Raw genomic sequence first — 576716 nt, 5'->3', positions numbered from 1 at the left:
TAAAAGTCCATCTTTGAACTCCAATGATGAGCTAATAAAAATCAAGGTTCATGAACATCACTGGAGCCATCAGTATCATAACATAAGTCAGACTAGCATTTACCTGACTGGGAATTATGATCTTGCAAAAAAAGAAACTCAGGAAAATCTCTGGATTGTTATTTATAAAATAAACAAGTCAAGAGGGCTGGTGCTGCCTCACTTGTCTTCTTCCTGAATCCTCATGAATCTGTAATGTCATAGAACAAAAAACAAACCAACCTGGATTTGTGGTGGGAAAGGAGGGGTCTGAACCTGTGTGAATTCAGATGACTGACCTCAGATCTCAGACACTCATCTTCTGAAAACACAGTGTTAATAAACACCTCACAAGAACTGTTAAAGTATCAGTGAGGTGCTTGTGAAATCACATACAGAGTATAAATATGCATGTAAATATATGTATTTACTAGTCAGAAGATTTCCGGAAGAAAACCTTCATACTTGGTTCACTATGGCTCTGCATGACTAGTTACATCAAAGTGATCACCACTGTTTTTTGTTTTCAACAAGTGATCATTCATCAAAAGTGTCCCTTATTGACCTTCTGTACTTGCAGAGGCAGTGTAAGATAATGATTCAAGGCATAGGCTCTGGAGTCAGACAGGGCATCCTCATTGTACATCTGAGGTTATGATCACAAATCATAGTGGGAATTAAATTGAATTAACTAATACATGTACAGCACAAAGAAAAGTGCCTAACACAATCAACACACTGTAAGTGTTAGCTCTTACTATCTTGACTGACAAAATTTTAGTCCAGGGTCCTATCATTTCTCATTGTTGTGGACTATTTTAAATAGCCCCCTATCTGGATCCGTTACCCCTGACTCAAAGCTTGTGAAATTAACAAAATCTTGAATCTTGTATGTTTCCTGAGATGGTCTTCATATGCATCACAATAACTATTTAGGTGGTAGTTATGCAATCCTCTTGTTCAGACTTACATTCTACTTACATAAATGCACACTTTGAACATATAGCTGTTCCTTCTAGAAATGATAACCACTGCTTTCCTCTTTTTTACCTGAGTTCTTTAGACTTTAATGAGAATCTGACACTTAGCTGAACTAATAATGTTTTAAGTTGACTTCCTAATACTAATGTCAAATAGCATTACTACAAATGTAGTAAAGAAGGAAAGTCAAATTAATACACCTAACAGAGCAAAATCTAGATTTCCATTTTATTTTAATCTGACTTTGGCATTTAGGCTAATGTTTTCCATTTCATTTGCTCTCTCTAACTTGTATCAAGGTTAAAGTAAATTTCTATTACGCTTAGTTCCACGAGTAGAACTTTGAAGACATTGCTATGTAGCTGTTCATTCTCTGTAGTTGAATAACTGTGGAAATGGTGAATATTAAATAGAATCTCAGAAATACACAGTGAGCAAAGACCTCAGAAACCACCTAAGTCAACTCCCTCATCTTTCATGGGAGGGAATCAAGTCCTAGAATCATGACCTCAAAAAGCTATTTAGAGCTGTATCCACTTTAAGGACACAGGTCCCGATTATTCGCCAATGCCACTTCACCTTTCGACCTCATTTTCCACTTTTAATTGTAGAAGATATCTGTCAGGAACTCTAGCTCGGCCATTCATCCGCAACAGACTGGTCACTGGATACAATGCCCCACTGAGGCCTTGGGAGAACACAGAAAAGGAGTTCCTTTCAATATATTTGTCACTTTATTCATATTTTGTGAGCCTGCTATCTATTCATTCATCATGTGGCTATATATCAAATGTTTAAAAATCTGCACAAGACACAGGCACACATAATTACATGTTTTCCTTTGACATTGAGAAATATACTAGATTCATAGAATATTAAAATTAGAAATGACATTACAGACGATCCACTCAAATTCACTCTTTATTTTAGTGGGCTCCTCTATAAAATGAAGGTGATGTGGTTTCTTACAGATCTTGAGGAGGAGCTAAAATGATGAGTGGGAACACAGCAAGTGCTGGTGAGACACAACACCAAAAAACATGAAAAACAAAAAAACACAAAACACACACACACACCACACACACCACACACACACACACACACACACACACACACACACACACACCACAGAGGTGATACTCAACTGGCTAAAAGATACTCTCAATTCCCTGGCAGAACTCCACATGAAAGATTTCTTTAAATGCAAAGACACAGAAAGAAATCTTACTCCCCATGCCTTCTGGTAGACACGAGACAGAGTTCACATTTTCAATCTAATTGCAGTATTGCCAGTATAAAAAGAAAAAATAACCTTAATAATATAAGGTTATAATATATATAATGATAATATTTAATTATAATTAAACGGTATGATAAGATTTCTCTGGCAACATCTTAAACTAAAAATGAAAGGTGGGGGGAATCCTATTCCTCTTACCTCTTTTCTTGCAATGCACTATTTCATCCCCAAGAAACTACCATAATGTTCACGCATTTATTATTAGTTCAATTTTTATTTAGAAACATCAGTCCTGAATGCATTGCAGCCACTTGATTCAAAAAGATATACATTTGTCAGAAATTAATCTCAGTAGAGATTCTGAGTTTAAATAAAGCTTTTGTAAAGTGTCACTCAAGGAAAAAAGAAACAAAGTAGGTTCTAAAATGATTCTTATTTAAAGACTGTCCAGAAGGTACAGGCACGCACTTTTCCAGAGAAAAACATGCCAAATATCACTGCATTCTTCCTCACTATCTTCTCAATTTGGTTTACATCCAAAATGTTCCGGAGAGTAACAGTGACTCCTCAAACAGCATAAATCCACGCACAAGGTTTCTCTGGGGTTTTCTAATGGAATTGCACTTGGTTCCCAGATGTCTGAACCTGGGTTTTGAAGCATTTACTAAAATAGACTCTGGGATCAGATATGCTCTTCCTCCCAGGGTGTAGCCAGCCCTGCCTGGAATGCTGAGACCAAGAGCTTTGGCTCCCATTGCAAATTTCTTTATACCATGACATTGGATTGCAACCTGGCTATTCCAGTGGCCTTAGAACGTCTGCTGGGAGGGAGTATCCGGCAGCAATGCAGTGAAAATGTATCATTCTCTTCCTTATAGTTAAAAAAAATCACTAATACATTATAAAGTACGGAGAAAAACTACTATATCAAGGAAAGGAAAACTGATCCTTCCATTGAGTTTTCTTGCATTTATGTATGTCCCAGGGTTTGTCTTCTCATATCATGTTTTCCATATTGTATCTTATACTTAGGAACACAATGTTGGTTTGAAGACAAGACACCAAGGACCTGAGAAGAAATCCAGAGAGGATGGGTGGGGTTGGACACCAAGCTCCACGTGTGCACATGTCGTGTGTCTTATAGCAGAAACCACCAGCCCGACCAGTGCTTTGCTCTTAATTATTGACACAACATATTAAGAGAGTGGCCTCCACAAGTTGTATCAACTCTCATCTGGAACACACAGATTTGAGCTATAAGACCAGAGGCGGTTTTCTAACTTTCCCTGGCACTGACGATGCCTACCATTAAAATTGAGATTCAAAATTATGGCTAGTCTTCAAGAAATTCAGTTACTTTTGGAAATACTGCTCTCTAATTTTAGCCCAAAACACCTGTTTGGAAGAGAGATATGAAACTGGAAATTATTTTCCCTCAAGTGGTGTATAAAGTTTTATGATTGAAATAATATTCTTCTATCTCAGGGTCAAAATGCCAGTGCTCCCCCCCATCCACTAAAATGTATATGTGATACAAAATGGAATGGATAGGCTGAACACAAACCATAACAAACTATTTCAACACCACGAGAGGATTATTTTCTCTGAAAGCTGCGGAGTCTCCATACAGAAGGAATCTCAACACAGGAAAGAGAAGTCAAGATCAGTAATGAAAACATCCCACCTCCTCCCTTCCATGACCTGTGTCCCTTACCAGAAACACCCACATTCGATGCTGGGCCGAAAGCTTAGTGATCACCTGCCTTTGGCACATCTGCTGGGGTTTGAAGGGGCCAAAACATCTCCAAGGCCATTTTTCCCATGTGTGCAAATACACTGCAGTGGTACACGTCTCAGACGCAAGAGCAAAGGACAGAACTTAAAACAGCAGGGCTTCTCCGAGGAATCGGGAGCGCCTCACACTGGAAATGAGGACAGCACTGCCAGAAAACACATGCCTAAGGACGTGCATCAAGCCACCTGCTACGTGCAGCCCTGAGGGTTTTCAAGCAAGAGTAGAGACTGTCATTGAGACCAAGGACCACTCACAATCTTATTAGGGTGAAGAAAAAAAGTCAGTCCTGGAATGACTTCAAATCACGTAAGAGACAATACACAGGGTGGGGATGGGGGCAATCAATAGATCAGATACCCAAAAAATATTTGACTTAAAACAGAAGAGGACTGACCCTAAAATATGAAGTCAAAAGCCAAAACGCCACCTACAAATAACACAAAATCCTATGGTTTCTGATGTGTCTGCAATAATAATAAACAGAAACAAGAAAGAGGTCTTACAGAAGTCCTTTGATTGATGGGGGGAAAGTTCTAATTCACTGTGTGTGTGTGTGTGTGTGTGTGTGTGTGTGTGTAAGAGCCGGTCTTGCTTTAAGACAAGATAAGTGTACTGTTACATAGGCAAGCACTCAGACAACTTACTCACACATTATTCATCTACAAATAACACTTAAGGACACTTTTCAGCCCATCAAAAACAAAACGAGATCAAAATGTTAAAGTTGTTTGTAAAATGACTGCCAGCATTACTGAAATCAGGAAAGCATAAGAAGTCTGAGAAGATTTTTTTTAATGTTATTTAAATACTTAGCTTTTCTTTCCTGGAAAGGTAAGTACGAACAGTTGGCTGTCTCTGTCCCCTCCCTGTAGTGGTCACAGAACTCCCTGGCACAGTGGTGCCCCATTGGACTGGGCAAGGTGTGTGCCAAAGCCCTGAGAAGGAGACACCCTTGGTCTCCAGGACATGGAACCACAGATTAGTTGTCAATGATAGTTAAGGGTTTTTGAAATATTCTCTACGAGGGGCACCTGGGTGGCTCAGTCGGTTAAGCATCTGACTTCGGCTTAGGTCATGATCTCATGGTTGATGAGTTCCAGCCCCAAGTCAGGCTCTGTGCTGACAGCTCAGAGCCTGGAGCCTGCTTCCGATCCTGTGTCTTCTTCTTTCTCTGCCACTCCCCCGTCTGTGCCCCATCTCTCCCTGTCTCTCAAAAAGAAATAAAAATGTTATTTTTTTAATATTCTCTAGGAAACAAATAAGTCACCTAGATTATTCAAAATCATGTAAAATTTAAATAAACTGAAATTGTATATTTTACACACATATCACACATAATATATGCATGAATAAATACACATACACACAGAATTTTATATTTAATGAAGAGTGAATATTATTTTTGACTGTACATGAAACACCAACAAATAGAATGATGTACAGGGCAGAAAAGAACGTCTCTAATTCTAAAGAATCATCATACAGAATATGTTCTCTCACTGTTGAAATCAGTAACAAAGCACATGCCTAGGAAGTAAATTACACACTACCTTCTAACCCTTGGATTAAAGAAGTCATTAAAATAAATCTCACAGAACACATAAACCAGAATACATTAAAAGTGCACACAAACTGTGGTACTGAAACACCGTTTACAAGGAAATCTATAGCTTTAAATACATTTACCAGAAAAACTGAATGAAAAAAAACCAAACAAGCGTGTGAAGCATGAACACAAAAACTCAAATAGGAACTACACAATTAACCCCCCAAAAGAAGCAATGACATAATAGAGATGAGGGAAGGAAGCAGTGAAATAGAGGACATCATTAGGATCAAAAGTGGTAACAGGGGCACTCAGGTGGCTCAGTCAGTTAAGTGTCCCACTCTTGATTTCAGCTCTGGTCATGATGTCACAGTTTGTGACACTGAGCCTTGTGTGGGGCTCTGCGCTGTCAGTGCAGAACCTGCTTGGGATTCTCCCTCTCTCTCCCTCTCTCTCTGCCCCTCCCACACACGTGAGCACTCTCTAAATAAATAAATAAACTTTAAAAAATTAAAGAAGTGATGACATAAGGGGCGCCTGGGTGGCTCAGCCGGTTGTGAGTCTGATTGGGCTCTGTGCTGACAGCTTGGAGCCTGGAGCCTGCTTCAGATTCTGTGTCCCTCTCTCTCTCTCTCTGTCCCTCTCCCACTCATGCTCTGTCTCCATCTTAAAAGTAAAACATTAAAAAAATTTTAAAAAAAAGAAGTGATAATCAATAAGGGATAAAAGATTTGTAATAATGGATTTAAAAGAGAAGAAAACACCTGGAAAGACTATTCAAGAACAAAAAACAGGATTACAGAAATAAATAAAATATAAAATTGTAAGAGTTACAGAAAAATAAGGGTGTCTGGGTGGCTCAGTTGGTTAAGCATCCGATTCTTGATTTTGGCTCAGGTCATGATCTCACAGTTCTGCACTGACAGCCAGCATGGAGCTTGCTTGGGATTCTCTCTCTCCCTCTCTTTCTGCTCCTCCCTCTTGTTCTCTCTCTCTCCCTCAAAATAAATAAACTTAAAAAAATTAAAAAAAAAAGTTACAGAAAAGTAAACATGCCCCAAAATGATAAATATATGGCAATGTATTTTGATACATATTCATAAGCAATTATCCATAAATCAATTAAAATGCTAAAGACCTTCATCTACACACACAAACACAATGTCTTACGTGTTACTGCATTAAATTTATAAAGAAAATTAACCTTTGTAAAATGTGTTTTCCAAAAATTTAACAATTATTTGTATACTTTGTCCTATTTCTATATACCATAGGTAGGAGGCTATTGATTTTAAAATAAGAATGATGAAGAATCAAAGTCCTATTTCACATCTGAGCTTTAACTTAATTGCTCATATTGTAGTTGGAATATTTCATCTGACAGTGGATGATGAAACAGATGGTTAAACATACTCAAGAAACACAAGAGTACCATTATATCAGGAAATCTGTCAATGAAATTCATGATGTTAATAAAGTAATAAGTTACATCATTATCTCAATGAACAGAGTAAACTTCTAATGCAATTCAACATTTTTATGATTAAACCATCAAAAATAGGAAGCTTCCTTAACCTGATAGGTTTTTAACAACTCATGTAAACTTTTTATCGTAACTCATGTCTTTTGAAAACAAGATCAAAGGGTATTCACTATCACTGTTATTATGTTATTTTATTTTCAGAGAGAGAGAACACAAGCAGGGGACAGGTGGAGGGAGAGAGAGGGGGAGAGAGAGAATCTCAAGCAGGTTCCTCACTCAGCACAAAGCCCGATGGGGAACTTGAACCCATGACCCTGGGATCATGACCTGAGCCAAAATCAAGAGTCCGACATTCAACTGATTATTCCACCCAGTGTCCATCACCGTTATTTTTTTTTAAACATAGAATTTGAAGGTCCTGGACAACACAATGCAATATCATGAAGACAAATGAGAAGTACAAAAGGAAAAAGAACATTTCTATTTGCATATGAAATCATTATCTATAGTGAAAATTTAACAGGATCAAGAACCTATATAAATCAAAAAAAGAAAAGAAAATCTTGGGGATACCAGACCACCTTACAAAAATGAATCCTGTTATTTATACCAGGAAATATGCTGCAAGGTAAAACAATACTCATAAAAGGTTAAACTATACCTATAAATTGAAAGTAAAAGTAGAAGATTTTAATGTCGAAAACTAAAATTCTATTCAAAGAAAAAGGGATACTGCACAGGAGAGCATACAGTCTTCATGGATAGAGAAAGTTAAGGAAAGTTGTTAATTTCAAACCTCTTCACACTGATGTATTATAATGTATGTATTATAATAGTACATTAATGTACTATTAATAGTAATGCATTTCAATGTATTCTGGATTAAAATTTCCACAGCAGTTTTTGAGAATTTAAGTATATTTTTCCAAATGTATACCAAGATTTAAAAACTAGAGCCATTTTGATAAAGACCAATGAGAATACGCTTGTCATACCCAATAGCAAGTTATACTACAAGGCATAATAATAAGAAATTGCAATACTAACCCAAAGACAGGTAAATGGAATGGAATATTCCATTTCAATATCATACCCATGTGCACATGAAAACTATGCATACAATTTGCACATATATACATATAAACATATGTGTGTATATATGTATATATACAATATAAAATATGTATATATATAATATACAATATAAAATTTCAGTTAATGGTATTGAAATAAAAACTCTAAGTGGCAAATAAAACTGCATACCTATCTTACATTATATGCAATAGAAGACCCTCATAAATTAAATTCCTTATATAAAAGCTAAAATACAAATATAATAGCAAAAATGTCAAAGAACATCTTTGTCTCCTTTAACTGATGAAGAACCTCTTAAATACGACCCTGAATACATAATTTATGATGCCAAACATTGACTACATACAATTAAAATCATCAATACAACAAAAGGCTTAGAGTTTTTCAAAAATTTAGGAGACAAGGCTGGCCATATCAGAAAAGCATATAAATTAAAAATATCAAAAAATTTATGTATTATCTGAAAATGATATGAAAAGAGTAGGAAAATGATCAGGGAATGGGCTTTTCATATTCAGGAAAATTATAATGACTAATTTCATACAGCGATGTTCACTGTATTACCCAGATAATTGAAAATTAAAACAATATTTTTGCTGTACAGATTGTAAAAATTTACAAAGTTAAGTAACACCAGATGTTGGCAACTACAGAAAAACAAGCTTCATGTATTCTGAATAAGAATGAAGCCTACTACAGCCTCTCTGGACAGCGCTCCAGTGGATCTTAAGGAACATACATACACCCAGGGGTTCACACTGCCTCAGGAACACATCCACAGACATAATACTCGAGTCAGCCCACCGTGCACATCCACAAGGTTCACAAGTGTTCACAGTGGCTCAGGAACCCGTCCACAGACACAATACTCTAGTAAGCTCCCTGCGCCCATCCACAAGGACAGCTGATTATGAATATCCATCACACTATTCTTGTGTGTGGCAATAGGGAGATGCAAATATTACATGTTCATCTCAAGGAAATCTCATCAATAAGATGAAAGAGTTCATTATGTGCCAAGAACTGTTCAATTCCATACAGATAGTAAATTCTTTATCAGTACAATGGAATATTTTTCAGTTATTAGAAACAGTGAGCTGGAAGCTTAAAGATTTACCCAAAAAGATATTCAGTAAACAGTGTGCAGTCTGAAAAATGCATGGGTGTACACGTGTGTGTATGTGAATATTGACGCTATTCATATCAAGTCTGAAGATGTGCATATACAACACCACAGAACAAATCTACGTATAATTCTAAGGTACATACAGAATTAAGCAAATGCACAAGGTCCACTGTAGTGAGTTTCAGGGGGATATGGGAAGGGAGTGGTGATTACAGATGAAAAGAAAAAAAAAAGATGGAAACAAAAAAGGAGGGAGTGCTTCTGAAATAGGATGTGAGGTACTCAGTGCATCGTCTCCCCAGTGAAATTGTCACAGCTTGTGAAAATAAGAAAAAAACAAACACATGAAGACTCTGGTTATCTCTTCAAGGGCTCACAGCAAACAAGCAAAGGAAATAACATTTATTCAAGAAAATCTACTGAACTTCACTAAGAGTCTGCAGCATGTAAGCCATAACCCAGTCGCTCCCACTGGTCCCCAGGGCAGTGTGGCCTCAGCTCGGGCTCAGGTAGAAAAGGGAAGACTCCCACTCAGCTAGGTTCCCAGCCTAGTGCCCAGGGAATGGGCACCAGCACGTCTCACCTGGCCCGCAGCTGCAAGCAAGCACGAAGGAGGCCCGGGGCTCTTACTCTGCACCCAACGGTCCACTTGGAGAACAGAGATTCTACCCCAAGCATGGCAGTTTGAAAACACTGGGACCCAATTGCCCTGCCCCAGCTCACAATCAGGGTATGAATTCCATGGTGAATAACGAGACATGAGAGGACAAAGGACTACCATCCCAATCAGCATCCAATGAATAGAACAGGGGCATCGCTCCCAGAGAAGTGAGCTGCTGTCCCTGTTGCCGTCCTTGGAGCACTGGTCACAGGGCAGGTCTGCTCAGGAGGGAAAGAAGTCCACAGGGGCACGTGGGGTAAGGAAAAGAATGATGTTGTGTAAGGGTACGAAGTTGCAATGGGGAGTAAATAAGACAGATTAAATGCATAGTATAATGAATATAGACAACGATAGTTTTGCAATGTGAGAGAGGTGTTAAATATCACTACAATGGCAATCACGTTACAATATATCAATGTATTGAATTAACATGGTGCATATCTTAGATTCAGACAAGGTTATGTGTCAAATATATTCAATTAAATAAAGGTCATAAGAGCAATAAGAAAGTCTGTAAGAGCTCTACAGACCCCACCAACTGGACTGACTTTATGAGGAACAGAGTTTAGGGACGTTCAGTCCTAAGGGAAGTGTCAAATTGATAGAGATCTTGGTGGTGAGTAATTCAATAGAAGTTGCTGTCCTCCTAATAGCAACATGTGAGAGTTGATCATTAGAGGTTTAACAGGGAAGACCAGAGAAGAGATGGCTAAGAAGGGCTCTCTTAGGGGGGCACCTGGGGACTCAGTCAGTTAAGCATCTGACTTCGGCTCAGATCATGATCTCACAGCTCGTGAGTTGGAGCCCCATGTTGGCAGCTCAGAGCCTGGAGCTTGCTTCGGATTCTGTGTCTCCCCCTACCTCTGCCCCTCCCCTACTCTCTCTCACTCTCAAAAATAAATATACATTAAAAAATTAAAAAAAAAAAAAAAACAATAGAGCCATCAATGAAAACCAGCTAAAAGCACAACAACCCCTCCCTGGGTGGTGGGCACATACCCAGACTGCATCCTCTGAAGAGCAACATAAGAGTAAACAATGAAATCCAGCCCTGGTCAAGTGTCCAGAGTTGCTATGATATATTAACAGAAATGTCCAGCTTTTACTGTCTCTTTCCTGGTCTCACCATTCACCTTCTGGCTGGTCTGCTGTTATACTCAGCAGTTGGCTTCTAATACATGTTAGTTGGTTGAACACTAACAGTCGGTTTAAAATGCAAAAGTCAAAGAATGCAATATGCCCTATCAACAAAATAAAGGACAAAACAAGAACAAAACAAGATCTCAATAGACAAAGAAAAACAACATTTGAAAAAGTTCAACACATCTTTACCAAAAACAGAGAAAACTAACAAAAACACGTAATAGACTAGAAATACGAGGTAATTTCCTCAACTTTAAAATTGGCATCTACAGGGGCACCTGGGTGGCTCAGTTGGTTAAGCGTCTGATTTCAGCTCAGGTCATGATCTCGCAGTTTGTGGGTTCGAGCCCCACATCAGGCTCTGTGCTGACAGCTCAGCATCAGGCTCTGTGCTGACAGCTCAGAGCCTGCAGCCTGCTTCAGATTCTATGTCTCCCTCTCTCTCTGTCCCTCCCCTGCTCAAACTCTCTCTCTGTCTCTCTCTCTCTCAAAAATAATTATACATTAAAAACTTCTTAAATTAAATTCATTAAAAAATGTTTTTTGGCTACAAATAATACCATGAACAAAGTGAAAAGACAAGGTACAATGGATAAAATATTTTCAAATCCTGTATCTAATAAGGGACTTCTATCTGGTATTCATAAAGAACACTTACGACTCAATAACAGAATGCTAAATAGCTCAAGTCATGGGTAAGAAACTAAGTACACATTTCTGTGAGGAGGTATATAAATGACCAATATGCACACAAACACCTGCTCTCGGGAAATAACAAATCAAAACCATAATGAGAAATCACCACACACACAGTAAAAGGCTATAATAAAAAATGCAGATATTGGGAAAGAAGAATCTGTTTAAGTAGTGGCGATGGGGTTTCCTATCCTGCAGATAAGGAGCACGGAAGTCTCCACCCCATGCTAACAAGTGTAAAGCTGAACAGGCTGATCCAGGAGGGAGGGGAGGACAAAGGACAAAGTCCCACCACCAGATGGGAGAAACAGACAGGCAAAAGCAAGGAATCAAGGCCTCCTGGAACAGAGACTCAGCAGGAACTAGTGTCAGGGCAGGAAAACCAGAAATGTAATCCAGCGCAAAAACGTTGACAGTTAAAAGCTCCAAGGAGACCCAGTCATAGGGGGTGTCCCAACATATAATGAGATTTATCGCCAGGAACGTGACCAGGCTCCCACAAGAAATATTAGAGAAAAATCTCATTGAGCTGCCAGCAGGGGGAGGGGAAAGGAAACAGAAATATGTCACTGCCCAGCTGTTTCTCTTAACAAGGCCCACCCTCAGAAGAAACAAATTAACCACAACCCAACCTCCCTCTGTATGACCAGAACCAAAATGACCTGGGGAAGGGAAATCTCTGAATCCACCCACTCTAACAGCCTGTCCCACATAAGAAGAGAACAAAACAAAACAAAACAAAACAGTGAGAAGTACTTGTGAAGTTTCTAGTTCAGAGGTGCAGGGTCAGTAAGACAGACATCTAATCACAGGACTATAGGACATGTCTACTACCCATACACCTCACCATTACTTACTACAGGCTTATTAACATGCTTGGCCTTCAACAAGGTAAGAAATGTAAATGATACGCTAAGAAAGAAGAAAATGGGATCATAGAAAAGCGTCAATTAAAACCATAAAAGAGGGGCTCCTGGGTGGCTCAGTCAGTGAAGCGCCCGACTTCAGTTCAGGTCATGATCTCATGGTTCGATGAGTTTGAGCCCCACACCGGCCTCTGTGCTGACAGCTCAGAGCCTGGAGCCTGCTTCAGATTCTGTGACTCCCTCTCCCTCTGCCCCTCCCTGCTCACACTCTGTCTATCCCTGTCTCTCAAAAATAAGTAAACATTTAAAAAAAAATGAATTTACATCAACAATCTAAGTTTCAACATTAGGAACTAGAAAAAGACTTGTATATTAAATCAAAAGTAAACAGAATAAAAGAAATAATTAAATTACAACAGAAATCCAATGACACTGAAAACATAATTTTTTTTAATGTTTATTTTTGAGACAGAGAGAGACAGAGCATGAACAGGGGAGGGTCAGAGAGAGAGGGAGACACAGAATCCGAAGCAGGCTCCAGGCTCCGAGCTATCAGCACGGAGCCCGACGCGGGGCTTGAACTCACAGACCGTGAAATCATGACCCGAGCCGAAGTCGGACGCTTAACCGACTGAGCCACCCAGGCGCCCCGACACTGAAAACATAAAATCAATAGAAAGCCAAAGAAAATAAAACCTGGCTATTTGAAAAGATGAATAAGGTTGATAATTTTCTAGCCAGGCTAACTATTTAGAAGGCAAAGAGGCTACAAATTACTAATAACAAAAATAAAACAGAGGATGTTACTAGATCCGCTAGAAATTAAAAGGATATTGAAGGGATACTATGAACAACTCAGTTCCCACAATTTGATAACAATTCCTTGAAATTCAATTTTTCATATAGGAAAACACAGATGATCTCAATAGGCCTGTATCTATTAAATAATTTAAATAAATAATAATCTCCCAAAACAGAAAGCACCAAGCCTAGATGGGTTCACTGGTGAGTTCTACCAATCATTTAAAGAAATGAAAATGCAAGTTTTCTACAATCTTTTTCAGAGGACAGATAGCAGGGAAATAATTCCTAACTCATTCTCTAAGGCAAGCATTAGTTTAAAACTGCAACCAGACAAAGACATTACAAGAAAACATAACTACAGACAAATATCTCTCATAAACATTGATGTAAAATTCCTCAACAAAACATTAGCAACTTAATTCCAAACAAGGGTAAAAAGAACTATACAACATGACTAAGCGGGATTTACTTCTGGTATGTAACACTGATCCAACATTCAAAAATTAATTATGAAATCTATCATAAAACAGTCTAAAAAGGGAAAAATCAGATGATCATACCAACTGTTACAGAAAAAAACACTTGACAAACTCCAAAACCGATTCATGATAAGAACTCTCAGTAAAATAGGAATACAAGTGACTTTCTTAACTTGTAAAAAAGTATCTACTAGGAACCCACAGCTAACATCATACTTTACCATGAGAAACTTAGAGAGTAAAGATTTCCCAACAAGGTCAGGGGCCAAGCAAGGAGGTCACCTCCCACCATTCCTTCTCAACTTTATGCTGGAAGAATTAGTTAATGCAATAAATCAAGAAAGAATGGTATAAACTTTGGAAAGGAAAACCTAACACTGTCTTTGTTCATAAATGTCATGATCATATAGATAGAAAATCAGAAAGAATCAACCAAAAAAAATCCTCCTGGATATCACGTGGAACTAACATGTGATATAAAGAATTGGCAAAATGCAGAGTCGATATGCAAAATCATTTAGTTTTGTATATACCAACAATAAACAGGTAGAATTTGAAATGAAATACACAATATCATTCAGATAAGACCTCAAAAATAAAATACTTAGGTAAAACTCTAACAAAATATGTATAAGATCTATGTAAGGAACACTACAAAACAGTGGTGAACGAAATCAAAGAATGAAATAAGTGAAGAGATACTATATGTTCATTGATAACAAAACAATATTGTCAAGATGTCAGTTCTTCCCAACATAGTTGGTAGATTCGGTGAAATCCCAGTCAAAATCCCAGCAAATTATTTTGTGAATATCCACAAACTGATTCTGAAGTTTATAAAGAGGATTAAAAAAAAAAACAGAGCACAGAACAACATATTGAAAGAGGAGGGGGGAGGAGCCAAGATGTCAGAACAGCATGGAAGTTTTTTGTGTGTCTCGTGTCCATGAAATACAGCCAGACCACTAAACCATCCTACACACCTAGAAAACGGATTGGAGGATTAACACAGCAGTCTGCACAACCTGAACCACAGAATTCAGTAGGTACGTGGCATAGAGAGGTGAACTTGGGGAGAGAGAAGCCGGTGGCAGGCAGGGAGCCACCTTTGCAGGTGGAGAGAGGACGGAGACTGGGGCGGGGGAGAATACAGAAAAGCACCCCTCCCCAAAAGCAGCTGGAGAGAAAGTGTAAAATTGGAAACAGCCGCAGGGATTAAACTAAAATGGGAGAAAGGAGAGGGTTTAAATTCCATTAAGACTGCAAACAAAGGGAGCATGAAGGCTGCCACTCCACAGCTCCATACCTGGCAGTGCTCTGGTGGGAAGGGAGAATCCCCAGGAACAGAGTGGGGTCCGTGAGGTTCTGGGGCCACACGGGGAAAAGCAGTTCCACTGCTGGAAGGGCATTTGGGAGAGACTGTTGAAGCCACCTGGTCCCAGCAGATCCCGGAAGGCGGCCACATTCGCTGGTGCTGGGGCAAGGTCGTTAAGGGTGAAGCCAGGTGCTGGATGTGTGTTGTGATTTTCCATAGTCCCTGAAAAGCTGCTGCTACACTGTCTGCAATTTGGGGGGGGTGGGGGGGGGGCTGGCACCTGGCCACAGTCTTGGGGCACCGGCAGCAGCACGGTCCAGCGGGCATTCCTGGGTGCAGCTGATATTCGGCCGTTGCTCATTCGGCCATTGCTCAGTGAGACCCTCCTGCAGGGGGGGGCGTAATGGGGCAAAGCCGCAGTCCTTCGGAAGTAAGGGGTCAGGAAAACAGCCGTATCTGAGACAAAACTCGGGACAGAGGTACTGCCTGGGGCCTGGTCATGGAGAGTGAAAAGGCAGGGAGTGGATGAGAGCTGAAGACGGAGGACCAGTGCACGATTGCTGATAGGGGAGAACACACTGCGTTGCTGGGTGGCGCCATTTTTACCACTCCCGTGCATGCGCATACACCTACAAACCCTGCAACACTCCACCCCAGTAGGCTAGCAGCGCCATCTAGTGGAGAACAGAGCCGTTACACTGAGCCCCGCCCAACTGGGCCAGCCCCGCCCAACTGGGCCGACCTCGCTCTTCAAGAACACAAGTCACACCGCCAGCTTAATTTATGGACTATAAAGCACTACATAGTCTGACTTCTAGGGGAAAATGAAGTAATTTCAGTCCTACTTCAATCTGTTAGGTCCATCTATTCAATTTTCTTCCTGTTTTTTTTCTTTTCTTTTTTTTACTCTTTTACACTATTCTTTTTCTTGAATACAGAAAGAGAAAAAAAATCATTTTACTTTTAATTTTTATTAAAAATGTTTCTTTAATTTTTTTCCCTACTATATTCTTAACTTTTGTGCAAATATTTTTTCAAACTCTACTTTTTCCCATCATCTCATTTTAGTCTACTTCAGTGTATTCATTTTTTCAAATTCTCAAACAATTTCCTTCCCCCCCCACTTTTTTTCCTCTAATCTGTCAAATCGCTTTCAACACCCAGACCAAAACATACCTAGGATCTAGCATCATTTATTAGATTGTGTGTGTGTGTGTGTGTGTTTAAGTTTTTAACTTAATATGTTTTTTCATTTTTTTTATTTTAAGTTTTCTACCTCATTAATTCCTTTTATCCCTTCAAAATGACAAAACTAAGGAATTCATGCCAAAAGAAAGAACATGAAGAAACCACAGCCAGGGATTTAACCAACAAAGATACAAGCAAAATGTCTGAACCAGAATTTAGAATCACGAAAATAAGAATACTAGCTGGAGTCGAAAATAGATTAGAATCCCTTTCTGCAGAGATAAAAGAAGTAAAAAATAGAATGAAATTAAAAATGCTATATCTGAGCCATAATCACGGATGGATGCAGCGGCAGCAAGGATGGATGAGGCAGAACAGAGAATCAGTGATATAGAGGACAAACTTATAGAGAATAATGAAGCAGGAAAAAAGAGGGAGATTAAGGCAAAAGAGCATGATTTAAGAATTAGAGAAATCAGTGACTCATTATAAAGGAACAACATCAGAATCATACGGGTCCCAGAAGAGGAAGAGAGAGAAATTGGGGTAGAAGGGTTATGTGAGCAGATCATAGCAGAAAACTTGCTAACCTGGGGAAAGACACAGACATCAAAATCCAGGAAGCACAGAGGACACCCTCTAGATTCAACAAAAAATGACCATCACCAAGGCATATCATAGTCAAATTCACAAAATACTCAGGCAAGGAGAGAATCATGAAAGCAGCAAGGGAAAAAAAGTCCCTAACATACAAGGGAAGACAGATCAGGTTTGCATCAGACCATCCACAGAAACCCGGCAGGCCCAAAGGAGTGGTGGGATATATTCAATGTGCTGAATCAGGAAAATATGCAGCCAAGAATTCTTTATTCAGCAAGGCTGTCATTCAAAATAGAAGAAGAGATAAAAAGTTTCCCAGACAAACAAAAATTAAAGGAGTTTGTGACCACTAAACCAGCCCTGCAATAAATTATAAAGGGGACTCTCCTGAGGGGAGAAAAGATGAAAATATATATGTATGTATATATACATATACACATATATATGTGTATGTATATGTATATACATATATATGTATATATGTATATATATGTATATACATATACATACACATATATATGTGTATATATATGTATATAAAATATATTTTTCATCTTTTACATATATTTTTAATATTTTTTATATTTATATTTATATTTATATTTTATATTTATTTATGTTTATTTATAATTTTAATTACACACACACACACCAAAAGCAACAAATATTAGAAAGGACCAGCGAACACCACCAGAAACTCCAAGTCTACAAGCATCATAATGGCAATAAATTCTTATCATTCAGTACTCACTCTAAACGTCAATGGACTCAATGCTCCAATCAAAAGACACAGAGTAACAAAAGACATTTGGTTCACAGTGTATATATATTGTTTATCAGTGTTTTATATATATGTCCTGCCTACCCATATAAATTGAAAATTTAGATTAGGAAATATGTCTTAGTATCTCCAATGCCTATCCCAATAACTCAACAATTATCATATAGTTGTCAATTTAGTAAATATTTGATTATGGAAATAAAAAATAAATTAGCCCTGCCTTAGGTACGGTTCCCTAGGAAATAGATTTTGAACAGAGATTTGCATACAGAAGATCAACTGAGGAGTGACTGCTCTGGAACACCCAGAACAGGGTGATGCTATTGCAACGAAGGCTTCAGCCCATCCTACAGGAGCTCTGGAGCCATGATGGCTCTTCGTTGCTGTCCCACGTTGAAATCTGAGACTTTATGTACCCACATCAACCACTAAATGGAGGCTGTCCCTAGGGAGGGGCATAACCTTGGAAGAGACGACTCCCCTCAGCAAGAAGTAATTACTAGAGGGACTGACTAGCTGTGAATCATCATTACACAACACTCATAACACCTGGGGAAAGGAAAGTTTTGGGCCAGCAGAGGGGATCTGGCTGTGCACCTCTGTATCACTGGAGTACCAGTGTTTTGGTTGTGAGAACTAATCATACATGTGAAGAGACATATTTGCTGTTATTTGTACTTGGCTTCATATTTGATGTATTGACGTTACATCTCCATTAAATAAATTCTGAAAGCCAATTTGTCTCAAGAATTTAAACAGTAACTACTACATATTTTACTCAATACCTTCCTTTATTTTTAAAACAAAATTTTTAATTAATGTTTTTTATTTATTTTTGAGAGAGAGAGAGAGAGAGACACAGAGTATGAGCAGGGGAAGGGCAAAGAGAGAGGGAGACACAGAATCGGAAGCAGGCTCCGGGCTCCAAGCTGACAGCACAGAGCCCAATGAGGGGCTCGAACTCAAGAACCGTGAGATCATGACCTGAGCTGAAGTTGGAACTTAACCGACTGAGCCACCCAGGAGCCCCCTCAAAACTTTCCTTTAAAAAATTTAAAATATTATTATGGCTGAGTCTCCAAATATTTTCCTTTAAACAGCAGACAAACCTGCACAGGTACAAAGATTATAAACTCAGCTTTGCACAGTGCACCTAACTTGATCTAAAGCATCAACACCATAGATATAAATTATTTATTATTATTCTTATAACTTCCAAAGTTATTGCTTTATTTATGTTGATAGTTTCCTAGGATTTCTGAATAATTTTCATTCCTTTACGGGAATCCAGGTTGCAGAATTTGGTTGGGATTAATAAAACCTGGTGGTTTACATATAAATGATTCAATAGCCACTGGTTATTAGATTGAGGCCATTACTAATGTGAAGATTTACTTGATACAACATGAATTTTTAAAATTCCTGTCATGTGATTTTAATTTTTGAGACTTGGTATCTTCCCCAAAATGATGTGTTCGTTTAGTTTTGCATAGCTGATAGTCCCTAACCCCTAGCTCTTTTATTAAGATATATCAACACAAAATACATTTTGTATATTTTGTGCCTGAATTTACTATTAGTATTTTATTATAATTACCAGAGACATTTAGAGGTTTCATCTTACAGGACATAAGAAACTGAGTCTGTATAACTTGTCATTTTGGAATATCATAATAAACTTTCTTTATAATAACAACAAAAAAAAGACATAGGGTAACAGAATGGATAAGAAAACAAGATCCATCTATATGCTGTTTACAAGAGACCCACTTTAGGCCTAAAGACACCTTCAGATTGAAAATAAGGGGATGGAGAACCATCTATCATGCAAATGGTCAACAAAAGAAAGCCGGAGTAGCCATACTTGTATCAGACAATCTGGACTTTAAAATAAAGGCTGTAACAAGAGATGAAGAAGAGCATTATATCATAATTAAGGGGTCCATCCACTAAGAAGACCTAACAATTGTAAACATTTATGCGCCAAATGGAGAGCACCCAAATATATAAATCAATTAATCACAAACAAAGAAACTCATCAATAGTAATACCATAATAGTAGGAGACTTCAACACCCCACTCACAGCGATGGACAGATCATCTAATCCAAAAATCAATAAGAAAACAATGGCCTTGAATGACACACTGGACCAGATGGACTTAACAGATATATTCAGAACATTTCATCCTAAAGCAGCAGAATATACATTCTTCTCCACTGCACATGGAACATTCTCCAGAACAGACCATATACTGGGACACAAATCAGCCCTAAGTAAGTACAAAAAGATCAAGATCATACCGTGCATATTTTCAGACCACAACTCTATGAAACTCAAAATCAACCACAAGAAAAAATTTGGAAAGGTAACAAACACTTGGAGACTGAAGAACATCCTACTAAAGAATGAATGGGCTAACCAAAAAGTTAAAGAGGAAATTAAAAAGTATATGGAAGTCAATGACAATGATAACACCACAACCCAAAGCCTCTGGGACTTATTAGCAAAGGCGGTCATAAGAACTAAGTATATAGCAATCCAGGCCTTCCTAAAGAAGGAAGAAAGATCTCAGATACACAACCTAACCTTATGCCTTAAAGAGCTGGAAAAAGAATAGCAAATAAAACCTGAAACCAGCAGAAGACAGGAAATAATAAAGATTAGAGCAGAAATTAATGCTATCAAAACCAAAAAACAAAAACAAAAAAACAAAAAACAGTAGAACAGATCAATGAAACCAGAAGCTGGTTCTTTGAAAGAATCAACAAAATTGATAAACCACTAGCCAGTTTGATCAAAAAGAAAAAGGAAAGGACCCAAATAAATAAAATCAAGAATGAAAGAGGAGAGATCACAACCAACACAGGAGAAATAAAATCAATAATAAGAGAATATTATGAGCAATTATATGCCAATAAAAAGGGCAATCTGGAAGAAATGGACAAATTCCTAGAAACACATACACTACAAAACTGAAACAGGAAGAAATAGAAAATTTGAACAGACCCATAACCAGTAAGGAAATCGAATTAGTAATCAAAAATCTGCCCCAAAACAAGAGTCCAGGGCCAGATGGTTTTCCAGGGGAATTCTACCAAACATTTAAGGAAGAGTTAACACCTATTCTCTTAAAGCTGTTCCAAAAAATAGAAATGGAAGGAAAACTTCTAAACTCTTTCTATGAAGCCAACATTACCTTGATTCCAAAACCAGACAGAGACCCCACTAAAAAGGAGAACTACAGACCAATTTCCCTGATGAACATTGATGCAAAACTCCTCAACAAGATATTAGCCAACCAGATCCAACAATACAGTAGAAAAATTATTCACCACGACCAAGTGGGATTTATACCTGGGATGCAGGGCTGGTTCAATATCCGCAAAACAATTAACGTGATTCATCACATCAATAAATGAAAGGTCAAGAACCACATGATCCTCTCAAACGATGCAGAGAAAGCATTTGACAAAATACAGCATCCTTTCTTGATAAAAACCCTCAAGAAAGTAGGGATAGAAGGAGCATACCTTGAGATAATAAAAGCCATATATGAACGACCCAACACTAATATCATCCTCAATGGGGGAAAAACTGACAGCTTTCACCCTAAGGTCAGGAACAAGACAGGGATGTCTACTCTCGCCACTATTATTCAACATAGTATTGGAAGTCTTAGCCTCTGCAATCAGACAACACAAAGAAATAAAAAGCACCCAAATTGGCCGGGAGGAGGTCAAACTTTCACTCTTCAAAGATGACATGATACTCTATATGGAAAATCCAAAAGATTCCACCAAAAAACTGCTAGAATTGATGCAGAAATTCAGCAAACTTGCAGGATATAAAATCAATGCACAGAAATTGGTTGCATTCCTATACACCAACAATGAATCAACAGAAAGAGAAATCAAGGAATTGATCCCATTTACAATTGCACCAAAAACCATAAAATACCTAGGAATAAGTCTAACCAAAGAGGTGAAACATCTATATACTGAAAACTATAGAAAGCTTATGAAAGAAACTGAAGAAGACACACAAAAAATGGAAAAAGATTCCATGTTCCTGGATAGGAAGAACAAATATTGTTAAAATGTCAATACTACCCAAAGCAATCTACATATTCAATGCAATCCCTATCAAAGGAACACCAGCATTCTTCACATAACTAGAACAAATAATCCTAAAATTTGTATGGAACCAGAAAAGAACCTGAATAGCTAAAGCGATCTTGAAAAAGAAAACCAAAGCAGGAGGCGTTACAATCCCAGACTTCAAGCTATACTACAAAGCTGTCATCATCAAGACAGTATGGTACTGGCACAAGAACAGACACTCAGATCAATGCAACAGAATAGAGAACCCAGAAATGGACACACAAACGTATGGCCAACTCATCTGTGACAAAGCAGGAAAGAATATCCAATGGAATAAAGACAGTCTCTTCAGCAAATGGTGCTGGGAAAACTGGACAGCGACATGCAGAAGAATGAACCTGGACCACTTTCTTCCACCATACACAAAAATAAATTCAAAATGGATGAAAGACCTCAATGTAAGACAGGAAGCCATCAAAATCCTCAAGGAGAAAGCAGCAAAAACCTCTTTGACCTTGCCTGCAGCAAATTCTTACTCAACACATCTCCGGAGGTAAGGGAAACAAAAGCAAAAATGAACTACTGGGACCTCATCAAAATAAAAAGCTTCTGCACAGCCAAGGAAACAATCAGCAAAACTAAAAGGCAACCTACAGAATGGGAGAAGATATTTTCAGATGACATAACAGAAAAAGGGTTAGTATCCAAAATCTATAAAGAACTTATCAAACTCAACACCCAAAAAACAAATAATCCAGTGAAGAAATGGGCAAAAGACATGAATAGACAGTTCTCCAAGGAAGACATCCAGATGGCCAACCGACACATGAAAAAATGCTCAACATCACTCATCATCAGGGAAATACAAATCAAAACCACAATGAGATTCCACCTGAAACCTGTCAGAATATCTAACATTAACAACTCAGGCAACAACAGATGTTGGCAAGGATGCGGAAAAAGAGGATCTCTTTTGCATTGTTGGTGGCAATGCAAGCTGGTGCAGCCACTCTGGAAAACAGTATGGAGGTTCCTCAAAAAACTAAAAATAGAACTACCCTACAACCCAGCAATTGTACTACTAGGCATTTATCCGCGGGATATAGGTATGCTGTTTTGAAGGGACACATGCACCCTGTGTTTAGAGTAGCACTATCAACAACAGCCAAAGTATGGAAAGAGCCCAAATGTCCATCGATGGATGAATGGATAAAGAAGATGTGGTATACATATGGTATATACATATATGTATATGTATGTACATGTATGCCATGTGGTATACATACAATGGAGTATGACTCGGCAATCAAAAAGAATGAAATCTTGCCATTTGCAACCATGTGGGTAGAACTGGAGGGTATTATGCTAAGTGAAATGAGTCCGTCAGAGAAAGACAAAAATCATATGACTTCACTCATGTGAGGACTTGAAGAGAAAAAACAGATGAACGTAAGGGAAGGGAAACAAAAATAATATAAAAACAGAGAGGAGGACAAAACAGAAGAGACTCATAAATATGGAGAACAAGCTGAGGGTTATGGGAAGGGTTGTGGGAGAGGGGAGGGGCTAAGTAGTTAAGGGGCACTAAGGAATCTACTCCTGAAATCATTGTTGCACTATACTCTAACTAATTTGGATGTAAATTTAAAAAAAATAAAAAATAAAACAAGTTTAAAAAAAAAAAAAAAGAAAGAGGAAAACAAAGTTGGGAAGAGCCCAAATGTCCATGGACTGATAAATGGATAAAGGAGATATGGCATATATACAATGGGATATTACTCAGCAATCAAAAAGAATAAAATCTTGCCATTTGCAATGACGTGAATAAAGATAGAGAGTATTATACTAAGAGAAATAAGTCAGAGAAAGACAAATACCATGACTTCACTCATGTGTGGAATTTAAGATCCAAAACCCACGAACATAGGGGAAGGGAAAAAAGAGCGAGGGGAGCAAACCATAAGAGACCGTTAACTATTGAAAATAAATGGAGGCTTACGGGAAGGGAGGTGGATGGGGAATGGGTTAAATAGGTGATGTGCATTAAGGAGGGCATTTGTTATGATGAGCACTGGGTGTTGTATGTAAGTGATGAATCACTAAATTCTCCTCCTGAAACCAATATCATACTATATGTTAACCAACTAGAATCTAAGTAAAATCTTGAACCAACAACAACAAAAACTCTCCCTGGTGTTTAAACGTGGATGCCATTTAAGGAGTGCACTTGTTGTGACGAGCACCAGCTGATGCATGGAACGGAAGAATCTCTATATTGTACACCTGAAACTAACATTACTGTATGTTACCTGTAATGGAATTGAAAATAAAAGTAAATAATATAGGTGCCCAATCCTCCAACACTTGTTCACTCATGTATTGTCTGTGGCTGCTTTCCCATACAACAGCAGAGGTGAGTAGTTGAAACAGATATCATATAGCCTCAAAGCCACAAGCATCTCCTGTGGAGCCCTTTACACAAGCAAGATATTTTACGTCTGCATTCACCTAGTGAAGTATACTTATGCTAAATAATCACTCAGTGACAATTTCGGCCCAAAATAACATTCAGAAAATCCTAAGCACCTCGCCTGCATTAAACTCCAGCCATTAATGTGTATGAATCTTGTCTTTTTGAAAACAGACTTCTTGACATTTTGACATCTTTTTTTTTTTTTTTTTTTTTTTTAAATTTTTTTTTTCAACGTTTTTTATTTATTTTTGGGACAGAGAGAGACAGAGCATGAACGGGGGAGGGGCAGAGAGAGAGGGAGACACAGAATCGGAAACAGGCTCCAGGCTCCGAGCCATCAGCCCAGAGCCTGACGCGGGGCTCGAACTCACAGACCGCGAGATCGTGACCTGGCTGAAGTCGGACGCTTAACCGACTGCGCCACCCAGGCGCCCCGTTGACATTTTGACATCTTAAGGGACCTAGCTGGCTGAGAACTGACTGCCGTCCAAGGGCTAATTCCTAGAGATTATAAGCATATTGCCAGAGACCAGGAACACAGCTTTCACATGCAACCCAACCATTCCTGAGTGCATACCCCCAAGCTAGTTATTTCCTCTGCCCTAATCAACCCAGGGTAAGCAGCAGATGACAGAGGTCCCCTGTAGCCCAAAGCCTGCTGACATTATTCAAACCGGCAGCCCCAACTATTCCTTCTTTCCTGCCTTGCCTTTCCCATGGAAGACACAATAAAGACTCCGGGCACACTTCCCTTCTCCTGCCTCCTGACCAACACTCGTGCTTCCCACGTGGCCCCGTACAGTACTGCCGGCCCCCTCCCTTCAAGAAATGGAAGTGATAAATTCTTCTTCAATGGCCTTAGCTGCTCTCTGTCAACCCTCAGTCACGACTTTTAATTAAAATCTCAGGTGTACATTTTAATAACTAATTGTCCAGAGCACCATGAATTTCTTCTTTGTAACCCTCGCCACATTTTAGTTTTACATCCTTGTGTGACAATTTGTGTAATAGCTGTGCACCTGACTGGAATATGAGTGTCAGAGTTTATTTTTACCCCTCTCTTTATTCTAAGCATCTAGTAGAGGAACATTCCATTCGTGTGGAATATGGAGACCACTTTCTTAACTGAATGCATAAACAAATTGACCTTAATAATAATAATAGGGATGTTTCAGGACATAACTTTTGAAATCTAGCAAATAGTTCACTCAGAAGTAAGCAATTGTCCTTAGCTCTTTCTTAATTAAATAAAAATAATCAACTAAGTTAAATAAAAATAATCTACTAAAGAGTCCAAGTAAGATTAAAAAAAGGGAACCAAGCCAAAGCAAGCTGAAGAAGTAAAATAATATATTTAAAATAATTTAGAAAATAAAAATAATATAATGCAGGAATTATCACAATAATTTATTCCTATTAAGACTGAAATCTGTAAAATGGTCAAAACTTTAGCATAATACCTCTATATTCTAAATTCTAAGAAACGTATTTTCTCACTAAAGATTTCTTTTCAGGGGCACCTGGGTGGCTCAGTTGGTTAAGCGACTGACTCTTGACTTCAGCTCAGGTATGATCTCATGGTTTGTGAGTTCAAGCCCACGTCAGGCTCTGTGCTAACAGTGTGGAGCCTGCTTGGAATTCTCTCTCTCTCTCTCTCTCTCTCTCTCTCTCTGCCCCTCCCCCACTTGCTCTCAATCTCTTTCTCAAAATAATTAAAAATGAACTTAAAAATAACAAAACTATGTTTTAAAAGAAAACTTTTTCTTTCAAAAATCTGGGTTGTCATGCAATTGATATGCTTATTTAATTGATGATGTTTTATTTCCTCTCTTATTTACTATTTAAATGGTGGTGTTCTTAAAATTGACAGTGTCTTTAAATGAAAATGCTATCATATTAAGAAAAAAAAGAATATACAAAATTAAACAGGAGAAAAACGGAAACAGAGTTTGGGTTAGATTAATTTCACGAAAGAGGTTTATTCAGGCTCCATCTGGAATTATGATTTGATGAAAGAAAACTGTTACATGGAAAACAGGAGAAAAAAAGAGAGACATAGGTGCTCCCGGATGGGCTGCCCTTGGTCAAAAGCCACTTTAGACAATCCTCGAGGGCTTACATGCTCAGCTAGGCTACTGCATCAGGGCACTGAGCTGTTCTTTGCATGCGTTCTCTCTGCATCTACTAATGAGAGTTTAAATCTGAGCAATTTGTTTTAATTTTTTTTATTTTACATTAATTTATTTTTGAGAGAGTGAGAGGCAGCGCAAGCAGAGGAGGGGCAGAGAGAGAAGGAGACACAGAATCCAAAGCAGGCTCCAGGCTCTGAGCCGTCAGCACGGAGCCCGACATGGGGCTTGAACCCACGCACTGTGAGATCATGACCCAAGCCGAAGTCAGACGCTCAACTGACTGAGTCACTCAGGAACCCTTAAATTTGGGCATTTTAAAAATAAATAAATTTTGCATAATGTAACAACATTAAAAACAGCAACACAGTCTTAAAAGAGGAAAATGGGGTTTCAATTTTAAGTACATTGAAGACAAACTGCTTTGTTCAATGTCTCTTTCAGAATTCCTTTTAATAGTCATGCTCATCGGTAAGAGAAATATCCCGAATGTTTATCCTAGTGGTGCTATTATATTTCTAATATATATTCTAGCCTATTTATCAATTTCAAGAGAGAAAATACTACTGGATCAATGAGTGTGTGATTTAGAGGGATAAGAAAGTAAAACTTTCATCAAGACCTTCTGCAAATATTTATCAATGATATAAACGAATTATTTCACATGATTATCTAAAACCAATCTTTATTTGCAAAATGGCTCTAGGAGCTCAATTTGAATGGCAGCATTGAGGGTCCATGAAACTGTTTGACAAACAATGGTTTAAAGCAGGTAGGTCTGGCCATGTACTCATCTACTGGCTCAATTCAATGAAAGTATTTCCCATGCTTAGAGATATGGGAACGGCTGCAAACATCACTGCTTCACCCGGGGTCTTGGGCATGAATTTTAACATAACCCAGCCAAGCTGGAGGGAATGAATAGCTGTGTTTTAACTCAGTGCCATCATCTTTCATTAGAGAAGTCATGACTCAAGAGCATAAAATACGCAGACTTGAAGAATGAAAGACAAAAAAGAAAATATTTACTAACCTTTGGGCTCAAATGTAGTGTGTGTCTATATATATATATATATATATATATATATATATATATATATAGAGAGAGAGAGAGAGAGAGAGAGAGAGAGAGAGAGAGGCGCGCCACGTGGGTGTCCACACATCTATGCACATGCAAACATCCTAGATGAAGTGGTAAAGGGAATGATGAAATTCAAGCAAAAAGAGAGACAGGGAGTTCTCTGAGTTCTCCTCTCCCTGCTGTAGAAGTATTAAAAGGATTAAAGATTGTGACCTTTGCCTGGGGAGAAGGAACACAGGCACATTCCATGGAAGAGAGTTCCTATCACTCCAGTCAGTGTTCTGAACCAGGCAGGTGCAGAGGGAGTCTGGCCGAGCTCATTATGAATAATTCATATCTCATCTATCTTTTGAAGAGGTGTTAAATTGCCCTTTTGGCATGTCTGTGGTTTCTGAGGAATGTGTTCACACCTCATTATCACTCAGTGATGGACTCCTGAGAGAGTATGTAATTGTCTTCAAACCAAGGTCTTTGTCAGTCCAGTAATGCATGATTTCAGGACAATAGGAGTTCCCTTGTGACCACAAACGTTAAAAAAAAAAAAAAAAAAAAAAAAAAAAAAAAAAAAAACTCCAGAGAAAAAGAGGACAATGATAGTTTTCTTTTACCTTAACTTTTAGAGCAATTCTACTTTTCTCTAATATTTGCTTCGATTAGAATTTACTCATTCCACCTTCCAGTTTCCTGAAAACAGAACCCTTTGAAATGCCGATACACAGAAAAAATACGGTTTGTTTCTATAACGTGGCCAAAAAGTGCTACAAGACCTACTTTCCAAATTCACACCCCTTCCCACAACCATCCACTTATGAAACAATCATTAAGAGTCATTTACTACTTTAGGCAATTTCACATATTACTTATTTTACCTTAATAAAATCCTAAAAACCTAAAGAGGCAGAAATTGTCTCTCCTTTTGCTGCCTGGACGCCGATTTCCTTAAATAACGTAGCCAGTAAGTGCTGGACTGAGGCCTTCCTTCAAAAGCGCTGGTTGCTTTAAACCATTATGGGAAACTACCCACAAGGATCTTCAAGTTCCTACATCACTGTGCTTCCTTTCAGTTCAAATGCCATAGTCTCTTGAACAGTTACCACCGTGATATTTTCCAGACCATTAAAAAGCCTTGTCTATTTGCAATGCTAAGGAGATAAGCCAAGGGGAACAGTCCCGGAAGCATGTTCAGTGGGACACATGATGTTCTAAAGATAGATCTACCAGATGGGTCCACATCCTGTGTTACCGGCCTCACTTATACCTGTGTGAACGTGGGAGGGGAGAGCAGAGAGGGTAAAGTCAGACCAATGAGCGAGACACTGCAGCACTCCAAAATAGAAGGGATGATAAACTGGTTAAATTGTAATGAGGTAGAAAAGGAGGAAAGGGCATGGCATTGGGAATTATTCTGAAATTCCAAGTCAACTCTTTAATGATATATGAGACATGAGGATTGGTAAAAGAACGTATCACATCTAGACACTGTAACTCAGTGGATGGTACTGTTACTTACTGGGAAAAAAAACCCTAGGGGACAACCCGATCTAGTAGGGAAGAATGGAAGTGTGTTTTGGGATATGATGATTTTGAGAGAGGTATATGGCTTTGGAACTCAGGAAGATTAGAGCAGATGATAATAAATCGGAGTCATCTGAATATAGGTGGGAATTAGGCTAGTAACAGCAAATGGATCTCATCTCATGTGAAGTCATGGGAAACCAGGGACAGCATGAGAGCCCCAGCAACCTATGCAAAAGCCAACAACACGTGGAAAAGTGTGATCAATCCATTTTAGCGATGATTTGTTTACTGGGCGGGGCATGGGGGGGGAGTGGGAGGGAGACTGAATGTCTCCTAGATACAAAGCTTTCTGTCCCAGTGCTAGGTACATGAAGGTATAGAACCACATCCCTTCCCTGAGAGAGTTGCATGATCTAGTAGAGAAAGCCATTCATCTACTTCAGTCATACTTTACTCCATTCATGATGCAAAACATTGGTGACCAATATACATACCAGAAATCATTACAGGAATTGAAGTATAAGTTGTTACGTCAAAGAAAAGGACACAGGGGTACGTGTCAGTTAAGTGTTCTGCTCTGGGTTTCAGCTCAGGTCGGGATCTCACAGTTTGTGAGTTTGAGCCCCATGTCAGGCTCTGTGCTGACAATGTGGAACCTGCTTGGGATTCTCTCTCTCTCTCTCTCTCTCTCTCTCTCTCCCTTTCTCTCTGCCCCTCCCCAGCTCATTCTCTCTCTCTCTCTCTCTCTCTCTCTCAACAAACAAACAAACAAACAAACAAAAGGAATAAAAGCTGTCTGGAAATAAAAGCCTAGTGGTGCTGCAGGTACGTAAAACTAACAATCATCACAACACATCGAGATTATACACTGGGCGCTGCTGAGAATCACTGCAGTGAAAGATGAGCCACGGCTGTGGTAACACAGTGCCTCATAGTGAAAACTGTTCAAATCCCATCTGCAGGCACACAGAAGGGTGAGGGGAACTGCACACCAAGGGACAAGAATGAGCAGACATATGTAGACATGAAGGAGTGCTGTAATTAGAATTCAAGGGGCTCCCGGTCACTGGAGTCACAGCGGCACTGGCAGAGAAGAGGAGACAGTGAGTGTTGGGGTTGGATAAGATAGAGGGTTCCACGGTAGATACTGAGAGATGGCTCATGGATATCACACTCAAATATGCCTGAAGTCCTCTCAATTCTAACATAAGAGCCTTCTAGGGCACCTGGGGGGCTCGGTCCATTGAGCATCCAACTCTGGCTTACATCACGATCTCGCAGTTTGTGGGTTCGAGACCCGCATCAGGCTCTGTGCTGACAGCTCAGAGCCTAGAGCCTGCTTCGGATTCTGTTTCCTTCTCTCTCTCTGCCCATCCCCTGCTAGTGCTCTGTCTCTGTCAAAAATAAATAAAGAAACATTTAAAAGTAAAAATAAAATAAAATAAAATAACAATAAAAATCTGTCTCTACACTCCCCTACTGAAATAGCTATAACCCTAACCCAATGAGCCTTGTTCCCTCAGAATGTCCATGACTGTGTTCTCCCATTCAGGGACCACACTACTCACCCGGATTTAATGGGACCCCACCTACAACTCCCACCAATTCTAATAAACCTGAATTGTAACAACTCCCATGTTGCCAAGGGAAATAGCTACTTTTCGGCCCTCCTCCATCATTGACTTCTTATCAATATTACCCTCTTTGTCAAAATTCCTCCTAGGCATCTCTGATAGTACTCATGTTTTTTTTTTCTTTTCCTCTTCTCTATCCATTCTTTTACAGACTCAATTATGAACTCTTCTTTCTTTCACCCTCACTCAAAACACCACCTCGACTATCTCTGTGTTCATCTCAGTTGGTACAGCCTGAATATCCTTTTTCACTTTTATAACTTCAATAACCATCTGCTTGCAGATAGCACCCAACTGTATTTCCCCAACCCAAATTTCATTACCAAAGCTCACACAGAGATACACCAGCCCGTCCTCCCGTGGATACGACATAGATCATCCACAGACATGTGAACTCTTGAACAAAACTCATCAAGCCAAACTAGATCAGTTTCCCTGGATGCAGGGCTTGCTTTTTACTTTTTTTTTTTTTAATAGGGCAAACAGGAATAACAACATGTGAGTGTGTCTGCGTACTTTGGGGTGTGTGTCACATGAACTAAAATAGTCAAGTCTATGCCTTTTACGGTTGCCCAGTGACTGGTTTGGATTTATGGCCATTATGCTTCGGTCTAGATCAATAAGCAAGTAAAAGGATGAACTGGCTAGAAGTCTTTTCCTGGGAGAGGTGAAGTGCATGGGTTTTTTCAGACAACTGTACTTATTCTACAGCCAGGATCAGTTCCAAGATGTAGCTACATTTGCGATTCAATATATGAATCATGGTATGGACACAGAGACAGTAGAAATTTCCTGGAATCTGAAAACTTAAATAGCATACTATATTTGAGTTCACATTTTAATCCCTTTACAAATAGAAAATTATTAGTTCAAACGTTGGCTTTCTGGGAAAAACACTAGTTAAATAGGTAACTATTTCTTCAAGTGTAGAGCCAAACAGGCATTTTGAGAAGTGCCTTGCCTATCAGTAACCAAAAATTAATAGGAAAGGGAAATTAATGCTGCGATAGCCCAGTCTTAAGACCTGAACTTGAACCTTCATTATATGTTTACTTAAATGATAAACCTAAGTCATGAAAGGCAAAATCTGTGGAGATGTTAACACCTAAGGAAAAAACAGGAAAGAAAGCATGTCAAGTCAATACACAGCTTTGAATAATAAACATAGGAATATGGTTTAAAATAGACCTTGCTTATTTAAAGATTAATATGTTCAGCTTTGCAATTTTCTTAATTAAAAATAGGGATGATACTTGTCACCTGAATTGTGTAAAATAATATAAAAACCTCTTTAAATAAATGTGTAGGGAAATTAAAATAATTATAATTGATAAAGTGTGCGTGTGTATGTGTATGTATTTATACACATAATCCTGATAAGGTATGATGCAAAAGGAATATTCCTACATAGATCATTTGACATTCAATTTCAATAGTCTTATAAAAATTCATGCCTTTTACTTAGCAGTTCTGCTTAGCAGACTCTATCTTTAGACAAATTTTTGTAAAGAAAGATATTCACTGTAGTCAAATGTATACAATTGAAACATTTAAAACAACTTAAATGCTCACTTACAATAGATTACTTATAATGCATGTCATGATGTACTATGTAGTCTTAAAATCTGTAACTTTAAATGTTAGTATATTATATTCACAAATTATGGATAAAAATGTGTAATAAAGCATATGACAGCAACACCCAATATCTTTCTAGACACAAATGTGCCTGGGTGTGATTTTGCTAGGCTATTAACTTTCGATGTAATTGGAGAATTCTTGCAACATTCCCCTTAAAGAACTCCCTTCTTTTTTTTATCTTTTTTTTTCCCATTGTGCCAAATACAGTGTAAAGAACTTCACATGGGCTATTCCACTTTCTTCCTGTGATTCTCAGCAGACTTAATGCCAGGTAGTATTTACATGATCCTGGACCACAGGCCTCCTTATAGACAAGGGAAAAATGAAATTAGCTCCGGCTAATATTTGGGCTGAAAGTAACAACCAGAGCTGAACAAACTAATCTTACCTGCGTGCACAGGCACACACACAGGTACACATCTTAAACATTTCTCCTTGGCTTATGTAGCAGCTTGAATACCCCAGGCGCATACTCTGATATGGAGACCAGTGTGGAGCGTTAGTAGAGGCCTCTCATGAAGAGGAAGGGAAGGCAAAGAGACAGATTTAAGCAAGACGAGAGCTGAAGGGAGGGGCAGTCTCCAAGCGGGCTTCCATCAACCCTATGGGGGGAGATTTCTGAAGCGGGGATGACCCTTCAGATGTGTCTCAGGTTGGGACAAGGGGGATGAGTCCATACAACCCCATCTCAATTGGTCACTGGATGGAGGCCCCCCAGGGACAGACTGAACTTGTGGAAGGAGAGACTTTCTCCACCCAAGGCGATACTTACAGGGGGCCGACCACCAGCAACACAGTCAATGTACTCTATTGTCCATTCCACATAAATGTGTACAGTTTTGCATGCTTTTTTCTGACCTAGGTGATTAGAAAGAAATTTCTGGCCACATGCCTTGCCCAGGAGTTGGCATTAGTCTGCTCAAGGAAAACTGCACGTCTGGTTCAGTAGCTGCTGTCCGAACTTCTAGATGACTGTGTTTCTGGTAATCTACTCTCGTCCTTTGGGAGTCAGTCTTTTCAAGTAGAGATAGGATGGAAATCACAACCCCAAATCCTTTAGGTCGTTCAGGGTGCACTAATTTCTTCCATTAACTCCAGAAAGTGGTGTTTTTGATGTGCTATCTCAGCTAGGATTTCAGAGGCTTTCACTTGAACCTCCGCACAAGCCAAGCGTCCACTGAATTCCAATTTAGGACAGAGTGGGTTAATGTCCAATGAAGCATCTGCAACCCATGGGATCTGAGCCACAGTCCATCTATTACCTGGGGTTCATACGCCCTTTCCCTATCTTGGTATTCATGACAACTCAGACACGGAGTCCAACAGGACTCCGGATATGTGGAAAGTTCTTTCATCCAATAAACTGGGTCTGAATACAACGGGGAAGGTCATTTCCAACTTTTGGCCAATTATCTAGAGGCATTGCTCCTTTTAAAAAATGAAATCATATTTTGGATTCTTTAGAGATTTTGAGAAAACTTGAATTATTTTGGAGGAGATTATATCACACATAAATATTTTAATAAGTTACCTATTCATTATTACACATGCTAATTGAAAGCCATTACCTCTTATAATTCTTCCTCTTGGGGACGTCTTTAGAAACTCATCAAGCCTCAATGGATCCATCAGAGGGGAGGTGGGTTGAGGGATGAATTAAATGGGTGATGGCCATTAAGGAGGACATTTGTTGGGATGAGCATGTATGTACTATATGTTACATGTAAGTGATGTCATATGCAAGTGATGAATCACTGGGTTCTATTCCTGAAGCCAAGACTACACTGTATATTAACTAACTTGAATTTAAATTAAAAAAAAAAGAAACTCATCAAGCAATACTGACTTTTTATGGAACAACTGTTCTCTATACCCCATCTACCACTGGATATGGAGTCCTCACTGCCAACCAGGCAGTGGGTGATCACTGGGTGAGCTGGCTCCAAATCCCATCCAAGTAACTGTTTCCTGCACCACTTTTAGTGCCAACCCTAGCAGGCTAAGGTCCTTGGGAAGTCACCTCTGAATCAAAGATCAGCATGATTATGAGAAAGATCAGGGTTAGGGTTGCTTTTAGGATCAACATCCACGAGAACAGGACTGGACAGTGGGAGAAGTTGAGCTGGTGTGTAAAGTCAGGACAGGCTTCAGCAGACCTACTGGGGGAGAACCGAGGCTGAGATGATCCTTCAAAGCTGTCTTGCCTTAGAGTGAGAGGTCAGGCTTTAATAGACCAACACTGATGAGTTCTTGCAGACCAGCCTGAAAAGTGATATGATGTTGTTCAAGACATTTCCTCTAAGCTAGAACGTTTTCCTGGGGGACTAACAACAGAGGACTTGCTGCCAGTAGCACAACCATCATCCAGAGATTTGCTTGACTGTCCTTTAAAACTGAAGACGTCACATATCTTATCTTAATTTGGAAACATGACTCTATGTATTACATGTATAAATCATACTTAGTAAATTCCATTCTATTCTCAAATATTCTTCACTCACAAATCCCTCTTCTAACTCAGTAAATATATTTTTTTCCACTTTCAAAATATTCATTGTTTTTAGTCCTGTGGTAGTTTCCAAAGATGACAACAATGACTCCTCCCTCCTTGGACCAATATGCCAATCCTCAGATTAAAAATTGGAATATGAGGAGCCTCGGTGGTTCAGTTGGTTAAGCGTCCGACTTCAACTCATGTCATAATCTCACGGTTCGTGAGTTTGAGCCCCACGTCAGGCTCTTTGCTGTCAGCACAGAGCCCACTTTGGATCCTCTGTCCCTCACCCTCTGTCCTCCCACTCTCTCAAAAACAAATAAACATTAAAAAATAAAACAGTTGCAGTATGTTTCCTCTTCTGTTGTATCTGGGCCAACCTTGCAACTTGGGTTGACTAACAGAATGCAATGGAAGTGATACTCTGGGACTTGCGAGCCCAGGCTTTAGGAATCTGTCAGAATTTACCTTGTTCTGGGAAGCCAGTGGACATGTAAAGAAGTGAACTATATATATTGAGGTAGCCCGTACCAGACCCTGGGGAAGGGAAAGGTCACAGTGGACAACACTGAAAACTAACTAGTATCATGATGTCCTACTGAAACCTTTATGTGGAGCTGCACAAATGTGCTAATAAATGTACAAAGAGAATTCAAATACTCTAATGCAAATTAATTTATTAAACAATATAGTGGTTGTGATTTAGATTGGACTGTTATGTGTAATTTACCCACCTAGATGTAAACTTACACTCATGTCATTGCCTTCTACAATAAATATTATGATACATTCAAGTAGCAAGTGCATTCATGAATAGGGAGCTTGTCAAAATATTTATGTGATGTAAGCTCCTCCAAAATAATTCAAGTTTTCTCAAAATATTTCAAGAAGCCAAAACATGATTTCATTTCTTTTTTTAAAATTTTTTAATGTTTATTTTTGAGAGAAAGAGACAATGAGGAATAGTTAGAGAGAGAGGGAGACACAGAATCCCAAGCAGGCTCCAGACTCTGAGCTGTCAGCACAGAGCCTGACATGAGGCTCGAACCCACAAACTGTGAGATCTTGACCTGAGCTGAAGTCAGGTGCTTAACCAACTGAGCCACCTAGGCACCCCTGGTTTCATTTCTTAAAAGGCAGTAATGCCTCTAGATAATTGGCCCAAAACTCAGAAGTTATACAGAATAATCTTTCTTCCCATGTTAGGATTATAAAGTACTAAGGTTGGTTTATGCTATGCTTTTCATTCTGCAGAAGTCAAGAAACTCAGATTTACAGTCCCTCCACGACCTTTGATAGACTGAAAGTAATTATAACATATTAAAATTTAGTCCTATATAGAAACAGGATGCACCATTTTTACTTATAAAAAGGACTTGAAATTACTGGGGGATTCATATAACTTAGACTCATAAAACTTTAGTGTTGAAAAAGATAGTAATGTTAACATAATCTGACTTCTATGTTGGTACATGGTTAATTCTAAATTGAAATTGTGGGGCTCCTGGCCAGCTCAGTCAGTTAAGCTTCCAACTCTTGAGTTCAACTCAGGTCATGATCTCACAGTTGTGAGATCGAGCCCTGTGTTGGGCTTTGTGCTGACAGTGCAAAGCCTGCTTGGGATTCCTCTCTCTCTCTCTCTCTCTTTCTCTCTCTCTCTCTCTCTCTCTCTTCTTCCCTGCTCCCCCCAAATAAATGCATGAACATTAAAAAAACTAATAAATAGGTAAATAAATTGAAATTGTTTCCAATTTAATTATAAATACCTAGGCTGAGACAATCAAGTCCAGTTTACAAGACATAATATTATCCTTAAATTTCTGAGTTCAATGATATCATCATTCTGGGTTCCAAAACCATCCATGAGTGAAAAAGAGTATATTCTTAAAATAATCTGAATTTAACCTTGTCAAAAGTATCTGCAGGTTTTTTGGAACTAATATTACAGTGTCAGTTAGCTAACCAGAATTTAAATAAAAAATCTAAAAAAAAAAAATGTCTGCAAGTTTAGAGGTAGAAAAACTTACCGTGGAACAAATTTCAGATGAAAGAGGTGAGCAAAGCGGCTGCTTCACCTGTGAGTGTTTACAAAGAAGTAATTGGTCCCACTGTGACACCACTTCTGCTAAACAATGGTTTGAAGTCATAAAGCTTTTGCCAAAGTATAATAAATAATGCGCAGGTAGGCATGAGTTACATGCGATTGGGTAAGCTGGGAGACCTGGTATATCTCGCCCCAGGTAGTCCTGTGGCTAGGAGAAAAGGCATGTTGTGCTGATCCCAGAAGACATTAAGATAATGTAGATCATGGCACATAACACAAAGTTTTGATGTAGGTCTTTCCCTGAAAACAAGACTTAACCAGAAAACCAGAAAGAAAACATCACACAGCTATATTCAAAGAATCTTGATAGTATCTACATACACGTCGTTCATTTGGCCAGTCAAAAAATATGCATTAAGCTATTTCTCTTTGCAGGATAAGGCGCTGGGTGCCTGCAACGCGGCAGTAACGAGACAGAGATGGTCCTCCCTTGGTTAAACGTCTACTTCAATCAGGAAGTCACAGCATAGCATAACAAAATCATCATGAATAACAAAATCGTCATAAATAATTACATTTGGTGGCTTCCTTCTGTCACTGAAGTAAAAATCTGACACACGATGTTGCCCTTAATAACCGCGTATGTATTTGATAAGGTCACCTGAGCGATCACATGATGGCTCGATGTGAAGGGACCAAGTCTGTGTGCAGTGACATTGGGAAGGCGACGGGGATCAGGTGGACTGAGGCAGTGCACGTCTCTGGAGGCGCGGACAGAGTTCCACATGTTGAGCAGAGCGGCCAGGTTTGTGACACTGTCCAGGGTGCTACTCAACAGAATGACTGCGGAGTCTGGGCGCTCTGCTCTCCACACCAGCAGCATCCCTTACCCGTCCGTCACTGCGCCTGTCGTTAGCCTCATGGGTGATTCTGAGTTTTGCCAGTTAAGTCACGTACTGAGAGTTTGCTGATCACAGCGTTCATGGCGGTGCTGTGTAGAAGAAACATGGCAGGAGCTACACGTGAAACTTTACATTTACTGGATGTTGTTGTTGTTTCCTTATCCTGCTTGATCTGGCAGAGCTTGAACCTGTCTCTCCTCAAGTTGGAAAAATCTTGCATAGTACCTCTTCCCAGACTGCTTTCTTATGCACTCTCTCCTCTGCTTTTGTGGTTCCAATCATACACATTTGAAAATTATGTGACATATGTTTCGTCTTCATATTTTAAAGTTTCTTTAAAAGAAGTCAAATGAAAAACTATTACTTTCAAGGAGAGCTTACATTTCATCGGAAACTATGAAAACCAGAAGATAAGGGATGGGAAATTGAGTGTAGGGGGGCATCCTGGAGTGCTATACACTATGAAAACCTCCTTCGAAAATGAAGGCGGAAGAGAAATGATTTCAGAAAAAAAAAAAAGGAATTTATCACAAGCAGCAAGAACCTAGGTGAAATAATAAAGGGCATACAAAATTTAAAAATATATATAAATGTGGGGCACCTGGGTGACTCAGTCTCTTGAGCCTACAACTTCAGCTCAGGTCATGATCTCACAGTTTTTGAGTTCGAGCCCTGTGTGGGGCTCTGTGCTGACAGCTCAGAGCCTGGAGCCTGTTTCGGATTCTGTGTCTCCCTCTCTCTCTGCCCTTCCCTCACTCACGCTCTGTCTCTGTCTCTCTCTCAAAAAGAAATAAACATTAAAAAATTAAAAAAAAATAAATGCTCCTTATCAGAAGTGTGGGTATTTTGTAAGAGCAATGATGAGTGTTAAAAACATCAAGTCAGTGAATAAACAGAAGTAAATAATGAAAATATACAATAATAATAGAAATATCTGGGGTGCTTAAATAGATGTTAAATTAAAACCTGAAAACATGAGGATGCCTGGGTGGCTCAGTTGGTTAAGCATCCGACTTCGGCTCAGGTCATGATCTCATGGTTTGTGGGTTTGAGCCCCACATTGGCTGACAGCTCAGAGCCTGGAGCCTGCTTCGGATTCTGTGTCTCCCTCTCTCTGCCCCTCCCTTGCTTGCTCTCTCTGTTTCTCTCTCTCTCTCTCTGAAAAATAAATAAAACTTCTGAAAACCCGTAAAAATATTAGCTCAAGTAGCATATGAAAACAGGTTATGATGGGGTAAATACACTTGAAAGATTCTTAGATCCTAGCATTTTTTGGAAAGTAAAAAGAGCAGTAAGTTTGTAATAAATCTAAGTGCTGACTCTAGCATTATCACTAAAGAAATAAAAGAACGGGCTACTATCAACCTAACATAGGATGGAAGTTACACTGCTAAACAGGAATGAAACACAAAGAGACAAATACAGGTGACAAACAGAACACATACGGGACAACGTGAGGCTGAACACATACATGTTTTAAAACTGCAATCAATGTAAATAATCCCAACATTCAAGCTAAATACGAAGTTAGGCAAATTAGATTCTAAAAGAATGGTGGTTACTATAATATATTAAACGTTAGGACACAAAGATCTTGAAAGTGCAATGATGAAGCAAGACACCCCATTCAAACGGAAAGGAGACTTCAGGCGAAAGTTTTACCAGACACACAAAAAATATTTTATGCTGATCAAGGAAACCATTCGATAAGATAAAATACAGTTCCAACTTAGTATGCATTAATAACATAAAATGAAAATATTTAAAGTCAAAACTGAAGGATTTAAGGGAGAAATAAACAATTTAGCATTGTGGTGTTACAGGTCACTGTCCTTCAATCAAGAATGAAAAGAATAAGTAGATACAAGTGTTACTAGAGAGAAGACTTGAATGTGATTAACAGACTTGACCTAATTGCTTACATATATTGTTACAGCCCAAAAATACAGATACACTTTTTTTAAGCACAATGAACGTGTGCCAGAATGTTCTATATGCTCAGTCATAAAACAACTCTCAATAACTCCAGAAGTTCAAAAAATTTTACAATCTATATTTTTACAGTGTGCCTGAGCTAGAATCTAGTAACGAAAAGACAACTAAGGAAACTCCAGTGTTCCAAAATCAAGTAATATATTTGGAAATAATTCAGGGAGTAAATCATGCGATGGAAATCTGAAGCATTTAAATGAGTAACGGTAAAAATTTTAATGAAACTATGTCAAACCACGTGTGGTGCAGAAATGGATTAGACAGAATTCCATCTAAATTGCCTGAATGGAAATTTAAATCCTTTAAAAGCATGTATTAGATCACCGATTTTTCTGCTTTCCTTTTCTAAGTATTCACTTGAAAATCTTGGAAAAAGAATAGCGAATTATATCTGAGGAAAATAGGAGAAATAAAATATTAAAGATATGAATAGATATTAAGGAGATAAAATTATATGCAATAAAGAGTATCAACAATGACAAAGATACAGTCTTTTGACAAAACACAAATTTCTAGAAAGACCTATAAAGATTGCAAAAAAAATAAATAACAAAACAAAACCAGAAAGTGATACATCATTTCATAGAATACAGAGTTGTATACACATTAGTATATATTATATATACACAGATTATATACAAAGTAATATATAATACAAAAAGGAGAAAGATAATAGATAATTAGAATTGAGATTTAAATTAAAAATTTTTTTAACAATTACTTATTTTTGAGAGACAGAGAGAGACAGAGCATGAGCGGGAGAGGGGCAGAGAGAGAGACACAGAATCCAAAGCAGGCTCCAGGCTCCGAGCTGTCAGCACAGAGCCCGATGTGGAGCTTGAACTCACGAACTGTGAGATCGCGACCTGAGCTGAAGTCGGATGCTTAACTGACTGAGCCACCCAGGCGCCCCTAAGATTTAAATTTAAATGTATTCTTACTAACATTTGAAAATTTGGATACAAATGAAACTTTGTCCAGGAAAAATAAATAAAACTTTGAAAGCCATGTACCAGAAGAAAATAAAAATCTTAATGGCCTATAAGAACAAAATGATTTAAATTTATAAAGTAACACTTTTCCACGATGTAAATTCTAAGCCCAAATATCTTCATCAGTGTATTATTCAAACTTAGGCAAATGCTTCTAGTACATCAAATCAGTGAAGTATTTTATCTTAAACGGAATTCTAACTCTTGCTAATATTCACTAAAAAGGCCTACAACAATGCTCAAGTAAGTCATGTACTTGAAATAAAATTTCACAACAAAATAAAGTGTGATTTCCTTGAGAAACTAATTGCAGGTGTTGGGCTCAATGTACGAGGTTTATAAAGAAGAGCTTGTTATGGGTGAGAGCAAAGTACGCACCCTTTTGGAACTAGCCCCAGAAGGTTCTCTACACTGACACATGAGTTATTTTCAGCAACGAAATAATAATTTTGGTAAAGAGTTATAATAAATTGAACGGAAAAGTAATCAATGAGTACACAGCAAATACTGAAGGAGAGAGGAGGAGAGATGGAAAGAGGGACAGAGTTAATTTCCTGGTGTTTCTCCTCATCAGGACACTAGATCTACCATATAGAGGCACCACCCTCAAGGCCTTGGTTATCTTCACTTCCTTAGGGGGCCCACCTTCAAACACAGCCACTCTGGGGGGGTAACGGTTTCACCATATGAACTTGGGGAAACACAAACATTCAATCCATAACACATGTTAAAGTGGGAAGATCTGAAGGCCCCCATCCCGCCGATCATAACCCAGTGATTAATTAACTTAGCATCACCAATCATGGAAGAATGTGACATTATATGCCCCTCACAGAAACAAACAAACAAACAAACAAAAATATGCAGTGTACTTATTTGGAATGTTTTCCTCAAACCTATTCAGGTAGTAAAATCTGCAGGTGGGACAGTCTATAAAATGAATAGCCTGAACTTTAAAAAAAAATATATCAATGTCATCAAAAGGTAGAAGAAGGCTGAAAGAATTGAAAAGATTTATACACTGGAGAGACATAAACCTAATGGTGTCCACTGGGAACGTTTCTGGAAATTGGACGAATATGTCTTTGATCTTAAAGAGGGATGGGGCTGCATGTCAAATCTCCATTATAACGCACAGAATTTGCTTGGGTCATGGATTATACAATTTTATTTAAAAACACCTTTGGAGCACCATTGGAAATTTAAATATGGGCTGTATTATAAAAATATTGTTGAATTAATGTTAACTTAGATGTAATGCTGGTAGGCTGATTATCGATGTCCTAATTTTTAGGAGATTCAGAATGAAGTAATTTGAAATGTCCAATGTGGCAAAATGTTAGAAAAACAATAATTTCATATTTGAAGTTCTGTCAAGCATATTGATTCTCAGGGGTCATGAGTATAACTGATTCTGAACCTTTTCTACATTAGTGGGTACAGGGCCTCTCCTGACATTTTCTGTTTCATGGTTCTTTATGCCCCAGTGTGAACGATTGGGTTTTGTAATTGAAAGCATGTCTTTATAAACAACAACTTGATGGTAATCAATATGTAATATAGGTAACATATGAATGTAAACATCAAATAATGATATGGCCTTTGCTTTGGAAATACACTGTCTAAGAGAATAGCCATTAAAATCAAACACTAAGGTCATAGCAAAAAAAAAAAAAAAAAATTCTTTCAACAAAAGTCTCTTGATGACCAAACATATGACAGTCATAGTTTTAAGTGTGGAAGATACATTATCAAACAAAAGAAACAAAGATCCCTGTATTACATAGTTATAAAAGATGCATTTCCCTCTCATTATTGCCCAATAAAATATCGGAAATCACTCCCCCCCCAAAAAAAAACCCTGCTGGTACAGTTCCTAAAAAATAATTAATCTGGTTAATTTACTTTTCAAACAATGTCATAAATAAATGTTTCAGCAAGTATATTTCTCTCCTACATAATGAATTTTCCCTGATTTTCATGTGGGAAGACCATTTGAATGGTTTAAATAGTACACTCTCCCTCAAGACAAGCAACTCTGTAAGGAGACAATATTATTATGCCTTGGGAATCATAAACTCCACCTTTTAAAAAACGGTCTCCTGGTGTTCTTGGAAAAATTACTATGCTGATAGATTGGTGCTTTAGAAAAAAAAAATGGAGAAGGATCCAACACACTTCAGGATGGTAACACAAGGTGAATGGCACCAAAGTTGCATTTTGAAGTGACTCCTGTGTTTTTATCAATTTTGTAAATAGGGAAATCACTGGACCAAACACAATGTTGTAAGGTTCTGTTCATGTATAAAAAGATAAAACATTTCTCACACCCTCACATGAAACATGTTGTTTTCAATGTTCTTTCAAGAGTTCTCCTGGGCTGAGCCTGACCACTGTGGAATGTGAGACCAGAGCATTCGGTATTTATGTCTGGCTCAGCTTGAGAGCAATTGTGATTTCATTTTCAACACACTGCTTTAATCTGTTCCAGACTGCCAATGCATACAATTACGCAGATTATGGGGCTCACATAAATGGTTTTTCTCACTCGCCTGCGATAGTCTTTCTTAAACTAGCTTTATGTAGGATCGTGGCTTATGAAAAAAAAATGCACTACAACAGGGTAACCATGTCAGTGGGTGCCTGCAAGAGCTTTTCTTTTTCTTTCTTTCTTTTTTTTCTTTCTATTGGACTCCTCCTCTTTAATTGGTCCCAATTTGCTGAAACTTCACACAGGGTGCACGAATTAACTTTAGACTTATAAAACTGTATCCTGATTTGAGGCTCTGAAAATATAATCATCACACATTTAATATCTCAAATGTGAATACACAATACTACCAAATGGTCTCTAGATAACTATTAACAAAACTTGAAAATATCAGTGTAAGCCATTTTAATATATTGGTAATGCAGGATTTAGCGGTATAAAATTGGGGGGGGGGGTCTTAAATCAAACAAGGTCTCAGAGATATTTTGAAATATTTATGTGCTTAGGTATCATTAATATTAAATATAAGATTAACTATAATTGAACCACCTGCACATATGGGAAGAATGCTTTGAAATATGCTTTGACATATTATATATAGTCTCAAACTATACCCCGACTAAAGATAATAAATGTATCCTTCACTTCAAAAGTTTCCTCGTGAAAGCATGAAATTCCTGCTCTTACACATCTCTAGATAACTACTCATCTTCCGATTCCTATGGGTTATTTCGCATTTCCCAGAATTTTATACGGAAAAAATCACACAGAGAATATGGCCCCTTTCATTCAGAATAATCATTTTGGCACCCACTCATACTGTTGCAAGAATCAAGGGCTCATTTCACTGATGACTCATATTTTATACATATATATCACAATTTCTCTCTCCGTTCACTTGTTGATGGACACTTGGACTTAACTTCAGTTGGGGTCATTACAAATAGAGCTGCTATGAACATTCGTGCATGTACATCTTTGTGTGGAAACGTTTGTTTGTTCAAATTTGTTTGTTTTCCCTTAGATAAATAACTAGGAATGGATCCAAATGTGTTGGACACATTTACCCTAAGAAATTTCTGTCAGACTGTTTCCCAAATGTGTACCGTTTCTAGAGTCCTATCAGGTATGGGTGTGTGTTCCAGTTTTTCCACAACCTTGACAACATTCTTTTTAATTTTAGCTGTTTTAACAGGCAAGCAGTGACAAATCAGTGTAATATACCCAGAATTTTTCTAATGTCTAATGACAGTGAGAATCTTGCATGTGCTTATCTGTTATCCATATGTGTTCTTTGGCAGAAGATCAAATCTTTCACTTTTAAAAATCGTTTTATTTTTTTCATTGAGTCTTGAAAGTTCTTCATATATTCCAGATATATCCTTTATCATACGTGTACTTTGAAAATATTTTCCCAATTTGTGGCTTGACTTTAATTTTTTAATGTTTATTTATTTTGAGAAACAGAGAGAAAGAATGAGCCAGGGAGGGGCAGACAAAGGGAAAAAGAGAATCTGAAGCAAGCTGTGGGCTATCAGCACAGAGCCCAACACAGGGCTCGATCCCACAAACCGTGAGATCATGACTTGAGCTGAAATCAAGAGTCAGTCTTTTAACTGACTGAGCCCCCCAGGTAGCCCTTGAATTATTTACTTATTGATATGTTTGCTTGTTTGCATTTAATACTGAAGCAATTTCTTTGTTGTTCTTGTTGTTTAATGTTTTATTTATTTTTGAGAAAGAGACAAAGCGTGAGTAGGGGAGGAGCAGAGAGAGAGGGAGACACAGAATGTGAAGCAGGCTCCAGGCTCCGAGCTGTCAGCACAGAGCCCGACGTGGGGCTCGAACTCAAACTGTGAGATCATGACCTGAACTGAGTTGGACGCGTAACCGACTGAGCCACCCAGGCGCCCCAAGTTGTTTTTGTTTTTTGAGGAGATAACACGTAATGTTACATTAGTTTCAGGTAGGCAGAATAGTGATTCCACATCTCTATACATTGCAGCTTAAATTTTAACAGTGTTTTTTGAAGAACAAATAGGCTTAATTTTCATGAAGTCCAAATTACCAGTGTGTATTATATGGATTGTGTTTTGGGTGTCATATTTAAAAACTTTGCCTGATATAAGTTCACAAAGAGTTTACACATGCTATTTTTAAAGTTTTATATGTTAAGGTTTTACATTTTGGTTTATGATCCATTTTGGATTTTTTTTTTTAATATGATGGGAAGCACTCGTCAAAATTCACTGTTTTGCATATGGGTATCCAATTGTTTCTGCATTATTTGCTGAAAACATTATCTTGTCTCTGATTTATCTTTGTACATTTATGAAAACTCAATTGTCTATTCATGTACAGATCTATATCTGGACTCCTTAATCAGTTCCAACTATCAATTTGTGTAGTAGCCTTATGCTAATATCGCTTTTTTATTAGCTTAAAATTTTTTATTTAGCTTATAATAAGTCTTAAGATCAGGTAACGGTAGTTTTTCAACGTTGTTCGTTTTCAAGGTTTTCTTAGTTATTCTAAGACACTTAACTTGGCAGCTGGGATTTTAATCGTATTGATTCTGTGGATCGGTTTGAGAAGAGCTGGCATCTTAAAAGTATTGTGTCTTCTGACTGGCAGTGTTATATCTAATCCCTTCCCCTGGTTGAGGTAGTTTCCTTACACACATGAGCTGACTGATACACAGTGAGAGACTCAAGGGGACCTTCTGCTAGTATCTGGAGTTATTTCCCCGGGTATCTGTCCCCACTGAGTTATTCTGTCCTGCAAATATAGTTACCTTATCCCTCAGCTCTCTCCCCTCAATACAGAGACTCTGCCAAACCCCCTTTAGTGCCCTCCACCTTCATTGCATTCTGAAAGTCTTTCAAAGAAGAAAATCGCCTTATTTTCTTTCTGGGAGGTTGGTGGTCATTGTCCGTGGTTTGATATCCAGTGCCTAAAAACCATCAGGTCACATCCTGTGTTCATATGAAATATTTCCTTTGTTAATCTGGACACCGTTGCTCCCTCTTGGCTCTAAACATTGCTTTTGCTTGAAATAAAGCATTGTATTTGAAGTAAGAAGTCTTCAGACATACTAAATTGCTTATCTCCTACGCTTCTAGGATAAGTGATTTTAAATGTTCTGTGCAACAATTTATTTATCTGTGAAATAAGACAGTAATAATTGCCCTGCTCAATTTCAGACTTTTGTAATATCAAATTAGTGGTTTTATGAGACAAGACAATGGATGATAACAGCCCATGTACCTAAGGATGGGGACAAAGCAGAAAATGTTAAAGACTTGTACTGCATCGCTCACAAGGGGGGGTTAGCTAGCTACAAGCTTCAGGTACTGTCCACACTCATGCTCTCCTTCAGTGATCAACGCACTCTTACCTAAATTTAAAAATGTTGCCTAGTATAATGAGGTCAACGCTATTTCACAGCTGTCTGCCATTTTAATCAGATGTATTTGGGGGATGGAATGATTCCTTTGGAAATTAAGAAAATAAATAGTTTGGAAAATGCTCTCTGGTTTAGGAGAAAACACACACACACACACACACACACACACACACACACACACACACAATCAAAAGCCCTTTGCTTCTTGGCAAAATGGAAGTCCAGAGCCAGGAGAAAAGGTGAAGTCAAAAGAAAAACTAGCAGCTAAACATAGTAAAGACTGGGTATTTCAAATAATCCCATGGCAGCTAATTCTCTCCAAAATTCCACCAAGTAAAGATGATCATCCTCCCTTTTGTAGAGTGGAAAACTGGGGGTTTTATTAAATAGTTTGCCTCATGTCACAAATAATAATAATGGGGAGAAGATTCTCTCCCACTGTGCTACTCACTTACAAAATAGAGACAAAAAGCGTGGAAAGAAAAACATCAAAGAGCTTTAAAATTCACCTGGCTTTCAAGAAATCCTTGTTTATTTTCATTCTACTTGAATCAAAACCAATCCATAGGTCAGAAAATAAGGGATTTCTTATTTTCTCTAAAACATATCACAGCAGAAATTTGTCTGTATATTCACTTAGCAGAATCTCACATGAAATAGGCATATAATAAATGTGGAAGGAAAGGGACATTTTATGTTGATGAGGCTTACGATCATGACAGACTTGTCCGACTTGTTAAAGTCCCTATCAGGCAAATAATTACCTACAGCTTAAATCTCTTCTGAGATTATTTTTCCTGAATTATAGCCGAATAGCTACCAGGGCATTGAGTGCTGTATTTTGACTTAATGTGGAATTTTATTATTTTCTTCCCCTGATATAAAGCATATAAATTTTGGTTGTAAAATGCCACCACGTTAAACAAAATATTCACTACAAATCATTACGTGAACATAACTTAACCATGGCCTCTGAATTTGGCCACAAATGCACTCAAATACTGTTCTGCCCCTTTTATGTGTTTTCGCTCAGGAGTTTTTAATTTAAATTCTCTGGACCATAGTTTTCTCATTTGTAAATCTGTCTTTTAGTAATGTTTTGATGATCCTAGGACATGGTGTATATTTATTCGAAATTGGTCCCCTTTCTTCCTTTTGTGAAAAAAAGTCTAAAAGACAGAAAATCTGCAAATAGCATAAGAACTTTGCAAAAGCAGGACCACTGAATGGCAACTTCTTTTTGGCAGTTATGCCTTCCTGGATCTGAGGACTATGACATGATTATTTCTCATTATAAAACCTAAACAGAAACATGAGCAGATACGGTAATAAAGATAGTATGTATGAAGAAGTCAACCAAATTATGTTAATTGCTAAGTACTTCTTACAAAATCAACCTTTTGTAGTTTTGATATATATGAACTATCTTTTGGGGGGACAATTATTATCACTATCTATGATGGAGGTTTTATATATTACCACTACTTTGCAAACATAGGAAACATATATGAAATAAGGTATTTACCATATAAAACTGGAGAGAAATAGTTACATGAAATTTTCCACTTGCAATCCCCTAACTCAATAAATATGCTATCTAAAAAATCATAATTTGTGCACAGAAAATGGCAGTTTTTCTTCCATATCTTTAAAACTAAAGCAGATATAATTACTTAACAATACCTATGGCATTTCAAAAATATATATATTTGTAGCTATTTTCAGATAACAGAACTATTGAAAAACTTTAAACCTGAGATTATTGACTGCCGTCTTTCTGAAAATGTGCCTTGTGTCTCATAAGTCTCTTATTTACTAATAGAATTTCTCATTAAAAATTAACTGAAAAACATATTTTTAAACTATTAATACATGAGTAGAATTCACGGAAATAATTTCATCTTAACTTGCAATGACAGTTCACTGCTTCGAAGTTAATGGCTATGTTTTTTATTGAGACAAAGGAAGCTAAGTGTTAAAAAATGAATGGAAAATTACTACAAAAATCACACACTCAATTTTAAGGCATCCATTAAGGTAAGGAAAATAAGTCAGAAGAAATCGTTTAAGGAAATAGCCCTTCATAGCCACACAAAGACCTTCACTCAATGTTCATCAAAGTGCTGTTCAAAATCACCCCACAGTGGAGACGCCTCAAATGTACATCAACTACTGGATGAATAAACAAATTTGGAACACCCATATAATGGAATACTACTCAGAAATGAAATGGAACACAAAACTGATATACACAACATCATGGTGGAACCGTAAAGACATTCTGCAGTGTCAATGAAACCAGACACAAAAGAGCATGTATTATCTGACTCATTTACATGAAATGTTCTAAAGATGCCAATTTCTTGAAAAAACATCAGTCATTATCCGGGACTGAGACTGGGAACTTGAAACAGGCACAAGGGAGTTTATGGGGCTGATGAAAATAATCTAAAAATGGATTAGAAACCCAGTTGCACAGCTCAGTGAATGTACTAACAATAATTGAATGGTATACATACAATGAGTAAATTGAATGTTATGTAAACTATTCCTCGATAAAATTATTTTTTAAAACAGAAAACAATTCAAAGTGGCAATATTTCTATGATTGGTTCCAAAAACCAATTTTTGCAAAAGTTACTGCTTTTTTGCAAACAAACAAACAAACAAACAAACAAAAAACATGGGTTTGTTTGAGTGGTTTTTTTTTAAACAAAACCTGTTTTCTTAAGTATACTCAAAACAAATGTTAAGGGCTTATAAATACAAACTCATCTTTTTTAATATACTTTATCATTAATGAATTCATTTGTGATCTAGAAATGTTATATAGTGGATGTGAGGACACACTAATTTTGGAGAATATAATTTCTATTCCATAAAATGTATTTTTTTACTTCAATAAAATATTTTTGAAACTAGTATCCAAAATAGTGAGTATTAAATAAAAAGAGAATGCCTAATAATGTGAGAACATTTCTTATACTAGATGTATGAGAATCTGATAAGATATTGAATTGCAACAAGCAGGAAGAATGTTAAAGTAATCAATGCCAGTGACTAATATGGGAAACAAATATCCATATTTTAGAGTAATACCTCTGAATTGCCTTTTTTTCTTTATAACAATCAGATTTTATTGAGTGATTCTGGATCCTAACGACTATGCAACAGGACAGTTATATCTCACAGACCTGCTATTAAGGAGATAAATGTTAATTTTTAAAATAACCTTCACTCAGCTTTTCCTAATATCAACATGTCATGTACCCATAATGCTCTCATTCCTACTAAGAAATTAACATAATAATATACAACTGCCTACAGATTGTAGTCGGATTTCACCAGCCTTTCCATTAATGCACCTTTTCTTGGTTCCAGTATCCAGCCCAGGATACCATGTTGAATTTAGTTCTCGTATCTCCCTGGCATTCCACAATCTGAGACAATGCCTGACTTCCCTTGTTTTTCATGACCTTGAAATTTCTAAACAGCTATTTAAAATGAGACAATCCTTCACCATAAGTGTTCACAAGACCCTATGTGAGAAGTAACAGGTGGAAAATTTTCAAGAGTCAGATGTACTAGATATAAATACTTCTGACATCAGTGATTATGATTTCTGGCTCCTCCATTCATAATAGGAATTATATCTGATTGGAAGAGTAAAGATCAGATTTCCATAAAGAAATAGAGGGCAGCAGAGTAGGGGTGATTGGGTGGTTCAATTTGTTGAGCATCTGACTCTTGATTTTAGCTCAGGGTCATGGGATTGAGCCTTGTGTCAGACTCTGCACTGATCATAGAGCCTGCTTGAGATTCTCATTCTCTCTCTCTCTCTCTCTCTCTCTCTGCCCCTCTTCCCTGTTCTCTCTATTTCTCTAAAATAAAAACAAAAGTAACAAAACTTTAAAAATAAAAAATGAAGGCAACAGCACATTTTACTGGATCATAGCATAGCCACTTTAAGTAGAATTTGGATATACAGATAGGGAGTAATTTAAAGTACAGCTATGACTTGTCAGTAATTCCAGCTTCTGTAGACATTTGGCCACTTTATTAATGTCTGTATATAAAAACAAAGTGCCAGTGAAGATTCACAGTCAATATCAAGTGCTGATGCAATGTGATTTCTAAATCATCTTTCCTGTAACAAAGACCATGGTTCATAATTTCAATATCTTGTCCCATTTTTAGGCTTTCCATCTTAGAATGACTGTAGCCCCACCCAACTCTAATGTTGGAAACCTCCACGGTTCTCAATGAAGCTCTACCTACTGTATGCCTGACACCCTCGCACACCGGCTGGGGATTTCACAGTATGCAAATGCTTTGTTGAGCCCTCAGCTCCAAGGCAGGTGATTGAGGCATTATGATCTTGTTCAGTCCCTGAAGAATCTTTAAAAAAAGGTATTTTCTTCATGCTTTGATAGCTGAGGAAAGCAAGTCTCAGAGAGCAAAGTGGCCACCCATGTCATGTGGCCCATGTCGTGTGGCACGTGCTAGAATAAAGAGACCCAACATGGAATGTTAGCTGCAGACCCAATCCTCTGAATGGCATCAGGGAATCCACCTGGTCTGGTACCACTGCCACAAGGCACACACCAACTTTCCACTACTATTATCCTTTGTCCCATCCATAAATTGCATTTTTCATCAGGCTCAACTCTGGGGTATGCTCTGTATTTGCTCCATTTGTATGTAGGATGGAATCGTACGGTAACACTGGAAAGAAATGTAATTAGCATAGATGTCTTCTTGTTTATGAAACTTTTCTCCATTAGAGACCACCCCCCATAGTGCCTCTCAGCCCTCTTAGCCCAGAGAGACACAACAAATAGGCGACCTCAAACGACCTGGTGCCAGTTCCACCTCGCAGAACCTGCCTGCTCTCCCACCTTGAGGTTGTACTTTCCCCTTAAAAACTGCTTTGTGCTTGCTACTTTCCTGTGGCTGTCTTCATTCAAGCATGAATCCCCATATAAATTTTCTGGTGGCGAAATCCAAGGACAGGGACCTCCGTTCAAACAACATATATTCACTCTCCCAAAGGTAATATAAGCATGACTAGAATAAAAAATTCAGATAATAACAAGTGTTGCCAAAGATGTGAAAGCATTAGAACTCTCATACAATGCTGGTAGAAATGTATAATGTTGCTGTCACCGAGGAACACAATCTGGCAGTTGCTCAAATATCTAAACATAGAGTTACCATATGACCCAGCAACCACACTCCTGTGTCTGTACCCAAGATAAATAAAAATAAATACACACACACACACACACACACACACACACACACACAAGTTTTATGGGAGTGTACATAACACTATTATTCATAATAACAAAAAGGTAGAAGTAAGCCCTCAACTGATGAGCAGATAAACGAAAGTTGTATATCCTACAATGGACCCACTCTTGGTTTCGGCTCAGGTCATGATCTCACGGTTCCTGAGTTCAAGTGCCCGTGCCTAGGGCTCGGTGCTGACAGCATGGAGCGTGCTTGGGATACTCTCTCTCTGGCCCTCTCTGCCCCCTCCCCACTTGTGCTCACCCACATGCTCTCTCTTTCTCTCTAAAAAAGAAATACACTTAAAAAAAAAAAAAAAAAAAAGGCCTGCCTGGGAATAATGTTGGACCATAAAGAGGAACAAAACATTGATACATGATACAAACAGTTAACCTCGAAAACATGATGCTGAGTAAAAAAAGCAAGTCACAAAAGATCATTTAGCATATGATTCCATTTGTATGACTTGCCCCAAATAAACAAATCTAGGAAACAAAAATGATTACTTTAGGCTGGGAAAATGGGTGTTGGGTGATAAAGAGTGTAGGGTTTCTTTTTGTTTTTGTTTTTGTTTTTTTTTAAATTTTTTTTAATATTTATTTATTTTTGAGAGAGAGACAGAGTGTGAGCAGGGGAGGGGCAGAGAGGGAGACAGAATCCGAAGCAGGCTCCAGGCTCTGAGCTGCCGGCACAGAGCCCGACGTGGGGCTCAAACTCACGAACTGTGAGATCATGACCTCCGCTGAAGTCAGACACTCAACCGACTGAGCCACCCAGAAGCCCCAAGAGTGTAGGTTTTTTTTTTTTTTTTTTTTTTTTTTATTTTTTAATATATGAAATTTACTGTCAAATTGGTTTCCATACAACACCCAGTGCTCATCCCAAAAGGTGCCCTCCTCAATACCCATCACCCACCCTGCCCTCCCTCCCACCCCCCATCAACCCTCAGTTTGTTCTCAGTTTTTAACAGTCTCTAATGCTTTGGCTCTCTCCCACTCTAACCTCTTTTTTTTTTTTTTTTTTTTCCCTTCCCCTCCCCCATGGGTTTCTGTTATGTTTCTCAGGATCCACATAAGAGTGAAACCATATGGTATCTGTCTTTCTCTGTATGGCTTATTTCACTTAGCATCACACTCTCCAGTTCCATCCATGTTGCTACAAAAGGCCATATTTCATTTTTTCTCATTGCCACGTAGTATTCCATTGTGTATATAAACCACAATTTCTTTATCCATTCATCAGTTGATGGACATTTAGGCTCTTTCCATAATTTGGCTATTGTTGAGAGTGCCGCTATAAACATTGGGGTACAGGTGCCCCTATGCATCAGTACTCCTGTATCCCTTGGATAAATTCCTAGCAGTGCTATTGCTGGGTCATAGGGTAGGTCTATTTTTAATTTTCTGAGGAACCTCCACACTGCTTTCCAGAGCAGCTGCACCAATTTGCATTCCCACCAACAGTGCAAGAGGGTTCCTGTTTCTCCACATCCTCTCCAGCATCTATAGTCTCCTGATTTCTTCATTTTGGCCACTCTGACTGGCGTGAGGTGGTATCTGAGTGTGGTTTTGATTTGTATTTCCCTGATAAGGAGCGACGTTGAACATCTTTTCATGTGCCTGTTGGCCATCCGGATGTCTTCTTTAGAGAAGTGTCTATTCATGTTTTCTGCCCATTTCTTCACTGGGTTATTTGTTTTTCTGGTGTGGAGTTTGATGAGCTCTTTATAGATTTTGGATACTAGCCCTTTGTCCGATGTGTCATTTGCAAATATCTTTTCCCATTCCGTTGGTTGCCTTTTAGTTTTGTTGGTTGTTTCCTTTGCTGTGCAGAAGCTTTTTATCTTCATAAGGTCCCAGTAATTCACTTTTGCTTTTAATTCCCTTGCCTTTGGGGATGTGCCGAGTAAGAGGTTGCTACGGCTGAGGTCAGAGAGGTCTTTTCCTGCTTTCTCCTCTAAGGTTTTGATGGTTTCCTGTCTCACATTCAGGTCCTTTATCCATTTTGAGTTTATTTTTGTGAATGGTGTGAGAAAGTGGTCTAGTTTCAACCTTCTGCATGTTGCTGTCCAGTTCTCCCAGCACCATTTGTTAAAGAGACTGTCTTTTTTCCATTGGATGTTCTTTCCTGCTTTGTCAAAGATGAGTTGGCCATACATTTGTGGGTCTAGTTCTGGGGTTTCTATTCTATTCCATTGGTCTATGTGTCTGTTTTTATGCCGATACCATGCTGTCTTGATGATGACAGCTTTGTAGTAGAGGCTAAAGTCTGGGATTGTGATGCCTCCTGCTTTGGTCTTCTTCTTCAGAATTACTTTGGCTATTCGGGGCCTTTTGTGGTTCCATATGAATTTTAGGATTGCTTGTTCTAGTTTCGAGAAGAATGCTGGTGCAATTTTGATTGGGATTGCATTGAATGTGTAGATAGCTTTGGGTAGTATTGACATTTTGACAATATTTATTCTTCCAATCCATGAGCAGGGAATGTCTTTCCATTTCTTTATATCTTCTTCAATTACCTGCATAAGCTTTCTATAGTTTTCAGCATACAGATCTTTTACATCTTTGGTTAGATTTATTCCTAGGTATTTTATGCTTCTTGGTGCAATTGTGAATGGGATCAGTTTCTTCATTTGTCTTTCTGTTGCTTCATTGTTAGTGTATAAGAATGCAACTGATTTCTGCACGTTGATTTTGTATCCTGCAACTTTGCTGAATTCATGTATCAGTTCTAGCAGACTTTTGGTGGAGTCTATCGGATTTTCCATGTATAATATCATGTCATCTGCAAAAAGCGAAAGCTTGACTTCATCTTTGCCAATTTTGATGCCTTTGATTTCCTTTTGTTGTCTGATTGCTGATGCTAGAACTTCCAGCACTATATTAAACAGCAGCGGTGACAGTGGGCATCCCTGTCGTGTTCCTGATCTCAGGGAAAAAGCTCTCAGTTTTTCCCCATTGAGGATGATGTTAGCTGTGGGCTTTTCATAAATGGCCTTTATGATCTTTAAGTATGTTCCTTCTATCCCGACTTTCTCAAGGGTTTTTATTAAGAAAGGGTGCTGGATTTTGTCAAAGGCCTTTTCTGCATCGATTGACAGGATCATATGGTTCTTCTCTTTTTTTTTTGTTAATGTGATGTATCACGTTGATCGATTTGCGAATGTTGAACCAGCCCTGCATCCCAGGAATGAATCCCACTTGATCATGGTGAATAATTCTTTTTATATGCTGTTGAATTCGATTTGCTAGTATCTTATTAAGAATTTTTGCATCCATATTCATCAGGGATATTGGCCTGTAGTTCTCTTTTTTTACTGGGTCTCTGTCTGGTTTAGGAATCAAAGTAATACTGGCTTCATAGAATGAGTCTGGAAGTTTTCCTTCCCTTTCTATTTCTTGGAATAGCTTGAGAAGGATAGGTATTATCTCTGCTTTAAATGTCTGGTAGAACTCCCCTGGGAAGCCATCTGGTCCTGGACTCTTATTTGTTGGGAGATTTTTGATAACCGATTCAATTTCTTCGCTGGTTATGGGTCTGTTCAAGCTTTCTATTTCCTCCTGATTGAGTTTTGGAAGAGTGTGGGTGTTTAGAAATTTGTCCATTTCTTCCAGGTTGTCCAATTTGCTGGCATATAATTTTTCATAGTGTTCCCTGATAATTGTTTGTATCTCTGAGGGATTGGTTGTAATCATTCCATTTTCATTCATGATTTTATCTATTTGGGTCATCTCCCTTTTCTTTTTGAGAAGCCTGGCTAGAGGTTTGTCAATTTTGTTTATTTTTTCAAAAAACCAACTCTTGGTTTCGTTGATCTGCTCTACAGTTTTTTTAGATTCTATATTGTTTATTTCTGCTCTGATCTTTATTATTTCTCTTCTTCTGCTGGGTTTAGGCTGCCTTTGCTGTTCTGCTTCTCTTTCCTTTAGGTGTGCTGTTAGATTTTGTATTTGGGATTTTTCTTGTTTCTTGAGATAGGCCTGGATTGCAATGTATTTTCCTCTCAGGACTGCCTTCGCTGCATCCCAGAGCGTTTGGATTGTTGTATTTTCATTTTCGTTTGTTTCCATATATGTTTTAATTTCTTCTCTAATTGCCTGGTTGACCCACTCATTCGTTAGTAGGGTGTTCTTTAACCTCCATGCTTTTGGAGGTTTTCCAGACTTTTTCCTGTGGTTGATTTCAAGCTTCATAGCATTGTGGTCTGAAAGTATGCATGGTATAATTTCAATTCTTGTAAACTTATGAAGGGCTGTTTTGTGACCCAGTATATGATCTATCTTGGAGAATGTTCCATGTGCACTCGAGAAGAAAGTATATTCTGTTGCTTTGGGATGCAGAGTTCTAAATATATCTGTCAAGTCCATCTGATCCAATGTATCATTCAGGGCCCTTGTTTCTTTATTGACTGTGTGTCTAGATGATCTATCCATTTCTGTAAGTGGGGTGTTAAAGTCCCCTGCAATGACCACATTCTTATCAATAAGGTTGCTTATGTTTATGAGTAATTGTTTTATATATCTGGGGGCTCGGGTATTTGGCGCATAGACATTTATAATAGTTAGCTCTTCCTGGTGGATAGACCCTGTGATTATTATATAATGCCCTTCTTCATCTCTTGTTACAGCCTTTAATTTAAAGTCTAGTTTGTCTGATATAAGTATGGCTACTCCAGCTTTCTTTTGGCTTCCAGGAGCATGATAAATAGTTCTCCATCCCCTCACTCTCAATCTAAAGGTGTCCTCAGATCTAAAATGAGTCTCTTGTAGACAGCAAATAGATGGGTCTTGTTTTTTTATCCATTCTGATACCCTATGTCTTTTGGTTGGCGCATTTAATCCATTTACATTCAGTGTTATTATAGAAAGATATGGGTTTAGAGTCATTGTGATGTCTGTATGTTTTATGCTTGTAGTGATGTCTCTGGTACTTTGTCTCACAGGATCCCCCTTAGGATCTCTTGTAGGGCTGGTTTCGTGGTGACAAATTCCTTCAGTTTTTGTTTGTTTGGGAAGACCTTTATCTCTCCTTCTATTCTAAATGACAGACTTGCTGGATAAAGGATTCTCGGCTGCATATTTTTTCTGTTTAGCACACTGTAGATATCGTGCCAAGCCTTTCTGGCCTGCCAAGTTTCAAAGGAGAGATCAGTCACGAGTCTTATAGGTCTCCCTTTATATGTGAGGGCACGTTTATCCCTTGCTGCTTTCAGAATTTTCTCTTTATCCTTGTATTTTGCCAGTTTCACTATGATATGTCGTGCAGAAGATCGATTCAAGTTACGTCTGAAGGGAGTTCTCTGTGCCTCTTGGATTTCAATGCCTTTTTCCTTCCCCAGTTCAGGGAAGTTCTCAGCTATAATTTGTTCAAGTACCCCTTCAGCACCCTTCCCTCTCTCTTCCTCCTCTGGGATACCAATTATGCGTATATTATTTTTTTTTAGTGTATCACTTAGTTCTCTAATTTTCCCCTCATACTCCTGGATTTTTTTCTCTCTCTTTCTTTCAGCTTCCTCTTTCTCCATAACTTTATCTTCTAGTTCACCTATTCTCTCCTCTGCCTCTTCAAGCCGAGCCATCGTGGATTCCATTTTGTTTTGCAATTCGTTTAAAGCGTTTTTCAACTCCTCGTGACTGTTCCTTAGTCCCTCGATCTTTGTGGCAAGAGATTCTCTGCTGTCCTGTATACTGTTTTCAAGCCCAGCGATTAATTTTATGACTATTATTCTAAATTCACTTTCTGTTATATTATTTAAATCCTTTTTGATCAGTTCATTAGCTGTTGTTATTTCCTGGAGATTCTTCTGAGGGGAATTCTTCCGTTTGGTCATTTTGGAGAGTCCCTGGCGTGGTGAGGACCTGCAGTGCACTTCCCCTGTGCTGTGGTGTATAACTGGAGTTAGTGGGCGGGGCCGCAGTCCGACCCGATGTCTGCCCCCAGCCCACTGCTGGGGCCAAGGTCAGACTGGTGTGTGCCTTCTCTTCCCCTCTCCTAGGGGCGGGATTCACTGTGGGGTGGCGTGTCCCGCCTGGGCTACTTGCACACTGCCAGGCTTGTGTTGCTGGGGATCTGGCGTATTAGCTGGGGTGGGTAGGCAAGGTGCACGGGGGCTGGAGGGGCAGGCTTAGCTCGCTTCTCCTTAGGTGATCCACTTCAGGAGGAGCCCTGTGGCAGCGGGAGGGAGTCAGATCCGCTGCCGGAGGTTTGGCTCCGCAGAAGCACAGAGTTGGGTGTTTGCGCTGAGCGAGCAAGTTCCCTGGCAGGAACTGGTTCCCTTTGGGATTTTGGCTGGGGGATGGGCGGGGGAGATGGCGCTGGCGCCTTTGTTCCCCGCCAAGCTGAGCTCTGCCGTCCAGGGGCTCAGCAGCTCTCCCTCCCTTTGTCCTCCAGCCTTCCCGCTTTCCGAGCAGAGCTGTTAACTTATGACCTCCCAGACGCTAAGTTGCGCTTGCTGTGGGAACACAGTCTGTCCGGCCCCTCCGCTTTTGCCAGCCAGACTCGGGGGCTCTGCTTGGCCAGCGAGCCGCCCCTCCGCCCCGGCTCCCTCCCGCCAGTCCGTGGAGCGCGCACCGCCTCGCCGCCCTTCCTACCCTCTTCCGTGGGCCTCTAGTCTGCGCTTGACTCCGGAGACTCCCTTCTGCTAATCCTCTGGCGGTTTTCTGGGTTCTTTAGGCAGGTGTAGGTGGAATCTAATCTAATCTAATCTAATCTAATCACGCGCTGTGAGCCCCGCGTCCTCCTACGCCGCCATCTTCCGGAACCCTCTAGGGTTTCTTTTGAAGGTAATAACATGCTCTAAAATCGTGCTGATAGTTGCGTATCATCTGTGACTAGACAAACACACTTTAAGTGAACATTCTAAATGGCTGAATTTTATGGCATGTGAGTTCTATCTCAATAAAGTTGTTGTTAAAAATGTATTTCAGCAAGTTTTTACAGCTTAGTGTGCAATTTCAATACATCCCAAAATGTAAAAGAAAGATCTCACTAATATATCTTAATAGATATTTTTCTTAACTTCTTAAAAATTATTTCACTTGATCTAGCTAATGAAATTAACAATTAAAAAAAGTAACAATAATAGTTAATACTTTTGAACTCTAAGATGGCAGGCATTTTTCTAAGATTTACAAACACATTAACACTTTTAATCACTGGATAATCACTGGATAAAGTAGATTCTATTAACTACCTCTACTTAAAACAGCACATCAAAGCAAAAGATGTTAAGAAACATGTTTCACAGCTTTAACTGGTATAGTCTCAGGACTATGAAAAAGATATAATTTGTCTTTTATTCAGAAGTTTGGTTTCAGTAAGTTTTTTTCAACATCACGAATTATTTAATGTCACAGTGTGTTTCTACGTTTGCCAGAATTTACGTATGATCTGAATGGACAGGATTTATAGAAGCCACATTACATGAATATCTATTACTGACTGTAATTAGCTATGTCAATAATATGATACAGGGTTGCCTTTAAAGAGATTAATATAAAAGCAAATGAACAAATGAAACATTAAAAACGGATAAAGATTTCTACAGTCTAAGGAAAAACTGAATGGCAACCCAGGGTTTTATGTCAGAATAAATTATCTGTTAAATATAAGGCAGAATAAGGACACATTCAGTGCTACAACATTTATCACTCATATATCCCCTTTGAGAAAATTATTGGAGGAGGGGCCTCTCCAAAATGTACCAGAAAGCCAGAAAAGTGTAAGTCATAGAATCTAGGACCTAAGAGATGCACAGCAGGACAGCAGCAGAAGGAATTTACAAGATACAGTGAGAAGAAATTTAAGGATGGCAAAAATTCAGCAGACCTAGAGACAAACTGGTCCAAATTGAAATTGTAATGGAATTATTTAAGAAACAGGAAAGTGGTTTACTTAAAACCATATTAAACTAAGAGAAAACAAAAGCATTTGAAATAGATCAAGGAAGGTTACTTTTTAAGTAGATTTGTTAGGAATTAGTGATAGCTATAGAGAAAACACATATATGCATATACATGCACACACACACACACGCACATGGTGAATGACAAAATTATGTACTACACAACAACAAAATTTGTCAGATTCAATGAATTTAACTATATTACATGATTCAGTTGTGAATATTTACATAGCCACCAGAGTAAAATATTGAACTTTTGTTAGCAAAATTAATGGAAAATATTAAAAGGATGGAACTAGAGAAAATGCATGTAGCTGTTTTTACAGAAAATGCTGATGTGAGGTGTTAAAAAATAAAATCCATATTTCCCACTGTGGTAAGTCAATTGATAATACATTTTTAGTTATATAATAAAAATTCAATAAATCACAATGTAATCATATTCTAGAAACAAAGATGTGTGTGTGTATAGATAGATAAGGTATGATGAATGTGTGTGTATATATGGATGTACATGTATATGGGTATGACGATATGGAAGTATGTATACATGTGAAATGAATGTGGTAATACGGATGTGTGTGTATATATATATGGATATGGTGATAGGGATGCGTGTGTATATGGACAAGGTAATATAGATGTGTACACATATATATGAATATGGCAATATGGATATGTGTGTATACACATATAGTAATATGGATGTATGTACATACATATAAATATGATAATATGGATGTGTATGTATTTATTGATATGGTAGTATGAATGTGTATATATATGGATGTGGTAATATGGACATGCATACATATATATAATATGGCAATATGGATGTGTGTGTGTACCTACAGATATAGCAATATGGATGTGTGTATATATATACGGATATGATAATATGGATGTGTCTATGTATATATCTATATCAGGTATCACAGTTAAAAGGGATTGCCTTTGAAATTGCATGTGTGAAGGAAAACTAGGAGAAAATAGCTTTTTTTCACTCTATCACTTTTATAAGTATTTGCCTGTTACATAATACACATTCGAAGAAAAGTAAACATTTTTTTTAAATTAACAAATGAATTTGGAAGCATTCTCAAAGAAATATGTATCTTCTCTCAGAACTGGATAGTTTTTATGTTTTTATTTATACACTTTTGGGTTTTCTTTTCTATTTTTTTGTTTTGCTTTTAAAAAATAAAATCTTACAGATAAATGTGAGGACCTATCCTTTCACTTTAGATGGTTATTATCAGGAGGATAATGTATGCCCTTCATAGCCACAACTTTATATAAGGTCTATCAATGTATGACAGATTTTTTTATAATTTTTAAATATTTACATAAATGTTAAACCGTTTCAAAAGTGAATCAAAGGTCTTCTAAAAGAATTAACAGATAGTATAATGGATTTTGAAAGAATATCTGAAATATTTAGCACTGAGGTTACACTATGATTTCTTGACATTATACTATGCAATACAGTGCACGCATTTTACTCACAGTGGTCCACAATTTCTCATTTTATACCTATTAGTTGTTATTTTATGCAATGAAAGTATCTTGCTGACTTATTTCTTACTCAGAACAGATTAGCAGCCAGGAGAGCTATGATAACGGCAAGAAGTAACAAGCCACAAGACAGGTAAATTACCCACCAAAGGCACAAGAAACCTGTTGTCTAGAACCATTTAATACACGGGCAACAGCCCTAAGTGTTGCAGGATACTGCAATATGTTACTGCCATATGTTATTTGATGTCTGTAAAGATAACAAAATGGAAGTTCCATACACTCAAGGAACACAGAAAACTGGGTAACAATGTTTAAAACGAAGGATTTATATTTTTTTAAATTGATATTTCCAGTGTAAACCTTCAGGGTAATTTTTCTAAGGATGTCAGAAAAGCAAAATATCTATACTTGGGAGTTTCAATTGAAGAGAAAGTCTGAATTGAAAAGATGTCGTGTGTATGCATAAAATTGAAGGTGTAAAATAGAACAGTTAGAAAGATCTTGTAAAAGTTGGAAGTATGAATCTTTGAACACTCTTCAAGTAATATAAGGCAGGTCACGCCTGTGAAGTAATTAAATCCATAATAGTGGTTCCATGGAAAACAAGAAGCAATCAGTTTTGTGAAACAAATATTTGTTACAAAGCATTACTGCAAACAAAACACAATTCACATGTGGAAATAAACAGAGTTATCTGAAAATTAGACTGAAATTTCTTGTTTACATTATTTCAGTGTTGACTTTCATTCTGTTTCCACATGAATTACATCCAGTGATTCCCCCAACAGGCCAGATGGAGATCTTAGTTGTTGTGGTCCCTAACCCTTATCTGTCCTTGAATGGGAAGGGGGCGGGGGGGGGGGGGGGGGAGTCTGAGAGAAGATGTGAAGTCCTGAATTTAAAACAGATTTCTTTCATATAAATTCAGGTAGATCAAAAATTACCAAATCTTCTCTGTAGATTCTAGGGTATTTTCTTTAAGCTTCTTATGGTTGAAGCAAAATATTCTCTTGACTTTAAAAAAAAAAGTATGCTTTATTGGAAAACCTGTATTTAAGATGCAAGGTCTTGTATTTGGAGCAATGAGAAAGGGAAGGAACCATGTTCCAGGCCTAGGGTCGATCTACAATAACCTTTAGTTCTAAATCCTTCTTGATGAATAATTTGAATAAATAATGTAAATCCATCTTAAAACAAAAATGTCTGCCTATGTATATATTTTACTCTGCCATCACATCTTTTTTTTTTCTCTTTTAATGTTCATTTATTAGGGAGAGATGGGAGGAGAGAGAGTGAGAGAGAGAGAGGAAGGAGCAGAGAGAGAGAGAGAGAGAGAGAGAGAGAGAGGGAGAGAGAGAATCCCAACCAGCCTCTACACACTTAGCACAGAGCCCTGTGCAGGGATCAATCCCACGAACCATGAGATGATGACTTGAGCAGAAATCAAGTTGGACACTTAATGGACTGAGCCACCCAGGCACCCCACCTGCCATGACATCTGAACTAAAGCTCACCAAGGGAAAACTTGACGGAATTCGCTTGAAAATTTCTAATTTCATTTTGCAACAGAGCCTCTTTTGCTCGTCAAATGACTGAGACAAGGAAGGAAGAAGAAGAGGAAGAAAGAAGAAGAAACAGGGAGAAAGAAATTAAAACAAACATAAGGAAGACGAAAAAAAATGCATTACCTCGCGTGTATACCACCAATGACCTGTGGAGGAACAAAACCACCATACCTAGAAAGTTACAAGATTCGAGTAAGAAAACATACTGGGGAAAATATTATCCCTTTTTCATACATAAGGAAATACATTGTTAAATAGAGACGGATTCTGACAGAAGCATTTAGTCCATTTACATTCAAAGTAGTTATTGACAGATACGTATGTATGGCCATTTTATTATTCGTTCTATCATTGTTTCTGAGATGTTCTCTGATCCTTTCTTCTCTTTATCATTTTTGGTCTCCCCTTTGCACTCAAACAGTGCCCTTTAACATGTCTTGCAGGGCTGGTTTAGTGGTCACCAACTCCTTTAGTTTTTGTTTGGGGAAACTCTTTATCTCTCCTTCTGTTCTGAACGATAGCCTTGCTGGATTAGGTATTCTTGGCTGCAGATTTTTCCCTTTCAGCACTTTGAATATATCATGTCAATGCCTATCAAAAGACATAGGGTGTCAGAATGGATTTAAAAAACAAGATGCATCTATATGCTGCCTACAAGAGACTCATTTTAGACCTAAAGACACCTGCAGATTGAAAATGAGGGAATGGAGAACCATTTATCACACAAATGGATGTCAAAAGAAAGTCAAAGTAGCTATACTTCTACTGGACAAACCAGACTTTTTTGTTCTTGTATTATTTTTCTCCTGCTTTGGTATCAGAGTAGTACTGGTCTCATGGAATGATTTTGAATGAGTTCTCTCTATTCCTTTATCTTTAAGATGTTGGTAAAGACTGTCATTAATTTTATTTTAAATGTTTGGTAGAATTCACCAATGAGACCATTAGTCTTGGGCTTGTCCATGCCAGGAGATTTTATTTCTAATTGAAATTTTATTATTGTCATCGGTCTAAGAAGATTTCCTACTTCTTGGATTCAAGATTCGTGATTCAATCTTGGCAACATGCATTTTCAGAAATTTTCTGTTTTTGCTAACTTATCTGATTTGGTAGTATATAACTGTTTATAGTAATCTGTTAGCACACTCTGTATTTCTGTGGTATTGTCTTTGTATTGTTTTCCTTCCCATTTCTCATTTTGGTTTCTGAGTCTTTGCTCTTTGTTTGGTTAGCTAATGTAGATAAATCACGGCCAAATTTGTTTGTTTGTTTTGAAAAAACTAGTCATTACTTTCGATGTTATTATTTCTTCTGGTCTCTATTTTATTCATTTCTGGTTTTTCTTTGTTATTTCCGTCCCCTACTAAATTTCAGCCAAGTTTCTTCTTTTTCTAGTTCCTTGTAACATAATGTTAAGTTTTTTATTTGAACATTTTTTTTTAATATAAGCATGTACAGCATAAATTTCACTGTAACATCTGCTTTTGCTGCAACCCATAGATTTTTGAATATTATTTATTTTCCTTTGTTTTGATACATATATTTTGATTTGCCATTTGGTTTCTGATTTGGCCCATTGCTTGTACAGCAGTGTTGCTGACAATTTACATATTAAAAATTTAACATTTAAAAACAAGATTGATCCCCAAACAAAAAAAATGACTAACGTGTAAAATGTCACTGTGTCCTCAGAGAGCAACGACACAGATTTTTTTTTCTTTTTTGCTTACCTGTATTTTCTAATTTTTTTATACTATCACTTCTTGATTTAACACAAAAGGGAGAAGATGTATTTGAAATAACAGAAAAGTCAGACACTTCAATAATCATAACCAAATATTCATTTTCTAAAGATTTTTCATGTATTTAATATGACAAAATATTTTGTATAAATATTTTTTAAAAAGAAAAAAATGCTTATATTTAGGCATCCTCAACTGTAGCTCAAAGTTTACCAATTAATGTGAAAAAAGGTTTCAAAGGTATTTCTTTTTTTTCTTTTACATTTTTTTTATATTTATCTTTGTGAGAGAGAGAGACAGAGCATGAGCAGGGGAGGGGCAGAGAGGGAGACACAGAATCCAAAGCAGACTCCAGGCTCTGAGCGGTCAGCCCAGAGCCTGATGTGGGGCTTGAACCCATGAACCATGAAATCATGACCTGAGCTAAAGTCGGATGCTTAACCGAATGAGCCACCTGGGTGCCTCTCAAAGGTATTTCTAAGGATATACACAGTACATAAAAATGGGTATGCCCACCCTTTATCATCATCCGATGAAAATATCCTATTTCTGTTTAAGATCATGTATATTGCTGAGCACAAGTATAGCCCTGAGTAAAATGCAATTTCCCTAATACACAATAACATGTGGATGATATCCTCCTAGGATTCCACAGTCAAAACTTTCACTGGCTTTGAATTATCCAAGTAAAAATCATCTTAAATTGCTTTTAACAAAGAATATATTGAAGTCAAAGACCGATTTCCTTATTTGAACTGGCTAATTTTTCGGAAACTTATAAACAACTAAAAAAAAGTGTAATGGGGTGCCTGGGTGGCTCAGTTGGTTAAGCATCTGAATCTTCCTTTAATTTTTTAATGTTTATTTATTTTTGAGAGAGAGAGAGAGAGAGAGAGAGAGACAAAGCATGAGTGGGAGAGGGGCAGAGAGAGAGAGAGACACAGAATCTGAAGCAGGCTCCAGGCTCTGAGCTGTCAGCACAGAGCCCAACGTGGGGCTCGAACCCATGAACTGTGAGATCATGACCTGAGCCAAAGTCAGACGCTCAACCGACTGAGCCACCCAGGTGCCCCAAACGTCTGACTCTTTATCTTGGTCAGGTCATGATCTCACTGTTCTTGAGATCAAGCCCCATTCAAGCTCTGTGCTGACAGCACAGGGCCTGCTTGGGATTCTCTCGCTCCTTCTCTCTCTGTCCCTCCCCTGCTAGTGCATGCATGCACATGCACACTCTCTCAAAATAAATAAAGTTAAAAAAAAATAAAGTGTCATAATGGAAATCAAAATTCAATATCATATACACTAGTATAACTTCTATCCCATAAACACCATGCATTTGAAAATGGAGATTTGTGATATTCAAACAATTGTTCCTTCCTCAAATGTACAAGGGGGGAAACCGATATTAGCTATAGAAGTCATAAACTTAGAACATAAAAAGTAAAACCAGTATATTACTTTTTAATAATATTCAGAAAATAGCATGTAAATCATGGCTATAGCTTCACAACTAAAGGTATCCATCATTCTCCATATTCCATACTCCATACTGATGCTTTTCTACTAATCTAATATCAAATCCATTAGAAGGTTGAAATAAATCTAATGTATTAATGCTATTAAAGGAATCAATCATAAAAAATATGGGTTTTGCTTGTTTCTCCTAAAATATATAGTGCATATATTGATCTTAATCACTTAGGGTTTTATGGATTCAATTAGATCAGATACTTCAGTTGATTCACAGATTAAGTAAGTTACCTGTAACAACTGAACAATTGTTCTTACTCGCCAGCAACAAATGGATAGAGTTTTGTTATTTTTATGGAGTAACTTAAAGTTTACCATCCTCTGTTATTTATAAGTATCTTAAAATGGCTATTGTACACCATTAAGTCTATGGCATATAAAAAGTTTCAAAAACAAAATACATTTTTCAAAATGACCAAAAAAAAGCTTTTCACATCAAATAAATAAATTTTTAAAAAAGGAGCCTGTTACCTAAGCAGAGATGGTCTCAGGACTTTACGATGTAGCTGAGACTCTTGAGTCTCTAAGAGGAGCCTGTCATACAGTGTTCCCCTAACACACTCTACTACAGTACCTTTCTGCCAGTAGGATATTGCTAAACTCTCATGTTCCGTTAAAGTCAAGCATTTAAGGGTATGTGGGTGGCTCAGTCAGTTAAGAGGCTGACTTAGGCTCAGGTCATAAACTCGCAGTCAGTGAGTTCAAGCCCCGCGTCGGGCTCTGCGCTGACAGCTCAGAGCCTGGAGCCTGTTTCGGATTCTGTGTCTCCCTCTCTTTCTGCTTCTCCCTGCTCTCACTCTGTCTCTCTTTCTCTAAAAAAAATATACATTAAAAACATTTTTAAAGTCAAGCGTTTAATGAAACGACTATTTCTTATCCACCTCTTAACCCTCATAATTCAAGCCCTTAGTATCTTGTAAGAACATGCTAATTCCGATGAATAACCAAAGTGACCACCTGTCCACAGTGGCTCAGGAAGTGAAGTAACTACGTGTGGCATATTTTGATTCTTCATATTAAATAAGGACTTCAGGTGACTGATCACATTGAAAAACTTCAATTTGAGGACATAATCCTCTCCTCCCAAAGAAAAATTAACATTCACTTTCATGATCTTCTGGGATGCAGAGACCAGGAAGTTAAATCAGAAACTGGAGTTGAGAGGTGTGTATTCCACGGTTCTACGTGAGTGGACAGACTTACAGAGCACCTAAGACATGAATTAAATTCATATCCTCTCTTAAATTCATATTCAGAAGGTACTTAGGTATGGTTTTCTATTATAGTAAATGTACTAATTTTATCCCGTATCACATGACAGTAGAGTTTACAGAGTATGAGAGAATTATCTATGATAATCTATTTACCCAGTAAATTCTTATTAAATATGTATTGGGTGAGGCTTATTATTGTTTGTTTGATGAGCTTGCTGTTTTCCCCAACAGGTGCCAACAAAGACTGCCAAAAAAGAATTCAGGTATGTTTGAACTATCCTATTAAAGTCCATTAATTTGTTAATATATTATTCATTCATTGTATTCTTTCCTAATAGCTATTATTTATCACTTATTATCCTAGGTGCTGGGGTGACAGAGATGAATGAACTGAAGTTTGTGCCACAGCGAAGCTCACAGATGTCAAATTAGGATGGAAAAATAGAGGCCAAGATCTCAAAGAGTGTTTTCATCATGATGAAACTCTGGAAAGGTTATGGAGAGATAGTAAAGGATTCTGACTAGAGGAATTTGGAATGGAAGAAATGACATATTTGAAGGTGACAAAGACCTGTTCAAACCATGGGAATGAAAATAAAGATGAAATGGATTTAGAAGAATATTTGGGAAGAAGAAAGTACTTGATAAGATTAAGATTGTGTATCTCTAATGAGAAATAATTGAAGATATTCGGGTTCCTTGTGACTCCTGTCTGGAGACAGTAGGTAGGTAATGGTGGCATGAATGAAGTAAGGATCTCAAGACACCACGATGTATTGAATTATACATTTTAGAAGCTGTTTATAATGGGAGGCAATCAGTCCTGTGTATTTGGAATTTACAAAAGAATTCCAGACAGGAGACATTTAGGTGTGTAAGAGGCTAAAGCCATACGCACGCATGCACACACACAGTGAGATACAAGACGGACCACAAGTACAGAAACTGTGGAACGTTGCTAATTAAAGTTTGGAACAGTGAAAATATGGACATTTCAAAAATTCAATATGGAATTCATTCTAGGCAGTAGTCAAAATTTCATGTAAGATGTAATGCTAATGATAGTTAACATAATCGTTTTTTTATCAAAGATAATATACAAAGAACTTCACAGGGAATCTTGGTCTTATTCTAAACATTCATTTTCAACCATACATATCTGTATAGAAACTCCACGTTAGGAAATATTAACAGGTGCAACAGTTTGGGATAATGCAAGGAAATGAATTTTCAACATGTTTACGAGTACTATGTTAATTTGCAAGAGAATATTTTCATTAAATACATTTGACATTCCAGGTATCATTCCAGGCACTAAAGACACAGCAGCAAACGAAACAAAGTTCTCATTGCCCTGGAGCTCATTCTAGTGGGGGATACAAATACCCCAAAACTTCTGTAAGAGAATATTGACCTAAATAACATATTTTACAGCATATACTACTCATATATAATACACAGTGCACTACAAGTTCTACTGCAATAAAATAAAGCAAAATAATAAAAAACAAAGCAAGGTAAGGTAATTTGGAGGCATGTGACTTTAAATGTAACAATCACTGATGCCTTAATGACAAGGTACGTAAGCAGGGAAGTGAATAAAATGATGAAGTGAGCCTTCAGGAAGGAGCATCTATGAAGAAGGCAATAACCAAAGGCAGGAGTATGCATGGAGCATCTGTAAAATAGGCAGCTTCTGCTACCACACTGAAACAACTGAGGATGACAAGAAAGACTATGAAATGACTACAATAATTTATGGCATTTCAGAATGCACTACCTGGACTATCCAAATTTTGGAACTTATAAACACTTCCAGTATATACAGAACTGTAACTTTTCTTCCTACAACAATAAAGCCACCCAATAATACACTTTCCTAAAATGTGAATTTTCTAAAATGATCATCTAAAATCTGTTTCCGTTGAAGGATCCGTGCTTGGAATGATTCTACCACACTGACTAGCACGTAGGATGCCCCCGTCCAAATTACAACGTCCAGTTCTGGTGAAATCCCTGCACGTCTAGCATTAAAATCTGCTCTTCGTACTATACACATCAGTTCGTCATGCCAGCAGCAACTCTTTTCACCACCTACTCAAGAAGCAACGTGCGATAATGTAGGTAAGATACCAGGTGGGTGGAACTGACTTGATGCATGCAATTATGTTTAGTCATGTTTAGTCAATTTCATTTGTCATGTAAGCGTCCAAAATAAGTCACCCCGAGATGTGCCATTTGGCATAGGGGCTATTTCATGCTGAAAAGAATCAAAGCCCAAAAGACTCAGATATAAACTTTGGCCTTGGCCCTGACTGACTAAAAGGAATTTAGATAGAGGACCTGCTCCAGGAAGAGAGCTACCACCATAGATAACTACGGAATAATATGAACTAGAGGGGGCAGACAGGGAGGAACGTAGCAAAACCTGATCAAAGTCCTCTCTATGTCCCCTTATTTCTGCATGGCCCAGCAAGCACTTGTTCACCAAATGCTTACTCTTTTTCATCTTCCTGTGAATTGCTTTCCATTCCTTTGAAGTCCCAGACCGCTACCTCCTTGTCCTCAATTCAGGATGACGAAAAAATACCTTTGGAATCTCTCATGTTTATGTAAATTCCCCATGTGTACATAATTTTATTTTCTCCTGTTAATCTGTCTCATGTCTATTTAATTCTTAGACTAGCCAGAAGAACCTTAAAGAGTCACAGAAAATTTTCCTCTCCAACAGTAAAGATGGAAAAAAAGGTTATCTCCAATGGATGGGACAGTTTTTGTGAGGTCTTATCACTTGTGCAAATGTCTATTTCTAGTTGACTCTTTTTGTTCTCTCTTGGTTTATGCCATTCTCATCAGTCTGTAGAAGAAGTAGAGGACCAGGCAAGTAGAACTGACACCATTTTGAAGGAGGCAAGAATGGACAAAATAAATTATCCAAGAGTGAGACTGTTTTTAGGAAAATGTGATGGGGGGAAGAAGAGATACGGGGTCAAGCCCATTTTTAAGATGCCACACCCACTCTTCACTCCTTCCCCCAAGCACATTCATATAGCTGTTTATTAACCCATTCTTATCTGTAACTGGTTTGGTAGGCAGTAGATCAGGGTGATTAGCCTCACAAACTTCTGATCATCCAGTCTAAACCATTGTTCTACTCTAACTCTATAGTCATGTGTAAGATGCTTGACCCTTCAAAGCTGTGTTTTCATCATGTACAAAAGGAGATAAAAATCATTAATGTCCACAAAACTGTTATACAAGTGCAATAGGCATGTGCTGCACTTAGGAGGGTACTCGACACAGAGTTAGTGGTAACAGTGCATGTGTCGGAACTCTAGATTGCACACAACTATATCCTGTTTCCTTACATTGTGATTTTATTCTGAGATCAAGGTTATTTCTTGAAGAGAAAACTTAATCTTGGGGCACCTGGGTGGCTCAGTCAGCTGAGCATCTGACTTCGGCTTAGGTCATGATCTCGCAGTCCATGAGTTCGAGTCCCCCATCGGGCTCTGTGCTGACAGCTCTGAGCCTGAAGCCTGCTTCCGATTCTGTATCTCCCTCTCTCTCTGCCCCTCCCCTACTCATGTTCTGTCTCCCTCTCTCTCTCTCTCCCTCTCTCTCTCTCTCTCTCTCTCTCTCTCTCTGTCAAAAATAAAAATACACATTATAATTTTTTTTAAAGAAAAAACTTAATCTTAAGACTTGATCCATGGAAGCAATTTCAGAATCCCAGGTTCTATACCAAAGACCTCTTACATGAGACCCTTACTTTGTAAATCCCAAGAAAAGGCTGACTGGCTTAGTGGAAATAACACAATCATCAAATGAGCAAGAAGATGAGGTATTTTAAGGGATATACCCAACCGGAAGCACTAAGTTATATTTGAGAGAGAATCATTTCTTCAGTGGGGGGGAAAGAATGCCAACAAAATAATAGTTTATTTATTAGACGGACTAGTAGAAATAGTGGAATTACATGTATTAATTAAACAGATATATAGATTTACTAAATATTAGGTATTTGGATAGTGATAGTGATTCTATTTAAGAAAATCCTTCTAAATATCTTACGTAAAGCTGATTTAGAACCTACATTGGTTGTTGTGTAGATGTTTCAATCAACTTAGCTATAATCTGCGTATTATAAAATATATCACTTTTTACTGTACATTTCAATAAGTTCGACAAATTTATATTGCCCGGTATCCAACGTCAGAATCAAGATATAGACTGATTCTCTAAGCAATATTCCATAAGCCTAAAAATTCCGTCCTAGGCAACCACCAATCTCCTTTCAGTCAATATTGATGATATTTGTCTTTGGTAAAGTTCCATATAAATGAAACCACACATTATGTACTCTTTTGTACCTGGTTTCTTTCACTTCACATAATTTTGATATCCATCCATGACACAGCATCAATCAGTAACTAATTCCCATTCACTCCATGACTGAATAGCATTCCATTGTCTCTGTCTGGCACAAATTGTCTATCCATTTATTTGCCTGCTGATGGACATTTGAATTGTTTCCAATTTGGGGTTATCATAAAGAAAGCTACTGTAAACACTGATAATCAAGCCTTGAGATATTACCTGTATTAATCCAGGTTCTCTGAGAAGTAAACACCAAGATGAGATGCAAAGACATACAATAGATTAATTGGAGAAAATACACACGAAGGAAAATCTATAGGGCACCAGGAGCAGATAGAAAGCAATGGGACCATGATATAGGCCAAATCTCTGAGCAAGAGAACAAGAAGGAATCAAAGAAGGTCTTGGCTGTTACTCAGGCCTAAGATCATTTTGACAAAGCAGACAGGAAATCTTTGACCCAAATCACCCACGAAAGGCTTTCTCTCTTTCCCAAAAGTCTTACAGTCCATAGGAATGAGCCTGCTTTTATATCTCTGTCACACTCAGACACTAGCTGGGAACAACTCAGAGGAAACATGGTGTCCACGTATGCACAGAGCTGAATTTCTGAGCACAGCAGCTGGGGCCATTGGTCAATCATTACCCTTCACTGTAGAAGATTTGAGAGGCAATTTTCAGGGCTATCAAAATCCTGAGAAGTAGAACTACTGGATCACATAGTAAACGTACGTTTCTTTTTATACGAAATTGCCAAACGTCTAGACTTAATACCCACATGGTTTTAGACATTCACCAGCAATCTATTCGATTTGTAGTTGCTCACATATTCACAATACTTCACTGTAGTTGTAATTAACATTAAATAAACCATATACATTAAAAATGTACAACAGTATGAGTTTTGACACATGTATACACTTGGGAAAATATCGCCATAATTAAAATAACATTTCCATCATCCCCCAAATTTCCTTGTGTCGTTTGTAATCCATCTCTGCTTTCACCCTGACCCTCAGGCAGCCATAGATGTATTACCATCACCACTACTTTGCATTTTTTAGACTTTTATATGAACGGAATCACACAGCATGTACACTTATCTTTCTAGCTTCTTTCACTCAGAATAATGACTTTCCTTCCTTGGAGGGTGTTTGATTATGGATCCTATTCCTTTCTGACGAATTGCCTGCCACGTCGTTATGGAATGCACTTTGCAGAACCAGAATAGATTCCTAGTTCTGAAGTCTCACTCCATCCAATATTAATCAAGACGCCCTAACTTTCCCATGATCAGGATTCGCATGGTACATCTCTTCTCCAGCCTGTAATGATTCATCTAACTGCATTTTAAATACAAACAAGGTGCTCTTGGCAAGTGTACGGTTGAGTTTTCCTTTTTAAAACTATCTTATCATGAGACAGTTTATATTTTCTAAATTTAGTGCTATTATTGATATGGTGGGGTTTAAGTCCACCATGTTGATATTTGTTTCAATTTGTGCTTGATGAACTGTGTTTTCCTCTTTTTCCCACCTTCTTTGGATTTAATAATTTTTATGACTCCATTTTCTTTGTACTATTATTTTACTAACTATGCTTCTTTTTTAGTGGTTCTTCTGTATGTTACAATACCCCACATTAACCAATGACAGCTCACTTTTCAATGACATTATACCTCTGTATTATAGCATAAGATGTATCTACTGTATCCATATATTTTCCACACTCAGTTTTGTGTCACTGTTGGCATATTTTTACTTTCGTGTAGGCAAGAGCCATATAGGAATCATTATTATGTTTTTATTGTAAATAGATTTTTTCTAATTTTTAAATGTTTCTCTTTTTTAAGTTTATTTATTTTGGGGAGAGAGAGAGAGAGAGAGAACAGGAGAGGAGCAGAGAGAGAGAGAGGGAAAGAGAGAATCCCAAGAAGGCTCCATGCTGACAGTGCAGAGCCCAGTGAGGGGCTCAAACCCAATGTGAGATCATGACCTGAGCTGAAACCAAGAGTTGGATGCTTAACCGACTAAGCCACCCAGGTGCCCCTATAGTTATTTTTAAAAGAAATTTAAAATTTAAATATTAAATTTTTAAATTAAATTAAACTAATTAAATTGAATCAATATTTTACCATATCTAGACTGTTTCCTCTTTGGTTTAGCTTCAAGTTTCCATAGGGTAGAATCTTCATTTTTCCTGAAGAACTTTCTTAACAATTCTTAAAGTGCTAGTTCACTGATGACAAAGAATCATAACTTTTCTATGTCTGAAATGTATTTCACACAATTTTTAAAGGATATTTTAACTAGGCATAAGAATTAAGGATGATCGTGTGTGTGTGTGTGTGTGTGTGTGTGTGTGTGTGTGTGTGTGTGTCCCAGTTGCAGATGCCATTTCACTATAGTGGATTTATATAATTATGACAAAGGCCTATCATAATTCTTATATTTATGCTCTTATACTGATGTGTGTGTCTTCCAAGGCTGGATTTAAGAATTTTTCTTTACTCTGTTTTCAGATATAAGATTATGGTGCTTGTGCGTGTGAATGTGTGTATTGCATATTGTATGTGTGTTTACCCTAGTTGGGTTTCATTGAGATTGTTGGATATCTCTGTGGCTTATTGTTTAAATCGAGTTTGGAAAATTTGGTAATGATTTCTTACAATTATTTTCTGATTCCCCACTCTGTGACTCCACTGACACATTTATTACAACACTTGGTATTTCCCACAGTTGCCTGAAATTCTTTCTTCTTTCTTACTTTTCTTTTTTGTTATCTCTTTTCTAGAGGTTCTTCATTTTAAACAGTTTCTATCTTGTGGCACTTAGGGGTCTCAGTCCATTAAGCATCCGACTCTTGATTTTGTCTCAGGTCATGATCTCATGGTTCCTGAGATTGAGCCCCACATCCTGCTCTGTACTGACAGAGAGAAGCCTGCTTGGGATTCTCTCTCTCTCCGCTCATATACTCTCTCTCTCCCTCTCAAAATGAATAAGTAAACATTAAAAAAAGCAAATTTCTTTCTTAATATCTTCAAGAATACTGATTTTTATTTATTCTGGGATGTCAAATCTGTTAATATCATTCAGGATATGTTTCTGAATAAAGTTCAGTTTTCCGCTCTTAAATTTTCATTTGATTCTTTCTCAGATCTCCTCTTTCACTTCATTTTATGCTTGTATTTTCCTTTACATCCTTAAGCATATGGAGCATAATTATATGCATTTTCAATTATTTGTCTACTACATCTTCTCTTTCACTTCTGGATCAATTGTTAAGGACTGATTTTTTTTTTTCTCCAGGTTATGTATTTCTCTTTTCTTCTACTTCATGTGCCCATTAAGAAATACTGGACAGTATTGTATGTTGGGTTTTGCAATAATTTTCAAGAGTACTATACATAGTTCCAGCAGGCATCTGAGTTACTTGAAAGCAAGTTTGAAAGTTTGATCCTATCGAATCTTGTTTTAACTTCTTTTTAGAGAAGCTACAGTAGCCTTTACTAATAGCTTATTTAACCCCAGTCTTACAACACATCCTCGCTGAGGGCTTTCCTGAATGTTTCTTGTGTCAAAGAAGCATCTCCAGTCAGGCTTATTAGGATTTAAGTCATCCCTGGCCCTGTGTGAGATCGGGGAATTGCTTTCTCGTAGCCCCTTTGTAAATTTTCTTTCCCCAAAATTCCTTTGCCTCGCCACTTGGGATCTCACGCTAAGATTTTAATATTCATGGTTAGCCAAACACTCAAGTTGCAGATCTCGGGAATTTTTTCTAAATGGCTTCCTTTCCTAGGTATTCTAGTCTGCGAATTGTCCCTTTGGACTCTCATGAAGTTTATCTTGTTTTCTTCAACTCAGGGAAATTTCTGTTTGTCTATTTGGATTCCCTGTCCCTGTACCAGATTCCAGAACCTGACTATAGGTAGAAGACGTACGTAAGGGCTACACTCACCTTATTGTTTTTCCTTTCTCTTAGGGATCACAGCCCTGCTCCACCTGTTGTCCAGTATCTGAAAATAGTTGTGTCCTGATGTTGTCTAGCTGTGTACGTTGAGAGATTAATTCTAGGCCCACTTCTACCGTCAACGCAAGGCAGAGGCTTTGTGATACAGTTTTCAGTTAAATAAAAATTCTCTTGAGCACTACATTTTAAATTTTATTTGATGGTCTACGTGACTAAAACATACTGACTTTACAAATTCTTAGATCTTGGGCACCTGGGTGGCTCAGTCAGTTGAGCGGCAGACTTCAGCTCAGGTCATGATCTCACGATTCTTGGGTTCTAGCCCCGCATCGGGCTCTGTGCTGACAGCTCTGAGCCTGGAGCCTGCTTCAGATTCTGTGTCCCCTTTCTCTCTGCCCCTCCTCCGCTTTTGCTCTGTTTCTCTCTCTCTCAAAAAAATATAATAATTTTTTTTTAAATTTCTTAGATCCTAACATCTAATGGTGAGTTATAGTTAAATCATTGAACTCAAAAGCTGTTATACAAGTCTAACTTAATTTGGTCTAGTAAAAGTACATAGAAATAATATGAGGATATTTTAAGAGAGAAATTTTAAAGTCATTGTAAAGACAAATCATTCTGTGTGATAATTTTTTCATGTTTTAAAAACCTACAGTCTGCCTAAAAGAACATGGAAAGTGTAATTATATTTTATAGGAAACATTACACCTAGAATAAAAGAAGTACAAAAAAAGTCACCCCTAATTTTCTTCCCATCAGGCCAAAGTACCTAACATTTTATTCCTTACATTTAACACCCTTTAATGTAAAATAAAGGTCGTCACTTTACAGGCCTAAAGATTTAATCAAAACAAATACTTGGGCAGAATAATAAATGTTCAACAAGAAGACTTATTGAAACTAAATGAAATGTTACATATAACAAACCACAATTACAGAAAATCCAATTAGATGGTGCTTACATGTATACTTACCCAGAACTGTGATTCTTAACCAGGAAGCAGGATGTTAAAGACAAATGATTCAGTGACATTCATTAAAGCATGCTAGGGAAGATTTTATTCGGTGACACGGGGCAGGGGTGGGGGGAATTATCCTGACAGGCATAAAGACCACTGTGGTGGAATTTTGCATTGGAGGAGAGAGACTGGGCTCAACTCAAAAATACACATGGGCAGGTGGGGATTTATATATAGCCAAGGAGAAGCATGGAGGCTGCTAGATATAAAACTATTAGCAGGAAATATCAGGAGTAAGAGCGATATTCTGGTACACTGACCTAAGAGGGAACTTGTGGAAGGCAGCCAGGGTAATCACACATCATCTGCAGGATAGCACAGGATGAGGAACCTGATTGCAAATCAAGGGGCATCACATATGGAGGATGGTTCAACTGACCTAGCCAGATTCTTGCTAAAATTGGCCATTGCAGAGATGAACACAGAAATCCAAAAGCCAGGTCTATTTGAAAAAGAGCTCTGGAGTCCAAGCAGAGTTTGGTCAATGAGAGCATATTTATGAGATAGTGATCTCTCTGCTTCCCCCCTCCCCCTGGTCCCCCTCTCCCCTCCCCCACCTTCACACACACCAGAGGAGAAGTGACAACATATGGAGGCATTTCCAAATGTCACAAGGGGGGAAGTGCTATTGTACATCAAGTGGCAAATGTGTGAACGAATAGGTAAAGAATGTGCAAATTGAATCCTTCTTTGCTGGTTCATATATTTGAGCTGCATTTGTCATTACAAATCCTTCAATTAGAAGAACAGAATTCAGTTCAATAATGATACCCTCCCTCCTCAGGTCCCTGTGGTTCCCACCCTCCTAAAATATCACAGTACTTATATCAGGACCAGACACCCAGAAAAAAGCACATTACCAAAATATAATTTTAATTGATTTTAAGGGTAAAGAACATATTTTCCAAAAAAGGTAATAACGTCTCAAAGTTGGAGAACATCACGAGTCTACAATTAAACAGTCTGATTATGGATGTTATGGGAGCTCAGATCTCAGCAGTATGAAATTTTCCCAGCCAACACTGAGATTTAGTCATGGGAACATTTCTGTAATGTGGAGGTTGAAAATTATTAGAAAAAGGTAGAAATGCTGCAAAATTCTGCTGTGTCTGAAAAGTTTCAAAAAAATATTCCTATTACTAAATGAGTTCATCTTTCCATATTTTCTAGTCCATCATTGAATGTTTTCCGATGATCACATATTTCTGAGTAAACAATAAGAGAATGCATGCAAAAAATACATTTATCAATATTCTTTTTTAGTACTTATTTTTTTGATACACAAATTGCTCATATTTTTACCTTTTATTTTATTTAAAAAAATTTCTTTTATGTTTATTTATTTTTGAGAGAAAGAGAGAGACAGACACATGTGAGCAGGGCAGGGGCAGAGAGAGAGGGAGACCCAGAATCCAAAGCAGGCTCCAGGCTCTGAGCTGTCAGCACAGAGACCGATGTGGGGCTCGAACTCACAGACCGCGAGATCATGACCTGAGCCAAAGGTGGGCACCCAAACAAATGAGCCACCCAGGTGCCCCTTACCTTTCAGAATAGAATACAAATGTATTTTAAGAGAACATCCTGTTCTAAATTAATAAAATCTGAAACCAGTACCTGTGTCCTCTCCTGGTATTTCCAAGTTTGTGTTTTAATTCTAAAATGAGACTCTTTATAAATTTTGTATTTTCTTAACTGACTAATTACTTCAAAAGAAAATGTAAAGGGTAATTTTATTTGACTTCAAGTTTCCAGGGAAAAATCAATCATTCTCCATTTAATATTTATTTACTTAGTAATTATTAATCAGAAATTTAATGTTGTCTGGACTCACAGTCAACTGGGTTTGAGTTAATTGAATATTTTTAAAGTAACAGAAGTCCCATCTTTGCAACTTCAGATAGAGCCCCAAAGGCAGTACTTGTTTAACCAGTTAACCAAAATTAACACCTGAAGTGATGCACAGACTCAGTAGGTTTGCAAGCAAAATTAGTTCAGGGGTTAATTATGGTCATTTACAATACAATGGCTTGAGTTTAATACCGCTTTTTTAAGGCTATTATTCAAATTAATAGACTCCAGTACCCAAGCATAAAAAATTAGTGACATAATTATAAGTAAAAACACTTCACAGTGTGAATACAAATATTTTCAAGGAAGAAGAAAAATCTGGAGATACATACTTTGGTCTCTTGAATCTTAAGGTGCATTTTATTGCTTCAGAAGGTGGCCAGATGGATTCTGTATACAAATCAAAGTGTTTTCTGTATGCTCTGAAAGTTTCTAATTTCAAATTTCTCTTGACATACAGTCTAAGCTTGCAAAAGCTGAAATGTAATTAAGAAATAAAATACAGCAGGCCATGTGGTCAGTGCTGATGAACGGTGTGTCTTTGCTACATGGACCAAGTGGCAAAGTCCAGGACATGGGCTCCACCATGCTCGTTAATCAACATACTCATGCTGTCTGGAGTGCCTGACTATAATAATAAATGGCACATAACACATTCCGAGTTTCATGCTGAAGATTAATTTTATCGAAATCGACCACTAGGCCAAAAATAGACAGGCCATCTAAAAATAATTCCAAATTATAACAGGGTTGCTACTGACCTTCCTTGATCAAAAGCTGTGGCAAATTCTACATCTCGAAGAGACAGCTGTTTGGGTGAGAGTTGTTGAATGATAACGTAAGGTGAGATGCAAAATATATTCTTTACCATCTTTACTACAGAGATACCTAGAGTTTCTACACTCTACTAATTAAAATTTTGGGTACTAGAGATACTCTGGAATCCTGGGTAGTGGGGTTGGGACCCTGGGGAGTGGGGTTGGGGGAGATATCAATATTAGGATAGGGCAAATAAAGTTACTGACTGTCTTCATGTTCAATAATTAAGTTCATTTCAAGATTAGTTTTCAGAACATAGTCTTATGAGTATAAGACACAGGGCAGTACATGTAGATGAGGAAAAAGAAAAACAAGACCGTGTAAATTTGGAGACACAACAGATCTCACTGACTTGGCCAGGCTGGATAAGGAGTATTGGAGCACAGAGTCAGGGTGAGGGGCTCCAGGTTGGGCTGCACAAGAAAGAGAAAAATAGTAGGAGAAGGAGGAGATAGAGGCGCCTGGGTGGCCCAGTCAGTTAAGCCTCTCTTGATCCCAGCTCAGATCATGATCCCACAGTTCATGAGATCGAGCCCCATGTTGGGCTCTGCGCTGACAGTGCAGAGCCTGCTTGCGATTCTCTCTCTCAAGCTCTCTCTGCCCCTCCCCTGCTCATGCTCTCTCTCTCTCTCAAAATAAATAAATAAACTTATAAAAAAAAAAAAAAAGAAACAAAGAAAGGAGACATGACCTCTCAGGCTTTTGTAAAAGGTCAATCTAAAAGGAAACAACAGCAGTGCTTGTGCAGCATATGAAATCCATTTTTAACGTGCAGGAGTATGATCTGCCACTTACATGGTAATCACGAAAACAGATGAAACTTACAGAAAAATCAGTCTTTCAGGATCTATGCAAGTATGCAAGTTGGTTTCTCCAGCCTCATCCCCTACAATAATCCTCAAGCTTAATCTCTTATGCCATGGCCATGCAAACAAATCGACAGTTCCAAACAGACATTTATCATGCTTCTGGGAGCTTGTGACGAACACGGAGTTGGAGGCAGGGCATTCTTATCTAGAAACATCATGAGCAAATTCCTCTCCAGGTCAATGCTGCTTCTTTTATGAGGCTTTCACAGACTCCCCAGGAAGCAATTATCTTGCTGTTTTTGCTATTTCAACATTTGTAGGGTATTTAGTCCACTATTTAGGTCTTCCTTATTTGTTTCCCAGTTCAATGAGTTCCAAATGCACTCTGTAGTCAGCAGGTGCTAAACATATGTTTGTTGAAGTGAACTGAATGATCCCTGGAGGCACATTGAGAGAGGGAGCTGAACATGGGTGGAGCCCAGTTTTCATCTGCTTCATAGCTACCCGTTCTTTCAATGGACTGGCATCCTTCACTCTATATCTAGTATAGATATAGAGTGTATCTATATCTATACTAGATCAACTGTATAGATCAACTTAACTTTCTCTGTTTTTGCCAAGAAAGGCAGATATGTGTGAGCAGATATGTGACTTTAGAAGTTCAATGAGCAGGTGCCAATGTGTATTCTAAGCAGGTATGATTATTCACAACTGCCACTGAACTCAGCAGTAATGGGCTAGCTATCATTATTGGCTACCATTTATAGCTGTTAAGATTGTATTAGTTTTTGTCAATGGCAAGAAGGGCTAACGTTTACTATGCAGTGCACTTAGCTCAGTACATTAATGGTTGCTTGGTTTGTAGGCAAATGGGAGACTGCAAAGTCTTTGCAGTTAAAAATTGAAATGTTGCTGTATGATGCAGCTTTCAACAGTGGAAAGCATTTTGCATTTTTTTCTATCCTTATCATGCATACTTATGTGCACACGAATACAGACATTAACAGTGCTAATTGATAAAAGAGTTAGCTTGAAAATATTCAGACTAAAAGCACTAAGGTGAAAATGGAAATACATAAATTGAATGCAAATTGAAACTAGAAATACACGGGGTAAAAGGCACAGCACAGGGAATACGGTCAATGGTACTGTATGGTAACAGATAAGCGTAATGTAGAGATCTGTCAAATCACTAGCTTGTCCACCTGAAACCAATAGAACACTGTGAGTCACTAAACTTCAGGAAAAAAGGAGGGAAAAAAAGAAAATGGAAATATATAGACTGAGACTTCTTACACTCTTAGTCTTTATAAAGTTAAATAAATATTACCCTTTAATAACTTAGATGGTAATTAGGATATGAAGATAATGTATGGATTTAGTTTTGAAATTTCTATTTTTAAAACATTTCATTGTGATGTATTTCATAGTCAGTAGAATGTTCAGTTATCAAGTGTACATCTCAATGATTATATATATATATATATATATATATATATATATATATATATATATATATCATGTGGCCATTATATAAATCAAGATATAGGCCATTTCTATCACACCTAAATACTCTCTGATCTCTCTTTCCAGTCAGTAACATCAGTTCAGATGTAACACTATTTGACCTCTATCCATACAGATTAATTTTACTTGTATTTGCATTTCCTTCATGGAACAAACAAGTGAATTTTTCCACTTTCCTCCTGTTACCGATGTCTAGTTTCATACCATGTGATCACAAAAGATACGTGTTAGAATTTCGGTCTTACATTTATTAAGGCTTGCTTTCTGGCCCAACATATGATCTCTCCTGGAGAATGTTCCACATGCACTCGAGAAGAATGTGCGTTCTGGCACTGTTGTTTGGAAAATATGTATATGACTGTTAAGTTCATTTGGTCTGAGGTGTTATTCAGGTGTGCGGTTTCCTTATTGACTTTATGTCTGGATGATCTATCCAGTGTGGAGAGTGGGGTACTGAGGTTGCCTGTTATTATGGCATTACTATTTCTCCCTCCAGTTCTATCAATATTTGTTTAAAATATCCATGCCCCAAATGCTGAGGGCATCTATGTTTACAAGTGCTCTATCATCTTGTGAACTGACCCCTTCATCCCTGTATAGTGACATTCTTTGTCTCTGATGACTGATTTTGACTGAAAGCCTGTTTTATCTGATATAAGTATGGGTCCTTCTCTCTGTGGGTTAGCATTTTTATGGAATATCTTTTTCCATCTCTTTACTTTCAGCCTCTGTGTGTCCTTAAAGCTTAAGCGAGTCTTTTAGGTAGCACGTTGTCAAATCGTTTGTTTTTTAAATCTACTCAGCCACTCTGCATCTTTTGATAGGAGATATCAGTCCATTTATGTTTAAAGTAATTATAGATATGCAAAATTTACTGTTGCCATTTTGTTGTTGATATATGTGTGTATTTTATATATATATATATAATATATATGGAATATGAAATATGTAAGGAATGAATATGTATGAAATATGTAAGGAATGAAATATGTGTGTATATATATGTATGTATATGTATATGTATGTATATATATGTATGTATATGTATATATATATATATGTATATGTGTGTACATATATATATATACACACATATTTCATTCCTTTCTTCCTCTCTTGCTGTCTTTGTGATTTGTTTTTCCTAGCATCATTTCATTTGTTTCTCTTTTGTGTAGCCTGTATGCGTTGTTTTTTTTTTTTTTTTTGTGGTTACCATGAGGCTTTCTTTAAACATAGATACATTAACATATGTTTCGTTAAACATAGATATATTACAGTCCATTTTAATCTGATGACCGATTACAAAAATTCTCTCACATACAAAACTTCTGCACTTTTGATACTCCTGCACTACCACTTTTTGCTATTGAGGTCATGCCTTTTTTTTTATTGTGTGTATCATATCTTTTTTTTTTTACATTGTGCATCCATTAACAAATTATTATAGCTATTTTTAATATTATAATTTCATAACTTGTATACTAGCTATCAAAGTAATTTTCACACCACCATTACAGCATTAGGGTATTCTGAGTTGGATACACATTTACCTTTAGCATCGAATTTAGTACTTTTATATATTTTCATGTTGTGACACAGCGTCCTTTCATTTCAGCCTGAAGTACTCCCTTTAGTATTTCTTATAAGACAGGTAAGTGGTGATGAACAAACACCCTTACCTTTTGTTCCTCGGGAATGTCTTTATCTCCCTTTCATTTCTGAAAGACAGTTCACCAAGTCCGGCATTTACCTCTTTCAGTAATTTAAATACCCCATTCTTCCTAGCCTTTACGGTTTTTGTAAGGAAAACTTCTCTTTGTCTCGTAGGTATTTCCTTTTATGTAATGAGCTGTTTTTCTCTTGATGCTTTCAAAACGCTTTGACTCTTAACTATATATCTATATCTATATCTATATCTATATCTGTATCTGTATTTGTATCTCTATATATGTATGAGAGAGAGAGAGAGACGGGGGGGGGGGTGGGGGGGAAGGAGAACAAACGAGGGAAAAGCACAGAGAGAGGGGGAGTGAGAGAATCCCAAGCAGGTTCCAAGTTCAGTGTGAAGTCTGAAGCAGGGCTGATCTCACCAGCATGAGATCACAACCTGAGCCGAAATCAAGAGTCAGACACTTAACCTACTGAGTCAACCAGGCGCCCCTGACTGTTAATGTTTTGATGTTACTTCATAATATTACTCCACGTCTTATAGAGATCTTCTTTGGATTATCTTGTTTGGGATCTTCTGAACTTCCCGTAACTGGATATCCATGTCTTCCCAATATTTGGAAAGTTTTCAACAAATATTTCTTGAAATAAGCTTTCTGCCCCTTTGTCTCTCTCTTTGCATGCCAGAACTTCCCTGGTACAAATGTTTATTCGCTTGGCGTCCAATAACTCACACAGGCTTTCTCCACTCTTACATTTTTTTTTCCTTTTTGTTCCTCTCACTGGTTAATTTCAAATAGTCTGTATTAGATTTTTGCAGATTCATCTTTCCGTATGATCAAATATTTTGTTGATGTTCCCTATTGACTTTTTCAGTTCTTCTATGACATTCTTCAGTTCCAGAATGTGTTTGGATCTTTTTTTTTAATGATTTATATTTCTTTATTAGAGTTCTCATGTTGTTCATCTACTGGTTTCCTGATCTCCTTTGGTTGTCTCTGCTCTCTTGCCTTTCATTAAGTTTCTTTAAGATGGTTATTTCAAGGTCTGTCACAGGCAGATTGAAACTCTTCATTCCTTTGAAGTCAGTTACTGTGGCATTATTAGTTTCCTTTGGGGGTGTCATGCTTGCCTTAATTCCATCATCCATGTATTCCTGTTTGGTGTCTTTGAATTTAAAGGAGCAGAGGATAGTTCCTGGCCTTTTAGACTGGGCATGGTCTATGAAGATGTTCTCTTGTTAGTTCCCCAGGCTGAAAGAACCACCTCTGGGATTCTGAGCTGGGGCTTAGGGGGATATGGATCGTTTGGTCCCTGGGTGGATATGGAACTCCCTCCAGGACCTTGTTTTGGGAGCCATATTTGATAAGCAGAGCCTATCCATAATTTTCTCATTTTCATCAGACTTTCAACATATTACTAAAATAAAGAATTATTTTCGTTTCACCTACATATGTTTTCCCCTAAATACCTATCTTTGCTATAATGTTATCTCTGGTTAGCAAAGCAATTCCCTTTAGTGAACATGAAGAAAAACTGCAGAGTATCATCCTAGGTTTCACTTGAGAGGCACAGAAGTACTTTGTTAATTTTCTTGAAAGGTGACTCCCTACTGTGACATTAACTCATTTTGGAACTGATGGCATTATAGTATTTGTATCTAGAAACACTCACGAAGATGATCTAATTTTATTTTTAACTTTTCAATATCACATAGCTTTTTTATTTTTTTCCATTGACTCTTTGCTTTTAAAATAATATGTATACCAAAATAGCATAAAGATAATAATAAATTTAAAACTGATATTCATCTAATACCTGCAGCTATTAATCAGATATGATATTGGCATATGTAACATGGTTAACATGTTACATGACTGTATTTGCCATAATACAAAAAAAATCAGAATCTATATATTTACTATAATTTGAACCAATGATTTGAAAACAGACATGAAATATCAGTTTGGCTTTTTGAAAGACTGAAATTAAATTCCATTACCAAATTCATTTAATTGGAGAACCAAGACTTTACATACACTAATCTAACCTAAATCCCTTACACTGAAAGTGAGAGAACAGAATCTCAAGGAAATTACAATGATGTTGAGCTCCTAAAGATACTTAAAAATAAAGTAATTAAAATTATTGAATCAATATAATTACTAATACAAGAACAAAGTGCTCCAAATATTTTTATTTGATGGATACTTCTCAGTGGCATATCTTCATATAATAAATACATACTTCTCTTTATTTGGTATCATTATGGATGATGGTAAAAATCAGTACAGTGCTTGGAAGTAATCTGAGTTCCAACGGAAACAGATACGAATGGGAGGTTCAAAGAAATAACTGTGAAATGAGTAAATATAACATTTTCAAAAGTTATGCTATAAATGGGTTTAGAGAACTACAACAGAAGTCAGGAGTAATTGTAAGGTTAAAATTCTGGTTAACATCGGTAAGGAAGAAGTAAAACTGTCACTATTTGCAGGTGACATGATACCGTATATAGAAAACCCTAAAGACGCCACCAAAAAACTACTAGAACTGATAAATGAATTCAGTAAAGTTGCAGGATTCAAAATCAATGTACGAAAATCTGTTGCATTTCTATACACCAATAAAGAACCAGCAAAAAGTGAGATTAAGAAAGTAGTCTCACTTACAACTGCACTAAAAACAATAAAACACCTAGGAGTAAACTTAAGCAAAGAGATGAAAAACCTATACTCTGAAAACTACAAAACACTGATGAAAGAAACTGAAGATGACACAAAGAAATAAAGAGACATTCCAAGCTCATTGATTGGAAGAACAAATATTGGTAAAATGTCTATACTATCAAAAGCAATCCACACATCTAATGCAATCCCTATCAAAATACCAATAGCATTCTTCACAGAAATAGAACAAACTATCCTAAAATTTGTATGGAACCACAAAAGACCCCAAATAGCCAATGAAATCTTGAAAGAGAAAAACAAAATTAGAGGTATCACAATTCCAGGTTTCAAATTATATTACAAAGCTGTAGTAATTAAAACAATATGGTAGGGGCACCTGGGTGGCTCAGTCGGGAGCTCTGGAGCGGCTCAGTCAGTTGAGTGTCTGACTTCAACTCTGGTCACGATCTAACGGTGTATGAGTTCAAGCCCCACATCAGGCTGAGCAGTGACAGCATGGAGCCTGCTTCAGATTTTCTGTCTTCCTCTCTTTCTGCCTCTATCTCATGCTTGCACTCTGTCTCTCAAAAATGAATAAGCATTAAAAAATTTTTTTTTAATTTTTTTTAATGTTTATTTATTTTTGAGACAGAGAGAGACAGAGCATGAATGGGGGAGGGTCAGAGAGAGAGGGAGACACAGAATCTGAAACAGGCTCCAGGCTCTGAGCTGTCAGCACAGAGCCCGACACGGGGCTCAAACTCATAGACTGTGAGATCATGACCTGGGCCGAAGTCGGACGCTTAACCGACCGAGCCACCCAGGTGCCCCAAGCATTAAAAAAATTTTAAAAAATACTTTAATGATTCAAAAATAGACACATATCTCAACAGAATAGAAAACCCATATATAAATCCACAATACGGCCAATTATTCTTTGACAAAGGAGGAACAAATATGCAATGGGAAAAAGTCTACAACGAACGATGTTGGGAAAACTGGACAGCCACATGCAAAAGAATGAAACTGGACCACTTTCTTTCACTATACACAAAAATAAACTCAAAATGTATTCAAGACCTAAATGTGAGACCTGAAACCATAAATATCCTAGAAGAGAGCACAGGCAGTAATCTCTTTGATATTGGCCAAGGCAAATCTCAAGAGATCTCAGTCAACTTGTGACTGGGAACTCGACTGGAGGAGGACCTCCCTGGACTGGCCTCGTTAGTGCAAGGGAAATAGGCAAGGATAAAAGCCTGTCTCCTGAGGCAAGGAAAATAAAAGCAATAATAAACTACTGGTACTACAGCAAAGTAAAGAGTTGCTGCACAGCAAAGGCAACAATGAACAAAACTAAAAGGCAACCTATGTAATAGGAGAAGACATTTGCAAATGACATATCTGATAATAGGTGAGTATCCAAAATATATAAAGAACTGATACAATTCAATACCCTGAAAACAAATAACCCAATTACAAACGGGCAGAAGACATGAAAAGACATTTTTCTAAAGAAGACATACAGATGGCAAACAGACACATGAAAATATGTTCAGCATCACTCATCATCAGGGAAACACAAATCAAAACTACAATGAGATAGCATCTTATACCTGTCAGAATGGATAAAATGAAAAACAAAGAAACAGCAAGTGTTGGCAAGGATGTGGACAAAGGGGAACCCTCTTGCACTGTTGGTGGGAATGCACACTGGTGCAGCCAGGCTGGAGAACGTTATGGAGGTTCCTCAAAAAGTTAAAATCAGAACTACCCTATGATCCAGTAATTGTACTACTGTTTACCCCCAAAATACAAAAACTCTAAACCAAACAGATATATGCACCCCAATGTTTCTAGCAACATTATTTATAATAGTCAAACTGCGGAAGCAGCCCAGGTGTCAATCGACAGGTGAATGGATAAACAAGATGTGGTATTTACATACTATGGAAGATTACTCAGCCATAAGAAAGAAGGAAGTCTTGCATTTGCAACAACATGGATGGATCTCGAGAGTATAAAGCTAAGTGAAATAAGTCAGAGAAAGCCAAATACCATATGATCTCACTCATATATGGAATTTATGAAACCAAACAAATGAGCAAAGGGAAGAGAGAGGGAGAGAAACAAAACAAGAAACAGACTCTTAACTATATAGAACAAACTGATAGTTACCAGAGGAGAGGAGGGGGAGAGGGGAAATAGGGGACAGGGATTAAAGAGTATACTTCTCATGATGAAAAGAAAACAACAGTAGGTAAAAAGAAAAACATTCTGGTTACTGTTGTTGACTTGAATGGTACCCAACTGACATTATACAGATGCTGGTAGAAAAAGAGTCAGTAAAAATGAGAACTCAAAAATATAGGACAGGAATAGTTACTGACGCAAGGTATCTGTACACAGAGAACCTACAAGAGTATGCGAGGAAAATCTCTTTACACCTTTGTAGCAACACACGGGCACAACTTCACAAGTGTGTGCCTTCAGCTCTCCTAGGTCCACAAGTAATTTATCCACAAATCTATATCACCTGTTCTGTGGTTGCTGACACTTCCCTTCCACATTCTTTGCTCTTGGAACTCAACGATGAAATATCGGTATACATTTTTAATCATGAAATATTTGGTATAGAGGAAATAAGATATGCTAGAGCTAGAACGTAGTAATAAGAATTGCTAAAATGAGTGGTATTTACCTGTGAAGGAACACCGCGGGCCTTCAAGAAACAAGTGTATCCTGGGTAATGGCATACAATTGTAGGTGACTACTGTCTTGGAGCAAATCCCTCCCTCACTACTGGGTATGCTGGCCTCCCTTCCAAACTACCCTCAACATCACTTCCAACCTCTGAAGACTGTACTTCTTTGACAGTCGTGACTTCATCCACACAATTTCACCCTGTGCATTGTTTTAGTCTACCTTGCTTTTCTTTCCTTCTTTCTTTCCTTCTTTCTTTCCTTCTTTCTTTCTTTCTTTCTTTCTTTCTTTCTTTCTTTCTTTTTCTTTCTTTCTTTCTTTCTCTTTCTTTTCTTCCTTTCTTCCTTCCTTTCTTTCTTTCTCTTTCTTTCTTTCTCTTTCTTTCTTTCTTTTCTTCCTTTCTTCCTTCCTTCCTTTCTTTCTTTCTCTTTCTTTCTTTCTTTCTTTCTTTTCTTCCTTCCTTCCTTTCTCTTTCTTTCTTTCTTTCTTTCCTTTTCTTTACTTTCTGTTTTTTTTTAACAACATATCACTGACAGTTTTTCAGATAACCAAATTCTAGTTCCTGGAAAAGATCAAAATAAGGTTCATAGCCCTCAAATCAAAGTGGTTTACAACAAAACAAACAAAGCTGATGCTTATGGAATTTATTTGCCCAAGAAAATATTTTTTTAATGTTTATTCATGTTTGAGAGATGGAGAGAGACAGAGCATGAGTGGGGGAGGGGCAGAGAGAGAGAGGGAGACACAGAATTTGAAGCAGGCTCTAGGCTCTTGGCTGTCAGCACAGAAGCCGACATGGGGCTCGAATCCGCGGACTGTGAATTCATGACCTGAGCTGAAGTCGCACACTTAACCCACTGAGCCACCCAGGCGCCGCAAGAGAATATTTTTAATGGGGATGCAGACGGAGGCAATGAACAGGTATTCAGGTAGGTTTATAATACAGTGGCTAAAAGTGAGGTCTAAGGAATCACACAATCCTGGACTCCAATTTCTTACCACTTACTAACTTTCTGATGTTGAACAAATTACCTTTTCTCTTGGCCTCAGTTTCTTCGTCTGATATTTGGAATAATAGCAGGGTCTAATTTACAGAGTTTTGAAATTAAAATAATTATGTAATAAAGACCTCAGAAGGTGAAAACTGATTAATGATGAGGTATGAGAATGATTACAATGAGAGTAATGATTATACAGGCAAATTAAAAATTAAACCAGCAAAAAGTTTTTGCTATGCGTCTGAATTATAAATACAGTTGCAAAAGTCACTCCAAAGTGAAGAAAAATTTCTCCACTGGTTACTTTCAAAAAATTGTTCTGAAGACTTTTTCTTAAGATAAGTAACTAGACATTCAGGTGATTTCAGTAGAATGCAAAATACAAAAGATAACACAAGGTCAAACTACTTAGAATAAGAATAATTAAAGAATCAGCCAACTGCATTATAAATGGGAAATTCTAAGATTTAAAAGATATTTTTACACATTTTACTATATATCACCTTTGGTATTAAGAAGGCCAAAAAATCGTACTTATTAAAATTTGGGTGGCTCCGTTGGTTGGTTGTCAGATTTCGGCTGAGGTCATGATCTCACAGTTTGTGGGTTCGAGCCCACATCCAGCTCTGTGCTGACAGCTCAGAGCCTGGAGCCTGCTTCGGAATCTATGTCTCCTTCTCTCCTGCCCCTCCCCCATTCACGCTCTCTCTCTTCTCTCTCTCTCTTTCAAAAATAAACGCTAAGAAATTTTTAGATTTGTAAATAAAATTCACTAATACTTTAAGAATTTGTTTGACAGGTGTCTATACAATGGGAGTGTACTACACTTAACATTTAGGTTTATATTTTGATAGACATTTTAAATAGCAAGCCATTAAATGATATTTCTATAATGTTCTAGCATTTTTAAAAAGGAAAGGACAGAGGAAGTAGAATAAATTTTATGCTAGTAATAGTCACAGCAATATTAGCAATCAGGAGATTTATAGAACCAAGTGATTTTCATTTTTATCGTGTACTTAGCTCGAAGGAAAGATATGGCTAAGTCTCCTTCACCTGGCTGAATGCCAGTACATGCAGCGTAAGCTAGAAATCACTTTGTTCTAAAGCAGGCAGATCCCCTTTACGTCATGCAACACCAAAAGAAAAATAATACCAACAACTAGGGAGAAAAAAAAAAAAGAACACAAATTATATCATCTTTATCCTATCACATTGAATCCCACATAGGAGGCTATAACACCAACTACAATGATATTTTTTTTTTTCAAAACTAAAACCCATGTGTTTAATATTCTTAAGGTGATACTGAAACAAAACATGACCTAAGGAAGAAAATGCTTGAGAGCTCCAAATCTAAAAGAACCTAGGAATACAATCCCCAAATTAATTCTTTTTTGTTTTTAGGAGCACTCAGTGATTCTCCTCATCTTACATACAACACCCAGTGCTCATTACAAGTGCTCCCCTTCCTCAATGCCCAACTAGCCCATCCCCCGTCCACCTCCCTCCATCAACCCACAGTTTGTTCTGTCCTTAAGAGTCTCTTGTGGTTTGTTTCCCTTTCTTGTCTTTGCTCCCCCTTCCCGTATGTTCATCTGTTTCGTTTCTTAAATTCTACACATGAGTGAAATCACATGGGATTTGTCATTCTCCTAGTTCGCTTACCATAATACATTCCAGCCCCACCCACGTCATTGCAAATGGCAAGATTTCTTCCTTTTAATGGCTGAGTAATATTCCATTGTATGTTTGTACCACACCTTCTTTATCTGTTCATCAGTCAATGGACATTTGGGCTCTCCATAGTTTGGCTACTGTTGGTAATGCTGCTATAAACTCTGGGGTGCATGTACCCGTTAGAATCTATAATTTTGTATTCTTTGGGTAAATACCTAGTAGTGCAATTATCACAAGGGAAATACAAATCAAAACCATGATGAGATATCACCTCACACCTGTCAAAATGGCTAATATTAACAACACAAGAACCAAGAGGTGTTGGTGAGGATACAGAGAAAAGGGAACCTTCTTGCACTGTTGGTGGGAACGCAAACTGGTGCAGCCACTATGGAGAACAGTATGGAGGCGCCTCAAAAAAACTAAAAATAGAACTACCCTCAAATTAATTCTTAATGACAAAAAGTTTCAAGCATTTCTTTTATAAGTGGGAAATATATACATACACACAGCAATTTATTCTACAGATGAACCTTCACAAATACAAAAGGGACAAATGAACAAGTTCAGTTTTTGCAGGATCTCTGTTACCAAAAAATAAAGATTGAAAATGATACAAGCTATGATATATTTACAGCTGAAACAAAGAAATACAATTCATGCAATGAAGATTTTATAAAAGGTTTGTTAATATTTCATTTAGTTCCTATTTTATATATATATATATATATATTAATTCTATTATTGTATTTCTTTTTCATACATATACATACATATGCAAAAGAGAGAGAAGTTCATTTTAAACATTAGCTCATGTGATTGTGGGGTCTGAAATGTGTAGGACAAGCTGGAAGTCTGGAAATGCAGTTAAGAGTTGATGTTATGTTCCTGCCTACAAACAAAAGGCCCGCCTACACTATGGAGGGTCATCTCCTTTACTTAGAGTCAACTGCCTGTAAACATTAACCACATCTAAAAAACCAATTCCCAGTAATATCTAGAGGAGCATTTGACCAAACACCTAGGAACAACAGCCTAGCTAAATTTGCCATACAAATGTAATCATCGCAGAAGAAAGAATACAAACTTCACACATCGCTATACAGAAACTCCAAGATATCTCACAAGTAATTAGATTAATAAGATAATTTAGCAAGGTCATTGAATTATTTAACAAATTGATTTCATTTCTACCCCCAAGACATGGAAACCATTAATTCAGCAAGAGATTTAAACCCACCTCTCTCAGTTCTCAATAGATAAGGCTGACATAAAATCAGTAAAATTATAGAAATGGAAATGAAATATTAACAAGCCTAATAGAAAACCTGCATTGTATCTGTATCATATAAATTGCATTTCTCTGTATGAATTATAAATACAGCGTAACTCAATCTCTTATTTGTTGAACCAACAATGTTGCAAACATGAAACTTGCTCCTTTGACACTTGGCTGTAGGCTATCCGTGGGATAAATCCCTACAGGGAAGAGCAGTGTGCCGAGAGGTAAATGCATTCTCTATCTGCGTTAATACTGATGGGCTTGTTCACACACGGGATGCACAGTCGTTCAGTCTCTTCAAAGAGGTACAGAGTGCTTACCTCCCCACACTCGCGTTAGCAGTGTGTGTTATTGAATTTTCGACTTTTATTAATCTTATCACTGATAACTAGAGACTCATGGAGGCTCTACTGAGAATTTCTGGCATAATGAATATGAGGGCATTTTCACATATTTAAGGAACATTTCTGGGAAATCTTTGTTCACGTCGATTGCCTACTTCTAGGATATTTTGCTCCTTTGCTTTTTTATACCTAAAAGGTATCCATGTACATCAAGGACATGCGAACTTTTTGTGTACAAAAATTATATGCTGCATATAATTTCCCATTTTGTCATACGTTTTTTGTCTTTGTATATGGTGTTTCTGTCAATCCCAGCTTTTTCGTCTCTTTTGTATATTGTAGACTATATTGACTTATTTAGACATCATCTAGGATTTGATTTATACTTGAACTTTGCTATCTTGACATTGTAAAAAAAAAAAAAATAAATAGCCCATATTAACTCACAACCTGTTTTCAGTTTTGCATTTAAATCTTTGATGTAAAAGATTTTACATCAGTGTAAACATTGATCCAACCTTATTTTGGGGGTTGGGGGAGACAACTCTTCCTTACAGAAGAATTCGAAGTGATAATGTTGAGACAACCCCTCCGTGAGGTAGGCCTCAATTATTTCCCTTCAAACGTGAGCTGGTCTTAGTGGCTTGCTTCCAAATTTACTGAGTACAGAAAGGAGAAAAAAAAAGTAAACTTTACAGTTTACTGAAATCTGGTAAATACTACCTATTCTACCTGGTACGATGTGATGAGAAGGGAACTTCTTGTGTCTGGGGTATTCCTCCCGTAGCTGCAGTCTAATCATGGATAAAACAGCATACATACCTGAAGAGAGGAATTTTACAGACCTGACCTGCATTCCTCAACACCCTTAGGAAGGACAGACCGATTGGTAAGGAAAGACCCAGAAGGCATGGTGACTAAATGCAGCATGGGCCCCTGCTGCAAACCGAGGCAGAACAGGACAGCAGTGGGACACTGAGGAAATCCAAATCCACCCTGGAGTTCAATGTTGACCTACTGGGTTTAACAAATGCACCGTGGCAACGTAGGACGGTCAGATTAGACAGACTAACGGGGTGAGTGGCATGCAGAAACTCACACTCTCTTGGCCACATTTTTGTGAATCAGAACTCTATTTTTTTTTCCTTAAGTCTATTATTGCCCTCCTCTCTCCGTTGGTCGAGAAATTTCCTACACCACATTCTGAACTAATGTATTTATTTGAATCGAGTTCAACAGGTTTGGATCTACTCGGTTACTTTGCTCAGTCTGCATCTGCACAGAATTGAACCAAATCACCAATTCATGAGAGTCTGCGGTAGATTTTAATATCTTAAGAATTAGGACTCTGGTTCTGCACTTCCTTTTCCTTGGATGCTTGCTGGTTTACCATATGGCTGTTAGAATCCAATCCACTTGCCTAGTTCCAGAAAACAAAACTAGTGATTTTTTTTAATAGTCCCAGTTTATATTTATAAACATAAATAGGGATAATTTATAACATTAAAATATTGAGAATATCTATTCAATATATATATTTTGAATGTGTGCAGGCCTAATTTTAGGTCCCAATTATGTTTAAAAAGTTTTTTATATTGGTTTTTCATACTTTACACTGTTTATTTCTATGTATTTTCATTTTCTCTCTGTTATATATTTTTCTCACATTATCTACTACAACCCATTATTATTATTATATATTTTTCTCACATTATCTACTACAACCCATTATTATTTCTAAAAATCTATTCTCTATCTTTTTGTGTTCTCTTATTGTTTATAGTAGATTGATGAATTATTTTTTGTTTTGTTTTATAGAATATAAACATATAATTAAAAAGTTCTGATATTTTTAACTTTTCCCTTCTGAATATCTATTTTTATCCTTCTTGGTTAATATGTTTGTTAATATTTCCATTAGAGCTTAAAATATAATGGGGACACTCCTGTCTATTTTCTGGCTTTAGTAATGATAAATCCACATTTTGCCTTTAAGTATGCTAAATCTTTGCTGCGATGTATGTGTTTAAGATATTTTTATCGTTACCTGTTTCTTTGAATGTGGGTTTTTTTAGTGTTTCTTTTTTAATGGTTATTTATTTTGAGACAGAAAGAGAGGGAGAGACCAAACAGGGGAGGGGCAGAGAGACTGGGAGACAGAGAATCCCAAGCAGGCTCAGTGCTGTCAGTGCAGAGCCCGATGGAGGGCTCAATCCCACCAACCGTGGGATCAGGACCTGAGCTGAAATCAAGAGTCAGATGCTTAACTGACTGAGCCCCCAGTCATTTATTTATCTTTTTTATTTAAAAAAATTTTTTTTAACATTTATTTATTTTTGAGACAGAGAGAGAGACAGAGCATGAACGGGGAGGGTCAGAGAGAGGGAGACACAGAATCTGAAACAGGCTCCAGGCTCCGAGCTGTCAGCACAGAGCCTGACGAGGGGCTCGAACCCATGGACCGTGAGATGATGACCTGAGCCAAAGGCGGACGCTTAACCAACTGAGCCACCCAGGCGCCCCTATTTTTTTAAATCAAGAATAATATAACGTGAAAATTTTCAAATGCCTTTTTAGCCCCTGTGGAGGTGGTAATCCCTAATGTTTCTCCGTGGATCTGTGACTATGATTGCACCAAATATCTCTAGTACAGCACAGAAAAAATCCCCTCGGCCTCTCCACACATTCTCAGCCCTGCCACCATGTACAGGCAGGCTTCGCTGAGGTTTACAAGAATGGAAGCTGACATTGGCTGGAGGGGGCCTGGGTAGTAAGCCTCTCATGTGTTCCCACTGAGGCGCCCATAGGAACAGATTTTTACTTAATGCTGTTCAGCCTAGAAATGCAGGGACTTTAGTCCAGAGGGCTACCCCTTGATTAATGGAGCATGATAACTGATGATAAATACTTCCCCCTTTCTTGCCTTAAACAGGCAAGGCACAGGAGACATATTTCATGAAATTCCTGAGAAGGTCTTCAGGGTCAAGAAACCAGTAGCTACAGGCAATGACCACATAAATAGCAGGTGCCCCCCCCCCCACGCACCCCATCCATTTTCCATCTTTCTGTTCCCATTCCTGCTGCCTGGGGTCACATACCCATACTAAATGATTCATTTTTCAGGAAACCAGAATAAGATAATGATAAATCGTACATGTGCATTTTCTAATTCCGATACATTAGCATGTATCAATAAACTTAAAAAAGTAATAGACGTTCGAGATACAAGTTCTTGTAAATCTTAAGTGGATATAATAAATGGGCAACAGGATATAAATCTATAAAGAGAGCTCTGAAATGGAGACAAATATTTGAGAAATTTTAGCATGAAAATGAATAAGCGGAAAAAGTATAGAATCTTGATGCAAAAGCCCCCGTGACGGGTGTAAAGATATTTAAAGGATGATCAAGGCGTTGGAGTGTTCACAACCTCCCTGCTGCAGAGTCGGAACCCCACACCACGCCTACTCCTCGTGATTCAGTCTGGGTTGAGTCTGTCTGGTCATGTGGCCGTGACCCAGCTATAAGAGAGTCTGGATGAGCAAGTTTCTGTAACAGGACACAGGTTCTGCTTCTCCACAGATTCCTAAGTTGAAGAATTTCCAAGCACAGAAAAGAGATTCCTATGCTTTGGCACCTGCTGAAATAATCCTATGCTTCACTCTGTTCAGGATCAATGTGATGTTAACAGGGTTATGCTAACCTTGTAAAATACGTCGGAAAATGTTATACTCCCCAGAAGAGTTATAGCTCGTAGGGATTTTCTGGTCTATGTAGCTTTGGTGCAATTCACTTCTCAGTGCCCTAGGTCTGCCATCATGTGGGGGACAGCTCTTTGAACACCTTTCCAAGTCCTATTATAAATATTGCTCTTTGAGGTTCCTACTTCTTGAGTCTGTTCTGGTTTCTGATACCATATAATAAAACCATATATTTAAAAAAGAATATAAGTAAATAGTAGAAAAGTCCTACTCCTAAAGCCAATATCACACCATATGTTAACTAATTAGAATGTAAATAAAAAATTGGAGGAAAGAAATAAAATGTACAGATAAAAAAATAAAAAAGTCACGAGGAAGGAAATAATAGCTTTCTAGGCAGCAGGTAAATTTAAAAATTTAAGCATGGAACATATTTCCATTAATTTAACTATTAAAGGTTTTGGGTGTTTTTTTTTTTAAATCTTAAGGAAAGCAATTTCATGAGGGATACAAAAAAATTGGTTAGGGAGACAACAGATGGTAACACAGTGGCTATATTTAGTCCTGGTGACCTTTGGAAATGCTCTGAACCAAGCTGGTAGTCACAGGACCAAGGGAACTTTTACTCTTTGACCACAGGCTGGGAAATGGGGGCAGGAGATAGTAAAAAGGTTGAAGAGAGTAATGGTGAAATAAAGTCACAGAGACAACAGGAGACCCTAAGATCAGGTGCATAAGCCGAGGTGTATCTCTTTTCTCTTTATAGTCAAACTGTGCTATTCAGACCTCAAGGGACACCCTTCCATCTTAAGTAGGATTACATCAGTGACCTTATCAGTGTTGGGAACCCGCTGTGGTCTGAATGGTTGTGTCCCCCCAAATTCAAAGGTTGAAACTGTAACCTCCATTGTGATGGTATTAGGAGGTGGTGACTTTGGAAAGTGCTCAGGTTATGCAGGTGGAGTCCTCAGGAATGGGATCAGAGCCCATAGAAAAGAGAGCCCAGAGAGCCCCTAGCCCCTTCCACCGGGTGGGGACACAGGCGATCGTGCCAGTGCCTTCAGCTTGGACTTCCAAACTCCAGAAGCGTGAGGAAGAAATTTCTGGTTTTCATAAGCCACCCAGTCTGCGGTTTGTTACAGCATCCCAAACGGACCGAGATAACACAGCACATCCCATTTTCTCTCTCAGCCTTTTTCCCCCAGCTATAGATTTTGAGTCCTCTGAGGTTCTTTTTGATCTGCTTTGCATTTTCTCAGAAGGCAGTAATAGACTATGGAAAGCCCAGTTTCACCATCATGTTGTTCAAATATAGGAAAGTGTATTATTTCTTTATTATATATTTATAGTGTTATACAGTATATATATGCTGTATATGGATATATATAGCACTTTTACAAAACATTCCAAAACTCCTACCCTGTGCACCTGAACTAAAATAATTTCTCTCTGTGGAATACCCAGATTACTGAGAGCCTAATTCTGGTCCTGCCTGCCTCACATTTATAAATACATCCGATTCATCTCTATACCAGTTGTCAAGTCCCGCTTCCTACAAATATGTCCTCAAGAATGAATGAGTGCATCAAGAGAAGGCAGTACAGGGGTAATCCTGTAAGTGGAACTTACTGTTAGCTCGATATGAAATGGACCATATCTGAGGAAATTGATGACTAATTAAAAACCAGTTACTGTCCTTTGGGGAGCCTGGATGGCTCAGTCAGTTGAACATCCAACTCTTGATTTCACCTCAGGTCATGATCTCATGGTTCATGAGTTCGAGCCCCAATGAGGCTCTGCATCAGCAGTGCAGAGCTTGCTTGGGATTCTCTCTCTCCCTCTCTCTCTGCCCCACCCTACTTGCAGGCTCATGGGTTCTCTCTCTGTCCCCAAAAAAAGAAAATAAACTTAAAAAAAACTGGTGAACCCGGTTCAGATCCTCTGCCCCCCCCCCCCGACTGCCGGTCTCCTGCTCAACCTCACTCTCTCTCAAAAATAAAAAAATACATTAAAAGAAAACTGATTACTGTCCTTCAAAAACGTCTTTCCATAGAATACCTGGGGAGCTCCAACAATACAAAACATTTCCTAAATATATATTAAATCTTTAGATTGAAAAAAAAACGATTAAAATATATGTAGTTACATATTATACACTCAATAAATTACACATATTTGAAATCAAACTACAAATGTTCCCTGGCCCCCATGCAGTTAATCCATAATTCAGATTGATCTACAGATAAAATATAATCCCAGTCATAACATCAGCAGGCTTTTTGCAGAAATTAGCATGATGATTCTTAAATTTACACAGAAATTCAAGAGTCTAGTATAGCCAAAGAAGAAAAAAAAAATCAATCTAACGATACAGCTAAAAAATCAAGGCAATGTGGCAATCACACTTCTGGGTATATATCCAAAGGCACTAAAAACAAGATCTCAAGGAGATATCCACTCCCATGTTGACAGCAGCATTATTCACGATAGCCAAGATATGGAAGATATCCATCAATGGAAAAATGGATAAAGAAAATGTGGTGTGTGTGTGTGTATGGAAGTATTATTCAGCCTTACAAAAGAAGGAAATCCTGTCATTTGCAACAACATGAATGGAGCCGGAGAACGGTGTGCTAAGTGAAATAAGCCAGACACAAAACGACAAATACAACATAATACCGTTCACACGAGGAATCTAAAAAGTCAAACTCCTAGAAACAGAGAGTGGAATGGTGGCTTCCAGGGGCTAGAAGGAAGGGGAAACAGAGGTATTAGTCAAGGGATATGAAGTTTCAGTTATACAAGATGAGTAAGTCCTAGAGATCCGTTATACAGCAGAGTGCCACAGTTGACAATACTGTATTACATATTTAAAAATTTGCTGATAGGGTAGATCTTATGTTAAATATCAAAGAATAATAACAAAGACAGTGAGAGCAAACTTTGGAGATGATGGATGTATTTATGGTCTAGGTGGTGATGGGTTTCACAGGTATATATGTATTTCCCAGTTCATAAAATTGTATATATTAAATACCCATGGCTTTTCATATGCTGATCATGCCTCAATAAAATGAATTTAAAAAGAAAATATGGCACTAGCACGAAGATTTAAATATGGGTCAATGGAAAACAAGAAAGTCCAGAAATAGACCCACACTTAGATGTTCATTTGCTTTTTACCAAAAGCACCAAAACAATTCAATAGGGGAAGGAAGTCTTTTTGACAAATAGTGATGGATAAATTTTAAATATCGATGAGAAGAATGAATCTTACCAATGGATAAACAAATTGTGGTCTATCCTTACCATAGAATATTTACAGCCATAAGGATGAATGAGCACTGACACAGGCTACAGTGTAGGGAAAACTGACAAACTAACGCTAAGTGTAAGAAGGCATGCATTACAGGTCACATATTACATGGCTCAATTTATATGAAATTTCCAGAACAAGCAAACCCTCAGACACAGATTGGTGATTGTCGGGAGCTAGGGCAAGAATAGGAGAAGCAGCTGAATAATGGACAGGAGTGTCCTATTGGGGTGGTAAAAAATGGTTCGACACTAAACAGTTGACGGTTGTAACTTACACTTACACAAAAAACAGTACAATAGATCGTAGGCCTCATTATAAAGCTAAACCTGTAAAAGCATCAGAAGAAAACTTAGGAGAATATCTGCATGATTAGAAGATGAGCAGACTCTCTTCAGAGAGGTTACAGAAATCAGAAACAGGAAGAGAAAAAAAAGTAATTAGACTTTAACAAAATTAAAAATTTGCTCCCTAAAAGTCACCATAAAAATGATCGTGCAAGAGAGAGAGAGAGAGAGAGAAAAAGAGGCAAACCAAGAAACAGACTTAACTGTAGAGACCTGATGATTACCAGAGGGGAGATAGGTGGCGGGGGGGGGGGGGGGGTAGAGAAAACAAGAGACGGGGATTCAGGAGGGCACTTGAGGTGATGAGCGCCAGGTGATGTAGGGAAGTGTTGAATCCCTATACTGTACACCTGAAACTAATATTTCACTGTATGTTAGCTGAATTTGAATAAAATCATAAAAATTAACTAATTAATTAATAAACAAACCTATGTGTAGAAGTACATTAAGAAACGAACGTCCAAGCCTCAGACTGGAAGAAAAGATTCATTCAAAAATCATGTATCTAACAAAAGGTAGGTAGGCAAGATATATAAAGAGTTCAAAATGTAATGTTCAAAAAAGACAACCCCATTAAAAAATTAGAAAGGGGTTATTTAAATGAGCAATATATACATAAAATGTGTTCAATTATCATTCAGCTTAAACACGGAAATTAAAACCATTGGAAAATCACTACAGAGTATCATTACTAAACACCAGATTTTGTTGATGATATCAACAACTGCAGCTCTTATATTCTACTAGGGGGCCTGTAAAATGGTACAACCACTTCAGAAAAAGATCTGGCAGTTTCTTCTCAACACAGACATGCTCTGTCAGACAGCAATTCACATCCTAGGGACTTAACCTAAGAGAAATGAAAACCTGTTGGGACAAAGACTTAACAGTTTTCATGGTAATTTTTATCCACAACGGAAAAACAAAAACAAAAACAAAAACCTAGGAGCAACCCTGATGTCCCTCCGTCTGAAAATCTATGACCACACTGAGATGTTCATACAACGAAAAGTACCCACAACAATGGCAAAACTGCCATGCGTTAATGGATCATTGTGGATGAACGTCAAAAATCTCACGCATAAGTGCAAAGCCCCTCCCACGATCGTATCATTTCATTTACCTGATGTTCTTGAATTGCAAACTAGTGTGTGGGAGAAAAATAAATCAGAGGAGCAGTTGCCCTTGGAGAGGGAGAATGGATATTTACCTGACAGAGTCACAAGGAACCTTTCTAAAGTGATGGTGGTCTTCTATATCTTAGTAGGCATTTACATTATGCAGGGACATGTGCTTGCTAGTGCTTGGGCAGTGCACATTGGAATAAGAGCATTTGCTTGTATAAATATGGTCCATAAGAGATATGGAACATGTTAATGATATGCATGCTGGAAAATTTAAATTGGCCCGCACAGATATTTGTTATTTAGGTAGAAAGGATTAAAAAGTTCCAGACTGATGGGTAGCTGGAAGGATAGACAGCCATACAAACAGACACCTCATAAAACGAGTCTAGTACGCTGTTACTGGTAGAGACGAGGCGGCGGCTGACTTTGTCCAAGCGTTTACGGAAGAAATAATAGCGATTTTACGACCGTGCTTCCAGATATCATAAAGGAGGAATGATTATCTGAGGATAGTATAAAGTTGACACCAGAAATTCACAAGGATTGAAAATATATATGCACCAATCTCTCCCGCGAATGTAGATGCAAAAATCGTAACCACAATATCAGCACATCAAATACAGCAATATAAAGGAAGATAATATATCACATACCCAAATCCAAATATCCAAATCCAAAAGAAACAAAGGCTGATTACACAGATAATTATAAAAAGTAATACATAGCTTTGGTGAAGGTGTAGAGAAATAGAAACCTTGATACATAAGTATTGGGATTTTAATTGACACAAGTTTTTGGAGAGTGATTTGGGAATATTTACCAAAAGCGGCTTAAAATGTGCATATATGTTAAGCTTATATGTCTAGTGCTTATAATTTATCATGAGAAAAACTATATAATTTTTACAAATAAAACAGAACTTCTTAAAGTGCCTTTATATACTGAATGTCGGTGAAATATCAAGCAGTACGAAGACATTTTATAAGTTTTAACTCACAATAATGGAGATAGTTATACAGTCTCCCAGTGATTTTTAGGAGTAAGTTTATCTCCTGGCACTAACCAAAAGAAAGCTATGAACTCGAGGAATTCATTTATCTATATATTTCATAGAAATATATGTGTGCATATCTACACATATTTAAAAAATCAAACTTTTCAAACATGCTAGTTTTGAAAAGTCCTTCTAGAAATCGTAATAACTCCAAAGAGTAGCCTGGGGAAATATAATTAAAAACAAGATCCCCTTCCACCTCAGAAATATTGGCCACAGACACAGAAAAGAAGGAAAAGAACTGTATTATTAATAAAGTATTAAACTGGAATGTGATGCATCACAGAATTTGCTAAGAGACTAGAGAAACGGAAAGAAATCTCACCTTTCGACAGAGTCAATCAGAGACAGACCATTCCGTGCATATTCTCAAGCTGAACACTAACTAGTCCTCAAATAGGAAAAGTCAACAACACCATGGCCAAATCCACCAGGCAACTGGGGTGACCACCTGTCACCAAAGGAAAAATAAACTTCTCCTACCTTTATGACAAGAGGCAGTTCTGCAACTTGAAACAAGGTGCCCCCTGAACTTGGCTTCCTACCCTTCCCTGCAAGCTGGGATGGGGGCTCCAGCTCTCTTGGTTGTATTTCAGGGGACAGCCCCCCATTTTCTTGATAAAGACATTCAGGGACAGTGTAACTGGCAAGAAGTCTTTGTGACGATTTACGTCTCAAAGGAAAAGAGAAAGAATTTACAGTTACAAGTTTTCTAAAGAACACGCTCTAAGAAAAGGGAGGGAGCATTCTCTTCTTGCACCAAAGAAATTATTTTCTTTATTTTTTTGATTTATGTTTATTCTTACTGGTTATGAGCATGCTGTAGGCATTTTTTTTCTCTCAGTAGATATTAAGGAAGGCCTGAAAAATATAGACTGATATTAGGAATCTTCCCAAATGATTTCTTCTCGGCAAGTTATTTTTTCACTTCAATGCTAGCTTGCCTTACATTATCTCAATCAAATGAAAATGAAAAAGAAAAAAAAGAAACCAGAGATTTAATAGATCTTTAACATCTGTGGTCCCCTGAAGGTTCAAAAACAGTTTCTTTCATGTGTTTCTAATTTTAAAAATTCTATTTAATACTTCTTAAATTTAGCCACCTGTACTTCTCAGAAAAGCAAGGATCTACTTTAGAAATATTAGTTATCTAGCATTGAGCATCAAATGTGAAGTTGAAGAACCTTTAATTCACTCCATTATAGGAAAAAGTTAGCTTGAAAGTGAATGACAGACACCATCTAAGAAATATAAGTAAAGGTGGTCTCTCTGAAACAAAAGATCACAAATTAGGCATTTACCTAGAAAATTCTTCTACTGTAGACCATAGTTGAATACAACTCATTACACATGTAGGACCAAAAACTTAACCTTTATAAAAGTCTCAAATTCTGCTTTAATTTAGTTATGCTACCATTAGCATAATGGTAGCATAAATTCCTAGGTCTGTTCTACTGTCAAGAAATTAAATATATTTATCATAATATTCTCCATAACACATATCACTTGTGATGACCACTACTATTTATTAAGTATTTTCTACTCACAAACTTATGTAGACATTTCATGCCATTTCTGTTTCACTGTCAATGTGCACAGTGGGTACTATTATCCTGATTTGATAGATGAGCCAAGAGAAAAACACACAGCATAGTGCCCAGTCACACAACTGCCATCACAAATGTGGGAAATACACACACACACACACACACACACACACACGGCCATTCATCACAGCACTGTTTGCAATAGCAGAAGACAAGAATTCAGAATGTCTACCAAAGGAGGACAACCATACCAAAAGATTTTATGCTTGCACAGAAAGAAATGAGGATAGTTTGCACAAGAAAATGGAATGACTTCCAAGAATGACTCATTGCAAACAGCAAGACCCAAAAGGGTATTATAGTATGTTGCCCTTTTTTAAGTAGGGTAATTTTATATACACATTTATAATATATATAATTATATTCTATTACAGAATTATAAATATGCTACATATTTATCTTACCTAAATACATTTAGATGTATTATATACACTAATCAAATATTAAATGAATTGTACTTATTGATCCCACTAAATAATTGATCCTACTAAAATAATTAACAATAATTCATTTGTGCATTTGTATATATGAATATGTAAAATTTCTATAAAAATATATTTATGTATATGAATTTGTTAATACATGCTTGAGATGTCTCTCAAAGAATGTACCCAAAAGTGGTTAATGTTAATAACCTGTAGGAAAAGAATTTGGTGAATGGCAGTTGACAGCAGAATGAAGATTTTTCACTAGTTATGCAAGTATATCTTTGAAATATTGAGCCCGTGAATGTATCACTAATTTAAAAAGTAAGCAATCGTTATAGAAGGTGTGACTAGTAGGGAAGCCTGGTGAGCAATATATGGGGACTCTTTGTCCTATTTTTGCAACATTTTTGTCAGTTCGCAATGGTTTTAACATTTAAAACATTCGAAAAGGGCGAAAAAATAAAGTAACAAAATTTAAAAATAAATTACGCATGCAGTACATATGACGATAAAGAGTAAATTTGTAAGTTGTTCGCTCAGGAGTCTGTGCTCTTTCCGTGGCTTCTTGTACATTCAGTATTTCAGAAATAAGTCCGCAGGCATTATGAATAATCACATCATCTACATTAGCACGTTCTTTCAGGTTCCAATCATTTCATCTCCATCAATCTAAGGACTGAGGACTAAATATTATCATGGTTTGATGTTCCAGAAGTACCTGGAAGGTCTGTTGTTTTTCAGGCCTATTACTGAAGGTACAAAGACAATCAGTCCATCTTTCATAGTAAATGTACAATTAGCACAAATTCATCAGGGAAAAAACATGCTCTGTTTGGTAGAATAATTCCTTTCTCTGAAAAAAAAACAAGTCTCTCTCTGAATCCAATCTATTGGCATCGATGCCCTTATCCAGAGGCAATTTCAAATTGTATTAGAATTTGTATTTATTTGTACCTAAACAACGTAGTGAAAGCACCACCAAGTTTTCCTCAGCAGGGAACATTCTGCTTCGCATGGAGTCAATCTGGGTGACGGCGAAACAGGCCACGGACAAAAACTGTCCATCAGAGACACCGGGCAGTTGACGTTGATGTACGGAAATTCATGATAATGCATAGTCAGTGGAAACAATCAGCCCATGATCCTGCATCAGAATCAGATGTCTTGGATAAGCTCGCTGCAGCCCACGGTCCAGGGATGCTGCCGGATGGACTCTACAGGTGTTACTGATTCATTATAAATATGCGATGGAAATGATCCTAGAAAAATAGTGTTTTTATCTACATCAGATTGAACTAACATGTAGTGATGACAATTTCTGCTTAACTTCCCATTGTTAAAATTCTTACTATTTTGAAAGATAGACCTTTAAACACCACATTCTCATGGTTTAGTCTATATGTGAATGTGTACATGTGTTCTAGAAAGAATCTCTGATCATCTGTGATGCTTTTTATAAGCCGAATAATGTATAAAAGGAAACAGTATGGTGATATAAAAGAAAACACCCAAAGTAAAAGATGTGAGAGTATTTTTTTTTTTTTTGACTGCCATTCACTAGTTACTTGTCCTTTGGAAAGCTAAAATCTTATGATATTTTGAAGCTACTAAGCTAATTATTTTAGGATTTATTTTTTTTTAATTTTTTAAAGTTTATTTATTTGAGAGAGGGGGCAGAGAGGAGAAGGGAGAGCGGGGAGAAAGAGAGAGAGGGAGAGAGAGACAGAGAATCCCAAGCAGACCCTACGCTGTCAGCACAGAGCCCAGTGTGAGACTCAAACTCACAAATTATGAGACTGACCTGAGCCGAAATCGAGTTGGACACTCAACCAACTGAGCCACCCAGGTGCCCTAGGATTTAATTTCCGATCAGCAACTACTGTGGCTTCCCACCAAGTCTGTGAGTAGCAAGCTTTGTCTCACTCGTACCTTACACAAAAATCCCGAACTTAGCCTTCATACCCTCTGAAGAGAAATCTAAAGCCAGAATTTGTTAAAAGGGAAATGACTGCCTGGATTCCAAAAGTTTTTCTTTGCATATCTTGTGAAAGCCTCAGAGAGCTGAGGGCAGTTTTGAAATGAACGATGGCACGAGAAAGGACCAAGGAAGGTGACCCACGAGTGAGAGGGGCGGAGCCCTGCAGCCCTCTCGGCCAGAGAGGCAGAGGCAGAGAAGGGAAGGCCAGGCCACAGAAACACCACCTGGAAAGGCAGGCACGGTGGGGGAGGATCCCAGGATATTCAGGTTCCAATGAAATGTCTCCAGCACATACCACGCGGAACGTGAGAGCACGAAGCGTCACCACCGCAAATGACTTCAGACTCCAGAGCCCTCCCCCACCACTCTCAGGAGCATCCGTGAGTCTACCTGTATCCCGTCTCCCCCCCTTTACCTGCACTCAGAGGTCAAGTTCTTCAGCCAGACCAGAAGAGGCAGACCACGTTGAAAGAGTGAGCGTTCGTCACAAAGAAAGGGAGTAATCCTGACACAGAGAGTTTTGAACAACCACGCAAACATATATTAAGAGTAAGGTAGCATCAGTTTTAAAATATCAAGAGTCCCGTTTAATTTTTGCACATTGGAACTATAACAGCAAACCCTACACCTCATATCACAGAACTGCATGGAGCCTCAGTTTCCTGCCAAATCCGAATATTAAATATTTTCTCTGCTGTCCTTAGGAAAAAGGGTTGAAATGAGGGAAATGCTATCTTTTAAACACAGTCCTTTGCAAACTGATGTGCCTTCTACTGAAGTGAGCGCCTAGGATGACCGCAAATCCAGGTAAAGAATATACATTTCAATCTTCTGAATCCAAGATTATAAAAGTAACTCAATTAAAAAGATGCATTGTAGCTTATCTCTAGCTCAGATTAAAAAAAAAAAACAATTTAGTACAACTAAGCTTTAGAAAGATTTCTTTTTTTCATTAGGAAAAATGCAATAATAAAACACGCCGCTTCCTTTCTCTTTTTCATGTGGCTGCATACTACTGCCTCTACAATAAAAATTTATGGAAAATGAAAATAAAAGCAGAACACAGACTGTTTTACTACCCAAAACTCATTTCTAGCTAGAAATCCCCAATGCATTCCTGATTCTAAACTCCTAACTCATCAAACATCAAGTCTTCTTAATATCAAGGAGTTTGCAACTTGATAAGCAAAAGAAAATAAACTGAGGAGCATTTCGAAACCCTCAAATGCAACTTGTCCAGAAACTTGGATTTAATTCCTTTAGCGTAGGGCCCTAACACTGGTATTCTGACATTTCTTTCTTTTTTTTTTTTTAATGTTTTTATTTATTTTTGAGACACAGAGAGACAGAGCATGAGCAGGGGAGGGGCAGAGAGAGAGGGAGACACAGAATCCAAAGCAGGCTCCAGGCTCTGAGCTGTCAGCACAGAGCCCGACGCGGGGCTCGAACTCGCCGTGAGATCATGACCTGAGCTGAAGTCAGACGCTTAACCGACTGAGCCACCGAGGCGCCCCGGTATTCTGACATTTCTAATGTTCACTAGTGATGAGACCCACCAAATTCAACGACACTAGATGTCTTCTGTCTCATTTGTCTTCATGGTGATTTGCTTTCTTGCTGAACAAGTCTCCCCAGGACACTGAAGGCTTCGGTCCTTTCTAATTTCCTTCTAACTCCAACCTGGGGTCCATCTGATGTCCTCTGGTCACTGAAAACAGTGCGGACTTGACACCACACAATGTTCTCCCTCCACCTCAAACTTCTTGTTTTAATTCAATTCATTCCGATCTGGTATTTACGGCCAAAACTTTTCCAAACTCTGCCCTTTGGTAGTATTTCCGTCCCTCTCAAATACTTGCTTGATTCGATTTCAGGTAACAGAATATCCGTATCTCCTAGGGAAAAAAAATCCTGTAACAAACATCTAAATATGACAGACACAACGTAAAAATAAACATTTTTTAATTTATTGTTTTAATACAATTTATTGTCAAGTTAGCGAGCATCCATTGTAGACAGTGTGCTCTTGGTTTCGGGAGCAGATTCTCAGGACTCATCGCTCACATACAACACCCAGTGCTGGTCCCAACATGCAGACGGAGCGTGTGGTCAAAGGAAGAACCAAGCAAACAGGCAGGAGAGTGGTGGCCGTGGCTGGTCTTGAGTCTGGGCAGAGAGAAACAGGTGCCCTTTCAGGACTATAACACATGCAACCTTCATACAGGGTTGGTGAGTGTTTAATTCCAATAAGATGGTCTGAAAAATACTGAGCACACAGTTGAGGCTAAAACTGCCTGCATTTCTTTCTTTCTTTCTTTCTTTCTTTCTTTCTTTCTTTCTTTCTTCCTTCCTTCCTTCCTTCCTTCCTTGTTTATTTATCTTTGAGGCAATGAGAGACAGAGCGAGAGAGAGCGGAGAAGGGGCAGAGAGAGAGGGAGACACCGAATTGGAAGCAGGCTCCAGGCTCTGAGCTGTCAGCACAGAGCCCAATGCAGGGTTCGAACCCACGAACTACGAGATCATGACCGGAGCCTAAGTCGGACGCTTAACCAACTGAGCCACCCAGGTGCCCCCCCAAAACTGCCTTTTCTTAGCGGTTTCCCCACTCAGCAAAAGGGAGCTCCTCAGAGAAAAACTACATCATTTCAAGTCTCCGAGTATAAAGAAGTCATAAGTAATCGAACAATAATCTCACAAATATGCCAGAAAAGCCATTATGGTGTAATGTATAATGATTATACACCTATTGAATTAATATAAAATATGAAAAAGTAGCATTTTATTTGAAATTATTCATTATGCTACCATATTATTGACTTTTCTTTACACAAATACTGTTATTGAAACAACATAAGATCCTGGCAATTGGTAATAGTAAAAGGACTAACTTTATGTGAGAAATTATAGCAAAATTTTATAATATTTCTTTCTGTCCTAGAAATTTGTGTTCAGTCTTTAAATTCCTCATGGGTGTTTAAAATGTATAAACTATAGCACTGTATATTCTTAACACACATAAATGTCTTTTTAAAGTAAAATAGATACCAAAGGACTAATTGAGATTGAATAACAATGTAACAATGACATATTTTTTCCTGCCCGTGATCTGGGAGAAAGTTAACCCTACTTCCTTTTGCAGGAACTTAGGGCATCCTCCTTTTATGTGGTGTAAAACTGAAAGCAGTCAACATAAAATTCAGGTGGGCTTGCAGCTCTGTTCTGAACAGGCCACGTTAGCTGACTCCCGGAGCTGGTCCAATGTCATGACATCAAAAAAACATTTGAGCCGCAAATACTTGTGAACTTACTTACTAGCAACGCTCTGTTTTTGACTTGTAGGAATAAGTATCCAGCTCTCCAGAAATATCCATGTACTTTGTACCTACAAACTTGCATGGGTCGGACAGCTGTTTGTCAGTCAGAGCTTTTGCAGCTATAAATCCATGCAGATGTTCACATCTGAAACGTCAACCACTGGTAAACACTCCAAAGCACGTTGGATGTCATCAGAAGTTAAATCCCTCTTTCTCAGACAAAATGGTTTTGAAGCATAGATGCCATCGTACTTCATGAAATTGAAGTTGGCTTCCAAGTATGTTGCATTTTTAATTTTTTTAATGTTTATTTATTTTTGAGACAGAGAGAGAGAGAGAGAGCGAGCTGGGGAGGGGCAGAGAGAGAGGGAGACACAGAATCTGAAGCAGGCTCCAGGCTCTGAGCTGTCAGCACAGAGCCCGACGTTGAACCCACGAACTGTGATATCATGACCTGAGCCCGAAGTCCGACGCTTAACTGACTGAGACATCCAGGTGTCCTGAATATTTGGCACTTTCAGTGAAAAAAATTGGAATGCTGTGTTTAATGTGACTACCCTATTCTACTATTTTTTCTGGGTTCTGAAACAACCCCCACTTTTTGTTTTTTAATTCTATGTTTTTGTTGCAACCTATATGTTAGCTCAAATTGAACAACTTGGGCACAATTGTATACCCTTTTCTAGATGCTTTATGGTCTCTTCAGAGATCATTTCACAGTTTTGGAGAAACAGCATGTAACTTTTTTATTTTCTAGGTCTTTCTCCATTATCATCCTCAAAGTGCTATCAAATTAAAGAAGGATGATTTTCTTTCCATGCACAATAAATATATGCTTTTATGGCAGTTCCATCTTGCAAGATCTTCTCTGTGGCCAGCAACACCAACAACAAGCTTCTTGCATGCCCAAGGTTACCTCCTTCCATTTCAATCAAGTAAAAAAGTCTCAATAAGCATATTTTGTTTTATTTTTTTTTAATTTTTTTAACCTTTATTTTTGAGACAGAGAGAGACAGAGCATGAATGGGGGAGGGGCAGAGAGAGAGGGAGACACAGAATCGGAAGCAGGCTCCAGGCTCTGAGCCATCAGCCCAGAGCCCAACGCGGGGCTCGAACTCACGGACCGTGAGATCATGACCTGAGCTGAAGTCGGACGCTTAACCGACTGAGCCACCCAGGCGCCCCTCAATAAGCATATTTTAAAGAAAACCGTAAAGTGACCAAAATCTTTTATTATGAATAGATTTGCTATCATGGGTAAGCAAAACACCCACCTTTTAAGCCAAATGTATTCAGAATAGTCACAGGTAATACTATTTCATTTTCATAGCTAAGAATTTTACAGGCTAAAGGGAATTTGCCAAATATTACCATTGCACTATTTTCTGAATATGCACATAGGTGTGCAAAGCTTAGTTTGCACACAGCAAGATAGCAACAATCTGCTGTTTCATTAAATCTTCCCTGAAATCAAAAGACACCTTAAAACTACATGTTTCAAATCAAAGTACCTACAGGACCCTTGTCACTGGTGTCATGTGACTCGTCACTTGCTCTACTGCTGAACGTGTGATCGTAGTAAGAGAGAACCCAATCTTCTTTAAATGAATGGTTGGAAGCCAACTGGAAGCCAACACACCTGTTATCGAAATGCCACCCTATGCTTACCCACAGGACACTGTAGTTGTGACCTCTCAGTCTGGAAATAAAACCTTCATAGATGCAGCAACAGAATCACACAATGGCGTGTGTTTGTTAGCGAGGAGTGCCCAAGCCAACGCAAAGGCTACAACTTCCAAGTAAGCCGCTGTGTCTTTCTGGACGAGCAAACCTGATTGATTTAAAAGTACTTGCCTGGCTGTCGTGTGTCTGTGACAACGAGTCTCCATCTGTGCATTTGTATCCCTCCTCCTCTGGGCCCTAGATTCTTCCCTGCACCCTGTGCGGGGTGCTTGGTTTTGGTTATTCACCACCCTAATCGGCTGCCTATGACCTTCCATCCACCATTAAAATAACACAGTGGTTTAGCATTCTTTTTTCGTGATGTCCGAGCCCGTGCAGGTGTTGGTATTGTTTGAACTTTCACAAAGCCTGGAAACAATATTTGCAATGTTGACATGAGATTAGGATTAACTGAATGCGAAGTGCGGCAGCTGACCTACAGATACAAGCATCTCGGTATAGCACAGTTCCAATATATTTGCTCCAATGTGGAGTCCCAAAGGGGACATCCAAGGAAAAGGAATACAGAAGCTTAACTGGCAACAGGTTATAGGGTCTTGCAAAACATATCCCCCCAAACAGTTTCTTAATATCTAAATCTCACAAGTAGATTGAACCTGCCCTTTTTCTCCTGGTCTCCCTTGATAAAAAGCATGTCCTTCTGGTCCCTGCTATTTATGAAATGTGTGTTAACATCTAGGAGGCTCAGTCGTGTCCCTGTGCACTGACTGATGACTGACGCTGGTTCCCACGCAGCCCTCTGCTGCTGGGATTAGCCCCTGCTCTTATCCCCAGGCCATGACCCTTGTGCTTCCTCTTATACCCCACAACCTGGGGGATCCTTCACTTTCTTGCCCCTAATTCGAAAAGAGGAGACTTGTGTGTTCTTGGAATGGTCACGGTTGGGATGAAACTCTGACATCCCACAGCAGGTGGTGGAGACGGGTCTCCAAACTGAAACTGCACGACATTTTCAAAATTCTCCCACACACACGCCATCATCTCCAAACAACGTATACGCCAGCTGAAGCTCCTAAGTCTTAAAAGCATCCTTCTCCTTCCTCTGTGCCTTCCCAGCACCTTTCCCAAACATGCACACTCAAATTCTTCTTCATTGTAAAATGCCAGTGTGCTAGATCCTAGATTTTGGTATCACAGGTTAGAGACACCTCACTTAGCCTACAGGAGAGGAAATCAAAACAAAACATGTGTATCCATCATGTTTCAGCCCTGACACATTTTGCTTACAATTCAATCATCACATTACAACGACCATGCTAGCTGCATGGTGATAGAACCTTCCCTGCGATAGAACTTTAAAGACTCACAAGCAAAAACTTCCAGTAACAATCAATAGACCAGAGACTTATAAACCTGGCAGAAGAAACTCAGGTGTGGCTTGTAACAACTGTAATAAATTGTTAGGTTTTTAATCTATAGGTAACGCTTAGGGTTTTCACCTTTGAACATTTTGTTGCTTGTGTTTGTTGTAGGTATAATAGAACCTAATTTCTTAGCCAATGTAACTATAATGCAAAATATGTCAGGCTAGCAGAAGTACAGGGTTCAATTGGAACAAACAATCTAAATAGCAAATTGATATTTGTGTACAGAAATATTTCCACTCTGGTGCTGATATGTTTGTATATATTGCTGACCAATGCAAATACACGACGCCATAAAAGTGTTTAAAGTTCTTTGAATTTCTCAAGGACAAAATATGCTATCTTCTTTTTCTTACATTTAAATTTACTGTGAGTCTAAGTTTCAAATGGTATCAGTGTTTCCAAACCAAGCTGTAAAATGAGGACAACAGAGAGTGGTATTGATGGCCACATTTTTCTTGACCTGGGTTTTGTGGTGAAATGAAATACCAGCTCATTTGGCCACATGAGTAGACTTATCTCTGTATAAAAGTGACATATACATGTGATAAAGCCAAGTGTGGTTACAGTTAGATCTACATAATAAATCAAGATGTTGATATAATGACTATATCTTTCTCAAGGGTTTACTTTGGGTTCAAAAAAAAAAAAAAAAAAAAAAAGAACCTGTAAAAACATAAGCCAAGATTAAAAAGCGCTTTGATTCTGAAATCAAGAATACAGAGATCTATCTTACAATTTAAAAATGTGCAACGTAAAAGATGATTATGTTCTTAAAAGTGAAATCTGCACGCCAGGGCACAGATGAAGTTTGGTCTACACATTCCTCCTTCCCTGTGCCTCTCGTCTCCTGCCTGTGCCCAGCCCTTGGCACCTTGCTCCTTGTCATGATGAAGGCCTTCCACCTTCATTAGCATTGGTGTACTGCCTTTGCCCACCTCTCAGGTTGACTGGCACCCAGCTCTTTCCTGCTGTAGGGGTCCTTCGCAAAAAAAATAAATACATAAAGCCTCCTCCAGGTTGGATGCATTTTCATAGCTGCTTGGATAATTTTAATGTGTTTTTTGATGCATGGGACATTTATGTTGTCAGAACAACAGTTTTACATGATTTATACAACAGCTCTTGTGGCTTTTAAAAATGATTCTAAGAGCCAACAGAGTTTTAGTATGAGTGATAGGTAAATGGGCCCTGTATGAGAAACTGAGTATCAGGGAAAAGTATTTTCACTTGTGAATGTACTTATTTTAGCTCTGGCAAGGCCTAATCTTCCAGGTTTTAAAAAGAATAGTAGAACTGGACAGAGGATTATAGCTTACAGAGAAATGATATATGGTGAACATAAAAGTAACTACTGGAATATAATAATACATTACTTCCGCAACTAACTTGTGATTTTCAAAGTCCTGTTACCTGCATTACTTAATCTGACCCTCACAGTCACCTTGAGGTTCAGGCAGGAAGATACTTTCATCCCCATATCACAGATAAAGAGACTGAGGCTCGGGTAGGGCAGATGTTTGAGTAGTATCATTACAATCTGTCCTTGAAATCTTTAGGATTGCTTAGGCATGCAAGAAATGAAATACCCCAGATTCTATAGTTGGAAGGAGCTGGGGTTTATTCCATCCAGCAAGATGACCCTTGTAGAAAAATCACTCAACTCTCTACAATTATCTCTATTTAATAGAGAGATATATGGAGACAGCAGACAGGGAAGTATCAACTACAAGGCCAGGGGCAAAGCCATGAAAGTGACTGATGCTCTTATTTCTGGTAGAGAAAAGTTTGATCCCGGTAGAAATATGATCAAGGAGAAGTTCATAAACTATCAAATTGGGCAGCAATCGGGTGTTTGCTATGGTCTAAATGTTTGTGTCCTGCCAAAATTGTATGTTGAAAACTTAACCCCCAAGATGATAGTATATGGAGGCGGGGGGATTTGAGAAGGGGACAGGCCATGAGGCCAGAGTCCTCATGAAGGAGAGGTGTGCCCTAATCAAAGAAGTCTGAAAGATAATCTATTGCGGTTTTCTCATATTAATACCATTTCTGAAGACCCTGAAATGGTAGCTTCGTTACATACAAATGCCAACTCGAAGAGTAAGCCTGTCTCTGGGTCTCAGTTCTGCCCCTGTGTGTTATTAGGCTACCTGTGTTGTGCTCTGTTTCATTTCAGTTGATTCACAAATCCAGGCGTAGATATCTTAAGTGAATTCCCCTTCTTTACTTCTTTATGCGTGCCTTGGCTTTTGTTGCCATATCTGTTTTTATAAACTTTAGAGTGAGTTTTTCCAAGTTCCAAAATTTCATAACAGGTTTTTGGAAGCTGCGAATAAGGTTCATTATGATAGTCTTTGGTACAAGAATGCCTTGTTTTATTGTACTTTGTCGTACTTTGCAACGTGTTTTTTTTTCTGTTTGTTTTGTTTTTTACAAACTGAAGGTGTGTGGCAATCCTGCGTTGAACAAATCTATCAGTACTATTTTTCTGATGGTATTTACTCACTTGTCGTGTCTCTGTATCACATTTTGGTAATTCTCACAGTATTTCAACTTTTTTTCATGTTCATTTCTGAGAGAGAGACAGAGCATGAGCAGGGAAGGGGCAGAGAGAGAGGGAGACAAAGGATCTCATGCAGGCTCCAGGCTCTGAGCTGTCAGCACAGAGCTCGTATCCATGAACTGCGAGATCATGACCTGAGCCAAGGTCGATGCTTAACCAACAGAGCCAGCTAGGCACCCTTCAAATTTTTTATTTATAATTATTATTATATTTGTTTTGCTGATACATGATCAGTGATCTTTAATGTTACTCCCATAATTATTTTGGGGAGTCATGAACAGCACCCATACAAGATGGCAAACAATCAGTAAATGTGTGTTTTCTCTCTGTTCTACAGACTAGCCATTCCCGTGTGCCTCTCCCTCTCCTTGCGTCTCCTTGTTCCCTGAGACACACAACAGTGTTGAAATCAAGCCAATTCATACCATTATAATGACATCTAAATGGTCAAGTGAAAGGGAGAGTCTCTCTCTTTAAATCAAAAGCTAGAAATTAGTAAGCTGAGTCAGGAAGGCACGTTTAAAACTGAGACAAGCTGAAAGCTAGTCAGCCAAAGCTGCAACAGTCAGCCAAGCTGTGAAGGCAAAGGAGAAGTTTCTGAAAGACACTAAAAAGGCCATGCCAGTAAACACATGAATGACAAGAAACAGCATTCTTGCCAATGCGGAGAAAGTCTGAGTGGTCTGGATAGAAGATCAAACCAGCCACAGCATTCCCTTAAGCCAAATCCTAATGCAGAACAAGGCCTGAACTCTCAATGCTATGAAGGCTGAGACGGGTGAGGAAGCTTCAGAAGAAAAGGGTGAAGGCAGCAGAGGTTAGGTTGTGAGGATTAAGGAAAGAAGCCATCTCCATAGCTTAAGTGCAAGGTGAAGAAATAAGTGTTGATGGAGATCAGCAAGTTCTCCGGAAGATCTAGTGGAGACAACTCACGGAGGGGACTACACTGAACAACAGATTTTCAATGGACGTGAAACAGTCTTCAATTGGAAGAAGATGCCATCTAGGACTTCCATAGCTAGAGAGGAGAAGTCAACGCCTGGCTTCAAAGGACAGACTGACTCTCTTGTTAGGGGCTAATGCAGCTGGTGACTTTACATGCAAGCCAATGTCCATGTACCATTTTGAAAATCCCAGGGCCCTTGAGAATTTTGCTACATCTACTCCGCCTGTGCTCTAGGACGAGAACAACACAGACTGATGACAGCATATCTGTTTACAACATGGTTTGCTGACTATTTTAAGCCCACTATTGAGACCTACTGCTCAGAGAAAAAGATCCCTTTCAAAATATGGCTGTTCTTTGACAATGCACCTGGTCACCCAAGAACTCTGATGGAGACTACAATGATTCAGGTTGTTTTCATGCCTGCTAATACAATATCCATTCTGCAGCCCAAGGATCAAGGAACCATTTCAAATTTTAAGTCTTTTTATTTACGAAACACATTTCATAAGGCTATAACTGTCATATATCATGATTTAGAACATTACATAATCTCAGCTGATAAAGCAGTGACAGGATTTGAGAGGACTGACTCCAATTTTGAAAGAAGTTCTACCATGGATAACATGCTATCAAAACAGCAGCTCACGCTACAGAGAAATCATTCATGAAAGATGTGGCAAAATTCACATTGTCCTGTTTTAAGAAATTGCCACGGCCACCCACCTTCACCAACCACCACCCTGATCGCTCATCAGCCATCAACACTGAGGCAGGACCCTCCACCAGCAAAAACATAATGGGGCACCTGGATGGTTCGGTCAGTTAAGCATCCACCTTCGGCTCAGGTCATGATCTTGTGGTTGGTGAGTTCAAGCCCCACCTTGGGATCTGTGCTGACAGCTCAGGGCCTGGAGCCTGCTTCAGATTCTGTGTCTCCCTCTGCCCTCCCCTGCTGTGCTTTCTCTCTCACAAAAATAAAAAAATAAACATTAAAAAAAACATTATGACTTGCTGAAAGCTCACATGGTAGCATATTTTAGCAATACAGTATTTTTTAATTAAGGCATGTATATTTGTTTTAGACATAATGCTTTATTGTGATATTGGCTTTACCATAGTGGTCTGGATCCAAATGCACAATATATCCAAAGTATGCCCGCATATCACACAAGTATTTGATCATCCTCTTCTTGAGTTTATATTACTTTTTCCCCATTAGGACTTACATAATTTTCTTAGTATTAATCCTAGGACTGTTATAATTTTTATCAGTACTCTAAGTAGAAGTACTGAGTTCCATTCTTTTTTAAAATTAATTTGATAATTGGGACACCTGGGTGGTTCAGTCAGTTAAGTGACTGGCTCTTGACTTCGGCTCAGGTCATGATCTCATGGTTTATGACTTTGAGCCCCAAGTCAGGCTCTGCACTGAAAGCACAGAGGCTACTTGGGATTCTCTCTCCGTCTTTCTCTCTGTCTCTCCCTCTCTCTCTCCCTCTGTCTCTCCCTCTCTCCCTGCTCCTTTCTCACTCATGTGCTCTGTCTCTGTCTCTCTCTCTCTCAAAATAAATAAATAAACTTTATAAAATATTAATTTGGTCATTTACAGTATATAAAAAAGTTACCAAATTTATCTTCCTTGATTTTTATGTCAGTAACAAATGTTTTTCTAAGCTGTATTTTAAGAGGTTTTTTTTTTTGGGGGGGGGTTAAAATGTAGACAGTCCAATTAAGAATAAAAAGTTCCCTTTTAATCTGTCATTTCAAACACTACACAGGTGTGTGTGTGTGTGTGTGTGTGTGTGTGTGTGTGTGTGTGTGTGTGTGTGTGTATTGTAGCTCTGGGTGGGCTCTCTCATACAATGTTGAATGAGGGAAGTGATATGTGCATCTTTATTTTTGTCTTTAAAAAAACTATTTCAAACAATTTACTATTGTTTCCTGTATTTTTGGTAGATAAACAAATTAGGAGAGCTGCCATTTTTATCTATCTATCTATATAAATTTCTGATGCACTTTTTCTGTATCTAATAATTTCAATGTTTTTATTTAAATCCCAGTTAGTTAACATGCAGTGTCATAGTTTCAGGTGTACAATATAGTGATTCAAACTTCCATACATCACCTGTGCTCATCATAGCAAGTGCGTCCAGAATCCCCATCACCTGTTTCCTCCACCACCCCCCTCCCATCTCCTCTCTGGTAACGATCAGCTTGTTCTCTATAGTTAAGAGTGTTTCTTGGCTTGCCTCTCTCTCTTTTCTTCCCTTGGCTCATTGTTTCTGTCCTGATTTTTATTTAAATTCTAGTTAACATACAGTTAACATACTAGCTTCACCTATACAATAAAGCGGTTGGACACGTCCATACAACACGTGGTGCTCATCCTGCTCACAACCAGTATAGTCCTTAATCCCCACCACCTCCTTAACCCAGCCCCCCTAGCCCCACCTCTCCTCTGGATCTAATTTTTAAAAATAATATATTTTTTACCTTCAAAACATTAATTTGGGGGTTATATTTTCAATTTTTTTAAATCTTTATTTTTGAGAGTGTGCAAGTGGAGAAGGGTGGGGGGCAGGGGGTGAGGGCAGAGGATCTGTGCTCACAGTGGCAGGCCTGATGCTGGGCTCAAACTCACAAACTGCAAGATCACGACCTGAGCCAAAGTCGGAATCTCAATCTACTGAGCCACCCAGGTGCCCCCATATTTTTAATTTTAGTTTACTTCTAAAAACATACTTTTCATGGCAATTATATGCTATTTCTATAAAGCATGCTAAGTTTGGATCACCTGAACATTTCTAATACATAAAGATTATTTTTTGAATGTTCGGTGAAACGTATATATGAAACCATATGAATCCAAATACTTTTGTTATAGCTGAGAGTGAAGGAATAAAAAAATCATTTATTACCATTTTATATATTAGATGTTAGTTAAATCAAATTCTACTTTAGTCTATTATGATTTTATACAAATTTATCCATTTGTCTCTTAAAAATTATGCTGAAAAAGATGTTGAAATCTGTTCCTGTTTGTTTCTATCTCTACTCTTAGAACACATGTACCTTTTGCATTCATATATATTTTTCCCTTTTCTTTTTATTATTCTTTGAACAAATGGACTTGTGGTATTATTGGTCTTTGGTATTATTTTTTTATTTCTTATCTGATCAATTTATTTTAATTGTCTGCTATTTCCTCCCTTGAAACTGCTTTGGGTCAGTGGTTAACTTCTTAATTCTTTGGTCATTAATATTCATCTTTTTTTTCTCCCTCTTGATTTTAATCTTTTAATATGTTTTTATATAATACTTCATTGAATCCTACTTGGTTTGATACATAGAGTCTTTACATTTAATTCTAAAAAATGAAACTATTTTCATTAATACCTTTTAAATCCATAATTGGAAGTCACTTTATTCAAATTTTAAAACTTAATGTGGTTTATGATATTCTAAATCATTTGTTTCTAATTATAGTGCTTTGTGACAGAACACAAGTTTGTTGTACTTATTCTTTCAAATTTAATGAGACCTGCTTTGTGACCTAGTATATTTTACATACAAGTATACATAAAAATAATCATATCTTATTAAATTTATAATTCAAGATTCCAATACATTCTTTTTGATACACATAATTTACTTCTGAGAGAATTTCATGTGAATTTCTCTGTAATGTTGTATATCTCTCAAATCTTATATATTTTCATATGTTTTGTGAAGTCATCTTCATTGAGGTATCATTCACGTACCATAAAGGACATCTATTTATGTGCGCAAGTCACTGAGCTTTTGATAGATGAATATATGCGTGAAACCACCACTATAACCAAAAAAAAAAAAAAAATCACAGTATCTCCAACATCCCGCCCAAAACTGTTCCAACAACATTAAAGTTCATCCTGTCCTCTGTGCCTCCAGCAACACATGACTTGCTTACTGTCACCATATGTTAGCTCCCATTTTCTAGAATTTTATGTAAACTGAATCATACAGTACAGACTCTTTTGTTGCATTTAATTTAGCACGATTCTGAGATTCATCTGTATTTTTGCCCATATCCGTAGCTCTGTTTTATGAATATGCCATATTTTGTTAATTCATTCGCCATCTGATAGACCTTTGGGCTTTTTTTTTTTTTTTTGAAGTTTTGGCTATTGTGAGTGAAGGTATTATAAATATTCGAGTACACATTGACTTTGTAACTTTATCATCCCATGGGGGTGTGGCACTATTCCATCGGGGTTTCATTACTCTCAGTAGAAGGACAGCAGTGAACATATTATATGTATTTAACTATAATTTAGATCTCTCCTTTTGCGGGTTAGTTGTTGTATCATACATTTACCCTTGGTCTCCCCCACTGGTTCCTCCAAGGAGACCCTTCTCGTCCCAGGCTCTGCTGTGACTGCAGACACCCTGGAGAAAAGTACAAGAAAGGCAAAGCCCATCTCAGGTGGGCTGATCGCTCCAAGTGTCAAGTGTCCCTCCCGCTTCCCAGCAAAACAAAAAACAAACAAACAAAAAGTCTGTGTTCTCACTCACTCTCCAGGGCCTTCAAATGGTTATTTTCTTGGCTAGGTCATTTTTGTGGCTGTTCAGAGATTTGATGGAAAATGAGTTGCCTGGCTTGGGCCTTGCCGCCCCATCCCACAAGAGAAACTCAGGCTACTCTGAAGGGTGCTTTCTTCCTCTCTGCAGGTGGGCGCCTTTAGTCCATTACACATTTTTCCACGACAATCACTATCATCACGGGTCTGTGAAAACTTCCTCTGAGATGAATGAATGGGTTCAGGAATAGGTCAATTCCCATTCTCTGTCTCCATTCCTCATTCCTGTCTTTCCCCCTCCGGCAAACACCTTCATGCCGCATTTGTATGCAATGCAAATCAAATACTGAACTTATAAAACATTCATTACTGTTTGGAGTTCATGCATTTTTAATTCACGTAATAGCATGATATTATACTTCTGTTCCTTTTTCAAGAAAGAATTCTTCTTTATGTTTTTAGCATCGGGTTGTTCGCGGTGTGCACACACATAATCTGTTTATTCTAAGTAGCGTAGAGCATGCCATACTTCCTATCGTTTTCAATTTATCTGTTCCATCAGAGATGGACAAAATGACCCACACCCCACTACAGGAACATGTTGATAAAGGTCCTGGTAAATCTTGCCTTCTGAAACACATTTGAACTTCCTTGCTGAGCTACACTCAGGAGTCAAACTGGCATTTCCCAGCATATACACATCCTTAACTTGACTAAACCATGTTAGACTGCCCTCTACAGTATGTGTGGCATAGGGCTTCAAGTGAATACAGAATTGGAATATACCCTTCTTAATCAGTATTAATGGTTTTCACCTTATATTTGCCTCTGGTTGATGTTAATATTTTCTATCATCTGCATTTCCCTGTATTGAATTTTCATTTTCTTTCCAATCCTTCTATATTATTATAATCAATGGTGTCACTTGTAAATAATGACTAGCTAGATTGTAAATCCAAACTGAGAATGTCTGTTATTAGGCAAATTTAATTCATGTATATTCATTGTCGGAGAGGCCACTTTAAGGCAGCAGGCTTCAGCAATGCAAAGGCAAAAGGGCCCAGAGTGACCACGGAACTGATGGCACAGACCTAACTAACCACTGGGCTCCTTACAACCAGGCACAGTCACCAAAAAAGGGGAAAGCCCACACGTTCCCATCTTCCCATCCTTCCTCACTGAACTCTGTAACTATAGCCCCTCACCACCACCTCCTGGCAGACAGTCTCTCCTCTGCTGTCCTGCCCATGTCCCAGACAACCAAAGGTCTGTGGCTACGGTGGCTCCCTCTTGTGGTCTGAAGGCCTGAGAGTGAACAGGTCAGCTCTTAAAGTCTGCACATGTGAGGTTGAAGGACCTCTCCTCTCCTCTCCCCGTCCCCATCTGCAGCTCTCCCGGGGCTAATCCACACACCATACCCACTCGGGTGGGACCCCTTCCTGAAACCAGCTGACACCCAGCACCTAACTTCTTTGCACCTGTCCCTTACTCCCCAGCTGCCACTTTGATTTACAGGCAAAACACATTCCTACGTGCCTGAGTGGTGAGACCCACCCCCCACCACCTTCCTCCCACCCAGTTTGGCCACCGGGTGTGTGACTTTCTCTGTTGCAGAGGATGCTACTGCTGTTTGCTGTGACCCTCTCCTTGGTGGGACGGCCCAGGAGAGCCCTTCCCCCTGCATAAGGTCAGGTCCTTTCCAGGTCAGGGGGACGCTCCGACTGAAATCATGACCACGATTCCTCTTGGTGGGACACCACTTTGGGAATCAGCAGTCAGCCTTTCCCACTATGGGACAAACCCCCTCTACTCCTTCACACTTGTTGTTGGGCTGTAAAAACAGGAACAAATTTAACCCCTATGGCCTGAGGAAAAAACATCCCATCTTTTTATGTAACATTTCTTGCCCCCAGTACAAACTACCAGATCAAGAGGCATGGTTTTCCACGGAATCCTTTCTTATAATACTATTTTCCAGGTTGACCGCTTTTGCTGGAACTCCTCCAAATGGTCAGAGGTCCCATATATGCAAGCCTTCATGGCACTGTCCTAGAAATCCCCATCTCCGCAAAAACTGTAGACTCTGTCTTACTCAGTGTCATGGCCCATCTAACACTGCAGGCATTCTAGACAACCTCTCTTTTATTCCACCCCATTATCTTTCCTCTCCCCTCAACTTAAATCACCCACTTTAGATTTCCCCACAGGTACCCCAGGTAAAAACTGAACCAACTGACTTTTAGCAGACACAGACACACTTCATTTTAAAGCTAATTTCAGTTGGTTGGTTTAACTAAAACAGATCTGTCTTTAGAGCTATCAGCATTAAATATAAAACTTTTAATGGGGCACCTGGGGGGCTCAGTCAGTTAAGTGTCCAACTTCAGCTCAAGTCACGGTCTCTGGTTCATGGGTTGGAACCCCGCGTCAGGTGCTGTGCTGACAGCTCAGAGCCTGGAGCCTGCTTCGGGTTCTGTCTCTCCTCTGTCTCTCCCCTCCCCCACTCACACTCTATGTCTGTCTCTCTCAAAAATAAACATAAAAAACAATTTTTAAATGTAAAACTTGTATTTCTACCAAGGTTTACGAATGCTCAAATAAGCTCATGTTATTTCTATTGCAATTTGTCAGCAAAAGATGGCTTAAAATGATGGTTAATTTGGTCTGTCTCATGAAGTTCTCAGGGGTAATTGCTAAGACAGCTATCAAAATCTTTGGTAACCCGAAAGTTTAAAGTTTTGCTATATTACGTGATAACCTGGGTTAATTCATTGCCTATCTAAATCTTCCAAATAAGATAAAATACTGGAACATTAATTACTAAACATAAGGTTTATCTGCTTTTGACTTCTTATTGCAGAGAAACTAAAGACACTTGGGTCTGTTGGAAAACACACTTTGTGCCATACTAAAAGATCATACTATGAAAAATTGCATGTTCCTAAAAATTATGAAACACATTCCGGAATTTGCCATCTAAAGATTCCTGTAACACACAGTTGAAACTGGGTAATGCTTAGTTTTCACTGGAGACTAAGGATTCGAAAAAACTTCTGTTAAATGTAATTAAGACTAATGGAGATATATATATATATATATATATATATATATATATATATATATCTATATATATCAACTCTATGAACTCCATGTAAGAAAATAGATGTGTAAAGGAAAGGAAAATATATTTTTTATTGAAGTAAAGGAAATTCTGTCCTAAAATGAGACCAGCTATTTAGAGAGAAAAGCCTTGCAACAAGATCTGAATTCAAAAGAAAGTTGTAGAAGGTTTGTGAAGGGAAAGCTTTAGAAAAATATTTGATGTGTGGTCAGGATGGACTAAGACTGAAATGAATGAGTTTTAAAAGTACACTTGTATGAGATTAAAATCCTTCTTTACTCTCTGTTAAAAATACAAAGTTTTCTTGGATTGTTGGTCTGACCTTGGTAAAAAAAAAAAAAAAAAAAAAAGAGTAAACAAGGGTTTTTTTTCTTTTCTTTATCTACCCAGACAACCAAAGTTTCCATGTTTTATCTTTATTAAGGTCTTTGATTAATTATAAAGCTAAAACTTTGATTAATTATAAAGCTAAAACTTCTCAAAATTTATAATGATCTGTAATTATTCTATTTAGGCATGTACTTTAAAACCTTCTGAAGGTTTTAACAAACTTCCCTACTATCTGAATTGCAAATGAAGTTTATTTATTTATTTATTTATTTAAATTCATTTTTTTTTACTAATGAGGCTTGCTTATTTGGTATGTTATTTGGGAAGGACTGTCAAATTAATAATGATAAGCTTTAGGGGCGCCTGGATGGCTCAGTCGGTTAAGCGGCCGACTTCGGCTCAGGTCACGATCTCGCCGTCTGTGAGTTCGAGCCCCGCGTCGGGCTCTGTGCTGACAGCTCAGAGCCTGGAGCCTCTTTCGGATTCTGTGTCTCCCTCTCTCTCTGCTCCTCCCCTGTTCATGCTCTGTCTCTCTCTGTCTCAAAAATAAATAAACGTTAAAAAAATTAAAAAAAAAAAAAAAAAAAAAAAAATAATGATAAGCTTTAGGTTGTTTTTGTATGGGTTAATGCTATAACTGTTTCAGAAATTGCATAAAATCCCTAAAGTTTTAATATGTTTTGTTATAAGGTCATCACTTGGTATTCTAATTATTAAAATGCTAAGTGTTACAGAAATAACCAGATTTGTCAGCTACATGATAATGGACATTGTTAAATCCATTTCTGAGTTTGTCATTTACAGTTATTGTCCTGATTCCCTTGCAAAATGAGTTTTTTCTTCAAGGAGATTCATAAAAAGAATTTTTTTTTAAATAAATACCAGTATTTGATATCTTTAAGATCATAAAACTGAACTGGGTAAGAATTTCCAGGACCAATGGGAAAGCTGCATTCAAACAGAACAAAAATTAGTAACATGGGACTGAATGAATTCAAGAAAATGATTACAGTTTTTATAACTCTTATTTGAAACACTGCTGGTTCACTAATGTTTACTTTTCCAGATTGTGAGTGTTCTCTTAAAATAGCTATGACTTACAGAAATGAGATGAAGTATTCTTTTGTGAACACACTGAAACATTTAATTTTTCTCCCTACCTGAACCCTCCAGAATTCAGAAACTCTTAATGAGTAGTCTTTCCAGGAAAATTACAGGTATTTAGAAAATTTTAATGAGAATCTATTCTCCTTATAACAGGACATCACTGGAAATGTTGGTTATATTACCAAGGCGTGGACTGGAATGTCATATTTGAGAGACATTCATAGACTCAGACATGACCCGACAGCTCTAAGGAATTAAGGTTGACTGTATAAAGCCAATAGAGCCCCAGGTTGAGTAAAGAATGTCACTTCCTGGTAGGTGCAGGAACCTTAGGATATTTTGGGAACCTCAAGAAGAGTAAATCACCCAAATCTCCAGGTATTACAGGCATGTCTGATGGCAAGTAAGTGGCTTGGCTTCTGGCCTGAAGAGGCGATTAAAAGTTCACGCTAGAGATTCCTTATAAAAAGTTCCAGAAAAGCAGATTTTAAAGAATTTAATGTTCAATCACTATTCTTGCTGAGCTTATGTAAATAATTTGGCCAAGTCTGTTAAAATTGGACTTGTTTTTGAAATGAATTAGTCTTGATTTGGCTATCTTTGGAAACGAGGGTGATTTTAGAAATAAAAATTATGTTTCAATAACACATCTCTGCGGATGTTAAATTCCAGTTCTGATCATCTTTAAATGTTTGCCGTTTGCCTAAGCAAGACAACTTGCAGTAACCTTCAGAGAAATCGCCACAATAGCTCATGTATACACCATCTTCACGCTTGGTGCTCTGTGGGGATTATAACAGGACCTCATGGGCATCTGATTATTTGAACAGCTGGAAAAGGGGATGGCCTCCCGAACAATTGTATAATTCAACTATCACCCTGACCATTTCTGTGTCGCTGGGATGACAAAATCACTCCTTAAAAGCCGGAGCATACCCCATTCCACAGGGTTAACCATGGACTTGTGAAGATAATGTATGGCCCCACTTTCCTTATGACTGGACTGGATAATGACTTGGGGATGCCCAAATCCCCAGGCAAATTCCCCACCCTTGCCAAGGATTCCTTGCAATTAGGATATTGTTGAGGCTAGACCTCAGACCAATAGGGCTTCTTGATGATTTTATCCCTTAGCCATATTTGTCTGAAGACCTGACTCTATTGATAGAAAATTGCAAACAGAGGCTTTAGCCAGAAGACAGCAGCTACCTTGAACCAAGCCCAACATGTAGTCACCCACAAATTTAAAAGGCAGCCCTCTAAAAGTAAATGTCCCTTGATACCATGACTGCAGATCAAGCAGGAACCTGTGCTTTTATTAAAACAGAGCATTGTGTATATAGTCCAGATTACCACAAAAATATGACAGGGTTACTAAACAACATGAATACCCAGATTGGAGCTTTATAGGATCCCTCCCTCTCCTTTACTGATTTGTTAAATTCCTAGACTGGAGGAGAATTTTGGTCGACTATAAAAAGTCTCTTTACTGGGCTTCTTTTCCTCCTAATAATATTAATCTTACCTTGTCTTTTCTGATGCCTCTCCACCTGTGCTGAGACTCCTTCACTGCCGTAACTTCATGATGACAGATGATCCTTTCTACTCAGCGAGATTCAGACATATCGTCTACCTTGGATTTGGCTGCCTCTGCCTTTCATGATTCCTACACATAAGTTCTCATCTGACCAATGGTGACCCATAGTTAGGGACATCTCTTCACCTCTCAATCAGCAGGAAGAAGCTACTGAAAAGGAGACCTCCACCCAAATATCAAAGATTTGTTGTTGGTGATCTATCAGGGTTGGATGTAGAGGCCACTTTTAGGCAGCAGGCTTGAGCAATGGAAACTCAAGGCAAAAGGGCCCAGAGCGACCACAAGCTGAATGCAAAGAGGCTCATTAAGTGACCCACCAGGAATGGCCATAGACACTAACTAACCAACGGGCTACTGACAGCCAGGCACAGCTACCAAAAACGGAAAATTCCATATGTACCCATCCTTCCTCACTCCACCCTGTAACTAAAGACCCTCACCATCACCTCCTGGAAGAGTGTCTCCTCTGCTGTCCCGCCTGCTGCTTTCTGCAGTGTATTCAGTAAACTTCCATCTCCCTTGCTCTGCCTGGGGTGAATCCTTTCACTGCCTGCGCCACCGGCCCCCCACACAACCGGGCCGCCCTACAGTTGTTATTGTTGGTCCTTACTTAACATTTGAAACTTAATTGGTCAAATGTGCTTTATTTGTATGTCATTTGTAGGTCATATCTTTCAATTTATTTTTTTGTGAATCTCTTCATCGGAATGTTTTAATGCTCTTTGGGCCATGGAACCTCCTTTCGTGCTGAAATCTATGAATCTCTTCTCAGAACAATGTTTTGAAATGCACAAAAATATACATGTGTCATATATGCTATTTGTTAGTTGTTTTTTTTTTAAATACAGTTTTAATGTTTATTTATTTTTGAGAAAAAGAGAGATGGAGTGAGAGAGAGCAGGGACGGGCCAGAGAGAGAGGGAGACACAGAATCTGAAGCAGGCTCCGGGCTCCCAGCTGTCACCACAGAGCCCAACAGAGGCCTCGAACTCACAAATCATGAGATTGTGACCTGAGCCAAAGTCAGACACTTAATCGACTGAGCTACCCAGGCACCCCGCTATTTGTTGGTTTTTTACCACTTCCTCAATTGTGTTGGATTTCTGCACATTTTTGGTGATTACTGACGGTCTGCTCATCTTCTTCTTGAGAATCTGGTTTTGCCTGCCACGAGTATACTTTCTGTTTTTATGCAGCAAGGGTGTAATGTGCTTCTGACAGCCATGTTCAACCGCCTGTCTCCTGGGTACAGGGACCCCCTATCTCTAATGGCACCTCACCTGTGGCGCTGTGCCATTTTCCCTTCCAATGACCACACTCGCTGCCTTATCCTATTCCTTTCGCTCAAAACCACTCAGCCATAAAAAGACAATAAAGAAAGGAATCTTACCAGCTGTTTTGATTGCAATTACCCGATTAAATTCTTCCCCACTCTGTAAGAATTAGAGGCTCTCAAGATGCATAAAACAAAAATATTGTCAGATTCTTAAAATAGCTGTTCTTGGTTCAGCCACTGAAACTGACTGTTTTCTTCATCTTCATTCATTTACTTAATCTGTAGTTTTAGTTTTGTACTCACGCTATGAAAAAAAAACATCACTGAGGATCCAATTTGAGAAATATAAACCATAAATTTTAAAACGCTCTGTTAGTAAAAAGTGAAGCTATTGGAGAGAATTTATTTAAAAAAATAATTTACCTCTCGGTTCTTGGACTGTAAGATCACGAGAGTCAAGTGCCTCTCTGGTCTGAATCTCACACAGGTCCTTAAGGCATTCCTAGCAAAGATGAACAATGGTTGAGTTTATTAATTTCTAAGAGACCTACAAACTAATACTGAGAAGAGTTTCTCAACATAAACACTTTCAAACGGCCCTATATGTCAGTCTAGGGTACATGTTCAGTTGTACAAAAATTTCTAGCCATATCAGCACATCTTAGTTGGATAGCCTTCAAAAATTGGGTTAACTAACATACTTAATTCTCAAGCTAGTAAATGAAGAATGTGAATTTCCATTAAATGGTTTGAATAAATTCACAACAGAGCTATCAATCGACAACTGAGCTGCGTTTCCAGGTCTAGCTCTGTATTAGGCAAAAAGAAATACCACCTCAGGCTGAAAAACTGCTAGCTGTAAAGACAGAAGGTATAAACCTCCATTCCTCTTAGGCAACGCATTTCGAGTTCAGCATCCCTGACTGGACTGCAACATGCCATGAGCATGTGACAAGTCTGTCCCGGTGTGTGCCACCACCAACTCTGGGCAGTTCTCAGGGATTACTTATGTGGTTCATCCCGGCCGTGGAGACTCTGACTGCGCTAAATGCTTTCCCTGGCTCCACGCCACTTGCAAACAACTAACAATTAAGAGTTCTTGGATTTGCGCTTTTCCAAAGGTTACAGAAGTACCATGTTTGGAATTATTTCTCCTTTCCCTAAAAACAACAACAAAACTGGACAATTTCTCTTAATCTGACAGACTTAGGTCGGAACCTCACTCTTGGAAATTTAGCTTTATTATTATTTTTTTTTATTCCACACCAATGTTCCCAATGGCGTTCTTTACTGATAGTAACTGCAAGCCACAGCAGAATATTCCACTCACACACAAAATACCACCATCATGCCCCCGTTGCACATTACACACACACACACACACACACACACACACACACACACAACACACACACTACAGTTCCAGGGAGACTCAGGAGACTGCCATTATGGTGTCATCCAGGGCTGAGGTCTTATCTGATGGTTCGCAGGGAAACACCTGCTTCTAGGCTCAAGTAGGTAGTTGCTAGAGAGGTTCATTTCCTCTGGGGTATTGGGCTGAGGGCCACAGCTTGTAGATGTTTGTTTGGCCGGGGACCACCCTGAATTCAGTGTCATGGTACCCATCTGCACATAATGACTAGCTTCATGAAAGTCGGCAAAGCAGGGAGCTGGCTAGCAAGATGGAAGTTACAGGCTCATGCAATACAATCAGAGAACTGACAACCCATCCCTCTGTCATATTCCCCTGGTTACAAACAAGCACAGGTCCAGTCCATGATCAAGGACAAGCCACTATACAGGGGCATCAATAGAAAAGAAGGAACCCTGGGAGTATTGTGCAGTCTGTCTGCCACACAAGGAAAAGCTGAGTAACAAAAACTGAGATCTAAGAATCAAGGATTAAGACAATATACTAGGATACAATTACTATATATTTCAGAGTAAATGTAGAGTTTTGAAGGAATAAAAGGTTGATAAAAAAAAACACTTTAAAAAGTAACTTTTAGGGCACCTGGGTGGCTCAGTCAGCTAAGCATCTGACTCTTGATTTCTGCTCAGGTCATGATCTCGGGGTTCCTGAGATCCAGCCCTGTGCTGGGCTCTACACTGACAACGTGGAGTCTGCTTGGGATTCTCTCTCTCTCCCCCTCTCTCTCTACCCCTCCTCCACTTGTGCTGTCTCTCTCTCTCAAAATAAATAAACTTCAAAAAAATAAAGCGTAACTTTTAAAACATACATTTTCATTGTCTGTTACATACTATTCCTACACTTAAATTTCTCTAAATGTTATTCACCATAACGTGAACTAACACATATCAACGAACACACTGCAATGATCACCAAAGATTATGAGTTTATCCAGTTACCTCTAAAACAATTCCTAATCGTTGAGAAAACAATATTGATTACTATAATTTTGTCACCGAGTTATTATTATCTGACGATTATTTGAAGTTGTTGATCCATGGATTACACTCAATAAAGGGCTAAATGGTTAAACACACAGTGGGACTTTTTCACTACATATCTTGCAATTTAATTTAAAGGAAACAAAAATGACACTGACAAAAAGTCTGTAGTTAGGAAAGAACGTGTGGTCATTTTTAAATGTCCAGTTCCTGGGGTGTCTGGGTGGCTCATTCAGTTGAGCGTCTGACTCTGGATTTTGAGCAGGTCATGATCTCACAGTTTGGGGATTCAAGCCCTGCACTGGGCTCTTTGCTGACAGCGCGGAGCCTGCTTGGAATTATGTCTCCCCCTCTCTTTGCCTGTCTCGCTTGCCCTCAAAAATAAACAAATCAACATTAAAAAAAAGACTTCCAATTCCTCTCTTCCAGAGAAGAGGCATGTTTTAGCACAAAACCAAAAACCACAGGACAAATAGTCACTCATGACATTAAAAAAGCCAAAATTGACTGATCTTGTGTGTGTGTGTGTGTGTGTGTTCTTATAGCATTTTGTGAAATTGCTTAATTATTTTTTACCTTTCTTTGCTCACCTGAAAAATCTATATTCTCAATAGTTATGAAATTGTTTTCAAGGATCTCCATTTTTATTTCAGTAAGTAAAGTACTGACTTCATTGAATAGATTTCCTTTTCTCTGTATGACATATATTTTGGCAACTCTCACTTACATATCTGTCTCTAGAAACGTGTAAACCTCTGTACGCCCTCCACGTTTTGTCGTATCCTCACGCCATCTACTGTATGCAATAAAGACAAAATATGTTTCACATTTCTTTTGTAAGCTGTTCTGTACATACTTTACATCTTAGCTTCCATTCCCTTACTTTTTAGTATAGGTAAAAGTAACATAAATAAAAACCACAAGGCGAAGGAAGAGAGTCTATGTGTGTTGCATTGATGCCTGTGCGTCAGTCAAGAAGTCAACTCTTGGCGATATACGGTAGTATTCACTCTAAGGACAGCTCCAAGGCAATGTTTACAAAAACCCACCGCTGAGGACCTTTGTGTACCAGAAATTAATATCTGTTTGCTTACTTGCTTTTATCTTTAAAGAAATAAATGCCTTACTGTTCTATCCATTCTAACTGGTCCAGGCTACTTCCTCGTGACCCAGGCAGCGATGAGGAACAGTGAGCCTTGGAAACCCCCGTGCCTCACGTCCCACATCCTGAACACGTTTCTAGTTTCATATGGTTTCTGTGATTTCTAATTTTTTCAATCCTACGGTAGAGACTTGGGTCCACTTATAGAAGGTTGCCCTTGTCCTATCACTGTGGTGTTGACATCTTTAGCTCCAATTGGCTCAAGCTGCTTAGATTCCACTGTCCTTCCAATGCTGGTGATAACCACCCCCCCCCCAATCTATTTCAGTTCCATTTGCATGAGCTGACCCCTGATCATGTGAAAATATATTGATCCAAGGAGGGAGGCTTCTATGCCCTCTGTTACAAAATAACAAACAGAGTGCTGGGGAGCAGGGGAGTAAGTTGTTGTGACAGCAAAATGAATGGTTTAGAATTATCTTTTTTCCTCTAGAAACAGTTATTAAATTATTCAAAAATTCTAAAAAGTGGTTAAATTCGTATCAGTCTTATTACTAGCAAAAATGTCTGTAATATTCTGAAATATGCTTTTAATCACAAAAGGTTATTTTATGGAAGCCTGGGTGGCTCAGTTGTTTAAGTATTCGACTTCGGCTCAGGTCATGATCTCATGGTTTGTTCAAGCCCCACGTTGGGCTCTGTACTGACAGCTCAGAGCCTGAAGCCTGCTTCGGATTCTGGGTCTCCCTCTCTCTCTCTGCTCCTCCCCCTCTAGGGCTCTCTTAGTGTCTCAAAAATAAGGAACATTAAAGGAACATTTAAAGGAACATTAAAAACATTTTTTAAAGTATATTTTAATTCACTAATGTGCTACTAAATATTCTACATTAATAAACAGTAAATTAATCAATAGAAATGACTTTTCTCCTACGTATAATGCATCTACGTAAGTTGACTGTGTCCAGAGCTTGTGGAAAAGCAATAAAGGCTCTGTGATTTAGGCTCTGCGTTAAGTCTGCACAGTATCAATGGTTCACATAGTCTAAAAGCATTTACTGAGGCATCACAGGGCACTGTCACCTTCCAAGGAAAGTAATCCAGATGTTCTGTTACCTCTTCTCTTCCAGAAGCTGCTTCTCACTCTAGATAGACAGATAGCATCACAGTAAAAATTTAAGTGCTACAACGTGGAAAATTGGGTATTTTTTTCAGCAGTGTTACATGTTGCCATTTCAGCTACATCATCATCTTCCTGCCCTTTTGAAAGATCTCTTTTTCGGTTATTTTGTTAAACTGAGTTTTCACCTACATGTTTTTCTGAAATATTTGCCTTTGTCATCAACTTCCCCACTTCGATTTTTTTTCTCTTAGTATAACCTGACATAAAGAGTGGTAACAAATGAGATTGCTGCATTGAAAAAAAAAAAAAACTTGTGGTTTCGACATAAAGAGAGATTTTACAATTCCAAAACATGTTCTGTTTAAGCCCTGCCTTTCTGAGTGCTTATATTTTCTCCAGCCATTTCCATATTATCCTGGGACAAAAATAATACTCTGGTTCTGTAGATAGATAATTCATCCAGAGCTGCTAACAGATTCATGGTAAGTACCTTGCATGGCAACGTGTATTAAAAATATGATAATTTTTTTTCATTTTAGGAATATAGTTAGAGACATATTTCTTCCTGAAAAATATATTTTGCCTCTATAAATAGAAATGGAATGCTACTAGCACATTAGAGCTAAAAAGATATAATCAACAAACACAATAACTTGATACTTCAAATCATGGCACATTTAAGTCAGTACCAATGTTTATAGGATAATAAAATTACAGCTCACATTTCTAAGAAATAATAAACAAATGTAACCTCATGAGAACGACTTGAATAAAAATGGCTAAATCGTATCAGCCATATACCAAGTAAGAGGAAAGTTATGACGTTCTAAAATATCTATATCTTCATTTTCAACTGAAAAGTTCTGAAAATAACAAAGAAAATAATAGTCAAGATGAAGGAGGAGAGGAACTAAATCATGATTAAGAAGCAAACAGAAACTTTAAACTGCAGGCAACATTAATCTTCATCAAACAAATACTCATTCAAGAATGAAGGAAGTCCTCCCAGGACGAAATAGAATAATACATACATACAAGGTGTAGAGAAAAGAACCCCTGTCCAAATTATCTTTGCATATGCCATATAGACCAAAACTTATGGAAAGGAACAAAAGCAGTTGTAAGAAGGCAGTTTATAGCCATAAATGCCTACAGTTAAAAAAAAAAAAACTCAAACATCCTAACTTACACCTTCAGGAATCAGAAAAATAACAAATTAATCCCAAAATTCAATGAAGGAAGGAAGTAATAAATACTAGAGAATAAATAAATGCAATAGAAACTAGAAAGACAATACAAAAAAAATCAGTGAAACATAGAGTTGCCTTTTTGAAAAGGTAAAAATGACAAACCTTTAAACTAATAAGAAAAAAATGAGACAGAAATAAACAAAATTATAAATGAAAGAGAAGATACTACAGCTGACACCACAGAAATACAAAGGCTCATAAGCAGTTACTATGAATAATTTCTATGCCAACAAAGTGGATAACCTAACAGAAATGGATCAATTCCTAGAAATATACAACCTACCAAGACTGAATCATGAAGAAATAAAAAAATCTGAACAAATCAGTAACAACTGAGTGGACTGAAACACTAATCTAAAAGCTTTCAACAACAACAAAAAAATACCAGGACCAAATGATTTCACTGGTGAATTTTACCAAATACTTGAATAAAAATTAATACCAATATTTCTTAAATTCCTCCAAAATAGTGGAAAGGAGGGAACACTCCCAAACTCATTTTATAAGGCCAGGATTACCCCAATAACAAAGACAGACAGACAAATACAAGAAAATATCCCTGATCAATACAAATGCAAAAATTCTCAACAAAATATTAGAAAACCAAATTCAACAGCATATTGAAAGGATCATTCATGATCCTCTGGGCTTTATTCCTGAGATGCAAAGATAGTTCAACATATGCAAAACAATAAATTTAATATACCACATTAGAGAATAAAGGATAAAAATCATATGCTCCTCTCAATAGGTGCATAAAAAACACTTGACAAAATTCAACATATTTTCATGACTAAAAAATAAATAAGTGGGTATACGAAAAGCACACCTCAACATAACAGAGCCTGTATATGACAAACCTGTAGCTAACATCATATTCAGTGATGAAAGGTTGAAAGCTTTTCCTCTAGGAACAGGAACACGACAGAATTGTGCAATCTCACCACTCCTATTCAATACAGTACTAGAGGTCCTAGCTAGAGCAATCAGGCAAGAAAAAGAAATAAAAGGCATCCAAACTGGAAAGGAAGAAGTAACATTATCTCTGTTTCAGATGGCATGATCTTATATACATAGAAACCCAAAGATTCCACAAAACCAGTTAGAAGTAATAAACAAATTCAGTCAAGTTTCAGGATACAAATCAAAGTTTAAAAAAAAAGCTACATTTTTACACACCAAGAAGAAATTACCTGAAAGAGAAATAATAAAAATAACTCCATGTACAATAGCATCAAAAAAAATTTAGGAAAAAAAATTAATCAGGAAGGTTAAAGATTTGTGTAAATTATGACACTCATGAAAGAAACTGAAGAGGGACAGAGGTAAGTGGAAGGATATTCTTCTGTGTTCATGGATCTTAAGATTTAACAATGAGAAAATGTTTATAGTACGCAAAGACATCTGTAAATGCAATCAAACTGCTATCCAAATTCCAACAGAATTTATCACCGAAATAGAAGAAAACAATTCTAAAATTCATATGGAACTACAAAAGAAAAAAAAAATAGTCAAAGCAATTAGAAGAGAGCAAAACAAAGCTGGAGGCATCACACGTCCTGATTTCAAACTATATCACAAAGCCACAGTAATGAATACAGTATGGTGGTAACATAACAATGAATACATAGACCAGGAGAACAGAACTGAGATCCCAGAAATAAACTCACATATGTACGGTTAACTAGTACTTGACAAAGCAGCCAAGAATACTCAACAGTGAAAGAACAGTCACTTCAACAAATAGCATTGGGAAAACTGGATATTCACATATGAAAGAATGAAATTGGATGTCCACACCACTCACAAAATTTAACTCAAACGGATTAAAGACCTATAAACTCTAAGACCTGAAGCCATAGAAATCCTGTAAGAAAACATAGGAAAAAAGCTTCTACAGTGGTCTTGGTAATGATTTTTTGGTATGACAACAAAAACACAAAGAAAAGCAAAAATAAACTATATCAAAGTAAAAAGCTTCTGCAAAAAACCAAAAATCAACAAAATGAAAAGACAATATATGGGATGGGAAAAAATAATTGCAAATCGTGTCTCTTATAAGTGGTTAAGATCCAAAATACATAAAGAACTCATATAACTCGATAGCAAAAAAACAAGTAAAGAAACAAAATAAACAAATGAAAATACAATCCTATTAAAAATAAACAGACATTTTTCCAAAGAAAATATAAAAAAGGCCAATAGGCATATGGAAAGGGTGCTTATCACCATCAGTCATCAGGGAAATGCAAAGCAAAACTATGATGTATCACCTCACACGTACGAGAATGGTTATCATGACAAAGACAAGAGATGACAATCATTGATGAGGACACAGAAGAAACCCTTGTGCACTGTTGGTCAGAAAGTAAATTGTTACACAAAGTGCCTGGGTGGCTCAGTTGGTTGAACACCCAACTCTTGATTTTGGCTCAGATCATCATCCCAGGGTCATTAGATTGAGCCCCCCATCGAGCTCCTCTCTGAGCATAGAGCCTACTTAAAATTCTCTCTCCCTCTCTCTCTCTCTCTCTCTCTCTCTCAGCCTCTGCTCCTCTCCCCCCCTTGCATGTACTCTCTCTCTCACAATAAAATATAAAAAGTAAATTGTTACATACAATATGGAAAATAGTTCCTCAAAATAAATAAATAAAAGCAGAACTGACATGTGATCCAGCAATCCCACTTCTGGGTATATATCTGAAGAAATAAAATCAGATTTTCAAAAACGTATCTGAACCTCCATGTTCACTGCAGAATTATTCCCAACAGCCAAGACATGGAAACAATGTAAGTGTCCATTACTGGATGAATGGATAATGAAAATAGGATATGTATTGATATATGATATGGAATATATGTGTGTGTATGTGTGTGTGTGTGCGTGTGTGTGTGTGTGTATGAGACTATTATTCAGCCATTAAAAAGAAGGAAATCCTGGGGCACCTGGGTGGCTCAGTCAGTTAAGCCTAGGACTCTTGATTTCGGCTCAGATCATGATCTCAGAGTTTGTGAGAACGAGCCCCACATCGGGCTCTCTGCTGACAATGTGGAGCCTGCTTGGGATTCTCTCCTGCCTCTCTCTCTGCCCCTCCCCTGCTTGAGCTTGAGGGCATTATACTAAGTAAATCAGGCAGAAAAAGATACATAGTGTAGGGTCCCACTTACGTGCAGAATCTCAAAAACAAACAAACAAACAAACAAACAGAAACCCTCAGAGAAACAGATAACAGATTGGTGGTTGCAAGGGCCTGAGGTTGATGACAGTTGAGGTGTACAAACTTCTATTTGTAAGATGAATAAGTTGTGGACATCTAACACATAGATGACTACAGTTAATAATACTGTGTTGTATACTTTCCAACTTGCTAAGAGAATAGATATTAAATATTCTCACTGTACAAAAAAAAGTAAATATGAGAAATAATGGATGTGTTAACTAATCTTACTGTGGTGATCATTTCACAATATATACAGATAGCAAATCATCGCATTTTGCACCTTAAATTTATACTGTCTTATATATCAAATACATCTCAGTAAAGCTGGAAAAAACTAAAGATGAGCAGTCATAAAAAATATATAGTGTATAGAACTAAACGTTAAAACTATTAAATAAGCTCACAGAGGGAAGATATCAAAAGGCAAAAGGAATTAAGACTGGGCAAGGCGAATATATAAGAAACTTACAAATTCAGAAGTACAAGACCAATAAGAGGCATTTAGTAAATTATTAAGAGAAAATTAAACATAGCATTTACAGCAAAAGGTATAAAACTTGTATAGGTGTAAAAGCATTTTTGCTAAAAAGAAAATCAATTAAAAGTTACTTCTAAAGGGGAACCTAGGTGGCTCAGACAGTTAAGCGTCCGACTTTGGCTCAGGTCATGATCTCATGATTTGTGAGTTCGAGCCCCGCATCAGGCTCTGTGCTGACAGCTCAGAGCCTGGAGCCTGCTGTAGATTCTGTGTCTTCCTCTGTCTCTCTCTCTCTGCCTCTTCCTTGCTCGTGCTCTGTCTCTCTTTCTCTCAAAAATAAATAAACATAAAAAAATAATTTAAAAAAAAGTTACTTCTAAAATGTATCAGCTCAAACTCTGAGATAGAATTCTCCACTTTAGGAAGCCTACAGTAGCCTGACGCCCACCTACCTGAGAGGAAAAGAACAAAAGTTGTTTGTTCTGGGAGCTCTTTTCCATGGATCTCCACTGGATCCAAGAAAGGTTGGGGACAGGCCTGAAGACAGGAGAGTCTCTTGGACAACAGGGGGTATAGGAGGTAATTAGGAGCTACAACTGTGAGGAAACAGGAGTGTGCACCTCTGTGGACCCTTCTTTCCTAGAGGCAAAATATCTGAGATTCTGGGAGAGACAGAATCTAGTCCCTTCAGCATTCCAAGAAAAATCTCATCGCTAACTAGGTAACTGAAGGTTTAACAGCAGTTCCTGTGATTTACCACACCAGTAAGTGGGGAAAAAAACCCATCTGATCATTTTAATCAATTCAGAAAGAGCATTAGACAAAACTCAGTGCTCATCCTTGACTAAAAACTGGTACCAAACTCAAAATTTGCTCAACCTGAAAAGAGCTCTACAAATAAATTATCAAGTAATTGGGGGAAAAGCCTATTTTTATTTGTAGGTGACGTGACTGCCTACATAGAAAATCAAAACCAGCCTATAAAAGAGCACTGCACCTAATATGGAACAGAGGCACTGAATCCAGGGCACGGGAAACAAGACCTATATATACAAATTCAACTGCATTTCTCAGTAATAACAACGAACAGTTGGAAATGGAAATTTAAATGAGTACCATTATCATTTGCATCGAACAGATGAAATACTTAGGGATAAATGTAACCAAACATGCACAAGATTTGAATGCTAAAAATGATGTAACCTTAAAGAAGTAAATCAAAAACCTAAAGAAACAGACAAATATGACAAATTCGGAATCAGAAAACAAAAAATGTACAGATATCTCTTCTATTCAATTTAATATATAGGTCCAATGCAATACTGCTCAAAATCCTTAACGTTTTTTAACAGACATCAGCAAGCTGATTCTAAAATTCATATGGAAAATACAAGGACACAGGTTAGCCAACATAATTTTGAAAAAGAAAAACAAAGTTACAGGACTTAGACAACCTGATTTTAAAGTTGCCACAGCACTACAATATTCAGGATAATGTGGTGTTGGCAAAAGGATATATACATACATATATATGTATACACACACATACACACACACACACACACACACACACACACACACACACCAATCAATGGAAAAGAGCACAGCCCCACAAATATATGTTCAAATGCTTTCCTATGAAGTTGCCATTCAATAAAGAAAGGGTCGTCTTCAACATAAATGGTAGTGGCACACCTGGACAGTCATATTTAAAAAAAAGAACTCTGTTTCATAACTCACATCATGTGCCTAAACTGACTTGAAATAGATCATAGATCTAAATATAAATCTATAGAACGTGTAACAGAAATCATAGGAGCGTGATTGTGTGACCTTCAGTTAGGCAAACTTTTCTTAGGTAGGACAGACTATGAAAGAAAAATACAAGAAAAATCAGTACACAGTTGACTTTCTCAAAACGTAAACCTTTAGCTTTTCAAAGGATGCTATTCAAAGAAATATAAAGATCAGCAACGCTGAGGCAGGAAATGTTTGTAAAACACACAGCTGATAAAGGACTTGTATGATGATTATATAAAGTTCTTCCACAACTCGGTTAATAAGAAAAGCAAACAATCCATCTAAAAATAGGCAGAACATTTACACAGAGACTTCAACCAAGACGAGACATGGATTCGAACAAGCACATGGAAATGCAGGGCCACGCACCCGAAGAGCAAAGTGATCTACTGCGACTCATCAATTAAAACAGGAAAAATCCTAACAAGACAGAGTTAGAAAGATGCGGAACAATGAAAACACTGTACATCGCTGGGGGGAGTAAAATTGATGGGAAAAAAAAAACACTTTAAGAAGTAATTTTGTAGTTTCTTAAAAGTTAAAAATAGTTACCGTATGAGCCAGCAACAGCACTCTCAGGTACATACCTAAGAGGAAAGAATAAACATGTCCACGACAAAGATGGGGTACCATCATGTGCCTGAACACAGGTGGTCCATTCAAAAACTCAGGGCTACAAGGCATCGGTCATGGACATATCACAACATACATGAACCCCAAGGCCATTAGGCCAAGTGAACAAGCCAGACTCATGAGAACCCCGACTCCCCAATTTCATGCATATGGCGTTCTGAACTACAAATTATATGGACAGACACTCAGATCCAGGGCACCCAGGCGCTGTGGTGGCAGAAGGCGATTTATTTCCAAAAAGCAGGAGAGTAATTTTTGCTGTGACTGAAACATTCTAAATCTTAATCGTCGTGCTGGTTATAAGACGGTCTAAAATTGTCAAAATTCATAGAAGTGTGCGCCTAAAGATGGAAATTTTTATCAAATTCAAATTTGGCCTCCATAAAAACTGACCTAAAACACTCTCCGATAAATCACCCTTTGAAGTGCTTTCTGAATCACAGAGGAAGAATTATTCAGCCGGCTCTACCTGCACTAAGTTTCATCAGATGTATCGTACCTTTATTTGCACCCTTTGAATATTTCAGGTACTTAAACAATAATTTCAGTTAATCATTAACTAGAAAACACCATGTCAGAACCAGGCTAGTGGTCAAAGGTAAACTGAGGCACGCTGCAATTTACAAGAGGTCATATGAGCAAACGTTGATTCCAAGGGCCAACCAAAAGTGGTAACGAAAGGCTTTTGAGAAGACAGAAACAAAGCAAGTTATTTGAGGGTGGTGGGAGCAGTTGCCTTATTTGGCTTATGAACTGGATCCTGCTTTGGTGTTTCTCAAGGGAAGAAAGAGTATAAATTCAATCATTCTTTTATTGCTTATTTGTCCACCCAATCATTTCATATTTATTTATTATGTAGGAATATGTCAGTGTAATCTTTACACTGACGCGGTAGCTGCGGAACTTTACATAAGAGACTCTTGAATTTGTCCAGGAAGTCTAGAAAAACTGAGTGATCCATTTGCATAAAAGACAGCACTTGCCCTGAAAGAACTTAAGTCCAGTGAAGGTGGAGGGGACGGGGACAGACAAGGAACCAGATGACTTTCAGGGGGCATGAAAATCCTATGAAGGGAAAGCAATTACGGGATTCCGATGGTTCCATGGAAAGTTAACAGGCGCGATAGGGTCCGGAGAAAGAGGCCCAGAATTAGTCCCAAAGGAAAGAAGCCATCAGGCAGGTGCAGTCACCAGGCAGACAAAGTCAGCTCACACCTCTGGTGTAGACCGGGGTCACGGGAGAGATGAGAAGTGAACCAGGCTGGTTGAGGCCGGACATGGGAGGGAAGGGGAGGTCGGGTCGTCACGGGGAGTCCCACCTGAGGAGCCCTGCCACAGCCCCGGAAGGATTACGGAAGGACTCTGCAAGGGAAGGGCAGGGCCCAACTTGGCTTTAGGACCATCGGTGGCCGGTCCCACGGGGGCGGCCGTGAGGGCTCGGGGACCCTGCCTCAGCGCCTGCTGGAACCTGCAAGGATGCGCCAGATGGGCTGGGTGCAGGGGGGGGGGGGGGGGGGTGAAGCACGAGTCAAAGGTGTTCAGGAGGGTCAGGACGGTGATGGGGATCCCGGCACAGCACCCACTGCGCTGAGAGCGCTGCACACACTCTGCTGGGAGCACAATAAACTCGGCTCCAGTGAGGACACCGACCAACAGACGGGTTGAGTTACATGGCGCGTTCCCCACCCCCTCGGCGGGGCCAGGGCCACTCCCCGCCACCCCGCACAGGCAAGGCTGTCCCCCTGCACCTGCACGCCTGTGGGGCGGTGGACGCTGACCCCCGTGGCCCGCCTACCCGACGCGGCGCCCTGCCCTCTGCCCCCGCAGCCCCGACGACACCTGCCCAGGGTCCCCGAGGTGAGTCAACCCTACAAAGGACCCCCCCCACCCCGCCGCCGCGTCCTCGAGAGCTGCAGGGCTGCAGGGGTGCGGGCGGCGAGGGCCTACCTGGAGTGCTGGCGGCGCCACGTCCCGGCCGCGCGTCCTCCGTCCTGCGTCCTCCCGGGCCTCGCCCCTCGTCTGGGAGCAGCTGGGCGCTGACCTCGGGCTGACCCCGGGCTGACCCCGGGCTGACCTGGGGCCAGGAGGCGGGGCTGGCCCAGGGCCCAGGCTGTGGCTCCGCCGCCCACGCTCTGCCCCTCAGATGGCCCCAGCTTCTGGGGGGGAGGGGGGGCCTCGAGGACGGAGAGAAGCCCCCCCTCCGGCCTGCTGAGGGGGTCCCGGGCTCACCGGCCCCGCGCAGGCTGGTCCTGGGGACCCCCGGATTCCCCCCTCCCCCCGCAGGTGCCCGGCGTCTCGGAGCGGCCTTGCTGCGGCGCCACCGCGCGGCTGTCCCCGGGGCCGCACCTGCCGCACCGGGAGGGTCAACAGGCCTGCCCAGCGCAGTGTGACTGTAGCAACTGAAAGACAGCGCTTGGCTTGGCTCTGTTTTGTTTTGGAGTTGGTGCACACAAGTAGGTTTTCAGCGCACATTCGCCTAACTCTGATGCTCACGCTTTTGCTTCCTATAATTCATTGCTTTCCAGATGGCTGTCAGCTAGGTGACTCTGATAACTGGACTCAGAGGTAACACTGGGCAAAAGAGAGTCGGAAAGAGCAGCACAGCAGGTCTAGCTGGGTGGGTCCAGTCCAGTTTCCCAACGACATCGCCGAAGGTCTTATTACACCCAAATCATCTGTTAAAATGTATTTAGAATTAGCGTAGGGAACTACTTTTGCTGACCAAAAGACAAAACGTAACATGAATATGGTTTCAAAAGAGTTGTCTTCCTAACAGAAATATACACAATCACTGACGAGCAAAGGTATCTTTGACACGTTACCAATTTAGTAAGCAGCTTGAATGCCATGCATATCAGGAACCTATTTAAAATTGTACCTATCTGGCTATATAGGACCATATGCATAGGACAATGTCTCGTACGTGTGCCACGAACACTACCCACAAGGGATAAAAAGTCAGTGCAAGCTTCCATTGGTCCAGAGTTGAAAGACAGGAAAGACATCTTCATTCCAGGGATTGAAACCTGCTATTCAGGAGGACACACCAAGCTTTCAGATGTGTTTTGCTTCCGTTTTGTTTTCCCGTGTTTGGCTGGCACGCTATGTTCCTTGACTGAGTCTGTTCGTGTTGTTTCATGGAGTCGGAATAGCTCTAAGGGAAGATAATCAGCCACAAGCCCCGCCCCTCACTATTTTCAGCCGATGTCCCCTCATACTTCCATGTTACTGACGCAGCACCCAAACGCATTGGGGTTGATTTCCAACCCATACCGCCCAGCATGACCTTGTCTCAGAGCCACAGTGCTTACTAGAATATAAAAGTTTCAGGGCGCCTCGGTGGCTGTCTGTTAAGTGTCTGACTCTTGGTTTCAGCTCGGGTCTTGATCTCAGGTTTGTGAGTTTCAAGCCCTGACAGTGCGGAGCCTGCTTGGATTCTCTCTGTCTCCCTCTCTCTCTGCCCCTCTCCTTATCATGCTTTCTCTCTCTCTCTCTGTCTGTCTCTCAAGTAAATAAACCTTAAAGAAAGTTTCAAAAAAGTATGAAAATACGTATGTCCCCATGGCTCCTATTAACTTGATTTAGAAATATGCCATGCATGTTCTATAATGTGTGCTAATATGAGATATAAATATGTCATGAAAATAACATACATACATACTGCAAATAACGTGGTTCTTTTCAAATTTCCCAAGGCTGTTGTTTCTTTTCCTTTTTGCAGAATTTCCATCCTTATTTTGTTGACGTGTTCACCCCTTCCCAGGGTTTCTTAGGAAAAGCTGACACAGGAAAATAATCATAAAATTTTACCAAAGTTCTGTAGTGATTATTTGTGGTTGGTAACGAGTATCACGAGACCCCTCTACAGCAAGGTGAAGTAACTTCATAGATGTGAAAATTGCATGCAAAACCACAGGTGTGGGCCCGAGACTACCCACCTTTAGGACGTTCGAGTACGTCTATTCCGAGGTTGCTTTCCCAGCCTAGCATCTGGGCACTCGACTGGGAATTTGAATTCCTTCAACTGATGTGGAAATGTCCCTAAATGATAAAACGGTTCCCTGTGGCTTAAACCTAATTTTATAGTGTGGTTTATGCTGAGTGCCTACTTTCGGTCCAGGACACTGGAGTGTTGGTATAGGCTGGCAAGGGATGCCGGTGGGACCAGTCTCCAACAGAGGGACTGTGCGCCCCCAGCAGGGAGCACTCCGAGTGTGCTGTGGCCATGTATTGCTGCAGGAATTAAGCAAGTCTTGTGTGGCCTCAAGGGGAGGGCTTGTGGAAGCCTGTGCCTTGTCCTCTGGGCATGGCTGCCCATGCCTTTTCCCTCTGCTGATGCCGCTCCCTTGTGCTGTAATAACTCTTAGCTGTAAGTAAGACTCAGTGCTGAGCTCTGTGCGTGCTTTCCACAGACCACCAAACCCAAATGTGACATGGGGACCAAACACACACACACACCTTCACCATGCTTGAAGAAAGGGAATACTGAGATCATATGACTGTGATCACAGAGAAAAGAAACAAAATACAATGCCAGCATCCTACAGCCTCCTTCCAAAGCCCTCCCCACCACTGAACACCGTGGGGAGGAAAGTGGGGGGGGGGGGGTCGAGGCAACTAAAGTACGAGGAAGACAAGCAGAATGAACAGGGACAATATGAAGGAGCCTGGGGGGGGGGTGCCCAGAATGATCAAATATAGCCTAAAGTTGAAAATACTACACATTATGTATATGTATACAAAAATGGGCAGATCAGATCACAAAGTACCCCCCAAATTAAAAGTCCCGATATCAAAGTAGTACATAAGTCTCCAGTCAGTAGTACATAAGGGTTAGTTAGGGTCAGTGTAAGAGAAAAATGATAACTTTTTAATGCTAAAAGCTGAAATCTACAATGAAGACAGACCGTGTGTGAATATTTATGGTTCAAGGAACTCCATAACCATCCTTTTGAAGCAAACACTACAGACGACAGAAGGAGACGTAGGAACACACAGACAGGACACTGGGAGATACCATCCTCAGTCCAGGGCAGGGCACTGGACATAAAATAAGTAAATACATGAAGGATCTCAAACACAATAGCAGTGGGGTAGTTCTTACCAACATACACTGAATTCTACATTCGGATCACAACAAACACATTATTTTCAGGTGTTCACAGCACAATCATGAAAGGCGACGATATGACACAAAGAACATATAAGTCATTCCGATTAAAGCAAAAACTTTTCAAACAAGACGCCCTGGTCACAATGCAACCAATTCAAATTCTGTCATTCAAAATGACAGAAAGGTCCTTCTACCTGGAAATTTAAAGACTCAACCAACTTCTGGGTGAAAGGAAGAATAAGCTAAAATTAAAGAATTTTTAAAAAGTACATCCATGATGCATCACTTATCAGAATTTCGGGGATGCATCTAAAGAAATGATCAGAAGAAAATTTACTGCCCTAACTACTCTATCCATAAAACCGAAAGACTAAACATAGAATTAAATTCCCAATTCAAATGATAGAAAAAAGAATGACAAACCAAAGAAACATAAGATGTCACCTAAAACAAAGATACAATTAATAAGGAAGGTGATAGAAAAATAGGTCTAATTAATAAGTTTAAATGTGCTTTTTAAAAAACGACAAAATATAGAAACCACTAGCTAATTTAATTAACGGGGGAAAAAAGAAAGTTCACAAGTGTATGAAATGAGAAATGACAACGTGGAAATAACTATTTACATTGAAGAAATTTTGATAGCAATGAGATGATTTTGATGATTTCCATGTAAATTAATTTGATGTACTATTAGATATAATGGATAGCTTCCTAAGAAGTTATGGTGTTGCAGATTTTAAACAGACGGGTTTCCATGGAAGAAATCGAGAAAATTGAGAAGGAAGGTTCCTACAGAAAAAGGCACCAGGCTTAAAGAGTTTCAAAGAGGACTTCAACTCAACTTAAACCACAGGTATTCCCAGTAGCTTCCACATGATTCTGCAGCATTAAAAGGGAAGGAAATTTTTGTAGTTTTTTTTTTTTCAACGTTTTTTATTTATTTTTGGGACAGAGAGAGACAGAGCATGAACGGGGGAGGGGCAGAGAGAGAGGGAGACACAGAATCAGAAACAGGCTCCAGGCTCCGAGCCATCAGCCCAGAGCCTGACGCGGGGCTCGAACTCACGGACCGCGAGATCGTGACCTGGCTGAAGTCAGACGCTTAACCGACTGCGCCACCCAGGCTCCCCTGTAGTTTTTTTTTTTTTAATGAGGCAAGTATAAAACTGATTATCGACCACAGATAAAGACAGAAGAAATAAAGCTACAGACTAATACACTCATGAATATCAATGCAAAAATTCAGAGCAAAATATTCGAGAACAGAAACTCTTACCACTTTGATAAAATAACATTCCATGACCAACCTGCATTCCAGGAATTCAGGCTTAATTCCATACTACAGATCTAGGACCATCCTATACAATATTAACAAATCTAGGGAAAAAATAATACATGATCACTTCCACATATGTGCAGAGACCCTTTGCCAAGACCCAACACTTAGTTATGATAAAAACACCATGAAAATAGGCATGGTTACTTTAACATGATATGTGTATCATTATATATGTGTATATAGATGTACACAGCATATAAGGGTATGTGTGTATAAATGTGTATGTATAAGATATATTTATATCTTAAACACAAAGCTAGAGTCTTATTTTACTTTGGGGAGAAAAATCGCACAATCAGCATTACAACCATGGATTAGGAAAACGATAAGGATGGTCGCTATCTCCACCAGGATTTAGCATCCTGCTTAGGCTATCAGCTAGTAAAACTGGACAAAAGAAGTCAATTAGAGGTATAAGAATAGGTAAAGGAAGGGGTGCCTGGGTGGCTCAGTCGGTTAAGTGTCCAACTTGATTTTGGCTCAGGTTATGATCTCATGGTCATGAGATCTAGCCCCAAGTTGGGCTCTGCACTGGGCGTAGAACCTGATTAAGAATCTCTTTGTCTCTCTCTCTCTCTCTCCCCCTCTCCCTCTCCCTTTGTCCTTCTCCTGCTCACATGCTCACTCTCTCTCTCAAAAGAAAAAATGAAAAGAATACGTAAAGGAAAAGTAATGCTATCACAATTGTAGCTTATAGAACGGTAAACCTGCACACCCCTAGAATGTTCATGGTGACATTAACAAAACATTACAATAGTTCAGTCGAGTAGCAGACTATAATAGTAACATACAAAAACCCTCCCCATAGAAATAATAAACGTTTAAAAAATGTTTATGTTTATTTTTGACAGAGAGAGACAGAGGTGAGTGGGAGAGGGGCAGAGAGAGGGGGAGACACAGAATCCGAAGCAGGCTCCAGGCTCTGAGCTGCCAGCACAGAGCCCAACACAGGGCTCGAACCCACAAACTGTGAGATCATGACCTGAGCCGAAGGTGGGCGCCCAACCGAATGAGCCACCCAGGTGCCCCAAATTTAAAACATTAAAACATGATGGTAGAGAAAAGTACATTTAAAGTAGCAACAAAACAAATTTTTAGAAAAAAAAAAGTAAAGAGAAATGTGCAAAACCTATGTTCAAATACCTGTAGAATGAAAATCTGAAAACAATTCCTGGAAGGCATGAGTAGATATGAACAAATGGAAAGTATTCCCTCTTCAAAGAAAGGACAATTCAACCATATAAAGTTGTCAATCTCCTGGGGCGCCTGGGTGGCTCAGTCAGTTAAGTGACGGACTGCAGCTCAGGTCATAATTTCGCGGTTCATGAGTTTGAGTTGTGCATTGGGCTCTGTGCTGACAGCTCAGAGCCTGGAGCCTGCTTCAGATTCTGTGACTCCCTCCCTCTCTCTGCTTCTCCCCTGCTTGTGTGCTCTCTCTCTCTCTCTCTCTCTCTCTAAGAATAAACATTAAAAAAATTTGTAAAGTTGTCAATCTCCCTAAATTAATTTCAATGCAATTTCAATAAAAATATCTGTAAGCCATTTAATGGAGTTAATTTGATCCAAAGTTCAGATAGAATAACAAACATGAAGGAAAAACCAGCTAAACACTGAAAAAGAATAACTATGGGGGTTGCCTGGGTGGCTGGGTCTGTTAAGCACTGACTCTTGGTTCTGTCTTAGATAATGATCTCACAGTTCCTGAGTTTGAGCCCCACTTAGGGTTCTGCGCTCAGCATGGAGCCTTCTTGGGATTCTCAATCTCTCCCTCTCTGTCTCTCTGCCTCTTCCCATCTCTCTCTCTCTTTTGAAATAAATAAACTTAAAAAAAAACACAAGAGTAACTATGGGGAAGAACTATCCCTGCCAGATATTCAAACATAAAATTTCCGTTTCTAAAACATTACGGTATTGGTGCCTGAATACACATACAGACAAGTGGAGTTGAAGAGAAAGTCAGGAATTAGACCTTAATGTGCATGGAACCTTATAATATAATCAAAGGGTATCTCAAATCACAGGGGTAAAATTGGACTCTTTTATACATGGTGTTGGGAAAAATGGATAGTTGGCTGCAAAAGTACAAAATTAGATATATATCTCAAATCATTCATAAGCATAAACTCCAGTTTATATTTAGGGAACTAAATGTAAAAATTAAAGCAGTACAAGCACCTGAAAATAACACGGATAAATCCCCGTGTAACATTAGTGTGGGGAATGGTTTTCTAACAATACCTGGAAACCTACAGCCAAAAAAGACAAGACTGATAAATGCAGCCACACACACACAAAAATTCATTTTAAAAATGCAGGAAAAAAACACCATAAGCAAAATCAAAAGGCATGATGTTCTGGAAGAAAATATTCTCAACATACACTATTGGCAAAGAGTGAATATATACAAAGAACTCTTAAACACTGTGGGATAAAACAACTAAACACCCAACAGTAAAATGTGAAAATATGATAAACAGACAATTCATAACGACAAAGAAAAATACCCTTCAAGCATATGAACAAATGTTCAAACTCACTCATTTTTAGAGAAATGCAGAATAAAATAACACATACTTCTCACTTACCAGACTGAGGTACAAATTTTTTTTAATTATATGACAACACATTTGGCTCCTGATACCATCAGGAAGTAGAAACACATATTATCAATCAGAATGCCAGTTGTTTCAATCCATCTAGAGGGAAATTTTCCAATACGTAAAGAAAACTAGACAACCAAAGATCTACATATACGCTTAACTTTTGAAACAGAAATCCTACTTTGAAGAATATACCTAGAAGATACCACCAACAATACAAAAATACAAATGCACAAGCTTCTTCATGCAGCACTGTTTGTAATTCCACATTTCTGAGAAACAATCTGAATTCCCCTACGTGGAGAGCATTTGAAAAACCAATAGCCTGTGATGTCTACACAATGCATTGCTTTCCTCACCTGTTTTATAAAAAAAGATCTTTATAAATAAATGTGATTTTACTAGAATGTGATGTTAAGGAAAACAAGCAAAGCACAAAAGAGTATTTATAGCACGCCAGCTTTTATGTAAAAAGGGACATACAGTAAATACATGAGCGTATTCTCATTCATGCAAAAGAAATACAGGGAGGTATGGAATTGTTGAATCACAATCTTGTACACCTGAAGCTAATATAACATTCTATGTTAACGAACTGGAATTAAAATAAAAACATCGAAAAAAAGAAATGCAGGGAGAATAAAAGAGAAAGCACAGCAACTGGTTTCCTACAGGAAATGGGTGGGAAGGGGATGGAAAGAAGGAGGCGTGGAGTAGCACGGAGAAGGAAGAGGCAATACCTCTCTGAATCTAAATTTTGTACAGCCCTGACACTTACAACCGTAGGAATGTTCCACATGTCCTTCCCATACCCAAAATTAAGCCATTAAAAACAACCAGCATGTGAAGTGATCCAAAAAATGCCACACGAACACTAACAAAGCAACCGAACTCTCTTACAAATGGAAAGTGTCACTACAATGGAGTAGATAGAGGACGTTGGGAAGCCATTTCTTGACCCCATACCATAAAGCTAAGACAAAAGCAGTTGTGTCTTAATGCTGTAATTTAGTTAATAGTTATTTCTCACAGGGTGCGGGTCAACCATTTTGAAACTTTGTAGGTGTATTCAAATTCAACAAATAAGTATATTGTAGATAATGATGACCAGGTTGTTACTGCTGAAGAGTGAATTGACAGTTCAGACAATGACCCGGGGACATTGAGCAGGAACCTTTAGTCAGTGTGTCCTCATGGGACACGGATATGACCACAGACATGTGCTCATTCCGGACAGATGATTCAGCAATACGGGAGCGCCTGGGTGGCTCAGTCGGTTAATTGTCTGACTCTTGATTTCAGCTCAGGTCTTGATCACTTGGTTTCTGGGTTTGAACCCCACATTGAGCTCTGTGCTGACAGCGTAGAGCCTGCTTGGAATTCTCTCTCTCTCTGTCTCTCTCTGCCCCTTCTCTGCTCACACTCTCTCTCTAAAAATTAATAAATAAAAACTTTATAAAGAACTACAAATATGTGCCAATGAATGGCTTAGTATACACATGTATTTCATAATTCTCTCTGCTGAGAAAGCTCAGGACAATGACTTACTTGATTTCTCTTATCTTAAAAAAATAAATAAAAAGTCATGTCAGATACTACATGACTACTAAATTTGCCTACTCCCTTTTTATATAGAGGTCCTTAATAAAGCTGTCCGCACTCTCTCACCTCCTATTTTCTATGGCAGCCATGCCCATCTGGCCTTCAGGGCAACCACTCAAACAGAAAAAGAGCCCCTGGGGAGCTTATTAACAGGTGTGTCCTAAAGTCCACGGTCAGTCTCACACGCATATTATTGTTTTATGACCAATCAACGTCATCTGCCAAATTCCAGAGCTGTGGTTGCTTATACAACAGTGTTTTCAACATCTGCGCCTGAATATTTAATGCATTTACCCCAAACAACAGACTCTAAGCCCAACTGTCCGCCATTTTGCTCAAAACCTGCTCTCCTTACAGCCTTCTCAACACAAGGCAGTTCCATGTCTAGGGTTGCTTCATTCCAAAACAGCACAGATCCATTCTTGCTTGATGGACTTTGCCCGGTGAACACGCTTGTGTTAACCCTAACCCAGGCAAAGAGTTGGTGTTACTAGCTCTCATGAACCCTTGGTATTTTCAGTAAATGTAAGCCACTTGGGTGGGTTTTATCTTGTCTTACTCTAATACATACAGAAGTCAGCACTTTTAAAAATTTATTGGCCATGTGGAAATCATCTTTTGCTTACACTTCTATTAGGTGATCTGTTGTTTGTAAGAGTTTTGGAAGTTCTTTTTTTCTGTTTCTGTGTCTTTTGCCAGGTATTAGTATCACTAATATCATGTCCCACTCTCTGGATTGATTTTTCACTCACTTTAATAGTCTTTCTACGTTAAGAAGTATCGGTTTAGTATAATTTATTGGTATTTTCCCTTATGGTTCATCTTTTTTTTTTTCATCTTGTTTAAGTAATTGGTGTCAAATCACATTTCATAAAACTTGTTGAAGTAATTGGAATAGATTTTTATGTATCATCTCCTGTGTCAAGAGTTTTAAAAATGAATATCCAATTGGTCTAGTATCATTCGTTGTAAAACACTGCAGGGGCATGATTGTCATAAATCAGATGACAGAACACTTGCAGAGTCTGTAACTGTGCGTTTCACTCCGTCTCATCCATTTATCTACCTCGGTGCCAGGACTGCCGTCTTAAAGATCCTACCTGTGTTAATAAGTCTCGATATTTGATACCCAAAATCCTTCAACTTGGCTCTTCTTATTCAAGATTATCTTGGTCATTCTTGACCCTTTCAATTCCAATATGAATTTCAGGATCAGTATGCCAGTGTCAATACGTACACACATAAATACATGCAAACATACAAACAAACTCGCTTCTGGGATCTTCACTGCAACTGCACGGAATGTTTGGACAAGTATGTGCAGAACTCAGTCTGTACATATGAAGTCTTCTGATCCAAGAAGCAACGAGTATCCCTCCACTTATTTAGGTTTTCTTTGACTTACTTCCATCCGTCCTGTAGGCTTCTGTTTGTAGGATATGTGCCTCTTTGTCAGATGTATTCGTATTCATCTGATGCTTTATGAAGCCTTGCAAATAGTATTCTTTTAACATTTCACTTTCTAATTATTTGCTATTAGTGTAGAGAAATAAAATTCCTTTTTATCTGGCCTTAAATGGGCTTTTGTGTTAACGTGGTGCTTTCCATTCATATAGACTGCATATTCCTTTGGACTTTCTAAAAATCATATTCTTAGTCCTTACGTTCAGACCTTATGTTCGGTAGGCCTTCCATTCCATTCCAAGCTCTATTTCTCTGTGACCTTCTGGACAATTCTGTGTCAAAGTGGTGAGAGCAGACATCCCATTTCGTTATGGATCACAGAAGAAACAATTTCATAATTTGCCAATAAGCGTGATGTATACTACAGTGTTTTTCTTATTATTGTTTTGACCATCCTCATAAGATTGAGGCAATTCTCTTTTTTCCTTATACTTTGATCATGTTTTTATAATTGATATAAATAAAAGCTTTGACTTTTATTGTATGTTTCTTCTGCATCCACTATTATAAGCTTATGATTTTCGTTCCTTTATATACTTAATGAGGAACATGACATCAATCATCAAGTGTTAAAAACAAACAAACAAACAAACAAACAAACAAACTAAACTAAAAGGGAATGCTTCCAGGAGTAAATTCACTTGATTTTGATCTGAGACCATCTTTATATATTGCTAAGTTAATTTTGCTAGTTTTTTTTTTCTTTTGCTCTGTTTTCATAAGGGCAATGAGGTTGTAACTTTCCAGTTTTTCTTTCTTGCCACATCCTTGTTATATTTATGTCGTTCTCTAAAAGGTGTTGCAAACTTCTCTCTTCTTTCCCTTTAATTTCTGTGAGAGATAATGGAAATACTCCTGTCATTCCTTTGTAAATGGTATGAAAAATTCATTGGGAAGGTTGTGTGATTCTGGATGTTTCTTTTTATAGGAAAAGCCTTTAGTTATAGTTTCAGTGTCTGACTATAGAATTGTTCAGATTTTTCTGTCTATTCTTGTCAATAATTGTACTTTTTCTATAAATTTGTCCACTGTCTCTTAAAGTTTTAAATTATTTGGCATGATAAGGTCTTATTTTTTAATGTCTGCAAAAATTAGTTTCCATCTTGTAATCTACTTTTAATTTTTGCTTTATCTTTTTATCTATCTGTTCATTGTGTTTTACTTTTTATCAGCCTTGCAAGTGTCTATCAATTTGTATTAAGGTTTTCAAAGGATCAAATTTCTACCTCACTGGTTTTTATATTGTACGCTATATTCTTATTTTGTTTTGCTCTTTCCTTTATTTTTTCTTTCTTCCTACTTTCTCTGAGTTCAATTTGCTATTCTTTTTGAAAATTCTTAAAATGGGTACTTAGTATTTTCAGATTTTGTTGTAATTTTTACTTAAGAGGTATAAATTTTCTCAGTGTACTTCTTGGTGTCTCCACAAAGATTTCATGTATCTTCGTTATTATTCCTTTAACATATTTCTAATACTCATTGTGGTTCTTCTTTTTCTGTAAAATTATATTTTATATATTTTCAAGTTACATTATTATGTACCTAAAGACTTAGGGCTTATATCTTCCAGGTGAGTTAGCACCTTAATCACTTCGAAATATCACCCACCCCATTTTTTCAAGTAATTCTCCTTTCCATAGTATATTTTGTCTGATAGTGGGATGGGAGGGCAGAATATTTCTTATAGTTTTTGCCTTTGATTTTCTTTTACATCTTTTCATTTTCCAACTTTTATTCTCAATATATTTAAAGTATGTCTGTTGTAAACAGTATTTTGACCATATTTGTCCTTTAAATCAAATATATATTCCATATTCCATTTCCATCACTCGATATAATAAGGTTTATATGCTATTTTAATATTTCTTTTTCTGTTTCAGCTAATTTTTGTGCTTTAGCTGTCTTTCTTACTAATCAAGCATTTTTATTATAATTCACTTGTCGCTATAACTGATTTTGTGGTTTTAAGTGGTATCACTAGGGATTACATATCCCTACTTTGAGTCAACTTTGAGTCATTAAATAAAATCTAACATAAATCAGTGCTTTTACTTCACCTCCTGACATGGACACTATAATATAATTTACATGTCTAGCACCTTCTATGGTACAGTTATCACAAAACGCTAAAGCAGGGAGGGGTGGGTTTAGATCAAAAGCAACAATTCTGTGGGGCTGGCAGTCAACGAAAGGAAGACACAAATTCAGAAGCATTTGTTTTTAAAAAGCTAATGAGAGTTTGGGGTAAGAATGGGGGAAGTCCAAGACATCTTGCCTGGACCCAATCACTTCTGATGCCCAGTTCTATCAATGATAGGTGTAAATCTGCCAACCACAAGATTTGTTACAAAATGTGATAAATGATATTTGGGTCGGGGAGGCACCAAGACTGGGTTATGCGGTCAGGCCCTCCGGAGAGCCAATGCAGCCCAGAATAGGGAAAACCAAGGGAGAGGAGATCTTGAATGTGTCCCCAACCATAACACAGACTAACTAGGAATTATGATAAACTTGAAGTGTTTAAATACAATCTTGGCCAAATACCTGGCTGAGCTCTATAGACACTTGGATAACCCTTGTGTGTGTTTAAAAACAAACACAAGAAGGGTGCCTCCGTGTCTCGGTCAGTTAAACGGCCGACTTCGGCTCAGGTCATGATCTCGCGATCCGTGAGTTTGAGCCCTGCGTCGGGCTCTGTGCTGACAGCTCGGAGCCTGGAGCCTGTTTCAAATTCTGTGTCTCCCTCTCTCTGACCCTCCCCATTCATGCTCTCTCTCTCTCTCTCTGTCTCAAAAATAAATAAATGTTAAAAAAAATTAAAAGCAAACACAAGAATGTAAGTGTAAACATCTTCTGCATAGCCATGGAAACAATCAACAAAAAGAAACCAGAAAAGTAAACCATGGAGTGGGAGAAAATATTTACAGACCACATATCTAATAAGGGGTTAATACCCAAAATATACAAGGAACTCATACAAGTCACTATCAAAACTACAATAACTTGGTTTAAAAATGGGCAAAGGGCATGAATAGACATTTCCCCAAAGAAGAAATGCAAAGGCTAACCAGTATAAAAACAGGTATTCAGCATCACTAATCATCAAAGAAACACAAAATAAAACAACGATGTATCAACTCACAGCTATTACAATGGCTGTTATCAAAAAAGAACAAAGATAACAAGGATTGGCAAGAATGTAGAGAAAGCAAGCCCTTGTGTACTGCTGTCAGTAATGTAAATTAGTACAGTTATTATAGAAAACAAGATGGATGTTTCTCAAAAAATGGAAAATGGGGCAACTACAGTATGGTCCAGCCATCCCACTTCGAGGTACATGTCTAGAGAAATTGAAACCAGGATCTCAAAGAGACAGTTGCATCCCCCTGCTCATTGCAGCGTTATTCACAATAGCCAAGCCTTGGAAACAACCTAAATATCCTTCAATGAATGAATGGATAAAGAAAATATGAGATATACATACATAGGTACACAAACACACACGATGGAATGTTATTGTGTTTTATAACAAGAAGGATGTGCTGCCATATATGACAACATGGATAGAGCTGGAAGACCTTACGCTGAGTGAAAGAAGCCACACACAGCTGTATGATCTCACTTACGTGTGGAATCTGAAACAGTGACATTTGTAAAGGCAGAGTAAGATGGTGGTTGCCAGAAGCTAGGGGGAGGGGAGTGTTGGTCAAAGGGTACAGATCTTCAATTACGCAGGATGAATAAACTCTGAAGACAATAGTTAGAAATACTGTATTGTATACGTGAAATTTGCCAGGAGGATGAACTAAATCTTCTCACCATATAAACACACACACGCACCCAATGGTAACCATGTAGAGGTAGGTGATGGACATGGTAATGAGTTTGATATCACTATCGTGCATCATTTCACAGTGTATGTGTATATCAAAACTTCAGCTTGTACACACTGAATATATACAACATGTATACATTGATGATGTACCAACGATAAGTATGTTTAAAAAATCATTGTAATCCCTAGTGCCTCCACTAAAGCTAAGAATAAGACCACACAGCTAAAAAAAGCAACAGAGAAGATAATGTACCATACCATAAAGCATCTGTGTAACACATAACTATAAATAGAAGAACAAATAACCTAAGACATAAATAAGACATTTAAGATCACTGCAAAATTGAGGCATGATTCCAACCAGATCAATAGTTACACTAAGTATGAGTAGGCTAAATATTTCAATTCAAATGCAGAGGCTGTGTGCCTGGATAAAAATATCAAAACCTATGATGTGCTGTCTACAAGAGACAACACTTGTATCCCAAGATGCAGGTTGAAAGTGAAGGAAGGAAAGGTAAGTGCTTTGTGAGCAGTGTACCTGTGGGAGTTGCATCTTTGCTTGTCCATTTTTATTGTATTTGAATTCATGTAGCTTCTTGAGCAATCTTCTGTACCGTGTTACCCTTCTTCATTTTATTCTGTCGTTCTAAAAGCAGATGCTCTTTGGAAACCTGGATCTACAAATGCTCATCAAATCATATCACTCAGTTGTGCTCAAAATTTGCTCACAGCTTCCTATCTCACAGTGTAAAAGACAACATTTGACAACAGTCTGAGCTGAACACAACAGCAGGATCTATAAAGCTCTCATGTTACCTTTCTGTTTGCGTGTCGTACCAATATCAGACCAGCTCTTTCTAGCAAGCACCTGTCATGGCTTCCTTGCCATTCTGCAAACTCTTGTCTTACTTTGCATTGGGTGTATATCCTGCCTAAAATGTTCTCCACCCACATCCATATCCACATTGCATGCTCCCTATCCTCCTTCTCAAGTTCACTTAAATATAATTCCTCAGTGAAGCCTTCCTGACCACCTTACTCCAAATTATATCTGCTTGTCATTGTACTATCTTCTTCACTGTTCTGTATTTTCATAAGTTCTTATCATGTAGCTTAATAGATATTGTGCCATTTTGTACCACACCTAACACTCCAACCTGAATGAAATGTCCAGAAAAGCAAGGGTTTGATTCTCTTCAGGCCATTTCAAGATCATTGCGCTAAAACAGTGCTGAGGGGGCACCTGGGTGGCTCAGTCGGTTGAGCTACTGACTTCGGCTCAGGTCATGATCTCACAGCTGGTGAGTCCGAGCCCCATGTCGGGCTCTGTGCTGACAGCTTGGAGCCTGGAGCCTGCCTCGGATTCTGTGTCTCCCTCTCTCTCCACCCCTAACCCACTCGCATTCTGTCTCTGTCTCTCTCAAAAATAAATAAACATTAAAAAAAAAAAAAAGGAAAAAACTGAAAACAGTGCTGCGTACATTGTAAATTTTTTTAGTTTATTTTGAGAGAGAGAGAGAGAGAGAGAGGGAGAGAGAGATAAAGAGAGGCAGAGAGAAGGAGAGAGGGAACCCCAAGCAGACTCTGTTTTGTCAGGGCAGAGCCCATGTGGGGCTCGATCACATGAACCACGAGATCATGAGTGAACTCAAATCAAGAGTCAGACGCTCAACTGACTGAGCCACCCATGTGCCCTGTAAATTTTCAACCAAAGCAGTGAATGAATGGATTCTGAACCATTCATCAGACAACTTTTTAAACTAGTAGATGCTTTTATCAAACATTAAACACACAGGATATGCTGCATTTTAGCAGAACTTTCCTATGTTCTTATTGAGTCTACTAAACATGTTAATGGAGGGCCTACTGAATCCTACTTTGATGATGGGCTAATATGTAGCACGACTCACACTTTGAATAAAATAATGTGAATAGCAAGAAAACCTGGATGGCTGCGTTTGAAATTTTTTCCACTTATCATATATACAAATATATATAATAAATATATATAATATATATTAATATACATAACATAAATATATATTATATATTAATATAAATATATAATATATAAGTATATACATAAGTCATATATATTATATCATATATAAAATGTATGTTATATATAATACACATATATAAATTACACACACACATGTATAGTAGTTTTAGGTTCACAGCAAAATTAAGTGGAAAGTACAGAGGGTTCCCATATACCCCTTCTCTTCCACACATGTACAACCTCCCCCACTATCAATAGCCCCCACCATTTGGTCTATTTGTTACCATCCATGAACTCACCTTGACATGTCCTTATCACCCCAAGTCCATAGTTTACATTAGAGGTCACTCTTGGCATTGTGCATTCTATAGGTTTGCACAAATGGTAATGATATGTACCGGTCATTATAAAGAATAGTCTCACTGCCTTAAAATTTCGCTGCACTCCTCCTATTCATCCCTCCCCTGAACTTTCGAGCACTGATCTTGTCACTGTCTTCACAGTTGTGCCTTTTCCAGAAGGTCATAGGGTTAGAATCATACAGTACATACGTATGATTGGCTTCATTCACTTAGCCACGTCCATTCAGAACTCTTGCCACTCTTTTCATGGTTTGAGAGCGCATTTTTTAAAAAATTTTTGGATGTTTATTTATTTTTGAGAGAGAGAGAGAGAGAGACTATAGAGTGATTGGGAGAGGGGCAGAGAGATAGGAAGACACAGAATCCAAAGCAGGCTCCAGGCTCTGAGCTGTCAGCATAGAGCCCGACATAGGGCTCAAACTCACGAACTGTGAAATCGTGACCTGAGCCTACGTCAGACGCTTAACCGACTGAGCCACCCAGGTGACTCAAGAGTGCATTCCTATTTAGCTCTGAATACTATCCCATTGTCTGGATGAACCACTTTCATTTTATGTTTAAACATCCGTTACTCATCAGCACTGGTTACTTGTTTCAGGCTTACAAAATATTTTTTCATGGCGTCAAGAAGTACCAGGACGTTTCCAATACTTAGATGGCCTCACTTTCAGAGTTCTATCTCACAACACCAAGTTCGATATCTAAGGCAGCTGTAATAATACCCTGTAGTGAATCAACCGTTTTCTAAATACGACATCGCCTGTCCCAAGGCCCCGCATGGAACATACTACCGGCCACTGCACTGGACACAATTTGGTCACCATGATGGTGCTGAATCCATTGGTTCTTTGTTTGTTTTCTGTTGGTTGCAGGGTATTGGGATATTCTGTTAGGCAGACCAGAGTATTAACAGCTGGAGATGCTACATTTCCTTCCTCAGCCATAACTTGTGTCTCACTTTCTAAGCTGTTACTCTGAGGTGTCTCTCTCTGCACTGGTAAGTTCTTACAGATGAAACTAGCTTCTCTCTATCAACGTAAACCCATTTTATCATTTTGTGAAAATCAAGCTAGATAATTATCACATATGCATTTAAGCTGGAAATCAACACATGCAGGAAAATACCATTTATAATATCTTCTAAATTTATCTTTCCTTTCCCTTTTTCTCTTTCCTCGTCTGAAAGCAGCAGATATATTTTAAACTGCATTTGACTCAGAAACTTGCACATCTGGAATTCTTGTGACTATCTGTTGAAATCTGAATTATTGACAAATGAGATGTCCCTATTCCTTCACTGTCTCATTTATGGCAAATTTACCAGGGTGATTCTACGCCAGTTAGGCTCAATAAAAGAAATGTAAAGATAATGAAGGATCAGCTGACATCTGAATCCTCCTGTTTGCCAGGTAACCTTAAAACTCAGCAAGACAGGTGAAACCATTTTGTTGTCGCTGAAAACTCGTTATTCCTTTTAAATGGACTTATAACACAAACTGTTTTCCTACTAGAATGTACAAAAGACTACGTGGGTATAGATTTAGCAAAGTAATTTATCATTACTATTATTATTCATGCTTGTTTATCAAGCCTGCTAAGTGCTGGAGCCACTTTTCTTCATTGAAATGGAAGTTATTTGTAGAAGACAAAGTAGCTTTAAGACCAAGAAAACATTCTTTAAAGCCTTTCGCAATGATGTTGCTTGTAATACTTTACTTCTCCTGATAGCACTTTGCTGTGGTGTCGAAGTTAAATTAGCTTTGTAGTAACTCTGGGACTTGAATTAGACCGTTTTTTCATCTCAGCTGTTAAAGACTCTGAGTTTGGACTCAGATCATCCCTTTCCTGTTCTATTTTTGGTTCTGATTTCCACTTAAAGTCTGAGCCCTGGGAGAAATGTGTGGTATGGGGATGGGCATTTAATTTTTCCATGGAATGGGACAGGCAAGGCTGACCAATTTCACAGGGCCACCTGAAGGACGATGAATCCTTCCAAAGGCAGTTCAAGTGTAAACTAAGCGCAAAGGGTTCTCTGTGCTTTGCCAAGGTAATCCGGCTCATGGAGAAAACATAAAAGAAAGTCTCGTGACACCAATCAAAGTTCCTCATCACTCACAATTAGCGAGTCAGTGGGAATCCTGAACTCATTCTTCAAGTAACAAATGTTGAATGCCAGCTAGTTTTACCTACAAAATTTAGCAATGTTAACAGATGGGTTACTTCAACTTTGATGCCAAACGTCCTACTTGTAACTTGTATTAATTCTATATCCAGAAGGATAAAAGGGGGTGAAAGACAAGAATATTCTTTACGAAAACTGATGGCAAAATGTGTGGGGTTTTTTTCTTATTTTTGTTTTGTTTTAAATCACGCATCAACCAATTAGGAAAACATGTAAGCATCTCTAAAACTCATACTTAAGATGGTTCAAGATTTTCTTCGAAGTAGCAGTTAATCATCTATTCTGGCAAACGGATGGTTTTTTTTTTTTTTTTTTTTTTGATGAATGTTGGGTAAAATCCAATGTTTTTTATCCCACATAGTTTTGTTGAAATGTATTATTTTCATGGTTATGCTAGTTAAAAATGTCTTATGGATTTTTTTTAAAACTACCCACATCCTGTAATTTCAGAGCTGGGGTAACATTAGAGATCATATATTCTTACCTCTTAATTTTAATGTTAAAGAAACCAAGAGTCAGAAAATGTGATGTGCCAAGATCACACAGTTAATTTATTCCAGGGGTGAGTCTGACCCTTTGAATCTATTCAGGATATCATCAGTACCTCAAATGGGAAGCTAGGATGCTTTGCCTCTTTAAAAGCTAAAAGTAAGTTGTTATAGAGAGCAGAATAAATTCATCTAATACAAGTAAAAATAGTAGGAAATTCTTCATATTAGCCATTCGAGGAGAGAAATTCAGGGTCTATTTAGGCTTATTTTATTTTGCTTTGGTGCAAGAGAAATGATGATGTGTAGCCCTTCAAGATTTAAATAGAATCTGTAGGCGTACCTAATAAAACATTTAAATGTGTATAGTGCTATATATTTTCCTGGTTCTAACGATGCTATTATTTGTCTGAGCTCAAGGCCTGCTGTGAGGTGGCCAAGGCAGGTACTGGAACCCTCTGGCACACAGGTGAGGAAAGCCACTTAGTTTTCCACATTCACACAGCATCTTTCCAACTGAGGAGATCACACTAGGATACACATGAGGTAAGAGACTGAACTTCCCGTAGTGGAAATGATAACGTACAGGGTGCCGTCCAGCCTGCAAATGAGACAGGGTATGAGACAGAGATCAAGTACATCATCGGTCCTTATGTACACATAAAAGGAAAGAAGCCAACATCACATGTTTGAGAGCTAATGGGACGTATTTGTGTGCAGTTTCCCTCCTTGGAGCAGGTGTATCCACGAAATGAGTGAATACACACCTACACACACTGACACACACCAACACATGCACATATACTCTTGTGTGTATAAGCAATAGCACGGGTCATGCTTTCGGGGAAGCTTTAATTCATTGTCCCCAAAGCTCACCCAAAGTCTGCTTTGTGAATGTCAAATGGAACCACCAAGGAGAATTCTGTCCTGGCCCCTCCCTCATCCCCTTTGCTACACCCACAACGGGTGTCACATTTCTTACCACAGACAAGCAGATCCCAAAGCGCAGTGATCTAATGTGCAAAACAACCACACCCGTTGACCCTGCTTTTCCTGGTCACCTCCCTAACTAGCATGTCCCTCCCACACCTGTCTTCTGTCTGTAGCTGGAGGTGACGTCTAAGGTGGTGGCTTGGGCCATCTCTGGGAACTACTCAGTTTTTCTGGGCACCTCTTTTATGAACTGTTTGTTTTCCTCTGGTTAAACTGTCTTTTATCAGGGAGTTTCAGCCAAGAATCTAAAAGTATAGAGGGAAAGTTATTTCCTCCCCCACCCCCACAGTGAATTACCCAATCTGCCGCACTTGGCTTCTAGAGGACTTTCTGCCTTTCCCTGAACACACTCACACAGACAGGTACACACATTCACATTCACACACACAAACACGCAATACTGTTTTAAATAGCATTCTTAAGGTTTTGAGGTTGACTATACAATAAGATATATCCTTTCCTGGGAGAGTTCAGTAACTTCTTACTTTTCATAAAAACTGGCAATTGTCAGTAAGGTTCCTTGACACAGTTCGGTAACTTCTTACTTTTCATAAAAACTGGCGATTGTCAGTAAAGTTCCTTAATACAGAAACCCTCTTAGGGTGTGCTCTGGTCATATGAATTCTCTACTTTTTCAAGAAAGCTTGCTAATGAGACATTTTAAGCAAATTCCAATTCACCATGTTTAACAAACACCCGTTCCACTCCTGTGACATTGGTTAGTGGCCCGTTTCTCAAACTCCTAATGCAGACTTAATTATTTACTGAGGGTAGCTGAGTTTGGAGCTATCTGCAGAAATCGTGGCATTGTTTTAGGATCTCCCCTGGACTTGCAGACACATACACGAGAAACAAAATATCTTTATCTAATTCATGAGACAATTCCCCATTGATATAGGGCCCTATGGTGTTAAGGTGCTACTCCAATAAGCCCACCCCCTCTGTTTTCCATTTAGTGTTATGAAAATGGCTTATTATCTGATGGCATGGGAATTTCCCCTAAGCGCCTAATAACTCATGGAGCAGTTAATCTCATTTGTGGCAGTTGTTTATACGGGAATACTTGGCAAAGGTTTTCATATCAAGTAATATCACAGCACTAAGATTTACGTATACATGCATCCCCTAACCTACATAACGCTGAGCCTACTGCCCGCTGTATTCCCCACACTGACACGGATATCCACCGTGTCAACCCCATTGCCTTCTCTGACCCCTCACGTGGCTGACAGAAGCCATCGGAGAGCCAGGTCAGGTGGGTTTCACACAGCCAGAGGCAACGTGGTACAGTTTTCCTAGTGCAGATATAACTGCTCCAACCTCAAAGAGATCTTCAAACCTTTTCCATCAGCTCTATATCACAAACAGTCAAGTTTAACCATGCAAATACTCACGTCCAACTGATTTCCAAAATCTGGGCATCAAAAGTGCCCCTGCTGTACATACTGAGAGGTATTCTTTTCACTCATCTAGTGGAAATCTTGAGTGGTTAGTGTCTCTTCCCGCCCCACAACTCCTGTATCTAAAAAGAATTAAGTACACATTTTAATCTGATTTTCACACTTTGATGGTGAGTGTACCTATCAGTCAAAATATGGAAATATTAGGAACCATCTCCTGAATGGTGGTTGGAGCATTAACTAAATAAGGACTAGTCCTTTCCTTTCTCCTCCCTTATTTCTGTCCTTCCTCCCTCCTTCCTCCTAAATGATAGCTCCTGATATAGAACAAATACTGGGGAAAAAACTTACCAAACAGCAAAGTCGAAAAGATCCCTGCACTTCATGGGGCGGGGAATGGGGATCTTGGGGGTGGGTTGTCAGAAGGTGAGGAACCTATAGGTGCTGATGGAGGGATAAGTAATAGTAAATAACCATCTATAGCCCAGCAGCAACCTTAAAGAAATGAATGATAAAACTGTCAGGTGTCACTAAAAAGATATGAGCCATCAGGCCATGAAAAGATATGGAAAGGCCCTAAATGCATAATACTAAGTGTAAGAGGCTAATCTGAAAAGGCTACAGACTGTGGGATCCCAACTACATGCCAATCTGGAAAAGACAAAACTATGGAGATAGGAAAAAGATGGGTGGCTGTCAGGGGTTGAGGTTGGGGGAAGGATGAATACGTGGCACACAGAAGATGTTTAGGGCAGTGAAAATATGACGCTGATACTATAATGATGGGTGTATGTCATTCTACATTCCAACCCATAAAGGGTACCACACCAAGAGTGAACTGTAATGTATACTGTGGACTCTGGATAATTGTGATGTTCATTGTAGCTTCATCAATTCCCACAAATGTCCCACTCGGGTGGGGGATGCCGATAATGGAAGAGGTTATGTGTATGTGGGGGAGGGCAGTGGTCTATGGGTAATCTCTGTGCCCTCCCCTCAATTTTGCTATGAACTTAAACCAATTAAAAAAAAAAAGGTAATGTCTGATATGAAGTCAGCTCCAGGATTATTCTTGTTGAGTTCCAATCTCCAGCTCAGCCTTTGCTTCTTAAAGTGTCAAAGTCTTGACCATCCTAGCAAAGGCCCCTCAGGACATGTGCCTCCCTTGGATTCTGCCTGTAATGTCCCTTTGCCAGATGGAGAGGGGGCTCTGTATGCCTGTGGTGCCCCAGCATTCATCCTTAGCAGCGAAGTTGAGGAAGGTGGTAAGACATGAGAAGTCAGATGATCTGTAGCGACGGGAGCTCCTCCTTCAGGCTGAGTCTGATAGGACAGCATCTGAGAAGACTTCTCAGATGCCTCCCACCAGTAGGAGCACTGGGGTTCTCTGGTTTTGACAAAGGGCAGGCTGAGACAGCCATCAACAGAACACCGAGGATGGCCCACAGGTTACTCTAGCGGACAATCTGCAAATCTCACCACCTGAGTGAATAGACAGTGGGATACTCTGTCAGAACCTCCCGTCTTGGGTTCAGTGGCTGGACTTTAATTCAGAAATGCCTTTTGTACAGTGAGACTGTAACAGTCAACAAATAGGAAATACACGGACTCACCATCGAGTCTCTAAACAATGTGCTTTCTTCTCACCGATTCTACTCTGCATGACAAACATTACTTTCCTGCCAGAACTACCTCACATGGGAAGATGGGTATTCTTTTCATTTTTTTTTTTAATTTAAATGAAAGATATAAAGTCCAGAGAAGGTAAAGTGATTTGCCTGTGGTCTCACTGGAAGTCACCTAAAGGTGCTTAATTGGTAGTCTAAGTTTAATGTTTAGGAGTGAAAATCTCAAGATTTCCTACTTTCTTTCAAATTGCAAATTATGTTTTCTCAGGTCCTTGCCCAGTTTTGAGAGGAAGCCACACAAAGGGTCAGTGAACAGCATTCCCCTTCCCACCACGCTCTCTGGAACTCCCAAGGAGAGTTAATGCCCATTTGCCTCTCAATCTTATAATCCAGACAATGCTGAGGGCAGGGCTCAAACATAGTAGTTCGACCTCACTATTTCACATAGTGTCTGCTGTTCCTATTTCTCTTCAACTTTGTTGAACACACTTTAGCAGTAGAGAAACTCCCTCCAAACTTTACTGTAGAAAGGTCTACTCTTTCACTTATGAGCTGAATTAGAGTATCCACAGAAAAACCCACAGGGAAAAAAGGCCACTTTGCTTTTACCTTCCCAACAGCTCCAAACCATCTACCTCCTTGCCGTCTCGCCACAAGCCATAGAAAAATTCACCAGTCTAATGGTCTCTGTACCTGAGTCCTCATCCAAATGTTAGGTCATGTTTATGTATCTGCCCCCCCGTTTCATGAGAGTTCTGGAATATTATTACCATTTCACAGATCTACAACAACTAAACAAAGCAGTGGCAGAACCTCATAAGGCTGCTAGACTACACTTTCTCCCTCTCTCTCTTTAGTTCCACCTATAAAAGATTTAATCACACAAACCCATGACTTCTAGAACTAAGGGACCTGAGGGCAACATTTGTCTCTCTTTTAAACTTCAGAACTGTAATACTTCTCTGACATATTTTAAACATTTCATCATAAAACATTTCCTCTGTAATATTTCAGGTAAAATAGCAACACATGATGTAATTTGTACAAGGAGTATTTATGCTTTTATAGATTAAATATTCGAAATTATTTATTTTTTTACCAATTCATAGTTTTCATAAGGAAAGGAGCCAGCTCTCATATGCACTTATAATATGGAAATTAGCTCTCTTCACCTTGCTCTCGTTTTTCCACATCGCCTCCTCTACTTATGGGTCAACCAGATATCTCTATTTTGCATTCTTCATACTTTTTGGCGTCACATTTGAGGGCATGGAGATACCAAGGATAGAACAGGGGAGAAGTGCAAAAACTCTCAGGAGCCGTGGCTCCTCTGACAGAATGCTCTCCTGACATCCTACCTTTTTGACCCCACTCTTTCCCACATTTGTTCTCTCTTCTTCCTTCCTCTACGCTGTGGATGTGAACATTGTCCAATGCCCCCCCCCTTTTTTCTTCTCTCCTATCTACAGTGTCGCATCACATTATCCCAGCCATTGCTCTGGCTTCAACCAACAATGTGCATGTTAATCCAGAAGACTTCTCTTCCAATATCCAATCCCAGAGTGCCAACAGCTCCCCCCAGTTAGATGGCATCCAAAGTTTAAAGCTACACCCATTGCTACCTACCCAATAAAGTATGTGTCTGACTTCATTATTTCTTGACATGCTACTATCATTCATCTAAATATTAATTTTCTTTGTGTTCTTCTGGATTTCCTCCCCATAAATAACCCATAGTTAAGTCTTGTTCTAGAGTGGTTCTAACACGTATAGAAGGGTATCAATATGTTGTTTATTTTAATAGTAACAAAGTTGTTTGGGATCTATTCCTTCTCATTGTTGTATTAAGAGAAGAGAGTCCTTGGGACACCTGGGTGGCTCAGTCGGCAAAGCATCCAATTTTGGCTCAGGTCATGATCTCGTGGTTCATGAGTTTGAGCCCTGCATCAGGGTCTGTGCTGACAGCTCGGAGCCTGGAGCCTGCTTTGGATTTCGTGTCTCCCTCTCTCTCTGCCCCTCCCCCAATCGTGCTCTGTGTCTCTCTCTCAAAATTAAACATTAGAAAATTAAAAAAAATAAAATAAAATAAAGAATATGGTCCAATTTGTCTACCTCACTGCCTATAAAGACTGAGAGATTACTCTTTTCCTGCTTTTACGACAATATGAATTGAAAAAAGAAAATATGAATCAGTTCTTACTTACTTACAGTATTCTATGTTTAATAGGACATAAAGAGGATGGCTGCATATTCTAGATTGCCAGGGCAATCCCATCTATGCTCTGTATACAATATAATCATTAATAGTTTCCTCTGTCATTTTTTTAAAAAGTCCTAGTTGGGTATTAAATTTCATGTTTACCCTCATCATAAAGATCTTTTGAAAAAGATAAAAAGAAGAAGGTTTTATTGGGCAAGCTTGACGGCAGGGTGGAGAAAAAAACCTGAGGCAGTTTCTTAGGTGGGTTCTATGTAGTGGGAGGGCCACATTCGCCTCGATGCTGCCTCTCAGTCTGATTTGCACTCAATCTGATTTGTCTGAGAAGCTTTGTATTTAGTACTTCCTTAAACTGAAATGTTCTTTCTCCCTATGTATGCATGCATTTCGTTTCAGTCACGGCTTAAAAATTAGCTTGTCAGAGAGCCTATCTGAGGCCATCCTATATTAAGTAGGCCCCCATTCTCATCAATCTCTATTTATGCTGCTTAATGTTCTTAATAAAATCTATTCCTACTAGACATATTATGTGTTTCTATTTCTATTGTCCATACACCTCCTGTATCTCTGCATTAGAACCGGAACTTAATGAGAGAAGGGAATTGGTCGGTTGGGTCTGGTTTCCTTCCTGCTGTAACCCCAGTGCCTGTAACCCCTGCCTGGCACTTTATGGCTGCTCAACAGATATTCATTGAACGAAGAAGCTCATTCATCTTGCATAAGGGATGTCAGGTTAATCTCCCAAATGCATACATCCTGCATCAACCCTCTGCTGCTCCAAGAACTTTATCAGTTCTTGATTCGTGCCGAATGAAGACTACAGCATCTTTACCTGATGCTTAGGATACTGTGGGGAAATGGGAGGGGAAAAGAATTACTAGTATTTGTAAATGCCACATGAGGTTAGATAGAAAAAGTATACAAAGCAATTTACCTGTGAAGAAGAACAAGTTAAAGGCGACTCTATAACTTAGAAATAAAGTTAGTACAGGAACCTGGGTCCAAACCCAGAAAAACACCGTGTAGTAATAAAGACAACAACCGCAACAAAAAAACAGTTGAAACCTATCTGGTCTCCTATCAGGAGAAGGCTTTGGAAACCAAGGCCACCCAAAAGATGCTCAATTTGCGGCATGTTATGGCCACTGTTGACAAAAAAAAAAAAAAAAAAAAAAAAAAAAAAAGGAAATTATTTCAGTAGAAAACTGGGAATCACATCATCCTACAAACGGCAGCAACACTGGGTTTCTTTCTCTTTCCTAGAGAAGAATTAGGGATAAAAAAGAACCATTTTCAAGGAATGTTTGATGAGTCACCATATACTAAAAGAAGAGATATCGTTTGTGCCACAGAAAAGAACGTAAAAAGCACCAAATGTTTTAAACCATGCAGAGGTGTTTTCTAACAATGTAAGAAAAATCTCTGTAAATACTGGCGTTGCAAAAATGAGATGGAGACTTTTTACGTGTCTACACATTTCAAAACGTCGTGAACAGGAACACCAGGATGGAATGCAGAAATATGGCAAAACACAAACTGTGAGCTGTAGTACAAAAGTATAACATAATCTCAAGTAAAGAGATGGGCAAAGGGTGCTGAGCTGAGTTGCTTCAGAAATGAGTAGAGCCCATAAGAAAAAAGGCAGAAGGAATTGTACGTAAGCGCCGTACTCTAGCTGATAAAGTTGTTTCCTGTGTGGTACAGGTTAACAATCCTGATATTACCATACATATCTGCTGGAACTGAATAATTAAGCACAAAATCTTGTTTAGCTTAAAATATATTCTCAGGTTTATATATATATACATATATATATACATATATATATGTGTATATATATGTATATATATACACTCACATATATATATATATTTATATATATATATACATATATATATAAATATATATATATATATACTGCTCCCCAGTTCCCGGAGGAAGATAGGATTGTCTCATTTGACTAATTCCACAGCTGACAGGAACTGAAACCCACTACTCAGAGATAAGCAGGAATTCATTGGGTACATTCGAGAGAAGGCTGTCTGGTGAAGGGACTTTACTGGCAAGAATTCGTGGGGAGGACTACCTGGGAGTTCAGCCATCAAAGCCCTCCTAGTTTCACATGTCAAAAGCTGCACATAACATTAAGTTTGGTCTTACAGCACAGGGAAGATATTGTGTGTGTCATGTCTCTGCATTATCTTCACAAGTCTTACATAAATTCGAAACAATTCTAAAGCTGTTCAAAAATTAAGCTTTCATTAGAAAACTAATGAACTCTAATGACCAAGGAAAGTCCCAATATTAGAGAAGTTCAGACAGGGAGAATGTCTGGTATGGATCTACGCTTGAATGAGAACTCGGGAATGTCACGAAGTGTTTCAGTACCACACGAATAATCTTGTAATATGACCTACCTACAGGGTTGCAGAATTCCCTTATTGTTTAAGAGCCCAGGCTCTGGGTCAGAATGAATACATTTCAATACTGCTAGGTCAGGTATAAGCTGGGGGCTCTTGTCCGTTCCTTTACCTTCCCTCGGCCTCCGCTGCCCCATCCAGCTCAATGGATATCATAGCTCAACATAATCAACGTATGTAAGAGCAGTATCCATGTGAATGGTTTTAAAAATATTAAGAGGGTGCTCAGATCATTGTCTCTCTCCCCATTTATCTACATATCTTGCTTCCATTCATGCTGTCTCCCTATTTAAAAATACACATATCTTTATAATAACTTTGAACTATCTCAATCTAGGGTGCCTCGGTGTGTTAGTTGAGCACCCCTTCTTGATTTTGGCTCAGGTCATGATCCCAGGGTCATAGGATCAAGATCCACATAGGGCTCCATGCTGAGCATGGAGCCTGCTTAAGATTCTCCCTCTCTCTCCCTCTGCCCCTTCTCCCACTCCCACTCTCTCTATATATACACATATAGGTATATATGTATATACGTACATGCATGTACATACACACGCACACATATATATCTCATATGTATAGCTCAAGCTAACTCAACATAATTTTAAGCATATCAGCATTTATGTCCTTCATTTGCCTGTGCTTAATTCAAGTTTCGCTCCCATCAGTGTTTTAAAATAATTACCCTATACTCTCCCATCCCTATATGTACGTTTACTAGCATCATCCTCTTAATCTCATCTGCAGTCGTGATGTCTCAAAACCCACTTCAGATGCCACCTCACTAAAAAATAATAAGTAATTTCTTGTTATTTCCAGCGACAACACATCAGTCCCTCGCCCAAGTTGGTTCAGCGTTCTGTTTTCACAACTCTTAATGCACCCACACATGATGTGTTGCACTAGAGTTATATGTATATTTTTATTTCAACTATTGGCTGACAGACAATAAGGCAGAATCTCTGTGTTTTTTCACCCGATTTTCTTTCACATCACTTGGCAAACTTTGGGCTGTGCCTTCATAATAGGCATTCAGTAAATATGAATGAGTTAATGAAGGCAGTTATACTTCAAAGTACTTTGATTTCATATGGTCAATATCTTTGCAAATACCATTTGGATATTTGTGAATTCTTGAGCTGATAGATACTTAAAATGCAATTACTGTCAATTTGGCTCTAAGCCTCATTGCTACAAGATCAAGACTCACAAGCAACATATGCCTACCAATGATTAGCTGTCAAACTCAAGCAAAAATTACAGCAGAGAGCGAGCAAGACAAACCATTTGGAAAATGTAATTTTGGCTTTGTAGCTTTTTCTGTTTACTATGTCTTGTTGGGCCATTGTCAACTGGTGCCAACTACGAGACAGTTCTTGCAGGAATCTACCAAGCAGAAAATCTATATATTTTAATATGTTTCTCCTAGCCCGGGGGTGTCAGTCACTTAGCTACAACAACATTGATTCACAAACCCATGGTAGTTATTTCTCTAGCTGTGTCTCAGTGCTCGATTGTGTCGCATTCCCTTTGGAAACTGGGTCAAGCTGGAAGATCAACATCACGGGCAGTTTTCAGATGCTTTGAAATGTACTAAGGATGCATGATGTTATTAATTTCTGAAGCAGGAGCCCCTCACACTTCTGAAAATAAAATCGTTAGAAACATTCTCACCATCAACTGAACTCATGAAGAGTGGAGTATGTTTCCTGCATAGATATGTTAGGTTTATGGTTATAGAAACATTTTCGGTCACAAAAGTGCACTAGAATCCCATCATAGGTTATGCAGATGAACTGTTCAATATACAAATTTTTTACTGTCAGTAACAGATGACCTGGACTGTCTTCAGGATATGACACTGACAAAAAAAAATAGAAAAAATGTTACTGATACAAAAAAGTGATCTCAACAAAACCCACAGCCTCTAACGTATACCAAATGGATGAAAGTATCTCAAATGCCCCCCTTTGGAATACTCTAGAAAAATCTCTGAAAAATGCCAACCAAAATTTAGCTGATATACTTGAGACAACATTTCAAACAAAATAAAATTACATATATATAATATATACAAGTAAAATTTTATATATATAAAAGTCATATAGATTTGCTCAAAACCACAATAAATTATATCATTTAAGTATCCTTCTGGTAAAATTATGTTTGTTCTAAAGCAATTAATGTAATTCAGTATATTTATAACAAAGAGAAAAAATGTGTGTGGTATGACTCTAGTGTCCTCATTTTTGTGCTTTTATGTCCATATTAATGATATTCATTTTTAAAATTTTTTAGTGTTTATTTATGTTTGAGAGAGAAAAAAAGAGAGGGGGGAGGGGCAGAGAGAGAGGGAGACACAGAATCCGAAGCAGGTGCCAGGCTCTGAGCTGTCAGCACAGAGTCCCACACAGGGCTCCAGCCCACGAACCGGGAGATCATGACCTGAGCCGAAGTCGGAGACTTGACTGGCTGAGCTACCCAGGTGCCCCAGTGATATTCATTTTTCAATATATATTACATTTCCATTTTGGTATGTTCTCTACGCATCGTCCAACTCTCATTCATATGCAAAGGCAGAGCTCGCTTAGAGCTACAGACTTTTCACATGTTAGGAATTTGAAGGATCATCCCATCCAGTCTGCTCATTGAGTGATGTGGAGATAAACCCTCAGAACTAGAGTGACCCACTCAGGATCTAACTGCACTAGTGAGTAAGGGAGCTGACCCCTCACCAAGAAGATGGCAGAAGGAGGAAGAGTGTCTCAGCAACAAAAATCAGGATGCCAATACTCTCACTAAAGACTAAAGCCCACACACTTTCCAATAGAATTTTAAACGTCTGGGTCCTTTTGTTTCTGAGCCTGAAGAAGCCTGGAAGACGCAAGTTAGAATTTTGGAGCACCAGAGCTGTAGAAGGCAGGGAGGGCGGAGAGCAGTAACAAATGAGGTATGTGCACAGGAGACCACATAGTACAAAACATAGACAAAGACGTTGATGTACAAAACACGGACAAAGATGATGAGCCCATTACTCTGGCCTCATACAATGGCAACGCAAATCATCCCAGTCACCTTCACAGCTCCGGGCACGTGCGGCTCAGTACAATGAGGACGGACTTTGGTGTCAGAGGTGGAGAAAAAGAGACACCGTGTTTGCGCTTAGAGAGAATGTAAGGTGTGGACGACAGGCATCAGCGGGGTCCCATCCATAATAGGTGATATACGGTACATGTCCTGATAGATTGTCTTCCGTTATCCAGAAAATGCGTTTAGATGGATTGTTCTTCATTCCCTGACAATGCCAGTCAAATAATGCAATCATCTATCACACGCACGCTTTTTGGAGGTTAAGGAACCGAGTACAAGAAGATGAGCAACAAGACAAAAGCAAAGCCTGATATTGCCACACCATTGAATGAGGAAGCGCTGTGTGTATATGTATGCGTACACGTGTGTGCATGTGGTTGAGACAGAGGAGGCAGAAGGCATTTGAATTTTAATCGATGTATTTCACCCATTAGATGCCGGTACTAGTTTAGTCTGATAGGGAAAGAAGACTAACTCAAGGTTGCAAACAAGACAAGAATGGTTCAGCTGGACAGACACATGCAATATATACCCCACGACTGTATTAATTCACCTGCACCTACTTTCCTTATTTACCTTTGATTTTCCTCTAGAACCTCACTGGATCCTGCCTTTCCAAAAAGTAATCCCTGCATCTCTTTATAGCTTACATCAAGTCCACGTGTTGATACGGAATATCAATGACAGAACACATATCTCTGTTCCCCATATCCCTCAACAACAACAACAAAAAGTCAGAAAACCATATTGCAAGGGAAGGGAGGAGGAGGAAAGAAAGGGAAATGAACAAATTCAGATAGGTTTTGAGATGAGTTGGAAAGCTTCAACAAAGAACAGTGCAGAATGTGGGATGGGGGTGAGGAGGGCTGAGGTGGGGGGGGGAGGGGAAAACAGGGAGGAGCCAAAGATAATCAGGATGTTTTGGGGACTAACAGAAGCTCATTCTAAAAAGCAAGATTCAGCCAATTTACCTCAGAAACACAAACATTTCCACCTGTTTCTAAAACAGTCTTTGTATTTTATCTTATTTATTTTTATGCTTACAATGATATCCCATAAAAGTTAAGGTAATTTCTTTTAAAATTTATAAAGAGAAAAATTATACCTGTTAAAAACTTTCAAAAACTTGGCATAGTGTAAGACATAGCTAATCAACAATACTAGAGCATACGGAAATACCTGAGCCATAAAGATAAATCATTAGGAAGACCAGAGTTCCACATGTAAATGGTATCATTGTTAATTTCATAAGCCAGTGTTTTAACTGTGTTAAACTTTACTTTTAGTGGGTAATTTAATTGTGCAAAGATTTTGTTTGTCCTTTCCTTGTTTAAAAAAATTAAATTAAAAAAGCTCAAAACTATTTAATAGTAGAGATATTCATTTATCTCTACTGACTCCATGGTGGTTGTAATAATATCCGCCTTCCCCAAAATTCATCGATGGATTTGGGTGTGTCCCCAGTCTGTCTGGGGCCAGAGGAAATATATTTTTTTAATGTAACTAGATTATATGTGTTCTGTACTTTGCCAGTAGCGTCTCAGAACAAAGTCCAGAAATGGTGCCCTTGAAATTCCGAGTCTGACAGTTTGCAGACTCTAGAGACAGGCAGAGTCTTGAGGGTAACTAGTATGAATTTGCTCGACAACCTTCAGCTTCAAGTTTTTTTTTTTTTTTTTTTTTTTTTTACTTCCTTTAACACGGTTGTCTCTGTCTTAAGCTCCAGTTTTTCAAGACAGATGGGATATTCAGTCTCAGTCATCATGTGGGTCTTTCCACCATGCTTCAGTTAGATCTTAAGGGGGGCACAGAGTGTGGGTGGTCCCAGGAGAAAGAGGGGGTGTTCCTTGGTGTTGTTTGGCTTTGGCCCCTTGGGATAAGGTCAGGTGCACAAGCTTCCCTTTCCACCAGGCTGCCTTCCAATGTGCTGGGGGATGCCTCTCACAGCATGTCCCCCACTGGCAGGGGTACTCACAGCTGACCCCACAATGTTATCAGATTGTGGTGTGGGATGACCCATCTTTGAGGACTTACCACCCCCAGAACCAGGCCCCCTACATGAGGGGCAACTGGAACCCTGTTGAGGGTCCCAGGATCTTAACGCTCCTGCACTTAGAGTTAAATGCTCTGTGGTCAAAGTCCCAAAATTCTTAGTATTGTTATCTTTCGTGTTTTGTGCTTCGTAAGTGAAAGCTGATAGGAAAGTGAGCATGGGCAGGGGGTACTGTTCCCACAGAGCCTGCTTTCTGCAAGGACTCCTCACCCTCTTCTGGGTGTCGGTTCCCTGACACGGGGGCACCATACTGTACCTGTGTAACATGCCCTCCTCCCTGACCAATGACAGCTGCCACCGTCCCCCAGCCTGGGCTGGGACAGGGCATGGAGCCAGGAGGGAGGGTGATGTGCCCACAGCCCCTCTGGATGAGGTGCGTGGAGGTGGCTGTCCCAGCCCCCGTGGTGGAGGGACCATCTGGGACACCCAGATCCAATGTGCACCCTGTCCCAGCACAAAACAGGGCACTCTCTTGGTGGCCACCAGTCTGCTGTAGGCTGGGACAACCGTCCTGAAGGATGGGTTCACTTACCTTCACGTACCCTTCTCTTCCCAGTCTCAGCTTCATTCTCACCCTCCCTCCGTTATTCTCCCTATGCTCTCATTTCACAAACATCATGATTTTTCTCTGCTTACACATTTAATATATTTAATACACCATACATCTCCACGTAGTTGCCTAATTAATGAATTTAATGGAGAAAATCCAGCATGGAGTGCCTACTATGTGTCAGCGGGAGCAGGCAGTGGGGCACAGTGGTTCCTAAATGTGGCCCCTACATGCAAGGGTTCACAGCCCCCAGGGAGACAGCTAAGCAGTCAGTAGATCACAGCAACCTGACGCGCACTTTAACAAGGCCCATGAGTGTGTTTTCTTTTATTGTTTAGAGAGAAAGAGTACATGAGTCGGGGAGAGGGGCAGAGAAAGAGAGACAGGGAGAGAGAATCTTAAGCAGGCTCCTTGCTCAGCACAGAGGCCAATGTGGGGCTCGATCCCACGACCCCGGAATCATGACCTGAGCCAAAATCAAGAGTCGGCCACTCAACCAACAGAGTCACCCAGGCGTTCCTATTCCACGAATTTTTTTTATCTCCAGAACCCACTCAGTATAGAGTATGCAGAAGACTGTCCAGTCATGGAGAACCACGCGTAACGTGTAGAAACATGAAAACATGGGTCTCTTCAGAAGCAATTTTCCTTCAGCCTCAAACCATGTCATCTCTTCCGATAGTATTTAATAATTGTGCCTATTTATTCCTCAGTCCTTATGTACTTCAGACTTCCCTCCCGTTGTCTACTGTTCATTGGTGTTCTTGTGTAAGATATGTATGTACTTATTGTGATTACCTGACTTTCATTGTCTCTGTCATTTACAGATAGCAGATAAAATTTTGGCAAGACGTGTTAAATAAAGTTTCAATGGCAGTGATGGCAAAGGCCCCCTTTTGGAAATTTCTATTGTGTCTCTGTCCATAGTCCTTTCCCTGCTCCTGAGGTCAGGGCTATTTTCACTGTCATCACCACTGATTACTTCTGCCTGTTCTCAGACTTCCCGTGAATGGAATCAATCAGTGTTCATTTGTCTTTGCATGTTTATTCTTTTGCTCATTCTATTTTCAATTCTATTTATTTATTTGTTCAATTCTATTTAGCTGTTTCACAGAGCTATAGTTTGTTCTTTTTTATTGACTTGTAGTGTTTAATTTACAAACACACCACAACTTACTCCTCTATTCTCCTGACAGAGGACTCTTCTGTGGTATTTCTATGTGGGGGTGTTATAAAGAAAAACTGTTACCAGCATTCTTAAACTTGTCTTTTGGGGACAATAAACTCATTTCTCTTAGGTATATAGGAGGATGAAATCTTGCCACAAGCAAGATCACGGGCTCTCAAAATGTTGGTCTCAGGAAACCTTTACATTCTTGTAAATTACCAAGTCCCCTCAAAATATCTTGTTTATGTGGCTTACACTTACCAATATTTAATGTATCAAAACTTAAATAGATTCCAATTTCTTTTTGTATGTGTGTATACACTCAGAGATGGGGTTGTGGAATCATATTATACTTACTAATTTTCTGAGGGACCTCCACAGTGTTTTCCATAGTGGTTCGACCACTTTGCGCCACACAAGGGTTGCAATATCTCCACATTCTCACCAACACTTAGTATTTTCTGTTGTTTTTTGTTGTTGTCATTTTTTGATTTTTTGTTTTGTTTTGTTTTGATAGTAGCCATCCTAATAGAAGTGAGGTGATATCGTGGTTTTGATTTACATTTCCCTGTTGATGAGTGAGGCTGAGAACCTTTTCATATACTCGTTGGCCATTCGTATATCTTCTTTGGAGAAACATTTATTCAAGACATTTGCCTGTGTTTTAATCAGGCTATTTGTATTTTGGGCATTGAGTTGTATGTGCTCCTGATATATTTTGGATATTAACCTCTTAACAGAGATTATAAATATGCTCCCCCATTCCGTGGGTTCCCTTTTCATTGTGTTGTTTCTTTCACCATGCAGAAGCTTACTAGTTTGATGTAGTCCCCCTTGAATGCCATTTTTGTTGCCTGTCCTTTTGATATTGTACACTTAAAAATGTGTTACGAGGGTAGATCTCACTGTTAAGTGCTCTTTACCACAATAAAAATCTTTTTTTTTCCTATTAACGTGTGAAGGATTTACTGTTGCTATTTTTAAACAAATATACATCGTCAAACAATATACACAGAAGAGGGTCAAATATTCGCTATTTTAAAATAACAAACCCATTAATGCCATATAGAATCATTATACGTTACAGTTACATTTTACACACTACATATTACATGTTACCTAGTTCCATCATAGTACCATGATATGGGTGGGGTAAGACAAGAATACTGATGTAAATATTTACACAGTGTTCTTTATATGTTACTGTGCAGAAGTTAAAAAGGAAAAAGGAATACAAATGAACCAGGGGGAAAAATGGAAAGGCATGCTTTATTCTCAGAGTTTTCTAATAGGGTTGGATTCAAGTTTTGTCATAATTAAACAGTCGCAGTGTAAGCTGGTTGGAAAATATAAGCACTTCTAAGAAATTCATTAAACCTATCTCCTATTATTTATTGGATTTTATTGCGTTTGAAATAAAGAACATGGTAAATGTGTAGCAGAAGCTGAGGCGGTTTTGCTATTTTCAATCAGCCTTCTTTTTTCCTTTGTGCTACAGACAAGGGTCAGAGGTGACAGTTTTAGAGAGTAGTAATTTTTTTTTTTCTTTTTGATCTTCTCTTCTGCTGAGTTTGATGGCTGATTGACCTTGGTCCTAGGGGCTAAGCTCCTGTTGTGTATCTATGAGACTAAAAAAAATGAGATACACACTAACAGTAATAAGCAATATAAATCATAGTCTGCCTGTGAGCAAATTACAGATTAATTAGTATCATAACACTTGTGTTTATTTTAGCAATGTAATTTCATCGAGTGGTTAGCTTGGTCCGGTTTCCTTAACCTCATTTTTTATAGTGTTCTTGTCTTCATCTTCAAAGCCCAGAGCCCTGCATGCTGAAAACCACAGAGGACATAGAGACAAGGAGCTGTTTCATATAAATTCTGCAGCTGTCTAAATATTATTTTGTTTCATTTCTGGACTATATTGTTATTTCTACCGTTGTATTTCCCAAACATGAGTATTAACACAAAACGGAACGAGAGTTATATTTACTAAGATGCATTATAATAAATAGCACCTTCTCAAATTCTATGCCTTTATTAAATCCCAACTTCATTTTCATGAAAATAACATGCAAATTGCACGTTGAAAGTACATGAATAAAAGGTTTGGCATTTAAGCATTGTGCAATTGTACAAAATGCACTTTCACCATAGACCCTGTGATAAAGACAGTCTGCAACACTAAAACTTCTCAGTGAGGACAATTTAATCCATAAGAGAAGAGAGAAGAAAATTAAAATCATGGCAACTTGAAGCTAAAAGGAACCTTCAAGTTTTGGCAGAATGTAACTTACCTTTAAAGGAAATGTTTTAGGGGCACCTGGTGGCTCAGTCTGGTAAGCATCCAACTTCAGCTCAGGTCATGATCTCATGGTTAGTGGGTTCAAGCCCTGCACTGGGCTCTGTGCTGTCAGCTCACAGCCTGGAGCCTGCTTTGGGTCCTGTGTCTCCCTCTTTCTCTGCTCCTCCCCACTCATGCTCTGTCTCTCTCTCTTTCTCTCTCTCTCTCAAAAATAAAATAAACATTAAAGGAAATGTTTTAAATGTGTAAATATATAGGAATGCAGAACCACTACTGTGAAGTTCCCATGTCTCCGGATGAATTTAGGGCAAGCCTTAGAACATTTCTTGTGTTAAGAAAACAAAAACAAAAACACACAACAAGAACCAAAAAAAAAAAAAAAAAAACCCAAAAAACCCAGTTTTTTGTTGACATTTATCAGTCTCTTTTTATGATAAAATAATGAATTCATGGAGTCCAGGGTAATCAAAACTTTAAAGCAATTTCCAGTTTCTTCCTTTTGCATGCTCTGGGCTGCATCCAACAGGTCACCTGGAATCTGAGTTACGTGTCTTCTCTTCCTCGAGTGCTAAGCACGACCCTACCAGACTGGTGACTGTGGCTGCTGTCTCTGTAAAGTCATGGCCGGGTGAACTGGAGTGAGCTGGCAGCACATTCTTCAGAGCCAGGGGCTGCTGATGCATGATTTTCTCTAGCGGGAGGTTTCACCAGTGTTTCAGGGAAACCCCATTCTCATGGCTCTGGGCACCCTTGGCATCTCATGACCCCCAATCTACAGAGGAGACATGGGAGTGCTCCTTGTATCTCATCTGCCTTAGGTAGAGGGAGAAACATCCATTGTCCCGCTCTACTTGGGTGGGAGCACCGTATTAGGCACAATGATGCCTCCCCCAAAACACGCTCCTAATCCCCACAGACCGTGAGTATGTGAGCTGACATTGCAAAAGTGACTTTGCAGATGTGAGTACTCTAAGTTCTTGACATGGCCAGAGTATCCTGGATTTTCCTATAATCATAAGGCTCCTTATGTGGGAAAGAGGGAGGCTGGAGGGTCAGAGGAGGGGATGTGATATCAGAGGCAGAGTCTGAGAAAGTAAGAGAGAGAGAGAGAGAGAGAGCGCGTGATTTGAGAAGGTTACATGGCGGGTTTTGAAGATGAAGAAAGGGGCAGGACCCAAGGAACACAGACCACCTCTAACAGATGAAAAAGGTAAGGAGACAAGTCCTCCCCTACAGCCTCCAAAAGCAACACATACCTAATAACTAATTTTAATCTTCCAATTTCTAGAACTGCAAGAGAATATATTTCTGCTATTTTCAGCCACTCACTTGTGGTACAGTTGACTCTTTTTTTTTTTTTTTTTTTTTTTTTACAGTTGACTCTTGAACGATGCAGTGGTTAGAGGTGTGGACACCCCACACGGCTGAAAATCCACATTTAACTCTTGACCCCTGCCAAATTTAACCACTAATCACCTACTGTTGACCAGAACCCTTACCAATAATATCGTCAATGGTCACACGTTTTGTATGCTATATATATTATATGCTGTATTCGTATAATAAAGTAAGCTACAGAAAAGAAAATGTTATTAAGAAAATCTTAAGAGGTGCACCCTGGTGGTTTAGTCGGTTAAATGTCTGACTTTGGCTCAGGTCATGATCTCACAGTTCGTGAGTTCAAGCCCCACATTGGGCTGTGTGCTGACAGCTCAGAGCCTGGAGCCTGCTTCAGATTCTGTATCTCCCTCTCTCTCTGCCCCTCCCCTGCTTGTGCTCTGTCTCTCACTCTCTCAAAAATAGATAAGTATTAAAAAAAAAAATTAAAAACAAGAAAATCTTAAGAGAAGATACATTTACAGGGCTGTACTGTAAAATATCCACGCATAAGTCAACCCATGCAGGTCAAACCTGTGTGGGTCAAGGGTCAAATGTAATTTGTTACACCAAACAAACAAATCAGTTCCCTAGTATACCAATAGGACATAATTGAGGTGCATAATCCTTCACTCTAAGCCAATGAATACGATGCTTACAAGGTCTGTTCAGATGGCTCCATATTGGTCTAGTAGAATTTGAACAACACAGATACTGGTAATTGTGTGACATAATAATGGTCTAAAAGCAGATAGGCTGTGGCAGGGGAAGCAAAGTTAAGAATATGACTTTGGGCATGAGCTGACCATCCAAGAATATACAGATATTTTCTCTTTTTTAATGTTTATTTATTTTTGAGAGAGGCAGAGCACGAGGGTGGTGGGTCAGAGAGAGAGAGAGAAAGAGAGGGAGAGAGAACCCCAAGCAGGCTCCTGTCAACGCAGAGCCCAACAAGGGGCGTGAACCCACGAAGTGTGAGATCATGACCTGAGCCAAAACCAAGAGTCGGACACTCAACCAACTGAGCCACCCAGGCGCCCCCTACAGATATTTTCCGTAAGCCAGATGTGGAAACCTTTAGAAGGACATTAGCCACGAGATCTTTTGAAAAGTACCTACATAAAAGGGCTTCCTACCAAGAAAGAGATCTTTGGTGCAGAGGCTGCTGGTAAAGTTGTCATTTACAGAAGGAGAAGTTGGGGGGATGTTAAGGTGCTGGTTGGATAAGATGTCTCCTTTGCTGAAAATTTCATTTGAGTCTCCAGAGAGCATTTGTGAAGGTGATCACGAGGGATGGTCCAGTTGTCTTCTGTTAGTGACATACTGACTTCAGCTTGTTACATGCACTCAATGTTACACTTAAAAAACACCAACAACAAAAAAGCACAGTTACTGAATGAAGGGCACCATTCTTTTACTTCAAAGCGTGGGGATAAAATTTCAATGGTCCAGATAGGCTGGCATAATCGTGTGTTCTCCTGGACAACACTAATTTAATAAGATTATTTAGAGAAAGGCAGAGGCTAAACGATGATAAGGCTGCCCCCTGTTGCCCAGCAGAGTCATGGATTTGGAAACCCAAGAGGCCAGTTAGACAAGACAGAGGCTGGGACAGTCACATGATGGTTTGCCAGTCCCCGAGCTGGAGGTACGCACGCCTGTCCGGTCCCCACACAGGAAAGCAGGTATGACCCTACTCAAATTTCTGCACTGCCCTGATATGCCCATTCAATGGCAATGGCCCAATTCTAATATTTCTTTGCCTTTGGTGCCAAAAAGATGTAGAGATTTTTCCTCCTTTTTCTACAGTAATAAAAAGTCCCTCGATTACTTTTAATGACTGGGGAGACTAGATTTTCCTTTTGTGTTCCATGTCCCAATGCACACGCAAGGTTATTTTGCTGGGGATTTCACTGGGATTTTTATTTTGTAAACAAGTGGCTTTTACTTTTCAAAATTTCACATCAACCCCTTCAGTCTCAGAACATAAAAACAGATTTAAAACAAGATATTCTGATTGGCTGCAGGATTCAGTGGCAACCACTCAGTGGCCCAGTGACCACCCCCCCTCCTAAGCTCCCCTCTGAGTCAACAGGGAACGAACCAAGAGGTTGTACAATAGGAGACAGAAACTGAGATCAGTGGTTCTTGCTTCCAGTGCAGATTGTTTTCTAACGCGGTAAATGACTCTCACCCCTTCATCTCTTGGACCTTCTTCGCTCTGCCAAATATGAGGGTTGTACTCGATGACCTCCTTTCTAATCTAATTACATACATCTAATACTTTATGATTATCCGTGACCTGTGACTAATTTAGCAAGCCCATTTGACATAAGCGCTCCCAAAGGAAACTGAGTTTGACATACACACATTTTCCCGAGGACGGCTACCTCCATAAGAATGAAGGTAAATGGTGAGCCATAAAAAAGAAGTTATTTCAGGTATCAAAATACAAACCAATGTACTTTTAAATCAGCGTGACTGGTTTGGGTAACTCAATCAGTAAACTAACCTTGGAAGAAAGGTAAGAGGATGAGATGGGGACCAGCATTACAGAAGAGTAACTCACGTCCAGGCTTCGTAATAGATAAGCCCCCCCCCAACCCCCACCGCGATCCAGGTTGTGTGTGAAGCATACAGCAGCTGTTTGTAAAGGGAAGACAACCGGATGTGCATTACCATTCATTTATTTTTGTCACAGTCACCTGATTCGGAAGTCAGAGGGGTTTTATAACCCAACAAGAAGACAGTGTGAGAGCCAGAGTATAGGTGAATACTGTTTCCCCTAGGCTTCCGTCAAGTTGGTGAGGAGAGTGGTTTCCATTCTGGCCATCAGCAATTAAAAGGTGGGATGCTGACAATTATAAGATGCTCAGGTAATGGTAGCTATAGTGGTAGAGAAAATTGAAGGAGTTACCATTATTCTGAATTTTTAGCCTGGAGATCCATATTAAAGAAGACATAGGAGCTGCCTTTGATTCGCGAATGTCTGCTTTGTGTCGGATGGATTGCCTGAGTTCTGTTTCATGGTAAAGGAAGAGATTCAAACAGATCAGCTGACCTGGGGAGATAGAGAATCCTCATAACCAAAGATGTTCAACTGGATCTTGAAGCCTATTTGTAGCAGATGCTACAGGAAGGTTTGAAATACTGGGTGTGGTATTTAGACAAGACAACATCCAGCCTTGTTTCCGTTTCATTGAGTCGGGAAAAACAATCACCTATCATCTAGGATGAAGTTTAGCTGCATATAAGAGAAAACCCACAACACATGTGGCGAAGTGTATCAATTTTCTGCTTGTCCATATAAATGCATGGAAACGGCGCTAAGTCATTTGAGAGCCACTGGCTTCCAGCTCACCCCCACCCATCCCTATGACTCATTCTCAGTTAAGGAGGGCTTCTTGGTTGCCAGGAGCCCCTGGGCTCCCTGACTATACATATTTAGGCAGTCCAACAGAGAAGCAACAAGGAGGGAGCTACATGGGTGGGTCAGCTGTCTCTTAAAGACAATGTTTTTTTTTTTTAATTTTTTGTTAGATATTTACAGGGAGAGCTCCTTGCCTCTAAGGTACCACACTGCCATCTAACTACAAGGGGGAATAGGAAATGTGGAGCTTAGTCTGGGCAGCCAGGCACCAGACTAAAATGGTGAGGAGGGGGCAGAAGGGGAAATTAATATTAACACAGGCAACAGTGGTTTCTGGGGCACCATCCAAATGAGAGCCGATATGCCACATAAACCTCTCAGTATGCGCTTAAGGCAAACTTTCTCCACAAGGAAAACCAGTGAAGACAGCAATCCAGGGCTCAAATGGGCAACAAGTCCTGGAAACATCAGAAGGACTCAGGAAAAACAGACATCGTGAGCCAACAATTCAGCTGAGACCATCCCTATTAGACTTCGATAGAGGATAGCACCAGAGGGTTTAAATGAAAGGTAACAAAAAATGTCAATCAGACAGAAAAAGGCAGTTTTACATAAGCAAAACAATAAACACTCCACAAAGCCAACGGACCACTTTAAAAACATATATTAATGCATACTCAAGAAGCAATTAGATACTGTCATGGAAAAGTCAGGGTGCCAAAATGGATGGGCCTTGTTGACCCAAATAGTTTGATTATATTTTTCTACCTGTGCATTAGGCATAGAACTGTTCATTACTGATTGCTTTTTTTTTTTACAAAAGAAACTTCAAAATGAATAATTTACCAATTACAGGGAGAGAAATATAACTTCATTGATGACCGGGTTGAGCAAAACTATTAAACACTTCATGACGAACAGCCACCCCCACCTGGATGTTGTCAATAATAACTCACTTGTGATTGTGGTGTCTGTAGAGTGCACGGAGCCTCCTTTTCCAGTCAGAGGGGAGAGGGAGACGCTGGAAAATGTGTAATGGGGGGATCACCATCCAACGGGGAGAGCCGTGATTGAGGGAAAAGTGTAACATTCAAGTTACCTGTAACTGGTCAACACTCAACACTCCAAATTCGTTCAAAATTGTGTGCTGAGTCTGGGCTTGATTTTTTAACACTGTGACCACTTCGATGTCAGTTGTAAGGATCCACATTTAATAAGCTTGGACTCAAACCAACGGTTTCTCACTGCAAGTCCATTTTCCCGTGAGGACATTCTAACAAGATAGACTGCAGTAACACCTTGCATAACACATTCAAGAAATACAGTAGGTGGGATAAAAAAAAAAAAAAGGTACACTGTGTCAGGTACAGACATGCTTTAGGGAATAGGTTGAGCTGGAAACTTTCAGAGAAGTTGCTGGCTCTGTTTCTGGCATATGGAAGGCTCCCTTTGGGAGCACAGAACACCACAGCTGCAGAAATCCCCCACGAGTTACATTTCACAACACACTCGGACATCAAAGCATTGTTACAGCTTTATAAATAAAAAGACCCAGAAATTGGGGATAAATGACTTGTTCCCACATATGAGGAAGCAGAGTCATAGAACAAACAATAACCAGGCAACACTCAGGCTTCCATCAGCCCAGAGAGTGGGGCCCTGTTAGAAGTGTCTCAGCTGGAGGCTGGTTCTCACATAACTAAAACGATATTTGAAAGCTCAAAGGGGACACTCTCTTGCTGGATGGTCATTGTCACGGTCAAGAAGAAAATAAATTGGCTCTGACTGAATTAAACAGAAAAGACAAATTCTGTAAGGGGATTAAGGACGTGCCAAGAAGGCTGGAGAACAGAGCTTGGGCCAGGCCAATGGAGGCAAACACAGCGGTACCTGCCTCCGGAAGGATCTCTTAGTGTGCACCCCTGGGAATGGTGCAATGCTGGCGACACCCACAGACCTAGGATCCCTAGAGCTTCATGCCAGCCTCTGTCAGAATCAGTGCTTATTTCAGTGAGCGACAACCACTACTTCTGTTCTAGAAGTGGCCCGATGTCACCAGCATGCCAACAGAATTCTGGTTCCCTGGAGTAAGACATCACAATGGTACTTAGACATTGGGTTCTCCCCCCTGACAAACGAGTGACAGCGGGCAGACCAGGCATGGAAATCTGGTTCCTGAGCTCAGGGCAAGTCCCCAGCCCTGTCACAAAGTTGCTTTGCTCATGAGCCCACTCAGCAATGCTGGGTGTCTGGCAGAGCTAGAGGACTGTACCGGGCTCAGGTGTCCTGTCTTTTCTAAGAACATTCTTTTGGGGGCACCCTTTTCATGATTTCTCACATGGGACAAAATATTCTCTCCTTCTGGTAGGGTGACCAGATGTCCAAACGTGCCTGGCATTGAAAGGTTTCCCAAGATGCAGGAAAGTTCTAAGAAAATTGCGGCAGCTTTTCAGCCTACTTTCTGGGCTCATTCCGATTGGCCATTCACATACTTCTGCTCCAGATCTGTTAACAGTTTTGTGATCTTGCCTCTTCCAAAGGCTGCCAAGGCTTCGAGTGCAGGGTCTATCTGTTGATGTAGGTGGGCTCCTCAGGGTCTTTCTTGAGGCTGTTCAATGATAAACAGAGCTCAGAGTTCCACCAGGGAGAGCCTTTCCCTTCTACTTAAGGCTTCAAGGTTACATTTGAGCAGAATGATCACAAATGGCCCCCCACTTTGGGGACATGGCAGCAGAACATGCCACATTATTGGAAACCAGAATTATTTTTGGTTTCCTCTGCATCGCATGGGGTTAAGAAACTCGGGACTCCAAATGAAGCCATCAGGGTGGGTTACAGGAGGCCAGCGAAGATGTAAAGAGGTGGGATGGGGGTGCATGAGACCGGACCCTGACATTCAACAAAACCCCTTCTGTGTGCTGTGCCCCTGCACCACGTGCATGACCCCCAGGTTGCAATGCTCGGTTTACAGAGAACAGCAGGTCCCTACAGGGTTTTGGGACTTGGCCACTGGCTCCAATCTGGGTATTTTAGGAGCAACCAGAAGCTCCTCAGTGTTTATTGCTCCAAATTGTTTCTCTGATGTTAGACTAACTCAGTATTGTTGGTAAAATGGTGTCTGTGGGTAAGACTGACATAAGTTGGCAAGGGAGGGCTGACTGCAGAGAGTACAACTATCCTTTCCCTGAACTCACCCCCCAAGAGGAACAAGGAAACAAGCGAGCAAACAAACAGACCTACAGAGGCAGAGATTTCTGCTCCGTCCCGTTCTCCTTGCTAACCTGATGCACAGGCGCACGCACACACATTAACGTGGACCCTTGTGCAGCAGCACAGCGAGCACAGCTCGCCTATGGCATCTTTTCTCACCAGAGGAGTGAAGATTACATCTTAGGCATGGTTCATATACTGTGAAATTTTAAATCACAGACCTTTCTCTGCTCTTTCAGCCAACCTGGGAATCAAGGGACACCTCCCAGGGGAGTCCTTGTGCACATCAGGGGTCAATCTGGACTCCTGGAGGCCATTGAGCCACCTGTGGGGAACTGTTTTTTCCTTTTTACAAAATTAACAGGTGCTTCTTCTCAACTAAAAGTCAACAGTTAAATCAGATACGTGAGCAAAGTCACCTTCTCTCAAAGGAGACATATAGAAAGAAAGAAAAAGAACAAAGAAAGGTGCATCCAAATTGGCCATGATCAATTCCTTATCCCAATATCTCCATAGATTTTATTTCTTTCAAAACTATGGTAAGGGAAATAGCAGTCTTCCCTGAAAATCATTTTAAGAAAATATGAAAATATGACCATAGTATGTTGTTAGCATTTTTGTAGCAAAATATTTATTGGCATTTTAACTCAATGAAAAACTCAAGATTTATTGTCCACTTGAGAAAAGTTTTGACCCTAATAACCCTCGATCACAATGCCCCCTTTGGGTACAGTTAGATATTTATCTCCCCAAAAGCAATTTTTCTGGCGAGTGTATCAAACAGGTTTTCTGGTCTCTAATTTCTGGATTAATTCTGTATTTTCTATTTTAAATGATATTTCTGATTCCTGAAATTTATTCATCTAAAAGCTGCTTGGATTTGCTTTCATCTGACTTGTAAAAGGTTTTCATTCTAATCACTGTTAATATGCTCAATTAATTAAATTCATTTGAGCCTTTCAAAATGAGAGACTTCATTTCTAAATATTCAGGAATAACTAATTTTCATAATAACTCATGGAAAGTTTTAAGAAATTCTCTGATAATAAATGAGTACAATTTGTGTCAAGTTGGAACACATCACAGCATCTTTAACCTAAGACAGAATTCAATCAAGTAAAATGATTTTGTGACAAATCAAAGCCTCTACACTTAGATAAGAGGGCTCCATCAATGATCTTTGCTGCGTTTTTATTGTGAGCATTGCATCATATATAAAGAGGACAGATACTGAAGTTTAATGCTTGGACTTTTCTGATTCTACAGAAAAAAAGGATATATTCAAAAATAGACCATTCTAGAAAGATAAGACCCAAAGTAAAACTCAATTTTTAACATTTTGGCTAAAATATAGCTTCCAGATCAGTTCAAATATCAGTTTGTTGCATCCTCCTTAAAGTCTGTCAACCCCACCATATGCTCAGATGTTCATCAATCACCCTCTAGCCTGCAACACAGGATACTGACTCTATTATACCCTCCAGACCTCATCAGAGAAAAGTAGATGTGTACTGCTGCCTAAACCCAAGGTCAAGTCCATCTGAGAAAAGTGATATTTATGCCATCCACCCATTCCTCCAGATAACCGGAGTCCAACACCAGTAACATCAGTGAGAAAATGTTCTCTCCTGAGGGTATGATGGGGCAGTCGCTAGGCACGTGTAAGGAGCCCTTGAAACACAATGGTGTTGGAGAAGAACTATGCATTTAATTTCAGTGAATTATTAAGTAACTTGCGTTTAAATATCCACATGTGGCTGGAGGGCTAATCTCTGCACAGTCTAGGCTTTGACCTCATGGGCTCTGGGGACATGTTCTCAGACTACCTTGTCTTCGTCAGCTGAAACCTTTCTCATGCTCTTTTTCTCACACAGGCATATGCACACATACATTTTACATCGTGCTATTTTCACAGAGCTGGGTGACGCTTAGAAAACCATTCATGCAGAACTAGCTGTTACATTTATTATTGGATATTGCTGAAATACCAGTTCCCTGTAACAAGAGTCATCAACATTTTTTTGTTGTTCTTATAACCTGGAAATTAATTTTGGAAAATGACCTCTCCATTCAGACTTTTTAGTCTGAATCTAAAATGCTTATAATAAGTTGAAGTAATTACAAACGATATCATCTCTGATGTTGCAAATATCAACCGTGAAAAATAAAACTGTCACATCATTTTTTAAAAATATCCAGTGACATCCAAATACCATAGCTCTATGAAACTCACCACTTTCCTTTTAAAAATAGGAATAAGCTCTTCCTTCCGAGAAAGAAACTATAGATTGCTACTCTGTCTTCAGTGAACTTGAAGCACTCCTCCATTTACCCTACAGAATTTTGTCCTAATGTGGCATATTTCTACTCTTCAAAGCCTCCACTGATCACCCTAGTATATGCTTCTGAAAACTGCTTTTATATTTCAGGAGTTCATAAGTGTTTTTTTTTAATGTTTATTTTTGAGAGAGAGAGAGAACAAAAGTAGGGGAGGGGCAGAGAGAGGGGGAGACACAGAATCCGAAGGAAGCTCCAGGTTCCAAGCTATCAGCTCAGAGCCTGAAGCAGGGCTTGACTCACGAACCACAACATCATGACCTGAGCCGAAGTTGGGCGTTTAATCGACTAAGCCACCCAGATACCCCAGGAGTTATAAGGCTTTAAAATTCAACAACAACAACAACAGTTCTGGTTTAAATTATACCTGCTCTGTCAGCCCCATTGGGCTGTACAAAGAGGACCTATGACATAGGAGTTTCACTTGAGCTTGACACGCCCTTGCTTGGAGTCCTTTAAACTCATCTGCGCATCGCCAAGGGTTGTTGCATGCCAGGCTGAAGACACTACTCGGTGTCCTCTGTGAAAGGTTTCCAGGTGGGAAAGCTGTCTCAGACCGTGGTGGCAGGTGGAACCTTGTTTTCTCTGAGGAGCCCAGAGCATGACTTTCCTACAGCAGATCCCTCTCCGGGTTTGGTTGCTAGGAGCTCGGAGCCCAATGAAGGCCATCGTTAATCCTTTCCTTCTGCGTTTCTCTCTCACCTTCTAGCTTTCATTCTCTGACTCATCTGAAGTTTTTCCCAATTCTTATACCTAGTTATCATCAACTTCTTATTAACTGGGAAAATAGAAGGAAAATACTACAAATTGCCCCGTCCTGCTGAGTTAGGAAAATTCTTGCTTTTTTTGTGCTGGACCAATCATGGTGAAGGCATAGGAGAGGAGGTTGGGTTCAGCCTTTTCCCAACCTTCCCTGGGATGTCACACTAGTCCCTTAGTCCACCTGCAGGAGACATTGCCGAATGCCTGATGTTTGATCCACGAATGGTGACCCTGGTTCTTCCTGTGTCACATGGATGATTAATGTGCAAATAGAATACACTTAGATGATGTGGCATGGGCCATATTTCTTTTATTTCCTTTTTAAATTTTTGTAAACATGTATTCATTTTTGAGAGGCAGAGAGACAGAGCACCGGCGGCGGAGGGGCAGAGAGAGAGGGAGACACAGAATCCGAAGCAGCTCCAGGCTCTGAGCTGGCAGCGCAGAGCCTGATGTGGGGCTCGTACATACAAACCTCAAGTGACTGAGCCCCCCAGATGCCCCTATTCTTTATTTTAAATATAGGTATTAATGACAATCGCCTCAAAACACTTTTAAATCGTTACGGATGCAAACATAAATAAACTCACCACCTCTGTGTTTAGGGTTCTTATCTTAGCTGTAGCCCCAATACTTCTATATGGTAATTACAGTAAAATATTTATTACCTGCGGGCATAACAGTGAGCTGAACGACCTGACAGGCTAAAACCATCAAAACCCTCACGCTGTTGCTGTGCTATTCACTGTTAACAAAGCACTTGAAAGCAAAGAAAAAAACCAATGAAACAGGAAAATATAAGAATCTCTATCACGTTCCAATGCAAAAGTGATTTCTGATGTGGAGTCAACACTGTGATAATGAACTGAATGATACAGGTAAACTTCCCCTAAGAGGACGCGGTTAGGAGACAACTCATTACTACCCAGTGCAAGCAGCCTGTTCTGTCCATTCAGAGAAGGAGACGTGAGCTCACTGCGCGGCCAAACCCACTTAACTGCCTCTCATTTTTTATTGATTTTTGTACTTTCAGCATTTTATACCACTTAGCTAGTACATGGCTAATTATATTCCAACGGCTCAGGAACACATCATGATTTATTTTCAAAGAATGCTGATGCATGGTGTGCGTCTTCAATATAATGTCTTTAGAGTTGATAAGGGAGCATATTTATTCAAAGGTCTAGAGGTTTATAGTCACTCAGCTTCTAATTATCCATGAATGGATCTTGGGCAATACACATCTTTAATCTTTCACCACTGAGGCGAGAGCACAAAATAGTTCAAACTATGCGGCTTTGAACTACATGTTGGTATGACTTGGAAGCTAAAAGGAAAAAAAAAAAAAGGCACTCTCTACTAATAACAATAAAATGCAACACTTTTGCCTACACTGCCCTATCAAGGCCATCAACTTCGTGTGTCTGTGTTCATGACTTCCGTTTTCAGATGTGAACGTGCTAGAGGGCTTTCTAGCAATCCTGCCACCAGCCCTATTTATAAGAATCTGGAAAAACATGGAAAGCAACATTTGCCATTAGTCATTCATCACTGACATTCTGAGCATGCTTCCTCTTCCAGACACTGACCTCAAAGATGAACATACGGAACCCAATCCATTTGATCCACCAGGCACGTGCATATGCGCATATATATATATATATATACACACACACACACACAATACATATATTATATATAATACATATATTATATATACAATACATATATTCTTATATATATATTCTCCTTTTATATATACAATACATAATATCCTTATATATATATATTCTCCTATTGTATACACAAGACATATATCCTTATATATATATATATTCTTCTATTATATATACAAGACATATATCCTTATATATATATTCTTCTATTATATATACAAGACATATAATCTTATATATATGCATGTGTATATGTATGTGTGTGTGTGTGTGTATATATATATATATATATATATATATATATATATTCTTTTGTAGCTACTCTTTGATCTTATGCATACAGTTTTTTTCTCACATGCAAAAGGCATGTTATGTCCCTTAACTAACATTATTTTTATCAAGTAACATCAAGTCACACAACAGTTGATCAGACTTATTATATATATCTATAATTGGTTTTTAACAAATACCTAATGCTTGTCTGAGGAAAGACGATACTTCCCTTCCCCATTGTCAGCTTTGGCCTGTGACTTGTTTTCGCCCAATTATGTACATGGTTGTCATCAGCATCACACCTGATCATTGATTAAAAGGTAAGAGTTTCACATAAACAATAATGGAATATTATGTGGTTCTCCGAGGACAAAACTCAAATAGCTCACATTTTTAGATATTCCTTGTCACTAATTTGAAATCTTCAAGGTCTACCTATTTGCAAGTATTCTATAATAACTTCCCTGGTCTCCTTGAAAATTGACTCTCCCTGAGCCAAAGCATAAGAGACTCTTAAAAACTGACAACAAACTGAGGGTTGATGGGGGGTGGGAGGGAGGGGAGGGTGGGTGATGGGTATTGAGGAGGGCACCTTTTGGCATGAGCACTGGGTGTTGTATGGAAACCAATCTGACAATAAATTTCATATATTGAAAAAAGAAAAAAAAAATTGACTCTCCCTCCTTGCTATTCACAGTCCTAAGTGTCTCTAGAGCAACAAGGTCACCTCAGCCTAACATGAGTCGTTACATGATAATTTTCTCAACCACGTGGCAAGCCACTGCAAGAAGTGATATTCATTGCTGTGGCCTCTACCACACCCAGATAGTGCTTGGCGCATAGGAGCTATGTTATAAATACATGCTAAGTTGAATTAAAAACCAGAAACTAAATTATTTGTGACTCCGTCTGACATCTTCAAATTTATAAATTTTGATTTATTAACATTTAAGCAAATCTTGAGTATGAGCATAGAGGCTCTACAGATTATTTATCCCTTATGATGTTAACTTTGATAAATCTTTACATAAATTGTTAGGACTTAAATCAATCACCCCAAAAGAAGTATCTAAAGTAGTCATCCTTGATGAAAGACAGAAGAAAAAATACACGGATACAGATGAAAATGAAAACACAATGGTCCAAAACATCTGGGATGCAGGAAAAGCAGTCATAATAGGGAAAGTATAAAGCAACCCACGTTTACTTCAAGAAGCAAGAACAATCTCAAATAAACAACTTAACCTTACACCTAAAGGAGCTAGAAAGAGAACAACAAATGGAGCAGCAGAAGGGCAGTAAGAAAGATAAGAGCAGAAATAAATGACATAGAAACCAATAAATAAGTAAGTAAATAAATAAGAACATATCTGTGAAGAAAGGAGCTGGTTTTTCGATAAAATCAATAAATTTGAAAATGCTCACATCAGTTTTATCAAGAAAAAAAGAAAGGACTCAAATAATATCATAAAATGAGAGAGGAGAAACAACAACCAACATCACAGAAATATGAACAATCATAAGAAAATAGTATGAAAAATGACATGCCAACAATTGAACAACCTGAAAGAAATGGATAAATTCCTGGAAACCTATAAACTATCGAAATGTATATAGGAAAAAATTAAAAATTTGAACAGTCTGATAACCACAAAGAAATTGAATCACTAATCAAAACATTCCCAACAAACAAAAGTCCAGGGCCAGATGGCTTCACAGGTGAATTCTACCAAAAATCTAAAGAAGACTTAATTATCTATTCTCAAACTTTAAAAAATAAAAAAAAAAAAAAAAATGAAAAAAAAAAGAAAACTTCCAAATTCATTCTATGAGCCCTACCCAGCATTACTCTAATAACAAAACCAGATAAAGACACCACAAAAAAAAAAGGGACCAAAGGCCAATATCTCTAATGAACATAGATGCAAAATGCAAAAATCCTCAACAGAATACTAGTAAATCCAATCCAATAATACATCATTATTCCAAAATATTCATTACAAGCAACTGGGATTTATTTCTGGTTTGCAAGGATGGATGGTTAAATGTTCACAAATCAATCAATGTGATACAACACATCAATAACAGAAAGGATAAGAACCATATGCTCATTTCAATAGAATGCAGGAAAATCATTTGACAAAGTACAACGTTCAACCATGATAAAAAGCCCTCAACGAAGTAGGTTTAGGGGGAACATGCCTCACACATAATTAAGGCCATATATGAAAAACCCAGAGCTAACATCATCCTCAATGGGGAAGAACTGAGAGCTTTTCCTCTACAATCAGGAACAAGACAAGGGTATCCACTCTCATCACTTGTATTCAACATAGTATTGCCAGCCCGAGTCACAGCAATTATACAACAAAAAGAAATAAAAGGCATCCAGATTGTTAAGGAAGAAGTAAAACTTTCACTATTTGCCAATGACAGATACTGTATATGGAAAACCCAAAAGATTACACCAGAAAAATGTTAGAACTTATAACAAATTCAGTAAAGTTGCAGGATACAAAATCAATGTACAAAAATCAGTTGCATTTCTACACACCAATAGTGGAGCAGCAGAAAGAGAAATTAAGAAAACAATGAAATTTACAGTTGCACCAAAAATAATATGATAACGAGGAATAAACCTAACCAAAGATGTAAAAGACTTAGACTCTGAAAACTATAAAACACTGATCAAAGAAATTGAAAAATGACACAAAGAAATGGAAAGCCATTCCATGAGCATGGTCTGGAAGAAAAAATAGTGTTAAAATGTCTATACCACCCAAAGAAATCTACACATTTAATGTAATACCTATCAAAATGCTAATGCCATTTTTCACAGAATTAGAACAAACAATCCAAAAATTTGTATCAAATCACAAAAGACCGTGAATAGCCAAAGCAACCTTGGAGGGGGAAAAAAAAATAAAAGCAAACCTGGAGGCATCACCATTCTGGACTTCAAGTTCTATTACAAAGCTGTAGTAATCCAAACAGTATGGTAGTGACACTGAAACAGACTCGTAGATCAATAGAACATAATAGAAAACCCAGAAATATGGCCACATTATATTGGTCTATTAATCTTCAACAAGGCAGGAAAGAATATCCAATGAGAAAAAGACAGTCTTTTCAATAAATGGTGTTTGAAAAACTAGACAGCTCTATGAAGAAAAATGAAAATAGGTCACTTTTATACAAAAATAAATTCAAAATGGAGTAAGGTGTAAATGTAAGATCTGAAACCATAAAAATCCTAGAAGAGAATACAGGCAGTAGTCTCTTTGACATAGACTATAGCAAATTTTTTTCTAGATGGGTCTTCTGAGGCAAAGCAAATAAAAGTAAAAATAAGCTCTTGGGATTACCTCAAAATAAAAAGATTTCACATAGCCAAGGAAACACTCAACAAGATTAAGAGGCAACATGTGGAATGGGAGAAGAGATTTTTCAAATGACATATCCAATAAAGGATTAGTATCCAAAATATAAAAAGAATGGATACAATTCAAAACCTAAAGAAAAAAAAAACACCACAAATAATCTAATTAAAAAATGGGCAGAAGACATGAACACACATTTCTCCAAAGAAGGCATCTATATGGCTAACAGACACATGAAAAGATGTTCAACATCACTCATCATCAGGGAAACGCAAGTCAAAACTACAATGAGATATCACCTCACACCTGTCAGAATAGCTAAAATCAAAAACACAAGAAACAACAGGTATTGGGAAGGATGTGGAGAAAGGGGAACCTTCTTGCACTGCTGGTGGGAATGCAAACTGGTGCAGCCACTCTGGAACACAGTATGGAGGTTCCTCACAAATTTAAAAACAGATCTACCCTATGATCCAGCAATCACGCTTCTAGGTATTTACCCCCAAAATACATAAACACAAATTCAAACAACATGCACCCCAATGTTTATAGCAGCATTACCTACAATTGCCAAGATATAGAAGCAGCCCAAGTGATCATCAAGTAATGAATGGATAAAGACGATGTGGTGTATATATACAACGGAATATTAGTCATAAAAAAGAAGGAAGTCTTGCCATTTGCAATGACATGGATAGAGCTAGACAGTATATGAAAAAGACAAATACCATATGATTTCACTCATATAGGGAATTTAAGAAATAGACTAGCAAAGGAAAAAAATAAAAGAGAGCTAGAGATAGACATACAGATAAAGAAGTAGTTTCTTAACTACACAGAACAAACAGATGGTCACCAGAGGGGACGGGAGTGGGGGATGGGGGAAAAGGATGCTCTTGTGATGAGGACAGGGTAATGTATGGAATTGCCGATCAATACCTTGTACACCTGAAACTAATGTAACACTGTATGCTAACCAACTGGAATTTAAATAAAAACTTTAAAAAATAAAGTAGGCAGTGTCACAGAGACAGAATGTAGGATGATGGTTGCCAGGGCCTGGGGGTAGGGGCAACGGGGAGTTTTTTTCAGTTTTACTAGACGAAAACCTTCTAGAAATCTGTTACAAACAATATAAACCTATTTAAGACTACTGAACTGTACACTTAAAAATGTGTGAGACGGTAAATTTTGCGTGTTTCTTATCAAATTAAAAAAAACGTATTTGGGGAGGCTGGGTGGCTCAGCTGGCTAAGGGTCTCTTGATTTCGGCTCAGGTCATGATCTCACAGTTCATGAGTTTGAGCCCCCACGTCGGGCTCTGCACTGACAACATGGAGCCTATTAGGTATTCTCTCTCTCTGCCCCTCCCCTGCTTATGCTCTAAGTCTCTCTCTCTCAAAGTAAATAAATAAAACATTAAAAAAAAATACCCCACATATATACTGTAGTTGTAAAGTGCCACTACTGAAAGGTAGGTGCAGAAATTCTGACTCTCCTCTTGGCCCTGCTTACGTACATTTTCATGGGTTATTTCAAGTCACCAGGCCATTACCTATATAAGTTGTTTAGAGTTTCATACGCATAATTCTAGCACCTGGGGCAAGAATGCTGAACCAGTTTTCAGCATCTGCTTAGAAAAGTGTCATGTGGGGGCACCTGGCCGGCTCAGTTGGTAGAGCATCCGACTTTTGATCTCCAGGTCATGAGTTCAAGCCCCATGTTGGGCCTGGAGCCTACTTTAAAAACAAAACAAAACAAACCACTTTGAGGCACCTGGATGTCTCAGTCCATTAAGCCTCTGACTCTTGATTTCAGCTTGGGTCATGATCTCATGTTTCAGGAGCTTGAGCCCTACGTGGGACTCAGTGCTGACAGCGTGGAACCTGCTTGGGATTCTCTTTCCCCGTTCCTCCCTTTCTATCCCTCTCCCACTCAAGTGCTTATGCATTTTCTCTCTCTCTCTTTCTCTCTCTCTCTCTCTCTCTCTCAAAATAAATAAACTTAAAAAAATTTTTTTAAAGAGAAGTGCTACATTGACAGTGACTTTTCATGCCCTGGCCTCCGCCAGGCACGTTAACATGCATTTACCTTTGCTCTGTCCCTCTGTGTGATTTGGCCTTGCTTGGAAGGGCCCCAGGTGTCTACAGAGGGCACATTCCCACTGTTACTTCATCATCTCACACAAAGAGACAAGCAAACAAAATCCCTGAGATTGTCATGTTTTAAGAGACACAAAGTCCATTCCTTAGTAGTTCCTAAAAATATATCTCAACAAGGACTTCAATTTCTCCACAGTGAGGTAACTGTAACTTGACTACTTTATTACAAGAGGCCCAAGGATTCACTATGAGCGAAAAGCATACAGATGGTTACTACCAGCTGATTATGTCATCTATATTAGTTAAGATTCTATAAAATAAAATTATGACTTCTTTAGACTAAAGCAAATAATAAATAAACTCATTTTATATTTTCAGCTTTATTTATTACATCTGTCACTGACTCAGGTTACTGTCTAAAGTTACAGCAACATGGTGGGGGGGATCCCAAACAAACAAACAAAACAAGAAAGTAAGAAAGAAATACATTATACACACAAGGCAAATCTTTAGATTAAGCTTAAAGCTTAAAACCCAACAGCACAAGCCAAATTCCAGATTCCCACACAATATGACACAGAACTTTTTTTTTTAATGTTTATTTGTTTTTGAGAGACAGAGAGAGAGTGAGTGAGCACGAGCAGGGGAGGGGCAGAGAGAGGGAGACACAGAATCCAAAGCAGGCTCCAGGATCTGAGCTGTCAGCACAGAGCCCGATGCGGGGCTCGAACTCACAAACCGTGAGATCATGACCTGAGTGGGAGTCAGGCGCTTAACCGAATGAGTTATCCAGGAACCCCTGATGCAGGACTTTTGAAGCTGAAAAGAAAAGACATCCTATTTTCTGATGAATATTCAATAGGAAGCTAATCTATTTACATATGTCAGAAATTAGTGCCGGACACATAAAAAATTAAACTATTATTATGAGTAAAGATTATAATAAAGAATAACCAGAGTTTGTAATATGTTGTTGATTTTAGTAGCGATACAAAATGGGAAAGTAAAAAAGCAGGTATTCAACCCAAGTACTCACTTATTCACTCCAGAATATTTCCCTTTGAATGCAAGTATAGGAAATTTAAGGTAAGAAACAGATCCATCAAATGGAGTTAAAATAAATAAAAATTTAAAAAAATAATAAATAAAATATAAAATATGATCCATCATATAAGAACACATATGCATGGCATAAATAAAAACATTCACTATGTTCAAATGCTTCATTTAAAAGTGTGAAATCTGGGGCGCCTGGGTGGCTCAGTTGGTTAAGTGTCCGACGTCAGCTCAGGTCATGATCTCGTGGTTTGTGGGTTCAAGCCCCGCATCGGGCTCTGTGCTGACAGCTCAGAGCCTGGAGCCTGCTTCAGATTCTGTGTCTCCCTCTCTCTCTCTCTGCCTTCCCCAGCTCGCACTCTGTCTCTGTCTCAAAAATAAACATTAGAAAACATTTAAAAATATAAATAAAGTGTATAATCCAAAGATTATAGAGCTGTGAAACTGCCAACACAGGTAAGACGCAGAATTGTTGTCCTCCCCTCCCAAGTTTCCTAGTGATACACTGCAATCCATCCTTCCGACCCCAGTAACAGGTAACCAGTGATCTGCTTTGTGGTATAGTAAATTAGATTTCATTTTGAAGAGCTGTATATAAAAACAGAATCATCGAGTAGGTATTATTTGGTTTCTTTCACTCAGCACAATGAATCTGAAACTTATCCAAGTTACTGCACATGAAAGCAATTTATTCATTTTACTGCTAAGTAGTATTCCATGGGAATATATGCTGTTTTGATAAACAAAACAGTTTATCCATTTACCAATTGATGCAAATTTAAAGTTTTGTTCCTGCTTCTAGTTGTGTGTATGTGTGTGAATAAAATCACTACAACCATTTGGGTGCAGTCTTCTTGGTAAAAATATGATTCCATTTCTCTTGGCTAAATATCTATGAATGGAATGGCTGAGTCATAGAGTAGGTGTAAGCTTTACATTTTAAGAAACCTTCAATCAACTGATTGAGATCAATGATTATACCATTTCACATTCTCACCCAAACATAATCATAGGTTTAAATCCTCACCCACATTCAAAATTGTCAGGATTTTTAATTTTAGCCGTTTCTTCCTATATCCCAAGACTGTGTTGTGACAGCACAGGGACTATCTAAAAAGTAGGTAGTAACTGGTGTTGGCCTATTTTTTTTTTTAATTTTTTAACGCTTATTTATTTTTGAGAGAGACAGAGCATGAATGGGGGAGGAGCAGAGAGAGAGACAGACAGACAGAATCCGAAGCAGGCTCCAGGCTCCGGGCTCCAAGCTGTCAGCACAGAGCCCGACACGGGACTCGAACTCATGAGCCATGAGATCGTGACCTGAGCCGAAGTCGGATGGATGCCCAACCGACTGAGCCATCCAGGTACCCCTTGGCCAGTCTACTTTAATGATTGGCCTGGCTTTTGTTTAGCCATGTACTAATCTCCTCAAATAGTTATCTGGCCACGTACCCCTGTTCTCTCCTGGACATATTTTCTTATTTTTTTCAAAATGAAGAGGCTAAGAATTTTCCAAATTTTATGTGTCTGCTTCTCTTCTGTGAACCATTCTGTCTTTAAGCTGTTTCTCTCTTCTTACATTTTATTGTAGGCATTCAAGAGGAGTCAGGCTGCTCTTTTAACACTTTGCTTAGAAATTTCCTCAGCCAAATAGCCAACATCACTGTTCACAAGTTCTACAAAATGCTGGGATATGAACACAGTTCAGCCAAGTCCTCTGGCACTTTATGACAAAAATCGCCTTTCTGCCAGTTCTCAGTAACATGCTCTTCGTTTCCATCTCAGACCTCAACTGAATGGTGTTTACTCCCCATATTTTTCCTAACATTCTGTTCATGACCACTCAGGTGCTCTCTAGAAAGACAGAGGCTTTCTCTACAGTGCCCCTTCTCTCCTTCTGAGCCACCACGAGCATCGCTGATATCTGTCCATTGACGGCAATGCAGGCTTTTCCCAGCATGCACCTCCAAACCAGCCTCTCCTATCATCCACTTCCCAAGCCACTTCCACACCTCCAGGCGTATTACACCAGCACCCTCCCTTCTCAGTACCAATGTTCTCTCTTGGGCCATGTAAGCTGCTATAATAAAACACCAAAGTCCTGGGAGTTTATAAGCAACAGAAATTTACTGCTCACAGCCTAGAGGCTGGAAGCCCAAGAGGAAGATGCCAGCATGGTTATGTTTTCATGAGGGCTCTCTTCCTGTCTGGCTCCTGCTCACTGGGTCCTCACATGGTAGAAACAGCTAGGGAGCTCTCCGGGGTCCTTTTGATAAGGGTTCTAATCCCATTCATGAATGGTTCTGCCTTCATGACGTGAGCACTTTTATACAAAGGCCCCACCTGCTAATAACATTATCTTTGAGGATTAGGATTTCAACGTATGAATTTCAGGGGGGACACAAACATTTGGCATTTAAGAAACAAATTGTACGGATGGCCAACAGACACACGGAAAGATGCTCAACATCAGTCATCATCAGGGGAATGCACATCAAAACTACAACGATATGGCACTGGGCAGAATGGCTAAAATCAAAAATAGAAGAAACAACAGGTGTTGGTGAGGATGTGGAGAACCCTTGTGCACTGTTGGTGGGGGTGCGAACTGGTGCAGCCATTGTGGAAAATAGTAAGGAGTTTCCTCAAAAAATTAATAATAGAACTACCCTATGACCCAACAATTGCACTACCAGGTATTTACCAAAAAAAAAAAAAAAAAAAAAAAAAAAAATCAAAGGGATATGTGCACCCCTATGTTTATAGCAGCATTATTTACAATAGCCAAGATACGGAAGCAACCTAAGTGTCCTTTGATTGATGAATGGATAAAGAGATGTGGTGTGTATGTATATGTGTGTGTGCATACACATTATAAACACACACATATTATATATATATATATATATATATATATATATATATATATATATTCTTTCCCTCTCTCCCTCTCTCTCAATAAGTAAATAAACTTAAAAAAAAAGAAACAAAACAAGCAAAAGAAAAAGAGCAGAGGAAGACAGGGAGAGGGAGCAGGAGGGGGAGGGGGAGGGAGGGAGAGAGACAGACAGACAGACCAAGAAACAGAGAACAAATTGATGGCTACCGGAGGCAGGGGTGGGTGGGGGATGGGAGAAACAGGTGATGGGGATGCACACGAGGTGATGCATGGAGGTGTCGAATCACCACATTGTACACCTGAAACTAATATTACACTGTATGCTAACTATACCAGAATTAAAATTAAAAAATTTTTAAAAAAAGAAAAAAATCTAGCTAGCTGTATTTGGGGCATTCTGAGATGACTCATGCCTTGTATACTGATCAGAAAAGTACTTTCCAAGGCACCACACACCCTTATAATAGGAACGCTGTGCTATACCATCATGATATACCTTTCACAATTAGCAAGCATATGGCAATGGCTTCACGGGAAATTTGAAATGTTCATCTCGGCCAATTACCTTTGACGAGGGCTATGTGCTCAGTATTTTATAAGTACTGTTTTAAGTACACACTTACTGTGTGACATGATTTTTAAAAATAGTTGTAGATATGATACACTTCTAAGATTTCACTGAGATCTAAAATCATGAAATCACCTAATCTCATCAAATATGAACCAGATTATTGTGATACTTTCTGAGTTGTGATGGGTTTCAATCTGGCTGGTAACACGTTGCGGGATTTTTTTCTCTTACAGCACCTGTTCTCCCTTTCGGGTTTCCGCATGCACGGTGTGCCTAAGCTGTCCTAAAGATATTCTAGAGTTTACTTTCCTGTTATGCTGACTCTCCAAGCCGCTGCTCATCACTGCACCTGCATGCTGTGGCCAGCATTTTTATTTGAAGTGGCTCATTTCATTCCTCTGACGTGAAACAATGCAGTCTGACTGGCTAGAAGCTTTTTTTAGAGAATTTTAAATATCTAATGTAGCTCACGCAAGGTATAGTTTAGCAGGGCCTGCATTATAAACAGGACAAGTGGTTGTATAGCAAAGCCATCAACCCCACCCCATTCCCCCATCACAGAGGGCACTGGGTAGAACAGAGTTGCCAGAAACACAAACAATTATTAAGAAGTCATTCAGTCCACATGGAGGAAAAAAAATGCAGTTCCTTGGAAATGCTGTGAAAACTAAGTACACATTATCCATTAACTGTAAAACGTCTTATTTTTATTAGTTTTAATACAACACTTACAAGCAACTATAAAAAACTTTTGCTTCGCTTTTAAGTTTTTTATTTAAATTCCAATTAGCTAACATACAGTATATGTTAGCTCATGGACTGGAAGAACAAATATTGTTACCATGTCTATGCTCCCCAAAGCAATCCGCACATTTAATGCAATCTTTGTCAATACCATCAGCATTTTTCTCAGAGCTGGAACAAAAATTTGTATGGAACCACAAAAGGCCCCGAATAGCCAAGGCAACCTTGAAAAAGCAAAGCCAAGCTGGAAGCATCATATTTCCAGACTTCCAGCTATACTGCAAAACCGTAATCATCAAGCCAATATGGTACTGGCACAAAAAGAGGCACACAGATCAATGGAACATTGAAAACCCAGAAATGAACCCACAGTATATGGTCATTTAATTTTTCACAAAGCAGGAAAGAATACCCAATGGGAAAAAGATAATCTCTTCATCAAATGCTGTTGAGAAAACTGGACAGCAACCTGCAGAAGGAAGAAACTGGACCATTTACTTAGACCATACACAAAAATAAAGTCAAATGGATTAAAGACCTAAACGTGAGACATGAAACCATAAAAATCCCAGAAGAGAATGCAGGAAGTAATTTCTCTGACATTGGCCATAGCAACTTCTTTCTAGATATGCCTCCAGAGGCAAGGGAAACAAAAGCAAAAATGAACTACTGGGACCTCATCAAAATAAAAAGCTTCTGCACAGAGAAGGAAACCATCAACAAACCTAAAAGGCAACCCGGGGAGTGGGAGAAGATATTTGCTTTACTTTAAATATCGGGTTTTATTTCCATAGGAAGTTAAATTTACTACAAGATACTCTGTTGTGTTTTAAAGCAAGAAATAAACCAGTCTTCTACAATTAAATTTTGTAGCGGAAAACTATTTTGTTGGACTGACACTCGCATTCTGCACCTGTTCCGCACTCAGCATGCCCAGAACTCGGAAATTGAGGAGTAGAATATGCCACCCCCAAATAAGACTGTAGGACATACCACCCCCAAATATACCACTTTGGTACACTGGATATTTTGAGCTGTAGGCACTTGAAAAACGCCAATGCAGGGAGAAGCTCTCTCTGTGCTCCGTTATCTGTCTGAAGACAGATCCTCCATAAAGAGGATTGTCATAAACCAACTGTCATAAATCCCCTCCCATGAGTGTCACCAAACCAAGGAGAAGTGATTCTTGTCACAGGAGAGGAGCCTAAAAATTAGATGTCAACACCACACTCATACATACTTTTCCACAAGCCATCACACCTCCCAACTATTCTCACAAGGGCCCCTTCAAGTTTCCTGAAACCCATTTCAGGAAAACCATTCTCCCCTAAAAGGCCAACCTTTCTTCCCCTTTCCCTATGAAGCTGGGATTTATGCCTGAATTCTAAGCCACCTTAGGGGGTAACTCATTTCCCCCTGAGCATCTCTCATACACACATGAAGTATACAAGTTATCAAATTTCTGTCCCTCTCTTGTGAATCTACCTTTAATTACAGCACTCTCAGCCAAGAATTCCAAAGAGGACAGGGAAAATATTTCTCCCTCCCCTATAAAATAAAGAAAATTAAAAGAAAAATAATGATCAATACCTTTTGGATGATATTCTGACATTTTGTTTCAAAATTGTTTCATGGAATTTAAACTTTAGAAAGGGAAACAGTTATCTTTCCAGCCTGACCTGCCCTCGTTTCATCAACACACCCACAAATGCAATGTTCTACACAAACACCAATGTTCTCACAACACACAGGCCTCCTGCCTGCAATTCTGATAGATGGGAGTTCAGAAAAAGTAAATAAGAGGTGTTGAAAGGTAACACTGAAATACATTAATAAAAAAAAAGAGTTGCAAAATTATACCATATTTTAGCATTTGATATGCAAGAGACAGTGATAGCCAACATTTGTAAGCAAAGCCTCTGAAAGCAATTACCCAGGGGGAGAAAAAAAACGCAAAGGAAATCATATTCTCTGATGCTAATTGATTTCTTTTCATTCTGTTTCCTAATGTGTCAAATTCAAGGTGATAATAGAGAACAAAAGCTGCTTGATCACAAAGTCATTGATCAGTGAGAGAGAGGAGGTCCAGTACAACCAACCCATCTGAATGGGTTTTAAGTAAATCTTAATTTACAACCAGAACTCGGAAATGCCCGTCTACAGAAACATGTTGGAAAAACCTATGTTAAGTAAATATTGGACTTAAAGTTTAACTAAAAAAACAAAGAAACAATGTTACAAACTTCGAGAGCAAAAATTAACTGCAGGTTTTCTGATATACATTGTTCAACTTCCATTAACATGTCTGTTTAGATACACACAAAAATCTGAACACGGATATAGAACTATAAACTCCCTTGGCAACTCTGTACCGTCTGGCTTCTGGTGCCATCACCCTGTGAGTTCCCTAAAGTCTCCAAAGACCCCAAAATGTCATCAGGGGCTGTCTTTGGGTGAAGGGCTGGGTGACAGCTGTATTGTTCTGATTTGTGTTTGTCTCTATTCATTACAATGGGCTTCTAATCAGAACACGTATGTAAAAACAATGCCGCCATTGTTTTAAAGGCTGCATTAAACATTTAATGCCACTAGGTCAATTAAATGACTAATATAGATAAAACTGGGATTCTAGACTTCATAAAACTGGGTATCTAGACTCAGAGGATATTGTCAAAGAGATAACTCAGAGATTAACATCAATCATCCAACGAAGCATATCAGTAAATAAAGACTCAACCATGAGGATTCATTACAAGAATTTAAATTAGAAAAAACAAAACAGGATGAAGAAAACAAGATTAAAATACAAATAAATGAGGGGCTCCTGGGTGACTCTTGATTTCGGCTCAAGTTATGATCTCAAGGTTCATGGGTTTAACGAGGGAACATGAGGCAGGCCAAGGGGCAAAGAACAATCTAGCATCCCCACCCCCACCCCAGGTGGGATCTGTGTGATATTCCTCAGACACTTCCGGCTACCCAAGAACAAAGGAAAGGGGTTTACGTGTTTGCCATGGTAATGAGGGAAACTAAGGCAAATGAAAAATTAAATTCCCATACTGCCTACAGCCCATTGACAAGTCCTTGAAACTGGCATAGTGACCTCCCTCTAGGAGCTCAGCTGCCTTGATGATGACACTTTGCTGGGGGCAAAAGAGAACCTTAGCTTAACATTATCCCAACCTTGAGGATCCTATAAAGTGTACTTCCTTTATCTCAACTGCCCCAAGATAATTTGGTGGCAAACATACTCCAAGTTTATGGCCCCCCGATAGGCATCTAAGGCTCTTGTGACTGAGGTTTTATTAAATGGTAATAAATGGTGTTTCCCTAGCAACAGCTAGCCCCTTGAGGTCCTGAAAACCTTGCTTCCAAATTTCCTTAGAGACTTTATCCCTGATCCCATCCTAACCTGAGGGTACATCACGAGTTACCAGTCAGGACCCCAGCGCAGCTCTTCCTGCCCATGGATCCTGTCCCATGCTTCAATAAAATCACCTTTTTGCACCAAATACCTCTTCAAGAATTCTTTCTTGATCGTCAGCTCTGGACCACTCCACCATCACCCCAAAACTTCATCAGGTTCAAGCCCTGGATTGGGCTCTGCACTGACGGTGTGAACCCTGGCTGGGATTCTCTCTCTTTCTCTCTCTGCCTGTCCCCTGCAAGGGCACTCACGCTCTCTCTCTTCCTCCCTCTCAGAATAAATAAATAAACTTAAAAAAATACAAATAAATGAATTGAAACAACTTAGACCTTGAACTAAGAAAAGGTAGAGAAAATGAAAATACGCAAAAATAAGAATAAATGAATTTTATAATGAAGGCAATAGAGATTTGAAGCAACACAATAGAGCCAATTGGATGAGAACTTTAAAATATCACTGAAGTTGTTACTACATAAAATGCACACATGTAAGTCTCCCTACTTTATTGATGTAAGTATTTATTTCAGGGGTGTGTGTGTGTGTGTGTGTGTGTGTGTGTGTGTGAACAGTGGCTCAGGAATACAAACCATTACTCGCAGAGTTTTGAGGCAGCCAGGCCATGATCTCAGCATTCAGTAAGCATCATCTCATTTAATTTCCAAAGCAGCCCCAGGAGCTGTACTTACTGCCACTGTTTTACAGTCTAGCCCCTGAACCCACTTCCTGATCATGCACTTGCCTGGATTCCAGGGGCAGATCACCGCCAGAGAGGATGGACCAGAAAGCAGACTGTTTCCCTTAGAAATTCTGGATCATCAACCACAGGACCCTCGACACCGCCACCAGTGCAATTCCGCTCGATCTCTCAGGTCACATCACTCCTCTCTGTTCCTCAAGGGACCTCTTCCAAATGATCCTCCCCTCCTCACACCTCTGACCACCTGATCTCCACTCACTCTCAGATGCTGACGCCCACCTCTCACTTGAGAGAGAATAATCTATCGGAAAGAAACAGCCTCTCCTTCCTAATAGCACATCTGTTTCCCACGTCTCTCTGCCTCCTGTACCAGACGGGCCGATTCTTCCTTTGGGACCGAGGGATTTTCACCCATGCGTGAGAGTCTAACTACTCTCATTTTATCAGTAATAATATGATCTTCTTTGCCCTTTTCCACCAGTATGTTTAATGTTTGTCTCTCACCTGGACACTTTCCAGTGTATTATTCACCACACAAGACACTTCCATTCAGACAATCAAATCCTTCCTCAATTTGCGTGTGTCTCTGGTCACCGCTCTGTCTGTCTCCCCGCGTCATGGGCAGAATCCCAGCACAGCCGTGCGTGTTTACCGTTTTCTGTTCCACACGGGACCCTCACTCCTCGGCTGCCTGCCCCCTGCCTGTGGGCACCCTCACTCCACGGCGACAGCTTACGCTAGAGTCCCCGGAGTGGCCAGATCCACAGGACGCTTCTTTAAAGAACTCTTACTGCGTTTTCCTGTGATACAAGTTAAACGTGATCACTGTAGAATTTTTAAATAGGCAAATCTGCAAATAAAATAAAATATAAAATAAAGTAATAGGCAGATAAGCAAAATACACACATACATGCCCTCACTCTCCTGATTATATCCTGTTAGGTGATTTCCTCTTGTTCGGCTAAAATTTTAGCGTGAACTTCTTTTCCTCTTAGTAAATACTTTGCTGCAACATCACTTTTCATATCAGCGCAGTAGAGGAATCGTCACGCTTCCATTATAAAGAACGGCACTGCCGGTGAGTACTCATGTCCCCGGGTTACTTTCCCATTCTTGGACCACTCTTACATCTCGCCGCAATGTGCCTCTCATCAGAGTCCCTGCTGAGCCTTCCCCCAGGAACACTGTTCCCTTCATGGTCCCAGCCCTGTATACTTAAGTCTGTTCTTTTTCAGTGACTGTTCTTTTCTTTTCTGTAGGCCGAGGGTTCTCCATTCCTGAAGGACGTTTCTGTTGCTTCTCCTCTTTCTACTTTAAATTTTCTCTCCAAGCCTTCCATGCACACCCATGTGGTTTCACAGACAAATTTTCTGGCATGTTAAATGAACAGATAATTCCCGTAACGTATAATCTGCTTCCAGTCAGAGGGAAACATTAAAGGTAACTAATTTTAAAAAGCCATGAAATCATCATCTAAAATATTTAGATAACATTGCCTAAATGAGAGAAACAAGTTTAGATTAAACATGTGGCTACTATTTTAATCTGAGCTTCTGAAGCTAAGTCCACAACTCATATTCATCTCATGAGGCAGGTTTTATTTCCAGAATGGTTTCACTTAGGAAACTGCTATTGTAATACTTGGAAAAACATGCTAAATAACAAAGAAACTGCCGCTGTAGTTTCTGTAAAGGCATTCCACAAATTCTGATGTTATTCTTAATTTTTAAGAACTTATATATGTTAGGTACAGGAAGATACTTCCTTAGCCTGTAAATTTTCCTCTTCATTGGAGCTAAATTCAATGGAAAAGAAAGAGCAATTCTAATTAAAGAATAAAATAATTATGACTCTGACCATTATAGTTTATGGTGTTTTGAAATTTTAGCTAGGGTATGAGCTTAAACATCAGAAAAGAAATTAGAGACACATTTATCATAATTTAGACATGATACTTAGTAACTTAGAAAACAGAAGGGAATTGACTAAAATTTTAAAACTAATTAAATAATATGCTATTTAAACTATTAAATTAAATAATATGTTATTTAAACTAATTAAATAATCTAATAATATGACCCAATAAAAAATAAAGAGGCAAAAATCAGTAACTTCATTAAACACCAGCGACGGTTTGTTTTAATTGGTATCTATTTTTCTATTCTTTTTTATAATAAGAGATAAAAATGTAAAAACCCTAATAATAACATTAAGAATAAATATTGAAGGGTGACTGAGTGGCTCATTCAGTTGAGCATCTGATTCTTGACCTTGGCTCAGGTCATGATCACAGGTTCCTGAGATCAAGCCCTGAGTCAGGGTCTGTGCTGACAGCACAGAGCCTGCCTGGGATTCTCCACCTCCCTCTCTCTCTGCCCCTACCTGACTTGTATGTGCTCTCTTTCAAACTAAACAAAGAAACTTAAGAAAATCATCGATATTTAAAAAAAAAAGAAAAATACCGAAACTATATATGTGGACATTTTAAATATTTTACCGAGATACACTAAATAATGTTTTAATAAAGTGAGTAAGGATTAGTTCTTTATATGGCAACACTGTAGTATAAATGTGAAGATTCTTAATAGTCTGCATCAATAGCTACTTATTTCTAAAAACATGACAGAATAATTTTTTCTTGAGCTAGGATGAAACTTCCTTAAGCGTGAACACAATGAAGAAAAAAATAACTATCCCAAAGAAGAACTAAATCAATATTTTTGAATATATAGTGATATGAACACAAACATAGCTGTGAGAATATTCCTCCTAATCCTTCCGATAGAGGAAAATCAGAAAGATCTGAATGATCAATGAGAGTTTACTGATGGTGTAAGCTCATGTACACCCAGGTCATGAGATGCATTTTTACAAATGGAAATCATATTTTCGAAGCACTGATTCAGTGCTGTACTCATTATGATACAAATTTTAGGAACAAAATCATCACGTTATTCGATCACCACTCAGCAACACTTTTCCATTTGTTGTTGCGTGTTCAAACAGGACATGCCTATTGTTTTGTGGAATGAGGGAAAAAAATATATTTTTGTTGATTTCAACTGCATTTGGGGATGTCTGAGGACATAATGATAATAATACCCATATTCTGTTGGCTTTTTTTTTTTTTTTGCCTCCCTCTGTATGCCCTTAGCTCTTGTCCCTGGTTAATGCTGATATTGCAGAATTAATGACCACTTTGGGGGAAAGTATGGGGCAAGAGCAAATAGACACATTGCAAACATCTCCCATCATCTTCAAGTTACATTTTTCCTGACTCAGTGTTTACTTTGTCTGCTCTAAACCTTTGATTGTTTTCCAGAGTTCTGACAAATTTGATCCTGTCAATTTTCTGCTTATTTTTCAATATTTTCAGTCTTTCTCTAAGGAAATGAGAGCTTGGAGCTGTCTACCCTGCCACGTTGCTGATGTTGCTCTTTGGATAACTTTTGAAACACCATCATTGCTGGTTGGGGTCCCTGGGAAGCAGATTCAGACTCAGAGAACAGCACGCGGGAAGCGTATTAATGCGTGTTCTGGTGTCAACACCAGTGTGGGAAGAAGAGGTCGCAGGACTGGGTAGGAAGGGCTTGTACTAAACTTTAATAAAACAACTTTAATAAAGCACTCAGGGGTGACACAGGGAACTGTTAGGCTGACGTGGCCCAGCGAAGCTACCTGGACATCAGATGAGAGGAGAGAGCCTGTGTACTCCTGTGTGGGGCAATCAGTATCTGCCAGCTGCCAATATAACTCTCTTCACAAGAGACCAAAACTTAGAATGAGCTAATGTCTGACCTGCCAGCCTGAAGGGCTCCCTACTGTTCAGTGAATAAGTGCTTAATTCCTGAAGCAGGATCTGGACACGTATTATGGTGCCAACTCTCACCCATCCCTTGAGCTTCTCACATTTCCTTTTCCTTACGATCCCCACGAGTGGCAAGACCATTGTGCCTCTCTTCCCAAGGGCAACTCAGAAAAGCCAGTAGAATGAAATGTAGCTCCCACTCCCACATCTTGTCCCCAAACCATAGCTGATGTCACCCCCTTCTCTGCCAGCTTTTCTAAAGTGCCCTCACTCTCAGCTTCTATCTGTGGGGTCTGAGTAAACTCATGCTTTGTTCCAGATCTTCATCGTGAGGATTCTAATCCCCTCGTAACAATGCTCTTCATGGGATATGATAGAAGCACCCTGTCTCCTCCTGGTCACCAGTGACAATTATCCCTGTCAGGAGAGTGACTCCTTTTGTCTGCTTATTCTTGGTGTAAAATTCCAACATGCCTGAGAAGTCATGTGAAGTCCAGGGGCTCTCACTGAGTTCCCCAGTTCTCTTTAGGAACAAGAGAACCTACAGACCCCACAGTTGGAGAGGGAAAAAGAACAATTACCCCAAATGGCTCACTGGGAGTGATATAAGCAGACCCACACTTACTTTCATTATTGATTCCCAGACCTATTCATGTAACCTATTGGGGGTCCCACACCACATGGTGGTCACTGATTTTAAATATATATTGCATCTCAGAGGATAAGGTCCTATTCTCACAGGATGTCACCTCTGAGCTGTGAATTTCAGCTATGCCATCTGTAAGATAGCGCATCCCTTTTCAGACTGGCTGCCTCTGGGTGGCCCAGTCTGTGACAACAATGGCGAATTCAGTTGTCCGGTGCCCACAGAAGCATTTACTTTCCTATAAGGTAGATCCCTTGACCTGACTCAGTGTGAAATGCATTCCATATTGGTGGCTGAATCACACTGAACTCTTGGGTCATTTTGGTCACTGAGGTCCTAAATAAAGTAGAGAAAAGCAAAGCAATATCCAGAATATGTTTCTTCTCCGGTCAAAAATAAGTCACAGTCTTTTTACAGGTGGAAGTAATTCAATGTAGTCAACTTTTACTCAAGAGCTGGATGTCTTCTCAAAAAACAATGCCAAACTGGGGCTCAGGGTTGAACTGTTTTTCTTTCAATTTGGACATTAGGAACATCAGTAGTAAATTTGCCTCAATGAGCAGAAGACCACAGTAGTGTGTTCATGTATGTTGAGCCTCGAAACTACAGCCCTGGAAATTCTGCTCGTGTACCCACTGTGGCAGTACTGGGTCTGCTGCATGACAGAGAAATGCATTATTTTTCCTTCTTTGTACAACACATCGCAATACAACTGGTCACCAGAAGAAATAACTTAAAATTATCTTGGTATATATAGTTTCTCAATTCTGTTCTTCTTCTTCTTCTTCTTCTTCTTCTTCTTCTTCCTCCTCCTCCTCCTCCTCCTCCTCCTCCTCCTCCTCCTCCTCCTGCTTTTTCCAACCCTCCATCTCAAGTGATGCTGAGTATTCATTTCAAGGTCTTGGGATGGTGTCAGATCAAAGATACACACCCAAACGCAAGACTTCTGTGATGGTAAGTAGCATAAATAAGGAAAAAAGTCACCCAAAAAATGTCAGATAGTGTTTCAAGCTATTGCTAATATTATAGGCTTATAAAGTCTTGACTCTTCCCTTGATAACTTTATTAGGGAGCAATTAGGTTTGCTCTACCAGCTCTTTTTACGTATTAATAAAAACACGTATGACAAACACATAGTAACAGTAACATGAAAAATAAAGCAGAAGCTATTTGGACAACAAGCAGGTAAAATTAGTGAGTCTAATATAATAGCAAAGTGAGTTTCTGGAGATGATTTGAATATAAGTGAAGCAGGTACCTGAAAACATTCAAAACCCAGGATCCAGACATGAGATAGGTTATTCCTGTTGATTCCATGAACATTACATATTATCTACAACTCTATGTCTACAGACTTAAAAACCTAGATGAAATAGACAAATTCCCTTAAGGATTTAATATGCTAAAATTAACACAAAGGAAAATAGACCATCTGAATGACCCACATCTATTAAAGAAACGTAATCAGTAATTAATAACCTTTTAAATGAGAAAGTACCAGACCCAAGATGTTTCACTGGTGAATTCTACTAAAAAATTGAAGGAAGAAATGATACCAATTCTTTACAATTGTTTCCAAAAAATAGAAAGAAAGGGAATACATCTTAACTCATTCTGAGTTCAGCATTAACATAATACCAAGAACAGAAAAAGACACCAGAAAAAAAGGAAAACTAAAGGCCAATATCTCCAAAGATCATAGATGAAAAAATCCAAGATGAAATATGAGCTAAATTGAATCCAACAATGTATAGAAGAAATTATACCCCATGACCAGGTGAGATTTATTCCATGTATGCAATGCAGGTTCAACATTCAAAAACTAATGCAATCTATCGCATCAGTAGACTAAAAATGAAAAATTACGTGATCGTACGAGACAGAGAAAATCATTTCACAAAACCCAACCCCCATTAATAATAAAAACTCTTGGTCCACTAGATAGAGAGGAGAAATTCCACAACTTGATAAAGAACATCTACAAAAAAACTACAACTAGCATCACACATAACATTGAAGAATCAGATGCCCTCCCACTAGGATCAGGAACAAGGCAAGGATGTCCCTTCTTACCACTTCTGTTCAACATAGTAGTGGGAGTCCTAGCTAACTTGATAAGAAAAGGGAAAGAAATAAAATGTAGACATATTGGCAGGAAGAAATAAACAGTGGCTATGTAGATGACATGATTGCTTATGTAGAGAATCCCAAAGAGTCAACAACAACAAAAGTCCTGGAACTAATAAGTGATGATGCTGAGGATGCAGAATACAAAGTAATATAAACAAGTCCATTGTTGGGGTGCCTGGGTGGCTCAGTCGGTTGAGCATCCAACTTCGGCTCAGGTCATGATCTCACCGTCCGTGAATTCGAGCCCCTGTCAGGCTCTGTGCTGACAGCTCAGAGCCTGGAGCCTGCTTCGGAATCTCTCTCTCCGCCTCTCTTGGCCCCTCCCCCCCTTACGCACGCGCACTCTCTCTCTCTCTTTCTCAAAAATAAACATTTAAAAATAAGTATAATAGGAACAGTCAGAAAGCAAAGCATAGAATGAGCATACAGGTTTACACAGAAATTTGTTACATGAATGTGACTAGACCTCCCGGTTGGTTCTTATCATGGCACACAAAACAAGATCCTTGAAGTTCCCTTAAAAAACAAAAACAAGGTGGGGATGCCTGGGTGGCTCCTTGGTGGCTCAGTTGGTTAGGTGTCCAGCTCGCTGATTTTGGCTCAGGTTATGATTTCAAGGTTCATGAGTTGCAGCCCTGCAGTGCGGAGCCTGCTTGAGATTCCCTCTCCCTCCCTTTCCCTCTGCCCCTCCCTCACTTGCACACGCATGTGCGCATTCTCTCATTCTTTCTCTCTCAAAATATATAAACTTAAAGAAAGAAAAAAAAAGAACTCCCTGACCTGTCAAAAGCTCCGAAGTTGTCACTTGCATCCTTAAGACAAAACTGGACACACTGAGCATCAATGACTTTTCTAGGACCCGTTAGAGAAAGGGGGCTTCAGGGAAAGCCACTACCCTGAAACTTAGAGAGACAGGGGAATCAGAAGGTCATGGTTGAGGGGCACCTTGGTGGCTCAGTCAGTTCAATGTCAGACTTGGGCTCAGGTCATGATCTCGCCATTTGTGGGTTCCAGTTTTGCATCAGGCTCTGTGCTGACAGGTGCAGAGTCTGCTGGGGATTCTCTCTCTCTCTCACTCCCTCTCTCTCTGCCTCTCCCCGACTTGCATGCACCCTCTCAACATAAATAAATAAACTAAAAAAAAGGGTCACAGTTGAGACCTGCTTCCCTGGAACCAGCTGGGGTCATCAACCAGTGGAAACGCTGAAATGGTAAATCTGATCAATTGCTGGAGGTGGAGTGTGGAGTGTGGACTAGCGGGAGAGGGGGTTTTCGGGGAGGCTGCAGTCTTCGGAGTGGCTCCCTTTTGTGATTTTTACCTCTGGGAACCCTATCAGGTTCTCTTGGTGCAGAGTCAAGAAAGATCTGCTCTTGACTCTGGCTGAGGAAGCAGAAGGGTGGTGCTTACAGAATGCACTTTGCACAATAAAAATGTACTCTCCAGGGGCAAAGACTTTTCCAGCAACTTCTCCGTCTCCTGCCTCCTCTAGGTTTCCAAACTCATCTAAGAAAGGAAAGAAGTTGGGAAACAGAAACACGTGTGCAGGTCACAGCCCGGAGACCCAAGCGTTTTTAGTTATAAAATGAGAGGCTGTTTCCCTCCTCCACACCTTATCACCACGCCACCGGGACTTCAGTCCAACAGCATGGATTCCAGGTGAAAGAACGGCAAGACGAAGACTTTTCCTGACGAGAAGGTCTTAGCTAAGCCCAAAGACAACATGGGAGCCAAAAACACCCACTCTGGGGAAGCGGAAGCCTCTGGCACCAACGGTGACAGTAAACATTAAACAACCAAACTCCTAGTCAAATAAACATGGAATCTTGCAAGAAAGACCTGTTTACCCAAGTTCCTACTCTTTATTACATCATAACCAGCTCTCAACAAGACATTGTAAGGAATGCCAAAACTCAAGGAAAAACTACAGTCTGGAGAAACAAAGCAAGTTGCAGATCCATATTTAGATATAACACTGATTTTTTTTTTTAACATCAGACATGGCATTTAAAAGAAAAATGATTAATATGTTAAGGGCTCCAATGACAAAAGGGACAATGTGCCACATGGATAGGTGATACAAGTACAAAGATGAAAACACTAAGAAAGAAACACAAAGAAATGCTTGAAATCGAAACACTAACAGAAATGAGAAACGTCTTCAATGGGCTCATCAATAGGTTGGATTTGACGTTAGAAATGTTGCAAACGAGACGAGAGGGAAGTAAAATATCTCACCTGGAAAAAAAAAAGCGCCATTAACCTAGAATTCTAGTGAAAGCATCATTCAAAAGTGAAGAAAAAAGCAAATATTTTCCCCAACAAACAAAAATGAGGGAATTCGGAACCACCAGACCTGCCCTCAGAGAAAATCTATAAAAACTTCAGAGAGAAGAAAACTTCTGATATAGGTCAGAAATTTACATTTACACTAGGAAACACTGGCGGATGAACAAATGTAAAACGTAAAGTAAAAACTCTTCAAAATATTTTCTTAGTTGGTCAAAAAGACAAGAGTCCCTTTAATGTAGTGACCATAACAACGCATTAGGTGATAATAGCAGCTGAATTCGTGAAATGAATGACAGTGATGTCACAAGGCACGAGAGGGAGGAATCAGGAATCGTTGTTCAAAGGGACCTGAACTACCTATGAAGCGGTAATGTTACTTGAAAATGGACTTAGGAGGGTACCTGGGTGGCCACTCGGTTGAGCATCTGACGTCGGCTCAGGTCACGACCTCACGGTTTGCAGGTTTGAGCCCTGCATGGGGCTCTGTGCTGACAATGCAGAGCCTGCTTGGGATTCTCTCTCTCTACCCATCCCACACACTTGTGCACACTCCCTCTCTTTATCAAAATAAATAAATAAACTTAAAATACAAGAAAAAGAAAATTGACTTATTAGTTAAAAATATATATGGCACACTTTAAGGCAAGATCCAAAAAAAAACCCAAAAAACAAAAACCAAAACCAAAAACAACAACAAAAACTGACAAAGAAGTATATGTGATATGCTAAAAGAGGACCTAATGTGCAATATTATAAGATGCTTAATTAAAACCTAAGGGAAAAAAAAGAAAAAGAAAGAAAATGAAAAGAAATAAAGAAAAATATGCAATATAAATAATAAAAAGTTACAAATATAATAGATATTAATTCAATGATTTCAATAATCACTTTATTTTTTACATATTTTAAATACACTTCATTTTTCAGAATAATTTTAAATGTAAAGAAAATAATATAAAGATATTAGAGTTTCCAAATACTTAGAAAAATTGTTTTAATGTTTATTTATAATTTTTTGAAAGAGAGACAGAGTGTGAGTGGGGGAGGGGCTGAGAGAGGGAGACACAGAATCCGAAGCAGGCTCCAGGCTCCGAGCTGTCAGCACAGAGCCTGACACGGGGCTCGAACTCAAAAACCGCAAGATCATGACCCGAGCTGAAGTCAGATGCTCAACCAGCTGAGCCACCCAGGCGCCCCTTAATCAGATTTTCTATTCCAGGATCCCATTCAATTTGTCACATCACAGTTAGTTGTCATGTGTTCTTTTTTTTTTTCCTTTTTGAATGAATGTTATTTCAATTACAGTATAGTTAGCCTGCAGTGTTATATCAGTTTCAGATGTACAATATAGTGACTTGGCAATTCTACATATTACTCAGTGCTCATAAAGATAAGTGTACTCTTTAAAAAAAAAATCACTTTAAATGGGAATGGTCTAAGTAAAGCAATTAATAGAGGTTTTCCAAAGTGAATGAAAACACAAGACCCAACTATACTTCACTTAAAATCAACCCATTTTAACGTAAAGACATGAATATATTAAAAGTAAAAGGATAAAGAAAGATCGACCATGCTAACACTGATCAGGAGCAATACTATATTCACACAAGAAAAAACAAACACCAACTTGAAAACAAGGAAAATTATCAGGGGTGTGGAAGGGCATTACATAGCAATAAAGGGATCAACTTTCCAAGGAGACACAAGAATCTTAAATATATATGAACCTAACAACAGAACATCGAAATATGTGAGGCGAAACTAAAAAACAAATTGAAAGAGGAAATAAACCAGTCCACTACTATGGTTGGAGAGTTGAACATAACTCTTTCAGTAAATGAGAGATCAAACAGGTAGAAAACAGGTCTATAATCTCCCTCAACAACACTATCAACTTGACCTCATTAAAATTTAGAGAATATACCACCCCAAAACAGCAGAATACACGTGCTTCTCAAGCTCACAAGGAACATTTACCAATATAGTACATATTCTGGGTCATAATAGCATCATAGTAAATGTATTTTTATAAAAATAATACAAAGTGTTTCCTCAGATCACAATAGGATTAAACCAGAAAACACAAACAGAAAAAAAGCTGGATAATACCAAGATATTTGGAGGCAAAGCAACACATTTCTAACACATGGGTCAAGGAAGTCTTAAAAGATATTTTTTAAGATTTTGAACTAAATAAAATTGAAAAGACAAATTATCAGAATTTGTGAACTTCAAGAAAAGCATGGGAATTAATATTATTGAATAAACATATTAGAAAAGAAGATCTCAAACTTGTAATCTCAGCTTCCACCTTGGGAAAGTAAAAAAAAAAAAAAAAAAAGAAAAGAAAGAAATTGAAGCCTCAAGCAAACACGAAATAATAAAAAAGAGAGCATAAATCAATATAACTGAAAGCACAAAAATAATAGAGAAAAATCAAGAAAACCAAAAGCTGTTTATTTACAAATGTCAATAACACTGATACGTCTCTAGTCGGGCTAACCAAGAAAAGCACAGACAAGATTTGAGTTACTAGCACTAGAAGTGAAAGAGTGTATTACCATTACTAATCCCATGGGTAATGACAGAGAAACAAGGGAACACTATAAACAACTCTGTGCCCACAAATCTGACAACACAGAAGTAATGGGCCAATTCCTTGAAAGACACAGACTGCTAAAATTCATACAAGAAGTAGATCATCTGAATCAGCCTATCTCTACTGAGGAATTTAATCAATAATTAATAACCTTCCAAAAAAGAAAGCACCATACCCACATGACTTAACTGATGAATTATACCAAACATTTAAAGAAAAAGCAAAACGTGACGCTCATTCTTGATGATCTCTTTCACCAGTCTTACAGAAACAGCACACGCAACCGGGGAACAAAATAGAGAGCTCATACATCAACCCACACAAACATATATGGTCAGGTGACTTAATTTCTCTTTGACAAAGAACAAAAAAATAAATAAACTTAAAAAGAGTTACGTTTACACTCAATGGTGGTGGAATAAGTAGCCATCAATAAGCCAACAGATGAACGCGGACACAGACTGTACAGCTTTCCCACAAATTAACTAAAAATGACTCTATGTGGCCTAAATGGAAAACACAAAACTACAAAACTTCCGTAAGAAAATATAAGAGAAAATGTGGAGGATCTTAGGTTCGCAGGTGGTTTCTTTTAGAGAGAACACAAAAGCACAATCCACAAAAGAAAACCGTGATAGTTGAACTTCATTAAAATTAAAATCTTCTGCTCTGTGGAATGCTGTGTTTATGGAGTGAAAAGACAAGCTACAGAGTGCAAAAATATATTTATAAAATATACATTTAATGTAGGATTTATCTTGAAAACACAGAAAGGAATCTTAAAGTTTTTTGTAAGTTTATTTATTTATTTTGAGAGACAGAGAGATAGAGAGAGCATGCAAGTGTGGGAAGGACACAGCAGGAGAGAGAGAATCCCAAGCAGGCTCTATGCTGTCAGGGCAGAGCCCGATGTGGGGCTCGAACCTTGAGATTATAACTTGACCTGAAACCAAGAGTCAGACCTAAGTGACTGAACCCCCCAGGTACCCTGAAATCTTAAAGCTTAATAAGAAAAAAACAGCTATTAAAGAACGGGTAGAATATCTGGAGAGACACTTCACCAAAGAAAATATGCAGATGGCAGAGAGCCATGGGAAAAGAGAGTCAGCATCCTCTTACTATGGAACTGCAAACTAACAGTGACATACCACAGCATACCTAAACCCAACAAGTCCACAATATCCTCTGATGGTCCAGATGCAGAACAGCAGCAGCTCTCATCCATTCCTGGGGGGAATGCACAGTAGTACCTCCACCTCGTAAGACAGTCTCGCAGTATCTTATCAAGCTAAAAAAAAAAAAAAAACCCATACTTGACCATTTGATCCCATAATCAGTCTCCTAGGCACTTACTCAACAGGTGTGAAAACACAAAACCTGCATGCAGAGGTTTACAGCAATTTTATCCAGAATTATTAAAAACTAGACACAATCAAGGTATCCTTCAACAAGTGACTATTAAAAGAGACTGCTGTACAATCATACAATGAAAAATTATTCTGTAATAAAAAATGAGCTACCAAACCACGGAAAGACGTGTGACATCTTAAATCAAACTGCTAATTAAGAGAAGTCAATCTGAAAAGGTTACATTAGTGTATGATTCCAATTATATGACATTATGGCTACAGAAAGATGAGATCACCAGTGGTTTCTATGAGATTAGGAGAAGCAGGAAGGGCTGCATTGGGGCACAGCAGGGGGTTTTGGGGAGGAGTGAAATTATTCTGTATGGCAACTGTCACGGGGAAGATATGGCACTGTGCATTTGTCAAAGTCCATATATATGTCCCCAAAGTCATCTTGATGCATGCAAATTTTTAAGTCACTAGGAGGTAAGAAGGTCCTAAGAAGGAATGGAAAATGTGGCCAGACAATCCAACTGTGTCACCCATGTGTGACACAAGTCCACTGAAGGCGGCAGAGAGAGGCCGTTCACCTATGTTAACTCTGGAAATGAGCAGAGTCTAAGACCAAAAGCAAAAGGCAACGTACGTAAGCACTGGACGTTAGTTGCTAAAGCTGCTTCCGCGTGATTACGCTATGACCCAGCAATAGCACTGCTAGGAATTTACCCAAGGGATACAGGAGTGCTGATGCATAGGGGCACTTGTACCCCAATGTTTATAGCAGCACTTTCAACAATAGCCAAATTATGCAAAGAGCCTAAATGTCCATCAACTGATGAATGGATAAAGAAATTGTGGTTTATATACACAATGGAATACTATGTGGCAATGAGAAAGAATGAAATATGGCCCTTTGTAGCAACATGGATGGAACTGGAGAGTGTTATGCTAAGTGAAATAAGTCATACAGAGAAATACAGATACCATATATTTTCACTCTTATGTGGATCCTGAGAAACTTAACAGAAGTCCATGGGGGAGGAGAAGAAAAAAAAAGAGGTTAGAGAGGGACAGAGCCAAAGCATAAGAAACTTAAAAACTGGGAACAAACTGAGGGTTGATGGGGGGTGGGAGGGAGGGGAGGGTGGGTGATGGGTATTGAAGAGGGCACCTTTTGGGATGAGCACTGGGTGTTGTATGGAAACCAATTTGACAATAAATTTCATATTAAAAAAAAAGAGTGGATTGATTCTAGGACTGGGGGAGGAAACACACAAGGTGAGCCTTGAACATCTTGCAATAACAGAAATTAAGAAGCACTAAACACACACACACACACACACACACACACAATGATGGAGGTATGTTACAGAGACACAAGATCAAACCCCAAGAATTCTCAATACCCAAAGCCGAAACAATTTCAGAAACAAAATAAAGAAAGACAATAAAGCGATAGGAACATAACCCAAAGTGTACAATGTACATCCATGAATCCATGGTGTAAATAAATGATCTAATTAACTAACAGAGGAGAAGAGATAAATCTGTCATGCACTAAGATGCCAAATAATTTATATCTGGGATATAATTTATACTCTGCCCTTAAGGATATGGAGCATAACTCCTCATCCCTTACATTTGGGCTTTGCACAGTAACTTCCTTCCAGAATAGACTAAAGAAGTGGTCAGTGGAAGAGGAAATTTATAGCAGAGAAACTCGACAAGCACCACTTCAACCAAGTGATCAACTCAACATCTCTATTGATCATTCATACTGATAATGGGTTCTCTTGATACAATGAGAAGAAATGGTGCTTTACCTCTGTGATCTTCTTCCCATATACACATCACCCATGTCTGCTTATGAAGAAAACATCAGAGAAATCTCAAATAACGCAAGTACACCAAATATCTGATCGGTACTCTTCAAAGAGTCAAGGACATTAAAACAGAAAGTGTGAAAAACTGCCAGAGAAGAAAGGAGCCTGAAGAGGCATGGCAAATGCAATGTGGTATTCAGATAGGATCCTGAAACTTAAGAAATACACTAATGGAAAAACCAAGGGCATCTGAATAAAAAATGGATATTTGTTAATAATAATGTATTATTTATTACTGGTTCATTAATTGTAACCAATGGACCAGACCAATGAAAGGTACGTATAACAGAGAAAACAGGATGGGGGTATATAAGCATTCTTTGTACTGTCTTCGTAATTTTTCTATAAATCTAAAACTGCTCTAAAATAAAAGCTTTATTTAAAGACATAACCCCAAGAAACTTTTTTTTCTCTCAAAAACAATACCAGACAGTAAACAATAAACACTAACTTTTTAAAAAACCCTTACCCAGACTTCTACATTCAGGGATCCTAATGGGCTTTGGCAAGCATATTACACACACACACACACACACACACACACACACACACACAAAATTATCTCAGTAACTGGTGTAATGTTCAATTAACTAGGGCACAAATCTGTAAACTATAATGGCATCTGACCCTCCCAGAAGCCCTTCCAACTCCAGTCTTCCAAAGTGCACACAGTCAGAAGCATCCCCCCCAATTCTCTGTTAGCCTTTCCTACAATGGATTTCATGAGACCCTGTAGAGTCACTAGGATCCAAGCTGTGGTAAACCACTCCAATAGTTACTCTTCTTAATGAGATCAAATAGCTTAGAATATTTAACACCCTTAATTCTCTGGGGTGGATTAAATTTATCTTGGAGAGGTATTCCAGAAAAGGCAAAGCCAATAGAGAGAGAAAATAACCATCAGCCATCCTAGGCTCATGTGGGTAAGTCCCAGAGAACTATGGGAGAGATATACCTTGACACCCATGCTTCTAAGCCAGTGCCAGCCACTGTCACTCCTGAACTATCACATGAAAAAATAAACCCTTTTTGGGGCGAGCCGCTGAGTGACTGAGTGAAACGCTTAACTGATTTATACTTGCCTGCGTTGTGTTTTCTAACCAGGAGGGTGTTTACACAACTCTCGGGCATGCCGTCCACATGGCCTTTGCTCGTGGTATTTCTTCTGACAAGAATACATTAACTCAGCTTATTCACCTGATAAATACCTAATGCCTTGTTAAGATTCACTTTACAAATGACTCCCTTGGTTGTACACTTTCCCCAACCTCCTCGCTCCCCAAGAAAAAATGTTCATTCCCCCCACAAACTCTGTACAAACCATTATCCTAACCCTCAGCCCAATTAATTTCGGGAATATGTTTGAAAATCTCCCCTCCTTGACTGTATGTCTACAAAGATCAAAGAATAACATACTTAACTTTTATATCTCAGTTGTCTGATGTAGGACACACTAGGACTACTACAATACGTATTGGCTAAATTAATGAAGGCTAAATTAATAAATTAATGAATCTTCTCATTCATCACAAGAAATAAAATGAGCTGATTTCTACTTGAGCCTTTACCTAAGTTTGTTTAGCATTTACCCTTGTTCACCACAGACACATACACACATGTAAACACACGTGCACACACACACACATACACCAACCTACCAATGAACAAATGGACTCAGTCACCCTCACTTGCTCCTGAACAAGTCTCCTATCTGGGGGAACGTGGTGTGCAGGAACACCTGTCTTCTTGGGTCCCAAACAATTCTATTTACTTGCTAATTCATCCATTATAGAAAGGAAGAGTTTCTGTCATATTTAATCTGCAGATCCTCTCAATACAGACATGTGATTGGTGAGTAATGCATCTATTTCAATAAACTGCCCTTAGAACCAGTAATTGGAAGTCTCACAGTTTATTAAATGTGACGCTGTGCATACTTCAAATCCCATTCTCGCAAAGCTTTGACGACAAAAATTCCTAAACCCGGTAAAAAGGAAGTTCTGTTCCACAAGCAGCCCATTCATTTCCAGTAATGCTTCATTTTTTTTTTTTTTTTAAGTTCCGACACAACAGAATTTGGACAGTTAGATTTTCTTACATTGTGGTATGATCGTTCAACATGTTATTAAATACTGTCTGGTATTTTAAAATAAATATTTTACACAGTACACGATACAGTATCTTTGATCTATTTTACCTGAAATTAAAAACAAATTCACATTAGACCGTAATTAATTTCCCTTGAAAATTTTAACTATGTTATTGTAAATATATCAATTATCCAAAAATGTCAGTAAATTCTAATACTAATTCTTAGCTTGAACACATTCTAAAATCTGAAAGACGTGCTTGCTGTGTGAAGTGAAAATAGAATAAGGATGAGATTTAATTAACCTTGACATCCCTTTCACTATGTCTTAAAAGGATGTCTTTCATGAAATTTTAGATATTATTAAGCTATCTTCTTATCAGTCTCTGCAATGATTAACTCTGAATGATATACACCTTTGGTTCAGATAAATAATCAAAATCTAATGAGTTGTGACAGACATTTTAAAATGGCGGCGATTTTAATGTGTAGTTCATCACATCTGACAACATGGTTAGGCAGATGATATACCTTCCTATTATGATGTGTTGTTATCGATAATTTTGAAGTATTTTTGTCATATATATTATAATCTGTAATACTGAAATAATAATTACACCCAAAGAGTTAATGAGTTATGTGAAACCATTAGAATTAGCTGCAGAAGGCAAAGACAGACCAAGGGAAGGCACCCCTTGAACTAAGAAGATTTGACAAAGCTACCATGACTTTGCAGAAACAGAAGGGGATCAAGAGCCAGGAGAGGCTCTGAGAGCATAATTCACAATTCACAAATGCCTCAGATAGGATGCCAAGCTGGCACCACGTATGGATGGATCATCTTTCTGTGTTAAGAACGAAAGGAAGTTACAAGTTACAAAAAAAAATTGCTCTCCTAGCAATGAAGCACGAATTATATCACAAGCAACTTATTTCAGAAACAATCGTGTCTATAGTTTCGAACGTGAGGTTTGGGTCTTAAGGCACAAGCCATGCTTCTTCCTCTGCACCAATTAAGAATAATTCCACATGCACACTCTGCCTACAGAATTGCTTCCAAGTAACAATATCCAAGCACTTTGAGTTCAATGAAGAAAAAATATGCCTTATAATTTGTAAACAAACAAATGAAGGAATCTTGTGAGACTGTCGATTGTCTTAAAAGTGTTAAGGATAGAACCATTAAAAAACAACAAAACACATCTACATAGATAATATACTAATTAGATCGAAAGGGCAGTCACCAAGAGTTAAGTACAGTTTTCCCTTTCAGGTCCCCTAAGTACAGAAATCCCTTAAAAAATGTTACTCTGTGTGTGTGTGTGTGTGTGTGTGTGTGTGTGTGTGTGTGCGCGCGCGCGCGCGCGCGTGCGAGCATTCTGAAGTAATTCTGGAACGATGCATGTCACCTGCGTTAATAGTTATTCTTGCTGGTTGGTGGAATTAACATTGAATTTCTTGCTTATCTGCATCTTTATTTTTCTACTTATAAAGTATTATATAATTATGTTTTAAATAATTAAAAAATAGAAAACACTATAAAACATTTAGAAGTAAATAAGAACTCTTTTTACATTACTCAAAGGATTCACTAAATATACTATACTTAGTATCTTCACTAATATACTGAAGATATTAAAATGACTTTTTGATGCCTAAAGTTTGAATTATATAAGATTTCTCTAGGGAGGATGGATTGGGGATCATTTTTTTTTAAGTGAATATGTCTTTTTCTTAATAACAGAAGATTCACAATTTAAAGCTAAAGTTTTTAGATTCATAATTGGGACAGAAATCTGTGTTAATGAAATAACATCTGTTCCTTAACAACCTAAATTATAAAATTGTGGACTCTATCCTCTCTATAGATATTATTCTTCTGTATGATATCCCTAAAGGCAAGTATGGAGAATATACATGGTTCTTGTAATGCTAGTATAATCTAGATGACTTCTAAATAAAACAGATACCGCTGTCTGGCCAGTGACAGGGCACAAAATCAATGCCCTTTCCAAACTTAGTGAGCCACCTCTCCATATCTTAGACGTTCTTAGGGTGTCTGGGTCCTAGAGATATGTGCACTGGCTGCTGGAAAGCATGAGTGGCCAAAGATTTTAGAGTAATTTATGCTGAAATGATATCACACAACTGTCAAAGAAGCTGCCAGAAACGATGCACACACACAGATATCTGACTCACACAGACACAGGAAAGAAAACCATCCCCTTTCTCTCCATGTGTCTAAAAAAGAACTAATTTTCATATTCAATCTTCAGAAGAAAGCATCCAGTTATCCCCTTTCTCAAAGAGAGACTGAGCTCCTCCAACTTCTAAGGATATCTATTGCAATGTTCTCTAGGCCACCACAATTTGGGGATGCAAATGATCTCGTGGCTCTCAATTTCTAGAGAGAAGGGAGACCCCTTGCCTTGACTTAAAGGTGACTTACCAACCAAGAAAGCAAGGGTGACCGTTTGCATGTGCACACAGCACCAACACCGCCAAACGCATTCCGTGTCTTGTTTCCTGAAAATATCTGATCAGCGCACACATAGCTCTGACCTCTAGCATCAAACAACATGAAATCGACACCCAATGCTTGCAAATAGCTTATTAGTAGTGACAGTCAATTAGCAGTGTTTTTGTAACTCCCCACAGTAAGGAAAGAAATAATCCAAAGGATAAAATCAAATTTATAGGACTCTTAGTACCAGGGTTGGCCAAATACTTAGTCATATTTTCACGAAGTCATCAGGTGGACAAATTCGAGTGGTCGAGATCGGTGTCCCTTCCTCCCTGTGCAGACGTCATCATGGCTGACAAAAGATAAAAAGGCATGTAGGAGGGGCAGAAACGTGCGGAATTCTATGGTAGTCATCACACCTTTGAAAAGTTTAGGGCTGGGAACATTTCAAAGAATGATTTTGAACATCACTTGTAACCACATACACACACACACACACGCACACCATAAAACCTTTTAAAACTGCATTACATTTTTGTTCAGTGCCTGACTGGATGTGTAGTAGCAGAGCTGACTTTAGGTAAAGCATTTGCTAAATTTGGGGTGAAGAAAGGAAGGATGCTGTTTCATCCGTTAGCTACATACCATATTATCTTGCTATACTATTCTTTCCATAATCAACACGTCTATTCCGTGAAGCCTGTAATTCACCCTGAAACAGATTCGAAAGAAATGTCTTCAACATGCTTAGTGTAAGCCTCTTAAATCATTCTTAATTAACACCTAATTTCTATCATGAGCCAAAAAATTATTTAATGACTTTCGAGAAAATAAAAGATGATAAGGCTTTTCCAGGATTAAAACCCTTCTTTTTATTATTGCGCTTGTCCTGGGCCTTCACCACCATCAATTTATGACTCTGTCTTCAGAGCAAATGTTATGTCCATAAGTAGCGGGTGAATGCATGACCCAATTGGTCACAGACCATCCCAGTTTCTCTCTGTGGTTTTGATGTTGGATTTATCTAGTACTCCTCTTTCCCTCTCAAAAGTGCCCTGGTTTGGCCGATAAATCACACTGTCACTTTGTATACAGGGTAAAATTCCTAGATCAACTTTGGTGAGCATCTAAATACAAATGTTCAAGTGTAACAAGCCTTGGAACTATCTCCCTAGAGATCAAGGCTCTTCCAGTTTAGGGGGAAATGGTAAGACAGCACAACCATGGGCTTTAGGTACAAAGCTAGGCACAATTTCAAATCTTCTGCGACAAGCTGAACCACATTAATAAGTGACCTCTAACTCCCAGTTTTCTTATAGAGCAGATGATTTGGCTGAGCCAAAACAAAGCAAAACAACAAAACAAAACAAAACACCTCAAAAGGAGCTTGCTCATTGAATATGTCATGTTTCGAGGGATCCTTGTGAGATAAAATTAGCCTAAGAAAATCTGGGACAAAATGACAAGGATATTGAGCTCTTTCCTCTTCCAGAATAAACTTTTGGGAGCATTTCAGAAATATTACTAATTTATTCTCTTCAAATGTTGCTCCAAAGAAAGGCATGCTTCTTGTGTTAGAGGCCACCTAATGATATCAGCATTCTTTGCAGATAAGGGGAAGCATCAGGGAGTAAACATCACTCAGAACTATGAATGATTTCAAACTGGGACTGACTCTATCTCTCTAGATCTCAAATTTCTAATTTGGTAAGAAATTCTCTCTCAAAACTATTTAACACAATTCCACTATACGAAATTTCTATTCATTTAATATTTTTTCTTACAATTTTCAAAATCTCAAGCTAATCAAAACCCATTTTCCCTCAACCTTTTACATTTATCTTCTATAAAGGTCACGCTGTGTGTAGATATGGCATAGGTGATAAAAACCAAATGAGTCGCAACTTTCCTACCTTAAGGGGTGTCAGGGATCTGAAGTGATAATATTGGAGGTCTGAAAAAAAACTTTGACACAATAAAAATTGTGTTTTCTTTGAAAGTCTTTACAGCACTACTAAAATGTCCAATACTGTTAAAAAGTACTGGAAAGGTATATGTGTTTGATTAAAACAGTAAAATAGTTATTAAAGAAAACACTGTATTTGATAGGCAAACACTTTGCAAAACAGGTTCCATGCACAGAAAGCCATTTAAAAAAAAATCCCTATTGTTTTATGCAAAGCTAGCATTATTTCTGTCTACTCAGTAACATCCCATAATAGGATCCTATTGTTCTTATCCCAGTTCTATGATGAAGGATCGCACGGCCCTCAGCTCTTTGTTCCTATAAGTATGTTTCATAAGTTAGGTTTGAGCTTGTCCTGTGTAGCCACCATGGGAGAGATTTTCTGCTGTGTGTTCCCCTTTCAATGAGATCTTCACGGTACTATGGCAAGTACATAACGGAGTACTGTTGGGTTACTCTCCACCAATTTAAATAAAATTAGTTGAATTTTATTGGTACATGAAATCAGTGTATTTGGTTACATAGTACCAAAACTTGGTGGTTTCGACAACAGAAATTTCTTGGGAGATCAAGGTGTTAGCAGCACAGTGCTCTAGGGAACCCTCTCTGGCCCCGTCCCAGCATCTGGTGTTGGCCACCATTCTTGGTGTTTCTTGGCTTATGGACCCATTGCTCCGGGCACGTGGCCACCTCGTGCCAGTCTGCCATCACCTCATCTTGTCTCCATGCGTGTCTGTCTCTGAGGACAAATTTCTCTTTGGTATAAAGACAGCAGTCACACTGGAATAAGACCAACCTAAAGGATCTATTTTAAGTTGAGAACAATTAGCAATGCAGCAACTATCTCTTCCCAGACCTCCACACTGGCACTGCCATTTTTCTGAATTTTCTTTTTTTAATCTTGTGGGTAACACTTATGTCTCCTTACTCCTTCTGTTTCAGCCCTCTGATGACTACCGAAGTCGGGTGTCTCTCCAATTATATTCTAGCCATCCAAATTTCTTCCTATCGAGTTTTACTTTACAGAATCTCCTTGTGCATTCGAGATACTCATTTCTTGTTAGCATTAGATAACGCCAATTTTTCTCCCGGTATTACCTCTCTTTTGACTTTGTAAAGATGACCGCTGTTGACCAGAAATCGTTAATTTTGCTGTATTCGTATCCACTGGAGTATTTGCCTGTGAATGAAAATTGTGTTTTTTTTAAAGCTAATAAATTCATCTCCCCAAAGGGTTATAAAAACATTAATTTTTTTCCATTAGTTTAAGAATTTTATATATTTCAGTCACTAAGTCATTGGGATTTATTTTGAATATGTATGATATGGGGATTCTATCTGAAAATTCACCTTAATTAGCTAGTTTTCCCAATATGATCTACGATTCATCTTTTTCTCAATAATTTGAGGTTTCACTTGAGACATGGTATACCAAGTTCTTCTACTCTTGGTCTCTTCCTTAGGATTTCTAGACCTTTCATTAATTTATTTGTCTGTTTCTGTAATTTACTACATACTGTGTTTTTACTCCAGTATTTTATGTATTAGTATTTAATAGTGATTTTATCTCCTTTGATCTTATTTTTCAAACTGTCCTAGATATTTATGTGTTCTAGGTTACAGACTTTAGGAAAATATAAATTGAAGAGTCAAAAAGATAATAAGATCCACTTTTCAACTTCCTTAGCAAAACCAAGTTGTAGAAACTTTCATTGAAATCGCATTGAATTTAGAAATTAATACAAATATAACTGTTCTTATTTTAGCTAACTTTTAAGATCCTTTAACAGAATTTAAATTTCGCCCCACAAATATCTAGCGCATACTTTGTGATGTCAATTTCTATTTATTCTTTGAGGATTTTGTGGTTTTTTTCATAATATATTTTCTAGACTTTTAGTGCCATAGACACTTTTTGTAAATGGATTACATATCCAGATATTTTACCTAATTCTTTTTAATTTTTTTTCTGATATTTGGCTAGTTACATATTTAATTGCAAAATCACATAACCATGTCTTCTGCAAGTTATTTTTATTACAATTTTTCTACTGCCTAATTCATACTCATTTTTATTGCCTTGCCTAGAACTTCTAGTTCTATGTTGACGAACATTCTTTCCTTGATCACAGAAACATTTCTGCCTTGTTCTTAGACATTTCTTAGAAATACTGAGTCAAAAATTTCCGTCTTGCATATGCTCTTTGTTGCAGGATATCTTAGTGGTGTATATAAAAGGAGCTCTCTTCAATTTTAAATTTTTTTTAATGTTTTTATTTATTTTTGAAGGAGAGAGAGACAGAGCATGAGCGGGGGAGGAGCAGAGAGAGAGGGAGACATAGAATCCGAAGCAGGCTGCAGGCTCTAAGCTGTCAGCACAGAGCCCAACACTGGGCTCGAACTCACAAACTGAGATCATGACCCAAGCCGAAGCCAGATGCTTAACCAATTGAGCCACCCAGGTGCCCCTGTCTTCTATTTTTAATTTCTGGCTAGCGCATCCTATCAGATACTTCTTCAGCATGCATCAAGAAGGTTATGCTATTCCTCTATTCCATTAATTAGGTAAATTATATTGTAATATTTTCTGGTGTATAATTTCTGAAATTCCTTCTGAAGCCATTTTTCTTTTCAGTGACCAGCTATTGTAGTTTCTCAAATTATGAATTTTGGTTACTCGAAAGAGAGCGCCAGGGTAGCATACTGAGTATTTAGGAAAAGAAGGCCTATCGTCACTTTTTAAGTCCTCACTTACAGTGTGAATATTTCTCTTCCCTCCAATCCTGAGGACAGCTCAGAGGAATAATGGCTTGCCAAAAAGCACTTGGAAAATTGTGACTTCTAAATTGGCTCTTTCTTTGCAAAGTGTTTTGGACTTTTTAGGAGGTGCTGTATTAAGACTTTCTAATGAACTTTAATTTGCAAATCATAGTTGACTCTAATTTGCAAATTCCATGTATTAATGTGAGTCAAGAATAGTTAATATTAAGTGTTGCTTCATCAGGTTACAAAAATAACAGGAGAGTCATCAGCATGGTGTTTATTAATACAAAGAACACTTGGAACACGGTGTGGTCTCAGCAAAACAATGAACGCACTCATGCATATCAGGCAGCAAACAGAAAATCCCAAACGCGAACTGAATAAATCCTTTTCAGGAAACCATTTGCCTTCAGCCTGATGAAACTCCTATCTGCGAGGTTGACTTTCAGCGAAAATGACACCCAGTGACCACGTCTGCAATATTTTCTGCTTAAGTCTTTCCTAAGAGGCTGTGGCCCTTCCTTTTCTGTTAACAAAATGTCCAGGGGCTTCTCCCCCCACCCTCATCGAGTGCATTTTATAATATTTAAATAGCAAGATTGTCTAGAGTAATGGGATTAGCCATCACTCATTTATTGAGTGATTAATATCTGTGGCTTACTGGGCTGGGAATCCGAAGGCGGACAGTACTTATGAAACTGTGAGCTCATTTTGTGATGTATTTACCACCTCTACTGGATCGCAAAACCTGTGAATGCAGAGACTCTGTTTCATTCTCCGTTTTACTTTCTTGATCTAGCCACGGTCTGCTGCAGTTCTGGAACAGGGCAAGTGCACCATAAATGTACGGTGAAAAAACAGTGAAAGGATGAAGGAAGTGTGAGCAGAAAGTTCGACAAGAATCCAGGGGACACGGTAATGGGGAATTAGTGGACGCAAGGCATTCAGAGTAATTAATAAGGCCAGAGGTCATAGATATAGAAAAGGGTGGGGGGGGGGGAAGAAAAGAAAACATACTTGCAATCAGATTTCATTTTTTTCCTAAATACATTCTAATTCATTAATCTTAAGTCCCCATTAAGCTATCCAATTCTGTCAAATAGTGGTCTAAACAGAATTCCTGAGTTATAGCAATATTAGCTTTATAACAGAGTCTAGTGTATTTATGTTGAATTTTTAGAAGCCACTGAATTCTCAACATTGAATATCCATGAGGGTTTAAATTGCTTTGAAGGCTGGTCAGTATGTCAAGAACACTTCATTGCAGACTAAGGATTTTGCACTTTTATTAAAATCATAGATAAGGAAAAAAACTATTTTTGTTCTCTTTCTTGGAGACAGAGCATGCAAGCAGTGAAGGGGCAAAGAGGGGGAAGAAGGGAAAAGGTGGAGAGGGGGAGAGGGAGAGAAGGAGAGGAAGAGAAGGAGAGAGAGAGAGAGAGAGAGAGAGAGAGGAGAGAGAGAATCTTAAGCAGGCTGCACGCTCAGCATAGAGCCCAGTGCGGGCTCAATCCCATGACCCTGGGATCCTGACCTAAGCCGAAATCAAGAGTCAGATGCTTAACCGAATGAGCTCAGCCACCCAGGTGCCCCAGGAGCAAAATGATTCTTAACAAAACAGCAAGCACAAGTCATATCCATTCACAAACAAGAGATCTTTGGAAGACAAGAAAAGGACCCCAGAAACCTTCCTCAGAATGACAACGGTGCACTCAACTGTGCTTTTAGCTTCAACAGCACCATCTATGGGAGACGAGAGTTAATGTCACCTGTCGGTGTGAGGTGGGTGCATTTATTTTGCTCACCATTTGCTAATTGAAAGACGAGAGGGTAAAATGCTCTAGGAGCCCAAGTGCATCATCTCATTTGGAGTTGCAGCAAACCGCCCTACAATTCTAACCAGTGGTGAGATGGGAAAAAAAAATCAGGAGAAGAGACAGTGAATTGAAGGATGTATATCGATTATAAATGCAGTGGTGCCTTCCAGACTTATCTCCTTGTCCCTGGAGACTGTCAGCCCTCCCAGGTACCACATCAGCATTCCTACAGTCTCTGACGGCTGCCTACCCTGGATTTGCAATATCAGAGACGGCACCTGAAAGAAATACAGGGACCTCAGATTTCCAAGTACTGCGTTAAAGCTGTCTTTACTCACCTACTATCTCACCTTACCAAATTTACTTTCTTGGTCAACTATCTCCGAGCTTAACCCTTCTTGTGCATGTCCTCATTTCATGAGGCACTAAGGATTTGATGATGCTTTGAATTCTCTGCATATTACATTTATGCCTATCGTCTCTATGGTTGCAATGAGTTTTGACAGCTATATCAAAAGCTTCTGCTCTTTTTTCCATTAGGTTTCATAGTCAAGAAGACCTTTTTGGAGAATTAGAAGGTTAATCTTAAAAAAAAACTTAAATAAATGATTTTATATTTATTTTTGTTTTCTTAACTTCAGTTGGCATACGAACTACATGTTATCAATACTATATCAGTTAAGTATTCATCTTTCTATGCCATTAATAGCACTAATAAGGAGGACAGACAAAGGGTTGAGTGTGCCAGGAGAGAGCCCCCTCTCCGATGATACCACCAATTAATCACCTGGCTTTTAAAACTAGAGTTGTTCAAATCTGCTCAAAGTCGACTTAAATATACGACACTCAGCCTAAATAGGGAAAGAGAGGAAAACCCTTTATCGTTACATTACTTAATATTTTTCTGAAGATTTTCGTCGCGTAACCTAGACCTAAAAAATTTGGAAGAATACAAATTAAAGATGGAGAAGCAATTGTAATTCTTTTCAGACTGTGTGACTTCATCCCTTGTTACGGGATGAACTGTGTGCCATCCACCAACCCCCACCCCCCCAAAAAAAAGACATGTTGAAGTCCTAACTCACCCCTAAATCAGAACATGACCTTATCTGGAAGGAAGGTTTTGCATATGTAATTCGTTAGGATGACGGGTTAAGAGGAGGGGTAGTGTGGGTTTCTAGACCAACGTGCCCGGTACTCGTAAGAAGATGGCCCTATGAAGACAGAGGCACATGGGGAGAGCACTGTACAATGATGAAGGCAGAGTGGAGGAATGTAGCCACAAGCCAAGGAGTCCCAAAGATGCCAATGGGACACCAGAAGCAAGGAAGTCCAATCCAGGCTTCAGAGGTAGTGTAGTCCTGCCAGAGCCTTGATCTCCCACTTGATTTCCTACAGTTCAGCGCACGGTATAACAGAGTGTCCAATGCCCTCTTCCTCCTTCTGCACCAAATGGAACCCAGGGACTCAACCTAAGTCTTTTGCACCGAAACTTCAAGAACAGCACGCTCTTCAGTGGGCTTTCCTCAGACCTAGTGCTCTGCCTCACATGTTTTATGACTTATTCATTGTCACGTCCTGCATTCTAGTTCCATCTCCTGTGTATTATTTATCTCTCTCAACTGAAATAAGAGCTCTTTGAAGACGGAGACAAGGCCATGTGTTTATTCTATATCTCTTGAGAATACTAAGGAAACAAAAAGTAACCTGAGTGATATTCTTGAAAAGAAAGCTATAAAGCAAGATTAATCACCAATTCAGTGACCATGCAAAGCCAGAACACTCCATGTCATGGTAGTCTTTTCTGGTCTTAATAAATAAACACAGAGACAAGAAAACTGAATACTTCATTGGCTTCTGACCAGAGCAAGGCTGTCATCTGATTGTGTCTTCAGTGCACCTGCTGCTAAGCACAGGGAAGACGCCCAGCTTCAGCCGCTAAGAGCTGAGCACCGTGGACGCTCTGATGATGGCTTTGTCGCCCAATCCACTCATCTCACAGCACAGTAGGAAATGAGTGAATCTTAAATAAGTAATTTAGAAGCTATTTCAATCCTAGCAGTTTCCACGGCCAAAAAAGCAATGCAAGAAAGTGATGCTAATGGACAGATATGGCATGGGTTGAGTCCCATGGGTAAAGGGACTGAGCATTCTGGGCAGAGCATGGATGGATCTCTGGTCTCGCTTGCTCTGTTGTAATTAAGACAAGTAGGCAGAAAAGAAAAGCAGAAAGAACAGGATGACTTGGAGAAAATTCTAAGTGCTTCACGGAGGCAGTCTGAAAATCTGAAGATTGCAGTGATTGTCAGAAACAGACTACTTTCCAGTCACCTGTAATAAAAAAAGGACTCACTGGGACACTGACACCAAAAGCAAGAGTTGGGGAGGGGGGAGAAAGGAACACAGCAATAGAGAAGTGAATGTTGAGCAGCTGCTGCAGATCCCTTTTTTTCTTTTGCTTGTCATTTTCTCTCTGGTTTTTATTTCTAATCTGATACTCGCCCTTGACCAGCCACAGTAGATGAATGGCACTGAGACCCAGCAGCCCCTCACTGATGCAGGCCACTCTGTGTCCACGCCTATGTCTCCCCTTTTACACACATCCACGTGGATACCCTCCTCCACAAGTGTCTTAGGATTCCCACCAGGGAAGAGTGAATACCCCCTCATGTCAAACATGTTTCACAACCCTCTGTTCCTCCCGCTAGTTACCTTCAAGCTCCATGAAATGAAAAGGATCTCCTCTTAATCAAACGATGGAGAACTCCTGCCCGAGGCTGCTGACCCCTTAGACAGAAGAAAGAACTTCCTGGCAGGGAACATTGTTAAACATCAAAATGATTTAGCAATAAAGGTTGTGGAATCCTCTCCCCTGCAAATCTTCCAATCTAGGATGAATCACGCCCCTGAAAACCTGTTGACACCACATGACTTTTGAAAAGGCACGGTAGACTGGTTCCGATGCCAAAAATTAACTAGTATGGAAGACTGTCAAAGGCACAAAGACGAACATCTGATTCCTTCCAGCCCCAGCGATGGATCCTCCACACCCAACTTAAAAGGGCTAAATGGAGTTAAGCTTCTGCCTGACTTAAGCAGGTTATAAATGATCTTTCCAGACCAGCCAACCTCTTTCACTCAAAGAGATTATTTTGTCCCTCATGGAAGATGCCCAAATCCTTAGTATGTGGGCTCTGGGAGACTCTAACAGGGATGCAAACTCATTCACCTCTACAGGAGATCTTCAAAGTTTCCGGAGCTGGCAGGCTCCACCGGGGGGCGGGGGGGTGGGGGGGGGGGAGAAAGGACATTTCTAATTTCTCTAAGCAATTGCTTCTTTATAGAGTTTCTAAAAACAGAAACCCTTACTCATTAATATGATTAATAAAGAGCAAAATGAGGACCCTTGCTTCTTATTACTTTGAAGAATCAAAGCTAAATACATCAGGCTCTGGGACCGTCCCCAGAAGGCTGAGCGGACCCACAATACAGGAATTTTAGTATAACTAAGAGCCGGCAAACAGGTGAGTTTCGGGTTCCAAATGACAATCTGAAACCTAGTGGTGATGAAATACAGGGCATGTGGAAAGACCCTGGCATTAAGTCTGCATTGGAGCTCAGTCATATTTTACCTCTTGCCACAACTTTTTTCTTATTTTCTCAAGAATGTGCTCTCTGGAGACACTTCAGGAAAATCTTCTCTCTTTGCAGATGCCAAGGCCTCATCAGGCTCCCATCTTTTTCTGCTCTCCTGACTGGGGAGGCCAAACCAAGCTGTGCGGCCCTTACCTTGTAATGTGAAGTCACATCTAAATGATCTCATATCTTCTTACTTTCTACCAGACATCACCCTTGTCCTAGGTGTCCAATCCAACCTGCAGCCACTGGCGATGGGAAGAATAAGGGGAGGTATCCTGAAGTCTTCCATACAGAGAAGAGGTTGGTAATTTACTATCCCAGGACCACAAAGATCGTAAGGGATGAAGCCAGGCTATAAATCTCCTCACTGCCCTTCAATCAAGTCCGGGTATATCCCAAAGGGCTAGATGCGCTTGTTGTTTTTGGTTATGCTCGCATCTTATGTGTCCAAAGCTGTGGTCTCTTAAACATATTTTCTTCAAGTGTTTATCAAATGCTTATTAAGAAGAGAGAAATACTCAGGAAAACAAGATGAAAACCCAGTGTCAAATACCCATGATCCTGTCTAACTTCTGCCATGATTCTCCCTGTAATACACAAATATATTTAAAAATATTTAATGCTTTTCATCTATTTTTTACAGAGACAGAGCGCAAGAAGGGGAGAGGCAGAGAGAGAGGGAGACATGGAATCCAAAGCAGGCTCCAGGCTCTGAGCTGTGAGCACAGAGCCTGACATGGGGCTTGAACTGATGGACCCCGAGACCATGACCTGAGCCAAAGTCGGCTGCCTAACTTACTGAGCCACCCAGGTGCCCCATCTGCAAATATATTTACAAGATTTATCAACAGTAATTATCACACTGGGAGTGACCTTGCCTCCTGAATAGAATCTCTCCTGTACTGTTGTAATAACTGCCATCTGATCACCTACTTTTACAGTCTTTCCTTTCCTCTAACGTCTTCCATCTTCCAATAAAATCATCCCCAAAACTACACTTGATTATGCCATCCTTCTGTTAAAGCCCAATGCCTCGCCAGTGACTACAGCATGAAATCTACGTCCCCTCTCATGAGGTGCAAGACCCATTCCTACCCAGTCCTAACCTCCTTTCCCATCCTCACCCTTGACCATCTCCTTCTTGCAAAGAACTACACCAAATGCTTCACACATCTGTGAGCTCACTGTTCCATTTGAAAGCTCTTGAGGTTTGTACAGACCAGAAAAACCCAGATTTTCACCACCTGGAATCATTCTCTTTTTCTCCGTGGTCCAACATAAATGCTACCTATTTTGTGATGCTTTTTCTAATTTCCATAAGCATCGCTGGTTTTTCATGGCTTTATTGACTTCTTTGTGGTACATAATATTCTCTCCTAACAGATTTCGCTTAGTAAATTACGGACTCAAAAGAGTGAGGGGGTTGGGGGCGGGGGGATGAACAGGTGGGGCACAGAGGGTTTTTAGGACAGTGAAAGTATTCTGCGTGACACTTTAATGGTGGATATATGTCATTATACATTTGTCCAAACCCATAGGATGTCCATGTCCAAGAGGGACCTTAATGTAAACTGGACTGTGAGTGTTAAGGACCTACGTTCACTGTGACAAATGCACCCTCTGGTGGGCGATGTTGATAATGCGGGACGCTGCGCCTGCCGTGGGGCAAGGGCCATATGGGAAAGCTCTGCACCTTCCTCTTAATTTTGCTGAGAATCTAAAACTGCTCTAAAAAGTTGTCTTAGTACAAAATGGCTGAATGTTGTGTATCTGTGTACGCATGTGTGCACACGCACTTACATCCTAGACATCCAGCCACATTGTAGGCATCACTAAAAGTGTGCTGAACAAAACTGTTAAAATGTGCTACATTTTATAGAATCCTACCCTACGTTCCCTCAGAATTCACATCTCCAGGCAAACATGTCCTGTTACAGCAGCATCTTTATCAAGAGCTGTCACTTTACATGCAATGTACTTGTCTTTGCCTAAAGGTTCTATACTTTTTAAAATATTCTTTAAGTTTATTTATTCATTTAGAGAGAGTGCACATGCATGAGCAGGAAAGGGGCGCAGAGAGAGGGAGAGAGAGAATCCCAAGCAGGCTCCATGCTGTCAGGGCAGAGCCCGACATGGGGCTCAATTTCACCAACCGTGAGATCATGACCTGAGCTGGAATCAAGAGTCTGATGCTTAACCGACTGAACCACCCAGGTGTCCCCACCACCATGATTTTGTTTAAAAGAAATACAATTACTGGGGCACTTGGGTGGCTTAGTCATTGGGATCTGCACTGACAGCACAGAGGCTGCTTGGGATTCTCTCTCTTCCACTCTCTCTCTCCACCCCTCCCTCGTTCGTGCACACATTCATATTGTCTGTCTGTCTGCCTGTCTGTCTCTCTCTCAAAATACACTTAAAGAAAATGCAATTTCTATATTTAAATATAAGAAAAGAGTTACTCTTACGTTTGATTTCTGTTGGCTCATCACTGTTCAAAGAGCAAGATAAACAAACCCAAAATGCCATCGTGATGTTTAGGGAAGAGAGAGAGAGAGAGAGAGAGAGAGAGAGAGATCCTTAACAAAATTTCCCTTCAGATCAACCTCATTGGGAAAGCTGTGAAGAAGTAGCTCCCTAAAGGCAGGATGACAAGGGGGTCACAGGGGAGTGAGAAGACATGGACAGACTCCAAGCTGGCTAATCAGGCCCACGTGAGGTCTCACGTGTCCATCATCATTCCAGTTTCTGTTTCTGGAAAAAGAGCGGGGCATCGGGAGTCGTGGTAGAGCCTTCTCTAAGTTTGAGAAGAACAGGCAAAGAGAATGAATTTTCTAAAAATAAAGGCAAAGCCTCCTTAGGTAAGAAGGGTGAAGGGTCTCCAGTTTCAAAGGCTTCCACAGATGAATGCAGTGTAACTTTCTTCAACAATGAGCACAGAAGGTGCAAAGATGAATGGGATCCAGTGTCAAGCCTCTAGAGTAATTAATGTGCCAGTGGGAAAGTCGATTTTATAAAAGGACAGATTTATAGAATGTGGCAAAAGGCTTTAAGAAAGGCCTGCATTTGGGGGCCCCTGAGTGGCTAAGTCGGTTGAGCACCTGACTTCGGCTCAGGTCATGATCTCAAGGCTTGTGAGTTCAAGTCCCGCATTGGGCCTTGGGCTGACAGCTCAGGGCCTGGAGCCTGCTTCAGATTCTGGGTCTCCTTCTCTCTCTCTGCCCCTCCCCCGCTCATGCTCTGTCTCTCAATATTGAATATTAAAAAAAAATGTTTTTAATAAAACGGCCTGCATTTTAACTCAAAACTAATTTACAGACTCCTTCCAGTTGGGACAATGATGTAGCAGGTGCTGAGTTAGGGCACCCTCCACCCCAACTGGACATTTTCCTTCTCCAATCATATGGAGAAAGGATTTCTTCATAAAGCAGGCATAGCGTAAATATGCCTTAGAAATCCTAACAGCTAACCCTTTATTCAAATGTGTACCCTTAAATAAACATAATACCAATTAAGATTTTTGTGTGTGAGATACTAGAAAATAATGCAAAAATCAATCCAAATTGTGGGTTTTCCAAAAATGGAGCAAGTATCTCAAATAGCCACCATGCTATTTAGGGGTGTCAGAACCTTTAGCAAATAAGATGCTTCTTTTCTTTGTGTCAATGGTTTGCAGGGATTTAAAACTTCAAAATACCAACATAATTTCTGTGGATGACCACAATTTGTTCATTGCACTGATAGATTCAGAACATCTCTGTTAAGTGATAGTCTACAATGGTCTCGTTTTATTATTTTCATCCTTAACCATCTACATACATAAAAATGGAATATGCATCTATGAGACACATTAGAATAATTTGGGGACACATCTGTGCCTTGTGAAAAGGTACAATAAATAGTGACATTATCACCTAGTTCTTTTATTGTTCTTTGTAGCTTGTAAAACACTTTTGCATATGCGTTAACTATTTTTTTTCATCGGGGAGTTGCAATAAAATCTACAAAATTCTGAAAATAAACTGTAAAATCAACACATTCCCGATTATCTTGAGGGTTACCTTGGTGACAAAAAGTTTTCAGGTAGGAGCAGAAGTAGCGATAATTTGAGAGTTACCAGATAGATAGCATACTATTTTACGAGTCCTCTTGAAACTGTGGTAAACAGTAATGAATCCCGTACACCTGACATACACAAACTTTATAATACTCTCATGGGCAAGAGCTAGTCAAAGATGAAGTCAGGGATTAAGAGCAGAACAAAAGAAGTCATCCATAAGGCAGAGAAGAAGTGAATATTTTTGTAAAAACAAAACAAAATCTTGAGAAAAGGAAGTCATGACGTTCCTATTCCTTTACGACAATAAAAAGCATAACTGTGATTTCCTTTTAGGAAGAAAGGAGCTTTGTCTTGAAATATAAAGGGCGGGGAGCCTGGGTGTTGAAGTCGGTTAATCAACCGACTTTGGTTCAGGCCATGATGTTGTGGTTCATGAGTTCGAGCCCCGCATCGGGCTCCATGCTAACAGTGAGGAGCCTGCTGGGGATTCTCTCTCTCCCTCTTTCTCTCTCCCTCTCCCCTATTTACCCTCTTTCTCCCCCTCTCTCTCCCCCTCCCCTACTTACACATACTCTCTCTCAAAACAAATAAACTTAAAAACAAAGGAATATAAAGGGCCAATGCTATAAACTTTGGCCAAGAGGAAACCCTGACGGAGCTAAATCTGCCAGCCCGTTTTTCCTCTATCCCACTGATACTTACCATCTGCCACACCTACTTAGCCAAGAATCCATCTTGCGGCTAAGGATACAGCGGTGAAACGATCTCTGGTCTTACAGAGTTCCTATTCTAGTGGAGAAGAGCGTTCTTTTCTCATGATTCTGAAGGGTGTTTGCAGAAATGACTCAACCACAGCAATTGGAAACACTAAAGTGAATCATACCATTTCCAAACTAGGCATCTGCGAGATTCTGTAAATTACCCTAAGCATGGCTCAAAGCAAGGTATTCAGAAAGGCCCTGACTGCACACATGTGCGTGCACACGCACACGCGGTATAGGATGTATGTACCCGGGTACGTGTGTTTCTGCAGCAGCGTATACGTACCGTGCGATCTGTTACTTCCACACTCTGGGCTCCTAGGAATTTCTGGCAATTTATGAAGCGCAACCCTATTTCCTGGTGTGCCAGGCTCAGTTTCAACACAACCCTCACAGGAAGCTCTGGGCCGCCCCTGACCATGGAACTTGGAGACTCAAAGCACTGCAGACGACTCACTGCCGTCTCCAGTTAAGATGAAGGAAAAGACCCAAAACGAAACGAAACGCCCTTCACAGTCTGCACCGTGTAAAAAAGGAACCTTGCAAGCATTGGTGGATCTGCGGAGGCAAAAGCTTCTACGTGACAACAGAAGTATTATTAAGGATGACTTAATAATAATGGTGGTATCAGTAGGGACGAGCTTTTGTTGAGAGCTTCACGGTGCTTCCGTGCAGATTTCCATGTATCCATCACAGCAAACTGCTGAGTTGGGTAACTATGAGGATTCCCATTCACAAATGAACACGCAAAATGAGAGAGGCCTTGTCACGAGCCAGGAAGCGTAGGAGAGGGCTTCTAGGTAGTGAGCTCCCAACGTCTATGCCACAGAGGAAGGCTGGAGTCTCCTTACGCCCTAGACATAACGAAGAGCACAGGCCCTAATCTGACTAGTGGAACATGAAATGCTATTACCCAGTTTTATTTCATATACTGTTGTTTTATGTTGGGGTTTTAACAGATTGAATGGTGATATACTCCCATCCTCTGAGCCCATTTTGTTCCCTTAACGTATATTTTCCCACTGTGCGTTTCCGGACCCTAACCCCTTATGGTGAGAGGGAAGTATTGTGTTAAAGATATATTCTTCAGAACCCAGAGTGATGGAAACCATCACTCTTATGTTTTCCATTCCAGCGTGTATGGTTAACATACGGTGTTACAATAGATTCGGGCGTACAATATGGTGACTCAACAACTCTATGCATTACTCAGTGCTCATCACGGTCAGTGTGCTCTTAATCCCTGCCACCTATTTTACCTACCCCCCAATTCACCTCTCCTCTGGTAACCATCATTTTATTCTCTACAGCTAAGAGTCTGTTTCTTTCTTTGTCTCTCTCTCTTTTTTCCCTTTGCTTGTTTGTTTTTTAACTTCCACATAGAAGCAAAATCACATGGTATTTCTTTCTCTGACACAGTTCACTTAGAAGACACTCTAGTTCCATCCAAGTTGTTGAAAATGGCACAATTTCATTTCTTATGGCCTGGTAATATTCCATTGTGCATACATTTACCACTTCTTTATCCCCATGTCTGTTGACACTTGGGTCGCTTCTGTATCACAGCTATTGGAAATAATGCTGCAACAAACTTAGGGTTGCACATCTCTTGTCACATTAGTGTTTTCACTTTCTTTGGGCAAATATCCAGTAGTGAAATTAGCAAATCATATGGTGATTTCATTTTTAATTTTTTTTTAGGAACTCCCATATTGTTTTTCCTTTTGGCTGCCCCGGTTTGCATTGCCACCAACAGTGCACGGGGGTTCCTTTTTCTCTACATCCTCGCCAACACTTGCTATTTCTTATAGGAAACCATTATTCTTTCTACCTGCTTGTAGCAGATCTGAAAGAGTTGGCAAAGTCAGCTAAGACCTGGAATTGCTAATGTGTCAGAGTTACAGACGTTTGCTTTTGCACTATTTCAACAAATATCTAATGTTCACCAAATAATACCTCTTTTATATATAACTTATTACATAATGTTTTAAATTGTCAGGAGACTCAAATAAGCATACCATTTTACTGCTACATTATTTTACATATTTGAGCAAGTTGTGGATCGATTAGTTTGTAACTGATTTACAGAAAGGAGTCAAATCCATGGCTCTGGAGACAATGGACGTGCCAGAATTTCTGCACTTACAGGGCGAACAGTCAAGGACTCGATCTCCACATTTCAGGATGTCTCTTGACAGTTTACTAGCACACGTTTTCCCGTCTAGCCACTATCGTGTGTGTGTTTCTTCTCTGTCCTTCTTAGGTAGTCATTTGTTGACTTGTCTTGGAATTAATAATAATAATAATCACAAAAGATAGGATAAATCTCCTGTGGCATTCATTTCTAGGATTCCACAGTATATTTTGTGGATGACGAACAATTCCTAGCCTTTAACCTATAGCATAAATCATTTAAAGAGTGGTGATAGGCAGCCTAAATGCCTATGTCACTCCACCCCAGAATTCCATCGTAGAGTCTAAGTGTTTATTACAAGAAAGGAACTCTGCCGTGTACTTCAAGTGCAATGGTTAACACATTGGTACAACCGGAGCATGTAAACACATTCTTTGGAGTCCACGATATTCAAGATTTTTAGCACAGAGTTGGAAGTATCCTTGTTTCGAATCATTTCACCCGTGTGCTAATGTTTTCATCAGGCAATCGGATTGAAACCTAATGGCCATATGTATTAATTGGTGGACCTGACAGACAAGTTGGCTCTAATTCATCTTAATTAATATTGTTCAATCTTAAAGGCCAAATTAGCATTTGAAATACAGATTATATTTTGCTTGTCTGTGTTCAGGCAAGTCAAACAAATCTGAAACGTGGAGAATGTGATTTCTTACTTTATTTGTAATACTATGGAAAATGAACAGAGTAGTTAAGTTGGTCATGTGGGTTTACTTTCCTACTTTTCCTAAAATAACAGAAATTGTACAATCATTCTACCATCAGAGCTTCGCTCAGGCTTTTTCTCAAACTTGGAAAATCTTTCCCATAATTCTTCTCGGATTACAAATTATCAAACCTTCCGAGTCCAGCTGCATCTTCTCAAATCAGATCATTCTAACATCATTTCTTGCCACTCAGACCACTTTCGCTAGTATTTTCTCTACCACCAATTACGGGTCACCAGAAAACATTCTGTGTTGTTTTATTTCATACATATGTGTCTTTTATCCCCAAAGTGATCTAAATTTTTGAGGGCAAGAGTTAAAAAAAGAAAAAAAAAAAAACAGTGTTTTCTGCACTGTTATGCACTTAAATACTTGATTCTTTTAAAATGAATGTCTATATAGATTTGTAACCTACAGGTTAGCTTTACAGATTCGAAGTACCATCAATGCTAAAGTGTTATTTTTCTATTCACTTGGAGAAGCCTAATCAGAAAATTAAAAGGAGCCTCTGGTTTTTGTGCATCCTTTAGACTTCCCATTGTAAATCCAAAATGTTTATCGGGTAAAACAATTTTTAATCCGAGAAAAACGGAATCAAATATTTTATACTTGAGGACTTAACTTCGAGCCCAAGGTAACCTCCATAGCTAGCTAAGTCATTAAGTTGCAAGTACGCTTCCTGACCACCCCCCTCCCATTTCTCAAGGCCGGGCTCTCTGAGATGCCAAGGATTTCTGCCAGGCTGTCAGGGACCACATGTTCCCACATACTCATGTATCCTCACAGCCTGTCCTCTCCCGCCTTACAAAAATCCTGCTTCTTATTTGTCGGGGTCCATAATGACTGCCCAGCTGGGTCCACTTCCTATCACTTCTTCTTCATTGGCACCCCTCCCCCACCCGCCCCGAATCTGCACCTTCTGTTTCAGCATCTTCCACATTTCCTAAGGATAGTGTCTCTCTTATTCTCCTCCTTGGTTCCATTTTCCTATCAAGGTACTGAAAACCATGGCAGACAAACTTAGAAGCAGGGCTAGTGTTATGGACCTGAATTGTGCACCTCCCCCCCCAAATCATGTGCTGCAGTCCTAACGGGCAGGACCTCAGAATGTGGATATATTTAGAGATGGAGTCTTTAAAAGAGATTAAGTTAAAATGAGGTCATCAGGGTGGGTCTCATCCAGTACAACTGGTCTCATCCAGTATTCAAACACAGGCTCAGAGGAGGGACCTTGTGAGGATACTGGGAGAAGGCAGCCTTGTGCGAGTCAAGGAGAGAGGCCTCAGGAGAAACCACACCTGCCAACACCTTGGTTTTGGACTTTTAGCTTCTAGAGCTGGGAGAAAACACATTTCTGCTGGTAAAGCCACCCAGTCTGTGGTATTTTATTATGCCAGCCCCAGGGGGCTAACATGCCTAGTAAATCCCTATGGTAAAGCACAGGAAATACACGATCTATGAAATGTAACCGGACACTGTAAGAAACAAGAGGCAAATGGGTAGAATGAATTTTTCCAAAGTGGTCTCCGTGATATTTCTGGCCCCGGAGGCTCTTACAGAATCTTGACACGCCCCACCAAGAGGAAGAACTTAAGTCCTTTCCTTCTGAGTCTGGGGATACATTTTGGACTGTCAATTGATGACGTTTAGCAGAAGTAATGTCATAGGAAAGGTGGAAGGGGATAAGGATGCTGCCTGGCTGCCCGTCTTTTGCATCTGTGGAGCCCTAATGAGGCAACACGGTAGCAAGAACTTGTAATTCTTCCAATAATTCATCATGTTCACAAAGCTCTTCCAAGTCTCGCGATGGATTTATTATATTATGAACTCAAACTGGCTCATTGTTTCAGTGACTTCTTCCATAATACATGAGAAATTCATTTAAAAAGAAAAACAGGAAAACCTCTATAGATGTAGAATATTTGTACGTGTATAACAATTTCTATAATTTATGTGATCACTCATTTACCATAACTCAGTGGTGTTGTTAGTTTATTCAATAATCCACCAGCCCATTTTCTCTTGCCCTTTCACAATGCTGCTCGTTTCTGTAGGACATCCTGGCCCCTCACCCACACTGGTGCCATCCTCCTCTTGTTGCCCCATCCACCCTCTGTGGTAGAAATGTAACCTTAAATCCTCCCCTCCCTCTCCACCATCAGGGGGAAAGCCCATTACTGTGCTGCGTGCGTCCAAGATTCATGGACGCCATGTGTCTCCATCTTCAGATCATTCTTCTATCATCCCTCCCTCAATTGGGATACTCTTTTCTTCTCTCAACTTCACATATTCAAAGCCTACCCATGTCTTGGGGCACCTGGATGGCTCAGTCGGTTAAGTGTACAACTCTTGGTTTCATCTCAGGTGATGATTTTGGAGTTCAGGAGTTCAAGCCCCGTGTCAGGCTCCACGCAATCAATGCTGAGCCTGCTTGGGATTCTCTCTGTCCCTCTCTCTCTGCCCCTCCCCTGCTCATGTTCTCTCTCTCTCTCTCTCCCTCTCTTTCAAAATAAGTAAACTTAAAAAAAGAAAGCCTACCCATCTCCCATCGCTCTCTCAAAAGCAATCCATAAAAAAAAAAAAGTTGAAAAAAAAATTTTAAAAAGGGGCGCCTGGGTGGCGCAGTCGGTTAAGCGTCCGGCTTCAGCCAGGTCACGATCTCGCGGTCAGTGAGTTCGAGCCCCGCGTCAGGCTCTGGGCTGATGGCTCGGAGCCTGGAGCCTGTTTCCGATTCTGTGTCTCCCTCTCTCTCTGCCCCTCCCCCGTTCATGCTCTGTCTCTCTCTGTCCCAAAAAAAAATAAAAAAAATAAAAAAAAAAAAAACGTTGAAAAAAAAAAGCAATCCAGAAGGACGCTGCAGTCTCAGGCAAATTCTCTTTCTTCTCTCATAGTACTCCTTCTCTCATGTAAATGGGATATGCCCTACCTTGATTACCATTATTAGCCTACATTTCTTTTAATCTTCCTTAGTCTATGAATCTCTCTGAGGGCAAGATCCAGACCTGATTCATTTTCTTTTTTTTTTCTTTCCCTTTTTTTTTTTTTTTTTTGTATTTCAGGCAATGCCTAGAACAAGTGCTCAACAAATATTTCCCAATCTATCAAGGAGCTGTAATTAAACACCTTCATCGTGCATTTAAAAAGCATGACGCTTTAAAACTCCACAGTACTTGACATATACTGTAACATTCTAACTTGCAAATTAAAAACCTGAAACAGAATTGTTAGCTGATTCCTCAAGGTTATATTAGAAACTTGTATTGGAGCTAATATTTGAATTTTGGTTTGAAAGCATCGGTCTGTACTGAATCTCTGAAAGCACGCATCACATAACGCATTAATCGGTGTGTATTCCTAAAGAGTCCTCACCTAGGTTGCAGTGGCCTCCCAGCTTTTTGAGATGGGGTAACGTCATACTATTTCATTCTTCCCTGCAAAGTGAGAGATTCTCTCTTACTCTGAGTTATGACTAAGCACTCATAACATTTCATCAACTTCTGCTTCCAAAGACAAAGAATTTGGGTCTTGAGTAATTACAGCCAACAGCCACGGTAATACAGACAGCGTTTTAGAAAGATAAGTGTCCTCCCTGAACGATTCCCCACTATAAATTCTACCAGCAATTCACTAAAGCCATGGTGGGTCATTCTTCAGTAACTGTCTCTTTCTCTCCTTCCTCTTCCTCTTTCTTACTCTCTTTCTTTTAGAGTTTCCCATTACAATTCAAATATGCATGAGCAGAGCAATTCCTTAGTAAGGATTCAATTCAATCATTCTTACTGAGCAAACAATGCCATAATAGATTCTGGGAACACGGGTACCCAAAACACAACCTCTGCCCTCCCGGGTGAGGCAACCCGTAAGGTGTCACGACAAAGACAGGAGAAATGTAGATGAGACAAATGTAGATGAGACGCCAGGTCCCTCTGCAACCCAGGAAGTCAGGTGGGGCTTCTAATAGGTATTCGCAAATGAACTGGGCCTTAATACAGCGCTTTCCTAGGTGGGTGACAGCGGGAGCAGGGCACTTACCTTGGTGGAGGCTGATAAAGTAGAACAGTGGTTAAAAGCAGATAGCACGCTCACAGAATAGCCTGTGGTAAATATCCCTTCAATAATTCATTTTCAATTTCACGTTCTTCTGGCGGACCATCTGATATGGCTCGAGGGTGAGGCGCGCACAGAGGGGAAGACAGAAGAGGGAGGGGAAGTGATAAATGGATGAGAAAACCATCGGGCACGGTGACGAATCTAGACTCAGATGAAAAAAAAAAATGGCTGTTAGGGAAAAAAGAAACAAGGATGCCCACAGGGCTTGCCCCAGTGGGGATGACATTATGTTACATCGCCAGAAGAGCCAATGACAGCAAGACAAAATGTAGAATGAAATGTGTAGGGTGAGGTCTCTGAAGCCCTTGGAAACCTTGAGTGTGTGTGGTGGGCCCCTGAGAGATTAGTGAACCCTGAGTTCTATGGGATAGACCAAATTTTCTATCAGATTGATTTCAACTCAGCATGGCTGGACAGATGTATCATGACACACGATTAAATCTTTACAACGGAAATATTAATAGTCCCTAATTAATCCCCCTGGCTAGAATATGAAATAATCCACAACAGAAAGTTCTTGGAGGCAGGGGATAAGAGGAAAGGCCCTTAATGCCACACACATGGTACACACCACGGACTCAGAGCGGAGAGTCCAAGAAACAAACACCAAGGAAAATGGGGAGGGAGGGGAAAATGCCCGGGGTGGGGTGGGGTCCTGACCGAGGGGAACAGCGTCTTAAAGTTCAAGGCCAACTTTCCAGACAAAGGCAAAACAAAAGGTTTTTTTCGGAACGCAGTGCCATAAGGCAGTGAGGGACCACTGAGGTTTTCCTCTCCAGGTCACCCGCCCATCCCGCATCAGGCGTGACTGAGTGAGCTAAGAGTCCGCGAAATCCACCCATGAGAGCAAACGAAAATCCCTGATGGAAGCCCACAATCAAAAATAATGAGCTTCTGAAGCACTTTCCTTGGAAAAGAAGAGAGAAAAAAAGGCTAGTGTCCATGCACTTCCAACAGCAAGGGCTCGGGGAGCCGTGACTTTGGCAAGTCCCCATCCACCCCAGCCGTTGTCACCGGGGTTAGGGGCCGGCCAGCCGCTCTATGCAAGTGGGCAGTTGTTTTTGAAAATGAGTTTGCAGCCTGGTGTAAAGAGAAGACGGTTGCAGTCATGTCAGCAACCACAGACGTACGGAGAGCACTGCCCTTTCTCCTACTTTGTTATTTAATTTCTACCAGGCATTTCTATTTTCAGGATGGACAGCTCCATCGCTACCGGCTGGGGCTGTGAGTGCAGAGGGCTGGAAGCTGCTGGGGGTGGGCGCCTCCCGGGAGCAGGCTGGGAAGCAGCATGGATTCGCTAAGAACCTTCCCTCCACACTCACGGAGATCAAGCTTTATTCCCTGCTCCCAGATTGCCTTAAGATGTTTACGTTTTGAAATTCAGATGTGCCCAGCGTGAGCCATCAAAGGGCACCCCCTACCCCACCCCTCCTAGACAACCTGTTGTCATTGCCTCCTTGTCAAGGGCCTGGGCCAGCAGCCGCTTCTCTCCCTCACAGTCGGAGGCGGTCGAAATGGACTTGTCAGTGGTGAAAATGGAGCTTCCTGCCATGCATGAAAGTAGACGGAGGACGGGGCGGGGGGCAAGGGCATCTTCTTTCCAAGCGCGTGAATTAGAATTGCGCACAGCGTCTGCACAGCTGAGCTCTTACATTCCAGCACGGTTTGTAAAGAAGATTTAGGGGGCGCCTGGGGGCTCAGTCGGTTCAGCATCCCGCTTCGGCTGAGGTCATGATCTCAGGGTTTGTGGGTTCGAGCCCCACGTGGGGCTCTGTGCTGACAGCTCGGAGCCTGGAGCCTGCTTCAGATTCTGTGTCTCCCCCTCTCTCTGTCCCTCACCTGCTCACACTCTGTCTTTCTCAAAAATAAACATTTAAAAAAATTACAGAAAAGAAAAGAATATTTAGGAAATCATGTATGAACTAAAGGGAGTTTATCTACATGGAATTCAATAAAGGCCACTCTCCCTTTCTGGAGAAATTCAAATGGTATGGGGACCAAGGCATACAAAGGAAGAAACGTCCCTATTTGCAGCAACATGGGTCGACCTGGAGGGGACTATGCTAAGCAAAGTAAGTCTGAGAAAGACAAATGCCATATGATTTCAATCAGTGGAATCTAAAAACAAAACAAAACAAAAAACAAACAAACAAAAAAACCCTAAGGAACAAACAAAATAAGATGGAAAACAAATGCATAGACACAGATAACAGACTAGTGGTTACCACAGGGGATGGGGGTTAACTGAGTAGTGCTGGGGATAACCCTGGTGGTGGTGATCACTGCAGTGTATACCCAGGCTGGATCATAAAGCTAAACACTCCACACTTGGAGAAAAGAAGAAACAGAACGTTGCCTTTTCCCTGCTCTCTGGGAAAAATCTGCTGTCCCAACCCTCCCGAGAGCAGCCTTACAGAATCAGTATAAACCTATTACCACTTCTCCAAAAACAACCCAAAACGAGGTCCACAGAACAGATTCCCTTTTGGGAACAAAAGGCAGCAGGATGCTTTGAAGCACCGAGGGTAGAAAGCACGCAGCTTTGCTTCTTATCGGTGCCTCTGCAGAGCAGGTGCTTGGTGGGCGGCAGACAGGTCACCTCTGCACGTCAGTGTCACCTACGCCAGCAGGCATCTTTACAAAACAATCTCAGCAACAGTTATGAAACCTTCCTGTGTCTTTCTTCAAAAACGCTGCACGCATTAACTCAGCAAATCCTCACGACAGCCTGTCGAGGGGATCTTATTATCACCCTCAGTTCACATACGAAGGCATTATGTGCGTCGCCCGAGGTCACAGAACTAGGAAGTGGGGAGGCAGTCTGGTTCCGGCGCCCACCCTCTTGACTTCCAAATGACACAGACTCATGAGACATCAACAGCCTGGATAAAGTCGTGACAAGAGAGGATGGAGTATGAAAAAGGGATTCAGTCTGCAGGCTCTTGACTTCAGCTCGGGTTGTGATCTCACAGTTTGTGGGTTTGAACCCTGCATCGGTCTCTGCACTGTCATGGTGGAGCCTGCTTGGGATTCTCTCTCCCTCCCTCCCTCTCTGTCCCTTCCCTGCTCACTCACTCGGTCTCTCTCTGTCTTAAAATAAGAAATAAATTTAAAAAATAGCACACAGAGACTCAGCCTATTGGTGGAGTAATTTAAGCTCTAATGAATTCGTGTAACCATCTCAAGTTCAACTGACCGAGTATTAGGGACCAACAATACATATCTAATAAGTAGCTGACATAAAATATTTACAAACATACACATACACACGATTATTCCATATGCAAAATAAACACTGGGAAATTATAAGCTCATCTATCACTATCCATATTGCTATCTGCAGTCCGTCAATTGTCTACTTATTATTTATTAACCATCTATCAGTATGGGTTGATATGCTATAGTTTGTATATTTATTCACGTGTGTTAAGCCTTCAGAGCAGCCTGAGACACATATGCGCACTCTATACGAACACTATGAATAAGTATATAATAGGGAGATACTTAGGAAAAAACACTTAAAATTTCTGACATTATGAATATAGGTGTCTCTAAGTTTTGGTTGAATGATTAGAAGGGGATTTGTTTGTTAAAAAAAAAAACATACTGTATAATCACAACGGCAAATAACAAAAGGTCGCTGATAATTGGTGAGTCCTTTTTTTAAAACCACTTCCTTCATTTATTTTAAATTATGGTGCAAAATAATATTTTATTCTTAGGTACAGCCTGTTATGAGCTGGATGCCAAATGACACATTTAAAATGTGTCCAAAGGTTAATTACAAATGAATGCTTCCAAAAATGTAAGAAATTAACCACTGAAAGTCAACTATGTGTTACTATACAGTCAACTAAAAATGGAAAGAACACTATTATTAAATTGTGGAGAATGAATACAAATTTGGAGACAATTGTTCATGCCCTTCAATTTTCTCTCACATACAATGAGGTCAATACCTTTGACTTGACTTTCCCCAAATGGTAAGGAGAGTAATTAGTATTTGTGAAGAATTTTTAATACTTTGGTTTAGAGAAAGGTGACAAATAGTGTCTGCTCCTTCAAGTGTTATTTGAGTGATAAATAAGGAAATGGATTTTTTTCTAATCAAAAGCATAACTTCCATCAATAATGATGGAATAATTAAAAGATGATTCAGAAATAACTATGCAAGTAGGTTTTCTCTTCTCTTAGCTTTTACCTTGGAGAAATATTCTATGCAACCTGGTTTCCTTTTTGTATAGAGGGAACCAAACCGGAAGAATGATGAAAAAAGAATATCAGAAGGAGTTATACTACAAAATTACATGGAATGTTGTCTGAGCACTGATATTATTCTCTAGGGAGTTGATGTCTAAACTAATGTTCTCTGTTTCCTGTGGATTTGATTTAAAGGGAAGTAAAGATAACAGTTCTCAAACTATAAGAGGCATTTGACTCACCTACGGGGACTGTTCAAACAGAGAGTCCCAGACTCAGGAAGTCTAGGTGGGACCTGAGAATTTGTACCTCTAACAATTTCCAGCCGATGCTGGTGATGCTCTCGGAGCCAGTTTGAGAAACACTGAAGAAATCCAATGATTTTCAAATCAGAGCCATGTGATTCCCCCAGAGAGCCTTATTTTTAAAAATGCAGAATCCCAGAAGGCAATCCAAAATGGTGGTATGGAAGATCCTGACCTCACTTCTTCCCACAGACACATCATATCTACCCTTATGTATAGAGCAATCTCACCTGGAAAAGAACTAAGGGCTGACTGAACAGCCCTATACAACAAACAATAGAGGGGTAGGAGAGGGTAGGAGAGATAAAGACATGGTAATGGTGGGAACCCCACTTCCAAGGCAGTGACCTGCAATAGGGAGGGGTATCACTGAGGGACTTACACACAGACTCACCCACCCTGGGCACAGCAAAACAAACAAACAAACAACAACGAAAACAATGGTTTAAGGGCAACTAGACTATAAGAGAAGGAAATCTATTTACTGACCATACAGCATCTGCCAAATAGGAAGAGAACTGCTGGAACTCTCTCCAGGGTCAGAGGCACAGGTGAGCACCAATTTTTACCTCCCTCCTCCACCTAGAAAGCAGGGCAGGAGCAAGGTCCAAGTGCTCTAGCCAGTCAGCCTCATAAGGCCTCCCCGCCCACGTGTCTTGTATCCCTGGCCCACATCAACTCTAGTCACCTGCCCAAGACAGCGGGGGCACAGTGGGTGCTGGAGCCCCTAACCACACCCACTCCAGGACCCCAAAGCCCACTCCAACTCCAGCCAACAGACCAAGATGGCCCTGGCAAGGGTGTACATCAAGACCCTCAGACTGTGTCACAGCAAACTCAGCCAACCCACCAAGGTGGTCCAAAGCAAGCATGTCCTGGGACTCGCCAACCTACACCCACTCCAGCTGTTCTACCAAGACAGCCAGAATTCACAGCACACTCAGAACTACCCCCAGCCCATGCCTTCTCCTGCTCCAGCTGGCCTGCCATAGCTTCCAGGCAGGCACATGCAGTCTACACAGGGAACACACTTACAAAAGCTATACTTTCAAAAACAGAAGTAGCTGTTCTATCACATCAATAGAGACAAACACGGAAAGGCAAACAAAATGAGGACGCAGAGAAATATATTCCAAATGAAAGAACTAGATAAAAGCCCAGGGACTGGGGGGGGGGGGGGTGGGGGGGTGGGGCGGGAACTAATGAAATGAAGATAAGTAATTTACCTGATAAGGCATTCAAAGTAATGGTCATAAAGATGCTCACTGACCTTGGGAGAAGATTGGAAGAACACACTGAGAACTTTAGCAGAAAGTTAGAAAATAGAAGAAAGAACCAATATGAGCTGAAGAACAATAACTGAAATAAAAAATACACTAGAGTAAATATCTATGCGCCCAAAATATAATCACATAAATATATAAATCAAGCATTAACAGACATAAGGGGAGAAATATACAGTAATAATAATAAAATGAGTCCACATAGAAATCAGGGGAAATTAAACACACACACACACACACACACACACACACACACACACACACACACACGGAGTCAAATGAAAATGGAAACACTCTAGTTCAAAATCATTGGAATGCAGCAAAAGCAGTTCTAAGAGGGAAGTTTACAGCAATACAGGCCTATCTCAAGAAACAAGAAAAATCTCAGATAAAAAAAATCAAGCTTTACATTTAAAGGAACTGAAAAACAAAACCCAAAGCTGAAAGTTAGAAGGAAGGAAATAATAGAGATTAGGGTGGAAATAAATAAAACAGAGACTAAAAAACAATAGAAAAGATCAATAAATCTAAGGGCTGCTGCTTTAAAAAGATAAGCAAAATTGATAAATCTTTATCCAGACTGATGAAGAGAAAAATGACTCAAACTCAGAAATGAAAGGGAAAAAGTTACAACTCCAGGAATACAAGTGAACTCCAGGAATAAGTGAATTACAACAAAAAACTATGTGCCAACAAATTGGACAACCTTGACGAAACGGGTAAATTCCTAAAAACGTACAACGTTCCACGACTCGATCAGGAAGACACAAGACAATCTTAACAGACCAATTCCTAGTAACAAATTGCATTAGTGATCAGAAAACTCCCAACAAGCAGAAGTCCAGGGCCAGATGTCTTCACAGTGAATTCTAGCGAACATTTAAAAAAGAGTTAAAACATACCCTTCTCAAATTATTCCAAAAATAGAAGAGGAGGGAATGCTTCCAAATTCATTGGAAGGCCAGCATTACCCTGACACTAAAACCAGACAGAGACATTACAAAAAACCAAAAACTATAGATCAATATCCCGGGTAAACATAAATCAAAAGTCTTCAGCAAAAGATTAACAGGCCAGATTACAAAAATACATTAAAAGGATCACTCACCACAATCGAGGGGGATTTATTCTAGGGATGAAAGGATGGTTCAACATACACAAATCAATCAACGTTATACACTGCATGAATGAAATGAAGGACAAAAATCATACTATTACCTCAATAGATGGAGAGAAAGCATTTGACAAAATTCAACATCCATTTCTGATTAAAACCCTCAACAAAGTATGCATAGAGGAGACATACCTCCACATAACAAAGGCCATACATGACAAACACACAGCCAACGTCATACTCAGTTGATGTTCCCAAGGTCAGGAACAAGACAAGGATGTTCATTCTCACAACGTCTATTCAGTATAGTACTAGAAGTACTAGCCACAGACAAGAAAAAAGTAAAATAGTCACTATTTGCAGAGGACATGATGCTATACACAGAAAACCCTAAAGACCACAAAAAAATGTTAAAACTAAAAAATGAATTCAGTAAATTCGTAGGACACAAAATCAATATACTGAAATTGATTGCATTTCTATGCGCTAATAATGAACTATCAGAAGCAGAAATTAAGAAACCAATATAATTTATAAATGCATCAAAAATAATAAAATACAGGGGTGCCTGGGTGGCTCAGTCAGTTGGGGATCTGAATTAGGCTGGGGTCATGATCTCATGTTTCACGAGTTTGAGCCCCGGATCAGGATCTGTGCTGACAGCTCAGAGCCTGGAGCCTGCTTCAGATTCTGTGTCTCCCTCTCTCTCTCTGCCTCTCCCCCACTAGCACTCAGTGTCTGTCTCTCTCTCTCTCTCTCTCTCTCTCTCTCTCTCAAAAATAAATAAAAACATTAAAAAAATAATAATAATAATAAAATACCTAGGAACAAATTTAACCAAGGGGGTGAAGGATACATACACTGCAATCTGTGACAATGATAAAATTGAAGGCAACACGAATAAATGGAAAGATATACTGTGCTCATAGATTGGTAGAGTAGTGTTTAAACTATCAACACTACTGAAAGCAATCTATATATGCAACACAATCCCCATCAAAATACCAATGGCATTTTGCACAGAACTAGAACAAAGCATCTGAAAATTTGGGTGAATACACAAAAGACCCCAAATAGCCAAAGCAATCTTGAGGAACAAGAACAAGGCTGGAGGTATCATGGTCCATAAGTTCCAACTATACCACGGAGCTAGAATAATCAAAACAGGATGGCACTGGCATGAAATGAGACACACAGATCAATGGAATAGAATAGGGGGCCCAGAAATAAACCAACGCATATATGGTCAATTAATCCATGACAAAGGAGGCTTGAGTATACAATGGGGGAAGACATTATCTTAGATAAATGGCGTGGGGAAATACGTACAGCTGCATGCCAAAGAATGAAACTGCACGATTACTTTACAACATTTACAAAAATAAATTTAAAATGGATTCACAACTTGAATGTAAGAGCTGAAACCATAAAACTCTGAGAAGCAAACAAAAGTGGTAAGCTCTTTGGGGCACCTGGGTGGCTCACTTGGTTAAGCATCCAGCTTGGGCTCAGGTCATGATCTCACGGTTCGTGGGTTCGAGCCCCGCATCGCACTCTGTGCTGACAGCTAGCTCAGAGCCTGGAGTCTGTCTTTGGATTCTGTGTCTGTCCCTCCCTTGCTCGCTCACTCTCTCTCTCTCTCTCAAAAATAAATAAAACATAAATTTTTTTTTTAAAGTGGTAAGCTTTTTGATATCAGTCTTAGAAATATTTTTTTGAGCCAATATCCTCAAGGCAGGGCAACAAAAGCTAAAATAAACAAATGGAATGATGTCAAACTAAGACAATTTGCACAGAGAAGAAAACCATCAACAAAATGAAAAGGCAAACACTAGATGGGAGAAGATATTTGTGAATCATACATCTGATAAGGGGTTAATATCCAAATTTTACAAAGAACTTATACAACTTAATTTTTTAAAAGGCAACCATGGGGTGCGTGGGTGGCTCGGCGGGTTAAGCGTCCAACTCTTGATTTCAGCTCAGGTTCTGATCACCATTGTGAGATCGAGCCCTGTGCTGAGTGTGGAACCTGCTTGGGAATCTCTCTCTCCCTCTCCCTCTCTCTCTCTCTCCCCCTCTCTCCCTCTCTCCCTCTTTCTCTCTCTCTCTCTCCGCCCCTCCCCCACTCACTCACTCTCTCAAATAAACAAACATTCTAAAAATATAAAATAGAAGAAGGCAACCTGATTTTGAAAAGGGCAAAGGACTTGAATGGACGTTTTTCCAAAGAAGACATACAGATGGTGAACGGGCTCATGATAATGTGCTCAACATCACTCATCATCAGGGAAAGGAAAATCCAAACCATAATAAGGTACCACCTTACAGCTATCAGATTAGCTATTATCAAAAGGCAAAAAAAAAAAAAAAAAAAAAAACAGATTCATGGCAATAATGTGGAGAAAAGTTAACCCTCATGGACTGTGGGTAGGAATGCAAATTGGTACAGTCACTATAGAAAGCAGTGCGGAGGCTCCTCAAAAACTGAAAATAGAACTATGCTATGACCAGCAATTCCACTCCTGGGTATTTATCCAAAGAAAAAGAAAACACCAATTCAAAAACATACATGCACCTCTAAGGTCATTTCAGCCTCACTCATAAGAGCCAAGATATAGAAACAACCTGTGTCCATTGATAAATGAATGGATAAAGTCTGTATATATACAGATACACATACATACGTTTTCTTTATCCATTCAGCTACGTACAGACACACAAGGGCACCTGGGTGGCTCAGTCGGTTAATTAAGCATCTGACTTCAGCTCGGGTCATGATCTCAGTTTGTGGGCTCGAGCCCCGTGTCGGGCTCTGTGCTGACAGCTCAGAGCCTGGAGCCTGCTTCTGTTTCTGTGTCTCCCTCTCTCTTTGGCCCTCCCACACTCACGTTCTGTCTCTCTCTCTCTCTCAAAAATAATAAACAGCAAAAAAAAATTATATACAGACATACACATACACTATATACATAATATATATACTTACACATACAATACATATATATTATATACACACACTGGAATGTTAATCATAAAAAAAGAATGAAACTTGCTGTTTGCAATAACATGGATAGACCTAGAAAGTATTATGCTAAGTGAAAGAAGTCAGAGAAAGACAAATATAATATCACTTATTTGTGGAAACCAAAACAAAATAAGAAAACAAAAAAAAAATAAAACAAAACAGACACAGATAAGTGGATACAGGAAACAAAATGTTGGTTACCAAAGAAGGAGGTGTTGAAAGGAGAGAAAAGTAGACGAAGGGGATTAAGAAGTACAAACTTCCAGCTAGAGAATAATTCATGGGGCTATAATGTACAGCTTAGGGAATATAGTTAATAATACTGTAATAATGCTGTATGGTGACAGATGGTGACTGCACTTATCGTGGGGATCATTTTGGAATGTGTAAAAAAACTGATTCACTATGATGTACACCTGAACTCAATGGGATAGAGTATGTCAATAAAACAAACACAAAAGCAATTAATAATCATAATCATAATAAATGCAGAATCCTGATCACCACCCAGATCTCAGGAATCAACATTTACAGGGTATATGATTTAATAATCTGCACTGGATTCAAGCTCACCAGATAACCTTGACTCATAGGTGCAAAAACCAGTGAGTCAAACCCTTTTATTCAGAGCTATTGAATCAGGTAGCCAAGAACTGAATTGAGTCTTCTAATTGTAACTATACTTGATGTACATCAAATCTTATATTTGTGGCCATCATGCAGGCTGGTGGCATTGTTATGGAGCCTATTTTAATTTCCTAGAAGGCTGCAGTCTTCATCCTGTGGAAAAGACCTGTTATCAGTTCTCCCCTCAAAGCACCCAATGCTTTAAAAAAGACGGTATAGTATGGTAGTGTTTAAAGCACAGACTCTAGAGTCTAACTCCCTGGGTGTGAATCAGGCTGTTGTTTATCAACTGTACTAACCTAGCACGAAGTTTCTAAATTCAGTCTTTATTTTCTCATCTGTAAAGTAGGGAGAATAGCACCTCCCCATTTAAGGATTAATTAAAATGTGTAAACCACCTCGCATAGTACCGGATATATTTTAAGTATTACATATATATATTTTTTAATATCTATGATTGGATGCTACTAAGAGGTTGTGGTTCAATACAAATATGACTTTTCAAATGTTTTCCTAAAACAGACTACGTTCTTCCAGTGAGCGGTTATTCCTCTCCCAGGTGGCATTCAAATATAGACTGGCCAGCCTCTAGATCTGGGTATTTTAGAGGATGCCTATAATTGCATGAGCATGTGGAATTTCAGATAACCCAGAGAGGCAGATAGCCAGGTAAGTGCCTGAGGGTTCGTTTCAAATCCTCGGCTGAACTGGCGCCTTGTCCTCTTTGACCCGTCACCTCTTGCCCTCTGTTGAAACTGCCTAATTTCCCAGGACCCTGACAAGTCCTCCGTCAACAAAATCCTGAGAGGAAGGGCACTGCGTATCGTTGGAGCCGGCAATTATAAGCACTGTTTGATTCTAAGACTTTAGAGAGTAAATACTTCCCTGAAACTTAATTGTTCCTTCTAAGTTTCATTTGCTTAAGTCTGCTTTCCTCTTAAAATGCAAACAATGCTAGTAACAAACACAAACAGTATTAGTAGTGATAACCTTTAACTAAAGTCTTATCATTTAATAAGACTTTATCCCTGTGGGTGGATTTATAGGATTCTTTCAGAATCTCAGAGAATTCAATCTTGTGTGTCCTATTGATGTCCAAACAACAACAACAACAACCGCCACCCAAAAGGCTGACAGAGAAGAATTAGAGGAAGGGAGGATAGGGAAACTACGAACACAAAATTGAAGGCAAATTTCTGTTTTTCTCCCCACTCTCTAGGCAATGTTGTAAACAGCATCGCTGAAGTATACATTTTTAATGCCACTTTTCGTTTAGGAAACTAGAAAATCAAGGAAATTAAAGGGAGCTTTAATAACCACAAAAGTAAGTGCTCAAATAAAAAGACATTTTCCTGTGTAAAACCGGGAAACAGGTATATGTGTAATGCCCACCATTCTACTTGGTTTTGTTCAGGCAACTACACCCAAACAGTCCACTCACACACACAAGAAGTGCTACTTATCAGACACACGCAGACAGCAATGCACGTGGTCGCATCCTCCAGTGAGGGGACCTCTGGGACCCCGAATGTCTCTCTCTTACTAGACAATAGCCTAGAGCATAAGTCATGAATGGCTCTTGAAAGGCAAAACAAGCAGCAGGAAGCTATGCTGCTAAGGGGCTCGCTGCTAAAGAGCGGCGGGCTACGGCCAAGGCATCGCGGGTGGGCACGAAGGCAGGCGTGTGAAGGGAACTGGGAAGGCCACGGAGCTGTGTGAACGCCACTCAGAACCATCCCCGCAGCGGGGACGGCTAAGCACAAAGTGTTCTACCGTGTGGCGGTCACTGTGCCAGAGACATCCAACATGGGGGAGACTTAAGGGTGTGTCTTTTCATTTAAAAGTGTCAAGCTCTTTGGAGCTTCTGATAGCAAAGTCGGTCATCCTTCCCACAAAAACGTGCCCTCCGGTAGAATCTTCCAGTAGCACTCAGACTTCAGCGGTCTCTCATCTTGGCACCTACTTTTTAAAATTACCCAAGCAAACACATAATATATTTTAACACATAGACAGAAGTGTACCTAGGTGGATATTTGTATGATGCATGTGTAGGCGTGGGTGTGCTTGTTTAAACTTTTTTTTTAACATCTGTTTAGTTTTGAGAGACAGAGTCAGAGCATGAGTAGGGGAGGGGCAGAGAGAGGGAGACACAGAATCTGAAACAGGCTCCAGGCTCTGAGCTGTCAGCACAGAGTGCAATGCGGGGCTGGAACTCATGAACTGTGAGATCACGACCTGAGCCAAAGTCAGATGCTTAACCTACTGAGCCACCCAGGCGCCCAGGACTCAGGATTTTCTAACAGTGACATGTCACACCCACATACAGACAGGAGTCTAAGCGACGACTCCCTGACTCTGCCCTGTGCCATCTTTTCCACAACTTGGTGGCCATCCTGGGCTCTCTTCTTCCTAAAGGGTTACAGTTTCCAGTAATATAATTCTGCAGAGTGTGTTGCTTGGGCCCTTTATATTTTGTGATCGTTGAACCTTATAAATGTGCTGTGTGAGTGTAATGTTTGTGAGCTTCTATAATAGACTTTTCCCTTCTAGTCTGCAGGATGCCATCACTGGGCTGGAATACAGCAGGGGCATCTGAAAAGGAGAACTAAAATGGATGTTATTGTAATTCAATTAAATTACCTTTCCATCTCTTTCTGGGCTACCTTGTAGCACCAAGGGATCAGCAGTCAAATGAGCTCAGCTCTCAGAACACATGCAGAGGAATTCAATGTCCTCTCAGGCAGACAGTTTCTACCGTCTGAATGATGGAAAAGAAGGAGCGTGTGAAGAAGTTATAAAACGTGCAGAATAAATGCCTAGATTTCTTTGTTCAATGGAGACTTTCTCTTTGCTAATTAAGTAATCATTTATTAATAACCGTTTTTTACTCCAGTAAAAATGAGAGAAGTCTTTGAGGCTTGAAAGTTAGATGGCCACTGTGTGTCTGCTCTCAGCAATCAGCCACTTGTTCTTGTCTCACTTTGATTTTCCTTAAAATTATGGAGAGTCATGTAGATAACCTCTAAGATCACTTTCAATCCACAGATTTTGTTAATTGATGACATTAGCGCTACAGGCATCTATTTTACACACACACACACATACACACACACACACGCACGGGTCCAAAAAACACAAATTTAAGCCCTAAAAACCAATTTCTCAGAATATATCATGATTTTATTTTTTAGAACTATAGAGTCTTTGGATAACATTATTTTTTATCAATACGGATTTTGGAAAAATCCATTGGCTGACATGAATTTTCAGCTATAGGAAACATATAGCTATCTCTGGAGAGAGAATGGCACTATCTGATTTTTCGTCTTCTGGACGATCATCCAACTCAATGCCGAGCAAATGCCACGTGAAAGGTGATTTGGGGGGCACATGGGTTGTGATTATAGCATTCCTGTGAATCCACTTCATGCTGTATAGACGGCCATCATCTTTCACTCCACTCTTAAAACCCTGAGACATCACATCCTTATGATTCACTAACTAATATTTAGGAAGATACTTTGGTATATAACACTTTTTTTAGATTATAAAAATAAGCAAAATTTCCCTCTGTTTTTGTTGGTTTAATTTCCCTCAGAGCTTGCTGGTTCTTTGCTACCTAGAGCCAGTTGCTGGCCTATTTCCTCCCCAAACAATAAGAAAGAAGGATTTTGTAAGAGAAGCACTGTGTACATTTTGGATAGTCAGAAATTCTGTAGCCCACAAAATCCTCATCTCTCAAATGAACAGTCGGATTAGAGGCTATTTAAGATCTCTTTGTGTACTGATATTCTGAGAGAGCAAAGCTTTATAATCTGTCCATCTGCAAAGCTCAGTCTAAAGTCAAAACGCCAAAGTCCCAAGAGTGAGAAGTAGTCCAGTAGACAACATGAGCACGTAGGGCTGTTTATTGAGACCAGGAAAACTCAGCTTTCTATCCTCTCTGTCTGTCTGCAGTGAGTAATCGGCACAATGAAGGTGAGGGGTCTTGCAAACCCTCCCATGTACGTCTAAATCGTAGCTCTCACACCTCCGTGCCGGGGGTCTTTATCCATTACTACCAGGAAAAGGATAAACTGGTTATAAAGGAAACCCCACACTGAGGTAGCCAAAAGCCATTTCTTTTAATGGAGCCAACCAGATCAGCACGCATAGACCGTCCCCAAGTTAGAACAAACCTAAGATATGACTCATGATGAGGTCCCGTTATGAATGATGCGGTCTCATTACGAGGTAATTCACCGAATGCAATAAATGAGTAAACCACTGATGTGTGGTTGACATACCCAGAGCTGTACAGACTTACTGTATACATATACACCTTGATGAGTTTGAATGTAAGTATATGCCCTGAAACCATCATAAACATATCCTTCACCTCCACACATTCCCTCCACCCTCTTTATTGGTATTTTTGTGATAAGGATGTTTCATACGAGATCTAATGTCTTAGCACATTTGTACAATTTTTTTTAATGTTTATCCATTTTTTAAAGACAGAGAATGGGCAGGGAGAGAGGGAGACACAGAATCCAAAGCAGGCTCCAAATTATCAGCCCAGAGCCCGATGCAGGGCTCGAACCCACGACCTGAGCCAAAGTCAGACGCTTAACTGATTGAGCCCCCCAGGCACCCCGGGTCTTAGAACATCTTTAAGTACATATTATTCTTAACTGCAAACACAAAGCTGCACAGATCAGGACTGGAGCTATCATGTACACAAAAGTGCCATGTACATTTGCAGATCTTCGCACACTCTCCCCTTCTTTCTGAAGACTCCACCCTCATCTGGAATTGTATCTTCTTGTTCATGTCTGGCTATGCTTCATGAGGTGAGAGTCTCATTGAGCCCTGGGCCTCAGGACCCTTACACCCAACATAATGACCCCTCCACTTCTAGGCATAGATGGAGCATCACATCATAGGGACGGTGTGTAGCATCCTCCCAGGCTCCTAAGGGATCAGAAGATATGACTGAGAACTATGGAGAAACTGCCCTGGAGTCAATCTTAGCTAATAAGAGAGGAGACAGAAACAACTTCCACGACATAGCCTTCTTTCTCCCCTCCATGGATTGTTCTGAGCTGTATGTGTGTGATTTTCTCCCTTGCACACATTCGAAATCCCACACTCCAAGAAACACACCTGCTGATGAATCGACTGGGTCTCTTCCTGGCCCTCAGTTAGGTGGCAACCAGCATGGAATCAAAAAGGATCACTGCTACACACATTTCCTTCTCCCATACCTCCCCTTTCAACCACAGCCTTACCACTGTACGCTTGAAAATCCCAAATAAATTGTGACTAGAGTGAAGTTTTCCTTGGGCTCTGCTTTGTGAAAGACCCAGGCTAACACAACTGGTGCCAGAGTTTTCTGAAAACAGCCCTCAACACGAAGATGGTGAATAGGATTGCTCAACCATCTGAAAGTGGAAGGAACCCTTCATGGATGGCAAGCGTGTTACCTCAACAGGCTCCAGCAAATACCATAGGCTGGGTGGCTTGATCAACAAACATTTATTTCTCATGCTTCTGGAGATTGGAAGTCCAAAAATGTGGTCAAATTCTTAATAAGGGCCTTTCTGGGTATGTCCTTGCATAGCCTTTCCTTGGTGTGTACATGCAGAGAGAGAGAGAGAGAGAGAGAGAGAGAGAGATCTTGTGTCTTCCTCTTTTGATAAGGGCTAAATCTGCATCCTGGGGGCTTTACCATCATGACCTCATCTAAAGCTAATTACTCCCAAAGGTCTCCGCTCCAAATGCCATTACACTGGAGATTAGAGTTTCAATGCATGAATTTTGGGGCAATACAAACTCACAGCCCACAGCAGTGAACAAGATGGTAATAATTTCCGGCAGGCATGAAAACCGCTTCAGAGCTCACCAGTGGTTAACTGGGATGAAATACAGGTGGGGGCAAATCAGCGTGAGGGCAAGGTGCTGTGGACCCAGCCAACATGGGGACAATGGCTGTGGGGGGCCCCACTGATGGCACCAGAGAAGGTGCGACACAGGAATGGGAGACAGAGCACGACAGTCCGTTGCCAGCTTACAACAGGTGGCACAAGTCTGAGGTCTCTGTGGCATCTTTCAGGAGGAACTTACCTCTCAGCATGTTAGGAATCAAGATGAGGATCTGATTATAACGGGGCAGAGAGGCAAAACGGCCCTCTGCGCATGCTCCGCGTATCTGAGAACAGAATCCAACACTGAGTAGCGGACAATTAAGCAACATAAGCACGTTCACCCACGATGTGGGATTGCGTGTTTTGTTCCGAATCCCTGCAGCTGGCCCTAAGCATTTAAGGAAGCTCCTTGTCATGTGGATTTAATGATGGCTTGTCCTAAATGAGATGGCCTGCCAGAATTTTCCTAGCCGAGTGATGGAGAAATCTGAAGCTGGAAGGAGGAATGGATTTACGCCCAGAGGGCATTCCACTAAGAGTGTGACAAAGGACTATTAAGGGTTGGCTCCTGCATATGTTTTGGAATTTCATGACTGTCCTGTCCTGTCCTGGCTAGGTTGACAAAGGTTTGGTCCTGGGGCTGGGATCCCTGCTATACCTGGGGATCTTGGGGCTACAGAAAGACAGAGACAGGGGCAGTCCTGGGTCATCAGAGGTAAAGTGGGTGTCATCACTGCAATGACAGCAAAACCACCAGAGTGGAAACCTGGGTGTCTATGAATCACAGGTCATGATGTGGTAGGAGTCAGACAGATGAACATCTGACTAACAGGTTACAGGATTTGCGTTATCATCAAAACTAGAATGTTACCGCACGGAAACCACTGCCGTGAGAAGACGCTCTCTAGGAAGGGCTGTGCCAGTCCACAAGAAGATCGTGTCATTCCTCTGACCCTTCTGCGAAGGGGCCTGTGGCCATCCTGCAGGGTACCCATGCAACGGGCAAAGTAGACTATCTGGAATTCTCAAGGACAGGCATGAGTAAGGTCTGAGCTGCCAATAAAAACCGAAAACCCAACACAACACCATCAACCCCAGGGCAGAGTGGGAGCTCAGAGAAGCCAGGTTAGTGGATCCAAATGCCTCACAATCGGGTCCTGCCACGAATGTGTGGAAGTGGGAGCTGTCCTTCTCACTATCATACCTAACGACACATTTTTAACATTTCATCTTCCCGTTGCCAATATTTAGCCTTCGGCTGGTCCATGCTTTAAATACCAGGAGAAGTCAATGCAGTCATGCCCCAGGACATCGGAGTTCCAGTAGAGTAGAAGCTGCAACCATCTCCTGGCCCTTGTGGCCCCTCAGGGCAAAGGGTGTGTGGGCAAAAAGGGGGTTGCTGCACTGGCTGGGGACCCGTTCTAACTCCCGGGGAGAAGTAGGATTGCCACCACACAATGGAGGCAGGCACGATGTCTAGACCCCACACGGGGAGCCTCTTTATACTTCCGCGACCTCACAGTGACCATCTGGCGGGGGGAAATATAACAACAAACTAACAAAGGGAGACAAACTAAGGATCCAGACCTTCAGGTTCAAGGTTGGGGTCACCTGGCAATAAACCCTGATTAGTCAAAGTGAGGATAAGGGAAACCTAAAATGGGTAGGAGGCAAGGAGAAAGAAGGTGAAAGTGAGTATTAGTTGGGGCCTCACCCCAAGCACAGCAATGGTGACTGTCGTTTGGGTCACTAAGGTGTGACCCTAGGATTTACAGGTGATAACAAGCAGCCCTGGGCTTCAGGGAGAGGAAAGTCCTCTGACTGCACTTACAGGGAAAGAGCGAAAGTGCATTCATTCCCACAGAAATTGAAGAAAGAAGGCACACATTACAGTGTAGAAGCCAGTCAGGGGGCACAAACACGACAGAGCAGTACAACTGGGGACCGCACAGGACACGGACTGTGTGACCCCTCCGACAATCTGTCTTTGCCTTCTTTCCGCAAAGCCCTCCACTCACACCACTGCCAACACTGCGGGTGCCCTTCTTGGGTTTCCGGAGCTCTGATGTATGGAGTCCCACCTGCACACTGACCCCCTTCACTTCTGTCACGGACGGCATGCCAGAGGGACTTCTGGCTCCCTCGGTGTCTGCTGGGGCACTCGATGTCACAGTCTAGATGTGCAGGGGGTGAAGCTCGACCAACGTGAGAAGCACAGATAGATCTCACCTGCTTTTTTCTTCCTCTGGGACCACTCCAAGGTACAGGTTCTCTGTGCACACCATCCTGGAAACATCCCAGACCTAGTCAGTGTCCAGTACTCTGCAGTGACACACGAGCCCGTGGCCGGTACCATGGGCCTCTTTATCTCCTGGCATGTTTCCTTCCCTCACGTCCCCATTTTCCTTACCCGCCCTGTTCTAGCCTCAGGCCTCCCAAATACGGTGCCGACATTTCTTCTGGGTCTCAGGTGCTTTCTTCTTGAAGATTTTCCCAACACACCTAACTCAGAAATCACCGTCTATCATAAAAATACTATAAATAAATGGTAATACCATGATGAACGTCAGTGACATGTGGGAAACAAGAGGAAAAGGGCATATGGTGTCTACAGAAGGAAGTTCCTTAAGGTTTGAGAGTACGCACACTGGAAACAACTTTGGAACTCACCGAGGTCAACTTTCACATTTCAAAGACGAGCAAGTTAAAGCCCAGAGCAATCTCTGGACTTTTCCTGGGTGGTACAACCACACAACAACACCACTGAGACTCCAAGCATATATCAGGAGTCTTCAGTCAGAACGCTTTCCACTGTATCATTTGGGATATAGCACGGACTAGTTAAAATCCCCCACTATTCCCAAGAGAGAAATTTCTAGAAACAGGTATTTAAACCTCAGTGTCCCTGAAGAAGATGTGGGTACCTCGTCAGGCTGTAACCATACTGAAAATGCTTTAGACATAACTGGGATTTCTGTGTGGACCCAATCATGTGGAATGATAATAGTTCTAATTATCTTAATTTCACTGTCACAAATGTAATTTCCATGCAGAGCATTACACGTTTTACAGAGTTCATTCACTCGCTGATTCCAACTTCCAGTACATGAGCATATTTGTATTTATGGCCCACGAGTCAGTTTTGCATCTGTCCTCTCCCCAGAGCCTGATCATTTCTTGGTAAATGGTCAAAATTGAATTTCTGGAGTTACGGGTTTGAGTGCCCCAGATCCCAGACCATTCTGAGTAATTCCTACGGCCCAGCTTAATTTTTACAGTCTGATAGCCTCGGTGCTCAAGATTACTGGAGGGAAATTAGTGTTTCTAAAGCACCCAAGAGTGCCCTAGTGGACTAACAAAAAAAAAGAAAGAAAGAAAGAAAGAAAAAAGAAAAAAGAATGAAACATTCACAAGCACCTAACATTCTCCTAAAGAGATATGTTCACAGAGCGGGAATCCAAATCGGTAAGATGCTCTGTGACCTTACATACCTCAGCTCCCTCATCCCAATGTGAGGGTTTGGGACAGAGATCTCTGAGGACTGAAGCAACTCTAACATTCTATAATTCATTATGATTTTCTCTGTCATGTATTTTTCCCTTTCTTGTTTCATTCAAGCTCTGTCTCCCAAATTCTTTATTAATTCTGTTTACAGATCTAATTTGAAAGTCACAATGTTTTATTCTCCTCCCGAGAAATATGGGAAAACGTAATTAACTTCCAGGGAATGTTTGGGGATGAGTTGCAGTAGGAGATGCATTGTTGTAGGTGCAGTTGTTGTAGATGCATTGTTGTAGATACAGTAGGATGTGCCATTGTTGTATTACAGGTCCAATTCAACATGGTGGGTGGGGGTTTGGTGCACAAGGCTTCCCGCCTTTTATGAAAGTGATAAAACCTCTAAAATGGTGGGCTCTCAGACTTTCTTCTTTGTTCTCAGCTGTTACATAATGCATGATAACCTCATATTAATAGGAGCAATTTGGTAAGTCTAACAAAGGAAATGTACTTAATCCTAAGAATACTTGCGATTCAGCTATATTTTTCATAAATGCTGAAATGCTTATGTGTATTTGGGGTTTGGACAAAACAGATTGATTGCACTCTTGATGCACTCTTCAAACCTTTTTATGTGCTGTTCTTAGAAAAGAGGAAGCAAACAAACAGGAGACCGTGGGTCAAGAATGAGAGGAAAAGCAGAAACAGCAAGGAAGGGCAAGAGAATTCAGTGATTTGTCAGCATGTGATCCCATTCTCCAGCCAACGGGTGGGGGGTGGGGTGGCATGTACAGGCTAGACTGACCTCTATAGGTGACAAATCATCAAAATCGAAACCTTCTATCATACGCAGCGCATGTGCAGAGTTGACACAAGGATCTCATGCCATTTGTGTTCCAAGTAGATACGGGAAAGGACGGTCTACAAGGAAATCTGGCCGTACCTGGGCTTTCTCATCTTCCCCTCTGTGCCCTTTCAAATCAAATCCCAACTTCTTGCGCCCTGTGACTCTTTATCACCTTCTAGTTAACACTAGTGCATACTTTAGTGACCCTTCCAATGTCCTCCATTCCTTCCAATGTCCTCTCCAATAGGAAATTCCTTCCAATGTCCTCTCTTGACAATGTCAAGTACTTCAAAAAATGTCTCTCTGGGCACCTGGGTGGCTCAGTCAGTTAAACGTCTGACTTCAACTCAGGTCATGATCTCACATTTTATGGGTCTGAGCCCCGCATTGGCCTCTGCTGACAGCTCAGAGCCTGGAGCCTGCTTTGGATTCTATGTTTCCCTCTCTCTCTCTCTCTCTGCCCCTCCCCTGTTTGCACTCTCTGTCTCTCAAAAATAAATAAATGTTAAAAAATATATATTAATAAAAAAGATGCCTCTCATTCCCTGCACCAATAGAGCCCGTATTTCCTGAAGGTATAAATAATATCACCCAGCCCTAGATGACTGATAGGCATGTGCATCTCCAGAAGAAATGTGACTGGGGCAACAGTATCCTGATGTAAGGTCAGAGTTCACATTGGAAAACGTGAGGAATGGTCTGTGGAGTTACCTCCTGAAACGTCAACACCTGATTTAGACGGTTGGGGTTGGAGTTAGCACAGATCCGCTTCAAAAGGTAAATAACGGGGTCTTGCTACAGATAAACAGATTCTCAGAGAGGTCAACACGGGGTTTAATTAAACAAGATCTTCTAGTTCTAGGCACTAGACTTACATGAGACACGCTACTTTCAAGTTCTTGGCTTCTACCCTTGTCATCATGGCTTCCATTGTGCCCTAATTTCAGAGATCAGAACTAACCCAGGGACTGTGGGAAAAGGAAGGCAAATTGAACTTTGAGTTTTAATTGATGGAAAACAAGCAAATATGGAGGTTGATCAGTAAGAGAAATGCTGGTTCCTGGAAGTGTCAACGTGTGATCAGAGGAAATATCTCAAGAGACCCTAGAAATGTTATAAAAGATGGGCTTTTATGGCCCATTTCTGGTTGAATTTCCTGACAGAAATCAGACAAGAGACTTTTCCCTCTTTCCATACTTACAGGCCTGCCTCCAGCACCCGGAACCACCCAAGACCTCCTTTCCTTCTCCAGTCTGTCACTAAAGATTGGGGAACCACAAATACCACTGTCTTCTACAGTCCAAGCAATGAGGGAATGGAGGGCAGGCCCCAAATTACTTCCACGGCAGGTGCCTTGCACGTGCCCACCCGCTGGCTGATGCACATTACTGTAGTTTAAGCGCAGAAGGCCTCCAAGTTCCAGAAGTTCTCTAGCTGTCTGGTCAGTCACCCCCCTGCCATGGTTCATGCATGCTATGCATTCCCAAATGGGTGTCTCTTAACTCAAGAATCAAAACGCAGAGCCAACGTCTTCAAAGCTGCCTCGCTCTCTGCTTCTTAAGTTTGCTTTGCAGAGGTAGAAAGCGTCTCCCCGGCTAGGAAACGGAGTCATATTTTCCCGTTCATTCCTCACCGCCCACATTCAACCTGTCAATACTTCTTACGATCCCGCGGCTGCACTCTCACTTCAATCTGCTTTTTTTCATACCAGAGGATGATGTTCTAGTTCGGACTCTCTTTATCTCTGCCCTGCGCTGCCTGACCAGGGTCCTACCTCCTGGCTACTCAGGGCACCTTGGCAGCCCCAGTTACAAATGCAGACTCTGGGCACCTTGGGGGCTCAGTCAGTCAAGCTACCGACTCTTGAAGTCAGCTGAGGTCGTCATCCCAGGGCTGTGAGATCGAGCCCCACATCGGGCTCCGTGTTAAAGGGGTGGGGCCCCTGTCCCCCTCTGCCCCCTCCCACTTGCATGCACACCCTGTCTCTCAAAATAAACTAAAAAAAATAAACCTTAAAAGATGCAGACTCCCAGGCCCCACTGAATGAGAATCTGTATCTTACCAGGGCTTGCAAGTGGTTTCTGTGCACACAACACTTTGAGAAACTTCTGCTTAACAAAAGGGCCTACGTTAGTGACCCTCTTTCTTCCTCCCCCAGGCTGCTGCCACTTACATTTTGAAACACATGTAAGTTCTAGGCTCTAAAATGTTCCAATCAGACTCTGGCACAGGCACGAGGCAGTTAAAAATACAGAGGCTTGAGCCAGACCACCTCGGTACGTACCCCCACTGCCCCGTCTACCAGCTGAGGGCAAATGGTCAAGCCACCCAACCTCCCCTGTGCCTCTGTTTCCCCTCTCTGTGCGAAGGAAATAACTGCGCTCACCTCACGGGGTGCCGTGTGGACCAAATGGCTGGAACGCGGCAGAGAAGAGTACCGGTCACGCGGACTATTGTCACCACCCCTGCTTCGGTACCTGCCACTTCAGTCACTGTAGGCCGCCTGCGCCTTATACAAACACTATCGGCAGACTGGGCAGGCAACACCAGCTCGATTTTCAGCTGAACTAGGAGACAGACATATGCAGGACCTGCCAAAAGTCCCGGAGGTCCAGGAGAAGCCATGCCGATTCACCGAAGGAACGATGTGCAGGTGCAACGGGGGGACCGGAGACCCATCTGGCCCATGCTGAAAGCGCCATCTTTTTTTTTGTTAATATTTTTTTTATGTTTATTTATTTGAGAGAGAGTGAGCAGGGGAGAGGCAGACAGAGAATCTCAAACAGCTCTGAGCTGTCAGCACAGAGCCCAACATGGGGCTTGAACTCATGAACCACAAGATCGTGACCTGAGCTGAGACGGAGTCAGATGCCTAACCGGCTGAGCCACCCAGGTGCCCCCTGAAGGTGCGATCTTTACCGCAACAAGAAATATGGGTTCAGGGCCATCAGGACCGGCCAGAGCGGTCCCAAGGCATTCGCATTGGTTTGGAGAAGAAACCAGGAGAGGCTGCCACAGAACCGACACAGAGGAAGCTGGAAGGAATTGGCCCTTCTCTTCCCTGAGGAGGAAGGAGAGGACCTTGGAGCTTCCCTGCCTGGGCCCCTCCAGAAACTGCTGTGAGCTGTGGGTCAGAAAAGTAGATATATAACTAAACTTTTTCCAAGTATATCAACGAAGACAATTCTGTCAACAGATGGATGAATGGTCTTAAGAAGATGATGTCATAAAGCAATGAAAATTTTCTCTGCCTTTCAAAAACAGAATCTTCTATGTCTCAATCACTACCACAAAGCACCGACACAATAACTCTGTGAAGAGAGAGGAGAGGACCGAATCTGAGCTTGCAGAACTAAGGAAGGAAGAAAAAGTTCTCATAATCTAAGACACAACTGGTGAGACCGTAAGGGGGAATTGAAGATACTGCAGAAAACAGAGTGACCAAAGAGAAAAGAGAAATGCAGGGGAAAGGGGGGGCGGGGGGCACTCGCAGGAAATCATATTGAGTAGAATAAAGACAGGAGACACATTTAAAAAACAAAACCAAAACCAGGCCAAGTTGTGCCCCTATAAACATACCTGGTGTCCCCAAAAAGACTCTATACTAGAAATCCTATTGTGTCCCATGGATCTGTGTCTCTACCCCTGCACTTGAAAATACATTTTTTTTATGTGATAAGGCGATTGCCCTTCATTTACTCTGTGTTCACTTTCCTTTTCATCTTTCGAGTGTTCCTTTGGATTTTGTTACTTTTACCCTTTCCGTCTGCGTGATACTGAGACGCAGCTCGTTTTCAAAATCTGGTTGTGTGTGTCACCACCCCATTAAATTTATTATTTAACAGAGAGGGAACCTCCGTGTCTTCTGGATGCATGAGAAAAGGTGACCTCGCAAATTGGTTGAGAAAAGGTGGATGATTAAGAAAGAGCATATTTGCAGACAAGTGACTTGTCTTATGAGAAGATGATCCACATTATCTCAGAATTTACATCAGATAAATTAAAGAGAAGATCGAAGTTTACGAGTTGATATTAAATAAGAGGCTTTAATGTTAGAATGGTAGAATGCATGTATAACCCTGGAAAAGTGCAGACCCTTTAATCACTAAGCCAAGTGTATAAATGAGGACCAGACAAAGAGAACACCATAAGCAAAGTTAAACAGCAAACAATCTATCAGGAAAAATAACATTTGTCACTCATGTGATCTTAAGGGTTTCTATCCGAACTTCTAATTAACACCTTTGATTTATAATACTGCCTCAGTAAAATCAGGCAAAAACAGTGAATAGTGACCACTAAGCACACACAAAAAAATCTCAACACTCAAGAAAGGCATTCAAATTCACTCTTAAAAACAAAACTGATTATTAAAGTACCCCAAGATTGTTTTAGTTCACCAATCAGATTGTTGAAATTGGGAATATGGGTAGCGCGCTGTTGGTAATGCTCTTGCAAAAAAAGAAAAAAAAAAAAAAACACCATGTAGAATATAAATGAACCTAAGTCTGGAAATGACAACTGTTGATAATGATCAAGATTAGAAATTCAGTGTCTTTTAAACTCCATAATCCTGGTTCTTGCCACTTACTGCTGAGGTATCCTTGCTGCCAGCAAACGGATGATTTCACATTGTAACAGTAAACGATTAAAACCATCCCAAAGTCAGCGAGAGGCTAATAAAGAAACACACCAAGTACTTCCAGGGCACTCAGCCTTTACAGAAAGTATGGAAAGTCGCCAGGAAGCACATTTCAAGGGAAAGGAGCAACGGGAATGCATAGCGGGCTCCCTTTTGCATAGAAAGAGGGAAATAACGATGTATGTTTATATTTGCCTAAAGAGCCCGTGGAAGGATCCGCGTGAAAACAAATACAAATGGCTCTCTGTGGATGTTGCTGGCGGGGCTGTGCACTGGGCAGACAGGAGAGATGTATACTATGTATTTTTTTTTTAACAATATGAGTATATATACTATTCTGTAATTGTATAGTAGCTTTTTTCAGTCTATTTCCACGGGACAAAGCCCAAACTTCTGCACTAAATATCCAGCCTAAGATCAGCATTCCCTCCTAGCTTCCAGCAGCCAGCCTCGCTGAACTACGTTTGTCCCCTGACACGCTCACTCTGCACACGTGCTAGTGTTCCGCCCCCACGCTCATTCTGAAACACGCTCCCACCCCTCCTAACAGTCTGACGGAACCCGTTTATCCCCCAATACCATCGTGTCCTCCTTGATCCTCCCCTACGAAGGAAGCCGCTCCCTCTTTAACACTCACCTAAAATCTGCTGTATTTCACTTGCTGGACCCATTACGCTCTGCCTTCTATTGTAAACCTACCGTTCCGCTTACATTATTAAAACAAAGTCATTTCTGTATGTCAAAACGTTGATGACATGTGCATGAAAAATATGCAAACAGTAGCAAACTACAATCATATAAGGAAATAATTTCACAAAATGAATGATCATGGTCAAATATTAATGAGACGGAGCGCAGTCGAGCAGTTTAGAATCACGGAGGGCAACAGCGTGCTGACCCCAAGGATTGTGTCAACTGTCTTCTCTAGCTTCAGCCCTTTGGCTAAGGATTTCTCCAGCTTCAAAGTATTTTTAGACTTTAAACTTTGCATCCAGGTATTTTTTTCCACATTTTTATCACTTCTCTTGTCGTTGGGATTTATTAACCCTTCACAGTCACTCTTCGCCCAGAAACATCAGGATGGTTTCCATGGAAAACAGGGGGTTAGCCAGGTGGAGAAGAAAACACATCACCCTCGCTTCTCAGGGTAACATGAGCCAACATCGCAGGGACACACAGTTCTCTAGAAACTACCAATATTCTGATAGCCTTACAAATTCATAGATCGTTCTTGTGTTTTATGTTTTTGCCACGTTTCCTTTTTTTTTTTTTTTTAACGTTTATTTATTTTTGAGATAGAGAGAGACAGAGCATGAATGGGAGAGGGTCAGAGAGAGAAGGAGACACAGAATCTGAAAGAGGCTCCAGGCTCTGAGCTGTCAGCACAGAGCCCAATGCAGGGCTCAAACCCATGGACCACAAGATCATGACCTGAGCCGAAGTCGGACACCCAACCAACTGAGCCACCCAGGCGCCCCATTTTGCCACGTTCCCTTATCTTGAAGACCCTAGGTCTGAAATAATCTCTTGAGCATATTTGTTAAAAAGCTTAGAAAATTATATTTTGTCCTCCCTTGCATTTCTTTAAGCCATGTCTCCACCTCTCCATCCCCCAACCCAATTTAAAATTCTTTAAGCGTCTTTCTCTTATGCTCACACAACGGGAAAATCTCCATTATTAAACTCCTACATGTTCCCCGGCCCAAGTCTAAACCACCATGACGATTATCCAGTCTCTGTCCATGCCTTGGAACCAACCATGTGGCTCTAGGAGCAAAGGGTACATGTTAGCAGATTTTCTTCCCCATCTTTTCTTTCTCTTCTGTTGTTCATTTAACCAAGTACTGCATTTTCTTCAGCCTAAAAACTATTGGATGATCAATATTCCACATCACCATTTAAGGTCTCGGAGAAAGCTGGAACTGAAACAGTCCTGGGGAGGGAGACTTGCTCCAAGTTCCTGTCTGAGTAACCACCTCAGCCCTACTTGCGTGGTCTAATCCAAGGGCGTCTACAGCTGCTGGGTCTGTGCCGGCCCTGGATGTGATTCCAATTTTCCAATAGCAGGAATCTCTTCTTCAGCGATAAAAGCCCCATACAAACTGTGTGCTCCTTTTGTAACTTTCTGAAACACTGAATGCTTGTTTTATCATTACTGCTGTCATCTTTATTTTTCTACCTGAACACTTACGTTCTACGTTTTCTAAAAAATTTTTTAATGTTTATTTATTTTTGAGACAGACAGAGACAGAGCATGAACGGGGGAGGGTCAGAGAGAGGGAGACACAGAATCAGAAACAGGCTCCCGGCTCTGAGCGGTCAGCACAGAGCCTGACGCGGGTCTTGAACTCATGGACCGTGAGATCATGACCTGAGCCGAAGTCGGACGCTCAACCGACTGAGCCACCCAGGCGCCCCTGTTCTACGTTTTCTAATTCCCAAAGTAGTTTTCATGGAAGTTTCCAATTTCCATAGTCTAGTGAAATAGTTTCTTTCCACCAAAAAAAAAAAAAAAAAAAAGGACACATACTGCACTCAAATATCAGATGATGTCTTCAATACCACTAACCCCATTCGAGAAATCCTGAAACAGGTCTGTATAAGTCAAGGACTCCAGAGAAACAGGACCAGTCATGGAGGCTGAGGAGTCCTGTGATATGCCATCTACAAGCTGGAGACCCAAAAAGCCACTGGTGTAGTTTCAGGACCTGAGAGCCAGATAGCGAATTCACCGTCCTCTGCATTTTTGTTCTACCTGGGCCCTCAGTGGATTAGATGGTGTTTACCCACATTGGGGAGGGCCACCCGTGTTACTAAGCCTACCCCTTGAAACCTAATTCCAGTGCTAATCTCTTCTGGAAACATCCTCATGCACACCCCTAGAAATGACGTTTAACCAGCTTTCTGGGCACCCGTGGTCCAGTCAGGCTGATACATAAAGCTAACCATCACAGGGTCACATGTTCCTGATTTCTGTATCGACCACAGATGCTAGCCCCTGACCACGCATAGCGGATATCCTGCAAAAGTAGTAAAAAAGCGAATGATACATGGGTGTCAAACCACACACTTGCCCTTTCTCTTCCATTCAGATGACTAACCACATTGACCATCACACAGCAAGTACATCCCATAATGTATACGTGCACATTTTTTCCAAAAAAAAAAAAGATACTCTTTTATTGGTACCTCACCACCCTCCCAGGTTGACTTCACTTTTCGGGGGAAATGTTTCTTCTTAGAAGATGTGAAATGCAGGCACACCGTTCAAAAAATCTCTCCAACTCTGAAAAACTTTAAAGAAGAAAGTTCTCGAAAGTGGTGGATGCCAGCGATGCCCTGGTAAGATCCAGCAAAATGTGACCACATCCTCTTTTTTGCCCCATCAAGGGAGGTAGGTTTTAATTTGCTGAAAGGAAATCCATACCAAGTCAGCCCAAGTCAGCGCCATGCTGTCCCCTCGGTCTACAGAGTGAGAGACTTATATTTCACTTGCAGCTCAGTAATTGAGAGGAGAAATTTCAATTCCAACCTCGGCAGGAGCAGGGGAACTCGGTTGGGAAGTTTCCAGCTTGGTGGTCCATACCAAAAAGGAAAATTCCTTCCAAAGGGTTAGATTTTGAGTTCTTACGCCCGATGGGCTCACTTCTGACAATGCTACAATGCAGAACGAAGCCCCCATACAGTTTAACTTTAGAAACAGAAAAGCAGATTTTCCTCTCTTTCAAGAAAGCACCTTCTACGACGTATAAAGGATTTTTTCTCTTTCTATTGTTAAATGTCTTCCTCTTTCAAGAAGCCTGTTTCTCCCTTACCTCCATTTCCGAGCTGATTTTCATTTTAAGAGGAAAAACAAAAATGTTTCTCAAAGCCAACAAAGAAAGCGGTCTAGCACATATATAGCTTATTCTAACAGGTGTGCCTTACCTCAAAGTAGAAGAAAAACAGCATTATGATTTACTGTCGGTGAAAATCTAACCCTGTGCAACGTCTCTAAAATAAGGATGTTCCCCTGCAGCCAGTCTCACGGTGTGAAGGAAGCTCTATTTGGTGTTTATCATTACAATGGGGCGCTTGGTGAGTTTCATAATCAAAAAGGAAAAAAAAAATCACTGCTGGTTACAAGAAAGCATTAAATTGCTTAGTGCACTCAGCCGTCTACATGAGGGAGGCATTTTTTTCTTTTTTATTGGACAATCCTCAGAATTAAAGTGAGCCTATGGACAAATCATTAGTACCCTAATTAATGGCCCATTTATGGCCCTACCGAGTAAATGATGAGCACTCAGAAAAGAAATAGTAAAGCCAAGGACTTTGTGACGATCTCCAAGTCCGGAAGAGATCGAACTGCTGAGCAAAGTTGGAAAAGACACAACACGTCATTGTTCCTCTTTCTGGCTTACAAGTAATGAAACTTCTTTCCCAGGGAAGTTTCCTGGATGTTATCTTGTACGACATCTACGAAGTTTTAACAGACCCGCAAAATAAGCTTGTTTTTCTTCTTGCTGTAGACAACTCCCACAGCTTGGTAAGCACTGCCCGAGAAAACAAAGACGGGCCCACCTCTAATGACTAAACAGTCGTGTGCCATGGGTTGATGTGTTTACATGTGGCTCGTGTATCCGGGCTGCATGACAGAGTGGACCCGTGGCCAGCAGTTGAGAGAAGCAAAGTGCAAAGTGAAGGTCATGGGGTCGGCTGAGGTCAGATTCCAGTAAGTTCTGGGGAGACACGATTTCCTCAGTGGCATCATAAAGGGATGGGGAAGGAAAGTCAAAATCAGATGTGGACGTAGCAGGAAACTCCACCTTTGAACAGACTGAGAAAGGACTTGGAGTCTACGCTCACATTTGGGTCAAATCTAGCAGACCTTGACTGGGAGGAGAGGTCTGGGAACCTGAGTGAGAAGTGCCTATGTCCCTCACAGTGGGTCCCACTTGGAAGAAGGCCAGCGTCTCTGGGCTGGCCCAGGCCCAGGCCCAGTTGCTCCCGTCAGTAGCAACTGTGTGAATGAGGCATTCTTTCCTGAATGAATGCGGTAGTGTTGCCAACCTGCGTACCCTGCGTCCAGGAGAGATCGTGTTCAGTCACCCGCAACAGTAACACGCAATTAAGAAATATTTCTACACTATCAGCCGAAAATCCCCTCCATCGTGGGTGAGCACTGACACTGGGCGTCATAAATAAGACTGATAGTTGAGTGTTTACGATACATTACACTTCACAGTCTGTCCAAAGCAATCATTACTCGATGAATGAATTGCCATTTGCATTTTTTACTGTCCACCAAAGAGTACTTTTGTGAGCGTTCTGTGACAGTAAATCCGCCAAAAACACCACTTGGCAGCTAATGGCAAAGTGTCTGTGGTTCCCAAAAAGTACTATCCCTCTCTCTCAGGGAGCTCACTACATTATATTAGTGGATCCTTCATTGCAAGATTCCACCTGATAATACTGGCAATTATTATCTCTAATCTGCTACAAACAGCTCTTAAATAATGCATTGCGATAAATGGACCTGAAGTGTTTGGGGGCTAAATCAGCTTTACTCTTTTATTAATAAACATTTGAATGGGCAATTGTGCCCTTCAGGGAAGAGATCTTAACGGATGGCCAGTCACCAATCAGAATGGGAAGCATTGAATTATGCAGCAATAAAACGACTCCGCAGAACAAAACACATCATTCCCGGATGCCCACAGCAACTCTGGAGCGTTCTCTGATGCCCAGTTCAAAATGGGGCTTAAATGAGAAGGTTCTGATGGGTAGGTTTATTTTATCTCGTGTTTTGGCAAATGAACCTACCACCGGAAGCATCTGCTGCGGTGCAATCAAAGCCATCAGGAATGTCTTTGTGCTCAGAAGCAAGCACTGAGTTCCCTCGCTCTTATTGCTTTGTTTTTGCAATTCCCCAGGCCAAATATTTTTGTCTGTATTCTCGAAACAGGCAAGTGTGTTTGTCTGCTCATATTGAGCTTTTCTATCTAGAGCCAATGGACTAAGACATTCATAATAACGGTGTTTTCTGGAATCAGTAGTACACGATTTGCAGCTATTGTCACAGCACTCCACGGTAGCAAATTCGCTTTTTATAAAAGTGAGCTCGCTTTAAAGGGAGTAGAGAAAATATTTCTCTAATGCACATAATAAAGTTACAGAGTAAAAAAGGATTTCATACTTAAAACTGACTATAAAAATGGATTTCAGAATTTAGCTTTATGGATGATAAAAATGATGTTGCAATAGAAGCTAATATTCTCATTCATGTAACATATCTATAAAAAGCGCCCACCCACAGCACGTTGTCACTGTGTATTCATCAGTTTGAAAGGGACTGTGTTTCATCACTATAAAGTTCCAGCGATTCAATCTAGACCTGCAAACCGACACGAACTCAGAACCTCCAAATGTGTTGGGGGGAGGGGGGAAAGATCGCTGTCAATATTCCACCAGAAGGACAGCTCACGTCCAACTGTTCAATGGTCACCGGGATTCGATTAATTGAAATTATTAAAATAGATTACATAATTTTGTTCTAAGAAATTAAAAGAAGCAAAAAGACATAAAAATGAAGGAACTCGCAGGTACCTCCGACTCCACGTGCACACTTGACTGACCATCTCATTGATCACGAGCGGCCCTACCCTTCTCTGGCACGTAACAGGAGGCCGTCTGCATTTCCCAGTGGCACCAGCCATCACGTCGGCCATCTGGTAGACTTTCTTGCGATAAGTAGCATGGCCCCCAATTCACAGGATGTCCTTCCAAATGTTCCATGCAAGGTATTATAAGTAAACCGCACAATGCAGTTTTTTAAAAATCATCAGAGCTAAAGGTGACACACTGAGCTATTCATCTTCAACGTTCGGTGGGATGTCTGGCTAGTAATTCTAACTAAATGTTTCAGTTACTCCTTCCCCAATACACAGATAAGTTGGAATGAAGACCTTGTAGAGTTGTAGCTTGGGCATCAGCAAATGACGTCACATAGGCTAAAGTTGGCATGTAAAACGACCATAGGCAGCGTGGTGGCCCAAGTCGTAGAACAAAGCCAGCCCAGGCACCAACCTTCCTTTCTCGTCATTCTGTTTGCATGACAGGACTCCCAAACACCTGGAAAGATCCTCCAACCTGGTCAATGACAACAGTTTCAGCCAGAACAGCTGGGTACATTTTGTGCAGGGTCATGAACATAGTGAGAAACTCATCCAGAGAGCGAACTCCTATGTGGGGTCTAAAAGATCCCAAAAAAACACCCGAATTATAATTCGCACTGAATCTCTAACACTGGAAGAAGGGGTAAGAGCAAAATCATTTCTCAGGTATCAAGTCTGAGGCTGCACTCCTTGAAGAGACTTCCTCACCCTGACACAGGCATTTAGAGTTAGGGCAACCGGGGCGCCTGGGTGGCTGAGTCGGTTAAGCATCCGACTTCAACTCAGGTCATGATCTCACGGTGAGTTTGAGCCCCACATGGGGTTCTGTGCTGACAGCTCAGAGCCCGGCGCCCGCTTCAGATTCTGTGTCTCCCTCTCTCTCTGCCCCTCCCCCCACTTGCACTCAGTCCCTCTCTCAAAAATAATTAAACACTCAAAAACATTTTAATAATAATAAAAAATAATCAAATCCAGGCACTGAGGGAAGCAGATTCTGGGCTGCTAGTTTCGTGTTTTCTCCAGCAATCATCATCATTCTCACCACACTAAGGTCTGAGCAAAAGCAAGAGATAAATGGTGCCAGCCTGAAAAAATGCCCTCCACATTCTGCCCTGACACAGGAAGAGTATCTATGCTGTGATTCGCACACGAAGCTAAGTATTAGGCTTACAGAAGTGAACACAAGGACACCTGCCTGTCCTCAAGGAATGGACACTTTAGGAGAGTGAGGGAGGCGGAAACAGAGCGCTCTAACATCGTATGGTAATGCCAGCACAGGGACCCTGGCCATGATGCTCAGCTAAGATCTGGTGTTAGCTGGAGTTAAGTGAAAAGCGGGCACTCACAAACAGGAAGACCCAACGTAAGGGCTCAGGTTCAGAGGGAGTAGAGTCTAATCCATAGAATGGAAGAGTAGCATGGGCTGCCAGGGCTGGAGGCAGGGGGAAATGAGGAGTTCGCAGGGAAGGGAATCGATGGGCATAAAGTTTCAGTCCAGGAAGGTGAATCAGCTCTAGAGGCATGCTGGACCGCATCACGCCCGTGGTCGACAACAGCAGACTGTGCACTTCAAAGTCTGTAGCGAGGGTTGATCTCATGGCTGTGCTCCTTGCACACACACTCAAATTTTAAGAGGAAACGACACATGAAGAGTTCATCAGGACTTGAGAAGAAACAGGCAAGACCTAGCTCAGAGGCTGCTGCACGTACATCTCTTTGAGATCGAGGGAGTGGGGGAAGCCACGGACGTGGCTGGAGTCCAAGTGAGTGGCAAAGAGCAGCCTGCCAAGACTAAACCTTGCAGCCACCACCCTGCCTGTCCTACACCCTCCTGTCCACCACACCAAAAATGGAAACCCAGTTGCAAATGGGCTGGGGCAACATGGTGGAGGCGAGCGAGCTCCACCTAGGGGAGGGGTGGGGGGTAGCGGGGAGGGTTTGGGAGCAGCCGAAGCTTTACATCACAGAGGCTGGCATCGAGCGGTGACTACTAAGATACTGAAAATAAACTGGCAACAGATGGGAGTCGAACAGAGCTCAGCAGAGGTGAGGTTATGCAGGACCTTATAACAAGTCTGTACTTTGGCCGAAGAAAGATGAGAGAGAGAGACAGAGAGACAGAGACGGAGAAGGGCAGCAGGTCCCGAGACTAGAAGCACAGGTTGCAGCCAGGAGGAGGTTTCTGCATCCACAAGGGCCCAGCTGTGTCTCCATGAAACTGGAAAAGCTGAGAACACCCTCTGCCTGGGCTGCCCTCCCCCCCACCCCACAGAAGCCTGAGCTTGTGCCCAACGATGGTTCCTGTGCCCTAAGCATTGCCTCTACCTCAGGTCTTCGGTTGTCTTGGCTGTAAAAATGACGGCATGACTCCGTGATTTGTTTGCACGTTCTGGAAATCTCATCAGATACTGCAGGGTTTCTTTCCTTGAGACTCTGCAGGTGAGGGCAAGACTCGGGGTCTCTGAAGAGTGGGTGAGGGGTGGTCAGCAGGGAGAGCCCCGGAAAGGCGCTCGGCCCCAGAGAATGGCCACCTGCACCCAGAATCAATGCTTCAGCGGCAAAAGGACTGAAAGGAACTTCAGTGAGCCTTCCCCTTACCATAAGTCCCTAAGAATGCCAGTGCAAAATGATATTTGCAACAAACGATCATTTACACCTCTGGGGAGAAACAACGCAAATGCCCCGGCGTGACTTGAGCTTCATTCACCTATGATCGATGCTCCCTCCAACCCTCTTCTCTATTGAAAACCTTGCCTTCAAGTAGCAGGCTTCACAGACAGCTGAAATTCAGCCAGCATGACATGTAGGACACAGAGTAGAGTGGGACACTACTAGGGTGGGGCACTACCTCGTAGTGTGCTAGGTAGTGGAGACTCAGAAATAGACAAAAACAAAATCAAGCGCCAACAACGCTCTGCCCTTGAGGATCTTTGCAGGCGTCACTGGATTGCTCCTTCTATTCAACCACACCTGTCCTCAGGTCACCTAACAGCCCCTGCTCCCCTCTCCCGTCCATGCTTTTTGAAATAGTATAAACAAAATGACAGAAACTGATAAATCCGTCTAAAGTAAAAGCGTTCAGCATCTTTATTTTTTCTCTTAATGTGTAAATGTTGCTAAAACAGGAAGACACACATATACAAACATAGAGACACGCACCGAGACTGACCAGCAGTCCGTGTTTTTACTCAGCAGGTAGATTAACACAACCTCAGTTCCAAACTTGAGCTAGACCACACCAGGAAACTGATGGGTTCCCTGACTCCTCTTCCTCCATCTGCCACAGGGAATTAACCACTTACCCCGTTGCACTGCACCAGTGAAACTTACCTGGTAGATTCCTTTCCTCACTGTCCCCACTGCTAACCTCCATCCCCCAACAACTGCAGATCTCAAGGTGTCTTCAGCCCCAGAATCTGTCCACAGCCTTTCTCACAAACCAGTGAGCCATCATAACTGCACTTCTTACCAAACAACTTAGATTGGACCCCCACTTGTTTATTAAGACTAAATTCCTGGGGCACCTGGGTGGCTCAGATGGTAAAGCATCCAACTTCAGCTCAGGTCATGATCTCACGGTCTGTGAGTTCGGGCCCCACATTGGGCTCTGTGCTGACAGCTGGGAGCCTGGAGCCTGCTTCAGATTCTGTGGGTGTGTGTGTGTGCACACGTCTGTGTCTGCTCCTCTCCCTCTTGTGTGCATGCTCTCTCTCTCTCTCTCAAAAATAAATAAACATTAAAAAAAAAAGACTAAATTCTCTTACTGTTGTGGAGAGCCTATCTTATGCCCAACCTTAACCCAACGGCATGCACCTGGGTTTATTCAGGGACATCCATGAAGTGAAGGATGCTCTGTTCCTCCCCGTAACCTTGGCAGAGGCATCATTTTCACCCATCGGAGTGAAAAGTGGTCAGTGGATGTAACTACTGTAACGATACTTTCACTAAACGCAATTGCTGTTCTCCTGACTATATTATTTCCAAAGCACGCATTTGTTTTAAACTGCATTTCATTTCAAAATTAATTCCGAACAATAGATGAAAAGCTAAAGAAAGCAAGAAGCAAATCATATTTTGAGGCAAATAAAACCCACCCGTAGACACTGAACACATCGATAATGCTGGCCTTCCATTGCCCATTTCTAAAGCTAACTCATCACCTCCGCGTTTACAAAAGGCTTAAGAGTTTCGTGGGGAAAAATAAACCTTTCTTACAAAGCACACGTGCACGTTGGAAATGGACGTGGGAAATCTGTCGCATATTATAGAAAAATGACTCCGAACTGCAAAAGAGCTCATCTGAATTTTCCAGGCATGACACGCTGATAATAGAGGCATGATAATTCATCTTATGCCCGTAGCCTGAGGGATCTGGGGGGCTCTGAAGAGAAATCTACTTTCTCAAATCTATCCTTCTTCCTGGCCAACCTCGGGATCCCTCTTTTCGTGTCTTTCTTTCCCAAATGCCAGGCTTTGTCCTCCCTTTACGCTCCTGCTCTTTGAAACGTCTTAATAGTTTTCTTTCTTCTACTGACTCTTGCTAACTTTCTCTAGCATTTAACCTTAACTGCCAGGATAGGGAACTCGAGTATTTCTCAGAGTCAATATACTTGTTAAACTCAGGTTGTTTTTCCTTCTGTGTGACCCACAATTGATTTTTTCCTCCTGACAGACAGTGGAGCTTGATTGAAAAGAGATTTTCACTACAATTCTATAGAAAAATCCTGAAGGAAATGGATCTGCTGTTTCCTTAAAACTGGTATGTTTGGGGGGAAGTCAGAGTAACCTAGTGCAAAAAGATGGTTAAGTACAAAAATTGCCCATTTTTCTCTTTCAGGACAGCCATGAGAGGTCCATGGCGAATGTGGCCCCTGTTCCCTCCCTTATACCAGCTGGTGTACCTGAAACAGCAAAGCATCAGAAAGCAGCATCCCTCTTTGTATTCATTGTTTCTTTTTTGCCAATTAGTAGCTATAATTTTGTAGAGTTTTAGATTCACAGAACACTTGAGCAATCAGGACAGAGATTTCCCGTAAATGCCCTGGCCCCATACTCGCTAAGAGGGTACGTTTGTGATAACTGGTGAAACCTACACGGCCAGAGTCCACGGTTTACATTAGGGTTCGCTCTCGGTGTCTTACATTCTGTGGGTTTGGGCATATGTCCACTGGCCCATAGCTGTCCTTATAGTGTCCTACAGAGTAGTCTCACTGCCCTAAAAATCTTCTGTGCTCCATGTATCCGTCCTTCCCTGTACCCCTGGCGACCACTGGCTTTTTGACTGTATCCATGGCTTTGTGCATGAGGGACTCCCCCAAGGGACACAAACAGCAGCTATTGGGGATCTGAGCCCTTGTCTTCGCATGACATGCGTGCTTCCCACTCCCAAGCTCTGCCTTTCGGTGCCTCCTACGCTGTCTCTGTAGCTCTTAAGAGTCTCTTAAAAGAAGTGAGAACAATGATATAGCACAGCTCTGTGATTTTATGGAGTCTCTGATGCCCCAGGAATTTTGCTCCAAGAGAGGTACGATTTTCTTTTTATTTGTCTGTTTCCCGTGTTTCCTTTAGATGTTAATTATCAATGATATTCCTACCCTACTGCTATAAAAAGCAAAAGGTAGGTGTGTATATTCAGGGGATTTTATAAAAAGCATAGAGGCTTTTTAAACCTCAGGGATACAAGATTTCATTCATAGGGGCAAATATAAGCATATACTTTCACGATCTGACCAGAGATATCAATGCACAAGTATCACGAAACCATCGCTTCTCAAATTTCTCTGAGTCCAGGAAGCGGAGAGCCTAAAAATATTCAGCTCCCCAGGCTCCTACCCTGGGGATCCTCAGGTGGAGGGTCCTAGATGGAAAGTCCTAGAAGGATGTCCATATTAGGTAGACTCTGTTATTCTAAGCATCAGAAAACATTTAAAAGCAGTGCTATAAACAACAGACACAGGGAGCATGCGAATTAGATCACTCAAGCCACAAATGATCGGCCCCTTCCACCAGTGGTTACTAGTTGCTGACATTCAGCTCCCAAAGACCCACACAGATGACACCTTTTCCAGAGAGATAAGAAAGGTGTCGGAACTGGAATCAGCTGGGCTCCTTTCTCGTTTGGCTGCACACAAAGTACCCAGAGCCCACCACGGGGAAGTCTTCTGCACCAACTGTGACGATTCTCTTCCACCCACATGCAGGTGCCGTGCGATATTCTGTGTTACGCACTGAAGAAAATTGGGATTCTTATTCTCAGTAATTGCTTTTTGGCTACAGAATTGGAAGCTGGAGATGGTAGGAGAGGTGAGTTCTTGGCTAACGTCCACCTTTCCAAAATGTGCATCTGGTCCCTGAAAACTTTCATGCCATTTCCAAACAGGTGAGAGAGTCCATACGGACCACAGTACTGACGCCCAACAGGAAAACCTCCCCAGCTCCCTCAGGGAAAGATGAAATGTCACCTTTGTAAAATTACAACAGTTGTGAATTGAACAGTTGCTTTTCAAAAATAAATTTCAGCTTCTATTGCCCTTTTACATTACTAAAAAAACAAAAAACAAAAAACAAAACTGAAACAGACTTATTCTTTTCAGACTCTTTTTAATACATAAGATGTTCACCCAAAGATGATGATCTCATTAAGATACAGATGGCCAAGAGAGTAGCTCATGGAAACAGAGCCCCACTCAAAGGAAATTCAACTGCACCCACGTTAAACATGCAAAAATGCACTGAGACTAGTGGACACATACTGAGCAACACGAGCCTCGGTAAGGACGTGGCTCTGAACTTAGTATGTCACACTCGATTCTTCTGTGTAAATGAAGTTAGGTGGTTCACATTTAAGACTGAAACACCGACATCAGACAAGAATGGTCTCCACAACAATGGCAGTAGAATCGTGCACGGGACATTCAATATCCAGCCCATACCCATCACCTCTGTGCCTGCCTTTACTAACAAGAACATTAATCTTTCTAGAGAGCTACTGCCTCCCTGTTCTTAGCACTTCCCAGGGCTTCCCTTTCTGATTCTGACTCATCTTTTGTGACTTTCTATTTTGACTTTTGTTTTCCTATCATGAGCAGATTTCCTTCTACTATCTGCTATTTTTTTCCCCTCAACATATCAAGTGAAGGCTGGAAAACACTGCCAGCACTCTTACCATCACAAGTCTCACTACTGGAGACAGTTTTTCCTATAAGACCACCCCATTAGAGGTCGGGAAGCAATACAGGTGCAGTTTCTCGTACAACTAGAGATCACCAATCGATTTTAAGTCATCATCTACTATGTCAACGACCTTGCTCCACATTGCTGGACACCTTCAGCACTCGACTCGCCTCAAACATTCAGGACAGCACTTATAAAGACAGGGACCCCCTCCCAGTATGATGCCTCACACTGCCTTCATTGTCTTATCTTCGACACCTGTCATTTCTACCAAACCCGGACAATTAGATTTCCCAGCTGTCCTTTGGATTTTCTCATCACTCCTCCTTAACCTTGATCCTTATCATCATTCAAAATCTTTGAGCCTCCACTACAGATACAACTGCGTGGCAATTCTACACACACACTCACATGCACGCGTGCACGCACACACACACACACAACATACATGGTTCTTTACCTTCTTCCATCTACTCATCCACTGTCTCTTGTCCTGATCTAACGGCACCTGCTTGGTGCCACTCCCCTCCCTCCTCCGTAGACATTGCTAATGATCCACTAATGCTTCGGCTTCTCACTGGCACCTCCTATTCCAGAACCCACGTTAACATTCTCTACCAGCTAGCACTACGTGTTTGAATTGTAAAAGGATCACACATCTTAAAGAATATTCCTTGAACAAAAGGAGGTGCCACAAAACCCAACAGCTGGGATGTAGGGTGATAACATGTGGGGTTATTTTAATAGACTTTTTTCCTACAGTCTCTATGACCCTCATAATACAAAGAATGGCTCAAAAGAATTAAACAAGTAACTTCATGAGACAGAGCCAGAGGGAGGCAGAGAAAGTTTGGACCAGCAATGAAAAATGTCCTTTTCAGGGAAGTGCAGGAGAAAGATTTTATTTTCTTCAGTCTTCTCTTTCCCTCCTCTCATAAATCTCTAGGGTTTCTATGTTCAAAGCCTCCAAGTTACCACCTGCCACCTTTGATCACCCTGCGTGCCTCTTGAGTGCTCCTGCTGAGCCCCCACCTGACTGTTCTGGTGCCCAAGCTCCGCACGGCAGCTCTGCATTCCCTCCCCAAGTTCGCTTCCAAGTAATAGTTTGACAAGTAGTTATTATCTCTCCTACATTCAACTCTCAACGCTACAGAAAAGCACAGGGAGAACGTGTCTCTGCCTATCAACAGAGACAATCCCCATCATTCTTTCACGTACTTGGGTTTCCGTGTCAAAACTTACATTGCTTATAAAGCAACACGGAGTGGGTGTTTTGTATTTTGTTTTGCTTTTAGGTGTTCCTGTTTCCCATCTGGCCTTCTTCCTGAATGATGAAAGTTACTACTATTGGGGCCCAAAGCGTTGCTTCTTGATAAGAGCTGACCCTGCCTGACCTTTGCCATGCTGTACCCACCTCAATCAAGGAATAAAAGAGACCAATAAAACCAGGATGAAAGAGGCATTTCCGGTTAATGACATTTTTGAGAGCACATTTGTTTACTAACTTGTTGACCTGAAACTAGGAACCACCCTTCTGGCTTCTCTGTTTTTCCTGTAGCAACAAGTATCGAGCAAAACTCAATTTATGTATCCTTTAGTAGCATAATAAAATCCTGATACTCGCCCAGACAGAGGAAATCAAAGTGGCAGATACGAAAACAGAAAGAGGTAAGGGCTACGAAATCTAATAGCATGGGCAGAGAAGCCTCTCTGAGAAGCTGCATTGGAACGAATACCCGAAGAAAGTGAGAGGGTGAGTTGTTGATTTAGGTGAGGACACCGCTCGCCACACAGGGAAGCAGGGGGTCCACAAGTGCCAAGGCAGGAGGTTGTCTGGCTTGGGGGCAGACAAGGCAGGTCTGGTGTTCTGGAGTACAGCTGGCCAGGACAGGGCACCAGAAGGAGAGAAGCTGGGGAGAAACCCACAGTCAGGACATGAGAAGGACTGGGGAGACGCGCACATTCTTTGAAAACAGAAGCATTGCCACCAAGGGTCCCCAGTCCGTTCCTCTGGCTTCCTCCACATTCAGTGAGAAAAGTACCAAGAGGTGGTCCTGAAGCCGAAAGCAAATGGTCTTCGTTTCCTTTTCTCAATAATTAAACATCCATTGTATGTGACTAAAAGATTTGAATCTTGAAGCCCAAAACACCATTCGTTTCCTTTTATTTTTTTTTTAAATTTTGTTTAACGTTTATTTATTTTTTTTGAGACAGAGAGAGAGCATGAATGGGGGAGGGGCAGAGAGAGAGGGAGACACAGAATCGGAAGTAGGCTCAGGCTCTGAGCCATCAGCCCAGAGATCATGACCTGAGATGAAGTCGGACGCTTAACCGACTGAGCCACCCAGGCGCCCCCATTCATTTCCTTTTAATGTATTTTAACACAACAATAAAATGGCTGTGCCTATAGTTTTCTTTATTTTCAAACTCTGGTCTAAAAACCTCAAAGACGGCGGGCAAGACAGATCTCTTGATCACCCACAAAGCATTCAGGAGTTACACGACCAACATGACACCAAGCCCACCAGCGCCTTTGAATCGCCGCAGTTTCTGGGATAGATTGTGACTTGGTACCAGGGCAGGTACCAGTTAGCACAGAGTTGATTTTACAGAGGAAAAAAAAATTGGAAAAAAAAAAAAAAAAGAAACACATGAAGTCTACATACTGTAGCTGCATTTCAACACAATTGTCTTTCCAAGGTCACTGGGCCATGAACTGGAAAGTGAGACTCACTTTCTTTGAAAGAACAAGCACTAGGAAGGAAGACGCAATTGTGGGAAATAATTAAAATATGGTTAATGGAAGCTGGCACCTGAGATTCTTGTCTTATTATCCAACTTGAATCTAGCATTGAAAGCAGTATATTTTCCACTTCGTGGAAAAGTGGGGAATCTAGAGGGTCTATTTGTTTATCATGGGGGCCAGAAGTCTGAATCTTCACTTTTCAAGTCAGCATGTGACTTCTCTTTTCCGATTCCTTTGGACACTGAAGCCGAGACTGCTGTATTGAAGGAAGAGACCAGACTCCAAAAACCTCCTAGACTATACCCTATAGGAGAACAGGTACTAAATCTGATTCAGTCCTGTGATCCCAAAGTCAAAACAGCACCTTACATGTACTTGGGATTCAATAACTATTATTTGGAGGAAAAAAAGAACGGAGAGGTAGAAAGATGTGTATACTTAGGATTTTCAGGTCCCACCATGGAGACTATTACAAGGTCTATCTTGCTCCCCTCACTGCAGATGCAATTCTAACTATAAGAAGACACCCTACTTGTTAAAAGAAAGGGATTCTTATTCAAGAGCTGAAGAGCCCCTCCCCAAATATCTTTCTCCCGTAAAAGTAGGTTTGATACAAATGGTTTCCTTATGACTAAACACCATGTTATTAAGATGTTGTCCCTTTAAAGATACAGACCCCTTACCTTAATTTTTACATAAGAACGCCTTACTGAGTTACAGAAATTTATCTGGGCCCACTTTGCAGATGTGAATCACACCAAAATTCTAGCCAATAAATTTCTTTGACTGGTTCTTTGCATTCTTAGTGGGACATGGCACTCATTCCAGAAATCACCTATTTGAGTCTTCTGAAACAGCTTTACAAGCAACCTGTAGTTTCACCAAAACCATTTTTCCAAATTGCAATTGGTAATGTAAATTATATACATACTCATCTGGCTTTCAGAGAGTTCAAAATAGAATGTTACAACACTTTCAGTACTCGGGTATATGATTATCGTTAGCCTGCCCAAATACAAATGGAATTTATTGTTTCTATTTAAAGGATTTCGAATTCAGTGACATTCCAGGACGCAGGTTGATGACTAGACCCACATCCTTCTTTTAGCTTGTGAACACTCCCAGGGAAATAATCCAAGACAGCAAGTGTAAAGCCAAACTAAACAAAATAAAAATTCATTTGAATTTATGTGAAATGCATTTCACATTAACGAAGAGCAACTATGAAGAAATGTCACCTAAATTTTGAAATGGATGTTTTATTTACTTGTCTCACACGTTGCATTCCAGCAACTGGCAAGTGATTTCACCACATCCTGGCATCATTGTTTCTTGACAAGTCGGGTGCACTTTGGGTGGAAAATTGGTGACAAAATCCTATCGATATGTCTGTGTATACGCTGTTTGGTAATTACATAAACCCTGTTAAAAGACTGAGCTGTACCCTTTTAAATTCTCTCCCAGATATGTAGTTAGAGGAGGGCACAGATATTAACTGACTTTGTTCTACTCAGCAGTGGCCAAATGTTTCTTATGTTACAGAGAAGCAGAGTAGAGAGTTTGTAGATATGACCTCTTAAATACATTGACCTAATTTCCAGCTTTGCCACATGTCCACATAAATTGACAGTTTTTTCATCCCTTTTCACCATCTTCTGCTAAGTTTAGAACTTGAGCTGGAGCCAATATAGTCATTCACATATACAGGATTACATATTTCATCACAAAGTCTTAGCTTATTTAATTAATGACACAATACTGATTCGAGCCCAATAAATGGACTCTACAACCTAGCACATTTCCTTTCTTGTCTATAAGAAGCAGAAATATCATGGTCCACTGAAATAGATCATAGATTTTTCTAGAATACCTTAGAATGGCCACTATTTCAACTTACTGATATCTCTTATGATAATGATCTTAAGAAGGACCAGAATGGGAAAATGAAGGAAAGGTGTCTTAAAATACCTTTGAAGGTATTGAAAATTTTATTTTCCATTCTCAGTGAATTTTTGGAACAACTCAAAGTTAAAGTCACAATAATTCCCTAGGCATGGAAGCTAAATGAATTTACGGAATACTGAAGAAGGAAGGAAAGAAGGAAGGAAGTAAAGAAACATTCTAAGACCCAAAGGGATGATTATTGAGTTTTAGACTATCACATAATCTCATTTTCAACTTTTGTTTGCCAACTATCTGGTTCTCAACTGTTTTGATGCCCACTATTGTCAAACACACACACACAAATGTGTGTATATACTTTTTCCGTCTTTCAGTTCCACGACTATAAATTTAATGTGTTTGGACTAGTGAAAGATCCCTAGATGAAAGGCACTTATTTCTTAAAATGATAAATGTTAGAATGATTTTATAACATGAAAAACATGCTTAAATGAAAACAGACATATATTTACATCATTTCATCACAACAGACAATGGACATCTTAAGAAAACTAAAATGTAGAAGGTCACACTGAAGTACCTTTCAACTTCTTTCACTACGTGAATGTTGGCTTTGCTGTGGAAACTGAAAAGCAAAATAAGACCCACCTCATGGCACACAAATTGTAGCTGCTTTATAGACTGCAGTAATTTTCAAATCTTCCTTGAAAAACACCCACTTATTTTTTTGCAACAAAGTGCATGGGGCCTTAGCTCTTCGGTAAGTAGTAGGCCCTTTCTGTTGACAGCCCTTTATTTGGGTTTAGGTAGCACCGTGGGCACATAACTTAAATACATGGGCTTATTCATAGAGAAAAACAGTTGTGTATGCTACCAAGGTTATATTCTTTGTTCTGATAAGAGCACTTAAGATACAAGAGGAAAAAAGTATGTTTGGAAAAGACCTAGGAAACTTCCCCTTTGTCTGCGATCTCCACAGGCAGGTGGTTACTTTCCGCTGGCCATTACCTGTTCATGGTCACTGCAGCCACTGCAGGCAGCCGGGAGCAGTCTAAGGGGTGCAGGGTGGAAATAGCAGTTCAGTGGCCAGAATTCTAGCACCGGGGGTCATTGGCGCAGTGACCTTCGAGGTATGGTGATGTGGAAGGTGGGGCAGGAAATACTCCTTACTGCTCTCAGCATTTTTTTTAATGTTTATTTATTTTGAAACAGACAGAGCATGAACAGGGGAGAGGCAGAGAGAGAGAGAGAGAGAGAGAATCCCAAGCAGGCTCAGTGTTGCCAAGTGCAGAGCTGCTGTGGGGCTCGAACTCACAAACTGTGAGATCATGACCTGACCCAAAATCAAGAGCCAGACACTTAGCGACTGAGCCACCCAGGCGCTCCTCCTCTCAGCATTCTTATCTGAGCATCCTCAACTTGGAAGATGGTCAGGTACACACATGTTTGAAATGCAATTGGGTTGCCACATAACTAGGGATGTCATTGGAGCTACTGGCATTTACTGGATCTATACAAGGGACACCAAGCCTCCTTTATGTCTAGGAAGTCCTGCATAAACAAACAAACAAAGCAGTCTAAAACTAAGATTATTTCTAGATCGGAGAATATTCCATGATTCTAACATGTATGTTTTTTATCATATCTATGACCATCATCCTTTATATCCCAGGTCCTAAATTCCTATAGTATCTGTACTGAAAACCAGAGAGAAAGTAAGAGCCCTTGAACTTTAGACACCTATCAAAATTTGCTTTGCACAGCTCTGTCGCTATTTCCATCAGAAACTTAAACAAAACACACACACACACACACACACACACACACACACACACACACACAATAATGTAATAATAATTTTCCCAGTATTGTTGGTCTTTTATGTCCCAAGATTGTCAGCCATGTTGCTGAAACTTTTATTTGCAAAATATTCAGGCCACTTGTATGCTAATTACATGTAAAAATATACAGATTAATAAACCATCTTGAGGGTCTTGACTTCCTACTAGGGTAGCAGGAGAAGTGTTTTGAGGAAAAGTGTAATTAATTAGGACATCTTGGAGGAAAGGGTAAATACTGTGAGCTCTTTTCTAGCACTTTCCTCTCTTATTGGCTTGAAGTCAGCCCAGAAATGAGGTAGAGATATTTTCTCCAGGTTTCATGCAATAAAACTCTCAGATGCAAATCCCAAAAAGAAATAGAATTAATGTCATTTGAAAAGAAGCATTTTTTAAAAACTTCAAAGTTCAATTTTTATTTTTGATATGTAAGATTTAATAAATCATTCACTGGAAGAAAAAAAGATTGTAAACCTTGGCATCTTTTCATTTCCAACCAATAATCCTACTTGTACCATTTCAACGTCAAATCACCGTGGGCCTAAAAGGAGCCAGAAGATTTGAACCATGGTGCTGTTGGAACCAAGGATAGAAAGGGGGAGCATTCAGTACTGAAAAGGGAAACATTAGTCAACCCATGGTAAATATGCAATAGATACCAAAAGGGAGTAATTATAGGAAAATTGCCCATGCTTAAGATTATTGAAGGGTTTCGTGTGTGAAATCATAATGCTTAAGTGATATCCTCCAACATGAAGAAAAATCTTCACAAACTTATCTGGTCCTCAGAGGATGCCCTGAAGTAGAATGATTGATCTTCCGTCTAATTTTATCTCAGTTAATGGGATGGCTGATGCTCTCCTTGTTTAATCCTTGTTTGAAGATTTCCAAGTCTTAATAACTTGTGGCAGCGAGTTCTACAGTTTAATTATAAGACATCTCATTAGCCACATTTATCCATTTCAGATATGTTTCTTTTAAGCCTACGTTTCATAATCTCTTCAAACAGCAGCTACCATGAAGGCCTTCTAGGAGAAATGAATTACAGAACTTTTATAGGACAAGTCTGGGGTTGCTGCAAGAGAGACAGCGTGCCAAAGAGGACAAGAAAGTGGACACATGCACTTGCTTTGCTTTGCGTACCGGAGAGACCTCAGGCTAAGTGCTTACTGAATAAGCCATGTACATTATTATCTTGCTTCCTAGGGACACACGTCCCCAAGCACTTTGTACTGGTACTCAGTCATGTTGGCGGGTGTGCCTGGGAGCTCCTTTTGGCTTTTGATAAACGTGATTTACATGCTTCCTATCGTATCATCTACCAAGCCTATGAATATCTACAATTTCACCTACAGATCATTTCCCCCAAAGAAATCAGGGGATTTTCCTTGCTCTAAGCAACTGAAATGATTACTGAAAATATTGTTCCTTAATGGTACTACTATATGTCCTTTCCTCCCCCCAAAACAACCCTGGAATAAATACAATTACATTTATCTTTCTTACTTCTCTTCTAACACTCCCAAATGAATTACATGTCTTGTAAAATAAGAATTCACTTGAAGGATTTGAGAATTTGATCTGCCTACAGGTGGGAACAAAGGAAGAGGGAAAACATACCATTTACAGGCACATGTTATCCTACATGACCTTGGGAAGTTTAACATCTGTGTATGATTCATTCACATTTTTCAGTACCTGGCACGTCCCAACACCACATTGAGCAATAGAGAGCGAATACTACCTTCAGCACTATCTTAAAGCCTAGTGGTGAGGAGATAAGTTTAATCAAAGCATCAACTAAATAATGTACTCCCCTGATAGGCATTATATGGTGCTATGAGAATATATACTAAGAGTGATTGAGCAGATAATCAGGAAGCAGGGCATCCTCACCCGAGAAAGCATGGATTATGCAGAGATATATATGGTAACATGAATAAACTGAACAGACAGGGTGCAGAGAACTGGAGAAGAGTCTAGAACTGTTCTAGACAGGGTGACAGAGCATCATCATGGTTTTTTTGTTGTTGTTGTTGTTTTGTTTTTCCTTCCGAAAGCCAATGGAAATGACACTGAAACATTTTAGGAGAAGAGTGGGCACTGTTGACTGCACTTGCTAGATGGAGAATATATGGGTGAATAGGTGGGTGCCAACAGAGTAAAAGACCATTATCCCCAGGAGACTATTATCCTAACTAAATTAAAGATAATCATGCCACGGACAATGCAAATGTACATAAATTCAGCAGAGGAATTTACAAGACTTTGAGGAATAAGCTTTTTTTTAAGGACTCCCCAAATCCAGCTTCCAATAATGAATGCTCTATTTTTACTCATGGAGACAGGGAATTCTCAATAAGATGTGGGTTTGAGCAAGAAGATTCTGACTTCACATATCCAGGCCTTTCACCATCAAGTTTACCCTCTGACTCTCCGGCAGTGGAGGGTAAGCCCCACATGTAGCTGTGTTTTCAGAACACAGGGACCTCTTTGGGAAGTCAGGATCAGAGCTGGCTGGGATGCCCCAAGAGAAACTCAGACTTGACGAGGGCATCACGTAATTCGCTTCTCCACAACTTACCGAAGCTCCGAGTTTTTTCTTCCATTGCCTAACATCACTAGACTTATTAGCAGGGCGCGTTTGATTCTGTGTTGGTTTCTCACTGCTCTAGGTCAGAAGCCCAGCACGGCTCCTTGTGGACTAGAATAAGATGGCGGCAGCCTGTGGTCCTTTACGGAGGCTCTAGAGGGAAATCTGTTTCCTGCTTATTTGACTTGTTGGCAGAATTCAGTTCCTTGAAACAACAGAATTGGGTCCACATTTTCTGGCGTGCTGGGAGCTGAGGGCCATTTCCAACTCATATACTGCTTCTGTCTTTGGCTCTTGGCGCTCTCTATCTATCTCTACTGCTTCTCTCTGAAGACTCCTCCAGAGTCACATCTCCACTAACTGCAGCTGGGGAAGGTTCTCTGCTTGCAAGGACTCTTGCAGTGGGTGCAAGAGTGGGTGAGGCCCACTTAATCACAAGGCAGGCATTTCAAGTTCCCTAACTCAATCATATGCGCAACTCTCCTTCTGCCTTGTAAGGCAGTGTATCCACAGGCTCCCTGCATCAGGGTATAGGTGTCCTTGCAGGATGAAGGCATCCTTTGGGGACCCCGGCTTCTTACTCATCATTGCTGCCCCCAAATAATTCTTCCTTCTCCTGCCTAAAACTCTCCAGTTTCTCACGAAAGAGGGAGTGGATGACATAAACCGGTCACGTGGACTCCATCATCTACCAAATGCCAGGGTTTGCCCCTCCTTTATTTCCTGAAGATATCAGCTGCTGGATCCCCATCACAATTCATGTTGTACTCCTTGATGGTCACAGTACCTAAGCAGAAGCCCCTTCCAGTGTTTTGTCCACGCGGTGCCCACACCTTGTCCCCTAAATTGCCTTGGCCCAACCCTTTCCAAGCCATCCGACTCCATGGTCATATGATAGTTATTACTGCCAAATTCTTCTACCCCTTCATGAGCTCAATGTCAAACATTACATTCTACCTCTTCTCTGCTGAGCTCACCCCTGTATATTTTTTGAAGTATAATTAACACACAGTGTTACTTTACTTTCAGACGTACAATATAACGGTTCAATGATTCTATGCATTACTCAGTGCTGATTACAACAAGTGCACTCCTGAGCCCCTTTATTTCCCCCAGCGCCCCCCCCCCACCTCCCCTCTGGCACCTGTCAGTTTGTTCTCTATAGGTGAGAGTCTGTTTCTTGGTTGCCTGTTTTCCCTTCACTTCTTTTTTTCTTAAATTCCACATGTGAGTGAAATCATATGAAATTTATCTCTCTCTGACTTATTCCACTTAGCATTATACCCTGTAGCTCCATCCATGTCACTGAAAAGGGCAAGATCTCATTCTTTTTTACAGTTGAGTATTATTCCATTATCCCTATACACAACTTCTTTATCCTGTCACGTATGGATGGACACTCGGCTCCTTCCATATCATGGCTACTGTAAATAACGCTGCAAGAAACGGAGGGGTGCATATGATTTTCAAACTAGTGTTTTCATTTTCCTTGGGTAAATACCTAGGTAGTTGAATTACTGGATATTATGGTAGTTTTATTTTCAAGTTTTTGAGGAACCTCCTTACTGTTTTCCACAGTGGCTGCACCAGTTTGCATATATGGGCTGCACCCATAGTGCACAAGGGTTCCTTTTCCTTCACATCCTCACCAACACTTGTTAGGTCCTGTGTTTTTGATGTTACCATTCTAACAGGTGTGAGGTGATAACTCACTGTGGTTTTGATTGGCATTTCCCTGAGGATGAGTGACATTGGGCACATTTTCATCTGTCTGTTGGCCATCTGGATGCCTTCTTTGGAGAAATGTCTATGCGAGCACCCTGCCCATTTTTAATCAGATTGTTTCTGTATTTGTGTTGAATAGTATTAAGTTCATTATATATTTTGGATATTAACCCCTTATTGACTATATAATTGACTGTAACCCCTCATTGACCTTCTCCCATCCAGTAGGTCACCTTGTCATTCTTCCTTACATCTTGACTGCAGTAACAAGTCAACACTACCAACACCCACAGTGCATTGTGCTACTACCTCCCTCCTTGCCTCGCACCTCTCCTTAATCAGCCTAAATTGCAGGGGACATTATTACAAGCCTCAACTTCCCTCTACAACTCCTAGCCTCACAAACTCTGCTGTTCTGGTTTGGCAAGATCTCAACCCTCACTAAATACAGTTTTCTGCCATTCGGGGACAATATGAGTGCAGCTGCATGAGAGTGGGGGAAACGCACGACTGTTGACATCTTCCTTCAAATATATGACTTAACCTTACTGTATCCTCATAATGTCCAGCATTTGAAGCTATCAGTAGAATCCAGAACCTCTACCGCTACATAAATGCAGCTGTTTCTTTTCATTCCTGTTAAAAAGCAATCCCTCACTCCTATTTTTAAGAAAATACTTTCATTTATGAACTGAGTCATATTCCATAGGGCTCTCCAGAGAAAAAGAACCAATAGGTTGCGTTGGTGGATGGATAAATAGGCAGACGGATAGATATAGATTTATGTTAAGGAACTGGCTGATGCCACTGTGGATTGTGTACACGTCCTAAATCTTGCTGGTTTCATAAGCTGGCAGGCTGGAGATCCAGGAAGAGTTGATGCACTTGTCAAATCAGAAGGCACTTGTGCAGGCAGAAATCCCTCTGCCTCAGGAAAGTTCTTCCCCCCACCCCCACCCCCACCCTTAAGGGCTTCAACTTATCGGATGAGGCCCACCCACATGATGAAGAGTAATCAGTAATTGGCTTTCCTCAGAAAATACTGACATCAGTGCTGATCTAGAGGTACCTGGGGGTTCAGTCAGTTGAGTGTCCAATTCTTCATTTTGGCTCAGGTCATGATCTCATGGTTTGTAAGACGGAGCCCCTTCAGGGTCTGTGCTGACAGCATGGAGACTGCTTGGGATTCTCTCTCTCTCCTTCTCTCTGCCCCTCCCCTGAATGCATGTGTTCTCTCTCTCAAACCATAAATAAATAAACAAACATACTAATCTCATTTGACCAAATACAAGGGTACTGCGGTCTAACCAAGTCGATAAATAAAATTAGCCACCACACTACCTGTCGAAGAATACCAGTCCACGTCTCCTGGAGCAATATTCTCATTAGTTAAAAAATTTCTTTGACCCCCATTTCCTCCTCTACCATTACTCTCCTATTTTCTCCATCACCATTTACAGTAAAATCCCTTGATGATTTTAATCCCTCCAATCCTTTCTCCCATCTGAGTTAGGCTTTTGGCCTCCAATATTTTACCAAAACTGCTTTGTGTCAAGGTTACTAGCACCTCATGTTGGCAAATCAAAAGGTCAAATTCCAGGCTTTATTTCATTTCACCAGGGTTTGGCACAGTTAGTTAGTCCTCTTTGAATCACTGTTGTTCTCAGGTTATCCACAACAATCAAAGCATATTCCCTCTTCCTCCCTTCCTGGTGTGGCAACTCCTCCTTAGTATCTTTTGCTGACTCCTCAGTTATCAGACTTCTCAATTTTGAAGAGACCCGGGCTATGGTCCTTGGACCTTTTCTCTCAATAAACGCAAGCCTTTGGTGAGCTCATCTAATTGCTTGGCCTTAAAGACCAATTATATGCTGATGACTCCCAAATTTACATCTCCAGCCCAGACTTCTCTTTGAACTCTAGATGTCTAATGGAAACCTCAGCAAACATCAAGTCGGCTTCTCGGGTTTGGCTACGGCCAGAAACCTTGCAGCTCCTGTGACCCCTGTCTTTCTCTCTTACTTCACATCTAATTCTTCAGCAAACTTTGTCATCTAAGCCTTCTCTAAAATGAAAGGTCAAGGGCACCTTTTCTATCTTTCCATAGGTAGTACTGTCCTGGCCATATTTAAAACGCTGGGAGTATTTGTGTGGCATGCAATAAAACATATCATGTATTAAAATCAAGCCAAAGAATAAAATGTAATAGTCGTAAGGAGACTTTTTTAAATAAAAGTAAAGAAATTTGAATGTGAATTCAAAGTAATATTATGTCATCACTGATAATTTCCTATGTGTGGAACTGGCATTTAAGTTATATAAGAGAATGTACTTTTTCTCAAGAGATGTGGAAATATCTTGCTGTCTACAAGTTGCTTTCAAATGAATCATCCATGGTTTTGTGTGTGTGTATGTGTATGTGTGTGCGCGCGTGCGCGCGAACGCAAAGAAATAAGTTAAAGCATAAGCGGCGAAATGTTACAAATTAGCGAAGGTAGGGAAAGGGTATATACAGGTATCTAGGTGTTCAAGTGCTTTTTGCAAAATAAAGCATTGGAAGAAAACGTATGCAGAATCCAGTCACCTCTGAAACCACCACGATTACCGCACTGGTCAAAGGCACCGGCAACTCTAGCCTCATTTACTGTAAAAAGTTCTTAACCAGTCTTCTTTCTACCGTCCTTGCCTTTCTGTCAGCTAATAATTATTTTTAATAATCGTATTTGTAAAATATAAACCGCATAATGTAATTCCTCTGCTCAGAGCCCTCCAACTGACACGCCATATTCGTGATTACAAAACTCAGTACGATCTGCCACCACCACCGGCCCATCACCTCTCTGAGCTAATCTCCTACTTCTCTACCTCCTCCATTCAAGTCACACTGCTCATCTTTCCCGGAATACACTAGGCACATTTGCTTCAGAGTCTTTAGACTTCATATACTTTCTGCCAGATACACCCCAAACACGCTTCAGAATCTTTTCCCACTTTAGACCATTTCTCCAGTAGGTCCTTCTTTCTATGATGTTCCCAGACCCCTCTACTGGAAACCACAACCCCTTCTCAAATATCCCCTGATCCCTTCCCCTGATTTTTCTCCATAACACCTATCATGAACTGGCATATTTTACTGGCTCACTTATCTACTTACTCTAAAATGTAAGACATTGTAGCAAGGATTTTTTTTTTAAGTTTGTTCACTTTTCTAGCGCAACGTCCGGAACTACGTCGGGATCTAAAGAAGTGCTACATGTGGAATGAAGATGTATTGAATGTGTAAATGCTTCCACAGAAGGGTGAAGTTTGGTTGAGTAGGAAGGAGGAACAAAGCTGGCAATAAGAACAATCATGCCACCAATTCTCCTGGGACATCAGTCTCCTGTTCTCAGAATCCAATCACAATAAATTCTTTACTTTTAACGTTTGTTTATTTTTGAGAGAGAGCATAAGCAGGGCAGGGGCAGAAAGGGAGGAAGATGTAGAATTTGAAGCAGGCTCCAGGCTCTGAGCTGTCAGCACAGAGCCCGATGGAGGGTTCAGACTCATGAACTGTGAGATCATGACCTGAGTCAAAGTTGGACGCTCAACTGACTAGTCACACAAGCGCTCCCATGATAAATAATATCTAAACAGTCATACATTAATGATTTTCATTACATTTTTGGAGGCCCTCAATAACACTTTAAGTGTATCCAGCAATGTTACTGAGGCACCTGGGTTTAACAGAGCTGAAAAGAATGCACCATGTTTTTCTGAAAGAATGAGCCATTGGTGGCCTTTAAAAGAAAGAAGTGTAGGGGTGCCTGGGTGGCTCAGTCGGTTAATCATCTGACTTTTGATTTTGGCTTAGGTCATGATCTCACAGTTGTGAGATCGAGCCCCACATCAGGCTCTGCGCTGGGGTACTGGGTATGGAGCCTGCTTAAGATTCTCTCTCCTTGTCCCTCTGTGCCTCCCCCACATGCACTCATGCACTCTCCAAATAAATGAAAGAAGGAAAGGAAAGGAAAGGAAAGGAAAGGAAAGGAAAGGAAAGGAAAGGAAAGGGAGAAGGGGGGGAGAAGGAAGGGGAAGCAAGCATGTATAACCATGATCAGGACCTGTGACACTCCGTTTCTGTCTCTTCCCCTCCATACACATATACTACTGCCTAAAATCTGGGGTGTTCCGGGATGCAGTGTGTGATTTACTTCATTTGTAGCCATTCTCCATAGTGACCCTAGATCAATTCAACAATGCAGGGCTCTGTGAGTAGTAATTTAAGGGAGTCACTTCAAGCTATAAAGACAGGTAGGGTTTCTAAACTTAAATACCCCCTAACTCACAAGCGGATAGAAGGTTTGTGTGGCTCATGACTGAATTCAGAAAATGGCACCCTTCTGCTTGGTTTACTTCCTATCCTATGGAGCCTCCCCAGCCTTTCTGGAACTGGTCTGGGAAGAGCTGGAAGGCTCTTGTGTAACCTATCACGGATCCTGCCTGCTTGGCAGAGAAACTCTGTCTTCTGATTGGCTGCTTCCTTCCACCTTGGGATGCCAAAGGCCTCCTTGAATTGCCCTGCAAAGCTGCCATCGTCGCATCACAGAGGCTTGCCCATCATGGCACTGGAAGAGGCCAAAATAGCTGAGATACCCTTCCCTGGGCTCATTACAAAATAATATAATAAAAATAATAGTTATAATTACAGAATTATTTCCTGAATTAACTGAAGGAGAGTCAATTCTATCAGGATGTTCCCCTTAGGCTTCTCTTTCGATGAAAGATAAAGCTAAGTTACAGCAAGGCCAGATTTGACCTGTACTGATATAATCTGGTGACTTACAGGCCTGGTTTTGTGCCCCAAACCCTTTATCCACTAGGATAAACAAGCTGTCCCCCTCTAGAAGAGAGAGTAGGGATTCATCACTTCCAGAAACTATCCCTACAGTAAACAAATGGATAGATTAAGAGTAGCAAGATTGGGTGATACAGATAAAAACTACTCAGAAATATGTTGTTCAGAGACCTTGACCACAGGTGCCTATGCTCCAGAAACATCAAGAGTTCAGGACCCTGAACTGGGCCCTTGAGCTTCTAGGTAAGCTGAGCTGTGGCATAAGTAGGATGTCAGTTCAACACCATCAATGTTGAACAGGTAGCTCCCCACTCTCTTTCAGCCTCAGAAGGGCTGTCAGAGATCAACTTTGCTCTGTGACCACAAAGAACAGAATCAGGCCAATGGGTGGCATAAGGAGACAGATATGGTGGTATCCATGACCTCCTATCTGCCCTCATTGCTTCCTAATACTCAGACTTTAAATAAGTAAAGATCTAATACCTTAAAGTAAAACTTATAGTGCTTAATTATCTTCTGAATCAATTTTTTTTCTTTTTTCTATGTTTATTTATTTTGAGAGAGAGAGAGAGAGCATGTGCATGTGTGAGCAGGGGAGAAGCAGACAGAGCGGGGGAGAGAGAATCCCAAGCAGGCTCCGTGCTGTCAGCAAAGATCCTGACATGGGGCTGGATCCCATGAACCATGAGATCAAGACATGAGATGAAATCAAGAGTCGGATGCTTAACTGACTGAGCCACCCAGGCACCCCATAATACTTAATTTTCTCCTCTATAATTTTTTTAAGTTTATTTATTTTTGAGAGAGACAGACACAGCATGAGCTGGGGAGGGACAGAGAGAAGGAAAGAAAGAGAATCCTAAGCAGGCTCCTCAATGTCAGCACAGAGCCCGACAAGGGGCTCAAACTCAAAAACTGTGATGTCATGACCTGAGCTGAAATCAAGAATTGGATGCTTAACCAACTGAGCCAACCAGGCGCCCCTGGATCAGTTTTCTTAAGTGCAGGCCAATGGTGTATTCCCAGATGTTGAAGGGTTCTTGTATTTCATCCTTCCCATGGTTAATGTCTTCAAATATTTCCTAAATATAATACTGGTTTCTCAGTTTCATTGCTTAGTTCTGGAAATCCTCCTAAGTAGGACTCAAGACTCTGAGGCAATTATAGCCCTGAGCCAAAATGAGGAGCAGTCCTTGGCTTTCTATGGTCTTCACTCTTTTTTACTAAAGACGTGGAACTATCTACTGAAATTCCCTCCGGAGGAACCTTGAACTCCCCAAGGAGTTCTTTCTTCTCAAAAGATCTGATGCATATTTTTGTATGTTATCTATTTATTAATTCGCATTCTCTTTCTCAATGCATCCATGCTGTGCCTTTTTCTATGACTTTATAAGAGAATATAAGAAACCTTCCAGCTACACTGTCAGTTGCAATTCTCTCCCAAACCACCCTCGACTTCAGTGAGAATGACTATCTTACAAAGGTCTAAATGTATTAAATCCACACAATCACTTACACCTTATAATACACACAGTATTGTACTTCCTAGTCGTGCCTTCAAAGAGGAATCCAGGATCTATCTGCCTACATCACAGAGTTTTCATGAGGAAAAAATAAATGAGACTTTTTGGCTACTTCTTCATGACTTCCCGACTTCATCAGAGAAAAGCATTTTTTATATCTTTGCACACTGGAAAAAATAGGTGGAAACGTTACCCACCTCGTCGATTCCATGGAGACGAAGGATGTGCACTTGGCAGGACTGGCCCCACTCAGCATAGCTATGAACTTCATGACAAGCTCAATCACCTCTTATTCCAGAACATTTGCTTTTCCCTTTGCAGAGTCTATTAATATTCAGCTCTCTCCAGCCAATCTTTCTGGCTCCTTGATTACCCACTACAAATCAGCATATGCTAGCATGTACATAGGCATTAGAAAGGAGCATCCTGTCTTGGGGACTCTGAGAAGCCAAACACAATCATGTGAATTTCCCTCCCTCTGGCAGTGATAGGATCATTTTAGTTTTGTTGCTCTGGAGGGGATCGCACACAATGTCCCCCACGCCATTAAAAAAGTTCTTCCTAGGGACGTCCAGGTGGCTCAGCCAGTTGAGTGTCTGACTCTTGATTTCAGCTCAGGTCACGATCCCAGGATCATGGGATCAAGTCCCACACTGGGCTCTGCATTGAGCACAGAGCATGCTTAAAATTCTTTCTCTCCCTCTGCCCCTTCCCACCTCTCTTATGTGCTCTCTAAAATAATTTTTTTAGTTAAAAAAAGTGTAATTAAAAATTTTTAAATATAAATAAAAATTAAATTAAATTAAATTAAATTAAATTAAATTAAAAATAAAATTTCTTCCAAACAGGGGCACCTGGGTGGCTTAGTCAGTCAAGCGTCCGACTTCGGCTCAAGTCATGATCTCACGGTTTGTGGGTTCGAGCCCCACATCAGGCTGTATGCTGACAGCTCAGAGCCTACAGCCTGCTTCAGATTCTGTGTCTCCCTTTCTCTCTGCTCCTCCCCCACTCATGCTCTGTCTCTCTGTCTCTCTCTCTCTCTCTCAAAAATAGATTAACATTAAAATTTTTTTAAATCAAAAAATTTAAAAAAATTTCTTCCAAACAGAAAAGAAATATTTAGTTGAACCTGTGGACAGCTTGTCAAAACAAGAGTCCGTGAAAAATTTCTGGGTGCTTCCACTCCCAGCTATTCACGGCTAGATATCTGGGTTGACGTGGCCTTCAGTATCATTCTCAAAATATTAAAATCATACTAATAGTACTACCTCTTAAGCCACAGGAACTAAATCGGAGTCAAAGAATGGAAAGGGTCTCCAGAGGACAATGTTACAGATAGAAATCATTGCAACATTTTTGTATGTTTTCCAGAGATGGATAAAGATGCAGAGCGTTTATTCAGGAAAAGAAAGACCATGTTTGACCCAGTGCTTGTTCTCGCAGACAGAAGCACTATTAGGTGAAGAAGTCCTTAAATTTCCTCTAGGCAGCTCCGAAGTCAGAACCACAGTCAACACAGAAGTCGAAGAGGTGAGCAAAAGGCACCATTCATCACTGATGAATGATTAAAAATATCAACCTTACCTTGTCAATCTCCCCCCAATGGGCTCACTTAGTGGCCGCTGTGTCACCGCAGGCACTTGGGTAAGGTCTGAAAACTGTTGCTGGGGATGTTCTATCCTGTAGTATACGTAACCTCGCATAAGATGTTTATATTAGAAAACACATCCCCTTGACCTTATAATCCCATTCATCCCAGTAACCTCAACGTCCCACTTCATTTTAGGATTTTTGATGAACCAGTATCTTTTCAGCCCACTGTGGGTAGCAGTGTTCTGAGACAGTCTGGGAGGAGATCACGAGCAAATGTTATTAGAGATATTATCATACGCTCAGGGTCGTCGGTTTTGGCTTCCTATCTTTCCTTTCCATTCACCACCGTGCATTGTCAGTATTAGAGCTGTTAAATACCGTTCCAGTATTTAGGCTCCAGCTTCAAACATTGCCCATCTGAGTTCTGAAAGAGGGACACCGAATCCCACAAATCATTGTAGCACTGTATCACACCTGAAGACAGTACGTGTTGTATGTGACTTTCGTGCTACCAGATATATTGTGCTATGACCCATTTCACTTCTTGTCCGTCAGCAAGATGATTGGCTTCTCCCCCTCCCCTACCCCCCTCCAGACTCTCTCCTTCCCGTAGACCAGCACCGGGTCACATCACCAACCACCTCATCAAGCCATACTTAGGGCAGGCACAGGTAATTTACTTGATCTTACTCAAAAATTCTTATATGCATGGGGCGCCTGGGTGGCTCAGTAGGTTAAACATCTGACTTTGGCTCAGGTCATGGTCTCAAGGTTTGCGAGTTCAAGCCCTACATCGGGTTCTGTGTTAACAGCTCGGAGCCTGGAGCCTGCTTCAGATTCTGTGTCTGCCTCTCTCTCTCTGCCCCTCCCCCACTGGTGCTTTCTCTCCCTCTCTTTCTCACAAAAATAAACATTAATTTTTTTTAATTCTTATATGCATGTTTAACACTCTTCTGACACTTATTTAGCTCAAAGCATCTCTAAATGACAGATTAATGAGTAGTGTTATTTCCTCTCCAAATTCCATCAAGTGTAATTTTTGAGAGTTACCCAAACATGTTTGTAGAAAAATGCCTTTTTAAAAGAAATTTTTCTTTTGCTACATGCTGGCTTCCCAGGCAAAATTTTCCTCAGGTAAAATTTTGACTTGAAAACAACAAGAACAAAAATAAAATACACTTTCTTTAAAAAAAATAATAATAATCCCTTCCCTCTTTAACAACAACAACACAAAAATGCATCATTATTTGAAGGCCTCTGGGATCGTGTATTTAAATTAGATCAATAGGCAAAATTCAATAAACCACAGGAGGGTATAACAACCCTTTAGGAAATGTGAATTTTTTTAGATGTCCAACTTAAAAAGGCAGACACGGGACACTGAGAAGGTCAGGAGACTATGGTTAGTAGAGGAAGAATCTATGACTCTGCCAAAAGCCAATAAAGTGCATGGTTTGGGGAGGCAGTATAAATAATTTCTATAACTAAATCAGAATTCCTCCTCCAAAATCTACTACCAGACCTTATTTCTTAGAAGGTTCTAATAGGGAATTAGTAACAAAAGCTGCCTTTGAGGATTTTCTAATTGTGCGGAAGTGAAAAATCTATATACATCACACTAAAATGTAGCCATGATATGATTGCATTTATTGATATATACATAGATAGACACAGTTATTGGGTGCCTTCATCTCGAGGAGTCCGTTTTCTTCCTCACTATTGGTGTGGTCTATTTTTAAGTATCTCTATTTTCTGACACTGCCGCCAAGAAAAAAAAAAAAATTACTCAAGAACAAAAGAAAAAAGAATATAAAAAGAGAACAAAGAGACTGTTTTCGGTCATTTAAACACTTTCCCAGTCAGAACACAGTCTCTACTGTTGAGTGCAATCATCTCCCTCTGGCCTGTGGACGGATTTGATGGTGCAAATAATATATTCCACACCAAAACTGTGCCTGATCAACTGGTAATAGTTTGGAGAGAAAAACTCTGCCTTCTCCTGGAATTTAGTTTTCTACACCTCAAATTAGTGGCTGTAATTTCACCTGCCCAAGTCTGGCTGGGGGTGGGGGGGATGTTCAAGGTACTGACATCCAACATGTCACTAATTATCATTTCTTTTTTGCGGTGAGAACAATGAAGACCTGGCCTCTTAGAAATGGTGAAGTTCATGATCCAGTATTGTTGACTATAATCACTATGCTGTGCCTGAGGTCTACAGGACTCATTTATCCACTGGGTGCAGATGTGTACCCTGAAACATCTTCCAATTCTCCCACCCCCAGCCCATGGCAACCACCATTCTACTCTCTATTTTTATTGATTGGGCTTTTTTTACATTCCATTTGTAACAGAGATCATGCAGTATTTGTCCTTCTCTGACTTACTTCCCTTAGCATAATGCCCTCAAGGTTCATCCACCTTGCTGCAAATGGCACATTTCCTACTTTCTCGTGGCCGAATAATATTCTGCTACATATATACACACGTATACATATTCTTTATCCATTCACCCACCGCTCCACACTTAGGAAACATGTGTATGTTTTTGAAGCCCAGTACTTTCTCCTCATTCCTACCTGTTCACTGATGTAGAACTTGCTTCTCCGACCTCTGACCACAGACCTTGACTTCTCTCCGGGTATTGCTGGGGTTTCAGCTTACCCATTGGCTTCACTGAGGCCCCGTCATTGCTACTTCTGAGATGCATGCTTCTGGGTCATGGATCGAACTGCTTGGTAAGGTCCAGTCCTGCATTTATATACCTGATGCATCACTTACTGTGTCTGTATGCAAGTTTATCTTCAGGAACACCCAGTCTTTCATGCCCTGGCACCCAGATTTCCCTTGATTTTATTCCCCTCATTTCCCTACAAGCAAGCCTTTTCTTAAGCCACAGCAAATTGTTTGTAGGTATTTCATGCCAATGAGTGTGTGTGTGTGTGTGTGTGTGTGTATATATATATATATATATATATATATATATATGTCAATATATATGCCATATACATATGCCAATATACATATATGTATGTGTGTTTATATATATAATATATATATATACAGATGCTTATATATAATTATATATATAACATACGTATATATGTATACACACACACATACATATACATATATGTATATTCTCTTTTCAGAATGCTCTCCCTTTTCCATCCACACCCTACCTTCACAGAGCTGGATTTTACTTATCCTAAATGTCTCAGCTCCACTGTTACCCTGTGAAGCCTTCCCTAACCCACCTGAATCATGTCTGCACCTGTGACCCCACAGACCGTAGCAGATTCCTGAACTATCATACTTAACTCCCTGCGCCGAATGTTGAGTTCTTTTGGCTATCCCTTCTAGCTATCAAGTACCTCAAAGTCAAGGATTATGACTTCTTTGATTTCTATACCAAGGGTCATATGCTAGGCATTCAATACACTTATGGAGGAAGACTCACTTCTGTGCACCCATTTCTTCATAAAATGGGAATGATGTTACCTGGTTTGATGATAGGAGTATATAGCAAAATAACACATGTGGAAGCTTTTAATATATGGTCATGGATACACGCTATACCCATCATAAATGTTAATTCTCTTATCTTTTTCTTCTGGCAACTTTTTTAACAACTGCCTCAAGCTTAGTTTACAACCAGTTAATGTACCCAACTGGCCTTGTCTTTGCATGTGATGTGCTGACTTGCCTGGTTCCTCTGACAAAAGTACTTACTTCTCCTACCCAGGGAAGATAGCCACTGGAGGGCACATGCCTGAGGCCTCCCACTTGCTCAGTGCACATAAATGTCCTCACCCTCATGATGAGCAAGTTCTCCTGGTTCTATTTCTTCTTCAAAGCCCCCCACCCCCATTCTGTTTTGACTGTTTTCAACTAAGACTAAATATGACATCAGACATGCCTTTTGAGGGGCACCTGGGTGGCTCAGCCAGTTAAGCACCTGACTCTTGATTTCGGCTCAGGTCACGATCTCACTGTGAGTTCGAGACCTGCATAGGGTTTCAGTACTGACAGCACGAAGCTTGCTTGGGGTTCTCTCTCTTCCTCTCTCCCTGTCCCTCCCCTTCCCTCTGTCTCTAATAAATATATGAAGAAGAAATATGCATTTTGAATCACATTGTGGTGCATACATGGTAAGCTGAAAAACACCCAATGTTCCTGGAGCATTCTTATGACCTAGCACCTCGAATTTTTGCACGTGCCTTTTCTGTGAGATCAAGGGGGAGACTTCAGCTCATACTCCCCATAGGTGGAAACATATTCACGGAGCCTGCACATCTGCCTATATTTTTGAAGCATGTGGGAGATTTCTCCAGGAAAAAAAAAAAACAAGTTGGCATGAAGGCCTCCATATGCCATTTTGAGGACTCCATTAGAGAATGATTTCCAACACTTCCCAAATCCACAGAAGATCCCTTTGATCTCCCCTTATATGCCACATATTAAGATATATATTTGACAACGAAGATACATTTTCAAAAAAAAAAAAAAGGATTGGTCTTTTCTCTTGGGATTAATCAAATGTGTGTGTGTGTATGTGTGTGTGTGTGTGTGTGTGTATGTGTGTGTGTGTGCGTGTGTGCACGCATACAATCAGAGCTTCTTGTTGGAATAAAATTATCAGTGTTTCTATATGTGAATGACAAGTTTTTGTCCCAAAATGAAGAAATATAATGTTCCTCTTCAATTTTGCTGTTCTTTCCTGAAAAAAGTGTAATTATTAAATTCCTTAGAATACGCATGTATCCTAAGGATGAGCTATTGCTTTAAGTAAAAGGATTTTGAGAATAATTTCCAAAACAGAGAATGACACCAACATCCTGATGTGTCTTAAAGATACAAGGATGGCATTTATAGCGTGGAGAGACTAGATCATGGGGTCCAGGGGTCCTGAGAGCTCAGAGGAGATGCAGGGAGGACCAGAATGGAGGCAATGTGGTGCCTTGGACAGGTGGGGCATCCGTGCCCTACCCCAAGCAACCCGAAGCTAGTTTTAAGGTAAATCAATAACTTGGATAAAAATTTGAGATCTTCTTACAACATATGAAAAAAAATGCCAAAACACTTGTCTAAACCGTGTGGAGCAGGGACTGAGAATTGACGCGCAGCAGGAAAACTCAAAAGCAAAACAAGGAACGCTGGATACACACTCACCCTAGAACAGCTGGGACTCTATAAACGTTTGTCTGGCAAGGAAAATGAAGAAGCGGCATTTGTGATTTCGAAAAAGGAAGAAAACCAAGTGAAATCAACGTGTTTCTGAGGAATTTTGAGATGTGGTAAAATAAGGCCACCTGGGGAGGAGACAAGTGCCCCTCCTGGAGGCCACAAAGAGCAGGAGGGAGACCAGCTGGGGAATCCACCGAGAGCCCCAGCTCCTCAGCCTCTTCTGTCCTGAGTTCTACTTGATGTTCTCTGGAACAAGAAGCCTGCTCATGGCTTTGCTGTACCGGTGACTGTTAAAACGAAAACGCCTCTGTGTTTTGGGGGAGGGAGGGAGGCAGATGGGTATATTGCATTTCCATAGCAACCGGCAGGTTATTTCCAAAAATATGTCCAATGATTCATAACACTGAATGAATCCCAAGTCTTTGCATAAAAAGTATATTCCTTTCTTTCAGTACTAGACATTTCTTTTGCTGGAAACATTGGGTTTGCCTATTCAATGAATCGTTGCCATTTTTTCCCACCTGGTTTCACTTCTGTATGTTGACAATCCAGTTCATTCTCCTCCCTTCTTTATTTACTAATTCATCGGTTCATCTATCCAAAATTTCAACGAATGTTTATTGATCACGTACTTGCTATACGGCAAGTCCTTTGCTCTTTGTAATGTGCTAGGGGCCATTTCTCATTTCTCATAGTGTGTAACTCTAAGGTAGAAGATCTAGGGGTACACACGCAAAATGGAGATAGTGGCAATGGGGGAGGGGCAGGATGACTTTGCCCAAGGGAAGGGGGGCTCCTGATGTCTTCTCTGCACTACGCAGCACCCTCCCTGAGGGACAATGTTCTCTTGACATTAGCTTCCGTGATGACAGAAGACAGAGAATGAAACAAAACCTGGAATGTGGACTAAAAGTCACCAGTTCCTGTCTCAGTTCTGCCACTTAATATCTGTGACTTCTAGAAACTTCTTCAGATTCTCCCTGCCCCAGGCTGGGGGGGCTGCTCAGAGCCCATTCCAGCACTCCATGAATGGTAGTTTTCTGACTCTCCATCAAATGACTCCCTTTCTTCCCTTCTCACATGGCCTTGTCAGAACTGGGAAGCCACTGGGGATACCCTTGCTGTCCTCCCCCCAAACCCTGGTCAGATCCCCCTCGGGGCTAAGGACTAGAAAGAAAAATCAGAAACCACAGAAAAGAGACAGTCTGAAGCCACAATCTAGAGACAGCATGGCCATTCCTGGCCATATTCCTAGAAAGTCTAGATGTGAGGAAAAATCACGACATTCTCCTTTATGTTCAGTGGAGTTCTGTAGGGCAGGTGACAGACATACAAAACACTGCAGCTGATAAGAAAGGGCATCAATATCGGAGAAAGTGTGCAGGTATTGAGGCAGACCTACAGGCCAGATGCACCATTTGTGGGCTGTGTGATCTCAACGTGAGATCCCCAAGCCTTCTTCCAGCTCCTGCCTCCATCTCGTGGAGAAGCAAGCTTAAAGTAGGAGTGCAGGCCTTTGAACAAAACGATCACCACTGTGGCCGCTGTCCCGCTGTCATTACTTTCAGACAAGGTCAAGTACTCTGTTTACATTTGTCAGGTACACGCACACCACCCCGGATGCTCATTTGCCCCTTGTCTCGGTGAAAAAGAAAAGCATTATCGATAGTCACCAATTCCGCTAACTTCAGGGCTGGCCACCCCGGAGGGGCCTGCCAAGTTCTGCCAGCAGTTAAGGGTTCAATTTTCCCTGTAGACATATAGCGGAGGCAGTTGGATAATCACTTTTAATCACCTGCCAATCGATTGGGTTGCCTTTTGTTAAGCACAGCTGAGAAAGTCTCGGCCCAGGGCAGGGCACAGCCGGCAGGAACATGGCAGGAAGGGGGAAGCCCGAGCCTTTTCATTTTGGTCTGTTTCCTTGTACTTATATTTTAAATCGCGGAAGATGACTTATCACGAGCCCTCCCCTCCTAACGCATTTGTGAGCGCACAACGCAGTGTTGTGAACTACGGACACAGTGTCGGGCAGCAGATCTCTGGAACTTCTTTATCCTTCCTAATTGAAACTTTATACTCATCGAACACCAACTCCCCCATTTCTGCCACCTCCCTGCCCCTGGCAACCTCTCTGTGTCTGAGTTTGATGGCTTACGATGTTTCATATAAGTGAGAAAATGCATGTAGCGTTTGCTCTTCTGGGAGCAGCTTATTTCACTCAGCATGACGTCGTCCAGGTTCATCCATGTGGTCACAAATGGCAGGATTTCCTTCTGTTATAAGGTTGAATAATGTTCTCTAGGATGTATATACCCCATTTTCTTCATTCATTCATCCATCAACAGACAATTTTTTCCCGCATTTCAGGCTATTGTAAATAATGCTGCAATGAACATAGAAGGGCAGGGACCTCTTTGAGATTCTGTTTTTATTTCCTTTGAATAAAGATCCCAAAGGTGGAGCGCTGGATCAGTTAGTAGTTCTATTTTTGATTATTTAAGGAATATCTATACTATTTCCAGAGTGGCCAAATTTCCATCCCCACCAACAGTGCATGAGGGTTCCCTTTTCTCCACACCCTCACCAACACTTGTTATTTCTTATCTTGTGGATACTAGCCATAGTAGAATGGCTAGTATCCACATTGGCGGCCTTCCATGTGGTTTTGATTTGCATTTCACTGGTGATGAGTGAGGCTGAACATCTCTTCAGGTACCTGTTGGCCATCTGTATGTCTTCTTTGGAGGAATGTCTACTCAGTCCTTTTGCTCCTTTTTATCCGGGTTATGCGCTTGTTTGCTATTAAGTGGTAAGAGTTCCTTCCATATATTTGATATTAACCACTTACTAGATAGTCTGTAGACATTTTCTCCCATTCTTAGATGTCATTTACACTCTGTTGGATGGTTTTTTTTTTTTTTTTCTGCTGTGCAGGAGCTTCTTAGTTTGATGTGGTTCCACTTGTTTATTTTTTCTTTTGTTATTTATGCGTATAGGGTCATACCAAGTAAATCACTCCCAAGAGAACTGATGAAAAAAATGAATGAAGACACGAAGCCATGGAAAAACAACCTGTGTTCATGGATTGGAAGACTTGGTATTAAAATTTCCAAAATGCCCAAAGTAATCTAGAGGATCACTGCAATCCTATCACTGCAAATCCTACCAGGTTTTTTTTTTTTTTCCAGAAGAGAAAAGTAATTCTAAAATTCACATGGAACCACAGAAGACCCCAAATAGCCAAAACAATCAACAATCTTGAGAAAGAAAAACAAAACTGGAGATCCCAAACCTCCCAATTTCAATATATATAAAATGAAGCTACAATAATTAAAACTATGTGGTACCAGCATAAGACAGACATATAGACCAATAGAATAGACTAGAAACCCCAGAAATAAACTCACACATATTTGGTCAACTGATCTTCAACAAGGATGCCCACAAATGCACAACAGAGAAAGAACAGTTTTCCAGTAAACAGTGTTGGGAAAACTGGATATTCACATGCAGAATAATGAAATTAGACCCCTATCTTCCACCATACACAACAATAAACTCAAAGTGGATGAGAGACTAAAACACAAGACCTGAAACTATAAAACTCCAATGAGAAAACACGGGCAGTAAAGCTTCATGATAGTGGTGTTGGCCCCAGCCATTTTAGAGCCAACTTGTGGATCCCCTGGGAATCCAGCCACATTCTAGGCCCACCCTGTCATTTCCTGATAAACCAGCCTGACTTGCTGGTCAGGTGTGCTGTGTGGCCTGAGAGGCACAGCGAAATATTTAAGAAAGCAAGATATGAAGGCACTCTGTATTTATTTTTGTGAATTGTCTAGATAAATGTTAGCACTAAAAAATGTCCGAAGAAATACTATCTTTTCACAAGCAGCAGACATAGACCTATAAATACAGAGAACAAACCGATGGTTGCCAGAGGGGAGGGAGGAGGTGGGCCGTAGGCAAAACAGGTGAAGGGTAGAGGGAAGTGAAATACAGCCTTCCAGTTATGGGATGAGTACCTCACGGGATGAAGGGTGCCACATAGGGAACACGGTGAACGGTGCTGTAACAGTGTTGTATAGAGACAGAGGGTAGTTACTCTTGGGAACACAGCATCAGTATAGAGTCCCTGCATGACTACTTGTACACCTGAAATGAATGCAACATTGTGCGTCAACCATACTTCAGGTTAAAAAAAAAAAAAAAAAAGAAAAACAGGAAAAATTGTTTTAAGAGTCAATGCATTTGTGCCGATGCTAAGCTACTGTGAAATTTTGATTACTTTAAGTACAAAGGCTGAGACGGGAAAGGAAGACAACTGGTTGGATTCCTTAAGAAAGCAGAATTGTACGGATAGATGTTTCTTGTTTTCTTTGGTGCCCTCTTTATTCCCTCAACAGGTAACTTGAGGGCCTTCTCTGCTGAGGACTTGGCTGAACACAGATGACGTAGACTAAAAACAACACAACAAAAACCAAAACCTTAACGACCACAAACGGTGCTCATGGTAGGAGTGACGCGTGTTGGGCCAAAGACGATCATGGCGGCTTCAGAGCACAGGGGAGGGTGCCTCTCACCCTGGAGGAAATGGCACGCAAGGGGGTTCCCAGCAGGGCTGGATGGAGTAGGACATCTACAAGACAGTAGATGACAGTCAGATAAAGAAGGAAGAAAAGTCCAGGATCACAGGAGATCACAACAAACTGTGTACATGCACACGTCCATGTATGTACATACGCACACAGATATACGTCCACGCACGTTGATTTTCTCCATTGCATGGCTGTCACCGTGCTGGGCTAGCACAGTATACACAAGAACAGTCCGCCACCTGCCTACTGTGGGAGACTCCCTACGCACACAGCATATCTTTCAATTATGCACGTGATCTCCAACACGCGGCAAACCATCCCCACAGAAATAGGGCTTCTCATCTAGCTTCCACAACGGGATGTCAACCCCTACCCTCGGGGTGCCAGAGAAGTCGGCATGGCTCTTCAGGGCTGTCATTCTTTGGAACAAAGACTCACCTGCCAGCTGATATGTCTTAGTGGCTCCTGTTAATTTGACAGCATTGACCGGAGACCCCGGGTGCCGCGTCAATATGTTACCTGAGCCAAAGTCCTCTCAGAACGATCAGGGTCAGCAGCCAAGGCTCCATCCTCAGTGGCACTGGTATCAAAGACAAAGAGGCAGGGACAATTTATTTTTCATCCTCTATTGTCAGCCCTGCCCCAAATACGCCAATGGTTTGCAGCCACATTTGTGGAAACTTTAACAGGCCAAGGGGCCTGTGCCACATAGGGAGATCTGGGGCTTGGTGTATTTAATTTTCTAGAGGCCCTGGGATACATTTGGCCACAGAAAAAGGAATCAGCTCAGAGAGCAGAGGGCCCCACGGTGAACCCCGGCCGGCCACGTCCTGGGAACAGAGATTTTGACCAAAACAATCACATGCAGCTCAAACATTTAGATACAAGTTCTTGTGGCAAAATCAAGTAGCATGATACAGTGTCCTCATCTAGAAAAAGAGAAACTGAGATGTGCAGCAGAGACATTTGCTTACCTGAGGGTAAAACACTACCAGGATTGAAATATAATTCGGGGGCAGGGGTAGGAAGACAAAGAATTTGATTAAGACACTTCTTGGTACATCAGGCAGCCCCGCTGATCGGTAGAATCATGCACAAAGGAGTCCTGAGCAATGACCTTCGGATTAACAGCAAAACCCAAAGCCCCTGAAAAGACCAAGTTGTACCTGCCCAGTATCTAGTCTGTTGTCGTCTGGTCCCTGTGACTTTGCGACTTTGTTTTCCTTTGGGAAATACCCTTCCCTCGTCTTCAACCCATGAGTTTGGACAGGATGGAGGCACCCATGCCTCTGGTCCCCCAGGATTGCACTGCCCTGGCCTCACCACTCACTTTTCACCCTAATCTGGCCGAGCAGTGTGTGTACGAAGGACAGTAAGGAGACCCAGCTCTGGTACTTGGATTAGAGACACCGATCAGGGGAGACACCATGTCCTCTGCACTTGCTCCACGTATAGGACTGAGCCTGAAGCGGACCATTGCCACCCTGCAGGGAGCTTGTCCGAGAAGGGAGTCAGTTCAAGGTGAGGCAGAGAAAGGACAGAGAGAGGAACAGTATCCTGAAAACAGTGTCCCTGGGTCTGGCTTAAACTAGTCATACGTACGAGGATTTTCTTTTAAATCCCTTTGTCTCAGTCCACAAGTCAATCCTGACGGGTTTTGTCAGTTCAACAGAAATAAATCTATTACAGGGGCACCTGGGTGCTTCAGTCGGTTAAGTGTCCGACTCTTGGTTTGGCTCAGGTCATGATCTTCAAGATTCTTGAGATGCTGTGCTGACAGCACGGAGCCTGCTTAGAATTCTGTCTCCCTCTCTCTGCTCCTCCCCTACTTGAAGGCCCCAAGGTGAACGCGCGCGTGCTCTCTCTCTCTCTCAAAATAAATACATAAGCTTAAAAAGAAAAAAAAAAAAGAACTCTTACAAACTATGGTGGGCAGGACTGTGTCCCCTATAATCTCCTGCTTGTGAACTGGATTCATTACATGACAAAAGGGACTTCACAGATAGAAATAAAGCAGCTCGATCAGCTGACCTCAAAATAAGACGAAATGGTTCTGAGACACAATTTCTAACCTGTGTGTGGCCAGGGATGAGGGTCCCACACACCAGAACCAGCAGGATGCCTGCGACTAACCTCCATTCTGAGGCTCCCCGCGCCCTCCCCCCACCCTCCTCCCCCGCCTCCACCCTGATTTAGCACCAGCTTCCGCAGGCTGAGAGCTCAGTCCTGCAAGAAGGTCCCCACCTCGGTTTCAGGGCTCAGTCACAAGCCCAGGCTGTCACCAGTACTTTCAGATTGGCTGGTTATAAGATCAGAGGTACCTACGAACCCATCGAACCCATCATCAGGAGGATTGATTTGCTAAAGCAGCCACAGAATTCAGAGAAACATGGTACCTACTGTATTACTGACTTCAGGCAGATTGCTGAAATCACCAACATTGGTGATTGATTCAACCTCCAGCTCCCCGGCCACCCCCAGAGGTCCAGGGTGGGGCTGAAGTTCCAGCCTCTACGGATGGCTGGCTCCTTTTATCAATGAGTCCCCGCCTGTAAGGCTTTCCAAAAAGGCAACTCACTGACATAACAAAAGACTCTTTAATTGCTCTTGGAAGAAATTACCAGGGTTCTAGGTGCTCTGTGTCAGAACCTGATTGGCCCCCAGAACCTCCAGAAGGAAATGCACGCTTATCCCGCTGGCCCCCAGCTTGGAGCCAACAAACCAGCCAAGCCCAGCCGACCTCTGACCTACAGAACGGTGAGCTCACACATTTGGGTTCTTCTCAGCCACAAATGTCACGGTCCTTGGTATGCCATCAAGGGAACAAAGCAGCACATGTTCTAACACATCTGTTCTAACACATTCAGCAAGTTAAAAATCCCATCCTGCCCTCTGATTGTTCATTGCTGTTATGCTGTTGTCTTTTGGATGTGGAACTACTCAGGAGAAAGGGTTTGAAATGTGTATTTATTTATTTTGAGAGCAGGAGAGACAGCAGGGGAGGGACAGAGAGAGAGGCAGACAGAATCCCAAGCAGGCCCCGTGCTGTCAGTGCAGAGCCCGAAGCAGGGCTCGATCTCACCAACCATGAGATCAGGACCTGAGCCGAAATCAAGAGTCGGATGCTTAACCCACTGAGCCTCCCCAGGAACCCCAGAGGAGAAGGGTTTTTAAAAATGCTAAGGCACCCAGACCACGGACGGAGCTAGCGATGTCGAGATGGTCCCCGATGCACAGCGCATGTTTAAATACTATACACGAGCACGTAGAGTGCAGACACAGTCATAATGGGAGCAAAGTGTGTGGGAGCCACAGGGAAGGCTGGGCCTTTTCCCTTTAGAGACACACATGCAGGCTCCTTGCTCTGGTAAGTGGGCTTCTGTCCTCAGAGGAACAGTCTCAGGTCACAGCCCACAGACTTCGGTCACTGAGTGTGTGCTCAGTCAAGAGAAACAGTGATCTGTCGCTGCTGGGACTCTCCTAAGGATGGATTTCTCAGCTCCCTGTTACTTCCAGTACCAGGAAGTAACAAACACTCACCATGTCAGTGAGTCAGGTCTAGGTTTTCCTTATTCCCTGCGGTTTAGTCAATATTTTACTTCATCAACTGTTCCTTCCTTCCTTCCTCATTATACCAGCTAAGCTCCCACATATTCAGACTGGCCAGTCGGTGAGTGATTGGCCAAAGGCCATTTGAAGGGCCAATGTCCTTTTATGTAGAAACCATGAAAATGAACGGATGCCCCTATCTCTGCCCTGAAAATGGGTCGCTGATTGCTCTCTCTCATTTCCAACTTACAATGTGGAGGCAAAACCTTCAGAGGAAGTGTGTTGAGAACGAGGAGGAATGTTGGAGTTCTCTGCAGCTAATGGCCTCTTTTGATGGTCCGGGAGCCCACTGCTGACGTGTGGGATGTCCCGACTGGGAAAACCAAAGCATAAGCTCAGGAGGATGATCCATCACACGGCCTCAAAGAGATTAGGACAGCACTGGTTTTGTCCCTTCAGAGCTCTTGGTAGCCACCCTAATTTCTGTTAAATGAGAACACCACAATACAGCTATCACTATAAATACTTAGGAGTTTGTTAACACTTAACTAGAAAGACAACAGAAGCAAGGGATTCTACAGATCAGCATTTGGACAGGGGCCAGGTTGGTTTTGAAAGGGCTGACCAGGGGCGCCTAGGTGGCCCAGTTGGTTAGGCCTCTGACTCTTGGTTTTGGCTCAGGTCATGATCTCATGGTTGCCTGCGTTTGAGCCCCTTATCGGACTCTGGGACGATGGCACAGAGCCTGCTTGAGATTCTCGCTCTCCCTCTTTCATTCTGCCCCCTCCCCCACCCATGCTGTCTCAGTTTCTCAAAATAAATAAACTTAAAAAAAATTGAATAAAAAAAGTAATGGGCTGACCAAAGCCAAACTGGTCTTACACCATAAATATAACCATAGCAGACCCAAGACCTTACACAATTAATTCATATTCCATCAGGAATATGTGTGTCTGTTTTTTTTTTGGGGGGGTGGTAGAGGGAATGAGGTACACATGAGTGTATGGGGGAGAGGGTTGTGTGTGTGCATGTGTTTATTTATTACTGGGTCACCTGCAAGGGGGGGTGGATGTCCTTGGTTCCCTTTTCTACTTGGTTTACATTAGTTACATCATATGTATTTTTTTTTTTAATGGGCTCCACACTCAATGCAAACCTTGACCTCATGACCCTGAGATCAAGAGTCGCACGCTCTACCAACTGAGCCAGCCAGGTGCTGCCCCATCATATTTATCTCAAGATATTATTTTTGTCATGTCTTAAGCATTACATAATGGTTCCTGAAGGGCACATATCCCCACTTATTTATCTCTGTAGCTCCCAATATTTCAGTCAAAGATGGAAAAGAATCAGAATTTTGGGCCTGTCCATCAGAACTCTAAAGCCATTCCTGCCATATGGTCCTGTTCCTTGTAGCTCTCTGAAGAAATGCAGGTTGATAAGCACCGGGTAGAATTAGAAAACTCCTAAGACTTCTTGCAAATGCCATTAAGAGTTCCTTTACCCTGCCATCATATTGAACAAATCCCGAGCAAAATGTTAAAATCACACTATTGGAGGATGCTAATATGCTAGATGCTATGTTAGTAAGAATTCTGTATTGCCAATTGCATATATTCAAACTAAAATGGCCACATGGAGAAAAAAAACCTAAACTCAGTAATGTTAGATAACTTCACATGTAATTACAAAAGTTCCTCTCTGGGGATCGCCTCGGTGGCTCAGTCAGTTAAGCGTCTGACTCTTGGTTTTGGCTCAGGTCACGATCTCACAGTTCATGGGATCGAGCCCAGCATTGGGCTGTGCACTGACAGCATGGAGTCTGCTTGAGCTTCTCTGTGTCTCCTCCTTTCTCTGCCCCATCCCCACTTGTTCTCCCTCCATCACTCTCTTAAATAAATAAATAAACTTATTTTTTTAATGTTTATTTATTTTTGAGAGAGAGGGAGACACAGAGCGTGAATAGGGGAGGAGCAGAGAGAGAGGGAGACAGAATCAGAAGTAGGCTCCAGGCTCCAAGCTGTCAGCACAGAGCCCGATGCAGGACTCGAACTCACAAGCCTCGAGATCACGACCTGAGCCTAAGTTGGATGCTCAATTGACTGAGACACCCAGGCACCCCAGTAAGTAAATAAACTTAGAAAATTAAAAAATAATTACTTTCTGATCACCAGAAAGCCCGGAAAGCCCATCCATGGCATCTGTGTGTGAGTGTATCTGTGTCTATAGACAGTAATACAGAAAGGGCACTTGTCACTTCAATCTGTCCCTCACTGTGACCCCACATTTATGCTTTCCAAAAAGGGCATCATGAAACGAAATAACAAAATAAAATCCCAAGTGCATAATAGGGGAACATTTTGCCGTTGTTGTAAATTAGCAAATACTCTCACAGCAACCAACCAAGTGGACGGAACCAGCCCCAGCCCTCAGATCATGGCGGAAGGTGCCCCAATCGGCATGTGGAGTTAACGGGAAGAACACAGGCTTTGGAGACCGAAAACCCTGGGCTCGTATCTCAGTTCTTCAATGTACAAACTCTGTGAACTTAAGAAGTTACTTAAGCTCTTTAACCGCTGTTTCTCCTTTATCTGAAATTTGATGGTGGTATGGTCAGAAAGATTAAATATTCAAACAATGTATATTTCACAGTGCCTGGTGCGTACGTAATGTGCAGAATAAGCCTGGACTCCACCACGTGGCCCAAAGGATAAAGCCAGGTCTCTCCCTGATCAAAGCAATCCAACTCACTTCTGGAGGAGAACCTCTGCCCCTGCCCTGAGGGAAGCGCCCACCCGCTCCTTCTCTGCCTCCAAGATGACAAGGAAGCAGAGAACACTGTTTGCTGTGAGATTCCTCAGCATAAAATAAAAAGAAAATCTGATTTTTTTTTTTAATTTTTGCATAGCCAGTGAGATACTTTTTTTCTCCCCCTCAGATCTGACATCTAGAGTCAGAGAAATAAAGACTGTTCTCAGAAGAATAATAAGTGGGGAAGTGATTCCGTTTTCACACCAGGTCCCAGAACACCAGCGTCTGGTCTGGGGATGCCTGCAGGTGAGGGATTGGTATGCAGCATGTGGGAGACCAAAGCGTCTGGGTGGTGGAGGGAGGAGGTATAATCAAGCTAAATGCGTCTAGTCTGGGGGAAAAAGGATATTAATATTCCAATGGAAATTCCAGTGGAATTCATTTCTGGGAACTCTATTTCCCTTGACTGTTTTTTTTTTTTTTTTTTTTAAGTGCTGCAGGATAATCTTTTGCAAATCAGCCCTTCCCTTATGGACACGTGCCATGGGACACAGAAGGCAAGAGAGAAAACATGGTGAGCTAGTCCCTATAACTACTTCTACATCAGATGGGAACATAAAAGGCTTGTGAAATACAGCCCACAGCCAGAGCTCCCCCATTTGTTTGCTGGCATCTTATTTCATTCATAAAAACAGAAGGGGCAGGTTTGTCTCTTCTGCTTATTTTTATTCATTCTGTCGCCGCATCATTAACACCCCTGGAAATCCACAGCAGAAAGTAAGAGAACACAATGTAACGTCGGAGCCACCCCTGTGCAAGGTCTCAGGATTAGGTGAATTGGGGCTAAATCCTTATTTCATGATCCTCAGCTAAACAATCAACAGCCGCATATTGTTTCCCATGTACCCGTTCAAGAGCTAGATGGGGCAATGATGTAAACAGCAACACACTTCTGTGTCTCTCTCTCCCACGTTTTCAGACCAAGACGCCGGGCCATCTTGATCACACCATAAAGGGGCACCTGGGAGACTCAGTCAGTTAAGCATCTGAGTCTTGACCTCTGCTCAGGTCATGGATCTCACGGATCATGAGACTGAGGCCCACGTGGGGCTCCATGCTGACAGCACAGAGCCTGCTTGGGATTCGCTCTCTCCCTCTCTCAACCTTGCCCCTCCCTCTAAATAAATAAGCAAACATCTTTAAAAAACCACATTCAAAAGGTATTAGAGCTGTGTAGCATGTTCACGGCTCCGAAATGTTCTTCAAAAAGTTTATTTGCACTGATCACGATTACCCTTTAAGCAAATCATTGAAGCCTTTGATCTAAATGACAATACGATAATATGCCTCAGTTTCAGCCTTCACAGGATCATTTTTAATGAGATCCTATATATGCTATTCTATGCTAAACCATTATTAAAATAAAAGATGCAAACTAGGAATTGTTAGACAAAAAAAATCTCATTTAAACTGGCATTTCTTTGATTACTACTCATGGTATCCTCACCGTTTTTCCAAATATTTGATGCCCCTGCATTTGTGGTCTACGCTTTTAATGAATCTAATTAACTATGAGACATTTGAGGTCCAGGACGATTCCTTATTCGCTTTCCAATGGCCAGGGCTTGGCAAATTGCATAGTGTATACAAATTAGTTCTCAAATCATTTGCTGAATATTCTACATGGTCTTTTTAATTAAGTGGTAAAAAGAAGAAACAGAACCGAGGTCTGAGAATCTTCTCTAGAGAACATCTTGTGGCAGGATATAGCCCATTAACCAGATCTTTATGGATACTGTCTTGCAACCGATTCCAAATGCATCACCTAATGTGTTAAAATTGTTAAAATCCAGGTGCGTCTGACGTCTCTGACTGAGATTTCTGCTTCCTGTGCTGAGGAACAAACACGTGTTAAACCAATGACTTTAACCTACTTTCTAAATCCCATGTGCTTATTTTAATCATCTCTTCTCAATTAATGCTGAGAGCCAATAACAAGTTTCCACTTCATAGACTGTAAATCCCGGTTTTGCATTTTCGAAATGAGAACTAAGTTGGTCTCAACCAGCCAGCTCGCCATGAATGACATCACTCGCCTTGTTTTCAAGGATCCCAGACTCCGTGTTGGTGACATCACCTGGAAGTGCCCCATTCTGTCCTATGAAATGACCAGAACCAGGAACCAGACGTTCATAAAGCCTGTAACGGAACCATTCTTCAGCATATTCCTCTCCGATTGGCAGTAAATCATAGTAGAAAAACTATAATGTTTGCTAACTACAGCCTGGGGGATATGCTTGTGGCTGTTCAGAGAGCATTTCTGTCCACAGGACTCACTGGGGCTCTTCGGTTAAGTGTCCTGTGGCAGTTACTTCCTCTCCGTCTTTTAGACACTTTTTCCATCCATGCTGTGTGATGATGGCCAGAGCCCCAGAGAAGCCCGTGAATTCAGGGGGCCCTGGGCTGGCTACATTGACTCTTCTCTTTGGTCTTTCTCCTGACACTTCCACCTTGGCTTGTGTTCTGGGCTCACCTCATTGGGGCTGGGCTCACTCAGCAGACGTCCCTTCCCATCACTTTAGAAAACCTTTCTGTATTTTGACAACACCTGTCAATGCGTTGGAACAACACCGTGTGACTCCAGTTACCAAGAGATCAATTCCAAATGCCTTTCCTGCTACTTGAGATACAATTTAAGTTGGATTGAACCTGTATTGTGTACTGGGTGCTTTCACGTGATTATCTTGTTTCAATCTCATGATGAGCCATTCAGGCAGATATTACTAGTGCCTTTTACAAACAAGAAAACTCAACTCAAGGAGACTTAGCAAGGGTAATTCCCGGAATGGCGGCGTCTGGTTTCAAACTGTGGCCTGATTGATCTGATGTCAGATCTTGCTCTTGCATCAGCTGTGTTATCCTCCTGCTTATTTAAATTTCAGGTTCAGGAGCGGAGCCAGTTCGTCGGGGCTGAAAGGCAGCATAAGGAAGTCTGGAAAACACTGACGCGAGTCTCATTCTAAATCCAGATTCTCCACCAATCTGCTGTGGGACTGGGGCAAATAGTCCCTCCTCACAGGCTTACTCTGCTCATCAGTAAAGTTGGTTAGGTGATTTCAAAACACTCGTACGTGTACAGGGCATGGGTGTATAGTCTACAGTTCTATTTTTTTTTCAAGTCACGCACACAAGTAAATTCATTTGGGAGAATTTTCTTTTAATTTGACACAGGGGGAAAATGCTGGGTTCAAAGTAGGATTCACATCTCCAAGTCTGTATGCAAGTGTTTCCTGTTTCCTACTGCACGTTGACCACCTCCTCCCTTCCCACCGTCTTGATAGCTCAGTAGACAGAAATACAGACACACCGTCACGTGCACCAGCTCGCAGACACACCCCATCCCCGGGACTTGTCCTAAGCGCTACCCTAGGTCTCAGCAGGCTTTTAATGGATGTGGCCACCTCTGCAGAGAGAAGGGGATTTGGGATGAGAGAGGAAGAAAGAAGTGACATGGCAGCGGTGAGGGAAGAATGATAAGCAAAGCCGACTAAACCTCTGCCTCTTTCTCCTGCAAGTAGCCCATCCTGACTCTTTGGAATCTGCCACTAAGGATTCTGTGTCTCTAGCCTTATGCTGTGAGGGCTGGCCAGAACTTCTCTCGGCCATCTGAGTGAAGGAATGAAGCTTGGCATATTCATTCATAAATAATGTTTGCACATTTTTACATGTAGCGACACCAATATAACGACATGCGGAAGTTTCCAGGGTATCCACCATTGCCTCTATCTCCACCTTAACTCGCAGGCACTGAACTACAAGATATTCAACAGGGAAAAAGAGGACTGGCTAACATAGTCCCAAAACCAGAGAACGCAAGCAACCAGAAGGTCCTCAGCAGCTCCAGGGCCCGCAGAACAAAGTCACTGTCTGCATGATCCTGGGCAATGGTCCCTACCTGCTCCTCATGCCCCATAGGGCACAGTGACCATCTGTCAGCTCCCTGGAGAGTCACAGTGCTTCTGGCCTCAGGGACCCTGGTACAGGATGACGTCCCTGTTCAGAACTCTCTCTTTGTGACTATCTACTTCAATCCTCTGCTGACATGCTGACCTCTCGGCAGCCCTCTGTGACCATCTCAACCGCTGTCACACCCTTGACTGACTTTGTGTCACTGGTGTCTACAGTTCCTTGCTTTGTGTCTGTTTTTGCTTTGTTTCTGCATCAGATTCTAATGTCCAGGAGCTCCAAGATTCCTGGGCGCGGAAAACCAGGTTTGTCACAATGCACGCAAAGGACCAGGTGCAAAGGATCTATTGCTTAAGGTCATGAGGCATCTCTTCTTCTTCAGTCAGGTGACGTCTTGAATGACAAGAGATCTGCCTACCACTGCATGGCTAGAGAGGGGAAAACGGGAGCCAGGGTTTCCCTCCTGGTCTTGTGACTCTCAAACTAATGCTATTTCGAAGATCCTCTCATGCAATACATGTTCTACAGGGACCGGCTTATCTCACTCAACTTCATGTCCTCTAGGTCCATCCAAAATGGCAGGATTTCCTTCTGTTTCAAGGCTGATTAATTTTGTTGTATAGATAGAACATTTTCTCGCTCCATTCATTCATAGATGGATATGTATGCTGTCTTCATATCTTCACTGTTGTGAATAATGTTGCAGAGAACACGGAAGTGAAGGTCCTGATTTCATTTGCTTCAGATACATACCCGGAAATGTAAAAGCTGCCTCATATGTTAATTATATACACATATTTTTGAGGAACCTCCATCCCATATCCCATGGCGGCTCCACCAACTTCCATTCCTACCAACGGTGAAAGAGGGTTCCGATTTCTCCACATCTTCCCCCAACACTTGTTATCTTTGGATTCTTTTCATGGGAGCCCTTCTAACAGATGTGAGATGGTAACTCAAGCCTGGAGGAGCAAGGACCACACCTGTCAGGCTCCTTTCTCCCGACTTAACGCCCCTCCTTATTTTCTCCCTTCCTTTCAGCTTCTCAGTCCTCTATTGGGTCCCCAGTGTTGCTAGAAAGCCCGCCCTGGAGCCAGCCTCCTTCCACACGCTCTGGATGCCCACACCTGACTCCGTGGTTGAAGCGCCTTGGTGCTACGTAGAGCCCGGCTGCTTCCCAGTGTGCGTTTTCTGCCGACTTCTTGCCTGGAATCCACATGCATGTCTACAACTGCTGCCCTGAAACTTAATTGGCCTCTCCATAGGAAACTCAAACTCACACTTTTAAAAAGCGAACCCCCACTGCCTTCTCAAATGCTCTGCTCCTCACTGTTTGCCTCTGTCAGCAAAGAGTCCCACTCTCCGTGTCGTTGCTCAAGTCAGAAACCTGGCAGTGACCCGGGAGTCTAGCACACCCCATAACCACCAACCCTAATCCCCCACATGCAACTCAACGGCAACTATTTTTATTTTATTCCAGTCATCTCTCTTCTAGTTCAGACAAAATAACTTTTTGCTACAATGGTCCAAGGGCCTCCTGGCTGCAATGTCTTCCAGCTTTAGCCCTACCTCTATCCAAAAAAGAAAAAAAAAAAAAAACTCCCCATACGACATATTATTTCTAAAATGGATCTCACCATGTACCCTTCCTTCCTTGAAAATCCTTTATGGTTTTCAGAAACTGTTAGTGCACAGCATAGAAAGAGCTACCTATTAGGGCACCTGGGTGGCTCAGTCGATTGAGCGTCTGGCTTTGGCTCAGGTCATGATCTCACCGTTTGTGGGTTCGAGCCCTGCATCGGGCTCTGTGCTGACAGCTTAGAGCCTGGAGCCTGCTTCGAATTCTGTGTCTCCCTCTCTCTCTGCTCCGCCCCAGCTCATGCTCTCTCTCTCTCCTTCGAAAATAAATAAAAACATTAAAAAAATTTTTTTAAAGAAAGAGCTACATATTTACAAGGCTTTTTGTGATCTGTCCCCAATTCACCTCCTCAAACTTTCTCAATATTTCTTTCTACTCACTCAACAGATTTAAATGTAAGACCTAAGACTATAAAACTCTTAGAAGTAAACACAGAGGACAAGCTTCCTGGCATTGGTCTTGGAGATGATTTTTTGGATAAGACACCAAAAGCTCAGGCAGCAAAAGCCCAAAGAAACAAGTGAGACTGATGAGGGATGGCAGCAGGAAATATTCACCTTTAGTCCAAAACGCTGACCTACAGAGTTTTGATAAGGACCAAATACGTACTGGTTGCTATATTCTTAAAGGGACTCATGACCGCCTGTGCATCTCACCCACAGTTAACGTTAAACTGAACCATACGCACCAAGAAATCTTGCAAAAGTAGTTTTATGAGAAGGAATTCGAAGATGACATTTATGATCTAACACTCCGTGCACATCCCCTCCCACTTGAGCACGAAGCATATAACCACCAGCTCTGTCTGCCCATGGGTCCTGTTCCTCTGCTGCTTTCATAAACTTCTTAAGCTGTACTTGTAAACTGTCTCAAGAATTTCTTGGCCATTGCACCTGACGACCCCACAACAAAACTACATCAGACCAAACCCTCACAAGGCAAAGAAAAATGCTGGGGTTTGGGAGATGACAGTCAAGAAAGCACTCTTGAGATACTTTTGGTGCCAAAAGGGTGGCTTTATTAAAGCATGGGGACAGGACCCGTGGGCAGAAAGAGCTGCACTGAGGTTGTGTAGAGTGGCTGATTATATATCTTCAGGTTGGGAGGGGGTTAGGTGTAAGTCTCCAAGGAATTTTGAAGCAAGGTTTTCAGGACTTTGAAGGGCTAGCTGCTGTGAGAAAAAGGCCATTTACTACCGGCTAGTAAAACCTCAGTCATGAGACTCTTCAGACATGTATGGGTGGGCCATATGTTTGGAGAATGATGCTACCATATGTCTTGGGGGGACTTACAGGATCCTGGAGGTCAGAATAATGTTAAGCTATGGTTCCCTTCTGTCCTTAGCAAAGTATTAACTCGAAGCAGCTGAGTTCCTAGGAACACTCTGCCTGTCTCAAGGACTTGTCAATGGGCTATAAATTGTAATAAAATTTAATTTTTTTCTTTTGCCTTGTTATCCACATCAGGAGCTGTCAACAAAATGAAAAGGCAGTCTACTGAATGGGAGAGAATATTTGCAAGGCATATATATGCTATGGGGTTAATATCCAAAATCTGTAAGGTATTCCTACAATTCAATCGCAAAAATACAAATAACTCCATTTTTAAAAATGAGCCAAGAAACTGAGCAAACATTTCTCTAAAGAAAACATACAAATGGCCAACAGTTACATGAACAGGTAGTCTATAGCACTAATTATCAGGGAAGTGAAAATCAAAATCACAATGAGATATGACCTCAGTCCTGATAGGATGGTTCTTGAAAAATAATAACAACAATTGTGACAACGTGGAGACAGGAGAACCCTTGTGCATTGTCGGTAGGAATGTAAATACTATGGAAAACAATCTAGAAGTTACTCAAAAAAATTAAAAATTGAACTGTCCTATAATCCGCCAATGCTGCTCGGGGTCTGTATCCAAAAGAACTGAAATCAAGATCTCCAAGAAATACCTGTACTCCCATGTTCACTGCAGGATTCTTCTCAGTAGCCAAAACATAGAAACAACCTAAAATGGATGGATAAATGAGTAAAAAAAATGTGGTATATACATAGAATGGAATATTATTTAGTCTTTAAAAAAGCAGGAAATCCTACCACTTGTTAACTACACGTATGGACCCGAATCCATTCAAGAGTCAAACTCATAGAAGCAGACAAAAGAATGGTGGTTGCCAGGGGCTGGGGGGGAAGAAGGTAAGGGGAGTTATCCATGGGTAAAAAGTGACAATTACATAAGATGAGGAAGTTCTAGAAATCTGCTGCAAACACGGTGTCTATGCTTAACAATATGGCCTTGTGCATGGTCTCATCCATTCAGGTTGCTGTAATAGAACACCACAGACCAGTTGCCTGTAAAGAGGAGACATTATTTCCCACAGCTGTAGAGGCCGAAATTCTGAGATCAGGGTGGGAGCACGGTCAACTGACTGCCCTCTTCCTGGTTGTAGACTTCTTGTAGCCTCACGTGGCAGAAGGGATGAGGAAGCTTTCCGGGGCCACTTCTATTTATTTATTTAAAACAACTCTTTTAACATTTATTTATTTTTGAGAGAGAGAGTGCAAGCAGGGGTGGAGGGGCAGAGAGAGAAGGAGACACAGAATCTGAAGCAAGCTCTAGGCTCTGAGGTGTCAGCACAGAGCCCGATGCAGGGATTGAACTCACGAGCCCTGAGATCATGACCCGACTTGAAGTCCAACTCTTAACCAATGGAATCACCCAGGCTGGGGTCTCTTTTAAAGGAGAATTAATCTTGCTCATGAAGGCTCCACCCTCATGACCAAAACAACCTCCCCAAAGTCCCACCTCCTCATATCATCACATTGTGGGTTAGAATTTCAGCATAGGAATTAGGGTGGACACAATTAGACTACACAGCATGCACTTAAAAAGCTGTCAAGAGGTTAGATCTCATGTTGAGTATTATTGCCACACACACACACACACACACACAGACGGGAATTGTGGAGGTGATAGAGATATTTGTTACCTTGGTTGTGGTGATGGCTTCACTCTTGAATGAGTATGTCCTAACTCATGAAAATGTATGTATTAAATCCAGGCAATTTTGTGGGTATCTAACATACCTCAGGAAAGCTGTTCTGCCCATGCTCCTTTAACCAGGCTGTGGTTCCCGTCTTTCAGACTATTGCACAGACATTACTCTCTCACTTTGACTCCCCAGGACTGTGGTGGGTTCCACAAATATATGCCACATGACACTCTGTAGTTCCCCCGTGCCGGTATTTATTTTTTTAATGTGGAATTTATTACCAAATTGGTCTCCATACAACAGCCAGTGCTCATCCCAACAGGTGCCCTCCTCAATGCCCATCACCCACCCCTCCCTCTCTCCACCCCCCATCAACCCTCAGTTTATTCTCAGTTTTTAAGAGTCTCTTATGGTTTGGCTCTCTCCTTCTCTTTTTTTTTTTTTTTCCTTCCCCTCCCCCATGGTCTTCTGTTAAGTTTCTCAGGATCCACATAAGAGTGAAAACATATGGTATCTGTCTCTCTCTCTGTATGACTTATTTCACTCAGCATAACACTCTCCAGTTCCATCCACGTTGCTACAAAAGGCCATATATTTCATTCTTCCTCATTGCCAAGTAGTATTCTGTTGTGTATATAAACCACAATTTCTTTATCCATTCATCGGTTGATGGACATTTAGGCTCTTTCCATAATTTGGCTATTGTTGAAAGTGCTGCTATAAACAGTGAGTACAAGTGCTGATATTTAAACCCCGAAACAAGTAGCTACCAACACTGTGATTGTTCCCTTGCTGTTGCTAAATTCCCTTTCTTATCTCTTAAGCGATCAAGTGAATACATTTCCATAATTTCCACTCTTTTTGTATCTTTAATTTTCAAAGAACTCTGTTCACACAGACTTCACTCACTCTTTCATCTAATTTACTTTTTAAAATTACACATCGGATATTTCCGACTATAGCAAGATACTTCTTAAAAAGAGAGAAAATTCTATAGTAGCGAATTTTAGCATTTCAACTTCAACAAAAACACATGGCTAGAATAAGAAGAAAAAAAATTGTATTCAACATGCTCTCCCATTCCTGAAGTAAGTATATACAGCATCCAATATTGTTAAGTCTAACTCATTATCAACTTTTCCTGTTGAGGTTGGAATTTTTTTAATCAGAACTATTGTAGGCATGAGGATTTTTTTTTCTGGTAATGAACCAGATTCTGCAAAGATTTAAAGTTCTCTTTGGCTGTAAATGATACAGCTTTGGGAACTATTTGGCATTGAAACTATCTGGTTCGATGGGCAATGATTCTTTTCTCATGACTCTTCTGGAAGCTGGAAAGTGTTATTTGGAACTGTTCTAAGAACAAAGAACCATATATTTTTGTGTCATTCTTCAAAGAGGTCTGCCTGATGACAGTTTGATTTTTCAGACCTTCTCAAGGGTAAGACTATCTTATTTTTATTTAAAAAGCAATTTTGTTATATTATGTGGTTAGATTTTTTTTTCTAGCAGATCTCAATATGTCAACCTTATTTTACTATTTTGATCCCTGTCCCTCATCACTTGCCTTTATTTTGAAGATTTGGGGAAACATCTTTTGAAGAAGAAAATGTGCTGAATAAAGTCATATGGATCTTCTCCATCTAAAAAAAAACCAACAAAAAACAAAAAACAAAACAAAACAAACAAAAAACATACCAACATAGATTTCAAGCTCATAAAAAGAACTCTTCAAGTTTCTTTTGGTGTATTAAATACTAGGGGTGCCTAGGTGGCTCAGTCGGTTAAGTGTCTGACTTTAGCTCAGGTCATGATCTCACAGTTCATGAGTTCGAGCCCCCCATGGAGCTCCAGGCTGACAGCTCAGAGCCTGGAGCCTGCTTCAGATTCTGTGTTTCCTTCTCTCTCTCCTCCTTCCCCACTCATGCTGTGTCTCTGTTTCTCAAAAATAATAAGTAAATGTTAAAAAAAAAATTTAAAAAATAGGGGTGCCTGGGCGCCTAAGTTGGTTAAGCATCTGACTTTTGGTTTCGGCTCAGGTCACAATCTCACAGTTTCATCAGTTTGAGCCTCTCATTGGGCTCTGTGCTGGCAGTATGGAGCTTGCTTGGGATTCTCTCTCTCTCTCCCTCACTCTCTGCCTCTCCCCTGCTCATGCTGTCGCTGTGTCTCTCAAAATAAATAAATATTTTTTAAATTTTTTTTCATTTTTTTATTTTTTATTTTATTTTTGAGACAGAGAGAGACAGAGCATGAGCAGGGGAGGGGCAGAGAGAGGGGGAGACACAGAATCTGAAGCAGGCTCTAGGCTCTGAGCTGTCAGCATAGGGCCCAACACGGGGCTCAAACTCACGGAGTGTGAGATCATGACGTGAGCTGAAGTCTGAGGCTTAACCGACTGAGCCACCCAGGTGCCCCAATATTTTTTTAAAATTAACATAATACTCAATGGCGATGCTTCCATTAAAAAACGTATTTAGCACCATAACTTCTGTATTTGGTTAATTTTAATGCATTTGAGAGAATGAATGACATTAGTCACACTTTCTACTTCTACTAATGGAAAACATTTCACTCTGAAAAAAAGAGACTGTTTCACTACTCATAAAGCGAATACACGATTCAGATCAGTATTCCCACTGAGGAAAATTTTTAAAAAACGCTAAAAACATCAAAAAGCCACAAGACAAGGTAAAATGATGAAACCAAACCTTAGAAAAAAACAAAGCCAAACCAAGCGTAAGGCCTACCTCTCTTTTGCTCTGAGGGCAAGTGCCTTTCCCCCCAAAAAATGTCAGCAGAAACTAGGAAGTGTCTGTTGACATTACAGGATGAGAGAAACTGAAGCAATTAGTTAGAAAGAATCCATGACTATGACACCAATTAATCAATAACCTGGAAGGATGTACCTTCTGCTTTAAGTGAGCTGGACACCGAGGTTGGGTTTCCTTTTGACAAGCAGCATTCACTCCCTTCCCTATGTGCGCTCTTCTCTATGTTGCAGAGTTAAGAATCTGGGAAAATTCATTCCCTAGAATCTCTTTCAAGCAGGGCTCCCTTTTAGATTCTGCCAAACCAGCAGAAGGAATTACTGTGCATCCAGAAGCTCCAGGTTTTCCAAGAGCTTCAGGGTTTCCCCCAGAAAGCATCTTGGCTGTGGGTATCTTAGGTCACTCCCAGCAGCTTCCAGAGTGTCTGGAAACTTCTTGATCCCCACAGAGAACTCCCAGCTTTGCTGACATCACTGTCCCAGCCTTTCTGTGGTTTTAAAAAGACTACTTTATCTTTCCTAATCAAAAATAGGCTTGGCTTCCCTGACTGTATCTTAATTGATACAGTGAAGGAGAGTGAGAAGTAAACTTCTACATGAGTGAACATGTACATCCAAATCGTGTGAGTGTCCAGAGAGCTTATAGTCCTGCCATGTCCCACACCCCCGCCCAATACCAGGGGGCAGAATAAAATTGAAATCCCCATCCTCGGCCTCAAGTTATCGCCAAAAATTATTTCTCCAAATTGATACATAGCTAACTATCCAAAGATACCCAAGCACAAGAAAACAAGACTCTTTGATTCAGAACAATCAGAAACAACAGACAAAAGAAAGAAATGTGCAAAAAGATACTGGCTTCACAGCCAAGCATTATTAAAATAGGCTTGTTATGTTGACATAAATAAAAGACAAAGTTAAAAATAACTAAAACAACAAGAACGACATAGCAGGTTAGAATAACTAAAGTTATTAGAGTAATGAGAATAAGCTCACAGGAAATTAGGAAAAGCAAGAAAATGAAAATGAATATAGTAAAAAAAAAAAGACTGAAAACATGGGCTGCAAAGTATATTAGACACAGCACAAGATAAAATTGATGATTTCTAAGACACATAATAAAAAGAATTAGCCAGACAGCAAAACAGAGAGATAAGGAAAAAATAATATTTGAAGATAAAATGTCTATCCTTCTACATAGGTTTAAGGGTATGTATATATAGGTATATGTATCTTTATCTATCTAAAATATCTCACCACAATAAAGCAAGTATCATGACAGCGATAAATAAAAATCTCCAGGAAGAAGATTAATTGCAATTAATTGCAATTAATATTGCAAGTGAATGAGTTAAAGTACATGTTTTATTTAGAGAAGGAAGTAAAAATAAGTGGGAGGATATACTTTTCAAAGTAAGTGAGAAGAAAAGGTGTGATAAAAACAATCAATTCAAAAGAGGTTAACAAAGAGGGAGGGAAGAACGTGAGAAAGTAAAACTAGAATAAAGCAAGTATTCCCACCACTCTACCATGGTGACAATGACACATCCCAAGGAATAAAAGTTCCAGCTAAATAACAAAAAGCGTCACACTAGATAAAAATGTTTCTACCTACGTGCTGTTGACCAGAGACACGTGAAACCAATTACATCCAAAATCGGAGAGTAATAAAATGGGAAAATAAAAACACCCCCATGTGCAACAATCCTGTCGAATCTGCAGTGATATCAGTTAAAATAGATTCTAAAGCAAAAAGAGCAGTCATTTCTGCTGTAGCAAACATAGGTATCCCTAAAAGTGAAGGCGCTGTGTAATACCTTGCAATTAAAAAAGCAAACAAGCAAAACATAGAGAAGGACAAAACAGAGATAGGAACAAACCAACAGAAACATGGTCAGTGCAATATACGGTAACAAAGGACCACGTGATAAAGGCGGTACAATTCACACGTGGTAGAAGGTCGACAATTACATAAATACTACAGTGAGTATGAATTTTGAAGAAGACGTGAGGTTTGCTTGTGGAAAGGGGCGTTGGGAGAACTGTAGTTTATGAGTCACCAGTGGGAAGAAGGTTATCTGGAATTAGGAGAAAAGAAGAAATGGGGGGGAGGGGGGGCGAGGGGCAGAGAGAGAATACCAAAGCACCATGTGGATGGTGAATCTGAACGTGTGCGTGTGTGAGAGGGACAGACAGACAGACGCTGTGTATTTTTCTATATGGCTTAGCTCATGTTGGTGCAATTTCACTCACTCACTCACCATTTTGCAGGGACAAAATTACACATAGGTAAAAAGTGAAATTTATGTATTCTTCAAGTTTTCCACTCATGTGACTATTGTGCTTGAAAAAGTACAAGTTTTCAAAATCAGCACCACAGCAGAACTGGCTAGGCTAGCTATCTAAAGACCACTTCAAAATGGGAAAAAATTAGCCAGGAAAACACAAAAACTAAATGTATACATTTCAAGATACAGACAGATCTGTAAGGATCAAAAGAAAACATCACAGTTATAAAGGAAGACTTGAACACACCTCTTCAAATTATTTGATTTTTTTTTTAAGAAACACAAAAAAATAAATCAGTGTATTTTCTATCAGTATGATTAACAAATGCTACAATCAAAAGGCATAAAACATCACAGGCAACATTTAAACATAAACATTCTGTAGGACACAGAATATTTAGAAGGATTAACCACATACGGGAATCAAAAGACTCTCAACGTATTTTTAAGAATAGAGATTATAGAGAGTATCTTCTCTTATTACCATGTAATTATGCTATGAAATAGAGAACTAGATAATAATTAGAAAATTCTCATATACTTGGAAATTTAGAGATAATTTTTTTTTAATTTATTCATTGAGAGAGATGGAGAGAGCATGAGTGAGGGAGGGGCAGAGAGAGAATCCCAAGCAGGCTGCATGCTGACAGCATGGGGCTCAGTCTCAGGAACCATGAGATCATGACCTGAGCCAAAATCAACAGTTGGACACTTAACCACCTGCACCACCAGGCGCCTCAAAATAATTTTTAACAAACCATGAATTAAAGAAGGAAAGATTTTCTGATTTCTTTAATGTCTTTTTTTTATTATTTTTGAGAGAGAGAGAGACAGAGACAGAGTGTGAGTGGGGGAGGGTCAGAGAGACAGGAAGACACAGAATCAGAAGCAGGCTCCAGGCTCCAAACTGTCAGCCCAGAGCCCCACGCGGGGCTCGAACTCACAAACTGTGAGATCATGACCTGAGCCGAAGTCTGACACTTAACTGACTGAGCCACCCGGGCACCCCAAGATTTTCTGATTTCTGGTGAAAATATTCAACACTTCATTCATGCACCAAATAAGTACTTAAAAGGTATATAACCTTAAATGTATATACTGGCAATGGAAAAAGCCAAAATTTAACAAACTAAGCCTTCATCTCAAATTAAGAAAAAATAAGTATATGTAAGAATGGAAAACAATAAAACAGAAAATACTATACGAGGAATAAACCCAGGAGAGGTATTTTTTAAACAGATAGTACTGACTAAAAGCAGAGAGAAGGCAAAAATGAAATCAGGAATTGAATAATGGGACATCTCTATAGATCCTGTGGATATTAAAATGATAGTAAGATATTATAAGCCACTTTATCTCAAGAAATTTGCAACACTGGATGAAATGAATAATTTCCTAAAGAAATCTGCCTCTTAAAAACTCACTAAAGAAGAAATAGAGACTCTGAATAATCCTAGAAATATTAACAAAACTTAATCCCTCATGAATTCCCCCTCCTGAGCGTGCATGCACGTGTACACACACACGCACACACACACACACACACACACACACACACACATGCACACACACACACTCTTTCTCTCCTTATACCAAGCAAAGAGCTTCAGGCTCAGATACATGTTGTTTTGGGGTATTGAGAAAAGCTCACAAGTGACTTTTAATCAGAGCCCTGAAAAACTGAGTTTTATGCTCAGATTTTAACAAATATAAATACATCCCATGACCCTCATGGTAGGATGACAAAACATATGATAATAGAACTCCTGAAATTAATTTACAAGTTTAATGTAAATAGAAATCAAAGCAACCACAAACCCTTTCTAAGCCAGTGTTGGTCAACTTGATTCTAAAGTACATAAAGAAAAATAAGTATATAAAAATAGCTAGAAATTCCTGAAAATTTGGGACTCGCCCAGATATTAAAACATACCATCAAGACCCTGTAATTAAAGCAGTGTAGTGCCACCACATAAATGGATTCGAACCAGCAGTGCAGGAAATCCAGAAACAGATCCCAATTGACATGAAATTGTAGTATCTGATGAAGGCAGCATTGCGAATTCAGACATTTGGTGAAATATAATATTGAATTCATGGGCCATGCCATCTACAAAATCAGTCTCAAAGAGATGAGCTTTATAGGAAATCCAGGATTCTGAGGAGACACTAGTGGCAAGGACAAGTTTTTTGAATGTTCTCAAACCCCAACTTAAAAATAGTTGGGTTGACTAGAGAGCAAACTAAAATCAAGAATAAATATCCCTGCCTAATGTTTACAATAAAATTTGATGACTAGCAGATCTTCAAGAATCCCCAAACACAAGCAAGTAAGGAGAAGCCACCAACAGCTGTCAGACCGGCACCACGGAAGGTATCCGTGCAGAAGCAGGGAGATGGAGACAAGGGTACCTGATGGTTCTGAGATCATGGGAAAGCCAAACTAGCCAACCGATAGTAATGGAGGGCACATTGGCCCACACTACAAGGCAGGGCTCGTTTCCATAAAACAAGGAAAGATTTTAGCCACTGCAGGAATGCATGCAAAGGGAGAGCAGCCCAGCCCCTATGGACTCTCAGTCACCTGCCAGAATTTGCTTGCAGGATCAAAGAAGGAAACTATAAGGAGGAAGAGTGGAAAAGGGGAACAGAGCTAGGAAATATAAAAACATCAGTCACTATATATTGTAACACTACACACACACACACACGAGGAAGCTCTATGAAGCTGGAAAATATAGAAGAAGATGCCTTCCATGTGACAAGAAAATAAAATCCACATAAAAATGAGCAACAGGAAATTATCAAAGCCACACATCATACAAATGTACTGTAAGATCGAAGAAAGACACAGAACAACATCCCTACAAAGAAAGCACAAGAGAAAGAGAAGCCAAAAGCAAAATTGAGTAATAGCATTAATATACTATTTCAGAATGAGACATTTAAGAAATGATGTGGGATGTGAAAACAAACCACATAAATGAGAATTAGATAAACCAAGTTATGAGGAGCCAGACTCAAGAGAAGATTAGATACAAATTATTACAAAAATTAACATTAAATAAGAAAGAACACAAGAGCAAATCAACTGAATAATAATGTCTTGAAAACAGAAAGCACAACAGGAAAATTATGACAATAAAAATAAGAGGGGCACCGTGGTGGCTCAGTCACTTAAGCCTCTGTCTTCAGCTCAGGTCATGATCTCGCAATTCACGAGCTCGAGCCACGTGTTGGGCTCTGTGCTGCCAGCTCAGAGCCTGTAGCCTGCTTTCCAGATTCTGTGTCTCCCTCTCTCTCTGCCCCTTCACCCCTTCACATTCTGTCCCTCTCTCTCTCAAAAAAAATAAATAAATAAACATTAAAAAAAAACAAAAGAAAAAAATAAAAGAAGTGAAGGAGGTAAAAATAATTTAAGAGAAAATGTCAAATATTAAAGGTAGGCAATGAAGGCACAATATATGAGTAATAGGAGTCCTTGCAAAATAAAAATAAGAGACTAGAACAAATGCTAAGTACAATATATCTGTATCTATATCTATCTATATCTATGTCTATATCTCTCCTGGAATAGAAGAGATATGAAAATACATATTGAAACAGGACATCATACACCAAAGAAAATCAAATCAGAATGGCTAAAACCAAGACATAGTACAGGAAAAGTACTGAATTTTAGAGAGACAGTCTTCAGGCTTCCAAGTAAATTATGTGATCTTCCAGCTTCTCCACAGGAATGCCTGATTCGAGAAGAAAATGGGGCAACATGTGAGAGATACTCAGGGAAAGAAAATGTGAACGAAGGATTTACATCCAACAAAACTGATCTTCAAGTAGGGGAGCCTGGATGGCTCAGTCAGGTAAGTGTCCAACTTCAGCTCAGATCATGATCTCACAGTTTGTGAGTTCAAGCCCCATGTCAGGCTCTGTGCTGACACCTCAGAACCTGGAGCCTGTTTTGGATTCTGTGTCTTTTCCTGTCTCTGCCCCTCCCATGCTCATGCTCATGCTCTCTCCCTCTCCCTCTCTCTCTCTCTCTCTCTCTCTCTCTGTCTCTCAATAATAAACATTAAAAAAAACCCTGATCTTCAAGTATATAAAAAAATTCAATTACAACCCGTTACCAACATGAAAGAGTTCAGAAGATTGTTTCTTTGAATGCAAATTTTTTGAATTTTACTTATTTACTTTTGAGAGAGAGAGAGACAGAGAGATGCAGGGAGAGAGAATCCCAAGCAGGCTCCACAGTGTCAGCACAGAGCCCAATGCAGGACCCGATCCCATGAAACATGAGATCATGACCTGAGCTGGTATCGAGTCGGACACTTAACCGACAGAGCCACCCACGCGTCCCAAGTTGTTTGTTTGAATGTTTTCTAAGGAATGTACTGGAGAACAAGCTTCACATAATCAAAATGATTATGAAAGACAGAAACAACTGGAGGTGAGTATTAATGAGCCTTGGCCAATTAACCTGATGAACACCAGTGAATGTCGTGTTTGTTGAGCAGAAGACACATGGGGCTACAGTAGATGTCATTGATAATTAGCTGATTTAAGACCTCATGAATACTGACATGGTGATCACTTCATATGGGTCATGAACACTGGACACCTAGGATGCTTCAAGTGTATTTAAAGTATTAATCATAGTTGGTGCCTCCTTATCCTTCCATCTACGTTCAGCTCACTTGCTTACCGGCGTCTAATATGTCATCAGCTACTTGTGCCTATAGTTACTTTTACTTATGCTCCTAATTCAATTTCTCTCTTCTATAGCTCCATTGTTGTTTTATTATACAAAACAGCGCATATCAGAGTGAAATAAACACTGGTGCAAAACGTTGACATCTGATGAAACCAAATGAAGGGTGTATGGGGATGCATTATACATATTCTTGTGACTTTTGAGATTTTCCAGAATGAAAAGTTGAGGGGTTCTCTAATTTCTCCTTCTGCCACTTCATTATTGGAGTATGGAAATGCAACAGATTTCTGTACATTGATTTTGTACCCTGCAACTTTACTAAGTTCATGTATCAGTTCTAGCAATTTTTGGTGGAGTCTTGAGTTTTCTATACAGGGTATCATGTCATCTGCAAATAGTGTAAGTTTGACCTCTTCCTTGCCAGTTTGGGTAGCTTTTCTTTCTTTTTGTTGTCTGCCATGGCTAGGAGTTCTAGTACTATGTTGAATAAAAATGGTGAGAGTAGACATCCTTGTCTTGTTCCCGACCTTAGAGAAAAAGCTCTCAGTTTTTCCCCATTGAGGATTATATTAGCTGTAGTTTTTTTTTCAAGTAAGTTCTTTATTACTTGGAGGTATGTTTTCTTTAAACCTACTTTTTGAGGGTTTTTATCATGAATGGATGTTGTTCTTTGTCAAGTGATTTTCCTGTATCTATTGAAATGATCATACAGCTCTTACCCTTTACTCATGTGGTGTGCCACATTGACCGATTTGTGAATATTGACCCACTCTTGCAATCCAGGAATAAATCCCACTTCATTTTGGTAAATGATTTCTTTAATGTACTGTTGGATTTGGTTTGCTAGTATTTTATTGAGAATTTTTGCACCCATGTTCATCAGGGGTATTGCCCTGTAGGTCTCTTTTTTAGTGGGGTTTTTCTCTGATTTTGGTATGAGAATAATGCTGGCCTCATAGAATGAATTTAAAAGTTTTTCTTCTTTTTCTGTTTTTTGGAATAGTTTGACAAGAATAGGTATTAACTCTTCTTTAAATGTTTGGTAGAATTTGCCTATGAAGCCATCTGGCCCTGGACTTCTGTTTATTGGGAGATTTTTGATTACTGATTCAATGTCACTGCTGGTTATTAGTCTGCTCAAGTTTTCTATTTCTTCCTGTTTTGGTTTTGGTAGTTGCTATGTTTCTAGAAATTTATCCATTTCTTCCAGATTGTACAGTTTGTTGGCATATAATTTTTCATAACATTCTCTTATAATTGCATTTCTGTGGTGCATTTCTCCTTTCTCATTCATGATCTTATTCATTTGGTTCCTTTCTCTTTTCTTTTTGGTAAGTCTAGCTAGGGGTTTATCAATTTTATTAACTTGTTCAAAGAACCAGCCTCCTGGTTTCACTGATCTGTTCTATTGTTTAATTTCTGTATCATTTATTTCTGCTCTAGTCTTTTTATTTCCTTCCTTCTGCTAGTTTTAGGCTTCATTTTTTTCCAGCTCCTTTAGGTGTAAGATTATGTTATTTATTTGAGATTTTTCTTCTTTCTTGATACAGGCCTGAATTGCTACATGTTTCCCTCTGAGGACTGTTTTTGCTGCATCCCAAAGGGCCTGGGCCATTTCATTTGTTTCCATATACTTTTTAATTTCTTCTTTGATTTCCTGGTTGACCCATTCATTATTTAGTAGCATGTTGTTTAACCTCCATGTGTTTGTGGTCTTTCCAATTTTTTTCTCGTGGTTGACTCATAGTTTCCTAACTTTGTGGTGAAAAAAGATGCATGCTATGATTTCCATCTTTTTGTATTTGTTAAGGCCTCATCTGTGACCTAGTATGTAATCTATTCTGGAGAATGTTCCATGTGCACTTGAAAAGAATGTGTATTCTGCTGTTTTAGGACAGAATGTTCTGAATATGTCTGTTAAGTTCATCTGGCCCACTGTATCATTCAAAACCACTGTTTCCTTTTTTTTTTTTTTTTTTACCTTTTTAAGCTTTTTTCATTTTTGAGAGACACAGAGAGACAGCATGAGCAGGGTGGGCAGAGAGAAGGAGACATAGAATTCGAAGCAGGCTCTAGGCTTTGAGCTGTCAGTACAGAGCCTGTGTGGGGCTTGAACCCAAGAACCATGAGATCATGACCTAAGCCGAAGTCGGTCACTTAACCCACTAAGCCACCCAGGTGCGCCCATTGTTTATTTATTTTATGTTTAGGTCATCTGTCTATTGATGTTAGTGTGTTAAAATCTCTTACTGACATTGTATTATTATCAATGAGTCTATGTTTGTTATTGTTTCATATATTTGGATGCCTTCACAATGGGTGCATAATTATTTACAATTTTAGACCTTATTGGATTGTCCCCTTTATTATTACATAATGCCCTTCTTTATCTCTTGTTAGTCTTTAAAGTCTAGTTTGTCCGATATAAGTACTGTTACTCCAGCTTTTTTTTGACATCCATTTGCCTGATACATGTTTCTCCATCCCCTCACTTTCAATCTGCAGTTGTCTTTGGGTCTAAAAGGAGTCTCTTGTAGGCAGCATATGGATGGGTCTTACTTTGTTGCTGTGGTTTTAATCCATTCTGACATCCTATGTCTTTTTATTGGAGCATTTAGTCCATTTACATTCAGAGTCATTATTGATAGATATGCATTCATTCCAATTTTATCACTAATTCAAAGGAGTACATGCACCTGGATATTTATAGCTGCATATCTACAATGGCCAAAATGTGGAACAGCCCAAGGGTCCATCAACTGAAGAATGGTTACAGAAGAGGTGGTAACAAACTAACATCACACTGTATATTAACTACACCAGAAATTAAATAAAAATTTTGCTAAAGGTTGGGGGAAAATAAAAATTTTAGAAACGTAAGACAAAAACGAATGCAGAGAAACACATTTTATACCGAAGGAACTGTACGTATGCCATTCTCTCCCCCCGCCCCAAACAAAGAGCACTCGATTCTTTAGAGGGACTGAGAGAGTGACCAGTGTAACTGGACAGAGTCGCGTGGGGAACAGAGGCAGGGACCACACCAGAGAAGCATCGTTGACAACTGGTCATTGCAGAAACCCTGGTGGAAGCTGGCAATAGCTGGCATTCTAGCAATGGCACTGGATACCAGAAGACATCAAAGGTTGCAGTGTATGTCCATACATGTTTTGTAAGTAGAGTCCGTTGAAAGTTTGGACTTGAATCGGGAGAAAGAGGTATACCAGAGGATACCAGCATTATGGCATTACTACCGTCACCTGCTAAGATCTGGTAGATTTTGAAAAGATACCAACTGTTTACTGTTTAGCAGATATAAGTCCGTAAGATATGGTAGTTCCTCCTTATCCCTGTGGGATACGTTCCAAGACCCCCAAGTGGATGCTTGAAACCGGGTATCTTATAGTTTTCCTATACATACACGCCCATGATAAAGTTTAACTTCTACATTAGGCCAAGTAAGAGACGGACAACATTGATAACAGAATATAATGATCTACTGTAACAGAAGCTACGTGAATGTAAGCTCCCTCTCAAGATAGCCTACTGTCCTATACTCATGCTTCTTGTGAGGATGTGAGATAATGAAATGCCTATAAGAGGAGACCAAATAAGGTGAATGCTGTAGGTGTCGTGATGTAACATTAGGTTACTACTGACCTTCTGAGGCTATGTGAGGAGGACGACAATCTACTTCTGGATTCAGTTGACCCTGGGTAGCTGAGACCAGGGAAAGTGAAACCATGTAGAAGAGGGAGCTTCTATATATGAAATATTTAAGGACATATGAATAGCCCAATGTCACCCACAAGGTAAGTAAAGCTCAGGATGAGTCCAACATCATGAAAATATGTGTATTTACATACTCTATCTGTGTGACTTCTCAAGCCCCTGCCCTTAATGGTGATGTTACCCAACAAAATACTTGGAGCTTATTTGGGACAATGGTGTTTACATTCTCCCCTACCTTTAGGAAACTAAAAAAAAAAAAACCCTAACCCCACTGACATAAGGAATACTAAAAGGTCAGGGAAAATGAGACTTCTCTTTCCTACTTAGAATTCTCTGGATCCAAAGACAAAAGGGCAAGTGGTTGAAGGAAGACTGAACCTCTGCCCCCTGAAGTTCCAAGCTTTTTACTCAGATGTCTCACACTGAGAAAGAGGACAAACAGGGCCACATCAGACTGGGGGGGGTGGGGTCAAGAAATGAAGCCAGCAGACTAAAGCAAACCCTAGTGGGCCACTACCGCCTGCCTCAGGATCAAATGCACAACCTGTTGCTATCGTTTACAGGGGTGACGTCCTGCCTCTCAAGTCCCTCAGCCAGGCTAACAGGCACTTCCAGGAGGGCCTGCCTACACAAGGAAGTCTAACGCATTAACCATTTACCCACGTAAACCTGTGAGGACTACCCACCTGTGTCCAAACAAAAGCATTGTACTGGACAATATCTCTGATGACACAGCTCAATACAGAGATGTCATTACGTGGTCTCTAAATGGAATGTGAAGTTTGGATACTTAAGATCCTGATTCTTTTCACCCACAAGAAATGCAACAGAACAACTTTCGTGTGACACAATATTTAAAGCACCGATTTAAGATCGTTGACACCTCACGAGGAAACTGTTGAGCATTGTGCACACGGTCTATGTTAATGTGAAAGACCATTGCAAATCCTTCACTACTATTTCCAGAGCTGTGAATACACTTGGCAAAGAAAACACCGGAACTTAAGTACCGACTGGATGGTGCGTGGGGGAGAGGGGGCGGGGGGGGGGGGGGGGCGGCACTCAGTTCGGTTTATTTCTTTAAGTCATGTAAACAAACTTGGAAATTAATACTGGCACCTTAGCTATTAAAAGAGTGGGGTGGAGAGAAACAGTGTGTTTATGATACCTTTAGAACTGTGACACAGTAGACTTCAGACCAAACCAATGAATGAGCCCTTGCCAATTCATAAGAGAACCAGAGATTGGAAACCACAGAGGGTCACCAAACCTAAATCCAATGGCATTTGTATTTGGTTCATTAGGAGGTTGATGAAGCAACTCTCCAGTCATTTCTTTGGGGTACCTTAAAACACAAAGAGAATGAGGTTTTAACATGACCACTTTCGACTTGAAATAAGGCCACCAAGTTCAGATGCTGACTCTGCACCAGTCTTGCTCTATAACCCTGAAGAGATCATCTTAACACTCACCAAGTCTGCAGAAGGAATTTTAAATGCATTTAAAATCCTGAGATATTAAAAAAATAAAAAATAAAATAAATAAAATAAATAAATAAATAAAATCCTGAGATATTGAAGCCGGAAAGGGACCCCAGAGATCATCCAATCCCCATTTTTATAGAGTGGCCAAGGGAAGCCCCGAAGGGTTAAGATACCACTTAAATCAGGACATTTTTTTTTCTGATTCTTATTTTTTGCAAGAATTTTCAGGATTCTTATTCTTACTGCAAGAGAATTTTTCAGGAATTTTCGAGATTCTTATTTTTTCACCAGCAAGGATTTAAGTGCAATTAAAGAGGTTAGGAGCAAAGGAAAATACATATGGTGAATGCTATCATTTGTTGACTCCCCTTAGACACAATAGCGACACTTGATATGCATTAAGTCTCACCATATCCATTTTATATTTGTCAGATTAAAAGAAAAGGAAACTGAAGATCAGAGAAAGAAGTTAACTGGCTTCAGTTCCTAGGGCAAGCTGGTAACAGACAGGAAACTTACATTCTTCTTTACTTAGTTGTGCTAATTAAAAAGGCTCCCTGCAGCCGCCTCACAAGCGATTCAAAAATCAATGCTTGCATGTCAGTTACATGACTTAGATTTGTTGATATTTTACGATGCATTTTTATGTCTAAATTTTATGAAAGAGCTTGATCTATGACTTTATCTCCCTGCAATGCTTTTTGACGTTTTAGAATGAGAGTATTTCTTCTGGTTTCCTCAAATAAGTGCAGGGGTAGGAGATTATGGTGACCTATTTTCTGAAGACAATGTGCATTCTTCCCCCTTAAATGTTTGTGACAATATTCCGTAGAACTATCTGCAGCAGCTCTTTTCCCTGTAAGGCTTTTGATTATGGATTCAATTGCTTTAACAGAGGTATGCCCACTCAGCTTCTCTATTTCTTCCTGAGTCCGTGTAAGTAATTTTTTGATGAAATTGGTCAATTCTATTAAGTTGTCAAAGTGGAGTATAGCAAGAAACAGAATATATAAAGATTGGGGGGAAACAGACAAAAAATGTCTTTGGTTGCAGATGACATAAATATGTAGAAGAAAGGGAACCTATAAACTTCTAGAGCAAATGAGTGATTATATAAGAAGTATTTATTTTGATTTATGCTAACAAATATTGTTTGCAAGATTACTTCATTATTTTTTAATGTCATATCTGTCATGATATGACTTCTGTAACTGCCAATAGTGATATGTGATTTTTTTTCTTTTCCCCCTTGATTATTCTTGTTCGATTTTTATTAATTTTATTAATCCTTCCACAGAATCAACCTTGAGGTGTGTTATTTTTTTTCTATGCTCTATTTTCTATTCTTTTCTGTTTGCCTTCTATAATTTATATTCCTTTTTCTAATTACTTTGATGTAACATCCTAATTGCTTTGGTTTTCTTTCTTCCTAACTTAGAGTGGTAATTTAAATAATTTCAAATAAGGTGGTGTTTTAGAATATGAAATTTTCAAACTATAACTTTTCTCTGCTTTTAGCTATGTCCCACATTTATATTTCCATTAGCCTCTAGTTGAAAATATTTATAATTTCTCTTGCTGTTTCATTTTGACCTATAGTTGATTTATAGTTCTGGTTTTAAGTTTCCAAGTATTTGTAATCTTTTCTATGTATCCTACTTTTGTTCAATTCTAGTTTAGTTTTGTTAAAGAACATACACCGTTAGAGGTATCCAGCTTGATCTGACTTGGGAAACTAGCTACATATCAGGGATTTTAACAAGCTTGAAATGGGACATGCCATGAAAATCTGCAAACACTCAAATTAGGGCTTCTGTTTTTGGAAAAAAATCTGGCCTGATGTAACAAAACTGAAACCAGTATTTCAGACTTTTAAATTTTTAGATGCATTTGATGACTTAGCATGCAGTCTATGGTGGTGACTATTTCAAGTACACTTGAAAAGAATGTGTAGTGTTCAGTGTTATGCACGTATATTTTCATGTTAAATTGGTAAATACTGTTTTCAGATCTCTCATATATTTATAATTTCTTTTGACCAAATATTAAAAGAGAATGCTGGGGGTACCTTGCTGGCTCAGTCAGAGCAGCCTGTGACTCTTGATTTCTGGGTTGTGAATTCAAGCCCCACGTTGGGTATAGAGATTACTTAAAAATAAAATCTTAAAAAGAGAGAGAGAGAGAATTAAAATTCTTAAATATGATTGTGAATTTCTCTAGTGCTCCCTTTAATTTTACCATTGTGTTCCTCTTTACCAATATTTGTTTTGAGATCCAATTAGTCTGAGATTAAAAGAGCCACAGTAACATTATTTGCATAAAGTACTTCCAGTTCCCTTTATATCCATTTGTGTCTACGTGGACAGAATATATTGGGAACTTGCTTTTTGTACCTATTTTGAAAATTGCAGCTGTTTACTGGGAATGTCAGCTCTGTTTATATTCGGTGTGGTTATCCGCATGTGTGGTTTACGTCTACCATGTTCTTTGTTTTCTAACTTTGCCTTCTGTCTTCTCTCCTGTGTTTCTCTTTCCTCGCCTTGTTTTGTTTTAATTTCTTTTTTTTTTTTTTAAAGAGAGAAAGCAGCAGGGGAGGGGGAAAAAAGAGAGGCAGAGAGAGAATCTTAAGCAGGCTCCATGCCAGCAAAGAACCGGGAGAGCTGCTCAAACTCATGAATTGTGAGATCATGACCTCAGCCGAAATCAAAAGTCAGACACCTAATCGACTGAGCCACCTGGGTGCCCCTCACCTTGTTTTGGATTAAGGGAATTAATTTACTGTTATTTTAATTTCCTTATAGGTTTTTTAGCTCCCCATTTTTGCAAATTTTTTTTTTATTTGTTCCAGTATCATACTCTCCTCTCATACCTTATTAGAATACACTGGAGTTAGGCATGATATTATTTATATAAAATGTAATATCCTTCAAACTCTAAAATTTTACTCTCCCAGTAAACAGTTGACGTTTCATGCTTATTACAAGTTTTACCTCCAAATATGTAACAAATGCCCAATTAAATGTTTTTTATATGTATTTATCAGTTATCTCTCCAAGAAAAAAGCATAATCTTGTATATCCATCTACTTATATTTTTCAACGTCCTTCATTTCTTCTTTGGACCTGAGCTTCTGTCTTTTCTTGCTGACATTTTATCCTGAAGAACTTTCTTTAGCAATTACTCTGGGGTACATAAGCTAACAAGGAATTCTCTCTCCTGTTTTCCTTTTCATGTTAATGTGTATCTATTTCTTCTAACTTTTGAAGACAATTTCATTGGATGAAAGAAAAATAGTAAGGTTCAAGGGTTTTATTTTTTTTCCTTTCAGCATCTCAGATGTGTCTTTTGGCATCCATTGTTCTTGATGTGAAGTCATTCGTCAGCTAAGTCATTTTTCTTCTACATGTAACGCGTCAATCGTCTCTGGCTGCTTTTTTCTCTTTACCGTTTATTTCCAACCATGTGCCTATGATATGCCACGGTTGCTTATTTTTGTATTTTGTATTTATATTGGTTTTGATATGTTTGTATTTTATATTTATTATGGCTCAGCTTCCTCATTTTATGAATTGACTTTTGACATTTAATATAACCTACCCATCATTATTCAAAGTATTTTTTTCTAACTCATTCTATTTCTCCTTCTCTTTCCCTCTGGACCTACAATTACACAGGAGTTGAATCATTTGATATTGTCCCATTAGTTACCAAGTCTCTGGGTGTTCCCCATTATTTTTCTTCTACTTTTTTTGGGAAGACTTATTTACCTGCTTTCATGGTCAGTAACAATTTATTCCATGGTATCCATCTGATGTTATGTTCATTCATTGCAATTTATAAATAGTACATGTTTAACAATGGATTTTGTATTTGCTTCTTTTTATACTTTTTACTTACCTGCTATGATTCCCTATCTCCTTTCTAATTATGGAGTTTTTATTTAAGTCTTTGAACATACTTATAAAATCTACTTAAAATAGATGCCAAAATACACTTTTGCTGTTTCCATCGTCAGTGTTATCTTGGGATCTACTTTTGTTTGCTTCTTTTGAAAAAAAAACTGATACGTTTTAATTAAAGTTCCATTGATAACATGTTTTGAGTTGATAACAGTCTCCTACTTCTTTGTAGGTTCAGTCATTTTTAATAGGGCTCAGCTCATCCTGACAACGTGCTGTTGAGGGATTGGCTTCTTTGGAGTGTTTTTTGGTTTTCTTTTTTGTTTTTTGTGGTTTTTTTTTGGCAGCCATTTGAATCACTGGTGAGCTCTTTGTTCCTATCTTGTTTGATTTTGCTCTTTGCTACTGCGGGCCTGTTTGGGTTTTGATCTCAGTCCTAGAGTAGGGCTGGTGTCCACAGGGTACTCATGGTCTGGGATGTCCCAGGCATCTCGGACATGATGAGAGAGCTGTCCCAGTTTGTATGCATGCACTCTACAGCCTTGGCTAGCACACTTCAAATCTAGGCATTTTTACTAAGTGCCACAGAGTCTTACTCTGTACACATAAGAGGAATCCTAAACCAGAGACCAGCCATGAACTCCCATGCCCCACAAATCCCAGCTGGCTCAGCACCTGGGCCTCATCTCTGTGCCCGTTTAGCAAGACCTGCCTGGCATCCCACCAACTGTCACCTATCACAGCAGAGTGTGCGTAAAGCAGGACGTTGGGCAGCCGTGACATTCAGCTCTTGTGTTTCTTGTCTATCAAGGACGCAGTCATACACTGCTTGCTGTTCCGTGTATGAACGTTGCTGCGTGTGTATTGTCTAGTTTTCGAGTCATTTTGGGGGGACAGCAATTCCTGTCCCAGTTAACCTATCATGGCTAGAAGGGAAGTCCCGGGGTAGGTTTCTTCTACTGTGAATATGTGGCTCTTAAAATGCAATTTTTTTTTAACTTGAGTCTAATAGGACGTTCAAATTAGCACACATAGGCCTCTTTATAGTCAAAATATCTAAAGTCATGTGATGTTAAGCAGGGCCCCCAAACTATTACTTCTACATAAGAAATACACATCTTGTTCATTAATGGTGAGATCATCCCTCAATAAATGTCTTATCTCTAATTGCAACTTTTCTGGCATGGCACATGACAAATTCAGTTTTCCCACTCATATTCTGTTGTATAGTTAGACAGATGCCTATTGAACCAGTAATCCCATTAATGTGGTAGTGATGATGCTCCATAAGGTAGATTTACAGAGAAGGCCCATCAATTATTGTTCCATTTTATGCACTGGTATCATAGATTTCCCCAGGGCCCTATGTACAAAAAAAAAAAATCTACAAAACCACAGAATTAGTATTATTTAATATTAATATAGTCTCAATCTAGTATCACTTTGTAGTAGTTTCCTAGAGCTGCCATAAAAGCAGTTTCATAAACTCGGTGGCTTCAAACAACACGAATTTACTCTCTGACACTCCTGGAGGCGAGAAGCCCAAAATCCAGGTGTCAGGAGGCTTGTTCTCCACCCAGAGGCTCTAGGAAAGAACCTTCCCTGCATCGGGGCCTACTTCTCCTGGTTGCTGCCATTCTTTGGTGTTCCGAGGCTTGGAGCTGAACCACTCTAGTCCCTGTCCTCATTGTCACATGGCCTTTGTTCTTGTGTGTTCCCTCTTTGTGTTTCCATGTCTCAATTGTTTTTCTCATAGGGACACCAGCCATTGGATTTAGACCCCACCCCCCCAATCCAATATGCCTTCTGTTTCATGTCCTATCACGTTGTCAAAAACTTCTAGCACACGGTTAAATGGTCATGGTATATTTTCATTCCCTTTTGATTGTTACAGAAATATCTCTAGTTGTTTTACTCGTAAGTATGAATTTGTTAGTCGAAGGCAACATTTTTTTTTACATTTTGGCATAATCAGAAAGTATATTTCTATAAAGGACAGTTGATGTTTTACCAACCACTCAGCTTCCTACCCAGCACCTTTTCCTGGGTTTTTAGGCACTCGGTTTTATAAATCACATTGAGAGGCAGAGCCCCACCTCCCATCATGGAGGATAAATAGAGATACCCCCTCACTCTGTACCCAGGAGCATAAACACTGCAGTAGGACAGCTCAGAAGAAATAATCCCTCGTGCTACCAGTGGGAGGTTAGACAGAGAACTTCACAGAGGAAGAGCACTGAAGAGAAGAATTTTAATAGAGAAGAAAAAAAATATTTGGGGTTATTTCTTTAATATATATATATATATATATATATATATATTTCTGTTAGGAAAAACTGCTAGCACATGAAAATTATCCCAGCTAGCTGCTTATGAAATTTGATGATTTAAGTATGTCAACTTTTGATGATGATTACCATAAATCTTGTCTTTTTTTTCCTTAATACATGTGTTAAAGATTTTGCATTATATTTTGCCTATTAGCCAGAGAAAAAACAAATACAGGAAGCCATGAACACAGAATTCTGCAGAGAACCGTTTTCTATTAACTTGAGCAACCTCAGTGACATATTAAGGATGATCTGTCGGCTTTTTCTTAGGGCTCCGGGAATGTTTCACCAGATTTTAATTTTTAAAGACATGAATGCCTCAATCATTCTTGAATCTCCGCTGGAATTAGCATTCTGCCTTTCCCTGAGTCAATATCCATAAACAGGTTTAGGACAGGTGGGTTACAAAGACCCATGTCTATAACTGGAAAGAATAGACACCAAGTCCAAAATATCATTGGTTCTCTGTTTTAACCGAAACTAAGTTCAGTGTGCCAGGTAGAATGGCTGCTCTTGACTTTCCATCATTTTTCTTTACTTTAGATACTAGATCCTTGTTGTTAACAGCAACTGCCAAGTCATAGCATCTGCTTATTTGGTATTAGGGTAGTGATCCCAATTTAAAATGTAATGCTTTCCCACTGTTTATGCATTGCCATAAGCCATCCATCCAAAAAAATATATCAAAATCACTATTATTTATCACTTATTGTCAAGTACACAATCACTCACTGCGCAGAAGATCTATTCCAGATGAATAATTCAAACTATATAACCCACATTTTGCATAGCTTATAACTGACTACAGTTTTATTTGTTCTTATACAGCAATGATCATACTGGAGGCACGCTCGCCTTGGGAATTTTGTAAAATCAAAGACATACACAAAATCCTATTTTGTATGACAAAAAGCCTATTGGAATAAATAAAGAATCAAAATTAAGGCTTTTGGTTTGTCCAAAGATACTAAATAAGAAAGTGAGAGAGAAAAGATACTCCAGCATCTCATGACCATACACCCCAATCCAAACATGTACGGATATTGTTCTGCGTGATGATACTTTGCATCCCAATGTGGCAGAGGACCAGAAGGCATGGCGCAGTGGATGATTCATTAGAGGAGCCAAAGCAGTAGAACAGATCAACAATGTAGGAAAGACAAGACAGGAACGCCAAGGGCAGCAATAAACTAGAAAATGGTACCAAGACTTCCCAGGGAACACTTCATGTACTTTTCAACTGGCAGGAGCATCACAATCTGGGGCTTAAAATCTAGTAACCACCATGTCGTAATGTACAGGAGAAATGGGGGAGGTAGTCAGTATATCAGGATGTGGAGTAGCTCAGCAAGTGTGGAAGGTCCTGATTCTTGAGATTCTATTTATCTAATATTTCTTACACTGCATGTCTACCCTCTACTGAATGGTGAAAGAAATCTCTGTTTTATCCTAATTGTCACAAAAGAGCTGACGATACAAATTAATTGACCATTAACTCCCATTTAACTATGTATCTTAACATTACTAATGTACCACCTTTGCAGACTTTCACACGTACCTGCTAGGCCATGAGGAGTCCATAAATTCTTCTTTTCTCTAAGTAGGCTTCTATCTTTTGAACCAACAGTCCTGCCTACTGGACCTCCTTTTCAACATCTCTTGCCAACACTATTAATTCCAACCCACATGATTTCTCTTGAGCAACAGCGATAGACCTCTAACCTACCTCCCTGCCTGAAGTAAACTCTCCCTCCAACCCATAATCTATATTATAACTAGAGAGGAGTTTTTTAATTACTTTATTTTTTTTAATTTCATTTTTAAAATTAATCTCTCTGCCCAACGTTGGGCTCAAAATCACAACCTCGAGATCAAGGGTTGCCAGCCAAGAGCCCTACTAGGGAGGATTTTCAAAATGCACATCATGTTACATGTTGCACAGTACTTTTTGGTGATTTCTAGGTGATATGTCATCATTTTGAGTACCTATCATCAAACGTTCTTTCTACTTAGAAGAAATCTCCTAACATGCAGGACTTTAAGAGACAAAAGGCACAGCTCTCTAAGGCAGCTACAGAGAACAGTCTCAGACACTTTTCTCCCCAAGTGTCCTGGGATCCAGGGCAAGGTTTAAGCTGACTGACTGTTCCACCCAGGAACATCGAACATGTGACTCAAAGACAGTGGTTGGTGGGAATCCATCTGTACCCATGTTCAGCAGTATTGTGCAAACCAACTGTAGCTAGTGGGGGGCGGGGGGATTCTAACCAGCCCATTCCTATGGCTTGACTTTGGAGGTGCGTTCCCCACCCAGACTCCATCAGTCCCTGACCTTGTTCTCTTCCTGGTTCTCTGGTACTTCCAATCAATTACACAAACCATGCGAGCAAGTTGAGGTACTTTATCCAGAAGTATTGAAATGTCTTTCAGTCAGTGAAGGGGTAAACAGTGGTCCATCCAGACCATGGAACATACTCAGTGCTAAGAAGAAATGAGCTATCAAGCCATGACAAGACATGGAGGAAACTTAAAAGCATATTATTAAGCGACAGAAGCCAATCTGACAAGGCTACATACTATATGATTCCAATACTGTGGCATTCTGGAAAAGGCAAAACTATGGAGACAGTAGAAGTATCAGCCAATGGTTGAAGGTATGAGGGAGAGACGAGTAGGTGAAGCCCAGAGGAATTTTGTATGATGCCATAATGATAGACACACGTCACTATCCATTTGTTGAAACCTCTATAATGTACAACACCAAGAGTGAACCCTAACGCACTAACATAAACTATGCACCTTGGGTAATAATAATGTGTCACTGCAGGTTTGTCCATTGTAAAAACTGTGACACTCTGGTAGAGATGTTGAAGGGAGTGGGGGAGGCTGTGCATGCGAGGGGGGAACTTGGCAACTTTGTACTTTCCCCTCAACTTTTACCCAAACCTAAAACTGCTCTTTTTTTCAATAAAAGGAGTAGACTGCAAATTATGCCATAAAATACAACGTTAATCGTATCGTAGATGAAGGTAACTTTTTCAGATTCCTCTTCATGAAGTTAGGTGAGGCATGATTTTTATGACACCTTCTCGAAAGCTCTCCTGCCAGACTTTGCTCCACTGAATAATAGCTTAATTCAGTTCTTACCATTCAGGATTTAACTCCCCCTGAATTTTAAAGGCCTCTTATATTTGTCTGATCGCCTATCCTGGTCCTTTCCCATAGTTTCTGCATCAATAGAAATAAACTGTTTAAGCATCTTCATAGGACTTTTTGGTCAAATAAAGTTTAAAAAATCCTTTTATTTCAGAGCACTACACTTACTTATCTCTTTTAATGCTTCAGGATAAAATTTCTTCCTCTAAAACTCCCCTAAGAAATCAAAAAAAAAATCACTCTTGGTTCTTTATTCCCCATCAGTAGTAATGAACAGTGAGAATGTTTTCTGCCTTCTACTACTTTGAAGCATTTCATAATAGGGTTAACATAGAAATATATTTCTTTTACTGGAGTTCAGCTACTTTTAAAGTTTAAATTAGAAAAGCTTTCTGATACTATTTGCCAAAGAGAAGTAAATAAGATTTTTTAATGCTAAATAAAACAGTTTAATATGTACAAAGATCACAGTTGTTTAATACTATTAGAAAATGATATCGATATTAAGAAATACAGAATCTATTGAGACACAGGAACAAAATGCTGTGTCAGAAGGATACTGTGATACAGACATATTACTAAAAATCGAGATAGCAGGCAATTTAGGGAATACCATCTAAATATATGCAATCCAGGGAGCCAACTCTTTATACACATTTTTAAGAGATGACCTTAACCCTAGGTGGAATGCCCCCTTTTCTGCCTTCCTTTCAATGTGGGTGGTCTTTACTTCCTTGAAACGTCTACAGCTGACTCCATAGGTTTCCCTACTAGATCCTTGTTGGTGTTTTTCTCACAACCCAGAAAGGACCAGTGTTCTAGGGACGTGGTCTTGGCAAGCTCCGCCCTGAAGATTTCACCACGTATTTCATAGACCTGGATAGAAAGGCGTGCAGACTTCCTGATCCTTGACAGGGAGGAATACTTGTTTGTTGTAGTGACAGTTACCAAAAAGTTCTGCCTCCCGGATTCCTGAGTGGTCTCCTAGCCCCCAGGCTTGGAGAAACTCCCCTCCTTGGAAATGTGCTCCTATAGGTGGTTTCCACACAGTCACATTTTGAGGAGTTGTTTCAACAAAAGCATTTATATTTACCTCAAGGAAATCCTTTTTAATGAAACCAGTTTCTTAATACGCTCTTTGTAAGCCACAAACGGCTCCTGAAAACCTAGAAGAACAATCTACACCTGCTTTCTTCACTTACATAAAATTTCTCCAAATTCTATTAGATCTCATTTTTACTTTGAAGCCTTTCCCAGATATTCCAGAAATTACATATGTGGCCTTGCTCTCAATGTACCATCTATTATCCGAACAGTTCATCAATTCCAGTCACAGCCTAAGTTGTATTATTTGGCCATTTTTATATGTATGTCTATTCCTTGTAACTTCCTAGGGTAGCTGTCTGTAGAGCTGTGTCCAGTATCTGACCACATAATAAATATTTTATAAATGCCTGCTGGATGATTATTCTACCAAATTGTAAATGGATGAAGACAGATTTTTCAATTGTGCAGAGACATTGTACGTTGAAAACATAGCAGATAAAACATCGTTCATAAACAAAAGGGCAGATTTTCTCAGATGAACACTCTAACAGGAAGTTAACAGTAATCATAATATAGCTGCAAACCTAAAACGTGTGAAATTATACACCTCCCCTTTCCAGGACAACTTAATATCTTAGTGCCTTTACATGGCAAGACCCGTGTGATACTTGTAGTGAGAAATGCCCCTCAAGATTTCATCTCTGCTCGAATGTAGCCACATTTCTCGTTCTGCTGAGAAAACGCCAGTGTAGACTTATGTGTGTGGTTAGCTTATTACAAGGGTGATTCCTTCCTACCGGACATCAGAAAAATAAAAACTGGAGGGGTGCCGACTCAAGAAGAAACAGAATGTTTGAATAAGTCTATATCCACTGCCAAAATTGAACCAGCAATTATATAAAACTTCCCACACGGTCTCCGATGGCCTTAGAGATTAATTCAACAAAACACCATAAGAAACAGATAGATCCAAACATAAAGAATTAAAAGTCTCCCCCCGCCCCCCACCCCGCCCTTCTATGAAGGGAGTTTAGCTAGCGTTCAGAAATATTGAGAGTTTTTTGTGATCGGTCTTGTACATAGTGGACATTTGAAATGAACATGTACCCATTTTTCTGCATTCCGAATATGATCTGATCTATGTCGTTGATGTTTCTGATTTCTTGATCACTCATGAAATGAACGGTTCAATGAGGTCTCTTACAATCACTCTGTATTTATTTCTACATATGTAAATTACAGCTTTTGTCTTTTGAATCTTTTTACACTATGATAGTTTGTGCTTAAGAACTACAAATATTGTATTTTGCTTGTGAATTGTGTTATCATTGTAGGTGCTCCCTCTTTTTTAAACATTGGTCTCTACCCTAAACATAAATAGCCTCATTATAAGGTCATGATGTCTACCAGGCTGCTGTATTATCTAGCGAGCTAGCATCTATCCACTTAGCAAATTCTGTTCGCATTTGACTGGTTTGTGCTCCACATCCATTATTTTCGTTATTTTTGAGTTTCTCAAGTATAAAGTGTCTCAAATGACTTCACAAACAGGGGTTTTCATCTCCCTTCATTTGCATTTATATACTGGTATTACAGCTCTTACAGGATTATTTCAAGCTTTGTGTTCAATAGACCTAAAAATAGCCACACAGGGGCGCCTGGGTAGCTTGGTCAGTTGAGCATTTGATTTCAGCTCAGGTCATGACCTCCAGATTCATGAGTTTGAGCCCCGCGCCGGGCTTTGTGCTGACAGCTCAGAGCTTGGAGTCTGCTTCTGATTCTGTGTCTCCCTCTCTCTGCCCCTCCCCTGTTTGTGCTCTGTTCGTTCTCTCTCTCTCTCTCTCTCTCTCAAAAATAATGAAACATTTAAACAAAGTTATAAATAGCCATGCAGACTGTTTCATTGGGGCATTATGTTCCTGTATATACACCTGTTTGCACATGGATGAGTATGTTACTTTTGTTTTCTGATGTTTTTCTTTCCATTTCTTTTCTGATCTCTGCCAAAGTTTTATTTCTTCCCAGGACTTTGCCATCTCTTCCCTGAAATCTTACACCCTTACCTTGTGTTCTTCACACATGCAGAAATTTTATTTATTTATTTATTGTAGCATTTTTTAAAAGTCCCTTGTGACATACTTAGGCATACTTTATAATGGCTCATTAATTTTTTTTTCTGGTAAGAGCTCTTTCTTGGTCTTTTTATATAGTTTTCCACACAACAACCAATTATCCCCCCGGCATCTAGACTTGAAGGAATTTTTCATGTGTACACCCGGAAACATCTATAAGATTGTGTGTGATATCCACACACGCGCCATAAAAACATGAGTATCAATAGCAGGAGCCTAATGGTGGAAGAACAGAAATGCAACAAGGTTTAGAAAGGAAAGGCCCTACCCTGCATGGAGGGTATTGTATTTTGTACTACTGAGACCAGGTCGGAGACCGGGGACAGCAGAGAACTTCCTCCTGCAGCAAAAAGAGAAGGGATTTGGGAATGTGTAGAACAAGAGGTGGCGGTCCTAGAAAGCCACCAACTCAAAGTGAGAGCAAAGTGACTTGGAGCCAGAGGTCGTCCTTAGAGATGTGGCAAACGTGAAGAAGGAAACAACAGCCACTAGAGCCCTTCTCAGAGCAAACAAGAACAAAAATGGACCGATAAGAATCCAAAATCGTCACCCACATCTGGTTCCTGAATGTATAAAACATCACAAAAAACTTGAAAGGCGAAAAAAAGAAAAAAAATACAGGCTTCCATATAGAGCCCTTAAAAGAAGTCACCAATAGAAGCTGACGCTCATAACAAAATCTTCCCAAAATGTCAGAGAACAAAGGAATACGCTTACCAATTACTCTAACCATAATTAGTCATCTTAAAAAACTATTTGTAGATACAAAAAAATAAAAACTTTGAGGGGTGCCTGGGTGGCTCAGTCAGTTGGGTGGCCAACTTTGGCTCAGGTCATTCATGATCTATGGCTCATGAGTTCGAGCCCCACATTGGACTCTGTGCCCTGGAGCCTGCTTCAGATTCTGTGTCTCCCTCTCTCTCTCCCCCTCCCTTGCTTGTGCTTGCTCTCTCTCAAAAAACAATAATAATAAACAAACATTAAAAACAATTAAGAAAAACTTTCTATCAGAAATTTAAAACTTTAGACAGAAATGGACCAACACAGCAAGATATGAACTGAGTCACCTGAACTGAGGAAAGAAACTGAAGGAGAAAAAATAAATACTAAGTTAGACAGTCCCCAAAGAGAAATGAATGCAAAGACAATAAAAGAAACATGACGTGAAGAAATATATATAAATTGCAAAGAGGAAATTGATATAAAAGAGAAGGTACAACAAAATTATAGTCAGAGTCCTCAAAGACTGAAAAGCCCAAACAATCATCTGCCAAACTTTAAAACTATAACCTACAAAAACTTTGCAAAAATTGAAGAATACATAGATCTGCATATTGGAAGGGCTCACCAGGAATCTGGGAAATTGACTTAGAATGGTCAGTTCCAAGATATAACCTACATATGTCTCGGCAAGGACCAGTGCGGAGCACTGAACATATTTAATGCAGATCTCAAAGGAAATCAAAGAGGGGGTAAGACTGGAGGCATGGGCTGACAAAATCCAAATAACAAGCTGAAACAAAGTGGAAGTGGAGGGAAAATACATTAAGCTTATTGATTATTATGAGTAAAGATCGGACATCTTCTAATTTCGATTAAACAGATAAGGGATGGTTGAGCTGGGAAAAAAGCACTCAGGTCATTATATAAAGTGTTGTTAGAAAGAAAGCCACAAGTCCAAAAAGGCAGTAAGTAATACAAATGAATACAGTTTAGAGAGAAAGAAACACGGTACATACAATAAATATATTCAGTAAATTGCGTAAGGTTATAAAATTTATAAATGTAAACGAGCATAACCTCATTATTAAAACACAGCGTTAGGGTAGTGTGTGTAGAAAAGCTAAACTCTGTACTGCAGAGAAGAGACCTACATAAAAGCAAAGTGAGCTGGATAAAACTAAAAATCAAAGGAGGGGCGTAGATGTTACAGAACAAAGACAGATATTACGAAAGCACGGTTGCACGGTTGCAAAATACAAGGTAGGCATCAGGCCACAAAGCTTTAAGTGAGTGAAAAGAAAAAGGATCCTTTATTTTACAAGTCCCAATTCACAATATAGATACAATACTGGGAAATACCCATGCACCAAATAGCACAGAAACCACCATGACGGAGCACGAATGAAAGAAGATGCAAGAAAAAACGGGTGGACGGCACCATGGAAAGGGGACGGACATACGATGCTCTGTCCAAAACCCATCAGGAGGACTAAAGTCCGTATGAACAGAGGCAGCATCAGTCAGCCAACCACTGGAGCTGGTTGCACCAATGGACATCTCTCCTCCCTGCTCACGGAGAATACACCTTCTCATGCGTGCATGAAACATCTACCCCTCCCCACAAAAAAACACCGCCGTCTGCTGGAACAGAAGGAAACTTCAATATCTTGCATAAGGGTGGAGAGTAAGTGAAATTTCTGTGACAACTGTCGGGCTGTGATGCATGGCACATGCTGTGGGCACCAAACAACAAGCCCACAGTGGCCGGAGCCGTACAGATCTCATGACCACGTCTGGCAGGCAACACAGTCCCAGAGTCCTGGGGACATGCCCAGAAAATGACGTTCCTTCAGCCTTCCAGGTAAACATACCGTTTTATGACATCCTGTCCGCCTTTTGTGCACCATTTCCAGTGTTTTCGGACGCTCTGCCGTTGCTCCACATTCCTAGGATGTGCCTTCCCACCCTCCTTCCTGGGCTGAGGTCAAACCTGAATCTAACTTTTCTCCATTATGCTCATGCCACACACTGTCCTAGACACGCCCAGGTCTGGTAAGATCTCAGAGCCCTTAATGCCCTGTCCATATCCACCGTACCCACCATCCGTGGTTATCCGGGGTCTCAGAAATGGTTATTTCTGCTCGCCTTGGAACTCAGCTACCAAAAGCCAATAGGGACATGGCCTCCTTGACATTTTTTCTCCGGAATTCAAATTATGTTCATGTATTTAATAATTCCTTTGGAAAATCCCTTTCAACGAGACACAAAGCGCTGAAAAGTTTTGTCTGTCGCGTAACTGCTCTGCTGATTTTCCTGATTTCGTACCAAGGCAGGATCTGCACAAACAGTAACATCTTCTGGGAGTTCAGTTATGGGTCAGCAGTACCCTGTTGTGGTTTTATTAAAAGGCCATTGCCTAAGTAAATCTTTGAAGGTTTTTCCATTTCCCCCAGTGATGGCAGAAAGAAACTAGAAAGGTAGTTCCTTTCAAATTATCTTCAGATTGAAATATTTCAGAACAATACTGGGGCTTCATCAATCGGCTCAATTATTTCCCATCCTCCCAGGAGAGACTGACTTCTCTCTTTTGAAGTCCTGCTGTACCTATTCTGCCTGCCCCTTTTCCAACTATTTCTAGCCGAGCACACCAACACTGAATCATTTCCTTAAACTTCTAAAAAAAATTTCTTTACTGAGTTTTCAGTATTATTCCTCGAGTCTTTAATTGTCTGTTTTCCCTCCCCTAAGGTGGCTCTTTCAAATCTTTGCCGTGTCTTCCAGGAGCCAGTTTCTCCCCACTCATAGTTATCATCATGATCGAGCCTCAGACCTCAGCAAGAACTGAGAAGCTGGTTGGATGCTTGCACTCTCCTCCCGTCCAGATCTCTCCCCACTCCTACGGCAGAACACACCCCTCTGGGCTCTTTCCCCCTCTTCGACATTTCCAGAACCTTGTTGTATACACATAGGCTGTTAGCTAAGATATCGTGCTCTATAACCAGCCCTGAATTGGCGCTGGGAATACAAATGAGCAATATATTCTCATCCCCCTTCCACACAAGGAGACCTGACGGTTTAACGGAGACACAGACAAGAAAACATAACTTTCACATCACAGTGAATTTCATGCTCTGAAAGAGAAGTGGCTTATGTGCTTGACTTTAAACAGTGCACTTTGTCAAGAAAGGTGCCTCAAAGGAGGAGGTACCAGAGATGAGTCTTGAAGAGTCCAACCCAAGGTGTTCAGGCGATGTCGCTGGGCTGTATTGGGCAGGGCAAAGGGGAAAACGGACACATGGGGACAAATCCACATAGCTCTGGTCCCGTCTGCTCTTGATCCTAGACTGCTGGGTCGCCTTTCACTGCAGCTCAGCTAGGATTTTGCTCATTGAGGACACGGTCATGTCCCAGCCAGCACCCATTCAGACCCTGTCTGCTCGGTGGCTGCTGAGTTTCTCTGGATTTGCCTGAGGCTAGAGAGAGTTCCCTGTAAGATGGGGGAGACCTTCCTGCGTCTGCACCCCAGTGGGGCTCCTCCTCCCCCACCAGCCTGAACCCTTCATTTCCGCACAGGTGCGGCATCGTGCGCCACCCGCTCAGGTCCCTGCAGGCACGTCGTTGTCTCCAAGCAGGCTAGCTGGGGAGTCTCACTGGAGGGGGCTGCAAGACTCAATGCAGGAAAAGACCCACGAAGCTGGCGCAGAATAACTAAGACAGAAACCATGAGGAGGAGAAAGAACCCACAAGGGTAAAAGAACAAACATAGGGCAATGCTCTCTACATTTATCTATTCATCCAACTATCTTCCAGTGGCGTGAAATTTTTTTCTAAATAAATCATTTTAATTCTGAGATACTGATGCCAGATGTCTTTTGAGTAATGGCTCTCTGTGGCTTTGATGTTGGACTTGGACGGCAGAGTCTATCAAGCTCCTGAGAAAGCCTTTCTTCCCTCATCTTTCCGAGTTTCTGGGCCTGCTCAGCCTTGTAGATAGACAACCCTCAGGATGTCTGAAAGAGACCCAGAACTCCAGGGATCTGAAATTTAAAAACACTGATCTGGTGTCCAGAAACTGAACGGCTGATGTGCTTTAGCTATCTGTTCCATTAGTCATTTCCAGAGTTGTGAGGTTTAACAAGATTGGAGCAAATGGAATCGGTTAAGTCCGTATAATTTGGAGAAGGTTCAGGTTTGAGTTTAGGGAAGTTTTCAAACCATGCTTTTGAAACAGTGCCAAGGAATCTGAGCTACTTTAATAACAGAGGAATGAGATTAGCATGGATTTCTTGAGGGTCTGTGCTTCCCAGCGTTCCTGAAAGGTCTCAGGATGAAAACTCTGCTCTTTGCTGAAACTCACACTTGAAAAGATGGGTCATTGCCATACAGCCTGGGATGACAGGCTGACCATCACCTCTGTGAACAGGTGCACTGATGTGTCCCAACAGATCCATGGTTCTTTGGATTTTATAAAGACTAAGGTTGCAGTGGCTCCCAGAATTTCCAAATAAAAGATTTCAAGTTTCAGAAATGCGGGATGAGACCACAAAAGACCTTTCCTTATTCTGTATTTACCTAATAGACTCCAGGTTTTTCCTTCAACTGAGGAGGATAATTTGGGGGCAGGGAGTTGGCTGATGAAAAACAGTGGCACTTGAGGGACCCCACATGGTCATCAGGCTGTGAGTAGGGGAGATTTTCTGTTACCGCTTTTCAAGGTAAAAATAGTCTTGGCAAGAACATCCGCCATAATCCTATCTCAGTATTTCAACTCCAAATCATCAATTTCCAAGTTGCGTCTGTGGCCTATCAGGCGCCTTTTCTTGTTGCACTGCCGAATATAATATTTCTTCCCCAAACTCATGAAGAATGTGTCCACTTTACTCAGACTGTTTTTATCATCATATAGCCACCAAACAAGCACGGGTCCTTCTCTGCTTGGGATCCATCGTTTGCCACGGTCTCCCCTCACCTCCACCTGTTCTCCCTTGTTTGGAGTCTGGGGTCTCCTGTCCCTGTCTTCACACTGTCTCCCACCATTCAGATCTGTGGCCTCTGTCTGTCCTTCGGGGCTGTGACAACAGATACCACAGACTGGGGAGCTTTCCATGTGAGAACTTTACTTCTCCTAGTGCCGGGGGCTCGGAGTCTGAGATCAGGATGCCAGCATGAGTTTCAGTGAAGGCTCTCTTCCAGGCTCACAGATGGCTGACGTCCTGTTGTGCCCTCACGTGGTGGAGAACAGAGAGGCCAGGCAAGCTTCTTGTGACTCCTAGAAAGGCACTCATCCTATTGGCGAGGGCTCCACCCCCCAAGACCTCATCCAATCCTCATCACCTCCCAAAGGGCCCACCCTCCTGATACTATCACATGGGGGGAGGGGGAGTGGGGTTTTGACATTTGAATTCTCAGAGGACACCAATATTCAGTCTATGTAACAGTCTACAGGACTGTCACCTTCCAAGACATTAAAAGGCTCCTTTTAAATTGGGGCATAGAATTATGTGTTAGAAAATACACAGATCTTATGTGTATAATTTTATAAGCTTTGACAACTGTGCATACCCATGTCAAAATATAGGATGTTGTGATCACCCTACAAACTTTCTCAAGCTCCTGTAAGGCCAGTCCCCTGTCCCTGTCCCAGGTACAACCTTTTTCTTATTCCCGTTGTCGTAAATGAGATCTGTCTGTTCTTGAACCTCACACAAATGGCACAGTCTGCTCAGTGTACTGATTTATGTGCTTCCATGGGTACTGGGAACATGTTCTCCTTAGCTGCTATGTAATATTTTATTGTATAAAGATGTTAAAATTTAACACTTTCCCTGCTGGATCTGTGGGTTGCTTCCAGACTGGGGTTGTTGTAATAAAATATTCTTGTGGACGTTTGGGGTTGAATGCACGTTGTAATTTGGGGGGAGTGATAGCTAGAAGTGGAATAACTGTGTCATAAGGCTAAATATCTAATTTTATTTGAATAATAAACACAAAAGTTCCCATTGTATTTGTAACGCTTAAAACTCCTGCAATGTATGAGACTTCCAGTTGCTGTACATCTTTGACAAAATGGAATATTTTTACTTTTTAATTGCACCATTCTCCTAGGTATAAAATCGTATTGCACTGTGCTTTTGCTTTTCCCTAATGAATAATGATGTTGGCCATCTTTTTACGTGCTTATTACTCATTTGGATATCCACATTTTTGAAATGCGTGTGATTTTGGCCAAATTCTGATGCTCTTTGTCTTTCAACATTGATTTGTAGATGTTCTTTATATATTCTCAGTATAAATCTTTGTTATAGGTATGTAATGAATAGATTATCTCCCAGACTGTTGTTTGCCTAATTATTTTCTAAATGCTGACTCTTGATAAGAATGGATTTTAAATATTTAAGAAATGTACTTTAAATAATTCTAAATTTTATATGGAACCACAAAAGGCTCCGCATAGCCAAAGCAATATTAAGAAACAAGAGCAAATCTGGAGGCATCGTGTTTCCTGATTTCAAACGTTTTGCAAAGCTAGTGATTAAAACAGTATGTTACGGCATAAACACAGACATATAGATCAATGCAACAGAACAGAGAACCCAGAAATAAACGCACACATATAGGGTTACTTCATAACAAAGGAGCCAGAGTATACAGTGGGGAAAGGACAGTCAGTCTTTTCAAGTAATGGTGCTGTGGTGGTGGGAAAACTGCAAACCCACATGAAAGAAAGAAAGAAAGAAAGAAAGAAAGAAAGAAAGAAAGAGAAAGAAAGATAAGGAAAGAAAGAAGAAAGAAAGAAAGAAAGAAAGAAAGAAAGAAAGAAAGAAAGAAAAGAAAGAGGAAGGAAGGAAGGAAGGAAGGAAGGAAGGAAGAGGGAAGGGAAGATAGATAGATACTGGACCATTATCTTATCCCACACACAAAAATTAACTTAAAATTGATTAAAGACTTGAAAATACAACCTGAAACCATATAACTCCTGGAAGAAACAGTATACAGTCTTGGGGATGATTTTTTAGATTTGACTCCAAAAGCAAAGGCAACAAAAGCAAAAATACACAAATGGGACTACATTCAACTAAAAAGCTTCTGCACAACAAAGGCAACCACCAGCAAAATGAAATGGCAACCTAAAGAGTGGGAGAAAATATTTGCAAATCATGTATCTCATAAGAGGTAATATCCAAAATATATAAAAGCTCATACAACTCAATAAAACAATTTAAAAAAATGAACAATTGGATTAAATAATGGGCAGAGGATCTGAACAGGCATTTTTCCAAAGAAGAATATAACGGCCAAAAAGTACATAAAAGGATACTCAAGATCACTGGTCAGCAGCAAAATGCATGTCAAAACCAAAATGAGGTCTCACCTCACATGTGTCAGAATGGCTATTATCAAAAAAAAAAAAAGGAATAAAAAGTGTTAGCAGGAATGTGGGGAAAAAAGAAATCCCTGTGATGATTGGTGGAAATATAAATGAATATTCCACTGTGGAAAACAATATAAAGGTTCCTCCAATACTTAAAAATAGAACAGCCATATGATCGAGCAATCCCAACTGTAGGTATTTATCCAAAGGGAACAAATATAGGATCTTGAAGAGATTCCTGCACCTCCGTGTTCACTGCAGCCCTATTTATAATAGTCAAGACAGAAAAGACCTAAGTGTCTGCTGAATGAATAGAGAAAATGTGGGATTTTATACACACACACACACACACAGGAATATTATTCAGCCATAAAAAGAAGGAAATCCTCCCGTTTGAGACAGCATTAACAAAACTTGAAAGAGTTACGCTAAGTAAAGTAAGTCAGAGTAAGGCAAATACTGTATGATTTCACATATATGTGGAATTAAAAGCAAAAACAAAAAACCTCATGGAACAAGAGAACAGGCTGTTGGTTGCCAGAGGCAGAGGATGTAGGGTGGGCAAAATGGGTGAAGACCACCAAAATAACATAAGTCCTGGGGATGTAATGTACAACATGCTGACTAGAGTCAATAACACTCTATTGCCTGTTTGAAAGTTGAGAGTAGATGTTAAAAGATCTCATCACAAATAAATGTTAATTATGTGTGGTGATGGCAACTAGACTTAGTGATCAGTCTGCAATATGTACATATATTAAATTATCATTCTTTACACGAGTCTTATATGATGTTATAGGTCAATTATAACTCAACTTCTTAAAAAATGTAGATTTTTTTGATGCTTAGTGCTTTCTGTATTCTAAGAAATTGTTGCATACACTAGGATTGCAAAAATCCGCTAGGTCTATAAGCTTGAAAGTTTTAGTTTTTACAGTTAGATTAGTGGTCAATATGGGGTTAATTTTTGGCTGTGGTGAGATTATGAATAGGATTTATTTTTTTCCTTTTGTGTATAGAATTTTTCTAGCAACATTTATTGAATACTCTTCTTTCCCCATTAAACTACACTGCTGCCTTTTTCCTTTTCTATCTTTCTGACTGCTCTTACTAACATTTTATCAGTTTTACTAATCTTCTTAAAACAGCCAGCTTTTAGCTTTTTTGATTTTTCTCTATCATTTATCTGTTTGCTATTTCATGTCTTCTTATATTTATTATTTCTTTTCACCTGCTTACGTTGGGTTTATTTTATTCGTAATAGTTTTTTTTTCAGGTGGAAATTCTGATTTTGAAAATTTTGAACCATTCATGTTTTCTAGCATAAGCATTTAAAGCTATAAATATTCCTCTTAGTATTGTTTTAGCTGCATCTCACCAATTTTGAAATGTTTTGATCTTATTTTGAAGTTCAAAACTTCTCAAATTGTCCCTGTTACTTTTTCTTTAACGTGTAAGCTATTTTCAGATGCACTGTTGAATGCTTAAATATCTGGGGCTTTCCTAGGGGCTGAATTGAATCCATTCCAGATTCATATTTTTTAACATTTTTATTCATTTTTGAGAGACAGACAGAGAGCTAGTGGGGGAGGGGCAGAAAAAGAGGGAGACACAGAATCTGAAGCAGGTTCCAGGCTCTGAGCTGTCAGCATGGAGCCCGACATAGTGTTCCAACCCACGAACTGTGAGATCATGACCTGAGCCGGTGCTGGATGGTTAAACAACTGAGCCACCCAGGTGCCCCTCAGATTCATATTCTTAAGTCCTAAACCCTATTACCTCAGAATGTGACTGTATTTGGAGACAGGATCTTTAAAGAGGTAATTATGTAAAAATGAGTTCAACAGTGTAGGTCCTAATCGAGTATGACTGGTGCACTTATAAGAAGAGGAACAGTGGACACAGGTAGCAAAGGAAGACCATGTGACGACACAGGGAGATGACAGCCATGGAAAGAAGTCTCACCACAAATCAAACCTGCTGATATTTTTGATCTTGGACCTCCAGTCTCCAGAACTGCAAGGAAATAAATATCTATTGTTTAACCCCTCTGCTGGCTGTCTGTGGTTCTCTGTTATGCCAGCCCTAGCCAATTAACACATCTTACTTGTTACTGTTCCTCATTTTAGTTCATTGTGGTCAGTGAATCTATTTTGTAGTTGGCGATTTCAAGCCTTTGAAATTCACTGACATTGGTTTTATTACCCAGCACATGATCTACATTGGTATTTTATGTGCATTTAAAAGGAACGTGCATCTAACAATTCAAGTGGTAGTTAGTTCTAATCTCCATGTTTAATCGCACGGAGGAGTGTTTCAAGTCTTTGACTTTGGTAGTGGGTTTTTCTTTGTGTGCCATGCACAATGATTTATTTTCATGTGTATGGCCCATGTGTGTAATCATCACTACAGAGTTATATTTCTGTTTCCTAACTGGTAGCTTTGTGTCCGTAACGATAACCTACCCAACGTCTATACAACTTGTTGATTCTTCAGAGTAATGTGTATGCCTGTACCTATGCCCATCTCTCTTACTCATGTGCTTGCTCTATGATGTATATATAATATTTTAAAAACTGCTGTGTTTCTCCTTTACAGAATGTTGTATTTCTTTTCACTATCTCGGATTTCAACTCTCAAAGTAGGATTTAATTATCGGCCAATGCCTAGGCTTTCTCTCCTACCATCTGGAACAAATTATTTGAATCCTAAATCCCTGAGGCTAATGACAGCTGGAATACCAACTGACCAGTAAATTGAGAACTTCTGAGTGAATAGAGACAATCTACCTCTAAAGTGTCAGGGTTTAAAAAAGACCACGCTTCTGGGGCGCCTGGGTGGCGCAGTCGGTTAAGCGTCCGACTTCAGCCAGGTCATGATCTTGCGGTCCGTGAGTTCGAGCCCCGCGTCAGGCTCTGGGCTGATGGCTCGGAGCCTGGAGCCTGTTTCCGATTCTGTGTCTCCCTCTCTCTCTGCCCTTCCCCCATTCATGCTCTGTCTCTCTCTGTCCCAAAAATAAATTAAAAACGTTGAAAAAAAAAAATTAAAAAAAAAAAAAAAAAGACCACGCTTCTGCCTTTGCTACAGAAGGATGACTAACGAAGTCCCTATCACACAGAGGGAGCCCTGAAGAGTAGAGGGGCAGGGAGGTGCAGATAATAAGAAATAGAAATGTTTTTTGTCTTCATCAGGATAAAATGGCTCCAAATAGGGATGGCTGGTGTAGGAGTTAAGGGCTTGTGAGGAATACCTGAGAGGAGAGAATCTATTTTAAAAACAAGAATGAATATGTCTGTTCTCGAGAGATAGGCAATAAAAGTTTGAATTAAAGTCAAGGTTGTCAACAGACTTTTTCACATCAATCCTTAGCTAAATAACTCTGTCATGATCTTTCACTTCCTTTATCTCCTTTCCACATACATTCTACATTTGATACTAAACTTACAAACTGTGATTATGGATTCTGTAGCTCCTGCTAGGGCTCCTTTTCAACGGCCAAAGTCTTCCAATAGAAAATAAACATCATTTACCTTTGAGAGATATGTTTAATAGATTCTGCTTGTTTTAGAACCCAATGCATTGGAGATAAAGTCGTTCCCCTATTCAGTATCCAAGAGGCATTGTTAACTACTTCAAGGCTGTATCCAGATTGTCACACAGAGTCTCTCTCAAACAGATAAAGCATATTCATAATTTACATATTAAGAAAGTGATACACCAGCTGCTGATGTAGTTCTAATGCTATAGAAACCAGAGGAAGAAAGTGGGCATCTACCTGAGAGATCAGGAAACTTTTCAAGAAGGGAAAAATCAGTGGAAAGTAGTCTTGAAAGGATACAAATTGGAAGTTGTACTCAAGGCAAAATGTAGAAAGAACATTACAAGAAGAATTCCAAAGAAGGAAACCACAAATTAAGAAATTGCAAAGAAAGAAACTGAGGCGTTTAGAAGAGGAGCTGAGTTTGAGCATAAAACCAATGGCTGAGATTATTAATAGTTTTTAAGTATGGTTGAAGTGAAAATGTACAAACACATCTTGACAGATCAACTAAATTTTTCTAACAATGGAGTTTGAGCAGGGAAATTGTATGATCAGGGCCCTGACCAGACACAATTAATCTGGTAACTCCTGCAAAATTGTTTGCAGAACACCCCCACCGTGACGGCAGAACAGTAGTAACTGTAAGTACCCTTCAGAGCTGTATTCATCAGCTTTTCCTACACTGTGTTGCAGTAACAAGCAATCCCCAAATCTCTGTGGCTTAAAATAATAGAAGTATATTTCTCAGTTACATTGCCAGTTTTTCACCAGTGAGTAGCAACTCTGTTCCACATCATTTGATTTCAGGCTGAGGCCCATCTGACAAATGCTACACCATGGAAGAGAGAACAGAGCACAGTAGCTTGCCCAGCTTCTGCATAGAACACACATCCCCCCTCGGTGCAAGTCCAAACCTGAGAGTACTGACTCATCAGTCTACCCCTCCCACCATCTGTAGTTAGCCATGGCAACAAAACTGAGCAGAAATTACCTGTGTTGTTTTTGGGCCCCAGCATTTAATTGTTACTGCAAAAAAGTATGGCACTTCCTTTCCCATTCAAGGTCCTCTACTATTCCATGTTGGATATAGAAACCAAGAAAGAAAGCTAAATCCTATTATAATCACTGGCATTTGTGACTAGGCATAATAAACCAGCCCATCATGACTGATAGAACCAACTTGGAAGCTATCTTGTGAGACAAAATAACGGAGCTAAACCAGCGAGGAGGAGAGTGTGGACTCAAATCCTTGCCATTTGACTTCAGTGGCCAGGTTCATTCCTTTTTGTCATACTCCTTTTATTTGTTAATGGACATAGTCCATTGTGTCATAGTCAACAGAGAGTTGAGCAGGGAGAGGACCAATAAGAAGGCAGCACTGATGGAAAAGCCATGTGAGCTCTGAGGCCCCAATGTTGGAAGACGTTAGTAACATTAACGGAAACAAAGGAAACCATGAAGCACAAGTGTGAGAGAGGAGATGGAGAGTCCTGTTAACTGCTAAGTGAAAATCGCCAGGGCCTCAAATGAAGAACCTGAAAGACAGAAGTAGAGAGCTACAGAAGGAAGTCACAGGCTGAAGGTAAGTATCAGCAGGTTTTCCACCCCAAAGTAACAGATAACAGCATGGAAATGGATGAGATCGGTGGTGAAGTACAGACAGGAGCCAGATAAGACAAATCAGGAAATGGGGAAAGGCGGCGTCATTCGGGGGTAGAGAACATCCAAACAAGTAGAGGCAACAGGGCACAGAAGAAAAGAATGCAGCAGTCACCAGTAGTGGAGACAAAAAGACCTGAAGACTGAGCAGGGCAGCTGGTGATGAGCCATAATCAAAATAAAACCTGTCATTTCATAGGAGAGGTAAAAAGACACTGTATATATTTACTGATCTTTAGCCTGGTCTTCGAAATCAATCAGAGAAAAGGAAAGATCATAACAGGAAGCCAAAAATGGGCCTAAGGAAACAGTGGACACCATTTAATGCATTCACTCTTGTTATGAGTAAGCCCCACATGGAGTTCTGTGCTCTCAAGCTGTTACCAAGAGAAGGAAACCATATTCACAAGATCATTCATAAGAAAGATAAATCAGCTACTTAGAAACAACATAACTCATCCATTTAAAAATATTAATTCTTGGGGTGCCTGGGTGGCTCAGTCAGTTAAGCATCCAACTCTTGATTTGGGCTCAGGTCATGATCTCACAGTTCATGGGTTTGAGCTCTGCATCTGGCCCTGCACTGACAGTGCGGAGCCTGCTTGGGATTCTCTCCCCCTCCCTCTCTCTGTTCCTCCTCTGCTCACGCTCTATCTCCCAAAAATAAATAAACAAACATTAAAAAAAAACAGTAAAACCTTGGTTTGCAAGCATAATTCGTTCTGGAAACATGCTTACAATCCAAAGTACTTATGGATCAAAGGGAATTTCTAGAACCATTGGCTCAGTTGTGATCACGTGATGTTCGGCATCACGTACTACTCATATTGCAAGATATCGCTCATTTATCAAGTTAGAATTTATTAGAAATGTTTCCTCGTCTTGCAGAACACTGACTGCAATCCAAGGTTTTATTGTGTATATAAAAATATATATTGTATATATATAAATATAGCAATTATTTCCTGAGTCTTCTTTTACAAATTGCTGTGTGTGGTCATAATCACCACAACGTGGTTAGAAAAAACATAATCCTCACCCTAGCTATCAACCCTCGACATAAACTTGTAGCATCCCATGAAAGAGAACAACACAAAACAATGATTTGAGTAGGTAGCTGAGAACATTTTTTTTGCCTTTCTTTTTTTGGATTTTGTTCATTTGCTAGCTTATTTTAGGATAAGGAAGAGAAATGCATTTGCAGGGAGAGAAGGAGTAAGAGAGAGGGAGAGGGAGAGAGAGAGAGAGAGAGAGAGAGAGAGAGAGAGAGACAGACAGACAAGGAAGGACAGGCAGGGCAAGATGGAAGACTGACCGCTAGATCAGGACCCCAGTGAGTTAGAGGAAGATGGCATTAGGAGCCACTATGAAAAATGGAGGGACCTCTCGTAGAACAAGAGGGTTACTCATTGCCTCACACCAAAGGAGAAATGAGTGTGTGGTCAAATATCCCAAGCCATGTTTAGATACAGGGGGAAAGTTGTAGCAGATCAAATCCAACGAGTTGAATTTCTCAATAAACTATTTACCCAATATGTGTAGGTACCTCTTTATGACATAATTGGTTCTTTTTCCTTACACACGTCTTATCCTGGCAACTGAAATACAAAATAAAATTACAACGGAGATATGAGAATACCTTTGGGCGGTGGGATTTGATAATGTTCTGTGAGTGGCTAATTTTACGTAGCCCACCTAGGCTTTCCCAGCCCACAAACTGCGATCGTTTCTGATTTCTCATGATTTGCTTCTGGAGTTTCTCCCTCTTGTGTCACCCTATCTCAGAACAACAGACAAATGTAAATGGGTTCCAAAATAAGTGAAAAAATAATGTCATTGATCTCCCAGCACCCCAGAGGTTGGCGTTTCTTTCTGCACCATAAACACAGTGAACCATGTAATTTGGGGCGGGGGGGTGGGGGGTGGATGTGCCATTGTGATTATTACAGCAGCTGAAAGCCCGGATTCCCAAAATAGGCCATGTTCTTTTTCAAGCAGGTGCTACCTTGAACCTAGCAAGCCCGTGCTCTCATGCAGACAGTGTAACTGAAATGTAACAGTGCCAACTTGCCTTCAGTGTGTCCTTTTAACGTGTTTTGGAGAAGCAAGTGCAACCTCACACAGAAAGGGGAGAGGCGGCCCTAGGAAGCTGCTCAAAGCTAATTATTAAAGGAAGCGGCAGAGATAATTAAAAGTAATTTTGCCAAACTCCAAAAGGGCATGGAACAAAGCACGAAGGTACAGGAGCAAATCGCATTCTGCTCTTAGCAGAAACCCAGTCATGCAGCTATTTCCAGAGAGTGCGTGAGTTCTCCAGATGGATCCAGGTACAGCTACCGTCCTTTTTATACATAAATAATGATTCTAGCGAGTCCGTGCGGAAAGAGGTCTTGAAGATGTATGCCAAATGTGAAAAGGAAAACTCAGAAGAATCTGACTGATGCCCAAATAGATATTTTTGTTAGCTGTCACATCCCGTTCATGGGTATTGACCATGAGGTGTGGGTACACATCAAAATCAAAGGAAGGATGGAAAGCATCACCCAATAACCAACGTAACACAGTTACTCAATCCTGCCTTTTCACCTCCTTGAATCACCCACATCCCTTCCGTCCACACTCATTCATGCACCAAACAGGCATCTACTGAAGAGCCAGCTGCCACAGGAAGTGTCACGGGGCCCTGGTAGGAGGGGCACGGGGCAGTGAAAGGAGGAATTCTAGGACAAAGAAAGCCATCAACTGGATTTATACTTTAAATCTGAAAACGGGTTCTATTTTCTTCCTCATGCTAACCAAGCTCAAGGCCTGGAGGGACTCCCCCCAAGATCTCAATCACTGCACACACGTCTGAACACACAGGTGGTGGTTTTACTCTTGGAACCTTTCTAATATGGTACCTAGTCCAAGTTCCACGAAAATCCCACTTCCCACGCTATATTTACTCCCTCCCAGAAAGCCAAAGGACGCTTGTGCATATTTTCCTGTCTCCATTTCTCCTTCAGGACTGGACCAGTTAGGTCTGCTGTAGAAGAATCTATGCACCAGAGGGCTTACGAGCCCTGGTTCCCACAGTTTCTGGAGGCTGGGAAGCCCGAGATCAAGGCACCTGCAGATTCGGTGTCTGGTGAGGGCTCCCTTCCTGGTTCTCGCTGTGTCCTCACCTGCAGGAAGGGCAGACGCCTCTGGGGTCTCTTGAATCAGGAAGCCAAAAGCACTTATCAGGCCTTCCCCCATGGGACCTGCCTCCTAACACCACCACCTCGGGGGCTAAGATGTCAACACATGCGTGCCCAGGGGACCCAAACATTCGGTCCATAGTGAGTAGCCTCTGTACAAACCATATGTGGTAATTAGGTTTACCATCAACTAGTGAACTGAAGTGGTAAAGAGAGAGCTCTGATTTATCCTTGAGTGAGCAAGCTCTCAGCGTGTGTTCAGCCCTGTCTTCATTTCTGAACCCTCAGGGAAGAACATTCAGAGCCAAGTCGGGGTAGGAACGATGGGCACTGTTTCTGACCATGGCACGTGCCACACTACAGATGTCCCAGGTATCTTCTCCCCAGGAAACACATGGGTTGCTGCTTCCTATGCCCATGGGCTCCCATCCACTTTGCTTTCTCTCCCACAGGAAGTGCAACCCGTGATGCCAGAGCAGGTAATCTGAGATAAACAAAATCAGAGCATCAGAATAGCCTAGAAGGCTGTTAGACACCCTTTAATACAAAGCTGCCTCAAGTTAAATCGAGCTTGGGGAAGCCCAGAGAAGGGAAATTCTGCGTCGTGTGTTCACACGTCTAAATACCAGCTAACTGGTAACTAAGGCTTAGTTCTCCTGAAGATCAATTAAGGGCTCATCTGCTCCGTGCCTGGCAGAAAACGGACACCCAGATGCTGTTATCCAGCCAAGTCCACATCACCCAGAACCGAGCCGTCCCTTCTAGGGTTTGCAGAAGGATGAACACGTGAGAAAATGATAAGACAAAATACATAAACAAAACACTGCTGCTCCAGGCAAACTGATGAGTTGTGAAATTCTATAAATACCTCCCCAGTAAGTTGTCTCGTGGGACATTTTACTCCCTTATTTCAGTCTCGAAAATAATCATGCTCATGCTGTGAGTGCTTCTCTAGGACCTTTCATTCATTCGCATCGTAACCATTTACCTGTCCGCACATTCTGAGATCTGACCCCATCCCACGAGAAGCGAGTCAGGACATAGATGCACAGAGGAAATGTGCCCTGTTGCACATTTGGTCCTGGGAGCTGTTCTCAAAGGAAGAGGCAAAAACTTGAAGTGCGCTCAAAGGTTAAGTTTTGAATACAAACTGTCATAGGAACCAAGCCCTCACGTCTAAGGTATAGAACCAGGAGGGAACTGGAATACTCATGCCTGAGTAATGAGAATATTGCTCCTACAGGCTGACTGTGGGAGATAAGCGCTCAAAATATGCCCTCCAACCTCCATAGTTGGGGGGGGGGGGTCACTTCCCTGCCCCCTGGTTGCTCAGCTCAGGCATGTGACTTGCTCATGCCTATGGGATGGGAGCAGATGCAACACAGCAAAAACTCGTGATGTGCGTCAGGGCTGGGTTGCTCTTGGGTGCTCTGTGGTCACAGCGAGAACCTCCAAGTGTTCCCCCTGCCTCTTCGGCCAAGGTCAATTCTGTGGAGCCGGCGGGAGCCAAACCTACTGCAATAGATCCAGCCACACTTACACGTGGAGGTGGGGCCACCCCGCTGACGGCAGCCTGAAGGCACCAATGGGCAGTGACATTCGCGACAGCAACAATGGCCTGACCCACAGACCTATCAGAAAGGGAAGTCGTAAATAGGCTTGTATTCGATAAGCACAGAATTAGAACAGGCAAGAGAAACTTTGCAAACTCTGCATTGCATGACTTAAATAAAGCTTCCTGATGCACCTGACAGCAGAAACGGCCTTACAGGGGACAGGACACTATTTGCAGTAACAGGGCTTACATTCCCGGTCCCCAACACAGCGCTCCGGGGACTCCCATGTTTTACATCAGCAAGTCTTACTTTTTCCCTAGGATTCCATGGTGGGCTCACCTCTCTCTGATGAGTGACCAGATCTTTACACACGTTCAGAAAAGGTCATGGATGAGAAAGGTCCGTGCAGATACAAGGACCACTCTGTTTCCTTCAGGTGATTATACGTTTTGGAAGGTCCAATCTTATTTTCAAATACGGAAATGATTTATTAAAGACCCCAAACACCGACAGCATCATTGATAATCTTTTTCTTTGTATTGATGGAGAGGAGAGTTTAGTGATTAACTGACTTAGAATCGTAACATTAGTCAAGAGTGGATCTAAGACTTCCAGATTAGTAGGAATTCCAACGGTCTTTCACATGGAGTGTGTTAAAAGTTCTGAAAATTCTTGTTATAACCTTCAGCCCATGTGAAATCAGGAAAAAGCAATTGTATCATTTAAACCAGTATCTCCAAGGCAAAGGACACCTTGGAATAATAATAGAGAAGGACTTTTTTATGGATTGGGTGTGTGTGTTGACCCAAAACCCTTCCTTGCTCCCACAAACAATAATGCTGCTCTCAGCCACAACCCAAAGTACACAAATCATTACACTTTATGAAACAGGAAATGTCTAGATCCAGCAGTGACTTGGCATCAGACTATCAAATTAAATTTTGGAATATAATTACGTAGCTTAATGCTTTGAAAGGGCATTTGCAATTGGCATTTTGATGGATACATCGGGTAAACGCCAACACGGGTCTGGGTTGGAATAAAGCCTGCTTAGGTAGGGCCACCGATGGGGCTGAACATGTGCTCCTGGGTCCTCACCACCCTTCCATCACTAGGGTGCTTTGTGACCTTGCCTATTCTCAGAATTTGAGTCTTCGTACGTGTGAAATAGGCAGACAGATTGGAGTATTCCTTAGCTCTTTTAGTTCAGACATTCTTAGATTTCTTATTTGAGGGATAAGATTCAGCAAATATTCATCTTATGGTCTCCCTTGGACCAAATGAACTATTTTGTGCCTGCATATGGGATTTGTGCATTTAATACTCTAAACCACCCCACAAAGTTGCTAGTATCTTAATTCTATCAAGGCAGAAATGGGAGCTCTAACAAAACATTAGTATCAAAACAAGGATGTGCTAAAACTCAAATTCAGAGTCAAAGATCAGGACTCTTTCTACTAACCAGCACCACACACACATATACACACACACATACATACACACACACACAGGTAGTATTTTAGAAGGTGGAAAACGAGGGGAGGGACCATGACTGACAACACGGAGAGGGAAAATACAACAGTGAGGACAGGACCCACATTCCAGAATTTGACATTTCTAACCCAAAATAAATTCCACCTGTGTAGGAAAACGAATTTTTCTCTCCTTGTCATGTGCTATCACATTTATTTTTATTTTTTATTTTTGAGAGAGAGAGAGAGTGTACACATGAGTGGGGGGGGGGGGCAGTGAGAGAGGGGGACAGAGGATCCAAAGTGGGGTCTGCACTGATAGCAAAGAACCCAATATGGGCTCAAACTCATGAACCATGAGATCATGACCTGAAGTTGGACACTCAACCTACTCAGCCACCCAGGTATCCCCCATCTATCATATTTTATATTACGTAAAACAAGTACAGGAGAGTTACCCCAAAAAAAATCCCACTGAAGAAAATATAGCTTTTCTATTAAATAGTAAGCCAAATGGTTTTTTCCTTCAGACATGAATTAGGATTGAAAACATAAAAATAAGAAAAATTCACTCCATCCAAACACAAATAATATTACGACAAATTCATCCCTAACAATTTCTAGAATATAGATAATATTTATTTTAGTGTTTGGTCATAAAAGATGGACTTAGCAGGGTTCCTGGGTGTCTCAGTTGGCTGTGTCCAACTCCGGCTCAGCTCATGATCTTGGGGTTTGTGAGTTCGAGCCCCACATCGGGGTCTGTGCTGACAGCTTGGAGCCTGGAGCCTGCTTCAGATTCTGTGTCTCCCTCTCTGCCCCTTCCCCGCTCATGTTCTGTCCTTCTGTGTCTCTCTCTCAAAAATAAATATTAAAAAAAAATAAAAAAGATGGACTGAGGATTCAATTCAAGTTGCTGCATTACATCTTTCCAAATTAACTGTTAGCACTGTATGTAAAACCCAAACCCTAATGGAAATAATTTAAGGAAGCCATGAAGAAAAGATGTCAGAATTAAAATGCACTGATGTATATAAAATGACCATAGTATCACCTCACTAAATTTCATAATTCACGAAAGGAAAAATATTCCTTTGTTTAGTGCAAATAAGTAGTTCATTTATTTATTGGTTGTTTTGTTTTTGTTCAAACTGTATCCAGTTTTTTTTTAATTTTTTAAATTTTTTTAGTTTATTTTTTGAGAGTGACTCTCAAAAAATGTGAGTGGGGGAGGGCCAGAGAGAGAGGGAGACACAGAATCCGAAGCAGGCTCCAGGCTCTGAGCTGTCAGCACAGAGCCCGGTGCACAGAGCGAACCCAGAAACTGTGAGATCATGACCTGAGCCGAAGTCTGACATTTAACCCATGAACCACCCAGGCTCCCCTGTATCCAGCTGTATTATCCAGATAGTTTTCATAAACAATCATAGTATTTCAGGCAGGACATGGGCGGGCAGTCGTTAACATTATACAACAATTTTTAAACTTCCTTTTTCAATGGACTACCAAAATCAAGGCCAATGAAGTCTTCATTTGATGCTCTCAACAGGGAAAGTTTAGAGTGAGGGTCGATGCTTGACATTCAGCATCTTGTTATTAAAAGTTATTAAACTTTACACAAGCCAACCCCTTCGGGAAATGAAGTGAAAATGGCAGAATTATGCACCTGAAGATCCACAAGCTACAAAAGGAATTCTTTTGAGAGATGTCATCTCAATGGCAACACTGTAAAGTCCAGATCACCCGCCACACTGAGAACCTTTTCTTGGGGTCAAGTTCCAACAGGGATGTGGGTTTAAGGGACTCAAGTCTATGTGGAAAGCACAGGGAGAAGAGGACATAAAGAATGAATTTTAGTTTTCCCACACCACAAGGCATTTGTGCCAAGGTGACTAATGTGTGTTTACATCAAGGAATCCCTCCTCCTGGGAACCAAGAGGAATTTCCTCAAACCTAGAAAGGAATGGTGTTTTGCCCCATTGTATCAATTTTGCTTTGGAGATATTCTGTTAGTGACATATGCCCTTTCCCTCAAAACAACAATAAAGTGTTCTGTGTGCTAACAACATAGCTTAAAAAAAAAGTAAATCAAAAGTATGCATTTTTATAAAAGTTGATCAAAAATAGTATTTCAAACAGTGCAGTCACCAGGAGTACAAAGTTATCCAAAATGCCCACGTTCCACTTGGCATCCCCAGCACCTTCAGCTTTCTGTGCCCTGTTTGGGCAACTCCATATTCTGCAGGGTTATTCCCATCCTTGCCACAATCAGCTGTCCCCTTTTCCCCTTTGGGTACCAGGTCTCCCTTCTTTGCAGGGGCCTTCTTAGGTCTGGGCTCTGGCTTTCCAGGAGGTTTAGCAGATAGCCTTGCAGACCTCTGTGATCATCCTTCACCTTGGGTTTATCTCCTTCAGAATCCCCTGCTGCCTTTCTCTTAGGCATCATGGCCGGCGGGGGGCGGGGGGGTTGGTAGGCACTGGACGCAGGGGGCAACAGCATGTGGGCTTTGGCCAGTCCCAGGGGGTGTTCTCCCTTCCTCTTCCAGCTCATTTATTTTTTAAAGGAGCAGTTGAGAGAAAAAAAATCAGGTGGAAGATTTCTCTTTCTTCCACCTTATTTTAACAGATGCTGCCCAGGAAAATAAACAAGGAAGAGAAAAGCTTCTCTGGCTTCCACTGCTGCCTCTGAGGACCAACCCCCCAGGGGTCCCTTCTCATGTTCCATATCAAAGCCCTTGTTGGAAAATTAGAGTAGATACTGAATTGAATAGTACACTGAAACACAGATTTAAGATGTTCCAAATAAAAACAACTTGTTTATATCATATAGAGAATGTGTTTTACATACTTTTAGACTTTAGGGAAAATAACTAGCTTTCAGAAGACGTGTTTGTTCACACATAACACATTTATCAGCTAGTGTTAAATTGAATATAATTCCGCAAAACCAAAATTAATTCTTGCACTACACAGACAACCCCTGCTCAAGTTATACCCGTATATATGTACAGAATAGGAAGATGATTCATTAGGACTGTCCAATGAATGCAGATTTTGTAAGTTTGTGTTTTATATACTTCATCATGAATAAGTTCACACATTAAAAGCAAATGACTTGGCACCATGGAGAGGATGGCAGTTTGAGTTTCTCAAATTCATGTATGAATTATCTCAGGGGTTCAAAGACATGTGGTGGGGGGAGAGAGAGAGAAATTCAGGACATTCATATTGTGCATCTTTCTGGAGCACCAGCCTTTCTGAGAGGTGGGGTAAATTAGCAAGAATACTTTCTCCTGCAGGAATCTGAAAGCCTGAACTCACTCTTAGGAACATTTCATCACCTCACAAGGCAGCAGGTCCCCAAGGCAGGTGGCTCCAAGCTTGGTTAACCCAGAAACTCGATGATACCATGTCAAATCCCTCCATTCTGTATAATTTTCCTTGATCATTTTCCCAATAGGGGCTTTCTCCTCTGGCTGGCTCTCCAGGACTTATGAAATAACGACCACAGCCCCAGATATCAGATCCAGAGACAAAACAATGCCAAGAAAAGAAGAGTAAGGCACCATCTATCTTTTAAGAACAAGAAAATGTTTTTCAGTACCACCCCTCCAAGTAACATGGGCACTCCCAACTATAGGGCGGGCAATCACGATGGGATTCCCATGATCCACGTTGATGAATCAGTGCCGACCCTCATGCTGAAGACAGAATTACCTTTCCTGTGTATGTGGAAAGATACTACAGGGAAGAAGGAAGAGGAAATGGACATTGAGTGAGTAACCTACTGTCCCTCAAGTGTGTGTGCGTGTGTGTGTGGATATGTTAGGAAGAAAATTTCAAAATTCACATACATTTTAAGAACAAACAGAAGGCTTAAAAGAACATTTGTGCATACTTATGCATGATGGGCTTGCTCTGAGTCAGGCTCCATACTCCCCAGGAGACACTTGACGAGTTCTCTACTGTTAGGGATAAATCACTGGAAAAGAGAGTAAAGAAGCCCCATCTTGTACATTTGAGACTGGTCCCCTTATAGTCTGTTCTCTGACACCGCTAAAAGAGACACACATTTAACCACAAATTACAAACAAAGAATTGCAACTATATGTCTCTCTCGGTCCATTTGGGCTGCTGGGATAAAATGTCACAGTCTTGGTGACTTTATTAACAATGGAAATTTATTAATTTCTCATGGTTCTGGAGTCTGGGAAGTCTAGGACCATAGTGTTCCCAGAGTCAGGGTCTGGTGAGAGTTTTCTGGCTCATAAATGGTACCTTCTCACTGTATCCTCACATGGTAGAAGGGGGCTCTCTGGGGTGTCTTTCCGAAGGGCACTAATCAGGAGGGCTCCACCTTTAATGACATGGTCCTCTTCTAAAACCACTCACCCCTAACACCATCACATAAGGCATTAGGATTTCAACATATGGCTTTGGGGGCACACATAGCATAACTATCAGTCCACAGTCCTGTCCTACTCCTAAATCTCTCTCACTCACCTGTCATAACAGTCCCTGAAATACATTAGGGGACAAGGTTTCTATTTCCCAAATCCAACTTACTTTCCCTGACTCCAAACCAACCCACTCAGCCAAGTTTGCTATGCTGTAGCCATACTCACTTTTTTTTTCTTCAATAGATAGACCATGCTCTTTTGTGCCTCTCTGCTTTTCCACACTGACCCTTACCCCCTTGGAAGGGCACACGATTTCTTCTCTACCTGGAAAGCACTTGTCCATTTTCTTCAAAATGGTGGCATGTGTTTTGCTGCTGTCCGGCATCCACGTTATCCCAAAGCACTGACCCCCATGAAAGAATTGTCCCCTCCCTCCATCTGGTCCTGTTGGCAACACAGAGTAAGGCCTGTCCCAGATGTGGAAGCCAAGAGGGCCAGGCCTCCTCTGAGCCCCGGCACAGCAGAACAGGGCACACAACAGACCTGGTTTCTGGATACTTAGGATCTTCAGGGGAAATGCAAAGTGGAAACGGTCAAGGGTCATTTCTCAGCAGAACTTTACCACCAGCTGCACTGATGGGAACTCTCCAGGCAGGTGCTTCAGGCTGTAAGATGCTTCATGCACTTGTCTCCAGAAAACACTCTTGGTGTCTGCCCTTTGCCCCAGTTCTGGTTCAGGCTTGCTTCTGTTTCTTGCACCAAGAACCCTGAGTACAAAGAAATGCTAGGTCCACTCTTCCCTCTCCTCTAAAGCCTCCACACCAAGAGCAGTAGTCACTTCTTTTTCACTATTCCTTAATGTATTATATGTATTCCACTCATAACATTATCCCTTCAATTTTAGGAAAATGTGAGATGCTTGAAGAATGAAAATATATATTACTAATACGCCTACCAAGAGACTTACATGGTGGAAAAAGCACAGCCTCCAGGATCAGAAAAATTGGATTCACTGACTGGCTCTCTCCTCTTCTGGTAGCATAATCTTGTATGAATTGACCTCTCTGGTACTCAGTATTCAAATCTTAAAATGGAATAATAATGGAAGTCTTGCTTTATAAAGATTAAATTACACGACATGTATGCAATGTGTGGGAGTCAGAAAGTGTTTCTGGAATGATTGAATATAAAAATATAGTCAGAAATTGAAGAGGAAACCCGCCAGTGTTTCGGGTCTAAGCACAAACACTCATATTATCAATATGTACCAGCTGGTATACGTATGGCTTTTCAGTCTGCAAAGCGGTTTTCACTTACATGGTTTCATCTCATGCCAAAGTATGCAAGATGTCCGTTTTACAAATGAGGAAATGAGGTTTAGAGAAGTTAAATGTCTCAGCCAAAGCACAAGTGTCCCAATAAAAAAAAAAAAAAAAAAGAATTGAGAATCAAACTTTCTGTTGCCTTGTCCAGCTATTAAAATGTATGCAACAGCAAGTTTTTTTTCCCTCAAACTAGAATAGGAAGTCTTTGAAAGTAGAGGTCATTTATGTTTGTATGTCGCCAGCAGATAGAAAATGCTCAATAGTATTCAGTAAGTGAGTAAATAAAATGAAATTTTAACAAGGAAATGAAGTAAGATTTCAATATGGTGACTAAAGGCCCGAGCTCCAGAACCAGGACAGGTGGGGTCCTGTCCCAACTTCATCTCCTACTACCCATACAACCTTGGCCAAATCACCCAGCCTAATTTGTACTTTGTTTTGTCCTTGGGACAGTGGAAATAGTAACCACACAGATTTTGGAAGAGGAATAAGAATTCATGGCTAAATACCGTTGGCACTTAGAATGGAGTCTGGGATGGAAAAGACGCTCAGTAGAAGAGGGCTATCACTCTACTACTGCTGTTCTTATCATCATCATCATGACCAGGTGATATACTGTCTTAGTCAGCTTGGACCACCATAACGCAATACCATTAACTGGGTAACAAACAACAGAAATGGATTTCTCCCAGTCTAGCACCTGCAAGTCTGAGATCCAGGCTCCAGCATTACCAGATACTGGTAAGGGCCTTCTTTTCGGGCTTGCACATGGCAGCCTTCTTGCTGTGTCCTCACACAGCAGAAAGAGGGGGAGAGAGAGAGTGTGTGAGAGCATAAGCTCTCTGATGTCTCTTTTTATATGGGTACTAATTCCCTCATGGAACTGCACTCTCATGACCTCATCTAAACCTAACCACATCCCAAAGGCCCCATCTCCAAACACCATCCTATTGGGAGTTAGGACTTCAACATAGGAATTTTGAGAGACCCAAACATTCAACCTATAACACGTAGCAGTAGGCGTCCAGAAAAAAAGCAAAGGCTCCAAGTCTAGCCAGCCAGGAGGGACCTAGCAAATAGGTCAGGAGGAGAAGAGGTTAATCCTGGGGAATGTCCCCAAGAGCCAGGAAAGGTATATGGTAGATGCAGTATATTCAAACAACCAGTCTGGAGCCTATAAGGCCACATTATTAACAAAGGCATCTCAAGCTCAAGAAGCTGGAAAACGCCATCTGCACTACTCTTTAATGAGCACCTTTATACATATCCTGTTATATGTACCACTTAGTACATACGATCACCAGGACTCCCAGGGCACAGGACATTCAGGGACCCACCAAGGAAGCAGGGATTGTGTCATAGTCTCTTTGGTTGATTTATCAGCTTTCTTCTCTGACCCCAGGGACAACCGTACAACCTTCAAGAACACGGAAGCCATTTGGCAAGAGAACAGGTTTGCTCTCTGCCAATTTCTTCACTACAAATAAAGCTAACGTCCATGCTCCATGCTCCTCTGCCTGGTGGCCTCGGGGCACAGCACAGCTTGTAGTCATTCCACATCAGACCACAAAGTCTGGGTTTCGCTTACAAAGGAGGCAAAGATCTTCATGGTTGATTCGCGGTAAGCATTTGTCATCGTCCCAGCTTATTACGGAGGGGGGGGGTGGGGGTGGGGAGAAGCCTACCTATCGACAAGCAGACCAAGATAATTTTTTTCATGCTGGCACCATAATCCAAAGAGAATACCTCCAGGCCATCTTCGATGATATTCCAAAACTTCCTGCAAATGATCAAAGACACAGACTATTGGCTTAGAATGGGAGCTGGGGCTGACAAACACCACCCACTACAACCTCTGCCAGGCTTGTGAATCAGCAAATGTGCTCAGAGGAGACAAGTGAAGTATTTTGCAAAAAAAGAAAAAACCCTTCAAACAAATGATTATTTTACTGCTCACCTTCCCGATTTAGCCATACAGTGGCTTGCATGGGAAAGGTTTGTCATCACTGTTCTTGATGGACGGTACTTTGTATATAAATTTGGGATCAGAGAAGATTTGGCCTTGTCAAACTCAAATGGAACTCAAGAGGAAAAATAATGGAAGACTAAAAACCTATCCCGAGGGAATAAGGATGCTATGACCCACCCAAGAAGGAAAGGAAGAAATGTCTGAAGCCTTTCCATGGTACTCTCAGGGCAGAACTAGTGAATTTCATCCTCTGAAACTGAATAATCGAGTTGTCTGCTCACTAAAATGCCCCAGCAAGATACAGCTTCCAGCTACCTTAGTTTTGAGGGAAATTCCTAACATAGAGGTGTTAGTCGTCTCCAGGTTAATTTTATTTTGCTCTTAATCCAATCATCTTACGCTTGGATCTACTGTACATTCATGAACCTAAGACTCCAAATGCAAATTTTAAGTACAAATTAGGAGTGCAAACTTCCATTACACTCAACGGGTTTCCCATTCTTAATATGTTTTGGTTCATCTTGCTAAATTTTCTTCCGTTTCTGTATTTCCCACGTCTTTTATTTAGAGTAGGGGTAAACATCACCCAAATGAAAGAGACATCTTTCTGTAAATACAAGAAGTAGCCAAGAAAAAAAGTTTAACATACACAAAATAAGAATGCTATGCGGATGTTAAAGCCTCGTGATTCTCTTACCATGTGCTTGACATCAATAAATGTCAAATCATTTACATAGCCTGCTGCATTCCTCCAATGACATTAAAATGTCCAGAACAGGTACTGGTCATAATACGAGTAGAACAAGAGATGGAAATTTAGTAGTTCTCCATTTGCACATGGGAAGGAAGAAACAGAATACAGGAGGGGAGTCCTTAAGTATGTTGAAGGATCATGACATAAACGATTTACGCAGGAGAAACACAAGAGAACAGAGCATCCACTCTTTCTTCTGAGAAAAGCGTTGTTACCCACCAGCGAGTCTGAGATCTCATTTATGGGTCACACAGAGAAGCAAGAGAGAGCACTGCCAACAATACACCTATGACCCAACTAACTCCTTCTCCCCTTTCTCCCTCACTTGTGTCAATGTTTCCAGAAAATGAAAATGCATCACGGAAGATAATTGCTTCCATTTTGCTGCTATCAATGAACAGACATTAGGCATCTTTATAGAATGCCAACTAGGTGACATCAACCCACAGCAGGTGTAGGGCATGCAGACAAAACCATCAAGAGTTTCTTTATTGAAGATTTTAGTAGCTCAACATTTAGGGGTAGCAAAACAAGTAAGCCGATAACGACAACCCAATATAGGCACTATCAGGGCCTTTTGTTCCAAAAGAACAAGTAATTGCCAGGTTGAATTATCAGTCCTAACTTCACTCCTCTAAAATGATTTTGCATTCACATCTTTCCCTCAGGGCAAGGAGGATTTACACCCCAGCCTGTGGCTTTGGGTCTTGCCATGTCATGGGCTGTGGCTGATGAGATACCACCCATCTGGTAGGAACTGAGATTTTGACTGTTTGCGAGGTTGGGCGGGCCCTCTTGCACTCCTGCCGCTGTCCTGAGAAGAATGACGTCGAGGACGTTGCTGCCTCCTTAATCTAGGCTGACGAACAAGACCCTGAGAAGGACAGGTCTGGGCCAGAGCAGGAGTCACACCTGGGACTGCTGTCACAGACCCTCCAGTCACCTCCAGAGAAACGTGGTCTCAGGTGGAGTCACCCCAGGTGATATTACTGTCTTATGTCGCTGAGACTTTGTGAGTATTATGTGACACATCAACGTGACTGGTGGAGAAACTGGTACCAGAAGTGGGGGGTATTGCTGCAACCAAAACCTGAAATACGTAGCACTGCCTTTGGGCCTGAGTGGGCAATGGGAGTGAAGGCACCGTCCTCAAGAACTGGACAATGCTAACTTCCCGTCAGGTGGTGGAGAAAAAAATTGGGAGAACTGCCAATGTTGCTAAGTGCAAAATGAAAGACAGAGTTCATGAATCTGTGGCACTGGAGGAAGTTCCACGGGAGCATGTTTTATGTGAGAGCCAGCTGTTGTTAGTTACCTTGGAGAAGTTACCACCAGAGTATGACCATCTCAGAAAAGAACAAATCATCTTGCTGGCAAATTTAGAAAGCAAGTGGAAAACCCATACATTCCCAAACTTTCAAGGCTGGAAAAGGAAATTGTTTCTTACCATACCAAAACTGTGATCATGGAAATGTCACCTCGGGATAAAGACCAAATGAGGAGACTGGTCATCACCCCATGCCTTCAGAACGTCGAAAAGACACGAGCACCGCCTCGTGAGTACGTCACCACAGCAACAGGGCTCAGTGAGCATCACAGAATAGCCTTAGAGAAACAAAGCTGGGGCTGCAATCAATTGCCACAAGGAAGCGTCATAAAGAGCACACTCTTCTGTCTTGTGGTCATTCTTGTCACCATATTATTACCTGTCTAATATACATGCATGTACGTATACAGTGTAAGTGTGGATGCTGACATAGAATACTTTCATTTCCCCCTTATGTTTATGATGCTGTTGGGAAAATACACAATAACCTACAATACTATTTACAGTTTTCTTACACATATTTAAATGTCTACATTATACTTGCTGGTTTTGATATCAAATAATTACAGGGATATTTTATAGTAGACACATTCAATTGTATATTTCTCAGTGGATGTAATCCACTCTAACAACTGGCATGTAGTCATATTTATGTCATTGGAACAGACTGAGGTTGACACTATTTATTCATTTTCCTTGACTTGAGAACCATAGGATTGTGTCTTCTTCTTCTCTTTATGGTGGGCACCCATATTTTCAGATTTTAGAACTACTAACTACCAAATAGTATAAGCATACTGACAGTAATTGAAAACCTCTAAATATCTGTAAATGGACCAATAGAATCTATGAATTTGGAAGCCAGGCCCTATAATATCAAGTTAATGTGCTTCAAAGGAATGGCAGAGAAAATTATTATTAGCTCATAGAGACAACATCTTTAAATTTTTTAAAGTCCATTTCACACAAAATCAAAAATAATTAGGATTTAAGATATTAAAATGACATAAACATCAGAGAAAAAAATGAGTGTATAAATGCAAACATACGGGTCCCTTTGGCATGTTTATCTCTGCCTCAATGACAAGATTTGCCAAATACAATCATTTAAAAATAAGAACGGACCACCAGTAAATGTAGGATAATCATGGTATTCCCCAAATTGGGAAAGATGATTGTCATTCTACTCAAATAATATAGCCCACTTGGAAAAATTTTGGTGCCCATCCTAAATGTCTCTCACACAAATCACAGGAAATAATGACCAGGTACCCTTAGACTAGCCAATTTGTACACATTCAGAGCAGGTGTTACTTTATCACGTGGGGTGAGGGAGCATTTGTCTTGCTGTAGGCGTAAGAAAACAGCACGAAGGACTCATTTCAGCTGCCTGTGGCTAAGGCTCAAGAAACATGAAGGAGGTTGAAATGATTTTCCATATTTAAAGAGGGGCTCAGAATGCTACAATTTCAGCCTCTGCAGGAATAGTTAGGTTGATGCACTCTACTCTCTGGGCTCACATACTGTAACAGAAAATCCATTTGGTTCACTTTGGGATGAGATAAAAAAAAAATGGATTTTCATTTCTGATTGAAGGAAGAATTTTTGCCATTCGTTTAAACTCCCAAGTATCTACCGGAAGCACACAGTGGCCCAAATATTCCAAGTCAGGGCTTTTTAATAATAAAATTATCTAAGGCAGTACATTTTAAATCATCTGTTATTAATGTTTTCAAACTCCTATAATATTATATGTAAATCTGTATCTTGCTAGAATTTCCAATGATGACAATATTATTACCAAATCAGCTTTATTTATGGACTATAGACACAGACATGTGACAGTGCATACACGCAGCCCTTATTTGTTTTACTCAATCAAGTCATTCCTTTCAGAAACAAAAGGAAAACTGTTGGTTATTTCTAATTTTAACTTGTATCTTCCATTTTCTCTACATCCCACGATTTTTTTTTCCTGTTGGTTTTAGTCTTTCCCACTCATGTTTGAAAAATTAACGCTGTGCTGCAGGTGATCTCCGACAATAAAACAAAACTGAGAAGGGTTAGCTTTTAATCCCTTGATAGAATATCCAAGGCAAAATTACAATTTTAGGGGACTGCTCAAAACTTAATGCAATACAGTTTTTTTTTTTTTTATATAATTGTATCCAACAATAGCTGGCTCGCAAAAAAAATAAATCAAAATCAAAATCAAAACATCAAAATCAAAAAAATAAAAACAGAAAACAAACAAAAAGCAACTACGGGCATTTTTAAACCAAACATATTTGATGTAGAAAACTGCTGAATTGTGGACAAACTGAGAAGCTAAGGAACATTATGCAGACAACAGTGACATCAGGAAGCTGCACCCACTGGCATTAACCACACTGACCAGCAATTCTATCCAAAGGACTTAGAATCAGGATCCCAAAGAGATCCCTACACTCACACATCCATTGAAACACAATTCATACAGCCCTACATATGCAAACAACCTAAGTGTCCATCGATGGATCAACAGGTAAAGAAAATGTGGCACATATACGAGAATATTCAGCCTTAAAAAAATGACAGAAATCACGCCATTTGCAACAACATGGATGGATCTAGAGGACGTTAAGTGAAATAAGCCCGACACAAAAGGACAAATACTGCACGGTCTGATCAATACGTATCATCTAAAACAGTCAGATGCATAGGAGTGGAGACTTGAACAGCAGCTGCCAGGGGCTCGGGGGAGGGGAAACGGGAAGGTGAAAGTGAAATAGCACAGACTTTCAGTTATGCAGGTAAGTAAGTTCTGGAGAGCCACACAAACCACAGTGCCCATAGCTAATAATACCGTATTGTATACTTGGAATTTGCTAAGATGTTAGATTGTGTGTTGTGTCCTTACAGCCTCACAGAAAAGATAAATAAATAAAGGTGTTATCGGAGAGCTCAGAGAAGGGAAGGAACATCAATCATGAGCCACTGTACTGGGAATTAGGATTGCATTTAACACAGACAATATATGTCAAACCCATTTTACTCACTTAGCAACGTGGCTCAACAAAGTTAAACAACTTTCCCAAGGTCGCTAAAATCTCCGATCTATCTGCATGCAAAGACTGGCATTTAATCCTAATTCTGTTCCCAAAAGTTATGACCCCTTCTCAGCACTGGTTTTCCAGTTTCTAAGGACTCTGGATGACCACTGGAGGTAGGATACATGCTTGTTAAATAAATAAACGAGCTTTTACCAATCCTATCTAGTATTCAGAGAAGAGCCTGTTAATGCCCAACTTCACAGGCAATGCACAAAAGATCTTTTAAGAGGAAATAGAATGTTTTATGTTTTTATTTTATTAACTGAAGTATTCTTAATTTTACTCAGGTATTTATTTCACTTGTTTATTAATTAAACAAAATCATTTGACTGTTTTGAATGATTGAATGTGTGTAATTCTTTAAAATTCTTTGTTTTTTACCCTTTATAAGATGGCAATTTAGAAATCTGGATCTAAGTTCAGATTGTTTCAATATTTACTTCCTGGCTATGGTAACTGAAAAAACACCGTTACTCCAAAAGTAAAGGAGAGGATTACTGGCTACACTTACTATCCCAATCCACCAAATACAGAAAAGTTTATGAGTATGGCTATTACATTATCATCTTCCCTCACATATCTGGGCTTTCCTATTAGTTGGAAAATGTTATATTTCATGTTTGCAACTGTGTGTAAAACCTACTGTGTCAACATAAGCAAAGGTAAGTCCTTTGACAGTACAGAGCCTTAATATGATGTGGTGGAACGGCACTTTACCTGTATCTTCCTCCCCAAAATCCATAACCCCAATCTAATCATGAAAAAATATATATCAGACAAATCCCAATTGAAGGTCTCAAAACTCTCAAGGTCATCAAAACCAAAGAAAGTCTAAGACATCATCACGGCCAAAAAACTCCTAAGGAGACGTGAGAACTAAATGCAGTGTGGTGTTTTGGGTGGCTACCTGGAAAAGACAGAAGAACATCAAGGAAAACCAGGGATATATGAAAAAAGTGTGGCCTTTAATTAATAATAACGCATCCATACTGAATCATTAATTGTCACCAATGTACCATACTAACCTAAGATGTTACTGAAAGGGGAAACTCTATGCAGGATATATAGAAACCTTCTGTACCAACTTGGCAATTTTTCTGTCAATCTAAAATTGTTCTGAAATTTAAAAAATATATATTTAATATATCTCATCATTTCAAAGATTTTTGAAATTTACTCCCAAGGTTACTTTATCCAGTGTGCAAATATGAAAAGATTTCAGAGTGGGCATATGCCTATCATTTTCTGAAATAAAAACCATGAAAAAACAGACACAATTAAGAAAAAAGAAAAAAGGGAAACCTCTTTCCAAACACTCTCTCCGTAGTGTGAATTTCACCACCCCAAAACACCACGGTATGTTCTGATGTTCGGATGTTAAAGGAGTACCTGTCTTGAAGTTTCGATGATGTCTATGGTTTATGATGAACCCCTGTTATTTTCTTGCTGTTCATCTGTGCTTGCTTCGTTGCTGAGGTCTTTGTGCTGAGGGCTGGTTTGGTTGAAGTGGGAGAATTTACAAAACCACTTTACCAGACGAAGGTCAAGTGACGTACACGCTATAAGAAGTAAAAGCCCACCCAATGCCTGAGATGCTCTCATCTGCCGCCCCCCCCTCGCTGGGGAGCCCACTCTCCCAGAGGATGGCTCAGTCCTCACCCCTAGACACAAGTCAGCCAGATGTGTAACCAAGTTAGGGCACCCGTGACCAAGAAAACTAGTACAAATCCATTTAGAAAAAAATAATATGGAAAATAAGTTCTCATATTTCCTTTTTGCATCCAATAGATATTCCTGGGAAGTTCATTCTGGGAATCGGTCTCCACAGCCCTCACCTGTGCTGTCCGCAATGGTGACTCATACAAATCAAACACTTCCTTCTTAGACCAGGCTTGGCATGATCGCCGAACTCTTCCCATCAGCCCTCTCCCCACTATGCCTTAAGCACATTTGGACATCAGGATAATTGAAAACATAATTGTATGATGATTTCGTTACTGAAAATAAACCAGCTAGAAACAAACTGACCAAACTAAAGGGCAGGGTGTGTGTGTGTGTGTGTTTGTGTGTTTGCATGTATGTGAACAGGTATACATGATGTGATTGGATGTGTTTGGGCATACAGGCGTATGGACACTTCTGTGTGCATGTGCACTGTGGATGTGTGTATACGCGGATGTGTGTGTGTGTGTGTGTGTGTGTGTGTGTGTCTGTGGCTGCAAAGCGGGTCATGAGACCCTTCCCATGCATGCTCTACCTACACCAGCTGAAGGGGTTTGAGCAGAGGGCTGGCACGACTAGACTCAGGTGTTGCAAGGATCCTCGAGGCTATTCTGTGCAGAATGGGCTCTTGGAGGGAAGGAGACACGGCGAACTGCCAGCTGGAGACTCCCGTCATGGCCCCGTAAGTGGTGACCATGGCTTGGATCAGTGGGGCTGAGCAGAATGTGAGACTTTTGAGCCAGGGTTGTAGGCTTAAGTCCTAACTATTTACTAGCTGGAAGACTCTGGTGGTGGCATTGAAATTGTTTTCCTGTCTGCTTGATCTCTTTTAGGGCAGGGCTATGAGGATAAAATGAGAGATCCATACCCAAAAGCATTCCCTGAATCCCTCCCCCTGCCATCTCTGTAATGAAGCACATTGCTTAGGGCAGGATTTTTCCAATGGTGAGTCAAATCAGTGGGTCATGATATTAGTGCAGTGGGTCTCATTCAGCATGTAAACAAAAATAAAACAGAATAAAAGAGAAAGGAAAGGATTACAGTATGTGGAAAACAGTGGTATAGACTCAAGGATGTGGTTTGGAGTCAGGTAGCCCTACACTCCGTGGCCCAGACTGTCACGTTCTACAAGTTCACTTATGTCTCTGATCTAGGATCCTTAGGTGAAAAGTTGTTACGGTTAAAAAAAAAAATCCTTACCTCATGGGATTTTATAATTAAATAAACTAATGCATATCGTGTGCCTGACAATTGGGGCACCTGGGTGGCTCAGTTGGTGGAGCATCCAACTCTTGATTTCAATCAAGTCATGATCCCAGTGTCATGGGATCAAGCCTCGTGTCAGCTCTGTGCTGAGTGTGGAACCTGCTTGGGATTCTCTTTCCCTCTGCGCCCCCCACCCTCCACTCACATGCACACCTTCTAAATAAATAAAGTGCCTGGCAATATATTTGGAATACAGTAAGCACTCAATAAATAGCTATACATGATTACTAGTAATTATAGTTTATTTATTCATTTTGAGAGACAGAAAGAGAGCACAAGCAGGGGAGGGGTGGAGAGAGAGAATCCCAAAAAGTTAGTGCAGAGCCCCATGTGGGGCTTGAACTCACCAACCTGTGAGATCATGACCTGAGCAGAAACCAAGTCGGATGCTTAACAGACTGAGCCATCCAGGCATCTCTCTTTTTTTTTTTTTTTGGAGTTTATTTATTTATAATTATAGGATAATGCATAAAAACACTTTGTAAGTTATAATTTATTAAGTTAGCATTTATATTGTTCAGTGATTTGAATACACATGGGCACAATTTAGAAATATTTACATGATTTCAATTATTGGTTTTTATCCAGTTCCCCTCAGTTACCCTATCCCTAAAGAATAACAACATTCTTAGGGGCCTGGGTGGCTTGGTCAGTTAAGCATCCAGCTCTTGATTTTGGCTCAGATGATGATCTCATGGTCTTAATATCAAGCCCCACCATGGGCTCCATGCTGAGGTGGAGATTCTCATTCTCTTTTCCTCTGCCCCTCCCATACCCCCTTTCTCTAATAATAATAATAACAACAATAATAATAATAAAATAGAAACATTTCTCACAGCATTGGACACATTTTTAATCTGTGTCCACTTACATTTTGTATCTGTCTTGCCATCTTTAAAACACTTGCAGCTAAGAATAACAATTAGAAACCAAAGGAAAGACTTTGAAGGAACATGCCACAATAGACAGCTATCAAAACGATCCTAATTCCCCCATTCCCCTCACCTATGACACCACCAACTCCGCTGCATCCCACAGCACCAGGTTCCCTCAAGGACAGTCAAGCTCCCCAAGTTCGTGACTCGCCAGGTGCGAGGTTTACACATGCCTCCGGGATTGCTTCACGTGATGGTGACCTGAGTGTGAAACGGTCTTCCTTCCTCAATGACTAGTTCTCAGCTGGCAAGGGGATTCGTCTTTACCATTTCAGTTAATACTCAAAATTCATCTTTCTCTTCTGTTAAATCATTCGTAGAATTCTACCGTCTCCATGGGAATTTTAACATCTACCCTTTCATCAGGCTGGACACTCCACTCTTCCCTACAGAGCTCTCAAAAAGGCTTGGTGTGTGTGTGTGTGTGTCTTCATTTGTTCAGTGATTGAGTTGCAGATGCAGGAGGCAAGCTCAAGGACTTCTGTGTCTAGCCCATTAATGCAATTCACGTTTTCCATTCCAGGAGTTATCGTTGATGTTTCTTCCCCTAAATGCTTTGTCAGTCTCTACCATCCACTGCTTCTTTATAAACAAACAACTAAACAAAGTCGAAAAACAGCCCTTGACTTACTTAAGGTCACCGTGTAGCGCTAAAATGCTTCAACGGTGAGCGCAGTTTGGATTCTTTGTAGATGATTAATCAATTTATTATTTCTGTTTATACTTTTCTCAAAGCTCAAGATGGAGGAGCCTTGCCTTGATTACAGCAATTAGTAAATGAAAATGTGTTTGCATTTCCACCCTTATGTTTACATGGCAAAGCCCAGCTTTTCTCACAGGGGAGCCCTGCGGTAACAGCTCTAATCAAGGCCAATACCTCAAACACACTGTCAACACGTCTCAAAAATAGTAGCACAGGTAATTCACTTTTTTCCTGCTTTGGGCGAAATTAAGTTTCATCTCCCATACCACCATGGATATTTCTCTGAGAAAAACCAGCTTATAAAAAAAGACTTACTATAACAGAGCGATCAATAGGAAGCCACGCTCCTTTACTTTATATAGACGAGAAGAATCTTTTAAACTTCACGTTCCCCTTCCCATGTAATATATAAATGACCCATTAGTATCACTACATACTATTGTCACAAACAGGCACAAGAGTATGCCTCTTCAGGGGAAAAGAACATATTTACCAAGAGAAAGGAGAAAACAATGACTTTTAAGACCCCAGACTCACATTAAGTTCTCACTGATTTATTCTTTTCTTCCTTTAGGAGGTAATTCCCTGTGAATTCCACGAGCTTTCCATCGTTTCTCTACAATTAAACTCTACCTAACTATGCGGTGATCGCTTTCTATTTCTGTCAGGGAGACTAATCCACAGAGCTGTACCTGACATTTTCGCAGGGGAGCAGAAAATATAGCTTCTCTTCTTCTAAGAAAAAAACTAAAATATAAATAAATAAGGAATGAATGAATGAATGGATGAATACAAAATTGAAACATAAACAGTCTTTTCTTCCCTGGCTCAAATGAAATATTCCATTTGGGTTTTCCTGTGGGAGAGCACCACAGTTCTTGGAGGTCAGATGGCTGTGGAAACAGAAGGTGCTGGCATTTCCCACAGGTCCAGTCCTACATCTTTACCCTTCATTGCATGGAATCAATTACTGTTCCATCCTAAAATGATAAAATTCTCAAGATACACTATACTGAACACTCTTTCCCAAGGACAGACCTATGTGTAGGTTTTGTGTTAATGTCTCAATTTGAGTTTTCCATTCGTTCATTTAACTAAATACCATCCAGTGTCCATCTCAGCTCTCCCTTTTTTTTAGTTTTTTTTTTTTAATATTTATTTTTGAGAGAGAGACAGAGCATGACCGGGGAAGGGGCAGAGAGAAAGGGAGACACAGAATCCGAAGCAAGGTCCAGGCTCTGAGCTGTCAGCACAGAGCCCGCCTTGGGGCTCGAACCCACAGACTGTGAGATCATGACCTGAGCCAACCGACAGCCACCCAGGCGCCCCTCAGCTCTCCCTTTTGAATGCATCGGCACAAAGGCTTGTGTGTGCAAACACACGCACATTCACTCACTCTCCTCTTTAATTTATTCAGTTGGCTTCTTTGTGGCTGGTTTATTTGCACTAGGGAAGTCACCATATAGCTGCCCCTTAAATTATCCTAATGTTCAAATGTGCACAACACATACTGGGGAGAAGGATGATGGAAGCAATTCAGCCTGAGACTGAGTTTGAAAATAATGGTAAGCCCGATCCAGTAAGAAGTACTTGAAGTTTATTAGTGACCCTAACACACAATGGAAGTAGGGGGTGTGAAGACTGATCCCTAAAATGTACTGAACAGAAATATCCATCAGATGAAGAGAAGATGAGAATTTTCTATATCTTTTCCTAAATAAAATTATTTTCACAGAAGGTCGTTCGTGGTGCCCTCACTTGGTTATAGGTCAGGCTGACCTGTCTAGCAGGGAGGAGGGGCACATCCAGCAGGAAGTGCAGGGTTCTACAACAGGTGGTGGTGGATGGGGGGCCCTTCAGGCACTGGGTTTGCCCATAACCTATGTTGATTCAGTGTCTGCTTGGGTGTCCTTGCACACCAAGGTCACATGATCTTAGAAACTGTGCACTCACTCTTCCCTCTGGGATGTTCTTCCCCAGGTGCCAGCCCGTCCCTCACTCAGGTCTCCGGGACTCAACACAAACACAGCATCACCTCAAGGCTTCTCCCCCAAACATCTCCACTTTCCAGACTCAGGCACCTGCTTCTCTGCCAACACTCGTGGGCATCTGACACACCATGTCTATCAGATACCTTTGTCTGCTTCTCCCTCCTTACAAACAGAGTTAAGATATTGTCTCTCTTGTTCCTTCAACTGTATACACTATGCCCGGCTCATAGTGGTTCTCAATCCTTTTTTTGGCAGGAATGAATGAAATTGCAGTTTATACACTGCCTACTAGCAGAAATCAACACTAAAATTTAATTTCCTATCCCTTGCTTGCTTAGTAAAACACTTTTTTACCTTGTTTTTCCTCTAAAGTTCACCGATTTATTAGCATATATTGTAAGGTAACATTTTAAGGTACAATTTTCAGCATATATTTTAAGGTACAATGTCTTCTGTGCCTCATACATTAAAATATTTAGCGTATGCCTGCTGTCACATCCTAAGGTGAACGCTCTGGACTTCTCCGTCCCATTCCCTCTATGGAACCACAAGCACAGTGCAAGGCAACAATTTGCTTTCCAGGGCCTTCTTACTTTTTCCAGAGGCTTCCTGGCAAAACCCCCTTTCACTCTGCAATCTGCTTTTCCTTCCCTGCCACTCACACCCAAACGCCTAGAGCAATGTGCCTTCACTTGGAGAGAACAGAACTTCTCCTGATTGGACAAGAAACACACAGAATTAAATCTCCCACATTAGAAATGCCATGGACACTGCAGTAAGAAACAAGAACTGACAATTTCCCACTCTGCTCATTCATTCACTCATTCATTCATTCGTTCAGATGTGTCCACCTTGGAAAGCTCTGAGGCTGTCAAAGGGAATGATAATATGTAGTTCCTGTCATCAGGAAGCCCACAGCCTTGTCTCCAAAGGGGACCAAGTATTTATCAAAAGGATGTCATAAAACTCTTTGAAATTCCCAATTAACCCTAACTGTGGGTACTTCAATCCTACCCTCCAACCTTGCTGGTTTTAAGGTAAATACTTTTGCCATTTGATTACTAACAGGGACCATCTGGAAGTTCCTCCGGTGACTTGGTGTAGACTGGTTTTTTTTCCCCCTTTCTAGAAGAAAAGCTCCAGCTTCCGACTTTAGAAAGAGCAGCAAGTTGGTAACCAAGAACACTGAAAGAATCCAGTGGGCAAACACAAAGCCAGTCCACAACAGAGCCAGAAACGCGGGAGGGGGACACTAGGAGTGGCCATTAGTTGACCAGGTCGCAAATCCCAAATCTTGAGAAATAGGATGAGAAACAGGAAACACAAAGGGAAGATGAAAGAGCCAGGGTTTGGAGGAGGGAAGCGGTGATGTAATTAGTGTACCTTAGGGGATGAAGTGGACATTAATCATGATGAGCACCAAGTAACGCATAGAATTGTGGAATCACTATACTGTACACATGAAACGAATATAACACCGTGTGTTAATGGTACAGGAATTAAAATTTAAAAATAATTAAAAATCAGTACGCATTAATGTTTGGGACAAACTCGCTGATGTTAAATACTAGCACTGACCGCTACCGGAACCGACCTAGTCTGTCTTAAACCAGGTGGTTAGTTACCCACACACATTTTGAAAGATACCAGAATCCAAGAGATACAGTAGAGGCATAAATTAACTCAGAACACCAAGTAAACTGATAAATAAGCTTGTAAATATGCTGGTAAAGTTTTAGAAGACACTCATCCTTTTTCCTGGATGGCTTAAAGTGTTCAAAAATATTTAGGCGTTAATGCTTCATTTTGGAGTGGAAATAGTGGCTTTGGATGATGCACTGGACCAGTCGGAACTAATAGATATGTCATCAGAACGTTCCATCCAAAAAACGGTGAAATACACATTATTTTCAAATGCCTGTGGAACATTCTCCAGAACAGATTACATGTTAGGCCACAAAATAGTCTCAATAAATCCAAAAAGATTGAAATCATATCATGCATGTTGTCTGACCACAACAGAATACAACTAGAAATAAATCATAACAAATATCTGGAAAGAACACAAACACAAGGGAGCTAGATAACATGCTACTAAACAATAAATGGGTCGATCAAGAAATACATGGAGACAAATGAAAACACAAAGCTCAAAAATCTTCGGGATGCAGAAAACCTAAGAGGAAAGATTATAGCAACAATTGTTTCTAAGAGGAAACAATTACAGCAATTGAGGTCTACCTCAATAAGCAAGAAAAACCTCTAATAAGTAACCTAACCTTACACCTAAAGGAGCTATGCTATGCAATAGTGAACAAGTGGCAGGCGCCCAAGCAAGCCCAATGCCAGTAGGAGAAAGAAAATAATAAAGATTAGAGCAGAAATAAACAGAGACTTAGAAAACTCCAACAGAACAGACCAATGAAACAAGAGCTGCTGCTTTGAAAAGATCCAAGAAAATTGATAAATCTTTAGTCAGATTCACCTCTCCCCTGCCAAAAAAAAAGAAGAGAGAAAAAGGACTCGAATAAGCAAGACCAGAAATAGAGAAAATAACGACAGAAATACAGAGGATTACAGGAGAACATTATGAAAACATATATGCCAATAAATCGGACAACCTGGAAGAAATGGATAAATCCCTAGAAACATAGAATCTTCCAAAGATGAATCAGGGAGAAATAGAAAATTTCAACAGGCCAATTACTAGCAGTAAAATTAAATCAGCAATCAAAACACTCCCGACAAACCAAATCTAGGACCAGATGGCTTCAGTGGTGACGCCTACTGAACAATTAACAGAGAACTAATACCTATTCTCCAACTATTCTAGAAAACAGAGGAGAAAGCACAGCTTCCAAATTCATTCCATGAGGCCAGATTTAATAAAGAAATTCCTGTGTAAGAAAATAGGTACTAAATTACACATCCGTGGCAGCTTTACATTTGCCCCAAGCGCCCGGACAATTCAAGATTTAGGCAACGTATTTTCAGGGTTTTGACCCAATGCCACATCCTCAACGAATGGTATCTTTCTGCTTCCACGCTCATTTGGTTTTCCTGATATATTCTCTTGTAGCACTACTTTTCTTCACTATTCCTGTGACAATTTATGGCCATTTTTAAAATTTAGAATATCCCTAACAAAATATTCCTTATTCTTCAGGAAAAATGAAGTAAAATTCTGGAGAGCAGAGCTCACACTATCTCCAGCAAATCCATTTGGCCTCTAGCTACATGGACACGACACGCCTGTCTACAGATGCAACGCCTGCCACTTGTTCACTATTGCATCCTTTCTCTGGACTCTCTGCGACTACTCTTCCTGAACCTCAGTGGCTTTCAAAGATCACCACTGCCTTGCTACCTCCCGGGCACCTTCCCTTCCAATCTTCAACCGCATCCCTGAACATACTTCATCTTCTTTCAATGACACCTGTTGGCCACATAGCTCCACATGACCACGTGGCATCCCGCCCTCCCCCCCCCCCCCCCCCCGGGGAACCTTTCCCTCATCTACAACACACAAAGCCTTTTTAATAATAGAGCTGACTTCCCATCGTAATCCCTTTACTGTTATCCCTCAGGGCTGTTTGGATGACATTTATGTCTCATTCTGTTCAAAGAATCGAGTAACGTTGAGGGGACAACAGCCAGCTGAGAAATAGAAGATCGGAGTTCTTATCGCAAGCCCATCCTTGTTAGATGTGGGATCTCGAGAGGTTCACTCATTGTCTCTGAGCTTCAGCCTTATCTGTACAATCTGAATATCACTGCCGGTTCATAGGAAGCTGTGGGGGAAATATGAGCTGAAAGACGTTTGCAAAAGCCTTATGCACCACTTTAAAGCACTATTTCGTTATGAAATAACATTATTGCAGCAGCACTGAGAGAAGGAAAAATGACATGAGAAAGCATAAGCTTTGTTCTGCCGAGGGTACAATAGTTTCTTTCCAAATGCAGGATCTGTTTAAGCAAGGGAACATGATTAAGAGTCTACAGAGTGAAAAGTATGTAGTTTCAGGTTCACCTCACAGAGAAGTAACTTCTGTCTTGCTCTTGTCACCTATGTTTCTCCAGATGTCATAAAGTAAGAGTGATGGTAACAATTTTAAACTGCATTTCTCTGATTCTTATCTCTGTCCACAGCTGCTAAGTGCCCAGCACTCTTCCAAGTTACAGGATCATATTTGAGAGGAGGTCCTAGGGGGTATTTTCTGTATTTTCACGGATGCTCTCCTCTATCATGCACTGTTTCTCAGTATTGTTTTTGCCTTGCTCTCCCCGGAGAATTTAGCCTGGTCTCCCCAGAGAACCCAGCATCTCTGGCCACAAACCTGTCAGGGTTTTCACCCCATCACTGGAATTTCCCCAAAGAATATCAATCTTCCTACTGTGTCTGATATCCATGAGTGGAGTCTAAGCTTTCTGGGTCTGATCTCACTGTGGTGCTACAGATTCCTGGTTGTGCCAGCACCACTGTGCCCCACTGTGATATTGTCATGACAACTGTCACCGCTAAGTACCCATGCTATGGGATGAACTTCCCACAAAGTGGAGTCTAAGGAACTTCACAGTTTCTCTGGCAATGCCTTTGAGTTTATCAGGGCTGGGGGGGCGGGGGGGGGGGGCGGGATCAAGAACATTTAACAGATAAGCCTGCAAAAGTATTTCAGATTTCTTATTGAAAACGATCTGCCTCTCCCTTCTACCAATAGGCTCCTTTTCTGTGAGCTGACCTAGACCCTGAAATGGATCGGCAACCATGACTTTCCATTTGGGTGGCTGACAGAAGCCTCCTTCTTGCTAGTATTTTTCTTCTTTGCAATCACCTGGGGAGTCGAAAAATCTACTGATGCCTGGATACTACCTTAGAAGCAGATCTCTGGGTGTAGAAGCTGGTAGCGGGAGAAGAGCTCCAACAGATTTCAAAAGAAAAGGAAGATACAGTGTGTGCCTGTGAGAAGTTTATAGTTGAGTGTGCCTACACACACACACACACACACACACACCTGTGTGCACACACAACGATCAATGATATAACAAAGGCTATCACAAAGTATGTTGAGGGTACAAAGGAGGGAGTAATGAATCCTAGCAGGCCTGGGGAATGCTTCTCAGATGCAGACAGTGAACTTGGTCTTGACCGTTAAGCATGCTATTGCCAGGCAAAGGGAACCATAGGTGTATCAACACAGAGATATGAATGAGCTTGGCCTACATGGAGAAAAAGTAAAATTTTGAGGATGTTTTTCCTCTTTTCCTCTATTTGCATCATCCACTGCCAATGTGGTCAAGAAATTACTTGGATTTGAAGTTCCTTGAGGAAAGAAGATCTGTCTTTGATTTATCTTTCCCTTCCTTCCAGGCTGTCTCTCAGTACCAGGGAAGGGACTGGGCAGGCCCAGACTGAATCTACACCACTGATGACAGATGAAACTTACTAAATAAATCAGCTCACTCACCTTTAGAAGTAATTCCTTTTCTCCAAGCTCTGGAGCAACAGGTTAACCTGTTAACCAGGTTCTATGCAGCCCGCTGATTCTCCTTTCAACTAGGGCATCTCAACAAGCATTCCCATGCACCATGTAAGCAGTTAGCCCCTTCCTGGTCTTCATGGTATCCATGAATGCTACATACCCCCAGCACCTGCGTGATGAATACATAAATGGAAACAGGAAAAGTAGAAATGCTCAGTTATTCAAGGGTACAAATCTTAAATTCCAGTCAATATCCAAACCAAGATGGGAGACAACCAGTACAAACATTATGAAAATTATCATTACATTCACTCATTTGTTCAACAAGTATTTATGGAATTGCTAGGATGTGTTGGGCACTAAGAGAGAACAGTGAGCAAATCATTTCAATTACCCTGCCTTCAAGAAGCGTATGTTCTTCAGAGCCAAGGAAGAAGAAAACCAAAGGGAGATGTGTGGTGCCAGTGAGGACAAGTGTAGTGGGGACAAGAGCATCGGGGAAGGTGGGAAGGGCAGGAGTGAGGAAAGTCTTTCTACTCTCGATCAGTGGTCAAAGAAGGCCACGCTGAAGAGTGAACAACTGACCAGGGAGCTATATGGGGGAGGGGTGAAGGAGGGTGTTATGTGAACACCGGGGACCACAAAAACACGGGTCAAGAGGCCCCAAGACAAGGGCACGCTTGGGGTGTTCAAGAACAGCAAGGAGGCCACTGTGGCTGGAACCACATGGGCTGGAGGGAGAGTCAAAGGTAATGAAGTCCCACCAGTGACGGGGCCACGTTATTAAGGACCTTATAAGCCACTGTTGGGCCTTTTCCTTTTACTCTGAGAAATGGGGGGAAGTCACATGCTTGTGTTCATATTCACTAGGATCACTCTACACACAAGGGCAGTACATGTGTTAAGCAGAGGAAGTACTCAGTCGGTCAGATGTTGCTTGGGAGTCAAAGTGGAAAAGGAGTTCTGAGACGGGAGTGTCAGATGTAGTACTAGGGAGATCAGGGGTGGTCTTGTCAAGAGAGCTGCCTCAGTGGAACAGTGGGGTCAGCGGTGCCCATAGTCAGCTCACAGGAGAAGGGGATTTACAGGGTCCAATAAAGAGATGCAGAGAAGATTCCTATATAGCCACAGAGAAATGGGGTGATACCTGGAGGAGACAGGATTTTTTTTAAGATGGGAGAACATGCAGGAATTTATATGTTGCTTTCACTCATCAGTTCCGATGTGTAAGGTATACACACGCTCACACACACGCACACACCCCTCCCAACATTACACCTTGGACAAAGCCATGCAGAGAATATTCTTACCCCAATAGGCCATGCTTTCTGAGTGGCATCATCATATATTTTGTACCAGTTCAAGGGCTGCTTTATATTACCATACATGCCTCCCACACAGCATGTATAGTAATATAACTACTTCTAGTAATGTGTCAGTGCCCACCTTTCCTAGAGCAGAGACCATGACAGCTGTGTTAACCCCTGTCCCCGATATCTAACACAGCGACCATTTTATAGCACATTCTTTCTTAAACGTATCAACTTGGAGCTTGAGAGTGGCATCAGGGCTGCAAAGGCCAATAAATCTTCAGGATACACTAGCCTAAAAGAAAGAATCTCCAAGATTTGAAGAAGTAACTCCAGAGTGCTAAGAAGTCATGACAATACAGTGGAAAACTTATCCAAACTTAAATCTCAGGACTTCTGAGCTTTGAACATTCTGTCAAGACAGACAGCTGCTCTTTATCTAGATGCCATCTATCTAATTCTATGTACCCCAATGGCAATCTCTGTGGTCTTGGCAAAAAGAAGGCAACACTGTGAAGAGGTCATCACAGGCAATTCTCTTATTCAGACATAGCAAACGGCTTCCTCATCCCCCTATGTGTTGAACCCAAAGCAAGGAGTTAGGTTAGCAAGGAGCTGAGAAATTGAGCACAAAGCAGAGAAGAGTATTTTGGTAGACAGTCCTTTTGATGCATCTCAAATATTTACACATTCAGTCAGAAGGGAAAAATATCTGACTGTAGAGTTCAACAATGTTTTTCTTTCAGACAAAAACTAAGCATGGGCATGATAAACAAGATGAAATCTTTGGGGAACAGTCTTAATAGGATTCTCCTGAGGGGGAAATAAAGCTGAACAACTCAGTGACAAACACATGAGCAGGAATTCTGCAATTTTTTTTGTAGCTCCAGAAGGGAAGAACAGAGTCTTGAGAAAGAGAATAATAGTACCACCTATGGAGAGGCAGGAAGATTTGGGGAAGATAGTTGGTCAGTGAGGTCCCTGGAAAATAAAGCTCCAGAAAAATCTAAATGCTAATATTTTATCAGGAGGTGCAATCCCAGAGCAGCAAATGCATGGGAGAATGATAGGGAGGCAGGAAAGAATGGAAAGGAGATGCATGTGCATTAATTGAATAGTTTCATGAAGATTAAGAGAAAAAAAACAAAACAAAACAAAACAAAAACTGGCTAGTGTTGAGTCCCACAGTGCATCTTTGGATGTACTTTCATGAAATAGCATGTTGCCAGATTGTCCATTGAAGGGAGAAATGGGGAGAAAATGTATCTTCCAGCTCTCTCCTATCTCTAATCCCCTACTGGTCAAGATGTGTCCCTATTTGTTTTAAATTCTTCCATGACATGTCCAGTCAGGTGCAGCCACAAGAGGAGACAGAGGAGAAGCTCAGAAAAACAAAGTTTATTACACTCATAGGTCCTAGAGATGGGAGGCACAGTACAGCACTCAGGGCCACATGGGGAAGCACCAGGATGTCAGGAGGCAAAAGACAGGAGCAAGGGGAGCCAGGCCATAATCTTATTGGGGTTGCCATGGAAAAGGCAAGGCAGGGCAAGGTAAGGAGTTTAGGAATGTCTAGCTTGAATAATTTTGGCAGGCTTTCAGCTCTAGAGGTAGACCCGAATTGCCTGGTGCCTGGCTGCTGTTGGATGATTAAGGCAGGGTAATATTGCTTCCTGGGATGCACAGGCCAGAGAGAGAAGGAATGGCTCTACATTGGTTACTTTCCCAAAGGTATGTTCCCAACTGAGTCCTTGTTATTTCTAGGGATTGGCTATTCCAGGGAGGGGCAGTCTATCTCCAGCCAGAAAGGGTTTTTACAAAGTCAAGACACGATAATATACAGAAAATCCAATGTATCTACAATACACAATTAAAGTTAAATCTTCCTCACTTTCATCGTGTGTCACCTGCTAACTGCAGCTGCCCCAGGGAAGGCAGATAGTACACCCTCCACTGTGGTGCTTCCTCAAGGGAATGGTCACAGAACCAGAGATTCCAGCCAGAAAAGCAACTCCCTTCTTTGCCTGTTCTTCCAACAGAACGAGAAAACCAAACTTGTCAGCCATTTGTCATGGTCTACTCTTCCCCGTGAAGGAAATTTCTCCTTTGACAACCAACAGTTATAGCCAGGAAGAGCCTATGTTAACCTGGAAGAGAAACAGGAAACACAAATCCAAGAGTCGGTCACTGTGATAGTAGAAAGACCTACTTCCTGAAACTGTGCATTGTAAAATGACACAATGCCATACGCAATGATGCCTATACTGAGGGCATATCCCAGAGCACAATGCTTCATCCCCACAAACTGTTGTCCTCAAGCTAGTCTTTAGCTGAGCACTCTATCTTATCAGCAACACATAGGACTAGGGAAAACTACAGCCATAAGCTCCAATGTGGTAACTTCCTTGCCTAAAAATTGATCTCTTGGTCTAAGGCAATGACATGTCAGGCGATGATGGAGAAGGCGCTCTATAAACCTTTGGGTTTTGACACTTCCAGATAAACTGCTGGCAGTGAAGGCGATTCACTATCCCAAATACATAACAATTCTGATAAAAACAAATTGCTGCCCCACCTAAGATGGAATGAGCTGACCGTGAAACTGACCTGTCACTAAGAGGCTAGAAGGTTTCCCTGCAAAATGAAGCCTTCTCTAAGGCTCAGCATTGGTTTCTGCTTCTGGTAGGATCAGCCTTGTTAAGAGACAGCCATGCTCTTGCACCTATAGTCTCCATCCCTGCCACTAAGGCCACTCTATCCATGAATGCAATGTGTAAACCTCCAGGCAGCTGAGAAGGACGGCCAAGTGACATCAAAAGTCCATACACATTAGCCCCACTATCAAGAGTTCAGCCACGTACCTCTTCCCCAGATATTTGGATTCTCAACATACCAGTCATGTTCAATCCAGGCTCCTGGCTGACTAACCGATCCTTTGCCACTCACTGCCCAGGAGTTAGTTAATATCTGTACACCAGATCCTATTTCCCTCTACAGGCATAAACAACTCAAAGCTCTTCTTACTGGAAAAATGTCCCTTGACCATTGCATTTCCAGATCCTCCTGAAACTGGGGATAAAATGTGCCAGGAGTACATTAAAAACTAGCTAAATCTACAAGTTCAACTGTGTCCCTCAAGAACACGTGTTAAAACTGTAACCTCCAGTAACTGTTAAGGTCACCTTATTTAGAACTAAGGCCCTGGCAGATGTAATCAAGTGAAGATGAGGTTATGAAAGTGGGCCCTAATCTGACTGATGTCCTTTAAAAGAAAGGAAAATTTGGAAAGAGACAACGCACACCCAGAGATGATGATGCAAAGACACAGAGAGAAAAGACAGCCTACAATGAGAGAGGCGGAGACTGGCAGCATCTACAAGCCAAGGAACACGAGGACTGCTGAAAAATGCCAGAAATGGCAAGGAAGGGTTGTCTCCTGGATCTTTCAGAGAGAACATGACCCTGCGGACCCCTGATTTAGACTTTTGCACTCCAGAACTGCGAGAGAATCAATTTCTATTGCTTAAAGACACCCAGTTGGGGCATGCAGTTACCGAAACTCTAAGAAACAAAGACACATAGGATGTCAACCTCCTATGATCCAGACTCAAGTTCTTCTCCTCCCAATTGGTCATGGTTTGAGGGAGAGGAATAACTTCAAAAGAGATTGGTGGCCCAAAATCCTGCCTCCTGAACCTGCTCAAATCTGATCCTGAATGTACCATTTAAATCACACAATGGAGAGCTGCCCTGCTCTCCCCAATTCTGGCTCAATGGATTCAACAACACACACCTTATTATGATTGGCTTAGATGATGTAATTACTTTGTGTCCCCCATCTCAGTCTATACTAAGGCCAGAATAATAAAACAAGCTATTTCTCAAGCTGAGAATATTTTAGCCTGGGAAGGGATTAACCTTGTTCCTGAAGCCCAGGGGTCAATGTTACTGTACATCTACTAGGGATTGATAGGGCTCATTCAACAGCCTCATCTACCACAGTGAACTCTAGCATTAGGATGCGTGCTGAAACCATGGTTTATGGGATAAATGGCATAAATCACAGCCAGATGCAGCTACGGAGTTCTCACTTGCTCTGTGTCCTAGAATCTGGGGGGCTTTGGGTCATCTGTTAAGTGCACCAGAGTAGTGCTCCCAAATGTGATAGCTATCCTGCCTGCCAAATTCAAAGAAGCTGTCACCCATATCGTGGGCAAACAAGATGGTCTCCAGAATGTCAAGGTGATTGGTTCTCTGTGGAATTGGCCACAAGTTCTACTGCTCTCCTCTCCATGCAAAGACAACTTACACTTCATTATCCCCATTGAATGGTATCAGGAAGGAAACATTCTTCAGTTCAATAGCTGCACACCAAGAGTGCAGGCTACGTCTGTCTATTTACTCAACATATCACATCTGGCATTCAGCACAATAGTTACAATTCATTTTACTACCCGTTTTAGTTTAGGGTTGTCCACGATCTTCAGCCACCATACAGATTATTTTTGTGGACACCAGAAAGGTCAACTGAGGGAAGACAGATGGGGACCAACAATGCCCAGTCCTTCATGTGTGATCCTATCTCTGGACTCTTCTTTTCCTCTGAGAATGTGGCATTACTTCTGATTTGCATTTGTATGTGCAGAGACGGGGCTCACACTTCGCTCTTCCTGTCTTGATGTCCCTTTTTCCACAAGTTAGAGAACCATGGTAAAGTTTCTTCCAGCTGCTAATTATATCACATTTTATACTTTGGGGAGAGAAATCACCACAGAACAGACCCACAGAATCACTCACTGCATCCACTGTGAGAAAGGAAAATATTTTACTCGGCTTCTAGAAGCACTCCCTTCTGTATGGGGACCAATTATGGTGTTTGGATCTCCTGACTTCAGTGACAGCTCAGGCACCATATCAAATAATCCTCAAAATCTGATCATCACCCCCATAAAGTACAGACTTCCTGGCAGATGACTGTAATTACCTTTGTGGAAGGATATGAAAAATCACCTTGAAGAGATACTGCAGGAGTTTTCCTCAATGGGACCTGACCTCCCCTACAAAGGGTTCAAGCCAGTGAATTGACAAAGAACAGTAATATGAGTTTGAGTCCACACTTATCCACTACAGTGCCTAATGCCTATCTCCTACCTGGGAGCCCTTGCTTTTATTCTGAATATAAAAGAATATAAAAGAATACCTTCATCAGTCCATCCACACAGTACCTAGAATCACCATGATCTTTTAGGCATTGCTCTAGATCCTGAGCATCTAGATTGGCATCTTGATTGGCACTCCAGCCTTGCAGACCGCGATGGCAGGGCACTGCCTCTAATGGATAAGTGCTGTTCATGTTCTCTCATTTCATAACCCCATAACCGCCACTGATATTGGGGAACAAGTTAAATGATGTATTTCTTTATCCACAGAATCACTGGATCCACCATTATATGAAAATCCCTACTTTTTACTCGATTTCTCTAAGCCCCATTCACCACCAAACTGGATCTATGGAGGACACGCACAACAGAGCTTTTTCAAGGATGCTCTTGATCCCCTCACCAGCACACATCTTATTGCCTTAGTAAAAGAAATGTCCTCTAGGGTCTCCTGGGGGTGGGGGAACAATGTCAGTATTAGGTTCTCAGGTTCACATAATAAATCCTTTCTAACCTTCCTACCTCCCCAGGCATTCTGACATTTTCCCACGAAAATGCTAGAGAAGTTCTGACATGTTGATCTTCTTCTCTTAGGGCCATTTTGACGTTTAGGGAACCATACCAGGGAACTCTTAGGACAAGCTCCAAGTGTCTGACAAAATTTTAAATCCTTAGTCAAAAGTGCATGCCCTCTAAACTCCCCCCATATGCAAGCCCACATTCTACCCTAGATGAACATCCTCAAGGTCAAGTCCCACCTGTGACATCCCAGCAACTGCCAGCACGTATCATACAGGTCCTGAATACCTTTGGCATTTAACCTATTTCCTTCTGAAGCAGTGATTGTACCTCCTTGGGGCTATCGATCAAAGGGGGATCAAAATTCATCTTGTGAGCCCCCTTCTCTAGGTGGTATCATCACATGTTTTCCAGGAAAGTTGAGGCCGTTTCTTTCTAGTAACTAAAAAATGTGCTTCTGTTAACTGGAAGGTTCAGGGGAATCCAAGGGCTCAAAATTCTCAGTCTCAACCCTTGGATGGCTTCAAGTCTCTTTTGAGAGACCTGACATTGACACAGGAATATCTGTGTGCTCAGTTTCCTTTCCAGATCCTTTACCATGGTGATCAGATCCTGGGTCTGATTTTTGGCACAGTGTGTCCTGTGGCTGCAAGATTTAAGCGTCCTCCAAAAGTAGTGTTAAGGTGTTCTGACCTTCGGATCATGTCCTAAGATGACAACTAATTGTCATTATTCCATTATTTTCTTTCTGCGATGGCTCTAATACCATTTTTTAAAGTGACTTCACTCAGAATTTAAGAAACAAAATAAACGAGCAAAGGGGGGAAAAAAAGAGTCAAACCAAGGAACAGACTCTTAACTACAAAGAACAAACTGATGGTTACCAGAGGGGAGGTGGGTGGGGGGTGGGTTAAATAGGTGATGAGGATTAAGGAGGGTCCTTGTCCTGATGAACACGGAGTGTTGTAGAGAATTGTTGAAACATTATATCCTACACCTGAAACTAATATAACACTGTCTGTTAACTATAGTTTAAAGAAAAAAGAAAAAAGAAGAAAAGCAAGATCAGGAAGTTTATTTCAGCAACTCATGAGTACAAAAGCTCTCCTTAGTGGTTAGATGAAAAAAGGTTTGAATCCTCTTAAAGACTATGTTTTTTAAACAGTTAAAGAGATTATCCTATGAACTGAATATTATCGTTTTGTTTCCTATTAAGTTATAGTCTAAAACTAGTGTTTCTTAGTATTAAACTGATTGTTCTAACCATAATTTCATGTCATTACCATTTGTTTAAAAACACCTTGTGAATCAGTCATGTGTTCTCATCTTGACAAGTAAAAGTTCATGCTATAAAAAAAATTTTTTTAATAGAAAAAAATCACAGGAAAATATACCAACATGTTACTTCTGGTTGTTTCTTGGTGTTATGATTGTAAATATTTTTTATGCCAAGTAATTTTTTACCCATGAATATATGTTACCTTTTTTAGTTGTAATAATTTGGAAATTACTTTAGGTTTCCTTCATAGTTACAATAATTCCTTTCCAAACCTTATTCCTTTTATTTCTTCTTATGTTATCATACTGGCTAAGATCTCTAGTTCAATGTTGAACTCAGGTAGTGACGGCAGGCACCCTTGTAGTTTATTCATCCTTACAGGAAACATTCTCAGGGTTTTAGTCATTTTTCTATCTCCTAGACTGCTCATGGACTGTTTATTTGATAAAAATTGACATCCATTGAACATAATTTATTAAAGTCATTAAGTAATTTCTCTTGTTTAGTTGATAGTATGAAGAACTATGTTGACCAGTTTTCTTATGTTAATATCAACTTTTCACAAAAGGAATAAACCCAATTCAAAAGGATATATTAAATTTTTGTACACAGTTACATTTTGATAGCTAATCTTTTCTTTAGTGTTTTTGCATATATGTTAATGAGGGAGACTAATTTTCCTTTCTTGTACTACCTTTGTCAAACTTACACTAGTATCATAAGTCAGGAATATTGTCTCCATACACACACACACACACACACACACACACACACACACACACACTCCAGAATAATTTAAGATTGGAATTGTTTTGATAAAACTTGTCTGTAAAGCCAAAATAAGTGACTCCACCCCACAAATCATAGAATGATCATTTCTCACATAGTTACATGTTACAGCCACATGTTCTCCCAGCACTGACCCATCAACCTCACCAACTGCAGGTGGACCATGAGAAATGGTGTTCCCCACATGCCAAGAGTTACTCCCTCACCACTTTCCACCAGCACTACTCTCAGACAATACAACTGCAGGGCAGGACAAGGACTGTATTGTAGGGCGATACAACTGCAAGGTCCCACTGTGAGGGCCTACTTTCCTAAACCAGTCAGGCAGAACTCCCCAGAAAAGAGAGCCCGGGGCAGAGCTTACAAACTAATGCTTTACGAGGGGATGAGGCCCTGGGGAGGGAGGAAAACCCCCATAATGCACAACCAAGCTGCCCAGGGCTTTTGAAGAAACAGTGCTCCCCACCTGGCCTTGAGGGTATGTCCAGATGATTCTACAGAAACAATAGGCCCTGGGATGACCCATGGGGGATGGGCAAGGAGAGGGAATTTATCTGCAGGTTTCCCCAATCTCCTGTTATCTCTTAGTAAATCAGGTCCATGTTGTGAGTTGGCGGTTACCTGGGAAAGATCATTCTTACCTGAGTCTCGGTTACGCCAAACAAGGTGTGAAAGATCAGATTTGGTTGCTATTCAGACCTTCCAGTTCTGGGACGCTAGCTCTGATCAACTGAGAATTCTGGCAATCACTTCAAGCCGGGATTAAAGAAAAAACACAAGGCAACAAAATGCCTGAAGTGTCAGTTTGCCATTTGGGCCCGATCACATCCCTCCAAATCTCATCTTCTTATCATGGTGGCTGGTGACAGAACTTCCTCCACGCTAGCTGGATCTGAGTTAACTGGTTCTGTGTAAAGAACGGATCATTACTTTCTTAGCTGCATTAGTATAAATTACATGGTGTTTTAATTTAATCCCTGGGAGCCACTACAGGTATCACCACAAATTAGATCAAAGTTCAGTCTAAGAGAAAGAAAACACACATTGCTCAATGCTATTTCTATATTAAAGCGGCTGAAAGTCAGTGTAAGAAAAGACCATCATAATGAATGTCACGAATATGCTGACCCCATTTCTGATAAAAGCCCATATAATTTCAATGGGAAACGACTTCTAGGCTCTGAGAGTTGCAATTAAGGTAAATGTACCTTGAGGTAGGAAGTCCCTCTTTGTTCAGGCAGAACTGGATATTGATGGCTTTCATTTGTATTAGCACCAAACACTACCTTCTAATTAATGCAAAGAAGTTTCTCAGAGTTTGATGTTCCCCAGCATCTTTGACATAGATTTTGAAATGTCCTGAACTGTTCAAGAGCATTCTGTGTTCTTTAATTACTTCCCCTTGCCTTTTGGCCCACTTCTAGAGTAGTGTGGCTAACGTTTCACTTTGCCCCCCACAAAGCTCTCCCCTCATAGGGTGACTGTGTCATCACCAAGGCATATTGGTTGCATTCTTTGCTGAAATTCTTGGCAAAAGTTCCAAAATTTTAATTGACCTCCATGAATTTTATACTTAATATTCCCCTTTCTATTATATGGATAGAGTTGACTTTGAGTGGCTTGTGGAAACCAATTTGGAATGGCTTTCTATTTTAAATTTCAAAGAAATTGACCAGTTGTTAGAAGAGGATAAAGGGAACCAGAAGGTAGAGCAATTATTTTATGGTTGACTCAATGCATGGAGCATTCTAGATTCAAGGTGAAACAACAGTGCTAGGAATTTTCTTGTAGAACCCAGAAAGTTCAGGCAAAAACAAACTTATTAACCTGAACATAGTTAATCAACTCATGGCGATGCAGCTGGTACCACCTAACCCCTCACTCAAGAGCCCAGCATCCCCCCTGCTCCAACTGCTTTGTTGATTTGCAAATGGACACTTCCCTGAAAATAGGTGATTCCATGTGGGTAAGTCCTGTGAAAAACAACCTTAATTTGTCTCTTAGAAAACAAAGTTACAAATATGTTTTGCGAGTCTCTGTTTGCTGTGAAAATGCAAATGCATGTTGCAGAATAATTAGAAAATAGGACGGTAATTTACAGTTCCCTATTTTATAATGAAACTTGAATGTATTGAATCTTATAGTTCAGCATCATCACTGAGCCTGAAAACATTTACAACAATCTTGAATCTAGAAAATTCCATGTCATTCATGTATTTGCTGTGGCAGAATTTCTAAATGTCGTTGAAATAAAATATTAACATGTATATAGGCTATATACATTTGTGTTCAATGTGTACATGTATGTAATATACAGTAAAAGCCTTTCAGTTAAATCTCCAATATCTCTATCTGGATCATGGGGGAAAGAAAACAACATTAAATAATTTTAGGAAAGGAAAACTTTAATTTTTTGTTTTTTGCTTATTTATTTTTGAGAGAGACAGAGGAGGGGTGGGGGAAGCGGGAGAGAGGTGTAGAGAGACAGAGAGAGAGAGAGAGAGAGAGAGAGAGAGAGAGAGAGAGAGAGAGAATCCCAAGCAAGCTATGCCCTGCCAGCAGAGAGCCTGATGCAGGACTCAAACTGAAGAAGCATGACCTGAGCTGAAATCAAAAGAGTCAGACGCTTAACCCACTGAGCCACTGAGGTGCCCCAGGAAAGCAAACCTTTCTAATAACTATAATTGGTACCACAAAAAATATATGCAGTAAAATTCATATACTTTGCTAATGGAGAGAGTCTTCATTTGTAGATGCCTGCTCTGTTACCCAACAGGTAGAATATTCAAAAGATAAGGCCCAATTCTGTAACTCTGACACATTAATTTTGGAGGTAGTTGGTCTCATGGAATTTTCCCTAGGGCCACTTGCCCCACTCTTTCCTAGACTAAACCATAATACACATATATAAGCTAAGCACATAGGAGGCCCCTAGGCCCTGAAAATGGCAGTATTTACTGGAGCAGAGAAGTCACTCCTCTCCTAAGGAAACTCGGGTAGCTAACCTACACAGCAACCCAGCACAAACAGTCTCCGACATTCACGAGGAAGATGGCGAGCTAACTACCTGTGTGATGCTGGACAAGTTAACTTGTCTGTGCCTCGGTTTTGTCATCTGTAAAGTGGGAATAATAAGTAACATACAGGATTTTGGTGAGGATTACAAAAAGTCGCTTCCAAAAGGGTCTGGCACTTATCAAACATGCTAGCCCTTTTATATATAACTAGTGACATCATAAAAAACAGTATATGATCACTGTTGTTCTCCGGTTACCTCTGAAACTCCTACACTGGTCTTCTGAACTACACTCCTGAAGGTTGCTTATGATGTATTCTGGCATCTTTACCACAGAGAGACTCAACCAAAAGAAAGGGAAATTCTGATGGTGGAGACTGTCGCATGCAGCAAAAGGATGGCTACCTGTCCAGTTAACGTCTTTTGCTACAACTTAACTCTTTTAGTTAGATTAAATCTTTCCAAGATCTCTCATTATGCCGGTCCGATCTGGAGGTAGACTGTGATTTCCTCAGCGAGGGCAGAAACAAAAAAGCATGAATCCATAGGGACAAGAACATACCAGAGCCAGGGTTTGCCCTGAATGATTCAGGGTGTCCTTAAATGGTGATTTCTAGAACCCTGAAGTCTGGATTTAAATGTGATATATGATCCAGGAATAGAAGACAAATCTGAGGCCACAGTAGTAAGAGCAGTGAAGACACAATACCCTGAGGGATGAACTCCTGAACAGAAGTCGAAATCACAAGAATAAGGTTTTTCCTTATTCTACAGGGTAAACTATAGGACTTACATATATATTACATATATATGATATATATATACCATATATATTATATACCTCATATATATACACCATATATATGTGATATATATTATATACCTCCATATAATATATATATTATATATTACCATATATAATATATATGTGTGTAATATATAATTATAATTATATATGCATATTATATATTATATATACATATTACGTATATAATTATGATTTTAATTATAATGTAATATAAACTTACATATATATGTAATTGTACATATATATGTAAATGTGCAATCTAAACAAGGGGAAAAAATCACAAGAAAATAATAAAAGAGCCTCAAAAATTTGTGACAACAGAAGTTCCAATGTAAGTGTAATTAGTGTGTCAGAAGAGAAAACGGAGAAAGGGGCAGAAAAAAAATGGAAAAATAATGACTTCAAACTTCCCAACTGGTGACCTAGATTTCCAGATTCGACCATGTCAGCAAAGGCCAAATAAGACAAGGGGAGAAGCGTGGAAGCAGAAGAAAAGACACAGCCCATGCAGGGCACCTGTCATGGATGATGGGATTTTTCCTCAAACTCTGGGTCCCAAGACCAAACATCAGCCCACCAGATCTGCCCTACAAGAAATATTAAAGGCAGTTCTCTGAGTCAAAGATAAAGGATTACATAGGGAGAGTCAAATCTTTAGAAAGGAATGGAATACCACTGAAAAGTTCATGGATAAAAATATAAAATATAGAAACTAAAAACATACACTAAACATCAATTCTAAACATGCAATATGCATATTATTTTTATTAACTTACCTTGTTTATATATATTACTAATGCATTATATAATATAAAATTATAAAGATTATTTTATAATCTTATCTTGAGGCTTTAATCTCTATAAATGCAAGAGACATGGTGTGTATAGTGTAATGAATTATGGGTGAAGGTGTTGAATGAGACAGTATACAAAAAGATAAAACAAATAGAAAACAAACTATACAAAGCAGCATCTAAATGAACACGTAGAAAGAACTTTATTAACTCTAAAATAGTATATAAATGTGTGCGCGTACATACACTATTATAGGGTGATCACACTGGATAGAAAAAGCAAGAGCAAATTACACTTACCAATGAAAAATGTATATTTAAAGTGCCTATAAAAATGCACTTTAAATATAATGACATGTATTGGCTGAAAGTAAAGCAATAAAAAAAAGATATACCACGCAAACAGTAAGAATAAGGAAGCTGAGCACTTTTATTAATATTTGATAAGGTATACTACAACAGAAGTTAGAGTATTACCGAGTAGAAACAGAACGGTTCATGACAAAGTTGCCAATTCATCAAGAAGACAGAACCACCATCGACGTGTCCGCACAAAAGAAGAGCTTCAAAATACGCAAAGGATAAACTGACAGACAAGAGATACAGGATTCCGTCATTATAATCAGAGATTTTAACATCCTCTCAGCAATTTATAGAAACATGAAGTAAATCAGTGAAGGCAGACAATATATGAAAAGCACGTGTACCTTGCCTTAACTAACATGTATGAAAGTCTACACCTAAGAACTAAAAAATAAACATTATTTTCAAGTGCACAAGGCACACTCATGAAGAAAGACCCATTAAATGGGGCACAAAATAAGTCTCAGTACATTTTAATGAACTGAATTCATACAAAGTATGTTCTCAGGTAGCAACAGAATTAAAATAAAAATCAATACCAGTAAGATACATAGGAAAACCTCAAACCTTTAGAAATTAAACAATCTATTTCTAAACCATCCATGGGTCAGATGAAAAATTACTAAAGAAATTGGAAAATATTTTACCCTAACTGGTAATAAAAACATTAACATTTACATTAACATATCTGTAAGACGACTAGAGGTAGTGCTTAGAGGGGAAGTTATAGTTTTAAATGATTTCATCAGAAAATAGGATATTGATCTAAGACTTTCCCTAAGTTACTACCTCAAGAAGATTAGAAAATTAAAGTAAATACAGTGAAAGAAGAAAAGAATACAATGAGCAGACATCAATGAAACAGAAGCCAAAAGAGAAAAGAAACAATGCCAATATGTGGTTATGGGGGGGAAAATTAACAAAATTGGTATATACTTGACTAAACTGAGGAAGAAAAATGAAATTCAAGAAAAAAGGGTAAGTTCTCACTACAGAGCATTAAAAGTATTGAATTAAAAGTATAGCAAGAACCTATTATTATAAATTGATGCCAACAAATTCAACATCTTAGGTGAAATGGATAAATTAGCTGAAATGTACAACCCAGCCAAATTGGCACAAAATAAATCTTTGAAAGAAACTGCATTATATAAAAACTTTTCCCATGTATTAGTACACACCTTTATTGGTGAATTCTGTTGAACATTCAAGAGTAAATACCATATGGGGCGCCTGGGTGGCTCAGTTGGTTAAGCAACCAACTTTGGCTCAGGTCATGATCTCACTGTTTGTGAGTTTGAGCCCTGCGTCGGGCTCTGTGCTAGGAGCATGGAGCCTGGAGCCAACTTCCACTTCTGTGTCTCCCTCTCTCTGCCTCTCCCCTGCTCATACGCTCACTCTCTCTCTCCCTCAAAAATAAACAAATATTAAAAAAAATTTTAAGAGTAAATATCATTTTTGTATACATTTTTTCATGAAATAAAAAAGTTTGAACACTTTCCAACTTGTGTTATAATGCTGCCAGGGCTCTGATATCAAAACCACAAAGAGAGAGAGAGGGAGGGAGAAATAAACTTAGAGTATCGTCTCTCAGGTTTATAGAAGTAACAATCTTTCACAAATATAATAGAATACAACAAATTATAAGGAGGAAAATATAAAAAATAATCTCTTAGGGAAAATAAAAAAAAATCTCTTAGGGATGTGAAGTTGTTCGACATTAAAACATTAGTCAATGGGGGGCCACCTGGGTGGCTAAGTCAGTTAAGCATCAGACTCTTGATTGTGGTTCAGGTCATGATCTCATGATCTTGAGTTTGAGCCTCTCATCAGGCTCTGCACTGACAGCATGGAGCCTGCTAGCAATTCTCTATCCTTTCTCTGATCCTACCTCCCTTGAACTCTCAATAAATAAACTTAAAAGAAACACTTTAAAACATTAGTCAATGGGACTTCCATATTCAGCCAAGATAAAGTGATAAGGATTGTATTTACCTAAAAGCCACTGTCAGGGAGGAAATTACACAAAATATTGCAGATATTCAGAAAAGATAGAGCAGAACCATAATCTCTGAGGGACAGAAGAAAAACAAGTCCAACATTTACATGAGTTTATGGTTTGGGAGGCGATTTCCAGGTTATAGTGAGGAGTGGGAAAACAGAGTCAGATGGAGACTTTGCAGAGCAAAGCACAGAAAGGCAGACCGTGGTTGTCAGAGACAACTCGGGATACGCGCAGAGGGGGTCCTGAGTCTCTGGCTAAGTTCTAATGCACACGTTTGAAAATAAAATATATACAGTGTGGAAAGAACCATACCAAGGATTATGCTGACAGTTCCTAGAGTTCACACAGGGTCCCAACCATGGAGGGAAAGCTTTGTGATAGGTAGGGTAGAATCCTCAGAAGGATGTTGCCTTACTATAGGAATAAATTTATGCTAGAGTGAAAGCTTCTCTGGACCCACACTCAAAATGCTTAAAAGGAAGTCTTGAAAGATCCCAATAACTAAGTGTATCCTGGAACACAATCTAACAGTGTATTAATGAAACAAAATCCAGTAACAAACAACATAAAATTTTCCAGGTCTGGCATCCAATGAAATTTATGAGGCATGCAAAGCTGAAGAATAATATAACTCATGAACACTAACAAAGTCAGTCTATAGAAAGATACCCATAAATGACAAAGATGATAGATCTAGCAGAAAATAAAACCTAGTAATAAAAAATTGGCTCCGTATGTTTGAGAAGGTTGAGAAAAAGATGAATGCAGTAAACAGACAAATAAAGATATAAAAAGAACTGAGCAAAGTTTCTAAATATGAGAACTACAGTACCAGAAAACATACTGCCTGGATGAACAGATCAGACATTCTAGAAGAAATGACTAGTAATCTTGAGGACATAGCAATAAAAACTATTCAAAATAAAGCACATAAAGAAAAAAGATTTTAAAAAATGGTACAACAGATCATTAGTAACTTGGTGGGCAATAGTATGTAGTCCAATATACATATAATTGAGGAAGAGGAAACAAAAATATTTTAATATAATGCCAACTCTTTCCAAATTCTTAGGTAAATTATAAATTCAAATGTTCAAAGATTCAAAAATTCAGCAAATTCCAAGCAGAATAAACATAAGAAAACCACTCAAAGGCAAGCCTAATCATGTTGTTAAACACCAAGGATAAAAAGAAAAACTTTATAAACATCTAATAGGGGCTGGGGATGGTGAATGCATTACACATCACACAGCAAAGACAAAGATTTCTCTTTTCAGTGACAGATGATTCATCAAAGACCACAGCCAACAGTCAAGGGTGAAACACTTAACACACTGAAAGAAAAAATGGTCAATCTAGAGTTCTTTGTCCAGTGAATCATCTTTCAAAATAAAAGCCAAATAACAATATTTTCAGCCCAAAAAACATGAGATTAATTAACTGTGTATCTGCACTGAAATCAATGTTAAATGAAGTTCATCACATAAGAGGAAAATTATAGCAGTTGGAAGTTTGAATAGATACCAAGCAATGAAGAGCAGGAGACATGGTGGTTGTGACTCTGGAACACACAGAGATCCCTACGACATTCTGCTCATGTTTATGTCTCTACAAGGTAAGACTTCCAGCTATTCCTGCAAGGAGTGGCTGATGAATCGTCTACATGCATGTGCACAGATGCATGCACATACACACAAACACACACACACATGGATTGTCAAATCTACAAAAACAACAACCCATTCCAGGCTCTGGAAAAAAAAAAGGGCAAACAACAAATGGAGAAATGCTTATTCATGCCAACTTGGCAGAGTTTGGGTAAGAAAGGTGGAGGTCTATAGCATGTCATCTAGCAAACTCAGTCAACAAAGATGTTATCTGATGGGGCAGAGTTGGCAGCTGAAACCAGCAACCTTACTGCAGAGGGCCCAACCTGACTTCAGGTGGGCAGCAAAAACCCATGGTGACAACATCAGTAAAGTTATTAAATTGTGAGAGATGAATAGGAAATCTTGCCTCTCTGCTGCCCTGCGATCCAGTCCAGTTGCAAGAGTGAAGTGAAGCCAGAAATGTACCAGAGAGAGCCTGGAAATGAGAGAGCCATAAAAGCCCACTACACACTCTTGGCTATCAGGGAAACACTTTACATGTGCAGGAAGCACTGATGGGGACTAGTGGAAAGGAAGAGTGGGAGACAGTTAAGAACTTGTTGTGTCCTCATGTGCCCCAATGTTTCCAGCAGCACTATTGGCAACCGCCAAATTATGGAAAGAGCCCAAATGTCCATGGACTGATGAATGGATTAAGATGTGGTGTATGTATACAATGGACTACCACTCAAATGAAAAAGAATAAAATCTTGCCATTTGCAGCAACATGGATGGACAGAGTGTATTATGCTAAGCAAAATAAGTCAGAGAACAACATATGATTTCACTCATACGTGGAATGTGAAAAACACAACAAATGAGCACAGAGGAAGGGAAGGAAAAATAAAGTAAAAACAGAGAGGGAGACAAACCATAAGAGACTAGTAAATACAGAGAACTGAGGGCTGCTAGATGTGTGGTGGGTGGGGGTATGGGCTAAATGGGTGCTAGGCAGTAAGGAGGGCGCTTGTTGGGATGGGCACTGGGTGTCACACATAACAGATGGATCACTGGGTTGGATACCTGAAGCCAAGACTACACTGTATATTAACTATCCTGAAATTAAAAAAAACTTGTAGTGTCCTTTCCCATCTTCCCTGTAGAGACTAAAAACCCCCAGGCTCCACATGATTAACCACAATCTCTGCCAAAACCATTAAACTGCAAAGTCATAGGCTTCACCCCTGGAAAGCTAGACTAAAAATTAAGAGTAAGATGAAGCATAGATATCAGCAGCAGAACACTCCTCTGGAAGACACATACTTTAAGCCCAGGACAAAAAGTAAGTCAAGGAAAAATATAAAAATTCAAGATGCTATAAAAAAGTATGTGAAATGATCTGTTTTCAATAACACAAATTTAGAAGACAGCCAAAGACAGGAACCTACGCTGTATGACTGAGGGGAAAAATACTCAATAAAACAAAGGATTCTAAATGGGCCCAGACATTGGATTTAGCCAACAATGATTCAAAGCAGCTATTATAGGACACTTCAGGGGGAAAAAAAAAAAGGCAAAATAAGAGGATCCTAAGGTTACCTCCTCCCATAGACTCACCTACATAACAGCCACATCAATGCAAATAATCCAGAAAACTACCCAGAGACTGGCAGAAAAGACTTTCCAGTTAATCATAGAGAGGAGGCCACATTACAAAGGACAGGACGGGTGCGAACCATATTCCCAGTGAGACTGTCCACAATTGGAGGGACACCACAAGCATGGAGAAAGGAGAGGAGCAGACCCCACACCAGGCACCCAAGACATGGGGAACCTGCACTAAGAAGAAAAGTCCTGATAACATTTGGCTTTGAAACAAGGGTGGGAGCTTAACTTTGCAAGTTTTTACAACCAGCGGGGCTTACCTTTTAAGTACTTTAAAAGGGATATCTGGAGAGAGAGAAACAGAGTCCCCACACTTAGCATAACAAACAACACTAACCAGATATAGCATAAAAGTAGCAGTTTAAAAAATGCCTGGGACATACAGGAAGATTTATTTACTAATCTCAGAACCTGGGCTGGGGCTGGGGAGGTGGTCTTTAGGAGACTTCTGCAAGAACTACAGAGCTGGCAAGCACCATTTCTCTGTCCTCCAGTCCCCAACTTAGATATCCTGACACCTGCAGGTACCAGCATGAACACTCACTACCTAGCTTGCTAACACTGTGTACCTTGCCCCCAAGTTCTCCTGCAGACCCCTCCCCCCAATCCAACCCACCCCACTCAGCAGGAGTCCCTCCAGCATGGCTGTAAGCAGCCCCATCAGACACCAGCATCACTCCAAAGTGACCTCTCCCATGGAGAGAGGGCAAAATAACCACATGGATCAGTTCCACTGCAGTGACAACAGCTGAAAGGTGTAACTGACAGTGTAGAGAGAATGCCCTGCCTATCACTGTGTCTCCAGCCCCAGCAGAGATCTGTAGACAGACATCTGGTTTGTCTGCAGGTCTCCCAACCAATGAAAGCCTCTCGGGGAACAATGCATGGCCAGCATAGTTCAGTGTCACTGATGCCTCCACAAATGGGCTAAAGCATCTGGTCTGACTGCTGATACCCCTCCTAACTACAAGACCCTTAACAGCACAGGGACAAAACCCTGCTCACCATGGACAAAAGGGACTACTGCAAATGTACTGAAGGCAAGTGCAATTCAGCCACAATACTAAGATGCACACAAACACATAGGAGACACTCCTGAAGTCTCTTGTTCTGGTGAATAGGGCACACTGCAGCACAGGGCACCACAGGATCTCTTCCTCATAAGGCCACTACTTTCAAGATCAAGAGACATAATTGACTTTTAACACACAGAAACAAACACATAGAGTTAAACAAAATGAGGAAATGGAGGAATATGTCCCAAATGAAAGAACAGAACAAAACCACAGAAAAAGAGCTAAATGAAATGGAGATAAGCAATAGGTCTGATAAAGAATTAAAAGTAATGGTCAAGTTACTTACTGGACTTGAGACAAGTGTGGAGGACATCAGTGAGACACTTGACACAGTTAGAAAATATAAAACACGAACCAGAGATGGAAATACTCAATAACAAATTAACCATGCACTAGAATCAATACATAGTAGACTAGATGAAGTAGAGGAATATATCAGCAAGCCAGAAAACAGAGTAATGGAAAACAACCAGGTTAAACAACAATAAGAAAAAATAATTTAAAAAAATGAGAAGAGGTTAAGGGAACTTAACATCATCAAGCATAATAACATTCACATTATAAGGATCCCAGAATGAAGAGACAAAAAGGAGAAGGAAATTTATTTAAAGAAATAATAGTTAAAAACTTCCATTTCTTCCTGGGAAAAGAAGGAAACATACAGATCAAGGGGGCACAGAGATCCCCCAACAAAACCAAACCAACGGGGTCCATACCAAGACACATAATAATTAAAATGGCAAAGAGTAGTGAAAAAGAGGGAATTTTAAAAGCAAAATAGAAAAGAAAACCGTTACATACAAGGGAAACCCCATGCGGCCATCAGCTGGTTTTTCAGCAGAGATTTTGCAGGCCAGGAGGGAGTGGCATGATATATTCAAAAGGCTGAAAGAAAAAAAAAGTTGCTACAGCCAAGAATATTCTATCCAGCAAAGCTATCATTTAGACTAGAAGGAGAAATAAACTAAAACAAAACTAAAGGAATTCAGAACTACTAAACCAGCCTTATAAGAAATGTTAAAGGGAATTCTGTGAATGGAAATAAAAGGTCATAATCACGAGTAAGGGCATGAGGAAACAAAAAACATTAACAAGTAAATACAAACTAATTATAGACTAATCACGTTTAAAACATAAAATTATATGCTTTATAGAAAACATATAAAATTATAGATTAATTACTTATTAGTACATAGGGACATTTGGGTGGCTCAGTTAGTTAAGTATGCAACTCTGGCTCAGGTCATGGTCTCATGGTTCATGAGTTTGAGCCCTGCAATGGGCTCTGTGCTGACAGTGCAGAGCCTACTTTGGATCCTCTGTCTCCCTCTGTCTCTGCCCGCCCACCCCGGTTCATTTGTTCGTTTGTTCGTTTTCTCTCTCTCTCTCTCTCTCAAAAATAAACATTTTTTTTTAATTAGTACATAGGTTAAAGCACAAAAGGCAGTAAAATCAATTAGAGCTATAAAAATCAGGCATGGAGTTCACAAAAGGATATAAAGGATGACATCATATACATAAAACATGGCTGAGGGTAGTAAAAATTGAGTGCTTGTAGAATGGGTTCAAACTTAAGCAACCATCAACTCAATAGAGACTATGATATGCATTAGATGTTATATATGAACCTAATCAAAAGCCTGTAATAGATACACACAAAAAAATAAAAATAAAGGAATCCAAGTATATCACTAAAGAAAGCTATCAAAGCAAAAGGGAAAAGAGCAAAAAAGAAGAAAGGGACAGAGAAAAAACTACAAAAAACAACCATAAAACAAGTAACAGAAAGGCAGTAAATACATATCTACCAATAACTAGCTTGAATGTATATAGATTAAATCCTCCAATTAAAATATGTAGGGTGACTGAATGGATCAAAAACAACACCCACTGTATCCCACCTACAAGACACTCTCTTCACATCTAAAGACACATACAGATAAAAGTGATGGGAAAATACTTACAATGAAAATCGAAGCAAAAAGAAAGCTGTGGTAGCATACTTATGTAGAAAAAATAGGCTTTAAAAAAAATTGTAACAAGAAACAAAGGACACTACGTAATGATCAAAGGAATAATCTAACGAGAAGATATAACAATTATAAATACTTATGCACCAAACATGAAGGCACATAAATACATAAATCAACCATTAACAGACATAAAGGAAGAAATTAACAGTAATATAATAATATTAGGGCACTTTAACACCCCACATATATCAATGGATATACTGTCGAAACACAAAATCAACAAGGAAACAGTGGCTTTGAACAACACATTGGACCAGATGGACTTGGCAGATGTATTCAGAACACTCCATTCAAAACCAGAAGAATAAACATTCTTTTCAAGCGCTCATGGAACATTCTCCGAAATAAATGACATGCTAGGCCACAAAATAAATCTCAATGAATTCAAAAGATTGATATCCTATCATGCATTTTTTTTTACCACAACAGTTTGAAACTAGATATCACAAGAAAAAATCTGAAAGGAACACAAATACATGTAGGTTAAATAACATGCTATTAAACAATGAATGGTCAACCAAGAAATCAAAAAGGAAATCAAAAGATACATGGAGACAAATAAAAATGATGATGTAATAGTCCAAAATCTTTGGGATCTAACAAAAGCTATTATAAGACAGAATTTTATAGCAATACAGGCCTACATCAAGACCCAAGAAAAATAACCTTACACCAAAAGGAGATAGAAAAAGAAAAAACAAAGCCCAAATCTAGTAGAAGGAAAGGCATAACAAAGATTAGAGTAGAAATAAAGTGAAGATGAAAAAGACAACAGAAAATATCAGTTAAACTGGGAGCTGGACCTTTGAAGAGATAAACAAAAATTAATAAACCTTTAGCCAGACTAATCAAAAGGGAGGGGACTCAAATAAGTAAAAACAGAAATGAAAAAAGAGAAATAACAACTAATACCACAGAAATACAAAAAATTGTAAGAAAATGTTATGGAAAAGTGTATGCCAATAAATTGGACAACCCAGAAAACATGGATAAGTCTCCAGAAACATAAAATCTCCCAAAAGTGAATCAGGAAGAAATAGAAAATTTGAACACGGATTATTAGTACTCAAAAAACTCCCAAGAAACAAAAGTCCAGGACGAGACAGCTTCACAGGAGAATTCTACCAAACATTTAAAGAAGAGTTAATACCTATTTTTCTCAAACTAATCCAAAAAACGAGAGAGAGAGAGAGAGAGAAAGGAAAGCTTCCAAATTCACTCTATGACGCCAGCATTATCCTGATACCAAAACCACACAAGACGTTACAAATAAAAAAAAAAAAAAAATAGTATAGGCCAGTATCTCTGATGAACATAGGTGCAAAAATATTAAAGAATCAAACTCAAAATACATTAAAAACAACTTCAACATGATCAAGTAGGATTTACCCAGGGATACAAGAGTGGTTGAATATTTGCAAATCAATCACATGATTGCATGATGCATCACATCAATAAGAGAATGGATGAAAGCCAAATGATCACCGCATAGATGCAGAAAAAGCATTTAACAAAATACAGCATCCATTCATGATTAAAAAAAACCCTCAACACAGTAGGCTTAGATGCAACAGATCTCAACATAATAAAGGCCGATGTGCAAAACCCACAACTAAGATCATACCCAATGGTGGAAGACTGAAAGCTTTCCCCCCAGTATAAGGAAGCAGACAACGATGTCCACTCTCAACCAGTTTTATTCGACACAGTACTGGAAACCCTAGCCACAGCACATAGACAAGAAAAAATCAATAAAACGTATCCAAATTGGTAAGGAAGAAGTAAAACTTTCACTATTTGTAGATGACATACAATATACAGAAGACCCAAAAACTCCACCCAAAAACTAATAGAACTGATAATTCAGTAAAGTCACAGGATACAAAATCAATATACAGAAATATGTTGCACTTTTATTCAGTAATAATGAAGGAGCAGAAAGAGAAATTAAGAAAACAACCTCATTTACAAGTGTTCCAAAAACAAAGTATCTAGGAATGAACTTAACCAAAGAGGTGAAACACCTGTACTCTGAAAACTAGAAAACACTGATGAAACCAACTGAAGATGGCAGAAAGCAATGGAAATACATCCTATGCTCATGTATTGGAAGAAACAATATCGTTTAAAATGTCCATAGTACCCAAAGCAATCTACAGACTTAATGCTATCCCTATTAAAATACCCACATTTTTCAGAGAAGAATAATCCTAAAATCCCAACATTTTTCACAACAAATAATCCTAAAATTTGCATGGAACCACAAAACACCCCAAAATCCAAAGCAACCTTGAAAACGAAAAAGAAGGTTCAAGGTGTCACCATTCCAGATTTCAAAATATACTTGAAGATGTAGTAATCAAAACAGTAGAGCACCAAAAATAGACACATACATCAACAGAACAGAAGGAAGCCCAGAAAAAAAATCCCATGATTATGTTGTTAATTAATCTTTGACCAAGGAAGCCAGAATATACAATGGGTAAAAGACGGTCTCTTCAACACATCCTGTTGGGAAAACTGAATGGCAACATGCAAGAGAATTAAACTGGACCATGGTCTTACACCATAAATAAAAAAAAAAATTCAAAATGGATTAAAGACCTAAACGTATGACTTGAAACCATAAAAGTCCTAGAAGAAATCATAGGCAGTGATTTCTCTGACATAAGCCTTGCAATGTTTTTCCAGATATGTTTCCTCTGGCAAGAGACGTAAAAGCAAAATTAAACTATTGGGGCTACGTCAAAATAACAAGCTTTTGCATAGTGAAGGAAACTATCAGCACAACAAAACTACAACCCACTAAAGGTGGGGGGGCGGGAGATATTTCCAAAGGATGTATCCAATAAAAGGTTAATATCCAAAATATAAACAATTGCTACAACTCAATACCCAAAACAAACAAACAAACAAATAAACAAACAAAACCAACCACTTAAAATCGAATTAAAATGGACCAAGGCCCTGAAGAGACATTTTTCCCAAGAGGACATAGAGATGGACAACAGGCACAAGAAAAGATGCTCATCATCACTAATCAAAGAAATGCAGATCAAAACCACAAAGAGATGTGACCTTAAACATGACAGAATGACTAAAATTGAAAACACAAAAAATATAAAGTGTTGGTAAGGATGTAGGGAAAAAAAAGGAACCTTTGTGCACTGTTGATAGAAATGCAAATTGGTACAGCCTCTTTAGAAAACAGTATAGAGTTTCCTCAAAATTTAATAATAGAATTACTATATGATCCAGTAATTCCACTCCTGGGTATTTACCCAAAGAAAATGAAAACACTGATTTGAAAAGATATATGTATCCCTATGTTTGCTGCAGCGTTATTTACAATAGCCAAGATACAGAAGCAAACCAAGGGTCCATTGATAGCTGAATGTAAAAAGAAGTGACAGAAACACATGCACGCATGTGCACACACATACATGCACCCTCGAATATTAGCCATAAAAAAAAATGAAAATTTTCCACTTGTCACAACATAGATGGACCTACAGGATATACTTCTAAGTGAAAGAAGTCAGAGAAAGACAAATACCATACGGTTGAACACATGTGAAATTTCAGAAACAAAACAAATGGACATACAGGGGGAAACAGACAAAACCAGACTTTTTTGGTAAATTTAATTTTGAGAGAGAGAGAGAGAGAGCATGCACACATGCGCCTGAGGGCAGGAGGGGAGAGGGACAGAGAATCCCAAGCAGGCTCTGTGCTCTCAGTGAAGAGCCTGATGTGGGTCTCAATCTCACAAAATGTGAGATCATGACCTGAACCAAAATCAAGAGTCAGAGGCTTAACCAACTGAGCCACCCAAGCGCCCCAAGAGACTCATAAATATAGAGAAAAAACTGGTGGTTACCAGTCAGAGGTGAGTGGGGGAATGGGTGAAATAAAGGGGATTAAAAGTACACATGTTGCTGAGAAATGTATAGAATTGTTGAATCATCATACTGTACACCTAAAACTAATGTAATGGTGTGTTATATATTTGAGGGGAAAAAATGAAGATATTAAAAATGTATTCAAATAATGAACAAGAAGTATGTTTAAAGAATTATAGAAAAATATGTAATAACAATTCAACAAATAGAGAATCTCAGTAAAGAAATAAGAAAGCACCCAGAGTAAATACAGGGAAATACTAAAGCTAATTTTAAAAAGTAAGAAAATATATACTAATGAGTCCATCTAGTAAATTTGAAGTGAGGGAAAAAGAATCGACAAACTGGATATAATAGTAGAAACTTCATTGTGAACAAAATGGGGGGGGGGGGGGAGGAATTCAAACAGACATGGACTCAGCCCCATAGTTAAACAAACAGCAAGCATCAAGCGTACACATAATGAGAATCCCATTGGAGACGAATGAAAGAAATAGAAACAACCCTTGAAAGACGGCTGAGAAGTTCCCAGAACAGGTGATTACATATTGACTCACAAATCCAAAAAACTCAACAAACCCCAAGTAGCAGAAACACAAAGAGATGCGCATCCAGACACATCGTAGCCAAACTGCTCAAACCCAGAGGAAGAAAAAACCTTGAAGCAGGAAGAGAAAAGCTACTCATCACATATAGGAACAAAATGACAATGATTAATGACCCAAGTGCTCATTACAAATAGTGTAGTTAAGAATACAGTGCAATGATATAAAGTACTGAGAGAAATCAACTGTCAACCACGGAATTCACTTCCAGCAAGACTAGTCATCAAATGAAAGTGAGACACCCTCTTCTGGCCAAGATGAAGTAAGAAGGCAATGGATTTACATTCCAATCTAAACCAACTAATAAAGGACAAAATATGTGAAACAATGATTTGCAAGATATTAGGAATTGGGTAACAGAGGACAATGATCCCTTAAGAGATTGGAAAGGACCAGGAAAACCCAATGATTGCTCAGCTGACTACTAGAAGTTAGACTAGACGATGCAGCAGAGAGGGGAACCACCAGGTAAAACCGGGTGGTCTCCTAGGAGTTCAGGGAAGGTGTGGCACTTAGAGTGTTCAGGTAAGAACACCAGAGAGGAGCAATCTGCACAGAGAGATATCTAGCAATCTCCATGCAGTACCCTTGACATTCAATAGAGTTCCAACCAGCATATGGATCTGAGGGAACTACAGGTTTCTGACAATAACCAGGAACCAGAACTAATCCAAATACCTACTGGTAGGTGATATGGATACATCCATACAAAGAATGCTATAAAACAATAAAAAGGAATGAATTATTGACACACATAACAATAAGGATGAATGTAAGAAAATTTACACTGAGCAAAAGAAGTGAGACATAAAAAAATCTATGAGGTATGATTCCATTTATATAAAATCCAAATTAATCTATTTTGTCAAAAAAAAAGAAAAAGAAAACACATCAGTGGTTGCTTGAAGCCAAGGACAGAGGATGGGATGGTCTGACAAGGAACACAGGAATCTTTGAGGTGTGACAGAAACCATATCTTGATAGTGATGATAGTTTCTTGGATTATACAAATCTCAAAACCCAAAATTGGATATGTTTTTTGGATGTAAATTATAGTTCAGTAAAATTGAGTTAGAAAAAAAATGTAGGGGCACCTGGGTGGCTCAGATGGTTAAGCACCCCACTCTTGATTTCAGCTCAGATCATGATCTCATGATTCTGGGAGTTCGAGCCCCACATTGGGCTCTGTGCTGACAGCATGGAGCCTGCTTGGGATTCTGTCTCCCTCTCTCTCTCTGCCCCTCCCTGGCTTGTGCTCTCTCCCTCATTCTCTTGTCTCTCAAAATAAATAAAAATAAACTTTAAGAAAAAATGCAGATCTCAAAGAATGAAAGATTTTTGTAGAACACAAGCTCAAAACTGGTAATGTCCATTTCAACAGGAGCAAAGACTACAAATTCACAACATGGACAATTAAGTAGAGATTGTATTAGAATTACACACTTCCAATTGTTTAAAAAAATGTTTAATGTGTATTAATAAATAAGAGGGCTTTGGAAGTGTAATTTGCCAGTAGAAGACAATCAAATTTATCCTAAGATCCACAGAAGAAACAAGTAAAAATTCAGTTAGAATCTCAATGGCCAGTTTAAACAGTAGACCAGGTAAGGTGACAGGAGAGTTAGTGAAGACATAGCTAAGGAAGTAACATAGGATGCAGCGGAGAGAAAGGGAGATTAAAAACATTGAAAAACAAAGGAGGTAAAGAGAAAAGGAGTCAGTGAAGAGTCTGAATCAATGTTAAATCAGCTATGAAGGAGACAATAGAATGGGGAAGAAGCAATATTCAAGAAAGTAATAGTTGAGAATACATGAACAAATGGAAATACAGTCTCAGACAAATTGTGCTAAGTTGTAGAACACCAAACACAAAGTGAAAATGCTAAAGATTTTTTAAAAGACCTATAAAGGCAGAATATTACCAAATGGCAGGCTTTTCAAGACTATATCAAAAAATAAATGCTATCGGGGCGCCTGGGTGGCGCAGTCGGTTAAGCGTCCGACTTCAGCCAGGTCGCGATCTCGCGGTCCGTGAGTTCGAGCCCCGCGTCGGGCTCTGGGCTGATGGCTCAGAGCCTGGAGCCTGCTTCTGATTCTGTGTCTCCCTCTCTCTCTGACCCTCCCCCGTTCATGCTCTGTCTCTCTCTGTCCCAAAAATAAATAAAAAACGTTGAAAAAAAAAATTAAAAAAAAAAAAAATAAATAAATGCTATCAATGAAAGTACTGAAGGAATTTAACTCTTCTATTAGTGAAGTTTCTCCGGAAAAATGAAACCAGTAAGATATACACAGATGGGGGGTGCCTGGGTGACTCAGTTGCTTAAGCTTCCGACTTCAGCTCAGGTCATGATCTCGCATTTAGGGAGTTTGAGCCCCACATCATCAGACTCTGTCCTTTGCTCAGAGCCTGGAGCCTACTTGGGATTCTGTGTCTCCCTCCCTCCCTCTCTCTCTGTCCCTTCCCTGCTCAAGCTCTGCCTCTCTTTCTCTCAAGAATAAATAAATATTAAACAAATTATAAAAAAAAAGATTCACAGATAAACCGACAGATAGATAAGGGGAGATTTATTATAAGTTGTGCTCATGTAATTGTGGAAAAGGAGATACCCCATGCTCTGATCTCTTCAAGCTAGAGAAGCAGTAAAAACAGTGGTGTCACTCAGTCCACATCTGAAGTTCTGAGAACAAAGAGCCCAGATGTCAGAAGGCAGAGAACAGAGGTCTTAGCTCAAGCAGAGAGAGCTAACTGGCCCCTTCCCTGCACTCTTGTTCTATTCAGGCCCTCAGTGGACTGGTGGATACCTACCCACACTGCAGAAGGTGCTCTCATTTACTCAGTCTACAGATTCAAATGTTGATGGCTTCCAGAAACATCCTCACAGACACCTCCAGACGTGGTGTTCCGTCAGCTCTCTGGACATCTCTTCGCCCAGTCAGGTTGACTCATAAAATTAGCCATCATGACAATCACCCGGGAAAATTCCATACCCTAATAATCTTCAAATAATGAAGGCAAATAAGGACATCTTTGGGCGAGAAAGGAAGGGAAAGAAGGAGTGAGAGAGAGTGACCAAGAGCAAGTGGGAAAAAAAAGTTCAAAAGAAAAGAAAATTGAGACAATTATACTCAACGAAAGTAAAAAATGTACATGAGAAGGAAGGAAGTAACTGCAGATGGTCTAATATGCAAAAAGGAAAGCCAAACAAAGAAATAATGAGAATGTTGGATGTTATGATTTTCTTCCTTCCTAGCATTTCCCAAACTTTCTCCGAAGTGTCTTTATCTTAGTATTTTTTTTTAAATTTTTAATGTTTATTATTTTCTAGAGAGAGAGAGATAAACAGAGTACAAGCAGAGGAGGGGCAGAGAGAGAGAGGGAGACAGAATCCGAAACAGGCTCCAGGCTCTGAGCTGTCAGCACAGAGCCCGATGTAGGGCTTGCACTCGTGAACCGCAAGATCATGACCTGAGCCGAAGTTGGACGCTTAACCGACTGAGTCACCCAGGCGCCCCACTAATTTTTTTTTAAAGTAGACTCATCTGGGACCGTTTATTGTAGGAACAAACATTGCTGGACTCTCAGCAGGCCCAGAGAGCATGGCATTATCCCGCTGCAATGATGGATGGGTTAGTCATCATGTAACTGTGTGAGGTCAAGAGCAGAAGGGCTTTGGAGAGGGTCTTACATAGCCTCTCCCAATTTTAGCAAGGAAAGAAAGGTCACATTACCACACGTTCTTTTTTAAAGGTAGAAACACTTGTAATATATTTTAGGAAAATTTCTATCTGAAATAGTTCAGCACCATGGAAAGGTTGGACATGTTCAGGGTCAAGTGCAACAATGCGTAAAGCTATGTGCAGTGAAACATTTCATCGGCCAGTGTTGTTGGATCTGTACAGCATTAATTCCATCTAATTAATTCCACCAATTCAAAGAGAAGTTTGAACTAATAAGGAATTTACCTGTAAATTCCCTATTGATGATTACATAGAACATGGGGAAACAAAGTCTCCTTTCCAGATGGTGAGCTGATGATGGCAAGAAATGGTCCTGTATTTGCTTTGATCTTTCCACACCTCTCCCCATGGGGTACCCAGCCTAATGCTTTATGGTAATACGTCATCGATGAACTGACAGAGAGACAACTCACTAAAACTATTCAGAGTTGTGGTCTCTTTTTATGGGCAGGTAATGGTCAATGCAATGCAGAAAATCTCAGTGAAATACTTCATGATTAAATGTCCATTTTCCTGATGAATTTAAGAAGATCAAGAAGGTTATCTAGGACGATGATCCAAAGAGTATCCAAAGGCCTAGGAATCCTGTAATTCCTCTTAGCCTGGGTAGAGGTTGGAGTTGTAAGGATTCGTTCAATACAAGAGTCTAAGAGAAGTAGACAGGGGCAGAGGGAGGTGTGTGGGAGGGAGTCAGAGAGAAGGACAGACGCCCACTGTGAGCAAGAAGAAGCACGAATCAGGATTATGTTACATGCTCTAAGAAAGCAGAAAGAGGGTGTTTTAGGGCTATGATTTAATTATGCCAGCAAGCAAAAGAATGAATGTAATCATCAATAGGAACTAACAAAATCAACTAACACAAGAGAGAAAAAATACTACGGGCTGCAAAAGGAATGAAGGAAGCCTTTGCACACTGATAAGGATACAAAAAAGAGGCAGTTATTGTGCACACAGTAGTGTCTCGCTTTTATAAAAGGGGAAGAGACACGACACCCTGATTTTTAAGCATGTGAGTACACAGTCTACTCAACACACACACACACACATACACACACACACAGAGCCATGTGCACGCGCACACACAGGGGTTCCCCCTTGACTGGTGTATGTCCTTGATTAGGGCATTTGCTCATCTGCTTTGTATGTGACCCATTTTTCACAATTCAGCATAAATCATGGACAAAAGGTGGTATTTACGTTTTAAGGCCACTGATCTAGCAAGGTTCAGAGAACAGGAAAGAAGGAACGAAAAAATAGAGCGAACATTTCCTGCTGTTTGTGTGAGGTGTGTAGGCTCGTATGAGTCTGTGCATGTCATAAGTCAGAAAACCAGAACTAACATCGTCTCAGCCCCCTCCCCTGCCCACCATGGAGGTATCGTCTTTGCTGCCTCCTGTGAAAAATTGGCACAACAAATACTGAGACAAGACCAAAGACACTGAAAGGCCAGGTTGATTTACTTGGCAAAAGCAGAGTTTGCAGAGAAAGGTATATAATTCATCCAAGAGTTGAGGAGACCAATGAAGGGGGAGAAATTTGACAGACTGCTGTCATGACTGCTTTTTTTCCTTTTCTTCCCTTTTTTGGTTGACAGATTTGTTGTTTTCTATTTTTTTCTTTTTCTTCTTTGAATGTATTATTGTATAGAAATGAACGTGAAGGAATGAATATATACATGTGTATATAATATGTATACATATATAATATATACCTATAATATTCATATATACCTGTAATACATGTGATATGTGTGTATATACATATATACATATAATGACCAAATGAAAAAATACTGTGATCATGTTTTTGTGCTCTACAAAGCATGATCACATAATATTTTCTCATCTGTCATTGTAGCAAGCTTTAAAGAAAACATTCATTTTTATGATAAGGAAGCAGGATCAAAGTAGTTCAATGCCTTGTTCAGCGTAAGATAGCTAACGTTGGAAAGAGAATTTAGTTTACGCATCCATTCATTCATGCATTTGAGAGCTTACCATGGCCCAAGGACCTTTGCTTGCTTTGAAGAGATCAAGAAGTCCCTGTCTCTGCTTGCAGGGAGCTCATGTCCTAGCAGAGGGTGACAAAGGTCAAAAAAGCACGTGCTGTGGAAGAAATGTACAAGGTAGAAGGGAATCACACAGGTCTCGTGTCCCACACTGCCAGATGGCTTACGCAAGATTCAATGAAGCAGGTCACCTGGAGCTGACCTGGGAAGCCAGGCAGGCATTCCCCAGAGAAGTGGGACCAGTAGACGGGACGGGAAGGGTACCTCTGGCCAAGGAGCATCCCAAGTATAAGAAAGCTGCAAGCTTTCAATGAGAAACACATGGCCTGTCACCATGAGAAGTGATAAAGGGCAGTGATTGTGGGGAGTCAATTCACAAAACCCTTTCTGTCTCCAGGGCCAATGTCTCCCATGGTCTCCAAACTTCAGTGCACATAAAATCACTGGGGTGATCAATCAGAATTACCTGAGGCCACTTGAGGATCCTGATTTCCATTCACACAGTATGAGGTAGAACAGAAGTCAACCTTTGGGCTAAGGAGAGGTCACGTGGGAGTAGGAAAAGAGTAGTTAAGAGAGTTCCGGGTACATCTGCCAGCACTGGCTTGACCACCATGAAGTTCCTTTACACTTTGGGGCAATGTTCCAACATTTGCAAAGGTGATCTTGTGTACCTAGGGAGTAGTTTCCTTCCCAAACCTCGATTTTTGTTTTCCTTATGGATTTTTTTCTTTCGGTCAGATGCTTCCTACACAGAACAGGAATAAAGAGCTAACAGAGGGATTGCTCAGAAGCAAAAAGAAGAAGGTCTCACGCCCCTCACCTATTCACCCACAACACTTCGGTGACCAGAAGTGTGGGCCTTCCCCCCACGCCAAACAATTCCCCAACTATCCTGACACAAGCTGGGTGTCCCGCAAGTCAGTTAGTTCCATTCTGACACTATCAACCTACCTACCTGCAGATCCCACAAGACAGCCGTCACTTCACATGCCAACCACCAGTCCCAGGTTGTCACCTACCTGACTGGTTTTAAGGCAGGGGTCACATGACCCCCTCCTCAGGCTCAGTAATCTGCAAGGATGGCTCAAAGAACTCAGGCTACTTAGACATTTCCCACTTTATTACATAAAAGGGATATGCTAAAGAATATAGATGAACATCCATATGAAGAGATGCATATGGAAAGTTCTAGAAACATCCAGAGCAGGAACTTCTGACCCCATGGAGTTGGGGGATGACTTCTTCCCAAACATGGATGTGTCACCAACCCAAAAAGCTCTCAGAACCTTTTAATTTAGGAATTTTTTATGGAGGCTTCTTCACAGGCATGATGGATTGTGAACAATCCCTAACTCCTTCCCCTCCCCAAAGGACAGGAATGGGGCTGAATATTCTAAGCTTCTAATCACACTTGATCATTATTGTGACCAGCCCAGGTCTGAAAGCCCATCAAAAGATGCTCCTATCACCCAGAAAATTACAAAGAATTTAGGAACTCTATGTTAGACACGCCTATCACCCCCATTCCTCAGAAAATTATACAATTTCTGTGTCAGGAAACAGGGTCAAAGAGCAAATAGTAGCAGTTATGGAGAACAGAAACCAATACATGTTTCTTATGATTTCCCAGGGTGGGAATCCTGGAACCCCACATAGTCTCCATCCCCTTGCTGAGACAATACCTGAGGCACTCAGGAAATGGGCCAGAGCCGTGCTGCTACATGGAAAGCCCTGGCACAAATAACAAGCTGTGATGTAGACAGAGGACAGAGTTGGAAGAGGAAAGGCTTCAGGATACAGCCCCTGTACAAGTGCATCATAAAGAAGGCATGGTTAAATGTTTCTCCACAAAGCTTGATGGGACGTTGCTCAGAGTAAAGTTGATGATACTGCAATGTTTCTTTTCCCCATGAGTTCACACATTTAGCCTTTAGTCTTATAACTGAAAGCAAAGTAGTTCCCCCATACACAGAAGTCTCCAAAGGCCAGGCATCATGTTTGTTTTGCTTGATGATGCATTGCATCCCAGAGTACAGTCTTTGGTATTTTGTAATTGCCGAATGACTCTCTTTTGAATGACAAGATGTGATGAGAAGAAAACGAAGAGCAAATATATTCAACCACAATGTCTGAAAGGCAAGCAAGAAGTAGAAAGTGTAACTTCAGTGTATCACACAATCACCTTCTGGGTGGAGAAAGGGGTCCGGGAAGGAACCAAAAAAGTACTAAGTTAATGAAATCCGTACACCCTTTAGACCCTAGAGTCTACCAGGCCATCCAAAAACTTGCAGTCGAGTTAGAGTAGGCTGCGCCTTGCCAAATTCACCTGAAAATATCCCATGGAAATGCCACAAGAAAAATGGGCATAACACGTGCGCATCTCATTCACATGCGTCTATAAGTGAAAGTCCTGATAAATGATCGTGTCTCTGACCTGTTTTAGACTTTCTCATTGAAAGTGATGAATTGGAGAAGGAAAGCAGCTGAGACATGGCTGGAATTATTTGGTACCTAAGCTGCATATTTTAGAGTTGATATTTACTTTGACCTACAAGGGCAGCCTTGACCATTCTTACTCATTAACACATCTCCTTCAGAGGCTCACATACACATCCCGGTTTCTTGGAGGTAACTGGTAAAAATCTATTTGGCTGCCCCTAAAATATATGAAGAGTCTGTACACAAGAGAAATGACTTACACCAGCAGCACAGAGATCGGAGACCACGAAGGGGTTAAGAGATGGATTAAGAGAGAGAACAGCACTGATTCCCAAGGTGATCCATCACCTGCCATGCATGTGGCTTAGAAAACTCCACAGGTAGCCAAAAAGCGTTGGTTAGCACAAACAGATAAGGTAGCTAAAGGTTAAAGGCTCACGATTCAGTAGGTTTTGGCTTCTTCCTGAGTGGGACATGTCCAAAGGAATGGAGTTTATGGTGATTATACAATAATTATTAAATAATACATTTGAGTCACACCATCTTGATGTGAACACATTGCATTAGCTCTGGTTTTCATGCAGCCAGCCCAGAGCTGAGGCTTAATGAGATTACATGAATAAAGACCAATGACTTAAAACTGAAAAAAAAAAAAAAATGATGCACAATCTGGAGAAATACTGAAAAATAAATGCTATCATCGCTATCTTCTGTAAAGAATGAATAGCTATGTTAATATAATACTTTGGTCTGCTTCAGAGTTTTGCTGTTTTCTTTAAATATATATATTTTTTGATTTTGATATTTATTTTTGAGCGAGAGACAGAGTGTGAGTGGGGGAGGGGCAGAGAGAGACGGAGACACAGAATCGGAAGCAGGCTCCAGGCTCTGAGCTGTCAGCACAGAGCCCGATGCAGGGCTCGAACTCACGGACTGAGAGATCATGACCTGAGCCGAAGTTGGATGCTCAACCCACTGAGCTACCCAGGTGCCCCTTAAGTATTTTAAAGTAATCTCTCCACCTAATGCGGGGCTCAAACTCAGAACCCCAAAATCTCTTCTGACTGAACCAGCCAGCCACCCCTGTCTCCTTCATAGTTTTAAAGCCATTAAAACTTGGACCATTTTCTGTCCATCCATAGGCCCATGTCTTTTAAACAACATTAGTCACTTGGCTTTACAAGTCCTTCTTTGTCTAGCTGTCATTCACTTGTCCATCCATTCATTCCTATATCCAAACATTCATTCATTCGTGCGTTCATTCACACATACATCCATTTCTCACACCTGTCTCTGTCTACATAGCTTTCTGCTGCCTGAGTGTCTGGAGAATTTGGAAAGCTGGCTACTGGTTCCTCTTTATTGTGCAATTATAATACAAAGGCCCTCGTGACAGCACATCAATGCAGCTATTTCCCCCTCAAACCAAGAGTTTGCCCGGAAGACCCCAGGACATGGTTGGCAAAGCCACCAAACTCAGAATTGTCCCTTTGCTTTCCTCTTCTTAACCGTTCAAGAAGAACTGTTGAGGCTGTTTCTATGAATCATGTTAAATATGAGGCTAATTACAATGTAAATGAATCCCCAGCCACGGAAAAAATGGGAGCAAAGAAGTCCACACCAAATTGGGAAAAAGAACGCAAGCCAATCCAAATAAGGACGCCAGAACCATCAGTAAGCAACATGGAAAAGGAGAGCACACGTCATTCTCTCATTTTTAAAGCTGCCGGGAGAAAGAAAACAATTAGCATTGGTGCTAATAGAAAGTTACGCAACACACGTGGCGATACAAGGGTTGTCCTTCCATTAAGAGCCCTCTTCCCTCCCCCCTTTGCTGTCTTTCACTTTTAAATATTACACTGTGGGTATTTCATATTTACTTACTCTTCTGGCTTTCACTATCTGCACCCACACTGAGTTTGAAAAAAAAAAAAAAAGTTATCTTCTGCAGAAAATGTATTACTGTACTATCCCACGTGCCGTCTTAGAATATTTCAGCTCTAAAGCAACTGTTCCCGATCTAAGAAAAAAAAATATCAAGGGTCTCACTTTCTTTGTATTAATTTTTAAACTTTCTGTTATCTTTCTGAGATGTCAGGGCTTTCAAGAATGTACCACGTGAGAAGATTCACACTTCTTATCTTTTGCTTTAGTCTGTAGGCCCCGCTTGCTCTGAAAAGCATAGAATATTCCTTCGCCACTTCATCCAGCTCCACATCCCGATGCTTCAGTATACAATAAACTCCGTGGGCTTACTACATAGGTTTGAAAAATAAATTTGACCTCAACGGAAAAGAGAGGATTTGACCAGATTTTGTGAACTTTCTCAAGATCTTTAAAATCGATTTATGAAAAGTTTGTTCTTGTAAACTTACAGTGAGGAGGGCATCGTGCAGAGGGAGGAACAGAGAATGTGTATCAATAACCTTACTCCCAGGGAGAAAGGGAAACGAGTTAGACCAGAAGGAAGGAAATGCCAAAGTAATTAGTTGAGACTTTAATGGTAGGTATGGAAGATTTTTAAGCAAAGAAATAACCAGTGTTGTGTTCTAGGAAGATCTTGGAAGCAGAGGGTGTTTCTCTAGATGTGGAATGAATTCCAATGATGTCCACATCACTGATGTGCCTAATTCATAAAGATTTGTGGGAGGATACGGCATTACCAGAAGACTCTTTGTGACTATTAATACCCTATCCTCACAGAGTGCTTCCTAGTTAAAAAGTTTTGTGTTTCCTCTCTGATTGTAGCTTAGAAATTGCCTCACGAAGCACCAATATCGCTGTTAATCAATTAAAAATACATTTTCAGTCCTGAAACTTTTCACACACATCGTAATTGGGAGAACAAAGACCAGAATCCAGGATTGTGAAACCAAAATCTCATGTGATGTCAACAGCTATACAAATTAAATGTCAGTAAGCGAGGAAGGAAATCAGGGACTTTGGAAGTAACAGTGGATGAAAAAGTAAAGTTTTTGGAACAGAGGTGCCAATTCAGGAAAACTTCCTGCTTTTACATTTGTTCTACTTAGAACACGTAATTCTGCTTTAACGAGAAAAGAACAGGAGTCAACACAGAGGAGTACAGATGGGAGATTAAAAGGAGGGAGCCACAGTAGATTCAGGGTTGGCCAAACTCAGTGCCATGGTCCCTGAAATGGAGCATGTGAGGCGGCACATTTAAGTTCTGTAAGATCATTTCATTTTGACACTCTACTGGTGTCTCTCTCAAGACCCTAAAACTCTAAGAGGTGTGATGCTTAGGTCAAAGATCACCATGCTCTTTGCAAAAGCCACTGCAGTTGTTTGACTAGCAAACTTCGAGAATTTAGAATCAGCATGAATTTCAGAAGGAAAACTCGTTGAGAGGAGGAAGAATTTTAAGATCTGCCACCCCCTAAGATTCCTGGCCTCTAGTGTGCACACACCTTCTCCAATTGTTCAAACACTAGTCTCGAATATTGCAGGTATAATTAAGGTCCCAAATCAGCTGACCCAAAAATAGGAGATTATCTGGGTAGTCCTGACCTAATCACCTGAGTCCTTTAGAAGCACAGAGTTTCCTCCTGACGGTTGTGGAAGAGAAACACACTCTGGCCACCCTGGGGCAAAGCAAGTTTGTGGTATTTTTGTAACAAGAACCACAAAACAAATACACCCTTTGTGTTAGAGACAACAAAACAGGCTAAGAAAGATTTCATTATTTGATTTCAGGTCACCCAGCTAGCTAGTGACAGATGTGTAACTAAAACCAAGGTCTCCTGACTCCTACTACAACGTCCTTTGTTCTTCCCTGCTCTGGTACGCTCCAAATCTCTGGCTCTCGTGCCTTCAAAGCACCTTTTCCCGGACTGGGTCTCCAGTATTGCATTTCTTACTTAGCGTCTGTGATATTAATCTTGTGTGTCAACTTGATTAGACCCCAGGGTGCACAGGTAGTTGGTCAATTACTATTATTTTGGATGAGATTAGCGTTTGAACCCATATACTGAACAGAGCATATTGGGCCCCTGATGTAGGTGGGCCTCATCCAATCAGTTGAAGTCCAGAATAGAACAAAAAGACCGAGGGATGCCTGGCTGGCTCCATCGGTTAAGCATCTGGCTCTTGGTTTCAGCTCAGGTCTTGATCTGACTGTGCTGAGAGCAGAGACCCTGCTTGGAATTCTCTGTCTCTCTCTCTCTCTCTCTCTCTCTCTCTCTCTCTCTCTGTCCCTTGCTCACTGCTATATTCATGTTCGTGCTCTCTTTCAAAAAAATTAAAAAAAAAAAAAAAAAGACTGAACTTCCTATGAAGAGGAGTAAATTCCCACCTAATTGCCTCCAAACAGGGACATTGATTTTTTCCCTGCCTTGCTCCTGGGAAAGAAGCATCAGCTCTGCCCAACATCAGTTCTCGTCAATCTTTGGCTTCCTGAGTGACCATCTTGGGGACTTCTCAGCCTCCATCATCATCACATAAGCAATTTCCCTTTCACATATTGTATCACATGTGATAAGACACTGGCATGCTCTCCTTCACGCTATCGGTCCTATTTCCCGAAAGAGTCCTACCACACCCTCCCCCCACAACCCCGCTCCACCAGCCTGACACGCTGGCCGTAACACCCACCCCCATATCCAAAGCTGTGCCCTCTGCCTTGACCACACTGCCAAACCTTAGTCCACAGCAAGGCAATTTCACAGTTGTGTGTGCCTGACCCGGCTGAGACCACGTGAGGAACCAGAGGCAGTGTAATGGCATGGCATTCAGGGTGTGACAGGGCCACAGAGTCCGTCTGTCATCAGTCTGCTCTCTCGAATTCCACAACTGGCTTTCTGGCAGGCCTCTCCATACTCCCCTCAAGAACCGTGACTGCTCCCTTTTTTGTGCTCATTTTCTTCACCGAGTTGAGGTTTCTACTCTGGTGTCTCTTGTGCCCTCTGTTGACGGATTGACTTTCAGAATCGTCACACATCACCCCTATGGCTTTCATGAAATGGTGCAGCTCATTTCTGTCTCATCCTAAGAACACCACGCAAACTCAGAAGGGTACTTAGTAATGCTTTTCGTTCTTACTAGGGTCAGTTGGCACTTCAACATAACATCGGTTGGAATCAAGAATAAAAAATAAAGTGGTTTCAATCAAAATAAACTTTTGCATTTGCCAAGGACGAAAAAACAAAATCACAGGCCATGAGATCAAAATTAAAAGTACCATTCTTACTGGTAATGCTAACAGTCAACAGCCACAAAAAGATTATGCCCCAAGCTGCAATTCAGTTCTATTTAAGGGCTGAAATGTACATGCAATCTCAAAAGGAAGATGAAATTAACCTTATTTATCAAAACTAAAAGATGTTCCAGCCTAGAGAATTGTCAGTGCTTAAAAACAAGATTTTTACAACCTCATAGTACTAATGCCCTTCAATTTTCTTAAGGATTTGAATTTCAGTAATGTTATCAATCTAAAAAACTTCATCCAGTTGACTTTTACATGGTGCCTCGAATTAGAAGTTACTGAGTCATGGTCACATTGTAAATACGTACACATAGTTTAATTTTCTTTCAAAAGTTAGTAATGTGCAGATCAGCCCATTGAAAAATAACTAACTTGCTTTTATCAGCACATTTTTTAAATAACAGCTAATCCAAGGGTAGACATTCATGTTCTCTGAACAAAAACCACTTGCTTCGTTAAGCAATATGTTGACAGCTAATATGATAAATTTAAATAACAAACACGAATTTTTACAAGCACATTAACGGATAACAAAAGATGCAAAAGGGCATACTTTTGAAAACGGTGATTACTTCATGTAGATAATTTTTGTCAAACTTACTTGAAATACACATAAAAGCATACTAATGGTGCATAAATTATCATAGTAATCCACCTTTAATTTCTATTATGATACGACTTATAACTACACTCATGCAAAGATAAAAAAAATATGAGTAGTAGATGAAGCAGTGGAAAAAACAGATAAAATAAATTGATGCTAAATGTGTGGCCAAAGTACTCAAAGAAAATTTTAATCCTTAAATTTGTTATTAAGAATATTACATATAATAACTCAATTGAAATCCACAAACCCTGCTTTTGAAGCTGTCTTCATCCATTTATCTATTGCTTCTAGAATAAATCACTCCTCTTTAGCAAGACATAAGCACCATGCCTCCCAATGGGAGTTCAGTGAAAGGTGGGCACAGACTGTTTTACCACAGGGAAATTTCTCGTTTGCGAGGCAGCATCGATCTGGTAATAGATGAAGATATTCCAAACAAACTTTTTCACTTTTGAAGAACATCCTGTTGGTTTTCTTCTCCCTACCACCACTGATCAAACGTTGCTAGCACAGAATGTCCCTGTGCTTCCTGAGCTCCAAGGTGCCCCAAATCGGTTGGTAGTCAATCTGTGACGAAGTTCTTACAGAAGATCATTTCATTTTCATAGTACATGAAACTGATCTCAGAAGATGGCTTCCCAACTTCAACAAAGCCAACTAGGTACAGGGTCCAAAGAGTCCCTGGTTTCGAAGTCCGTCCTTCAGGCGGTGCCTCTTGTCCAACAACGTCCAAGCAAGTGCATGATGGTGATGAAGACTGATGCTGAGTCACCCAGAGAAGGCCTAAAACATGGAACCGATGGCAGTACTGTGTTCTTGCAGAGACCATCCGGCAGGTCCTGACTGCAGTAGGAGAGCAAGTCCTAGATAAAAGAGAAAAGTCTCACAAGGGCCCGGCACCTGGTTTGGCAAGATTGAGACCTGCCAGGCAGGTCAGATGGAGCCCCTCAAATGATTCAGGAGGGACATCTGCTTGGGAAGTTTTCCATTTTAAAAAGTAAATCTAAATCTCTGACAACAAGGCTGTGTGACAGGAAACCTAGTGACACTGGGTCAAAGTGGGCTGCCTGTCACCACTCAGCAGTGCAAATAGCTTCTCCCGCAGGGCATCTTGTATCAGTGGTGGAGTTAAGCTTGCTTTCTTTTAAATACTGAGAGAATGGTGTCTTTGTTTCCATCCTGATACTTATCATCTTGAATCCTGTATTCAAGATGTATTGTCAAGATGATAGATGTATGTTAGCTGGTAACTTAAGGGAAGTCATTCTTCCTGATCCATTTTGTATTTCCTTAATGCCTAACACCACACATTACTTGGCAACCACATGCTTGTTGGTTTATGCAAGCTAACAAATGACTCTGATAATTTCTTAAAATATTCAAAGTCCAAATGTCAACACTTGTCATTGCACCTCCAGGTCAGCTCATTCAGCTCCTAATGAAGGTTTAGTCTATCACCAACGGTCCCCTTTTACAGCATCTTCTCATACTATGGTAGTAGGTGCCATATTGTCACGGTTTCCTGATAAATCTCCAAGTATTACACGTTCTCTGAGATTCCTGTTGTCTGTTCGGTTCAAGACAGTGGAGTTGAATTATCTATGGGTTTTAGAAGTTTTGAGGAAAAACTATAATCCTTTATTCAGAAAGCAGCAAATAGCCGCTCAAAGCACATACTTAGAGCGTATAAATAAACACCGCATGGAAAACCAGTATTTTCCAAGGAATGTGACCATGCAACTTGATGGCACATTTACACAACTGCTTTCTTCTTTTTATGTCATGGAGAAGACACACAGAGGTGTGTTTGGGTTGTTTGGTAGCCTCCCATGTGGCCAAGGAAGGGCCAGGCTCTGAGGTGTCAAGGACCTGCCCTTTGCAAGGTTCAGAGCGTTTGCATTGAGTCACCAGCTGGAAGGAGTATGCTGATCACGTCCACCCCCTTCACGGGCTAGAAATCAGCTCCAGGGTAACCACCTGCAAGGGAGGCTGAGGCAGGTGGAGTAACTAGGACTCGAAAGAAACCGAGTCTGGTCAACAGCTACTGTCACCGACACTTAAAATGTACAATAAGAAAAGGGAGATCACTTAACAACTCTGTCACTGATAAGGTTTCCTACTCCTTTCGCCAAAGTTGCCCATGAATATGGCAGGACCCGTGTACGAACACAGCACAGAATATATTCTAAGTGTCTCACTTTTAAATTGTTCGACAACTCCTTTCTTCAGTCTTCACATTTACTTGAAAAACTGACTTCTTTCTTAACATTCACACTCTTCTGAGGAAAAAGTCTGCACTTGGTGCCACTCATCAAGACTTCCCACAGATGTAAATTTCTCTTTAGAATCCCAGACATTTTTTTCTGCACATTTATTTGCTCGAAAAACACCTTTGTTCGCACATACCTCGATGCAAACTCTCTCTCTTCTTCTCAAGTCAGAATGACTTCCACTCAGGTGGGATTCCCACTTGCTGAATCACAAAGCTGTCCTCAACATAATTTAGGAACCATTTGATAGCTGTATTTGTAACCCAACAGATGTCTCGTAGTTGAAGGCCCCTGGAGGATAGTGCCATGCAATTTGGAACTCTTTGAAAGTTGGTCCAGTATTTTTCATCGTTGCTCTCGCTCAGTCCCAAGGGACCCCACCAGATGCAGCAGATGCCCATTGGAGTTTCTTCTGTCTTGTTCATTCTTTATATCCTCTCCTAACACCCAGTTTTGTTTTGTTTTTTTGTTAACTAAAGTCCCTTGGCGATCCAAGTTGAAATGACATCTTGAACAGAACCAGTTCCTTCAAAAGAGGTCAAAAGGATTCATGCATGAGATATTTTCCGTATGTGACGGAGACACAAAAAGAAGATATGGCTTCATCACGTGGAACCATAATTTTGAGAATTCGGAAGGAAAATAGCACGATCATAATCTAATATTAACATTCAACACTATGTAAAATTACAAGTGTACTCATGTTAAAATTGATGTATGCTATTTCATTGCTCAAAATGATAACTCGTAGGGAAAAGTCATTTGGCTTTTAGCAGGGGCAAGTGCTGTTCGCTTTCCCTCCAAATACTTTCTTCATTATCCATCCTCCGTGTCCTCTTGTTCACATGCGTGCTCCGCACCATGTGCGCAGTCATTCACTCAGAATGCAACATTCCTTCTTCCTATTCCACAAGCCTCTTTCCCACTCTGTTTCTCACACAACACACATATCCCCCACCCACCCTCTACAAGATAATCCAAAGAACTGGCATACAGTTGAGACAAAGGCACAGATGCCAAGAACCGCATGCCATATTTTGTGGACAGAATATTTTAGCCAACAATTTCTTTGTGATATGATATGTACTTGTTGATTGGCCAAGATGAAAGAGACTCAGCTCAGAAATCACACTTCCTGAGTGTCATGAGAACCTGACAATACAGTGACTAACAGAAGGGAAAATATTATTATGGGATCATTATTATAGGATCCTAAGTATGAAGGAGTATGAAGCCTACAGGGAGGCCAAAAATTCTTGGCTACCTTCTTTAGTCACAGAACAAACACAATACTTAAGAACAAGGAGAGATAGATTTCCTCTCACTTAGCAGTTGAAAGACCAGTTTTACTTATCACATACACACAGAAGATTCCAATCCATAGGTCATGTTTCCATGTAAACAAGCACATAATTTACCTGTTTAGGGCATCAACTCTTCATCAAAATGAGTAGTGCATATTTAACAGAGTAGGTCTCTCAGGAAATTTAATATTTACTAAATAGAGCTTGAGATTTGGGAGATTTTTAGGACACTTGCCCTCCAGGGATGTTATTTTCCAACTCCTCTCACTAAAATGAAGCTATACCAGGGAAAGACTTTGTTGTGGTGATAAGAGTCATTCATTCATGCATCTCTGGGACCTAGAATAAGTCCTAACACATAGCAGGTGCACAGAAAATTGTTGTGTCTCTAAATAGAGACCTCCAGGACTTTAGGCCAAGTGAAATAATCCACACAAAGAAAGACCAATATTGCATGGTCTAATTTATAAGTGGAATTTTAGAAAACAAACCAGAAAAAGGCCAAACTCCCCAAAACAGGAAAAAAAGTGGTTGCCAGGGGTGAGAGGCAATTGGGAGAAGTTGGTAGAAGGGTACACACTTCCACCTGTCAGATGAAAAACATCTTAAGGTCTAATGTAAAACATGGTGACTCTAAGTGTGTAACACTCTATTACATAACTGAAACCAGCCAAGAGTGTAAATTAACTGTTCTCACACACAAAATAATGACAAATTTAGTGTCAAGGGGAACAGAATGGTTCTGTTGTCGTGAATGTTTATGGTGGAGAACTCAAAGGAAAGTGCAAACATTTACATTTAAGTGTTCACAAATAGATATACACCTCTTCATCTCATCAGAGAGGATTCATCCTCTATATTATTTTTATTTGATTTGGGCTATCAGATATTTAACAGAAAATTTATGCATTTCATTGATCTGTCACACCCAGAAAAGATAAATAGCCCCAAATTAATGTGACATTGGTGGAACTCTTTCCTTATTTTTCTAGGAATGACTTGGCATGTGGGCACCAAAAGGAACAAGATGATTCACTAAAAATGATTGCATCCAATAACTGACTGTAGTTCAGCCAAATGCCTGAAGAAGGAAAAATGATAAAGTTGATTCCATGTATTTCTGCATATCTCTCTTTTGCATAGATCTGTGTGGTCCTTAAACACAAAGACAAGTTAAAAAACAAAAGTATTTATTCCAGTCTCCTGGACTTAGATTCAGTATCATTCATACCAGGAAAAGCCTTCTGTAATTTCTTCCACACGGTTTCTTCATTTGAATTCTATGTTTAGTCACACGAATTTATACAATAAAGTAGATTCAATAATATTAGATCTTTGTTTTAATCATATCACTGCATATGCAGTTGTTTTTTCTGAACCAAACTAAGGCAAGTAAGTAGCCCTCTGATGCTCAGAGTTTTGGGTCTTTGTACTCAAACTCAAAGCTACTTAGAGGGCCCATGCTTCATTCTAAACATCGTCCCCAACAACACATTTGAGAGAGAATTTCACACAATTTTTTTTCTTTGAACCATCCAAATAGTAGACCAATGAGAGTTAAATTCTCCTTCCTATGCCTTTAGAGGCTTTTCTCCACATTTTTTTTTTTTAATTTTTTTTTCTCCACATTTTACTGTATCAGCCAGTGGGCCTCAAGATGTGAGAAAGGCGGTGATTTCAAGCTGACTTTCGAGATAGTTTCAAGTATCATTCCCATCATCTGTGGAAAAAGATAGTCAAGAGATGCTACTATCTTGGGGACTCTCTTTAGTTATATATGTATATAAACTAAGATCAAAAGGCTTACCACACTGCCAGCAAGCTTCCTGCAATTCCCCCATCCTCCAAAGCCTATATGCCCACGCTGAACTCAAAGCTCTTTCTTGTTCCACCACTTTGTTAAGCTGCAAATGCCTAGTCAGCTTTTCCAGGCTCAACTCAAGACTTAGAAAACTCTATGGGCCCCTCCTGACCCCATCAGTGTCCAGGTAAACTTACCTATACCAACGTACTCACACTATACCCCACACAGACCGTGATTAGAATTTGAGAATACTACACCAGAATCTGAGATTTTAAGGAAAAGAACCATCCTTATAGACACAAAGCAGAGCATCGTTTGAACATGGGATTTACACTCAATAAATATGGGTTGAATGGATCAATGAATCAGTAAGTCATGACATTCAAATGATGCACCAGCTCATCCAGTTCCCCAAAGATCTTCCCGAGTTATTTGAAATCAGTTGAGAGACCACAACCAAGTTTCCTTTTAATCTGCCAATATCTGTCGGGCTACTTTCACTGAAAACAATGGAAACAAATGCTAATAAAACAAAGCATAGTAACTACAAGTAGATTTATAGCTAAGAGAACCAAAGGAAGGTTAAGAAGTTCTGGGATTCGGCAAACGCCAAACCAAGTCCAAGGGCTACTGGGGTATATGCTGGATGCCACTGTCAGGGTACATAAGCTCCCTTAGTTTTCAGACCTTGTCATTGCATTCAAAATTGCAGTTCCAGGAGAATACCTGATCTTGGTCTAATTTGAGTCAGATACCAGCTGGCTACATGGGAGAGTCAGTCAACTTTCGTGGCTGTGTCATCTGCATTTTTATGATTGGGAAAGGATTTGCATTGAAACAAAAATTAGTCTACCTTTCTAAAAAGGCAGCAAAATAGATATTGGACAAGAAACAAATTAGATGTCCTCTACGCTAATCATTTGCTCACTGGTCCTAGCCAGCTTTGACTTGTGTCCTCTATCTTTATCTTTGTTCTGATAGAATTTTATTGCTTATTCTCTCATTCGACAAATACACATTAGGAATCTGCTGTGCCAGGAATCACTCAAGCAGTAAGGAGGCAGCAGTGAATAAATCTGACATCTCCTCCTCTCAGGCATCTTACATTTAATAAAAGGAGACGGAAATAAACTAATATGCAATATGCCATGAGGCAATTAGTGAAATGGAGAAAAATGGATCAGAAAAAAAAAAATACTGCTGTTGCTAAAGGATGCATGTGGTTGCTATTTCATAAAGCATGTTTAGAGAAGAAAGCCTTCTCTGATAAGGTGACATGTGAGCAAGAACCTCCCAGAAGAGATGATAAGCCATGGCAACACCTGCGGATGGCAGCAGGGACATTTTAGGCAGAGGGGGGGATATTATTGGAAATTTAAAGTAACAGCAAGGAGGTCATTGTCCCTGGAATGGAGTGAGGAAAAGTTGTAGGAAAAAGACCATAGGGGTAACAGCAAGGCCACATTATATACATTTATAATTATAATTATTATGAACATTATAAATTTAAGTATTATAAGCATGCTATAATATTTAATATACTATAAGTAATATATGTAATTATAACTTTGTCAAATATTCTTGATGATCTTGGTAAGTACACTAATTTTATTCTGAATGAGATGGAATTTCTTTGGAGGTATGTGAACCACATCTAATTTATATTTTAAAATGGTCCCCCTGATTTTAGTGTGCATGACAGACTACGTGGGCAAAAACAGGAGCACGGAACCCCATTCTGTTGCTCTTAGAATCCTGGTTAGATAGAGTTTTGCCTTGGAATAGAACAAAAGAAATAAGGGATAGTTTACTGAATGTATTTGGGGGGGGGGGGTAGCATTAACACAATTAGCAATGAATTCAATGTGGGCCATCAGGGAAAGTATCTGGCTTGATCCAAGGCAATAATGGAGTTTCCACTTCTTAGAAAAGAGAAGAATGTGTAAGGAGGACATTCAAAAGCCAAGTGTGAGCAGGCATCAGGAACACAGTTGTGGACCCGCTGATTTAGAAAGGCCTACTATAAATCCAAGGGAAGATATCCAGTAGATACTTAGATGTGAGGTCAGACCTTTCTCCTAAATGAACACTAAGGACACAAATATAGAAGTCATTAAGGCAAATGATGTTTCCACACCACATATCTTCTTTTCAGTCTACAGTTACATAATCAAATAGTTCACCCAGCCCTAGGCTTTAAAAATTAAATGCTGTGGCCCTCCAATTTTACAGGTCAGGAAACTTAGTAAGACCCATCAGAGGAGACTAAGAGATATGGCTGATGTTGTCACAAACTAAGAAAAGGATGTCCCAGAAGTCAAAAACAAAACAAAAAAACAAAAACATAATCCATGAAAGAGAGACAACTGGCGGGAATGTACAGGTGGTTCAGCTACTTTGAAAACAGTTTGGTACTTTTTCTTTTTTGTTTTTATAGAGAGAGCAAGCATGTGCATGAGTGGGGGAGGGGAGTAGAGGGAGAGACAGGGAATCTTCATCAGGCTCCACACTCAGCACAGAGCCTGACACGGGGCTCAGTCCTGCCACCCTGGGTTCATGACCTGAGCCAAAATCAAGAGTTGGAAGCTCAACCAACTGAGCCATCCAGGCGTCCCCAGGTGGGCACTTTCAAAAATATTTTAGAAAAATTACAATCCTACAATTCCATTCCTGACCATCTACCCAAGAAATTAAAATCTGTGTTCACACAAGGACATAGGCACAAGGGTTCACCACATCATTATGCCTAATAGCTCACAGAGGGAACAATCACTATGCCTACCAACTAACAAAATGAACAAAAATGTGGTACATGCGACCATGGAATACTACATGGCAGTAAAAAGGGAAAAAGAAAAGCAATACATACTACAGCATAGATGAGTCCTTAACCTATAGTAAGCGAATGTTACTAACTGAAAGGGAACAGAATAAAAAGAGACTGTATAACCTATAATCTATATAAAACCATATAGCCTATAATATATATAAAATGCCAAAAAAAAAAAAAAAGGCAAAAGCATGTACACAGAGTTTAATGGCTGCTGGGGACCAGAGATGGGAATGGAGAGTAAACACTAACGGGCACAAGAGGCTCATCTGCGTGGCGGCCATGTTCTCCCCTTACATCGTGCTGATGGCTACGCAGCTCAGTTTACTAACAATCACTGAATTGTACTCTGAAAGTGGTTGTGGTTTACTGTATGCAGGTAATACTTCAATCAAATTGTTAAAAAAAAAAAAAAAAAGGAAGCAATCAAGTCAGATGACCTTGGGATTTGACCATCTGGGGTTATAAGTAGACTTTACAAGGGCTGCTTGTGTGGTCTGGGGCAGGGGGCCCTGAAGACAATGGGAGGGTAAACACTACAACACAGAAATCATTCTCCAAAATAAATTCGAGCCTGAATCCAGGGCAAGGTGCCAGGCAGATGGTGGGACGCCACCCACACTCAAGTCCCCACGGCTCCCAGCCCTTTCTGTTTTCACAACTTCATTCCCGTCTCTTTTTTGTTTTGTTGTGTTTTGAACTTTTAACATCTACTCTCTCAGCAACATTTAAATATTTATTTTAATGTTTGTTTATTTTTAAGAGAGAGCATGAGCACAAGTGATGGGGGAGGGGCAGAGAGAGAGCAGGGACAGAGGATCTGAAGGGGGCTCTGTGCTGAGAGCAGAGAGCCCGATGTGGGGCTTGAACTCACGAACTGTGAGATCATAACCTGAGCTGAAGTCGGACACTTCACCGGCTGAGCCACCCAGGTGCCCCTAATGGACAACACAGCATTATGAATTGTGGCCATCTCACTGTACCTTATCTCCCCATGACTGGAAGTTTGTACCCTGTTTTGCAAGCTCTTTTTGTTACCTGAAATTTGTAAGTCTGAACTCCCCAGGCTACTCATTTTTCAGGATCCAGTTCAAAGAGCATTGCCTCTGTGAAGCCCTTCCTGGCTCCCCCAGGTTCCAGGAACACTTTATACAACTGTCTATTATGACACTTAATACACTTTGTCTTGTCCCTTTTTTCTTTACCAGTCTGCCTCCCAGCTACCCTTCGAATTTCTTGCCAAATGAGTCTGGCATCTCCTGAACCCAGCATTGTATTGGCACAATGTAAGATCTCAATAAATATTTGACGGTAAAAACCAACACACAAACAAATAAATAAATCTGATTAGTAGGGGTACTTGGATGAGTCAGTTGGTTGAGCATCCAACTCTTCATTTCAGCTCAGGTCATGATCTCACAGTTCATGAGTTCAAGTTCCACGCTATGCTGTGGAGCACAGAGCCTGCTTGTGGTTCACACTCTCTCTCTCTCTCTCTCTCTGCCCCTCCCTCCCTCTCCCCCCTCCCCCGCCTTGCTCTCTCAAAATAAATACAAGTGTTAAAAAATTTAAAAAAAAAATTCAAGTACTAGATGAAAATTTAGTATCCCTGGAACTGCTTAACAAAAGCTAAAGAAGAATCACTTTACAATAAGTGTCTAGTCTCCCAAGTTTTTCATGCACAATGTCCAACAATGAATCTACTATCACTAGATGCAGGGTCAAGGAGAAATGACATATTAGAATCACTGTCTGCAATTAGGGATACTTAGTCTTACTCAAAATGGTGGTGATTAAGATCTTCAGAAACACAGGTATGTGAAATAATAAATTTTGATGATCTAGAATTTTATAAATTCTAGAGAACTGTAATTTATAAAAGAAAATAGTGGTAATTATAGAATCAAATAATAAAAGAACATTAATAATTATTGGGTTAAATAGATTAAATGCAAAGAGGATTAGTGATCTCAAGTATTGGTCAGTAGCCAATATCCAGATCCTTCAACACAGAGGGAAGACAGATGGGAAATACAGAAGAAAATTTTGAGTCATATAAGACATGAAAAAATACTGTCATGTATATATTATCGGAATCTTAAAAAGACTTGGAATCTTAAAAAGGAACAGGACAGAAGCATATATAAAAAAGTGACAATTTCCCAAAACTGAAGGAAAACATTGACTCTCTTAGATTTAGTTTAATAAGCAGTAGGAACCACCAAAAAAAACCCAAAAACCAAAGTACAAAAAAACAAACACAAACAAACAAACAAAAAATCCTCACCAAGAATTCTTATAGTAAAAGTGCTAGGACCTGGAGATAAAGTAATCTGAAGAACTCAGAGTAAATGGCACCTGGGTGGCTCAGGCGGTTGAGCATCCAACTCTTGATTTTGGCTCAGGTCACAATCCCAGGGTTGTGGGATTGAGCCCCGTGTCAGGCTCTGTGCTGAGGGTGGAGCCTGCTTGGAATTTTCTCTCTCTCTCACCTCCCCCCTCCCCCTGCTCAAGCAACTCATACTCTAAAATTCAAAAAAGAGAAAAAAATTAGAGCAAATAAAACACATTGCCTCAAAAGGAGCCACGATTAGGTTTACGGCCGGTTTCTTAACAGAAACGTTGGAAAGAATTCAATGGAGTCGCACAGTCAACTTCTGGAAGAAAATCATTGCCTACCAAAGAATGTATGTCAAGGAAAACCATCCTCCAGAATACAGTGGGAAAAAACTTAAAAAGAAAGAACAATTCCACAATTACAGTCATCACCAGCAGACACATATTAAACAAATTGTTGTAAACCAGTTTCAAGAGGAACACAAAAGGAAACACGGAAGCTTGAGAATGAATACAGAGCAGTGAGTGGCAATGACAAGAGGAAGTACGTGGATATAGCTAAGTGAATATTGCTAGTAGAAAACAAAAATGAAAATAATAATGATGAATTTTAAGTAGGTGTCAAATTTAAATACATAACCGCAAAGCACATAACAGACACTAAAGGCATCTGTATTTGTCCAGGAACGGTAAAGATCATGTTTCTATTAAGTCAGGCAAGACTGAATGTTGTCATCAATATAGTAACCACTGAAACAATAAATGAACAATTCCTCACTCTCTCAGTCTGTTCAGGCTGGCATGACAAGACAATACCACAGACTGGGAGGCTTAAACAACATAAGCTTAGTGTCTCACAGTTATAGAGGCTGGAAGTTCAAGATAAAGGTTCGGCAGCATTGGTGGCTGATGAGAGCAGTCTTCCTGGTTTACAAGCAGCTGTTTTCTTGCTCACATGCACACACGGACAGAGAGAAAACTCTGGTGTCTCTTCGTCTTCTTAAAAGGACACTGACACTATCAGAGTAAGTCCCCCTTTAAGCCTCCAATTTACCTTGACTAACTCCTTAAAGCCTCTATCTCCAAATACAGTCATGGGGGTTAGGGCTTCAACATTTATTTTCAGGGGGGACATTATTCAGTTCACTGCAATAACTAAAGAAGACTAAATGGATTAAAATATTTTAGTAATGCAAAAGAATTAAGATAAAGGTGAGGAAAGCAAAGAGAGAAACATGGGGCAAACAAAAATAGAATGGCATTAGAAACGGACATATATCACTCAAGATAAATATAATTCCTCCAAATACTCCAATTAAAAGATTGTGAGAATCTAAAAAACCAAATCCCAACTATGTGAAAAATACAGAACATAAAGGAATACAGAAAATTAAAAACAAAATGGAAATTTAGATCACAAAATAGTAATGAAAATAGTGATGGTGTTGAAGATTGACGACATTGCCGTCAAAAAATTAAAAATATAACTACCCTATGATCCAGTAATCACACAACTGGATATTAGCCAAAAAAATACAAAAACACTGATTCAAAGGGACACATGCAACCTGGTGTTTCTAGCAGCATTATTAGCAAGAGCCAAACTATGGAAATAGCCTAAGTGTCCATCGATAGACAAATGGATAAAAAAGGTGCTATAATCCTACAATGGAATATTACGCAACCATAGTAAAGAATGAAACCTTGAGATTTGCGATGACAAGGATGGAGCTTGAGAGTATAATCCTAAATAAGTCAAATAAGTCAGTTAAAGACAAATACCACACGATCTCACTCATAAGTGGATTTTAAGAAACAAAACAAGTGAGCAAAGGGGGAAAAAAACAAAGACAAACCAAGAAACAGACTCTTAACTATAGAAAACCAACTGATGGTTACCGGAGGGGTAGTGGATGGGGGTGGGGGTGGGGGACAATGGGGAGTAAGTTGTATTTGGAGTGTGGTTGCATCTGGAGTAAGGAAGCAATGAGGATTAAATGAAGTCATAGGATGAAGCCCTGATCCAACAGTATTCATGTCCTTATAAGAAGAGACACCGGAAAGTTCTCTCTGCCATGTGAGGACACAGTGAGAAAGTAGCCAACTGCAAGCCAGAGAGAGGTTTCTTAGCAGAAATGAAATCTGCAAGCACCTTGATCTTGAACTTTCTGGCTTCCAGAACTATGAGAAAATAAATTTCTCTTGTTTAAACCACCTAATCAATATTTTGGTTTGACAGTCCAAGCAGACTAAAGCAGATTTTAATCTATATTGACATCAGACGAAGTCAATTATGGCAGAAACCATATTGGTGATTGAGGTATTTCATAATGACAAGTGGGTAACTAATAGAAATTATAAAAATTATTAATTTATTTGCACGTAGTAATGTAGATTTGACATATATAAAATAAAATTTAAAATCCACAAACATTTTTTATATGCCTCTCATAGTATTTATAGAACAGGAGACAAGATCAGTAAGCAAACAGAGGACTTTGAAAACATAATAAATGTGCCTTAAGTAACATATATAAAGCACTGCCTCTAATAGCTTCAGAATATATGTTGTAGATTCATAGAAAAACATCAACCAAAAGTGCCAGTATGTAGGAACTTAGCAAATCTGTAAAATGTCAAAGGATTGTCATATAGTAGGGCATGTTCATTAAAGGAGTGAAATTAAATTAGAAAAGAATATTTAAAAAGATAAAACATTCCAAGTATTGTGAAATATAGAAATACACTGTATAAACATGTATGTAAATATACACATTTAAGAAAACGTTTTACCAAAGAACATAAATGGTCATGTGAAAATATTAAATGATCATGAAAATTAGTCCTACTGTGAGATGCAATGAAATCTATAAATTGGATTAAGTGTATGTCCCGATACCTACATTAGAAAAGACTGAACATCAATGAGAAAGAACTAAAACAAATAGAAGGCAGGAAATAATAAAGAGCTAAGTTTAATGAAATAGACAAGAAATAGTAGAGAAAGTCTGCCATGCTCAATGGTTGTTTTTTGAAAAACTAATAAAATTGATAAACTCTTACTAAGACTGCTAAGACAAAAAAAAAAAAAAAGATACAAAGTACCAATAACCAGAAATGAAAAAAAAATCACTGTAGATTCCACACATATAATGACCTTTCATGAAAACATTTAAGAACTTTTTGCTGATAAACAAATGTTTAGGGGAAATTGACAACCACGGTTTTAGAAAAACACAAATAACCCAACCTGCTATTTAATAGTTGTTTAATGAATTATTTCCTCTGTGTGTTAAGTAATTACAAACTTCTCAAAATGAAACTCTTTACTAAAAAAGCTTCATCAGTGAATTCTTCCAAACCTTCAAGGAAGAAATAAAGCCATATATTTACAGACCCCCCCCAAAAAGGATGGAATAATTCCAACTGTTAATTTGTTATGAGGTCAGAAGAGCTTATTGCTAAAATCTGATGAGGACATGACACAGGAAAATTCAATACCATATTTCTCTCATAAACATGAGCAAATGTCCTCAAGGAAATACTAGCAGTAAGATCAGGACTTTCATGTATTGAAAGACCATGCATGTCTGCTTCTGCAGAGACTGGAGTAGATTATGACAAATCCATTGTCAGTAGAAAATCATGTAAAACACACGCCTAAAGGCATAAGAGAAACATTGAAAAAGGAGAACAAGAGGGCTTCAGATTCTAGCAAATGCTCTGCGGTCACATCATCCTGGGGTATTTGCCCAGTTTCAGGTGCAGAGCATAAACATAAGAATCTAGAACCACTGTTGTAGCTCTGAGCAATCAGTTGAGGTTCTGGCCATCTTCCAGGGTCGAAAGATCAAAGATCCAGCCTGAGGGACCAGAGAAGTGTGGGCCCATCCCTGCTTGACATCTACTATATTGTGAAGCTGCACAGGGAGGAGGCTGAAACTGTAAAGAGTTAGCCTCTGAAGAGCAAGCAGGATTTTTCAGTTTCTACAATGTGGAAGACACAAAAATTAGAGCTCAGGAGAAGTCTTGCAAGCACACCCACGCTCTCAGCTTAAGGGTGGTGGGTGCCTGTGAGGACACAGCCGGGAGAGCGAGAGACAGGCTACCTTTACCAAAATGGCAGCTCGCACTCTCCTGAGTCCAGTTCTTGATTTCGATCCATTCTATCTTCCTGGCGGAGGTGAGCGCAAGTCCTCCCAGCACCCTCTACAAAACCTTTTCTTTACAAAGGTAAAGAAGGTTTATTTACAAAACCTTTCTCATTCAATAAAAATGAATAAGCAAGCCAAGAGAAATAAGGGCATCAAACCAACCACACAACAAAAATGATGCTAGAAGTAGATCCATATTTCATGCAGATATTGAACTGAAAATACATGATGAATAGGTATGATGGAGAAAAAAGATGAAACTATGGAGCGTCTCACAAGAAAATTAGACAGCCAAAAAGTTGGTCCTATGGAGTGAAAATAAGCAGAAAACTGGCAAACATCTGGGGCACCGGGGTGGCTCAGTTGGTTAAGCATCTGTCTTTTGATCACCTGTCGTCACTCAGGTCAGGAGTTCGAGCCCTGCTTTGGGCTCTGTGCTGACAGCGTGGAGTCTACTTGGGATTCTCTCTGCCCCTTCCCACTCACACTCTCACTCTCTCTCAAAAATAAATGAATATTTAAAAAAACCTGGCAAACATCTAGCAGGAATGGTTTGAAAGAGGAGAAATAGAAAATTTATTATCAGGAATGAAAAGAGTATAACTCAAGTTAACAGAAACATGGAAAAAAAATAATTTTATCATAAACAACTTTACACATACAATTTTGAAAAGTCACTTGAAATAACTAAAATCCATAAAAAGTACCATTTAGAAAATAAAACATTAAAAAATAGAAAATTTGGTTAGGTTTATAAAGGAATTTGTAGGTAAAAATATTTTCTAACACCAAACTCCAGGCTCGGGTATCTTCACCAGGAAATTCTACTGAGAAAATCATGGCAACCCAACCAAAATTGCTCACTTATTTTAAGAAAAAAAGTGTTTCCCCAAATTTTTCATGGTGATCACTTTGATAGCTGAAGATAAAGCATTTGGGAAGATTCAAAGCACCCTGTGTGATTGAGAAAATTACTAAACAAAGAATAAAAGACAATTTAATCTGTTAAAGAAGATCCACAGAAATACCCAAAGAACACACCATACTCGATGCTAAATTACACCAAGTTCCGGTGTTCTTTCCATGCCTCCAACTTTCTGTAAAATACACATAACAATGAGGGCTTATGAAGATTGTAGATATATACACATACATGTATATATGCATAGATTCGTAAAGCACTCGTAACTAGAAAGGTCCCAATAAATGTTAGTAATTATATTAAAATTGATGCTACTTGTCAATTGCCTATGATGGTTGATGTGGAAAAGGAAGCAAACATTAACTCTGAGGTTTCGAACCTGGGTGACTTTGAAGTTGTGGTTTGTGAGCAACTCTAAGGAACTGATCATCTAACCAGCTAGCCGCCCACGGTTTTCCAGGCGCGGGGTGAGGCACTTGACTCCTGGGTCAGCAGTGAGGGATGGGCTTGTGCTGACAGCAACAGCAGTAGGCAGAATATGTCAGTTTCATAATTAATGTCCGTGAGGCACTGAATGAGTGACCTTTTTCAAGTATGTGCAAGGTAGAGATCATGAACAGTGGTACCTCCTGACGTGGCAGGGTGACTCAAAGAGTTACCTAGACATCAGCACATTTTCTTACAATGATAGCATGTGAAAGACCTAAAGGAGATCTTTAGGTCAGTTACTAAATTCAATATACAGGTCCCCATTCTCACCTTCACCCTCCAGTAAGTTCTGACCTTGGGTCGTTGATGGGACTTTTTTCAGATTAAAAAAAAAATTTAGAATTATGATCATCTTGTGATGTATTTTAAGGTTGAGACCTGTCTGGCCATTCTCTTAGATATATAATCATACATTTCTCTGTCCTCAAGAGACAGAAGGGACCAGACCTAGGCTGGATCAAAGAATCAGGATAATGTACTCGCCCTGACCAAGGAAGGTCTTTCCTTTCCCCACCTTACTAGAGATTCAATGTGTTATCTTACAGGCATGGTTGCACAGAATTTGAAAATGTCTTTGTACAGCCATTCTCTCCCTCTGCCCTGCCCTAGAAAGGCACTTTACAGACAATACTAACTCAGTAGAATTCTAGAGTCAGTTGTAAGTATGTTTTATGATGTTATCACAGTCTTCTCTTATCAGATCGTCATCGAATTGTTTCTAAACTCCTGAAGCCACGTAAATGTTATCCTTGCAAGTTCTAAAACTAAAAAAAAAAAAAAAGAAGAAATGCATAGCTTTAAATAATTTCTTAATATTCACTTCACAGAATATTGAGCACACTGTCGGAGTAATAACTACTCCTAACATGCTGACAAAAGCAGTCAGAATATGGACAATAAATTCTATTTTGCTGAAAGCAGTTAGCTGGTGGAGTTGAACTTCTGTGAGAATATAAAGAAATAAGGAACCTAGAAATACATGGATTTTGAAGATGGGTGATAATAAGCCAGTATACAGTAAAATTTCCCAAGGACATTCAGATTTTGTAGTTAGCGACACACAATAGGAAGGTGTTTCGGGTGAAATTTAACTCAACATGACGGTGGTCCTGGAAAAATGGAACTGTCAGGTTTCGGGACGTTGCAGCTAAAACTAAAAACAGGAGGCACGGCAAGAAAGCAACAGTCTCAAATGATCGTTCTAGTTCTCAAGTCGCCTTTCAATCCGGAGACGCACGATTTTTGCATGGGGAGCACAAACCACAGCTGGGTCGTGGCTCACCCCTTCTGTTCCCTTAGCCTGAGCCTGTTTGCTCCACGTGGAGACAGTTTGTGGGTCGCTCGCACTGCTGTGAGGTTGTGTGAAGGGAAGACCTGAGGTTCCTGTGCTCCAGGCCACTGTCTCGGGAATGCCCGTATAGACGACACACTCCCTGTCTCCCACTGGAGCAAACAGCAAGCTTGCCTACTGGCCACGGGAGAAGATTTGCTCCCTGAGCTCAGGGGTTCCATCCTGGAACAGAGCCATCGTGCCAGCCAGACTCCGTGGGCCACCTGGAATGAAGCAGGGCTTGGGGCACTGGCGCAGAAATGACGGTCCTCCGTCTACTGCTATCCCTTACTGCGACCCAGGAGTCTCCAGTCTCCCATTCATGTGAGGAGCTAGTGGGTTCAATTACCAGTTGCTGACAAACCACAACTTCAAAGTCCCCCAGGTTTGAAACCTCAGAGTTCATTTTTTCTTTCTTTTCCGTCTCACCCCTCAGATGCAACTAATTGACAAGTAGCATCAATTTTATTAAGCTCATGTGATAAAAATAACAATTAACGGTCATTGAGACCTTTCTACTTAGAGGTGCTTTACAAATATATGCATAGATGCGTATCACGCTCACGCCCATGCTCACAGTCATAGCAGTAGACAGAACACCGTCATTTAGTGCCAGTTCCCTGAGCCCTACTTCCCTCTGAGTGACACACGAAAGCCCTGCTTTATAGAAACTTGGAAGCACAGGAAGAACGCATAACCTTTCCCGAGCCAACCAAGTTCATAACTAGTGGACCCGGGAGTCCAACACACCCCTTGATCTCTCCGCCACCGCCCTGCTATGTTTCTTTTTCGTTAATTCCTCCTCCCCCCGCACCCTGTCTTTCTTCCATGCTGCAATTTCTACACTCCTAGGGGACCAATAGTCTAGGGGACCTCACAGTCTTACTGCAGATTCCAATTGCAAAAGAGACACACAACTTGATACATGTCAAGTGAGCTAATCCCTCTAGACCGTCCAAAGAGAAATAAAAGGGAGGTGATGATACGAAGGGTTTTGTTCTAGCTTAAAGTATCTAGGAAAGATTTCTAGAGAATACAATAGAAATCCAAGTGAATTAGTGTCATTGAAAATTCATGGCCTCACATCTCAGCTGGGCTCTCAGCCCCACTGACAAAGTGTTCTGTAGACCACAAGTCTTCGCCCCATCCTGCTCCGTGGTGCTTCCCAATCTTCCCTAGCCCATTCCCAGACCCCACTGACTGTTATTCTAGCTAGGTAAATGCATCAATGACTGGATGAAGACTACATGTTATCACACCAAAAAAAAAAAAAAAAGAAGAAGAAGAAAAAATATACAAGCTTAAAGAACTGAATCTGAGAAGGCTACCAACTGTACGATTCCAACTAGATGATCTTCTGGAAAAGACAGTAAAGGCAGTAAAAAGATCAGTGGTTGCCAGGGTGGGGTGAGGGGTGGCAGGGAGATGAATGGGTGAAGCACAGAGAACATTTAGGGCAGGGACACTATTCGGCACGATGCTTGGATTATGGATAGAGGTCATCATGTATTTGTCCAAAGCCACTGAATATATGACAGCAAGAGTGAACCCTAATGTCAACATGACTCTGGGTGATGTGCCTGTGTATGTTCACCAGTTATAAAAAATGTACCACTGTAATGAAGGATGTTGAATAATGAGGAAGTCTGGCCATGTATGTGGAGATGGTATATGGGAAATCTCTGTACCTTCCCTTCTCTCTTGTTGTAAACCTAAAACTGCTCTACAAAAATAAAATCTATTAAAAATCAAGTTCGAGAGTTCTTGGGTGGCTCAGCTGGTTAAGCCTCCAGTGGAAGCCTTCACTAGAACTGGTCTCCATTCATGGCCTCTTCTAATCAGGACATCCATACACCACACTAGGCAGAGTCAAGTGTTTGAAACACACACCGGTTGTGAAAACACTTGCTCAAAACACTCCTATGCCTCCCTTTCAACCGCACAGCATGAAATCCCAAACCCCTCAGCTGGATGCTGTATCTTCCAACATCATCTCCATCTGAATCCAAGGTCCTTCTCCATCTGAATCCAAGGTCAATCCCTTTCAGCAGCACCCATGCCTCATACCTCATACTCTCTGCTCCAACCTGGGCAGAAAGCACAGGATTCCTCACACATACCATGGCATTCACTCACTTCATGCCGTCTCACATCTGATTTTCTCTTCTGTAATCCTCCCGATCTCCTCCTCCACAAAATCCATGTTCCCCATTGTTCTCTCGTCACAATTTCCACTACTCCTCCCTCTGCCTGCTTGGTCACTCTCTTCATACTTTGTCAATGTCTAACCATATTGAATCTATCTGTGTCCACATCCCTCTTCCCTACCAGTCCCGAGACTTGGGAAAAGCAACGGGCAACAGTTTTATCCTAAGCAGCTAACACAGTAACAAGTACTCAGTGGGGCTCACTAAATGCTGCTGAACTCACTAATAGAGGTTTTAAATATCACCAAACTCATGTTTCTGTTTTTTTTTTTTTTTTTTTTTTTTTTTTTTTAGTAAACTCACGACATTAGTATTAGCAGAGAAAACGTAGACTAGGTATGTTAAAGTCATACAGATACATGACAGAAAAATATACATCAGGGAAACCTAAGTTTTTCAAAAAAGAAAAGTACAGGTGGAGATTTATCTTAATGAATGCAATTTTTATCTCTTTCCTGTAAAACACACCTCATCGAGAATGCTATCACAGGAGATGACTGACCATTCACGACATCTTGCTTCCATTCAAAGTTCAAGCCTATTTCCTTATTTCCAAATGAGTCTGGGAAAAATCTCATTAATATTTAAATGCAATATTTTAGAAGCTGTAGTTTGAATGGGTGATTTTTAAAACAACTCTAAAACAGGGTTTCCATATTTAGCAACTAAAAATACAGGACACGGAGTTTAATTTTAATTTCAGATAAACAATGATTTTTTTAGTTGAAGTATGCCCCACATAATACCTGAGGCATACCTATAATTTAAAAATCCATTGTTTATATACAATTCAAATTTAAATGGTGGTTCTCTATTTTATCTGGCAATACTACTTTAATTATGAAGTTACAGGAAGTTACGAAATCACAAAACTCCTAACTAATACTATGCCAGCCTGTCTTTAAATACAGATATAGATGTAGAGAGAGACATAAATTCTATGCAAATTCCTTCTTATTCCATAAAATTATAATATTCCCAGACGTCCCTTCTTCTTGATAAATAAAAAAGAATGATGCGGAAATATTACTCAGTTTAAGCCAAGACCATACTTTCTTGACTTGTGGATAGTCTGTATTCTGGGAAGCTGTGTCACAGTATTCTAATTATTTATCATAAAGGTCACTCTACTGTGTTAACATTCACACTGAAGCGTGACCCTGAATAATCTCAGGGCAATTGCTTCCAAATAAATTCTCTTTCTGTACAACCTAAATTCACGTAGCTCTTTTTGGACTAATTAGTCTAATGAGGTATTCAATAAAGGGATCCAAGTATCTTTCATAACCACATTCTAATTTAACGGTGGAAAGATCTCTTAATTCCCTCATCACAAGGAAAATGCCACAGTTTATCCATTCATCCTCTGTAGACATCTAGGAGCTCAGTAGACCCTTAACAGCCTGGGACTGGATTGAGTTTCTTCTATTGGCGGTTTGTAAACACATGTTTGAAGTCAAAAAGTTAGTCACTAAGAACATAAAGAAAAGAAAAGAGATACTGTAAGAATTGATCCTCTCTCTTTATATGTGAAGGACTAGATATGGATAAAATTTACATGACTTAAATATAAATCAACAGGAAAAAATACTTATAATAGAAGACTCTAAAACAAAAAGGGAGAAGAACATAGCTGAGGAAAGGGGAGGAAAATAGTGTTACTGCAAAAGCAGATAGACTTAGAAATTCGAATAGAAAGTAAAATTTTTGTTGGAAAACAATATGTGAAATACTAGACTGTTAGACCACAGATTCAGAAACATATGGCTAAGAGACAATTAAAGGGGAGTCAGATGAAATAAAAAATAATTTGTAATTAACAGAAGAAAATGTTCCATTCTACTAATTGAACCAGCATTAGAATTGTAATGAACATGGGGCATCTGGGTGGTTCACTTGGTTCAGCCTCCAACTTTGGCTCAAGTCATGATCTTGCAGTTCATGCGTTGAAGCCCCAGATTGGGCTCTGTGCTGACAGCTCAGAGCCTGAAGCCTGCTTCCAATTCTGTGTCTCCCTCTCTCTCTGCTCCTTCCTTATTCTCTTTCTCCCTCCCTCCCTCCCTCTCTCACTCTCTCTCAAAAGTAAGTCAACGTTTAAAAAAATTTAAGTAGAATAGTAACGAACAGAGGCACACTGCAGAAATTGAATTAGGAGAGTGAATTACAAACTGGAAAAATGGCTGGGTTTTCATGAATGACAAAGAGTTAACCATTATCTGAGAGAAGTTATGGGTATAATGGACATGACATTGCCTCTGATTCATGTTCCTTAATAAGGACACAAAGAACCAGAAGTAGAAATGACACCAAATGCATATCCACCATTCAGGAGAGCAACAAAATATATTTTTTGCAGCAAAATTACTTACAAAGAGGAATTAAATATCCAGATTCCATCTTATGAAAATTTAACTCTTAAAGGCAAAGGAAAGAATCTTACAGATATGAAATCTAAACAATTAGATTGAGTCAGAAAGAAAATTTAGATTGAACTAAGACTTCTTCTCCCCAACGTCAGATAACCTTCCAGAACTATGAATAGAGAAGTTTATGACTTACAATTCTATATTCAGCAATTCATTCAACAAAGATTTATTAAGGACCAATTTTGTACCAAAGGGGGACAAGGGGTGGCTATAGCCAGTAACTTCGTTCTTGTTTACGGCCAACAAGGTTTAAGAAGTAAACCTTTCATGTCCCTGTGCAAGTGGCATTCAGAAGCACTGTAGGTTACTAGGCACTAAGGAACCCCAAAGAAGAGAAGGCACACGAATGGTAGAAACAGAAAATACTTAACCAGTCTATTGCTCCTTGTCACCGGGGTAGAGGCTGTGGCCTGAGTCAACCTCCCATCCCTTCCTTTTTCAACTGTTAATGAAGTTTCCATCTATCTATGCAGTGGGTGCATTACAGTAAGACCATTCTGCTTTTTGGGGTGCCTGGGTGGCTCTGTCGGTTGAGCGTCCGACTTTGGCTCATGTCATGATCTTATGGTTTGTGAGTTGGAGCCCTGAGTCCAGCTCTGTGCTGACAGCTCAGAGACTGGAGCCTGCCTCAGATTCTGTGTCTCCCTCACTCTCTGCCCCTCCCATGTTCACATTCTGTCTCTCAATAGTAAACAAACATTAAGAAAAAAAAGAACGTGCTGCCTTTAGACTTGCTCTAGGAGAAAGCTTTGCACACTGCCCATTGGTCAGCACCCTCTATGAACTTCAGACAAAGCCACATAACCTAAAATCATAGATATAATCAAGAGTGTTGGCTAAGCTTTGCCATTGAGTTCAAGTATGAAAGAATTGATGAGCAGCAAAACATATCATTTCAACTTATATTTTTCTGAATAATTTTATAATACAGTTATAGAACAGAATGCAAATTTCTTTTATATTGACAGATAAGTTTGTGAGATATATATATATATATATATATATATATATATATATGTATATAGATACATACATACGTACACACGTTTTTAAATTCTAGTTATTTAATAGCATAATACCAGTTTCAGGTGTACAATAAAGTGTTTCAACACATCCATACCTCACCCAGTGCTCAGCAAGTGTGCTTCTTAATCCCCATCACCTATTTCTCCCATGTGCTTACTTACCTCCCCTCTGGTAACCAATAGTTTGTTCTCTGTAGTCAGGAGTCCGTTTCTTGGTTTGCCTCTTTTTTCCTTTGTTTTTGTTTCTTAAATTCCACATAGGAGTGAAATCATATGGTGTTTGTCTTTCTCTGAGTTATTTCACTTAGAACTATACTCTCTAGCTCCATCCACGTTGTTGGAAATGGCAAAATTTCATTTTTTATGGCTGTATACTACCCCATTGTATATGTGTGTGTGTGTGTATGTATGCGTGTGTATATGTATATATCACCCCTTCTTTATCCATTCACCACTTGGCCAGCCCTTGGGCTGTTTCCATAATTTCACTATTGTTGATAATACTGGGTTGCATGCATCCGTCTGAATTAGTGTTCTTGTATTCTTTGGGTAAGTATCTAGCAGTGTGATTGCTGGACCATAAAGTGGTTCTATTTTTAATTAAAAAAAATTAAATATATATTTTGAAAGAGAGCAAGTGGTGGGTGGGACAGAAAGAAGGGAAGATAAAGGATCCCAAACAGGCTCCACACAGTTAGCTCTGAACCTCACCTGGGGCTCAATCCCACCAACCATGAGATGACAACCTGCGCCATGATCAAGAGTGGGAGACTTAACCAACTGAGCCACCCAGATGCCCCAAGTTTTAACTTTTTGAGGAACCTCCACACTGTTTTCCACAGTGGCTGTACCAGTTTGCATTTCCACCACAAATGCAAGAGGATTCTTTCTCCACAACCTCACCAGCACCCGTTGTTTGTTTTTTATTTTAACCAAGTGAGAGATGCAAAGTGACATCTCATCATGGTTTTCATTTGCATTTCCCTTGTGATGAGTCATGTAGTCATGCTGAGAATTTTTCATGTGTCTGTAGGCCATTTATAGGTCTTCTTTGGAAAAAGGTCTACTTGTGTCTTGTGCACATTTTTTAATTGGATTATTCAGTTTTGGGGTGTTCAGTTGTGTAGGTTCTTTATATATTTTGGATACTAGCCTTTCATTAGATATGCCATTTGCAAAGATCTTCTCCCATTCCATAGGTTGCCTTTTAGTTTTGCTGATTGCTTCATGCACTGTGCAGACTTTTTATGTTGATGTAGTCCCAATGGTTTATTTTTGCTTTTTGCTTCCCTTGCCTCAGGAGATTTATCTAGAAAAAAAGTCATTTTGGCCAATGTCAGAGACATTACTGCCTGTTCTTTCTTTTATGGACTTTTATGATTTCAGGTCTCACATTTAGGTCTTTAACCCACTTTGAATTATTTCTGTGGGTGGTGTAAGAAAGTGATCCACTTTCATTCTTTTGCATGTTGCTGCCCAGTTTTCCCAACACCATTTGTTGAAGAGACTGTCTTTTTTATATTGGATATTCTTTCCTCATTTGTCAAAGATTGTTTGACCATATAATTGTGGGCTCATTTCTGGGTTTTCTATTATGTTCCATGAGCTAGGTATCTATTTTTATGCCAGTACCATACTGTGTTGATCACTATAGCTTTGTAATATATAATCAAGTCCAGAATTCTGATGCCTCCAGCTTTTCTTTTCAGTTTCAAGATTGCTTTGGCTGTTCATGGCCTTTTGTGGTTCCATACAAATGTTAGGATTGTTTGTTCTAGTTCTGTGAAAAATGCTGTTGGTATTTTGATAGGAATTGCATTAAATGTGTAGATTGCTTTGGGTAGTATAGACATTTTAAAAATATTTGTTTCTCTGATCCAGGAACATGGAATGTCTTTTCATTTCTTTAAGTTTCTTCAATTTCTTTCACCAGTGTTTTATAGCTTTTATAGTGTAAGTCTTTTACCTCTTTGGTTAGGTTTATTCCTAGGTATCTTATTGTTTTTGGTGCAATTGTAAAGGGATTGATTCCTTAATTTCTCTTTCTGCTGCTTCATTGTTGGTGTGTAGAAATTCAACAGATTTCTGTGCCTGGATTTTATAACCTGTGACCTCCTGAATTTGTTTATTGACAGGTTAAGATATATTATTCAAAATAAGAACCATCATTCTAAGATTTCAGAATAACCAATAAAAACTAGTTTAAAAGAAATAAGGTTAATAATTGCTTTTTATTTCATGAGGGTGTCAATAGAGTTTATTTCCGACATTGACATTAGAAAATACAGTTTAAAACATGTTTTTGAATTTGGGGAGTATAACTCAAGTTTATATAAAAATAGTGTATCAGTCTTCTCAGGCTGCCATAACAAAATACCCTAGACTGAATGGCTTAACCAATAGAAGTTTACCTATTCATAGCTCTGTAGTCTAGGAGTTCCACCAACTCAGTTTCTGGTGAGGACACTCCTCTTCGTTTACAGATGGGTTGCCATCCCTCTATGTCCTCACAGCGCCTGTCCTCAGTGAGAACTCAGAAAGTATGAGCTCTTTAGGTGTGTCTTCTTAGAAGGATGCTCATCTTTTCATATTAGGGCCCCACACCCTTATGACCTGTTTTAACCTTACTTATTTCCTTACTCCAATGCAGCCACAATGAGGGATTTAGGCTTCAGCATGTGAATTGGAGAGAGGGGCAGAGACACAAAATTCAGCTCATAACAAAGAGCACATGTAGTCTCTGTATTATAGACAGGAAACATGTAGTGATGGGATGGGATAAAAGGAAATGAGAGAGTAACAAAGCACAGAATGATGGCAAAAGTAAAATAGACTATTGGGTTAAGACTGTAGACAAAATGGAGCAAATTTTTCTTTCAAGGGGAAGACTTTCAGATCAAATTATTTACTTCCCCAAATAAGTGAACCCCGTCACCTGAACAAAACATCTTACAAAAGTTAACATAAAATAGCCATAAATTATGCCATGCCATGGTAACCCAAATTAGAGGTTCACACTGTATTAAGAACAAGACAAAATTCAGAGTCAAAATAAAGTTAAAAAGCGAGATTTCATATGTGTGGACATAATCCACCATGATGATGTAACAGAGATACGCATGCCCCAAGAATACATACCATAGAAATAAAGAATGCAAACGCTAGGTTTTTCACAAAAGGAGAAATCTACAGGCATAAAAGGAAACATTGTGGCTTCTTTCACTCTACTACATTTTAAGCAAGCAAAATCTAGAAAATCTGTACTAAATTCATTTGCATTATATCAGATTATCTACCACAGAAATAGAACGATTATCTACTTGCAGCGTTAAGACAGACAAATGGAAATGTATTTGAACTAATAAGATCTCAGTGGGATATACGGGTTGCAAAATATTATTTTAAAAAAATCAATAGCTTCCCTTTATACCAGAAATAATAATCAGGAAAACCTATTGAAAAACATCCTGTTCACAAAAAATAAATATTGCCAAGCAAATCAACTTTAACATATGCTTGACTATATAAGAAGACTACAGAACCACAGACAAGGTCCTAGAAGATGGTTTAAATAAATGGCAAGAAATCAGTAGGGTACATCTGTTACTTCTTTCACAATTATTCCATAAATTTTAAGTTACTGCTCTTACGGAATTCTAGTTTGATAGGGTTATTAAAATAAGATACCATAGACCGGGTGGTCCCCAGAGCAGGAATCTATTTTCTCACACTTTTAGAGGATGGACATCCAAAATCAAGGTGATGGCAGGTGTGGTTTTGCCTGAGGTCTCTCTCCTTGGCTTGCAGGTGGCTGCCTTTTCCCTGTGTCCTCACACGGTCCCTTCTCTGAGCCCATCTGAGTCCTTAGCTCTTCTTCTCATGAGGACACCAGCCATATTGGATCAGGACCACCGTAATGATCTCACTTAACCTTAATTACCTCTTTAAAAGGTCCCATCTTCAAATACATTCACACTGTGAGTTACTGAAGGCTAGAGCTTCAGCTCATGAATTTGGGGGGAATGTTTTCAGCCCATTACAAGCACATGGCAGGGACTTAATGATTTGTGACCAATCCCATTTTCTCTGCTTCCCTTGTCACTTATGCAAGCACGTAACCAGAGTCCTCTCTGATGGGGTTAGGAGTTGACACTGGAACATTATCCTCATTGGAAAACTTTAAAACACTTTATAATTATTCATTATATCTCCCATTAAGTATTTAAATATTGCACTGAAGAGGAGTGTTAGTCTAACAGTAGTTAAAATACAAAACCCTATAAACTTCAGTTACTCATGAAAAACTGACCTTACAGACTATATCACCCCAAATTCATAGGTTAAAACCTAATCCCCAAAGTGATGTTATCAGGAGTTGAGGCCTTTGGGAGACTAGATCATTGAGTACAGCCCTCTTGAATGGGGTTAGTGCCCTTATAGAAGAGACCCCAGGGGCACCTGGGTGGTTCAGCCAGTTGAGCGTCCAACTTTGGCTCCAGTCATACTCTCATGGTTTGGGAGTTCAAGTCCCGTATCAGGTTTCCTGTTGTCAGCACAGAGACTGCTTTGGATACTCTGCCCACCCCTCACCTCTCTGCCCCTCCCCTCTTCTCTCTCTCTCTCTAATAAATGAACAAAACCAGCAAGCAAAAAAACCACAAAAACAAACAACAACAACAACAACAACAACAAACCAGAAGAAACCCCAGAGAGAGCTCCCTTGTCCCTTCTGCCATGTGAAGACACAGCAAGAAGCTGGCCTTCCATGCAACAAAAAAGAGGTGCCTGCCCAACACAGAATCTAGTCTTGGTCTTGGATGCCCCAGTTCTCAGAACCCTGAGAAATAAATGTCTAATGTTTAAGCCACCCCATCTAAGGGACTTTTGTCATAGCAACCTGAACACACTAATGCAACCTGCTTTACCTGATTACCACATGATCACAGAAAAATACGGCCCCTCTGAAGGCATAGGGGTAGGAGAGATTTTAGAAAATCCCCAGGGATGAACTGAAAGAGTACTACCTATGCCCTACCTATACAGAAAAGCCTTTAAATAAGATCCAAAGTGTAAAGGGATATCAAAATAAATTAGTGCCTGAGATGCAGCCGCAGCCACATGTCCTCAAATATAAGCATCTATTGACGAGGGTATCGTGACCAGATACAAAAATCACCACCTTGCAAAACTCCAGGCCACTGCAGTTAGAGATGCTCAGTAGTGTTACAATGGACATATGGTGGAGCCCATTATTCTGCCAACTTCTGCTTTAATTCAATCTAAAATTATCCTCCCACTGAAAAGCTAGGGACTTGAAAACTTTTTTTCAATCCTTTTAAAGGTAGACATCCAAGGACACAGAGACCTCTGAGCAGACACACAGCCTCCTAGCCAAGCTACGGTGCCACGCGTCTGGAGAAGCACTTTCCAAAAGCAAGTTTACGGCGCTTATTGATGAAAAGCACCTCCTTTAATTAGTATTGATGAAGGTTAAAATTTAGCCCTCGAACACAGGCATAGGCAAAAAATGGGAAATTTTTGGAAGAAGTCACGAAAATCCTTACACAAAGCAAGAAACCGTCCAAAACAAATTGGCGTAAGGCAAGAACAGCACAGTAGGCCAACAACAGGCCAAAAGATAGGCATTTAAAAAAAAGATTTTTCTTAGCACAGGTGATATTTTACAACTGCTTTAATAAAACTATAATAGAAATTATGTACTATGCCCATGCATGTAACTATGCACACGAGGCGACTGTATTCTGAATAGCATCATGTTTTAATCCCCTTGGTATAACTTCAGATATCTTCAGTGTTTCTTTTCCAAACATGTCACACCTGGAGTATGTTTTAACTAGTAGCAGCCTTGGCTGTTTGTATAGCTGTAAACGTCACACATATTTGAAACCTACAGCCAGAAAATATTTGCAAAATGTCATTCCAACACTCAGTATCTTAAAGATGAGTAATATGCTCCTGAAATTACCACATAGATGTAAATTGCAGATTATTTTGACAGTGCTTTGGCATTGGCGGGGCGAAGGCGTATGCCTTTGTTTTCTTTTACGAATTCATCATCTAATATGGAAACAAAATGCCTGAAATTCATAAGAACAGCCAATGGACTCAAATCATTCATACTAACAAAAAGTATTCTAAAACTCTCGCTAGCACTGAAATGTGTTTCTAATAAGACACAGCAGTCCTGCTTGTTTTAGGTTATCTCCATCACGTTGAAAAAAAAATTACTGTAGCAAAGTCAAGATAAAGCCCTATGCACCACAAGGGCCTGGCAGGGCTGGAAGACAAGTGGGGGTAGAGAAATGTGGCTTGATGCGGAAGATCACTTGCCACCAGAGTGGAGGGGTTTGTTCAGGACGATGGGAATGTCACTCTGTGCCAGAAACCTAATGCAGAAAAATCTGAAACAAAGAGCAATTAAGAAAACAGCCAAAACAGCGGTCTTCTATCTTCAGGAATGAGTTAGAAGTGTACTAACTGTGGACCATCCAAAACTAAGCGACAGAACAGGACTGGAGCGAAGCCAGTCCTCCCTGCAAGGACTATGGGGACATGAAACAGATTAGGTGTCTTGAGCAGTGAGCTATGTCAGATGACAGCTGTGACAGGAAAACAGCACAGGTATGTATCAGGGAGTCAACAGTGCCAGCAGAAACCAATAACGGGAGCCAGAGCAGGAGAAGAAGGAAGCCATGGTGTTCCAGAAGATCTTCAATGATCAAGAGGATGGCTTCCGCAAGCTCATGGGAAGTACTAGCAAACCCAGAATGGATTGGGGCTTGGGTGGACCTCCCTGGGGGCAGAGATGAAAAACAGTGGGATAGCTCTTTTACGGTTTGAGGACATTAATTACCTACCTATTGTGGACAAGAAAACATGAATTTCACTTAGAGAAAATAAATGACTGAACTAGGTCTTTGGTATACTGCTGTTCGCTCTTTATGGTGATGTTGCAAAGAGAACCCTTCAAAATCTCAGTACCTAACACAGGAGTGCCTCTCTCATTTCTGGCAGGAACATAGCAGCAGACTGGAATGCCTCTCAAATGTTGGGTGGGGGGCGCCAGGGTGGCTCAGTCAGTTAAACATCTGACTTCGGCTCAGGTCGTGATCTCAAGGTTCGTGGGTTCGAGCCCCACAACGGGCTCTGTGCTGACAGCTCAGAGCCTGGAACCTGCTTCGGATTCTGGGTCTCCCTCTCTCCCTGCCCCTCTTATGCTCATGCTCTGTCTCCCTCTGTCTCTTAAAAACGAGTATTACAAAAATTTTTTTAGTAAACAAATACAATGTTGATTGGATGTGGTACATCTCATGACCACTCATACTTTGGCCAAAGCAAGGCAGTTCCAAAGTCTACAGGAAGCCCATTGGGAATAAGAACTACATGGCCCTTCAAGGGAAAGGGGTTGTGAGATAAAGTGAAAATAATAATAAAGCCCATCACACAAATTGTCTATAAAATCTATAAAGCACAGATACTAACACTATTACTTATTAGGCAGTAAAATAATTTTCTAGAATAAAACATAGCCCTGCTGATTAAGCTGGTCAACAAAACAAGATTGAAAACTCCAAAATTAGATGCACATACAGAATTTTAGTCAATAAAAATGAGCTTTCAAATCAGTGGGCAAAAAATATCAATCATCACGTGAAATTAACAAAGACATTTGTGGAAAAAGTAATGTCCATCTCCTACGGACATCCAAGAAACAGCAGGTGAGACAGATTTCTCAACTTGAGAAGAGAAAAAGTGCTAAAAAAAAGGAAATTTTTTTTTAATATTCTTTGAGAGAAATAATTTCTGAGTAAGGCATACAATTCAGATGTCATAAATGTAAAAATTTATGTAGTTTTTTGTAGATAAATCTGACTATAAAAATAAATAATTTCCACAAGGCTAAAAACAACCCGAGGTAAGAAGCCAAGAAACAAGCAAAGAAAAATATTTCCAACATTGCCATAAAGGAAAAGTTAGTCTCCTTAGTTTACAAGGATCTCAACATCAATAGCAAGCAACGCAAAAGAAATTGGACAAAAAAAAATAAAGCTGAGAAGTCATTTTACAGAGAAGGAAATACAAAGATATATTTAATAAAAGGCAGTAATTCTCAACATCATAAATACACAATTTCAATAAGATACGCTTCACCTGCCTCACTAGAAATTTCACACAAATGATAGCATTCGGTGTCGATAGGAACAGGAGTTAATAGGTATACTCATGTATTGCCGAAGGAGGTGAACGTAAATTCAACCTAGAACATTGGGCAGTGTCTGTCAACATTTAACATTCAAATATTCTTTGACTAAAAAGTCTACTTTTAGCAATGGTGAATAGATAGATTTGCATAGATATGAAATAGTGTATGTAACGAAAAGAGGTACCGTATTTTTCCCCATTTACACCTCAAGGCACAGGATTATCCCTAACACTCACTTATGACATGCTTTCATCATCGGTCCATAATTGGTGCTTTAAATATTGTTCTTCTCCATGATGTTAGACATGTTACAAATATTCCTTCTAACATAAAAGCTATGACCTTGAAGATAGCGTGCCACCTACTTCCCACCTTCTTGCCCTTCCCACACCCAAATTAACCATTGTCCTGAAACCATATTCATATGATTAACTGTATCTCTAATAGGTATTCCTGAAAATTCCAATGTAGACATATAGAACACATACTTAAATGTATCATATTTTCATACATATCGTGTATTTTATGTCGGTAAGTGGTTTAGACTTAAAAAATATTGATTTAATACTGGGAGATTCATTTTTCCACTTTATATTGCTTACTAAAAATCATCCACAGAGTTCTGACACTATAGGTTCAATTGTTTGAGGTCTGATCTGATAATATCTCACTATAAAACATACAACTTATTCATTCACCTATGGATGGGCAACTGGGTGGTTGCTAGGTGTTTATTTTTCTGAACAGACTTGCTAATATTATTGTTCATGTCTCTTAATGAACATGTGCTAAGTTTCACTTGGGTGGGATCGCTGGGTCATAAGGTCAGTAAATATTCAACTTTAGGAGTAAACACTAATGTGTTTTTAAACAATATAGGGCAATTGAGACTATCCCCAGTCATGTCTATAAGGTCCCATGGATTCATATCTGCTACAAAACTTGATAGTCTCAGGCTTTTAATTTTTTGGGACTCAAACAGACATAAAATAGTAACTCACTGAGATCATTAATTGTATTTTCCTGATCACCAATGATATTAAAAATCATTTTATGTTTTAGTAGCCAAATGTCTTATGTTCTATCAATTATCTGTTTATTTGCTTATTTTTTTTCTTATTAGGTCATATTTCTTATTGTTCAGTCAAAATTTTACGTATGTTCTTGCTATGTCTTTGTCAATTGGAAACCTTGTCTTATACCCATTTGTATCTTTCTACTTTAAGTACCCGTCGATGAAAAAGAGCTTTATTTTAGTAGTTATATTTGCCATTTTTTTGGTTTTGCAATCAAAGTATTTTGTATCCCAACTTTTTCGCTCAGAGGTCCAAAGACATTCACCTACATTTTAAAATGGATGTTTTTTCTTTAATTACTTCATCCTTCTGCAGTGAGATCATTAATAACGCATGAGATGGGAAGTCACTGTCTTCAGAAAGATAGCTCTTCTCCAGTTCTAGGAATCCCACCACCTCTCCTGACTGATCTACCACATGTGTGGGTCTTTTACTCATCAACTCTAGTCCACTGGCCAATTGATCCCGAGCCATATAAATAAATTTTATAATAAGGTCTATTAGGGTAAGTCTCTTCTTTCTGCATTTTTCTTTCACAAGTATTCTACCATTCCTTGCCATTTTTTTGTTCCATATAAATGTAGAATCATCTTGGGTTCCACGAGGTAAAAAAAAAAAAAAAAAAAAGAATCCATAACATCTTGATTGGATTTGCATTTCATCTATACATTCATTTGGGAAGAATTAAAATTTTCCCAGTAGTAAGTCTTATTATGCATTCACATGACAAAGAATTAGGATCACAAAATATCATGAGTTACTACAAATTGATTCGCATGCATATGACTTTAGATCCCTTTGTAAAATTTTATGACTTTTATATAGAACTTCGTATACAACTACTGTCTAGTTTTAGTTCTACATAGAGGATATTTGTCAGATGCTATTATCAATTGGCCTATCTCCGTAATTGTGTAATTAGATGTTTACTGTAATTCTATTTCTAATCATTTTTCCATAGGTTTTCTGGGATTTTTTAGGTAAAGAATGTGGCAGTGGGAACCCGTGGAGTGGGGCCAAATCTGGGGGAGAGGAAGCTCCACCAGAGAAAGAAAAAGAAATTCTAGGGGAGGGACTCCGATGCTGGCTGTCAGCAGGCAACACTTCCAGCAGCTGGCTCCTGGAGACATATGGACCTAAACTGCTAAAGTAGGTGGAGGCTTGGGGTATCTGGGTGGTTTGCTTAGTGCCCACTTGATTCTGACACTATGCCCCACTGTGTCAAGATACTACATCAGCAATGCTGCATCCCATGAGCAATTTCAGAGACTGGACCACTGAAGACACACACAGGGATACACTTCCCTAGAAGGCCCCCCTTTCGAGGTGCCTGTCTAGCTCCTGCAAAACTCAGGTGGCTTGTGATGGATGACAGTTGACAGCTATAAATGTGACCAAGTAAAGCCCAATAGCAGCTCCTGTACCAGACGTGGGATAATCACAGAGATGGACACAGGCTCTGTCACTTGATGTGACAACTGATGATTTAGTGAAAACATTCTTCTCAGTAGGAAAAAAACCAAGAGTTTATCTTCACATAATGAGGAGGGCAAATTCACTGTTTTGCACTCAATCTATGCCAACTCTTATTCTCTCTTATAATATAGTTCACAGGGACCTCATTTATCTTAACATGCTTTTGAACATCACTTTGATCCAATATATTGATTAAATCATTAGGTCTGAACTTGGAGAACAACAAGGAGTGAGTACCTGAGTGCCAGAGGGTACCATTAAGATTCAGGGACTTCATTTATTGATAAAGTTTTAAGGGTCCAGTCCTCTAGGACATACCGTAGTACTCCAAGATACAGGGCAAGTTGCTCAATCTCCCAAAGCATATTACTCAAGAAGAATGGCATGTGGCAGGACGCTCTGGATTTTTTTCTTAAATCAGCTTTATTTTTTAGGGCAGTTTTAGGGTTACAAAAAAAAAAATTACATAGAGGATAAGGAGAGTTCCCATGTATTCCCTTTCACCCACAATTTCATCTATTATTAATACCTTGCATTGGTATAGTCCATTTGTTACAACTGATAAACCAATATTTATGTATTATTAATAACTAAAGTCCATAGTTAAAATGGGGTTCACTCTTGATGTTGTACATTCTAGGTGTTGTGACAATTACACAGTAACTTGTATCTGCCATTACAGCAGCAGAAGGAATAGTGTCACTTCCCGAAAGATCCCCTGTGCCCACCTATTCAGACCTTTATCCCACCCCTGGAAAATCCTGATTTTTTGTTTTTACTCTGTACATAGTTTTGCCTTTTCCAGCTTTGCTTTTTGTCTCAAAGTTGGAATCATACAGTATGTAGCCTTTTCATATTGACTTCTTTTGCTTAGTCCTATGCATTTAAAGTTCCTTCATGTCTTTTCATGGCTTGATGGCTCATTTCATTTTAGCACCGAATAGCATTTCATTGTTTGGATGGACCACAGTTTATCTTAGTATCCTCAGCTTGACAACTCATTTATTTTTATTGTTGAGTAACATTCCATTGTCTGGGTGTACTGAGGTGTCCTAGACATTCTTGCCCATGTTTATTCTATCTAAATTTTATCATTGTGTTGTTAATTTCCATGAAAAAGTACTCAAATATTTTTATGAATTTTCATCCCTATATCAACTCAGGAAAAATTGAACAACATTTTGATTGCTTCCAATTTGGGGAAATTACGAATAAAAATGCTATCAACATCTGTGTGCAGGTTTTGTGGGGATGCAAGTTTTCAACTAATTTGGGTAAATACTCAAAGCACAACTGCGTCTTTGGATTTTGCAGAGAGCATACATGACACCTGGGAATACCAGTCGGCCCCATTTATTGGCTAACTTAGAAAGCTTCATGTTTAATTTCAGCCAGAGCCAGAAAGAGAGTTTCAGCAGGTTCAGACTCAGGGCAAGCCACATGGCCATAGATCCCTGTAGATCAGCGGTGGTGAAAATACTATGTGCCATCTCTGGCAATCATAGACCCTGATGGCCTGACTACAGGACACAGGTGACGAGGTATCTGCAGCTGTCCATTAGAAGGAGGATATTACCAGTGCCACTGAGGCACTGATTTTCATTGGTCCATCAACAATCCACCTTGAGATAAAAGCAGCATATTTTGGACAGAGTCTATGCAGGTTCAGAACACAGGAGTCAATTAAATCCACATCACAATGACCTCTTCCCTTCGACTCACATAACGTAAGGGTTCCTTATGACCAACTGATGAAAGAGCAAAGAAGGTGTACCTAACTCATACATGGCGTCAGTGCATCATGTAGTTACTACTGGAAAAAATGAGAAGCTGTCACATTACAACCACTTCCAGAAGTGACCTGAAAGGGCAGTACTGAGAAGAATCCCTTCAGTGGGAAGATCTAGTTTAAATGGAGACAGGACTGGCTGAGGTACTTACTCCAAGGCAGAGGTTACTCCCTTAGCTTTTTGGTCAGGAGAAAAACAGAGAAAAAAAATACAAAGACAGAAATCAAGAAAGTATGGGAAAGAGATTAATGGATCCATGGGATAGGGGTAGAATAGGTAGATCTCCAAAACTCATGGTCATGACCACAACTGAGCTTTCACTATAACGATACTCTTAACAATCACGCGCCAAGAATGACTTCTGTCACAGGTATTGGTCTCTCTTCCTACCCTCCATAGAACTGGGTCAATAAGCCCATAACTTAGTCACCAATTAAGTGGTAAAGAAGCTATTTATGATCCCAAGAGCACAAGCTCCCTTTGATAACAACTAACATAGGGACAATTTCTAATCTGGTATCAGCAAAGGCAAACAATAAGTCTTCAAAAACATACCATCCTCTGAGTAACCCGCCTGATACAGGATGCTATCAGGAAGATTACACTGCACATTATTCACCTTGGAGGAGGTAGGAAATTTATTCTTACTGGAATCAATGTGTATTTGGCTTCAATGCCTACCATGCCTTAACTAGCGCCACTGTCTGAGGACTCTCATGATGTTTGATTAGCATTATATCCCAAATAATATTATCTTGGATCAAAGAACTCATTACACGGTAAAACAATGGAAGCAAAACTATAACGTATTCTATGCTCCAGCCTAAGTTTCTGATAAAGGCTCAGATAAGATTCCACCTGTGTTCCCAAAATCTAGAACGAATGAGCCCAATAACCAAGGGTGGAAGAGGCAGTTCAAGATGGCAGCACATAATGATCCTGAGCTCACCTACTCCCATGGATACAACTTTACAATTACATATGGAGCAATTCCCTCTGACAAAGACCTTAAAACAAGCTGAACAGCTCCTCTGCAAGTAAGGGTAACAGGGCCACATCAAGAGATAGGAAAGACAAATGCCCCATCCCAATATGGCAACCCTTGCTAGGGAGGGTTTTCATAATCTGGAGGTTTTCCCTGAGAAGTTAGGGGATTGTGCCTCACATCAAGTACCCCAAGCCTTGGGACCTGCACAAGAGAGACAAGCCCCAAAAACATGTGGCTTTGAAAACCAACAGAGCTTACAAGCATGAGTGTAGGGAACTGAGATTCCACCCTTAAAGGACTCACATACAGACTCACTAACCACAGGACCTGACCCAACACAGAAAAAGAGGTTGGAAGGGGCACCTGGGTGACTCAGTCACATAAGTATCTGACTTCAGCTCAGGTTATGATCTCATCATTTATGGGTTCAAGCCCCACGACCATCTCTGTGCTGACAGCTCAGAGCCTGGAGCCTGCTTTGGATTCTGTGTCTCCCTCTCTCTCTCTGCTCCCCTCCCCCACTCATGCCTGCTTGTTCTCACTCTCTCTCTCTCAAAATTAAATAAATTTTTAAAAAGAGAGAAAAAAGAAAAAGAGGTTGGAAAAGCACCTGGACCATACGCAAAAGAGATTCATTTGATAAACAAAGCATCTTCTGGACAGTCAGTGGCTTGTTGGAATGCTCTCCAGGAACAGAGGTGTTAGCAGGCACCATTTTTGTGCTCTCCCTCTACCTTACTCGCACCAGCACTGGCATACCCCACCCTCCCACTCCCCTGCAGCCTCACTAAAGCCAGCAGGTGTGCCCTGGCCCTGTATTATCCTTATGCCTTGCTGAAACTAGCAGATACATGCAATCCACATAGAGAACACTTAGGGCTTGGCTCTGGTGACCACAGGGCTTGTATTTCTGTGTCCCATGGGACTGAAAAAATAAAGGAGACCGTTCCTAGCAGGCTAATGTCACAGTGCACAACACAGACAGCAAACTGAAACATAGTACCAGTGTTTCTGTAAAAAAAAAAAAAAAAAAAAAAAAAAGGCTTATTTACTCATCCTACAGTGTTAGCATGAGAGGCAGGCTTCAGAGGCTATGGAGGGACTCTCAGGGAATGGTAGGCCAGATATACCCTCTTTGCATCCTCCTTTCACCTTGCCACAGCTTATGGATACCACCCGGAAAGAAGCTTATATGCTGGAGCCCTGATTTTTGCAACTGTAGCCTAGGAGATACCTCCAGATTGCCTGGTCTAAAGGCCAGCAGGGTTCTCGAAGGTGGTCCCACAGGAGTGTACATATTTGTCTATTTTGAAAGCTTCTGCCTATTGGTCTGGTTTAAAATCAGCGCTATTGAGAGTCTTCCCTTTGGAACACAGATAGGTCTTGACAAACTCAATTGGAACTTACCAAGAATAAATCACACAGTTTGGATAACTGCAAAGGTTCCACAGATAACCAAGAACTAGTACAAGGTTCAATGATAAGGTTAATCTCCTATGTAAGTATAAGTACATCCTTTCAAGACACAGGAGGACACCCCTTCAAAACTGGGAGAGGCAGCTGTTTTTCCTTAAACACAGAAACAGAGAGAGACAAACAAAATGAAGTAGTAAAATATGTTGGAAACCAAAGAACAAGACAAAACCTCAGAAAAGGCTTTAATGAAATAGAAGTGACCTATCTGATAAAGAGTTCAAAGTAATGGTCATAAAGATGCTCACCAAAATTGAGAGAATAATGAATGAATATAGTGATCACATCAACAGATAGAAAAGATAACCAAGTACCTACAAAAGTCCAAGAGCTAAAGAATACAACAGCTGAATTTAAAAATACACTAGAAGGGCTCAAGAGCAGACAACATTAAATAACAGAACAAATCAGAGAGCTGAAAGACTTAGCAGTGGAACTCACCCAAACAGAGCAGGGGAAAAAAATTAATAAAAAAAAACCCAAAGAATTAAAATAAAGACAGCTTAAAAGCCTTAAAGGACAACATCAGGTGGAATAACATTCACATTACAGGACCCCAGCAGGAGAAGAGAGAGAGAGAAAGGGGAAGAAAATTTTTAACAAATACTAACTGAAAACTTCCCTAACCTAGAGAAGGAAACAGACATCCAAGTCCAGGAAGCCCAGGGAGTTCCAAAAAAGATGAACCCCCCAAAATCCACACCAAGACACATTACAATAAAAGTATCAAAAGTTAAAGATAGAACATCTTAAAAGAAGCAAGAGAAAAACAACTTGTTATCTACAAACAAACCCCCATAGGGCTATGAGTAGATTTTTCAGCAGAAACTTTGCAGGCCAGAAGGAAGTGTCATTATATATTCAAAATGTTCAAAGGGAAAAAACTTCCAACCAAGAACACTCTCTCAAGGTTGTCATTCAGAATTGAAGGAGCGCTAAAGAATTTTCCAGACAAGCAAAAGCTAAAGGAGTTCATCACCATTTAACCAGTCTTCTAAGAAATGGTAAAAGACTTCTTTAAGCTTAAAATAAAGGGCACTAGCTAGTTACAAGAAAACACTTAAAATTAAAAAAAAAAAAATCACTGGTAAAATTAAATATATAGTAAAGGCAGTAAATTAATTACTTATAAATATAGTACGAAGGTGAAGACAAAAGTAGTAAATTAATGAAAACTGCAATCATTAGTTAAGGGATACACAAAATATAAAGATGTAAAATATGACATCAGAAACAAAAATGGAGGGGGCGCAATAATGCAGAGTTTTAGAATGCATTCAAACTTAATTTGCCATCAACTTAAAGTAGACTGATATACATACAGGGTAACACAAGTAAGACTCATAAAACCACAAAGCAAAAACAGCAAAAAATGACAAAGCACCCTAAACACAACACTAAAGAAAGTCATCAAAACATAAGGGAAGAGATTAAGAGAAGAAGAAAGGAGCAGAGAGGAACTACAAAATAGCCAGAAAACAATTAACAAAATGATTATAAACACACACCTGTCAATAACTACTTTAAATGTCAATGAACTAAATTTTCTAGCAGAAGGTGTTTTTTTTTTAACTCATCTATATTCTGCTTGTAAGAGACTCACTTCAAATATATAGACACATCCAGACTGAAAGTGAAATGAAGTAAGATATTCCATGCAAATGGAAACCAAAATAAACCTAGAGTAGCTATACTCAGACAAAATAGACTTTAAAACAAAGATTGTAATAAAAGACAAGGATGGGCATTAATCATGATAAAGGGGTGAAACAAGAAGATACAATATTTGGAAATATTTATGCACCCAATATAGAAGCCCCTAAATGTATAAAGCAAGTATTATCAGACCTAAAGAAAGAAAATGATAGAAATATAGTAACAGTAAAGGATTTTGATCCCCCACTTGTATCAGTGGGTGGCTCATCCTGACGTAAAAACCAATGAAGAAACATCAGACTTTAACAACCTATTAGACTAGGTGCACTTAATAGATATATAGGAAATATTCCATCCAAAGACAAGAAAATACACCTTCTGAACTGCATATGGACCATTCTCCAGGATCTATCCAAACCCAAGTTAGGCCAAAGCAAAGCCTCAATGGGCAACTACATGCAAAATAATTCAACCGGACCACTTTCTTACACCATACACAAAAATAAACTCAAAATGGATTAAAGTCTTAAATGCAAGAATTAAAGCCATAAAATGTAGGCAGCGGTCTTAGCAGTATTTTGGGGGACCAGTCTCTTCAGGCAAGGGAAACAAAAGCTAAAATAAATGGGACTACATCAAACTGACAAGTTTTTCCACAGCAAAGGAATCCATCAACAAAATAAAAAGGCAACCTCAGAACGGGAGAAGACATTTGCAAATCCTACATGTGATAAGGGATCAATATCCACAATATATGAAGAATTTACACAACTTATCAAAAAAATGGTTAAAAATTTTACAGAGGATGTAGATATTTTTTCAAGACCTACAGATGGCCACAAGGCATATAAATGGTACACAATGTCACTAATCATCAGGGAAGTTCAAATCAAAATCACATTGAAATCTTGCCTCCTATCTGTCCAGTTGGCTATCATTGGAAAGACAAAAATAAAAATAACAAGTGCTGGCAAGAGTGTGGACAAAAGAAAACCCTCTTGTGTTGTTGGTGGGAATGCAAACTGGTACAGTCACTGTAGAAAACAGTGTGGAACTACTCAAGAAAATTAAAAATAGAAGTACCCTCCAACCTAGCACTTCTGCTTCTGGGTATTTATCTAACAATAAAAACACCATTTGAAAAATGTTCAACGTAGCATTATTTACAATAGCCAAAATATGGGAAGAAATTAAACGCCTATCTATGGTTGAATGGATAAAGAGGATGTGGTGTGTCTGTGGGTGTAGACATATATATGTATATAATAAAATATTACTCAGCCATAAGAATAAAATCTTGCCATGTGCAACATGAATTATACAGAAGGTATTGGGATAAGTGAAAGGCAAACACAAATACTTTAACGATTTCAGTAAAAGGTGGAATCAAACAAACAAATGGAACAGAATCATTAATACAAGAAAAAACTGTTGTTTACCAGAAGGGGGGTAAGGGTTGGGGCGTGGGTAAAATAGAGGAAAGGGGTTAAGAGATACAAACTTCCAGTTAAAAAGTAAGTCATGGGGGTGTAATGCACAGCATAGGGAATACCATCAATAATATTGTACTAACTTAGGGGACAGTCGGTAACTAGATTTATCACGAGGATCATTTTGTAATGTATAAAAATACCAAATGATTATTATACACACTTGAAACTAACAGGACATCGTATGGCATATAGACTTCAAAACAAATGTTCTGCCCTTTGAAATACCAAAGAGAGAAGAGGAGGGGAAAGAGAATGAAGGAGTGAGTGGGGAGGGGAGGAAAGGGAGTTGTTGTTTGTTGTTTTTCAAAACAGCGTTGCTTGGGACTTCTTTACTACCAATCTTTAACGTGAGAATATTAGGGTAGGGTAGTCTAAGAATCCTAACTTTGTGATCCAGGAATGGTAGGGATTGAACAAATTCAAGCTGTCATTTCTGTGCAAAGGCACATGATGTGCATGCAGGGACCTGAGAGCTTCACTTCCACAGTGCAGCTCTGTAAGGATCAGCAGAGAGAAACACACAGAATGTGAGTGGAAGGTGGACCAGGGGAGTGAGCAGACGTGACCTTACCTGGAAAGACTGGCACCAAACCTCACTGACCGCGATGATAGAGATTTGGAGAAACCAAATTGTCATGCGTGTGGGTGGTCTTTTCCTGACAGACACCAAAAGCAAATAAAACTAAACAGGAGAAGATGGCTAATTAGCATTATGAACCATATTAATCAATGAAATACGGGATTTTTTTTTAAAGGACGGATCCAAGTGTCACCACAAATCCACAAACTTAAACTAATGACGAATAGTAGGAGTTAAGGGATGGGAAGGGGAAATAGGGTAACTAGAGAGCTCAAAAGTCTGCATTCTTGCCCAAGGAAAAACAGACAAACCAGGGGCGCCTGGGTGGCTCAGTCGGTTAAGCGTCCAACTTCAGCTCAGGTCACGATCTCACGGTCCGCGAGTTGGAGCCCCACGTCGGGCTCTGGGCTGATGGCTCGGAGCCTTGAGCCTGCTTCCGATTCTGTGTCTCCCTCTCTCTCTCTGCCCCTCCTCCGTTCATGCTCTGTCTCTCTCTGTCTCAAAAATAAATACACGTTAAAAAAAATAAAAAATAATAACATTTTAATGTTTGGGATGATGTGCTCACGTATGTACTTATGTGTGCACAAGCACACAAATGTAGCAGTCCTTCTACCCATGGAAAGTACTTCATAGTATAGATGTGCCTTTTTTTTAAGTCCTTAACATTATTTAACCATTCCTTTTTTTTTAAGTTTATTTGAGAGAGAGAGAGAGAGAGAGAGAGTTCACGTGAGCAAACAGGGGAGGGCCAGAGAGAGAGAGGAAGAGAGAATCCTAAGCAGGCTCCACACTGTCAGTGTGTGAACATTTTTCCAAAATAGAAAACCAAAAACGGAATTGCCCATGTGTTTTGATATGAAGATTGCCAGCTGCTCTTAAGATTGAACTAATTTATATACACAATATCAATACACCTATATCAATACTAGATTTTTTTTCTGTTGAAATAGGATACAGTGAATATGCATAGGTCATTTCGGAATAACAATATCATCCCACTTTCACCTTACCCTCTCCTAAGCATCTTTCAACAGATTTGTCCCTGGGCTAAAACCCTATTGCTTAAATAACAGATTTAAGTTGGGATTGTTTCTCTTTATCAAAGTTTCTGTCCTGTTTTCTTATTTACTTTTCTAGATCGATTTTTTAAGTCGATTATGAGGCTTCATTGAAAAATTCTTTTGAAAGTTGTGGTTTATATATACAATGGAATACTACTTAGCAATGAGAAAGAATGAAATATGGCCTTTTGTAGCTACTTGGATGGAACTGGAGTGTGTTATGCTAAGTGAAATAAGTCATACAGGGAAAGACAGATACCCTATGTTTTCATTCTTATGTGGATCCTGAGAAACTTGACAGAAGACCATGGGGCAGGGAAGGGGTAAAAAAAAGTTAGAGAGGGAGGGAGGCAAACCATAAGAGACTCTTAAAAACTGAGAACAAACTGAGGGTTGATGGCGGGGGTAGGAGGGTGAGTGGGCATTGAGGAGGGCACCTGTTGGGATGAGCACTGGGTGTTGTATGGAAACCAATTTGACAATAAATTTCATGTTAAAAAAAATCTTTTGAGTTTTTTATTGGCATCATGTTGACCTTACAGTCTGATTTGGAAAAAAAAAGTTATGAAATTAAAAATCTTTAAAATATTTGGGAACATATTTTCTAATTTTTCATGTTTCTTCAAATAATGTATTAGGTTTACCTCAGTATATGAATGTTTGTGAAGATACAGTTATTCCACATAATGCTGTGTGACCTTAGAGAATTTACATATCCTTATATGTGCTTCATTTTTTCCATCTATTACATTGGGAGAACACTAGCTACCAAAATAAATGTGTTCCTTAGAACTGTTGACTTTTAAAAACAAGGTCTATACTCCCACTCGTTTCTAATGTTATTTATGTAAATAGATTTTCCTTAACAAATTTAACAAAGACATTCATATTATTCGTTCTTTCAAACTACCAGGTTTTTTGTTTCATTGATCAAGAGTACTCATTGTTTTCTATTTTTAGTAACTTTTGCTTCTAGCTTTGATACTTCCTTACCTTCATTTTCTTTAGATTTGTTTTACTACTCTATCTTTTTGAGGTAAACACTCAGTTCTAACACAGAGCTGTTTCTTCTACAGGACCAATTTCCAGCTATTTGCACGTACAGCTGATGCTTGAACAACTCAGGTTTGAACTGCGGGGGTGTCCATTTACCTGCAGATTTTTCAACAAAAAGAATACAGGGCTACAAGTGTGTTTTCCTTATGAGTTTAACATTTTCTTTTCTCTACCTTACTTTATTGTAAGAACACAGAGTATTATACAGATTACATACAAGATAGGTTATTGGTAAGGCTTCCAGTCAACAGTAGGCTAGTAGGAGTTATGTTTTGAGGAACTTAAAATTTACACATGTATTTTCAACTCTGCAGTTGTTCCCAGTCCCTAGGTTGTTCAAGGGTCGGTGTGTGCATGTGTGTGCGCACGCACACATTTTTAAAGAGGTTGTATATACTACTAGCCTAATTTTAGGAAGGAGAACACTGAGAGGTTACAGAGCTTGTCCAAGGTCAGACCAGGAAATAAACGCCAAGTACATGACAGGCAGGAATAAGAAGCAGGTGGTTTGGTTTCGGAGTCTGTGTGCTTCGCCAATTCAACATTCTGCCTCTGCCTGAATGTAATCTTATTGCTGGACCCCCCACGATTTTTAGGGGAAATTCCATCTTTGTTACTAACTTGAAAAAGAATTTTCTTCTTCTTTCACATTATTTCTTTTTAAGGGTTTTGGTTTGTTGTTGTTTATTAACTCCATAAAGAGTTTGGGCACAATAATAGCATTTGGTGTTTGTTCTTGCCGGTCTTTGCTGTAATTGCCAAGTGTGTGGTGTTAAGTAAATATTGTATATAGGTATTTTCCCTTTTAAAAACCTGAGCTTCCCTTTCTTGAATAATACCATATCATTTTTGGTAGATATTGAATTGTGTTTAAAATGACTACATATTATGTGTGGGGTACAAACACATCACACTAATTGTTCTGTTGAAGTATTCACCTCATTACTTGCTGTACTGCTTGCCCTGTTGTTGTGAGTGAAGATTTGCCTTCCATTCTGTCATTTTTGTGTGTTAATTACTCCTATGTATTTTAAAGCTATATTGAGAGTTTAATAAAGGCTTAGTTACAATTTTTCGAGTAAATATTTTACCATCATGAAATATCTTTTACCCAGTTAAAGGGTTTGAGGCTTCCTAATTTTTTTATACTGTCATACTTTTCCCTTTTGTTTGCATTGGTATTCTTTTTCAGTCTCATCTCCTTATTTGCAGAGGCTCTCCAACATTTATTTTAACTTTATTTCTTACACTCCATCTAAGTTTGTAAACCCATCTCTTTTACTATGGAATTTAACTCATTTACATTTATTTGGCTGTCATTATGAACTGGGTTCTTCAACCTCATTTCTCTCCACCTAAAATCTCTAGTATAAAATATATGGTCAGCCTTGTAGACTCATCAGTAAGATCTTTAATCCTTTTTTTTTTTTAACTCATTTTTGTTTCTTTTTGTCCCATAGTCTGAGGCCATTTCTCAGTATTTTCCAGATTACTATTTTTGTCTTCAGTTATAGCTATTTTGCTATTTTTTTAAATAAGTAGCATAATTTGCAAGACTAATTCTTGTCCTGATTACTTTGTTTTGTAACGTTTTTCTTCATTTTTGAGAGACAGAACACTAGTAGGGGAAGGGCAGGGAGAGAGGGAGATACAAAATCTGAAGCAGGATCCAGGTTCTGAGCTATCAGCACAAAATCCAATGTGGGACTTGAACCCACAAACCATGAGATCATGACCTGACCCAAAGTCAGATGCTTAACTGACTGAGCCACCCAGGTCCCCCTGATTACTTCTTTTAATGGTATTTTTATTTTATAAAAGCACAATCCTCTCAAGTATCTTTAAAAGTTCTCTTTGAAATACTTTTTACTTCTCTCCTGTACCCTGAATTCTGTTGTTTCTAGACTCAGTCTTTCATTTCTTTTGCTGCACTTTGATCCTACTAAGACTCAGGTAAAGCATAGTGCACATGTAATGTACATCATGGTGACTATGGATAGTAACACTATTGCATATTTTGAAGTTGCTAAGAAAGTAAAACTTAAAAGACCTCATCACAAGAAATAAAAATTGTTTTAACTATATATGGGGATGGTTATTAATTTATTGGGGTAATCATTTCACAATGTATACAAATGTCAATTTATTATGTTGTACACCTCAATGTAGTTAATTGCTCAATTGAGAAAAAAAGATGCTTGATTTTCCTCAAAAATTTGGTAATCCTTGCTCTCTATTCCCCCTTTAAATATAATGGCCTAAAATCACTTATGCAGGCAGTTTTATGGGTTCTTTCCAGGGTTGTAAACACCTGTTTCTCTAGCTGAGATCTTCCTGGAATTGGAATGCTGGCTGCCAATGGATAGACCACTGGACAAAGGTGGGAATTCAGTCCCATTTGGGACTCCAAATGGCCACAACAACACAATCTTTACTCTAGAATTTGGGAATTGGGATCAGTTTTTCTTCTTGGTAGAAATGACACACAGAACATTCTTTTTTACCTTTACAGAATATTCTGCAAAGCTCTAGAGTTATCTCCACGTCTGACCTCAGTTCGCTGAAACCAGTATACTCAACATGAAGCAGGTGATTTACTTCGCTTGGTCTGTGCACAAATGCCAGGACTAGATGTGTGGCATGCACATGTGTTGACAGGGAGTGACAAAAGGCTGAACTTTGGCCCCACTGTCCCATATTCATGTATTTAATCAATTACCCTAATCATCATCTTGGAGCAACCTCCTGTTCTTGTTTTCTCCCTAAGCATTTCTCTAGATTTACTCCTGGGTTATAGTAACTGTTAAACTTGTGTTTTGAGCCATATTTATTGTTGAACCTATCAATCCCACCTTTTTAATATAAAACATGTATCTATTTTCCAGAAACTCCTCTTAATTTTGTTCTGAAGTTGACAACCCTTCCTACTGCAGAGTAAGGTTTTATTCTTTGGAATACAGGTTAAGAAAATACAGGGAGAAACAACTTTTAGACCTTTGGAAAGACGTAACTAACTCTGAGAGGTTCACGTCCATGATGCTGAAGTGCGAATCACAGCATGGATGAGGTTATTAAAAATATTTGAGAGTAAGAGATAATAGCAAAAGAATAAGAACAAGGGCAGAAGCTCAGAAGGGGAAACTCACAGGGAACAAAAGAAGACTGAGGTCCTTCTAAAAGACAGGGGGTCAGGGGGAAGGATGTCAGAGAGGCAGGAGAAAACCCTAACATAAACACATGAAAATTATTAGAGAATACAAATGGATTCCTTGATAGCTATCAAGACATGTACATTTTAAAGTATCAACAAAAGAGCTTTTTCGAGAAGGAATGCCTATTCAGTAATGGTGAACACTCTAGAACTGTGGTGCTCAAGCTTTAACATGCATCCAGATCACTTGAAAAGCTTGGCAAGCCACATACTAAACAGGTGCCAAGTGTGGCCATGCTGCTCATCAGGTGGGGGGTGGGGGTGAGGAGGATTTACGAAGAGCAGGAGATTGAACAAGTTGCAAGGCCTAGATCATGGTGAGAGCAGCAGGTAGGAATCAGAAGGAAATACAAAGATGGGGAGAATGTGCGAGGAGCCCAGAAGTAAAAGGCAAGAATGAGAACCCATGACATTGTCACCGCAGAGACTTAATTCACCTCCAAGCTTAAAGTTCACGAAGTTAGAGCCCTTGGTTGTTCATACAAATCCACACAGTCTCTTTACAAAAGAGCAACACAATTGGGTTGGAAGGCTGTGGTTACCTCCTGCAAACCATGACCTCTATGGAAATGCAGGGTTGGGTGCAGAAGGTTTCTGGGTGGTAAAAGTGAGAAAGGAAGGAAAGGTTTAATGAGGACCAGGCCATGCTTCTGGTTCCTGGCTGATATAAACCCCGGCAAACTGCAGCTCTATTTGTTGAGGAACTTAATGCAATAAAATTATTTTTAGTAAGGGTGAGATCCTATCATACAAGAACCTTGCAAACGAGTGTAGAGTTCCAGATAATTCAGTATTAAGAGTAACCAATGTAACTGCAGCAAACCAAAATAAAATTTTGGCATCTATTGAACAAAAAAGTCATGAAATTATTATTTTGAGAAAAGTGTGCATCAATATTTTATTTGAGGAGAGAAAAATCAGACACAAGAGAATTTACCTGGGTAAATTCAGACACTCACTGTGTGTGGTCTTTGCCAAGTTAAACTTTGACCTGCTATTACCTTATTTACAAAGTGAGGTTTCTAATCACTTCTATTATTAAGGATTACATATGTCAGAAATGTCTGGCATAATTTACAGGTTTACCAAGGAGGAGCTGCTGCATTCTTTTTATTTATCTCCCCTATTTTTTAAATTATGTTTTATTTACAGCAATTAATAGCTTGATTTTACTCCTCACCTTGCCAAGAGGCCATTTAAGATGAAGCCTTTGATTGGAGGGCTAGTGATGCTGAAGGAGATGGGGAGAAACCAATGAGAGCTCAGCAGAGCCCATGTTAACGACCAGAGTTCCCTAAAATCCACATTTTTCCTTTTCGATCCTTAGAGCCTCAAGCTGCTGATCCAGATGTGTACTCTGCCCCAAATAAGATAACCCAAGTAAGTATGAAAATAGCAATTTGCAGTCCTCCAGACTTGCAGAGACACACTCTGCATACATGTAAAGCCCATCTTTCCCTCGAGAGGGCAGAATGTGTTCATTTCCTGATTATTAATGGCCATTAGCCTTGGATGCCAATGCACATTAACCCATTGTTTGGCGCCAACTGCTCATGCTCATGCTAATGAGTTTCCGAAAGTCAAGCGGCATTTTCAGAGCCATCAGAAGTAAGCTGGCACATGATAGTGAGCCACACCTCGGTGCCATCCTACTCTTTGCCTCATCCAATTTATATAGGAGTAGAGGAGTCCCCCGAGAAAATAATTTTAAGCCTCCAAGTGTCTATGAGGCAAACATCCTGTAGTAGTTACGGGAGGTATAAGAGGGCAAGTATCGAAGGGCAGCAGCCAGGCTTCTGAAAGCAAATTCCTCCTAAGGTAAGGAACGCCGATAAAGCCACTGAGCAACCGACCCGAGGAAAATAAGCAACCCTCAGGTAGCACAGCTGCATTACCTCAACCCATCCATGAGCGCCCAGTAGAGTCCACATGTTTGGGAAGAAAGGCTATACAAGTAAAACAAGCTCTGTTTTACCTCCTACACTAGCAACCTTGATCCTCTAGAAATTAAGAGCCAAAGGGGATCTGTGCTTGTATACCTCCAAGAAGCTAACCCCTCGCACTGTGGAACAACAGCAGAAGAAAATCAATTCAAATGGCAGGATGGGAAGGGGCATCACGAAGGAGGCAGGGATTTATCAAAATGGGATGACAGAGAAAATAGCATCAGTGCAAATGACAAATAAATTGCAAACTGAGTATTCACTGAAAACCAGCGTTGGAGGATGTCACAGTCAGTACCAGCTTGGTTACGATGCACTAACAAGCACCCCTGAATGTCAGTAACTTCAACAACAAAATTTCTCAATCCAGTTACATGTTCATCCTGGGTTGACGGAGAGCAGAAGCCAAGAGCCAGGACGCTCCATGCCGATTCTTCCTTCTAATAGAGCCCACATCAACAGTGATCATTAATTTCATCATCTAGAATGGCTTCTGTTACAATGCCGGAGAGAAAGGGAGGCTCAAAGAAACTAAAACCACGTATACACCCCCAGGTCCTCTTGGAAATCCTCGAGGACTACAACACACAGAGGCGGATGGCCCAAATGAACCCAAGACATGCAGGAATGAAATATGAGTAACTATGGTTAGTAAGACTTCATTTGCTCTAACAGACCAGTTCTTACACAATCACTGGATGGAATATTTACGCAGTACTAGCTACAGGACAGGTCCTCATAAGCAATCATAACGTACAAGAAGCCCTAAAATGTGGTCTGTGTTACAGCTGTGGTGCAACAAAGCAACTGTAGAATATCTACACAGTAACAGGAGTCTGGCCGGAGCCACAGGAGTGGATTTCCCAACCACCCCATTCCCATTCCCAAATCACATCCCAGACTCCATTCCAACCTACCAAGCAACATAAAGGGCAACCTAGTGTCTTCTAAGGCTGCTTACCTCCTATTCAACTACATTCTCATCTGAAAATGGGGATGGCCATTTCTACTTCATGAAGCTTCCAAGGGACCTGCAATCAACCTGTTTACAGGAACAATATGCAGTTGGTGCCTAGTTAGTGTTCATTCTCACACCTCCCTAGTGTCTGATTTTCCGACCCTCCTTCTCATTATATTGTGGGGGTCCTGATGTGGCCTTCTTCCTCAGAATTTCATGGAATGCCTTAGTATTAAATTGCTTTGCCCAGCATGCTGGCTCTTGGAAATAAATTGTCAGTGCTGCCTCATTAATAAGTAAACTAATCCACAGCTTGGCGAGCAAGAGAACCCTTTGCTCTCTGTCCAAATGGACTCAAGATGGCAAGTCAGAGGCGCAAAATGCCAAAGTCCTGATTGGTTCCCACATAATCCCCAGCCAAGGCTCTCAAACAATTCGCAGAGATGGAGCTTTGCTTACTGATGACACTGAAAAATTGTGTGAAAAGAAAATAAAGAGGAACTTAGTTCTGCCTAAGCCTTTCAGCATTTGTTTGCTGCCTTTTTAGATAAGAAAATGTGCAGAGCAGTGTGAATGCCTCTGGCCAGAGGCCAGGGAACACCACAGACTCTTGGAATGGTGCCCGGAATGGCATCCAAGGGGCCAGCCTGTACAGAGGGACAACTTAGCAGCCACGGGAGAGTGAGGAGCTGTTGTTTGGGGTACTGGGGGGGGGCCTTGAAGGTCCACGAAAGGGTGTCTAAAGAGGAAACCTTGAATTGTGCAAGTCAGAAGTGTATATACATATATGCAAAGGTGTATGCACACAGAGGTTCGACAATATATACGTTATTTCTCTGACTATAGTTGTGAGTGTGTGTGTGTGCGCACACACGCATGTACATGCATTTTCCTAGGGAGAATCCCATCTCTTTCAGCAGATTCTCAAAGTGATCCAGGACTTATAGCCAAGAAGGAAAATAAAAGGCAGAGAAATGGAATTCAAAACCCTTGCAAAAACAGGACAAGTTCAAAGCCCTTTTTTGTATACCAGACTTCTCTGAATCAGCTCCTATTTTAGAATACCCAGCCTAGTTTCATTTGCAAGAACTCAACATTCTTCATTCACTTCTACCAGCCTTCATGAAAATGCTTGCCCCAAACTCAGTGGTTTACAAGTTATCCCTATTTTTCTTTCCTTTGTATCTACATTTGTTGGCTCTCACCAGACCGGATGGTTGGAGACCTTCAAGTTTTAGTAGGAGAATTCCTTTTCTGTCTTTGCCAAGGACCTCCTGAGGCATCTTTGTGGCTCAGTACGGAAGCGGTACCCAAAGTGGCTCAGGGGACAGAGGCCAAAGGCCTCGCCTCCCTGCTCCACTGTGCAGGTATCCCCTGGCAGTTCAGAAGATTGTTATACTGGGCACAGCCAAATTCCGAAGTAATGGATTACCTGATGTTGCTGGATTATGCAGAGATTGTCTGTTCTTCCACTATCTATTTTTTCTTGAGTGCATTACTTTTTATGTGTATAATTTTTTATATAACTTTATGTTTATCTTGAGAGGGGCAGAAAACAAGCAGGAGAGGGGCAGATAAGGGGAGATAGAATCCCAAGCAGACTCTGTGATACCAGCTCAGAGCTCAACGTGGGACTCGAACTCATAGGCTGTGAGATCATGACCCAAGCCAAAATCAAGAGTCAGACTGAGCCACCCAGGAACTCATACATCAGCTTTTTAAATCCAAATCACCAATGATTTTTCTTCCCATATGTCTAATCTTAATCCTGTCCTTGATTTCATGCTGGACATATACATCAGTTTAGTGGGACACATACTGAAGAAATGGTTCCTTTCCACCAAGGAGATATTCTGAGACTAGGCTGTCATCCACATCTCAGAAAACCAAAATCCCTGACCATTAAGGGATGGTCATCTAGTAAATGTGATGGCAGGTTCACAAACCACCAACACAAAGAACACGTGAGTATCCCAGAGAAACGCATGAGAACGCTCCAAAACTCTGAGAACAAAAGACCAAACACCCAGTTTAAGGCAATCTTAAAAGGCTGCCTGGAAGAGAGGTTACTTTTCAGCTTGGGAAATGGTGCGAAACCTGGGCAACAGTGAGTAGCTGCATTAGGCTGACACTTGTGTTTTATTTAGGGAAAGAGAAGGTAGGTGTACCTTATGTTTTTCTTTATGGAAACCATCCCGTGGAGTTCCCAGCATGGAAGGTGTAAGAAACCAACTGAACTTGTTAGAGGTGATTCATTTGCTATAGTAATAATAAACATGTTCCTCATTCTCCTTCTTTCATCCTTAATGAAGGCGTAGCTAAGGAACACTGAAGCCAAGTCTTTCACATATGGAGTCTTCTCATGGACCTACATCTTGCTCTTCCCAGTGGGAGTACTGTTCATCCATTTTGAGTTACTGATCTTTCTAACCTGCAGCAAACACATCTCTCTCTGGCCAACACTCCCTTAATATGTGAGCTAATGCCTTCTTTCCACATTCCCTTTTCTTTAGGTTCGACTCAGTTTTGCCCCCTCCAGTTGCTTTGAATGAGATTCTTTTCCTCCCCACACAAATTAGGTCTCAGGCCATGCTGGCTTCAGGGAGGGCTCTCTGAGCCACTTCATCCCTCCCGTGCCATCCAACACCACTTGTGCCAACTCCTGTCCAGCCCCAGCCTCTGCCCCATGCTCTCATTCATGCGTCCCTGCCTGATAAGCTTTCCCACTTACACTTGGGGAATGCATCTCAAACTTCTATGAAGACTAAACACAGGGACATCTGGGTGGCTCAGTCGGTTGAGCGTCCAACTTTAGCTCAAGTCATGATCTCACAGTTGCGGAGTTCGAGCCCCACATGGGGCTCTCTGCTGTCAGCACAGAGCCCACTTGGGATCCTCGGTCCCCATCTCTCTCTGCCTCTCCTCTACTCACACTCGCTCACAAATAAGTATTTTTTAAGACTACACACGTTTTTCTTCCCACCAAAACTTGCTCCCTCTTTCTTGGGGATGGCAGTTGCTCAAACTAGAAACGCGTCCTACTTACATCCCTTAAGGGCTCCACCCCTCAATTCATCACCGAATCCTGTCTACCTGGGAGTCCATTCCCTTCCCCCCTACTCACCACTGGCAGAAGAATCTTCCCACAACTTTAGTTTCACAGTGGCATTTTCCAGGTTAAAGCCTGTCCGTGACTCTTCGTTATACCAGTGCTGAGGTTCAGGCTTTTTAAAAATGATTTACAGGGACATCAGGGGCAGGCTGCTCTATGCCCCTTCACCACTACCCATCGTGGCTCGCGCCCTCAGCCCAGTTCAGGGGAACATGAGCCACCTCTGACCACCTGATCTGATGTGGCCAGGGCTCCGCCTGCCCTCTCTGGATCCTCCCTCAGCCCACAGCGCCCTCTCTACTCGGGACGCCTCCTGGCCGCCTCCAACAAGGCTGGGCGCACTTCCTAGGTGGATAGTCCTAGGGTATCCCCTGTGCAGCCATCTTATGAAATGACCATGTCCTAGGAGATTGTTTCCATTCTGTCCTGCCCCCACTCGCATTAGACTGTAAGTTTCCTGAGGATAGAAACCGGGTCTTCACGTCTGAACACCCACCTCTCCGCTCCGAGTAGATGCCCAGCTAGGGACAGACACATGGCAGGGGAGTGGCTCACTGCATTGTCCCAGGACTCCCCCAGGAGAGAAGTGTGTGGACTGTGGAGCAGTACTTTCCGGCACCTCAGAGACTTTGTCATGGGCATCCGGACCATATTTTATAAATACAAAATGGATGGAAGTCTAACTTCTGAGTAATTGAAATGTTACCAGGAATTCTTTTTTATTATTATTTTAGAGAGAGAGTGAACACACATGCTAGCAGGAGAGGGGGGCAGGGAGAGAGACAGAGAATCCCAAACGGACTCCACACTCAGCGTGGAGACCAGCAATGGGGCCCCATCCCATGACCCTGGGATCACGACCTGAGCCGAGCTCCACAGTCAGAGGCTCAACCAACAGAGCCACCCAGGTGCCCCAACTGCCAGGATTTCTTAAGGGTTGTTGCTAATCAAGTAGAAAAATGAACTCACTGGCCTAAAATTCCATCTTAGCATCTAAGGTTTTGTTAACCTAGAAAGTATGTACCATTCATTCTGCCCAAACTTAGCCACAGCCCACTGGAAGTTTCTTATACACCAGGCACTGTTTCGGGTACTTTTGCTAAGAACAGATTTAACCTTCACAACAAGCCCACAATAAAAGCACCATGATTATTTCCCCTTTACAGACGAGAACACCAAGGCACAGAGAGGGCAAAGAACTCTCCCCTAACAGCACAGCCACTGGTGAGGCAAGCTGGGGTTTGTACTGAGGGGAGAGGGCTCTTTGCTGCACTACGGGGTTTCCCCTCTCCCTTTCTGTAGCTCAGGACTTTTGGTTATTACTTTTCTCCAACATTTCAGCCAACACTTCCCATCCACGTGCTGGGACACTAATAGTTTTTGAGTTCGCTTTAAATAAAGTAAAATAAGCCAGATCTGAAAAGTCTGTACACACCAGAATTTGTTGCCTGGTCACCAGCACAGGGTGCATCCTAAGCACTTTACTAGAATCATCCCATCAAATTCTCCACCAAGCTCATGGCTTAGTCCTCTTTTCTCCATATTTCATGTCTTAGACCCTGCGACTATCGTACACACTCAGATACAAAAATGGCTGGACGATTCCTTACGAATGATAAAACGTTTCCTAAAAATACCAAAGTTAGTCTGCATTTTTTAATAAGCCCTAGATTTTTTGGTGATTCAATTATAGATTACATATTATAGATGATCTTTTTTTAAAAATGGAGAAAGTCTGTCTTAAAATATACCAGGGAAAACCCAAGTCACAGGGAATAAAAAAGAAAAGAACATTTCGATAAAGGTAAATAAACTACCAAGGACCTGACAATCATTTAAACTTTTAGGACACGCTCAAGTGTTAGTAAGCATTCGATTGACCTTTAAGGGAGAACTCAGTGAAAGGGTCATTTTTTTAGAATCAACTTGAAGAGCACGGATTGAATGGACAAGGGTTGTTGAAAACACGCTGGCTACAAAACATCACAACTCTCAAGCTTTCCCGGCACCTAAGACACAGTAGGTCCCCTGCACTAGTCACACAGGAGAGGGAAACACACAATTCTCACCTTCGAAACCAGAAACAGGGAAATGGGTTGGCCCACTCACCTGCACACAGAGGTCTCCTCCAAAGGGAACTCTCAGGGTGTACAGACTCTCGGTGTTGATGGGGGAACATTCCGGGAAGTCAAGGGAGCTGAGAACGTGATGGCTGGAGATACCCTTGAAGAAAATCTCACCCCACACCATCCCATCAGAGACCACCGGGGCCCCGAGTGGGGGTAACGACCTACCAAAGGCCATGTGGCCAGCTCGGGGACAAACTCAGAACACAAACACACAGCTTCTAACTCTGGATTCGAAGAATTTCCAGCCACTTCACAAAAACTAGAGCGGAGCAGACTAAGAGATCTCAGCCGGCACTCTAGAGCCGCAACCCCATCCTAACCCTACCAGGGCCGAACCAGCTAGGGCTTTAAGTAGGTTTGATGTCAGAAAATGAGCCCCACGCCCAGACCCAGGAGAAGCCACTTAAGGAGGCAATTAAAGCTACTTGGCTTCCGCATTGGCCTTCCCCTCCCAGGCAACTGCAGAGGTAGCTCACCTGATCTCACAGATCACCTGTATTGAGCCTCCTCACTCTCTCCTAATAACTAGCTCCTGTAAAGCCTGTACCCCACGAGGCAGAGCCCAGCCTCCAACACTCCCTGCGAGGACCCTCCCAGGCTCAGCGCCCTTTGGTGCAACCTGGATTGAGAGCCGCCCCGTCTCTGACAGCTCCTTTTCCCCTGGTCCCCTGAGTGCCCCCTGTAGGCAGGTTTCACCCTCGATGAGCCACACGCCCATCAACAGTTTTGTGCCAGGGACACAATGCACCTGATGTGCTGCCCACGTGAAAATAGCAGAGCGGCTTGAGAAAGGGGCAGAATTTCCAGCAGCTGTTACAGAAATAGCTCGGCCAATTAAGATTCCAGCTGCAAAGAGACAAAGATACAATCTGGAGCTATAATAACTCTGTGCTGTGGACTGGTAGGAAAACATTTGTTTCTTACTCGCAGGTTCGGCGATAAAGGTTTAGAGCAGGGCCGGCCAACCGGCAACCTCATTAAGGCGCTCCCCTTTCCCGTATGTTCTTGCCGAAGTCTCCCACGCTCCACCACGTGGCTCAGACTTCCAAAGTGCCTTTTGATTCCCTGCTTTTCCAGCTGGTCTCCTCCGGCTGGGGTCAAAGAACTTGCCTGAAATAGCTCTCGGGAGAAGACTTCGATTTCACAAGGAGAGAAGACTATAGGAAAAAATTGCTTTCCTGGAAATAGCTGAAGGACGTGTAAACTAGCACCACAGTGGAAGCCAGCAGCAACGTCTCGCTTCGTGCACGGTTACATGATGGAAAGCAGATGCAGTAATTAGCTTGACTGTGGCAATCATTTCACAACATACGTGTATTTCAAAACATCCCAAGATATGCCCGAAATATGTGCTATTTTGTCTGTCCATGGTATCTCAATAAAACTGGGTGGGGGGGAATGTGTAGCAGAGGTGGATAGAAACAGGCAGTCGGATAATTGTCAGCAGGAGTGACCTACTGTCATCTCCAATTTGACAATTTCCCAGCATGTAGAATGCGGCGTGTAAATGGCTTTGTTACAGCGTTGCTTGTCATATGAAAAGATTAGAAACTATTTCGGTGTAGTTCAGTTAGGGAGTGACTCGAAAAGTTGTGGGTTTTCCATAAAACTGTTGGTGAGAATACATACTGATGCAGCCACTGTGGAAAACAGTACGGAGTTTCCGTAGAACAAAACAAAACAAATAGTACTACCACATGATCCAGCAATTGCACGATGAGGTATTTACCCCCCAAAATATAAAAATATGAAATTGAAAGGATACGTGTACCCTTATGTTTATTGCAGCATTATTTACAATAGCCACATTATGGAGGCAGCCGAGGGTCCATCTATGGATGAATGGATAAAGAAGATGTGCTATATATACACAACGGAATATTACTCAGCCATCTGAAGAATGAAATTTTGCCATTTGCCACAACATGGATGGATCTTAAGAGTAGAATGCTAAGTGAGGTAAGTCAGCCAGAGAGAGAAATACCCTATGATTTCACTCACATGTGGAATTTAAGAAACAAAGCAAATGAACAAAGAAAAAAAGATAGACAAACCAAAAAAAACAGACTCTTAAGTATACAGAACAAACAGAGAGCTGCCAGAAAGGAGTAGGTGGGACGGTGGGTGAAGCATGAGGGGATTAAGAGCCCCCTTATCGTGATGAGCACCGAGTAATGTACAGAATTGTTGAATTACTACATTGTGTACCTGAAGCTAATTTAACACTGTGTTAACTGTATTGGAATTAAAATTTTAAAAATAGGTATAATCCATGGCAATTAAACCTTACTAAAACTGAGGAAAGGGGTGCCTGGGGGGCTCAGTCAGTGGAGTATCTGACTGTTGGTTTTGGCTCAGATCACGAGCTCACAGTTTCGTGAGTTTGGGTCCTGCCGGCAAAGAGCATGCTCGGGATTCTGTCTGTCTCCTTTTCTCTGTTCCTTCCCTGCTTACGCTCTCTCTGTCTCTCTCAAAGTAAATAAATAATCTTAAAAAAATTTTCTAAACCTAGAAAAAATAGGTGTAAAAAAATAAAACAAATAAATAAATAGAGATGTATATCTTTTTAAAAAATGGAATGCCGTGCAGCCTCTAAAAGCAATTCTAGAATGATCTTAAAGCTACATTGATAACAGAAAAAGGGAAAGAGGGGGAAGAATACCTATATGCCTTTATTTGCACAGGCTGTCTCTAAAGGTAAACAGCAAGGATAACAAGATAAGAAGAAACGGATAACTTACATTGTCAGTTGCACTAGGAATACAAGTAGGTAGAAAAGTACTTTGTATTCATTTTTGCACCTTCATTGTAACTTACCAATTATACACATGTATATATGTATATATATTTTTTAACTACACGTGTTACAGGTAGCAGAAGGTAAGTCTGATTGGTGACAATAATTTTCCAGGGAGAAAATTTTGAAGTAGGTAATTGTTGATACTGTTAGCATTATCGTATTATTAGAGCAGAGGCACCATTGAGAAATAGGATGTCAATATCATGCACACATAAGTACTTTTTTCTTGTCCTGAGCTCTTTTCTTTACTCTTTGTACGTTACCTTCTACTGTTTAGAAGTTTTGTCCTTTTAAAAAAAACAACCACTCTCAATCTAACATCAACTTTGGAGACCCAGTATATACAGTTACAGATAGAGAGAGAGAAACAGACAGACAGACAGACAGACACAGCCTCATTCCAAAAAATATTTTCGGATAGTTTATATAATACATATGGTACAACACAAGTCAGAAAAGACTGACAAAGTAAATCCATGAATTTCAGAAGATACCCTGAGTGTTTCATGATTTTTTTAGACTAAACAATATTCTCTTGGATGTATATACCACCTTTTCATACATATTCATCTGTTGATGGATGTTTATGTTATTTGCATATCTTGGCTATTGTGAATAATATTGCAATGAACATGGGAATGCTAATATCTCTTCAAGACCCTAATTCCAATTATTTTTTTTAATGTTTATTTATTTTTGAGAGAGACAGAGACAGAATGCTAGTGGGTTAAGGCAGAGGGAGAGGGAGGCACAGAATCTGAAGCAGGCTCCAGGCTCTGAGCTGTCAGCACAGAGCCCGACGCGGGGCTCCAACCCACGAGCTATAAGATCGTGACCTGAGCTGAAGTCGGACGCTTAACCGACTGAGCCACCCAGGTGCCCTAAGACCCTAATTCCAATTCTTTCAGATACAACACGGATGAACCTTGAGGACATCATGCTAAGTGCAATTAGCCAATCACAGAAGGACAAATACTGCTCATTAGATTCATATGAGTTACCTGAAATGGTTAAACTCATAGAGAATAGAATAGACCAGAAGATACCAGTGGCTGGGGGAGGCGAGCTATGGAGAGCAGCTGTTCAAGGGACAGAAAGTTTCAGTTACACAACATAAATGAATTCTAGGGATGTGCTGTGCTGCATGACATTGTACCTGTAGTTAACAATTGTGTATCATGCACTTACAACTGGTTAACAAGGTAGATAAACCACAATATAAACAAAGAAATAGAAAATATCCTGAGTGGAGGAGTTTGGTACAGTTTAACACACAAAGATTGATCCAAATACCTGTCTTACCCTTTATTGCCGAAAACATTCACTTTAAGATCATTGTAATACTTTGAACTCAGAATTCATTATTTGGATATATTCTTTAGTGTAGCACCTGTTCAAGTCTTTTGGCAATTTTGAAAATTGGATTTTCTTTTTCTTATTGATGGGAAGGTGGTATTTATGTATTTTGGATGTGTTCTTTCTCAAATATAAGAATTGTGAATTTCTCCAATACTTTGCATATCAGTGATTATCATGGTACCTTTAGATGACCAGAAATTCTTTATTTTATTGAACTCTGGTTTATCATTTTTTCCTCTATAGTAATACATTTTCTTATCCTTTAAGTAAAGCTACCTCAAGTTCATGAAGATATTCTCCAAAGCTTTTTTCTAGAAGCCTGAACATTTTAACCTAACGTTTGAATTAATGATTCACTGCAAATTAATTTTTGCATATGTGTGAAGTAGGGATAGAGGTTTGTTTTCATTTTTTCAAAGACTATCCAATTTCTTAAGCACAGTGTATTAAATAGGCCATCCTGTTCCCACTGAATTACATTGTGCCTTTGTTATAAATCAATGTATAAATATGTTTTTTTCTATACACTGTTGTGTTCCGTTGGTCTATTTACCCTTTGTACCAATGTCACACTGCTGTTGTTTTTTGTTTTGGTTTGGTTTTGATTTGAGAGAGAGAGAGAGAGAGAGAGCAAGCATGAGCAGAGGAGGGACAAAGGAAATGGAGAGAGAGAGAGAGACAGAGACAGAGAGAGAATCTTAAGCAGGCACCACTCTTAGCACAGCACCTGACACAGGGTTCAATCCCATGACCCTGGAATCATGACCTGAGCTGAAATCAAAAGTTGGATGCTCAACTGCCTGAGCACCCCCACCCCCGGGCACCCCCACACTGTTTCTAAGATAGTTTTCTAGTAAATCATGAAAACTAGGGTGTATATTTCCTGATACTTCAAGATGTTCATGGTTCTTCTGGATCGTTTGCATTTTCATATAGTTTTGCAGAATCACTTGGTTAATCACTATGAAAACCCTTATGAAATCTGATAGGAATTGTGTTTATTGGGCAATTTAGGAAGATTTTACATCTTAACACCATTATGGTTTTAATCCACGAACAAGGGCTCTACTCTCTATTTGTTAAGTGTTCTTTATTCTCAGCAATGTACCATACTTTTTGGATAGAGTCTTTTATGTTTTGCCTTTTTTTTTCCTCCTAGCTATTAGACATTTGAGATGTTATTATAGGAGGTGTCACTTTTAAAATTTCATTGTGTAGTGTCTGTTGCTATCTAATGTGGAAAAATCCATTTGATATTTCTGTATGGACTTTGTATCTAGAGATTTTCCTAAATTTGCATGTAATTTCCAATAACTTTTGTGGATTCTTTTTTATTTTGCCATTTTGAAGAAAGTTCATGTGGTCATGATGTACTGTCTCATTAAATCTATTGCTAGATTATATTTACTATTTTTTTTTAGGTTTTGTTGAGTTTATACCCATTAAGATATTGGCATATAATATACGTATACAATCGTGCTATTTGTGAAAAGACAATTTTACCCCTATTTATTTCTAGTTTTTGTGCTTTTATTTTTTTTCTTACCTTATTACACTAGTTGAGATTACTATTACTATGTTATGTAAGGATGGTAAACACAGCATTCTGGTTTTGTGCCCAATCAGAGAGGAAAACAGTTCATTATTACATCATTAAGGTATTATCATTAGTTTTTCTTTTTGAAGATAATTTTATCAGATTAGGGGAGTTCCTTCTACATCTCTTTGCTGATGTATTTATTATAAATAAATGTTGAATTTTTTCAAATAATTGTTGTCTGCTTCTGTTGAGGTAATGGCATCATTTTTTTCCTATATTCTGTTAATGTGGTCAATTACATTGATTTGATTTTCAAAGGTAAAACAGAACTTGCCTTGGGATAAATCTCACTTGGCTATAATATGTGGGATTGTGTGTGTGTGTGTGTGTGTGTGTGTGTTGCTGGATTGTTTTTGCTATATTTTTGAAATGAGTATTCACATAATTTTTCTTTCTTGTAGTGGTCTTGTCAGATTGTTTTTAATTTTATTTTTTATTTTTTAAAATTTACATCCAAATTAGTTAGCATTTAGTGCAACAATGATTTCAGGAGTAGATTCCTTAGTGCCCCTTACCCATTTGGCCCATCCCCCCTCCCACAACCCCTCCAGTAACCCTCAGTTTGTTCTCCATATTTAGGAGTCTCTTCTATTTTGTCCCCCTCCCTGTTTTTATATTATTTTTGTTTCCCTTCCCTTATGTTCATCTGTTTTGTCTCTTAAAGTCCTCATATGAGTGAAGTCATATGATTTTTGTCTTTCTCTGACTAATTTCACTTAGCACAATACCCTTCAGTTCCATCCACATAGTTGCAAATGGCAAGATTTCATTCTTTTTGATTGCCAAGTAATACCCCATTGTATATATATACCACATCTTCTTTATTCATCCATCGATGGACATTTGGGGGTCTTTCCATACTTTGGCTATTGTTGATAGTGCTGCTATAAACATGGGGGTGCATGTGTCCCTTCAAAACAGCACACCTATATCCCTTGGATAAATGCCTAGTAGTGCAATTGCTGGGTCGTAGGGTAGTTCTAGTTTTAGTTTTTTGAGGAACCTCCATACTGTTTTCCAGAGTGGCTGATTTTTATATGACAGTTATTCTTGACCATGAAATGATTTCAAAAATAGTCTCATTTTTTGTCTATTTCCTGAAATTTTGTGTGTCTTTATTATTTGTGCATCTTTGTTATTTCTTTATTGAGTGTTTGCTAAAATTCCCCACTAAAGCTTTTGGGTCTTTGAATTTTCTTTGTGATTAGAATTTTCAAATGTCTATTCCATGTATTTAACAGGTATGGAACTACTGAAATTTTCTATTTTGTATTCTGTGTTGTGTGTTTCAAGAAATTCTTAAATTTTCCTTAAATTATTGTATTGACCAGCATACCATATCATCATGATTTCACCTGACCCAGACTTCAGTACCTCTCCAGCTTTGTTCAGATTCCTTGGTCCCTGTTCATTTACTGGCCTCCTGAAAAACCATTCAGTGATAGTTTTTCTGTTGTGTTATCCCAAACTTATATAGCTCAAGAGGCCTAGAAAAGTTGTTCACAGGGAAAGTTTGGGTGAATGTGGGCATGCCTCAAGTGCCCCCTACTCTTCGAGGGTTGCAATAGCCCTCCTTGACTGTTGTCCAATTCCTGGAAATAATTGTCATCTGTTTTGAATGCCTCACGGGTGTTTATGGTAGGAGGATGTCTGATACCAGCTAAACTGTCATGAGTGAAACTGGAAGCCAGAATGACTTTGTTTTTAGTTATGATTTCACACTTTATTGTGCTTGTGTGCTATATAGCTTTTTCTTATCTTGGTGTGATATTTTCCCTACAATTGTTATCCACAGAAGAACAGGGGTAAAGACCACCAATATTGCAGAGAAAGGATCATGGTGGGTTTTGCTCTCTCCCCTATTAGAGCTGAAAGATTCTAATAAAGGATTCTACATAGATTGCATATTCTCATTGGATATGAACTAATAATATCCGGGTATTACTTCAGTCTAGAGCTACATGTATAAAAAGGAGTATTTTCTAGGAAATAGAAAGTTATGTGGAAAGCATTAGTTGCAAAAAGCTATGTCCTATAAAGGTATATATGATTCTATAAATCATTAGGGATATAGATACGTGTCTATGTGCTATGCACATAACATGCCATAAAACTATAAGGAAATTCATGTATGTAATAAATGCTAACTGCAGGTTACTCTGACTTTTCTGGGAAGTAAGAGAATGGGATCAGGGAAATCCAAGAAAGAGGATATCCATGGTATTTATTATATTTTATTACTTTAAAACCTTCTAAGCAAATAGGACAGTTTGTTAAAGGTAGGGTAGGAGTATATGAGTTTTATTACTGTATATTTTAGGTATATTTTAAGTATTTAATAATTACAAATTATTTTAAAATGTAGCTGTGCCTCATCTACTAGATGTAGACATCTGTCCTTGGAACAGGAACAACCATGAGGAAAGGTCGTGCATACAACTTGCAGCTAATAAAATAATATCGCAATGACAGCTGACTGAAACAGTGGGAGCCCAGATCTCACATCTTTGGTGATCAGAGCCACGTAAATAATAATTTCCATCCTCAAGGATTCCTGTGCCTAGTAGATGCTATAGTTATAAGAAGCTATACCTATTAGGTTTCCTTGGAGACATGAAGCCATGAGGGAGAGATATTGATAGATTTAGAATCCCAGCTGTATATACAAGCAAGAACCGTGAGTCAGATTTAACAAGATGACATTTTACAGCAATAAATGCAGTTCCATACCTGGATTGAGAATAAAACTTGCCTCCCCAACAGAATGAGGGGGCCCTGGGTATTGACAGAGGTGGGAAGATGTCCAAAGGGTGACGGAGTGTATTCATCAAATGCAGCAAGGGCCACTGTGGGGCGTGGAGGTGGGGCTTCTGGAAAGTCAGCTCAACTGGGCTTGGAAGTGGGAAAGAGAGCAAGGAAAATCAGTTCATCATATAAGCCCACCTGTAATAAAGGAATCTGTACTCACTCTTGTGTTCTCTCTCTGTACTTCGATTCACAAAATAGTGCGAACTGCTGTCCTGAACTTCACCCTAAGGAAGGCCAGTGTTAGTAGTGAATCATTGCTAAATGGGTGTTTATTTTCTCCCTAAGTCTACACTGATGAGGATAAAGACTCTACTTCGTGCTGAAAGCACTTGATAAACACCGCTTTGCCTTAAGCAGTAAAAATGATTGATGGTTATAACTCTCAAGGAGACAACGTTTGAGGCCAGCGTGGTTATTTCAAAAGGCAATGACCACTTTAAAAAAAGTAGCAGAAAATTTCTTAGTTGGGGGAATTTTCTTTTGTTAAAATGAGGCGTGAAGGGATGTGGGGAGGTAAGAATATTAAGAAAATACCATATTAAAAGGGAAAATTTTTTCAGGTGAGAGAATAACACGTTAAAATTTGTAGAGCTATGTGTGTATGTGTGTGTATGTATGTGTGTATTATATACTAATTTTTTTCATAAAACTCACAAGTCAGAATAAAGCAATAATTTTCAGATGCAGTGTTTGATAACTGGTGTTTTCTCATTGTGTGTTTTGTATTAAGACATAAGATTAGACTAGAATATATGCTACGATAGAAGAGTAATCATGTTTCCTTTATTTTTCTTTTTTAAAAGTTTATTTATTTATCTTTGAGAGAGAGAGAGAGAGAGAGAGAATCCCAAGCAGACTCCATGCTTAGTGCAGAGCCTGACGTGGGGCTCGATCTTACAAACCGTGAGATCATGCCCTAAGCCAAAGTTGGATGCTCACCCAACTGAGCCACCCAGGTGCCCCCAATAATTTTGCTGGTGTTTACATTGCTTTTAGGGAGAAGGTGATTTTTGGAGATTCTTACTACTCCACTATTCTCAATGGAATCTGTCTTTTTCTCTCAATGGAGATTCTCAATGGAATCTCTCTTTTTCTCCTCCCCCTCGTCCCCCCTCCTCCTCCCACTCCTCCCCCTGACCCTCCTTCCCCTCCTCCTCCTCCTCCTCCTTCCTCTTCCTCTCTTTTTTTTTCTTTTTTTTTTTTTTGTATAAACTAGCTCAAAGAAATGATTAGTACTGTCTGGGATCTGCTAAGTAACAAGTGACCTGCCATTTGACAACATATACTAGGTGGTCAGCTTGAACTATAGCACCTGCTCAGCATCCCCTATTTTGTCAAAAACTAATTAAGTGCCAAAGCTGAATTTTGGAAAATGTTTAAGTCACATTTTCTGCTTTGTTTTCTTGCCTCTAGTTTTGTTTCAAAAATATTTGGAGCTTATTTACTTAATATATTTACTTACAGATATATATTATACTATATATAAAATGTACATGGTGCATAATGTATAAAATACCCTATATATCATGAATTATATTATATTATATAATTATATATAATCTATATTATTTTTATAAATAATTTTTATATGATTATATATTATATTAATGTAGAGCGCTTCTTTCAAAAATATATATACGTTCAAGATAGACATTTAAAAATATTTCTCCTTAGTTTCTTCCCTTAACATATTTTCAAGGTATAATTAAGAAGGCGAAAGGAGGGTAAATTGAGAAATGAAAATGTTTTTATCCAAATCAGTATTGCACTTTTTTTTTTTTTTTAATTTTTTTTTTTTCCAACGTTTTTTATTTATTTTTGGGACAGAGAGAGACAGAGCTTGAACGGGGGAGGGGCAGAGAGAGAGAGGGAGACACAGAATCGGAAACAGGCTCCAGGCTCCGAGCCATCAGCCCAGCGCCTGACGCGGGGCTCAGAGCCTGACGCGGGGCTCGAACTCACGGACCGTGAGATCGTGACCTGGCTGAAGTCGGACGCTCAACCGACTGCGCCACCCAGGCGCCCAGTATTGCACTTTTTAAACATTACTTCTAATAAACGGAAAGATTACTAGCTTAAGAGAGCAATCTGTTATAGTTGCTTATAATGTTCTTTTTTGGTATTTTTTATTGTGGTGTAACACATGTAATGCAAAATTTATCATTTTGACCATTTTCAGGTGGATAGGTCTGTGGCATTAACAAAGTTGTGCAACCAATCTGTCTTCCAACAACTTCTTCCCCTGAATTGTCAAGGGTTAAACTGTTCCGTGATTCGCCATCTCAGGACACTTCACTCAGCATCATTCAGACACCAATTATCTGCTGTTTAAGTTTTTAACACTAGCTGACAGGCCTCTCTGCCCATCAGAGCAGAATTATTTTCCTGAGGTGACGGGATCTTAAAAGGGAGGGATTATCACGCTCAGTTCCGTGGCAACAATTTAAGAGCTGCCGATTGTACCTTTCTTTGTTTTGGATAGACTTGCTTATTTCTTCCAGACAGATAACTCAGTGCCGGAAGAAGTATTTCAAAATGAATATCAAGGGTATTACAAATAATTTACTAACTCTTAAACTCATCATAGACTCTTGACATCTTATTTTGAAAGCATGTGCTTCTCACGAAGTTTTCGTCTATAAATACTGATTTTTATGAATTCCTTATATTTTTGTTCTCTGGTCGAACCAATAGACAATCCCGCATGATTTGGACTGGCCTCGTTTTCTCTGTGTTTCAGCAAATCCGGTTGTGCCGCTTGACAGGGGTAGAAGCAGTGGATTATTTCCCAGGTGTGGACTGGGTTAACACAAAAGGGTCCACTTGAAAACCGTGCAGTCCCAGAGCAATATTATTGATATTCTTAATGGCTTAATTTGATTTTTCACTTCTTTTTGCAAGGCCATCTGAGTTCTTTTTTTGTACGGTTATAACAGAAACAAACTCTGGCTTTTTCAAATCTTAGTATCACCTTGATTCTGAAATGTCACAAAGGTGTTGTGATTTTTCTATTATACAATCGCTTCCTTTTTTCAGTCCCTATTCACATTCCTGTATTGTCTCGTTCCTGGCACACATAACTTTCTACACTTTCACTCCTTCCTATTCTGTCTGAAAATGCATAACCTTCCAGAGTACACGGCCTTTTCCATATTTCCACTTCCCAAATCATTACATGCTTCGTCCTTGTCTGCAGAAAAGAGAGAACCTCTCATGTTGGTTCAGGCGTACTGTGATTTGCTTTCCATTGTCGGTCTAGTGTTGCTTAGCTGCATTCCTTTGTACAAAATGTCTGCTCTGGTCAAGGTAGTGTGTTTATTCTTTTGTAATTTCTTTTTTTTTTAAATTTTTTTAACGTTTTTTATTTATTTTTGAGACAGAGAGAGACAGAGCATGAACTGGGGAGGGGCAGAGAGAGAGGGAGACACAGAATCGGAAGCAGGCTCCAGGCTCTGAGCCATCAGCCCAGAGCCCGACGCAGGGCTCGAACTCACGGACCGCGAGATCGTGACCTGAGCCGAAGTCAGACGCTCAACTGACTGGGCCACCCAGGCGCCCCCTGTAATTTCTTATATAATAATGCAATTCTAATATAATAGTGTAATGCCCACCCCCCACCCCCCACTCCCACCTAAAATATCCTCCTTACCCTCGTCTGTGTGTATGAATCCTGTCCACCAGCCAGGTCACTGGTTTTCTTTTCTGAGCCAGAGTCCTATTTCTTGCTTATAGAACCTTGTATAGAGGGAAAATACTGGTTTTGGAGTTAAATTAAACCTGGTTTGGTCCTTTAATAGCTGTGTGATTTGGTTAACTTACCTGACATGGTTTTAAGCTCCAAAATAGTAGTAATAATCTTTCCCGGGAGATGTATTTCAATTTTTGTTTGTTTATTTATTTTTTTTTAATGTTTATTCATTTCTAAAAGAAAGAGACAGAGTGTGAGCGGGCAAGGGACAGAGAGAGGGGGAGACACAGAATCCGAAGCAGGCTCCAGGCTCTGAGCTGTCAGCACAGACCCCGACACAGGACTTGAACCCACAAACCACGAGATCACGACCTGAGCCGAAGTCAGACGCTTAACCGACTGAGCCACCCAGGCGCCCCTCACATGAGATTTTTTTTTAACCTTCAATATTTCCTTAATTTTTATTGTTACCCTACTCATTTTTAAAAATTATTTTTAATGTTTATTTTTGAGAGACAGAGAGAGAGAGAGGAGAGGGAGAGGGGCAAAGAGAGAGGGAGACACAGAATCCAAAGCAGGCTCCAGGCTCTGAGCTGTCAGCACAGAGCCCGACGTGGGGCTCGAACTCACAAGCAGTGAGATCATGACCTGAACCCAAGTCGGACGCTTAACCAACTGAGCCACCCAGGCGCCCCTCCTTTGTAAAGGCTGAATAATTTTCCATTGTATGTATGCACCACCTTTTTTTTTTTTCCCCAAATCTATTTATTCATCAATGTACATCTATGTCGTTTCTACATCTTGGGTATTATGAATAGTGCTGCAATGAACAGGGAAGTGTTAACGTCTCTCTGATCCTGATTTAAATCCTTTTGGGAAAATATGCAAAACGGAGATCATGTGGCAGATCATATGGCAGTTCTGTATTTATCTCTTTGAGGAACCTCCATACTAGTTACCACAGACCCAGGACCATGTAACGTTCTCACCAACAGTGATCAAGGCTTCTCATTTTTCCATGTCCCCGCCAACATTTGTTGTCTTTTATTTATTCATTTGTATCATAGCCATCCTCACAACTGCAAAGTGTTTTTTTTTTTTAAGTGAAGAATAAGATGAGGGATTAAAAAAAAAAAAACATGCTTGATAAAATAAGTTACCTTTTGCCCTTTTCAATTTGAATTGAATTGGAAGCCTTCACCTCACACTTAGCATTTTCCATTTTATTTTATTGGATAAAGTTTTGTATCTGCCTCTCCAAAACTACGAACTACATGAGTGTAGGAATTGAGTTTCCTTATACGTCCATTCTGTACTATATGTTATAGAGGGTAATATTGATGCATATTACTCAGTACATTTTAATGATCTGGTAATAGTCGTAAAGTAATTCAGTAAGAAGCCATCAACTTTCAAAGTTTCCACCGTGCAGTCACCTAATATTCTTTCTGGTAGTGGATATAAATTTTAGTTTTTAAAGATCTAATTTGTCATGATCAAGGCTTTCAAGCTCTCCTATGTATATCGTGAGATAGTTTTCTATTTGTTAATGACACGTTTCTGTTTGTTTTCAAGAGAAAAGGCCACGCAGTTCAAGCTCCCAAAAATACCGGTCTCACTGTGTTTTCAAAGAACAGCTTTATGTAGTGGCAAACACTATAATCCGTATCAGAGAGTGTCCTATACGTCAGTAGGGCTCAATTCATTCAATCAAAAAATAAAATAAAATTTGATATCACCCTGGGTGGACATGTCTTCTGACCAAAAATATAACAAGGATTTAAACTCAATCTTTTCTTCTGAAAGAAAGAAATCATCTTTCACAAATTGCTCATAGGTGATGGTCATCTAATAACTCTTTATGGAAACATCTTACGAGGACACAGTGTCGCCTAGTTTCAAAAATACTTATATATATTTTAATTATTTGGACGCTCAGTATAATTTTGCCAGTTTATCTTGATAGATTTCAGAGTGCTTAAATCCTATTGAGTAGGTACATTTTTTCTTGGAGAAAACTTGTAGGTACTTTGTTTATGTGTCCCGTAAATTTCAGTTTCCTTAGAACATTCTGAGTTCAAAGCATTACAATGATCTTAAAGTAAGTGTTCTTGGCAATAAAGGGTAAGACAGATATTTGGATCAATCTTTGTGTGTTAAACTGTACCAAACTCATTCACTCAGGATATTTTCTATTTCCTTGTTTATATTGTGGTAAGAACACGTAACATAAGATCTACCCTGTTAACCAGTTGTTAAGTGCATGATACACGATTGTTAACTACAGGTACAAGGTCATGCAGCAACACATCTCTAGAATTCATTTATGTGTTCTGTAAGTTCAGAACAGGCAAAGCTATTCTATGGTGACAGAAATCAGGACAGCGATTAACAGAGTGAGAAGTCTAATGAATGAAAGGAGACATCAGGAGCATTCTAGAGTGATGAACATGCTCCCTCTCTTGATCTGGATGGTGCTTACATGAGCGCATGTGTGTGCGTGTGTAAATTCACAGAGCTACACCCCTAATATTTCCGTACGTTTCATGAAACATTAATATATAATGTTAAGAAACAAAGTACCACCTCCATTAACATACTTCTAGAACACTCAGTTCTATTTGTCTATTTCACACTCTAGACTCAAGCTTGAACCCTTCGAAAGTCTTAGGTACCAAACACAATTCCTGTCTAAACTAACAGTTCCTGTGAATGAATGCAGTATGACTTTCACTGTTAGCATTTCTTTTGTTTGAGGTGTTCTTTTTCAGTATCCTACTCAGTGTTTTCCATACCATTTGGCTCACGGTTTGAGTCATATGTTATTCACCCTCTATTTTCAGTTTTAAAGCTTTAGGATTAGACACGCATCTCTCCTCATACATACTCTTTACAGTTCTCCAAAGCTTACACTGAGTATTCCAAGATCCCACCTACACCCTGCCTCAGAAAATAAAATCTTGATTTTCATCATTTCCTAGAATTTAGATGGGAAGGAGTCAGAACATGAGGATCTGTACTTCGAGGCACCAGATGGAGGTAACCAAATCCCAAAACATGAAAAACTCCACATGGTTACACGAATGACCTGGAATTAAAAAGACTGACGTAAACACAAATCAACCTCTAACATGGAAATATACCCCATTAAATAGATACTGCATCTGATGCATTAGAGAACAGGAACTTTTCCAGGGCAAGCATGGAATATTTCTCCGATATCTCTACCACCAATAGCCCAAGCACACCATTGTAACTTGTCTAAAAATACAATAGATTTATGACAACTATCGGAAATTCATGTTCTTGGAGATTTCAGAGGTATACATGTAAACCAAAATAACCTACAAAGAGATTTCTCAGTCTGACTTCAAAACAAAACAAAACAAAACAAAACAAAACAAAACAGCTTTCTTCCCAAGTCTTTTGAAACTGTGGCTCAAAGCCAACACCTCTAACTGAGCCTAATGTTACAAAAATCTATAAGCCATTAACTCTAGCCATATTAAATATATAAAAATCAATTCTAATGCCCTGTTCTTCCTCCGAAGTCCCAACCTGCCTTTGGAAATATACAAGAAAATACTACCTGCTCCCCGATGTCCTTCAGATTTTTGTTTGACTTATTCTGGAAATATTACCTGTATCAGGGCAATCAGAAATTAGCTGATGGTCTTTGCCATGTTCACTGTCAGGTTCCTTGTGCAGAGGCCAAGCCAACCATCCGGGGGTCAACCAGTTCTCCACAGCACGGGATCCACAGCCTTAGGGGAAATCCCATGCTCTCCCCTACACTTCTTTCCACTCGTTCAAAACTGGCTTTGACACATAGTCCGGGGCCTATGTTTCTCCTGACACTGGATGCTTTTCTGTCCTCTGAGTGCTCCTATTGAACCCAATGATAAGAGCTATCTAGTCAAGGGAACGTTCTCCCCTCTTCTTTCAATATGTATAGTTTTACACATGGCGGCCAGCATGGATGTCCTCTGCATCCTCCGATGTATGCTTTCCTTTCTAGTGCTTCATTCTGAGTGTTACTAGTTCTGTTTATAAAAACTGCAACACAGAATCCTCCCCGGCTTTCTCAGACACCTTTCCTATGATGAATATTTAAAAATGTATATGTCTAAGCCAATGCTAATTTAGCAGCACCTTACAAAGTTTCATGAGGACAGCTTTCAATATCATTCGGTCATGAACATTTTCCAATTTCACATAGGGAACCGTTTTTCTCCATAAGGAAACGAGAAATATGGACATTTTATTTATGTGTGCTCCCAAAGTTGTAAGAGATTTTGTGGCTATTTGTAAATTGTTTCTATAATGCATTTTTGTTCCAGAACATGGTCTTTTAATATTGATTCTTAGAGTTTATTGCGGGGGGGGGGGGTCCTCATTTTGGCTTTGTAGATAATCAATCATTGTAAATGTGCCTTGCATTGGGAAGTAATTGTTCATACGGTAATTGCCGGGTGCAGAGATCTAGGGTTTCAAGACTAATACAGCAAACTAGTTAAGACATACACCCTGAACTCTAACTCCCATTTATAAGCTGTGTGATCTTGGATGAATCTCACTTAATCTCTCTGTGCCTCAATCAGCACATCAGTTCAATGCCTAGCATATAATCGCTGTTATACAAGTGTTACATGTTATAAGACAAATCCACGAAATCAAGTTGTTTTAATCATTCAAATATTCTTTATACTTATAAGTGTTATCTGTTTGATTTACCAATTATTAAGGAAGGGATTTTTTTTACAGGTACTTTTTTTTTTAATCCAAGTTAGTTGACATATAGTATAATAATGATGTCAGGGGTAGGACCCTGTGATTCATCACTTACATATAACACTCAGTGTTCGTCTCAACAAGTTCCCTCCTTTAATACTCATCACCCATTTAACCCATCCCCCCCACCCTCTAGCAACCCTCAGTTTGTTCTCTGTATTTCAGAGTTTCTTAGGGTTTACCTCCCTCTCTTTTTATCTAATTCTTCCTTCCCTTCCACTATGTTCATCTGTTTTATTTCTTAAATTCCACATGTGAGTGAAATCATATGATATTTATCTTCTCTGACTTACTTATTTCGCTTACCATAATACACCCTAGTTCCAGCCACATTGTTGCAAATGCCAAGATTTGATTCTTTCTGATCACCAAGCAATATTCCATTGTATACATAAACCACATCTTCTTTATCCATTTGTCAGTTGGTGGACATTTGGGCTCATTCCATAATTTGGCTCTTGTCAATAGCGCTGCCATAAACTCTGGGGCGCATATGCCCCTTCGAATCAGCATTTTTGTAGCCTTTGGATAAACCCCTAGCAGGGCAACTGCTGTGTCATAGGGTAGTTCTGCTTTTAATTTTTTTGAGGAAACTCCACACTGTTTTTCAGAATGGCTGTGCTGGTTTGCATTCCCACCAGCACTGTAAGCATGTTCCCCTTTCTCCGCATCTTCGCCAAAGAAAAAGGATTTTAAAATCACTCTTTGTGGATGTTATCTTAGCCTTGTTTCTTCCTGAAACCGTGAACAAGGAATTAAGTACAAGTGGCTTATTTAGAAGGTGATCCCAGGAAGCACTAGGGACACAGGGAAGCAGGACAGGGGTGGAGGACAATCAGTAAACTTGCATTAGTATACCCACTGCTATTCAGCTCACCCCACTGGGACTGAATAATGACCCCTGCTCGCCCCAAAAAGATATCCACACCCTAATCTCGGGTGTAGGAGAATGCCCTCGGGTGTGGGAGAAGCCGGGGAATGCTACTCTATATGGGAAAAAAAAAGACTTTGTAACGATGGTAAATTAAAGATTTTGTGATGAGGGGATTATCCTGGATTATCCAGGTGGGCCCAATGTATTTTTATGAGAAGGAGGAATTTCATACAGGCAAAGGCAACGTGACTCCTAGTCAGAGAATGGAGTGATGTGGCCACAGCCAAGGAGCACCAGTAGCCACCCGACGCTGGAAGAGGAAGGAACTCATTCTCCCCTAGAGCCTCCGGAAGGAGCCTAGCCCTGGCAACACCGTGGTTTCTGCCCAGAGAAATGGATCTCAGATGTGCCTCCAAAACTGTGAGACAGTAAGTGCCTGTCATTTTAAGCTACCCAGGCCTGTGGCAAGTCGCAATAGCAGCCACAGGAAACTAAACGCGGGCTCCCCCTGACAAAAGCCACAGAACAGAACTCAGAACGGACCCACTGCGTGGGCAACAAGCTGAAGCATCCATCCACCAACTCTTGTTTAGTTGGGAGTTGTTCCTAGGACACTAACTCCTCCTCACTGCCAGCCGCAACACCTTGCACTCTCAACACCCCCAAACAAAGAGACACAGAGGCTAAGTGGCTCCACGAGGGGTTAGGTCAAGGAAACTCAGGCAGGAGACCACCAGCATCCACTACGGATGAAATATTGTCAAGTTCTCTCAACTTCCTAATTCCATGTTTGGGATCCATGTTAGTTCCTATGGGTCACTGGTTAGTAAACCTTGGTTAACTATCTTTTGTACCATTGGGTAATGCTACCCATCATTGCTACAATACCTCAACCTTAAAGTGTGTGTTGCTTTTCGGATATTACTTGGTACACTGGCTATTCATCTGGAATATCTAGGTTCACCTACTTATCTAGAATATCTATTTTTCATTCCTTTATTTTCAAATTTTCCATGTCACCGGACTTAACATGTCTCTCTTATAAATACCATATACCAGATTTTTTAAACCATTCTAAGAATCTCTTTTCTTTTGCCACATACATTAATTCACTTCCATTGCCTGTAATTATGGTTGTCACCATTTTATTATTCTCTACTTCTATGGTTTTGCTTCATTCTTTATCTTCCTTCTTTTCCCTCCTCCGTTGGATTTATCCCACGTTCCCTCTTTGCTGGAATAGAAGGTATATACTCTAATTTTATTGTTTACATGGTTGCTTTTAAATTTTTAGTATAAATGAGTGTGTGACTTATACTCTAAGTCCATATCTCTATCCATCTTTGCAAAAATAAATTCAAATGTTCAAATTCTAATCCCGCTTTGCCTCTTTCCCTTGTGATCATGGTCCAGTATTTGTTGCACACTGTTCTTGAATCCAAAACTGGTGAGGTTTTTTATTCTCAGTGATGTATTTTGATGAGAATTATTTGCCAGCTTCATTGCTCATCACCAATACTTGCATTTCACTCCCTCCTTCTGGAGGTCAATAGTTTTCTTCCTTTAATACTTCTTGTAAGTGAGAGTCCTTGAATGGCCAACTCTCAGTCTTCGAAAATATGTTTGACCCTCACTCTTGAATAATATTTTAGTTGGTGATACTATTCTAGATATATTTTTCCTTTTACCATTTTGAAAACATTACTGTCTGAGCTACATGATCAATGTGATCTACTGATGAGATGTGTGAAGTCAGCTCTGTTTGCAAATGATAATTTTTTTTTCCTTTCTAAATACTTTTTCTTTGAAGCTGAGGATTTGTATACTTATTATAATATAGAAAATGGTTAGTAATGATCTCTTCAATTACTAGTTTTGTTCCATTCACTCTACTGTCTATTTGGGGAACTCTTTCCAAATGGACTCTCTACCAACTTTTATTACTTTTCTCTCCCTCCCTCGCACCCTTCTTCTCTCCCTTTCTCCTCCCCACCCCAAACACACATATTCTGTGTAGCTTCCCAGATCTAACTTCTACTTTATCTATTCTCTCTTCAACTAAGTCTAACTCTTTTAGTTCATACAATTATTTAATTTTAATAACCATGTTTTCCTGTTTCTATGCATACTATTTGTTTCTTTTCCAAATACGCCTGCTTTTTATACTTATCATTCCAATATGTTTTGTAGTTTTTTATTGCTTTTGTTCTTTATTTTTAACATAGTTACTTTATAGACTCTTACAGATTGTTTCATTCTTTCAATTCCCCTATTGTCCATTAACTCCACTGTGCCTTGTAATTTCTCTTTGGTTTTGTTTGTTCTTGTGAATATTTATTGGTTCTTTGTACAATGATAATTTCCATTTACATGTGTTAGGTACCCAGTAGATTTATGGGTCTAGGACCAGTTTTTATATTAACTTCTCAGTTCGGACTTCCCTTACAATGCTGAGAATATAAATTTGAACTCAAAACCATGTAGGGAACAGACTTGATGTTACATTTTTTCAAGGAAGATTTTCTACTCAGTATTTCAGAAAGTCATGATTTCTTGATACTTTTCTATGACAATGGATAAAGTCCTTCTAAATTATTTTACATTGAAATGGCATAATTTAGGCCGAGGCAGGGGCGGGTTCAGCTTTCCTACAGAGGTTTCAGTTGCAATTCTCTGCCTTTCTTCAAAGACCATGTTCTCTGTTCCTGAGCAACCACCACATTATAAGGTCTATATTCCCTCCATCCCTGGGATCCATAGGTGTGAGACAGGTACTTATGCTTGGGGGTGTGATCTTCCTTTCTTTCTGGCAACTAGCTATTTCTATCTCCTTCCTTTTAAAACAATTGTGTATTATGTCATGTGAAATTGAATATATATATTTCTATGTATAAAACTTCCACTGTATACATAAAATTTTGAATATATATATATATATAATTTTTTTTTTTTAATTTTATTGCTGAAACCTAACAAAGTGGTGTTTGGAGCAGGAGAGGAGATCATAGTAGCTCAATATACCATGTTTTCAGACTCCCACCTCCATCAGGAAACCAAAGCTTTTGGCCTCTGTAATTTATTATTCCCTCTGGTAAAAGGCAGCATTTTATGGCTGCTGCAAGTCACTAAAAGTGTCCCTTCAGTGCCCAAGCTTAAGTTCCCCAAAAAACAGAGCTTGACGCAAAACAAATCACGTGTTAGCAGTTTATTTGAGAGTGCAATACCTGAGCAGCAGGGGTGAGGGAAAAGCTTGAGGCAGAGCTAAAGGGAAAGCAGATACAAGAAAGTGCATTGCCAAGCTGGCAACAGTTTTTTGGATGAGCTGATTACTTAGACTCATGTGACATCTTCAGAGAGGCCATATAAAACTACTATGTTACTGTACCAGCCATCTGAAGGAAGAAAATTAAAAGATATTATGCCCTGTCACCCAGAAGTCACCGTCCACCCCAGACTGAAGTGCATTCTCCTGGCATGTGCTTGTTGATCACACATGACCTTTATCATGGAAAGACAGTTGACCTGTGGTTCCAGTTCCTGGCACAGAGCTCCCCAAGCCCATGGAATTTTCTGTGATAGAGGCAATAGGTGTGTCCTTTGTTATTTATTGTTATTATTATTATTATTATTATTATTTTAAATGCTTATTTGCTTATTTATTTTCAGAGAGAGGGAGAGAGACAAAGACAGAGGGACAGAGACAGCAAGTGGGGGAAGGGTAGAGAGACGGAGAGAGAGAATCCCAAGCAGGCTCCATGATGTCAGTACAGAGCCCAATGTGGGGCTCGAACTCACCAACAGTGAGGTCATGACCTGAGCCGATATCAGGAGTCAGACAGACACCTAACCAACTAAGCCACCCAGGTGCCCTGATGTGTCCTTTGTTCTAAAGAGGTAACTCTTGGTGTCCCCTTAGATAGCTTCAGGGTAGAGGCTGGTTGCCAGAAAGACCAAGCATTGATTAGAGATGTGGAAATTTCAGCCCCATTCCCCAACCTCCAGAAAGGGGAGAGGGACTGGAGATCAAGTGAATCCCCAATGGCCAATGATTTAATCAATCATTCCTACACAATGAAGCCTCCAAAAAACCCCCACAATAATGGAGTTAGAGAGTCTGTGAGTTGGTGAATACAGTGAGGAGCTAGGGAGGGGGGCATGCCTGGAGAGGGCATGGGAACTCTGACTCTGCCTCCCCTCCATGTCTTGTCCTAAGTATCTCTTCCATTTGGCTGTTACTGACTTGCGTCCTTATAATAAACTGGTAAACATAAATAAAATACATTCATGAGTTCTGTGGGCTGTTCTAGCAAATTATTGAACCTGAGGAGAGGTTCATGAGACCCCCCCCCCCATTTTATAGACAGTGGGTAAGACATATAAGTGGTTCAGTCTCGCACCGGTATCTGAAGTGGGCACAGTCTTGTGGGACTGATCCCTCTAACTTTGGGATCTGATGCTAACTCCGGGTAATTAGTGTCAGAACTGAACTGAACTGTGGGACCCCCCCGCTGAAAAACTGTAGAATCGGTTGCTGAGGGGGAAAGCCTCACTCAGATCCCTGAGCAGCCATGACACCTTGGTCCTTAGCAACAACAGGAAGCCCCACAGAGGCGTGGGGATGAGGCAAGGTGCCTTGGGGCAGGCCCGCAGGTGACCTGCATCGCAGCAAGCCCCCTGCTTACCTGCCACCCGCCCCCCAACAACTGCAAGAACAGCCCAGGCACTTGCCAAAGATCCCTTACAAAAGTGAGGAAAGGCATGATATTTCCAGAACCTGGTGGTTCACTCAGTTTGAGTACTGACCAACAGAGGTTCAAGACCACTGTCTCCCCCTGAGTGCTTATGTGCCTGTGTCCCATGAAGACCTGCCCTTTTCCACATGCTTTTACAGAAAACAATGTAATGAAGTTTCTTTGAAATCTCACCTAGTGGTACCCCTCCATCTGGTGAATAACAAGGATATAAATATCAAAGAATTACTTTCATTTCAAATCAAAGTATTTTTATTAGATTTTCAAAATTCCTGAAGCAAAAATGCTCCAGAGAAATACAGCATTTTCCTTTTGAGGACCTGCCTTCCCAGGAAATAAAAGCGAAAAATCACAACATGCTTCAGAAAATTCTTGGGAGGACACCACCCTAAAGTTTATATGCAAAGTCAAATCGGCTGCATCAGAACTAAGCCACACATCAACTGGTAGATGGAACGGTTGAAGAGCAGAATATAAACTACAGTTCCATGCTTTAAAAATAGTTTAGCAAAACAATTTAACATAGTTTAAGATATTTGAATCCCAAGTACACAGTAAAGCTTCTTTAATACTTCTAGTCTCAAAGTGTAAAATGCTATTTGACAACTAGCAAAACAGTCAATATGTTTGTCTGTTTTTTTAACCAAATTTCTTCTATGGTGATACAAGGTAAAAGGCAAATCTTTTCCTAATTTTCTTACTTTGTTAGGGACTGCCCAATGATATGTATATCATTTTCCACGAGACCAAATAATTACCAACTGAAGGTATTATGTATGTGAAGGCTGTAGGGTATAAAATGCAAGACTATGAAAGCCTGTACTCCGGTCTAGTTTTACCACTTAATAATTCTGTGATGTTGACCAAGTTAATAAATTCAATAATCCCCATCTGTAGGATAGAGATAATAATAGTAGTTAATGCATCAGATATCTGGGAAGAGTCAATAAGATAGCAGATGTGTAAATTTTAGCACAATTCCTGGAACACAGCTAATGCTAGAAAATGTGTCCTATCTTATGATTCACTGTATATATTTAAGAAGCTAGTCATCTAATGGAAAAGCAAGGGTTTAAATAATTCACACATAGAGCAGAAAGTGGCAAGTGCCAGAAATGTATTAAAGACAGGGGGAGCCTGGGTGGCTCAGTTGGTCAAGCGTCCAACTCTTGATTTAGGCTCAGGTTGTGATCTCACAGTTCGTGGAATAGAGCCCTGCATTGAGATCCATGCTGGCAGTGCAGAGCCTGCTTGGGATTCTCTCTCTCCTTCTCTCTCCTTCCTCCCCAACTTGCACAATGTGCACATGTGCTCTCTTTCTCTCTCAGAATAAACTTTTCAAAAAATGTATTATAGACAATGTGCCTTAGGAGTTGGGTAGACAACTAAAGGTTCCCATGTCGGTGAAGAAGAAGGAATCCTAGAAAGAGGATATGAAGAAGTGGCATTTGAGATGGGCTTTGAAGGATAAATAGAACCTGAAGCAGTGAGAACCTCCATCACGAGCAAAGGGCTCCTGTGTTGCATGTCACTTGGCAGGAAGACCATATTGGTTTGTATGCGATAATGGCAGATAGGATTGGAAAGACCTGACCATGTGGATACTATAAAGCCAGGCCACAGTGTGTGCTATTTAAAATTATATTGCTGGGGCATCTGGGTGGCTCAGTTTGTTAAGCATTTCACTCTTAGTTTCGGCTCAGATCATGATCTCACGGTTCATGAGGTCGAGCCCCCCATCATGCTCTGCACTGACAGTGGGAGTGACAGTGCTTGTGATGCTCTCCCTCTCCCTCTCCCTTTGCCTCTCTCTCTCTCTCTCTCTCTCTCTCTCTCTCTCAAAATAAATAAATAAACTTAAAAAAAATGATTTTGCTAATACTATACATTCACCATAACCCTGAATACTTTTCATTCCCTTATCATTATGGGTACATTACCCACCTATTTTTACTAGAATCATTACAATTATTTATTTATTAGTATAGTCAGAATATAGCAGTGTATTTTATTCATATCCATAACAGCACTGCCAGGCTGTCTGGACAACTCACACCATCCACCTCTGAAACAAAGTCACCGGGGGTTGGGCACAGCTTCCCGAGCTCATACACCTGGAACTCTGCTTCTAGAAACTGAGCTCAGGCTTCCCCACAGAGTTACTATGAGCAATCAGGCCAAACCTCCCCAGAAGGGTCAGATGAGTGGCTCACATTCTGAGAGAGGCAGGACAGATGTGATAGAATCCCTTCAAGTAATCAGAAATATTACATCTGAACTGTCGGCTTTCTCAAGGTCTTGGTAGGCAATGATGATCTCCAGATATAAGGAATAGCTGTTTGGCAGGGTTTGCACAGGGATAATATGAACAAAACACAGATCTTCCTTGACTCATGATGGTGTGACATGCCAAGAAACCCATCGTATGTTGAAAATACTGTAAGTCTGAAAATATACGCAACACACCGAACCTACCAGACATTGTAGCTTAGCCTCGCCCAACCTTAAACGTGCTCAGAACACGTATATGAGCCTAGAGTTGGGCAAAGTGACCTCACACACAGCCCATTTTATCAGAGTATTGACTATATCGTGCAGTGTACTGAATACTGTAGTGAAAGCGACACACAGAAGGTTGTATGGGTGCAGGATGGTTGTCAGTGTGTCAGCTGTTTATCTTCCCGACCACGTAGGTGACGGGGAAGTGTGGGTGGCTACCATTTCCAAGGATCACGAGAGAAGATCCTACTACCTCTCTAGTGCCAGCCCAGGAAAAGATCCAAATTCAAGGGCGCCTGGGGGGGCCCAGTCGGTTAAGCGTCAGACTCTTGGTTTCAGTTCAGGTCATGATCTCACAACTCATGGGTTGGGGTGTCACGTCGGGATCTGCACTGACAACACAGGGCCTGCTTGGGAATCTCTCTCCCTCTCTCTCTTCCCCTCCCCTGCTCCCTCTGTCTCTCAAAAAAATAAAAGAAGTCTAAAAACTTAAAAAAAAAAAAAAGATCCAAATTCAAAGTTCCAAGCACAGTTTCTACGAATACATATCACTTTCATACCATCACAAAGTTGAAAAGTTAGAAGTCAAACCCTTAGAAGTGAGGGAACATAAAAATTTGAAAGTGCAATCTTTAAATTTGAAAGTTAAGTAGAGGCTCCATTTTTATTTCCTATACAGAAACTTACATTACTTTGTTGTTGTTTTTCCTTTTATGAGAGAGAGAGAGAGAGAGAGAGAGAGAGAGAATGGGGGAGAGGGCGAATGAGGAGAGAGAAAGAATCTTAAACAGGTCCTTGCCCAACACGGAGCCCAACACAGGGCTCTATCTCACACCATAAAGATCACAACCTGAGCTGAAATCAAAAGTCCGAAGGCATAACTGCCTGAGTCACCCAGGCACCCCTGCACTGACGGTTCTAATAGCATAAGATTTCATTTGTTCCAAAACAGATACAAACAAAATTTAATGAAAAATCATTAATGGATGTTTTCGTTTTCCGCCGAAGTTACAAATAAACAAAAATGAGGCTATATCCATTACCATCCACCAAAAAAGGATTTGCTGAGTCATGTATTTAGGGCAGCACTAAACAGTCAGCGAATACGCGGTTGTGAACAGAAACTTGATTCAAGCTAAAATTTACTAAACAGCCCACCCTACAAGCAAACTCAAGGCATCACCTCAAAGCCATGGGTTGTACCCTGATTCCTGGTCCTGACATCAGTTTTGCTTGGGTTAACCATCCTCCAGCCTCCCTGCCTAGTAGGTGAAGGTTAGCTTTCCTGCCGTAGGCATGTAATCTGTTAAAAGCAAACTGCTTTTTCTTGCTAGAAGCCAAATAACTCATTCAGGGATCTCCACTTCATTAGCACCATGATTTAGCCAACTGAGCCGACTGCCTCCAAACCATATGTTCACAGACTGCGCACAAAAAGGAAAGAAATTTCTGGAACTCCTCTGTTCTCCTTTATTGCTTTCAGCCTGGATTTACTTAAACCACTCAAGTGTTGGCTTCCTATCCAATATTTAAATTACTCAGGCAAAGGAGCGTGCCCAGTCTCTCTATTTCTCTCTCTCTCTCTCTCTCTCTTTTTCTTTGACAGGTTATAAAAGTACTCTCTGTGCTTATCCACATTGTCTCTTCCCATTTTAACTTGCACCTGGGAACGACATCGAGGGCTACCATAAAAAAAAGAGCAAAATAAAGTTGCAGGTGAAGAAAGAAGGAGGACGTGCAGTCTTTTCCATCAGTGGTAGATGCCCATTTCTCCCTCTCCCTGCTTCTGCAACCACTAGGACCTCCTATCTCTGGACTTCTGGGGAGCTGACAGAGCCAGCGGTGGAAAGCAGCTGAGAACTAGAAATTCTATGTGGCACTAAACTCTCGAATTTAGAAATGGAAGTTCGAGGTCTCTAGCATTTTACCTAGATTCTTCCATTGAAGTCTATCAAAGCAGGAGATTAGAAAAACTTACCAATGGGGCGCCGGGGTGGCTCAGTCAGTTAAGCGCCCTTTCAGCCCAGGTCGTGAACTCACAGTTCCTGGGATCGAGCCCCACGTCAGACCCTGCGCTAACAGCACAGAGCCTGCTTGGGATTCTTTCCCTCTCTTTCTGTCCCTCCCCTGCTTGTGTGCGCACTTGCATTCTCTAATTAATTAAAAAAAAAAAAAACGTGACCAGTGATGGTAGGTTATAGAACAAAAAGCATGCGTTTGCCAGGGGATTCTCCATATTCTCTCTTTAGAACACTGTGTCTAGCTGAAAAGACAGTGAGAGAGAAAGACAGAATAAAGACACTCAAGAAAGCCTTACTTGAACCTAAGAAACCTTCCGAATACATGAAATTCCATATCCAATCCTACAGAATAATGCGCGGCGAGTGGAGAGCTCCGTCTTGGAACAAGAAGGCTTAGGTCAATTACGAAGGAGAATCAGATATGTAAGGTATCAGGCAGCTTCAGAACACAAAAGAGGACACAAAGTGCAGAGAAGGAGGCAACGTTAACAGGTGAGCTGCATATCTGGAGACCCTTCCCCGGGGGCCTGTGCCAAACCACCATCCTCAGGGGCAGAAGCCACAGCTGGAGGAGGAATGAAACACCGTCACAACCGAAGATCTGTAGGATCTCAACACAGCCAGCTTCCCCTGAAGATGTCCCCAGATTCAGAAGAGGTGCAGAGCAGGGGCTAAGGAAGGAAGTAAAATGAAACAAAAGCAAGCCTGGAAAAGAGTAGAGGAAAAATTCTCCTAGTCTCTTTGTTTTAAGAACACAAAGACCCACCGGCATGTGTGGCCCGGATGAGAACAGGACCATCTCTAGAGAGGTCTTCGGGGGGAAAATAATAGAACAGCTGGTACGTTTAAGTAGTTGGAAAAGAATCTTGATGAGACATTCAGCAGTATGTGAGGCCGTTCCAAAATGTATTCCTGATGGGAACGAAGAAAGCTACACCGACACCGAGGCAAATATTTACTCTATGAAAAATTAAAAGGTGCCTGAGCCTACTACTTTGCTCCATCATGAACATTAATAAAATACTGGCTGTAACGCAAGCATCCTTAAATCATGGAAAGAAAAAAAAATTGTGATCGAGGAGAATGTATGAGGGGTTAAATCGTCATCCACACAGGGAAACCAACACATAATATCTAAAATGGGATTGTTCCAAAGCAGTAAAGCATAGTATTTGGAAGTAAACACCTAATTACCCACAGAACAACGATAGTTGAAATCTTTTCCTTGGGTAGGGATGAGGGGAGGACAGGGTGACTGATAGCTAGTTTTTATTACAAGACTTTTTAACACTATTGGCTTTTCAACTAATGCAAAGTACAAGCTTAATAAAAAACACTTGGCATTTTTAAAAGCCATGATGTAATTGTACAACTGTGTCATTGAAAATTATCAAAACAAAATTTCATTTCCAAGAAAGTACACTTTGCATCCTGTGAAAACTTTTGTTATGGAGAAGAGCTAAAAGGAATTTTCGTATCTGTGGTGTATAACGTGCGCATTTACACAGCATCTGAGAATTGAGAAGAAAAAAAAAAACGAAACAAAACTATGCCTTGAGTCTCAATTGTAATAATGTACACCTTGGGATTTCTGGGAAATAATTTCTTGAAAAACCAACAAACCCCCCAGGACACACAGCATGATTAACAAACACCAGCTTTTAAAATTGTACCAGATAATGGCCGAAGTCTTCGATGTAATGATACAATCATCATCCCACGAACTTGCTTACATTTACCTAAAATATATCTAACCTAGTTTTTGGATTAGTTCATGGAGCACCTACTAATTGTCAGGTACTTGCTAAACATTTAGAGTACACAGATGAAATTAAGAAATAGGTCTTGCCTTCAGGAAGCCCAGGGGAGCCCACATGGTCTCTCATGGTCACCGTTGTCATGGACAAATATTCCCAAATGCCAGACTACCTCACAATTTAACCCCAAAACCGAGTCAACGTAGACATCGATGTCCTTCCTGACACAGACAGTTTTCAGAGCCTTTTGTGTGGTGATTCTGGTTGTATCACTACCATTCCGAAACAACACTAACCACCGTCCAGAAAAGCAAAAAACTAACAAGACCCTTAGGAAGTGAAAATAAGTTGGCTCACTTCAAGTAGGACTGTATATAATGTACTATTATCAGTGATCTCCTTTCTCCATTTTTGATAGAGGAAAACCATAAAAAAAAACTATAAACTCATTTTGTCTCGTTCAAGATAATTTTAACTTTAAATGCTCTTCTGGATCAGAATAAAGAATAAGAATAAATAATAAGCAGGTAGTGATTCACTGGTTACAATTCACTACCGCATATTACTAAGAAACAGAAAAGATGGGTGAAGAAAATTTCCTCGGAGACAATCTTCCTTTCTCCTTTCAGAAAATAAACCTGACTTTTAAATTCAATGTTAGCTTGACCTTTGAACTTTGAAAGAGAAACAACCAATTAAACCTTCCCTCATATACTAACAAGAGTTTATAGAAAAAACACAGAGCAATGCCCTCAGGAAACCTGTAATGAACAAGAATCAATCTGCATCGGGACCTATCAACTTGGTTCCCAAGCACTTAAGATCACAGAACGGTGAGTCTCCACAGTAACAGGGGTCAATTTGTCTGGAAAAAAGCCTCATTTTTCCCTAGCAATACACTCTTTTCAAGAGACAATATTGCAAAGTGGTTAAGAGCTCTCGGAACTAGTCTGATTCCTGATTTTGCTGCGTCGTCACCTCAGGTAGGTCATTTTGCCTAAGATTTAATTAAAAGAATATAATAATAACCAATCTCCTAGAACTGTACTGAGAATTATATGCCAGCATATATAGCAGATGACCAGTAATTATTTAATTATTACCACCGTCATTGTATTAGAAAAGTCATTCATAATATGTTAAGATATTTTAAACCCCAAATCTATATGGTAAGGTTTCTTTACTTCGTAAAATTGCGTGTTTTCTCTTTTTTTGAACAGACTTGAAAGAGGCAATTCATCTATTTTGTTGGGTTTTAAGATGTAAGTTTATATTCTGTTTTGTCTGTTCAAGTCCTATATTATTTTGTTTTTTGATTCACTAATTTTTCCTTCTGTGTGTACTGATTTCTCCATCAAATTCTTTCCTTATCGTGTGGTTTTTCTCGAATGGTTTTTAGCTGAATGTTTACTTCATTTACAGGAATTGCTCCATTAATATCTTCCTTACATTGTTCAGAATAGAATGTTAGAGTTTTTCTCCATCTGTTATATCTAATGTCCTATTTTTCACAATAACAGAAAATCACCTTAACTATGAACCCACACAATGACATAAATGGGCCTGGTCATGTGTATCTCTGGCAAACCTACAAAAATAAAAACGAATATGGAAAGCACAACGAAACAAAGGGCAGTCATTCTCAACTCAGGCTGTGTAACATAATCACTTAGAATACTTCTAAAGATTTTATTTTTAAGTCATCTCTACACCCCACCTGGGGCTTGAACTCACAATCTCGAGATGAAGAGTCGCACACTCTACCAAACGAGCAGTCAGGTGCCCCAGGAGTCACATAGAGTACTTTTAAAGCATGGGATACCTCAGGTGCATTCACAGATTTGTTTGGATGTTCAGGAGGACCTTTTATCAAAATTCTTCATACTCCTCAGTTGTCCATTTCTAAATTCATGGCATAGGAACTTGAGAATCTGGTCTACATGATTACAAAATTCTGGATGGTATCTTCTTTTCCATTTGTGTAGTTGTCACATGTATTAAGTTCCTTCTGTCGTTGCTGTCTACCAGACCTACTTCTGAGACAGACATACTTAATATGCCCCAATATTAATGAAGCACTAGCATGTTTTGTATATATTAATATATTCTGGTGCCATGATGTTCTGAAAATAAAAGCTATAGGACATATCTTCTTAATCAATTTTTATCTCATAAAAATAAAATGAAAAGTAGAGGGTTAAAATAAATATCAATAAAAGTGTAATATGTTCTTCTTGTACCCCAATGGGTCATCCTGAGCACAACTATTTTAGTAATTATTCGATAGATACATAGATACATAGGTAGATAAAGTTTTATTATTTCTTTATATTCTTTATTAAAAGTAAAAGAGATAAGAGAGGAAAATCTTTTGTTTAAACTCAGAATGCAGGGAGAATATCATTTTTAGGACTGAATGCTTCTATAATATTACATACAAAGGAATATACATTAATTCTAACATAAAAAAGGTACAAAAATCATACAGTGTCATTAATACGCTTTGCATCCATTACCCAAGTGAATCACTGTCTTTTTTGTATAATTTTTTTAGTATTTATTTATTTTTGAGAGAGACAGAGTGAGAGTAGGGGACGGGCAGAGAGAGGGAGACACAGAATGTGAAGCAGGCTCCAGGCTCTGAGCTGTCAGCACAGAGCCCGACGCAGGGCTCGAACTCACAAATCCTGAGATCATGACCTGAGCTGAAGTCAGACACTTAACCGACTAAGCCACCCAAACGCCCCTTGCTGTGTCTTTCTAACGCTATATCCACAACTCTACACCCCCTAATGTGCTGAATGTAATGTGTATGGGGCTGTCACTCATTTATTTGTAATTTCCATACATACATATGTCAATATTTACCTGCCCATATATATATATTATATATATATATATATATATATATATATATATATATTATATTATATATATATATATATAAATATCCAAATAAAACATCCAAATGAATATATATATGTATTTGGATATTTTAACATTTGGAGTATTATTGGGGTTGAAAATCTAAATACCTGGCCCTCCGTGTGGCATGGGCCACAGCTCTGGGATTGCAGGCGTGATCTTTTCACTGCCACATCATCTGCAAGTCGAGGGAACAGCAGTACCGGAGCCAGGGCATCTGGTGTGGTAAGAGTGGTGTGTGCTCGGCACAGATCACGGAGGAAAGTTGCAGTGTGTAACACGGACGACCGTTCCATCCCCGCAGGCTGGCTTTGCCTCTGCCCCAGGAATCAAATCAGATGTGCTTTTCTGCGCACTGCTTTGTTTTCACTCGGCATCATGTTGGCGTGCGTAGCTCCGATGCACTCAATCTTTGGTTCCCCTGTTTACTGTCCCGTCATTCGTTGACCCGTTTTGGTGCCGATGGACATTTGTTTCTGCTCTTCTGCATTTACACGGTTTTTCTGAACATTGTCATACATCTCTTTACCTGGAAGTTGAACTACCGTGCGGTAGTGTATTTGCATACTCCCCTTGACGGGTTGAAAAGCAAACTGGTTGCTTCAGTTCACACTCGCGCTGGCCAAATCGAAGTGTTGCTGTGGTTTCCAGTATCACCAACACCTGGGATTATTACTCTTAAATATTTGCCAATTTCCTAGATGAAACTGTGTTCAGTATTACCTGCGAGCCTGACAATTTTCTCACGTCCGTCAGTCATTTGACTCCCCATCTCTGTGAAATGCCTGGTTATGTTTTTTGCCTGCTTTTTATTGAGTTAATCTTTCTCAATTGATTCAGAGTTCTTTATTCTGGTTACAAACATTTGTCAAGGATATGCACTACAAATGTCTCCTTAATGACTGACACCTCTATTTTCACTTTTTTCTATTTCTTTATTTTTTTTGAGTTTATTTATTTATTTTGGTTGGGGGGCTATGAGCATGAGTGGGGGAAAGGCAGAGAGAGAGGGAGAGAGAGAGAGAGAGAGAGAGAGAGAATCTCAAGCAGGCTCCGCACTGTCAGCGAGGAGACCCATCCGGGGCTCGATCCCACAACTGCGAGATAATGACCTGAGCCAATGTCAAGAGTCAGACACTCAAACAACTGAACTACTCAGGTGCCCCTCTATTTCTTAATGAGTAGAAGTTATTTTTTTTAATATGCTGAGCATATCAATCTTTTCCCCTGCTGTTTGTACTTTTTGTTACTTATTTTGGAAAGGCAGATAGAATCATCTATTTTTTTTAATATTTTCTTCCAAGTTAGGCTTGAAAGTCTTAAATCTACTTAAGACTGCTGTGGCATAAGGCTTTAAGTTATTGGGGGGCCAATAAATTCTCCAACACCATTCTTCAGCAACGATACTGCCTGGCACTCAAAAGTCTACTTTGGGTTTTCTATCCTATCCCCTTGGCCCATTGGTTTATCTCCGTATCTATCACATGCTACCTTAATTACTCTAATGTTATGAAAAGATCGTCACCTAGGAAAGCAGGGCTCCCCAATTTGCTCTCATTCTCCTCAAGTGCCTGTCTATTCCTATCTTTCTGCCCTTCTATTTTAAAATCTCCTTGTCAGGTTACATTTTAAATCTTGTCAGAATTTTGATTAGGCTTGTATTCAATTTATATTATAATTTAGGAGAAATGACACCTTTATTATCCAGAGTCAATAAAATATGGAGGTTCCTCAAAAATCTAGAACTGCCATATGCCCCAGCTCTCTCACCTGTGGGTATATTTCCAAAGGCAATGAAGCAAGATCTTGAAGAGCTATCTGCAACCCCATGTTCACTGCAGCAATATTCACAACAGTCACGATATGGAAACAACGTAAGCGTCCCTCAATGGATGAACGGATAAAGGAGATGGGGTACACACACATGCACACAATGGAATATTATTCATCCATAAGAAAAAAGAAAACTCTGCCTTTTGCCACAAATTAATGGCTTGAGGGCATTATGCCAAGTAAAATGAGCCAGAGGGAGATACACAAATTGCTGCATGGATCACTTCTCTATGGAATCCAAAAATAAAAAAGTCAAACTCACAGAAACAGAGAATAAGAGAAGTGGTTGATAAGGGTTAGGAGATGGGGGAACTAAAGAGATGTTGGTAAAAGGGTATAAACTTTCACTTAAAAGACGAATAATGTCTGAGGATCTCATATACAACATGGTAATAGAGTTGATAACATGGATTGTATAATTGAAGAAAAAAGATACCTTCAAGACTGTAAAGGTAAAGGTAAGCTATAGATTGGAAGAAGGTATTTGTAATAGATGTATATTTATGCATACATGTGCATATTTGTATTTACATATGCATGTTTACGCAGTATATGCATATTTATATTGTATTTATAATACATGTATCTCCAATATATATACAGTACAATGCATCCCCATCTTTTATATATCATATATATATATATATATACACAATTGATTCTACAAATCAATTTTCAAAAGGGAAAACAACGCGAATGTTTTGGATATCTAATGTACAGTATGGTGATTAGACCTAATAACACTATATTACATACTTAAAAGTTGCTAAGAGAGTAAATCCTAAATGTCATCACTATCTACACAAAAAATGGTAATCATGTGATGTAATGGAGATATTAGTTAACACTGTGATCGGTAAGCATCTTGTAATACACACATGTAAGAAAATCATGTACACCCTACCCTTACACAGTTATATGTCAATTATAACTCAAGAAAGCTGGGGGCACAGGGAGCAAACAACCGAATAGGAAAATGGGCAAAATATTTGAATAGGCACTTCACAAAAGAGAATGTTAATGTCCAACAAAAATAAGAAGAAAGTGCTTAATTGTATTAATTACCAGGAAAACACAAATTGAAACCATAATGTGATAGCACTACACGCCCACATAAATGACTAAAAAGGAGGACAATTCCAAATATTGGTAAGGACGTGAATCAAGTGAAAACCTCCTCCACTGGTTGGTAGCAATAGAAGGTGATAGAAGCCCTTTGGTAAATTGCTGGATAGTATCAGTGAAAGCTGAACATATGCATGTCCTGTGACCCAGCACTTAAGATCCTGAGGTATACAGAAATGAATACATGTATGGGACGCCTGGGTGGCTCAGTCGGTTAAGCGTCCGACTTCAGCTCAGGTCATGATCTCATGGGTCATGAGTTCGAGCTTCGCATCAGGCTCTGTGCTGACAACTCAGAGCCTGGAGCCCACTTCAGATTCTGTGTCTCCCTCTCTCTCTGCCCCTCCCCGCTTGTGCTCTATCTCTGTCTCTCAAAAATAAATAAACATTAAAAAATTAAAAAAAAAAAGAAATGAATACATGTATGCACCAATTCAGGTATACAAGAATATGCACATAGGTACTCTGCATTATACCCCAAACTAGAAATAACCCAATGCTCGTCAATAATACAAGGGCAAATAAATTGTGATAGATTATCAACAGAATGTTACATGGTAGAATTCTGCAAGCTATGGCCCATGAGCCAAATCCAGCCCATTGCCTGGCTTTGTAAATAAAGTTTCATTATAAATAAAGTTTCACAGGAACTCATCCATATCCTTGTTTTATATATCGTCTACGGCTTCTTCACACTACAGCATCAGAGCTAAGTAGTAAAAACAGCAACCATATGGCTCACAAAACTGACTGCATTTACATTCTTGTGCTTTCCAGAAGTTGCCAATCCCTGTTACATGCTAATGAGTCAGAGCAAATTACAGCTACAACGACGTATGAATGATTCTCTCAACATATTGACGAGCAAAAAAGTCAGACACATACTGATTTGCTGATTTATATAAAGTTCAAATACAGGTAAAGCTAATCTATGATGTTGGAATTCAGGATAGAAATTGCCTGAGTGGCAGGAATGTGCCCAGAAGGGGATATTAAAAGAGTTTTTTGGATACTGGTAATGTTCCAATGTTTGATTTGAACACTAGTTAAACTAGTGTGTTTGCTTTGTAAATTTGGTCAAATTATACCTTTCTGATTTCTGCACTTTTCCATATGTGTGGCCACATGTTTCTTCGATAATAAGCATTTATTTTTGGCTACATTAAAACAAAATCTACCAACTATTGTCACGCTATTACAATGTCGTTACCATGAGATAAAATAGTATCATCATAAGCAAAATAGTAACATAATTCTGGAAAGTAAAAGACCATAATATAAAGAACAGTAACTTATAATCTTCCTCTTATGGCTAAAGAAAATAAAGCCAATAGAAGCTATTTGATTGGCCCAAATGAATTCATTTGTTTTTATAAGAGGGGAAATCAGAACCAGTGTTTTGGCTTAAAAATTCAGCCCCTTCTTTACCACAAAACACTATTCTCCCCATCAAAATATAGGAAAATAAAATAACCTATAAATTTAATTTTGAAGCAGCAAATATTTAAAAGAATCATTTCTTTGGCCATGTATCCTTTTTTTTTTTTTCCTAACAGAACAATAGAAACAAAGAAAAACATGATTAAAGAGTGGATCGATAACACTTTAGGAAACAGAATGTGTTGTTTTCTCCAAGCCATGAGTTTACATCACCATGCTATGCTAAACATAAAAATTCCTTGTCAGTTTTTAAACATTTAATCATAAAATATTTCAAGTATGCAGAAAAGACAAAAATAATGTGAGGTATCATCTTAGAGTCTTAGATTCACTAGTTGTTAACAGTTTGATCTATATGTTTCCGATCATTTTCCTATTTTTTATTCTAAAAAAATGTCAATAGAGCCAATCACCCCCACATACCTAGCCCATTGTATCCCCGCCCTCCCCAGAGGTAACCACTAACTTCAATTTGGTATTTACGCATGCTGTGATGTATGATTTTACAAAATCCTTATGCACCTGTGTCGGTATAAAATACTATTTTATAGATCTTAAATTATGCAAATGAATTTTCCGAATGTATTTTTATTTTAGGACCATTTTAAATGGAAATCTCTAGATGGCTTGCTTCAGAATAATTTTTCCTAGGCTCCTTTCTAGGACAGAAATCACCTGACTTTCATCCTCAAAGTGCTTCAAGAGGTGGATTATAATTGCAAAGTCCTATTCCTGCTGTCATATTTTATTTCTTAAACTGCCTACACGTAAGTTCAATCTGGTATCTATGTTTATAATTAATTAGATCCCAAAATAGAAATGGCAGTAGAGAACAGAGTTTTGTTGTTGTTGAAAAGTATCAGAATTGGCTGCGGTTTCTGGAGATTTCCTTACAGTCCGCGCAAGCTTTTCCTGCTTACATGCAATCTATTTCCTGACTTCAACAAGGTCATTCTTCTTTTACGGGGTCTTTGTAGCAAATAGCTTTCATTCTCAAAGCTTTGATTATGTAGCTTTATTTTAACTCTTCTCCCTTGTTGGACAGGAACACTTCTGCCCTGAGTCGTCCCCGACACCTCCCCCCACCTCACCTCCCATATCCAGTAGGGTCTCCTGAGATCCTGAGCAGCCCTGTCTGTTAACACCTGTCTGCTCTCCTCCATTGTCACATCCACCTCCTCAAGTCAAGCCACCATCCAGTCGCATCATGCTGTGCCCTCTAAACTGTCCCCAGTACGGCTGCTCTAAAGAAAAACCATATCCAGGTTCTTCCCATTTTTAAAGCACTGCATCATCTGATTCTTGTCACATCTCCAATCTCATTAGGAGCCAGTTTTCTCTCAGTCTCTACCCTTGAACCAACATGTATTCTTCCAGTTGCTTAAAGGTTTCATGCTCACATCCCTCCCCACTGTCTTTGCAAACCCCATGGAGCTTCGGCCGGGGCTCTGTCCTCCAGCCTACACATACTTCTAAGAAAGTTCCCTCTGCCCCCCTTACCTCATCCACTGTCCTTGCTCTTTCCTTCACAATCTTATCAGTGTGTGTGTGTGTGTGTGTGTGTGTGTGTGTGTGCGCCCGCTTATGCATCAACACTTCGCTCCCTCATTAAATCCTAAGCTCCATCAGAGCACGGACCATGTGTGTTTTGTTCCATATTCAACGCTGAATCCACAACACTCAGCAAAGTCTTGACTTCTGGTAGGTGCTCGACTGAGTAGCTGCTGAATTATGAAAATGGGCGTTTGATCAACTAATGAACAGGTGAGCAGACTGGAGGACAGCATCTCCAACATCTAGCACTGTTCATAAACAGTGAGCTGAAATATATAAAAGGAGCACTGACCTTATCCACCAGGGAACCAGCAGCTGGGGGCCTGTGCGGGAAGTACCCCCACTCCCCCCCACGGTAGCTCTGTTGCCCCAAGACGTTCTTGTCAGCACACCCCATGTATTTTCGCTTCCCCCATCAGGCGAGCTAGCCAAAATCCTAAACCCAGGGTCCCGGGGGAGGTGACAGAGCACATGTGGGGTGTGATGAGGGCAGGGGACAGTATATAAGGACAGAGAAGATTCAAGGGAAGACAGTGAGGCACTGTGTCCTCACGCGGCTTCCCTCCCACGCCTACCTGCCCTGGTCCTTCTCTAAAGGCGAAGACCCATCCTCTGCCTACGCAGAGGGTCCCCAGGCTTTCCACATTTCATGCATCTTAAACCATGTGTAAATAAACAAACAAAACCTGCTATTTTGGGAATGTTTTATTTCTTTGTGAGAGACAGAGCACAAGCCGGCGGGGGGAACAGAGAGAGAGGGAGACACAGAATCCCAAGCAGGCTCCAGGCTCTGAGCCGTCAGCACAGAGCCCGATGGGGAGCTCGAACCCACAAGCGGTGCTATCATGACATGACCCCAAGTCAGACACTTAACCCACTGAGCCACCCAGACATCCTCGAAGTAGCAGGCTACTTTTAACAAAAATGTTTCTCTTTATTTGTTTTTTACCTTCTGAAGAAATAATTTTGGAAACACCTTTGTATTCAATACTTTTGTACTCAGATGACTTACACCTATGATTTCTAAAGAAATAATTAAGGAAATACTTTTGTATTCAAATGATTTGCACCTATGAATACCTGTGATAGCTTCCATAATCATATCCATTTCAAAACATGGCATCAGAATCTGGTTTGCCCTTGATATGTATCTCATTTACTGTTAAGGAGTCTAGGAAGCAAGAACCCCTAAACTGTCTAAAATGATTGCTTTCCTAGGATTTCAAGACATTCTGTCTACATTTAAAGATAATAATAAAGCAGGGCTAGAGGCAGCTTTCGTACCTTTTGCAATTGAACAAATAGTAGTATAGTTGTTAGCTACAAAATTCACAGACAAATGAAATTCATTCTGGAGGTGAAACCCTTCCAGCCTGGGGCAAGGATGTGTGAAAAAAGCAGTTCGTACAAAGAATGTACACAGATCGTGCAAAAGTTCAAAAAAAAAGGGGGGGGGGCCCACGAAGGCAAGTACATTATCATTGCTTCGGAATTCACAGTTTTAGAATTCCCTCGGTATACAAAGGCACACCCAGAATAAAAGTGAGCTGAGGATTATTCTTCCAGCTGTCAAAATTAATCGTAAGTTACATTAATGAAAACAGTGAGGTTTAGAGACCAATAGAACAAGAGAGTGAAAATTTAACCAAACATACGTATAGGAACTTGGTCTAAACCAGAGGGGCCATGAGAATTCGGTGAGGTTGTTTTTTAAAAGTTGTGGAACTACTGTTACTGGGGGGCGGGGGGGTGGGGATTTATAATTAGATCCATGGTAGTTGATCAAACGCATCTTTCTCTTTCTATTTTCTTCTTCACGGGCACATCCCAGCCTAACCTTGTCTTTATTTTTTTTAATATAATTTATTGTCAAAATGGTTTCCATACAACACCCCGTGCTCATCCCAACAAGTGCCTTCCTCAATGCCCATCACCCACTTTCCCCTCTCCCCCACCCCCCATCAACCCTCAGGTAGTTCTCAGTTTTTAAGAGTCTCTTACGGTTGGCCTCCCTCCCTCTCTGTAACTTTAACCTTGCTTTTAGAAACGCCTGAGTTCTGGGACACCTGGGTGGCTCAGTTGGATAAGTGTCCACCTTCGGTTCAGATCATGATCTTGAGGTTCCTGAGTTCGAGCCCCACGTCGGGCTCTCTGCTGTCAGTGCTGAGCCTGCTTCAGATCCTCTCTCTCTCTCTCTCTCTCTCTCTCAAAATAAATAAACATTAAAAAAAAAGGAATGCCTGAGTTCTGGCAGCAGGAAGGTGGGTAGAATCAACACACACATTTCCAGGCCTGACCCACTGAAGACTACACTGCACATCACTATGCCTTTCCCGCTCCTCTGGAAACCTCACGACAGGTATAGAAGAGCAGAGCCACGTGTGGAAGAAGCCTGGGTCCCTGAGCAGGTCTTACAGGAGGGGCACCTGTCAATCAGAATCACCCGCTTTGGTCTTCCACGGCATTTTTATTGGGTTAGTCCACTGAGATTGGGGGTTTATTTGGTAAAGCAGGCATTACTTTTTCTGATTTGGATCTCTTTAGCCATACACGACATGACACCCATATCATTAAATATAAAGGAGAAAACCTCCAGAGTAAAACCATGGGAAAATATATTTATGACACCCAGGTAGGAATGGAATGCTTAAATAAGACCCAAAAGCAAAACAGCCAAGCATAAAGGACAATTTTATCCACACTGAAATTAAAATATGTATTATAGGATGCATTACGAGCATCGTAAAACAATGTGAAGCAGATGGGGAGAAGATTTTCATAAGGCGTAGGACTGACAAAAGAAGAGAGCAGAGAAAATTGAAATTCCTGCAAATATTTTTAAACAAAAGACACAATAGAAGAAATGAGCCAAGGATGAAATAGGCAATTCACAGATGAAATCTGAATCGCCAGCATAAATAGGAAAACATGGCCAAATCACTACCAAATCATGAGTCATTGAAGAAATACGAATGACACCACAGTGAAAAGTTTGACGAACATATCGAAGCTGAATGATAGCACACGTTGACAAGGATAAAGGGTCACAGCAGCACTTAGCCACTGCCAGCAGGACTGTGCATTGGTTCAGCCACTTTAATGAGCAGGTGTGTAAAAAGCCACTGAAATCCAGCCAACTCCACTCGGAGGCATACAGCCCAGCAGATCTCACATGCACACGTATCCAAGAACACTCACCGTGCATACATACACTTACAGTTGCAGAAACTTGGAAATAACCTCTAGAGGTCCAACAATAACGAAGGGATAAGCAAATTCTGGAATGGTCATAAAATTGAGTGCTGATTAATGGTAAATATTAATGAACTACACTCATAGGTTTGAACAAGTCTAAATCTAGAGACAGAGCAAATTGGAGAGTGGCAAATATAGTAAGAATAAATACAAACTTTCAAGACAGAGAATAATACTTTATTTTGTAGAGACATGCATTTGTTACTGAAGTTTAAAACCCTGTATCAGAAGGACACAGATGTCAGGGCTCCTGGGTGGCTTAGTTGGTTAAGCATCCAACTTCGGCTCGGGTCATGATGTCTCGGTTCCTTGAGTTAGAGCCCCGCATCAGGCTCTGTGCTGACAGCTCAGAGCCTGGAGCCTGCTTTGGATTCTGTGTCTCCCTCTCTCTCTCTGTTCCTCCCCCGCTCGCATTCTGTCTCTCTCTTTCTCTCAAAAATCAATAAGGATTAAAAAAAAAATTTTTTTTAAAAGAAGGACACAGATGACTTTAGTAGAGAGGGGGCGTGGGGAGAAGGAAGGTAGGAATAAGTCTGTGACTGTCTGTATAAGGCTGTCTCTATACTTTTTTTACGTCTTTTCATAAAGTCACCTAAAGCAAATGTAATCAGGCAATTTTTATGTCTAGATCAAATGTCTTTTGTATTATTTTTGAAATGTTTAGAATAGGTTGAAATTCAAAATGAGCTAGGAATGAAATTAATAAATATGATAACCATTTTTTTTTATTTTTTAAAGTTTATTTATTTTGAGAGAGAGAGAGTGTGTGTGAGCAGGGGAGAAACAGAGAGAGAGAGAGAGAGAGAGAGAGAGAGAGAGAATTCCAAGTAGGCTCCATGCTGCCAGCACAGAGCCTCACATGGGGTTCGATCTCATGAACTGTGAGATCACGACCTGAGCTGAAATCAAGAGTCGGACACCTAACTGACTGAGCCAGGCACACTGCTAACCAAATTTTAAGAAAAACACATCCTATTTTGTTTGAATCAACGTCTACCCATGAGGACATACAAGCCTTCACACACACTCCCCACAAAATATAAGTGAAAGAGGAAGGAGGAAAACAATGACTAAAAAAAAGGTGAGAAATGGAATATTTAGTTTTAGAAAATGTATTCTTTATCCAAATGAAAAGATGGCAGTCTACTGAGAAGAACACATTTGCTCAGAGAGTCAGAGTCTCGTATACTAACATGCTAAGGAACTAGTATCTGACTGTTCAGTGGTCTTGCCCTTGGTTGAGATGTCTCACCTCTTGATGGACCACCCACTGAAGATGCTTTAATCTCATTAACTGTCTGATTTAATCATCATAATAAGCCTGTGAGGTACTAAAATTGAGGTTCAATGGATGAAGTTGGTCCTGGTCACATAGCGATTAGGGTCCAGGGTCTGAATATGAATTCACGTCCCGTGGCTCCTAAAACACATTTCAGGGGCACCTGGGTGGCTCAGTCGGTTGAGCATCTGACTCTTGATTTAGGCGCAGGTCATGATCCCAGGGTGGTGGGATCAAGCCCCGTATCTGGCTCCGTGCTGAGGGTGGCGCCTGTTTATGATTCTCTCTCTCTCCTTCTGCCCCTCCCCCACTTGCACATGTGCTCTCTCTGTCTCTAAAAGTAAAAAACATAAAAAATAAAACACATCTCTTTCTGCTAGACCACACCTGCACAGATAACAGAGGAAGGTATAGAACCAGGATGAAATGGCACAAGCACAGACCTGTTTCAGTACATCTGTGCGCTGATGTGATTCAAATCACCACTTTAGAGTTGCCACTCATGCTTCTAACTTCAGATTTCCCCACCAAGAAATAAAAACACTAGACCCTGTTAGGAACGAGCCAGCAGGCCCCAAGTGGAATTGTTTATGGCTAAGCCCCACGTCACCAAACTGAGACTCAATTAGAGCTCAGGATCTCCCAGAAGTGGACCCTTAAACCAGCCAGTTGGGAATCTCCTGGTCAGCACGAGTCGGGCACGAGTCTGCCTGCTGGACCCCCACCATCCACTGAAGGACACTGACCTTGTAGGAACCAACCTGCTTTTGGCTTGGGATGACTTCTTTGTTGTGCTCCCTTCTGCCTATAAAAGGCTTGCATTTGCACAACTCCACAGAGCTCCCTTCTATCTGCTGGATTGGATGCCTCCCCATTCGGATCCATTTCTACTCAAATAAATTCTTAAAATTTGTAATACGCCTCAGTTTATCTTTCAGACAACTGCTCTCAGGAGACTGCTAGGCATGGAGCGAATCCTTTCCATGCAACGTGCCCTCGTTTAGAAGAAGCAAACACAGGCTACGTCGTTGAACACCACTCAAGATAGAGATGGGATAAATAAACCCCCAAATCGCTGGAACAACCAGAATTCAACCTGAAAAATCAAAGCCACCGCTTTGGGGCAGGTACTCTCTTTCAATTAGCCTAAAACTTGGCTAATTCTGTGTGAAGACAGAGTGACGGTTATGATTCAAACCATCAGATGGGCATTTGATTGTGTGCTGTAAGCAGGATCCAAAGCTAACCAAAAGAGTTTAATGGTTCAGAACAAAGCAGGCTCTGTCAGAGCTATAGAAGACACTGTTGGGCCTCAGGTGGCCTCTCAGCTTGGCCTCCAACTTGGAACCTGCCAGACCCTCTCAATCAACTTCACACGTTCCAGAGGCAAAACAAAGAGCCTGTGCTTTCCCAGAGCGACCTAACTCAGTTTGCCCAACTGTAAAATGGATGGTCCCTCAGGTTTCTTTCAATTCGGAAAGTCTATGGTGCCTTGGCCAGCAAGGGATCAACACCAAATACAAGAACAGAAGCCTCAAAGCCGCCAACCCCTCTCAATAAAATGTCTTTCACGTTTGACACTTACTGCAAATAAAATGTACAGCAATACTCATTCCTTATTCACTCCCACTCGTGGTGTGCACACATGAATTTTCTCCTTCCCTAAACTTTGAGAGTGCAGCTCTGACCATCCCCCGACAGCCTTTTCTTTGGCTCATTTGAAGGAAAAACATCTGTACTTCAGAGGTTTCCAAGTATTACCATATAATCAACACTGATCCTTAGCCAGCACCTTGCATCTCCCCCACCAAAAATAATGCATGAGAACTGGCCTTTCTGTGTGCTCTTTGCCATCTTCTGCCATCCACTTCTATTTTTATCAGCTCATTATGCGGCTGATGTTGGCCAGGATCCAGGTCTATAGGAATCGCCTGGCAAAAAGCACCCCAGAGCAGGCGTAAAGCAATAGAATGTGCACCTGTCACACCAACTGATGCAAACTGAGTTGCTGGCTAGGACGTTTTTTGATGAAAAAAAAAAACAAAAAAACAAATAAGCACTGCTTTGGAAGGCACAAAGAAAAAATTCAAGTTCAGAAGAAGACATTGGTGGGCCAGAGTGGAGCGTGAGGTCATTAGTTCCAAATTTTGGAAAGAGCCTTCTCCTGTTTGTCGAATGGGAGAGCTGATTCTGGTTTGAGGTCATGGCCAAGCTTGCAGCAAGAAGGGCCGGAAGGATGAAGTTGATTGGGTGAGGTGGAGGGGCCAACAGGGAGAGAGAGGACGGGGGTGGCGGCACCATCAAAGCAGGAAGGAGAGACAGACCGGGCATGGTCCAGAGAGGGGCGGAAGTGTCTGCAAGGCAGGGCTGCCTGGTGGATGATAATGACGAGTTGTAAAAATGACAATAGATGCACAAGATGGAACTGGATTTCTGAGCAGGAAAATGTGAAGGAACAGCTATTTGTTGGATCAAGTGGAACCAAAAAACTAAGTCATAATGGATTCCTGAGGAGGAAATGCGACATGACAAGAACAGCCTTGTACAGACATTAGCCCAGCAACACTGCTACGGATTGAATGTCTGTATCCCAGCAAGATCCGTGTGTTGAGACCTAACCCCCAGTGTGATAGTATCAGGAGGTGGGGCTTGGGGAGGTGATCAGGTCATGAGGTGTGTCGTAGAAGAGACCCCACAGAACCCGCCCCCCTTCCATCCTGTGAGGACATATCAAAAAGACATCTGTCTCTGAGCAGGAAGCTCCCACCAGACATGAGATCTGCTTGGAACTTGACCTTGGACTTCCCAGCCTCTAGAACCATGCAAACAAATATTTACTATTTATGAGCCTCAGGGATCCTTGTTACAGAAGCTCAAACTATGACAAGATCATCTAGATCACGTTGGAAGTGGAAGAATGGTTAGGAGGCCAATACAATAATTCAAAATTGAAAAAAAAGCATAGCTTGAATAATGGAAGCAAGCATGGAGAGAGAAAGAATAAATCCAAGAGAAATTGTGAAGATGAGCTTTTCCAACTAACCCTTCATGAAATAAGTCTGAGACAGAAAAAACTATCCCCATTTAAGTTTGGGGAAACTTCCAAAGAACTGTTTTGAATTCATTATGCCATTTGGGAGAAAGTACTCTATGCTTGTTTTGTTGACTAGCCAGATGTGACTCTTCTTAAAGCTCTTAATATTGCCTACAGTTTTAACATTATTGGCTTTTTAAATATTGCATCAGAAATCCTTGAAATCACGTGCTACCTAGAAAAACAAGTTTATTTTTTTCTTCAATTTATCCAACAACAAGGAGCCTATTGTATTTCTATCTTCACTTCAGCTTCATTTTCAAGAGCTTGCACCTGAACATTCTTGACGATTCAATCAACACAAGCTGGTGGGTGGGAAATGTAATGTCATTTCATGATACATTTGAGAATAGTATTCTTTCCCTAAAAATTTGAATAAACAGCATACAAGGACATTTGGCTCTGATTTTACACTCAAATGATAAGCCTGCTATAATATGGATATTATAAAAGGATACACCCCATTCTTCAAATATAGTTCAGGTTATTTCTTCTCCATCCTCCCCCACCATTCTTCCAAAGCACGTACACTTTGTGTGACAACTCAGTAGAATCTTCAATTCCAAAGTCAATGGAGACGATAACATGTCAAATGTCTCTGGCTGTAAAATTGCTCTAAAATAGTCTGTGTTTACATACGCACTCGGCCAAGCACTCAACTGAGAAGTTGAGCAGCAGGGTACTTTGCTGATAAAATGCTTAATATAATATCTAGATTTGTGTAATTAATCCTTGAGAAGCATTTGTGTGGTAACTCTGACATTCAGACAATTACTGTAGCAAATGAATTTCATTTCATCCTGGTCTGGTCATGGAAAACACAGATGATAGTAATGGTAATGGCAGATAACAATTACCGATGTGTACATTTTCTGGCTTTATTGAGATAATAAGGGACCTATAACATTGTGCAAGTTTAAGAGATGTGATGTGATGATGTGATCCACATATACACTTTCCCATTTCCACTACTTAGGGTTTTTTTTAGATACCATATATAAGTGATATCATATGGTATTCGCCTTTCTCTGACTTATTTTACTTAGCACAATGCTATCAAGTCCATTCACGTTTGTCACAAATGGAAAGATGTCCTTCTTTTTCATGGCTGAATAATATTCCATTGTATATATACCACATTTCCTTTATCCATTCATCCAGAGATGGACACTCAAGTTGTTCCTAGGTCTTCACTATTGTGAATAACGCTGCAATAAACATGAGAGTATAGACATCTCTTGAAGAGAGTCATTTTATATCCTTCAAGTATATACCCAGAAGTGACATTTCTGGATCATATGGTAGCTCCATTGTCAATTTTTTAAGGAACCTCTACACTGTTTTCCAACAGTGGTTGTGCCAATTTGCATTCCCACCAACTGTGTGTGAGGGTTCCCTTTTCTCCACATCCTTGCCACCATTTATTTCTTATCTTTTTGATAAGAACCATTCTAATTGGTATAAAGTGACCCCTCACTGTGGTTTCGGTTTGCATTTCCCTGATGATGAAGGATGATGAGCACATTTTCATCACCCGTTGGCCATTTATATGTCTCCTCATACTGTCTATATATATGTGTGCTCCACACTCCTTTCTCCCTTTTGTAGTAGAATTCTTAAGCATGTCCTCTCTGGATCCTTTAACATACCAGACTGGGTGCTGTCAGTCTCCCTTCTGTTTTTTGGAGGATGGCACTAAAGCTCAAGTGTGTGGTCTCTCCCTAGCCCACAGATTCAAGCTCACTAGTCATCTGCCAAAGTTTGTTCTTGATGCCACTCTCAGGAGCATGCACAGGGAGCTGGCCACAGGACGGCGGTGTGGGTGAGGAACACAGAATGTAGGGGTGCCCATGGGTCTTTTGGGGGGGGGGTCCATGGGCAAGGTGTCCCTCTAGGTTCTTGGCTGGGTTTCTTGATGGAGTCTGCAGTGCAGTTTTCAGGATCCAAGTCCCTTTATTGCCCTATGAGAGTCCTACCGGCTGCTCTCCCAGCTTCTTCCCAACCCCAGTCATGTAACTCAGGATGGGGTCCTCGGTGGCAGCATCTGGCACAGGTGGGGAAGCCAGATGCACACTCACAAGCTTTCACCCACCACCACAGGAGCAAAAGTGTCTCTGAGCTGTGCTGCCTTGGGAGAGGGGTGATGTGGGTAGTCAAACCGGTCCTCTTACTCTCTCTAGTGTGTCCAAACTCCTATGTGTCTGTTCCAGGGCTGTGCTGGAATGTCTCCACCGGAAATGTGGACTTGTGCAAAGGCTTTCTTGCCCGTGGGTGATTTTCTGCGACGGTGTTCTCCGGGAGACCTCAGACCACGGCCAAGTGGTGCTGGAGCCATCTCAACGGCCACTGCAGAGTCCACGGGCAGGACCAAGTTCTGTCTGCCTATGACCTAGTACCCAGGGGGTGAAGCTCCTCCACTTCCGTTGGCTGTGGTGCTGGATCACACAGGTCCCCCAAAGGCATTTTTGCCCATGGAGGGATGCCAAATTGTTGCTAAGGAGGAGACAGGGACAACGGACATCTTCTTCCGCCATGGTACAGATGCCACCCCTAGAACCACTTTTCAGTAATATTTATTTAGAGCTTATTTAGTGGCAGGCACCGGGCTAAGGACTTTACATCAATTATCTCATTTATACTCTAATAACACTGTGACATGGGTAATATTTTGTCCCCAGGTTATAGCTAATACACTGAATCGCAGAGTGTAAGTAACTTGTGCAGGTTCATACTGCTAGCAAGCTATGTATAAATGGCTAGTGCAAGTCATATGGGAGAGTTATAAGCAGTCTACTGCATGTGCTCCAATTGAAAAAAAAAAAAGGTAACAATGTCCAGGAACACATCCCAAGGCACTGACCCTGGAGTTGAGTCTTCATAGACCTAACTTCCAGGGAAATGGAACAGTGGTCCGTGTTCTTGCATCTAGGATCCTCATATTTCTATCCAAAGAAGAGATGCACAACTTCTCTGACATTCTGGGCAAACAGTTGAGTTGTTCAGTGCAGCTATGCTTAAGTGGATTCTCTCACAACTGAGGTACTGAAATCTCAATCCCTTGAGCAAACGTCTCTCTTGCTCCCTCTCCTCTCCCCACCCCCGCCCTTTCTCTCCTGTCCAATGCTCAGAAAAGCCATCACAACCTTCCCTATCTCCAAGATCCCAAACTCCCAACCCTTGCCTTCTAGCGACCTCTTCATCCTCTGTGCACAGAAATGTCATCTACCTAACAACCTCTTTGCTCTGCAGACCTGGGGAAAGGAAGAGGAAGAGGAAAAGCATCTCCGAGGGCATGAAAACCCAAGAAAATGAGTTCCATAAATGTACTGCCTCTTCAACCGGAAGGCTTTCCATCAGTGTTTCCTGGGGTTGTATTTTCCACACTTCAAGGACTACCAAATGGTTGTAGAACTCAGAAATTCCAGCAATTTCATAAAAACTGCAGGTAGAAGATTTAAATAATATCCTCCATCACATTTTTAAATCAAAGAACTCTAACTTTTAAATGTGTCGTTACATGACCCTCCCCATAACACTTGCCTTTCCTATAAATATGTTAAGCTCAGTTAAGATTTTCTTCTCAAACAGGGGTATGTGCAAAAAGATGGACATTTTCTGCTTTGCTCCCGTATCTCCTGAGTTCACATTTTTGACTCCTTAGTCACAGTGCATGGCTTTTACTTATGATCTTCTTTTCTCTTAATTAAGTTTTTATTTTAATTCCAGCATAGTTAACATAGCGTGTCATATTAGTTGCAGGTGTACAATATAGTGATTCAACACTTCCATACATCACCCAGTACTCATCACAACTGTACTCCTTAATCCCCTTCACCTGCGTAACCCATCACTCCACCCACTTCTCTTCTGTTAATGATCAGATTGTTCTCTATAGTTAAGAGTCGATTTCTTGCTTTGTCTCTCTCTCTCTCTCTCTTTTCTCCCTTTGTTTGTTTCTTTTGTTTCTTAAATTCCACATACGAGTGAAATCATAGGGTATTTGACTTTCTCTAACGTATTTCACTTGGCATTATTCTCTCTAGTTCAATCTCATTCTTTTTATGTCTGACAATACTCCATTGTGTGTATATACCACCTCTTTTTTATCCATTCATGAATCGATGGGCACTTGAGCTGTTTCCATAATTTGGCTATTGTTGACAATGCTGCTATGAATATCAGGGTGTGTGTGTCCCTTTGAATTAGTGTTCTTGTATTCTTTGGGGGAGTTTCTAGCAGTTGGATCATAGAGCAGTTCTATTTTTCACTTTTTGAGGAGCCTCCACACTGTTTGCCACAGTGGCTGCACCAGTTTGCATTCCCACCAACAGTGCAAGAGGGTTCCTCTTTCTCCACATCCTTGCCACCACCCATTGTTTCTTGCGTTTTTGATTTTAGCCATTCTCAACAGGTGTGTGGTGGTATCTCATTGTCGTTTGATTTGCGTTTCCATGATGATGAGGGATGTTGACCATCTGTATGTCTTCTCTTGAGAAATGTCTGTTCATGTCTTCTGCCCATTTTTAATTGGATTATTTGTTTTTTGGGTGTTGTTGTATCAGGTTTTTTTACATATTTTAAATACTAACCATTTATTGGATGTGTCATTTGTGAATATCTTTTCCAATTCCATAGGTTGCCTTTTAGTTTTGTTGATTGTTTCCTTCACTGTGCAGAGACTTATTTTGATGTAGTCCCAATAGTTAATTTTTGTTTTTATTTCGCTTGCCTGAGGAGACATATCTAGAAAAATGTTGCTACAGTTGATGTAAGAGAAATTACTGCCTGTGCTCTCTTTTAAGATTTTTATGGTTTCAGGTCTCACATTTAGGTCTTTGATCCATTTTTGAAGTTAATTTTGTGTATGGTGTAAGAAAGTGGTCCAGTTTCATTCTTTTGCATGTTGTTGTTCAGTTTTCCCAACATTATTTGTTGAAGAGATTGTCTTTTTCCCATTGGATATTCTTTCCTCCTTTGACAAATATTAACTGACCATATAATTGTGGTTTATTTCTGGGTTTTCTATTCTGTTCCATTCCTTTATGTGTCTATTTTTATGCAAGTACCATACTGTTTTAATTACTACAGTTTTGTAACATAACTTAAAGTCTAGAAGCATGATATTTACAGTTTTGTTTTTCTTTTTCAAGATTGCTTCGGCTATTCAGGGTCTTTTGTGGTTCCATACAAATTTTATGATTGCCCCAGCTCTATGAAGAATGCTGTTGGTATTTTGATACAGATTGCATTAAATCTGTAGATTGCTTTGGGCAGTATAGATATTTTAACAATATTTGTTCTTCCAACCCATGAGCATAGCATGTCTTTCCATTTCTTTGTGTCATCCTCAATTTCTTTCATCCATATTTTATAGTTTTCAAAGTACAAGCTTTGCCTCTTTGGTTAAGTTTATTAGTACATGTTTTATTGTTTTTGGTGCAATTGTAAATGGGATTGTTTTCTTAATTCCACTTTCTCCTGCTTCATTATTCATGTATAGGAATGCAACAGATTGCTGTATGTTGATTTTGTATCCTGTGGCTTTACTGAATTCATGTATCAGTTCTAGTACTTTTTTGGTGAAATCTTTAGGGTTTTCTACACAGAGTATATGTCATCTGCAAATATTGAAAGTTTCAATTCTTCCTAATTTGTATGCCTTTTAGTTGTTGTTGTTGTTGTTGTTGTCTGATTGGTGTAGCTAGGCCTTCCAGTACTATGTTAAATAAAGGTAGCGAGAGTGGACATCCTTGTCTTGTTCCTGACCTTAAGGGAAAAGCTCTCAGAAAAAAAAAAAAAAAAAAAAAAAAAAAAAAAAAAAAAGGGGCGCCTGGGTGGCGCAGTCGGTTAAGCGTCCGACTTCAGCCAGGTCACGATCTCGCGGTCCGTGAGTTCGAGCCCCGCGTCAGGCTCTGGGCTGATGGCTCGGAGCCTGGAGCCTGTTTCTGATTCTGTGTCTCCCTCTCTCTCTGCCCCTCCCCCGTTCATGCTCTGTCTCTCTCTGTCCCAAAAATAAATTAAAAACGTTGAAAAAAAAAAAAATTTTAAAGAAAAGCTCTCAGTTTTTCACCATTAGGTATGATGTTAGCTATGGGTTTTTCACGTAATGTGTTGAGCTGTGTTCCCTCTAGACCTACTTTGTTGAGGGTTTTTATCATGAATGGATGTTGTACTTGGTCAAATGCTTTCTCTGTATCTTCTGAAATGATCTTATGGTTTTTATCCTTTCTCATATTGATGTCATGTATCATGTTGATTGATTTGTGAGTACTGAACTAACCTTGCATCCTAGGAATAAAACCCACTCGATGGTGGTATATGATCTTTTAATGTATTGTTGGATTGTTTTACTAGTGTTTTGTTGAAGATTTTTGAATTTATGTTCATCAGAGATAGTGGCCTATAATTCTCTTTTTTGTGATGTCTTTATCTGGTTTTGGTATCAGGGTGATACCAGCCTCATAGAGTGAATTTGGAAGCTTACCTTTCTCTTATGTTTTTTTTAATAGTTTGAGAAGAATAGGTATTAATTCTTCTTTAAGTGTTTGGTAGAATTTGCCTGTGACGCCATCTGGTCCTGGACTTTTGTTTGTTGGGAGGTTTTTTTTTTTATTATTATTGATGCAATTTCATTGCTGGTAATCAGTCTGTTCAAATTTTCTATTTCTTCCTGATTCAGCCTTGGTAGGTTATATGTTTCTAGGAATTGATTATGATCCTTTTTTTTAAAGAAATTTTCCCAAGACCACTATCCAAACTCAAGCCTTCATTGTTGCTACCTTAAGTCAGTACAACAGCTTTACTGTCTTCTATATAGTATCTCTGCCTTTAATCTTCTTGCTTCAAACCTCTTCCACATTGCTACCCAAGTATCTCTCTAAAACATTAATCAGATTACTTTCCTGCTTAAAAATCTCTGATGCATCCTCTTTATCCATACAAAAAAATCCATAGAATTGCATTACACATTTGCCATAATCTGGCCACATACCCCTTTTCTGTTTCATGCTCTTCTCCATTCCAAAGCTATCTATGCAGTTCAGGTACCAATTTGAACACACCCAACTGTTCCTGCCTCTGTTTTTCATTTACCCAGTTCTTCTCCTCTAACATATAGTTACTAGGGTTGCTCCATAAACCCTTCTCAGATTTATCCTCCTTCATAAAGCTGCCTATATTTTCCCTTTCCTGACAAATTTTATCCTTATCTTTATGGCAGACCTTGTATCGTGCACTGGGTTATAGTTACTCGCACACATGCTTGTAAAGCATAACAAGCTTGAAAACATGCCGCACACCACGCCTAACCCTTGGCATGTGCTCATGCAACACCCGTTGGATTTAATTCTTAATTCTAATGTTGAACTTCAAGCATTCTTTTGGATAGTTTCAGACATTTGTTGGCCAACTGTACTTCAATGAGAATAGAGTCTTTGAGACAAAGTCCATCTATTGTCTTGTTGGCAAGCAACATATCCAGCCCATCTGTGCCTGATGCCACAGACAGCTTGAATAACATCTGTTAGCCACATACATTCATGAGATTCTACACCTACCTATCAATCAGAATCAGTAAGGCAATGAAACTAATTTAATGTGCTACATTCTCTGTCCAAAGACCCACTAACATGAAACCCAAAGATATATTATGCCCTCAGTTAATTCCTTTCCGTCGCTCTGAAACTTTGAAACAACCTATCCCAATTGTCTCATAAAATTAAGCAATCCAAGCTATACATAGAGATAACTAGTGATGTATTTATTTTACCATGGCCCCAAACTCTCACTCCATTTTATCTTTAAACAAACATACACATCTATATACTTGGGCTACCATTCTGTTTCTTTTCTTCTAAGAACTTACCATTTCTCTGCCTCTCGAAAGAGTAATTTATTCCAAAGATCTATTGTTTTACCTCACGATTCCCAGGACAAGAATTTCATCTTTATTGTATTTTAGAAGAATTTGCTTTAATTTTTAATTTTCATCTACAGTTTGAACTACCACCCCATGTTGTTTTCATTGAAATGTTTACTTGGACTTTTTTTTTATAGTAGGCTTGAGGGGAAAACACTAATGGAGAAAACTTTATTTTATAATATAGTTTAACTAACAAGTAATTCTCCACCATTAGCAGCATTATTGATAGCTGGGATAATAGAGCAGCAAGTAGGATATTGCATCTATCAATATATGAAATGGAAATCTAAACACTGCACTCATATCTGAGACTCAAGATCATTTGATGAGCTCATACATATATGTATAACTTCAGAATGAGTAATTTTTAGTAAGTAGATTCTTCTTGTATTAGATAATCTTCATAAAGCAACTCAGGCGGAAATGAGTAGTGATTTCATGAACTTTAATCAGTTTTTAATGTCTTTCATTGTTATATAAGTGTTTTGCTGTCTCCTTTGCAGATATATGGTATTTAATGAAGATATAGTAGAGTAAGCCAAATTCAGCTGTAGAGTAATAGAGTATAAAATAACCCAAATTCAGGACAGAAGCTTAGATTCAGTTGAATGAATGAGCCATGTACAAAGGCCATTCAAAGTCATTTAATATTTAAGCACCAATTAATTGAATGACTGGAAATTAAAAATATTTATAAAGGTTTAGAGGCATGCTACAGTATTAGAAAGTGAAAAATAATATACGCTGCTTCCTAATCCCTGGGAGCCTGACCATTGCCACAAATTCAAAATAAGCAAACTCATTGAAATAATATCAAAATCAAAACTAGATATCATATTATCCTATTAAAAACAGATATGTAAGCAAATTTTCTTGAATACAGTTGTTTCTAGTTATTCCACTGGGATATGATGGTAGAATATAACATTTCCTCAGAGAGTCAATGATGAATCCCTTGTAAGCAAGAAATGTGAAACCTAGAAATGTCTACCAACAGACATTTCACTACAGTGGTACACTTCACTTGTTATTAAAAGCACATTATTATCATCTCATAATGATTATTTCCCCAACTGTCTTCACTGGAAGGTTTAGAATTATCCATGAGCTAATATGTAATTTAATGATGAAATCATCACTAAAAAACATCATCATACTTCTTTTCATAAGACCTAAAAATATGCCCCCAATATCCATCAATGAGGTTGGGTAAATAAAAGCCATGTAATATGTAAGAGTTTCGATGTAAAAATCATGAATACTTGAAAGGAAATCAACACATGGCCGACTTTAAGTTGTATACTGTGTAACATATAAGTTCCTTGAAGTACTGTTTCCATATTGCTAATTGCCAATGTACGTGGATGATATCTGTCCACCTAGAGCTCCCCAGGTCTACCTACATTTTTGAAAAATTGTTATCACTTCTTTTATTGTCAGCTATAGAGTCATAAAAATATAACGATTCTATATTACCCAATGGAGGTTGAGTTTATAGCCTCCAGAACTATTATGTGAGACAGTACTGAGGAACCATGGTAGAATGTAAAGGTTTAAAGGATTTGCTATGACAATTTGGCACTTTCATTGTCTACTATGCCTCATCTTAGGTAAGAAATTCAAGTTCCTTGAAGGGATTTACCTTTTGTGTTTCCTACTTTTTTTTCTGTCTGTGTGTGTATGTGTGTGTATGTGTGTGTATATGTGTGTGTGTGTGTGTGTGTGTGTGTGTGTGTGTGTGTGTGTGAGAGAGAGAGAGAGAGAGAGAGAGAGAGAGAGAGAGAGAGAGAGACTTCTCTTTATTACCTTTGTGAGGAATCAAAATTGTCTTTTGGAAGCTAAAATTCATATTGCTATTTTGAATGATGAGAAAGGCCAGTGTCATCATGTAGGAAGAAGATGTATCTCCAAACAGAGCACCAAAACAACTCCAAAACGTGTTGCTCCTATGTTTTTATGAAAATCATCAGGACAATCTTCCATGGTAATTTAATTCTTATAGTTATATTTCCAGGTTTCTGTGGATTGCACAGTCCTTTTGGTTAAACAGAAATAAAATCAAAACTGAATATTGTGTCAAGCAAGCCACCATGGTGTCAGGAAAAGCCAAGGATATAATATCTTAAAGGAGAAATGAACATAAGAAAACATCTAGTGAGTAATAACAACAAATGCCTCTGTTGGCAGAAAAATGGAAGATTAGGGGCAGGAAGTAAGCTAATTGTTATTAGCAGAGCAGATAATGGAACCCCAATTCTCCTATCTTATTAACTTGTAACACATTTGTTTAAGATTGCAAATGCCAAAGCAGTCAATATGTTGACTCCTCATTGTATTAATAACAAATTACCATGTGTGGTGATTTTAAATGACAGAAATGTACTCCCACAGTTCTGGAGGCCAAAAGTCCTAAATCAGCATCACTGAGCAACACCACCTCTAGAGACTCTAGGGAAAATCCATTCCCTGGCTCTTCTGGCTTCTAGTGACTGCCATAGTCTTGGACTTGTGGCCACATCACTGCAGTCTTCAAGGTCAGCCACACCTTCAATACTCTATTCCATAAGAACATGTGTGAGGCAGTTGGGGGCCATCTGGAGAATTCAGGACCACTGCATCTCAAAACCTTTAATTCAGTCACATCTGCAAAAATGCTTTTTGCAAATAATATAACATTTACAGCTCGAAGGGATTAAGACCTGATATCTTGGAGAGGGGAGCATTATTCTGGTGGCTGCTAATTAACTCAATTAGATATTTAGCCATTTGTAAAAACAAGTCAATTGGATTTTGACTTGTCACCTTTTATCTTGGCATCATATGACAGGTTGAAAAGGACATGAAGTGTATAAGGAGAACAACAGCAAATAGTTATTGGTCATGCCTGTCCAATATCCATTTATCCTCTCATTGTGTGATAGCAAAAGGCAGTGGCTTACAAGCAGCCTGTCTGCTTTGCATTGTCCTACACACCAAAGTATGTGGCACTGTCATCTCCACTGGCTTTGTGGAGCCGCTGTCCTTGCAGCGAGACTGAGCATCTATGAGAGCCTTGTTGATGCATATAAATAGCATAATATGATCACACTCCCCTGCTTTGAGGATCGTGCTCTAAGTCAGAGTTTAGGAAGGAAAAAAAATCCACACATGCTGATTTCTCCTATAATTGCATTTTCTAATATTCTAAATATGAATCATAATTCGACTCTTGTCAGCATGGTGAACATGGCCATATTTGGGTTGTATAAATGGGGTTTCAGACAGAAAATCGATAAGGTTGCTTTAAGCAATATCAGTTTTATGCTGCTTCCCAATCCTAGAAGCAAAAAAAAAATCCAAAATCTTTTTAAGTGACCGAAACAGATAAATGAATATTCTTTAACAGTAGCTATATGAAATGTTGATGGTTAGTTCTGTTTCGATTTTAAAAGAACATAAATTCGCTTCCTTGAACATTTATTCTATTTGCGTCTCCTCTATTATTAGCTGCTATTTGTTTGCATATGTTTTCATATCAATTAGAAAATTTATCTCAAAGTAACTTAAACAAGCCAAAATTAAATAATAACACAGCCTCTATTTTTCCATCCTTGTTTACCTAGGAATGTTGCAAATAGCAAGTCATAATCACATAATGTCATTCAAATACTGTCTTCAATCAATAATTGTTTAGTGATCTTTATAAGTTACTTAGTACACAAGGATAAGAATCAGCAGTTCAAGGTAAATTCACCCTCTGAGCGTTTATTGAAATCAATTCACATTAGATTAGATCAGCCAGCTGTAGAAATCACTTTAAAAGTCACTGTGTCTCCTAGGTCAAAAGCAGAAAGGGCAGTTCTGCCATCAAATAAAGGCTTGACAATGTATATGGTTGCTTAGCATTTGTTGAATGACAGTGTCCTTTTTATTTTTTCTGAGGAAACACAACAGTATTCATTAGACCATAGTTAGCATGGAGTGTAGATAAAAGGTCATCCGAGAAAAATAACTTGTCAAACTGCTTCTAATACTGTTAAAGACAAGGACATCCCCATTGGTCTGCTCAATTACCATAAATTATTCCATTCTCGTGGCCACTGTGGTCTTTTCATCATGGCACCAGGGGTCTACACCGTGCCTTGCTCCTCTTCCATATTCTTTCGGAACCTTCCCAGCGGATACTGTCTTCCATGCCGAGTGATGTCTAATGAGGAAATTCACCGAGTGGCCTGACATACGCATTCTGACCACATGGCAGGTGCTGTTTGATTATCAATTCCAAAGTTAGCAATCTTGTTTAAACCTTGGTCTCCTCCTATGAGGTTGTGTGGGTCAGTCAATCGCTGAGTTATCACAGACACATTCCTCAGGTTCAGGGACCTACAAAATTGAGCATCAGACCTTGGGATATGGTGACCACACCAAGGGTCTGTCCTGTGCAAATTCCCACTCGAGAGGTCAAGCTGGGCCCCCAGGTCTCTCTTTACCCTTTACTCATTGATACACTCACTCACTCACTTGCTCAATCACTCAACTCACTCACTCACTCACTCACTCATTCACTCAATGTGTACTGAGTACTCACTGCATGCCACGCACAGCAGTAAAACGATTTGCATGATCCCTGCTCTTGTGGAGCGCACAGTCCAGAGAGGAAAGCAGTACTTTTTAAAAATACACTAACTGTATTTATATTGCACATGCTGCAAAATTAAGAACGGGATACTCTGCAACCCTAGACTGGAAAAGTCTCATCGGGAAGCTGACGCCTTGGGGTTGAACGGCAGTCAGCCAGGAGAGGGAGGATAAAAGTCTAACAGGTGAAGGAAAGAGCATACACAAAGACTCTGACAAGGAAAAAGGCCAGGGCAGGTGGGGAGAAGGGAAATCCAGCTCAGTGACGGATGAAAAGAGCCCCCACAGAAAGCTGGGGAGGCAGGTCCCGGCCAGATGTGCCAGCCTGGCTAACAGGCCATGCTAGCAATTCTCTGCTTTGTTCTGGGTTTGAGGCGATCTAATCCTTGTAAATCATGTCAACACACTGATGGTGTCAGCCATCACCAAATCCTTGATAATCTACCTGCCATTGTATCGCCATTTCTAACAAATTAACAGAAAATCAACACCTGAAGGCAATCCCTCTTTTCTGCTCTTGACAAGCACAAGTTATCATAAACCATAGAAATTATCACAAATGGCCCACCCAGTGCCTGTGGACCATATTTGGCCAGCAGTTGAGGTTTATTTCTTGAGCAGAACGTAAATGTTTTAAACTGAATTGGGATGCCTTTATAACGGGCTGCCTTTCTCCAAGTTGACTGCAGGCCCCCCGCACTCTCCATCTTGGGTACTACCTGCTTTAGCTCTTTGCTTCGGCTGCCTGGCTGCTGAGGCCTTTTGAGTTTGCAATCCATAGTCACATTATTAGGCTATATAAAGTATTAATCTAATTTCATTGAGAGAATTCAAGCTGAAAAGGTTTAGAAAGAAGTACTTCTTAATTAATCTTCATTGGATCCCAGAATCCTTTGAAAACATGACAAAAATATTTGAGCCTCTTCTCCAGGAGACTATATACATATGTATACACACACACACACACACACACACACACACACACACACACACATTTTTGTCACACAGTTTCAGTGGAGTACATGGTCTCTAAAAACAAAAATTAAGAGACCAAGGAGCCCCAGAACAGAGACTGCTGAAAATGAAAGAGGAAGAGGGAATCAGGGGGACAATGACAGGTGGGCCTACCTACTGGGGACTTTCCCCACAGAAGAGATGAAGGACAGAAGTGGGGCTGTGATAGGATCCCCAATGACAGGTAGCCTGTCCCTTCCTCAAGGCCACTTCTTTCATATGTGGCCCAGCTTTCTCCAGAGCCCATTTCTTTATTTTAAAGCTGTATATTTGAAAAATATATATTTCTTCTGGTGGTGATAATTCACATTTGATCATGCACTTGTGACTTTCAGTGTCTAAGGCCAATAAATGTCTCACCTCCCAGGTAATAGGAAAACTTTAGAACACTCTAAGCCAAGTTTGTCCTCCATCTTGTCTCAGCTCCATTCGATTTTTGTCACCACAAATTCAGCATTACTATGTCGCTTTATACAATCAAGGCCTATTTAGAATTATCCAAATATTTATTAACTTCTTTGCTTTTTATATACCCTTTTGCATCTCACTCCTTCCTTCTGAGTTCAATTTTGTTCCTCCTGAACAAAATTTGTTACAGGTGCAAGCATCAATTATTATTATTATTTTAATGATAGTTTCATCTGGCATAGAATTTTAGCCTGATGACTATCTACTCCCACCACCTTGAAGATATTAGTGCACAGTCTTCTGACCTACAGTGTTGCCATTGAGAATTCTCATATCAAAGCCCATTTTTTAAAATGCTAGAAGAAAAGAGAACAGGTATGCTGTTTGTGCCCAATCTCATAAAGGCATCAAGAAAGCTATGTACCCTGGAAATATTTACGAGGGCTCTCTGGTCTCAAACAATCAGGTTTTATGTGCTCCAATGATGATGGCACAGACTTCCACGTGGCCAAAAGGGCAGTGGCAAACTGAGGCTAAAACTGTTGCCCCTTTCTTCAAGCTGGCTTCTGTCCACCTTGAGTCCTACTGCTGATAGGGTTTAGCCTTATCCAAAGAAGTACATTTATTTTTTTTTTCCTCCTGCTCCTCCTTACTATCTCTGGCTCTCACTTCTTGTAGAAATAAAATTTAAACAATTTCTGCAGTTTCCCAATAAGTTGTGTAAATGAATTTGTAGCTGTCCTACTGCTGCTGAAAATGTGAAAATATGTCGCATTGGCTTTTCTCAAAAGTCACAACCTAATGGACCACGATTCTCTATTGAAAATCATCCTTCCTAGATTTCCAACACAGTTTGGGCAAAAGATTTTGAAGCAAATACGTGTGATTCTATCTGAATCATGAAATTTACCAAGTAAAAATGTCATTCATCTCAGAAAATTGAAAGTAACACACACACACACACACACACACACACTCAAATTGGACAGTTAGGCAGGTATGATTGACTCCACACTGCCTAAGCTATCTGGAACTTTAAATACCTTTGCTTCATTATCATATTTTAACTCACAGGGCTGATAGTGGGTGAAGGATTATGCACAGGCCCACAGGATGCAGTGGTTGTCTTAAGTACTTCCAGCAAGAGAAGACAAGCAAAGAAGCCAAACCCCAACCCCACCAAAAGGGTGCTCTACAAAGGTACACGTTGCTTTTCTATCACTATAGGGATTTTCTGTGGGCAGAACAAAACTGAAATGGACCATCTGTCACTGGACACTTCACTAAAGAAATACATTTTCAGCAAAATGGTAACTTTTCAGAAATGATTTCCAAGCAGGTTGGCATTAAGCATTGGAACCAGAAGTACTTTACAGAGCAAACTTCAGAGTGAAGGACAGAAAGAAGATGTCAGCAAAGTCTAAGAGAAGGAAAGAGTGATGTGCTTCCTGCAAGATACAGGACTTAGCAGAAAATTAATACAGAATGTTCAAGAAGCCAGGAAATGTATTTTAAAAGCCATGTCCCAAGGTAAAACAATTAGGAAAGATAGAGAGAAGAATCAAAGATCCAGAGTATTCTGTAGCAAAGGAAAAGGAGAAGAGGGTTTATTTAGTGAAGGGCCAGGTAACCAATATTTATTCAGGATTCTCAGACCCTAGGGTCATTGTAAAACAATGCAATTTAGGAATTATCCACGTGCTTTGCTAAATAGTGCATGTGACACTGATGCAGACATCATCCTCCCTTCCAGGAAATGCTGTGGGCATGCAAGGAGAACAGTTGTGAAGAATGTGAAGAACCCAGCATGAGGAATTAGCCAAAGCCCATCTACAGAGAACAAGGGGGATGTGGGATTCAAAACTGCCATACTCCAGTTTTAGGAGATGTGGGTGTATAATAATCCTGAAGCCTAAAAAGAGAGAATGAAACAAATTCCTTAAGAAGAACACTTGAAGAAGTTCATAGGGAGGCATCAGACCTCTATTTTGAGAGTTCATGTGCCTTTACAGAAGTGACCGAGAAAGTCCCACTGTGTGAGTGCAGTGGGGTGACTAGTTGGACCTGAGCAGTCCTTCTGAAGTCTTCTGTCATAGGAAACCCTGCCTGCCTCACACGCACCTGTGCCCAGGGGTCGACGTCAAAGACGCCATGGTGATGGGGGCCTGTGGAGTGGAAATGAGGCGAGCATGCTGCTCCCATGGCCTGAAGGGAAGCGGGGAGGGAGGTACCAGAACTTAAGGAGACAAATCTGAAGAAAGGGCAGAGGACATGCCCAGCACATGGAAACCACCCAGGAAGGGAGCTGGGGTTGGAATGGGGTGATGAATTCCCTGATCTCAATTTTCTTCCTTCTGTATTAGACTCCTGTTGCTGCTGTAACAAAATATCAAAAAAAAAAGTAGTGGCTTATAACAACACGAGTTCACTCCAAGTTCTGAAGGTCAGAAGTCCGAAATGAGTCTTGTGGGGCTAAAATCCAGGTATGGGTAGAACTGGTTCCTCCTGAAGACTCTAAGGAGAATGTGTTCCTTGCTACCTTCAGCTTCTAGAGGTGACCCGTCTTCCCTGACTCACAACCCTGTGACTCCAGTCTCTGCTTCATCCCACATCACCTCCTCTAAGGTTGACCCTCCTGCTTCTTATAGAACCCTTTGATTACATTAGGGATAATCTCCCCATCTTGAAATCCTTAGCTTAATCACCTTTTGCAAAGTTCCTTTATCCCATAAGGCAACATGCTTACAATTTCTGGGGATTAAGATGTGGGTACCTTCTAGGGTAAGGCCATTATTCAGCTTGCTCTTCTCTGAACCCCCCCCACCTCATGCTCCCCATCACTTGAACCCAACCAAGGCCCAAAGGGCAAGGACACTGCTGCTACAGCCCATGGAGGTCAGCACCCCGAAACACAGACCAGGGCCCGGAAGGGAAGATGTGCTCTAGTAGAGCAAACAGAACAGACACCCCTCAAAACTAATGCTAAGGTTGTGTCTGTCTGCTTATAAATGCAGCTTAATAGACTCAGTACAAGTTACAGGTGACCTTTACATTCTTATTGGACCCCCCAAACCGAATCCATGAGAAGGCTCCATCTCCTAAACATAAAATTTGGAAGAAAGGGGAGATCTGTATTTTTTATAATGTGAATCCCATCAGGTAGTTTTCAATTCATTTCCATTTCAGGGGGAAAAAAGCAATGAAAAAAAATGTTTGCCTATATTTCAAACATTTGAGCCATTAGCATTAATTGAAGTTTCACAGAAATCTCATTTCATCTTAATCATCATTATATTCCTGAAGGTCACACATGTGCTTGGTTTGAATTCACTAAATTTTTGCTGACAATGTGCAACTCATCTTGTCCAAGGTATTTTCAAATCAAGTGACTATTGTTTTTTACATTTGTGGGAACCGAGGTTCTTAGTATTTGATTATTCATTATCCCCAAATTAAAAATAGATGAATGTTCAAAGCCCGTTCCCTGGAATAAAGAACAGCACTAGTGTTGAGAATGGTACACTGAATTCTAAGGTTCAAAATTACACATACATTGTTGCCGGAAGCTATATTAGAGCTGCTAGAATAACGTACCATGTTCCAGCTTAAACCACACTAAATTATTTTCTCCTGGTGCTAGAGGTCAGCAATACAAGATCAAGGTATCACCAGGGTTGACATCTGGCGAGACCTCCCCCTTGGCCCTGTAGATGGCCACCTTCACCTGTGTCCTCACATGACTTTCTGAGTATGAATATGAAGAGACAGATATCTCTTGTGTCTCTTCTTCTTCTTTTAAAGTTTTTTTATTTATTTTATTTTTAATGTCTATTTTTGAGACAGTGCTAGTGGGGGAGAGGGGCGGAGAGGGGCAGAGAGAGAGAGAGAGAGAGAGAGAGAGAGAGAGAGAATCTTAAGCAGGCTTCACGCTCAGTGTGGAGCCAGATGTAGGTCTTGATCCTACAACCGTGAGATCGTGACCGGAGCTGAAACCAAGAGTCAGATGCTTATCTGGTATCTCTTCTCATACAGACACAAATCCTATGAGACAAGGACCCACCTTTATAACCTCATTTAACCTAATTACCTCTTTAAAGGTCTCACTTCCAAGTACAGTCCCATTGGGGGTTAGGACTTCAACATACGAGTTTGTGGGAGTGCAGGACAGTTTAGCCCATATCAACCGTGAACAGTATTTTTGTGGGGACATAGAATTTGAAATTGTGTATGTTGGGACCATTTCATCCAAAAGTGTGAACACTACAAACAGTTGAAAAGGAGAGAATGAGAGAATAAAAACATCCAGTCGTGGGTATCTGAAAGTTGGACTCTAATGCACCAATGACCATTTGCCCCACTTCCTCCCCATGGATTAACAGCTGTGAACATTTTCTAAAGGATCAACTCAAGCCATGGGCGCCCTCCTATTATTTTCAAATAAAGTACAGTAAGTTCTCTGATAAACCATTCAATTTCTTTTCCAGAACGAAGTGCAAAGTAATGGTGTCCATCTAGAATTTAGTTTTCCATCTGAAAAAAGAGAAATAGGAAACCAAAATTTAAATGCATTCACAGGAGGGGCACCTGGGTGGCTCAGTCAGTTAAGCATACAACTTCAGCTCGGGTCATGATCTCATGGTTTGTGAGTTTGGGCCCAGCATCGGGCTCTCTGCTATCAACACAGGGCCCACTTTGGATCCTCTGTCCCCCTCTCCTGCTCTCCCACTCTCTCTTTCTCTATCAAAAATAAATAAACATTTAAAAAATAATAACAAATGCATTCACAAGAGTATGACAGCACAGTCTATACTGGTCCTGTCTGTTGAGCACCTACTATGTCCCAGGCCCTGGGAAAGGAGCTATACAACCAATTCCCACTCTTGGATCTCACATTCCAGGAAGAAAACACAACAAACAAGGAAACAAACAGATTTCAGATTGCTACAGTTTCCGTGAAGGAAATAAATGGGATCATGAGCAGAGAGCAGCCGAGTGAGAACATTCCAGAATGGCCAGGCAATCAAGGCCTCTCTGGGGAGGTCGCATCTGGGGCAAGAACCAAAGATGGAAAAGAGTTAATCCTGCAGAGAGTTAAGAAAATAAAACAATCATATGGGAGCAGAATCGTGGTGTTTGAGAACCAGGAAGGAGGTCCATGTAGCCGGAGGCTCTAGGCGCAGGCCGATCCCGAAGGACCTTTTCTGTTTTCTTGTGTATAGATGCCATACTACACAGCATCTTCCGAAACCTCACTCCAAGGTGATAACTGAACATGAAAATACATTCTGTAGACCCAAATGTGGCTGAATGTGACTGCAGGATTCCTTCCTTGCCACCACCCACGTGGAGACATTTCTGGAGCTCTGGAGGGAGACACAGGCTCCGCGATTTTGTGTTTCACACTGTCATGTTTGGGTAAGAAAATGCTTTACAATCGCTGCCATTCCTGACCACCTAAAATCACGAGTTAAGGATATTTCATTCCACAGAAAGAAGAAAAAAAGGACACAGAGATTCGGGGAATCTGACCTACTGCCCAGACTACCTGCCTGACTGCCTGCTTCCAGACTGGAGAGAGAGAGTGTGAGCACCATGCCTTTCAGCAAATAGCAATTGAAAGTCCTAGCCCTGTTCCTTAAAATATTACTTTATTCCTGTTATTTTAAAATAGCAAGTTTTAAAATGAGATTATTTTAGACCAGCATTTCTGATAGTGTGAGAAACACTTTTCTAAATGTAATGGAATTTTCAATCAATTAGTAAATACCCTCTTATCTATCTGTTCCTGTCTCATACATACTAATTTAAGTCTCTTCCAGTTGTGAGAAATTATATGTTTTCACGTCATGTCTTTATCACTTGTCAAAGATCAAATGGGTGCTAATAAGGGAATGATCCCGCCACATTCCTGTAAGGAAACCAGTATGATATTTGGCATCTAAGATGTGTTTTGTCCAAAAAGAAAAGGTCAGAGAAAAGGGCAAAGCCCCCTTAAAAAGGGATTCGATGAGTGTTGAATAAAGATAACACCTTCCAAATCAAACACTTTCACACTTGCCCGAAGTTTCAAAAGAGAGACAGTAGCTACTTGTGCTAACATAGACAGGAAAGTCCCTTTTCAAAATTTCTGGTGAACCGGAGGAATGAAGGTAAAAGAGGAGAATACCTGTCTGCTTACAAATAAAAGTAACAACCCAAGCGAGAAGAAGGTGAAATGGCACATTTGTTTTAAGGATTCAGGAATGTCTTGGAGATGCCAACGGAAGACGTTTAGGTAGGACAGAGAAATATATGGGAAGCAGCAGGACCACTTGTTACAGTTGTACAGACTGTGCATTGCACAAATGCAACTGGCCAAGGCAGCCACAGGGGGTAGAGGTGGGAGGTGGAGAGCCAGCTCACTCTCTTTTCTATAATCTGTGCACTCTTGCATTCGGCTACATTCATCTAAGCCGGTGGTTCTCACAGGCAGCAATTTTGTTCCCCAGGCGATATTTGCACAATCTGAACACATTTTTGATTGCCACAACAGGGGGTGGATGCTACTGGCACTGGGTGAATAGAGGCCAGAATGTTGCCGTAAACACCTCACTGAGGACAACCACCCACAGCAAAGAATCATCCGGCCCACATGACCTTAGTGCCAAGGTTGAGAATCTCCGACCTACGCGGGATGATGTTTTCTAATTCACACCAAAGCCAGCCCAGCGGCCAAGCCAAGTCCTCCCAGGCATGTAGCATCCCCAAAGGGAAAGCTTATTCTGAGTCACACAAAAAGCCTCATGAGCCAGTAGCAAACTGGGACCAGGGACCCTGAATCCACTGGGCACATGATCCAACATGTGCCCCCTGTAATGCCCGCACCCTTCCCTTTATGGGAAAGTTACTGAAGGCCAGTTACAAGCTGTTCAGAAGGTGAGAAAGAGAACGCATCCTACATTTACAGGACAGTGATGTGTACTCAATGCACACATGTCACAGCATCACTCTGTGCTGGCATCACATGGCGCGGTCTGAGTAGAGAAGAAAAGAGCAGGCAGGAGAGAGAAAGAACAAGCTGGAACTGTTCTGTTGTGAGCAGAATAAGCTCTGAAAGGAGACGTGACATCATTTCTACTGAAAAGACAAATACAGTGGGTGCTGGGAAAACCACTTTTCATTTTGCTATGTTATAAACATGGAACAGGATTATACCAAGAATCCAGTGTCCTGGGATGAAAAGGAATACAACCCATCGGCTTTCATGTGTATTACAAGAGCGTGGGGCTCTGAAGAGAGCACTAAGCTACAAACAAGCAGAGCATCACGTCCTAAGTAAAACAAGCAAATAAAGTGCGTGACTGAGGGGCGCCTGGGTGGCTCAGTCGGTTAAGTGTCCGACTTCGGCTCAGGTCACGATCTCACGGTCCGTGAGTTCGAGCCCCGCGTCGAGCTCTGTGCTAATGGCTCGGAGCCTGGAGCCTGTTTCAGATTCTGTGTCTCCCTCTCTCTCTGACCCTCCCCCATTCATGCTCTGTCTCTCTCTGTCTCAAAAATAAATAAACATTAAAAAAATATATTTAAAAAAAAAAAAAAAAAAGTGCGTGACTGAGATTAACTTCAGTTGTGGGACCCAGAAGGGCAGCTACCAGCCCCTAGGTGTTGCTATTTCTTTATAACTTGCTTCAAGTAGAAGTTCTGCTGTTTGTTTCTGTGTAAATGCAAATCACTCGTCATCTATAATAGACTCTTATTTTATTAAGGACACATTCTAATAGAATGTCGAGAATGTCCTGTATTGGGCTATTCATTTCAGCTCCTTAAGCAGAATCACCTAATAGCAGCTTTGGGAATTTATAATGCCTGAAGAAAGTGGCCCAGGCTGTACTTAACCATGTGGTACAGCCGGGTGGGTGTCCAGGGAAGCAGAGTCTATTAGTGTTATTACCAGGCAGGGGGTTAACTGAGTAGAGGATGAGGGGGAAGGGAAGCAGGGGTGGAGAGAGCAGAATCCAATGGGGGCTGGTGGGGGGAGGTCTGGGACAGCCTCGCCAACCCCAGGGAGCACTGCAGCCGTCCAGGCCCTCCTGGATGTCCATGTGCCTGTGCCCAAGAAGGAAGGGCCAGCAGCTCCCATGAGTCCCAAGGGGCTGAGAGCAAGAGACTGAGCCTGGCAGGGGACAAGGAGTCCCTCCCTGCGGGGCCCTGGCAGCACATCCCACATCCACCAGACCCGCTTCAGCTGACTTCACTCTCCGACTGGCGCACGTGACACATTTAAAGGGATGAAATAATTGAATGAAGTGTTATTGGTACTCTCTTTGGGGGAAGAGTGAAATCAGATGTGTGCAGAGCAGGGAACCTAGCCCCGAGCAGTCACGCGGCCAGGGGTACCCACACCACCCTCACTAGCACCGCCCCCACCAGCCTCACCGCTGCGGCTGCCGAGACAAAACACCTCCCGGTACCAGGCACCGGTAGGGCTCCCATGATTCCAAGTACGTATTGGTTGGTCACAACCCTCCTAGAACACAGGGCCTACAAAGTGGATTTGATAGTACTCGCTGAGTGTCAAAGAACCATGCTTCTGCACCAAAAAAGACCAGTTTCAATTCAATGTGACCTGAAATATGAACTGGGGCATCAACCAAGTCCCTCCACCGAATCGTGGGCAGAAACCACAGGCAGCAAGAAACACGAATGCCCTCAAAGGGGGCGCCCGGTGCAGACACACAAGGCCCAGCTCAGACGGAGTCGAGGTGTCCTCCTCTCTAATGACCACGCAGCAGTGGCGATTTCACAAAGTGTGTCGGAAGGCAACAACCCCTTTTGAAAGAGGTTGAGGAAAACACTTGCCTCAGATCCCAACCTTGAGATGCTTGGAAGTTTCCTCCAGTTTCAGGAAGTGTCTTGGAAAGAAGCAATGCTCCAGCAGAGAGCCGCGTAACAACCAGCAAGGTGGTCAGCAGCAACTTGAGGAGGAAGGCAGTGCCATCCAGCTCGGACGTGCTCATCAAGGGGGTTAACTTGGTGACACTCAATCGGGAGGGATTCCAGTACCTGACCCTGCCCGTCACCGCAAGGTGTGCACGTGTGCATGCGTGTGCGTGCAAGAACGCGCATCCGATTATTACTCTGAATTTCACTGAGTATTGTTCTTCTCGCAGTGGAGTTTCTGTCATTGCCAATGCATAGATTTCTTATCTTCGTTAGTATCCAAGTTTAAGAAATACCACCCCAGCGGTGTTACCGTGTGTGACGTCCGAGCACTGACGACCGTGGCCCATGGTTTCTCCATGGTGGTAGTGAGAAGTCAGAAAGGAAATTCCCCGAGTGCCCACCACAGAGAATGCCTACTTTGCCAGTCTCTGGCCTTGTGTTTGACATATTTTACAACATGATGTTGCATTTGTGGTCTCAACCACCACGTCAGGCAGGCCCGCCTTACCTCCCACCCTCAGCACAAGCAGATGCATCATGGGCGGGTACAAAGCAGCAGGGCTCAAGGTAGCACAGCTGTGGCCAACCTAGGACACCTGCCATGGGTACCCGGCCCCAGAGCAACACTTCTTCCCACTTCTCTGGCTGCTTCCCCCTATTATACATTTTCCATTTAAAGTTCTGGTTCAACTCAGTGAACCTCTTCAGTTCATTGGTCTTGACAAGCACCCATGGATGAGTCATGCCATTTTCCCTTTCCAGAGACTCAGGAATGCTGCTGAATGTCACATCTCCTGCCCCTCGCTGCAGGAAGGCTCCAGAATGAGGGACCCCCTGGCCCAGTCTAGCTGAGCTCCAGCCTGCAGACTGCAGGGCTCTGCAAAGTAGAGCCTGGTCATCTGCATGATGAATCATATTCCAACCCGCAGCACAGAGTCCGTTCCTCTGTGTGAAAACCAAAATCTTGGAGGCTACACCAGTTGGTCCCCAGCTCCTTCCAACTTGGCGTCTCAGAGGACAAATGGTTAATAAAACAACAAAAGGCTCAGAAGAACACCTAGGAGAATTACACTCTTAAAAGAACAAATTGATACTCAGAAGAATGTAACAGTTTTACACCCCAACTCTGGGAATGGAGGGCAACGTTAATAATGTGAAGAAATTAGGTGTGAGCATGGCATTTTGGTGTCAAGATACTCAGCATGAACCCAGCCTTTCAAAGGGACATAAATCCTTATCCAGATTTCTTCAAACATCACCCTGCCAGGAAGTGGCGTTATAAGAGCCTTAAAGTAAAATTTCCATTACAGCAGTCCGGGATTCACTCCTGTTGGCATCCCCATCTTGGAAGATGGTGCAGGCTATTAAATACTTCAGTCACGTTCAGTCGTTTTCCTGAATCGTCTTCTTTTCGGTACATCCATTTTGTTTTCTCTAATTATATTGATTTTAGCAAATTGCAGTGTCCGTCTGAGCTGATTTTCAGATATGAAAATTTTTCAGCCAAAGGGAAAAACAAATGTATTGTCCTCCAGCTAGACGTATTCTTCCCCCAAACTTCCTCCAGGAGAGAAGCCCGCCTCGCAAGCCAAGTGAAAACTGTCTGATGAGATGATGGAATTCTGGAAAATAAACAGCCACTTCAACTACCAGCAGTCGCCGCTACGCAGCTCAAGTGCTCGTTATTTTCCGTGCCCGAAAACAGGGTAAAACTCAAGGGTTGGAACTATATTTACAATTTCAAGTTTATGCCTCAGAGGGTGATCAGGAGACAAATCAAAACCTAAGGGATGTTTTAAAATCAAACTACGGAGTCCTTTCATCAGCCATCGAGAAGAGCAGCCCATGCCCTGGACCAAAGACCTGCCTTCCTTCTTAAAAACAGAAGACATTTCTGTGCACGTTTCAGTGTCGCCCTCGAAGAGACTGACCACGTCCATGTTCCAACAGCCCAGGTGCTGTGGCCACCTGCTTGTTGACTCATGCATGCATTCATTATTTTAAGATATTTAACCAATATGTATCGAGCATCAGATTTCTGCTAGAAACCTGATAGATAGAGCCATAAATCTAATCCCAACTCCCAGCAACTGGAAGCCAGCTGCTCCTGAACAGGACTTTTAAACTGACCTGCCCAGACATACACACCTTCTTCCCTGCCCCTTTCCAGTTACGCCTGCGATGCCCCCATTCTCTCAGCCACATAGACAGGAGGCCCGGAGGGATGCTGGCCTCCTCTCTCTCTGTGTCCCAGCCATCATAAAGGCCAGCCCCAGAAGACCCGGCCCCCAGCTGCCTTCCACAGATTGAATGCAGTGGCTCCCTAGCTGGTTCTCACTTCTTGTCTTCCTCCACCGCCTTGTTGTCAGATGAGGGATTATAAAATGGAGAAATAACCCGCAGCTTGGGTTGTAAATTTTCCCTGGCTCTCCCATTGACTACCACCTGCACACAATTACAAGTAACCTTGTGACTCCTCTCTTCCCCATTCGGTGAAAGGGGGCTTTTCTTGCCTGCGGAGGGAAGAAGACTCTAGCTTTCCTCTGACTCTGCCTTCTTTGTCCAACTCAGAACAGCCCAAAGCAGGCCCTCTACCGCAGCCGATGGTTATGCCTCGACCTAGCAGTTTCCTTGTTCTCTGTTCTAAAAGCTGTTTTTAAGTTTTCACCTTTCAGGATGCCCGACTGGCTCAGTTACTAGAGCCTATAACTCTTGATCCAGGGTTGTGAGTTTGAGCCCCACTTGTGACAAAGAGTTTACTTAAAAAGCTTTTTTTAGAGGTTTCACCTTTTTATGGAGACACTTAGGTAGCTCAGCCAGTTGGGTATCTGACTCAATTTTGGCTTATGATCTCATGGTTCGCGGGTTCGAGCCCCACATCAGGCTCTGTGCTGATAGCATGGAGCCTGCTTAGGATTCTTTCTTTCTCTCTCTCTCTCTCTCTCTCTCTGCCCCTCCCCACTCACACTCTCTCTCTCTCTCTCTCTCAAAATAAATAAATAAACTTTAAATAGATCGATTGATAGATAGATAGATAGATAGATAGATAAAAAGGTTTTACCTTTTTCTAAGGTGGCCAGATATGACACCACAGAACAGAGATATTTTAGTTTTAAGTAACATATAATCCTTAGAATGGCCTTTCATGTGCACTTTTCCAGACTCTTTCATTTTCTAGAATATGGCACCTACTGCTTTTGTGTGTGCACACATATTTGCTCATGTTCCTTGTTCCCTGTATGCTTTCTTTGGCAAGTCTTCCCCCAACCCTGAAACAACCCCCACAATAGTGTTCTGTAGTTTCAGTGAGAGAAGGATTTACTGATGACCTCAAGACCTTCCCAGTGACCTCACCCACTCTCAGGAGCTGACGATCACCGATGGAGCAGGACAAAAGCCTTGGACCTTCTTTGGGAATATCTGCCCTGCCCTCCTTTTCCTCCTACAGGGAGCCAAATGACCATCATTTCCAAGCTCACCTCCCCTTCTCGGGCTACCCCTCTGTTAACACACTGAACTCCATCTTCTCGCAGACACAGGAAGATCTCCCGGCAATCTTGCCGTTCCATCTCCTCTCTTGATGTTGACTTTTCCACTCTCCAGATTATTTACAGTTGTCTACAGTATGCTGTGTTTTCTCCCATCCTATAAAGTAGACAAAACAAAACCCATAACCTTTTCCCCTCCAGCTATAGTCTCTTTTTTCTGTTCTCCTTCACAATAAAGCACCTGAAAAGAGTTGTCTATTCTCCCTGTCTTCAATTCCTTCTGGTCTTTCTTAACCCCATTTCCATGGGGCTTTCCCACCACCTCCCTGAAACTGTCCTATGGTCCCCAGGGAACCCACACGGACACTTAATGTGCACTGTCAGCTCCCTGACTTGGCCAGCAGTAGAGACTCCCTCCTTGAAACGCCTTCCGACATTAGCTTAGGGGACACTGCCTGGTGTGCTGCTCCTCTGAAATGCCATGACATGTCCTCCACTGGATTCTCCTTGTCACCCCAATTTGTGCTGCCTCTCTTCCCTACTCTCTAGACCCCATCCCTTCGTGTTGATGACTCCTGGTGGTCCCTGAACTCATACCCCTTGATCCAGCTGGCTGCTGGGCATGCCTCACTGGACTGGTCATCGGCATCTCAAGGTTAATGTGTTCAAGTCTCACTCCATTCCTCTATCGCACCGACCACACTTGAAATGGTCTGCCCTCCCGATTGTGGTGATTTTACAGACACCATCTCACCATCTCTTAATCTTCAGCAAATGCCTCTGACCCCAATCTCCCCTACCAATTACGAAATTACAATATTGCTGCCCATCCTTGAGAAAGACACTCCTCTCTCATAGAGGTCAGGTTGGGCCAAGAAGCCATCTTGGCCAGTGAGTCGAGGGCAGTGGGTGGGTCACAATGAGCCTCTTACAGGACCTGGCAGGAGTCCTCCTAGTCCTGGGAGTGGGAAGACAGAGCGAGTATTTGAAGTATTGCTCACCAGAGAGCAATGAAGATCAGTCGGCAAAGACTTCTCATGGGACTCGAAAATGAGAATTGCCTTAGGAGCACTATATATTGTTAGTTTCTGATGCTCCCAATGGTTAAAAGTCACTGAGGCTGAATCACCCAAGAACATAAGAATATCTGAAGTCAAATAGGAGATAAAGCCAAATAGTAAATATGGGAGTAAGAGTGAGTTTGCCCATTCCTGATGCTGATGCACCTGTGTTCTCCAAAAAATATATACGCAAATAATTTAAGAAAAGGGGCAATGAATCCTCCCAGTGATTCCTGCTACAACTGGCGTCACATATTGAACTGGGTCTATTCTTACCTGTTTCGGGTGAAACGAGTGAAAGAGGAGCCACTATTTTAAGAGCATGATATCCCTGTAACAGACACTTAGGAGTGTTAACCAAATGTCGTCTTGTGTTCTCAAATGCTAAGTAAAGCTGTCCTTTTATACACGGTAGGCTTTCTAGCAATTAAAGGACCTATAAGATCTGTTTTGAGACCCTTTGCAGAATTATTTCCTGCAGAATAATTATCGTCATAATCATGCACCGAGCGTCTACAATCATCTTCACAACAGAGATACAAGCGATTTATTATGTCCATCTGTGGGAAAGACTGAGTTTGGCCAATGCAACAGAAAGTCATCGGACTGGTCTTGGAACCCAGGTTCAGAACCTTCTTACAATGCCATAATGTCTCTCTAGCTCAGATAAAACATCAGAGAACAAAAGAAGAGACACATAGAAAACATAGCTAAAATTAGCCAATTAGACAGATTAAAGTCTGTAATGTTAAATTAATCAATAAATAAATGCTACCATGGGGACTTTAGATTAATTTTAGCTGCCCTTTCCAGCCACAGGACCACTCTTGAAGTTCCCCATGGTGCTGGCATGGTCTGTTTATTTTTATTTTAATGTCTCTAATTTGGTGTGCAGCCAAAGTCATTTTCCTTGGCCAAGGATTAGTTAATCCTTGTATTCTGTGCCAGGAACCGATGATAAATCACACAGATTTTGCAAGAAATTGCCTATTTCTATATATCAGACTTTCATATGAATCATTAAGCTTCATCAAATGGCCTTCCTGAGCTCCTCAGCCTGACTGAACCTCAGACGGGCTTCTTCCTGACTTTTCTCCCTGATCTCCGTTTTCTTAGAGCATTTACTTTAGAAAACTTTCCATCATAAATTCTTTCTTTGCCCTTTGAGATTTAAATCTTCCACAACCCAGGACTGTCCTTCTCAAGGACCTGGGAGCCAGCTCTCTGAAATGTCATCCTCCAGGACTGGGGTCCCTGTCTCCCAGTCTCTGTGGGAGGGCAAGAACCTGACTTCTCTATCAGCGCCGGTCCGCCAACAAGGATGGCCTAATGACAGTGAGCAACCCATCCCGGAGGCCCTTCAGGACTTGGGCACTTATACCCCACTTAAAACCTATCCCACTTTCTGGCCCAATGGAGTTCAGTCCAGTATCTTCTCCTCCTATTGTGATGGTCTCATTTCTGTCTTATTTCATGGTCTTATTTCATGGTCTTATTTCAACCATCTTGGGTAGTCTTCCTTGCCACTTCAACTCTGTGAGTGCAGTTTTTCTTTGACAAGCCAAGGGAATGTAGATGTCATGAGATTCCAGTAAAGAATTAGAGGTGGACGCACCACAATGCTGGAGAACCACTGGGGGCGAGTGCCTGCAGGCTCTGCACATTTGCAAGATGCCGATATCTAAACTTGTTCAGTCAGACTTGCATCCTTTACAAAGCCATTTTCTGTAATAACAAACGTCTGAAATTCACATCATTATAAATGTCCATTCTTTCGAGAAATAGGCGAGCTCACTTTAAATCTCTATCTGGTTTATCTTCAAGCCGTTGGGGCGGCCAAATATTTTAAGTCCTTTTCTGAGTAAACCTACACCGCACATCACCAGAGGGGGAAACAACTGGCAAGGTCACATCAGGAGCCCAGATTAAGAAAGAAAAAGGAAGTGTGTGAATTGCAACGCGGGACTTGCATAAATAGAAAGAAAAAAGAAAGGAAGAACAATATCAGAAACCCAGGGGGAAATAATCAAGTAAAGGGCAGGGGAGATAGATACATAAAGGGATTTAACAGAATGTAAAAAACTTGATCTCCCCCCCCCCCCGCCAAATTATCCCTTTACAGGCAAAAAAAGAAAATGTCAAAGAAGGAGTGGTTTGCTTCTCAAAACCAAAGAGTGGCCTTTCGAAAAAAGACAGTAAGAGTCCCTTCCCTCAAGCATCTTGCAGTTCCACTATATACAGCAAAAAGGCAACAAGAAAAATCGGGAAGGAGCAACGACGTCATCCCCCCAAGGTGCCCAGGCAATTAGGGACGAGGCCAGAACAAGAAGTCGGCGCTCCTGATTACCCTCCAACATCTCATTCTGTGATCCATGGCCCCCTTTCTGCCAATAGAGCTAATTACCAAGCACGGTAATTATATTCTTCCTCCCTACACTTCTTCGGCAATTTCAATTACATAAGGTATCGTTCCTTCAAGTCAAGCTCTTGCTGATCATAAATAAAGCTCTTGCTGATGATAAATAAAACTCTTAATAATCTAGACTTGAAGTGAGATGCAATCTCAGCCCCTTGTGACTTCAAGAGCCCTGGAGAGTCAATTTAATTCTCATTGCTCTCCAACACGAGGACACGTCTCCACGGATAGAGTTCAGTGGCTTTCCCCCTTGTGAACCTACCCCAGGGAAGGGCGGAGGGGGTGGGGGGCTGCTGCATAAATCTACAACTCGATGGGCTTGGGTTTTATTGTCATTATTTCAAAATGCATGTATTACTTGCAGACCCTTGAGTCAACGTATAACCGAGAACTCAATTCAATTTAAGAGCAAAAGGATAAAATTCCCCCAAAAGATGGGGTGGAGTGATAGGCCCTGCAGAAATGTAGAGAGATTGAAAAAGGTCCTAAGAGGCAAAGAAGATTAAAAACAGGGAAGGTTAGCTTGAAGACATCGACAAAACCCAGATAGCGCTTTGGGAGAGAATTTCCATAGAATACCTGCTGCCTTTAATTCCACTGGTACCGGCCAGGACCCAGGGCTCATTCTGACCTTACCTGTCACTACGGGGGGGGGGGGGGAGGTGAACCTGAGGTTGCTATGGTAACCTCCCTTTCCGGCTTCTGCCTCTCATTTTCTTCAATTCATCTTCTGTGAGCTGTGCATCCTTCCTCCCTATCAAGTTATCAGCTCCTCTTTAATTATTTTTAAAATTTGACTTAAAATCCCAGCTGTATTGTTAGGGGCTCTGCACACATTAGGAAAGTAAAATCGCTTTCTGTCATAAACCACTGGCTCACTGCGCGATGAGCTTTATTAAACAGCTACCATCCAAAGCTCATTTTAATGACGAGTTAACATCCCCAGGTACACTGTGTGTGTGTGTGTGTGTGTGTGTGTGTGTGTGTGTGTGTATGCACATACGCATGCATGAGTGCATGTGACAATGCTGGGGGAGGAGAATTCCAGTTGAAGGGCTCATTTGTTTGAGTACCCTTGGCCTCCACAGTTCTACTAAATGTACCTGAATTTCAGAGTCTCTACAAGTCCTTCCTTTATGCATTTATCTCCCTGTGGATTTCGGGGGGGGGGGGGCGGCTGGAGAAGAGAAGGGTCAACAGCGCAGAAGGGGGGATGCCGCTCTCCCACTGATCAGTGTGTGATCTTGGGTAAGTCAGCTCATCCCACCTGGCCTCAGTTTCCCCTTCTATAAAATGCACGTAGTAGTACCTGCACTATCTCTGTCTCGGGGCTGCTGTGGATGTTCAAAGAGATACCGCAGATAAAAACGTTGTACCAACGTAAGCTATTATTTTGTAATTTAGATGTTTTCTACACCATCAAAATTCATTTCGCAGGGCTGCTGGCTACACTTAGCGACAGCCATGCGTAGCATCAGGGAGTGTAATTGGGCAGCAAGCCATCAGGCTTCCTGGATTAGTGAGTTTTTGTTTACGAAGAAGTTCACCGTGTTTAGAATTTTTTTCCCCATACTTGCTAATTGGCCTTAAATGCTAGCTAGTAAGGAAAAAGCTGCTACTCACGGTAAATTAAAATTGCCTTCATTTCATTTCTTTTGAAGCCTTGTTTACCCTAAGATAGGATTTACTTTTTTGTTCCCCATGTTTAAAAGTTATTTAAATTATGTTAGGTGGTAAAAAGATAAAGAAAACCATGGTTCAG

Source organism: Panthera onca, chromosome B1, assembly GCF_046562875.1.
Source record: "Panthera onca isolate mPanOnc1 chromosome B1, mPanOnc1 haplotype 2, whole genome shotgun sequence".
NCBI classification, from domain to species: domain Eukaryota; kingdom Metazoa; phylum Chordata; class Mammalia; order Carnivora; family Felidae; genus Panthera; species Panthera onca.
Note: the sequence above shows the minus strand (reverse complement) of the source record.